The following is a 576,716-nucleotide window of genomic DNA, read 5'->3' as shown; positions in this document are numbered from 1 at the left end:
CTGATGTCTCTCTCATTTTTCTATTATTCATCCAATATAATCTGTGTTTCAATTTCCACTAATTTTATACATTTATATCTACTTAAACACTGTGGTTTACAAAGTTATTCATAACATAGTTGTTATGGAGGTTCAATGTTTCAACACCATTACCACCATCAGTGTGATCTTTCTCAAATGCCAGTGTCATGGAATTTGGAGGTATTGCTCAGCTGCATAGGAACTACAGGATCTATAGAATTGGGCCAACAGCTGAGTTTACATGGCTGCAGCAAAGGGATGTGTGTATGGCTTCTGGGGCTTCTGAAAGTAAAGGAGAGGTTGCTAGCCCCCACGCCAAGAAGACCCCAGAATCTTTAGCCTGGAAACAGTGTACCTGGAATTTTTGTCTGCTTGTTGTCTTCGAAGTGATTAGTTCTGTGGCACTGGAGCTGAACTGTAGCTGCTAGGGCTTTCAAGGTGGGAATTCAGTTTGCCTCTCTCCCCCTCATCCAAGGGCACCAGAGTTTTCAGTTTACTCAAGAATTTTAGCAGCGTAGCTTACATCTCTTTCAAGATTTTTTTAGTTACAAATGTGTAAAACTGAAGGAACCGGCAGAGAAACCCAGTCATGGGGGTCCCAGGGCTGAGATTTCCAAGCCTGCTCGGATCGGGACTGGACCTTCTCCACCCAGATCCCCCATCTTCCAGTAGGTAGAGTTACACCCACCAGCTGCTGCCGGCTCCAGGTGGTCCCATCAATGGCCAAGACCCAGAGACTATAAAACCCAGCTCCCGGAAGCGCACGGCCTCATTCATGGCTGCATGACATCTTATTATCTTGTTTTTACTTTGGAGAACCCGGCAGGCTACAAAAAGTATCCTGCCCGCATGGCAGAGTCTGGCAAACTTCCCGTGTCATACTCAATATGCCAAATACCAGTAACAATGATATGTCTCATTCTCCTAGCCCTGAAAGAGCATTGAATATGGCTCTTTTAAAATCTCAGGGCTAGGAAGAAGGAGACGTTACTGGTGCCTGCTGGAGGCAATTGACAAACAACAGGGTGATTGTGATCGTGTAAAACTGGGCAGATGTATGAGCTTACATGGCAGCCATGGTGCCCTTTTCCACTCATTTTAAAAGGTGGGGGACTTGAGGAACAGCACAGAGGTCAGGGCACTTGCCTTGTATGCGGTAGAGCAAGGATCGGTCCCTGGCACTGCATTGGGTACCCTGAGTCCCACCAGGAGTGATCTCTGAGGACAATGCCAGAGATAAACCCTTAATACTGCCAGGTGTGGTAAAAAAATAAAAAATAAAATAAAAAGGAGTGACTTTCATAATCATTCTCTTAGTCTACTTTGCAGTGTCTCAGAGTGGATTCATTGGTTCCCTCTGGAGTGACTAGCATTTACCTGATGAAAATACAAGGGATCCTACTTCCTCAAGAATGTTTGTTCAAGGGGATTTCTGTGACCGGAATTTTCTTAAAGCATGGTCCATTGTTACCCTGAGCAGAGCTGTCAGAAGCCAAGTCCTTGTTGGGGAAGAATATTGAATGGGATGAATGAGGTGGTGTAATTGGGCCCTGACTCAGCCTTGAAACCAGCAGCAGGGAAGGGAGGGCCTTTCATCCTCCTGCAGTCCCGCCTCCCACTTCACTGACACAGAGACCCCAGCAGTGCTGGCTCTGTCTCTGCAGTGGAGGGACGTCAACCCAGAGAAGAGCTTGCAGAGGAGATCTGAGGCCCTTTAAAGATCTTGTATCTAGCAGAGGAGGATTTTCTCTACCAGGGAGGATATGCCAGCACAGCAGGCCAGGAGAGAGGCATCAGAGAAGGGACTCTCCCCCATGAAGAGTGCATTTTGGGGAAGCAGCGAAGGGGGGGGGATTGGGGAGGTTGGAGGGGTGGAGCAGGCCTGAAAGTGGTGTGATTGGCTGTGTGCCTCCTGTTTAGCTCACCTCAGGGTCCCCTAAAGAAGAGCCCTCAAAGCTAAGGGGAAAGGGCACAGAGGGAAAGGAGCGGCACGGGTGATGGGCCTGAGTGGGTAACTTGCGCAAGCCTCTCAAATAATAAGGCCACCACCAAGTTCTGTGTAGGATTTTTCTTCATGGTTCCCATTACAGATCTTGGTCTCCGACTGCAGAGAGCTGAGAACGATCTTGTTGCAACCCCAGTGAGAACCCTGCTGGTGAGAGACTACCTTCACTCACAAAATCCTAACCGCCCCCCTTTTCAAACGTTCTCCCTGCATTTTGCCCTTTTCTCCATCTGCCCTGATTCCAGGGCCCTGCTTCTCTGTCTACTGGGAGATTTCCTGATGTCTCAGTCTGATGCATGGTCGTAAGGTGCAAATCTGGGCTTTGGTCTCGGGATTGCCCAAGCACATGATCCAAGAATATGCTTCTATACTACATCAGGCCACTCCTTGTGACTGTTCAAGTATCCCATCTTTCCCCATAGACAGTTGCAGCTGCCCACAGCCTCTGCCTGCAGACACTGGTAATGCAGGTGGAGATCAAGACTCCAGGCACCAAACCCCGGAGGCCAGCTGGCTTACACCAGGCTGCATACCTGCCCTGCCAGCACGTAGGGCCCTTCCAGACATCTCTCCCCAGGACCAGCCCTTCATTCATCCGATTCACAAAATAAGCTAACAACTGCTCTTGGGGTTCCTCATTTTTGACCTGTCATGAGGCCGGTGAAGGGGAGTTTGTGGTGCTTGGAGCCGCTTTCCTGCGTGTGCATCTTTTGGCACTTAGAGCAAAAGGTTGTCCATGCTCTTCATTTTTTTTCTTTTCAAAAAACTTTTCTTCTATCAATATTTGATGAGGGTAATTTCAAAGACTTGTTTAGTATGATCTGCACATAAGGAGCTCTTCCGAGTATTTATCACGCTCGGGGTATAATTACATTCAAATCCTGAGACACTGTTGCTAGGTTACTGTTGCTCCAGGTTCCCGTGGCTTCCAAGCTCGAGGTGCTCCGCCTCCCCTTGTGATATTAGGGGCAGGGGACCTGCAGGGTGGGGTTAGCAGTTCCCCATCAGGAAAATGAGACTCTGGGGTCTCTGAGACCATTGGGAGAGGGGGTAGCGTAGGCTGCGCTTCTCCTAGGGGCACTTGGCACACCTCCCCAGGTGGGACTGGAGGTGCCGTCACGTGGGTCCCTGTAAAGCGGAGGAAGGAGGCTGGAGGGGAGGGAAAGAGGGCAGTAGCTGCCGGAGACTCCCCAGGAGGAATCATCGCTGAGCCTTCACTTCCGCCCTGCCTTCTCACCGAGATCTCCTAGCACATCCTGCATCCTCCAAGGGCCCCGGGAGGCGGAAGGCAGTTGGTTCTGTCAGCAGAGGCTGTCCTTGTCAAGGACAAAGACAGCTTGAGAAGGGGCGCTGGGGGGCAGGGAAGCACCTGCCTTCTCTGTGGCATAGTACCAACCCCCACCAGCTCAGAGAGGGAAATCAGGATGCAAGAGTAGAAGGCCAGCCCCTCTCCCCGTGAGCCCCTTCTTCCCCTGCCTAGTATAGACATTTCGCTAACCTGGATGGGTGAGGGGGTGACTGAATTCTTGAGCCTAAGCTGTTTCCCCCAGGTCTCTGGGCAGTGGGGATGCTGACAGGAGGCTAGCTTACGTTCACCAAAAACCTCAAACATGCAAGTTCTTCTTTAAGTGCTATTTCCAATTAAGGCCAAATGTACAATCCTTGCTTCATTTTCTGTTTTGCGATAGTTAAAAGAGTTCCCTTGTTATATGTAAACCTTTAAAATATACCACATATTTATAACCATTTTGGCATTTACATTTCTTTTCAATCAACTGGGACCTTTGCACATAGGAAGTGGCCTCTGCCCTCCGCTGCCTCTGAAAGCTGGGTTTAATTTCTCCCTGTGTGCACCTGGCACCTCACAGTAGATTGCTAATCTGTGGCTGCTGCCTTTGTGGCTGCACATTGATTAATGGCTGGTCAGGGCTGAACCCACACATTTGTGCTTAATGCACTACTGAGTCAGCACCACTGGCCTTGGGGAAGAAAGAAAGAAAATAAAACCCAAGCAGATGGGTTAGGGATGGAGTTTAGCATTGGATTTGCATTTCCTGACTCGGCTGCCCAATCTATTTCCCATTGGCCTTTAGAAATCTGCTAGATTGAATTGTGTTTCCTATTGCAAATTTTAAATAAGGTGGATGATACAGTAGGCATTACTATCCACAATCCCTTGGGTATAGCTGCAAATACCGTTTTTAAACCTCAGAGCAATTTCCCTAGTCATCACGGTGCAATAATTGCTATTAGAAAGAATATATAGTCATGCACACAAACAGTGTTTGAAGCTTATCAGTGGGGAATATCGATTGTTGTCAATTTTTAATGCAAAAAATAATTAAAGACTTAGCATCTGTTCAAAATATTTATAAACAGATTTACTATTTGTGTTATCTTCAAAACCACAAGCAAGAGCTGAGGATAATTCTTGGAGACATTAGCTGAGTAAAACACATTTTATTTCAACATTAGAAGTTTGAAACTTTCATGAAATGAAAGGTCATAGAGAGTAGATTTTCTTTGTAGAGAGAGGTTAGTTAAATTGATGAAGGCTTACTTTGTTCACTGTGGCAAATTTGGAATTTCTAAATTCTAAACAATACTGGAGAGTAAAAATGTCAGAGCAACATTGGCTAATTGTGGGATTCTCTGTTTTAAATAATCACACATCTTATCCTTGCATTATGTCCGTTGTTACTGTGTCTGGCATATCGAATACTCTCGGTAGCTTGCCGGGCTCTCCGAGAGGGGTGGAGGAATCGAACTCGGGTCGGCCATGTTGGCTGCGTGCAAGGCAAACGCCCTACCCGCTGTGCTATCACTCTGGGGCTGGAGCGATAGCACAACGGGTAGGGCGTTCGCCTTACAAGCGGCCAACATGGCCGACCCGAGTTCGATTCCTCCGCCCCTCTCGGAGAGCCCGGCAAGCTACCGAGAGTATTCGATATGCCAGACACAGTAACAACAAAGTCTCCAATGGAGACGTTACTGGGCCCACTCGAGCAAATCGACGATCAACGGGAGGGCCTTTATGTCCGTTGGCTTGTCACTAGCAAACAGAACCATTTGTGGGTTGGCTGACCACAAGGTTTGGGTGTCTCAGACTCTGATTTGGAGGTCTTTTTCGTCTTCTGCAAGAAGGTAAAACATTACAGAAAAAGCCATAAAGTATCACGCAGGGAAGCAGAACCAGACCAAGCTTCTTATTAGAAGCAGAGCCAGGCCAGAGTACCATCAGTGAAGTTTGCGATGGAAGAGTATCCACAAAGACTAAACATGGACTGATGAGGGCTCCCAGAGAAAGATTATCAAGAAAAACCATCACTCCCCTTGGCAAGTGAGACAAGACAGAGAGTGGGAAAGACTGGGCTGGATGGTCTAGAGCTCCCTGGTGGGAGCTGAAAGCAGGTGAGCTTAGCTTTTGTCAGTAATGCTCCCCCCACACCCCTCAGAGCAGAGAGAGGGGAGGAAATGCCCTGAATTCTCCCCTCTTGATTTCTAAACTGGAGCAATAGCACAGTGGTAGGGCATTTGCCTTACGCACAGTCAACCTGGCCGAGCCGGGTTCAATTCCTCCACCCCTCTCAGAGAGCCTGGAAAGCTATCAAGATATCTCACACACACCGAAAGCTACCCATGATGTATTTGATATGCCAAACACAGTAACAAGTCTCAAAATGGAGACATTACTGGGCCCACTTGAGCAAATCGATGAATAACGGAGGACAGTGACACTTCCTCTGCAGACCCCAACCAGAAGCTCTGTACCCTGGGAAATGACTTGTCATGTCTGTCTCTGAGGACAGAGTGATAGAGGAGTGAAGTGACTAGAAAGAAATTAAAGGTGACCTGGCATTTGACTGATAAATTCAGTCATGTGTGGTGCCTCATCAGAAGAGGGAGACGAGATGGTGAGAGAGAACAGTGGTGTGGAATTTCCCATGTTTCTGTGTATCCAACTAAAGAAGATTTCTTGAAGACTCACCCCTCAAAAAAAACAGGCCTTAGAGAATAGAGGACCTCATGCTTAAGACTGCAGTGGGAGGTAGGAAAACAGAGGTTGCCTTTGTCTCTCTTGGCTGATGTAAGGGAAACAGTTTGGAAATGGTAGAAGATGGAGCCATGGTTGGAACTAGATCTGTGAGGGATGTGCTTGAAAGCCAGGTCAAGGCAAGGGTGGAGTTGTGGAGGAAGTGAGGAAGTGAGTTTTGAGATGGAAATCTGTACGGTGGGAGGTTAGGAAGGGGTAATCTCAGCACTGGAACAGAAGAGGACAGGAGGGAGCTTTCAGAGATAAAGACAGAGGAGGCTTGGATGGGAAAGCAAATGTTCATTTTAGCAAGAGAGATCTAGTTGGAGAGTTCTGAGGACCCCAGGTCACTGTGGGCAAGTGCTCGAACAGCCTCCTCTTTCACCTCCATTGTGCTAAACTCGGCATCTGTGTGGTGGGCAGGGAGCTCATAACTCAGAAATAGCTTGTAGATTTTATTGGGCCATAGGACAGTGAGCTATACAAAGCTTTATGAGTATTTATTTTAGAATGTCTCTGAAACCATTAACGCTTTCATTAGCCAGGCTCAAGGGCTAATGAGAGACTTGGCTTTCCTACAATGACCAATATTGTTTGTAAATTTTGAATAAAAGTTTTCTAAAAACAAGCTCATCCTTCCCAGGACAAGAAGATGCTCTCGGTGTTTCACAGACCCAGGTGGAATTAGAAACTCACTATCAACTAGTTATCCTTTTCAATTCCATGCTGGCTGGAAGCAGACAAATGAAGATTACTACAGCAGTCAGACCAAATATTTATTACTTCTATTTGAAACCTGGATCCTGCAGTCAAAGCTGATCTCCAAGTGACCTCAGGTCTTCGAGATTGTACTTTCATTTTGGATTCTATAATTTCGAGCAGGTAGGAGCTTAAGGATGGGGTGCCAACAAAGATATTTTTAGCTCTAGTTTCTTTGGAATAGGAGAATGTACATTATAGATGACTACACCTGATAAAACTAGGACACTGTGTTTAATGCACTTAAAATCTATGGCAAAGGCCATAGATTTTTTTAAGTGGTGCTGTAAGCTCAAGTTATTAAGAGAATTGCTGTGCTTGAGTGAAGTGATCTTTAGCATGAAGTGATCGTGTAGACAAGCCAGAACCTCCCTGCTTGTCTGTAGTTGGGTAAGATTAGGTCATGGGTGGCTTATTTTATTAGTGCTAAGGCATGTAACAGATCATGCACAATTAAAATAAATACACATTTTACGCACTGATACTCTGAAATAAGAAAATATTCTAATAACTATGAAAAGAGACACAAAAATGAATCACATGCTACCTGTGTGGGGCACAAGTAGTTCTGTTGCGGTTGCTTGCCTCTTCCTTAGGGACCTTGCTGCAGAATCTCCACTCCTGAGTTCATTGCCCATTTATCATTATTGGTGGATGCCAAGCCCTTCTCCTCTTTTGTTTATTTTCTTCTTTTATCTCCTGTATCCCTTCTCCTTGTAGACAACTGTATTTATGCATTCAATGTCTGTTTTGCTTACATATGTTTTTATAAAATGTTTACTGTTTTGCTGCATGTATTTTAATATATGTAAATGGTAATATGTTGTATAATCTCATCCCATTTCTTTCTCTTCTCCCTAAACACTGTGGTTTTAAGATTCATTCATGTTGCTCTGTTAAAGTCTAATCAGCTGCTTCTAATTGCTGCATAATGCTTTATTCAAATTTTATTTGTGTGGAAGAGTTAGCTATTTTGAGGGAAAAGGTCAATTTGAATGTCCAGAAAATAATTCTATGAATCCAATAATCTATGACTCTAACAGAGAGACTAAAATCACTGGAAGCAAAAGATATAAATTCAATTATCCAAAGAAGATGTGGCCCGAACAAAGTATTGGGGTGGGGAAGAGTATTAGATTATTTTGAGGTAGATTATGTCTTTTTACTTCATATAGGATATAAGTATTAAGGTAGAGAGTCAGAGGTAATATTAGGATTTGAGCCTAAGTGGGGTGGGTTCAAATACCAATGATTCAGGGATAGAATTCAATAGAAGGATAGGTCTGGTGGGGGAGAATAAGATTGGGTTAAAACCAGTCACTTATTTCTTTAATCAGCACTTATTGAGGACCTTTTATATACCTGACTCTGAACTAATTGCTATTAAAAAAACCATAAAGCAGGGCAGGGACACTTGGTAATGTTGATAATAGTACAGAGATCTATACTCCATTGAGTGGCAGACAGAGGATTAACAGAGGATCACAAGAAATGACATCATCTCAAGTGGTCACAGGACTTTGGGAGGATAAATAACCTCAGATAAGCTTGGAAACAAGGAGAGTTTTCTCTGAAAATGTCACATTTCTGCTAAAACTCAAAATATGAACAATCTGGGTAGCAAATGAGAGGAAAGACATTGCACCCAGAGGAACAGCGTGAACAAAGGAAGTGGAAACGAACTTGGCAAGGTGAGGTACTAGAACTTAGAAGAAAGTGGGAAGACACAGGGTTTACGACCTGAGCATGCCCTATGGGCATAATGCTAGGACCTCCATGTCACCTGCAGCATTTTGTTTTTTTTTGTTTTTTTTTTTTTTTTATAATTTATTTATTTATTGAATCACTGTGGGAAAAGTTACAGAGCTTTCGGGTTTAGGTCTCAGTCATGTAGATACCGAACACATTTCCCTTTACCGATACTCATTTTTAACCCCGAACCCCAATAGACCCCCACCTCCCACCCCTCCCAATTCTTGTGAGGTAGATGAGTTCTAGTTAATACTCTATCTACTTTGACTAGATAGATTATTTCGATAAAAGATGCACAATTATTGTTAAGAGTTTACGACCCACCCCCCCCCCCCCCCAATCAGACATGCTGAAACAGCGTTGTGAAATGATTTGCTTTCTACAACTTGGTTTAAGAATAAAATGATGTCGCGCGGCCGCTATTGCTATTGCGGCCGCGCGGTTTTGAATTTCTGCTATTTTACTTATTGACCCTGGAAGAATTTCTATTAAAAGTTAGCTAGTTAAGAGATTGGTTTCTGTGTCCTGGAGTCGTGGCCGTGCCGGAGAGCCGCTCGTGGGGGGCAGCTGGCGACCCCGGTGGGGCGTGGGGGACGGCCCACAAAGCCCCCCTTCCCATGAGGTCCCCGCTGCTCCCCCCCCCCGAGCCCGGCTCAAACCCGCTTTCCACAAGGCTCCCGTGCGGCCGCCATCTTTCTTTCCAGAGAGGAACGGGCGGGCAGGTCAACGCCCTTCCCCCTCCGGGCAGGCTTGGTGGCGCGGATCAACACAAGTCCATTTGCTTTTCTGCTCCAAGCGGCTGGTTCTCTGTGCTAAGTCCTTGTGCCTCCGGGGCCGTGGCCGTGCCGGAGAGCCGCTCGTGGGGGGCAGCTGGCGACCCCGGTGGGGCGTGGGGGACGGCCCACAAAGCCCCCCTTCCCATGAGGTCCCCGCTGCTCCCCCCCCCGAGCCCGGCTCAAACCCGCTTTCCACAAGGCTCCCGTGCGGCCGCCATCTTTCTTTCCAGAGAGGAACGGGCGGGCAGGTCAACGCCCTTCCCCCTCCGGGCAGGCTTGGTGGCGCGGATCAACACAAGTCCATTTGCTTTTCTGCTCCAAGCGGCTGGTTCTCTGTGCTAAGTCCTTGTGCCTCCGGGGCCGTGGCCGTGCCGGAGAGCCGCTCGTGGGGGGCAGCTGGCGACCCCGGTGGGGCGTGGGGGACGGCCCACAAAGCCCCCCTTCCCATGAGGTCCCCGCTGCTCCCCCCCCCGAGCCCGGCTCAAACCCGCTTTCCACAAGGCTCCCGTGCGGCCGCCATCTTTCTTTCCAGAGAGGAACCACCTGCAGCATTTTGAACCTCATCTTTGGAGGAATGGAAATATTACAGGGTCTTATCAAAGCTCCTATTAGCATGATCAGTAAAAATAAGGGGTGGGTGGAGAATTTAGAGATTTTTGAAGAGGCAACTTGCAGCATGGCAAGAGTTTTGGGGGGTATTTTGCAGTATTTAGGTAGAAGATGGGGTACATAAGAGAGCATAGAAGTCAGTAGCCATGTTGGAGGAATTGAAAAGTGGGAGTGTAGCTGAAGTGTGCAGAATGAGAACTAAGAGGATTCAGATACCCTCAAAGATTATTAATGGGCCTGGGACACTGTACCAAAGGGAGGACTTAGGAGAGTTCTTGTATACAAGTGGCTGTTAAATTCTCATTTAGGTTGCTGGGAAGAACTCATTGGAGAGTTAATGGAAGAATTCAGAAACACGCTGCTTTTCAGATGAAGGGTGGGGTGGATTAGATTGGGGGGTGACAGAGGAGATTGATTTGAGAGGTTCTGAGGTCAGGTTGACTGGACTTGATGATGGATTGAATGGCGGGGACAGGGAGATCCGTGTCAACAGGCGGGCTGAGTCGCCTGTCGGATATGCAAATGCGATGCCCAGGGATCACTTTGATATGACACACAGACATGTGGAGAGGGTTTAGAGACCGGTAAGATCGATGTAAGAATCACCTATCTGTGGGGAACGGAGAAGTCAAGAGGACAAGATGAGATTATCAAGAGAGATTTTTGTAGGGACAGAAATTTGGAGGGTAACTTTTTACTGGAGATCTAAAATTTTGTTATTTATGTTGAGACATTAAGATACCATAGCAAACAAAGAAAAAATGTAGCATAATCTCATATTCCCATTAACATGAAAATATAATTGGTCATATCTTTTATGTCAAAGAGAAGGAAGAAAATATTACAAGCTAAAACCCATGACTGTCCCATCTCTCTGACTCCCTAACCCAGGAAGATGCTTGTGAGCTGGGTGTAAGGATAAGTTTTCAAAATATAGAACCATCTTTTCTCTGTTTTCTTTACATCACCCAGGCAGGTGACAGACTCCTTGCTTTCTCGTGTGCCCCAAGATACAGGGCTCTGGATATATATAATATGAAATAAAATTGGAGACAGGAGAGACAAAGAGAATTTCCCAGAGTTTGATGAGAGTCCTTGTTGGGCAAGGCCCTGTAGTTCGTAGCCGAATAGGCATCTTTTCTCTGTCCCCAGAAGTATACCAAGACCAGATAATCTGAGATACCTACCTTGCCAAAGCTTCTCCTGTGTCAGGTTGGTAGAAGGAAGACCATATGGAACCTTGGCTTAGATGCAGGTGAGTTCTCAGTGGTAATCCAGAATGAATGAATATTTATACCAGATGAGCTTGCTATATTAGGATCCAGTACAGAACACCCCCATCCCTTGCCCCAGTGGGAGGATAAGAAGCCATGAATATGACTGAGGTTGAACTTCTCACCAGTAATATAAGAGCTCAATATTGAAATGGAGTCAATTAAGAGAAAGTCTGGGGCACAATGGGTGTGGGTTTGGGGCTGAGGGTGGGAGGTAGTATACAGAGGGAGAGGGGTTATACCAGAGGATGAGGCTGATGACCCCTGTAGAGATGGGAAGGAAGCCTTTGAGAGGACAAAGAGCATCATAAGAGGCTGTGAAGAGAACAGGAAGTAACACTTGTGTACACTCCATGCAAGAAGTTTGTTAGAGAAAAGAAAGAACCAGGAGGAAGATCGGAAATGTTTTCATTTTAGCTTAAAGCTAGGAGAGTTCAAATGTTTCTGTTCTGAAATGGAGGAAGAAGTGGGAGAGGCTGAATAAGAAAGAGGGAGTGGAGAACTGAGGAGAAAGGCACATGCGGGCAGGCAGGCAGACTCCACTAAAGTAGAGGAGCTTGCTCTGTAGAAGATAGGGAGCATATTTCTTGGGTCTACAGGAAATGGGGTTGCATAAAGGGATGCCTGAAATGTAGACAGAATACTGGGGTAGCGTGGATGGCCGTGATCTTCATGCCCAAGTATGCACATGACTATTCTCCAAGATCTTGGGAATCCCTTTAAAGTCAATTCAGAGAGGAACTTAGTAAGCAACAATTCTGTTCAAATATAATCACAATCATAATAAGTTACTACTCTGATTGCGTAGAAGGTACTGTTCTATGCTAACTTCAAAAAGTTTAGATAACCCATTTCATTTCATTTCATCATCCTGTTAATCGTCGATTGCCTCTAGCAGGCCCCAGTAACGTCTCTTTCATCCTAGCCCTGAGATTATATTCACGGCTCTTTAGGAGAATGAGACCCATCATTGTTACTGGTATTTGGCATATTTGGTAGGCCACGGGGAGTTTGCCAGACTCTGCCCTGTGGGCAGGCTACATTCGGATAGCCTGCAAGTTTGTCCAAAGTAGGACAAATGAGGTAATAAGATGTCGCGCGGCCACGAATAGGCTTGGAGGTCTCGGCCCCGGAACCCGCGTGGCTTTGTCCCTCTGCCAGTACCTTCATGTGTGCGGAGAGTGGTCTCAGCATGGTGGTGGCTGGTCCTGGAGGTCTTCGGCTGCTGTAGCCCTGGTCGGGGCGGGGAAGAAAGCTCAACCCGCTCCCCTCCAAGGGACTCCGGGAAGGAACACCCAGGCGCGGGGGCAGAGACTGCACTGCTCTCGTCCGGGATCTGGATTTTATAGTCTCTGAGTCTTGGCCGCTGATGGGATTACACGGCGCCAGGGGGCCAGGTGGTGGGTGTGACCCCCGCCTACTGGAATTTGGAGGATCTGGGTGGAAGATGCTCGACTCCAATTCGAGTAGGCTTGGAGGTCTCGGCCCCGGAACCCGCGTGGCTTTGTCCCTCTGCCAGTACCTTCATGTGTGCGGAGAGTGGTCTCAGCATGGTGGTGCTGACAACCATAACAGTCCTAAATATTTTACTAGTATTCTCCCCAACTTTATTGATGAGAAAAAAATGAAGCTTAGAGATGTTACATAAAATAACATTCAATAATCTGTACTTGTGGTCTTTTTGCCCAGGAAGTTGTTGAGTCAGGCTTTTGTGCAGTCTGCTGGACATCAAAGTCACTCTCAATTTGGCCATTTTGGAAAAATAGCAGCACAGATCTGCAGTGGAAATGAGTGAACTTGGTGAATTACGGGATATTCTTCAACAACTTCAGGTCAGGAGGATAGAATAGTGAGCAAACTAGTATAAGAATTCTACTGCGAGAGGAGATAGCTAAAATTACTGGAGCACATGGTTTGCATGTGGGAGCATTGGATTTGATCCCCAGTACCATATGGTCCCCTAAGTAATAGCAGGAGCAACGTCTGAGTACTGAGTACTGAGTTTGGAGTAGCACCTAAGCACTTCTGGGTGGGCCTGCCCCACCATAAAAAAGAAAACCATAAATTTTTAAAAGAGAAGATGTTCAGATGGAGGTAAGAGTGTGATAACTGTTGGCCTCTGGTCAGTTGTTCAGACAGAGGTCTGAAAGTCTAGAAGAATAAAGTGTGAAGGAATAAAAGAACTAGAGACCAAGGTCAAAGGGTGCATCTGTGTACAGATGGAACCTAATATCATGAGTTCATCACAGAATGATGTTTAGGGAAAGAGGACAATCGCCTAGGGGCAATTGAGGGAAGCTCTGGAAAAATTCTTGTATGAAGCAATCAATAAAAGGAATGGAGGCTTGCCAAGGAAATGGACAAAATACTGGTTTAAATGTAGAAGTGAGATTCTAGTCTATTATTAAGTAAAGGGAAGAGGGTGTCTATAAAGAAGTAATGAGTGTTTATGGGGCCAGTGAGAATGGACGAGTGCAGTAAGATGAGGACCAAACACACCTCCTGTATTTGGAATACCAAGATCTCTCTCTGATGACCAAGCTAGACGTGTTCTGATGAAGTAGTGGGGACTAAAGCCAGCTGGGAGTAGGTTGAGGACATAGAAGAGGGAGGAACTAAAGTAGGAAGCATAAAACAACCTTTTTTAGAGCTTGGCTTAAAGGATAGGAGAACAGAAGCAATAGCAAGAAGCATATGCAAGGTTGAGAGAAGGCAGCTTTTAAATGGAGAAGACTATGGATATTTAAATATCTCAGGAAAAAAACCTACTCAAGAGGGAACTGGAGAAAGAAAGGATCCTGGATAATATACATTCACTGACAGGGCAGGAGGAGATGAATCTTAAGCACTTAGGACTAGCTGCCCTTGTGTGGTGGGAGGGAGAAAAGGCTAGGAAACAGGAGGGAGGGAGTCAGTTTGCATGCTTGGGGGGAGAACAAGATAGCACCTTGTAAGAGACTTAATGTTTCTTGTGAAGTAGGAAAGTAGGAGGCTGAGGGGGGGTGTTATCTGTTGTTGCCTCTTTGTTTTCCTTTTTTTATTGGCTTTTTGGGTCAAACTCAGTAAAGCTCAGTGGTTACTTCTGGCTCTACACTCAAGAATTACTCCTGGTGGTGCTCAGGAGACTATATGGGATGCTGGAAATCAAACCCAGGTCAGCTGTATACGAGGCAAGTAAATGCCTTACTTTCTGTACTATCACTCTGGTCCCTGGAGCACAGTTTGTTTTTTTAATTTTTATTTTTATTGAATCACCATGAGATACACTTACAAACTTTCATGTTTGAGTTTCAGTCAGACAATGATCAAACACTCATCCCTTGAACAGTGTGTATTTCCCCTCCCCCCACACCCTAATCCTCCCCCTGCCTCTATGGCAGACAATTTCCCCCAGACTCTCTCTCTACTTTTGTGGAGCCCAGTTTTTAAGCCAAGAGCAAGGAAAGAAGTTAGGAAGTCCAAGACTTGAGAAGGCAGATTAGACTGGGAGTATATTGCAGAGTTGGTGAGAGAACAGGAGCATGCTTGCTGGGCAGTGTTGAAAGTTGGCAGAAAATTGTTATCACTAATCTATGGTGAAACCAATCTGTCTTCTTGTGTTTTTATGTGTTTTTTTTCCTCAATAAAACTCAGAAGCTTGTACTGGGCCTCAGGGCAAGAGAGGAATGGGGGGCCACTCAGAAACAATCTTTTGCCACATATCAGTGATGAGAAGGCAAAGAAGTAGGGAAGTTTAGAGTTTTAAAGAAAGTATTATGGACTGCTAGGTCATAAGATATAAATTTGATAGGGAGGGAAAATGAAGAAAGAAACTAGCTTATAGATTGACAGTGAAGGGAGTTCCAATGAATTCAACAATCATTTGAGGAGAAGTTTGCTAGCGAGACAGAAGTTAAGATATGCATAAAATGAGTCATGATTACAAGATTTTGGTGTTTGGGCTATAAGTGACATGTGGAAGAATGAAGGTCACTAGGAGAGAACATCAAGAGACATGGAGGTGGCACTGGAAATTCATCCATGTGGATCTTGATCATACATGTTTAGCAAGAAAGTGATCAATTAATGATGGTAGTAGGAAGGTAGAAACATGGAGGATGGGTAAGGGTGATCAGCCTTGAGTACCATTCTATGCCTATTGTAAAGAATTGAAGGTTTTATTGATGCCTGAAATGTCAGAACTTGAGATTCATTTTTTGACCAAAGAAGTCATCTGTTTTAAGTTGCAAAGTTTTCTGGGAAGAGTAATATACCAAGTCTTGGTAATCTACTTGACTTGGTATAAATAAATTTCTTGGGGATTCACAGAGAATACTTTTTGGCCAAGAGAATGAAAAAGGCATATGGAGTGAGAGGAAATGGCTAAGCCTAGAAAATGTCATCACAGTCAATCGTAGGAACTAGCACAGGGCAATTGGCTCAAAGTACCAGGAAAGCTGAGATCAGGTTGGTGGAGTTCCATTGGCTCACAGAGCCCTTGTGAACAAACAGAGGACACTGTGAGAATTGGTCCAAGGCTTTTCAACTTTGTGGTTAACTACACGAATGAGATAATATGGCTGGGGATCAGAATCCTGGACAACTCAGAGGGTTTCACTTCTTACCAATAAAAAACATTTCTAGGTTTCTTACTGCATAATCCTTGATTTTCTAAAGTAAGGGATATACAGACTTAAATAAGTCAATTTAGTCATAACCCCCCTCCAATTATGGGAAGCAGATCATATCATATTTTAATATTCATACATCTGCCCATCGAAACTAAGTATCACTTAATCACTTAATCACTTAACTTCCCGTTAGTCGTCGATTTGCTCAAGCGGGCGCCAGTAATGTCTCCATTTGTCCCTGACACGTGCTAGTGTAGCCCAATAGCATCTGTTCGCTCCGGGAACATGAAGAGCCTCAAACTGATCATTCATGATCTTGATGAAGAAGTCTGACCATCTGGTAGGTGGGCGGCCACGCGGTCTTTTGACATCCCTTGGAATCCAGTCGGTAACAGCTCTAGTCCAGCGGTCGTCTTTAAATCTCATTACGTGACCAGCCCGTCTGATTTTTGACACCTTGGCAAACGAGACAGCGTCCCTGATTCTTGATCGTCGATGGATGTCGGAACTCCAGATTCTTTCTCTCATTTGAGTGAAACGTGATATTCTAAGCATAGCTCTTTCAATTCCTCTTTGGGAGACCAGAATAGCGTTCTCATCCTGTTTACGTAGGGCCCAGGTCTCTGAGGCGTATGTTAATGCAGGAAGAACAGTGGAATCAAAGAAATGTGCCCGGAGCCATAGATTCTTCGTCCTCTTAGCTATTTCTTCCACGTTCTTGAAGGCGTTCCAAGCCGCTCTCTTCCTCCTGCGCAGCTCAGGTGCCAGGTCATTTGTCATGTTGACTTCTCGACCTAGGTACACATAGCTGTTGCATTCAGAGATGGTCGTTCCATTGAGAGCGAATGGGGCATCAGGAACGAGTCTGTTTCTCATAAACATTGTCTTCGTAAGATTCAGCTGTAGTCCTACCTTTCCACACTCACGGTCAAAGTCGGCCAGCATTTGTGCCGCTTGGCTGATGTTTGGTGTTATTAAAACAATGTCATCAGCAAAGCAGAGGTGGTGTAGTTGCCGACCATCTATCTTCACTCCCATTCCTTCCCATTCCAGTTGTCGTACCATATTTGATTTATGGTAACACCTACGAGGGCGATTAGAGGTCGCCCCAAAAGCCTCTATCCCTCTCGGAAAGACTAGCAAGCTACCGAGAGTATTCCGCCCGCACAGAAGAGCCTGGCAAGCTATCCGTTGTGTATTCGATATGCCAAAACCAGTAACTACAACTGGTCACATTCATCTGACCCTGAAGGCTTCACCGATATGGCAGCACTGAGAAGGATGAGAAAGGAGAGGCCGATAAAATCTAAAGGCCGAACTAGGCTGCCACAACAAAGGAAGACAAAAATGATCGTCTGTACTTTCAATGCACGTACACTAGTATCAGATGCATCCATCGAACACCTGATGGTACAAGCGCGAATGATCAAGTACGACATCATTGGTCTGACCGAGACAAGAAGGCATGAATCTCACCATGCCGTTTTCGACACTGGAGAAGAATTGTTCCTCGGAACATGTGATAAAACTAAGTATATGTTGGTTAATTTCTCTATACAGGACATCTGGTGAGGAATATACAATGATGTGAGTAAATACACTAAGTTATTTCCCTAAAACAGTAGCATCAGGTCAAGATTAGATAGGTTAGACAAGTAATTGAAATGTTACTTAGTAAATTCCATAGTATAGGATTATATAAAATATAAATATCGATCATATATAAGTATTATATTATAAATAAAATTGAATTAAAGTTAAAAATTATAAATAAACAAAAATTTAAAAATACAAATATAACTATATAAACCATAAATATATAAAATATAAAATAGCTAAGGAATGTAGAAGAAGTAACTTTGCATATAATTTGTGTTCCAAATCAGGATATGGAACAAACTAAATGAATGGTCACAAAATAGTTGATGTTTGATTAGTGGTAAATAAAGTATATCATGCCTTCTCAAATTTTCAATGACTAAAAGGTCTTAGTATCTGGATGGTATCTGGATTATTTTTCTGATATCGCTATGAAGGAGACATACTTTGCTGTGAGTTAGAACTTGTAACAGCAGTACTGTGTGAGTTACCGTACATCTATAAAAAATTGAAACAAAATTCTGACTGTGATTTCCCTCCTTACTTGGAGACTTGTCATGTGTCTTTGAGTCTGGCAGGGAAGGGATTCTAGAGCTCTCTGCATCCTCTCTTTTGGACATAGAACCTGAAATTTCAGCATGACCTGGAACCCTAAAGCTAAGCTCTCCTGCCACCACCACTTCCTCTTTTATTTATCTGAAACCATGGCTTTCAGCTTGAAGTCACTGTACAGGGATGTGTCGTATGTGTAATAACTGGAAGTGATTTGTGTGCCTCCTTACAACAATAGTTTTAAAGATTTTTCTGCAATAACACAACTCTCATTCATATTTGATTTTTTTCAGCAATACAAGAAGGGGTGTTTATAACTCTGGAAGAAAGTTTGACATGACCTGAAACCTGTCTTATTTTTTTCCCCAAAAATAAGGAACATCGTATTTGAGAAGGTATTTATTTGTCAAGGACTGCACTGTTTGGGATCAAGTGGGTATGGAGATGCCTCTTCTCCAGGTATAAATAGTTTATATCTCAATTGTAGTGCTTATGAACCAGTTGGTCTTGATTTTCCCTGTAAAAATAAGTGGCTTAAAGGTAAACTATATGCATTGAGGTTTTCTAAAAGAGGTGGATAAGTTTAATGCTTCAATGAGTTTAGAAAAAAGGGGGTAAGGCAGATTGGTGCTTTGAACCAAAATTGCATTGTCTGCTGCCTGACTTGAGCTTTCCTCTAGGAATCCTTCTAACACCTTTCAGCTCCTATCTATGAACCTCTGGACCATATTTCTTCTGACTTAACTTTTGCTTTGGGTTTCTGCTTTCTCATCATTCTCTAAGTTCCCTTAAGAGATAGTTTACTTTCCTCTTAGTTACCTTTCCTTTCCTTTATGCTTTCAGTTCCCTTTCAAAAAAAAAATAAAAACTCCTGAGGTTTACAGTGCTTCCTTCCAATCTGGTGGCAGTTACCTGACAATTGAGTCACTGACACAGGAAGTGTCTGCTCTCCAAACCCTGCCCACTGCCTCCACTCACCTGCCCTGCTTTTGCTGATGAGCCGACGCTCACACTCACTGCAGACTCAGACTCAGCGCACAAGTACTGGGTTGCACAGCCTTCTTCTGACAGCCCCTTTCTAAAAGAAGAAAAATTCTTTTGATCTTTCCAAAATTGAAAATATAGCTTAAATATGCCAGAGCATGTGCTTAGTGGAGCTACACAGTAGTTTTCATATATCCAAGTTACTAATTTTTGGAGACCTGCCAACATTTCCATTTCAGGCATGTAAGATTAGAATGAATGATTTGAAAATACGCCCAAGACTTCATTTTCCATGCAGGCTCTGGAGGTGGGAGGAGGCAGATGTGACTGTTCCTTGGCCCTTTGCATTCACCAGAGCTTTGCCAACTTGTGTCCACTCACTGCAGGGTGGACGGTGGTCAGGAAAAACTCAGAAGAGCCTGCATTTTTTCAGTGAAAGACTAGAGTGACAGAATAGAAGAGGGAGGAACAAAAAGTCAGGGACAAAGACGAGGTATTGTAGTCATATTTTATAATGTGACTCCAGGTAAGGCACTTTGGTGGCAGATTAAGGGCTTTGAGAAAGGAGTCAGGGAAGAGTGTCTTCTTGTTTCTTAGGGTGAAAGAAGGATATACCCATGGGGAGGATAATGTGTCCCTAGTTTGTTCTCACATATCCCTTCGATTCCCCATTTGTCAGTGCTTCCCTCTCATTACAGAAGACACACAGTCATCTTTACTCACCTCCTCTCACAGACTCTTGTGCACTCTTATGCCCACTCAAGCCCACTCACAGTCACATGCACGGGCACACTTACACACATCCCCATACACACCTTCTAAGAGTTGTGGCTGAGGCAGGCCATTGCTCAGCAGAATGGAGAGGGCCCTCCTCCAGGAATGGGATGGTGGACACCTCAGCCCCTGAAGCCACAGCTCCATGCTCCGCAATCCAGAATATGATGGACGTCCACCATGTGTGGTTTCAGTTTGCTTCTGATTTTGGAGCAAGCAGGAAGAGCATCTCTCTCTCAAAATGCATTTCCACCTCCCCTGCTCCACACAGGGCTTCTCGGAAACCAAAGAAGATGGCTGAAGTGATTAATGAGGAAACAAAGATGTTTCAGCCTTCCAGCTAATGATTTTGTAACCTGCTGAGCTGGTCTGGCACCTTCAGACCTATTATTCAGGGTGGATTTTTTTCTAGTCTTTTCCAGACTTTCAAATAATTTCTCTTGACATGATTCCCACCCTGCCTACTCTCACGTCCTGAGCAGGGCCTTGGAGCTGGAGGCGAAGCCCACACTCAGGGCTGTTTGGAGGTGGCCAGGCTGCCACTCAAATTGCAAATACCAGAAAGGTGAGCCCCTTGGGGAGCTGAGCTCAGCAGGAGAGATGACTGGCCTGCCTTGTGCTGACCTCTCCAAGGCTCAGTGGACACAGCCCCTCACCCCACCCCCATCACTGCAGGCAATGCACAATCACACCTACTCATTAGTCCATCCAGTTCTTATAGAGCTCTAAAATGAAGAGAGCTCAAATATTTCTAGTGCAGTTTTGATAGAAGACTAAGCAATGTGTCTTGTGGTCCTAGCTAATGAGGGGCAAAGGTGAGGCTGCACGTAAGTTTTCTTGTGGACAGATCAAGCCTTTCCAAGAAATTTCTAATTCTGAAATATATGGGGGTCTGAGGCTTGGCTGAAGGGGATCATAGTGTAGCATGAAGGATATGGCTCGCTAGATTGCGACCCCACATCTGTGGGGTCCCAGATGTATGCCACCCAGAGGATGCACAGGCATGGTGTGGAAGAGAAGCTGGGAGGGGAGGGGAGGACGTGCTGAGCCTGGCTTGCCATTCCATATGAGATATGGCTCACCTGCTCCTCACTGCCATCTCAGCTTCTACTCTTAATCATGAAGAAAATTAAACCTAGTTTGGGAAGCGTACACATGTATACATGAGCATACTAGCTCAGAAAGTAATGTTAGGGGGCACCCTTGTGAAGCATAAGAGGAGTGGAAATAATTAGCTTTTGTGGTGGTAACAATAATTCCTGGTTTGTTCGGTGCTTATTCTGTCAGTCATTTATTTCTTACTGACTCTTCTTGATAGGCAGCAGATTGGGTCATTCCATGTCCTGGGCTGACCCAAGCTGGACTCTACATTCAAACTAAAGGAGTGGCTACTCTCTGGGCAGCTGTTTTCATAGTGGAAGGTAGGAGCAAAACAGCTGAGCCAAATTCCCTAAGGACATCTACAATCTTATTCAGACATCATCTATGTCACATCTACATATCTCATCAGCCATAGCAAGCCTCTGGGCCAAACCTAAAATCAGTGAGGGTGGGAAATTACATACTCTGCCTACAGGAAACCATGGCCTGGGTGGAGAAGGAGTGAATAATTGTCAACACATAATACAGTTTAGCAGAGGGGTGTTATTACAGTGCCCATGGTTTCAGAAAGCAGGAGTTTTATTCAACTCCAGTGGCTGAATCAGGCTCTTCATTGTCTGGTTGGGTGATTGCCTTTTCCGTCTAAGTGACTTCAATCCTTTCTTGGCATCTCTGTGACTGTCTATGCAGTAATGCTTCCACTCGACTTTCCTCGCCTCCATCCTCAGTCCCAGTAGGGCTCATGTCTCCAAGGAAAAGATCTTGCCTTCAAGGACTGTGCAATATAAATGCAAACAAGAAGTAGCAGCCACAAATCTCAGCGGCCTTCTTGAGTGTTTGGCATGCTTATCAGTCAGTGTGGCACGGGCATGCACACTCGTGCTTCTCTTTACAAGGACACTTGCAAGGTGGAGCACATACCGGGTAGAAAGAAGACCAGAAGCCAGGATATACCTTAGAGAAAGTGAGAGTGCTTGAAGGAGGTCAGAAACTTGCAGAAATATTAGTGAAGCGAAGAAAAACTCAGTCGACCCAAGTTTTCCTCTACAGTGTTTTAGTTCAGGATCCTTCTGGATCTGGCGAAGGCCCTGGCTAACACTATAATGCATGTGCTGTGGAGGTAGAAACGCTGGCTCATACCCAGGGCATGAGAGATGATGGGTGAGAGGGCTGTGTTCTCCCACCCCTCCAATGGACTGTATCATCAGTGGGTTTATCATTACCGAACTATCTTATCACCATTCTGAGAACACATACTGATGTTTTCTATGTGCAGGGACATCTCTGAGGTCCCAGAGATGAGAGGTTCACAAGCAGACATGCAGAAAACCCCCACTCTCACCCCCACCCCTCCTCCACAGATGTATGCACATCCTGCACTGTGGTACAGACAAGAATTTCACATCTGCTGCAGCCTTGTCTTCCCTCCCATAATCATAATGACTAACAGGTCTGTCAAATTTGTATCCCTTTATTTCACTTATTCCCTGTAAGCAGCTTTTTCATTAACAAAGGAGCAACTGGGCAAAGAAGCAGCATGAGGTATAGACAGTGCTAGCATTCTAATCCTGTCTGACCCCCACATAGCTGTGTGATTCCATGTGCCATATGAGTGATGTAGCTACTCAGAGCTTCATTTTGGCAATGATAAAATTCTAGCAATATAACCTTTGCTGAGTCTTGTGAGGACAAGATTCTGTTATTCATATTGTCTTGAGTGGTCACTGGACAGTTTGGCTAGCATCTGCTCACTCTGTGTTCTAATTTTGTTCACCTTTCATGAACCTCATCAAAGCATCCTTTGCAAATAGGTGAACGCTAGTTACTGGAATGAACATCTTCATTCCAATGATTTAACACAAAAGAAAATATAAGTAAATTTCTATCTTACATTAGAGTTTAATGCAATGTGTTCTGATAGCAAGAGGCTTTCTTTCATGGAGACACAAAAATCCAGGTTATTTCCATTCTATAGCACCACCGTCCCCAAGCCCTCAGTGTTCACTGCTCAGGGAAGATGGATAAGGAGAAGGAAGAAGAAAATACTGATTCTTATCATCTTGGTCTGGAAGTGAAAGGCATCACTTTTATGACTATTTCACTAACAACAAAGGGAAATGGTCAGTGGTCATGCAAAACAACAAAGGAGCTTGAAATTACCATTTCCTTGTGACAGAGGGAGGAAAATTTCCAAGTAACCCTGCCATATCTGTCTCTCCATTTACCACTAAAAATATTCCCCTGTGTCCGTATCCCCATACAAGCTGTCTCCATGCAGTAAGCAGAAGGATATTCCAAGAGTGGAAATTATGTGATATTATTCTCTAGTACAAAGCTCTTCATATCTTGTCATTCACCTTGATAGAGTCTAGAATCCTCATTTGGCCAGCAGGGACATCAGGGCTTGGCCCCTGTCTCTCCCTCTGATCTCATCTATCACTCTCTCTCACTCATTCCACTCCAGTCGTACCGATCTTCTTTCTATTCCTGGAATGGCTAGACTTATTAATCATTCTGAGCCTTTGCGTTTGCTGTGCCCTTGGCCTATGACAAACTTCTCACCTCTCATTTCATTCAGTTCTCTGCTAAAATACTGCCTCCCTGAAGAGGTCTTTTTGACCACTCTGAGATGACCAAGGGTCAAAAATGCTTTATCCTCATCTCTTTAAAATTGCAACTGGAAATATTGAAACAGAAAGCTATAGAGCAAAATGTGACGAGAGGACTGAGAGATAACTCAAAGAGGTCGAGCACATGCCTCACACGTTTGAGGTCTCGAGTTCAATCCCTGGCATCACATGACCCTGCCAAGCTCCATTATGTGTTGCTCTGGTGGCCCCAGCGACCCACCAGGTGGGCCTCCAGAAACATTTGCCTCATTAACACTGAGCTTGGTCTATGGGTCATTGCTAAGCTGAGACTTTGGGCAGAAGTACTAGGTCTGAGTGGGGTTCTGTGCCCAAAAACATGTATTGAGAATGGGAAATAAACCTTTGGTTTAGGCAAAAGAGTAGGACCTTGAGAATGAGACCATTAAAGTGAATATCAAATATCTGTGTACATGTCAAACTTTTTCTATGAAAAGAAGTTCCCCAAGATTTGGGGGTGGTAAGTTGACCCTTGAGAGAATAGATACCACAGGGGTGCAGTTAACTAAGTACTGCCAGTGGTGGGAGCTGCTCTGGCCACAATAATGAACCCAGAGAACCCAGAGAGGAGGTTGCTAGTAGAAAGAGAGAGAGAGAGAGAGAGAGAGAGAGAGAGAGAGAGAGAGAGAGAGAGAGAGAGGAGGAGGAGGAGAGGAGAGAGAGAAGAGAGAAAAGCTGTAGAGGAGTTTGGGAAGCCCTGAGCTGTCCCCAACCCAGAGAGCAGAGGAGCGGAACTGCAACTAAGGATAGCAGACAGTGACAAGCCACTATTACCAGAAGGAGAACTGCTGTGAGGACGCCCTGAAGCTGAGCAAGCAGGATGAGAGAATGTGAGCAACTGCAGTGAAGAATGATATCCTTAGGGGGGGCTCGCTCGGGATGGAAGATGTGTGCTGAAAGTAGACTGTGGACCAAAATGATGGCCACTTACTACCTATATAGCAAACCATAACACCCCAAAGGAGAGAGAGAGTAAAAGGTGATGTGCCTGCCTCAGAGGTGGGGGGGGGCAGGATGGCGGGATTGGAAAGACAGATACTGGGTACATTGGTGGTGGAGAATGGGCAGTGGAGGGATGGGCACTCAATCATTGTATGACCGAAATGTAATCATGAAAGTTTATATATCTGTAACTGTATCTTATGATGATTCTTTAAAACAAACAAAAAGCAAAAAAACCCAATGATATCCTTTACCGTTTAGACCTCCACAGCTGCTCTCCCCCTTTGCCTCCCTCATCTCCAGAACACAAAGACTTAGGAAGGGAAAGGTGCTTCACAAGTGGTAAAAAGAGGGAAAAACCCACAAACTCATGGTCCACCCCTCCCCACTGTGGTCTGGGGGCCTGAAGTTCAATAGGCTTTAATAGATATTTGTGTTTTTTTTCCTTAAGAAAATTATATTCTGGATATCGGGATGCTTTTCAGTCTAAGACCTAACCTGTGGCAATTGCAAATATACAACAGTGAAACAGGAATAGCTGCTTATGACTCAGATTTTAAAGTTTGGTGTTAAACAGTTATGTTCTAGCACCTTTTAGGGATACAAATCTGCTCCAAGTGAAGTGATGCTTGCTGATGCTCACTGGAGCCTTGAGTATGACCCGTAAACTGAGAGGGACAGCAGGAAGTAGCAGAAGGACCATTCTGGGACTAAGGGTCTGTATTTCCTTAAAATTCATAGCTTGAAGTTCTGACTTCAAGTGTTCGGGGACTTGGTGAGGCCATTAGGGCATAATGGGCTTAGATGGGGCTGTGAGGGTAGATCCTATTAATGTACGTACGTTGAATGGTTTTATAGCAAGACTCTTACCCTGTCTTTCTCGGGCTCTGCCTCTATCTCTGTGCCTGTCCTGTCTCTGTCTCTTCTCTGTCTCTGTTTCTTTCTTCGAAAAAGACAGCTATCTAACACTGCAGAAAGAGCACTGTCATTCAACAGGCATCCACACTGTGCAAATCCCAAAGTTCTAAAATTGTGGTGCATGAGCTAATTTGTTGTTCATGGAACTTTGTGGTAGTAGCCTGGACACTAAGAAAGAACCTAAAACTTATATAGTAAAGCACACTTATAGATTTCCCATCAATATCCTTTATCAGGTTGAATAAGTTTTCATTTATTTGGAGTTTTGCACATCATAAATGGAATATTTTGTAAAAAATTAATAAAATCACAAATGAATCTCAAAACACAATGAGGAAAAGAAGACAAGCAAGAAAGGACCTATTATGTGGACTCACTTTTCTGTTGTTTAAGAATAGACAAAAAATGAGCTTAGAACTCTGCCTAACACCATGTACAAAAGTAAAATCAAAATGGATTAAAGACCTCAACATCAGACCAGAAACCATAAGGTACATTGAAGACAAAGTTGGCAAAATCCTCCATGACATTGAAGCTAATGGTATTTTCAAAGATGTCACGCCACTGGTTGAGCAAGTGAAAACAAAGATAGATAAATGGGACTATCTTAAACTAAGAAGCTTCTGCACCTCAAAAGAAACAGTGACCAAAATACAAAGACAGTCTACAGAATGGGAAAGGATATTCACCTAATAGACATCTGACAAAGGGTTGATATCAAGGATATACAAAGTACTGGTTAAACTCCACAAGAAGAAAACATCCAACCCCATCCAAAAATGGGGCAATGAAATGAACAGAAACTTTCTCAAAGAAGAAATCCGAATGGCAAAAAAGCACATGAGAAAATGCTCTACATCATTAATCATCAGGGAGATGCAGATCAAAACCACAATGAGATACCATCTCACACCTCAGATACTGGCCCACATTCAAAAGAACGAAAGCAACCAATGCTGGTGTGGATGTGGGGAGAAAGGGACACTCCTTCACTGTTGGTGGGAATGCCGACTGATTCAGCCCTTTTGGAAAACAGTATGGACGATTCTCCAAAAATTAGAAATTAAGCTCCCATTTGACCGAGCAATACCACTCCTGGGAATATATCCCAGAGAGGCAAAAATGTATAGTCGAAGTGACATCTGCACTTGTTTGTTCATTGCAGCACTCTTTACAATAGCCAGAAACTGGAAGAAACCTGAATGCCCAAGAACAGATGACTGGTTAAAGAAACTTTGGTACATCTACACAATGGAGTACTACATAGCTGTTAGAAAAGATGAAGTCATGAAATTTACATACATGTGGTACAACATGAAAAGTATCATGCTAAGCGAAATGAGTCAGAAAGAGAGGGATAGACATAGAAGATTGCATTCATCTGGGGGATATAAAGTAACAAAATATGAGATTAATACCCAAGAATAGCTGAGATCAGCACCAGGAGGATTACTCCATAGCTTAGAGGCCAGCCGGATGTTCTATGGGAAAGGACAGCTCAGATAGAGAAGGGAGCACCAAATAAAGGGTGTTTGGAGGATCCTCCCAGGAGGGGAGATGCATGTTGAAAGTAGACTACGGATTGAACATGTTTGCCACTCAATGCCTCTTTTGCAGACCACAACACCCAAAAGGAGAGAGAGAACAAAAGGGAATTCCCTGCCACAGAGGCAGGGGGGATGGGGGTATGGGGGTGGGAGAGATATTATCCATGGTGGTGGAAATGGGCACCGGTGGAGGGATGGGTGTTTGATCATTGTATAGTCGAGACCCAAGCACAAAAATTTGTGGATCTACAACTGTACCTCATGGTGTTTCACCAATAAAAAAAAAAGAATAGACAAAAAGAACCCGTTAGTTGAAATTAAATATTGTTTACCTCAGGGTGAGGGGACTGACTGGAAAAGTGCATGAAGAAACTTTTTTAAATAACAGAAATATCCTCTCTTTTGTTATAGGTGTAGACTGCACAAACATATCCATGTGCCAACTTTTGTTGATTTAGCTGTGATTTGTGTATATGTTCAGTATGATACTGTTAGTTTTGGTTCTCTTTGAAACTAATTCTGTGTGACTCATATAACTTCCCGTATCTGAAAACTCAGGCATTGTGTCCTTGTCTCCTTGCTTCTGACCAATTTTCTTTCTTCTCCTTCTGAAATCCAACAGCACACAGCAGGTATAGAGACCAAAGGGGAGCCACGCAGGCTAACTCTATTTGTGTCTTTCAACCCAGTTCTCCCCATGCCACACCTCCAGGTCTTCATTGTAGGACTGAAGGGTCTTGCTTCCAGTTCAACCAAAGATATTTCTCAACATTTGGTTCAAGGGGTAACTCAAATCATAAGCATCTGTTCTTCCTGGCTGCTGGAGATGCTGTATTAGAGCAAACCCCTGTCTCCTTAGGCACCCATCTCATCCCCTCTTTTGAAGTATCGTCTGATTATGTCTATAAAACAGTATTTCGGTGTAATTTTATAGTTAAAACTACCTTCCCATATATTTTAAACAAGTAAATGTTTAGCATAAGCATAAAGAAATACCCCAACTTTCCAGATGTGGATGGGTGGCTGTGAATGCCTCCCATGTGCCCAGTGCTGTGGACTTTTGACCATTAAGGTACCATATACCTGAGGTGGGGGGTGCCCCCGCCAATGCTGAATCTGACACCAGGTTTGTAGCTCTCTATAACACTGCATTTTATTAAAGTCATGGGTTGGTTAGGCTAAGAGTAAGCCTTTTTTAACTTAACTTTTCATTACCTTCTTTATTTACCCAATCTCTCAGTTTTATCTTTACTAATAAAATAACAATATAAGTATTAAAAATGAGGGCAAAGATGAAGAAAGAATAAGAAGGCAAATGTATAATCCAATCACCCTAACATTTTCATTTTCTCCAGATATCTTTAGCCGTCATCCATATGCCTCCTCTGTTGCTTTGATCCCATAATTGTCTTTTCTTGTCTTGAAATGACATCCTGGATGTCTTCCCATATTGTTGTGTGGTGTCCTCGGTGTTGCCATATCCAATGTCTGTGGATTGTTCTATGAGGAATCTCAAACTTTCTAGGTCCCAAACATCCCCCCACCATCTTCACCTCTTATTGCTGCCACACAACTAGCAGTTGGGCTTCAGGATGAGGGCTCCAGGATTGCCCGTGTGTTTAGAATGGAGTGCAATGTGTAAATTTTTTTCTTAAAACTTCATAGTTGATTTCGAATATTCTTATTTGAAGACTCAAATAAGGATGAATATATATGATGCTAAAGGAGGGATCTTTTTTTTAAATCAGGCTAACATATTTACTACTATAGTTCAATGTCCTCAATAAAATTGTTCAACTTTTTTTTATTAGTGAGACATCATGAGGTACAGTTGCAGACTTACAAATTTTTGCGCTTGGGTCTCAACCATACAATGATCAAATACCATAAGGAGGAATCTTTAAAGAGCTGCTCAGCAACAGGTGAATCTATGCAAATTTCTGCTTTTACCGTTTTATTAAAGTACATGAAGAAATGGAAGGTAAAGACTCTCTAATGCCTTCATTTACCCAGGCATTCAGTAGGAATGGCCATATCATTTAAGAGAAAATTTCACCAGGAATCAATTTTACTAAATCAAATTCATGGGTCACTGATTGTTAAGGCAGCCATGGGTCTGCTAATGATGCTATTTATAGTTTGGTTAATACATATGCATAATAAGAGAAAATTATTTACAGAGATGATGAATTTAATATTGGGAATGAAACAGATTTACAGCCTGGAAAATGTAATTTCTTTTTGATATCAATTAAAGGACTGTTTCCAAAATCAATATGAATTTTAAAGAATAGCAGGAGTCTGTGTGAATGATAAGTAACTTAGAAGCAATTTTAAAATCTTGCAGGGAACAATTCTCTTGAGCCCCATGAAAAGCTTTATGGGCCTTTGAGGACTTAGGTAAGATTCTGTAAAACTTGCGTTGATTCTGAAGGAAAGCAAGGCTTGCACACACCATTGAACTGCCACTTGTGTAGTGCCATAAAATCTGTGCTAGACATGGGGCTCCAGGAGTGGCGAATCAGAATTTCCTCCCTTAAAAATGCTTGGATGTGTCCATTAGGTGGAGACACTTTTCCTGGCTCCACAGAGATAGGAATGAATAAAAAAGGAGAACCACATACTTCCAGGTCTAGGAGGTCATGGTTCTCTAAACAGAATGTCTTCAAGTAAAAGAATGAGTAGAAGGTATTCTGATTTTGTTAAAAGTACTGTTTCCAGTGGGATTGGAGTCAAGATGTCTGCTATGATGCCAAAGCCTTGACCACATGGCAAAGAAAAACCCCATAAAGGTAAATGCCCAGTGCTGAGGGAATATCCAGGAAAAGTGATTTATTTTGCTGGTGCAGGTGGCAAAAGGCCCAAGCTAGATCATAGTGACACTGAAACTACTTTGAGGATGACTGGGTGTGGGTGTGAAGAAATGCAAAGGAGACGATTTTATAAGGACAAATCCTAGATCTAATGAAAAATGTTCATGATAAGTACAAAATATATATGTCTTGTAATCAAATATTTAGTTATAGAGTAAAGCCTGAACTACCCAGGAGTTTTACAGCTTAGCAAACCTCAATTTGCATTAGTTTTATTAAATTTTAAATGGAAACAATAATTATACCAATCCTATTCAATTTCAGGAGGATTAACTGAGAGAATTTAAGTATATTTCCTGGGGTATGGTTTGATTTATCTATACAAATATGGAAGCAAGGAAGATTAATTCTTTCAATGGGTCATCAACACAATCAATATGGCCTCACCAGCAGGACCAGAAAGTACGTGTTAGTGGTCTGGAAGTTTTAGCAAGACATTTTGATCTACATTTTGTTTCCCTCATGGGACTTGCAGAATAGGACTTGCATTGATCCAGAACAAATTTAGATAAATTTTATTGGTTCAGGAATTGATCTTATGTGTGTGCTGGCTTGCCTACCATTAGGATAATGCCAGGAAGAAATCAGTATCATCTAGTGATGGAAGAAGGTACACAAAGATCAATCCTAAAATAGCTGTAGTAGAAGCCACAAGGAAACCAGCAATGCTAGATATAACCTCCCTCCTCTGAGCTGATATTACAAAGGGTTAAGTGATTACATTCTGTGTGGGCACCCTGGGCAAGTCATCTTGCTTTGTTCTGCTTCAAGGACCTCATTAGTGAAATGGGAATAATTATAATAGATAATTCACAAGTTTGTTGTAAAGATTAAATGCAAGTACATAGAAAGCATCCAGAAGCTAATAAATGCTGAATATTTATCAGATGTTATTAATAATACACATATCAAGAGCATTAAGCCTAAGAGTATCTCCACAGGAATGGTGGGAAAGGAGGGGGTGGGAATTTTCATGTTTTTGTGTCCAATTTCCATCCCTGTTCTAATAACATCACTCATAGTTCAGTTATTTGCAGAAAGCATTTACTGAAAGTCACCTGTGGGCCTACAACATGCAAGATTCTGTAGGTGACCCTCAAGGAGGGGCAAGAAGCATCATATATTGTTTCTGTCACTAAAGAGTTCTCAATAAGGAACTCACTTCCAGGCAATGTATATTTTCCTGGAGTCAGGGGGCATCATAGCCAAGTCAGAGAGGTTTGACAGTATGGTCAGTTGGGTGAAGGAGTGATGAGGGCAACAGTATAGCTGGAAACATTGTTTCGCTCAAGGGACTGCTGTAGTTAACATTGTTGACTGGTAGTCTGCCATCAACCCATACTTGGTAAAACTGAAATATGCCCACATAGTATCATCAACTTGGAAGCTAAGCCTCTACCTCAGACCAAACCCAGTACAAAAGATTAATGCATGCACAAAATGAGGTCTTCAGGGCTAGTCTGCTCTGACTCTAGGGCCAATACTCATGTCAGTGGAAGGTCATCCCAATAATCTATGCACAGAGAATGTTTCAATTCTAGTCTAGGAGACTGTACTTCTCTGGAGACCAAGAAGACCCACTCACAGTCTGCTGTCTTTACCAGTTTCCTATATTGTGCAAAAACACAGTAGGGCAAAACTTCCTCCTTACAACTGCCCCTCCTACAAAAGCAACAAGCATAGTGGTGACTCTCTCCCATTCCCACAGGTTTTCCTGTAAGAGTTCTAGTTCCCATCAGATGTGCAATTGACGCCAGCACTGAGGTTCCTACACCAACACAGGAGAGCAGAACTGCTAAATATCCAACTTTGCCATTGTCATAGTTAAGCAGTTGCTTCTTTCATTAATTAGAAGGGCTACTGGAGGCCACTTTGGGTCTGCCTTTGACTCTTGCTGTGTTGTACAAATGGTGTACAAAGAGTTGACAATTCTTTCTCAACTTTTCTAGTCTGTTCTTTTATCTTCCCAACCTAAGGCTGCCCTTCTCACTTACTGGTCCCCTTTAACCTCTAGATCGCTGACAGTTCCCCAGTTACCGAGTCCCTTCCTAGCATCTGCCACTTTGATCTGTCTCCTAACCTCCCTCTAGGGAGGGAGGGAGCACAGATGCTGGTTACACTGAAGTTGACACGTCTAGAGAAGGAAGCAACTCCAAGGGAATATGGATGAACTTGAGAAAGTTTGGGGAAAGTTTCCTTGAGGACAAATTGGAAATTGATTTCCAATCCTTTTTTAAGTTGAAACAGGGAAGTGCTCCTTGTTGTCTTTAAATTTGTCTGGGTAATATTACCAAGGAGGTTGATTATATTGAAAAATTTGATTGATTCAGAAACACAATCACTTCAATTCAGAATACACAAAGTCACACTGGCTAAAACAGTCATTTCACAGTTTTGCGTTTAAACAGATTATATTATTCTTTGTTCTTGTATCTGTAGATAGTAATTGAGAAAAATCTGGATTTCCCAGCTGCTTAATTTGCTTCTTTTCAGACTTAAGGCACACAAATTTCGCTATTTCTTCTTTTTCTAATTAGTGCCAGGGAGTTTGAAGAAGTATGAGGTATAACTTTCTGGAAAATCCTTTGAATAACCACAAAAAGTTGATCGGAAACCATCTCTCAGATATACAGAGGACCCGGGAATCAGAAGAGTACAGGTCACAAATTTGTCTTTTTTTCCAATTCTTTAGTTTTCTCCTTATGTCTTATGTTACTTCCTTAACCCCAATACTGAACTCCTATAAGCAAAGCATTTTCAGCCATGCTTCTCATTTTGGCTCTCAATTTCTCCTTTATGTTAACCATGCTCCTTAATCCACTTAAAGTCTCCTTGAGTTCTTTGAAGCTCCGTTCTACCAAGATATTCAAAGAAGGGGCTGAAGAGATAGTACAGGTAAGACACTTGCCTCTCCTGTAGCTTTTATAATGGCAACCCTGGTTCAAATTGCTGGCACCACATGTCTAAGTACCATCAGGAGTCACTCCTGAGTAAAGAGCCAGGAATAACCTCTTAGCACAACTGAGTGTGACCCTCCAAACCCCATTTCTACCTCATGTCCTCCCAAAAGTTGCCATAGGTCCCCCCTGATAATTGTTCATCAACAGTTTAATCTGGTAGGAAATGGTCCCTGTTGAAGGAAACAACCCAATATTGGATCCAAAGGGGAAACCACTGTGGCCAAAGCATAAGATGACTTCCTGATTAAACAGATGACTGAGAGTGGTACTCCACACACCTCTAGTGATGGAGAACCAACTTTGGGAATCTAGATGGAACCAGACAGCATATCTAGGTGCTCCAGGGCAGAGCCTTCCCAGGATAGGGGAGCATCTTTGTTAAATATTTCAGCCTGAGGTCAGGCTACCTGTACTTGAATACTGATTATGCTCTCAATTTCTGGAGTGAAATTGGCAATATTTTTAGATGTTACTTTGCTTCATAGTAACCATTCAAAATGAGGCTCAGGAAAGAGAGCCCAGGAGACAGAAGTTATTGCTGGAAGGTTCCCTTTCAGAAGAGATCCAATCCTAACACTTTTCTTCCTTGTCACTCTTGTGAAACTCCTTCTAAGTTCTATTTAGAGATCTTTTTGACATGCCTCACAAAAACATGCTTCATTGTGTCTCTGTGTGTTAAAGGTTGCCATAATCTTGAAGCAAATCCCTCATTTCAGAGATGTGCTGGTATAGGAAAAGAAAGTTTATAGTAGAAGCTGGAACAGATCAAGCAAGACCAGGCACCCCTTCCTGCTACAGTCTTCACATATTAACCCACCATCACCATATTCTGTCCAACAATGTCATGATCAACCATTCAATTTTAGCCCTTCTAATGATAATCTAGTTCACTGTGGTTTTAATGTGCATGCTCCTGGTGACTATTGATGTGGAGTGTTCTGGTCATTTGAGATCTTTGGGACAGTGGTTTCACATTTGTTTTTATTGGCCTATATTATTGTTGGTTTATCTTACGGAGATTGATCAAATCTTTAAACAAAAACAACAATACTGTCTTCCCATTGTTCATCGATTTGCTCGAGCGGGCCCAGTAACGTCTCCATTGTGAGGCTTCTTGTTACTGTGTTTGGCATACTGAACACTCTCGGTAGCTTGCCAGGCTCTCTGAGAGGGGCGGAGGAATCGAACCTGGCTCGGCCAGGCTGGCTGCATGCAATGCAAACGCCTTACTGCTGCCAGTGGCTCAATGGATAATGCGTCTGACTATGGATCAAATCTTTATTCAAATTTTTTGTTTGACATGCATTGTGAGTGCATTTTCCCAATATGTGGTTTGCCTTTTTGTTTAGTTAATGATAGTTTTCAAGGAACAAAAGGTCTTAATTTTAATGAAGTTGGATTTTTCATTTGTTTGAGGATCATGGTTTTTGACTGTAAGAAACCTGTACATATACATAAATCACAAAGATACTCATCTGGGGTGTTTCATTTACTTAGAAATTTTGTACTTTTGAGTTGTAGATTTAGGTCTATGATTCACTCTGGTCCCTTATTTTGTGTGGTGTCAGGGAATTATTAATGCTTACTACTTTTTAGCACATAGCAATCTTGACATCATTTAAAAAAGAATTTCCTCTCTTTATTGAATTATCTTAGCATTTTTGTCAAAGCTCAGTTGATAAAATATGTGTGGCATATTTTTGTATTATTTGCTCTGTGCCTTGAATCCACATGTCCATCTTTTCACCACTTCCAAACTTTCTTGCTTGTTGAAATTATATACTGAAATAAGGTAATAATTAATTCCTCCAACATTTTAACTTTTCAATTGTTCTTCTGGGACCACAGAGATAGTACAAGGATTAAGGTGGTTGCCTTGCATGCAGCTGACCTTGTCTTAACCATGAGGTGCCCTGAGCAAAGTCGAGAACTAAAGACTCTCACTGGGGGGAAATCCCAAATAATAATGGTGGGTCTGGTGTCAAAATATTGAATGTAATCAAAGTAGAGAGAGAGAGTAATGCGGAAATCATCAGCCACATAGGTAGGGGGAGGGAGTGGGATGGGGAGGTATACTGGGATTTTTGGTGGTGGAAAGTGTGCACTGGTGAAGGAACAGGTGTTTCATCATTGTATGACTGAGACTTAAGCCCAAAAGCTTTGTAACTGTTTCACGGTGATTCAATAAATAAATTTATAAAATGAAAGAATGAAGACTCTTAAGCACAAAGCTGGGAGTAGTCCCTGAGAACTCCTCAGTGTGTCACAAAACTCCCCTCCCCCAAAATAATCTGCTTCTTTTAGGCAGTTTGAATGATTATTAGAATGTATATAATTATTGTGATTTATAACAATCTATGTAGAATTTCGTATATACTTAAACATGTTAAATTTTTACAAAATGCCTATGGGAAAATTTCATTGAAACCACAATAAATGGGGAGAATTGACATATAATAATAGTGAATCATCAAGTTACAGAATAAAATAATGTATTCTCCAATTTATTTAGGTTTCTCACAATTTCTCTTAGTTTTATCATACAGATCTTAAACCTCTGTTAGATTTATTCCTACACATCCCTGAGGCTTTGTCACTACTCAATAATGAACTTTTAGGAATATCACTTTGTGCTTGGTTTCTGTTGGTATGCAAAAAATAAAATTGATTTTTGTGTATTATCCTTATAACCTATGACCTTGATAAATATATTGATTAATTTATGTAACTACTTCATTTTGTTGAAAGATTATCAAATCTAGAGCCTCCAGAAAAATGTGAATAGATATGGCAAACATGAATTTTCTTGTTTGGCTTCTAAACCTAAAAGATAGAATATTTCATTTCTCATAATTGTTACAGTGTTTGGCATATCGAATACATCACAGGTAGCTTGCCAAGCTCTGCCGTGCGGGCGAGATACTCTCGGTAGCTTGCCGGGCTGTCTGAGAGGGGCGGAGGAATCGAACTCGGGTTGGCCATGTTGGCTGCGTGCAAGGCAAATGCCCTACCGCTGTGCTATCGCTCCAGCCCCCTCTCATAATTAACTGCTAATAATAATATTAGTAGCAATAATTAATTTCATACCACAATTAAGTGTATTAACTGTTTTATTTATGGAAAGAGGTTGCTTTGCTTTAAAATATAGGCAACCTGGTTGAAAAGATCTCTCTTGTAGTTTGATGAGGGATTGTTCTTTTTAATTATAGTGGTACATAATTTCGTAAATTTGCTTTGACAAAATTTTATTGTTTATTGAAATAAGCATATAGTGCCTCTTTATTTTATTAACATGGTCAAATTATACTGATTGATTTGCATGTATAACCCAACCTTGAATTGTCTGGGTGAGCCATACCTGATTTGTATACTACCCTTTTAATATTTTATTCAACTTGCTTTGATTTTGTTGAGGACTTTTGCATCTATATTCATGAGACATATTGGTCTTTAAATTTCTTTCTTTCTTTGAGAGCACAGGGTGGGAACATCTCATGGTGTTCCGGTGCTACTCCAGACTTGGTGCTCAGGGTCATTCCCAGCAGTGCTCAGAGGAACATATAGTGCAGAGGATTGAACTTGGGTTTCCTGTATGAAAAGCATGAATTCCAGCTCTCTGTGCTATCTCTCAAGCCTTGGTTTGTACTTTTTTTCTTGTTATATCTTTGTTAGGTTTAGGATATTAAAATTGTACTGAAGAGATGCCTTACACACCTCATGCCAGGATGAGTTCGTTCAGGGTACCTCAGAGAGCTCACCTGCCCCAACTGAGCCCCTGCAGCCGGAAGTCTCCAGAACCCAATTGCTGCCATGCTCACGGCCAATCTCCATAGGCTCAGGACAAGCCCATCATGTGTAAGAATGAATCTGTTGAATAACCTAGGTATGTGGGTTTTGTGGCTAAATTCTCCAGGCTTTCACAGAGTTGGGAATGGGAGACTGCTCCCCATCTCCCTATTCTTCTGAGAGTCTGGCACACCCATATACTGCCTCTGGCGCCATATAAGCTCATTAATGGCTATGGTCCAGAGACTCACAAATAAATCTTGGAAGAGAACAACAAGCTGCAGAGATGCCTCTGAACCCCAAAGTCACCACCAGTTAAAAATTAAACTCCAGTTCTATCACCTTATTTAAAATTTTAGAGTTTCTGAAGCGACAACTCATACTCCACACCACTGATCTACCAGGAGTAGCACACCACATTAGATGAGGTGTAAAATAGAAGGCAATCAATCTTATATATATATATATATATATATATATACATATACATATATATATATGCAAGTTTCAACCTGTAAAAAATAAATAAAATTATACTGACCTCGGAAAATCAGACACTGATTATTTATGAAAAAACAATTTGCAGTATTAGTATCTTATATTTTAAAAAATTTAATCTGTATGTTTGAAATTCTTCCTTTTTCAAAAAAATATACAGCCCTCCATAGAACCCCAATTGGTTTCTAACATCTTTTGTAGCAATTTTATATAAATTTAGTGATCACATATAGTTTCAAAGGGCAGAAATCCGGGAGTGAGTCTCAGTGAGTTCAGTGAAAGACATGATCAAGGCTGGTCTCCTTTTTGGGGGGAAAAACCCAAGTAGCCTCTGTTTTCTTGCTTCGTGCATTCTTAACTCTTGACATCTTCCGTTTTTATTCTATGCTGTTCAGTTGATACTTCCTCAGACATTCTCTCTTTCACACCAATCCTATTTTCTCCCTTATTCATATTTAAAATCCTTCACTGGACTCATCTGACTAATCTAAGACACAAGGTAAGCTGATTGAGAAAATTAATTACATCTGTTTTTTTTATTTCTTTTGCTAAAAATAATTTTAAAAATTCCAGAAATTAAGATGCACCTCTCTGGAAAATCATTATTCTGACTACCACATTGATTTGGTCTGGAATTTTTCATGTATTAATTCTTTTCTCATCAATTTCTTTAATAGATATAGCACTGCCATTTTTTTATGCTTCTTTTGTCAATGTTATTTTATTTATTTTAGGGTGAAGCAAAATCGTTTTTTCATTGAACTTTATTTAGAAAGATATGAGGGGGAGGAGAGAAGTGTGTATTCAAGGAAAACTTCTGAGTGAAAATAAGCTATAGGCTTCTCCAGAGTGAAAATAAGCAAGCAAAGAAGCATAAAGACAAGTGAGATACATGTTCAAAAGAAAACATGGGGTTGAACAGCAAGCTTCTTTTGTCAATTTTAGTGTTGTATTTTTCAAAGAAGCATCTTCTATTTCACCTAAATTGTTGGATTTGTTGGTCTAAATTTATTTATGGCATTCTCTTGCTATTCATTGAATGGATATAGAATCTGTGGTGATCTTTTCATTCCTTATTTGGTTGATAATGAGTCTTTCCCCTTTTTACCTGATTTACTTTGGTGTTAAAAGCTTTGTTAGCTTTTCAAATAGATAGTGTTTGCCTTGTTAGTTTTCTCTGCCAGTATTTTGGTTCATCTCTTAGTTTGTATTCTTAAGCTTTCCTCCCTTTCCTTTACTTTAGGTTTACTTTTTTCTTTTTCTTGATCTTTAAGTTCAAACACTAGATAAGTGATTTTATTATATTTTATTTTTTATTAAATCACTGTGAGATACAATTATGGAGTTTTTATGATATAGTTTCAATTATATAATGTTCAAACACCCATCCCTCCACCAGTGTATATTTCCCACCACAAATGTCCCCCCATCCTTCTTGCCACCATCCCAGCCTCAGCCCGCCTCTATGGCAGGGACTTTTCTTCTCTCTCTCTCTCTCTCTCTCTCACTCACTCTCTTTCTCTCTCTCTCTCTCACACACACACTCTCTTTCCCCCCACCCACCCCAACCCACATCTGGGCATTATGGTTTGCAATACAGGTACTCGGAGCCATCATGTTTGGTCCTTTGCCCACTTTCAGTACATATTTCCCATCCAGAATGATCTCTTCTAACCATCATTGTCATAATGTTCCCTTCTCTATCCCAACTTCCCTCTTTCACAGCCCTTGAGGCAGGATTCCAACTATGGATCATTCACCCTGACCCTTGTTTCTACTGTTCTTGGGTGTTAGTCTCATACTATGTATTTTTTTTATATCCCACAAATTAGTGCAGTAATTCTACACCTGTCCTTGACTTATTTCACTTAGCATGATACTCTCCATGCCCATACATTCAGAAGCAAATTTCATGACTTCATTTTTTTCCTAATAGCTGTATAGTATTCCATTGTATAGATGTATCATAGTTTCTTTAACCAGTTGTCTGTTCTTGGGCACTCAGGTTGTTTCCAGATTCTGGCTATTGTGAACAGTGCTGTAATGAACATATAAGTGAAGATGTCATTTATGCTATGTGTTTTTGCTCCCCAGAACTTTATAAGAAAAAAACCTCCAACCCCATCCAAAAAGGGGGAGAAGAAATGAACAGAAACTTACTCAAAGAATAAATATAAATGGCCAAAAGGCACATGAAAAAATGCTCTACATCACTAGTAATCAGGGAGATGCAAATCAAAACAACAATGATATATCATCTTGCACCATAGAGACTGGCACACATTAAAAAAAAAGAAAAAAGAACAACCAGTGCTGGCGTAGATGTGGGGAGAAAGGGACTCTCATTCATTGTTGGTGGAAATACTGACTGGTCCATCCTTTTTGGAAAAGAATATGGACATTCCTCAAAAAACTAGAAATTGAGCTTCCATATGACCCAACTATACCACTTCTATATAAGTGTTTTAAATCTTTCTTTCCCCATATATATTTTTTATGTATTTTGGTTATTTCTCAAAGCCCATTGAATTCACTGGATACTATGGACCCTCTGCCTTTCTTTCCTTTTTTTAATTTTTGTTTTCGTTGCACATCTAGTGGTGCTCAGGGCTGACTCCTGATTCAGCTCAGAGATCACTCCAGTGGGTTCTGGAGTGATATGAGATGCTGGGGATTGAACCCAGGTTGTCTGTGTGCAAGGAAAGTGCACTGCTTACTGTACTATCATTGGTTCCTCTGCTTTCTTAAAGACGCTTCTTAAAACCTAGGTCTGGAATGTCTGTATTCCCTTGAACTTAAAAAAAAAAGAAAGAAAAGAAAAGAAAAGAAAGAAAAGAAACACCAGTTATGTCTCACACATTTCAAAGACCTTAAATCAGTATTTATTTCATTGGTTCCACTATTTTGTTGTTGTTTTGGGAGTTTGGGGGTCAAATCAGGCAGTGCTCAGGACCTACTCATGGCTTGGTACCTGAGAGAGTATGTGGTATCAGAGGTTGAAACTGAGGTTCTGCATGCAAATCAAACACTCCAGTCCCTTGAACCATCTCTCTGGTATATAAATATAAATATAAATATAAATTACACATATACATTATAGTCACTGTCCTCCCATTGTTCATCGATTTGCTCGAGCAAACCCAGTAATGTCTCCATTGGAGACTTTGTTGTTACTGTGTTTGGTACATACATATATATTATATGAATAATTCTATATTTTTTCAATAATGCTTTAGTTGTGGACCATCTAAGTCCACGTTGATTAGATATTCTATCCGGAATAATTAATTACTCTCTTTATAACTAGGGAGACTTGTAAAATTCTATTTATTTATTTTGATTTTAGGGTCACACCCAACTATCCTTAAGGCTTATTCTTGGTTTCATACTTAGAGATTACTCCTAGAAATGCTTGAGGGATTATTGGTGGTACTGGGGATCAAACTGGGATTAGCTACACGGAAGACAAGCACCTTCCACACCCGGTGTACTATCTCTCTAACTCTTATTTTTACTTTTATGGAGACCCTCCCAAGAAACGGTCAAAAGACCAGGAGGTCCAGGGGCCCCTTCCTGTGATGGTGGTTCAATGTTAAGGCTCAATAATGTAAAACTACTAGGCCCCTATTGTTCCAGGGACACCAAGGCCATCCTTGTGGTATACAGGGATCTTCAAGGCCACAACTGGAAACATTTATGAGATTTTGTTGTACCAGGACTTCAACACCTGTCATATATGCAAGCTATGTGCCATAAACCCTGCACTATCTTCCCTGTCCAAGAATCACTTTTCATAATGTCTCTAGTTATATCTATCTCCGTTTCAATATTAACTTTTCTTTTGCTTGGTACCTATTCGAACTACTTCATTGTGCTAAATGGAGTGTACTTGAGCTTCCAGAGTATGAATACCCTGGGAGGAAATGATAAAAAGCAGAGTCCATAGAAAGTAGAACCTTCTTGGAAGATTAGGTGTAAAGTAGGGCTAAGCATATAGACCCAGAAGTTGACATCTGGGTTTTATTAAAGCCCCATAAGAAGATATGTGAGCAGCATTCTCTCTGAATCTATCCTGCCAAAATCCTGAGCTGGGTGATCTGCAACAGGGTGTGAACATGGCGGTGTCTTGTAGGTTGTCATGTGCAAGGATAACTCTTGGGATAGCTCTTTTTTTAACCTCTTCCTCTCCTGGTCCTCATTTCTCCTACAGATCTTGCCTTCATCTTGACTACCTTAATGAGTGTCTGGTCTGTGCATTTTAATGTTCAGCTACCATCATTTTGAAATCATTAATCATTTTCAGGGGAATAAGGAGTCTCACATTTTTATGTTGTATAGTCACATGAACTCAGTAGCTGTTCCTGGTTACTTGGAAAGTTCCTTCAAAAGATAGCTACTTGGCAATTAAAAGCCTCAGAGCAAGGTTCCCAGGGGCAAATTCTAGGGGATCTAGAACACAATAGGGTGCTCTTCAGGATGGTGTTCTTCCTTCCCTTCTTTCCTGATTCACTAAAACAGCCTCCAGCAGCATCTCTCCTCTTCCAAGTCTCCTAGAGAGGAGAATTTTTGGAAGACTAAATCAGAATTTCTGGGGTATTCCTCACAATACACCTGCCATGCTTACTCCCCCAGTTCTCATTCACATCCAGCAACCCAAAATTCAACCACATCCATATGGTGCATCCTCTAAAAATGAAAGCTCTTTTAATTAGCGATGGGACACCTCAAATAATTTCAGCAGATGCTTCTATTTCATGCAAACAGGCACATGTCTTTGCAATTGGGCAATATTGTGCTAATTATAACATAGCCTGCAGCTCAACTGGGTATGTCTCCTAGACAGTCTCTCTGAGGGAGAGTCTGTGGGTTGCAGATCTATTTTATTCACTTCCCTTTACCCCAGAATATGATAACTCCTTTCAATTTTCAATGTTCGTTAACTGTTTTTTGTTTTGTTTTTACTATGTTGATCTACAAATGCTTCATGCTGTCAGAAAGTAAGAATGGGAAGGACAGAATTACTTGGCATTGGAATGAGTGAGGACAGGAGGTGCTAGGATTTTCATTTTTTTTATAATTCCCTTAAAAAGAATAGATCTTTCATGACGCTGTGAAGTAGACTCTCTGATGCAGAAATGCCTTTCATGTTCCCCAATATCCAGTGATGCTGTAGCAGAGATGACATGGCATAGGTTGTCATGCTTTCAGCTCTCCTGGGTGGGGCGGAGAGGTGCAGACAGGGCTCATACCTAGAAGTGGGTACATGCTTTGCATATCTCTGGGCATACAGTGCCACATAAGTCTCACATTCTTCATGCTTGGAGAGATATGTTGCTTGGGTCTATGATAGGCTGGGTGTGAATGTTCCCCAAATCCTTTTAACTTGCTCTTCCTGTTTGGAATACATGGTAGAATCATACTTCTCTCCTTTGAAGTGCTGTGTAGCTATATGATATTCATTGGTCAACAAAATATGATGAGTGTGAACTATGTTCTTCCAGTGAAGACCTGAAGAGCAGACTTCCTTCCCACTTCTGTAATGGTCTTGAGTACATGTGTTGTTATGACACCTCTGTTGCCTCTAGTTCTTGAGTTATAACCTCAAAAGAATTCTCCTGAACTAAAGCACTTTTGTTGAGATTTTGAAATCAGCTGTTGATGCTGCATAACATATAGTTACTAGAGCTTACCCACGCTCACTCTCTGAGGGTTCCCCCAGTGCCAACCCGAGCTGAAGCAAAAGGGGCTTCTTGGAAGAACAGCCTTAGAGGTTGGCAAGAGCAAGACAAGCTAGAGAAAAACAACCCATCTCAGGAACTCTGCTCTCCTATTATGTAACAGAGCCAAGAGGTAACCTCTCTGGCTTTTTTGGGTAAGAAAATGCAGCTAGAGGGGCAAGAACCAGTACAGCGGATAAGACATATGCCCTGCATGGAGCAATCCTATTTCAATCCACTCCAAACGTGGAATGAGGAGTGATCCCTGACAGAAGCCTGAAGTAAGCTCTGAGTACAGCTAGATATAAACCCTCCACCTTCAAAAGAGTATCTAGGCCCTAGAACATGGAAGAACATATAACACACCTCATGTCAGGTAAATGGAGCTATGGTTGAGGTTACCTTAGAAAAGCTATAGTCTATAGACAGCTGATGTCTTACCCTCTGGTACCAAGGATAGACCTGTTATCTATGCTCTGGCCCAACACTCAGGTACAGCTGAGTTGAGGTATCACAAAGGCTAGTTAATGGATGCATGGGAAGTCCCCATCTGGCAGCAGATGCCTGTGGTAATAACAGAGCTTGTTTCCTTGCTTTTCAGATATGTGGTTCCAGAAATTTTTGGTGAAGCATCTACCAAGGCAGGAAACAGAATTGTTTTCCAGATCACCTTCTAATGACCCCCAGGACCACAAGAAAGTCAGATTCAGCCTTGTCACATCTGCCTCTCCTGTCCACTGTTGCTTTAGGAAATATCTTTCATGAAGTTCACTTATAGACAGTAAGATCTGAGTTCCAACAAGCAATGAACAAGAGTATTTCTTGATCTATAAGATAGAGAAAGAGCCTATAGATTAGAATTACTGATATTTCCTGAGTCACCCACTTTTGGGGAAGCCTTGCCAGCAGTGCTTGGGGGCCCAGGAATCTGGAGACCACTTCTGTCATACTCGAGCCCTCTGTGCAAGCCAGATATTTTGGTGTTCAGGTCCAACAATATGTCAATGTTAAGGTGTTGTTGTGCTGGTTAGGGACAATAAGGTCACACTCAGTGATGTTTGGAGGATCATACAGTGCCAGGGGTCAACCTTATGGTCTCTCTCATGCAAGGCATGTGCTCATGCCCTTTGTTAACTATCTACCCAGTCCTCCAGCCCACCTTTTAAAATTTAAAGCAGTATTTAAACAAATATGACTCAAAATAAGGAAGCAGGTGAGCAGCTGCTGATTTGAAACTGTTCTACATACTTTAAACTTTTACCACGAGATAGCAAAGGTTAGCACTGTAGCACTGTCCTCCCATTGTTCATCGATTTGCTTGAGTAACCAGCAACGTCTCGATTGTGAGACTTCTTGTTACTGTTTTTGGCATATCAAATACGCCATGGGGAGCTTGCCAGCTCTGTAATTCAGGTGAGATACTCTCAGTAGCTTGCCGGGATTTCCGAGAGGGACGGAAGAATCGAATCTGGGTGGGCCTCATGCAAGGCAAACACCCTACCTGCTGTGCTATTGCTCCAGCCAAGGTTATGCAGTTAAATTTAGAGAAAAGAAAGAAGACATGTAGTGGTAGCTTGCATGTTGAGTGGCTCAGAGTGTCTTTAAAATGGTCTCTCTGAGAAAATAATCTAGGCTGGCTACCCTGGGGCTCTGTGCTGTGCCCATGGAAATGGAAAGTCAGAGATTGTATCTTCCGCAATGTGGGTACCACCTACCAGCAACTGATCCATGTTTTCTCCACACAGTCTGGCATGCTGATAAACGATTCTAAATAGCCCAGAAACCTCCTCCTGTCCTCACAGGTAGGAGGCTGAATGAGATGACTTCTCCAGGGGTCTTCCACCTGAATGAATAGTGCGTAATTAGATGGTGTGTGTGTGGGGGGGGTGAGGAGTGAGGAGGTGGGGCAGAAAAACTATGGGAATTTAAATGTCTATTCATTTCCTGTCTGAGGTGGCACTCAAAGAAGAGAAGTTGGGGGGTGTAACTGAGTGATTACAGCTATCTGACATATCTTCAGCATAAACATACATAAATATTTACAGTTCAGACCATCACAACTGGGTCGTTATTTTGGGCTTGGTCTCCATCATTCAGAGCTTACTCACTGGTTGGGGACACATACAAATAGACATTGACAGTGTAGCCAGGGTTGTGTTAGAGATAAGCTGATACAGTAGCTGAGACAGTGCAGAAGGCAACAGGGCCTCCAACTCTTAGTGAATCTCCATCCGGAGCTTGAAAAAAACAAAATGATGAGGCTACAAGAGACCCATGTTCCTCCTTCCATCACTGCTCTCCCCTGGCAGGAGGGGAAGTCAGTGGAAACCAGGGGCAGTTTTGGAGGACAGATATGGCAGCAACAGGTATAGGTTCCCTCTAGAAGCAACTAGAAGAGGGGGGATATATTTAGCAGGCATCCATGGTCAGGCTGGGTATCTCTCTCTCCAGCTCTGGGGGGCGGATGGCTGCAGAGAAGCCCTAGGAAGTGTCTGTGCTAGATCAAATCTGTCCAGCACTTGGGCGGTGGCAAGTACTGCAGGGTTAAAGGGAAGCAGGCGCAGGGACGAAGTCATCTTTGTCCTGTCATTTCTTAATCATAAGCCTCCCTAGCTTCTCCTTAACAAAGGCATATTGAAGTTGCTTTGCAATATCACTAAGCAACAACTAAATTGGGGAAGTCTTTAGCTGTGCTCATATATCCCCCATCTGATCCGCGGCTTTCCTTCAGCAGAGACTCATGGCTCTCCGCACAGTTGCTGTCTGCAATTGTTGCTGCAACCAGGCCTTCAGCTCTGCCTCCCAGCTGGCTGTCAATGATCTGACTGTACTTAGCAACCAGGAAAAGCAACAAAAAGGACAGAGGTGGAGGGACCAGTCCAGAGGTAGGAAATTGGGTCCCCAATCTGACTGCTTGGCCTTGCCTCCCAGAACGTCTGATTTAGCAGGTCTGGGGTGGGGCCTGAGAGTGTGCATTTCTCACAAGTTCCGGGTGATGCTTATCACACAACTCAGGCCTGCCCAGGCTCTGAGCTCCGTTTTCCCCTCCAGTCTCCCAGAGCAGATCTAACCCAGCCAGCTGGTGAGCTCAGCCCTTCCAAGGAGAGCAGAGAAACTGGCCTTTTCACTTGGAGCTGATGGGATCCAGGTTCACTCTCTAGCCTGGGGGGCCAAGCTGTATTGTCCTGGAGTGTGGGCTCTTGAGAAGAGGGGGCGTGGCTGGGAACGGTGGGGAGAGTGGGCTGAAGTTGGGGGCAACCTGAGCCCGGAGGTGCTCTGACCTGGCCTGCAGACCTGCGGGGTCATGTTTCCCAGGCCTGCTCCTCTGTTCCCCAGCCAGCCTCCCTCTCCTGATATGTGGAAAAATCAATGCCAGCAAAGTATTAGAAAAGCCATCGAATTGCCCTTACCTGCCACCAGGTGACACCTGATATTGATTTAGCTTATGAAAGTGATTCACAGGTTTGCTGAAGCCTGGAAAAGATCAAATGTGACGAGCCTCATGATCCTATCCTCCGTCTCTGCTCTCAGCGAACACTAGAGGAGGTAATTGGGAAATCATAGACCGAAGAAGCTTTTTTAGTGTGCTTGCAAGGAGAACAAAATACCTGAGAATCTTTTCATTGGGAGAGAAGAGATTTTTAGTCTCATTCGTTTTTATTTAGGGCAATTTTCTCTTTAAGTGCAACATCTTGACCATTATAGAATAACAATTTTAACACAACCAGTAAATCAAAGAAAAAATTACCTAGGAGGAACGTTTTTACAGATATTCCAATGGTTATGTAGCAGGCAGCTAGCTTAAAGCCGGCAAGGGCTGGGCATCTTCCAGGGTGGGTCCAACTTCTTGAAAGAAACTCTTGTTTTTGTAGGGGATGTTCTGGGAATAAGAAAAATATTTATTAGTTTGTGACTTCAAGCAATTTCAAACTCTTTGAACCTTAGCACGGTGGGTAGGGCGTTTGCCTTGCAAGTGGCTAATATGGGTTTGATTCATCCGCCCCTCTCAGAGAGCCCGGCAAGCTACCAAGAGTATCTCGCCCACTCGGCAAGGCCTGGCAAGCTACCCGTAATGTCTTCGATATGCCAAAAACAGTAACAACAAGTATCACAATTTATTGTGAGACATTACTGGTGCCCACTCAAGCAAATCGATGAACAACGGTAGGACAGTGCTATAGTGCTACAATTATAAACTTAATTCCTAGGTGACTGTGAAGACTGGAGTGGTGAAAATTTGTCAGTGCTCATGACAATGTTGAGGTGCTCTAGCTGTGATTGCTATGACATTAGAAGCAACAACTGTCGAAATATTACCTGTAAAAGAAGGCCAGACTTTCCATTCATGGGCTGCTGTGCCACCAATCTTGCTTGCTCTTGCATCATCTGTTGTATGATCCTAGAGGATCCATAGAGGACCACCTACCACAGCTTCCATAGTAGTTAGTTGAAAGCCAACTGACACGGTTTTGATCAGTGGGATGCGGGCAGAAATGATGCTATAAGCTCATTCCCAGTTACACTTACAAACATTTTACAAAATCCTCCCAACCCTTCTTTCCTACCTATACTATACTGACCTTGAGAACACATGCAAGATGGAACAAGGCTACCAGATATGTGTTACTACTTATGCAAGTAATAAATAAAACTTTTCATGTCAAGACTGGGAGACTTGGGAGATTTTTGCTACTGCAGCATTGCTTATGCTACTTGAAAACCATAAATGAGCACTATGTGTAAATAGTAAATTAGACACAGGAATGAATGATAGTATCTTATTCAGTCTTTACAAAAACACTAAGTCTGTTGATCCACATCACTGTTGCTTACTGTCTTTATTCTATCCTGCAAGCTTGATTTGTGTTGATATATATCATATTTTTTCCCAGAGAACTATTAAAGTTGACAAATAATTTGTAAAATGGTTACGGTTTTGCCTAGAATTTCTTTTTATTTGTAGTAAAGAACAGAATGACTTTTATTTAACTAGTAAGTAAATTCATGTTCTAAATCATGCAAGATCACTAATGGAGTCTTTGTTGTTGGCTTAGGATTCTCCAATTATTGTCTTTTATTGTTAAATGGTCTCTTTTTCTCATTTTGTGCAATCAGTCTTTACTCCTATAGTTAATCTGATATATTAACCTAATAAAATGAATATTGCTCTGTTGGCTTTTGGTTTAAAATTTGATTAAGTGCTGCACTGGTCAGGTCTTCACTACCTACTTCCTCCTGCTTTTACATATTTCAACGTGTTTTTTGTTCTTGTATATTGTGCCTCATCATTCAAATGTATATAACTCAATATCTTCAATAGATATTTTCTTAGATTCATGTATATTTTTAAATAATAGAGCATGCTTTCCATAACTGTGATATTTTAATATTGATGTAGTCCATTGATACTTTTTACAGAACTATCATATATTAGCATTGACACAGTCCATCGATTTTATTCAGATTTCCTTATCTGACTTTTACTCATGTATGCTTCTGTATGTGTGAATTAATGTGATTTTATCATTTGTGTTGGTTTGGGAATCTATAATGAGGTACCACTGAGTTTCTTTTATAACTTATACCCCTTCCCCTGCAACTAGTAATCTAACGTCCTTTTCTAAGATTTTGTGATTTATATAAGTGGAATTGTGCAATGTGTAATTATATGATACATAATGATACAGTTTGGCATTTGACTTTAAACTGTTAGTAACATCCACATAATATAAAATTAGCCATGTTGCAGTGCACAATACAAAAGTATTTAGAACCTTGACAAAATGCAACCATCACCTCTCTCATAGTCAAAATATTTTCTGCATTCGAATGGAAGCTATACTGATTATGTAGTCGATCTCTTCTTACCTTCCCAGAGGCCCTGGTAACTACTCATATGCTCTACATCTATATGTCTCCATCTTTTCTGTTTAGTTTGTGTAGATGAATCATCAAGATGTATTTATCATGCTTCTTTCACTTAACTTAGGCTCTTGAGATCTGTAGACATGTGCCATGTATCAATGCTAAATGTTATTTGTTTTGTTTAATTTGATTATTTTAATTTGGGGGGTCACACCTTATGATGCTCCAGGCCTATGGGGCTTACTCTTTTTTTTATTAGTGAAACACCAAGAGGTATAGTTATAGACTTACAAATTTTTGTGCTTGGGTTTCAGTTATACAGTGATCAAGTGCCCATCCCTCCACCAGCGCCCATCCTCCATCACCACGGGTCCCAGCATCCCTCCCACCCCCCATCTCCCCCATCCCATCATGCCTCTGTGGCAGGGCATTCCCTTTTGTTCTCTCTCTCTCCTTTTGGGTTCTGTGGTTTGCAAGAGAGGCATTGAGTGGCAATCATGTTTGGTCTATAGTCTACTTTCAGCATGCTTCTCCGATCCTGGGAGGATCCTCCCAACACCCTTTATTTGGTGCACCCTTCTCTATCTGAGCTACCTTTTCCCCTAGCACGTGTGGCTGGCCTCAAAGTCATGGAGCAAAATTGCTGATACTAATCTTGGCCACTCCTGAGTGTTAGTCTCCCATTTTGTTACTTTATGTTCCCCAGGTGAATGCAATCTTTCTGTGTCTATCCCGCTCTTTCTGACTCATTTCGCTTAACATGATACTTTCCATGTAGTACCACCTGTATGTAAATTTCACAACTTCATCTTTTCTAGCAGCTACATAGTACTCCATTGTGTAGATGTACCAAAGTTTCTTTAACCAGTCATCTGTTCTTGGGCACTCGGGTTTTTTCCAGATTCTGGGTATTGTAAAGAGTGCTGCAATGAACAAACAAGTGCAGATGTCACTTCGACTATACATTTTTGCCTCTCTGGGATATATTCCCAGGAGTGGTATTGTTAGGTCATATGGGAGATCAAATTCTAATTTTTTGAGAATCGTCCATTCTGTATTCCAAAAGGGCTGAACCATTCGGCATTGCCACCAGCAGTGAAGGAGGGTCCCTTTCTCATCACATCTGTGCCAGCACTGGTTGCTTTTGTTCTTTTGGATATGGGCCAGTCTCTGTGGTGTGAAATGATATCTCATTGTTGTTTTGATCTGCATCTTTCTGATTATTAAAGATGTAGAGTATTTTCTCATGTGCCTTTTAGCAATTTGGATTTCTTCTTTGGGGAAGTTTCTGTTCATTTCATCACCCCATTTTTTGATAGGGTTGGATGTTTTCTTCTTGTGTAGTTCGACCAGTACTTCGTATATCCTTGATACCAACCCCTTGTCAGATGTGTATTCGGTGAATATCCTTTCCCATTATGTAGACTGTCTTTGTATTTTGGCCACTCTTTCTTTTGAGGTGCAGAAGCTTTTTAGTTTAAGATAGTCCCATTTATCTATCCCTGTTTTCCCTTGCTTGGCCAGTGGCGTGACATCTTTGAAGATACCATTAGCTTCAATATCATGGAGGGTTTTGCCAACTTTGCCTTCAATGAACCTTATAGATCCCGATCTGATGTTGAGGTCTTTAATCCATTTTGATCTTACTTTTGTACATGGCGTTGGGCAAAGATCTGAGCCCACTTTTTTTGCATGTAGCCGTCCAGTTTTCCCAGCACAATTTGTTAAAGAGGCTTTCCTTGCTCCACTTCACCTTTCTTGCCCCCTTATCGAAGATTAGATGATTATATGCTTGGGGGGAGATGTCAGTATATTCTACCCTGTTCCATTGGTCTACAGCTCTGCCTTTGTTCCAGTACCATGCTATTTTAATTATTACTGCTTTGTAGTGGAGTTTGAAGTTAGGGAGGTTGATTCCTCCCATTTTCTTTTTCCCAAGAATTGCTATAGCTATTCGTGGGGGCTTATTGTTCCATACAAATTTCAGTAGTGTTTGCTCCATTTCTTTGAAGAAAGTGATGGGTATCGTAATAGGGATCACATTGAATTTGTACAGTGCTTTGGGAAATATTGACATTTTGACGATGTTAATTCTCCCAATCCAGGAACAGGGGATAGTTTTCCATTTCCTCGTGTCTTCTTTTATTTCCTAAAGTAGCGTTTTGTAGTTTTCTTTGTACAGGTCCTTTACTTCCGTAGTTAAGCTGATTCCGAGGTACTTGATTTTCTGAGGCACAATTGTGAACGGGATTGTTTTCTTCATGTCACTTTCTTCTCTTTCACTATTCGCATATAGGAAAGCCATGGACTTTTGGGTATTGATTTTATAGCCTGCCACTTTACTATACAAGTCTATTGTTTCTAGGAGTTTCTTGGTAGAAGGTTTTAGGGTTCTCTAAGTATAGTATCATATCATCTGCGAATAGTGTGAGCTAAGGTTTCTTCCTTTCCTACCTGGATGCCCTTAATATCGTTTTCTTGCCTAATCGCTATTGCAAGTACTTGCAGTACTATATTGAACTGTAGTGGAGAGAGTGGGCATCCTTGTCTCGTCTCTGATCTTAGGTGGAAGGCTCTCAGTTTTTCCCCATTGAGGATGATGCTTTTTGTAGGCTAGTGGTAGATGGCTTCAACTATATTGAGGAAAGTCCCCTCTATCCCCATTTTGGCGAGGGTTTTCATCAAAAACAGGTGCTGGATCTTGTCAAATGCTTTCTCTGCCTCTATTGATATGAGCATATGATTTTTATTTTTTCTTTTGTTGATATGATGGATTATATTGATTGATTTCCGAATGTTAAGCCATCCTGGCATCCCCGGGATGAATCCCATCTGATCATGGTGTATGATCTTTATGATGAGTTGTTGAATTCTATTTGCTACTATTTTGTTGGGAATCTTCGCATCAGTGTTCATCAGGGATATCGGCCTATAGTTTTCTTTTCTTGTGGTGTCTTTGTTTCCTTTTGGTATTAGAGAGATATGGGCTTCATAGAAACTGTTTGGGAGAGTTTCTGTTTTTTCAATTTCCTGGAAAAGCTTGGGAAGAACTGGCAATAGGTCCTCTTTAAATGTTTGGAAAAATTCGCTAGTGAATCCATCTGAACCTGGGCTTTTGTTTTTGGGAAGACTTTTGATTACAGTTTCAATTTTCTTGATGTTAATAGGTCTATCAGGTACTCTATATCTTCTTGATTCAGCTTTGGGAGATTATAGGAATTCAGAAATTTATCCATTTCTTCTAGGTTCTCTTGTTTCGTGGCATACAGACTTTCAAAGTAATTTCTGATGATCTTTTGAATTTCTTTAATTTCTTTTGTGATATCCTCTTTCTTATTTCTAATTCGGTTTATTAGGGTTCTCTCTCTCTCTGTTTCTTTGTGAGTGTTGCTAGTGGTTTATCTATCTTACTTATTTTCTCAATTAATCAGCTCTTGGTTTCATTTATGTTTCGGATTCTTTCTTTGGTTTCCATGTAGTTGATTTCTGCTCTAGGTTTTATGATCTCTTTCCTTCTGCCTGATTTGGGCTCTTTATGTTGATTCTTTTCTAAGATCTTGAGCTGTGAAGTCAAGTTGTTTATGTTCATCCTTTCTTCTGTCCTGAGATATGCTTCCAGAGCTATAAATTTTCCCCTTAATATGGCTTTTGCTGCATCCCATAAGTTCTGGTAGCTTGTGTCTTCATTCTCATTTGTTTCCAAGTATCTTTTGATTTTGTCCTTGACTTTCTTCCTGATCCACTCGTTGTTTAGCATTGAGTTGTTTAATTTCCAGGTGTTTGATTTGGTTCTCCGTGTCTGTGTGTGATTCACTTCTATTCTCAGTGCATCACGGTCTGAAAAGATTGTTGATACTATTTCTATCTTCCTGATTCTATTGAGGTATGTTTTGTGGCCTAGTACATGGTCTACTTTGGAAAATGTTCTGTGCGCACTGGAGAAGAATGTGTATTCTTTCTTTTGGGGGTGTAAAGCCCTGTATAGGTCTATAAGCCCTTTCTCTTCTATTTCTTCTGTCAAAGCCAATGTTTCCTTGCTGAGTGTTGTTCTTGTTTATCTATCAAGAGGTGATAAGGCTATGTTGAAGTCTCCAACTACTATTGTGTTGCTAGCAATGTCCTCCTTAAAATCTGTTAGCAGTTGTTTTAAATATTTAGCTGTTCCCTCAATTGCTGCTTATTTTTGTGTCTTGCTGATTCTAGGTGGAATTTCTTTAAATTTTATTGGAATACCACTAATTAAGATTACAGGCTTGTTTAGAGCAATGAATTTTTCAAAATTTTGTTTGCCTTTAAAGATATTTATTTTTCCTTTGATTCTAAGTGATAATATAGCAGGGTATTCTCAGTTGGAATTGTTTCTTTCAGCACTAAATATATTGTGTCATTCCTTTTAGTTCTGTGGGGTTTCCATTGAGAAATCTAGAGACAATCTTAATCTAATTTTAGGGGTTTTCTTATGCATGAAACTTAAATATTAAATTTAGATATTCTCCTTATATCTCTAGTTTTTTGAATTTCTATTACAGTAGGTTTTGGAATGTGTGTCTGTCTTTATTGTTGAAAACTTTAAAGTTTTTCCATAGGATACTGAATTATTTTCCTAATTTAGAGAAATTCTCAGTAATTATTTCTTCAAATGAGATTTCTACCCCTTTCTCTCTCTTGTATCCTCCTTATATCTATATTCAAAGATATAAATATGATTTCTTTCACTGTAATCCCATAATATTTTTGTCATCTTCATATTTGCAATTATGTTTTTGCAAGTCTGTGTGCTTTCTATTACTCTATGTTCCAGATAACTGATTCTAATAGCTGCTTTGCTTTGTCTACTTTTGACCCCCTGCATTGTAAATTTTAGTTCAACCACTATTTTCTTTAGCTCTTTCATGTTTGAAATGTTCTCATATTTTATCTCCTTTTAATAGTTCTCATTTTATTCAACTGTTCACCTTATTTTAATAAACATTATTAAGAGAACATCAATGAACACCTTTCAGGTGAGTTACCTAGTTCTGTTCTTTAGAAACTCTGACCTCTGCAGTTTACTTGTGTTGCATCATTTGAATTATATTTATCCATTGACCTACAAAAACTATATATTTGGGGATGGAGTGATAGCACAGAAGACAGGGCATTTGCCTTGCACATGGCTGACCCGGGTTCGATTACCAGCATCCCATATGGTCCCCTAAGTACCGCCAGGAGTAATTCCTGAGTGCATGAGCCAGGAGAAACCCCTGTGCATTGCCAGGTGTGACCCAAAAATCCTCCCCCCAACAAAAACAACTATATATTTATTATCATGGTTGTAACTAAAATGATCTCATCTACGATGCTTTCAGTTTATATTGAAATTAATATAGGTTGCAAAATACAATCATAGATTGTTTCCAAGGATTCTGGGTGTCCATAGGTTGATATACTGACACCTTGGCATGAATTCTAATGCTGACACTCAAAGCTGGGATAGCAGGAAACAAAGAGATTATTATAAGAAACTAGCAAGATTTCAAGTATACCTAGGTACTGTGAGTTCCCAAACTGACGAAGATAAATATTACTACTGATTTCTCCAGGCTAGTTCTTCAGTCTTAATTTTCCCAGAAGCCTCAGGCAACACTGACTTGTCAGCTGTAGTTCATCTGTAGTCAGCAAGCAAGCTCTACAGCATGTATTTTCCCCAGGAGTATGGGCAGAAAAAGAGCAAGTTTGTAGGTGCAGTTTCGATCTGAAGACAGGTCAGTCAATAGTGATCACAGTTGCTTGAGTGGTATTCTCTCTCATCAATCCAGGTGCTTTCTAGAAACTATAGATGTCTTATGTAAGAGATTGCCTCCCTTGAAGACCCCTGTTACTAATGTATAGGGGACGGTGGTCCCAGGAGAGAGCTATGGTGAGGTGAAAAATATGACTCGAGCCTTTCCTCAGCAACTCCCTTGAACAGAGATTCTCTCTAAGACTCACAGCAATGGCCATAGGCCTGTTGTGACTGATACTTTGCCTAGCCCAGAAGTCAGTTGATAAAGAAACCCCCTTCTTATGAGGGGGACACAGGATGCAGGCAGACCTCCTTCAGTTTCAACAAGTTCAATCCTGAATCTTTCTTAAAGGTTTGAACTCCAATTGCCTACACCCAAGGTCACTCTCTGGGACATGAATTGCACCGTAGTTTGAAGCACTTTCTAATGGCCTCAGATACCTCTACCAGCATTAGGTGATGTTTCCCCCTCTGGCCCTGGCTTGTCCTTGGAATCGAGCAGCGTGGTATCTGCTCTTCTGCTCCTCAGATTCCCATTGTTCATTGAAGGATGCCTCTCTTCATTTTACACAAGGATCTGTAGGTGCTTTCCTTGAGAATGCAGTCTTCCAGGTATTCTAGTTCCCCAGAGGAGCATGAGACCTTCAGTCCCCAAGGGCTTCACTGAGTCAGGGGGCCCCACAGGTATTCCAGGAGAATTTATTTAAAATTTCCCTACTTCTCTGTCTCCCTTGTTCTTCATCATTTCTCCCTGTAAAGATGTTGTGCCACATATTTTTGCTCGTTTTGAAGGACTGTATTTTTTTTATCACTACAGCAGTTTTAAAACCATTTTACTATTTTATCTCTATTTTTTGTATTGTGGGGAAGAGGTAAACCTGGCATCTTTACTGTTCTGACATCTTGCTGAAACTCCTGCCCATTTCTTAATTGAGTAGTTTGTCATTTTGTTCTTAACTTCTTTATATATTCTGGATACTTGACACTTATCATATACATGATTTGAATATATATTCCCACATTCTGTGAGTTATCTTTTCATATTCTTGATGATATCTTTTGAAGCACAGAATGCTTCATTTTAATGAAGACCAATTTATCTATTTTCCTTTGGTTGCTTGTTCTTTTGGTGTCAAATATAATGATCCACTGCCAAACCCAAGGTTAAGAAGATTTTTCCCTAGAGAATGTCTGCACTCTTGAACTGGTGCCTTCTTCCACAGGCAAAGCCAGCAATGTGCTGTCTTTTCTCCTTTCTGATCTGTTTATTTTCTTCCACTTTCTCTCTCAAATAATCATCCTCTCTCCTCTTCATAAGGATTGTTGTGACCACATTGGGTCCCCATATTAATTCAGGATAAGAATCTCAAGATCTTTCATCTCATTACATGTTTTATGACTAATTCACAGGTTCTGGGAATCAGGACATGGTCATTACGGGAGGTCATTGTATGGTTGTCAAATAGCCCCAAACAGCTGGCATCAACATCTCCAGTTAGGGGTGAAATCTTCATTTTTATTAGATTCCTGTACCTTCTCTACTTTTTAAATACCACTGTCTTGACTACTGTGATTTTGTTTCAATCATCCATTCTGAAAGAAAATCACAGAAAGTGCATTTGATGTATACTGAACTCTGTGTCAGGCTGTTTTCACTTGGGGCGCCCCAGAGTGGAGCGGGTAAGAGCCCTCCCCGCCCCCAAGGAACCCAGTCCCAGCAGCCGACCTCCACTACCCAACCGCTGCCAGGCTCCAGGCTAATTTCTGACACATTATATGACACTTTCTACCCATTTTCCATAATTGCCACACCATATTTGATGGGGTTCAGACAGTAGACAACAAATCACAGAGAGAAATATATAAATACTCTCAGAGAACCCAGCAAGCTACCGAGAGTATCCTACCTGCACAGGCAGAGCCTGGCAAGCTCCCTGTGGCATATTCAATATGCCAAAACCAGTAATGACAACAGGTCTCATTTGGAAAAGATGAGTAAGAAGAGGCTGCTAAAATCTCAGGCTGGGAGGAATAGAGACGTTACTGCCACCCCCCTCGAGTAAATCAACAAACAACGGGATGACAGTGATACAGTGACAGTGATGTATAAATACATATACATATACATATATACCTTTGTCCTTTCCAGAAATTCCAATATACCTTATTTTTAAATTCTCATTCTATTGAAATACCGTCACTGTCACTGTCATTGTCCTCCTGTTGTTCATAGTTTTGCTCAAGTGGGCCCAGTAACATCTCATTTAAAATATTTTAAAATAATATTTTTTTAATTTTGGCTATGGTGCTCAGGGATTACCCTTGCTCTGTGCTCAGGGATTACTACTGTCTGTGAACCAAGGGTTCACTCCTGGCAATACCCAGAGGACCATATGTAATGCCAGGGATTATGCCATATGTAATGTCAAGGATTGAACATACAAGATTAGTGCCCTACCCACTGCACTATCTCTTTAGCCCTTGAAGATATGTCTCTTGTGTCAATATTTAAGATATGTTTTCAGGTAACAATTTTAAAAAAATATTTTCTTTGTTTGGAAATGTATTTATTTTCTCTTTAGAACTGAAAAGTCGTTTCAGACATTGAATTTACAGTTTATATATTCCATTTTTCAGTACTAGTAAAATATTGGACCACCTTCTTTCTGGCTTTCATGGCTTCAGATGAGAAATTCAGTCATTCAAATGGATTTTCCTCGATAGGCATTTATGTTCTTTCTCCCGGGCTATTTTGAACTGTTTTATCTTTACTTTTATAACATTTAATTTTTATGTGTCTTGATATGAATTTCTTTGGGATTCCCCTTAGTGTGGTTTGCTGTGGATCTATAAATTTGTCTTTCACTAAATTTGGCAAGCTTTCAACTTCTGTTTCCTCCATGACTCATTAGTTCCTCTCTTCTCAATGTCTAGGATGACATTTACCTCTAGAGGTTTAACATGTAGATCTTGGCTACTTTGGGGAACACATATTTGTTTTAGTTTTTTTTTAAAAAGCAATTTAGTCACCATTATTTATACTTTTACAATAGTGTCAATTACTGAGTTTCAAGCATACAACATTGCAACACCATGTTCTCCACCAGAGAGTGTTTTCCTCCACCATTGGCTCCGGGGTCCCCCTCTCACCAGTAGCCCTATCTTGACATTCCTACATCTCTCTGTCTTGATAAACTTCATTCTGCAAATCAGTTCTTAGTTTCTATGGCTTTAGGCCATTTTTTGTTCCATTCCTGTATTTCTTTATACCTCACATTTGAGAGAAATCTTTTGTATCTGTTCTTCTCCTCCTGGATACTTTACTCAGCATGATACCCTCCGATTCCATTCAGGTAGCAGCAGATTGCATGATTTTGTCTTGTCTTATGGCTGAGTAGTTTTTCACAGCGTATATAAACCAAAGTTTCTTTATCCAGTCACCTATTTTTGGATACATGGGTTCTTACCAAATTTTGGCTATTATGAATAGTGCTGTAATGAATATAGAATTACAGAGGTCTTTACTGAATGTGGTTTTGAGGTCCTTTGGGGTATATGTCCAGAAGTGAGGTTGTTGGATAATATTGAGGCTCAATGCTTGGTTTTTTTTTTAAAAGATTCCATATTGATTTTCAAAAAAGGTTGAATCAGCCAACATTCCCATCAGCAGGGTAGAAGAGTTCCTTTTTTCCCCCATATCCATGCCAACACCGGTTATTTTCATACTTAGTGATGATATGTGCCAGTCTCACCGGTGTGAGGTGTTATTTTATTCTTGATTTTTATAATTGATGATCAGCGATGCAGAAAAATTTTTTATATATTTTTGGGCCATGTATGTGTTTTCTTTTAAGAAGTTTCTGTTAATCTCTTCTCTCCAGTTTTTGATGAGGTTTATTTAAAAAAAAAAAGCTTTACCAGTGCACTATACATCTTGAAAATGAATGCTTCATCAGTTTTTAAAGCCTGAATGATGTTATTTTGATCCCTTTACTGAAATAGGATTCCCAGTGATCTACACTGGTGTTTGCTGCCTCTTAGGAAGGAAGGGTTTTCCTAGATAGGGCCCTAGGTATGTTTTAAATAGAGGGGGATTTAATGAGATACTGTCCAGTGACACCTTACTCTTCACTAAATCCACCCTAACACTAGTGTCTCTGGTTGAAGAAGAGAATCTTGAAGTCACAGGGACAGAGCAGTCACCTGGTCTGTTTGTGTCTCTCCTAATGGCTTTACTACCCATTCTATGTGTTTCTGTGGAAGGAAAATTTCAGACCTAAGGATAAAATAGTATCCGTCCTCGATTCCTAATCCTGGGATTCACAATTATTTCTTCTTGCCAGTGGTATTTAGTGCTGTCCAAATGATTCCCTTCCCAAACCCACCTCCACCCGTTAAAAAAAAAAAAAGATATGAGGCACCATGATTTACTGTTGCATTGTCCTCCCATTGTTCATCTATTTGCTCGAGCAGGCACCAGTAATGTTTCCATTGTGAGACTTGTTGTTACTGTTTTTGGTATATTGAATATGTCATGGGTAATTTGCCAGGCTTTGCTGTGAGGGTGGGATACTCTCGGTAGCTTCCCCGGCTCCCTGAGAGGGGCAGAGGAATTGAACCCGGGTCAGCCACATGCAAGGCAAATGCCCTACCTACTGTGCTATCGCTCCAGCCATGATTTACACTATTGTTAATGATGGGGGGGGGGTTGTTTATTTGTTTGGGACTTTTTTTGAGAATGTGTTTTGAGCCACAGCTGGCGATGCTCAGATGTTACTCCTGGCCGTGCTCAGGGGACCATCTGGATGTTGGGCATCAAATCCAGGTCTACTACATGCAAAATGAGTTCCTCACCTGCTGTACTATTGTTCAGGCCCCAGTGACAAGAGTTTTATACATGAAGAAATCTTATACCACACCCTCTACCAGAGTGCCCACTTCCCTCATCCATTGCCTCAGGATTCCGTGCCAACCATTTCTTCCCTTCCCTGTCTCCCCCATCCTTGGTAAATTTTGTTTTGTAAACCAGTTCGCAGATTCTGTTGTCTTTTATCCTTTGTTATTTGCATAATATGAGAGAGACCATTATCTGTCTGAGAGTGACTCCCTTTGAATCCAAGTGAAGAGTAAAATTACCAGGCTGCTTTCTACAGCAAAGTTGGCACTGGAAAATGCCAGGTCTGGGTTTCCTTGCTGTGTTGTTGAGTGATGTAGTCTGGCTCTCGTCATGAAGTTCAACTTAGTTTGCTTTCTTTTTATACCTGAGTTCCTTCTGAGTTCCTTCTTCTTTATCATCTCTTGCTACATTTCTAGAGTTTATGATTGCACTTAGCAGAAAAAACATGGAGGAAACAGATTTATACCATTTTATCTGGACCAGAATGACTGCATCATTTATTTTGAAAGGTTTTTTTTATTACTATTGGTTGAATTCTACAAGCAAAATTATTCAAAATGTGTTTTGGACTCTGTTTTTTTTTTTTTTGTTTTTTTTTTTTTTTTTTTTGCTTTTTGGGTCACCCGGCGATGCTCAGGGGTTGCTCCTGGCTCTGCACTCAGGATGACTCCTGGTGGTGCTTGGAGGGCCATGTGGGGTGCTGGGGATCGAACCCAGGTTGGCCAAGTGCAGGGCAAAACCCTATTTACTGTGCTATCGCTCCAGCCCCTGATTTCTTTCTTTAGTTTAAAAGAAAACTTTACTTTGGGGGGCTGGAAAGATAGTAAAGGAGGTAAGAAGTTTGTCCTTCACATAGCCAACTCAAAAACAAAACAAAATTTTACTTTTTTGGTTTCTGTTGCTTTTTAGCTGTTGAAGATACCCCTAGCTTCAGTCTCTGTTTTGGCTTTTATTTATGCTTACCTTAATTCTTTCTGCCTCTTTCTAGTTTATGCTATTGAATCTTTTAAAGTCCTAGTGATCCCTGGATAACTTTTCTCATTTATAAGTAAAAGACAAGGATGCTTGGTAGGGATGGCACATAGGGGCAGATTTTGGAGGATGACTGGTATTGATATTGGGCTGATAAGCAAGTTCACTTATCCCCCAGAGTCTAAATACAGTGGACGTAACACTTGACTACATTTTACCCTTAAGTGGAACCACTGTCATTTCTATAAGTTACTCTGAGTTGTCCAGTACCTCCTCTCTACTTTCCCCAATACACACACTGGGGGCCACTGGACTCAGCAGGTATGCATAGGATTTCTTTAAGACTCAGGAAGGTGGGCACTAGTGGAGGGACGGGTGCTCGATCGTTGTATGACTGAAATGTAAGCACGGAAGTTTGTAAATCTGTAACTGTACTTCACGGTGATTCATTAATAATAATAATAATAATAATAATAAAGACTCAGGAAGGTGCAAGCCTAGTTAGTGCAGAGAATAGAACCCTAAGAAATACTTCTGTGGGGTTACTTCCCTACGGTTATCAGTTGGTGGGGCAAAAATATCTTAACACTTTTACTGACTTAAATTTTATCTCAATCTGAAAGACAGTAAGCCTTACTAATTTTAATATATGGACTGTCATTCCCGAGGTAAGAATAAGAGTTCTTTAATCCACTTGTTTGCTTGTTTTATTGTTTTGTGATGAATTGCAGTTTATATCTTCTTGGTTAAAGAGATTTATGGAGAACCCATTCCATTAAAAATCTAATCCTTACAAAATGGTTAAGTGATTAAAAATTCTGGCACAGTAAATGTGAATCAAAGAGAGCTTCAAAATGCCAACACTAGTAAACAACTGATACTTCTTTCATTCACAATACTGTGTAATAAAAATAGTGCTGATGATTTTATGAGCCCTAATAAGAATTTAACCCCTAAAATTCAAAACTTTATAGAAGATGAATTATCATTAGTGATCATTAATGACTAGTCTCACCCAAATATAAATTATGTTGATATATTTTCTTTTTTTTTTTTTTTTTTTTTTTTTTTTATAATTTATTTATTTATTGAATCACTGTGGGAAAAGTTACAGAGCTTTCGGGTTTAGGTCTCAGTCATGTAGATACCGAACACATTTCCCTTTACCGATACTCATTTTTAACCCCGAACCCCAATAGACCCCCACCTCCCACCCCTCCCAATTCTTGTGAGGTAGATGAGTTCTAGTTAATACTCTATCTACATTGACTAGATAGATTATTTCGATAAAAGATGCACAATTATTGTTAAGAGTTTACGACCCACCCCCCCCCCCCCAATCAGACATGCTGAAACAGCGTTGTGAAATGATTTGCTTTCTACAACTTGGTTTAAGAATAAAATGATGTCGCGCGGCCGCGATAGCGGCCGCGCGGTTTTGAATTTCTGCTATTTTACTTATTGACCCTGGAAGAATTTCTATTAAAAGTTAGCTAGTTAAGAGATTGGTTTCTGTGTCCTGGAGTCGTGGCCGTGCCGGAGAGCCGCTCGTGGGGGGCAGCTGGCGACCCCGGTGGGGCGTGGGGGACGGCCCACAAAGCCCCCCTTCCCATGAGGTCCCCGCTGCTCCCCCCCCCCGAGCCCGGCTCAAACCCGCTTTCCACAAGGCTCCCGTGCGGCCGCCATCTTTCTTTCCAGAGAGGAACGGGCGGGCAGGTCAACGCCCTTCCCCCTCCGGGCAGGCTTGGTGGCGCGGATCAACACAAGTCCATTTGCTTTTCTGCTCCAAGCGGCTGGTTCTCTGTGCTAAGTCCTTGTGCCTCCGGGGCCGTGGCCGTGCCGGAGAGCCGCTCGTGGGGGGCAGCTGGCGACCCCGGTGGGGCGTGGGGGACGGCCCACAAAGCCCCCCTTCCCATGAGGTCCCCGCTGCTCCCCCCCCCCGAGCCCGGCTCAAACCCGCTTTCCACAAGGCTCCCGTGCGGCCGCCATCTTTCTTTCCAGAGAGGAACGGGCGGGCAGGTCAACGCCCTTCCCCCTCCGGGCAGGCTTGGTGGCGCGGATCAACACAAGTCCATTTGCTTTTCTGCTCCAAGCGGCTGGTTCTCTGTGCTAAGTCCTTGTGCCTCCGGGGCCGTGGCCGTGCCGGAGAGCCGCTCGTGGGGGGCAGCTGGCGACCCCGGTGGGGCGTGGGGGACGGCCCACAAAGCCCCCCTTCCCATGAGGTCCCCGCTGCTCCCCCCCCCCCCCGAGCCCGGCTCAAACCCGCTTTCCACAAGGCTCCCGTGCGGCCGCCATCTTTCTTTCCAGAGAGGAACGGGCGGGCTGGTCAACGCCCTTCCCCCTCCGGGCAGGCTTGGTGGCGCGGATCAACACAAGTCCATTTGCTTTTCTGCTCCAAGCGGCTGGTTCTCTGTGCTAAGTCCTTGTGCCTCCGGGGCCGTGGCCGTGCCGGAGAGCCGCTCGTGGGGGGCAGCTGGCGACCCCGGTGGGGCGTGGGGGACGGCCCACAAAGCCCCCCTTCCCATGAGGTCCCCGCTGCTCCCCCCCCCGAGCCCGGCTCAAACCCGCTTTCCACAAGGCTCCCGTGCGGCCGCCATCTTTCTTTCCAGAGAGGAACGGGCGGGCAGGTCAACGCCCTTCCCCCTCCGGGCAGGCTTGGTGGCGCGGATCAACACAAGTCCATTTGCTTTTCTGCTCCAAGCGGCTGGTTCTCTGTGCTAAGTCCTTGTGCCTCCGGGGCCGTGGCCGTGCCGGAGAGCCGCTCGTGGGGGGCAGCTGGCGACCCCGGTGGGGCGTGGGGGACGGCCCACAAAGCCCCCCTTCCCATGAGGTCCCCGCTGCTCCCCCCCCCCCCCGAGCCCGGCTCAAACCCGCTTTCCACAAGGCTCCCGTGCGGCCGCCATCTTTCTTTCCAGAGAGGAACGGGCGGGCTGGTCAACGCCCTTCCCCCTCCGGGCAGGCTTGGTGGCGCGGATCAACACAAGTCCATTTGCTTTTCTGCTCCAAGCGGCTGGTTCTCTGTGCTAAGTCCTTGTGCCTCCGGGGCCGTGGCCGTGCCGGAGAGCCGCTCGTGGGGGGCAGCTGGCGACCCCGGTGGGGCGTGGGGGACGGCCCACAAAGCCCCCCTTCCCATGAGGTCCCCGCTGCTCCCCCCCCCCGAGCCCGGCTCAAACCCGCTTTCCACAAGGCTCCCGTGCGGCCGCCATCTTTCTTTCCAGCGATATATTTTCTAATGGGAATAGTAGAGTATCTAATTTACAAGTAAATTTACATAAATTGTTGATATGTGCTTGATTTTTTAAAAATCTGAGTATGTGTCTCAGAACAATTTGGGAATCAATGCTATAAATAGTACTCTAGCTAAGAACCTGATTATCATTCCACAGTTGAACTCAAGCTAGAAAATCCTCTGGGACATCCCTAGAAGCACCACTTACTACAGCTCTAGTTTTCTCCTCATGGCTTTGAATTACAAGGACCCAGTCACATCTGTAGTCTGTTGTCCATAAAATTTCTTATCATTTCTCTTCCATCAGTGTCTCTCTTCTTTACACTTAGTAGTATTCCAGATGAATTTTCTTTTTCCAAATGTCACAGACATTTCTGTGGAATCCTGCAAAGGGAAGGGAGGGATGCGGAGGGACTATGCAAATGAGTCATTCGCCATCCCAAATCTAAAGCTTACAGATTGCTATTCAACTTGGAGAACAAGAAATTTCCTAGTGACTATTACCTCTATCAGCAACATTTTCTTTGTGTTTTGGGTTGGCATTTATTAAAGTAAAAGTCAAAGAAACAAAATTAGCCTGACTTGGGAGTTAGGGACCAGAGAAACTGTAGATTTTGCAATGCAGAACAGGATTTGGCATGTTGTCCCAGGGGAAGGGAAGATGTGAGGAAGGGCATGTTGTTATATCATTGAAGTGTGTTATTTAAGCCTAAAATAGGACGATCCATTGCTCTCCACTTGGAAACAACTATTCACCAGCAAGGGCTAACATCAGAATGAGAGCCAAGCTTCCCACAACTCATCCCCACCCCAACCACAAGACCCCCTTTCTAGCAGAAGTCCATGTGGGAGCCAGGGTTTGCTTTTAATGAGAGAAGCTATTGTTTCACAACAAGGCCCTCCTATTGCTTAACTTGGCCATGTGCACACTACCTCTTTATATATCATGTAGCACGTTCGCCATGAGAATGAATTTAAGTTAATTGGGTTTGAGATTTCTTTGGGGAGAATTTCATGAGGCCCTTTGAAATAACAGAAGTGTCACAAGCGGTCTGGGAAGCAGACAGTGAGCACAAAGAATGTGCTGGAGGAAGATACAGTTGTCAAGAAGGTATTTTTTTTTCCCCCTGCCATGACAGGTGGCTCTGACAGTTCTGGTTTGTCAGCAGGCAGACACATGAAGATGAGGGGATCAGAAATGAAAGATGCCAGTGAAAATAATTCTGCGTGTGACTGTGAAGTGGTCGTGACATTGCTGTATCATAACGACATGCCGAAGACAGGATCAAAATGAAATCTCTCAACCTGCAGAGGAAATTTCTTCCTAATAATACATCCTTTGCGCATCCCTTTCTGTATTTACTGGTGCTCTTTGCAGGTGAGTGGGAAGGGCCATAACTATGAACCGATTTGCCCATGTCCATGGATTTCTAAAGGTTTGAACCTTCTTGAGGTAGGATGTGGTTTTTAGGTTGGGATCCCCAAGAGAAAGGTCCCAGGTAATCTGGGTATGCCAAGCAACCAGACAAAGTGATTGGGGTGATCAGACCTCAGCACCAGGAATGACTTACCTTCCCCGTAAAGATGCATAGACACCTTGATAGGAAGTTCTACTTGTACTTATGTCTTATCCTATCTTCTGAGGGAATGAGAAAGGTAGTTTCTCTCGTAGAAAAAGAGTTCTTAAGGAAATGAACTCTCTCTCCTCAAACCTTTTGGGGAATAGCTGATGGCTATTATAATTGCTTTTCCTCAGAGCTATATTTGAGAAAACGGCTAGCAACAGAATTCTGACTCATATTACCTAAACCCAGGCATGCTACTTCTAACAACCAGTTATCATGGAACACTAAAGTTAAATGGAAAGCCAACTTCCTGCTGAGTTTGAGTTGAGCATATGTGGCCAAGAACACGAGAAGGTCTATTGGAGAGATCATCTCAGAATGGGTGGCGTTGGGCACAGGAAAGCCCCGAACTGCAGTGGGGGAAGGTGGGCTCCTGAATGGGTCTCAGATGCTGCTCCCTTACAGGATCTACCAGTATGACTCCTCTTCTCCAGGTTTTTCTGAACATTTGGGAAAACAACTCTATGTAAATCATCTACAGTGGGTAGAAATGTCTTTTTTTATGCCTTCCAATTTAAGACCTGTTCTCTTAGTTTACTGCTGTGGGGGTTGGAGAAAAGGTTTATATTCATCCTAGCCTATGTATTTTTGGAAAACCTGGTAAGTCTGCATGTTTTCTTTTTATTGGTAACTGTGGGCTACAAGTTTTAGCCTTAGATATTCATCAAACCGTCTTTTTATCTCCCTATTGATTAAAAAGTGGGATCTTGGGGCCGGAGCTATAGCATAGTGGGGAGGGCATTTTCCTTACACACAGCCAACATGGGTTCCATCCCCAGTATCCTATGTGGTTCCCTGAGTACTGCCATGAGTGATTCCTGAGTGCAAAGCCAGGAATAATCCCTGAGCATTGCCAGGTGTGACCCAAAAAGTGAAAAAAAAGTGGGATCTTTTATAAAATATGACAAAAATGTTGTATTTTAAAAAGGCATAGACCTTCAAGGACAAAAAGCTGGTGTAAAAAAAAACAGTAAAAACATTTTTGGAAGCTGAAGTGTAGGTGTACAAGTCAGATTTGACATAGCATAAAGAAAATGGAATCTGAAGGTTACTGTGTGGACAACTGAAAAGTAAACAATTATTTGAAAGCATAGAGTCTCTGCCTGGAACCATCAGGCCCAGGCACACCAAGGCCCACATAAAAGAAAAGGGGGAGTTACATGCAAGATATCCTACTGATTGATGAGGCTCCCAGCTCCCCTTCCAAGGCAGCTAACAGGACCCTGGCACCCAAATCCCACCTTCCAAGCTGGATATCAGAAGATTCTCTGAAGGACTCTCATTAGGATAAGAGTAAATGTGTGGATGCTTCATTTCAATGAATGTCAACCAGCACTTCCCAATGCCACAGTCATGATGAGGATGTAAGGCCACATCAATTATACATCAGACATATCAGACACCAGTAATCAAGGATCACCATATACCCAGCTGCAGTCCTCTAGCTGCTCAAAGAGACCTATGCAAGTCAGAGTGAAAGAAATTTGCAGTGAGTGCAATAATAAGAAACCTAAAAAAATCTTATAATTTAATCATCTGACAGCTAATAAATTCATTGCTTCTATGAAATGAAAGAAGACATGACTCTAAGCCGTAACATTAATGTAGCAGGTAAAATTTTTTAAATTAAAAGCATGATGACAAAACTGGAAAACTCAATAGAGGAAAAAATTAGAGTTAATTTTTTTTACAGTAAACAAAAACTATAGATGTAGCCAAAAGGGAAATAATAGAACATTTTAAGAACATCTCAGGAATTCAAAATCTATATGATAGAACTTTCCAAAAAAATAACAGAGAAAATAAAAGAAACATTCATCAATGAACAAATCAAGTAAGCTTACCTGATTTGAGGGTCATGTTTCTGCATTAAAAAGACTCACTGTACAACCACCAAGAAATAAGCATGTCATTCTGATCATCTCTTGGTTTTCCTCATTATCAAAATCACTCATCATTGTGGCATTATTATTTTCACCATCATTGCCATTGTCATCATCACTATTACCTCTAAAAGTAAACAAGTACAGATACAGCCGCAGAGAAGGGCCACATGGAGGGCTGGCCCCACAGCTCCTGGAGAAGGCACCAGCTTCCAAAAATAGCCGAGATCACCGGGAAGTCCCAGATGGGGTAGGTGCCGCATCCCGCCTCCCCCAGATGGAACCTCAGTGACCAGAAGCCTCCACAAGCATAGCTCGAGTATGCAGGAACTAGGACTTTTCCTCCAAACCGCACAGCCGCTTACGCGGCAGCGCGACATCTCTGTATATACAAAGTGATCAGTGGGAAGTAAATCACCCAACGTTTCTCCCTGAAAATCAGAGTTAAGTTTGTAGCACGGCCACAGCCCCAGAAGCACAAGGACTTAATGCAGAACCCAGCAGCTTGGAGCAGAAAAGTGAACGGACTATGCGTTAATCCAGGCCATCATGTCTGCCCAGAGGGGAAAGGGTGTTGCTCCCTTCCGCCCTCCTCCCTCTGGAAAGAAAGATGGCAGTCGCATGGGAGCCTTGTGGACAGCAGGTATGAGCCGGGGGTGCAGGGGCGACAAAAACCTCATGGGAAGGGGGGCGTTCCGGTCCGTCCTTCACGCCCTACCGAGGTCACCAGTTGCCCCCCACGAGCGGCTCTCCAGCACGGCCACAATTCCAGAGCACAGAAACCAATCTCTTAATTATCTGACTCTCAGTAGAAATACTTCCAGGGTTAATTAGCAAAATAGTGGAAATCCAAAACCAACATTTAATTCTTGAACCCAGCTGTAGAAAGCGAATCACTTCACAATGCTTTCTCAGCGTGTCTGATTTGGGGGGAGGGGGTAAACTCTAAATAATAGTGGTGAATCTTTTATTGAAACAATGAATCCAATCAAAGCAGATAGAGTGTCAACTAGAATTCATCTGCCTCGCAGGCATTGGGAGGGGTGGGGGTGGGGTTTTATTGGGGTTCTTTGTGGTAAAAAATAAGTAATGGTAAAGGGAAAGGTGTTTGATATTTGCATGACTGAGACCTAAACCTGAAAGCTTTGTAACTTTTCCCACAGTGATTCAATAAATAAAAAAATTATAAAAATTTTTTTAAAAAGTAAACAAGTACATTGATAGCATTGTATAGGTGTAGCAGGACTATAAACACTGAGAGAAGAGACATTCAAGAGCTGGGCCTCTTTTCGCCCTGCTTGCTTTCTGGAAACACTGAAACATATCTCAGAAAGATGTAACTCAGGTGGCCCAAACCCATGACACAAGTGTGAGTTTGAGGCTTCTGACATGACTTTGAGAGATGACTATGAATCCACAAAGCAATGAGCAAATGCTACAGGCAAAATATAATGGTAGGACAAAGATCCCATAGTGATTGGAGGTATAAGAATTTAGACCTAGTCAGAATTAAAAGTTCTTATTAAACTTTTTGATATGCAAATAAGACCCCAATGGTCATATCTTAACTATAAAGTTTACTCATTGTAATAAAGAAAATGGTACATATACATAGACACAAAAATGCTTAACAGATTCCCAGAAAATGGATGTTGCACTCTATGGAAACAATAAGGCTCTTCAGCCATGTGAGATGTATCCCAGGAAAGCAAGTTAACTTAACCCTTTGAAAATAATGATTTCTGCATTAGCAAAATAAAGGGAAGAATGGTTATTTCCATAGATAGAGAAAAATATGTGACAAAATTCAATAGCTATTTATAATAAAAATTCTTAGAAACTAGGAATAGAAGAAATCTTCCTCAATCAGATAAAGGGCATCTGCCAAAATAAACTCCTATTGTACTTGACTAATAAAGTACTCAACCCTTTCCACCTAGTGCTGGTCTCAAAACAAAGATTGTCTCTCTCATCACTTCTATTACATCCTATTACATTAGACATTCTTCTGTTACATTGGTGGTTCTAGCTACTAAAATAAGGTAAGATATAAAAATGTTTGCAAAGGTGGTCAACCAAGAACCCAAAACATCTTTATTCACAGATACTGTTTATGTATAAAGCTTTAAGGAATCCACATGCCCCTATCCCTTTAAAAAATCAAATTTATAAAATTAACAAAGTATAAAATAGAAGTCTATAACACAAATGAATGTATAATAATAGTGCACAAAATAGAAAAATAAAATCATAATATAGACCACACAATATAATTAAACTTCAAGACATGATAAATAGATTAGAGGTAAGTAATAACTACACATATAGCTGGTAAATAAGATTATATTTGCAGATAAATATAATTGCAGGGAAATAAGCGACATAAATACATTTGAACATTCCAGTGTTGAACAGAACAATATTTGTCCACTCTAGTCTTTTCCGGACTCCGTACCAGGCTGTTTTTACTTGGGCCACCCCAGAAGGGGGCAAGCAAGTGCCCTCCCTGCCCCAAGGGTCCCAGCTCCGGCAACCAACCTCCACTACCCAACCCCCGCCAAGCTCCAGGCTGCTTTCCTGATCATGTGGCCACTTAACAGCTATGCGACACATCATAAGACACTTCCTACCCATTTTTCAAGAATTACCACACCATATTTGATAGAGTTCAGACAGTAGGCAACAAATCATAGAAATATATCTGCCTCTCAGAGAGCCCGGCAAGATACCAAGAGTACCCCACCCACACGGGCAGAGCCTAGCAAGCTCCCCTTGGCATATTCGATATGCCAAAACCAGTAACTATAACAGGTGTCGTTCCCCTGACCCTGAACCACGAAACCACGGTCCTCCCATTGTTCATCGATTTTCTCGAGCGGGCCCAGTAATGCCTCCATCGTGAGACTTGTTATTGTGTTTGGCATATTGAAGACGTCACAGGTAGCTTGCCAGGCTCTGCCGTGCGGGCGAGATACTCTCAGTAGCTTGCTGGACTCTCCAAGAGGGGTGGAGGAATCGAACTTGGGTCGGGCATATTGGCTGAAAGAGCCTCCAATTGTTGGGAAAGATCAGTAAGGAGAGGCTGCTAAAATCTCAGGGCTTGGACAAACAAAGGCATTACTGGGGCCTGCTCAAGTAAATTGATGAACAATGGTATGACAGTGATACAGTGATATAGTCTTTGCCATCTTGTGGAGTATAAAACAACATAACATGAGGCTAACACATAAGGATAGTAGATACACGGGACAAGAAGATTGTTCCATAGCTGGAAGCCTGCCTCATGAGCAAAGGGGAGAAGGCAGCTGGAATAGAGATGGGATCACTAAGAAAATGATGGCTTGAGGAACCGGTCGGGATGGGAAATGTGTGCTGAAAATAGATAAAGGACCAAACATGATAACCTCTCAGTGTCTGTATTGCAAATTATAATACCCACAAGTAGAGAGAGAGTATGGGGAATATTATCTGCCATGGAGGCAGGGGGAGGGTGGGAAAGGGGGGGTATACCGGGTATATTGGTGGTGGGGAATGTGCACTGGTGGAGGGATGGGATGATCATTGTGTGGTTGTAACCCAAACACGAAAGCTTGTAACTATCTTATGGTGATTCAATAAAATTTAAATAAATAAATAAACAAACAAACAAATAAATGGCAAGTCTCCTCCCCAGTTCCCTGAGAAAAAAAAGTGAGGTCATTCTGGACTGTACTTTTTCCTCAAGCACCACATTCCACTAATCTGATGAGCACGTTCTGGTTAAGTTTTCCTTCATAAACAGCTTAATCTCTTTCTTTCCATTTGAGTTGCAATCACCCTAACCCAAGCCATTTTCAATGGGACCACTTTCTAATTTCTTTCACTAAGTCCAATGCATTTTCCACAGATTCTAGATCTACTGATTGCTTTTAACACCCTTCAAAGGCTTCAATTGCTGAGAAAGGAAGAAGGTAGAAAAAGGGGAGAAATCTCTCAGCTATCCCTCTCCCTTGTTCTCCCTCATTCTGTTTGTGCCTCTCATTGTCTGAACCCTGAACAGTGCCTGGGGAAATCACCACCTGCAGGGATCAGCCTCCTTTGTTCCCACCTCCAAGATGCAGAACATCTAGGGAACAGTACTTATTGTTGCTCATTGGCATAAGAAGTCCTTTTTGCATGGTACGTTTTCTCACATGTTCTGATGGCAGATCTGTTTTTTTTCCACATCATCATAATGATGAATGCACAAGGTCATGTTCATTCTTTGTCAGCTGCATGATGTTCTTGGTTTTGTCTATGCTGTTGGCCCTGAACCAAGTTTCCTGATAATCCTCAGAGGTCCACATAGTGACCTCTATAGTCATTCAGGACTAACTTCTTGCAGTTGCACATTCAGCAAAGCATTCTGGCCTCTTCTCCTGCAGACTCCTGCTGGCCCAAAGTGGTCTCATGCTTCCTGCATTGTAATTTCCTAATCTATAAAATAGAATAGATGTGGCTCACTGCCGGCAGTTTTTATCTTCGTTGTCTATGCACCAACATTCAGTTATGGTGAAGGAGAAATTGAGAAGTTCTACATGGAGATGGAGAAGTTCTATAAAGAAGACCACACCTTCTACAAGATCATTGTTGGTGATTTTAATGCCAAGATAGAACCAAGAAGATCAGCCGAAGAACTCCACATTGGGACCCATGGCCTAGAATGGAACAAACAGGATCACAGGCTGTCTGAGTTCATCATGTCAACCAAGACCATCCATGGTAACTCACAGTTCCAGAAGGCTGAATCTAAACGTTGGACATAAGAATCTCCCAGTGGACGGTTCTACAATGAAATTGACCACATCATATTCAATCGACAGTTTTGCCTAACTGATGTTGCTGTTAACCCAAAATTCCAAACAGGATCAAACCGCTGTCTCCTTCTTGCAAAATTCTACTTCACAGAGTGGGGAGAAAGGAATGCAAAGTTTAAGACGAGAACTCCCAGAAGACACCAACTGGGAGTTCTTTGGCTCTGTTGTGGCAACATGGGAAGATGCCGTCATTGACAACATTGACGAGGAATACGATTGACTGGTTCAGCACCTCCATGATTGTGCGAGGAATGCCAAAAGAGAGATAACCACAAAAAAAGCCTGTCTTCGAGAACTCTTGAGCTTATTCACCAACGTGGCTTGGCACATGCCTCAGGCAACTGCAAGCGAACGTCCAAGCTCGCAAAGCAGTACAGAGAAGCGATCAAGGAAGACCTCAAAAAGAGAAGAGCAGAAGTGCTGGTAGATGCGGCAGAAGCCAGGAAAAGCATTCATAATGCCCGCCTGTCCTTCACCAACTACAAGACCAAGATGACTGCCCTCCAACGTCCTGATGGATCTATCACATCTTCCAGAAGAGCAATGGAGATTATTCATGACTTCTACTCAGATTTCTTTGATAGCCACGTCCACCTGCTCACATACCAAATTCCGCAGAATGGATATGTCGTTCCCAACATTCTCCCTTTTGAAATCCGACGCACCATCTTGTTGGTAACAAAACGAAGAGCACCTGGCCCAGACAAGGTCAGACTTGAAAACCTGAAGAACCTACTGTCAGTACTCATCAATACACTGACTCGGTTCTTCACATGCTACCTGTCTGAATGCAAGGTTCCGTCCTAATGGAAAACCATCAGGACTGTACTACTGTACAAGAAGGGAGACATCCACGACATTGACAACTATAGCCCGATCTGCCTATTGTCTGTCATCTACAAGCTGTTCACTCAAGTCATCCTGAATAGAATTGGCAGAACCCTAGATGAAGGACAGCCATGCGAGCAAGTCGGGTTTCAAAAAGGAATCAGCACCATCGACCATATCCACATGATAACCAAGCTCATTGAGGTTTCTCGGGAGTTCAAGATGCCACTCTGTCTAACATTCATGGATTTAAAGAAGGCCTTTGATTCTGTTGAGATGGAAGCCGTCATCAAAGCCCTAGCCAATCAGGGCGTTCAAACTCAATACATCAGGATCCTCCGTGAGCTGTATTAAGGATTCACTACCAGGATCTCACCATTCTACAAAGAAGTGATCATCGATGTCAAGAGAGGGGTTTGGCAGGGTGATACTATTTCACCGAAACTCTTCAGTGCCACCCTCGAGAACATCATGCGACGACTAGAATGGGAAGGAATGGGAGTGAAGATAGATGGTTGGCAATTACACCACCTCCATTTTGCTGATGACATCATTCTAATAACACCAAACATCAGCCAAGAGGCACAAATGCTGACCGACTTCGACCGTGAGTGTGGAAATGTCAGATTACAGCTGAATCTCACAAAGACAATGTTCATGAAAAACAGTCTTGTTCCTGACATTCTATTCACTCTCAATGGAATGACCATCTCCGAATGCAACAGTTATGTGTACCTAGGTCAAGAAGTCAACAATGACAAATGACCTGGCACCTGAGTTGCTCAGGAGGAAGAGAGCGGCTTGGAACACCTTCAAGAGCGTCGAAGAAATAGCTAAGAGGACAAAGAACCTCCAGCTCTGAGCACATCTCTTTGATTCTACTGTTCTTCCTGCATTAACATACACCTCAGAGACCTACAAAAACAGGATGAGAATTCTATTCGGGTCTCTCAAAGAAGAATCAAAAGAGCTATGCTTGGAGTATCACGCTTCACTCAAATGAGCGAAAGAATCCGGAGTTCCGACCTCCGTCAATGTTCAAGAATCAGGGACGCTGTCTCATTTGCCAAGGCATCGAAAATCAGATGGGCTAGACACATAATGAGATTTAGAGATGACTGCTGGACTAGAGCCATTACTGACTAGATTCCATGGGACGTCAAAAGATCGTGTGGCCGCCCACCTACGAGATGGTCAGACTTCTTAATTAAGACCCTGAATGATTGGTTTGAGGCTCTTCATGTTCCTAGAACGAGCGGATGCCATTGGGTTACACTAGCACGCAACAGGGATGAATGGAGACGTTACTGGTGCCCACTCGAGCAAATCGATGAGTAACGGGATATCAAGTGATCAATCTATAAAATGAGTAATTCAGGATGGTCCAGGGAGGCACATGGAACCTTTTTCCAGGTTGAAGTAAGGGGCTAGCAAAGTGAAATTATGGCCTTGTCTGCCCCAGGGGCCTTCTTCACTTGCTTCTGCTCCCGGGAAAACACAGAAGTGACCCTGGACTGTGTCTGGAGCATGGAAAGGAATAAGAGATGCAGTTCTGCAACTGTGCAGACACAAGAGAGAGAGGCAACACTCAGAAAAAGTACTGTACACTCTGGTCATTGACTGATGGCCCCAGAGCAGGCCACACTCTCCTCCATGGAGGTGAAGGATATGGAGATGAAGAGGATGGTCACTTCTTCTTACTGCTGCAAGCCTCCTTGTTAATGGTTCGTAGTTCACATTCTGAAAGTCACAGTGGAGACCTGAAGTCTGAAAAGCCCAGATTTGCCAGAGACACAGAAGATGGGAAGGGATGGCGTCTGGGGGCTTTATACGGAGCCAATGAAGAGAGACTGGAGGAAACCCTTTGCATGTGCGTATGCTTCAAAATTCAGAACAATTAAGCTGTGGGTTAATTTGAGGGGCTGAGGACTAAGTAAACCACTGTGGGGGTCTGTTCAGAGCATGCCAGCGTGTGAAACTGACCTGCCTGCAGGAGTCTGGGGATGGCCCACGATCACCTTTCTGCCCAGATCAGAATGTCATGCTCCACTGTCCTCATTCCTGCCCTGGAAATGATGCTGAATAAGAATCAGATGGAGCCGCACTCTCGTACTTTTCTGTAATTTCACCCAGGAAGGCGGCTGGCCTAAGCGGGGTAATTACCCCTGGCCTTCCCATCTGTGCTGGAGACGAAGCCTGGCACTCCGCCACGGGTGCTCCGCTCTGTGCTCCAGGCAAAGGAGCTCCTGACAAGCAAACTGACACTTCCATTGCTCTCACGCCAGCGCGAGGCACAACTTTAATTAAACGGGGTTGCTTAAAACTGCGGTGGAAGAGCTGGGGCTCACACAACCTCTCCTTCTATGACATCACTCTGATTGAAGACACGCTTTCTCTTGTCCTGGGCACTAATCTTCCCTGGGCAGCCTCCCACTCCCTGCCCATTGTCTGACTTTAGACCACTGAGATTTTTTTTTTACTTTTATCTCTAAGTTCCTTCATAGAAATAAACTCTGGTGGGGATGGGACAGTGCTTTGCTTCTGTGGATTGTCCTTTTGGGAAGAGTGAATTCTTTTTGTGTTCTCTGCTTCTTGCCCACTGCCCCTGGGCGTGAATATTTAACAAGTGTAAGCCCCGTGAGTATCGTGTCATTTAAGAAGTCTCATTTGATCATAGCTTGAGCATGGGGATGTGCTATGGGGAAATTATGCCTGTATTCCAGTAACCACAGCTTGCAGATGTTCATGGGGCAGAGTTGTGGGAAAAGCTTCGTCCTTGGGGGCCTTGGGGACCTCAGTCTAAAGCTGCTTGCTCAGCATAATACTAGGAGCAGGAAGGGACTGGGAACTGGAAGGAGGGCATAATCAGGTTCCACAGAGTCCTGCCAAGCTCCAGTGGGCACCTTCTGGGCACCACTGCTAAAAACCCCCTCACCATTGCTCTCCACTATCAGGCCTTATTTATCTGCTTATCTTAATAGGGGAGCTCTCTTTGCACTGAGGTGGAGAGGATTTCCCGCCCCCACCCTCCATTTAAATAGAAATATTGTGATGCTGCTCTGACTTCTTGAAGTGGATCATTTGTAGGTTGCCATCTTTAAAGGAAGGAGAAAGGAAAACTGAATAAATAATCTCACTGTGCTTGATAGCTAGGTGTCAGAGATGGATCGGGGAAGATAAGGGCCTATTCCTGGTGACTTATTCTTGGTATGAAATTTATCAGGACGGGAGGGAAAGCCTTGGAGAGAATGTTTAATCAGAGGCAGCCATGACCGATGAATGGGCAGATGCATTGCACCCTCCTTCTGCAGTGTGATCCTGGGAACAGAGAAAGCAATACTTTTGTCCGGTCCTCTTAACGGTTGTTAATTTTTAAATGCATTAAAATTCTTTTTAAATAAGTAAAGAGTTCTGAAGGGTTTTTTTTTTCCCAATAACTCTGACTTGACTAAAAGTTGGACTGAGAACATCTTTTCTTTCTTTTTTTTTTTTCTGGAATTTTTTTCCCCAGGCTTTGAAGTACTCCTAGCTATATTCTCCCTTCAGAAAGAAAATGGTTGTTTTGAAAGTCGCCTTTTAAGCAGCAATGCTGTTTTTCTCTGCGGAGAGCTCTGCTGCTGCACTTCAGAAGCAGAGCTCGAAGCCTGCTCCACCCTGCTTCTCCCCTTTGAAGTAAGTGTGGGGGCAGCCTCATCTCACAATCACACTCCTTGGCATTTCCGCAGCACTTTGCAGTTTGCAAAGCCCTTTCACAATCCTTATCTTATTTGATCCTCATGACCACACCAGGGATGGGCAGGATAGAATCTCTGTTCCCATTTTACAGATGAGAAATTAGGGATTCACAGAAATTTTTGTCTCATGGAGCCCCCAAATTAGAGGCGCTCACAGCAGTACTAAACCTTTGTAGGTGGCATGAGGCTTTTTACCATGTGGCATCTCCTGGTATCCTGAGCACTGGACTGGGAGTCCAGAAGCTGGGTCGGGGGAGACTTGATATCTCTGTCCAGTATCTGAGGGCATGTGCTCAGTTCTCTGTCAACAGTTTTGAAGTATGAACTATGGAAGGACCCGGGATAAGATTCTCCTGCAACCAAGGAGCAAAATTAAATTCAAGATAAAGGCTAGCTGTGGCCCCAGCTGCCCCCATGCTCCAGGCTCTCAGCAACTACCGTCAGATCTTCTCCTCTCTCTAGACTCAGCCTTGGCCGGACCCTGGGAACAGAAATGCCAGCTGCTTTGTCTAAGAGCCCTGAAGTGCTGGTCCAGCATATCCACACGATATCATCTTTCAGGGACTCGACTTAAGCTCATTTTGAAACCATTCCAGGACATGATTAATTTCTGTCCACAGATTAATCCTTATAGCTAGGTCCGAATTCAAATGTCCACGGCAGACAGGAGATGATCTTTTCTACCTATACAGCCTACAACTGAAATATATAGAAACTGCTTTCAAAATAGATGTGTCATGCTCATGAGTCTTGATTTCTTTATTTAAATGACTGGTTTGTCCAACCCAGAAACAGCTGCTGAGACTTGGGCAGAAAAATGAGTATGTCCAGCGGTAGAATGGGTGATGCTTTGATGTCAGAGACGCCAGGATGGGGATGAGCCCAGATACTGTGATCATCTCCAGTCCGAAGAAACAAAAGGGGAGAGATAAACCAAGTAGGTCCTTGGTCCGTGAAATGTGAAAAACTGGATCCTTGACAAAGACAGCAAGGAAGGGACTGAGGAATGATCAGAGGGGTCACTACTGGAGAAGGAAGCAGCACAGAGAAAGGAATAGTTTCTCAGGAGTCCACTGGACTGTGGCATTTGAGGAAGAAGGGAGGGGGATATGTGAGTTCAGAGACTGCGAGCTTAGTCATAAAGGAATCTTGGACTTTATCCCAAAGCAAAGTGCAGCTTTAATAAGGGGTTTGAAGGAGAATAATGTCATGCTCAATTTGCATTTTAGAAAGATCATTCTAGTTTCAGTCCAAAGAATCTAGTAGAGACCCACCCCTTCCCACAGGCCTGCTCAGGACACAGGCAGCCTCAAAGCCACACGAGCAACATGCTGCTTCTCTATTTTCCGAATCTCCTCAGCTCCTTGTTCTGATTCAGCAAGGTCGTCAGAAAACAAAATATTTAGCTTGTGCAATTAGTGTTCCCCCACAGACTTGCTGTTTCAGAACTAAAATTTAATGATATTTTATTTATATGAGAACCAATCATCTGGAAAATTTCCCTGTTTTTTTTTCCTGAAATTAGAGTTAAGGACATTGTCCATCAAGTAATCAATACCTATTTTTTGAGGGCCTTCCTTCTAGAACTTTGTTTTGTTGAGCTTTGAGAAAAACATTCCACTAGGTTTTTTTGTTTGTTCTACAGACATTTCTTACATGCAATATGTGACCACCCCACCAGTACCATGCCACATGACTTTTTCTCTACGGTGTGATCAAACATGTAAAAATACTTAGATCCTCTTGAGTATTAAGTAAGTAGTTATTTGTTTTTGTACCGTAATTTAGACAGAACTTCTAACTCTGAAGGGGATAGATGGATATGGGCTTGAAATCAGGCATTGGATTTCAGTTCAAATCCTGGTTCTAGCTCTTTCCAGTTAAGATCACAGGTTAGGCATCTAATATCAATGAACCTCTGCTTTCTTATTCCTAAATGTTGCAAAGTCAGTCCATCAACTTACTTGGAGGAGTGAATAAAATAATACTCGGGAAGTGTTTATTATGCAGTGGGCTCTAAACATCTATTGATGGCTTCTTCCTTCTGCAAACACACCTGGGGGCTTTCCTTAACAAGAATGTCCTCACATTCTGATCTGTAATAAACTTGCCTCTCTTTTCTTTTTTTCTGTCAGGAAACTCAGAGGCAATTCAAATATTCAAGTATAGGCCAGTAGCTACTCTCATGCTCCTGGCTTTTTTCTTCTTTTTTCAAATTTCATTTTGCATCATTCTACTTGGTATATGCTTATGTTTTTACAACCACCTCCACTGCTGTGGCAGATTTAAATCCTTAGCAGGTCTTATAAGCAGTCTTATATGGTTACCTACCATGTTAGAAAGAGGTCTAGCTCCTATATTTGATCCTTTCATGGAGAAGTGACCTACGCCCTCGTTTCTGTCCATAACTATAAAATTTAGTCTTGGACATAAATGGACTGGTAAGTGAAAATGTGAATGCTTTCCTACAGAAATAATCACCCATTTGGGAACAGATCCTATGAATTTGTGGTAGTTCTCAGGAGCAAAGTTTTGAGTAGATGCCAAAAATATTTACTGGTCCAGCAAACGGGAGTATTTGACTAATGAAGTGGAAATGTTCTGAGATCATTCTGGTTTTGGGGAAAGCTTAAATGCGGTTCATACAACTTTATGATCTGGATTGTCAGCTATGCTCTGTTTGGTGCATTGACTTCATGCTTAGTTGACTCAAATTTTAGCAAAATACTATCACTAGAGTTGGTCTCTTACTCCATCTTAATTTTCTTCCTTTTCTTGCTCTAAAATTTTAAGAAAATTTTTTTCATGCATTTTATTTTATTTCTAATTTTCACGGGCTGAGAATGAGAAAGGAATAGCTTCTAAAAGAATTTAATGTTGTTTTTATCCTAGAATAATAGGTAGGTACTATATGATAAAATAAATAAATCACACGTGGCTGGGGCAACATCAGGGTTATCATTCACTTGGTTCATCTAACCTCTTCAAACCATTCTTCCACACTTTGTTCCATAATGTTGGGATGAAACATCTGCAAACACTAGTCATCAAGTTCCTCCAATGGAGGCACTAGAGGAAGATTGGCATAGGAAAGAAGGAATAGGGGTGGGAAGTTTTATTTGTCTTATCAATTTCCTTCATTATCCCTCTGGTATCAAGTTGTACCCCAGCTTCTTTACGCCCTTCCAGTATCATTCTGGCCTCATTGTTTCTGTTTCTTTACCCTCATTATTTCTAGATATCTAGACACATATTTAGAGTTATATTATATATTTCAGTGGACAGATTTAAGTCTATCCCACAGGGAAATAGCTAATACACAAAATTCTGCAAGATTTTTCCAATTTAAATAAGCAGAGACATAGAAAATAATCTGAGGATAAGATGTCAGTAACAATTAGGATTGTCGATAACAGTGAATCAAGCTAAATTTATCAATCCTGTTTTTGGATAGTTAACTGAAACCTAAGTTCAGTGATGCTAAGATACTCAAATTTCTTTAGTAAAACAAATGGGAAAGACTTAAAATGGTTATGATACTAAAAATGTTGATATATACATATTCATATGTATACATGTATGTATATATCTATACACATTTATAATGTAAAACCTTTACAATTACTCAGTACCATTAAATCCTTAGAAAGGAATCAGGATGTATTTCCTTAAGTAGGAAATTAAGATGATCCAGGGAAAGTGAGCCCCAGAAATCTCAACTTAACTTGTTGTGGCCATGTGTAAGCTGAGAGATGATGCCACAGAGATGGTTTGCTGGTTTCTCTGAGTCTTATAGGACTCTGAAGCCAAGGGATATCACTAGCTGCTAGAGACAAGTTAAGTGGAATTTCCATAATGTGTAGCAAGTATAGAATGGTGATCATCATTGAAATGGTTTTGGCCTTAGAAATCTTGGGCAATAGTTTGTTGACCACAATGTCCTTTTGGAAAAATAGATAGTCAGTCTCTTTAAATGTCACTTGATTTATGTCACAGGAAAAAACTATAGTCTGGAGGATAGAAACTTTGATAGAGATTTCAAAATGGAGTGTCTTGACCTCCCACTCAGTTCCAAAGGATAATCAGTTTATAGTCCCAAAGCCCCTTGATTGCAAAGAAGGCAAAATTGCTTTTGAGGCAGGCCCTACTTCATGTATGTCTCCATAAAGGGAGAGGAAGCCATCTGATGGGTAATAACCAATATATTTTAGGAATATTGAGGCACTGGATATAGATATAGATATTATATATTATATGTAGTATGTATAGAGGGCTGGAGCGATAGCACAGTGATAGGGTGTTTGCCTTGCACACAGCAAGCCCGGCTGAGCCGGGTTTGATTCCTCTGCCCCTCTCAGAGAGCTCAGCAAGCTACCGAGAGTATCTCGCCCATACGGCAAAGCCTGGCAAGCTACCAGTGATGTATTGGATATGCCAAACACAGTAAAAACAAGTCTCACGCTGGTGACGCTACTGGGCCCGCTCGAGGAAATCGATGAACAACGGGAGAACAGTGCTACTATATATAGAGATAGATGTAGATATGATATATAGTTTGCTGCAGGTTGAGCAATAGCACAGCGGTAGGGTGTTTGCCTTGCACACAGCCGGCCCGGCCGAGCCAGATTCAATTTCTCCACCCCTCTCGGAAAGCCTGGCAAGCTACCAAGAGTATCTCGCTCACAGGGCAAAGCCTGGCAAGCTACCCGTGATGTATTTGATATGCCAAACACAGTAACAAGTCTCACAATGGAGACATTACTGGGCCTGATCGAGCAAATTGATGAACAACGGGAGGACAGTGCTACAGACAGTGCTATGATATATAGATATATTAGATATATAGATAGTATAGAATCTATATCTATATATAGATACTATATATACTATCTATATATAGTATCTCTATCTCTATCTCTATCTCCATATATCTATATCTATCTATCTAAATCACTATAAGTAGATAGTGATTTAAGCTACTCCAGGTGGGCTCAGGGTCTATTCCTGGCTGTTTGCTCAGACTAACCCCAGTGATGCTCAGGTGACATGTATGGTCAAGAATCCAAGAAGCCATAATGATAAATGATGAGTGGGGATTGATGAAGACTTGGTAATAAATTTGGTCCAATGCTGTACCCTTGGACTTTGGGGGTTTCTAGAACTTCCTTTCTATTATTTCATCCTGATAGGCAATATTTAACTAGCAAAGACATACTCAGAGAACAGCAGAGTCCCAACAATGTCTCTCTGATCCAAGAAAGGGTGGGATGCAGGTCTCTGAAACTCTCGCTTTCTAGGATAGTAAATTAAATGCAAACCTCAGGAGAAACGGCAAATTTTAGTGTCACCATTAAAGACTTGAAAGAGACAAGGGTGGTAATTATGGTCACCTCCCACTGAGTGTGGTCCACTTTGTCTGTGCAAAAGGTAAATGGATCTTAGAGAATGACTGAAATTCTGTATATTTAATCACGTTTAAACTAAGACTAATTACAACTGCTGTTCTGGTTGTGGAATCTCTCAATAAACAAACTGACCCCCCCCCCTCGAACTCATCACATGAATATTTGTATTGTGAATTCTTTGAAAAACCTGTAAATTGATAAGATCCGTAAGAAGTGGTATCTTTCACCTGGCAGAGCCATAATGTACCTTTATTGTTTTCTTCAGACTGTGCCAAAACTTCTACTTTTTGCTATAACCTAATCCAGAGATATTAATCATCTTGACATTCCACAGGCTATTACATATATCATTGCTGGTCCTCAAACCAGAAAGTATAGAGCACCTTAAACATTTTAGTAAGATACATTAGTACTGGAGAAATGGAGATAGATCTCATATGATTTCAAGGGCCCACAACCCCTAAAACCTCAGGCAGAAGTGTAACCTTTCTTTGCTCTAGATAAGATGGTAAATTTCCTTCAACGTGAAAGTGCTGATAGCCTGTACCATCTACCTATATCTAAGAAGATGAAGCCACTTGGGAGGGGCAGTATGCCTTTGAATGTCTGACACACATATATCATTTTTATGTGTAATGGTCAAGTACATTTTTTCCAAGCAGGTAGGAAGTTTCGAGTGGGTCTCAGAGCAAGGAGACACTGCAAGGAAGTCCAGGCTTCAAGAAAAGTTTCTCTTTCATTTTGCCTCTCTGACTTAGCAGAACCTCTATCACAGTTTTCCTGAAGCTCTTTAAGTCTTCTGGCAGGACATGTGGAGCATCTTAGGATTAGGGAGAAAAAAGTTTTCTCTTTTACAAATAACCTTTCTTTTGGGAAATAATTTCTGGCTATTTGGCCCTGGTATTACCTGAACATCTGACCATGGAACTCCACGTGATCTGAACAACTCATCATAAATTCAGTAGTATTGGATCCTTAGAATAAAAAGGTTTTGCTTGCATATAGGCAATTCATTACCAAGTAAAAATGTATGTAAAATAATAATCAGGCCCAGTTGTTCCTGCAGGCACAAATAAGTCAAATTCACGGGTGACTCAGTTTGGTGTAATAACAGCCCAGCTGCACTGCTTTCACTCCCTTGAGCCATAACTATGGCATCATGGGAAGTTCCCCATTAACAACAGGTCCCCACTTCCCTACCAAATTAGGATTTATAGATAGTTCTGCATGATAACCTGGCACTCACAGGAAGAAGATTGCTACAATTTTACTGTCTAGATAATTTATATGTCTGTTTACAAAACATTCTGGCTCATATCACTGTAATACCCCTTCTTATTTGGAAGTAGGCAGTCCCGGATCATTCTGTTTTTCCTCTTCACCCTCCTTAACGGAGTAGATTCACTGGTGCAGTGGAAGATGGCTGCCACACTTCCAGACATCATTTATAGTCAATGCAGGGAGGAATGATAAAGGAAATGCTAGCTGGCTTTCCCATTAATCAACAAAACAACCTTCCAGGTAACTTCGCCTCAAGTCTCCTTGGCCATGATTGTAGTATGGCCACTTTTAGTTGTGTGAGCGGATGGGAAAGTACTTAACTCTTCATCATCCGTAGGAAAAGTGCCCAAAGAGCAGGAGACTGGAAATGGCTGCCAGGCTCATCAAGTGTACTGGCCCAATGAAAATCTAGTGGTAGCAGACATTAATGGTAGACTTGTTCTGATTCTTCATCAGACAAAAATTAATGCAGATCACTTTAAAAATCCGAGTGGGGAGAGAATGCAGGCTTTAAAAAAATTGGTAATTTTATAGCCTTTTCATTGTACTAATGTCTTTGGACAAGAGAGAACTAGGCTTGAGTTAATAATAAGCTTATACTGTTGGACCAGGTTTGATTGATCTGTAGTATCAATAGTTGACAACAGGATTACACAGGCCTTCAGTGCTTGTGTTATTTTCATTTGTATTTCCAATTAGGGAAAACAGAACTCACGGAGTATTTCAGATTAAAGTGCCTGGAACTATTTGTCACAATCAAAAACTGAAACTTGCTCTAAGAATACATTTAGTGGAATGGTGTATCTGAAAAACTGGAGAGCCAGGGATTACCCTTCTTTTGTTCATTAATGAGATTTGGGATCAAATCTGTCTAATTATCAGGTGTAGAGTATTTTGCAAGGATAGCACAGTGGGTAGGGCGTTTGCCTGCAAGCGGCCAACATGGCCGACCCGAGTTTGATTCCTCTGCCCCACTCGGAGAGGCCAGCAAGCTACCAAGAGTATCTCACCAGCACGGCAAAGCCTGGCAAGCTACCCATGACGTATTCGATATGCCAAACACAGTAACAAGTCTCACAATGTTACTGGGCCCGCTCGAGCAAATCGATGAGCAATGGGAGGACAGTGACAGTGACAGTGAAGATTCCAAATCCTAGCACTGTGTAGCACTGTTCTCCTGTTGTTCATTGATTTGCTCAAGCGAGCCCAGTAAAGTCTTCGTCATGAGACTTGTTGTTACTGTGTTTGGCATATCCAATACGTCATGGGTAGCATGCCAGGCTTTGCTGAGTGGGCGAGATATTCTGTAGCATGCCAGGCTCTCCGAGAGGGGCAGAGGAATTGAACCCAGTCCAGCTGGGCTGGCTGCACGCAAGGCAAAAGCCCTACTACTGTACTTTTGCTCCTAGGAGATTAAAAAGATTCTGGAATCATAATTCCTCTCAGAAACTGTCCTTTACTTCAGGTAGTTAGTTACATGCTATAACATCAATGTGGAAATTTATAGAGTTGAGTTGGCAATATAATAATATTGCCATCCAGTTAGGGCTGACATTTTGTATTGAAGTCATATAAGACCACTCTCTCAGAGGCCTGGTCATATGCCACCATTTACTTTATGCTTATTTGTTATTTTAGCTTGTAGTATCATGTCTATATAGAAAATATAATAAATATAATAAATATCTAATTTAAAGATTTTTTTGAAGTAAAACAAATTTTACATGGATGTTTTTGAAGGGAAGAAGGAAGAGTAAGTGGGAGAGAGTGGAGAGTAACGTGCTCAGGAGAGAACCCTGGCTTCTCCAAGAGCGGAGAGCCCCTACACACATCCCAGCATTAGGCATGAAAGTACACATCTCAAGAGGGGAGATACAGGTGGCACATGTGCTTGGGCACCACATGTGCTCAGCCACATGGGTGTAAGCAGCACATGGGCTTGGGCGGCATATGTACCTTAATTTAGGGAATTTTCTGGATACATATATGCAGTCTTCATCCAGATTCAGAACATGATTAGTACCCCCAGAAGTTACCTCCTTAATGCTTGCCTCTTCCTGATAATATAATGCCCTCCATTGCAAAAGGGAGTCTCTTGACCTTTATCTCCCACCCTCTCAATTTCACTGAAATTTATTTTATATGAAACATCTAGTGGCTTAAGGTATACACAATGGTTTTATCTGTGACATGATACTGTACAAAAGTCTTGCCAACATCCATCATCTCACCCAACATAGTTAGAATTCTTCTTTATGATAAGGATTTTTAAGATGTGCTCTCCTAGCAATTTTCATGTGTACAATAATGTATCAATAACAATATATCCAAGACTTTTAACTTATTTTAACTTTAGACTATGTTTATATATTTAACCTACCTCCCACCCTCCAACTATAGCAACTACCATTTTTTCCCTATTTCCGTGAGGGATTTTTTTTTTCAGGAATATTTGTTGAGACACTGTGATTAACAAAGTTGTTCATAATAGTGTTGTTTCAGTCATATAATGCTCCAACACCAATCCCACCACCAATGTCCACTTCTTTCCACTGATATCCCGAAGTTCCCTCCCATCCCCCAGCCATTCCTTGGCAGGCGGATAACAAATTCATTCCATATTATTTGGTCCAATAAACTTAAAGGAATGGCAAGCAGAATTATCAAAAAATAAATCAATAAAAGTCAATTTGTGATGATTAATTGCTACATGTTTTTAACCTTTCTCAATCTAGTAAAGGACAACCATATGCACTATTAGTGAGTGCCATACTAAATGCTGTATGATGGGGAGTTTCTCCTGTCCTTTAAGGAAATTTTTTTAATGATTCTTGGCAATACTGTTTTCAAGGCTATGAATTCCCGAGGCTCTTGCCTTTCCATGAAGCCCTGTATCAGTCCTTCAAATCTGAATGTTAGTCTAGCTGGATAGAGTATTCTTGATGAGGTGTTCATTTCATTGAGGTTTTTTTGTACTATATCATTCTATATATGGAGCAATAGAACAGCGGGCTGGAGCGATAGCACAGTGGTAGGGCGTTTGCCTTGCAAGTAGCCAACATGGCCGACCCGAGTTCGATTCCTCCGCCCCTCTCGGAGAGCCCGGCAAACTACCGAGAGTATCTCGCCCGCAGGGCAGAGCCTGGCAACCTCCCCGTGACGTATTCGATATGCCAGACACAGTAACAACAAAGTCTCCAATGGAGACGTTACTGGGCCAGCTCAAGCAAATCGATGATCAATGGGAGGGCCTTTAAATATCATTCTATATTCTTCTGGCACGTAGAGTCTCATTTGATAGATCTTCCATATATCTTATGGACTTTCATTTGTATATAAATTCCTTTTGTGATCTTTCTGCATGTAATAGTCTCTTTCTATTGTTGGATTTTGTCATTTGAGTATAATATGTTTTGGAGTTTTCCTAGTTGGGTCTATTTTTACTGGGACCCTTCAGGCCTCTTGAATTTGGTGCCTGTAATCCACTACTCTGGAAAATTCTTACTGATGATTAACTATTCTTTCTTCATAACATTTGCCTTCCTGTTTTTTAGGGACTCCGATGATTCTTATATTGTTCCTCTTGAATTCTTCTCATAGATCTCCGGTATGCTGTTCATTTCTTTTCACGCTATTTTCTACCTTCTACTGTTTCCTGGTGATTTCCTCCATTTCCTCTTAGAGCTCCTCTATCTTTTTCTCAGCTTCTGTTGTTCTGCTGTTCAGAGCTTCTTTTGACTATTTTTTAAATATCAGCTACCACATTTTTCATTTCTGACTGTAGTAGTTTTTTTCATTTCAACTCTCATACTTTCTTGTGCTTTGCTGAGTGCTATCATTTCTTTGAACTCATTGAATATCTTCATCATAGTGTCACTAAAAACACTGAGGATTTACTGGTGTTTATGTCTTTGGTAATAACACTTTTGCTCATTAAACTTGGTGGGATTCTACGTGTTTTTCCCATTGGCTTTCTAGTGTTCTTGTTGTGCTGGAGATAAATCTTTATAGTTAATCCCCCTGAAAGATGCTGAGGGATTAAGCTGGAGATTGCTCTCTGTCTTCCCTGCTCATCCTGGGATGTTGGAGCAGCAAGCAGGTCAGAAAGGAGCTGTGAATTGGGTGCTTAATATGGCACAAGACCTTGTTGCTGACCTTCTACTTATAGTTTCACCATTATAGGTAAGGCTTTCTCCAGCTGATATCACTGGTCCTATTCCAGAACAGGAGCCAGGTCCCCTCACTACTGAGTGGGTTCCAGAGACCTTCACATATGACCTGTTTTGTATTAAGGGCCCATCTCACAGCTTCTTTCTGACTTTCTGCTTGCTGCTTCACCATCCTGGGGGAGGTTTCCCTGCAGCTGATGGTAGAAGACTTATTCCAGCACAGGAGACTGAACCCCTCCCTACCAGTGGGTCCCAGGAGCCTCCACTCTTGATCTATGAGAATTTTTTAAATAATATTTTTAGTGGAGTTCATGCCCAATTCAATCATCCCAATCCAGTGGCTGAATAAATAGCAGTACTCCTACATTTAAAAGAATAATAATATTTTTATTTAAGTGACATCATACAACATTTGTGTTTCTCTGCCTGAATTTCTTTTTTATAATAAATTCAAGTTCCAGCCATGCTGTCAAAATGGTAGGATTTTATTTTGACTAAATAATATTCCGTGTGTTTATTTATCACGTTTTCATCAAGTATAATATATCTACGTGTACATATATAACCTCATACATTTATCTATTAATTTTTGATTTGTGAACTAAATTATTTAGGAAATGTGAGATAATGAAGGATGGGAGCAAAGCTGGAAGGGAAAACATCCTATGAAGTAAAGTAAAGTAAGAAAAGCATGAATCCACAGCTCACAAGCTGGTATGTGGGCAACTTCAAATAGGGTGTGCCCCTTGATTAACTTTTAAGAGCGTATGTGTGATTTGACTTATTTTTGAATTATATACAAAACAGAATTAGAGAGCATGGACTCATTTTTTCAATCACTATAACAATTATGTTTTATTCATGTTGACACACGTGTTTATAGAGCTTCCTTATTGATATGAAGTGTTCCATTGAATGAATGCACTGCACTTTAAAAATTCTTTGTTCAGGCTCCTCTGAATAGTTTCAAGTTTGATTCCATCAAGCACAGTGTTGCTATGATGAATTGTAAACATGATTCTTGCTTCTGTTCGTTTTTGTTTTGGAACCATAACCAGAGGTGCATTGTGCTTACTCGTGGTGCCAGGATCACTTCTGGAGGGCTTGAGAGATCACATGCCAGAGATCAAACTCGGGCCAGTCACATACAAGGTAAGTACCTTACCCATATGGTATTTTTTCCAACCCCAGTATCCTTGATTCTTTATAAGCTTATGGGTATGCTTCTATTGGAAGAGATTTCTGAGTCATGGAGTATAAGTCTCAAGAGACTTGGTATACACAGGTCTCTTTCAGAACCAACTGTTAGCTTGGGCTATAAACTGGACCTTTCTCATAGTGATTGGGTCTCTGGTTTTGGCAGTGGAAAAGAATCTTCTGATACAAAATACAGAATATGTTAAGTTAATGGCATCTTATGACAAACTCTTCTTAATATTCCATCAAGTCAACTTTCATAAATTTTTGTTATTTTCATATGTCTCTTAGAAATCTTTGAATCTGCCTCTTTGCTACTAGTATTTACTTCTTTAATCGATGGAAAAAATTGTTATCAGGAAGGAGAGTTTTCAGAGAATGGAGACCCAGACATGCCTGCTAGTTTTTCTCTGTCATTTGATATTGCTCCCCAATTTACTCAGATACCTGACTTTGACAAGCCTGGAATTTACTAAAAATGGAAAGATGCATTTCATAACTCTTCTCCCAACCTGCTATTCTCTGCCTCCAGAGACCATGTGAGCGCGCTGCTAGTAGAAAGTTAAAGCTTTGAAATGATTTGAAAATCTATAAAGTGGCATCAAGGGGATAAGAGGCGGTTCTTTAAAGTCAGCAGATCCAGTTAAACTGAAGTTTGTGCAGGTCATTGTACCAGCTCTTGGATACAGGCTGGACCTGAGCACCTGAGCACCCAAGACTCAGGCTGCTCCTCCTACCCATCCATTCCCTAAATCAAATCTTTGAATGACTTTCATACTTGGCACTAAATTGGGCTCTCAGAATAGAGAATCAAATAACAAAAGAAAATTGGGACTGTATTCTATCTAAAATAGGAGTTAGACTGGGGTACAGGAAAGAGGTCAGCTTTCCTGGGGGAAATGGACTAGGATGTGGTTAGGAGAGATCTAAAAGAGATTAAGTTTGAAAGGTAAGTATTAGCTGTCATGTGGGCCATATGGGAAAGATACAATGATATGAGGTGCAACAAGACCTGAGGCAGCAGGAACCACTGAGACATGGCTAGTGAAATGTCCTAGCATTAGTCTGTGCCACAAAGCAGAGGTCCAGCTGTAGATGGTGGCTCCTCACTCTCTCTCAGCTTTGTGTCTGGAAAGTAAAGACAGCCATTAATGGGGCTGGGTGAAGGTACCAAGCAGATACTGGTAAGGTGAAAATTGATTATGATGGGGTAGAACTGAGCTGTGGTATACACACCCTGGATCCTTCCAAGATAGTTCACCCTCACTCTTGTCAATACTCATTCAGACTAGGAAGTCTCACTGGTTTTTGTTCTCCAAAATGTAGTGCTCCCTGGAGCCCAGTCCTCCCGGAATGTGTAGACAGTGATGTGAGAGCTTCATGTCTAAGGAGGAAAGCTGATACCACCAGCGCATGTCCATGGGGTTGATTCCTCAGCTGCACTGAGAGGGCCTCTCCAATGATAGCTGCCCTCTTGCCAAGTGCGCAAGGCACTCCATTCAGGGGTGTTTTTATTCTGTCCACTGGTAATATAGAATACCTTTCTTCACTATGATATCCTGTGAAATAGATAAAGACCCCCTTACCCATCCCTGCTCCTGCATCTAGAGAGGTTTTCCTCATTTCTGTGGGTCCCTGTAATGCTTGAGAAGTCTGTGTGAGTGAAACTAGGGTATGTAGAGAGGATCAGAGGAATTCTCCCTGGGGCCACAGAGAGAACAAACCTACTCTAGACAAAGAGCCTGTTGCTTGCCATGCCACCCTAAACCTAATCTCTGGTGATAGGAGAAGGAGTGTGGGGGATGATGGGGCTGTGTGGCTGGAATTAGGTAACATCCCTACTCAGACACCATTTCATACCCTTCTGCTGGAACACTTTCTGACTCTTGCCAGGAGTGGATATTGGCGAAACTGGACCAAACTCATTTCCTGTCATGAGAGTGGTAACTGGGTAACTGTGGGACAAAGGAAGGTGAAGGGTTGGCATGTGCCACCTCAGGAGGTCCCTCAGTTACTGCTGCCACTGAGTCAAATACAGCAGCCTTGTCCCTGAGACCACAATTTCTGAGATCAGCTGTACATGAACCACCTCAGGATACTTCCAATTAATCACACACACGAATACCCCTCCTTCCTCACAGTTTTTCTCTCCCTGCTTAAGTCAGTCAGAATTGGTTTCTGTTGTTGCAGCAGAATTTTGGCTGATATGGAAATTGGTTCCAGAAATTAGATGTAGGCAGCCAGCCCTCAGGGTATGTGGAATTGGTCATAGGTGCAAATTGAATGCTTAAGTATATGGGGAAGGAAGAATTCTTCCTTACCTGTTGTGCTCACTGGGGGTGACCAGTAGCTAAAGGAGAGGGGAACACTGCAGATCATCAGACCTACCTCAGAGCAAATGATGAGACATGAGAGTTAAGAGTTCTTCTGAGAACTATTAGCCTAAGCAATTGTCTAGCCTAAGCTCAAACATCTAAGATCGTTCCTTCATGGAAATCTCTTGTTAGTCATGGCCACTAATTACTAACCCCTTTAAATTTGTCAGGGGTCGGTGCTCTGACTCTTGGATGACCTCACAAAGTAGGGACACAGTAGAATAGGCTCATGATGCAAATAAGCCCTGTGTACTGTGAACCTCATAAGTTTTGTGAAACTCTAGATCCTCTTGCCTATTGTAGTGGCTGGTTCTCTGCCTCAGCACATTGTTGTTCTCCAAATCCTTGTGGCCTGAAGGATGACATAACCCATTAAAGGACAGAAAGAAAAGTTATGCGGGGAATTAATTCCAAGTCCATCATATGGGGTAACTTGGGGGCATACATTTTGCAAGTGCTTAGCTAATGAGGGTGAAGCATATTTTCAAATGAGGCAGAATCTATTGTCATGGGTGAGCCCATCAGGCCCAGTACCTACTGTGTGCTTGCTTGGACAATCAGCAGGTTCTCACAAGTGGATGCTTTCATTAAAGACAATTTTGACTGAAGACTACCCCATGCTGGGTAAAACCAAAAAGCCCAGGCAGTTCTATGGTGATGTGGCAAGGTTAACTCAAGGCCACCCTACAGTTCTGTGCCTTTATGCCTCCCCACCCAAAATCTCTCTTCATTGCTTTGAAAAAGATGGTAAGAAAATATCAATATATTTTAAAAATACTTTACTGATAAACACCTTGTGGCTGATAATACTGTAAATAGGCACAGTCTAAATGGGCCCCTGGTATTCTTGAGGATGAAGAAGAGTCTTAGAGTGATATGGTTCATGGCACAGCTAGAGACAAGCAGTTTGGGTTTGATGATGGGCAGCTAAGTATGACGGTGAGGATCCATGAACAGTACCGCACATCTTGAGAACTAGCTGTGATTCATCAGTTTCCTGTCCAGAGAACCCCCATCTCCCCATCTGTGCAGCACAGGCTAGTGAAGCTGAGGCAGTAAGCAGCTCTGTAACATCAGAGGTTGAAAATAACAAAGATTTCAACCTCAAACTCACAGCATGCTCCTCCGAGCTGGGGGAAGGGCTCTGGGAGGGCCCTGGTAAGGCTATGAACATGACAATTATTCGGGGACTCAGGCTGAAGAAGTGCCACCATGTCAAATGATAGTAGTCACATCTAGAGGGAGATAACCATCTAGAGAGTCAGACTAGCTGCTAAACACGCAGCCTCCAAAGAGCAGGAGAGGTGATTTCTCGCTGAGTGGAAGTGGTCCACATCAGCCACAAAAATTCCTCCTGTCTAATCAATAGGAGATAGGAAATGCTGTCTGTTGCGTACGTAAAAGTGAACAATTAAAAATATACTGGAAGCAGGGTTCAGAGAGAGAGGTTTAGGGACCTGCATTGCACACAAATGAGCTGAATTCAATCCATATACGGTCCCCCAAGCCCACAGGAGTGAACCCTGAAATCAGAGCCAGGAGAAAGTACTGAGCACAGCTGGGTGTGGCCAAAAAAACCCCCCAAATTTTGGGGAAACAGAAGTGATTCTTGATAACTACATTCTGCTAAGTGTCACGTCATACCTAAAACTTCCTGGGGAAAGTTTTAATGTGGCAGTCATTTAAAGAGCAATGAGAATGATCTTTGTGTTCCTGGAGCGAGCAGATGCCATTGGACTACACTGGCACGTGTCAGGGATGAATGGAGACGTTACTGGCACCCGCTCGAGCAAATCAATGAGCAACGAGATGACAAGTGATATCCATCCATCCTACCAAGACAGAGTGTAACATCCCACAAGCAGAGGTAGCCAGAGTCACCACTAAGATCGGAAGTCGTTCTAACAGCCCAACAATGTGTGGCAGGAGAGATGTGCTATAGGACGAACTGGAGTATTTCCAGAGAAGGATCTACCAGACTGAGTAGGTGGATAGAATTTCAGAAAGAACAAAATTTGAAAATAGTGAACGTAGGAATGGATGTACCCTTAAATGGGTCCAGAGCCAAAGGATATCCAGACCTTAGGAATACAAACCAAGCAGAAAGCCCTGCATTATAACCCTCCAAATTTCAGAAGCAGGAATGCTTTTTGAAGATTAGACTTTGATGCCAGATGGGCAATGCCATTCTGTAAAAGGTGGGCACTACCATGCAATATGGAGTCCATATGCTGCTTCACTTTGATTCCAAAGCATGGGTCCAGGAAAGAAAAAGGTGGCACTGTCTACAGGGCCCCAGTCTTGATTCTTCTCCTTATGATTTCAAGCCCTGGATACACATGTATGCATGCGCATTTGCACACACACACACACACACACACACACACACACACACACACACACTTAAATTTAGGTCCTATAAAATTCACACTGAAATGAATCATTGTATTTTAACAATGGTGCAGGGACATTTCTCCATCACTGTGGTCACAGAAAGGTTCCACTCTTCACATTTCCTCACACCATCTCTTGGCATCGCTGTCAAGGTTTCACTGTCCAAAGGAATGTGACTCCTGTATAAGACATAATCTTTGTCCTGTGACTGGCAGGACCCTGGATAGGGATTCTCACCATGGATTTTTAAAAATTCTTTCTCTTCAGGCCTGATGGAAATGGCCAGAGCAATGGAAAGAGTGAGAGCACCAGCTTTTGTACTGGAGGCGAGAATGGAACGCGTCTTGTTCTCAGAGATGGCTGTGGGCAAAGTAGGCCTGCAACTCAGAACGGAACCCTGTTCCCTTTGAGAGGAGACCTGGTTACAGCCTGTATGACAAGGCCTGCTCTGCTCACCCCTGTCTGACTGTCTGCTGGGCCCTGGCTCTCCTCACTGGCCCGAGGTGTCTGTAATCCCTGGGGTCTCAAGGGGGCTGCCTCTCCTGAGCCGTGCCAGGAGCTGGAGCTGGTAGAGCCCACAGACCTGCCCAGAGTCTACTATAGTCAAATTAGCTTGCTCACAGCCCTGGTGCCACTGTGTGGTCTGTGGCGGGAGCAGCGATCACAGCACAAGTGTGAACCCCAGGGTGAACAGTGCACCTCCAGTCTACCTTCATTAAGTCCAGCTCAAATAGTGAGGGAATAACATTCTCATAGGGGCATCTGATGACATAGAACTGAGAGCAGAGCGAGAGACAGAGAGACAGAGACAGAGACAGAGACAGACAGAGACAGATAGATCAGATATTCAGATGTTCAGATGGCCATTTGAAGCCTGCTGTGGGTAGCTTTCCTTGCCTCCCCCTATGTGTGTGTGGGGGGGGGGGGGGGAGAATTGAGATGCTGTAGCCATGATTTCATGTTGACCTCTGGAAGGAGAAAAGCGGTCAAGAGCTGTGAGAGAACCTAAAGGGGAGAAAGAGGCAGAAACAGAACCAGAGGCAGAAAGCTAGAGAGAGATGTTCTTGGGTGATCAGAGTAGGACGAAACCTGGGCTAATGATTTGGTACTAAAACTTATTACCTACATTTCTTTCTTCCAGGTTCACTAATTTTCTCCCAAGTTCTTGGTAGCTATATAAAAATAAGGAAATTGTGTAATCTCTACCTGGTAGATTGATTTACATCTCAGCCTGAGTTGTATACTCTCAGCACTCTTGCATACTCTCTCCACTATACACACACACACACACACACACACACACACACACACACGCACGCACGCACGCACACACACACACATACCTCATATTTCTCTAAAGTAAATTATTTTACAAGGGCCAGGAGAGTATAGTGGGTAAAGAACTTGTCTTGCACACAGCCAACCCAGGTTCTATTCCCACTACCCCCAACGGTCCCCCAATCCCTGAGTTGAGAGCCAGGAGTAAGCCATGATCGATCACAGCTGGTTGTGAGCTGGCATTTTGTGGGAAAGGACACTTCTCTTCCTCTCAGCTGGTCGGGTTGGGATTAGCCCAGAGTCACGTGAGTAGAGGAGGACAGACAGGATCAGGACCAGGGCTTTAGATATCCAGTTTTTGCTCAGGACATGGGGGCTCATTAGGAACTGTTCAAGAGAGACCAGAGAGTTTTATGCATGTGGCTCAACACAATGGCCAGGAACAGAGTGTTTGCTCTTTGGTAGAGGCACGTGTCCCCAGATCCTGCTAAGGATAGTGACGGGACACAGCATGGTTCCCAGACTGTTGTCACACAATGCCTCCTCCTAGAAGCAGCTCAGCCCTGGGGAACAGAGTCCGCACAGTGAGCGTGAGCCCAGCACAACCCACAGAAGGTCATGACATTGTGGCAGGCACTGTCAGCCAGTACCCGAGGGGCTCGTGCTCACGGCGAGATGCAGAAATGGCTGGTCCAAGTCAATTGGAGATTGATTTACTTGACATGGCTGTGGTATATGACAATTGCATTTCCACAGATGGCTGATCTCCAGTTGATATCACCCCAGACAGGAGAGTGATGAGACCCTGGAGCGGGGCTGTTAAGTCCTGGAAGGCAGACACTGGTATTAGGGACCACAGCCAATGCTAACAAGTGCCCTATGCCTAACCATGTCTGAGATTCCTAACTCGGGATGTCATTTATTTATCTGATATCCCGTATTAAGAGTCCTGGCTTACAGAACCAAGGCATTCACGCTGTTTTAATTAGCTTCTCCTTTCACTTTATTTTACTTTGTATACCCCAAGTCTGTCCTCTTCAGTAACACAGTGTGTCTGGGACCCTGATATGTCTAGACATTGGCTTGTTTTCCATCTTAAGTCCTTTGAACCTCCACCTAAACACCCCATCTCATCCCTAGAATTAGCCACCTGTGCCCCTAAATGCTATGCACTCCTCCGGGCTCCCTTAATGCTTCAGATTTATAGCACAGGTCCGGTGCCCACATGAAATATTTTCCCAGAAGTTATCTTGAGAAGTTGTTTCATAACATGAATTTAACTGCCCCCCCCCGGGTTTAGGCTCCCAAGCCCCTCTTGCTGGTTCAGTGCTGCCTCCTGACCTCTTCCCATGGTCCTACTTTCTGGGAGACATTGGCAGGACCTACTCACACCACTGCTGCCTGCACTGACCCAGGCTCAACTGACCTTGTGCGTACCCTGTGTCTGTGATTTGTCCCCCAATTCCTCTGAAGAGAGGAGTCACCCAGATGCCAGCTGGGGGCAGGGGGTATTAACTCAGTGACAGAGGATTTGACTGCAGAGGCCAGCTAGGGAGGGGATACTACTTGCTTCCCTGGAAGTAACAACAAAGGCCCCACTACTCTCTGAGAGATACTTTCAGGATATAAAGGCTACTTTGATGTTATCTCTCTCCATCAGAGGGGCAAAGACCACACAGCAGGAAGAGCTGGAGCAATGAGCTCTGAAAAGTGGACTCAGCATCTTCAATGGTTGCTTAATGACATCTAGCAAGTATTTAAAAAGCACCTACTGTACTCCAAACAAACAGACCATTCATTCTCCATGGAGGGCTATCCTGCTGCAGTCTGACAGCCTCTTTGCTAGGCCAATAGCTTGCAGGGTTTCCATAAGGACTAAGGTGCCAAAGAGGAAGTTGGATCCCCTAAAGCAGCCAGGTGGAGGGGACACTGACATTTAGTGAGGCTCTTCCAGGAAGCTGAGAGTGTAAGGTGTTGCTCTTCCTCTCTAGGAATCTGGTAATGGTGGGGCTTAAGGGCTCCCTTTCATCCTCTATGTTCATTTTCTCAGATAATTTACCTAGACTCTGTGCTCCTTCTTTCCCTCAATTACAAAGTGAAAATCAAGTACTTCTATCAGAGCAATACAGCAATAATTGAGACAATGCATGAAAAATAGCACAGTGTCTGGAACAGTAAACTCTTAGGAAAATATTATCCATTCATTTATTTTCTTTCCAAGTATGGGTGGCTAGAATTTGCTCTTATTCATGATAGAAGTGAGGCAATATCCCTTTATTTCCTGCGTGATCTGTTCTCTGTTACTTAGAGTTTAGATCTGCCTAGAGCCCATGGACAGGTCTAGTTTCAGGGTTCTGGGTAACCCAGAGTTTGGTCCTTCTCTGGGTTGGAGGAAGTGGAGGCCAACCCCAGACAGAAGCCACAAACCAATGAGAGTATGAGGCCCTTCCCCTTTACACTTGCTCTCCCTTTAAGATACATTCTCAGTAATGCATTCAAACTATCTGTAGCACTGTCCTCCCATTGTTCATTGATTTGCTTGAGCTGGCACTAGTAATGTCTCCATTGTGACACTTGTTACTGTTTTTGGCATATTGAATACACCATGGGGAGCTTGCCAGGCTCTGCCGTGCGGGCAGGATACTCTTGGTAGCCTGCCGGGCTCTCTGAGAGGGATGGAGGAATCGAACCCGAGTTGGCCTCGTGCAAGGCAAATGCACTAACACCTGTGCTATCGCTCCAACCCGCATTCAAACTATGCTTCATAAACTTCCTGCTGGGGAAAGTTACAAGGGATATCTGTGCCTATGAGGGTGGGTGGGGAGACAGAATAAAGTATAGTTCCTCGTTTCTCTCTCCATTTAGAGGGAGTTTCACTTTGCAGCTACAGCTTTATTCGCTTTATGTGCAACTGACAAGGCCCAATTTCAGAGTTGGGCCTTCTAGAATCTATCCCACTCAATACTAATTAGAAGTGGATGCGAACTATCATTTTCACACCCTCTCTTATTTTATTCAAATTAAACATTTAATTGTCTAATAAGCATGTTGGTAGGATAATGAAATGGAGGGAGATCATAGCAAGGCCAGAGAAGACTGAAGGAAGGACTTGGAATCTAATATCAAGTGGGAGCATTCAGTGGCGCCTGGCAACCCTTCCACCCTATCCGTGTGCATTCACCTCTGACACTCAAACTCAAGTCACTTCTGAACAGCAGGCGGTCCAGAACAATGCACAAATTTAGATAAAAATTCTTTCAGATTGGTATTATCTGGTAATCTCTTCTTTTATCTTTCTATTTGCACTTTCCCTCTTTTCCTTGCACCATTAAACTAGATAGAAGCACTTTGTTATACCCCCTTGTTTTTCAAGCTTCATTCATTCAATCAATACATGTTGATTAGGTACCTATTCTGTTCCAAGAACATTGGTTTTGTCAAGGCAAGTAAATTTGAACTGAACGTGTTGTATATTTCAAGCGTATGCTGCACAGGTAAAAATATAATGTGTGCTGGGGCTGGACCGATAGCACAGCGGGTAGGGCATTTGCCTTGAATGCAGCCAACATGACCGACACAGGTTCGATTCCCAGCACCCCATATGGTCCCCCGAGCACCGCCAGGAGCAATTCCTGAGTGCATGAGCCAGGAGTAACCCCTGAGCATCGCCGGGTGTGACCCAAAAACCAAAATATATATATATATATATATATATATATATATATATATATATATAATGTGTGCTAACAAATACCTTGAGTTAATTTGTTTTGATGTTTGATCCTGAGTTTTGGCCTAGAAATGATCATCATTTCTCAGAAGATGTTGAAAGATAAATCACGATCACGATCACAACCATCCTGTTATTAGCCGATTGACTCAAGCAGGCCCCAGTAACGTCTCCTTCGTCCTAGCCCTGAGATTTTTTTAAAAAGTGCCATATTCAAGGCTCTTTCAGAGTTAGGAGAATGAGACCCTTCACTGTTACTGGTATTTGGCATATTGGGTATGCCACGGGGAGTTTGCCAGACTCTGCCATGTGGGCAGGTTACATTCGGTAGCTTGCCAGTTTGTCCAAAGTAGGAATGAGATTCACGGCCGCGCGCTTCCAGGAGCTGGGTTTTATAGTCTCTCAGTCTTGGCCGTTGATGGGATTACATGGCACCAGGTGGCCAATTGGTGGGTGTGACCCCCACCTACTGGAATTTGGAGGATCTGGGTGGAGGATCCTCAGCCCCAATTCGAGTAGGCTTGGAGATCTCAGCCCCGGGACCCGCATTGAAAGATAAATGGGTTTATTATTACGGGAGTACAGGAGGTGAGGACTTGCTAGATTCTATACAGTACGTTGCCTCACTGCAATTCTCTATCTTCTTGGTTTGGCCTTCCCTTCCATTTCAAGACTCAGCCATTCAGAAACCTGAAACCAATGAGGATTCAATGAAATCAGAGCTCTATGTGTTTTTTGAGGGAGATTCACCAACAAAAGATAGGTCCATGAAAAATGGGTAGGAATTTTCAGGAACATGGTGGTATACCCTCCTTCCTATTTTCCTTACCAGGTATGGAAGTGAGGATGTTGTCTTTATATTTTCTGGCACTGCCTTCTTATTCCAGCACCTTGGCTAGCACACAAAAGGACTTCAGCCTTGAATTCTAACTCTACAAAGCACCTCGCTGATCTTATACCCTGTTTGTCTTTTTTTTTGGTGGGGGGGTCTTAGTACCAGTTTATTACCAGGAAGTGTATCCCATAGAAGAAATTTATGTTATGGAGGGCCCAGGTTCTCTCAAACACGTGTTCCTTCTGCTAGTCTCTCCTCTCCGAGCTCCATCTTGCAGCCTTGTTCTCTCTCTCTCTCTCTCTCTCTCTCTCTCTCTCTCTCTCTCTCTCTCTCTCTCTCTCTCTCTCTCTCTCTCTCTCCCCTACCCTGTTTGTCTTGAGGCAAAATGGTCAACAAGAGAGGAAAAGACTCTGCCTGGTAGGCTTTCCTGCTGGATTGAGGAAGAAGACGCTTTTAGAAATGGAGAGGAAGTTGTGTCTCAGGACAAGAGTGACCCTGCTGTAGATGCCACTGGTATGATAGCTCTCTGTCCCCAGCCAGACCTCTGACTTTAGAAGGGTTTCATGAGCACTGCTGCATTCAAAGACTGAGCAGTCCCCGAAGCCCCTTGTTAGTCCCTCACATGCTGCCCTTCTTTCCCTTGCCCTTCAGAAGCTGACTGAGGAAACTCTGCTTCCAAGCAGCCTGTGACAGGAAATCTGGTGCTCTTCATTCCCCGCAGATGCACAGCTGTTCCCACTCAGGGGGTACAGAGCCAGGCCCGCCACTTAAGGAGAGGGGGGAACTTAGGTGCCACCGATTTATGCCAGCGGGAGGACGAGATGTCTACATCCCATTGAAGGACATGCCCAGATCCTTCCTGGCCACGTGGTGAGCAAAAATCTGTTACAGAAGTCTGCTGCCTTGGCAGTATATAGGCAGCAAGTTCATGGAGAGACCAAGAGCCAGGAAGCAAGTTAGTGAGCAGTGTGAGTGCAGAGAGACTGGAGAGGCTGGAATTGGAGGAGTTCAGGGCCAGAAGAATAACCCACTCGAGACGAGGTCTCATGGTGCCCACTCAGGGCACAGGAGGCCCAGAAGCACTGCAGGGGGCCACAGAGTGTGTCACAGGATTCTGAGTTCTGCTCTGGGGGCAGGCAGAGGGCTGTTTTCTCTTGCTTTGCTCTCTGGGAAGATTCTCTCATGCTGCCCCCAAGTGAGGACACTTCTCCACCCCCCCACAACTCCCCTCACATTCACCCCCCCTTTTTGGCTTTGCTGAAAGTGTTAGCATTGTGGCTATACAAACTAGCTGAGCTGGTGTTTGCTCACAGACCCCTAGAATGACCGAGAGAAGTGAGGCCTATAAAAAAGTTCTTCCTTACGCTGAAGGAAAATTTCCCTCTCTACAATTTCTCTCCATTAGGTTATATTCATGGGTTCTAGAAAAATCATGCTTCTCCTTTGTTTGACAGTCTTCCGGGTATTTTTAGGTATTTAAGAGTTACAGCATTCATTTTATCCCAGGAAATAGCTCCTAATTGACTTTCTAATCTCTCTCTCTCTCTCTCTCTCTCTCTCTCTCTCTCTCTCTCTCTCTCTCTCTCTCTCTCTCTCCAAAACCAGGGCCTCCTACTTGCAAGGCATATGCTCTACTGCTAAGTCACATCCCAAGCCCTCTCATTTCATCTAAATCCTTTCGTTCTCACTAGATGCTTAGAACTTGTTACTCAGAGTGTGGTCCATGGACCAGCAGCAACATACCCTCTGGGAACTCATCCAGAAACGCAGACTCTCAGGCCTCACTCTACACCTCCTGAAATACAATCTGCACTTCAACAGAAATCCTGTGTGAAGTTTGAGAAGTACTGATCTCATATTTGAGAAGTACTGATTTATGGCATCCTTATAGGAATACACACGTAACTTCCATGACAAACTATAGAAGAATTATTAAGCTATGACATATTTAGGCTATGAGACATTATGCATTATGCATGGAAGCTATGTCAAAACTACAGAGAAGTCTGAGGAACTGGCAAGGTTAACATTTAAAGAGACCACTAATACACCTCAGACTGTTCAAAATATATTAGTAATCATTTTTTGAACCAATTCAAACCTGACAACACTATTATTCTCATTTTTAAAATGGAGCAACGGGTGAGATTCTTACCAATGGTCCCACAAGTGGAGTCCATTGAGTGTCAGACCCTCTGTGCCTTAACCACTGCTGAAGTCAAATGATCAGAGCATAGTAACAGAATTGTACATGTGACCACAGCCATGAGTGTACAGGCAGTATTCTCACTTCTATGTAATCATGTTAGTATGAAAAAAAATAACAACAATAATACTCCAAACGGAGCACACTTTTATCTAGCCCCAACAGTATTTCTGTCACCTCATATTTTTTTCTCTGTAAGCAATGTTTACAATAAAAAATAGTACATAGTCATGTCAAAAAACATTCACACACTATACACATACATAGCACCACACTGGAGCACTGCACTGTCCTCCCGTTGTTCATTGATTTGCTCGAGCGGGCCCAGTAATGTCTTCATTGTGAGACTTGTTGTTACTGTGTTTGGCATATCGAATACGTCACGGGGAGCTTGCCAGGCTTTGCCGTGCAGGCGAAATACTCTCGGTAGCTTGCCGGGCTCTCTGAGAGAGGCGGAGGAATCGAACCCGGCTTGGCAGAGACGGCCACGTGCAAGGCAAACGCCCTACCGCTGTGCTATCGCTCTATGCACATACATAAAGGATCACTGTCACTGTCCTCCCGTTGTTCATCGATTTGCTCGAGCGAGCCCAGTAACATTGTGAGACTTGTTACTGTGTTTGGCATATCGAATACTCCACGGGTAGCTTGCCAGGCTTTGCCCTGTGGGCGAGATACTCTCAGTAGCTTGCCAGGCTCTCTGAAAGGAGTGGAGGAATCGAACTTGGGTCAGCCATGTTAGCTGTGTGCAAGGCAAACGCCCTACCCACTGTGCTATCACTCCAGCCCACATAAAGGATATAAATGAAAAGTAAAGAACTCCATCCCATTAGCCCATTTCCACTTTAAAATAAACCATTGTTCGCAGGTGCTTGTAGAGCTTTCAAAGCATGAATTCCACATTTAAAATAACAAACACATGCACATACATGTATAATGCCCGCACTGTCCCCTCTTAGCTTGGCTATATCTGCAAATCTGCCTTGTGTTTGGCTGCTGTTTTATTTATGATAAATTTGAGCACTCAAATCTTTCACACATGAAGTGCTATTAAGTTTTCATCTCTCCATCTTGTATGGAGTTTTTTTTCTCACCTAAATTAGGCTATTTTATGTCTTCTTACTGAGTTTTGTGTAGTGGTTGTATTCCAAGATTTCAGTTAATTAAATCTTTTTTTACTTTTGACTATAAAGCATAAAAACTTTCTCCTTCACATATTCATAAGAATACCCCAACTTTTCAGATCAAAGGAACATCAGCAAGGCAGAAGAAGGAGAAAAAGTAGTTCATAAACATCACTATAAACAATGAAACAAAATATACCATAAATTTATCTCCTTGTGTGTGGGGGGGAGGAGGGATAGATTTTTATTGTTATTATTATTTCACTTTTTACTTCTGTGAATTTTCCGAATTGTTAACAACAAGCAGAGGTTAATTCTATCATTAAAAAAAAGATGGACTAGGAGATAATATAGTGATTAGGGAGCCTGCCTAGCATGAAATTTACCTGGGTTTAATTCCCACCACCACATAGGCCCCTGAAGACCACCAGGTATGGTCCTACAGATCCCAAGTGTCACTGGGGCATCCTGATAATTTCCAAAACCATACGGCCTTAGTAGCATAGCATTTTTAGGAAAGGAGGGAAGGAGGAAGTGAGGGAGGGAGGAAGGGAGGGAGGGAACAAGGAAGGAAGGAAGGAAGGAAGGAAGGAAGGAAGGAAGGAAGGAAGGAAGAAAGGAAGGTGGGGGGAGAGAGGGAGGGAGGAAGGAAGAAGGGAGGAAGAAAGGAAAGAGGAAGGAAGGGAGGGATGAAGGAAGGAAGGAAGGAAGGAAGGAAGGAAGGAAGGAAGGAAGGAAGAAAGGGAGCTTCATAGATTAGAATTGTTTTCACCTCTCCACTGCCTTCCTGAAAGAGACTGTACCCATTACCTTCGCTGAAGAGTGGAGAGCCCATCAAGGAAGCAATACACACATGACTGACACATTTACATTGAATTCACCATGTAACCCATGTTGACCAAGTAACAGCCAATATATTGGCCAACATGATATGGAAGGGGCCTCTAACTTGTGTGTGAGATTTGGTGTGCTCATTTGTGTTTCTGAAGCCCAGAATCCACTGTGAGAAGAGTAGGCCCCAAAGAACTATTGGTAGAATTGAGAGTCTCAGAGCAGATGCTGACCTGGTCTGTGGCCTGAGGCTGAGACTATGCACTTCCATCACTGGGCTGAATTCTGGGGATGAGAAATAAAGGTAATAGTGAAAGATTAATTTCAACATGACTGCAGTGAATGCTGACTTGAAAGGAGAGTTGGCCTTTCAAAGCTGACTCAACACACACTGCAGGTAGCCTGTGTCCTTCTGTCATTACACTGTCCTCTCCTCCCTTGGTGTTTCCCTGACTCCTTGCTTGCCCATCCCTGCCCTTGTGTCATCTGCCTTGTATCCTCTCCTCTCCAAGTGGAAGCTATACTTTTTGCTTAGATCTAACATCTTTACTTCCAAAATCTCCTGTACTGTATGTAGGGTGGGGTTGGGAGGGGCTCTGGAATGTGTGAGGTGTATGAGTTGAATTGTGTTCCTTCAAAATTAATATGTGGAACCCTATCTTTAGATTGAAATGGTGCTTGAAAATGGGATCATTATAGATAAAGGTAAAGGTAAAGGCCCTCCCGTTGATCGTCGATTTGCTCGAGTGGGCCCAGTAACGTCTCCATTGGAGACTTTGTTGTTACTGTGTCTGGCATATCGAATACTCTCGGTAGCTTGCCGGGCTCTCCGAGAGGGGCAGAGGAATCGAACTCGGGTCGGCCATGTTGGCCGCTTGTAAGGCGAACACCCTACCCGCTGTGCTATCACTCCAGCCCTATTATAGATAAAATCAGTAAAGATTAGATGACCAGTAAAAAACAAGGGATCCCTTCACTCCATTTGATTTGTCTCCATATAAGTGAGTAAACTTACAAATTTATAAAAACTAGGAGATATAAATGCACTCCAGAGTGAAAGAATACAATAGAATAAATGGAATATTACAGTAAGGAGTCTTGCTGAAAAGCATATCACTCTGATGGCATGAGAGTTTGAGTCTTCATTCACATATCAAAGGGCACCTCAGTCACTCTAGTTTGAGTACACAAGCACAAGCACAAGCATCCTGTTGTTCATCGATTCCCTTGAGCAGGCACCAGTAATGTCTCCTTTATCCTAGCCCTGAGATTTTAAAAGAGCAATTTCAATGCTCTTTCAGGATTAGAAGAATGAGACCCATCATTGTTACTGGTATTTGGCATACTGAATACGACACGGAAGTTTGCCAGACTCTACCGTGCGGGCAAGATGCTTTTGGTAGCCTGCCAGTTTCTCCAAAGGGGAAAAAATAATAATAATAAGATGTTGCGCAGCCGCAAATGCGGCCGCGCACTTCCAGGAACTAGATTTTATAGTCTCTGCGTCTTGGCCATTGATTGGATCAAGCTGGCGCTGGCAGCAGCTGGTGGGTATGATGCCTACCTACTAGAAGATGGGGGTCTGGTTGGAGAAGGCCCAGTCCCAATCCAAGTAGGCTTGGAGACCTCAGCCCCGGGACCCGCATGCCTGGGTTCCTCTGCCAGTTCTTTCATGCATGAGGCCCGTCCGGATGTGTGGAGAGTGGTTTCAGCATGGCTGTGGCTGGCTCTCGAGGTCCTCAGCTGCTGGGGCTCTGCTCAGGGCGGGGAGGGGGGAGAGAAACTCAACCCTCCACCCTTCAAGGGGCCCCGGTGAGGACAGCCAGGCGCGGGGGCAGGAGAGTAATGATGAAAAATATGCATCGATATTCTTGTGCAGATTTTTGTGCTGGCAAATTCAGATTTCTAAATATTCAGAAGTGTAACTGCTGGATCATATAGGTTTGGTTTGTAAGAAATGCCCAATGTCTTTCTAAATGAGTGTACTCTTAAATTCCCCAAAATGAGAGTTCATGTTCCTCCACTTCCTTGTTAGAATTAGTTTCTTAGAAAACTTAATCATCCTAATAGGTTTGTAGTGGTATCTCATTGTTGTTTTAATTTGCACCTTCTTGAGTGAAACTAGTTAATTCTATCCTTAAACGTTTATTGTTGTTATTTTAGAGTTCCTTGCATATTTTGGACACTAGCCCAGTATCAGATACATTGTTGCAAAGACATATCTGATATCTCAGAGTACACAGTCCATAACTGATCTTTTCCTAATAGTACCTTTAGCACAGCAGAATTTTTTATTTTCTGTCAGATTAATAGTCAAATGTATTAATTTTTTTTCTTTCATGGAACATGATTTTTATGTTGAGCCTAAGAGCTCATTACAAAACCAAAGGTCACATATGACTTTTTTTGTTTTCTTGAGTTTTTTTGTGATGGGGGTCGAGAGGGGTGATGGTGGTGGGGCCACACCCAGAGTTTACTCCAGTATTTACTCTGAACTCCTTGCTCATGGTGTATTCCTTGCTCTGTACTCAGGGATTACTCCTAGAAGGGCTCAGGGGACCATATGGAGTGCTGGGGGTTGTGCCTGGGTCTTCCTTGAGCAAGGCAAGTGCCTCAACTGCTGTACTGTCTGTCCAGTCCCCTGTCATATATATTTTATTCTGTATTTTTGGGAAATTTTATATTTGTGTACTTTACATAAGTTCTCTGATCCATTTTTGAGGTAGATTTTTGTCAGAGATATAGATGACTATTTTCTGTTTCCTTCTTATTTGCTATTCTTCCATTTAGAAGTCTAATGCTTCCCGTCCCATTTGTTGCACACTATCCTGTCTCCACTGAATTACCGTTATGACTTTGTCAAAGATCATGCTGATCAATTTTTAAAAACTTCTGGTATTATCTATGTTGTATATATCAACAGCCTTCGCTTTTCAAGATAATTTTTAGAATTCTCTAATGTCTTAGCTTAGAATCTATGTCTTTGCATAGTATCTTATATCTTTAATTTTTTATCCAATAGTAACTTACATAAATATAAAGTGTGAAAAATAAAATCAAATACTTTTTGCCTGAAAGCTTCTGAGTTGTCTAAACACCATGCATTGAATATTCCATCTTTTCTACACTAAAATGAAATGTCACTCTTCTCATGTACAGCATTTTTGAATGGTTATTGGATCTGTTTGTCTATTTCCTCTTCTGTTCCACTGATGGATTTTCCAATCATATGTCAGTAGAGTACTAATTGCTATACATTTATAAAATATTTAAATATTTAAACATTGATTACTCCTCATTTTCATTTTTCAGAATTTTCTTAGAAGCGATTTTCTACCCAAAATATTTGGTTATTTTTTCCCATATAGAAAAATGATATGACATATAAACTTCAAAAACAATTTATTGCTTTCATTTGAAATTAAATTAAATTTAGAGGGACCAAAGGAGAGCTTATTGGTAGAATACCTGCTCCACATATCGCCATCCACACTCTTTGAATGATTCCCTGTCACTATCACTTGGAACCCCTGGTGCTACAAGCATCACGACCAAGCATGCACAGAACCTGGTCATCACAGCAGCCATAGTGGGAAAGGAAAAACATTTGTGTGTCTCTCTTATAATATATTTTAAAATTACTTTGATATCAATGTTATTAGTAACCATTTAATCACTAATTTAAAACAGACTTATAAGATTGAATTTAAGATAAGACTCAACTGCATGCTACCTATAGGAAATGTATTTTAAATAGAAAAATATAAATGGGCTAAAAATGAAAGGAAAATGACTATCAAAGCAAAGAATATAATACAGATAAACAAAGTTATTTCATGATAATAAATTATCAGTGCATCAAGGGACCATGATATAACTCCAGATGTTTATATTCCAAATAAGAGAATTTCAAACCATGTAAGAAAAATATGATAAACTTCAAAAAAAGACATATAAAATCTATCATTTACAGTTGGGAATTTCAGCCCTTCTATCTTAACATAGAGGAACAAGAACGTAGAAAACCAGTAAAAATATGGAAGACTTACACAATTCTATCAAACCAATATGGCCTATTTGATAGTTTCAGGACACTCACTCAAAAACAGTACGTATGGAATATTTACCAAAATAGATATTAGTTATTTAAAAGTATTTATTGAGATGAAAAAATCATTATTTGATTAAAGTGGGTGTTAAAATTTTAAGTAACAATATTTTGAAAATTCTAAATATTTATAAGTAAATAATACACTTTTAAACAACTCATGGACTAAAGAGAAAAGCTCAAAATGCTAAATTTCAAACCATGACTTGAAAGCATGATAAAGCCACCCAAGACTAAAATATAACCAAACAGCATCTGACAACTTTGAAGTGATCAGAATTGTACTGACTGCAACCTCATTGCATAAAGTGGAATGGAATAGGTACCATTCCTGCCCTTCTTGTCAGTGTAAGTTCTCCTCTTGCCCAGGAACTGAAATGTAGAACCCAAATGCTTCTGTATCTTCCTATGTAGTTCTGAAGTGCCCAAATAACAATTAAGCCTTCGCTCTAATACACGAGTGACAAGCTACTTTACTGGTGAATACAAAGATGTAAAGTCAGGAATAAGGTACGATGCTCACTCTCATCTCATATCTTCTATTCAGCATCTTACAAGAAGTTCTAGCCAAGGCACTAAGGACAAAACAAATTTTAGAGGAACATACTGAACTCCTCATAGTATCATTTTTCAAAATTTAAGATACACTGTTAAATAAACAAAATATATATAAAAACACTCAACAGAGATCATAAAGGTAAAAGGTAAAGGCCCTCCCGTTGATCGTGGATTTGCTCGAGGGGGCCCAGTAACGTCTCCATTGGAGACTTTGTTGTTACTGTGTCTGGCATATCGCATACTCTCGGTAGCCTGCCGGGCTCTCCGAGAGAGCTCCAGGGCTCCAGGGCTGGAGCGATAGCACAGCGGTAGAGCGTTCGCCTTACAAGCGGCCAACATGGCCGACCCGAGTTCGATTCCTCCGCCCCTCTCGGAGAGCCCTGCAAGCTACCGAGAGTATGCGATATGCCAGACACAGTAACAACAAAGTCTCCAATGGAGACGTTACTGGGCCCGCTCGAGCAAATCCACCATCAACGGGAGGGCCTTTACCTTTAACAGAGATCATAAACCTAAATATAAAATAAAGGACTATAAAACATCAAATAAAACATAAAGGAGAAAAATTTAACTTTGAATTAATTAGGCTAAAGTTTATTAGCTAAAATAGAAAGTATAAAACAATTTTTTAATGAAAACTTTAATTAAAACTTAAGATTTTTTAAATTAATGTTAAGGGAAATAAAGACAATAAAGGCAAAGTCTGAGGCCCTGGGTTTGATCTCCATCATCATTATCATCATCCAAAATAAAAAAAATGGAAAAGCAAGAAAGAAATTAAAAAAGATAAGCCATAATATAGAGATAAAATACCTGGAAAATGACATCTATCTGGAATATGTAAAGAATTCTCAAAACTCAACAATAAGAAAAAATAGAAAATGAGTTGAGTAGATGCTTCAGCAAAGAAGAGATAAAAACTGGACATAAAAAAGATGCTTGACATAATTGGTCATTAGAGAAATGCAAATTAAAAGCATAATGGGACATCACTGAAACCTATTTATTGTCTAAATAAAGTTACATATCAAACGTGAGCATGTGAAGTAAAATTTTTTCAAACATGAACTACTATGTGATACAAGAATCTACTCCAAACAAATTACTATGAATAAATGAATACATATACTCACATAAAGACCTACCTATATGTGCATAACTGCAGCATATTTATTCATAATCGTCAAAACTTGGAGACAATCCAAATGTCCTTCAGCTGGTGAATGGAGGAAGAAAGCATTGTACGTACATAGATTGAAATACTACTCAGCAATACAAGAAAATGAACTACTGATAATGACATGGTTAATCTGTGCTAAATGGAAGAAGCAAAATACAAAGTGGATATGTTTTTTATGATTCCATTCATAGAACACTGCAGAAAAGAAAAACTAGAGAGACAAAAGTCTGATCCCTGGTTGGCAGGAAATGGGGAAAGAATAAGGTAAAGGCCTAAAGAATGGGGGAAAATATCATTACAAAAGAACACCTGGAAACTTTGGGAGAATTGACTGTGATAATAGTTATCGAATGTATATGTTTGGCTTTCATAGGGTTGATCTCCTCAAAAAGGTAGTCATTGTCACTGTCACTGTCTTACCATTGTTCATCGATTTGCTCGAGCGGGCACAGTACCATTGTGAGATTTGTTGTTACTGTGTTTGGCATATCAAATACTTCACTGGTTGCTTGCCAGGCTTTACCGTGCGGGAGAGATACTCTCAGTAACTTCATTAAGAGACAATTCCGCATGGATTTCCTGCATTCTGCAAGTCGTATGGGTAAGACAATGATTGTCTTTTTTTGTTCTGAACATTCTTTTCAAGAATGTTTGCACAGTGAATAGCCTTGGTAGACAGTGTCACCTTCTGCAGCAAAGTGCAGACATACTTTCTGTGCAATTTAATAAAGAAATGTCTCCTTAGAACATAAAAGCAAACTCATTCTGGAAGAGACAAACTGGTCTCGTTGTAATGCAGCGCTGTCTAGGCGGTATCATTTGGTCCCCTTCATCATGTCATTATGTGGGAATTGGAGTTCAGGGAACTGGTTCAAAATTATGATACTGATTACTGTCCTTCATCTGTGACCGAGAATTCTTGTGTCTACTACCAATGTCCATGAAACTGTGGCTGAATTAGAATAAAGCAAATTCTCTGACCTTCCTTATTTTTGACATTTAACAAGCATTGTAACTAAAATCTAAGTTCTTTGTTTTCTACTTTGTTTTCTGTTCAGAAAAACAAAGGTGAGGAGGAATTTCAGGTAAAATATTAGAAATGAGTTCAAAAGGCTCTGCTTGAACTAGGCCTTGGCTGTTTTCACTCCCCTCTAGTGGGGAGTCTTCACCAATCTGATGGTCAACTTCAAGTTCACCCTATAGCAGTAACTAGTTTTTCTAGTTACTCTGAGATTTTCCCAGAGGCAGAAAGCTTTGTCTCTATTATATAACTACTACAAAAACATGTGTATCATACACTGTACATGAAAGGAGGGAAGTTTGTGACCACTGTGTGCAGAAACCAGGAGATCTATAGATCTCTGGCTGTTTTATTATGAGATGAAGGTGGTAGGATGCATAATGATTCTTAAGAAAGAAGGAACATCTGGATCATGTATTGGCTCAGTCCCACTGCAGTCTGTCATGACAACTAGAGAGCCATTAGGAAATGAGAGTAAAAAGCTCAGAGTATTTTGCAGCAGGCAGGCACTGGCTATGTAACGATGGTTTCTCTAAAAGAGACAGACTCCTCTGAAAGACCATAAATAGGGCATTTAATAGTATACAGGGTCTTACTGCCCTGGATTTGGTTTACAATAATGATGAAAGCGACCCAATGCTGAATGAGAAACTGGACCAAGGAAATCTAGATAAATGTTTGCTGTCAGCCCTGCCACCCTGGAAAATTCCCCTAATCCTTATGTGGAAATCGAATTTGAACTTAGGAGGTGTTATCTGAGTAATGGGAAATGATGCCCCAGATTAATGTAGACTCCTTAGAGAAGGTTACCGGTATAAAAGTCAACCCAAGCCAGCCAGAGGGCACAAAACCCCTGGCCTCTGCTGAAAATCAATGTGTCTATAGCTGCTGGGTGAAGGGGTTCCTAAGGATGAAATAGAGGGTGTCAGCCTTGACGGCTTCACCACTCACTAGCAAGTTGGGAGGGCTCAAAACAATGGAAGATCATTGGTTCAGCTGTGAGAAGCTGCTGCATGGCTGAAAATGGAAAGTCAAGGTGACTAGCTTACGGTTTGGAGTCACTATCCCTCCAATCCTTGTGATTGCTTATCCTCCTCTAACTTGATGTAACTTACTTTGAAGAGAAATACATTTAAGCATGGCAATGGAGGACCTCCTGTAGTAAAAAAAAGTATAGTGTATGACGCACATGGTTTATAATAGTTATATAATAGAGATAAAACTTTCTGCCCCTTGTATGTCTGTAAAAAAAATGTACTAAAATGAATGTGCATCTGTATAATGAACAGATACTAGGGAACTTTGGTGGTGGGGGGACTACTCCAACTAGTTCCTTTATGTTTCTGATGGATGCAGAGACCCAAGTCACAATCAAATACTTTGCCTAAGTTTAGCTAAAGTGGTTTGGGCAAAATTGGATAAGGAAGTTAAAATCATATTGTGGGCTGGATCCTTTGAACTAATTAGATGTATTATTGCAGCTTCCGGGTTGGAGCGATAGCATAGTGGTTAGGACGTTTGCCTTGCATGCAGCCAACATGGCCAACCCGAGTTCAATTCCTCTGCCCCTGTTGGAGAGCCCGGCAAGCTACCGAGAGTATCTTGTCCACAGGGCAAAGCCTGGCAAGCAACCTGTGGCATATCCCATATGCCAAACACAGTAACAAGTGTCACAGTGTTACTAGGCCCACTCGAGCAAATCAATGAACAATGGGAGGACAGTGACAGTGACTGTGGCTTTCATTGGTGAATTTATAACTTATGGAAATATTTTACATGCCTAGATTATGAATGCTCATAGGACACAGAGAAGAATCCTTTCACTAGAAGAGAAGAGCTAACTGAATACCTACATTTTTTTTCAAAGGGGCACATAAACCACTGGTGATTAACCACTAGACAATGGGTTGGTTTATAGCATGAGTGTCTCTCCTCCATGATGTACAAAGCCTTCCATAAATAAATACATGATGTCCTGTTGATCATTGATTGGTATATCAGAAGCTCGGGATCTCCCTGGATCTGACTGGGTATAAATAACTACTGCCCAAATGGGTGGCTGATAAACTCAGGAAAAATCCAAACAATATTCTTGGAGTAAAATTTATTGAAACAGCATGGGTCACTTTACTGTGCTCAAGTATCTGCTGTCTTATTGGAAGTTAATGTTTCATCCATATAGTCCTGGTGACTCTATAGCAATGATTGACAACTTGGGAAATCCCCAGCAAGTCTGAGACTCCAAAAGGGGTGGAGCTCACAGGATCATGGAAAGACTATATTTGAGTATTCAACAACATTGTCCCAATAGAATCTTGAGTTTACAAGTCAAAATGACAGCTATAATTTTTAAGAAACTTTATCTCCCACTCCATTATTTTAGAAAAATACTTTTAGTAGGAAACATTAAAGCATACAGATAGAACCCTTGTTTAGAAAATACTGAAAAAGTTATCACTAGTACACAAATAAGAAAACTGCACACTAATTACATTAACGCAGAAGAAAGAATTTAAAATAAAATTATAACACGCCAGATTCACAAGCAAACTGAAAGCAAACCCTGAAGTAATAAAGTTTATTTTATATTATTAAATATTTTCTAGAGATTCTAGACAATGCAATAACATAGGAAAAAATAAATGAAAACTGATGGCAACTTGTAATTAACATTTCTCCATTAATATAGACTGAATTATTAGAAACCTGAATAAATGTGAACATAAATAATACTACTGAAAGCATTTATGGCAATGTGAATTATCAACATGTTGGATAATTCAAAATATACATAAAAATTAGAAAATATAGTGGAAAGAATTCTTATGGCCATAGCAAAATATAAACTAAAGGAAAATTTTAGCAAGAAATTATAGCATATGTAAGAAAAGTGTGAAACTTTGCTGGGGGTAAAAGAGCATTTGATGAAATGGAGAGAATTGTCATATTTGTAAATGAAAAGATGTTTCTGGTAAAAAAAATCCCATTCTTTTACATTAATTTAATATTTAAACTACTTAGATTTTTACCAGTACAAATGCTGGGTTTTGTAACTTTACTAAATTATCTCATAATTCAACTAGAAAAATATACAGGTGAAAATAGTTATGAGAATTATGAAAGTGAATAAGGATAGATGACTCACGTTCTACAACATTAAAATGTGCAATGAGGCTGTGATAATTAAGATAGTGCTGTCCTGGAATAAGAGTTGGCAGGCTAATGAAGCATCGCAGTGTCCAGAAACAACACACATATATGCACACACATCGATGTATGAATCTAATTTTAAAGCAGAAAACAAAACAAGATTATTTTCCCCATGAGTCCTACCATAGGCAACCATTTTATTGTGATGAATTCATGTAATTTGGTTCTATGTATTCTTGTATTATAGGTAATATCATATGCACATCCTAGTTCTTTTATTGTTGCTTTGCCCACTCTTCCCTATGATCTTAAAGCTTATGTAAAAAATCTGCATTCTGAACACAAACACTGCATCATGTTTATCTGCACATGTTCACTTTGCTGTGCTGAGGGTACTTAGCTTGCTTCAGCTCTTATGGATAGGCAACTCAGGTAGAATATTGTGATTTCATTCATTTGGTCTAGAAGACATGACATTACTAAGAAAACTGCCTTCTCCTGCCTCTTTGCTACTATGATTGACATCTTTTCTTGCAGTGACCATTATCCTTCCTAGTGAGACCATTCCCTTTGGCAGTGTTGCATATATCTTATTTGGAGGCTGGGCCATAATTGGTTGATGTGGGTTTACTCTTCAGTCTGTGCCTATTAGCTGTCATAACTCCCTGAGTCTTCATCCTAGACTCTGTAACCATTGAAGACAGCATCTCCACATACACCTTTGCACAATCAAAGCCAAAGTAAGTCTTGGAAAACAAAGTGTGTTTTAGTATCAGTCTGATTAGGATTGGAATCCCAGCTCTGAAACCCATAGTATCTGGACAGTATTAACCAAACTATGCAGCTTTCTTTTTCTTTTTTTTAAAAAAAAACTTTATTATAAAAACATGATCTACCAAGTTGTTCATAATACAGTTGTTTCAGGGATTAAATGTTCCAAAAGCAATCCCAGCACCAGTGTGACCTTCCCTCCACCAGTGTCCCCAGTTTCCCATCCACCACTCCAGCCTACTCCCTTAGCAGGCACAAATTTGCTTCATATTGTTTCTTACAACATACAATTAGGATTATAAGAACTTAAATCATCAACAGTAAATTTGTGATAATTTTTATATCTCAAAATGGTCTTACTGAAGTCATTGTTTAAGGATTTACTGGTTGGTTGGTCTAATCGAGCCTTCTGTGATATTGTTTTCACTGATTGAGCTTGGTGGTCTTCTACACAACTTTCCCATCATATTTGTTGTGATCCTACTGGACTGATTGTACTATGAAATGTGGTTTTTTAAGCCTTATTTTTCACAACAATGAAAGGAGTAAAACATCTGGAGTAGGAGAGCAGAGTGAGATCAAAATGAGATGGGATATGGAAAGTCTACTAGTTCCTTGAAAACAAGTGGCTGTTTGTTTTTACTGTTGTGGCACAGTGCTCAAGGGACCATGGTGGTGCCAGAGATAGACCCCAGAAGCACACAGGGGCAAGTCAAGTGCTTTACCACTTACGTCCCATCTCTGGCCTCCCACCCCCACCAAACTTTTCTTTTTGACACACCTAGCCAGACTTTCAAGGGCTTTTACATGCAAGATTCTTCCTTTCTGTCCTACTCCCCAACCAACCCTTTCAAATAGCTGCTACAAGCCTACCTTCTCAGTGAATTTTCTCTTGATCATCTTAATTAAAATTGCAAACTACTCTTCTGATGAACTCCACATTCCTTCCCCCCACAACACTTTCACCTTCAAGAAGGTTCAATAGCTTATGTTTATATTTATTGTTACTTGTCTGTCTCCTCTTGCTAGATCCTATTGAAGACCCAGATCTTTCTGTGTTTTGTTTATTGATGGATCCTAAGCACTTGGAAATAGTGCTTGTTTCCAGGTGGCTTAGCATCCTACTAAGTAAACATTTGTTGAATGAGCAGTTATAATTAACATTGCTAAAATCAGAATAGACCTGAGAACTTACCAATGATGTTTTCACGATGCTAGAATGGCAAAGTCTGTCTTTGGAGAAGGCAGACACTAGGCTGAAGTCTGTGCAGTTGGGGTATCCCAACAGAGAGACCCTCATTCCTAGTCATCCTGAGAGACTGGCACTTGAATTCCAGACTGGATTACCTCTGCATGGAGGTGACTCTATGGTTGGGATTGCATCTACTTGTTAACTTCGGATATAGGGATAGTTATGCTTTGAGCACCCAGATATTCCTCTTTTTGATGGCTGAAATATTGAAAAAGAGCTTAACTTTTATCTAAATCCTGGAGACTTATTCGAATGGCAACTGAAAATGGAAGTGGTGTGCCCTCTGAAAAGGGCTGCACTGGTGTCCACGTGAGCAAAAGAGGGACACGCCCACATTTTTTAAGGCTTGGCTTAAAATTAATCCCCACATTTTCTTGGTGTCACTATGGGTGCTGATGAAACTCCACCATGATGGCTGCAAGATTTCCTTACTCACATCCTTACCAGTACCAAGAAGTCCCGAGGGTGAGGTTGGGGCTGAGTGAAAACACCCTGGAACGATCATAGAACAGACAGTAGCCTGGGGTCCCAATTTTCCTCTCAATACCTCCTTCTACACTTTATTTCACTCCATCACTGCCTCCTGTGTCAGTGGCCTTCATACTTTCCTTGTGAGCCTGTGTCTCTTGAAAGGCATATCACAGTGATATGCCTCTCTGTGATTCAGATGCTGACCCTGAGGCAGGCTGCTGCCTGAAAACCTGCATTCTAGCAGACTTGAGCTGGACCACGTCCTGGCTGCCTCAACTCTGCTCCTCATTCACACTCTGCTCTTCTTTCGCTGCTTCTGTCTCTTTTCTCTTGGTCTCATCTCTGTGTCCCAGTCTCGGCTTCCTCTGCTTAGAAATGGTCTCAGGAGCAGGCTGGAGAAGCAGCAGGCTCTGCAAGCTATAAATCCCCTCCCTTCAACTCATGCTCTTAGGACAACCTTTGTGTTCGGGCCTTCCTGCCAGTGCCGGCCTGGGAGGCAGGTGGGGACGAGCAGGGCCGGCCAGATGGCAGGCCTGGTGCTTCTGCGTCTCTCTCCCACAGAGAATGCCTGGGCTTCTTCAAAGACCACAGAAGTGAGGGGAGAGATGAGAGCAAGTGAATCCATTAAAAGGCGTAAAAGCTGACAGTTTCAAAAATAATGATCCGGGTTTCCTCTTATTTAAAACTACCCAGCTGGCCTGCTGCTTTCATTGCTGCCGCCACTGACACTCCTCGACGTTCGAATTAAAAATACATAAGTGCTCTCTGAAAAACGCTGCTAATCTGAAGGTCATTAGCGGCCAAAAACATATTTCTTATATATATATACATATATATATACATATATATTTATATATTAAAGGGTGGCCTGTACTAACGCTATTAATATTGACTCTCCTCCTAGTGGAAGCTGGGGCACCTCCTTCCCCTTCTGCCCTGTCCTATCCCCCTGCCCGGTGGCCTCCAGCACACGCAGGAGCTGTGACTCACAATGCCTGAGATGAAGGAAATTGTCCTTGGAATTGGTGATCTGGCCGTGACGTGGCAAGTCTGGAAGTTAAGGGTCAGTGGGTTTGGGGGCCTTGCTGGGTAATGAGAATATTTGGGGTGATTTTCCATGTGGGCTGCTGGCTGTGCCTGGCTCCCGAGTCCTGATCCTCGCAGTCAGACAGGCACACTGGGACCAGCAGAGGCACTTGGCTCATATCCCTGGCCCTGGGGATGGGCCTCTACTCCACCAGCCTTGCAGGATTGGCAGGTCTGACTTGGTCTGCTGTTGCCTTGATGCTTCGACCACCACCCTCTCCCCGGGTCTGTGTACCCCATGTGGCTCCCCTCTCGCTGGCCCCATCACACAGCCTGCCTCTCAGCTCCCTCTCCTCAGCTGTTGGTTTTATGAGGGAAATTACTAGAAGAGCTGCCTGTCAGCAGCTTCCTAGCAGATAGTACTTGAAAAAGGAAGATGGGGTGGGGAGGAAAGAGTGTGTGTGTGTGTGTGTGTGTGTGTGTGTGTGTGTGTGTGTGTGTTGGGGAGGCAGTGAGGCTGGGGGCCGTGGTTGCCATAGAAATAAGAAATGAAACTGACAAGTGAAAGGGGTTTTACAGAGCAAAGGAGAGGAGGCGAGGGAGAGGTGCGCAAGGGCGCTAAACACCAAGCAGCCACGATCAATACGCAGTGACAGGCGATATGTTTGGAAGAAGGGGGTGTGGAGAGCAGCCCCGCCTGGGGGTGCTGACCCGGCCAGAAAACAGGACCGAGAGGCACCCCATGAGGCTGGCAGAAATGCATCAGTGCACAGAGACCATCCAGAGGCCCCTCCATCCTCACCCTGAGAGGTGCAATTGCCAACCTCCCGAGGACCCCTGGTGATTTATTCTTGAAACTAGAAACGTGGCATAAGAAAACACAGGCATGCCCTCTGGCTTTACTTAGTTTTTTTCCCCCCTCTGAATTTTCCCTTCATATATATATGATATATACATCACGGTCCACGGTCCTCCCATTGTTCATCGATTTGCTCGAGTGGGCCCAGTAACGTCTCCGTTGTGAGACTTGTTGTTACTGTGTTTGGCATATCGAATATGTCACGGGTAGCTTGCCAGGCTCTGCCGTGCGGGTGAGATACTCTTGGTAGCTTGCCGGGATCTTCGAGAGGGGCAGAGGAATCGAACTCGTGTCGGCCATATTGGCTGCGTGTGAGGCAAATGCCCTACCACTGTGTTATCACTCCAGCCCATTGATATATACATATATATCAGATATATATACACACACAAATATATGGGCTGGAGCAATAGCATAGCGGGTAGCGCATTTGCTTGCACACAGCCAACATGGCTGACCCGAGTTCAATTCCTCCGCCCCTCTCAGCGAGCCCGGCAAGCTACCAAGAGTATCTCGTCCGCACAGCAAAGCCTGGCAAATTACCCATGGCGTATTCAATGTGCCAAACACAGTAACAACAATTCTCACAATGGAGACATTACTGGGCCCACTCGAGCAAATCGATGAACAATGGGAGGACAGTGACAGTGACATACACATATATATAAAATCTGCGTGAGGCTGCAGATTATGCCCACTCCTCATTGCAGGCTCCAGGGGCGACTTCATGGTATGGGAGTGTGATAATAGTCACACCTTGGGGTAAAACTGGGAGAGCAGGACAGGTATGAGGTTGAAAGGGGCATCACAGAGATGAGTCAGATGTTCTGGGAGTGGGGCAGGCTGCCTTGGGGTCCTCCCTGCCATGTCCATGAATATGGAGATGAAGGTCTGCTGTGACTGGGGGTGGGCTCTGGCTGAGTCTCTCATCCATCCTCTCTAAAGTGGTGGCTCCCTGGGTGCCACCCAGGAGCTGTAGGAGTGGCCACTGTTCCCTGCCACCTCTCTCAGGTTGGTCCTCTTGGCTCTCCCTCAGCATCCCTGCCTGTCTTGAGGCAAACTGCTCACATCAGCTGTTTCTTTCCCAATTAGAGGGTGAGTGCCATGGATGTGAAGGCTGTGCTGATGCTGGAATAGCTTAGGTAAGGACGTGTGAATTAATGAATGCCTGCATGCATGAATGAGTGTTTTCCCTCTCAGTCTCTCCTCAAGCCTTTCCACCTTAGGGACCTGCTTATTAGGCTACTCTTCCCTTGACTTCCTTTGGTCTCCAGAACAAGACCTTGTCTTTGGCCATCATTAGCCACAGGGCCAACATTCCTCATGGCCAGCTCTTCCCCTTCTGGACCCACGAGCCCAGGGTGCTGTCCTCTGAACGCTGATCCAACTTTTCTTTGTCACTCACAGATGAACTTGGAGGATGTGCTTTTTCCCCCCCACCTTTCTGTAACATGGAGGGTAACAAGGTTACAGGAAAATAAGATATTCCTGAAATGGCTTTCAAGAATGACAAGACCATTGGTAAGGATGACAGTGCTGATTAGACAGTCTCCAGATGGGCATTTACTTGGTGAGGCGTTTGCAAATGTTTTGTATTGCTGACTTCATCACTGCTTCCTTGACTCCAACCATGGCTCATCTAATGCACTGCATGCAGTCAGGTTGGCCTGAATCCAGAACTCTTAACCACTAATTAGACCAGACTTGGCACACTAAGCCTAGGACATACAGATTTTTACAAATAAAGTTTTATTGGAACATAACCACATTCATTTATTGAAAGATCATCCATGTCTGCTTTCACCCAGTAATGGCAAAGATGAGTATGTGTAACAGAAACCTTGTAATTACAAGTCTACAATGATCCTGTTCTGGCCCCTTGCAGAAAAGCTGTGTCATCCCGTGGAGCTTCTAGGAGAGTCGCTCAACTTTCTTGTTCTATGGCTCAACCCAGGACTCAGCACCTCAAAGAGTTAACTAACTCTCAGCACCATATGACAGTTTGCAAATAGACTAAAGGAATGATGTTCACTCAAATGAAATCAGCTGTACAGTTATGCCCCCTGGGCCAGACAAGTTAATGCTTGGCAAACTGCCCTCCCTGTGAAACATCCCAGCAGGAGCTGAGCCCCATGATGAGAGAAAACAATAAAAAAATGGTTAATTGTTAAATTGGATGTCAGAGAGAATGTTTTTCAAAGTTGCAGCAGGCACTTTGCATTTGGAAACCATCAGATTGTGAGGAAGGCAGGAGGTCACCAGTAGGCACAGGAGTCTTCCCCCACTGGGCTCTGTGGCTATAGGCCCAGTGCCATCTGCTCAGTTCCACAGGGAGACCCATCGCCAGGTGCCCTGCTCAGCTGCTGCCTTCTCTTTTGGTGAAAACACATAAAGCCACGTGAGCAGGAGAATATGATTCAAACGTGCTCCTCTGGAGTTGTGGTGAACCTGACCCAACAACAGGCCTGGAAAAAAGTCATTTCAAGAAAGATCATTGACATCCATGAATCAAGGAGCATTGTTAACATCTTTGGTTTAAGGCAACTGATGGCAGAGGCATGGGCTGAATTATCAGTTCATTGATTCTACACATGTGCTATTAATGACTGTGCCCATGCCTGCCAATTCAGCCACAAATAAGGCACAGCCCACAGCTTGACTGAGCGTGAAATCCTGGGATGTGGGGATTACAAAGGTTTCAGAGATCATTATGGTAGAGAGCCAGACCATGGTGATGCTCAAGGGCTTGTTGGGGCTTGGAGGAGTGAACTTGTGCACCTTTCCCTGCACAGATGACCCGGAGGAAGGACTCAGGAGGACTTCAGGGGAAGCTTAAGAGATGATCTAGAGGCAGCCAGATGAAAAGAAGTGGTGGAACTCCAGGACAAGAGGCAAGTGGAATCAGGAACAATGGGTGAAGATGGAAGATGTGGGGTACGTGTGTGCTAAAAAATGCAAAGAGAAGTGAGAAATATCCATAGGTTTCAAAACTTCCATTTTTAAAGTCCTTCTTCATGATATTTTTGCCATATCCACCTATTACCCAGCCACAGCCATGCTAAGACCACTCTCCACCAGTTCAGAGGAGCCTCACACATGAAGGAACTGACAGAGGAACCCAGGTGTGCAGTACACGGGGCTGAGATATCCAAGCCTGCTCAGATAGGGACTGGGTCTCCTCCACCCAGATCCCCCATCTTCCAGTAGTTAAAACAGTTACACACACCAACTGCCGTGTAATCCCGCCAATGGCCAAGATCCAGAGACTATAAAGTCAAGCTCCTGGAAGACCTTTCATTGTCTAGTTTTCACTCTCAGAGAACCTGGTAGGCTACCGAAAGTATCCTGCCCGCATATATGCCTGACTGGGAACACCTATAAAGGTAATTAGAGGCTTCTCCAAAAGCTTCCATCCCTCTCAGAGAGCCTGCAGGCTACTGAGAGTATCCCACCTGCACGGCAGAGCCTGGCAAGCTACCCGTGGCGTACTCGATATGCCAAAAACAGTAACAATGATGATCCTCATTCCCCTGACCCTGAAAGAGCCCCCAGTATGCCATCGGGCTACACTAGCATGTGACAGGGACAAATGGAAACACTACTGGCACCCGCTCAAGCAAATCGATGAACAATGGGATGACAGTGATACAGTGATACAGTGGTCCACCTATTAACTGTACTGTCATTTAGTTACTAGGTTTTCATAAAACCAAGATATTATTTTACCTTAGTATGTTCATTTAGAAGCTATAAGGCCTATAAAGATATATCTTAAGTGCTAGATACATTTTCTCAGAGAAACATTAAGATGAATGTATAACTACTATGATTTTTAAAGAATTTGGAAACATATGCCCTGAAATGCTTCTGGTCCCTGCATGAAATACTCTTGGAAGCCCAGAAGTTTGGCTCTTGAAGATGGATTTTATTTTGTCATAAGAAATTCTTCAAAGTGTAGCTGAATAGAGATTTTCATATGGACTGATATACCCAGAACTTGGGCTTTAATTCAAATAATAAATCAGGGCTATCACCAGAAAGGACCGGGAACTCCCAGGACCAAATGAGAATGAACTAGCAATGTGCCAACTCAATATACAGAAATTACTAGAATCCAGCCATGTTGACACGTGGTCTCAGAATCCTCCAGGACCAAGGCAAAACAGTCTTCAGATGTGTGCAAACATACAAGGTGAAGGGCATAAGTGATGGAGATGACAGATACATGCAGCTGTGAAGTTCACAAACCTTCAAGCCCACGGAGGTTCAGGAATAACCTTTATCAGGAAGCAAGAAGACTTTCACAACAAACCTCAGGCCATGCTTGCTTTCTATTTTTAGGTCATATTATTGAATCTCTTGAAGTGAAACAAACCCAGAGAGACCAGCCACCATTCCTGAATCTCCCAAAGCAGTTGGAATTGACTGCTCCATGACTCCTCATCTTTGCAAAAACTGCATGAAGCGATGACTCTCCCTATTTTACAAAGCCTAAGGGTGTGCGAAAAGTTATTATGCCATCTGACAGGACAGAGATAATCACAGAAATTCCCAAAGAATCCCTAGTTCAGTGTCTGTATGCTTGGAGATACAGACACAATTCTGGCAAATGCAGGTTCAAATTCTGTCTCTTCAGCATGACCTAGAATGAACTGGAGGGATGTCTCTGGCCCTTAATGACTAATTCATTTTTGAAATGTGTGAAAGAATATCAGTTGCATCAGTAATTGGCATGCCTGGGTCCTACTAGAGGGAACATAGTCCAAACTCAGCTATGAGTGTAGAGTCACAGGCAGGTGTTGATGGCAGCTAAGGCATGCACTTGGCCACAAAGGGTGGCATGTGTTTCCCTTCCCTGATCAGGACTTGGGCACTGTCCCATGGGGATGGGCACCCACAGATTCTGGGTCTGGGCTGTACCACACGCTTTCTTAGCTGACCTTCTTCATGTCCATGTATCCCCTTCAACAAGGACCAGCAAGGCCTCTTGAGTTCCCTCGTGGCTATGCTCTGCCAGCACAGCACCTGGGGACTAAGCAATGAGACAGTGCAGGTGCTGGAAAGTAGATCCAGTTCTGTTCAAATACATTGTTACTCGTTGCCTGCCTTCCACCTCCAAGAACGAGAATGGCTTGGTTCATGGCTGCATGACCCTTCAGTCCCATCCTTGCCTTCTCTAGGAAAATAGACTCAGAGAGCCCCCTACTCCGCTTTTCTCTCTTCAGGTATTCCTTTTCATTAGGCTTTAAATTTCTTGAATCTTTCCCATTTAAAAAAAATTCCACGACCAACCCAGTATCCTTGCATCCTTAATTTATTTTCCCTTACAAATAAAATATGTAATGGTGTCTTTTCTCAGTCTAGCTACTGCTTCTCAAGTGCAGTTGACTGTCATCAAGGTTCCCTATGGCCTCCTGGGACTGAACTCCATCCTTTCCGGATTGGCAGCAGTGGGTTCTGGGCCTGTTCTTCTCATAAAATATTTTTGTTTGGATTCAGATCAGCACGTTTTCCCTCATTCCTTGAACAAGTCTCATATTTCAAGATTCTGTGGACCACCACCCCCCCCATCGCTGACACAGAGCTGACTCTTGGAGTAGTTTTTGGACTTCTCCCCACTTCTCTCTCTCCTAATTCACATTATTATACTGATAATTCCTCCACTCTCCTGGCTTCTGTTACCCTCTAGAAAAAAGGGTTCTCAAATCCATATCATGATCCCAGATTTCCTTCCTTACTGAATCATAGACCTGCATATACAATAGTCTATGAACAACTGAGACCATTGTGTTCCCCAATCTCTCCCCTTTTTGTTTGCATCCCTCGGTGAATGATACCAAAATTCACTCAGCTATCCAAACTCCTCCACCATGTCCCCGACAGCCCACACTTCTCCTGCTTCTCTCCTTCATTGTTCTGGAACTCACTCTTTTATACCCCCCACCTGCCTGTCCCCATTCCATCATTCTTTTGGTCTTTACCATTCCCCCAGCTTCCAAACTAGTGTCCAGACGTTCATCTGGTCCCTCACCTTTTCCATTTTCTGGTCAGAATTACTTGATCAAAACTAGAATTTCCACCCACTTTATACCAATTGCATCCAGAACAGTACTGAGAGTCCTGATGCATAGAAGACACTTCCTGGTCCAACCTCTGCCCACTTCCCAGGTACCCACATACAGCATTTCCCTTTCCAGCATTGCTGAACAGCCTGTGATCCACAAATAGGACCTACGTTGGCCCGCACTCCTGACTTCAGTGCTAGTGCCACAACTAGCACAACATCTGCCATCACCCATCCTATGACAGGTCCTTTCCTCCTCTGGCTTCAGTTTAGAGAAGACCCCCACCCCCCACCCCTAAGCACTGACCCACCCAGAGATGCCTTCTTAGATCCCCTTAGCTAATGATGGTGTCTTTGTCTGGGATCCCTCACTCCATTTCATTTCCTGTCGAAGTGATTTACAAAACCGAGTTCCATCATAAAGATTGTAGCTGCATCTTGTCACTATCTGCATAGCTAGAAAGCTGTTTCTAGAGCTCCAGCCATTCCTAGTGTACATGCAAATATGACCTGAAAGAGCAGAAAAGAATGTCTTTGGGGAGGAATAAATCCTCGCCCTTGTAGGAGAACAGAAAAGCATGGGCTCTGCACCTCAGTAGGGAAGCTTGACTGATTTGTCCAAAAGTTTGTTTCATTTTCACTTTTTTTTAATCCCATTGAACGACAGGATGACTGCATAAGACTTGGTATGAGGACTGGTTTTAGAACAGTAAAGCGTTATTGGAAGAAAGTGCAGTGTAGAGGCATTGGTAACATACATATGTATATACATGATATTGCAGGTATATTACAGGTTTGTATACACACACACACACACACACACACACACACACACACATGCACGTGCGTGCAAAGTTTCACTGTTAGAGGACATGAGCCCAGCCAGGCTTTTCCCTCACAGAACAGCAGCCTGGCTCTGTTCTCAGTAGGACGGGTCAGTACTACCCTCCCCTCACCCCCTGCCCCAGATTTGCTTCTGTTTCAGGGATGGAGCCACTTTTATTTCTGCTTCTGGGAACTTTGCCGTGACTGACACTCAGCAGGACGCCGCCTTCTCCAGGTGCTTGGGGGAAGACTGTGACATTGTATGAAAGAGTCAGACAGGGTTGAAAAGGAGTGTGTTAAACTTCACAAACCTAAAATTAGAATAGCCTACAATTGATAGTAGTTAAGAGTAAGTGAGAAAGCTTCCCACTGAATACCTAGGGATTAATTTCTTTAAAAGCTTGCTGTGCGAGGTCATAGACTTCTGGAGGTGAGATCTGACACGTTCAACTTTCTCATCTCGAACTTATTCAAATCACCAAATATGGCCTGAGCGCTTCCTTGCCATGGGCTGCACAGAGGGCATAGGTGCAGTGAAGAATGGGATGGGGGATCTGTGTAAAGTTCTGGCTGAGAGTTTCAGCTGAGAGACAACAGGAACCCAACCATGGCCTATGGGAACAGGATGAGGACAGGGTTTGGTTAGGGTTGGGAAGCAGTGTTAGACTTGCCGTTCCTCTCAGGACTATGAGGGAAGTGCCCCTCCATCTCAGCCTTGGGGTTAGTCAATCCACACACCCATTACAAGGTCTGCATAACGCATGAGTCTCACCTGCCTCCTGCCAGGCTGGAACTCTGAGAGAGTTCCAGGATATGTCTTCAGACCTGTGTACCTGCTCTCCTTGGGAAACAACCAAGCTCAGAAGCCTCCTTTATGTGACCACAACCCCCACTTGTCTTTAGAATGGCTTCCAGTGCAAGGCCGTGCTCTTCCACCCTCTGGACTCCCAGCCACCAGCCTTTTTTCCACTGGACAAAAGGAGATCTCTGGGCTCCCTGGAAAATGACTCTTCTAAGGAGTACAGAGTCCACTCTGGTGGTTTGTTAGGTCAATTTTAGGTGTCCTTGGTTCTTCTGTGGAGGCACATGACACTGGGTTGAGGCTGTTGACTGCAGAGCATCTCATAAAGCCTGAGATTCTCTATTGCTTCACATTCCAGGGACTAATTCATGCCCTTTGGCCAGCTGGTGCCCGCATCATGATTATTTTTGACAAAAGTGTGAGGTTCCCCGGCTAGCCCACAGAAGCTATCTCAGAATCCAGTAGTTTTGAAGCTTCTTCGCTTGTAATGTTTGCTTTTTCATCTCACCCTTCTGCATCCTGGTTCACTCCACCTGCCTCTACCCCACACCACATCTTTAGTCATCAACTGGTTCCCATTCTTTTTACAGTGCATGGTCAAGGATAACTTGTAATCTTTGATTTTCAGTATGCTAAGAGATCTCAGTGAGAATCCCATGAGCTATCTCTGCACAAAACTTTATGCAAGAGATGGTGGAATTGGGGTATGTGATTTTAATAGTGTATCTGTCTAGTTGACATCTTTGAGGTTCAGCAGTCTCTAGATGATGCATAAGCACACACTCTGTGGTCATATTGCTCTTTATCCTTCATTCCTAGCTTCAGGTGTTAGAGGAGGGCAGGGAAAGGGCAGACAGAGGTGGACACAATACCCAATGCTTTCCCACCATGACCTTCAAGACCCTCATGATTCAGGAACAACTCCCTGCCCCATGGTCCCCACCCACCTGATGTGGAGGCCACGGGTGTGCTGGGAAGACCCATCTCTAAGCTTTACCCTGGACTTCCCTGCACAGCCACCTGTCCTCTGGCTTCAGCCAATTTGTATTTTTTCAGACAGAATCTTAGTTGGACTCAGTCCCAGGAAGACAATGAAGCAACATTTGTAGCTGAAATGCCAAGGAGGGGGTCCCGCTACCCCAAGTTTCATCTGAAGGTGTAAGTACAGTCCTTGGTGCCAAAGTACTGGTGGGCACGAACCCCTCTGTGCAACAGACTAGCCTCTGCTCCCTGCAAGCTAGAGAGTGAGAGGCCAGTCCCCCTTTCAGGGGAAGCTCCAAATGCTCAATTACTGTGATCTTTTGAGTCAAAGTCTTTGCTTCTATTATCACTAGTTCCAGGAAGGCAGGTCAGTAGAATGTAGCAGTTCTCAAATTCCTTAGGCAAGAGTCATGCCATCTGGTAACTTTTGAGAAACGCCTATTCCCAGATTCCACTTCAGCTCAACTGAACCAGAAAGCTGGTGATGGAGTCCTGGAGCGCTCTGTAGACTTACTCTAGCACGTACTGATGCATGCTTGTGTAAGAGCACTGCAGCTCCCTGGGAAGGTGTGGAGTGAAAATCCTGACCCTACCCTCGTGTGTTCTATAGAGGAAAGATCTTTGTCTCTGCTTCTTCATCTAAAAACCAAGAACACCAATGCATTTGCTTCCACTTCACAAGATCCCCATGAGGAAAAGCTAACAGATGTAAGGTTTTCTGCATCATGCACAGCACAGGAACACTGCTCTTCATCAGAGGCAACTGTTTTTCTGATTACACACACTGGGAAACTGAGGCTCAGAGAAGTTGACATGGTCCCATGGTGCTACAGAGGGCTTGTGAATAAAAGGGTGGCAGGAGTTTAGTTCTGCTCTTACCACTGAGAACCATGCCTCTTTCTTCTTCTCCCTCCATCCTCCCCATCTTCCTCCCTCTTACTACAGTCCTCTCTCCTTCATATCTCCCTTCCTCCATCCACACCACTATCCCTTTCCCTTCTTCATTGTCTTTCTCTTCCTCCCTTCCTGACCCTTTCTCTCTTTCTCTTCCTCTTCCTCCTGCTCCTGTCCACCTCTGCTTTGTGGGATATTATGGTACAACCAAATAAAGTGCAGGGCGTAGCCTTCACCTTGACTTTGCCTTGTTCATGAGCAAAAGAAAGGCTGGCATTAGTGTGGAGGTCTGGGGAGGATTCCAAATGTACAAGGAATTTGGTGAAAAATCAAAAATCATTTCTATGAAAATTGAGGGTATATTAACCAGATTGCCTAGACTTGTAAGACACTTCATGGATTGAAGTCATTGGAGTAATTAGCAAATTATGTGTAGAATTGGCTAACTATTAATATGGATGGAAATTTTCTTTTTCTCTGTGGCTGCACTGGGGCCCTATATGCTCATTTGTACTTTGATGAACTGAATTCTATCCACATTCTCCCATTGCCCAGGGGCTAAGCACTATGATGCAATCCCCCTGGTACAATCTTTAGCCTTGGCCAATGAGCATCTTTGAAAGGGGATCCTGCTTCAGAGTATCTTGGCTCCTGACTTCAGAAGGCAAGGCTGCCCCAAACTCAAAGTTCCCCAGAACTGGGGGTATCTAATCCCTCCTTAAGAAAATATGAAATAAAGCACAAGAGAATAGCAGGTCACTGCCTCCCATCCAACTCTGCATCCACAGGTCCATCTTTAGGGATTTTGACAAAACAGGCCTGAATGTGAGCTCAAATGCAGTGAGCAAAGTGAATTTGGGATTGATCCTATCTGAGTAGTGATTGTTTTTATTAGCCACACAGTCAAGGATTTAGAGCCTCAAAGTGATTGAATTCACCCTTTGCATCACGTCAGTGAGAGAGATTATGATGCCTTTTACTTAGAGGTCAGAGATACAGGAAGTGCTACTAGGGGGAAGAAGCCCAGCAGTTAATGTTCTTTCATAATTTGAGGACAAACACCAGGGGCCAGAAGACACACTCTGACACCATTCTACGTAAACCCAGACATGCTTCTGCTCATTTTAATTAGACAGATAAAATTAGCAAGGAGATTAAGGTAAAAGGAGAAATTAAAAATATTTCCATGTTAAGCGGAATTTACAAAAGTGAATTGAACAATGAGGTACACGAAGAACAAAAAAGAGAAACACAGACACATCTGAAGCATTCCTTGTGCCACACGGCCACAGTCGGTCCACAGATAAGATCAGAGGACTCTCCCTCGCCACCTCTTGAATCGCAGATTCCAAGCATGTGAAGAACATTTTCCAGAAACACCGTCCTTCTCCTTCTCTTCAGACGTTAACAAGAATAATTCACCCGTCAGTATCATTCTAGAGTGTCCCACACTGCATCCAATTCAAACCACTCACCTGTTTCCTGTCTTAATTTTCAAGCTCTTGAGAATTGTTGCCCCCTTTCACTTCAATTTTCTCCCTAACCTCTCTCCATGGGGCTAGCTGGCCAGCGGGCCACCCAGAAAGCCAAACCCACCCCACATTCCGGTTTCCTGGGAGCAAAGACTTCCCGATTCTTTCTTGTCTGCATCTGATACGAACAAGCACAATCATTTTAGAACACAGACATACATAGCGTGCTTTTGCACACGGAAACAGGTTTTTTTTTCTTTTTCTTTTTTTTCTCCAATTTGTGGTGTCTTTTTCCTTTTTGCAGAAAATGCAAACAAAAGAAAAACAAGGTTTTCAATTGAAGGTACATCTCTTCTTCAATATGAAGACATTAATTGAATTGGTTGGATCCCCCATGCAGTGGTCAGCAAAGTCCTTTGGCAACTGACAGAACAACATCTGGAGACTCAGGAGCTGGGTTTGTTTGAAGAAACTTCCCTACACAAGTCATGAGCAAAGGGACATGGATGTGGGAGAAGGGAGAGGACTCTCGGGGCGCGGTGGGGGGAAGTATGAAAGGAGAAAAGAAAAGAATGTCATTGGTGAGGAAGAAATGGAAAAGTGCTTCTGTTTCTTTCCTCGACCTCCTTCCCTTTCTTCCTGTGGGCAGACGGCCTCACCCCCCTGGCTTCCGGGTGTAAGCTACCTGCTCTCTGCCCCCACACGCACACTGTTTTCTTTTCACTTCTGTTGAATATCACCTTTTCATTTTCATTTTCATAATTCTATATTTGGTTTCCCGAGGCATCCTCCACATGCTTTGTTCACTGAGAGATTGAAGGGTGTCTCCCAGGAACAGGTCCATTTTGTTCTTCATGGATGATGATGCAATTTTCAGTGGAGAAGCCCGTCTCTCAAGAACATCCCGCAGTGGTCAAGCTCTGGATCCCCTCTTGAGCCAGGTCCTTTTCCTTCCTCTCCTCCTCTCAGAAGATGCGAGCTCTCATGCCATTGCCGTTGGTGATTGACTCATTTGGACCCTCATAGAATGAATGCTGTTCAGGATCTTCTTCTGATGGCCTGCCAAGGTGACCCCTATTCTCAGGAGATCTCTAAGAGGGGGAAAAATCACAAAGGAAAGCACTTTAGTGTTAGAACAGCTTTTCAAAGATCAATAAGCATCTTTGAAGACAATCTCCTGGTAAGAACCTGGGAGATAAATAAGAATTTAGAATCCGATGAGTCCACATATTTTTAGTTTTTTGTTTTGAAGGAGGGAAGGGACCACACCATGTGGTACTCTAGGCTTATCCCTGGCTCTGTGCTCAGGAATCACTTGGGGGAGGGGTGACATAATGGGCGTTGGGAATTGAACCCAGTTCAGCCATGTGCAAGGCAAGTGCCCTATCCACTGTACTATTGTTCTGCCCCCACCCCACATTTGTTTATCTGAGTCTTTTGCCAACCATTAACTAGCTATTTTCTTAGCTGCATGTGGTCTAAGTGATGGCCTTGTGTGTGACGCCCCTTCAGCTTAGACACCCCAGAGATGCTGTGCTTCCTTTACTCTGCTCAAGAGGTTCTGAATAGCCCCTTCATTGTGCCTGTGGCCCTAGGTACACTGCAACTTTCCCTACCATTTATTAGTACTCCAAGTGCACACTGTATGGGAACTTCAGTTATTCTGTGGAGCTTTCTGACTAAATTAGCGTTCACCCACCGAGATCGAGAAGATGTTGGTCTTGCCTGGTTTTCTGATATTTTTCCCCTGAGTTTCCATTTTCTGCCTCTGTTTGAATTTTAATGTCATGAATTTTTTAGAGAGATGATCTCAAAATAACTTTCAAATATCTGCCCAAGCAGGAATCCAAGGAATATGTTTAGGGTAGGGTTTGAGTAAAATTCATCTTTGAGGCATGAGGCTTAATATGAACCAGTTCATGGCTTATATTTGACTTTGAGGACACCCAGGCATTGTTCTTAAAAGAAGAGTAATCACACATAGCATTCTCCAAGTGTTTCTTATGTGCTCTTACACCACTATCTGGTTTATACCTATGGAAGCATTTCACATATATTGGCATATCACTCAAAATCAATGATGATAATTTAGCAGCAATCATATCTTCTGTGTATCCTATAGGCAGGCAGTAGGCCAAGTGCTTCTCATACACTATTTTATTTACCTTTTGCTACAAGCCAATGGAACATGCACTACCATTATCTGCCTATTTGCAGACAAGGTAAGCGGGGCTCAGAGAAGAAGCCAGTTTAAGATCACATAGAAAGAAAGTGGTGATGGAATTTGGGTTCAAATTCAGACTGTCTTTTGGCCCCCCTGCAGGGTCAAAGAACATTCTAACAGGTCTAAGATTATGACTATATGTCCAGCCCCTAGCCCCTGCCCTTGAAAGCACAGCAGCCTATGCACTATGTACCTGTGCCCCCCACCCCCTCAGGCCCCTGTGCTGACCCCCTTCCACAATGCTGCAGCTCTCCTCATCCCCTTTCTTTTAGCTGACAGTTGGTGCCCATGCGCTGTGGCAGCTTAGTCTGTCTAATTGCCCGTGTCTTTTTAGCAAATACTTCTGAGGGATGTACTTGATTTTGAAATTACAAATTGTCCCACAATTTCTTTAACTGGCTTTCCATTTCCCATGTTTCATCTCTCAACAAAAGAAGCGAATTGCTCCAATAGTGTGAAGATTTTTGACTTTGAACTAAACTCCTTAATTTCCAGTTTCAATTTCCTTTCCATCTTTCCCCTTCTTCTTCTTCTTCTTCTTCATGTGGCTCTTCCTAAACAGAGAAAATCATTTCATTCCATTCCTTCTGAAGGAATCAACTCTGAAGGCAGGTCGCAGGAGCAGCCCCATCTCCACAGACCCCTTTATTCCCTTTGAAATTCACATGCAACTCTCCAAGATGGAAATGCTGATTTCCCAGCCCCCAGAGCCCCCTTTTTTGTTGCTTAACAATAATTCATAATAGTAGGATTGTGTTTTAGAGGCATTCCCAGGAAAAGAACTCAGATTTACAAAAATAAATACTGCTATTTAATGGTTCCAAGGCATGAAGCATGCCTGAATAAAGGAGGTGATCCCTTCATTTCTGATAAGAACAAACCCTAAAGAGGTGGTGCTGGATTCCAGAAAGAAGGCTGCAAAGCAGGAAGCTGAGACACAAACCCAAGTGTCAAGAAGCCATACTTTTGGCATTTAGCTCCTGGGGATGCATGACCACCCCTCTCTCCCACACTCAGAAACTAATGGGACTTAGCAGGAAACTATAAACCCTAGAACTGTGCCTGACATGTAACAGGAGATGAAATCAGTATGTATGTGCTTCCAGCTGGAAGGACGGGTCTTCCACCTACCGCATGCATGTTACAAGCCACCACTCCCAATGCTGCTGGTTTATTTTGCACTTAAGTCAACTGGTAAGATACCCTCTGGGCAAGGGAAGATTTCCAAGTTCAACCCTCGATAACTTCATCCAGTATATCTCTAACTGGCCACACATGAGAATCACCTGTAATCTTTGAAACACCACAGGCCCAGTCTCAGGACACGCCAGAGCAATGAGTTGGAGTTTAGAATCAGACAGCAGGAGCTGTGAGCAATTTCCAGGGGTAGAAGGGTGGTCAAATGCTTGGCACTGACAGGCGGAATGTGGAACTGGTTGCCAGGAAATCCATCCCTGCTTTGCCACTCCTGAGTGCTAACTTCAGACCTTCCCCTCCCCTACTTTCTGATTCTGCTGAACAGAGAGGGTGGAATGAGATACAAACACCAGTTCATTACACTCTGCCCCTCAAAAATTCACCTCTGTGGTATTTCATAATTAGGAATAGCTTTCTTCTCTTTCTTCAGAATTTCTCATGGCCTTTCCCAGGATAATACAGGTACTGAATTTCTGAGAGAGTGACAAAGTGTTCAGTGTCTCCCAAATGTATTTGACCATGGGACCTTTCTTGCAGGGAGAAGCTATTAACATTCCCCCAAAGGGGTGCTCTTCAAACCTTGGTGGGGGAAGGGATGCATTGAGGGGCTCTTTAAGACTCCCTGGCTCTCAAATTATTTGAATAATTTAATTTTTGGTATCCCTCCATGTTCTCCTGGGAGCTGCAAACAGATAAATCATTTGGGGGAAAGGGAATGTGTGAATTCATAAGTGCTCTTGCGTCTGTACCCATGTAGAATCCCTACCCCATGCAGGCCACTGATAATTCAGGATGATGCTTCTTTCTGCCACGCTGTTGACAGTGCTGGCTAGCTGTGCTCTTTCCATCTGGAGGCTCCCTTTGATGGGTTTGGTTTAGAAACTTAAATGGAGAGGGACTCGGTGATTAGATTCAATGACATATGGCTGAGACTTTGAAGGATTCTCATTTGGGACCCAGAGGCTCCGCCTCCCCCTCCCGCCCCCACCGTGCTGAGGTTCTTCCCTGCCAGGCTGGGTTCTGCACATGAGCAGAGCTCTGGCCACAGCAGGATAAGAACCCAACTGCTCTGTCACGAGCTGGACATCCCTCCTGCTTCACTTACTCTGATGTCATCTGGGCGACCAGTTGGAGGGAGGTGAAGCCGGCGGTGAGGAAACTGTCCCTGTACTGGACCATTTTGATGGCACTGAGCCAGTCGTCCACGGTGGTGAAAGCTGTGAAGTCTGGGATGGAGCGATCTAGCAGAGGCTGGGAAGGCCTGCGAGACAGAGTGCAGCAGGTGAACCCACAACTGCAGTCCTGGGGTTCCAGGCTCGGGACAACGGCCTGATTCCACAGAGAACAGCAGCCCCGACCAACCATGACATTGGGTCAGAAGGCCCTGAGCAGACCCTTATTTCCTTAAAGAATCCTGGGTTGGAAGGACTGCTCAAGGCCATGTGGCCAGTCCCCTACCTCTGGTGCTGCCATATGTCCATCAGCCCATATGGGCAAATGGATAAGCCTGTAGTCTGAAAGGAAGAGAAGGCCTATGTCTCCTGTATAAACTGAAATCTGAGGATGTCACCATCTGAAGATACTTTTAATATACAGACAGTTTAGAACTGCCCCAAATCTAGTCACATTTTTCCTTCTGACTACATCTGCAGCTACTTGAAATGAATAAAAGAGGATAGCTCACTGTTGACTTTCTCTGGCACATTCTCCAAGCAGACAATCAGGTCCCTAGGCCAGAAATCAAGGTGCTGCTCTGACACCTCCCTCATCTTCCACACCCATGCCCATGCCTCCACCAAGTAACAGAAATTTCATCTCCTGGGTTCCTCAAACCAGCCACTCTTTCCCTCACCCTTGCCTGATTGCTGGCAACTTCTTCTCTTTAGGACAGCACTATTCTTATAGCCACCCACAGCTACTTCTCTCCACTCCCCTTGCACTCTGATAAAAGTGAAATACCCTCATCTGACCCTGTTTTATGTAAAAACTTCTGGTGAACGCACCTGGCTCTCAAAAACCCAGCCCAGAAACCATGGCAGGGCTGCAGGCTCTCTGGGTCTGGCCCCTGTCCAGGCCTCCAGTTCTAACTCCGCCTCAAACCTTGCAAACTGTCCTTCCCACCCTCAAGCCCTGTTCTTCCCACCTTTAGGCCTCTGCACACCTGTGCTCTGGGCCTAAAACCCATGTTCCTCTGCTCCTGTGACCCTGGTATGCAGCTCATACTTCCTTGCTCTTCAGCTCTCGGCAAAGCTGCTGGCACATAGTATCTCCTCTCCAGGCTCAGCATTTCCCTACCACTGAGGCCTCAGCCTCATTCCTGCACTTCTTTGGGTGACCATCTGATTGATCCCTTCTTCTTAGACATAGATCTAAGCCCGTATGAGGCAGAATCGTGTTTATCCTGTTCATTCTATAGTGCCAACAATTGGCACTGTGTTTGGCACAAATGTACCCAATACATTTTGGTTGAAATGGTGGATAAGTGGTGAGTCAACACAGCAAATCTGCAAGAGTAATGCATGCTGACAGTGGCTGACAGTTGTTCTATACACTTGCTCGTAACAAATTCAATTCCTTTTGTAAGTCTTTGTTCCATAGCAATTGGGCCTTTACTGGATAATGTGTCGCTTAAGGTGCCAAGTCTGCGTCTCCACCTGCCTAGCAGAATGGCACAGTTAACAGAAAGGGTGTCTTCTAGAAATAGGAATGGGGGGAGATTCTCATACCAATCAGCTCAGATGGGGCTCAGCTGCTACAGAGCCCATCCGAAGAGCCTAGCCCTTCAGAAGCCAATGGCAGGTAGAGACACAGAGAGATACCTTGAACTTTTGTCTATTCCCATGCAGGAGGTGGGGAATATCTTAGAAAGATGGATGGAAGAAAGAAAGGAAAACTTCAGAGTTTCCAGGTGTACACCCACTCATCAGTGATATCTTTGCTCAAAACAAGGATGCACGCACTCCCCTTGTAAGACATCCAAGTCCGGGAACCACCCTGCTCCACCAGACTCACACGGCGGTGATGGTTGCCACAGTCTTGAGACTTGCCGGATTCCGGATCATCTTGTCCAAGGTGTTGACAATCTCTGCAAAGCGAGGTCGGCTGTTTCGGTCCTTCTGCCAACAGTCCAGCATGAGCTGGTGGAGAGCAGCTGGGCAGTCCATGGGTGGGGGCAGCCTGTAGTCCTGCTCAATGGCATTAATGACCTGCATGATCCACACGAGAACAGACATGACTGAGGGCCAAGCCATCACCTATTATTCACACGAGCGCTGATGACGGATCCTCAGTGACTGGGGACCATTTTCAGTGCCTCCATCCACACCACTGAAAGGAACTTGATGTATACTTGGCTTCCCCCACCCCCATCACAGGCTCTCAAAAAGCAGAAATGACATCTCACTGTCCTTTTGTGTCCCCAGCACCAGTCACAGGGTTTGACCATCACTGCACCTCTATTCAAAATGAGCTTATTGGAGAATGGGCTGAGGAGGCCTTAGCTTCTCTCTGGAGAGGGCACCAGGTAAGTTCAGTTCAATCTCACTGGCAGCCAACGGCACCCAGAAAGAGGATACAATGGCACATGGAGAACCATGGGGAACCCCGTGAGCCCTCTGCTTTGAGGGGGACCCTCTAAAGACCATCACAACCTCTCCCTTTCACTACTCACAGAAAGAGCAGACTGAAAGACCCCAGTATTTGAAAAAAAAATCCTGCTCCATGTTAGAGAACTTTCTAGATTGGTCCTACATAATGTCTGCCTTCATCTTCATGAGGCATTCACAAGATTTGGGTAGAAGATAATTTGGTTAAAATAATTGGTTTCAGTATAATGATAATAGTCAAAATTGCAGGCTGATCTAAAATGATTATCTCCAATTGTGGTCATTTTTATAGGCTCTCGGAAATCATTTTGTAAAGAGTTGGGACCTTTAAGGACTTTTTTCTGTCTTTCAAATTGTGTTTTTCACACTTTGCTTCATAATCTCTAATTCACTCAAATCAGTGATGCCTGCTCTATGCTTTTTGTTAAAGCAAAAATAATTGTAAACGAGCCAGCACTAAACATATGAATTTACTTCCATATACTCCTAACACCCTTTAAGGCCTCGCACCCAATTTGAGCCTTAAGGCGTTTTCTGGCACCCAATTTAAGCCTAAAGGTGGTTTCTGGCACCCAGTAAAATCCTTAAGGTGGTTTCTGGCTCCCAATATCAGCCTTAAGGTGGTGGGGAAAATGACTTTTAAAAAAGAGACCTATTCACAGAATTAGGAAGAGAGCAGGCAGCATAACTGCAGGTGTAGTGTATCCTTTGTATTAAAACCAACATAATCCTGGAGCAATGCAGATACGCACACACAGAGGCCCCAGAAAGGCAGACCCATTGTGAGCAGTGAGCAGAAGTGGTCTTTTGGCAGATGACAATAGAAATGTCCCTAAGGCTTTGCTTTTTGCTTATCTGTATGTTTATTTTTTTAAAATGATATGTATTGATTTTATACCAAAATGGGCATTTCCAGCATTTTCAGCAACACAGGGAATAATTTAGAGTTTACAAAATTTCAGGTGATTTTTCCTCCACTCAAAAAAAAAATGTTCATTGCAGCTGATTATTTTTGTTTTTTATTATTATTATTATTATTATTATTATTATTTTCCACTTTGGAAATTGGTCAGAAAGTATTTTATATCAGTTTATATTTTTATAAATTCTATACTTATTTATAAATTCGATGCACATATACAGGACATGAGATGGGGCATGAGAAAATATGATAACCTGAAGTCATTAGAGATAATCGCGTGTATTACTCCTATTCAGTGTGGTGGAAAAACAAGTCAGCATACCAGGCAGACCTGATTTGATCACTCTCTGAAGAAGCAGGGACTGGAACATTCACTTTTCAATCATGTAGCATATCAGCTAACAAATTGTTCTCTGTCAATCAAATGACCTTGAAAGGGCATTGTTGCCCCATTTCTCCAGGGGAAACAGAGGCACTAGCAGTAGAAATGACTTGCTCAAGGGCTCACAGCTAGTCCTTGGAAGGGCTTGGGATAAATCTCAGGCTTTCTGGTTCCTGGTTTGGTGGAGGGGTGCCGCTGCAATCTCAGCCTGTCACAGTCTCTGTGACTTTTGGGCATTTTCATTGTCGGAAATGGGAGTGGTACAATCCCAGTAATCCCTGAGGCTGTGTGGCTCTCAGGTCCATCAGCCTGGCCCTCCATCTCCCCGCTTTCCAAGGGTCCTTCCAGGCAGTCAGACTAAGAGGCCAGGCACCGAGTCTCCATTCACCAACAGGACAAATGAGACTTCCCATCGGATGCCCACCAAGTTCTTCCTGGGTTCCCTGAAGACAAACTAGGTAAGGCCTCAGGAGGGGTTCAAGTGAAAAATAATATCCCACGAGACAAGAGACCCTCAAAGCCTTCCGGGACAGGGCAGCTCATGTTCCCTAAACTGTTAGGTCTCTGCTCAAATTGATGTAAGGGTCCCAGAGAGGCCCGAATGTCATGTTCCCCTCACAAGAAGAAACTCTCCTAAGTTTCTACATCAGGACACATGTGCCAGAGCATGAAGAGCCTGGAGAACCTCTCAGTACGCATGGGATCTTCTGCCGGGGAGTGTAGCACCAGTGCAGCCTCACGCCTCCCCCTGGTCTCACAGCATGCGTCTCCTTGGAGTGTTTCAAGGTAGTCAGAGGTGTGAACTCGCTGTTTGTCTGGGTGCTTTCTTTCCCAGAGGACAGAAAAGACTGGCTCTTCTCTCTCCCTGTGGTGAGCAGAGAGCACGTCTGTGGGCAAAGCTGGTACTGGCAAGGCCTAGTGAGGAAGGGGCCTGGGCCTCAGGTCAGTGGGACAAATCCAAGTTCCACATCTTACTGGCTCCAGAATCTTGAAAAGCATCCCAACTCCCTAAAGGTGGAGCTAGCAGCTGTGTGCTATGCTGACGGGAATGGTTTCTCTCCTGATCACTCGGAGGTTCAGGAAGACAATCTTTGACAGGAAAGCAAGCCCACAGCAGGCACCTAATCACACCAACATTCCTATTTTTCTCCTTTCAGGATAGAAAAGAGCCATGGGGATCCCTTTCAGGCCTTTTTTAAACAATACGGGACTTTATGTCACTTACTAGTTCCTCTAGATCATTTTGTTGCTATTACTTAAGTGGATACTCCAAGAGCATGAATGATTCTTGCACAGATAATGAAAGAAAAGCTTTTATCCTTCACCCCAAAGAAATAAAGCCCATGTCGGTCATTAATTGGTGCAGAGGTCACATTGATCTGGTCAGGCTTTCCCCGAAGGGCTAGGCCTTTGGAGATTTGTATTCTCCTTTCTAAGGAATTGGGTGTTTTCCAAATGTTCCGAGGACATATAATTTATAATCTAATTAAAATATCATTATTAAAAAAAATTCAGTCCTCTAATGGGACTTTGGATCACTATCCTTCCTGCCTCAATGGTAGGTATAAAAAACAGGGGAGGGGGGTAAAATACCTTCATTTGATTCAGGTTCAAGTGTGGCCTTAAGCACAGTGAAGACCTTTAAACTTGTAGAAAGACAAGGCCCAAGGTTTGGGGTACGGGGGAGCGGTGTGCAGAGGGGTTTCCTATTAAGAAAATGGAAAATTAGAGTGAGGTCAGAGCCCCTTTCCTTGCTCCAAAACAGGATGAGAGAAATGGATGTTGAAAAAATTGGGGGGGTTATAGGTCTCCAAATGGGGGGCCTCTAGAAAGTGGGCTTGTAGTGGTCCAAGGAAGACACTATCCCCTTGCTGGCTGCTCACCACCACTCAAAGAACCAAGGCAGCTCTCTGGGCCATCACAAAGGTCAATGCAAGCAAATGTCCTGGGGTCAAGGGGCAGGGATGGTCTGCGAATACCAAGCAGTGGCTATGATACTCACTTGCAGCTGGAAATGGTGGGGAAGCCTGTGGTCTGACCCCAGGGCATCAGAACCAGCCTCCAGGGAAGGAACTAGAACAACTAAAGCCTCTCCCCTTCTAGGGTGTCTCTGCAGGGCACCAGGCTGCCCTAAGCAACCTCCCTCTTCTGCAGTGCGATCCCACACATAGGAGAGGAAGTGGAGGAGCTCAGAGCAGTAGAGGAACCAGGGCAGAGGGGGTTAAGCTGAGCTCTGATGTTTCAATAAAACCGCAGCTCCTCGCCACAGATACTGCCACTCTCATTATCTCTGTCAATCAGACCCGAGCAGCACAACTTCCAAGTTCTCTCTCTGGCTGACAAACTCTCTGTACATGTTCAAAGACCTTCCTGGGCTCCAGAAGCCCAATTACCAGCACTCCGACTTGCCTCTGCAATTCTCTTTCTTAAAGCTTTTCAATTGTCATCTGTAAAATCCTTTACTGTCGCCACCTCAGTGGTTTCCGATGAGTGGGGCTGCGGGCCCAGCCGCGGCTGGCTCTCTCCCAGGCCAGTTCAGAAGGCCTAGAAAAGCCCCCGGTCCTCACCCCTTCTGCAGAGAGCAGCACCGGGCTTCACGGCATTATTTTAGAGAAGCGCAACACAATTAGAATAAACTACTTTGCAGATATTCTCAGTCCCTTTGAAGCCCAGGTCAGCATCACATATATGGGAAGTCCTCCCTCCCCCACTGAAGTGTCTCCACACTCCCATGTATTAGCCACGCTGGATTGTGACCCCCCAGCCCTCATCCCAGGTCCCAGCAGAACCAGCAGGCACAATGCTTCGTCACAGTTAGCATGCATAGAGCATTCGTGGAATGGATGATTTGGGAATTTGGGAAGTCTACCAGCAGATATTCTCTTTGTTTCAGCATAGGTGGGTGCATTCACTGAGACTATCTTGAATGTCAAATCTTGCCTGTCAGACAATTGCATAATTCATTCTAGTGTGCAGAATTGTTCTTAATCGGATTAAAGCCTCTGGGCGGACAGGATGGGCTCTGCTCTCAGTGGCTCACAATTCTATCCCATCTGGCTGCCGTCTGGACGGAACCAGGGTGCGGCTGGATTCATGCAAGCAGTCTGGGCATCAGTTCTGACACTTGCTGATTTGACACACTCCAGGTGCCCACCCACTCGAGGCATGGATAATCCTGGATAATAGAGGACCTAGACCAGGTCGGCATCAGGGACCTGGTTATGGATGCAGCCTTTTCACCGGCTCAGCGCTGAAGCCGCTGCACCCAAGGGAGCTGGGAGCCTTGGCCCAGCAGCCCTGCTGCCTGAGCCTCCAGATCACCCCCTTGCTTAATGATCTGGGTGACTGCCATGGCTCCTGACCTGGCTGGAGACAGGATGTGGCGAAGGATCATTTCCCAAGCGTGCCAGAGCTCACGCACACAGGGGCAGCGGTCAGTCCTGCCTAGACAGCGGTCAGTCCTGCCTTTTGTTGCTTACAAGCTGAGAAAATGAACCCCCTAGGGGTGGTCTGGATGAAGGAAGGAAGAATGGAGTTGTGTGGGCTTTAGAAGCTGGGTATTCAGAACACAAAAGGAGAAGTGGTCCCAGGGGACCGCAAGGGTGCGCAGCAGCAGGGAGGACTTTTCAGTGGAGCCTTAACAAAGCAATCCTCGCCTCCTGTTGGTAGGAAACAAAGAGCCCTCCCCCAGAATGCCCTCCTTAGTGACGCACAGATGACCCTCTGAACTCCCCTGTGTCTTGTCCCTGAGGGGCATGGATCAGCATGGAATGGGGCCCATTCCTGTCGCTTTGGGAAGCCTGCCCAGCTGCCCACTCACTGAAGGAGGACTTGAACTCGAGTTTTTGGGGAGCTCTATAATTCCCCCTCTAGGTTTTAGACCACTTGCCTAGGGCCTTGTGAACTGCTCCCTATGTGCTCAGGAGTCCTCAGGAGGACCATGTGCCACCAGGGATCACACCTGGGTCTCCCGCCTGCAAAACCCACAGCACACTGAGCATCTCCCAGCTCTGCAAATCCTCTCAGAAAGCCGAGGGAGAGACCCCAGGCCAGACCACAGCAGGCCTGGATGGGAGCTTCCCCCTCAGACAGCTCATGGTCATACACAGGAGGGCACAGACGGGCACCTGGAGCAGGCTAGAAAGCCCTGCCGAGTTCAGGGCTTGAGTTACGCACAGTCCACAGCCATCCAGAACCAGCCTGGGGACCTTGATGATCACTGAGACTGTCACAGCATGTCCCTGGACCCCTTGGACACTTCAAGGTGAGATAATGGGCTGAAAACATGCAGGAGGGCTAACCACGCCATTGTCAGCAGGGTTCCCTGCATAGGGCCTGTGGTAGCCCAGGGCCATGGACACTCACATCTTGGTTGGACATGTCCCAGTAGGGCCTCTCTCCGAATGACATCACTTCCCACATGACAATCCCATAGCTCCAGACGTCACTGGCAGAAGTGAACTTGCGGTAGGCGATGGCCTCTGGAGCTGTCCATCTCACCGGGATCTTTCCTCCCTGTAAGGAAGAGAAACGGGGTCAGCCCTGTTCAGCTTCTGGCTGGAGGCAGGTGGAAGTGACTTTAACAGGCCTGTGCCGTGTCCTGTGAATGAGGACAGCAGGGCCAGGAGAACCTGGGAGCTTGGGTGGGTCTCAGACCTCATGCAAGCACAGAGAACTCTGGGTGACAGCCTGTACTGAAGCTTCATTTGCTCCCCAGAGCCCAACATACTTATCCTGATGACAGTCTCAGAAAAGCAGGTAGGAGGAGAGTAACTGTCAAAATGCAGTAAAACCTGAAATTCTGTAGTGTGTGAGACACAAGTTAGGGTTTTCATTGTTCCACAGAATGCTCAGTCACAACACTGGGGTCAGAAGGCAGGAGTCCGGATGGGAAGAGGAGGAACAACCTACTCCCAGATCACCCAGAACAGCTTCTGCCCTTTGTCCTGGAGTGTCACCGCAGGAGCAAGACTTTGCTCACTGGGCAGTGTGCAAACAGCCAGGGCTGAGAGTCCGGCAGACACAGCAGCCTCTCTGTCCTTCCTGGCCAGCGACATGCAGAGGCCAGGAACAGCTTTCTAAAGTGCTTCTCTGAGGTTCGTCTCTCTCTCTCTCTCTCTCTCTCTCTCTCTCTCTCTCTCTCTCTCTCTCTCTCTCTCTCCTTGCTCTCACACTCCTCCCTGGAAGTTTCCAATGTGTTGCTCAGCTTCTCTGCCAGACTTTGGCCCACTGGAACCTAAGAAGGGTATGGCCCATTCATTTCCTTGTCTATGAATAAGAACACACTGAGCACTGTCTGAGGAGCAGGGTGCTCTTTAAGGAATGGCCAAACTAGCCCAGCCAGAATCCCTGCCTTTGAGGTGCAGACAGCTGTAGGGAGGGAGACAAGAAAGAGAATCTTAAAATCTATTAAACAAGATGGAAAGTAATAAGGGTGAGGCTCAGGGCATGACAAGAGTTCTGGGAAGTTGTGGAGCCCCCTGGAGACAGGTTGGCTGGGGAACGTGGCTGGGAAGTATGAGGTTTTCTGTAGAATCTCAGCCCTAAGAGACTTTGGTCAGGTTGGGGTACTGGTACTATGCGATCTGGGACAAGTTACTTAAGCTCTTTGTTCCTCGGTTTCTCATTGGGCAGCCAGAGGCCATGACTGGACCTTAGTAGTCAGGATCTTCACTCTGTGCCATTGTTTCTACGCCATGTCCTCAATGCCAGTCAGGCTAAGGACAGGGGCAATAGGCTGGGCTAAGAGGACCAGGTGTGGCCAAGGGGCATTGAAGAGATGTGAATAGGGAACAACCAATGCTCTGTGGGCCTGAGTGAACTGTAGGGAAGGAAGGGGGGGACACTCGCCCTCAAACCTCATCATTCTGTGGAACCAACGTGACCCACTTTTGATTCTTCGTGCCAAGTATGACAAGTTTACTTCCTGACATCTTTTGGGGTCTAGACTCTACCTCCAGGAGACCCAAACACAGAAGTCTCTCAACCCCCACCCATTTGCTTCCGCCATGACTGGGGGAGGCTATTGGAGGTGGGAGCGACCCGGCTCTGCTCAAGGATCACTGCAGACGTGGTTGGCCAGGGTCGCCACAGGCATTAGTGCTTATCTGCCTGCCTGCCTTCCTTCCTTCCTTCCTTCCTTCCTTCCTTCCTTCCTTCCTTCCTTCCTTATTTCCTTCCTTCCTGCCTTCCTGCCTTCCTCCCTCTTTCTCTTTCTCTCTTTCTCTCTTTCTCTTTCTTTCTTTCTTTCTTTCTTTCTTTCTTTCTTTCTTTCACTCTTTCTTTCTTTCTCTTTCTTTCATTCATTCTTTCTTTCTTTTTCTCTCTACCTCACTATCTTTCTCTCCTCTTTTTCATTCTATCTTTTCAGCAATGTTCAGGAGCTATTTCTGGCTTGATACTCAGGGATCGCCCCAGTGCTCAGGAGACCACATGGAGCAGGAAATCAAACCCAGGAGCTTACACATGCAAGGCGATTGCTCTACATGGAGCCACATCCCTGGCTGGGAGAGGCTATTTTTATACTGACCATTCTCACGATCTGTTCACAGTACCAGAAATACATATTGGACTTTAGCAGAAATACCTTCTAATCTGTGCGTGGTTAATCTGAGCAAGAGTGAGAGCAAACAGCATATCATAGAGTGCATTTTCCCTTGCCTGGGAAGAATAAAGGCGATCTGACTGGCCTTCGTAGGTAGCATCTGGCTTCCTGACCTCCTCTAAGACCACGGCCGCTCTGGTGAGGAGAGAAGTCCTCAGCCCAAATGCCAGGAAAGTGACAGATGCCTGGGGGAAAGCTGGGCTGGCTGCAGCAGGAGGCTACTATCACCCCCACCACCACCACCACCACCACCACCACCACCACACACACACACACACACACACACACACACACACACTCCCCAGTAGGACTTCACGCTTTTTACTGGATTCTCTGCACGGCTCCTGGGATGGGCAGAGAGGCTGCATCCATGAAACTGGGCTTGGCAGACCCTTGAGCACATAAAGAACAGAGTCTGAGATCTCCGAGAGTCCAGGGTGCATGTCCATATTAGTGGAGAGGTGTTGTCACCTGGCAAAGACCAGCGAACAGGCTCTCTTTTCTCTCAAAATATTTGGGTTAAATGAGGTAGAAGACTACATTTAATTGTGAGTAGGTCAGTGAGCATATGGGAGTGTCAGCGTGACTTTATACTAATCTAAGTGCACGCGTATGTCATGTGAGAATGTGAGTGTGTACATGTGAGAAAGTTGTGTGTGTACGTGACACACAATATATGGAGGTGTGAATTGTACATGTGAAAATAGGAGTGTTTGTATGTATGTGTCAGAGAGTGTGTGAGTAAACAAATCTGTATATACTAGTATGAATGTATGCATGTGTGTGTATGTGAGTGTCCATATGTGAGAGTGTGTATCAGCCTGCACATGAGACTGTGAATGTGTGTATGTGAGAGTAAAGTGTATATATGTAGGAGAGAATGTATGGGTCAGTGTCTGAGGATGTGAGTGAATGTATGAGTATGTGAGTGTACATGAGAAGGTGAATGTATGTGGGTGTGAGTAAGTGAGTGTAAGTGTATGTGGGAGCAGGAGATGGCATGGTTGTGCAGAGCTGAATGAAGGAGGTGTGGCTGATCTGCGCAGTTCTGACCGAGTTGGGAAGGGGAGATGAGCCCATTGTTCCTCTGAATCTCCAAGAGGAGGCTGTGGAGTCTGAAGGTGTCCTCTCCGCCCAGTGCGGAGTAACCTCCCGGGCTACCACAACAGCTGCTGGGCTGCCTCTTCTGCATGTGAAACAGTGCAGACCTGCCGGCCAGGTCCACAGCCTGGCACCTCGTCCCGTGGGGCTCAGTGAACACAGGGTTTGACCTGTCATCATCACCCCTCATCCCAGCAGGTGGCAGAGCTTTCTCAAAGACCTGTCACTGCCCTGGACAGGCAGGTGACAGCTTGTCACCACCAGTTATTGCTAGAGCAGAGGACAGTGACCTCCACATAGAGCAGAGGGAAGCCAAAGTCGGAAGTGGAGGCGAGGGGGGCGTTCAGTGGGTGACATTAAACTCTCACTCTGACTTTCCAACCTCAAACCCTCTGCGCTGTCTCCTGAGGCTCAGAGGTGGTAATTATGGGGATGAGTCTTTAACGAGTCTGCCGCAGAAGATCTGTCAGCTTCGGGGGTGACGAGCAGCCCCATGGAGGGGACCAGAAGAAAGAGGAGTGGGCTGGGGTGGCAGCAGATGGGGTTTCTGCTAGTTAGAAGGAGGACAGGAAAGGCTCCTGAGGGAAAGGAGGCAGAACCAGAGCAGGGCGCTGAGGTTGCTGGGTGTGGGGCTGCATCCTCCCGGGAACCAGTTTCCCCAAAGCTGCTCCAGGGGAAACGTGAGCAAGTGTGTATATGTGATAAAGTTGTGTGTGTGTATGTGCGCATATGTGAGAATATGCGTGTTTGTAAGTATGTATGTGTCAGAGAATGTGAGTGAGCAAGTCTGTATATACTAGTGTGAATGTGTGTATTTGAGTGTGCATATGTGACTGTGTGTGTCAGTCTGTATCTGAGACTGTGAGTGTGTATGAGAATGAAGTGTATATATGTAGGAGAGAATGTATATGCCAGTATATATAAAAATTCTGGTGTCTGAGCGGTGGAGTACAGGAGAAAGAGCCTGCTTAGCACCAGGTCTTGGAGCTTCTGTGTTATATATTCCATGTATAAAGCTTGCCCCTACTCAGGGGTGAGGGGTACTCTAAAGACTGTGTACATGTGCATGTGTGCATGTGCGTGACCTGGTGGACTACAATAAGATATCTGGCTAGCAGATTAACTCCAATATAGTGACCTTCAGAGCAGCTTCTGGTCACTGTCACTGTCCTCCCGTTGTTCATAGATTTGCTCAAGCGGGTCCAGTAAAGTCTCCATTGGAGACTTTGTTGTTACTGTGTTTGGCATATCGAATACATCTCAGGTAGCTTGCCGGGCTCTCTGAGAGGGGCGGAGGAATCAAACTCGGGTTGGCCATGTTGGTTGCGTGCAAGGCAAATGCCCTACCACTGTGCTATCGCTCCAGCTTCAGAGCAGCTTCTGGTAGCCCACATTTGCCAGCAGGTACAACTAATGGGTGGAAGGAATCGGCGTGAAAGCCTTTCTGCTTGCAGCACCCTCTCCAGCAGTAATGGAAGTGCCAGCCAGCTGACTCACTGACCTGCCACAGTCACATGGGACAGGCCCCGCTCCACTCTGCTCCTCCAGCATGCCCAAGTGCAGTTTCCATTGACTATGTCTTAGTCTAGTATTGATTTTCTTGCTAGTTACATAGTCTACAGATGCCTGCTGGGGTAATATTTCTGAATATATGGGTGCTGTCATGATACTTTTTCTCCTCCATTCTGGGAAAGGCATGGTCTCAGATTAGCAAGAATCCTAACACTCATGAATATTGAGTATGGTGTTAGTTTACCAAACCCTGGAGTCATGATATATGAAGAATTCCCTTGATGTTTAAGAGTAACAAGTTTATGACCATCGGGCATTGGTTGTGAGTTTTATGTTACCCACTTTCTAAAAGGCTGGTCATCTACAAAACATATTAGGGTTATTTGGAAGATCCAACATGGTATATATAAGCAAGCCACTCAGATTGACCATACTATTAAACAAAAATTTATTGAGTGTTTTGTGCTCAGTGTGCTCACCCAGGAGGCACTGTGTCCAAGTTCTAACTTCCTGTGCCAGGAACATAACCTTATTTGGAAATTTTGTCTTTGCAGATGTAACCAAATAAGATGAATTCATACTGGTTTGTGGGCAGCTGTAAATCCCTGTGGTGTCCTCAGGGAAGACCATGTGAGGACACTGAAGCACCCAGGGGAGATAACCATGTGAAGACAAGGCAGAGATGGAAATGAATATTATAAGCAGAGGAACTCTCAGGACTGACAGCAACCACCAGAAACAAAGAGAGCGACATGGGACATTGATTTTAGAGCCTAGGAGAAGCATGTCTGATTAACACTTTGAATTTGAACCTCTAGCCTACAGAACTGTGGAATAAATTTTGTTTGGGGGTCACACCTGAAGATGTTCGGGACTTCTCTTGACTCTCCACTTCAGGATCATTCCTGGTGGACTCAGGGTACCATATGGGGTACTGAGGATCAAACCCCTGTCAGCTACAGGTCAGGAAAGCGCCATACCACTGTACTATATCCCTGGTCCCGTGAGAGAATAAATTTCTATGAAAAGAGTCATCCAGTTTGCATAACTCAGTTGCAGCAGACATTAGAATAAAATGCATCAAATATATAGTTTTATCAGGCACAGGTTTTAAACTCTTGCTAAGTCCCCTTGGCAGATCCTCCAGGCTACTCCTGTGAAGGAACTCTGTCAGGAGTGAGGGGCAGATCTAACATTCAGACTGCAGCCCTATGGATCTGCCACCGGTTATTCTAACATTTCTTCAGAGGTGGTGTCACATGGAACTCATCATACCTCAAAGAATGGTGCTTGCCTCTGAGTGGGTGAGGATGCCATGGGGATAAATGAGTGTGTGGGTGAGGGTACCATGGGGGCCAAGAGTGGTGGCTGAGGAAATCATAAGGGGTTTCGTATTGTGGATGAGGGCATCGTGGGTGTTCTGAGTGAATATTTCAGGGGGGTTATCTGAATGTCTGGGTGTGAAAAGTTCATTGGGATCTATCTGAGTATGGTGTGTGAGGGTGTCAAGGATGCCTAATGGAGTGGTGTTGGATGGGGAGTTTGTGGGGGAGCTGAGTAGTTAGAATGAAGAGTTTGAGGGAGGTGCTATTGTGAGTATGATAGGTAAAGCTATCACAGGGAACTGAGTGTTGTGGGGTGAGATCATCACAGATGGCTAAGTGAATGTTTTGGGATGAAGACATCTCGGGAACTGAGTGTTATGGTGGAGCTCTCTAAGTATTGCAGGAAAGACATCACTAGGGGCTGAGTATTGTCAATGAGGACATTGTGGGGTGGTTGTGTATTGGAATGAGGATTTGGGGGGTAACACCAAGGCATGTGCAGTGATGTGGTGATGTAGACCAGTCAGATGGGAGTTCTGATGAAGTCGCCAAACTCCTGGGTATATGGCTGCTTCCTGGCTGGAGGTATGGCATGCCTGGGGGAAAGCTCCACCCAGCCCAGTACTAAGATCCATGTATCACCCAGGGCTATCTGCAAACTCTTCATTGCACAGTGCTATGGAGGACATGCAAAGTCTTTCCTCTCTTCATAAGCCAGCAGAGGCCAGTGGTTTTCAAGTATGGTGGCCCATTGGAAGCATGCAGAGGAACTTGGTTAACTACCAGTGTCTATTCTAAGGTATTCAGCCTCCAGGAATGGGCAGAGCTTTTTTCTTGTGGGAACTTTATTATACAGCTATCAGTCACAGACAGTGGCCTGGCATGGTGGTTCTCTAACTTGTCTGTGCCAGGGAATCTTCTAGAAAGTCTCTTTAAAAACACATCACCAGGTCCTAACCCAGATTTTTGAGTTTACTAGTCCTGAGACACAGTTTGAGAACATATATTCCTCCCCCGTTACCAGAGTGGATGCCATAGGGAAACTAGCCCTTGGAACTGCAGCATAAGTCAAGAAACACGACTCCACTCTCTGCCACTGTCAGACACTGGGCTCACAATAGGGCCTCTTGGGATGAGCCCTGATGGATGCGACCAACGGAAAGTCCCTATCACGTGTCCCCACAGAGGCCATGAGTATTTGCCAACACTGAGCACCAAACGGCTGGAGCGATAGCACAGCAGTAGGGCGTTCGCCTTACAAGTGGCCAACATGGCCGACCCGAGTTCGATTCCTCCGCCCCTCTCGGAGAGCCCGGCAAGCTACCGAGAGTATCTCGCCCGCACCGCAGAGCCTGGCAAGCTACCCGTGACGTATTTCGGTATGCCAAACACAGTAACAACAAGTCTCATGATGGAGACGTTACTGGGCCCGCTCAAGTAAATCGATGAACAATGGAAGGACCGTGACCGTGAGCACCAAAGATCTTGAACCAATGAAGGAAAACAGGCAGTCAGCTGACTTTCCCAAAGTCTCCATCAAGAATATTGGTAATCCCAGCAAGAACTGGAATCCTTTTGCCCAGCAATGAGGTGGCAGGCTGACCCCTTCCCTGGGGCCCTAGCCATCCTGACACCTGGCCGAGCTGCCTTGGGGAGAGCTATCCGAAGCCCTGGCTGACATTCATACACAGATGTGCCTTCACACTGGGGGCTGCCACGTGCCACCCCCTCCCACTCTCCCCCAGAAGCCTACAGTGACTCGAAGTACCAAATTTCAAAAGGCATTTGGAATGAAGTTCTCTCTGGAAAAACACTCCAACTACACTGACCCATTTTCTCTCCAACTTAGATTTTTTTTTTTTACAGATAAGACCCACATCAACCAAGAAAGAAAAGGAGTTTCCACCCAAAAGGTTATCTTTCTGAATGTTCCCAGCTCCTCACAGCCAGTGGAAGTGACTTCTGGCTCCTGAATTGCAACGGAGTCTGTATAATATAGAGGCTGCTCCTCCTTCCCCAGGACACCAGGCATTTGCATGAAAACTGTCTCTCCATCTTCCCAGAGAGATCATCTGGCCCCGCTGCTTATTTCTTTGCAGAAGCCACAATCTTGATGGTGACACTATAATTTATTACCGAGCTCAGGATGATGATGCAACACACAGAGAAGGGGGACTTGAGGTGGGGAGCTGGCTGCAGAGACAGGTGAGCGTTTAGAGAGGATGGGCTTATTTGTCATGCAAATGGTCCAGGAGCAGAGAAAGGGGGCTGGGAGAACCGACAACCCAAAAAGACACACCGATTTTGGCGGCAGACAAAAATGGTTTCTAAATAGAATGTTTTTCAAAGCTTTTCCTAGAGGATTAGCTGTTCCTCCAAAATGAGTGACACAATGTGTTTTGTACTGGTAATAAAATATGTGATTTGAATAACTACAAATGGAGAGATTTATAGTCAGTGGGGTCCTCGCTGCCTCTCCCCTGGGCGTTGTGAGCACCGAAACCCTTCTGCGAGATGCTGCGAAAGGTAATTGCTGCCCAAACATCATTTCCCAGCAGCTAGAGAAAGGCCTATTTGGACATAAATTAACTAAAAATATGCGGATGATAGTGTTTCATGTGTGAAGAACAGAAAGGCTACTTGGTGACGTGCCACAGCTGGAAACAAAATCTCCTTCTTCAACAAATCGACTTTATTTCTCTGTACTACACTGGCAGGGCAGACAGCTGTCTTTTACTACCCACACCCCAAATAACTCCTGATGGCTAAAATGTGGGCTCATCATCATTTTGTTGTTGTTGTTGTTGTTGTTGTTGTTTCATCCTACGCAGCGTTTCTCGAGTTTCTAATTAAACAGCAAGGGGAGAGACAAGGGCTGGATTCCCTGGCGGCTCTTACAAGCAGGCAACGGGCAGTTTCTCTGGGACGGTAGAGACGAAGGGAATACCATGTTTGCCCTGAGGAGGGCACTGTTCCAGGAATGCCCCAGCGGAACTCTGCTTAGTAACTGGCTCACTTGGCCCCTCCTGGTGCAATCCTAGTAGCCTGGAGCTGGGCATGGTGATTCAGTGAACCTAATGGGTTTAGTTTCCCAAAGGGTGGAGTGACAGCTTACAAAGGGCGCTGGTGCCCATCCGTGACCCAATGGGCAAGAATGTGTCTGTGGTTTTGAAACAAAACTCTGCCCTGTCCCTTCCAACCCTGCTAGGAACGGGGTGCAGGTATGAACCTTCAGGTCCTGTGGATGACAAGGGCTGCTGGAGAACCAGGACACGGCAGGATGGAGGATAGTGGGGGAGTCACTGAGCTCCCTTCCAGGATCACAGCCAGTGCCTTGGCCTGGAAATGAGACAGGAACTTTGCTCCTTCCGGGAGCCTCCTGCTCACTGCTTTTTTGAGAGACTCCGGGGCTCTCCTGCTGGTGCCCTTCTCTCCGAGGCTCTGGTCTTGTCCAGAGAGCCCCCACCTTTGCCCAGGAGCCTCAAGCCCACACCCAGGCATGCGTGCTGTCTACCTGTTCCTCTTCCTTAGCTGCAGGAGGGAGGGGAGGCGCTGCAGAAGGAGAATGGGGCTGCATCTCCGGCTTCTCCCCCTACGGGATAGACTGGCTCCAGCCAGCGCTTCCCAAACTTCTCTTGAGCTTTGCAGACAGCTCAGAGGTGACTCTGAGCCTCCTCACAGAGGTGACTCTGGCCTGTACATCTTTGCCCTGTCTCTTTGGAGCACACCCTTTCGATATGCGTACAGCAATAGCCTTCACTGACAGCATAATTTGGGGGTGGCCTTCCCAACGTCTGTAGGTCACGCCTCTAATCCTCCCCCCACCTTCCCCCAGCAGCTATTTTAGAAAGAATCAGCCCCATTACGTGACTGACACCCTGCCCGTTCCCTGCACTGCACTCTCCTCTTGGCACAGCCTCTCCCCCAAACAAAACCGGCAGCTCTAACCAAGTCACTTAACCACTCTGTCTCACCGTTCCCACCTGCCAGTGGGGATAATAATGCTTAATTATCACAGAGGGGTGTATGAGGAGCCGTCAGCTCCTGCTGGTGCTATTGTGAGGGTGCACAGAGGCTGCTTGGCACCCGGGGCCCAGGCTGGCCTGTTCTCAGCCTGTCTTGGTGGGCCCCTGCTGCTGATCGAAAGAGAGACCAGAGTCGGCCAGAGCCAACCCCTAGTGCAGACATGGAGGCACCCCTTCCTGGGCCCCTTCTCCCTCGAGGACATGAGCCAGGCCTCAAACCCCGTTTCACAGACACTGGCTGCTGTCGGGGAGAGGAGGATGCCTGGGCCTGCTCCCAGGAAAGGCGGAACTGCTTGTCCCTGTCCAAACCCCATGATGCCTCTGAGAGAGGGGGCAAAAAGATGAGGGAGAAACGCAGCGGAGAGTGCCCGAGGGTGAGCTGCAGCTTTTCCCTCTGCAGGAAAAGGAGTCCAGCCCCTCGGCCACAGCACCATAGCCCACCCCCCGGGAGTTTGGGGATCTGACATTTTTTAGATTTGGGGAATGTGCATGAGACAAGGCCTATTAATGTATACTGCGAAGTAAAGGGGGAACACTGGATTGCTCTCTGTCTACTAAGGCAGTGTGACTAGGCGCTGGGGGCGAGTCTGTGGGAACGGGAACCTCCCACTGTTGGAACTCTTGACTGCCAAGAGGAGTGGGGGCAGGAAGGTTTTCTTCCCAAATTTGAAATGATCATTTCTTAGCATCATTGTTGAGGAACCTCATGGACCAGCTCTGACAGCATGAGGGACAGCATGAGGGACACAGGCAGGGTAGTCAGATCTTTAGGTCTCAGCCCAGCAGGACCCCCAACAGACCCCCAACCCAGCTAGACTCTGCTTAATACAGGCACCAGAGTCTCGAAGAATGCAACAAAATCACCAATACCAAAGAAGGGATTGCAAAAATGTTTCATATTTTAAAAAATCTGGCAAAGAAATACAATACCTGATCCTATACTGGATACTGTACTAAAGAGAAAAAGTGCTACAAAGACATTTTTGGGTCCATTAAGAAAATTAGAACACAGAGAGTCGGAGGAAGTATTTTATCCGTGTGGCATAATTGAAGTCAATAGCTGGATTCTAGTTATAACTCTAGTGTACAGTACACTTGTATGAGAGAACCTCTTTCTTCTAACAAAATATAAAAACACATTAAGCATGTGGGAGTAAAAAGTCACATTACCCGTAACATAGCTTCCGAGAGTTTAGGGGAGAAAAAAAGATATGTGAGTGTGTGAGAGGGCGGGGGAAAGCAATGAATATAGACTTGGAGTAAAAATGACAATAGTGAAGTATCTGCACCAAGATAACAGTGTTTGTATTCTTCTTGGAATTTTGTTAGAGATTATTAATATGTATTTTGAACACTCTGTCCCAGAAATTTCTTCTTGAGAATTTTATTATGGAATTTATTACAGAAACAGCTACCCAAGTGCACAGACAGATCTATGAAAAGAAACTCATTGAAAAAATGTTTGAAATCATCCTTGATCGAGACTGGGGATATAACTCGGTGGTAGAACACTTGTCTTGCACATATAAGGTCCTGGTTTTGATCCCTGGTACAGGAAGGAAAGAAGGAAGGGAGGGAAGGAAGGAAGGAACAAAAGAAGGAAGGAAGGAAGGAAAGATGGCAGGAAGGAAGGAAGGAAGGAAGGAAGGAAGGAAGGAAGGAAGGAAGGAAGGAAGGCGAAATAATGACAAATCAAGAGTCACCTAGGTTCTCATCCCAAAAAGCCGTTCAGTCATGTCTCCTGTCCATTCCCAAAAGGATGCCTGATCCAGAGCCTGAGGAACTGACCAGGGCAGCAGAATGAGGCCTACAAAGGTATGAAAGTGGTGCTGAGAGGAGAAAGGGTCACGTTCCTGATATGTCATTCATTAAGCAAGTTCATCTCTAGGAGACCATAGAGCACACACACAAAGAATAAACACATACAAAGATGGGAAGGAAACACGCATCAGTGGCAATGAGTTGGAGACATCGGGGATCGGCTCTGCTTCACATTTAACTTGACGTACCCCTTCATTTTAAATTGATTATATCAAGAAAACAATCCTGTTCCCTAAATACAGGATTCTAGGACCTTCTTTGGGTCCCTTTATTTGGATGGGCAAGTCTTTCTCCCTGTCCGCTCTGGGATCAGTCCTCTCAGATGAGGGTAGAAGGAAAATACGATGGCCTGCAGTCTGGGGAGGAAAGTTGTTAATCACAGCCACCAAATGCCACAGAAAAAGGTCAAGTTCAGGAAGGAAAGAGCAGAAACGGAGGGTTCCCTGCTCCCACTTCAGAGGACTTCACTGCCTTTGGGACCGCCACACAGCTTCCTGGCTCACAGGCTTCATCCTAACCTACTTTTCTTCTACTTGGCCTCTCAGGTCTCCTGGGACATGTTTGTCACTCATTAATTAATTTCTTAATTCACTCCACAAGCAATTGCTGAGCAGCCTGTGAAAGCTCAGGAGAGCTTTGATGAAAGAGGCGGCCAGGCCAGTTGCTGGGAGAGGATACAGGGGCGGGGGGGGGGGGGGGGAGGCACATGGCGAGGGAGAAAGGGAGAGAGGGAGTGAAGGCTCTGAGGAGCAACTGAGTGGTCTGGAGGTAGGCGGGCACAGGCAGGAAAAACTGTTTCCAAGCACAGTAGGTGGACACTGCACTACGAATCCAACACCCTTGATTGATCTTCACCTCTTCTTCCTTTCTGTTGGCCTACAAAGGAGTTGCCAGAGGATACCCACTCAATGTGTGCAGGGAACCTTAATGGACAGGCGTACATGTTAGCCAAGACTTTGTCTACCTTGTCTTCTTTGTAAGGGGGTGGGTGGTGCATGGACTAGTGATTTGTGCCACAAATGACTATGCTCATGCCACACTCCTGGCTCCATGCTCAGAAATTACTCCTGGTGGTTCTTGTGAAGAACATACGCAGTACCAGAGATCTGGGTCTGCTATGTCCAACGCAAGTATTTTAACCCCTGGACCAGTTTGTGTCCTACCTTGTCTGTTTCTCCACTACTAATTAATTTCTCCACTTTCAAACTTAGTGGAGACACTATATCTTCCCATGGCTCAGAAAGCCAGGTCTTGGACTTGCACCCACACTCCAGATCCAAACTATCCCATTTAATGGATCTAGAAGGCTGCTCTTCAATCCCCCACCTGTCTTTCTTAGATCCACGAGAACACAGGACCAGATTGACCATCTCGATGTTCCAATAGCAGCAGGGTTGGGATCTTCAGAGGAGAAGAGATCCCTTATGTTTCTGTTCTTCTCACCCTGAATTTGACCTTTTCCCATTGTAGTTTTTCATGGGTCTTGTCACCAGTCTCATCTACTAAATTTGGGGCCTTCCTACGCTTGCCATGGGCCTCAAACCTATACTGGGAACTTCAGGGACTCTGTTTCTGAATTTTCTGGAACTGTAACAGTCATAGAAGCACCTCTTGCTGAAACAGACTCTCTTCAAAGGGATCAGATCCCCCCTCCCCCAGTAGTAAATAGAATTGCCCAATTTTCACAAGCATTGGTAATTTTCCAGAATTCCCCCAAATCCTATAATGCTCTATGATCTAGGAACCTATATTCAATTGTTTCTTAGGAATTGGAAAGCCTTACATGATCATCAACAGAAGTCAAGGGAAGTTCTGAAAAGTTCCCAATGTGGCCTCTGCTCATGTCAGCAGAAGCCTCCCTATCTATCCTGGTTTATTCTGGGGATTCTATATCCTACAGGTACTTTCCAAGTCCTCTAAGATTATATTTCTATCCCATCCCTAAAGTGTTCGACTGTACTGCCTGTGGCATAGGGTAGGTGGGGTTAGGATTGGGAGAGAACAACGTCAATACCCTAGCTCTCGGCTGCAAAGCAGCCTGGGACAGGGAGGCAGAAACTGAAAGGCCAGCCCCTTCGGAAGATAGTAGAGGAGTTGTCTGCTCCCCATTCATCATGTTCCTTCTCCCCCTCTCTCAAGCAATCACAGTTTGTTATCTTCAAAGGCACCAACAGAGTGGAGAGTGATGGAGCAAGACCAGGTCCGAAAGGCCACAGCTTAGCACCCGGATTGGCAGCCTGGGAAGAGATGAAAATCTTAGTGTTTTGGATAAAAGGTCATCCCAAGAGCTCCTAGGCAAAAATCAAAGGGAATGAGACTTTTCCAGAAGTTTGTTAGAGTGAGTTTCCCAGCAGGACAAAGAAAAATTTGATTTCATTATGGAACTATCAACCAAACAATGCCCGTGTGGATGACAAGTGGGAGAGTTAGAAAACATTCCTTTGAAGTCACTAATAGAGACTGATTCAGACAAGAATAATTAATAGGTGAATTGCCAAATTAATTGGTCAATCAATATATGCCAGCTTGGAGCATCTAAGTTTTGATACAGAGTAGAATATTTGCATGGTTATGGACATGCAAATATATTTACATGGACAAGTTTGTCCTTCCATAGACAGCTTGTCAGTTACAAGAGAATGCATAGGCAACATCTACTGGATGGAAGTGTATATTGGATAAGTTAGACACAATATTTGACAAGGTAACTAAAATTAATAATCCAAAGAGGGGCAAATAGGCATATACATCTTCAGAAAATATCCTAACAAGGACACAATACTTTGAGGGATTCTGACCAAGAAGTTAGAACCAAAATCTAATTTTGAGGACATCAGAAAACTTCAAAAATAATAATGTGGAAAAGAAAAGTGACTGCAGTCTCAAAAAAAAAAATCAAAGACATAAAAAACAAAGAAAGCTAAGTGGAGTTATTCTAGATTAAAGGAGACTAAAAGGATGTAACTACTAAATTCAGGATTTGGTTCTAGCTTACACATCCCGGAAGACATTCTCTTCTAATAAAGATTGATTTGGACAAAATTAAAACCTAATCCATGCAGATATTGACTTAAAAGACTGTACATATAGTTATAGATCAATATTATTTTAACAATTTAAAAAAATCTGATACATAATATAAATTTCTTCAGAAAACTTATTTTGAAATTTTAACTAGTTTCTTTAAAATTTTTTTACTTGATTGTACAACCAGGTATGGCACTAAAACTCTCCAACCAAACACTGGCATTTTTTTTCTATGTTGTTTGAATAGAGAAGCCAATAAGGAAAAATATAAGTCATTTCTGTCATCAATTCAAATGCATACAGCCAACTGCGATAGCACAGCGGTAGGGCGTTTGCCTTGCATGCAGCCAACATGACCAACCTGAGTTCAATTCCTCCTCCCCTCTCGGAGAGCACGGCAAGATACCGAGAGTATCTCGCCCGCATGGCAGAGCCTGGCAAGCTACTCGTGATGTATTCGATATGACAAACACAGTAACAACAAAATCTCCAATGGAGACGTTACTGGGCCCGCTTGAGCAAATTGATGAACAACGGGAGGACAGTGACAGTCAGTGACAGTGACAGCCAACAATGGGCTGGAGTGATAGCAGAGCGGGTAGGGCATTTGCATTGCACGTGGCCAACTCAGCTGACCTGGGTTTGATTCCTCCGCCCCTCTCGGAGAGCCCGGCAAGCTACTGAGAGTATCTCACCCACATGGCAAAGCCTGCCAAGCTACCCTTGACGTATTCGATATGCCAAACACAAAAACAAGTCTCACAATGGAGACGTTACTAGTGCCCACTTGAGCAAATCGATGAGCAACAGGAGGACTACAGTGTTACAGTCAACAAAATGCAATGTAGAGACTTTCCTCCAATTGAAGCTCCTAAAATAGTACAAATTTTCCTGGAAACTTCTTGACTAATATTGTACATAGTTTGTATAGTGCCTCCTAAGGCTGGAAAAGTACAGTTGAGGAATAAAAATTGACCACAGGAATTGTCCTATAACCACACTTGGTCCTCAATACTATACAAATCCTGTACTTAGTAGTGAAAAATTCTGTTTGCAAGGAGAATTTGCAAGGACTTTGGTATCTGAAGAAGATAAGAGAGGAGGCTGAGAGCTGAAGATGCATAAAGATATAGTGCAGTGGTAGAGCACTTGCCTTGCATATGTTAGCCCTGGGTTGAATCCCTAGCACCAAGGGGAGGGAGGGAGAGAGAGAGAGAGAGAGAGAGAGAGAGAGAGAGAGAGAGAGAGAGAGAGAGAGAGAGAGAGAGAGGGAGGATGGAGGCTGGGTCCTGATTCACTGACTCAATTCCTATAGATCTAGGACATGGAGGTAAGAATACTGGCTTTCTGGATAGAGAGGCATTCTGGAAACTCAAATACAAAGGTAAATTCAGGTTTTTCCCCCCTACCCCTTGTTTCATATATGTCTCATAACATAATTGCTTTTTCATTTTGATATTAAAAATTCTAAATATTTCCCTTACCTACTGAAGGCTCATTTATTTGTCTAAATGGAATGTATGCTTCCTGAAGGTGACTGAATGAACTCTAATTTCCCAATGCAGGCATTTCTGTTATAATGTCATATGCACATTTGGAAAAAAACTCATATTCTGCCAAATTGCACAATAAAATAACAGAGCCTACTGGAGTAAAAACTACATTTGGAGCACACCATTCAACATGTAACAAAAACACAATAATCCTAATAAAAATAACAGAGCAGGTAAATTACAACCTTCATTTGTGCCAGCAGATCCCTCACTCCACCCTTTCCAGATTAAACTCTAAATTTTGTGCTTCTGGAGATACAGGTCCTAGAAGGCATTCATATCTCATAGAACTCAGTTTTATCAAAATGAAAATTCTGTCTCATAGGGTAGCTTTCTCTACCAAAAATTAAAATTCAACATAGAGAAAAATGTTTTCATACTTTACTCTGAGCTTTACTAGACAGTGCAAAATAAAGGTATTCTAGAAGCCATAAAATCAACTATTATTTGCTTTCCTTTCATTTTTTTTTCTTGAAGGTCTTCAGACTATGCTAAAGATTTCCTTTTAATTTTAAGACAGTTTGACTCTGACTGATTTAGGACTTAAGTACCCTGGAGATGGGCAACTGAGAAAGCACAGGGGTGTAGGCACTTGCCTTTCAGAGGTTGACTTCTATTCTTCCCTAGCATCACACATGTTCTCCCATATATCACCAATAATGATACATAAGCATAGAGCCAGAAGTAAGCCCAGAGTACACCAGATGTGGCCCCCAAACCACCCTGAAGGCCAAAAACAAAACAAAACAAATCCTCCCAAGAATGTCTTGGGAAAAGAGAAGCATAGGTCACACATCATGTTGACATCACCCTGAGAGAAATAGATTTACATTGAGGAAACAGGCATTCCATTTCAATTCCTATTTTTATGTGCTATGGTGGGGGAAGAGCAAATGACCATTTACTGAGTTTACACAGGCACCAACGTCTTTGCTGGGCACTTAACATATTTACTATGACCCTATGTTTCACTGCTACATGGAGTTAAATTTTTGCCCTCATTTTCAGGTTAGATAACTGAGGGTCATAAAAAAAAATACCTTACTCAGCTTACAAAATGTGTGAGTAGCAGAGTCAGAGTTTAAATTTGGGACTTGTTACTGTCCACATTTGGTTAGGTGTTCTATTAGGATCCCCCACTTGCATTACTAACTTAAAGAAAATTGTTCCATTCATTGATGGTTATAGTAGCCAATTATAGTTTATATTTAGCATAATTATGTGTGAATTATATTTATGTTTAGCATTTGATATATTGTGGAAACAGATATCTCTCCCAACACAGGTGAAAGAGTCAGAATAATTGACCATGATATTCTGATTTACAATAATATATATATGTTATATGCATTTGGTCTTTGTCCTGATTGAGGCACAGAGCTCTTAAGATTCTGGGTAAGTGATATAAAGGGTAAAGGTGTCTTTTGTTAATGAAATGATTTGGGTCGTGGTTGCTTTGGAGAACAACCATGAGATTAGAGGGTTGGAATTTTTCAGCCCTATCTGCCTATCTCTCTGCCTATCTCTCTGTCTCCCTACAACTCTGGGCTATGTCGATTGCCAATCACCAGTTATGATGAAGCCTCCCTATAACCCAGGCAGATAAGGTTTGAAGAACTCTGGGCTGGTGAAATGTGGAGATTTGGGGAGTAGAGTACTAGGAGGGGATGTAGAAGTACCACATTCTTTCTCCATCCCTTCCCCTCTGTATATCTCCATCAGGATTTTCTGTGTTGTGCTCTTTTGTGATAAGCCAGTGTTCTAATAAGAAAAATGTTTCTCTGAATTCTGTGAGCTGTTCTAGTTAATTACCAGTAGGATAATGGGCATCAAAAACCAATACAAATAAACAACAAAATACTTAATGCTGAGATTTAAATGCCCATGCTTTATTTACTTACTAAAATAATTTTCTAATACTGAGAAGTGTTATAGAATGTTAATAATTATTTTAGGGTAACAGAACCATAGCATATGCAATAGGAAAAAAATTTGGGAGGAATATAAACTTTCTTCAAGTTCTACTAAGATATTAGCACTGGTTAACCTCTCGCCTTCCTTCACCTCTTCCCTAACACCCCCAGCTATTACTGGTCAAATCTTTATACTCCCAATTTCTTAGGGTACAACATACAACTACAATGGTACAACAAACCATCATATTGGGTGGTTTTAATTCATTTAAATGTCTTTTAAATCATTGTGATGTGTATGAAAAGCACATGAATCCACAATACTTGGCAATTTGGGGTGAAGTCTCCTAAGATTCCTTATTATCATCTATGACCCCTGGAGTAGACCTTCTTAAGAAATTCCCAGAAGTGATGGGGTCTAAAGTTAGAACCCCATGCTTGCTTCAGGATCAAAACTCTGAGCTGTATTCCCCAAATACTCATCTCTACTGACAGTCCATACACTGAATGTGCATGCACAAAGCAAGCACCCTGTCCCACCTGGCACTGAATACGATGATGTTAAGTGGCTGAGTTGGCCTTAGACACAACTTTGCATTTTAATAGAACTTCCACAATTAATGCATACAAGTTAGCCTGACTCATCAGCGAAATCCCTTCCTCTCCGCTCTCCCCAGTGCTTGGTGCCCTGGCCACCAGAGAAAAAAAAAAGGAAGACTGAACAGGTCATTTGGAAAAGATTGTCATTGCTGATTAAGAAAAAAAAATAAACCACCTCCAACAAAGGGAAGAGCAGGCCGTGAAGAGAGATGAGCAGCCCGTGCAAACAGAATCCAAGGCTTTGAACTTTTCCTGGCGCCATTTTCCTTTGTATCAATCCCCCAGATGGCTCATATTCTCTAAGTGAGCAATATTAGCGGAAGTCTACACGAGTCTTTCCACTAAGCAGCTTCTTTCCCTGTTTCTGATTCTCTTGCTTTCTCACAGGGAAAGGGTTTACTTGAATGCTTTTGTGGGAGGATTAAAATAAAATCTTCACCTCTCAAATCCTTCCAGCATATTCCCCCTGCAGCTAGAGTACCTGCAGAGTGAGCTTTAGCAGAGCTGCCTTTGATCATCAACCCTCCCAGTCTTTCCCTTTCTCGCTAGACTTGATCTCTTTCTCTCTGGCTTAGATTCTAACTCACTCTCTCTTTTGCCTCTGGATCTATAAACTCTACTGGAAGAGACTTGCTAGGCTGCCTTCAGATGTTTGAATTCGGCTTTCCCAACGGAGGTGTAATACGCTCAGCCTTGATACTGCTGGTTGGGGGCTACTGGGGTCTTTAGAAAATCGCTCTTGCTTCTGTGTGCTTTGCAGGGCTGGATTGAAGGGCCTGGATTTGCTTCCTTGGATAAACACCTCACCTTCTAGAGATTTGCTAGGCCCACAGGCTTCTTTTAGACTCTGCTCAGTGAAGGTTCATGGGCCAATCCCTAGGAGGTCCTGGCGATCCTTTTACCTCTGTCATGAGGTGAACACCTCCCCCTCTCCCAGTACAAATCTCTGATAAGGCATAGCTGGAGGGAGATTTGCAAAAATCTCTCCTAATCTCAAGGCTAGTCTGGGCCTTTAGATGTCTGAGTAGGTTAACTATCCTGCCTTAGCTGACCTTTTGAAGACAGTGTTTCACCGGTGACTGCCCTGTGAACTCAACAGACGAGGAGCTTAAGAGTTTTGTTTTGCTGTTTTATTTGTGCTTTTCCTGGGCATTTTCCTCCAGCTCCTGATTCATTCCAAATGTGCATCCGAGACTCTGGCTGTGTGTCCCACCACATCCTTTGGAGAATAAGGATCCATCCACCACACACCTCTCCAGGATGGGCAGCGTCTGAGTGAACTCGCTAAAACTACACCAACAAATGGGTAACAACCCAAATTATAACAGAGCCCTAGCAAGGCCAATCTACTTGGTTTTACTGGTCATCATTCCTCCCTTCTTCCTAACATTAGTCAAATCAGCCTGTTGAGTCTCGAGTTAGCATTCCAGATACTTTCTAGCTTCTCCCCAGTCACACTCTCCTCATACCCTTATAACTTCATCCTTCCTCCATTTTCCCACCCATTCATCAAACAAGCAGTTACTGGGGACCTTTTCAGTTTGACAGCCCAGTTAATTTCCAAATCCTCTGGGAACCAATCCCATCCCCCTCTCCTACTTTTGCTCCAAGGAGATCTCTTTACTCAAAGCTTATGGCTCTAAACTTTTATTTATTAAGCACCCCATCAAGAAAATAAGCCTATATCTTAGTGAATGATTTACAGATATGGCTGCCAGTCAACATATTAAGTAGAAATAAAGTTTAATTTCCTTCTCTGGCAGAGGTCCTTGCCTCTTGCCAGAAATCAATGATCCTGGATTGATTGCTTCACTGACTTTTTGACCGACTCTTGTTGAGTCCTCAGTCAAGTAGTAAAATCTGGCTTACCTTTCTCTGCTAGGAACCCTTCCAACTGGGAGTCTCAACCTTCAGTCTTCGATCTTTACAAGGTTCCTAGCTCTGACCCCAAATACTGAACCCAGTATCTCCTTCTGGCTATTCTCTTCCTCTACCCCACAGTAGACAGCTAGAGCAAAGTTACTGTGAGCATCCCCGCATCTCCGTGCTGACTCACCATTCCTTGCCATTTTTCCCAACATCCCCTTTGGTTCTTTCCACAGGAGATTCACTCCTTTCCCTCTCTGTGCTTTGACAAAAGCTTCTCCCACATCCACCTCTTGTCCATACTCAGTTTCACTGAGAAAGCAGGATCTGTGTCCAGTGAGGAGATGGGAGGGGTGTGTAAATGGTTTCCTATGAGGCGCTGGTCACGTTTTCCTAATTAACACCTTTTCAGCCTCGAGTTTCAGCCCAGATATTCCTTCCTTACATGCTTGCTCAGTGCTTCTCTATAGCCCCTAACAACTGTAATGACCTAGTTAATGACACAATTCACTGTTTAACATCTATCTTTGTGCTAGGAAAGAAATGCAAGGAGCTCGGAAACCATCAGTCCTGCTAACTGCTGTGCCTCACGCACACTAAGTGCTCAATAGATGTGTTGGCTGGGAGTTCAGCTCATTGAAGCACCACCCTGTTTAATGGCAGGAATGATGACAGGCACACGGGGGGTAGGGATGTGCCCCCCAGATCCAGGCACCAGGCTCAGAGCAGAGAGAAAGCTGACTAGGACTGACTCCTGTCCCCAGGGCATGAACTGGCTCCAGCTCTGAAATACTAACCCCATCCCACTCATACTAATAATATACCAGCCTTACTAAGAATAATTATGCTGAGTCTTTTTCAAAAGGGCATTCCAGCCCAGGCTTGATATCCCTAACTGAGCATCTGGTGACAAAGTGACCCAGGGAGAGATGGCAGAGGAAGGAGGTTGGGAGAGGGATTACTTGAGTGGCATTTGAATCATCCTCCCCTCGGCTTAATTAATGCTACAAAAGTATGTCCAGGGGACCAGGACTGGGTATGATTCTTGCTGCAATTAAAAGGTCCCCCTGCCACCTTATCCTTGCTTGTCTTCATTCCTTTCCACTTTCTAAGTCTACCCAAGAGACAGCCTGTTTCCCAAGCTTAGTGACTAAAAGAAGAGCCAGAAATCATCATTTGAAAACGGCCTCACAAGGGAATGCTCAGATCAGACAAGGAGACGTAGAATTTCAAAGTGCAAGTGACCAGGAACTGTGGGCAATATGGAGTTGGACCTGGGGGTGCTACACTGGGAACAAGCAAACCTTTCTGCTTCAGAAAGATGTAGGTCCTTGTCTGAGCTGAAATCTGTCAGGCAGGATCAACCTAATGTTAGAGCAACTTCTGAAAGTATGGCCCATGCACAGGGGGTTTCCTGAAGCCTCAAAGGAAGGATTACCTTTGAGACAGTTTAATGCTTTGTTTGCACCTTTGAAGTATTAAGTACATTATAAAGGCAAACCTCTACAACAGAGTAATGTAGCAGTCAAACTCACTTCCAAACAGAGATGAGGGAGGGACAGCAAGCCCCCTTTCACTCAGACTAGGACCTGGGTCTCTTACTCTGCTTCTCACTTACGCTTCTTGGCTACTGTGCTACGTACATGCTGGTCATGTGCCTACTGAGCCAGGAGGATGGCCGATGGGATTCATGGACCCCATGCCCACCGAATGCCAGTCATCCACAAGGATTGGCAGAGTATTGCTGGGCCTGGTGGAACAGAAGGCTTGGGAAGGGCATACCAGGACCAGAGACAAGAATCCAACTCAGCCTCACACCCCTCACTCCCATGTCAAGGAACAGTGGTGATTGGCCCCCCTCAGGATGCATCAGTAAAAAGAAGTGTCCTAGAGTTCACAGCTGACACTTCCCCTGTGCTGGATGGGCTCAGGATCTAGCCCAAGGGTGAGGAATGCTCTAAGATCCCAGCAGTTGACTTTCATCTTTTATTTTAATTATTAGGGGTTTTTTTGTTTTTTGGCTTTGAAGACTTTTGAGAGAAACTAATTACATTTCCCAGAGAGTAAAGAGCTTTCAGTCACAGGTAAGAAAGACCTCAACAAGTAACCTGAATGGCCTTTGTTTCATGAGCACTTATTTACCATAAAGGATGGGAGCTAACCTTGAGTTCAGCCCTGTCCAGTTCACTGATCATGATGACAATGACATGACAGCAGGTTCTGCTAATCTGACGGCTGCTAGGTCTAGACATGAGAGGGGTGTGTGGGGTTTTGTTTGTTTTTGGTGTGTGTTTGTTTTTTGGGTCACACTCTGTTATGATCAAAACTTCCTCTTGCCTCTGTTCTTAGGGATGACTCCTGGCTACTCTCCAGGAACCATATGTGGCACTGAAGATTCAAATCGGCTTTGACTCCTTTACCATTTCTCTGGTTCCAGGAAGTATGGTGTAGGTGAATCTCCATATTGAGTGGCATCCTTCATAGTTCTGTCCCTAAGTCCTCAAAACCAATTCTGACTGACTCTGCATTTCTTTTTCTGAAAGGGCTTATGGATGGGGTGGGGAGCAGGATCAGAGTAAGGGGTCCAAGATGTGGAGGTATATACTGGTTTGGGGGTCTGTCGGGAGATCCCACCAGTACTCCATGCCTCAACAGACAGACAGGAGTCTGGGTCAGAGTTATAGGGGCTACTGGTTGTGCATGCATGGCACCCACAAGTAGCCCTGGGCACGAGGAAGGAGGGAGCTTGAGGGCTGAAAGTACATTTCTTTTCTAGTAGAAGATGAGAGTCCATGACATTTGCTTTGGCTTTTGAAGTCTCAGGTAATTGACATTTCTTACAATCCTCATACGTGTGTAAAGCCAATCTTTGCTACTAAAGTATTTTTGATGCAGCGGTCTTCCAAGTGTGTTTAGGGACGTTTCTGGGTACTTATATAAAATGTACCTTCCTGGACCCCACCTCAGCCCCTAGAGACAGAATCCTGGGAAGGGGTTTGGAATCAGTATTTCAGCAAGTCTCCGGCTTGAGCATGTCCACTCATCAACATAGATGCACTCCCTATCCCCTGCTCCCTGGAAAGGTTTCTACTGCCCTTCTCCCGGCTGATGGTGCCTCAACTTTCCCTTATGAATGGAAGCTTTTGGCTTTGTTTGAGAGAGAGGGACAGGAAAGAATGGGAAAAGCAGCAGCCCCTTTTGGCTGGTTAGACTTGAACCCATCCACTTGCATACACCTGTGGCATGTGTGTGCTGAGAACCTGGCAACCATGGGTATTAGCCACCATGACCGTTACATGCATACGTGTGTGTGTGCATGTGTGTGTGTGTGTGTGTGTGTGTGTGTGTGTGTGTGTGCAGTGTCTGTGCAGGACAGGACCCTCACTCAGTTCCTCACAGAGCCTGTAGGGTCTTACAAGGCTGACGATCCTCCCCAGGTGCATTTGATGCATGAGGAGCTTCAAGGCTAATTTCTGGAGCATAGTTTGAATTCAAATCCTGCATTTCCCCCATCATGTCAAAGAACTATGCAACTCCAGGACACAGGGCTTCTAGAGAGGGCCTGTCACCCAATTCCAGTCCATGGTGATGAAGACAAATGGGAATGCAGCTGATCTCTGAAATGAAAGGAGAGACCTCCGGATTCCAGCATGGATTCAACCATCTCAGGAGTGGACACTGTCTTCCCGAAACTGTATGAAGATGAAGACCAACCACAGCTGAGACAAGAATTCATGGGGCAAATGAGGACAGGTGAGGCAGGGGTCCTGCCTTCAGCATGAGGGGACAGGGGCCACTTCCTGTAGGATAGGCAGAGCAGCTCCTACAGGAAGTGGAACAAGCAGGCTATCCTGAACTGGTGCAGGTGGTCAGGGTGGGGAACGAGGGCAGCAACATATGAGGGATCTCAGACAAGGGACAAGATGAGGAAAGGACAAGGATACAGCTGACAAACTGCTGAGAAGATGCTGGTGCTTTTCTCCTGCCATGAGGGACAGACCTTCTAGAAATGGTTCTGTTTGAGGTTCATCCAGGGGCAGAGTGCAGGGCAGAAATTATCTGCTGAAGAGAGATAATAGAAGAGAGAAAGCAAGGATGAGGAGGAAATCGGGGGCCCTGGCAGGAAGGGAATCTCAGAAGCAGCAGAGAACTGGTATGTGGGAGGAGTCAGGGCTGGAGGGGAGAGGAAGGAGAAGAAGGAGGAGCAAAGGGGACTGGTGGAGGAAGACCAGAGACGCCTTGAAGGTGGAATGCAGTTCTTGATGAAACGGGGGTCCTGCAGGATGCAGGTTGAGGCATGGATCCCAAGAAGGCCAGAGACTTCTTAGAGAGACAGCCTGGGGCTCAGAAGGGTGGGAGGTTGACAATACTTTAGCAGGGGAATATGATTGAATACTAAGAAAGGAATCTTTAGCTCACTAAGGGACTTATGGGGCCTTTTCCTCCTGATCAGAAGAGAAAACAAATCCTGCAGGTCTGACCAGGTAGAAAACGACCAAACCTAGAGAAGGCTTTTGGGACCCTGTGGGACTGTCTCCCCGTGTCAACTGGCAGAAGGTGGTGATAACTCCAGAGAGTATGCAGGTGAACCCCAAAGCAGAGTTGATCAAAGATGTTGTACTTTAACTGGGTGTGTGACGGTTCTTTTATTCTCTTGTCCCTGGAGACAAGAGCAATAAGAATGAGAATTTGGTTTGTCATCAAACACAATGAAAATTGGTCTTAAGTACAAGTGTAAGGTTATGGGCTAAATGTGTGTGTTCTCTCCAAATTTATATAATAAAGCTTCAACATCCATTGTGATGGTCTTTAGAGTGTGGGGGGTGGGCGTAGGGGGTCTAAAGGTGAGGTACTTTGTGTAATTAGACAACTTATAGAAAAGGGCTGGACTTTCTCTCTCTCTCCTCTCTCTATCTGTCTCTGCCTTTCTCTCTATTTCTCTACCACTGCCCCCCCCACACACAAATGAGCACACAGTAAGAAGGCATCCACCTGTAAGCAAGAAAGAAGTATCTCTCACCAGTGTCTAACATCCCAGCCTCCAGAACTGTGAGCTATCCATGTCTATTGGCTAACCCCTCCCCATCTAGCATATGGCACTTGTTAGACATGCCTGAACAAAGTAATACACAGGGCATTAATGCCCATTAGAATAATATATATATGTATATGCCTGTCAAAATAAAACTTATACAGTGTCAAGGGCCCAGTTCAGCATATTTTATCTGTACCTCTTAAAGGATGAATATGTTAGAAGCTCAGAACTCTTTCTGAGTTGAATAGGTTTATTCCAATCATAAGAAAGCACAAAGAAACAAATTCTATCTGTTCATTATTTCAGAAGCCTGGTGGGAAGGAAATGCTCCTGGGGCTAGAAATAGCAATTTAAAACAGGGAAGAAACACCTCAGGAAAAGCAGGATGGAAAATTAAGACAGAATGAGAGATGAGGGACTAGTAGGAAAAACCAGACAACTTTAATAGCTATTAATGAGGTCTTCACTTAAAGTAAAACAAGATGCATTGGAAGATGATGATGTTAAAAAGATCTTGGAAGAACTTCCTGAGATTCGGTAATGGAGGGGAGATGAGCATTCTCAAGGACGATTGCTTGGGACTGTTGAGTAAGGGACACAGCACAAATTTCCACTCTGAGTGCGGATGGGGTACAAATCTCTAACAAATGGGCCCTACAGAAAAATAGCAACACAGCACAAAAGAAGAATGAAGAAATAAAAGAGCAGGAAGGAAAGCTATCCCCAAAGGTTTCAGAAACTGAACAGTAGGAGCCAATCTTAACTGTTGGGGTTTTGTATCAGTGCAGTCTCCCAACCTTCGCTCCAGTGGAAAACCCACCTTGATGGCTGGAGAATCAAGGGAAGCAGGTCAGGCTAGTCAGGGGTACTGGGGGGCTGGGAGAGAATCCCTGGAAATAAGGGAGCCAAGGAAAGGATTTCTAAATTCTGGGCATAAACTCTTCCTGAGTCTCTGGCTGAGATCTGGCCCATGAAGATGTGAGGCAGGCTGATACTCACAGGAACTAAAATCTGAGCTTTGGTCCACTATAGGCAAGACAGAGGTCGCAGGTTGAACCTAACAAATCAACTCTGACAATGTCTACAGTAAGAGCTACAATGCTCTCTGGATCAGTATAGTTTCAACATCACAATATCCATAAAACACAATAGCAGACCACTAGACAAATAAGAAGCCAGTGAAACATCTATTTCCCTGGGGAGGGCAGCTTGGCACCAACTTAGATGACCCAGAGTATAAAGAAGCTAAGTTCAGTGAGGTAAAGAAGAATATGCTTATTGCTAAGCAAAATGAATCAGGAACAGAGGAACAGACATAGAAAGATTGCATTCATCTGGGGAACTTAAAGTAACAAAATAGAAGACTAACACCCAAGAATAGCCGAGATAAGTACCAGGAGGTCTGCTCCATGGCTTGGAGGTCAGCCACACATGCTAGAGGAAAAGGCAGCTCAGATAGAGAAGGGAGCACCAAATAAAGGGTATTGGGAGGATCGTCCCAGAATGGGAGATGCATGCTGAAAGTAGACTATAGACCAAACATGATTGCCACTCAATGCCTATTTTGCAAACCACAGCACCCAAAAAGAGAGACAGAACAAAAGGGAGGCAGGGTAGAATGGGGGGATGGGGAGTGCGAGGGATACTGGTATCAGTGGTGGTGGAGAATGGGCACTGGTGGAAGGATGGACACTCGATCATTGTATAACTGAAACCCAAACAACAACCAAAAAACAACACTGTCCTCCCATTGTTCATCGATTTGCTTGAGCGGACCCAGTAACATCTCCATTGTGAGACTTCTTGTTACTGTGTTTGGCATACTGAATACTCTCGGTAGCTTGCCAGGCTCTCCTAGAGGGGCAGAGGAATCGAACCTGGCTCAGCCGGACTGGCTTCACACAAGGCAAGCACCCTACCACTGTGCTATCACTCCAGTCTACCACTATACCTCATGGTATAAATAAAAAATAAAAAAAAATTTTAAAAAGAATATGCTTATGGCAGTTAAAAATAAAATACATTTCAGTATAAAAAATTAGCAAACTGTGGAGCTAAAAATACATGAGAAAAAGTCACTGGAAGGACTGTTTGCTTTTTAGCAGGATGGAGACAGCAAATTAATCAATGAACTTAAAGATAGATCTAAGGAAGTTAAAGAAGAAATTGAGGAAGAAAATGAACAAAGCCTAAGGGAATCTGTGGGACAATTTCAGGAGTTCTACAAAAGGTAATTGGAGTCCCAGAAGGAAAGAAAAATAAGACTAGAAATAATAATGTGAAAAACTGTGGTGAAACCTTTACAAATAATAGTAAAAAAATCTATACATTACAGATTTAAGAAAGTTGGAGTGTTCTGAATGGGACAAATTTGAGGGGGAAGGGAGTATACACAAACACATAATATTCAAGGAAAAATTAAATAGAAAATCTTGAAAGTGACAATAGTTAAAAAATTGCAGAGTACATACAATCACTAGTTATTCAAATAATTGTACTCATCAGGAACCATGGTAACTAGAAGACAATGACACATCTTTAATGTTCTGAAAGGCGGGGCATGGGGGAATACCTAAAACCGGGAATTGTATACCCAGCAAAAATATCTTTCAGGCATGAGTGCAAAAAAAAGCATTTCTCTGGTAAAGCAAAAATAAGAGAATTTATTGACAGAACCTCTGAACTACAAGTAATGATAAACAGAGTTTTTCAGACTAAAGGAATAATACCAGAAGAAAATTAGAATCTAGGATTAAAGGAAGAACAGGAGATTCAGTAACCATTTTAAATTAAAATAAGACATGTTCAGGCTAGAGTGATGGTACAGCAAGTAAGGCGCTTGCCTTGCATGTAGATGATCTGGGTTGGATCCCCAGAATCCTATATAGTCTGAAGTAATCCCATTACTCCACCACCAGAAATAATTCCTTAGTGCCAAGTCAGGAGGAACCTTTTAGTATCACCAGGTGGGTGACCCCAACATGTTTTTATAAAAGACATTTAAAAAATATTTTAAAAATAGAAGTGATTGTTGTTATTGGCAGTTAGGCACGGGCTTTTGGGAAATGTAATGTACTTTTGGGAAATAATTAGTAACACTGCAGCACTGTCCTTCGTTATTCATCAATTTGCTCAAGCAGGCACCAGTAATGTCTCCATTGTGAGACTTGTTGTTACTGTTTTTGGCATATAGAATACACGATGGGGAGCTTGCCAGGCTCTGCCATGCGGGTGGGATACTCTCAGTAGCTTGCTGGGCTCTCCGAGAGGGGCGGAGGAATCAAACCCATATTGGCTGCGTGCAAGGCAAATGCCCTACCCACTGTGTTATTGCTCCAGCCCCCTGTGCTATTGCTCCAGTTTATTAATAAAAAAAACTTAATAAGAGATTTCCAAGCCTTAATGCAGTCCAAAGGCATGAATGACACATGCTTTTGACACATACACATCCTAAACTCTTTGGAGAAGAGAAACTGAGGCACAATCCAGAGATAGAAATGCAAGGATCCACCCAGATAAAAGTAGACCCTTCAGAAAAGGAGAAACTACAAAAATAAATCTCTGAGATTATGAAAAGACCAGCAGCAACAATGCAAGGGATGAGGTTATGAGAAGACCACAAGTCTTTCCTGTGACAATGCCCAGAATAACTTTAATGTTTTTCAGATATCCAGAGGAAAATTTTGGGAAAAATTCTATCAAAGTTCCTCTGCAAAGCCACTTAGGGCTTGCTCTTCATTCCTGTTTTCCCTTGAACATATATCTTGCTTGCTTTCTTATTCCTATTCTGGAGGAGCCCATGTTCTCTTGAACAATTACTCTCCCTCTTTCCCACCTCTCACATCTTTCTAAGCAAGTTTCACTCACTAAATACTACCTTTCTTCATTCTTTCACCTCCTTCTGAAATTCTTTACTGTGGGAAAAAGGTGGCATGCCCAGAAGGCCTGTGCCAAGGTTAGGATTGACTTTCCTTTCCTTCAAGGAGTAATTCTTGCTCCAGCCGGAGCCCAGAGCTTCCTGAGAAATCAGATGGCAGGAATCATTTCCCATGCCATGCAGAACACGTAGAATCAGGCACAGCTTGACAACAGCCTGTGGGGCTGGCGGGTTGTGAGTTCCATGCCCTGCATGTGCTCATGGCAGAGTTTTACCAGTCCTGACTCAATTCAGGCATTTCCCTGAAAGCTTATAGTCAAGGTGGGTCAAGCAGAGGAGTGGAAACACTTTTATCATCCCTTGTTCCCAAGTTTGCTGAGCCACCCTGGCAACTGTTCCTACCTTATCTTGTAGGTTATAATGTTTCTATTATTGTCTTTGAGACACATATCAACCTATATTTGGAAATGAGAAGTCCTTCAAGCTAGCTACTGTGTTCTTTTCACATATCCCTCATTCTTTGGATACCTTCTTGTTTTCTAACACCAAAAGATGTGCAGAGCTCATTGCAGACTGTCCCTGCCTAGACCTAAAATTTCTCTCATGAGTCCTGACTGCTTTAGTACAGAAAAGCATCTAGAATCCACAATCTGAAAGTTGGGTGCAGTCTAGGCTATGCGGTGTCACTGCTCTTGAGGTAATATAAGTCTCAAGCTTGTGTTTCTCTATCTCTAAAACTATAAGGTCACATCAGTACTTTCAGTTTCCATTCATTCTATGTAATCTTTTGATATTATTCACTCTAACTTCTATGCTTTTTATATAGGTCCCTGTTTCCAGTAGCTTCCATTATCTCCAATATAGTCTTCAATTTCTTCATACATAGTTTAATTCCCATTCATGCTAATCATGCTAGGCTGCTAAGCGTCACAGTGGGCCTTTCCCTAAATATATATATATATATATATACATATATATACACACATATATATATTATATGTATGTATAAATGCCGATTGGACCTACTAACTGCCATTTTGGTAAAGAGATAAAAAGGAAAAAAAATAAGAAAATATTTCTTTTGCTTTGTTTGTTTGTTTCCCAAACTGCTATACTATCACTCTAGTCCTGGATTTTGTTTGTTTTTTAAGGAAGAGAGGTAAATAATATGAATAGAAAGGCAAGAGAAAAGCCAGCCTACCTTTCTAAAAGTACCAATCCATCACCTTTGGGCCATATGTATACAGCTGTACACACAGCCATGCACTCATATACAGTGTTTGAACGCCTTTCTGTTTCTCTAAGGTTGCAAATTCCTGATGCAATTGTTGCTTGTCTCCTTGGTCACTTTTTCTTTTTTTTCTCCTCAATCCCAAGTCCCAACTCCTCTCTTGTGCTTCTAATATTCCATTTTCCCTTTTATCACAGTGCTTTCAGATATCTGTTGATGTCTCTCAGTTCTCCAATCTGCTTGCTTTTTTGGGTGATTTTTCATCCAAATGTCAATGAGAGGACCATATCCTCCACTGAAAACCCTCCACAACTCCCCAAAATATAGAGATTTTCTTTTGATATTTTTTATTTTGCACATGTTCCCACAGAATAGAGTGACTTTTACTGCTGGTCATTATGTCTTTAGCTGTAGATGTGTCTGACCAATGATATTTTTCTTCATTAAAATTTCCATGCATAAGAGCAGCTACAATGTCTTTTTTTTTATCATGATTGTGTCTGAACTTTTTGGGTCAGCACAGGCACATGGTAGATTCACAACAAATTACTTTTACATCAATAACTGTTTTTAGAAACTTGTTTAATCTACAAACATCGGGTTTTTTTTTTAAGTTTTAGGGGAGGAGCTTCCCAAGCAGTGTGCAGGAACCATAGCTACTACTACAGTGACACCTGGACAACGGGGTAAAACGGTCCGATGTTTAGACCTAGTGATAAATTCAACTCAGGTCCAGCATTGCCAGGGGCTACTAGACAGTGCTCAGGGCATCATACAGAGATGGGGACTGAAATTTGGGCCTCAATCATGTAAGACACTTACTCCTGATTCCTGACCTATCTGTCTAGCCCTATTTTTTTTCTATTTAGAATAAAAGACAAACCTAGAGAAAAAATGATGATATAGTGAGATATTTGATATGTGACCACAGCAGAGCCTCTTGGCTTTCATTTAGCGACTTTAAAAGTGTTGTTACTTAGAAGAAACACAAATCATAACCAATGATCTAAATAATCTATTCAGGAAAATAACATGGGAAACCTTTGGCCTAAAAAACTTTCATGGAAGGCATATACAAATTGTATCATTAGCTCATTATGTGGGTGTTTTGGGATTATTAAAATGTCTAGCTTTCTCCCAAAGCTAGAAAAGAGTTTTACTCAGTGTCCAGATATGGAGGCCCAGGGTGCATCTCAGTGACAAAGCAGCCACCTCACATGTGGGAGGCCATGAGTTCAATCACAGCACGGCCCCACATCACCCAGTGTGATCACAGGCACTACTGTTGAGACTCCTGGGACATAAAGTCTGGTGCCCAGGAACCAGATGTATAATCTCTGAATATGGCAACAAAAATACAGTATATTCAGGTGTGACTGTAGATGTATATCTACAGGTGTGTTAGTTGGGCAAAGTGACTGAAATGAATTGGAAAGGAAATATGTTTGAGAATACTCAAAATGGTTTTCTTTTAATTTGTTTTTTGTTTGTTTGTTTGTTTGTTTGGGGGCCACACCTAGCAATGTTCAGACTCTGCGTTCAGGGATCACTTCTCAGGAGACCATCTGGGATTCCGGGGATGAAACCTGGGTGTCCTAACCACTGTACTATTGTTCAGGCCCCATGTTTTCTTTTTAAAACAGAAAAGAATGAAGGATAACTTACTTTACCTAAAAAATAAAACCTCTACTAAAAATACATATAACAATTGTAAACTTTTGATTAACTTAATAATCAGAATGATCTGGTTTGTAACAAAGATATATTAGTATATTGATGAAACAGTATTCAACATTAAAACATAGGGGTCAAAGTGGTAGTACAGCTCTGGAAAGAAAGATGGCGGCCGCACAGGAGCCTTGTGGACAGCAGGTTTGAACTGGGGGTCGGGGGCGGCAGGGACCTCATGGGAAGGTGGGCGTTCCGGTCCGTCCTTCACGCCCTACCAAGGTCACCAGTTGCCCCCCACGAGTGGCTCTCCAGCACGGCCACAGCCCCAGAAGCACAAGGACTTAACGCAGAAAACCAGCCGCTTGGAGCAGAAAAGCAAATGGACTATGTGTTAAACCGTGCCATCAGGCCTGCCCGGAGGGGAAAGGGTGTTGCCCCATTCTCCCTCTCCTCTCTGGAAAGAAAGATGGCGGCCACACGGGAGCCTTGTGGACAGCAGGTTTGAGCCGGGGGTCGGGGGCGGTAGGGACCTCATGGGAAGGGGGGGCGTTCTGGCCCGTCCTTCACGCCCTACCAAGGTCACCAGTTGCCCCCCACGAGTGGCTCTCCAGCACAGCCACAGCCCCAGAAGCACAAGGACTTAACACAGAAAACCAGCCGCTTGGAGCAGAAAAGCGAATGGACTATGTGTTAAAACATGCCATCAGGCCTGCCCGGAGGGGAAAGGGTGTTGCCCCATTCTCCCTCTCCTCTCTGGAAAGAAAGATGGCGGCCACACGGGAGCCTTGTGGACAGCAGGTTTGAGCCGGGGGTCAGGGGCGGTAGGGACCTCATGGGAAGGGGGGGCATTCCGGTCCGTCCTTCATGCCCTACCAAGGTCACCAGTTGCCCCCCACGAGCGGCTCTCCGGCACAGCCATGACTCCAGAGCACAGAAACCAATCTCTTAACTATCTAACTTTTAATAGAAATACTTCCAGGGCTAGGTAAGGTAAGGTAAGGTAAAGGCCCTCCCGTTGATCGTCGATTTGCTCGAGCGGGCCCAATAACATCTCCATTGGAGACTTTGTTGTTACTGTGTCTGGCATATCGAATACTCTCGGTAGCTTGCCGGGCTCTCCGAGAGGGGCGGAGGAATTGAACTCGGGTCGGCCATGTTGGCCGCTTGTAAGGCGAACGCCCTACCCGCTGTGCTATTGCTCCAGCCCAATAAGTAAAATTCCAGGGCTAATAAGCAAAATAGCAGAAATTCCAGGGCTAATAAGTAAAATAGCAGAAATCCAAATTATTTAACATCATTCAATTCTTAAACCCAGCTGTTGAAAGCAAATCATTTCACGCTTTTTCAGCATGTCTGATTTGGTGGGGGGGGGGGGTCGTAAACTCTAAATAATAATGGTGCAACTTTTATTAAAACAATGAATCTAGTCAAAGTAGATAGAGTGTTAACTAGAACTCATCTGCCTCACAGATATTGGGAGGGGTGGGAGGTGGGGTTCTATTGGGGTTCGCGGTTAAAAATAAGTATTGGTAAAGGGAAATGTGTTTGATATTTACATGACTGAGACCTAAACCTGAAAGCTCTGTAACTTTTCCCACAGTGATTCAATAAATAAATAAATTATAAAAAAAAAAACAAAGTGGTAGTACAATGGGTAAGGTGCTTGCCTAGCATGTGGCCAGACTGGGTTTGATACTCAGCACCACATATGGTCCATTGAGCCTCAACATGAAATGATCCCTGAGCACAGAACTAGGAGTAAGCCCTGATCATTGCCAGATGTGCCCCCCCAAAGATAAAAAGAATATCAAAAACACAATTTATAGCACTGCACTGTAGCACTGTCCTCCCATTGTTCATCAGTTTGCTTGAGCGGGCCCAGTAATGTCTCCATTTTGCAACTTGTTGTTACTGTGTTTGGCATATTGAATACATCACAGGTAGCTTGCCAGGCTTTGCCGTGCGGGCGAGATACTCTCGGTAGCTTGCTGGGCTTTCTGAGAGGGGCAGAATAATCGAACCCAACTCGGCCGGGCTGGCTGCATGCAAGGCAAATGCCCTATCACTGTGCTATCGCTCCAGCTCACAATTTATATAAGGAACATAAAACATAATAGCACTGAAATGGACTATGTGTTAAACCGCGCCAGCATGCCTGCCCGGAGGGGAAAGGGTGTTGCTCCATTCGCCCAATCCTCTCTGGAAAGAAAGATGGCGGCCGCACGGGAGCCTTGTGGACAGCAGGTTTGAGCCGGGGGTGGGAGCGGCAGGGACCTCATGGGAAGGGGGGCGTTGTGGGCCATCCTTCACGCCCGACCGAGGTCACCAGCTGCCCCCCACGAGCAGCTCTCCGGCACGGCCACGGCCCCGGAAGCACAAGGACTTAGTACAGAAAGCCACCTGCTTGGAGCAGAAAAGCAAATGGACTATGTGTTAAACCGCGCCAGCATGCCTGCCCAGAGGGGAAAGGGTGTTGCTCCATTCGCCCAATCCTCTCTGGAAAGAAAGATGGCGGCCGCATGGGAGTCTTGTGGACAGCAGGTTTGAGCCGGGGGTGGGAGTGGCAGGGACCTCATGGGAAGGGGGCGTTGTGGGCCGTCCTTCACGCCCGACCGAGGTCACCAGCTGCCCCCCACGAGCGGCTCTCCGGCACGGCCATGACTCCAGAGCACAGAAACCAATTTCTTAACTATCTAACTTTTAATAGAAATACTTCCAGGGTTAATAAGTAAAATAGCAGAAATTCAAAACCGCTATTGCGGCCGCGCAACTTCATTTTATTCTTAAACCCAGCTGTAGAAAGCAAATCATTTTACAACGCTGTTTTAGCATGTCTGATTGGGGGGGGGGTCGTAAACTCTAAACAATGATTGCGCATCTCCTATTGAAACAATGTATCTAGTCAAAGTAGATAGAGTATTAACTAGAACTCATCTGCCTCACAGGAATTGGGAGGGGTCGGAGGTGGGGTTCTATTGGGGTCTGTGGTTAAAAATAAGTATTGGTAAAGGGAAATGTGTTTGATATTTACATGACTGAGACCTAAACCCGAAAGCTCTGTAACTTTTCCCACAGTGATTCAATAAAGAAATAAATTATAAAAAAAAAATAATAGCACTGTAGCACTGTCCTCCTATTGTTCATGAATTTGCTCGAGCAGGCACCAGTAATGTCTCCATTGTGAGACTTGTTGTTACTAATTTTTGGCATATCGAATATTCCACGGGGAGCTTGCCAGGCTCTGCTGTGCAGGCGGGATACTCTCGGTAGCTTGCCAGGTTCTCCGAGAGGGGCGGAGGAATAGAACCCAGATCAGCCACGTGCAAGGAAAATGCCTTACCCACTTAATAAAGTAGATATCTTTAATAACTGGTGTTGGCACAGTTATCTATTCACCTGAACAAAAACAAGGTAAGCACACATATCCTAATACATATTCAAAAACAAATTATAAAATAACCCTGGTGTTTATCAACACCAGAATGACCAATAAGCAATGGAATGCTATAGTACACTGTGACTAATGATTACTGCACACACATACACACAAGTAAATTTCACCAATATAATCTAAGTGAAAGAAGACAAACACAAAATATACATTGAACAATCCCACTTATGAAACAGTCTTGAACCCATAGCTGATAAGATTGTCAGAACAGGAACTGCTTCTGACTGTGGCTTCAGGAAGGCCAGTGACTGGGCTGGACCAAAGGGCTGACAAAACTTTCTCTGGACAGTTATTTAGATTTCACAATTATGTACATTTTAACAATTCTGTAAAAGAACATTTAGGTCTTGTATATTTCAGGGGGTGGATAGGTTGTGCAGTGGGTAAGGTGCTTGCCTTGCATATGGCTGACCCAGGTTCAATGCTTATGGTCTCATGAACCTCACCAGAAGTGATCCCTGAGAAAAGAGCCAAGAGTAAACCCTGTGCAACCCCCACGATGTGGCCCCAAAACAAGAAAACAAAAAGACTTGTATATATTTTTACATAAATACTACCTACATTAAAAAGAGTATAAACTATTTGACTCTAAGGGCATTTATGCTAAAGTGTTCAAGAACAATATGTACCCAGGTCTGAGATTTTAGCCAGAACTGTATCAATGAAGTTGGATGGAGTAATGAGTACAGAGATGGATTATTATTTAATAAAGCAAACAGAAAAACATTAGTTCCGGAATCTAGAAGGTGAGTAGAGGATTGTCCTTTGTAAAATTCCATCAATTTCTCTGTACACTTGATTTTTTTCAAAATAAAATACTGGGAAAAATTAATTTCATGGATACTAAACATTTATCTATAGAAAAATTCCCCTCCCATAAAAAAGTACAGAAAATAATTTTAAAGCATTAAAGTCTTGGTGTGGACAGAACTTTTAAAACAAACCAGAAAGTCTAAGAGTAAAGGAAAAGATAGATTTTTAACTACGAATATTAATCATTTTTGCAAATCAAGGGATATCACAAACAGTTTCCCAACAACAGGTTGGGGCACTAATTATATCAGGTATGGCATACATGGGGTTAACATCCTTAATACAAGAAGACTTCCTACACACTTCTCAGAAACCAACAAACAACCCAAGAGAAAAATAGGCAGAGACATGTACAGATAATTAACAGGAGAGGAAACGAATCCCAGTGACTGTGAAAAGACATTAATATCTCTAGCAGTCAGTTGAAAATGCAAATTAAAACAAAATGAGGTATCATTTTTCATCTTTGGATTAGCAAATTTTTAAAGATTGATCACCTCCCGTGCTGGTGAGGCTATTGGAAGACAGGCTCCGCACACTCCTAGTGGAGTGTGAATGTTTACAAACTTTTGGAAAAGCAACCTGGCAGTAAGAGGGCCCAGGAGACACACAAGACAGAATAACAGGCATGCTATGATCTCATTTTTATCAAACACACATTTCCACCTACTTGAACAGAGAGAAAAATGCAAAAGGAGACACATCTGTCTGGGAAATGACTCCTTAGGACAGGGATTAGGAACTATAGCCTAGTTGGCAACTGGGTTTTATAATCCCAAAGCAAAGAGGGCTGTTTATATCTTTTTGAAGGGCTACCTTTTACATTATGATATGGTCACCTACAGAACAGCTTCTCTCTGATCCCTTACTCAGCAAAACCTAAATTATTGATTTTATGATCTTTAAGGTAAACTTGCCATGTCCTGCTTCAGTGGAATTGTATTTCTTTATTCTCTGACTTTTTCTTCGCTGTATTGGTTTGGCTATTATAGTAATTAAGGGTTGCTTTGGCAGTTTAAAGAATATAAGCATATCAGAAGGAAGATGGATCGCTTGAACACTATTGGGAATGAATTTGAGTCAAGCCAACCACGAGGCCTACTTCATGAGCCACAGTAGCTGGCAGAGTGCAGGAGCCTGATGTTCTCGGGACTGGTGGAGTTGGAAAGAAAGGAAATAATTTGTAAGAATTCAGAGTTCTGCAGGATTGGATATGGATCATGAGGCATACAGACACAGGAAACAACAAAGTGACAGTCATTATTTGAGCAATGCAACTCTTGAGATAAGGGGCAGGGAGGCTCAGAGAGTTCAACTATGACCCTTTTGAGTGGATTCTGGTGGAATTGCATGACCGAGGTGGCTATGGAGAGATGCTTGGACCTGCTTGGGGATAGAAGGGAAGTAGCATGGGAAATACAACTTTGGCTGTATTCATCCTACAGGTGGTAAAGAGAGCTCCCAGGAATGCCTGAGCTGCATCTGAGTCTGCTCCCTCCTAACAGGTGCCTCTGATGCTGTGCCCAGTGGTATAGATTTCTCCAGAGTGGCTATCCAAACTCTCCTCTCCCGGCTTCCTCCTCCGGCACCTGATCTTCCTTGAATATGTGTCTCGCTTCCTTGTCTCTATGTCTTTTTGTTTGCTAGCTCTTTCAAGCTCATATTTTCTTTTGCACACACATTCCTTCCCTTTGTTCCTCCCTCCTATTTGACTAATTAAGTTTTATTCAATAAACATGGTTGTGCTTCGCTAAAAAAATAACTCCGTGGGCAGACACACATGGCTTTGGAGCTGAAAGAGCACATTCCATGTAGCTTCTACCCAAAAGCTGCCTTGGAGGAGCAGCTCTGAGGATTTCTCCTGGATCAAATCCTTCCAGACTCTTCTCTCTGCTGAGAGAGGGTACAGGACACCAACCCTCCCCAGTTGGTGGGGTGCCTCCCCTCATCACCACCCACCGTTCTAAACTCTGTCTTTCATCTAAGACTACCACAAAGGACTCACCAAGGAGCTAGTGTAGGTGGGGTCTGAGGTGTCATCCTGGAGGTAGCGGGAAAGGCCAAAGTCAGACACCTTGCACACCAGGTTACTGTTGACCAGGATGTTCCTGGCAGCCAGGTCCCGGTGCACATAGTTCATCTCCGACAGGTACTTCATGCCCGCCGCGATGCCCCTGAGCATTCCCACCAGCTGGATCACCGTGAACTGTCCATCATTTTGCTGTCAAAAGACAAGAAGGGAGCTGGGATCAAGAGGGGTCTCAGTGGTTAAAAAGAGGCTAGGGTAATATGGCTTCACTGCCTGCTTCCCTTGGATAAGGTAAAAGGTAAAGGTAAAGGCCCTCCCGTTGATCGTCGATTTGCTCGAGCTGGCCCAGTAACGTCTCCATTGGAGGCTTTTGTTGTTACTGTGTCTGGCATATCGAATACTCTCGGTAGCTTGCCGGGCTCTCCGAGAGGGGCAGAGGAATCGAACCTGGGTCGGCCTTGTTGGCCGCTTGTAAGGCGAATGCCCTACCGCTGTGCTATCTCACCATCCCTTGGATGGTGCCCGCAAATCTGCTCAGGACACCCTCCCCCTTCCCAGCTCCATCCTCCTCCCTTTCCTTGAGTGCTCTGCTCTCTTCTCCTTGCCAACTCCTGTCAATTTCTTCTCCAAATTACATCTCAAAGCCATCCCCTCCTCTCCATCCCCACTGCCACCATTCCCAGCAAGTCATTGCCATCCATCACCAGTAACAACCGCCCACACCTGCCCTCCCTGCCTGGTCCCTCCTCTACCAGTGGTGAGAGTCATCTTCATAAGACATAAATCAGGCCATGTCACTCCCTGGCTTAAAGCTCTCTAACAGCCTGCTGCCTTCCTGAACAGCTCCAAACTCCCGAGCACGACTTGGAGGCCCATGAGATCAGTTCCTGCAGCATGTATATGGGTGTGTCCCTCCTGTTCAATTCCCAATGAGGGGCTAACTTGCAAACCTTTCCTAAGACAGCTCTTCCCACTCTGGCGTCTTAATCCATGCCATCGCTCTGCTTCTCTCCACAATCAAAACTTGTTTTCTTTTCAAGCCCATGCTGCCTTAGAGGGAAGATCTCTGCAATGACCTTGTTCCCCCTACACTAACGTTTGGAACTATGGTTCCACATCTGCACACAAGCAGAGAGTGCCCGTTCTTCCCAGGACTCAGGAAGGTCTAGGAGGCCAGCTTCAACTCAGTGGCCCCTCAGATGCCAGGTCAGCAACCACTATAAACCACACTCAACAACACAGTATCTCAGCAGCCATCTCTTCTCAGAGGACTTATTGAGGACACCATCTTCTGGGTGTGGCGGAGGAGATGGATTATTAGTGCTCCTAAGTATACAGTCCACAGTACATTGAATCCAACAAGTTGACATCTGTAATTGGTAGCCTAGCTGCAGTGGGAGGAACCTGATGAGAGGAACCTGATAATGCAGCCCCAGCATTTGGATCAATGGTCCACAAATATTGATTTCTTCCATCACTTGATTTTCAAATGCTACGTCAAACTTCACAGAATCTGTGGCATGTGTGTGTTCTGTTGTGGTGATGGTTTTGGTTTTGGTCTACACCTGGTGGTGCTCAGGACTTACTCCTAACTCTGTACCCAAGGATCACTCCTTGCATTGCTGTGCCAACATATATGCCAGGGATCAAACCCGAATCAGCTGCTTGCAAAGCAAGCATCTTACCTGCTGTACTATCTCTTCAGCCCATCATAGAATCTATTTTGATCCTTAAACCTGACTCTGTAAAATAGGTTACAGAGACTAAGTGTGTGATTTTCACACAGAAGTCAAAGTAAGTTTAAGCTCTAGTATCATGTAAAGAAAACTGGGCACAAACATCAAAGGAAAAAGAGCCACGAGTGATTAATGATGTCTACTCCAGCCATTGAAACAGAAAGAAGATATTAGCAGACCTCAGATCCGCAACTCTTCCTGTCTCTGCTCTTGCCCAATGTTTCCCACTGAAAAACACTGACTCTACAGTGGGCAACACATTCTTAGGCATTTTCATGGGAATCGCATATTTTAAGTGACAAAGTTATGCCCACTGAGTTTATAATCCTAGTAAAATTTAAAGACATAAAAATATATTAAAATTTTCTGGCATCTTCAACTATTTTAGGTTTAGTTCATTGGTACATATCCCCAAAAAAGAGCCTCTAAAGATGGGAATATCACCAAAGATAAATGAGACAGAAAAGAAGAAACTTAAGCAGATTTCTTAGTGAGTGAGGGCAGAGACCTGAGTCTGCTGAGCTCCTGCTAAAACATAGCACAGAGAAGAAACACAGGCCTCGGTAAAATGATTTAAACTTTTGTCCCCCCATAAAGTGCTTTCTGCTGAATTGCTTTCCTGCAAATTCACTGAAGCCACTTGCTGGCCCTTTTATTAGACAGGAAGGATTTAGGTATTTCAACTTGCATTGACAAATCCACTTCAGGAAATGAAACCCTTATTTGATTTGTTTGAAGAGAATGAATCATAGATTTTTTTTAACTGAAAGAGACCTTTCAAGATTATCCGGCTCAATGCCTTTAGTTTATAGATTGGGAAATTGAGTTAACAGATCTGTTCAAGGCCACTGGGTGACTCATAGCAGAGTCCAAAGTTGAATCTCAGTCTCAGGACCAATCTGGTATCTTTCTGACATCTGGGTTACTGTTCTTCATCTTTAGCCCATGAATGAGCTTCCCTGGTGGGAAATGTCCTGATTTGACATTGCTCAGTAGCTTCCAAGAGTTTTCCCGTTATGACCATCTGCGAATGAACCAGTGACAATGCAAGGCCAGGCTGTAGGCATGAAGGCCGTATGGAGCACGTCAGCTGTCTTGGCTCAGACAAAGGGACACTGATGAGGGCTTCGGGGGATGTTCCTGAGATTATGGAAAGAGCCACCAGATTGAGTTCTCCAAACCTGAGTGCCAAGAAGGAGATGCTTATGGACGGATTTGCATACAAACGACTTCATGGCACTGCCATTAATAAAATGAATAATCAAACCCTACTGAACACGTGGCTAAGGAATAAGAAGGTGAGCTCTCCAGAAATGGCAGGTTCTTGGTCCTGCAATCAGAGAGGAATAGTGAGGGTGGCAGGTGCTTGTGGGAGCCTAAAGCCCAGAACCACTCTCAGGTACTCACCCAGAGTGGGACCATGGCCACGTCCAAGCCATGGGACCCACGGGGGGGGGGGGGGGGAGAAAACTGTCACACAAAGGAGGACAAACCCTATTCCTTTCTTCTCCAAATGGTGATCCTAAAATTATACGACTTCCCAGAAGATGGACCCTGCAGAACTGAACTGATGACCTACTTTTCGATTTTATCAAGCAGCAGATGCATCAATTAATGTTGCTGCGCTCCAGGGTCTGGTGGTAAGGCTGGAATTAGATTTATAGATTACCTGCCTCCATGACTCGCACTGAGTCCGAGACGCTTCATTTCCCCTCTCCTCCCGGCACTGCCCGCTCCGGCCGCTCCCTGCTGCCATCCTTTCTCTGCCATTTCCTTTCCCCTCTCCTGCCACTAGCTTTGTTCCCACCACCTGGGCCTCATCGTGGTAAATAATCCTGGTGCCCCTCAGGCCTCCACAATCTGAGCTCCAGTGAAAACAGCTCTGTGTAGAAGGAGAGAGCTGGGTTCTATCTGAACACAGGCTTCCAAGAAGGACTTTCCCGATCTCCTGAATCCTGCAAGCTCCAGAGAGTGAGGATGATCACTTCCCCTGATCACGTGGTGACGTTCTGTGAAGGACAGCCAGGGGTCTTGTACAATATAAATAACTCCTCAAAGTCCCCTAGCGTCTGGTTCCTGAAAACACCCTTTTCCCCAGCATTGCACTCTGCTCACTTTTGACTGTCTTCATGAGATCCCTGATCACAGATGCTTTCACCCCACTTCCCAAATCATGGTCTGCACCCTGCTCTCATAGAGGAGATCTAGGAGCAAGGAAAAGAGGCCCTTACTCTCAGGATGACCACAACTCTCCTGAGGACTTTTGTTTCAGGGATTGCTCTTCATGGCTGTCGTCAGCAAGGATTGAGCTGGTGCTCATGGTTTCAGAGTTGGAGCCTCCTCCATGCTCTCCAGGAGGCTGTGCCTGGCCAGGTGATTGAGTACAGGAACTGTAAGGAACATCATTGTCTTCACCTCACACCAGGACAGCCACTCCTGCCCATGCACAGATGAGGCTGATAGTGTGCCCGCCCCTCAAAGGGAGCTTTGGCACCAAGTCCCCAGCTACCTTTCCACACTGCAGCCTAAGTGCTGCTCTCATCATCGAATCAACTGCCCAGCTGCTGGCAGATGACCAAACGGACATACCAACCTCAGCCACTGAGCACTGCTCTGTCAGCCGGCTCCTTTGTCCCCAATATACAATCAATCTCTCCTCCCTTGGAAAGCCTCGGGGGCATCCCAGGGACATTTTCCACTCCTTTTGGCTGCCTTTTAGGAATGTTTGCCTGGACACAAAAATAGCACAGGTGGCAGCTTCGGGCAGTGGTGGACCCAGGGTGCTCATGGTGGGGACTTCTGAGGGGACAATGCCCTCTCCAGTGGGAGACCCCATGCAACGATGAGGCCTGTCCCTTTCCTGCCTTTTGCTCTGGGTAGCTGATGGTTTGTAGGTGATTTCTGAGGCTCAGGGATAGACCAGCTTGGCCTTGGCCTTCTCCTCTTGGAGATGCTTTTTCTGGGGACCCAGTTTTCTGTGGGGAAGCACTGTCAGGCCACAGAAAAAGATGCCAGCAGCATGGAATGCCATCAGCTGGCAGGTGAGTGAGTGAGACTGCAGAAGATTCCAGGTCTCAGTCCTGGAGTAGTCCCCGCCAGCACCTCACACTTCAGAGAGGACCCCTGGGACCTGCCCAGACTAGGCATACTAGGTGGTGTGACTCAGTCTGGAAAGTCTTGGGGTGCTTGTCCCAATGCATTAGGGCGGTGTCCCTTTCATCTTGATCAGGCCAGCACCCAGGAAAGAGCAGGATGGGGCCATCCCCCAGGAACCTTTCCATGGCCAGCTGTCCAATGGGCCTTTGAGCTGCAAGCACAGCTGGGAGTGGGTGGCAAACAGAACCAGGTCCTGGTACTGAGCCAAAGTCCATGTTCAGAAGAACCCTGTCCTTTCTTTGCGGCTGTCCCCTGGACACCCCAGATGTTCACAATGGGGCCTTTGGCTCGAGGACCCTGATTCCCAGCCTGTGCTCAGTCCCCCGATTCCCACATGGTGTCAAGCACACCCCCTACTTGCAACAGCTCAGACAGAGACCCGAGGGGTGGGGGAAACCAGTCCCACTGTGGCACCCAGGGCTATGTTCTGGCAGCAACCTTTGACACACAGCCCACCTGGCCCCTGTAGATTCCCCCACCTCCACTGGAGGCTGCTGGGGTGTCACATCCCAAAATGATCCATGGACACATATGGGAACCTGTGGTCCTCGTCCCCTTTTCCTGCTCAGACAAGCACAGCCAAAGGGCAGGTGGCCCCGAGCAGGGGGAACAATGACTTGGACCTGCTGGGTGTGAACACCGGGCCCAGGCAACCCAGGAAGTCTCTTCGGTGTCTGTGATTCTCCTGAAGGCCACCTTCACCCCACTCCAAGGTGCTGTCACTCAACCAGCAGGCATGGAGCTTGGCTATGCCTAGGTCTATACCATCCTCCTCCTGAGCATCCTTCCATGAGCCATTCCTCTTAGTAAGAGACCCACCAGGCCTGCTCACTCCTCAGAAACCTCCCAGTCCTGGGGCACTGAGTGTAGCTCCTCTTCACACATTTCCCTCCCCTCTCCCCCAGTACTGGCATTTTCCATGTACCCCCGGAAAGAGAAGCCTTGGTTCTCACCCTGAGGAAAGAATCCAAAGCGCCATTCTCCATGAACTCCGTGATGATCATGACGGGCCGGCTCTTGGTGACCACACCCTCTAGGCGAATGATGTTGGGGTGGTCGAACTGGCCCATGATGCTTGCCTCACTCAGAAAGTCCCGGCGCTGCTTCTCCGAGTAGCCGGCCTTCAGTGTTTTGATGGCCACGTAGATCTCCCTCTTGCCTGGGAGTTTCAAACGCCCCTTGTACACCTCTCCAAACTCTCCTGCAACAAGAAAGCAATTATTACCTCTCTTCCCTGTCTGTGAAACCACCAGAGATGCAGCTTCCCCAGTAAGGGGTGAGCCAAGTGGAACTGTGGGCAAGGAGCAGAATCCGTTTTCTTGGACCATCCTAAGGGTGTCTTGACTCTGGTCAGTTCTTGGTTCTCAGAAACCATTCTGGTAAGTAACATGAAATTCTGGTATCTATATAGATTTTTCTTCCTCCTCATGTGGTTTTCCATTTGTGCCCTATAAACCCATTAAAACCAAACGGTCCGTTTCTCTCTGGCAGAATCCTAATTAATTTAGAGCACAACAAAGTCCAGGGACTCAGGGATATGGCAGACACTTTAGTCCTTTGAGTGAGATGTACAGTGTCTATGCTCCTACATTGCTTTGAAAGGGTTTGTGGCTCTAGGGACCTCCAGAAAGCAGACACTGAGGACTTATCAGGGTAAGAGTTTTAACTGTGCAAGTTAAAAGGGGGAGCAGGGATGACCGATGCTGGCCCCAGACCACAACTCTGTGCTGACTCGAAGAATGTGAAGCAGGACCAGAGTCAAGGGTGCCCTGACAGCAGTTCTATGTATAACCTCCTCTTTGGCCTAGGACAGTGAGAACCCCAGACTAAACACCCCTTCTGGGAGGCTCCTAGCACCTGCTATGCTGAGTCTCTATCCAGGCTGCTGGGAAGAGCCAGTGACTGCAGGGAAACTGAGGTAGATCCTGAAGTAGCCACCATCAAGACTGTCAGCTCATTGCCTGTCTGACAGATGAATAGTAAGTCTTTTTTTCCAAGCAAATATGCGCTGTAGCCCTCCATGATGTCACACATGATTGCAGCAAAATCACCAAGAGTAAAAATAATTCTGATAACATCATTTTAAACGTGGTTTAAAACTTTTTTTTCTCTTGAATTAAATGCAACGAGGTTCCAAGAGTTCCTTTATGAGTTATTTTGGTTTGGAAACTTCTAGTTCTTTCATGAAAAGCAATTTAGTATCTGCTCAGAAGTGCATCCTGAAATGTATGTGACCTTTGACTGATAGGTCTGATAGGAGAAACACAGCTTTCCACAGGACAACATTTTTTTTAAACTCAAAGTTTCTGGAAGAAAATGATGAATCTAACTCTGAGCAATCAGATAAACTACTAGCAGTATTAGAAAAGCATGTAAGCGGCTCCTATGTCATCTCATGGGCAGTTCTTGTCATTTTATACTATGAAACAAAGATTTTAGGAGGAAGCTATGGCTAAAGCTTCCTGTAGTGCTGGATATGGTAGAATCTCAGGCTGGCTCAGGCTGGCTCAGGCTGGCTCAGGCCCACCAGAAAGACCTCAGCCAGGGCCTACACTATACCTCATGTATAACACTGGGCTGACATTTAATCACATGCTGTTTGGGGAGTTGCTTGAGTTCTGACAGTTTTGTTCATGTTTATAGCTTGGGCACCACACTTTAGGGTCTCCTAGGTAGGCAAGCCAACAGCAAGCAGCTGTCGTGTTAGTTATTGTTTCTTTGACTTTTGCTCTGTCTACTCACGGAGGCTCTACCACTTCTCTTACCACAAGAAGATGAAGAGTCATATTTATACTCTTTTTCTTAAAAAATAATTTTAAAGGATATTCTGTGATTTATAATACTATTAATGGTAACTTCCTATGCACATAATTCCAACACCACACCCATCGCCAGTGTACCCACCTCCCTCCCCCCAAGACATATTTATATTCCTACAGACTATTCACAACAGCCGTTTCCTGTACTGCCTGACCCTAGACCCATCACCAGTGCAACAGATAGAGAAAAACATGTCCACCTGCCATGGCCGAGCGCTGAAGCCTGACGGAGGAGTGATACGTACTGACTTCAGGAGGTCACAACATACTGCTCAGTGAAGAGGAAAAGAACAAGTTACAGAATGTGATGTGTGTCTGTGCAAAGGAACAAGATGGAAAAAAAATCTGTATCCAATTTTCTTTTAACTTCAAATTACTTTTGAAAAAGTTTACACTAACAGGTAGCAATAGGAATGGAGAAGTAGGGATTAGTAAACCTCATTTCTTCTATGTTGTTTGAATTGTTACAATAATGGTTTTGTAGTCCAAATGAGTAAAATATAAAGGAAATTACTGAGCAACTGGGGTCTGTTGCATGAACATGCATGCATATTATAAGCAGATATATAGTGTGCATATATGTATATGTGTTTCTACATGCCCTTATGCATATATGTGTATCTATAGGCATGCCTGTAAGTGTATATCATCCATTACCTGATATCTTGATCTAAAAGTATTCAATAACCATGATAAAAAGGCCCTCCCGTTGATCGTCGATTTGCTCGAGCGGGCCCAGTAACGTCTCCATTGGAGACTTTGTTGTTACTGTGTCTGGCATATCAAATACTCTCGGTAGCTTGCCAGGCTCTCTGAGAGGGGCGGAGGAATAGAACTCGGGTCGGCCATGTTGGCCGCGTGTAAGGCGAACGCCCTACCCGCAATAACCATGATCTGACTAAACATAAATTGCATATTCAATAAGCATACAAATAGAATAACACAGGTTAGGAGTTCTACCTTTTTGTAATCATAATAGTGGGTCATATTTTCTTTTAGACAAAAGTTGGTCAATGAAACAAAAGGAGGAAATGGGACACTAATGTTTCCTGACTACCTACTCTGTGGCAGGCACAGCACAAGACTCCAGACAGTCTCTCTCTTACTGAATCCTCAACACCATCACGAGTTGGGCACTATTCTGGGCACAAAGAAAACATGTCTGTGCCTCAGAGCAGTGAGTCAGAGTTAGAGTAGTTTTTTTGTGCCCACCTCTTTTCCTACCACACTGCCCCTCAGTGGGAGCTTTCCATTAGCCACCCTATATGACAGGAGCAGAGCTTGAGGACTCTGGAACCCCCATCCTGGGGGACTATGGTGCCTGTGCGGGTCACATGCAGTCCCCTTCATAGCAACTCTGACCCGAGGGCACAGCCAGCCTGCTGGGACAGTCTCAGAGACAGGTGTTGGGACTCATCAAAATTCCTGTCTGGGAGCTGGAGGATCAGAATACTGATAAATTTCTACACATCAGTGTGCAGAGTCTGGAAAAACACTCCAGCAAGTCTGACATCCCAACCACACACACACAGAAATGCTGCCATTGAGGACATGTTCTATCCCTGGGGAACTTGACCAAGTGCTGAGAACGAGTCCCACTCCATAATGATTAGTTGGTCTTGGCATAGTTTGGCTTTACACATATTGTAAAGTTGCCTGCCATCCGCTACCTAATCTACAGGTCTTGGTGCAATGCAGAAACACAGAACCTCTTCTCCAAAAATTATTAAGAATGTTAAGATTGTGATGTCAGAGCACTTAACTATGCATGGACCCTCCTGAATATGGAGCCCGGTTTGAAGACCCAGTCATGAAGCCATGAGACCAGATCTGGCTGTCCATATGTTGTAATGTGCAGCCAATGCTGAGTTTCCATTATCCAAGCCTCTTTCAGTGAATTTTGGACTGCAAGAGCTCCTGGAATGCATGGAATTTATCTCAACACTTTTGATGCTCTATAAAGATGCTCTTCCTGCAGGGTCAAATGCCAAGTGTGGGCTTGGTAGAGGTCAGTGGTAAGAAAGAACCAAAAAAATAGAAGAAACAGATTGTGGCTGAGAAAAACTCTATCTCCTGTATTTTACAACATAATCATCATGATCATGTAATTGTCATGCCCCGGTTTTTCAGTAATCCTGACACAATTGAAAAAGTTTAAGTTTCACATAATAGTTCACTATTTTGCAAAAAAAATTAATGTAAATTCTGTGGCTTTTATATGTGAAATACGGTGCATAGAATAATGTGGATCACTGTGCTTTCTTCATTGACAAATGTTACTCTAATAAATCTTTGTGGCTGATTAGTACAGTGCTTCTAAGATTTTAGTTTTAAATTACATTCTCGATGGGGGTCTTATAGAGTTTTAAAAAATTATGAAATAAATACATGTTCCACTGAGGATTTTTAAGGCAGTAAAACTGCTATATACAATTTGAAGTGGCAGGTCCCTGGTAGATATTATACTTTGTTCCTAGCACTTACAGTGTTCTACACTCAGAGTGAACCCTAAGGTAAGCATAACTGGGGTGATAATGATGTGTCAATGCAGGGTCATCGGCTATGACAAATGTCCTAGTTGGTGGGGCATACTAATTATGAATAAGTGTGTGCGTGGGGGCAGGAGCTAAATGGGAAACCTTTTTACCTTGCACTCAGTTTTGTCATGAATCTAAAACTGATGGGGAAAAAATAGGTGTGTGTTTTTTTTTAAGTTCTCTCCTTGTGTGGGAAGAGACAAGCTTTGTATGCTTACCACATAGTAGTGTTACTAGTCTCAGAAATCTGCTCTGCAATTACTGGAAAGCAGTGGCTTAAAAGAATAGTGGTTCTGTAAAAAATAACTCTTGTTCCACACGAGCAGAGAAATGATTTTTTATACTCTCCAAGCCCAGAGGTTTCCCAAGCACCAACTACAAAGGAAGCCACTTAATCCACAGTCCTCACTGGGAGACTGTGCTTTGCCCAGTAATTTAGTGGCCCCAGTGCAGCTGGGGGCAACTCTGAGCCAGAGTGGAGCAAAGAGTGGTAGGTCCCAGACTGGCCTTGTCTCCATACAATGGATTCTCCGAGCTCCCAGCTCTCCTTTCAACACAACACAAAGCATCTCTAATAGGGAGTGAAGTCCACGAAGCACTCTATAACCCACAGACATCTGGGCGCACATGCCAAGTGTGGGTTAATGACCCTAAAGACATAAGCCAAGGGTAGAGAGTGGGACCTGGGGTTTGGGTGTGGAGAGAAGGGTGTTGCAGCAGAGAAGGGAGGGAAAGTAAGTTTTTGAGGCACTGAGGGGGACTTGGCAGAGGTGGAGTCAAGATTAGTTTTTGCCAGGAATTGGGAGAAGACCCTGTCAGGAGGCTGGGCATGGAGATACCATGGGTGATCCCAGGAAGCTGAAGTCTGGGGGCTCTGATCCTTTAGCATATCACTTCTCAATCTCCAACCAGGTGCCTCTGTGATGTTCCAAGGAAGCCACAGGTAAAAGTCATGAGGAATCATGACATGTGACAAGGGGCCAATTGATAGGATGGGGTAACACAGTAAGACACAAGTTCAGAAGGAGGGTCACAGTAGGAAAACAGTTGAGTAATGCCACTCTAGCATTCAGAACCTACAGGGAGGGACATTGATGAGTGTGTGACTGTTAGCAACAAACATTCTCTTAAGACCGAACATGAGGTTTGTGGTGCTTTGATGTACCTAAAGATGTCCTTTTGCATGAGCTCCAAATAACTGCCATAGAATTTTCAGATTTTTGATTTTTTAAAAAAATCCAAACTCTCAACAAATCCAGCATCTGCATTATATTCAAAATTGATGCTTCTAGGAAATAGCAGCGCTGTGGTTGTGGCTAATTTTTCTGTGTTCATCCTTGGCTGATAGTCCTTGTTGTGACTGAGTTTTAGGCTAGCTGCATCTGGATGGGCAGCATGCCTTTGCAGCTGACCTTGCTTGGGTCCTCTCCTGTAGCAGGTCTTCCCTGGGCTAGAATCCTGTACCAGCATCATGGTGGTTTAGTGGCCAGTACCTCTTGGCAATGGTTCTCAAAGTTTGTCTCCCGCCCGAGGACAGTAAGATTCCCTAGGAACTTATTAGCTGGGGCAAGGCAGATGCTCTAGCCCCAACTATCTGGATCCTGGGCTTAGCAGCTGGAGGGCTCTGGGGCTTAGACTTAGCCTTTAAGTTGTTCCAATGCCAGTTCAGATTTGAGAGGTGAGGTCCTCATGGCTGTTAGTTGAGTGTAATTTTTAGCTAATCCCTGCGATTTTCCTTCCAGTCAGTTATGAATTTATTCCTTACAAGCTTCCATTTCTTGCTGGTTTCTCTTTCCCGGCTTCCTTGACAAAATGAGAAAAAGATAAAAAAAGTGGTGTGGCATTGTTAAATGCCTCAACTATTGTATATAAAATCAGAAAGGAGGAATTTTCCATTTTTGAAAATGAAACATCCAACCTGCCATCAGGTATTTCTGGCTGTAGCTGTTGGCTATATGCAATGAGAATCGACACAATTGTACTCTTTTTTTTTAAAGAAACATTTTGAAGTCATAAACTGCCTTGGGGAGAAAACAAAGGAAAGTATAGCTTCTAGTTACTAATTCAATCTTCACCCAGAAGAGGAACTATTAAAGAATACGTTTAAACTAGGATTTAAGGTATGATTTCTAGCAAGTTTTATTACATTCACCTGTGCAAGGTAAGTAAACATGGCAGGTTCCACTATCTGCTGACCCTATGCCCAGGACAGACATTACAAATGGATCACAGCTCCAATTCTTCTCAGCAGAGTTCCCTAGGCATCCATTACCAAACTACTGGAGTTGTCAGATGAAATGGAACTTACTTAATAGCCATGGTGTTCACTATACCTAACCTAACGTAGATGAGCCTTTTGTGATTATCAAACCCATACCTAAATATTATTAGTTTTGTATGAAGTAAGTATTTAAAATGCTGAATATCGTGTTCCTCATTTTTGTCCTTCTAAAGATAGGTAAGTTATTACATGAAAAGCGGATGTAGAGAAGCCATGATATTTTAGGTAAAATGTGATCTCCCCTGAGAATGTGGGCTGGTTTTTACAGCACTATAATATGGGCAGACTGAATTCTAGGACTGTCTCTCTATTCCCAAAAAATAAATATAGGCATTCCAAACTACTAGATAGAGTTTACCATCTGAATACTTCTCTTTCTTTCAGAACAGTAACAAAAGTGACAGTCATATAGGGCATACATTCACCCAGATCAGACATGTTAAGTTTCAGTTATTATTATTATTTGGTTTGGGGTACATTTGGAGAGTATGACTCAATTATTGATCTACCATTAATTCAACCAGCAGTACAAACTTAAGAAAGTTGTTCTCTTCTATGTTGATTTCATCGCCTGTTTAAACACACACATAGACACACGTGCACTCAGACACAAACTAATTCATGAACTGTTATGAAGGCCATATGAGATAGTGCTTGTAAAGTACGTTTGTGGTGTCCAATATCTGCCAGTTATTTTAATTATAATTACTGAAGACCTCTATTTCACATTATCTTCTAAAACCCCTTCCTGGTGACTTCTGTTCAGTTTAGGAAAACACATCCTGTTTTTAAAAGACAGAAGTGGGAGGTCTTGCTGGTTCTACTCCCATTCTTCTACAGTAGTACCCCACTCTTCCCAACACTCCTCATCCAGCACTCTTGCTGAAATAAAGTTTCCTTCTCCCTCTCAATAAGGTATCTGTGAACATGCTGAATCCACAGCTGTGGTGCTCAGAAGAGAAGGTATTTATTATTAAAACACAATGTGCATATTTTCTTCCTGATGATAACTTCAGAGTGATGCCTCCATCTACATTCTTATGCACACGAGAGTCATACTCAGGATTGTCACACACGATGCACAGTGCACACTCTCTGAGTTACATTCATGCTTTCATTCCCAGTCATGCATGCTAATCCTAGGTTTTGCTCTAAGTGAATCTACTGATCATAGAGCTCAGAATTAACCAAGGCATTGGACTTGACCATGAGATGACTCTTGTCAGTCAAATGCTTGATTACATAGATCTGTTATTCTCCAAATAAATCAGCCGGTCTTTGTAAAGAGATTCCAATTATTCCCATCATCCACAAGGCAAAAAGAAAACTCCAATCTTCCCTCATTCTACTGGACCACTTTCAGAATATTGGGTGAATCTCCATTTCACTGCACCTCTGCTCACTGCTCAAACCGTTCCCAATCTTTGATTTTTGGTCCTGGTAAGATTACCTATATGGACATACTTTCTTTTAACCAGATACTGAATAACTAGCCAATTACTTGAGTTCCTCGTCTTAGTTGAGATACGGTTAGTGGTACCAAAAAAAATCCTTGCATTCCCTCACTTGCATGGAGCCTTGAGCCTTGGGGACAGAGGATGGGCAAGAAATGAATAATTACATAATGATTATTGAGTTCACATGAATTTGCTTCTCTTAAAAGGTGTTCCACCTTCCTCAGGGTCATTTATTTTTATTCATTTATTCATTATCCTCAAAACTATAGAGGAAACTTTGGCAGTTAATACAATTCTCCAATATTGTAGTTTCCCGACTTTCTACTATTGTCCCTTCTTTGACTGTACCTCTACTGCCCATGGGAGCCATGTTGCCTTCCCTACAGGGGCTTTAGCCTGATACCCCTCCTTTCTAAGGACAGCCTCCATGCTACCTCTTCCTGTCAACTCAGTACCTCCACTCACCATATTTGAACATAGTCCCACTTAGATGGGTTTACTAAATTAAATGCAGCCTTCTCCCGCCCACCTTGACCCCATTATCAGCCATCTCAACCCCTCTCTATATTTCCAAGAAAAAAATCCCTAAAGCTGGTTTCCATTCCTGCAAAGTATGACCCTTTCTCATCATCCCCTTACTGTCTAAACCAAACACATAATTTATCACTTTCATCTCCCTGCAACCTTCTTCCAGTCACCCACCTGCTCAGAAACAGGGAGTACGCCATGTCCTATGGATAAAACCCAGAGGGCAGACACTGGACCTCTATACTTAATGCTCCATTCATTCCACCTTCTTTTTATGCTTTGTTACTATCTTGCAAGCAAATTGTGGCCCCCTTCTCTCAATCTGCCAGGCAGCAAAGAAATAGGAGTGATACAGTCCGTGTGCTATTGAAACACCCCAACTGGCTTAAATTTGTTGAATAAATATTAATACTGTAATCCCTCAAGTAGTGAATATTACACCACAAAATTATTTTGTTCTCTTCCACTCAATGTCACACATGATCATTAAGCACAAAGTGAAGTCAGTGTCAGTGAGGCAGACTGCGTGAGAAATGAGTAGTAACGGAGGAGAAAAGGAGCTGGAGAAAGATTGATTCTGGTCAGAAGCATCTTCTGTGAAAATTGCATCAAGTTACAATAGTGAGTTCATAGCCACGGGGCTCAGTGTGGGATTTCTGAGTGCCAAGGTGTCTTTAGAACATGGTCAGCAGAGGTCTCCCATTGTAACTGCTGGGAACCTTATAAACCCACTAACTTCTTCAATCCCGCCTGAAAACCAAGTGAGCTGTGAAGAGGATGTGCCATCTTTGAGCAGAATGCACAAACCAGGCAGCCTGAGCAAAAAATTTCACAACAGTGGGGCATAAAGGAGAGTGCAGAACTATTGGTCCATTTTTTGCACAACCGCAAATCGGTAGGCTCACCCCAAAGTATGGGCATGCTCCTAAAGTGAAAAGGCACTTTCCTCCTTCTACCAGGGCAGGAAGTGGAGCTATGTGTACTTCTCTGGGAATCAATGCCACCCTGAAAGCCTGACTATGGCACCTGTCATAAATAACACCGTTAACATCACCAGCACCATTCCCCTGTGCCACCACAGCTATGTGAAGAAGCACTGAAAAGTCTGTCTCCCCACCATGTTTCCGTTTATGAGTGAAACCAGAGCCCCTCAGAGTAGTCCAATTTATCTGGTCTCCAGTCTTCCAAGGCACGAGCCTTAAATATGTCAGCATCTGAGGAGGAAGAGAAAATTACCTGCACAGAAGTGAAAGTCGTGGTTCGGCAACATATTTAATGAAAGTCAATGGGAAATATATATGGACTCGTGTGGATCAGATTATGATTCCTCGACTGGAACCCATGCTGTGTCCTGGCAGGTAGTGTGCGGCACCCACCCCAGTGGCGCCATGGGGCTGGAGCTCTTTAAGAGGGAGACCAGAGCATGAAAATGCGTGGCCTAATGGGGCAAGCTTTCAAATGTGACTTTCAATTTCACAGATGGCTTTTTGACCCCTCAGTGCATTAAGAGAGGCAGTGAAGGGAAGGCGGGGACTTTGCTCCGAAAGGTAATATATGAAGTGGCTTTGACTAAACATCTTTTATTCAGTTAAAATATTACTAGAAAGGGGCAACTCTGTGGCTCTCCAAATATTGAGACGAATAAGACAGAGGAGCGACATGCAGCTTCGGAAAGAGCAGACCTTGAACAATGGCTAACAAGAACTGAAGAAGACAAAACAAAGAACACCATAGAAGAAAAGCAAAGCAGGAAAGGGGAGGATACAGCACAAAAAAAATCTTTAAAGAAGATTGGAAGAAGCAGGTGACAGGAGGCAGAAAGAGCACATATAAAGTAACGATGGCTGGTGTTATTATTTATGTTATTGTGGCTGATCCATGCTGTAATTGATTCAACTATCAATCCATTAATAAAACATGAATATTGTAGATCAATCTTCACCTAAGCGTTCCTGAGAACACCTCAGGCAATTATATCTCTGTTGGGCTGAGTTGCAAGTCTGAATCAGGAAGATTGAAGAGCTCACAGGTTTATGGTCTTGGGAGAGTGAGATGCCATATGGTCTATCCACATCATAGCTTTCTGTATAGAAATATGGCCATAGGTGGGCTTTCTCCTGCAAACAGTGATCCCTCGTCAATACCCATGCTCTATCTCCAAATGCATGTATGTGGGAAAGAAAAACTCAGAGTAAAGGAAGAAATCTTTGTCCAAAGTCATAGGGATATTATGATCAGTGAATGAGATACCACAATGGCCTCTAAAGTTCTTTCTATCAGAGTTTTCTCATTTGAGCACCCTCAGTTTCTCTATCCGTACTCAGTGGTCTATCTCCAGAGTATTTATGAATCCTTTATAAGTAAATGTGACTCTCTGCAACATCAGATAGACTTGACCACAATGGTCAAGATCCATGAGTTGTTGATGGTCCCAATACAACTTCTGGGGAGAAAGATGGTAGAATATTTTTTCCCTGTGGGTTGGTTTTTCATACTAGCATGGGACAGGGAGATTTCTGGACACCAAGAGAACAGAAATAAAGGGAGATAGAGGAGAGCCATACCTGCTCCAATGACCTCTTCGATTTTCACAAAAGATACATCAATCTCCTTGGCAAATTCCCGGACAGCTTCATTGGGGTCTTCATAAGTGAAAGGGTCAATGTAGATCTTCATCCCGGGGGAGCCTTATTGAAGGAGATAAGCAGGTTAACATCCCAATGAGGACACACATGACGGCCATTAACACTGCTGATAATCCCAACAAGAAGTATTGGTAGCGGGTGGGGTACAGGGGTCTCCTATATATACCAGACTAACTCTCTGCCTTGCTGGGCCTCTCTATCCCCTTCCCTTGGGGCCATGCTAGCCTGCTTCTCTGTCCTCTACTTCTCCTCCACATTTCCTTCTCTTTCTGAGCTCTTGATGAAATGTGGAACAGATTACTTATAAGTGACAGATCGGGACCAGTTCCCACACCAGGCGCTCACAGAAGGCAAAGAAGCTGATTGATGCCAACCAAATGCATTAGCAGAAAAGTGGTGGTAAATGGTAGGGTAGATATCAATATTTATCAACTTGACAACTTTCCTGAGTGGAGGCCACCGTTAAGGTTATAATTGACGGCTGTGTCCAGGGCTAGAAGAAGGATGAAGGTGGATTTTTTAAGAAGAAAGAAGTTGCTATTAGAAAAACCTCAGGACGAAAGAGCCAAGACAATATACCAGAAGAGAAAAACTTAGAAAATGCGGGCAGAGAAAAGGGCAAAATCCACATAGGGAAAAATGAGGTTGATCGGAAGACAGATGGAAATTGAAGCCTCCACACCTTCAAACACAACAAAGTATGAAAAACAAATAAAATGGTGAACTGATGAGAAGAAATGCACAGAGGAATATTGAGTTTGTCACTGATACTTCCAGGGACAAGATAAAGAGATGTGCATGGGGGTGGAATAGAGAATTGTCATTGCAGCAAAAAATCCATTCAAGAAGCCAAGAAGGAACAAAAGGTAAATGGAGCCCATGAAAGAAATGGATTCATTCAAATGTCATTTTTCAACATGGTCTAAATGTAGAAATTGGCAAAATGTAGAAACTGTTTTCATGAAGGCAATGTGTGGGCAGGGAGGCATCCAAAGCCCAGTGACAGGGCCTCCCCTTGCCCTGCGGAGAAGAGCAAGGGTGTTCTACTGGTGCCCTTTAGGGAATGTCATGGCCAGCAGGGTGGTGGCAGGCACCAAATGCAGAGCTCCATGACATCCAGAGGCCAGACGTTAGGGCACCAAGCTCTGCCTTCCAGGGCCACATGCCACTTCTAATTCTCAGCCTTTTAACAACTACATTTTGACAATTTTCCTTCCTCAAATTTCTAGTGGCCATACATCCTACAACTTGGCACTGTCTTGGTCACCAATTCAGGCTAGAATTCACAGTGCTGAAGGGCAATCCAGAGCAGAGGAAAAATGACTGGGGAAGTATTTTTAAAGCCAACGAGCCAGATGCCTGCCCAGAATAACTTTTTTCTGAAGAAAAAAAAAGTGGAGTATTGTCAGTATAAAATAAATTATGAAATAATTCAGTAACATCAAATTGTTAGGAGACTTACTTTTAGAATGATAAACACTCTAGATGGTCTAAAATGTTCCCTGGCAACTTTGGACTCTGGCAACTGCAATTTGTGATGTTTCGAGAGTCAGACAGGGAAGGAAGAAGAGGAAGAGAAGACCCTGGGACTGTCCATGGAGAGTAAGTCAGAAGTCACTATGGGAATGACAGCGAGCTGGTTGAATATATCTAATGAAGGAAGATCAGTGTCTCTAAACCATCTGACTTTGGGTTGCTCAGAACCCTGGAGACAAGGTTTTGGAAGCTAGCAGTTTACTTTAGGGGTAATCTCAAGCCTTTCCCTCCCGCATATTCCCTACAGACAAATAAATGACAGTTTCAGAGTCTGGGAAGCTCAGGGAGCTGCCACAGGCAGAATCAAGCTTCACAGTTCACCCCAGGAAAGCAGGTAGCCTTGGAGTCAAACACAGGGGGTACCGTCTATTGAGCATTGGGGGCTGCCCGGTCTTCTGTGCAGGCGGGCAGAGGGACTCAATGGACAGAGAGTTTATGTGAAGAAACACAGATGCTACAGAAAAAAGTGTGGACAGGAGGATGGCAGATATGAGGTCACCAGAAAGTTTCCCAAATGCCAAAAGGGTGAGCAGGCCCGTGTCCACCATCTGTGACTTCCCTTTGGATTCTAGACAAGGCAAAGGCTGAGAAGCCAGATGCTGAGAGGGCATCAGTGAGGTCAGAATCCCAAAGCTTCTCACTGCCCACGCCATGTGGCAAGACTCCAAACCTCACTTGCAAGTAGATTCTCCTCTGCCCATGGCAGTGATTGCACCGCCCTCCCAGGCCCTCCCAGGGTGACTGCTGTCAGAGAGCATCCTGAAGGCGACACATCTAGCACAGTGCCTGAGGGACAGGAAGATGCTTCACTGCCAGCAAAGCGCTTTCAGAATGTTGGGGGTAGGAAAGAAGCAAAAGTGGGTGGGCAGGAGGGACTGGGCTGTAAGAGTTATACTGGGCTGTTAGGGTTATACTAGTTATTTTAAAAATAACTACCTTGTTATTTTAGATCAAGTGCTTTTAAACAATGTATGCTCCGTTGTCCTACAGGAATTGTTCCATGGAAACTAATTAAACAATCTAGAATATGTTTTAATGAATGGCCTGCAAGTAGAGACATATATAAGGATGAATGAGGAAGGATTCTGAGTTAATGAGCTTTACGGATATTGGCCCCAATCCATTTGGGGAAGAAGCTGTTCCCAGAAGGGGGTGGCTCATCTCTGCATGGAGCTGGGTTCCCTCTAGGTCGATCATGTACAGCCACAGTGCACTAAATGGGAGCAAGTTCACTCCGATCACAAGCCCAGTTTATTCACAAAGAGAGGTTTGCCGAACTTGCATGTCTGTGTGTGTTTGTGCAAGCACACATGGGCACACGATGCCAAGGTTGCCCTTCTGAGGTCAGGGTCTTTTTCACCGAAGCCCAGAAGGGGTGATGCAAAGTCAACTTAGAGCTTCCCATTTTTGTGCCAAAGTAAAAGTCTCCCCCCAAAATAGATGAATCCATTTTTCATCAAGGAAAAGACAATGATCAGATCTAAAAAATGAGCCATGCTCAGTGCTTCCCCTCTGTCAAGGCTTGCTAGGGTATATCCTTAGGTAGCCTCCTGGCTTGACCCCTCTTTGGGGACCCATACATTCTGATGGGGGTGATTCACCTGAGTACATGGTCCTGGACAGCTCACCCTGTGTGCACCTCATCATTTTGGAATGGTGTGTTTCCCCAGATGCTCCCGCTCATGGCTGGCCCTTCTCAACTCCTAGCAGACGATGAGAAAAAAAATGCCTTCAGTGAGGCAGAGCCGGTCATTTGTCTTTGGGCTCATTTTGTGTTTCTGCATAAATCCTGCATCAGCCTGTTCCTGCTCCCACTTGCCAGTGAGCAGTTTTTAATTATCAGGAAAATGGTATTTAGTGCAATGAATCACCAGACAGTGAACAAGGAATTCAAGTCAGCTGCGGAGTCAGGCAGAGCCAAACATTTGGAGACAGGGATCAAGAAATATTCTCAGATTGTGAGTGTTGGGGAAATATTTTTAGTGGCAGAAATGATAATATCGGATGTGATCTAGCTCTCTAATAAGACATTTTATAGTTCTCTGCACAATGATTCACATTATTATTATTGCTAATATTAACATATTTATACTATTTTACAGTTTCTCATTATTTTTAACATGGAGGTTATATACCTTTGGAGGAAATTTAATATAGATGGATCTAAACTTTTAATTGTGAGTGCCATGAGAGAAATACAATTCTCCAATTCTGCCATCTTCCAGTTTGCTAATTCCTATTAAAGATCTAATTATCAGAACTGTTATCCCTTTGACTGTCAAATCCATTGATATTACAACTGAGGTCACAGCTTGGAATGCTTGCAGCAATAAACGACCATAGTCCTGGGAGATTTGTCAAATCATAAATATGGGCAAAGGTTTTAAATATATTTGACTTGGCAAGATAAGACTTTTCCCACCTAGAGTCTTTTTGCATGGCTCAAAGCGATCTTTGGGAAAGAAAATATCCTCAGCCATAGTCAGAGACTCCACATCAGCATATCAGGTGTTTTTCCATATAAAGAGAAAATATTCTGGGGGTGCTGATCAAGGAATGGAGTGCCCTATAGACAGCCAGACCCACATATGCATGACAGGGACTACATCTAGAGCAAAGGTGGGCTGGAAAAAGGTCAGTTCTAAACAGTGGATGATGTTGGGGATTGGACCAATGTTCCAGCAAAGATGGAACTGTCCTCTTTAATCCTTCTGCATGTTCTGAGAGTACAGGACCAGTTCCGAGGACAGCACATGAGTCCAGGGAAGGCAGGACAACCCTGGAGGATCGCAAATTGGAGGATTCTTGCTGGTGGTGAGTCCTAGAAGCACCTTGCAGAGCTCTGAAGAGGCAGTGGCTCTGTGCTTCCCTGCTCCTGAGCTCCTGTGTCCAGTAGGATGGACAGAGCCATGGGCGGGGGAGGTGGACTGCCCTGTTCCCACCCTGGAGTAGGGTGGACTCTGGCATCACCTAGCTTTCACCAGATCTGTAAATGCACAAGGGAAGCTGTCTGTTCAGGGAGAGACAGAGAAAGTCCACTTCCAGGGGGTGTTCCATCCAGCCCTCTGCTTCACTGTAGTGATTATCCCCCATTTTAATTAGCCCCAACTGAACTCCCAACCAGATCCATGAAATTCAGGTAAAATGAAACTTGTGTGGTTCTTCGGGCAATGGGCACACAATGAGGACAGTTGCCAGAGTTAGGATCAGGAACCCACACCTGGAAACAAATGTAAGTGCTATAGGAGCCAGAGAAGGTCAAGGACTCTCAATGTCCATCTTCAAGGTCAGAATCCAAGAACAAGGGTGAGACCAGCTCAGAGAAAGACTCCCCATTGCTGGAGCGAAGAGGGCAAAACGCAGAGAGCAGTGTGAAGTGGCATAAACGTGCTAGCAGGTGAGGGCATCACCAAGACAAGCAAGGACTAATGTCCAGGACCCAGTTGACCTCTCCAGGAAAGAGTGACTGAGGCAGGGCATGAGGATGCCACTTTCTATCAGGCTGCAGTGTTCTTATACACTGCTCTAGGGAAGGAGGCTCTGAAACTAGTTTTGAGGTTTAATTAAGGTTTAAGATGACAGTTTTTAACTGGAAAGCCACCAAGAGAAAAGTGGAAGAGTAAGAGACTCTCCAGGAAGAATTGGTAGCACATAGAGAGCAATTAAAGTTGGGGAACAAAGGTGGGACAAGAGGAATCCAAATCAGTGATGGCTAGAATCAAGCTGTGCTATTAACCAGGTAAAGAGTTTTTCAGGTGGTGTTCGATTCTGAGTAGAGATAAAACATGGGAGAACTTAGGAAGTCAGGCTAGAAAACTGCTGGAAGGCATGGCTGGCAGTTGTAGACTGCCCAGTCAGGGCTTGAGGTAGAATCCAAGAGAGAAGCTTGAGGATGGTCAGTATGGCCAAATGGAGAGGCTGAGAACTTGTGGACAGTCTTCCCTTGCATCTTCTGCTTAGGGACATAAACAGGATTTCACTTTGTGTTCTGATAGCCACAGTTATTGCTCTGGAATAAGGAAAAGTTGTTTGGTATTAAAGGTATTTTAGAGTCTGACACTCCTCTGCTTCTTGGATATCAATGACCAGGACAGGCAGGTCATGCCAAGCAAGGTTCCTTGATTCTGGGTCACTGAAATCCTGCTGGGACCCCACGGCAACAACGAATGAGCTCAAAGCTAAGAGAGAGAATGTTGTTCCTAGAGGTTCTGGCTAAGAGCCAGCATAATAACTCAGGTGAAACTAGCTCATTAAATTTATTTGACATTTAATAAGCACCCATGAAAACTCAGCCACCTCCTGCCCCGGGAGACTTTTCTCTCCTCTCCTCTAAGTTTTCATTTACTCATGCTCAGTTTCTAAATGTCCTGATTCCTCAGGAAGGGGCTCCAAATTTCCATGGTCAGTCTCCCTCCTCCAAGGGAAACCCAACCTTCACCCTGATGCCCAGTGTGCTAGTGGACACGTGTGTGGGTGTCTGTTTCCTCTAAAGTTCTGAAACACACCGACCACTCAGTCAGAATTGAGTGCAGAGATGTGGAACTGGATGTTCTTGGGTCTAATCTATTCTTTCTCCATTCGGAGGCAGGACTCCTCTCTATCATATCCTTTATGTCGTTTACTGAGAACTTTTCAAATGCTAAGAACAGACCACCTCCCAGCCAATCAGATGCCTCTGTGCTGGACAGCGCCAATTGGAGACAGTGTTCTTAGACAGAATCAAAGCTTGCCTACTTGGATCTTTCATTCAGGGTCCATGATAACAGCATTTCTTTCCTTTGGCCATAATAATATTATGCTTGATGATGGACTGGGAGTCTTCCCCAGACAGAATATGTGGCATTTGTTAAATAGGCAAAGTGCTTAAGAGAGTACACTCTCAAAATGAAGGGCTACTAGTAATAAAATTCTTCATTAGTAACAAGGTGTGTGTGTGTGTGTTCATAAGCTTTGTATAACTCATTAAGAATGTAGCCAATGAAATACCTAAATTTCCCTTCATAACAAATGCATAGCAAGTCAGGTCTCGTCCTTTTTGTACTGCTTTATTTTTGTTTTAACTTAAACACTAGATTCTAGATTTATCTCTCTAACATTTTGTCTTGCAGATTTCAAATTAGCATTCAAAGCTGTTGAGTAGTTTTGAATTTTGATTCTGCGTTCTATGGTGTTAGTTATGCTCTCCAACTGTTACCTACAAACTTGATAAGCATCCCTAGGTTTGCATCAAACTCACGAATTTAAAAAACAATCAAACAAACAAGATATTGAATTGGACAAGGATTAGAATAGTGTAGTGACTTCCTTCTTGGCTGACAGAATCACTAACCCACTTTCCTTAGGATGAAGACAAGCTCTGTATCCATTTTATATTCTTCGCCTTAGGAGATCATCAAATGTTTTTGCCAAAATAAAAATTTACTGCATCTGCAATTCTTCTTGAATTCATTAAACATGTAACCCTAGTGGATGAGATGAAGTTCCCAAAATTTTTTATAATAATGCTGTGCTGCAAGGGCTTAATGCAGAACCCAGCAGCTTGGAGCAGAAAAGTGAACGGACTATGCATTGATCCAGGCCATCAAGTCTGCCGGAGGGGAAAGGGTGTTGCCCCATTCGCCCTCTCCTCTCTGGAAAGAAAGATGGCGGCCACATGGGAGCCTTGTGGACAGCAGGTATGAGCCGGGAGTGTGGGGGCGACTAAAACCTCATGGGAAGGGGGGCGTTCTGGTCCGTCCTTCACGCCCTACCGAGGTCACCAGTTGCCCCCCACGAGCGGCTCTCCAGCACAGCCACGGCCCCAGAAGCACAAGGACTTAATGCAGAACCCAGCAGCTTGGAGCAAAAAAGTGAACGGACTATGCATTGATCCAGGCCATCAAGTCTGCCGGAGGGGAAAGGGTGTTGCCCCATTCACCCTCTCCTCTCTGGAAAGAAAGATGGCGGCCACATGGGAGCCTTGTGGACAGCAGGTATGAGCCGCGAGTGTGGGGGCGACTAAAACCTCATGGGAAGGGGGGCATTTCCGTCTGCCCTTCACGCCCTACCGAGGCCACCAGTTGCCCCCACGAGCGGCTCTCCAGCACGGCCACAGCCCCAGAAGCACAATGACCTAATGCAGAACCCAGCAGCTTGGAGCAGAAAAGTGAAAGGACTATGCGTTAATCCAGGCAATCATTTCTGCCCAGAGGGGAAAGGGTGTTGCTCCCTTCCGCCCTCCTCCCTCTGGAAAGAAGGATGGCGGCCACATGGGAGCCTTGTGGACAGCAGGTATGAGCCGGGGGTGTGGGGGCAACTAAAACCTCATGGGAAGGGGGGCGTTCTGGTCCGTCCTTAACGCCCTACCGAGGTCACCAGTTGCCCCCCGCGAGCGGCTCTCCAGCACGGCCACGGCCCCAGAAGCACAAGGACTTAATGCAGAACCCAGCAGCTTGGAGCAGAAAAGTGAACGGACTATGCATTGATCCAGGCCATCAAGTCTGCCGGAGGGGAAAGGGTGTTGCCCCATTCGCCCTCTCCTCTCTGGAAAGAAAGATGGCGGCCACATGGGAGCCTTGTGGACAGCAGGTATGAGCCGCGAGTGTGGGGGCGACTAGAACCTCATGGGAAGGGGGGCGTTTCGCTCCGCCCTTCACGCCCTACCGAGGCCACAGGTTGCCCCCGGCGAGCGGCTCTCCAGCACGGCCACGACTCCAGAACACAGAAACCAATTTCTTAACTATCTGACTTTCAGTAGAAATACTTCCAGGGTCAATAGGTAAAAGAGCAGAAACCCAAAACCAACATTTAATTCTTGAACCCAGCCGTAGAAAGCAAATCACTTCACAATGCTTTTTCAGCATGTCTGATTTGGGGGGGGGGGGTAAACTCTAAATAATAGTGGTGAATCTTTTATTGAAACAATGAATCTAATCAAAGCAGATAGAGTGTTAACTAGAATTCATCTGCCTCACAGGGACGGGGAGGGGTGGGGTGTGGGGTTTTATTGGGGTTCTTCATGGTAAAAAATAAGTATTGGTAAAGGGAAATGTGTTTGATATTTGCATGACTGAGACATAAACCTGAAAGCTTTGTAACATTTCCCACAGTGATTTAATAAATAAATAAAAAAAAAAAATAATGCTGTGCTGGTTCCCAATGATGATTTGGATTTTGTTTCAAATGCCCATAACTCATTTGCTTCATCAAATCTTTCCAAGCTCATGCATGTATTCTCAGGCCCTGACATTTTCCTTAGGTTAAAAATTAGTGTTTGCCCAATTGAAACCTTTGGGCACATACCTTATTTTTGCTTGTCAAACCCAGTGGTTCTATCTGCAGTGGCTATAGTAGACATACTCCTGCTAGGGCTGCCTTCTGAGAGCCTCAATCCTTTCAAGGCATGTCTACTCCTCTCTGTCCACCCATACAACTCCCCCACCAACTTAGAAACAAGCTAACTGTCAACCAGTATCAACTGCATCATTACCAAAGCCCTAGAGTACCCAGCAACATTTCCTCAAAATGGCATCAACTGGAACTTTTCTAAAGATAGATTCCAGAGCTACTGTATCCTATCACAATCATCCTGTCCAGACAATTTTTCATCAGCTGGTACCTTCGGAGAACTGGCACAAAGAAATTTAAAGAACACACTATCTCCCTGCCTCGCCCTGGACACTGGACTCAGACACTCCCATCCAGACATTCTTAACAGCATCCACAGGCCCCAGGCTCTTCAGCCCAGCCCCCAGCCCCACATCCAGCACTTTTTCTTCTCAACTGCTTCCCGCAACCTTCCACCCAAATCCAAATGCCCCCTTTGGGGTTTGTTCTTATGCCTTTTCATAAGCCAGGACATCTGAGAGCACATCCCATTCTCCAGAAGGGATTCCATTTGTAAACACTTCTGCTGCCTCCCTAGACTTTTACTCTGGCTGAAAGGTGGGTGTGGGAGGCAGAGGTGACCAGTCTCTCTCTAGTGCCCTCTCCTGTTTGCAGGAAGATGGGTGAATACTCTGGAGTCGAGGCTACTGCAGACATTCACCCCTGGAGAAGCCTCTCAACACTCAGGGGACTGTGCAGAGCCTAAGTGCACACAATCCAATCAGGAATTGTCCACCTCTCTTAATCCTGCACAGCAATCTGGGGGTGGGGATCAAATGCTCTGGGATTTATCATCACCCCTTTTTCCCCTGGCCCTGACCAACAGCCACCATGAGACCCTGGAAAGAGCGTGGAGTCCAGGTGAATAGAGTGATCAGAGAATTTTGAGGTAACCCCCCGGTAACCATGAGTCATGTGGCTTGAGTGATCATTAAATCTTCCTAGGCTAATGCCAGCCCCCTAGAGAGGTGGGGTCAGAGGAGAGGAACTGACCACCAGATGCACCCCCCAGAGCATGGAGTGAAGGAAGCTGCTCTCTCCCAGCAGTCCTCCCTCCAGCAGATCCAGGATTCTTCTTCTGCTCTCTGCACAGGGCCTGCCCCGGCTTCCTCAGCTGTGATTTTCCAAGCAGCTACAGCCTTAGGGAGTGAGGGATGCCAGAGGAGAAAAGGCTCTAACACAATTATCTCATGAGCCTGTGTGTTTAGAGCACCGGCTGGGAGGAAGTCAGTGTCAGGGCCTGGATTGTGGGAACAGTTATTAGCACAGGGACAGGGCATTTCTAAAAGGCAAACAGTCACAGCGGAGACAGGGAGCTCAGCAGAAGGGGTGAGCACGGGCCCTGGACAACTTGTCATTCCCTGTCCTCAGCTGTCCTCCCTGCAGTGAGGTCACTCTCATTGCAGACTTCCTACTGGCTTTCTTGTGGACCAGGGAAGACACCACTGGTCCCCACACTCAGTGCCTAGGCACCCTCTGTACCCAGCTGAGGGGTGCTGACAAGTCTCAGGTTCCATGGTTTTAGAAAGGGGAATGTCTTCCTAACCCATTATTGCCTTTGGGTCTTCCAACCTCCAGTTGCTAGAGGTTGATGTGATGGAGCCTTGCAGGGCTCTTGGCTGAAGGTGAGAGAAAATCCTGAGGCAGAGACAGGGGTGGGGAGACAGAAAACCCCACAGGGAATTCTGGTGCACCCCAGTGATTGAAGAGGGGCGTGGGAGGGCGTCCCTTGAGAATCTTAGACACAACCAAAGTCTGGGTTTCTGAGCCTTGGAAGCCAAGGGCCTGTCTGCAAGGATTGCAACGACCGGAGATGCAGCCCTATCACTGCGGGGTTTGCTATAAGCCCTCAGCAGGTTCTCAATCTTAGTCCAAAAGCACAGGACAACTCCTGGTCTACAGAAGAGTTGAACCAGCCCTGGTCTGGCTGGAACACAAGCTCATCCCCGAAGAAGCTGCTGGGGTCTCCCACACATTATGCGCCTGCCTGGTGACTGGGGCAGAGGAAGGAGGGAGCTTCAGGTGGGGTTCCAGTGACTGCACCCCAGCTCTGTTCCCCATGTTCGCTGCTGAGCAGAGTGCAAGATGTGGGAATTTGAGGAGCTGAAGCTTACAGAAGAGTGACAGCAACACGCATGGGATAGGAACTGATTTGGGAGGGCATCTGTGGAATTCAAAAGGAGTCTGTGACACAGAACATGCCTGCTGCAAGCCCACCAGCTCTGGAGGCAGGAGGGGCCCAATTGACCCCTGCACTGCCGTGATCACACAGACAAAAGCATCAATCTAACATAGGGCCTTGTATAGGAGGAGAAACTTTGGTAGTAATATTATTACATCTAGTTATTTTTTTTTTAATTTTAAGAGAGTTGAATAATGAGTGAGCAAACTTTTAAAGGCACTTCTTAAAAGAAAACACTTGGGAGATATCCCAAGACTTTGGCCTCTTGGGCTCTGCTATCTTTTTAATTCTCTACATTCATGTTCTCTGGCTTATCTATGAATTTGGTTAACACATTCCCCAGTCGCTCAATTGGATAAGATAAGGCAGAAGATGTTAATAGAGAACCCTCCATCTTTCCCCACTGAGTCTGATTTCAGGATTCATTGACTTGCGAAACCCAATCTTTTCCCTGCACTCTGTGTCCTATATGGGCTTATCATTGCAGTAGATAATCTCCCCTGCAGGGTGTCCAAGGAGAGCCCACAAAGAGCAGACACCGGCAGGCAGCCCACCATTCCCTCGCGAGCTGCGGAGAGAGAGAGGGGTGACCTTCAGGGCCTTGGAAAGAGCAGGGGGCTGAACACTGGGCTGGTCGTGTCCCGAGAGCCTCCTGCAGTGGAGGGCTGTTCTCCTGCCTGGGGTCCAGCAGTGTGGCTGCGCTTCACTCACCTCGGCCCGTGCTGTAGTGCTGGAGCTTATCGCTGTAAACTGCCTCTTTGCTGTAGGCCCGTTTCCTGTGGATACAAGTAAGAGGAACATGCTCATCTGAGTTGCACATCCACCCCTCAGCTTTGGAGGCCTCTGCCCAGGCCTCTTGTCCTGAAGCCCCTTCACCCCAGGCTTTTCCTGGGATGAGGAGACAGACTTGCTGACCTGAGCACCCTGTGTGGGCATGTTTTCAAATCAAGCTCTTTCTGGGCTACGCAGGAAGGACCCGAGGGCCCACTGGAGCTTCGGGTCCTGCCCAGCATGGGATGGAACCTCTGAAGATGCCCACCAGCTCCCAGTGTTCACCGTGGTACTGCTGCCGGTGCAGACCTGGGTGACCCACCAAAGGTGGCAGCAACTTATTAAAAATTCACAAGGCCTTCAGAGTCAGCCTTTTTGCAGTGATCCTGAGTTCTTTTTCCTCCCAATCTCCCCTGGTGAGGGCCGTGGCTATATAACTGGTAGTCAGGCTGAGAGTGACACAGGGCTGGACTCCGTGGGTCAAATGCAATTTTTTAACTCCCATTCAATCTGTGAAGGGATGCGGGGGTGGGGGCAGGGGCTTGAAGTCCTGGTTCAAAGGAATCCTGAGGGTGCGTGAGGCTGTTTCTCCATCACCTTGCACAGCTTTGACCAAGGTCCTGAGTGAGGCACAGTGAAAATAAGGAACTCAAGGAATTCTAGGCTGCCTGTGGATGGAGGTGAGGAGATGGCTGAGTGTGCCTGTCAGCTGTAGCCTGGGCAAGGCTGCATGCAGACGGAGCTTCCCGGACCCAGGAGAGCAGGTGGGGGTGGGGGTGGAGGGCCTACCTGCTGCAGACGATGGAGATGGCCACCAAGGACACCACAAACACGACCCCGGCCGCAGCTGAGCCAGCAATCAGGGGTAACTGCTCCCTCAGCTCAGACTTGTAATCATCTGGGTAAGAAAGAGGCATTAATGTCTGTCCTGTCTATCCCGTGTGTCCGGCTGGCACTCAGCGCCCGGTGGCCCATGTGCTTTTATGTGCACATGGGCTCTGCTTCAGAACTGCAAGCCTGCCTGAAAAAGGGATCTTTTGGTCACAAATAAACACAGCCACCCAAAGCGGATGACAATACTCTCCGCAGAAACCAAAGAGCAGACAGGAATCTCAGAATTATAAACCGTTGACAGTCATTCATTCCCGGAGGTGACTCTAATATGCATCCCCTCATTTGGAAAGTATCTCAAAGGACTGTCAGCCTTGCTGGGGGGAAGATGAATGGGTCCAGGGTTGGGAGGTGAAAACCACCTTAAAGCATCTTTTAAAACACAAAAGGGTGGAAATGCAGCTAAGCTGGGAGGGTCTTGAGCAGACTTCCACCAGCACCAAGCAGAGCAGAGGGAGAAGAAATAGCCTTGATAGGCCCCAACTTTAGGATTATTGCTGCAGACGGACAGGACCACAGTTCCACAGCTCTGGGGATAGGGAGTTCGTGGCCAGCAGCACCCAGAGCCGGACAGTTTGCCTCATGGTGTCTGATCCCTTACGGCATTCCCGTGAGCATACTCAGTGATCTTGGACCCGGAATTCACTCTTACACAGCTGACTCCTTTGTTAAGATTTCTTCTTAACTGAATTTCTTTTAAATCCTTCTCTGTTTGGATTTCTTTTTAACTGAATCATGGCGCAGATTTCATGGTGTCCCAGATACTGATTCTCTAGACCCATCCAAACCACCTGGCACTGCTGGTCATCATTAACATGGTGGAAATCCTTTCACTTGGTAGTAAGAAACTATTATCTAATGATCAGGACCTAGATAGAGGAGTTCATGTTCTCTTTATGGGTCTGTATAATTTAGGTGGTCAGGTACAGCAAATTAAAACATGAGATAATTTAATGATATTTCAGATAAATAAGAATAATGCCTTAGAATATACATGCCCTGAATACTGCCACTCAGAAAGTGATGCTAATGCATTCTTTGTTAACCCAAATTTAACTAACCATCAATAGTTTACCAGGCAACCCTAGTGAAAAGGATTCCCTGGAATATTTGAGTCCAACTGTGAAATGTGACCATCAAAGGTGAATGTATTGGGGCCGGAATGATAGTACAGTGAGTAACAAGCTTGCCTCACACTCCCAGAACCCCATATGTTCCCCCAAGTCTGCCAGGAGTGATCCCTGAGAGCAATACCAGGAGCAAGCCCGGAGCACTGCTGGGTGTGGCAAAAAAAAGGGAATTTATTTGACCTGTCACTTGAATTATTCTCTAGGGGGAAGAATAATGTGTCCACTTCTATCAGCACTCAGAGTCATTCTTGCACTCCCCGGTGTTGGGATGTGTCCTTGGTCTCTGTGGGTGCAGGTGGGGACGTCTGGAGAGAGACCAGCACATCACACTTCTTTCGAGAAATCCACTTCAAGGATTTCAGGTACCCTCAGCTGGGCATCTTTTGTAAAATATGTTTCCAAAAATTAATTAGGGGGAAAATGCCCCAAACCACCAGGAGGAGTCCCTTATGACATTTTTATTCATTAAAAACTTCATGCAGCAATGTGACCTCCAGTCTTTAAAACAGATTCCCACAGAGTAGGAAGTGTCAAGAACAGCATCTGTCTTTGAAAGTTTCTCCACCAGAGAACCTGCTTGCCAAATATCGGGGAACTTACAGATCACCTGGGGTGCCTGGGAAGTGTGTAATGACTCGGCTTTACAGATAGTTTGAAACAGCTTAGCAGCTAGGACAAAGATTAACAGGGTGCAGCTAAGAGCACCAGAGCCCACAGTGACCTGTGTGTCCTGCTGAGGTCACTGCTAAAGCGTGCTTATAGCCTGGGCAGGATTGCAGAAGGACTCACCACCACTCTGCTGCTCTCAGGGACTCCCTTTGCCCTCACCTTGGGGTGATGTCTGCGGGTTGGAACAGAATCATTTCTGACTTGCGAGTCTCAGCCATTAAGATAAATACTCCTGGATCTGGCCACTTACCAGAACTCTCTTACATTCACCCCCCTTGGGTTTACAAAACTTAACTGCCAAATGTAAAAGGAATAGCCTTCTTGGGAGAAATCTGTTACTTCTAGATTTGTCTAGCATAATTGCCAGGAGAGCAGTGCTCAGAGCATTCTGAGTTTGGGGCTTTTAATCCTGTGTACTTCCTGATGTCAAAGAGCCCATAAATCTAGGTGGTGAGTGAAGTGCAAAGAGAGGGACCAAGTCTTTACGGGAAAGTAGGCAAACAACATTATTCATCCAGAAGCAAACCCACCCTCCTGCCCCAGCTCTGCCTCAAACACGAGGAAAAATTCACCTGAGACCTACACAGACGCCCACTCCAGTTCTACAAAGGTGCAAAGTCTCCCAGAAAAGGCTTGGGAACCCTTCTGGAAAGTGTTAGGAAACCCAAGTAGGAAGAACTGATCACACACAGTCCTCATCATGCTGGTGTCCACTGGGTGCGCTGGACTTCCTTACAATTCTCACCAGTAAATAGAGGACATGGTTTTAGATAAAATCATCTGATTTTCAAGTGCTCCTAATATATTTTAAATTGCTTTAAAAATAATAGGAATCAATATTATAATACCCCAAGCCCATCTAGTGCTCAGTGGGAGGGAGCTGGCCTCCTCTAAAATAGTCTTTAAGGAAGTACTGTTTGTTCCACAATTCCAATATTAAAGGAGATGGGAAAGGCTTTCAGCAGAGCCTGGGAAGATACTGAGATTCAGAAAACTATCAGGAAACAACTAATTATAGTAAAAAAAAATATATAGATGAGGAGGTAGATGATGGACATATAGGCCAGGGTGAGGAGGTAATGTACAGACACACTCACTCTCCCATGCCCTGTGCTTGGGCTCCAGGGAAACTGGATTCTCATACTTTATCAAAACAGTAATCTCAGGGGGCTGGGGGAGATTATTATATCACAAAACCAGTCAACCTGCCAGGTGGAATGTTTCTGAGTACAGTTTGGAAAACAGCAGCCAACTCCCATAAATTGCCTGAGCAGGACTTATATCGGAGCAGATGAGAATCTGCTTTGAATATCCTGAGATTTTGGGTGCACAGGTGAGCTGCACCCCAATCTTGTTCTCTACTATTCTTTTTCTGGAGACCTCAATTCATACAATTAGGCTCCGAAGAAGCCCTCAAGAACACCGGAGCACTGTGGGATTAGGGCTCCAAAGATCATGCTCATCGTACACCATGGCCTCATCACATGCACCCTCCACAGGCAAGTCCAGCCACAGTTAGAGAGACAAGCCCGACTGCAGGCATGCCTGCCCAGTGAGCTGCAGAACCTTGCTAGCATCCAGTCAGTATGGGCATTGTGGCATCCAACTTCTTCAGGCCTGTCCTCTCCCTACTTGCCTGCCTGGGCCCCACATACTGTGTGCCTTACCATCCGTCAGGGTCTGGAAGCACATCTTTCCACTGAACTTGCCATAGCCAGCCACGGTGCGGGCGCGCACCTGTACCACATACACCATGCCTGGTCGCAGGCCATCGATCCGCGCTGTGTTGGTCTGGCTTCTGGCCATGGAGGAGTTGAACTCATTGTGTTCCTGAAATAGAAAGGGAAGGACTCAGCAACCCACTCCAAGAGCTGTATCCCAGCCCACATCCTTGGGTACCAGGCCCATCAGAACTCAATTCTGCAGAGACACTTGAAGTTGTCCCAGCTGCAAACCATCCATTTCACTGATGGGGACAGACTGCCCTGGGCCAAGGGAAATGAGACTCTGGACCACAGGTGGCTATGCCTTGAGACAGGGTCTTGATCCCAGGAGGCCTTTTCTGCTTGCTCCTTCAGGATTCCTAAGTAGAATCTCAAAACATCCCCTTTGACTGGAGCAGTAGTGTAGTGGGTGAGTTGCTTGCCTTGCATACAGTCTACTCAGGTTTAATCTCCAGCACCCCATATGGTTCCCTGAGGAACCCCAAGAGTGATCCCTGAGCACAGAGCCAGAAGTAAACCTTGAGCACCACTGAGTGTAGCCCAAAAGGCAGCAGAGAGACAAAGAGAGAGAGATCTGACTTTAAAATTAGGGTCATCTAAAGACAAAACTCCTAACTCTTGACTAATAGGCCCCTTATAATAAAGTCCATTCCAATCTCTCGTGACATCCTAAATCATCATCTTGCTACCCTCCTCTAGGGCATTCCCAGTCCTTTAAGCATATGCCATCTACTTCCCACAATGCCAATTTCAGGCCACCTCGTCCTGAAATGCTTCTCACCTCTCCAGCCCACGAACTCTGTCATTATAGGACTGTCATTATACTTGATCTCTAACTTTCTCTCTGTGTGTATCAGGGAGACTGTGGGACATGTCCAAGTACACAGGAACAAGTCAGTCTGGGTCTGCAATCATCTGTACCCTGAATCTTAGAGCAAAATCAGTGGAAATAAAGAGTTGTGTCAATGCACAATCCCATGTGCAGACTTGGGGTATGGTGATAGTCTGAGCACAGGGACTTCTTAGATAGTGCAATAAATGATGGACAAGCTGATGATCAGAGGTCTGAAAGTTATCAGCATACAAGTCCCAAGAATGGCTGGGAAGTTGATCCAGAACCAAAGGGGATGACAAGAAGTAACAAATCTGCAATCGGGCAATAGCCTACTTGGCAAAGGCAAAGAGAGCTTGCAATGCACCCAGCCACTCCACTCAGTCAGCTTTATGCCACTCTACCCTAGGCTGGTGCTATACAAAGGCTGAAGGTACAAGGGCAGGCTCTCTCCTCCAAGACTGTGAAATCTTGTGGGGAAAACCAGAAAAAAAAGTAAATAGCTGATGACTGAGGAACTTGACTCAGGGCAACATAGGAGACTTTGAGGCAACTGCAGAGGGTCACTCAGCCCTGTGGATGAGGAGAGGGAAAAAGTTCCTCGAGAGGTGGCATGAGCTCTGCCATGAAAGAGGAAGGAAACTAATCTCCTGGATAAAAGAATAGAATTGCATCTCTCTGAGGAGAGAATCAAACATGCAAATGCAAGACCTAAAGAGGTGTTCTGGAGCTTATCTATAGCGGGGAGGGAGTGAGAGAGTGGGTCGCAGCTGTGTGGACCACAGGGATGAAACCAGTTTGAAGAGACACTGGAAGTTACAGAGAGGTCCCTGCACGTGCTGATGGCAGGAGCAGCCAGTGCCCTCCAATCCCTCACTTCCATCTGAGGAACAAGCTGGTGGTTTCCTATCACATCAGCCCAGTCAGGGCTAGAAGGATGCCAGCCAGGACTTTGGTCACTAGCATCTCAATACTCTGGAGACAGGAGCCTAGAGTGATGAAAACCACCTTCATGAACTGAAAATTTGGCAAAAATCCTAGGTCCTGCTGGGTCTGACAGAAGAAAGTTCTGCTGGGAACGATGTGCATTTGGGGTCACTTGGACAGTGGTGTTTTGGTACATTGGTGAACAAATGGTGAGGCCCAAATGCAAACCCATGGTCTCTTGATGGCTCAAATAGCCTTCATAAAATTTGACAGTGAAAAGGAGGGACAGTCCTAAAACCCCACAAACCCATCCAACCACCTCAGCAAGAGAGTCTGAGGGGAAAAGCAAGGGTGCCACATTTCTGGCCACTTGGATTGGATGTGAATTGGATGTGCCTGTGGGAGAGAAAGGCAGAAGCATCTAGGCCCTTCAGCCCCCAGTCCCAGCCTGCAGCATGAGCCTTGCCCTGGTAGTGTTCGATGCTTCCTGCCAAATGAAGGAAAAAACAGCACATGTCAGTCCAGCCGCGCCAAGCCATCAACGGAGCACAGGCAGTGCCAAGGCCTGAGAAAATGATCCTAAATTGTGAAGGGTAGAAATTCCCAAGGCCTATGCCAGCCCACTGGAGCTGAGACAGTTATGAAGAGCGAGTGCACTTCTAAACACTTCATCATTCAGACAGCCCAGAGCAGATGTAGATGCTCCTCCCATGGTTTGCCTACAAGCGCTGACACCAGGAGTGAAAAGTGCTACAAGACAGTAAACAAGGGGGGATGATGAATGGAAGCATATTAAGATGGGGAAGGAGACGATCATGGGGGAGGCTTGGGCATGTCGTCAGCGTGATGGCATCTGAGCTCTCTATTAATGAGCTGGGGGTGGGGGAGGAGAAGGCCTCATTGATTCTCGGCACCAAGAGAAAAGGGAAAGGGGCTCCCGGCACAAGCCAAGAGGAGACACAGGAGAGCTTTCAGGGGTTGGAAAACTAGTCTACAGTCAACTATTTACTTTTTTTTTTTTGAACAGAGAGTAGTACTGGAACTCAGCCATGTCCGTTTAGCCATATTGCCAAAACTTCAGTCTAGAGCCAGACATCTATTTTTTTTTTTTTTGGACAAAGTTGTATTGGAACCCATCTCCATCAACTTTGTCATATTCCTCTGGCTGCTTCCCAGCTCTCAAGGGGGCGCTCAGTAGCTGGGATACAGACTAGATAGCCATAATCCTAAACTACTTAATGTCTGATTCTCTGCAGCAAATATTAGCTCTAGGCTGGTTTAGTAGTGACACAGGATGGAGAAATGATGAATTTTGTTTCTTTTAATTGAATCCAGGATATCTACAAGACTGAGTTCTGCTGATGATTTCATTTAGGGAAGACCAGGAATATAGTAAGCGGGGGGGGGGGGGGGGCAGGGTGGTGGCAGGGCACTCTGGTCATAGGGATTTTGATTTCAAATTAAGATACCATCTCTTGTTTCAGGGTCTACTCATTTTGCATCCTCACCAATAACATAATTGCATCCAGTCCCATATGGAGTTCAGAAGTTTCCACCATTGAAATATAATAACAATGTCTCTAATTCTGGTTCTGTGTCTTCTGTGATCATGGGTAAGTCACTTAACATTTCTGTGATTTAGTTCCATCATTTATAAATTGGTTATACCTGACTTTCAACTGGCTTTCTTTGATTTCATTTAGGGATTAGAGTTAATAAATCTGTGACTGCCTGGCATGTCACAGGACTCAATACAGGATGCATTATGACCATTATGATTCTCATTGCAAAATACCCTCACAGGGTAATGCCCTTTTCTTTAGTCACATTAGAAATGGTCAAGGTGATGCCCTCCATTCTGGAGTTACCCATATCCAAGCTTATGGGGTGTGTAATTTCTCTTCCTTTCCTTTATGAGACTCTATCTCTCCTCTCTCTCTCCTCTGACTTACTAAATAAAACTATTTACTTTGCTGAAAAGGACAAAGACTGTTAAAGGCAGTGTAAAAGATGTGAGAGCCAAGCATATTATAAGTAAAAGGAAAGTTCCATAGTAATTTACTAAATGGTAATCAATGCTTTGGCAAGGAATATTCTGTGTTCCCAAGAAAAGTGTGCTGTCCTCTGGAGTCGGGGCAATCATATGCTTCACTGACATGAAGAAGCTGCCTCAGGCATTGAGCTGCTATGCATGTGTGTCTGTTAATAATTAGTATAAATTACCAAGAAATAGGGAAATGGTCTGAAATGGGAGAATAAGCTTCCATTATAGCATTGAAAGTTGAGGTTAATTATAGTTTTTCAAGGGAGGCAGTTGCATATAAAGAGAAAAACAGTGGAGGAACTTACATGTGCATTGGGGAACAAGAATCAAGGACGCAGATGGGATGGTTTCCCTCCCCAGTCTGTTACTTCACCCTTCACTCTGCTCCAGCAGTGACTGCTCTTAGCACTGTCGATGAGGGAGACAGGTGACAGCCATGTCCTCAGTCTTTAGTTTCTTGTGCGTCATTTCTTTCCCCATAGGAGAGATACAAATAGTACCTACTCTGTTGTTGTGGGGGGAGAAAGTAGCTAATATTTATGAAGCCTCTGGGTTTGGTTTGGGCAAACTATGGAGAGCTATTATTTTTCTGGAATGAGAGACGAGGTTCAAGAGCAAGTATATGTATGAGAAGAAGGGTTGGTTGGTCCCTTATTGGTTGTCGACACTAAAGTTGCCAACATGATACATCGAACTGTTAACTTTGGTGATGAAATGGGATATTGGCAACATTGCCTTCAATGAATTCAAACAGTGCAGCCCAGAAAACTGGAAAGTCAACATTTGCTTTATTAACTGATAAAACTTACCTAGCAAATCAGGGTGTCTAATTCAAAAAATAACTGCTTATGAATCCAGATGGTTTAAATTACCCCCAATTCACTGAATTATCTAAATCAACTCTCCACAAAAGCCAATATTCTCCAAATAGACTAGAAAAATGCTCCACCTCATCCTGCTTGCCAGTTCAGCTTTAATGATCAAAGGGCAAACCTCCTCGTGGACTGGTGATGATCCAGCTGGCCCTCCACTTTTAGGGGGTAAATTGCTACCATTTTACAAATGTGACCCTAACTTGCTAAGCCATTTGACCGTGGCTACATGGTTAATTAGTTATAGAAAGCACTAGAAGCTTGGCTCTTGATTCCCAAGGCAGTCATGTTTGGGAATTTAGCTATTCCACTTGGAGGGTTGCGGGCTCTAACCTTGATCCTCTTCTTATTTCCACTGGTTCACAAAATGGTCTAGCCCATGCCCAGGGCTTTCATACCATCTACTTACTGACAACTTCTAAGTTCCAAGTTCTCAGCCTGCCCTCTTTCTAAACTCCAGATATGCACATTCAGCTCCCTGCCCCACACCTTCACTTGCTGCCTCATAGGCATCTAAACACAGAACTAAACTACTGATTGTTCCCTCAACCCAAAAAAAGCTTGACCCATTAAGACACTCCTCTCAATCAATGGGAGTTTGCACATACTTCTAGTGGATCAGCCCAATCCTCCTACATCTGAAGTTCAACACAAGGGGACCACTGCTGACTTAATCTTTAATTTATGTACCTGGGAATCTGCCATATTTCACCAATCCTCTGCTTCTACTCCAATTCAGTCTGCCATCATCGCTGTCTTTTGATAATTGCAGCATTGCAAGCCTAAAGCCTAAGTAATACTTTCAAAAATATAAGTTATATTTTGTCTCTATTCTAGCCTAATCCTGCTATGGGCACTCATCATACTTAGTGAAGAAGCTCATTTTTTAAAGTGAAGCCTGCTCAGTTCCACTCTTCCTTCTTTCTTGTCTACAACGTCCCCATTGCTAGTAGAACTCCCACCATGTGGGAATGCTTCCTTTGACACCAGATCTAATCATGATATCATCCCAGGTCCTTTGCATAGGCTGTTGCCTCTCTGTCACCAGAAGTGTTTTCACCATAACTTCATCTCCTCTGGGTCTTTGCCTAGAACTTTTGCTCCCTAAGAGGTGAACCTATAGCTTTCTATTTAGCTCTTCAAGCTGCTCTTCCCTCTCCTGACCTCACTCACCTGACTTGGACTTTTCATTTTTCCCCTTGTACTACTCACATTTTAACAAGCTATCTGTTATTTGTTTATTATGTTATCTCCTTTTTTCCTAGAAAGTAAGCCTCTCCAGTGTAGGTTTTTTTGTTTTGGTCACTGATATTTCCTGAAACAATACCTGCCAAGTAATAGGCACCCCATAAAAATTTGCTTAACAAATCAATAAATATAACTTGGTGCCCTCAACTGACCACCAACCACAGATAAGCCAGTCTTGGGCACTGAGTCTTGCAAGCCCACAGGCAAGGCTAGCTCACCTTCTCATAGTACCGGATCTCATAGTCCAGGATGATGCCGTTGGGCTGCTCCGGCTGTGGCCATGACAGGGTGATGCTCCTCATGGTGGCACTGACCTGGTGCATGATGGGTACCGTGGAAGGAGCTGTGGAGAGAGGAAGAGGCAGAGAAGATGAAGAGAATCCCAGTTCGATGAGAAGTGTTGCCTCTTTGATGTGCAGGAAGCGAATTGCCATCACATTTGAATGGTGGCTTTCCTTTCTCACCAGCTGGTTTGCAGAAGGAATGGAGCACAGCTCACTAAGGGCATGATGTGGGAAAGAAGAATGCGTGAGACCAGAGCTAGGAAGGACTGTGTTTTCATGGGTGGAGAGAAGAAAGTCTTGACCCAAACATGGGTGGTTGGAAGGTGAGCAGGAGATAATTCAAGAGCAAGAACCAGGGCAAGTCTAGGCTTCAGAGAGAGGACAAGAGGAGCAACATAACAGCTTTAAGCAGGCACTGAAGCAATTCCAGTCTGGCAGTTTTATAGGCTGAGCCATCAGAGAAGAGAACCTGCAGACAAGGGATGACAGCAAGAAAGCAGAAAAGAACATTCTGGCAATCATCTCTTTGACTGCAGTAGGAATTCGCTGCACTTCAAAAGGAAGAGAGGAAGCGTGTCTGAGAGAGAAAGAACTCAGAGCCATACCACCAGAGCCCTTTGAGATTTCTGTCACCATTTTCCAAATGAGGACACTGCAATAAAGAGCTCACAGATACAAATGAAGAAACGATACATAAACCAGACATTTGGAAACAGATCATTCCAAAAGTCTGTGAAGGGCTTCCGAAATCTCTGTTTGGAAATAATGTTATTTATTTCCCAATTCACCATTTTTCACAGGGTGTGAGTAAAATGAAAACAGTCTGGAAATAATAAATGAGGGCTGTCTTTCTCGGGAAGAGCAGGGTAATGGATGAGGCTTGAGTCCGAGCTCGGCAACGAGCTATTCCTGGCCCTTCTGTGGGAGGAAGGTCATTTCCTCACACCAGACCCACTTTACAGGGTCCTCTGGGGACCAGGCCTGCCTGACATTCCCTCTCTTTCATTCAAGTGAGCAAGAAGAGAGAGAAACAACCCTCATTCAGGAGAACAGATGCCTCTCCAGGACCTGAAATTACAGAGTAGACCCCTGAGTGGGGGGGGGGGGGGGGGGGGGGGGGAGAAGGTGCCTTTCCTACTAGCTAGGGAAGCCCCAGTAGGCACTGGCCCTGGGTGGTGGTGAGTGGGTGCCAACAGTCTGGGGATCCTGAGAGAGTGTCCCGTGGGAGGAAAATTGCCATGAGGCTTTAGAGTCCAAGAGGCCCTGTGTCTGGGCTGTTTTCTTAGAGACCTTATAAAGGTTATTCAAACATCAGTGGGGCCTCGCCCAGGGGCCCTGGGCTCTGCTCTGCCACCTGTCACCTATTCATACAGAGCTTGCTACCTACAGGGCATCTCTCTTCGTGCCAACAACTGCATGGGGCAGGAAGGCACAGCGTATCTATTCCTGACTCTGGGTTTCGGCAATGTTGGCACCAGCTCCTCATGGGCCTTCCCGTTGCTTCCCTGAGAGAGAGCATTAGCCCTCTGCTCTTGCCGCAAGCTCTGCTCCTTCCTCCACCGTGGGGAGCCAGCCTGTCTGCCCGGGGGTCTTCCTCTCTGCCCTGTCTGCAAGCTTCCATCTCATCCCCTCACCTATTTCTGGCATGTCTAATCCCATCCTGGAAGACCTGAATGAGAACAGCCCTGAAGCGTCCTGTCACTTCCTGCCTTTAACATTCTCAACCAGGCCATGCTGTGTCCCCAGAGTCACCACTAGTGCCCCTGGGTAACACGGCTCTGCACTGGAGAGCTCTTGCCAAAAGTGTATCTCTATTTGTCTTCTTTCCCTGGCCTCATAACTGGAGTAGTATAAAATGCTCCCTCTTCCACAGGATAGCTTGTCAAATAGCTAAAGAAACTAGTTAAGTCTCCCCTGAGTTTCTCTTGCTTATAAAAAAGAAGGCCAGATATGAGGAACATTTCTCCCATGATATGCTGCCACATGCAATGGCGTCTTTCCAAATGGGGATCATGTTATCTAAGTCTCTCCTTAGACATCAGGCCCAAGGCTGAACCCAATCTTCTCACTGCTGTATGAGCAGCAAAAATGAGAGTTCAACTAATATCTACTGTTAGATCTGTGCACGGTACATCTATTAATGTAACCATTAGCCATTGGCTCAAAAACATGCTCCTGCTATTAGACTCAAAAGACACACTAAAAAAACACTCTGCCTGCTTTCCCCTGGTATGCTCCTCAGAGCTTTCATCTTATAGCTGCCTTTTGATTTTTTTTCTGTAAGGATGTGCATGTGACTCTTTGCCTTCATGGTAAGTTTAGATGATTATTCTAGAGATTCGAAATAATTTTTGATCCTGAGTTAAGCAGTCAATGCATCTTCTCTTTTTCCCATGGTGTTGATGAATGAATGAATGAAAAAGTATCGAGTGTCTGCCATGTGCCAGTTATTGTTCTTAGTCCTAGAGATTTAACAGTGAACAAGAGAAAATGTTCTGCCCTCATAGAGCTTCCCTGCTAATGGGAGGGTGTTGGGACTTGACATAATGTTAACAAGCCTAAGTAGCACAGGAGACAGAGAGACAGAGGAGAGGTGGCACAAAAGGTCATGGTGGAGAAGGTGGCAGGAGGAGACCGAGGCTCTGAACCGTGTGGTCAGCATGATTACCCCTAAGTGGATATGGAACTACAGAACTGAAGAAAGGGAAGGATAATCCACGTGGGGACTTGAGAGATGAGTTGTTGGAGAGGAACAAGCCGAAGTGTAGGTTCTGGGAGCAGCCTGGAATTTCAGGAGAACAAAGAGCAGTGGAACCAGGCAGAGACAGGAAACGAGGATCCAGGAATAGGGAGTGAGTGATCCCCTGTGATTCACTTTGATAGTATAACCCTCTGTTGTGCTGTGAGTGGCAGCTGGGACCAAGTCAAAGCTGAAAGGCAGACACCAAGCCCTACAGTACTCCAGCTACAAGATCATAGTTCTTTGGTCAAGAGAAGCAGTGCTGGAGCTGTGAGGGTGAGCAGAGAAGTTAGATTCTCCAGCTACAGCGAGTATGTCAGTGGATGTGAGGTGTGAAAGAAACAGAGGGTCACAATAATTGACTTGGCAATGGGAAGAGGGGGCTGCTATGTGCTGATCTCAGGGAAGTAGTTTGAGAGGTAAATGTGAAATTCTGAAATGTCTAAGAGTCCTGGAGTAGACATGAGGCAGCAGATCAATGGATAGGAGCCCAGACGGGAGATTAAAATCTGAAGTCATCAGTATTTCAAAGATACTAAAAACAGCATAACTGACAGAGACAAACAAGAGGATGAGAACAGGACTTACATTCTAAGATGTGGCAGATGAGAAGAGAAATTCCAGGGCCCTGAGAAAGATAGAGAGGACAAGCATGGATTGCCCTGCTATGACAGGTGAAATGACACTCTGGCCAGCATAGTGACTGAACTGCAGGCTGGTTGGGGAGGTGTCTACAGCATCACCACCTTTTCTAAGACCTGTTGTAGAGTTGTAAGCAGTGACGAGGCTCCAAAGAAAGAAAGGACATTTTCAGGAAAATCCCAATGGTACCCCAAGAAGGGTGGTGAATGGTAACCCGATAATCCTGCTTTCCTCCAATTCACACACCACACAACTAAAGCTGTCCTTCTAACTACCGGGGGAAATATGAGTGATTAAACTGGTTTGTGTCATTCAGGTTTTCGGGATCCTTTTGCCCAGAGTACTAAAGTTTAGTGGGTTAGATTTTAGAAAGGTGAATCTTCATTTTGATGAATTTGATTTTGTTGTTTTCCCCTCTAATCAAATGCAAGAAAGTCATTGTTCAAAACTCAACTGTTGTTCCATACCTGAGGCCCACAAGCTAATCACTGGGTATAAAAGACAAGCAAGGAAATTCACAGTCCTGTCCTGAAGGTATGAAGTCTAGTTGGGGCCAGATGGTAACAAAATAGCACAGGTCAGAGGATCCAGAGGCAAAGGGGACCCGAACTGCACAGAGCAGAAGGGCCCAATTAGACAGATGGTAAGACCAGCCCATGCCCTTTTTTTTGCAATTCATCAGCAGCACAACGAATGGTAGAAGCTGCCAGAAGGTGAAGGCCACCACTGGCTATGAATGGTCACAGGCCCCTGAGAACATGTTTATCCCAACATAGGCTGCTCACGGTGGCTTCCATTTTAACTGATATGGGATTTAGCACTGGGAAAAGGGAATTGGAACTGTTTCCTCTCCCTGAAACTCAGGGACAGCTTATGTTTGATGCTCTGCCAAAAGAGAGTACCTTCAGGGACCAATTTGAGGTTTCCCTTTTCCAAGTGCAAAGGCTTCCTTTTGATCTAGTGTTTTATAGGCTATCAACCTTCAGATAAAACAACAAATAAAAATGAGCTCAGGTAGCCATTCAAACCCCAACTTCAAGCAAAAGTAAGGCAAACTAAGGATAGAGGAATAGAACAATCAATAAGTCCTTGTACCCCCCCCCCCCGGAATTTGCTTGTTTAAATAGTCCAGATCTGTGGTCTTTTCTCCTCAATCTGCAGTGGAAAGGGTGTTCTTTATTTAAGGCTTCTGAGTCTCTTCCATGCAACTAAATACTCTCTAGAGAGAAAGAATGAAAACATAGACTTGTTCAAATTGTTAACATTTAGTAGCACTGCACTGTCCTACTGTTCTTCATCTATTTGCTCGAGTGGGCACCAGTAATGTCTCACAACAAATTGTTAGACTTGTTACTGTTTGTGGCATATTGAACATGTCACATAGCTTGCCAGGCTTTGCCGTGTGGGCAAGATACTCTCAGTAGCTTGCCAGGCTTTCCGAGAAGGGCAGAGGAATCGAACCCAGGTCGGCCGCGTGCAAGGCAAACACCCTACCCACTATGCTATCACTTTAGCCCACTGACATTTAGTAAAGAAACAAGTATGTACCTTTCTTTAGAAAAGTAGGGATAAAGACTTCATTTAGATACTAGATTACAAGAAGGTAGTAAAGGCTCGAGTAAGATATGGTCAGCCAAAGAGGACCAACAATACCAAGAAACTCAAACATCATCAAATGGCTCTCAGTGAAAAAAAGATGCTAATTCAACAGGAAGCTGAATAGGAGAACAGGAGGCAACAAAAAGCATCATGTTGGAACACAGGAAAATCAGCAAAGACCTAACTGACTGAGAATCAGCAGAATCTACAGCCAGTAAGAGGACCATTACCTACCTATGTCAGAACAGAGAGACCAACTTCCACAATCAAGGGGCTTGGGGATGGAGAAAAGACAAAGACAGACCTAGTGAGTGAGTTTTTTGTCTCTTTATCTGCCAAGGAAGACTTCAGGGAGCTTCTACTCCCAAATTGCTTTTGAAGCAAACAGATCCAAGCTAGTATATCATATCTAGCAGAGAAAGTGTACAGAATGTTCTTGCCTGAACTGACAAATGAGATGTGGATAAATTGAAGGAACAGAGAAGCCCAGCTGGATGCTATGAAAGAATCACAGGTGATTTGGGACGAATATCATCCCCAACTGCTCACAGGTCACTACCAAGAGCGTATAGGATTGTTACAGGTCATCCAGGAGCAGGTCATCCTCTATCAAGGCCACCAGAGGAAAGGGGTGCAGTCTTAGGAGACTTGGCTGGGAGCAGGAGAGAGTAGAAACCAGTTCCAGAATAAAAGAGCTCCAATATGGACCCTGAGTGCAAGGAGCAGAGGCTTATGGTGCAGTTCAGACTACCCTGGACACTTTTCTGGATATTTAGGACAAAGCCCGTCCCTGAAATTCAACCCCCTACTCAACTGTGTTCAAAGTGTTCTTCTTGGGCATTTTATTTTCCTTATCTTATCAGCACCTTTGCCCAACAAGAAAGCAGCTTAGATTCAACTATATGAGAATCAGTGGGCCTCCTTTCTGAGGACAGTTGCTAAATTCTGATGCCTTATCTTGGCTTATTAAATATTACTTCCTAATGTCTTCATTGATTTTTGTGCCATGATAATTCTTTCAACAGTCTTAACCATAATCCATTTTGGGATATAGTAAACAATAGAACAGTTTACTATATTGAAATACTTTAAGACATCAAAAGTGTTCCTAAGTAAATTTGAAGGAAAACCACAGTAAAATACCAATTCAACAGGAAGTCAATCTATTGGAATAAACTATTTGAAGATGTTAAAAATCTAAGAGTCTAGGATTTCAGATTTCAGTCAATGGTATTTAGGGGGAATAAAAAGAACTATCTCTGTGGGCAGAGATCATACAAGGCAACCTCTATGATCTGTGCCCCACCTCAACAACTCTGGATGTTGGGGTACAGTCACAGGTAAGTTCCCCATCCCTTAAGCTCTAGGTAACAGCACTTGTCAGTTTCTGTGAAGTCTCTCCAGTTAAAAAGAATTTTCTATCTTACCTTTCCAAATATAGATCACCTACACATGGAGAGAGGGGACATCTACCTTTCCCTCAACACAGTTAAAATTTTGTCCAGTATGGGGGAGTTTTCCCCAGCCCTTCTGTATATTCAGGGGAAAGTTTCACGAGGTACGGCTGCCCCAGCCTGAATGATATGCATCCAAGACAGTTGCTCTTTTTACCATTCTGGACATTTCTTTCTCTAAAACAAATATCTATCAGCTGATGAACATTTGGAGTATTTGCACATTTTGTCTATTGTGAGCACACTGCTAAGAACACTCACATACAGTTTCTATGTGGATCTATGTTTGCATTTCTCTCAGGGCTGTGGAATTGCAGGGTCACAGGGGAATGTAAGCCAACTGCTTCTGTTCCTTCTAGAACAGTATTCCCCAGTGAACTCATCCTTGGTCTAACCATCTACAAACTACACCATAGACTAGTGGCTTCCCACTGCCAGCCCATAATAAAAGGTAATGGAGCTTAACACAGAGGCTTTCAATCTTGAGATGAAGGACCAGGGCCAGTTTGCAGGGCTAAATGGTTAAAAACCATCACCAAACACCCCTTCGTTGCAAGGGCAACGAAGTCAAGTAAAAAAAACCAGGGGTCCAGAGCTGTACCCTACGGCATAGGACCAGGTCCTCTGGCACTGCAGAGAGAAGTGGGTGCTTGGACAGTGCTATCTGCCTCTCTGTGTGAGCTTGAACTAAGGTTTGCCCCCTGGGGATGGGGCCAGAGAGCCAGTACAGCAGGTAAGATATTTGCCTTACACATGATATGCAGAATCCCCAAGTGGCCCCCCAAGCATCCCAGGAGAGATTTCTGAGAGCAGAGCCAGGAGTAGGTTCTGGGTATGTTCCTTCCCAAAAATAAACCAAAAACCAAGAGACCTCCTAGGGTCTCACGTTCTTCAGCTATTAAAGAGAATTGTTCATCCTAATGCTCTAAGTTTTTCAGATGTTCTGAGAATGTCCCCCAGGCCATCCACTGCTCCTTCACACTAGCTCCTACTTGCCCACTAGTTCCAACCTGAGGACCTGATAACACCCCTAAGTCACATTCAGGGTCCCCACTGGTTGCACATGCAAATAATTTCTTGAGCCTAGTTCCCCAAGTAGCTATGGAAAGCACCACCAGTGACCAGAGCATTTATTTGATGAATTTCGTGAAGAGATGAATGAATGTACAGGCCAAGCTAGAGTGGACGTGATGGGTAATAAGGACTTGGGTTGAGGTGGGGAGAAGCAGTGGGGTTCCCTGCGGAGTTGGTGTGGTAGTTGCTCTAGAAGAAAGATGATTTCCCTGAGGCATCTCCTGATGACCTGAAATTTATCTGGGATACAACCTAGGAACTAAATGTTGGGGTGCCTTGTCCATGAGGGCAGGAGACTTTGTAACTGGGGGGATGAGCCATTTCTCACCCTTGCAATGGTGTAACTCAGCCAAAGAAGTCATGAACATTCCCTTGGCTTTAACCCTACTTCCTCGTGTTCCAGTTATCCAGATTTCCTCCCCCTGAATTCTGCCCGAGACTGCTCCACCTCAGGGCCTTTTCACGTCAAACTACATATTCTACAACTCGTTTTATCTTTCGAAGCTTGAGTACTCCTGCTCCTCTAATGTCCTCAAATCTTCAGTGTTTCCAACTGGAGAATGTTCCAATTCCTTCTGGAGTTAATGTGGTATCCAATTGTCCCACTTACCTGTAGAACTTCAGCTTTGGGATCTTGGCCTTGTAGGGCCTCTGGTCACTTCTCTCCCTAACCCACCAGAGTTCCCAGACACAAAATAAGCACTCAGAGTCCAGCTTTCATTGTCCTAGACCACATCCACCAATGTCCTTCCCCTCCTCCTGCTCAATCTCCCACTTCAATAACCCCCTGAGGCGGAGACTGATAGTACCCTGTGTCTTGGCTTTTGGGAACTCACCTTGGCCCCATATCAACTGAATAAACTTGTGGGGCACAGGAGCTGCTTTGATCCTCTTCCCACTGTTTTCACACTCAGCAGAGGTCCCCAGAGAGCCTGCCCTGCTTGCCTGCAATGAAGCTTTCTTCCCTTTTCTAAAATCATCAGAAATAAGAGGGGACAGAAAATAGAGGTGTTGAGCCTAATTTGCAGGGTGACATTCAACAGAGAAATGGGTGAGAGGTGATGAGGCAGGGCTGTGAACCCTCCTGCCTCTGAGGAAGAAGGTGGAGGAGGACAAGAAGACTGTCCCAGCAGAGCAGGGATAGTAGAGCTCCTACGGGGGCTGGGGCCTCCTGGCTCACCTGGACGCTACATGTGAAATGATACCCAAATGGTGCTTTTCTCTCCTCTCCTGAAATTATGGTCTCTCCTCAGTCCAAACTTTTCTTTGCAGCTTAACTCCCCAACTGAACAAGACAGAGACACTGGGAGTGACTCAAATGTGAGAGTCACAGTGGCCTGGAACTGGAAACAGAGTTTACAGAGAGGGATCCAAAGATGCTGGCAGCCTCAGAAGCCCCCACAAGTCTCAGATTGAGGGGCAAGAGGCCTAGGTCCTGAGGCTGAGCATGAGGAGCTGGGGTGGAGGCATGAAACAGAACCTAGCAGGGGAACCCCAAAATCCACAGTTTTTTGTTTGGGGGATATTATTATGGTCTCCCACACAACTGCACAAGGAACCCCAGGGGTCATTGCAGCAATACAGGCTAACCAGACTGGCGGGTCAAGACCTGGCCACAGTGGTGATGGCAGGGGATATGTGTGTTGGAGTTTGAAGTGGGGCCCCAAATCTGTATTTTATATCATTATTGTTTTGGCTTTGGGCCATAACTTGTGGTGCTCAAAGTTACTCCCAGCTCTGTGCTCAGAGATCACTGCTAAAGGGGCTTGAGGGAACGTTTGCAGTGACAGGGATTGAACCTGGGCCAGCCACATGCAAGGCAAGCACCCTTCCCACAGGCCTCCCAAATCTATATGTAAACATCAGCGAAGGACTCTAAGGACAAAGAGCAATTTGCATACAATATAATATGCAAGTAAATGTGAATGGGTTGAAAGATCTGTTTCCTCCAAGATTCTCTGCCAGGAGGTGACTTTGTTGAAAAGGTACTGCTGAGATAACAGGTCCTCCCTCTGTTGATGAAAACCCGTCTCACTGCACAATACGCTTGCATTTTACATTAGGAAGCCTGACTCATTAAATATTTTCGGTGCAGTAACGCTTCTGGTCAAAGTAGATTAAACAAATAAGCAATTAGCTTGGAGACTGGCTAGGAATACAAAAGCAGAATTAATTATTTTTCTAATTGTTTTTTCCTATTGTGGACACTGGCAGCTTTGCCTTGGCTCGAGTTCTGCCTTGAGATGACCTTGACACCCCCCTATGAATTTCCCTCTTTTCCCTACAGTTGGGGACAGAGATTTCCCAGTGGCTTGTTGGCTTGGTGGACCTGTAGGAGCTTGGCAGGGAGGCTCATCCCGGGCTTAGTGAAGTATAAGTGGGAAGAAAATGAGGGTTTCTGGTCGAGCAGCCCCCTGCCCCTTCTTCCCTGATGACCCACTAGGAGTTCCAAGCCCGGGGGCAGCGTGGGTGACAGCTCAGTTTAGGAGTTGCTCCCAGGATGTAGATTTATAGCAGTGCCCCTTGTTACTGATTTTAGCTCTAATGTGTGTGTGTGTATGTGTGTGGGGGGGTCTTTATTTAGGGTTATCCCCTAATTCTCTAAATGTGCTCCTGGCATGCCCTGCTGAGGTCACGAGCTGCCCCCCACGAGCGGCTCTCCGGTACAGCCATGGCTCCAGAGGCATAAGGACTTAATGCAGAGCCCGACAGCTTGTGGCAGAAAAGTGAATGGACTATGCCTTGATCCACGATACCATGCCTCCCCAGGAGGGAAGGGGTGTCGCTTCCTTCCGCCTTTTTCCCCCTGGGCAGCAAGATGGTGGCTGCCTCAGAGCTTATTGGAAAGCCAGGTATGAGCTGGAAGTGACGGGGCAACTGAAACCTCATGGGAAGGGGGGTGTTCCTGGCTCATCCATCACGACCTACTGAGGTCATGAGTTGCCCCCCACGAGCGGCTCTCCAGCACGGCCATGGCTCCAGAGCCACAGACACCAATCTCATAATTATCTGGCTTTTGGCAGAAATCCCTCCAGACTTAATAAGTAAAATATCAGAAATCCAAAATCGTGTGGCCACAATAGAGGCCGCAGACATCATATGGTTCTCATAACCAGCTGTAGAAAACAAATTATTTCACAATGCCTTTTCAGCAGTTCTGACTGTTGGGTGTAAACTCTAAACAATAATGGTGCCTCTTTTGTCGAAATAATGAATATAATCAAAGTAGACAGAGAGTTAAGTAGAATTCATCTGCCTCAAAGGCATAAGGAGGGGTGGGGGTGTATATTGGGGTTCTTGGTGGTGAAAAATAAGTACTGGTGAAGGGAATCGTGTTTGATCATTGCATTACCAAGACTTAAACCTGAAAGCTTTGTAATTTTTTCCACAGTGATTCAATAAATAAATATTTTTAAAAATTCCAATTTTTAATGTTACTCCTCACATAAGTGAGATTGGCAACATCAAGAATAATAAAAAAAAAAAAATGTGCTCCTGGATCAGCTTCACCCTGGAACTGGTCAGACATAAGAGCATCTTGGGCCAAGCTGTGGCTTGCATATTTGACACCCTGAATGTGATCCCTTGCACCACCAAAGAAAAAGAGGATCCTGAGCCTCACCCCAAGCTACTGAATCAAAGCTGGGGGTGGGGGGGATGAGGAGGCAGCGATTTGGGTTTCAGAGCTTCCATAAAGGTCTGGTTCTGATGTACACTCAAATTTGAGAAAGACAATACCCCCACCACCACCACCACCGTTTCCAGCCATCAGAGCGTCAATCTCTGAAAGCACCCCCAAGAATATTCCATTTTCTGGCGACTTTGATTACTGATGGACACGAATACCAAGGGTAACAGGGAAATTCTTTCCTGGGCCCACAACAGCTAGAGCAGGGGAGGAAACAGCCAGACCTGTCCACCCTACCCTCACCACTCTCATGAACCTGGAGTCCTTGCAGGGGACCTCAAATCAAGTTCACACCACTACTGACCTCTGAACCCACTCTCCACGCAGATGGTGTATGCAGGGGCTGGAGGCACCATGGCAGGGTCTACGACCAGTGAGCCACCAGACAAGGACCTTAGCTGATAGGACAGCAGAGTCTGCAATGAGGCCTGGGACAGCGGGGGCTGGCAGGAATACTATGGGAGGCATTCATCACTAGGGTTGTACCAGCAGGCACTCCAGCAGCTGTGAAGATGACCCACCAGCATGCAGGGGGTAAGTTGGGGTGCAGGACTCAACTCCACCACCCCCCAGACCTGTCAACCTCTGCAAGTAGCTTGAAGATGGTCATTCACTAGACACGCAGGGTCCAGAATGCCACAGCTCTCACCTCTACAATCATACAGGGGACTCACCTCAAATGGGGGACCCACCACGCAATCTCAGGTTGCTTCCCCTGCCACCCGATCCACAGGACATGAGTACTGTACCCAGGGACATGGTCAGGTTTGGAGCACTTTGTCTCTATGCCCTGAAGCACCCAGATGAGAGTCCCTCTTGATACCCCTCTATACCACCCAGTTCTAGGCTCCTGACACTCATCAGCTTCTTCCCTCCACTCAGACAACCCCGTCCTGGGCCTCCAAAAGGGAGGCCACTCAGCACTCGCTGCCTCCTCCCATGGCAAGCCCTTCTCCCCCTCTCCAGCAGGCACTAATTTACCCCTTTTCTCCTGGTACATGTTGAGGTCAGCCATACCCATCATCTCTTCCTCACCATTCCTCACCATCTCCACTGCTTGCAGTTGGTCTGGACTGTCCCCCTGAAGACCTTGGGGTCGCCAACGATGCCTGCTGAGCAGCATCCTGAATCATCAACAATACGCCTCTCTCCTGCTCCTCTATCCAGCCTGGCCCGCCAGCAGAGGACCTCCACGTCCTGTCTCAGTTCCTGGAACCCCTCAGTTCTCTCCCACCATCCCATTCATGTCAGCTTTGACCTCAGTTGAAGGGGCTCTATTTTCAAAGCCCCCAACTGAAGGTCTGTCTCCTGGAAATATACTCAGACCAGGCCCTGCAATTCTCGAGGCTGATCACCACTTCCTGCCCCATACATGAGCACCCTCCCTTATTATTTGGCACCTTCATTATCCAGATCAACAATGCTGTAATTGATGATACTCCCCATTCCCTCAGGCCTGAGCTGCCTTTATGCTTTCACAGGATACAACCAGTAACTCTCATTTGGACCCACAATCCACTCCTTCATTAACTTAAAGCCACAAAACATGAAAACATGGAGTGGAAGTGCACTGCAAGATAGCCAGGAGCCAGCCAGCTAGCCCTCCGCTCTTTCTGCAGCTCCTAAATTTGGTTGTTCCATCTGCCAAACTATGCAATGGCATGGTCACACATTTTCCAGCCTTTTCAAAAGTTCAGCCCCAGAATTCCATAGCTTTCTATCTTAACCACCAAGCTTATCTCCCAACTCACAGAGAAGATTGGAATATGATTATTCAATTGGCATAAATACCACCTCAAGATCCCCCCATCACAAATGTGCAAAGTTCCATATCCCCTTGATGCCTGTCCTGGACGTTCCCCAGATTCCTTCTGCATATCAGCAAACCATGACGCATGCTTCTCCTTTGGTTTCTTTGTTCTCTGCTTCACCTGCCTGTGATAATAGCTAAGACACTATTGGAGACCCGGAGAGATGGACTTGACAGTTCCTCTTTTCACCCACAGGGGGCACTTGCACTGGCTCCAGGGATCTGTTCCTCTGCTGAGCCCCATAAACCCCCCATCCCTGCTCCCATCATAACCCTCCCAGGCCTTTGTCCAGGGCCTTTTCCCTTCCAGGACATTACATGAGCCCACAGCCACAGGAAGCCTTGTGTCCATCCCATGTCCACTCTGCATTCTGGAGGCCACCACCTCACAGGACCCCACATGCAAACCCACTAGGATATGGGACCAGCTGGGACCTCTGTGGAAGACCAGCCAGGAGACTCCAGAGCGAGGCCGCCATGTAATATGCAGGGGTTGCCCGAGGAGAGAGACCTGCTCTTTCCTTGTGGGACCTCTCAGTCCGTCAGGAGAAACAGTACACACACGAGGAACCCAAAAATGCTCATGGGGTCCTGATAATCGACCCAGTCCCGGGAAGGGTCAAACACCCACACATATGCCAGGACTTGCAAGGGGTTATGAGCCTCAAAGGCCTGTGAATTGACCTTGGTTCTCCAGACCTCTCTGTAGAGACAGCATCTCTCGTGCCATAACATCACAGAACAGGAAAGAAATACACACTTTGAAATTCTAGGGCTCAACCCCATAGCCAGTGTGTTCCCCCGACTTGAAGTGTTGAAGGAAACAGACCAGGGCCTGGGGTGGGGAGCACTGGCATAGGGACTCCCTTACACGGAAAACTGTTTGCGGCCAGAGTTGCCTTTATTTACCCAGAACACTGAATGTGCCTTTTTCCCTCATCTTTCACATCCGCTCAGAGAAGATGTTAATTTTCTGAAATTAAACACTTAGCTTGATTACTGTTTTGTTAATTGCTGCATTCAAACACCCCTGGTGCTCCTGCCTGTTTAACGCCACGGCACTGTGAAAATGATAGGCAGGGAACTGCGCAGGTGGACAGACCGCCATGGCGGAGCGCCATCCCCTCTCCACCCCCGTGGAGCTGGTACAAGCAGCTGGGCCTGCCCGGGCAGGAGGGGGCAGCAGGGCAGAGCGAAGCAGTGCCCAGGGGGGCTAGATTTGGGGGAAGGCGGTACCTCCTGGAAGCCCTGACTCTCAGTCACATCCAGGAAGACAAAGGGGCTCTATTCCATTTCAGTACTGGCCCAGGAAGCTGGAACAGGATGAGAGTGCAGACTGCAGACCACAGGGAGGGTTTGAGCTCTACCATGTGCCTGGTATCAGGGTAAGATGGATGCAGGCATTCGTTCACACATGACTGAAGGGTTTCTGGATCCGTTCAATGAACAGAATGCAGCACTTCAGATACCCCACTGGGCATGCAGGACAAGTGTCTGTAAGATGGACACAGGGCACACACTCCCAGAGGTGACAGTTGCTCATGGAGCTGATTTGCAGGGAAAACATGGAGGGGACACCTCACTATCCCACCCTCCTCCTTGCCAGGGACACAGAGTGACACCGCTAGAGTGTCCTATTATAATGAGCTGCCACAGTCTCGCCTGGGCACTGAGCAGGGAAAGAAGTACACTGGAGTCTGACTCCAACAACCCCATTTTTATTTCACAAATCAGGCATTGGGGTGACCCATTTATGACAGAGCAAAATGAACAGATAGAACTCAGGGTCCTATGGGGCTCTGTCTTCATCCTCTTAGCAATATAAAGTGGGCTTGTCTCAGCTACCGGGGGCTGGGGAGGGAAGGCTCTCCCAAGTAGTGCTCAGGGCACCTGGAGGTCACTCCCAGTGATACTCAACCAACAGGACTAGAAGCTCAATGCTCAGCCCAGCAATGTGAAGCTGCCTGTTCCTAGCAGTGCCGGGGATCCCCAAGGCCACCCTCGAGGTGCTCAGGAGGCATATATGGTACCAGGGAGTGAATTGGGGGTTCATACATGCAGGGCCTGCACCACTATCCCTGAGCCATCTCCCCAGGTCTCAAGCTCAGATTCTTCCCACGATTGATGACATCATTGGCTCAGGACCAGGAGCAGGGAGGGTTTCTGCAGTGACCCAGCAGCTGAGACCAGCCCAGGAGAAGCCCCAATTGGCTTGTCAATGGACAGCCAAGATCGCATGAACACTGCTCGGGAGCGCAAGTGTCCTCAGCAAGTGTCCTCAGCAACACCAGATAACATTGCTGTAGGGCAACAGTGGGCTTGCAACAGAATCTTTGGGGACTGAGCTTTGGTGCCTCGGCAGGTTGTCACACCGAGAGCCCCAGGTATGGGCTTCCCCACTCAAGGGGAATTTTCTGGGCCACTGGCACCAAGTCAGGGCTGTGAACTGGAACCTGAGCTCCCCAGTGCCGGGACTCTGCTCTACACCTGTGTTCCTGGTGCATGGAGCATGTTTACACGCCGAAGACCTTGGTAAATATTTGTCAGGGAAGTCCAAGCTCTGCGAGGCTCTGAAATCAGAACCAATGAGCCAGTCCCAGGGAAGCCAGTCACAAAGTCTGTGCTGGAGAAATAAACACATTATCCCAGGGGAAGGGCTGGGAGCTAACCAGTCACCACCTCCGCCTCCTTGTGTTGGGCTCTGCTCGATGCTGAGTGCCCAGGTTAGCTGGGGGTTCCTCTGGGGTTCCCCTCACTGTCCTTCTTCCCAGGAGGAAATCAGGGCTCCCTTGAGTCTTCTCTCTAGTCACCTCAGATGAGGAAGGCACCTGCCGAGCTGGCTTGAGCTGGGGGAGTCAACTGGCCACCTGGGGCCTAGCAGGCTAGACTCTGGCCTAGGAGGCTGACCAAACACTAATGGTGTGGCTCGTGTATGAGGACCATATGGAAAAGCAAACTCTTAGCAAGTTTCTTTGTGCCTCGTGTGTGTTGGCCCTTCCTCCTGAAGCTCTTGTACCCTGAGGAGACATCTTCATAGTTAGCCAGGTAGTAAAGAACCCGAGGTTGCCAAGAGGCCAATAGGTCTTTATGAGTTGAGACTTGGTGCTACCTGCTTGACTCAGCAAGTAAAACACCACTTCCTACAAATGGCTGGCACCTTCTGGAGGCCAGACAGAAGCCCCTTCTGAATGTCAGAGAGCTCAAGGAACAATATAAACAGTCCTTTTAGAATTAACAGTGAGAGAAAAGCAATAAAATGAACTCCGAAATTGAATTAAGAACAGTGAAAATTTCATTTACTCAAGTTTGTACTTAACTTTTCTTTATTAACTTCAGGGAAAGTTTTCTTTAAAGTCGTTCCAGTCTTTTTAAAGTTCTGACTCAATCTTTTCTCTGCTCCGGAGCAAATTTTGCCTGCTAATTTCCAATGAGACCTCAGTCCTTAAAAATGAACTAATTTCAGCATATGGATCTTAGCTCTCTAAATTTTTACAGGCAGCACTGTAATATTGTTTTAATATTTAATTTTGAGATTTACATAATATCTTTCCTCCAAAGAGCTCAATATATTGCAATATCATAAAATTCCTTTTCATATTCAAAGATTATTCTTTATGCATGCAAATACTATATTTAACCAAGGAATAATGCAAATTAGGTGATGTATTCAGAGGAATTGGGGGGCTAGGTAATTCTTTTGTGGGAAAAGTAGTGCCTCTAAGTGACTTTAATTGTGTAGGAACTTCAAAAATGCCTTAAAATGGACAAATTATAGGGGTGCTTGACTATTAAGACAAGTAGTGTAGTATTTTTTAAACAAATGAAGTAATGGATTGTGTCGATGCTGTGAGTCTGGCGAATCTGTTAGCATTCCTCATGCAATTGGCCCAGCAGGCCACACATGAACTGAGTATAATATAAATGTCAAATAGAAATACTGCTGATGGCATCCTGAAAGTCAGGGCTAAAGGGTTGTTTTTCCAAATATAGACTGAAGAAAGACAGACAAGCTCCCCGGAGCAGTTCATGCCACTCGCAGGAGACATCAGGGTCTGTGGCAGGGGTATGCCCTGACCCCACCACTGCCTGCATCTTCACCTTAGTGGGACACAGGTTTTGTTCTGGTCTTTCTTGGGGCTACCCTCTCCTGGAATAATGGATATCGCAGTATCTGCCACTTATCTGATCCAAATGGCATTGGTCCCAGACAAAGAGGCCAGGTTGTTTGGAAGGAAACCTTCTGAAAGAACATACTCAGCATGCGATGTGTCGTTAGTAATGATTAGAGTCTCCCTGCCTCTTGCATGGATCCTAAGGTGAGTTTTCATTGGCCATCTTGTCACAACAGCATTAGGAAGAAATGTCTTTGCTTCCATTGCACAACAGGGAAGAAGAGACAATGGTCATCCAATAGACTTACAGGAACGAGTCACCTGAGGGATCCACAACAGGGCACACCCTGTGTAACTTCATCAGGGTGAGCTAAGAGGTCAGGAAAGAAATTGGGGTGTTCAGTCTTAGGCCTCAGAACTCAGAATGACCCTCAAATCCAGAGGCTGCAGAGCACAGCCAAGACACCAAATGTAGAACTGGATGTTTCTGCCTCTCCAATTGCTTTACAATACTCTAAATGGCTTTCAACAACTCAACTCTAGACATTCAGCTTATAAGACCTGGTGACACCTGGAGTGGTACCATGTGCTGCCCCCAATCCCTCCCCACCCCAGCCTGTGGTCCCCACCATTCCCTTCCCCATCCCGGGTACCTCCCGTCTGCCCAGCTTTGCTCCTCTCCATCACCTGCCGGACCTCATGAGCTGCTGGGTTTGTTCTCTCGGCCTTAAATAGCCCCAGATTCACTAACTTTACTTTATCTTGTTACTAGTTGATTTTAGAGCTGTGCTGGTCCGCTGGGTGTTATTTCGTTTTTCCCAAGCTTTCCTCTGAGGTCCCCGGCCCCAAGTCCAACATTCTGAATCTAGTTAGCAGAAAAGGGCAGTAAAGTTTGTCACTCACTTTAATGCTCAGTGACAGCCAGATGATCTGGCCATCAGTCTGAATCTGGGGCCAGGTGCCAGAGAGTGACTGCAAGAGTTAGTGGCAATAACAGCCTCTCTGCAGATCTCTTGGCCACTGGAAAAGAGAGAGTTCTGGTCTATTTTAAACTCCAGGCAGCTGTATTCAGTGCAAGCCTGAATCCCTGAGGACCTCACGTGAATCGGAGCCTGCATAATTCATGACCAACCTGGGCCAAAGATGATGGACATTTTTCTGACAGTTAAAGTGGCCCAGCTATATGGCAATGGCTTAGAGAGATCTTACGACTTACACAGCTCACCATAATGTGATTTTTGATCAGTTGGAGGATAGAATGGCTACAAACTTGAATTTGAAACCCCCAAACATCCTTTGCTGCTGTGAGGAGCTGAGTAAATTTCTAAAGCTGATGTGGTTTCTTCAACTATCTGACCTCCTCCTCGCCCCCCACTCCTCTTTGCAAAAATTTTGGTTGGGGTAATGCCCATTGGAGGAGCTCAAAAACAGTGATTCTCTGCTACTGCTGCTGGACTGGGAGGACCCTATGCCCAGGTGGTCCAAGATCCTGGGTGGTAGTGAATATATGCATGGCTGGGGGCCACTCAGGACATGCATTTTCTGAATCTCAGCACTGAAGATTCAAGATAATACCTCTAGTCCCGCTTGCCCCGAAGGAGAGAACTGTATCTACTGTGGGTCTCATGTACCAAAATACGATTCCAGACCTTCCCCCTCAGTCACCTTCCAGGGGAAAAGCATCAGGGTCTAGAGAAGATTTGGGATGACCCTCTCGGATGGTTAAGACCAACTCTAACCCTTTCACTGAATGCCAGAGTCAGCTACAATGAACCATCTGTCCCCACGGGGCTCCTGAGAGCAGCAGATGTGGTATTCATGTGGCTCCAGAAAGAAGAAGGTGATAGTCCTGTATTTGCTGTAGGATCTGTGTACAAACTCATATACAATCCACAGCTCCTGAACAAAGGTGGGCCAGCCCAGACCAGGGTTGTTGTGCACCCAGAATCTAGTTGGATATTTCAGAGCCACAAGTTCAAAATCATTTGGCAGCCAAATTGTCTAAATCTTCCTCTTCTGTGACCCTTACAGACCCTCACAGGGTCTCTCCTGTGATCACTGTCAGTCTCCAATTCAGCTGGGAACACATACACCAACCTCATCACAATCCAGAGCCTTCCACATCCAGTGTCAGAGAAGCAGTGGGAAGGTACCTGGGGAGGGGACACTGAGGTCACCTCTCCTTAGCAGGGTAGAATTGACTGCTTGTAATCACCTTGACTGTTTGCTGATTATGAAAGGAAGCCCAGAGGGACTGTCCACCAAGGGAGGCAGGAAACAGGAATACAGAACCCAGGAGGGACTTCCTGCTGGTCACTCTCTAATCCTATATACTCCTGACTCTCGAAAAAGGAAAAAACTGAGACCCTGGTCACAGGGGGACAACAAGGATGAAAGGAACCCATGCATTTCAAAATGCTTCATAAATCTAAAAGAAATACTGACATGAGGGGTTGCATGATAATAACTTCTCATCTGTCCTCACTCAGGACCCACTTAACCACTCCCAGAGAAGGAATAGACTCCACTGCATGCTCATTCACCATCTTGGTGAGCAAATCAGGATGGCTCTGAGCCAATTATTTACTATGGTTCAGAGCCATAGTAAGTAGCTACCTTTACCTATCATGGCTCAAAGATCAGCACCACAGTGAGCAGAGACCCCATACCCACCCAGGGCTGACATCATGCCTGAGGTCAGGAAAAAGAGATAGGCCAGGTAGAGGAAAAACCCAAGGGTGTCCTAGGAGGGGGTGAAATATCCCTCACCTTATTGATGAGACCTTGGTAGATCTGCCCAATCCCACAATGGGTCTGAGCCATTAGCATCTTCAAGACACCCATGGATTCCTGTAATCTGGGGAGCTTCTGTGCATGTTTAAAAGCTGTTCCTATAGAGGTAGAGGCTCTAATTTATCTTTCAAAGTTCTCATATAAAAAAATTATTAGAGGGTTGAAGATAACTTAATTCCCATATGGATTCACAAAAGCAGTGCTGTAACTTCATGCTCCCAGGAGCCCCACAGCCCTCAGAGTAGAAAACATGGGTTACCACGGTATCTGTTTCCCATTATTATAAAGAAATGGTGGCACTGTTCTCTCCAAACAAACTTTCTGACACCCAGACTTGCCAAAGAAAAATCAGATCGGCAGGTAGGAACGAGGCTGGAACCACAAAGACAGGGCAGAGGAAGGCTGATTGGGGCAGAAAAAGGGCATGAGCACTGTGTTCTTGGAGCAGCAAGTGGTGGAGGCTCAAAATGACTATCTCAGAGTCTAGGAGTCTGGGGTCCCTCACAGGAGCCTGAAGGCTCAGCCCCACCACAGACCTCCAAGGTGCATCTAGCAAGACAAGCAGATGGGCAGGTTCGGGAATAGCAAGGCAGGAATAGGGAGGGGCAGGAATGAAAGCAACCCCGTCTAAGTGGCAGGTTTGTTCGCACATGCTTAGAGAGAGAGAAAAGATATCCAAGCCCAGCCCAACATGCCAGCCTGGCAGGATGACTATTCCCAGAAGCTGGGACACTTAAATATTTCAGCCAGTTTTCTGCCTGCAACTCTCCAAGGGAAATACTGCTAACAAAGGCTGCCCATGTTACATTGATCAACATAATACAGAAAGTCTCATTCCCCTCTCCATGGCTCCAACAGACTGTCACAACCTTCGTCTCTGTGGCGCTGGGGCTGTGGTCACCAGCTGGAGGCTTCTCCACTTCTACTCTCATTTTCTCACCACGCACATGTGCACATAAACACGTGACCACACACTTACATACAAACATGCACACATGAACACACACACGCTCACAGCCACAACACAGCCATCTGGACAGCCACGCTCGCCGACGACACTTTTTTTTTCTGCTCAGTTCTGACAGCTTAAACCCAAGAATCATCTGCCACCAAAGATGCCTGCTATGAAAAGAGGCAGAATGTGCCTGAGGACGGGGAGGAGGAGTCGAGGAGGATGGAGAGAGACAGAGGAGGCCAGAGAGGAAGCCCCACGGAGGGAGACCAAAGGGAGATGCCAGGCTCCTCCATCTCGCTCACAAGCCATCTTTATAGGATGGGCTGATGGAGAAAATTCTTGAACTCTAAATATGATCATTGGCTCACTGCTCCCCTCCTCTCTGCAGGCACCATCCCCTCCTGGGCTGTGCTCTCTGCTGCTCTGTACCTCCCTCAGAGCAACCGCCTGTGTCCAGCTTACGATGCTGTGGCTGCACCATCTTGCGGCTTTGCACAGCAGGTCCGAGTCCCTCAAATTCTCCAGTTAATGAGTCTCCTGAGAGGAACAATGATGTCCTAGGGTCACTGTGGCTCTCACAGTTCCTCCTCCACAGCTAGATGCTAAGGAACTGTCTCTTCCTAACGAGTGAATAAATAAACCACTGAGTGAGTGCATGAATGGATGGGCTAAATGGACATAAAAAAAGAAAGGAGTTATTGTAAGAAGTGTGAAAAAGTAATAAAGAGAAAAGGTCAAAAGAGTAAGAGAAATAAGGGGAAGAGAGAGCAACGTGTTCTGATCTGTACATGCCACAGGAACGAGCTAGCTCCTAGGAGTGACTCTCTGCAGTCACTAGAACAGGGAAGGGACCACCAAGTAAAGGGTGCTGGAGGGACCTCTCGGGATGGGAGAGGCCTGCTGAAAGTAGACTATAGACCAAACATGATGGCCACTTAATACCTGTATTGCAAACCATAACACCTGAAAGGAGATAGAGTAAAGGAGAATGTGCCTGTCACAGAGGCAGGGGGAGGGTTGGGGGGATGGGGTGGAGAATGGGCATTGATGGAGGGATGGGTACTCGATCATTGTATGACTGAAATATAAGCATGAAAGTGTGTAAGTCTGTAACTGTATCTCACAGTGATTCATTGAAAATTTTAATAAATAAATAAGTGAAAAATAAAATAAAAATAAAGTCTGCCACAGAGACAGGGGGGATGGGGGGGATGGGGTGGGAGGGATATTATCCATGGTGGTGGAAAATGGGCACTGGTGGAGGGATGGGTATCTGATCATTGTATAATTGAAACCAAAGCACAAAAAATTGTAAATTTACAACTGTAAAAAAAAATAAAATAAAATAAAGGGAAAAAAATAAATAAATAAAAAATAAAGTCTATTTGGCTACAGGAGAGCCAGGGAGCATAAATTTCTAGCAGCAAGTATGATGCAACATTCTCAGGTGCCCGAAAATATCTGTGCCCCATTCTAGAATGAGTCTGAACAAGTAGTTAGGTGTATTAAAGGAAAAAAAAAAAAGAACAGGGCAGCATTCATCTGAGCAGGCTAGAGAGAAGACTGCACTCAAATTACACAGGTTTAATTGAAAACTAATCTATGAAGGCAAGACTGACTTTATCACATGACGTCTGAGAAGTTTCTTTCATTGGGCTTTCTATTAAAGCAGCTCTTGTGTTTCTAAGCTCACAGTGTTCCCACCCTGCCATCCATCTAGCTGTCCATCCACCCAACCATCCATCTGCCTATCCATCCATCTTTCCAAGGCAATATGTTGACCCCAGGTGAATCCACAGTACTGGTTTCTACCCCGGCCTGGACATACAGCTTTGCTTTTGTGCTGAACACAAGAAAATCCCTCAGACTCAAGATCACTGTCAGAGGTGAATCACCATTCACCATGTCTGCTTCTCGGTGACAAATATCCTATTGCCTGCCACCTGCACAAGTGGGAAGAAGCAGCGGCCAAAGCAGTAGGAGGGGTGTGCCCACTGCTTGGTGCCTGCCGAGGTGGCCAGAAGGCCAGCCATACAGATAGGGCAGCAAAGACGCCGCCAGACTTACCGGCTTGGTTCGTGGTGATGTTCACAGAGACATGTTGTGGCGGGAAGGGACTCTTGCTGGAGACCCCATTGACAGCCTGGATGTCGAAGGTGTAGGGGGTGTGGGCCCACAGGCTGCTGATGGACACGCGGCACTCAGTCAGGCCCAGCTGCCTGGGCACAAACTCCACATTGTCGTCACAGCGGGAGCAGCTCCTACGGTCTGCCCGGCACTTTTTACAGATGATATTGTAGGTCACGTCGTCCCGCCCCCCTGTCTCCCGAGGAGGGTGCCACTCCAGAATGATGGAAGTTTCGTTGACAATAGATATGACGTTGCGGGGACCTGAGGGCACACCTGTAGGAGATAAAGAAGGGCCTGGTAAGGCTGCGCAGAGGCTCCTGGGTCTACCTTTGGTCCAGCCCTACTCCTGTCCCATATCTGCATCTTCCCCCCACCCTCAACTCTCACCCCAAATTCCCATGTTCCAACCTTTCCTGAGAAGAAATGGAGGCAGCAGATCTAATCTTTCCCCAAATTCCCCTCCATAGTTTCCACTGGGGTTCTCCCTCAATCTTGTATGCCAAGGAGGAAGCGGATGCAGGCTCTTGACCTGGCTCCAGAATTTTGTTCTCAAGACCAAGCTGTGACCTCCAGTCAGCCTCGCCATAAAGTATATGGACTCCATTGGACACTTACTGGATTCCTCACCTCTTCCATTATTCCTTGTAGAACTCAAGGGTTGGGTGTTCCATCTAAAGTCCTAATATTTCCTGGCATCCTTAAAAAATATGTAATTTTCTGTTTGGGTAGTATTTATGTGATAGAGAGCTGTTTCTTTATAGGAAAGTCTGATAGGACACCTATGTAGGTAAATATTCACACTACATAGCTTTGATGCTCAAAGACAAGAAGCAAAGTTGGGTGCAGCCACTATTATTGACCCAATGTTATTAAAAGAGCATTGTACAGGCATGTTCCAGACACTATGTTAGCCTCATATGCATGTACTTACTATCTCTCCCAAGAACCCAACAAGGAATATGTAATTATTAGTTCTCTTGTACAAAAAAGGAAAAGTTGTGAATAGGAACTGGCTCTTGATGGTGCTAGCTGTAAGGACTGAACCATGATACATTTATACCAGCCTGATTCTAAAGCTCACCATCTTAGCTATGAGCACTATGTTGCTGGCTAGTGAATCCAACTCTATTTTCCTAAGGGAAAAGTTGTGTCCAAGCTGACTTTACACTGACGTGGTCATCCAAATGCTGGTGGTTAGATCTGTTTGTGGATAACAGGAGATTTGTACAGGCTCTTATACAAGCGCACTGGAACTGAAAGAGGGAAGCCTCTCCCCTCTAGGCAAGCTCTTGTTTGTGGTTTTGTTCATGTTCTGGCAAAGGTTGAGATGCCTGGTAGAAAGCCTAGTACCTAGCAGGAGGGCCAAATGTTGTCAGATTAACAGCCACAGTGCTGGGCATTTCGAGATTAACTTGGGAGAATCTCCTGCCACAGAACAGGAGAGGTCTCAGCTTAAGGTCCCAAAGCTAAGCTTTGCATATGTCCTCAGTGTCTAACTGATGGAAATGAACCCTACCCAAAAGTCCCCCTTCTAAACAGTGGGTCCCCAAAAGCAGCAGCCACCAAAGCACAGCATTCGGAGCTCATGCACGTGACTGTCACCAGCTGAACAGGAACATGTGTAAAGTGGCTCATGCAAGAGACAGGAATCAAATGCCAACGCACAAAATGAGGGAATAACAACGAGGTCGGAGGGCACCAGGGAAGGATTCTGTGTTGAATCAGTCAATAGCCAGCAGCCAGAGCAGAAAGCAAATATTAAGCTGGATTCTATTATTACATGAAAGAAGAATCAGTATGAGAGCATCTAATGCCCATTAGGCCTGAGAAAAACTCCACTCTCACGCAGGGTGATAGGGCAGGAGCCAGAAGCATTTTTACCTGAGTCTTTCGAAGACTGTTCCAGAAGTCCCCGCCCATCTGCCCTTGGAGAAACAGCCTAAACAGCCTCTGCTGGTCACACCAGCACCCACCTAGTCATAGGCGAGTGGGTGTTTCCGCCCTAGGTGGGCTGGGCTGGGCCGGGCGGTCTCCCCTGGCTCAGTTCTTCATTAATGTGCAGTCTGGTCAGTGCTGTCTGGCTTCTGCCTGTTTGCTCAGACTGATGAGACTCAGCCCACTTGCTCCCACTGGTCAACACCACTCCTGCATGTCTCATTTTCACAGCGACAGCCTGACCTCAGCCACAGGCCACTGTTTCTCATACTCAGAATGAATCTAACCACACGGGGCCCTTTCGCAGCTAAGGCCAGGGTAAAGCCTTCAGCCTCGCTATTTTTCTGCACTCTGGGCTCACTTAGAGGTTCATGTGCAGAACTGCCATGGGTCTGGAGGTGTCCTGGAGAGTGACCTCCCACCATGTCTCCCTCAGTGACCTCCTTCCTTTTGTCATTTAACTTGAGCTGCTCTCATGACTCCACCTTCTCCATATAAACTGAACGATTTTGTTGCCCACACCACTCACCACTCCTTGGTATTTGTGTGCATCGTACACGCTGCTTTGCTCTCTTGGGCCAAGCTTTGTAGAAGTGGAGTCACACATGTCCTGGCTGTGGTGCTCACCCTCTCTCCCTGCATGGATATCTTTTGCTTCTCTAACAGGCCTGCTTCTCTTTGTGCTACTTTATGGTTCCAGAGAACACAATCCAGTCCGAATGCTCTGGGTTTCTTGTGTTGTCACCAGCCAGCCCTTAGGAGTCACATCTTCTGTGACCTTGTCCCACACACTATGTCAGCTCTATCTCTCTGTCCTTTGACAATAATCTTCCTCTCAATGTCCTTGGTTCTATGGCTGACATAGAACCAATGAAGTCACCAACCTGGCCTTGTATCCCTCCCTTTCATTCTCTTCAGACAGAGTGTAAGTTCTAGAACATAAGAGATTAAAGCATTTATCTGTTCAAACTCCAGTTTTCCAAAAATTTCTCCTCCTTTTGAGTGCCCACGTAGTTATGAAGCTGTTCCTCTCTAGTCATCAGTGGGCAGTCAAGGGATTGTCTGCACACACTAAGCTCTCTCTACACTGGCCTCGACACAATACTCTCCCCTCTGCTGGAATTCTTTCCCTCTCTCTTCTTGACAAGTTTTTGCTCATCCTTCAAGACCTATCCCTATTCTACTAACAGCCCCCACCACGTCCACCCCCTCTCAGCATCCACAGCCCATTTCTAGTCTGCTTCCCAGATTCCATATTGGCATTGTGATGTTCTTTTCTGCCTGGATGTCGGCTTAGCATAGTGGAAATCATCCACTTATGCAAGCTGCCCTGGGGTAGATTTGACCTGGCACAAAGCAGTGGAGCAGTGACTTCCTATCTTGCAACTCTGAGAAGTAGAAGTTTTGGGGAGATGAAGAGCTGGTTTGTGAATACGATCCCATCCCTCTTAAGTGGTGTCTCTGGTAGCTGGTCCCTGTCTACCCATGTTCTTCCCACTACAAAAATTCTTCAGAGAAGTGCTCATGTTGATCTAGAAACAACCTTCTTAGGAAGATACCACTGCCCTTTCCCACCTATTGGTGCTTTGTAAGCATACATGGGTACCTATCAGGGGAGAGGCGGTTGAGTCAGGAGTTGCAGAATTCCGGATCCTTCCATCTGATGCACGAGCAAATACATTAGAGTGACCCTCTCTGAAGAGTGAAGTAGAAAGGCAGGAGAGTAGGAAGGAGCCGTGAGTGTTCCTCCTGCCCTCCTTACTGACCTGCAATCTTGGGGCCCAGCACAGAGTCTGGGCTCACAGGCTCTGTGTGAGGAGGCAGCCCACACGCAGCTCACACACAATGGGGATTCACTAGTTCATGTCTTTACCAAACACTCTCACTTGGGCCAGCACAGGGAAGACAAGCAAAGGCATGACAGACAGGTCGGATGAGTGCAGAGCTTCTCTTCTGGGAAGAGAAAAATGACAGGAAGGTGGCAATATGAACTGAGATTGCTTCAGAGAAGACCCTGTGGCCCAAGACCAGAGTGAGAGTATAGTGAGTAGGACACATGGCCGACCCACATTTGATTCCTTCAAGCCCTGCCATGAGTTATCCCTGAGTGCATAGCCAGGAGTAAGTCCTGAGTACCACCGAGGATGGCCCCCAAACAAAAAAACAAACAAAATAAACAGTAGCATAAACTGCAAAAACAGGGGCTAGAGTGATAGCACAGTGGGTAGGGCATTTGCCTTACACGCGGCCAACATGAGTTTGATTCCTAGCATCCCACATGGTCCCCCAAGTACTGGCAGGAGTAATTTCTGAGTGCAAAGCCAGGAATAACCCCTGTGCATCGCCAGGTGACCCAAAAAGCCAGAAACAAACAAACAAACAAAAACCCTGCAAAATCACCCAGGCTCAGATTATCTTCCAACAGGTCTCCTGTCAGAAACTTTCCCCATGGGGCTTGGTCCAGGCCAGATAAGTGGGGAACAGAATCTGAGCTGCTAAAACCATGCTGGTCTCAGGTATCTGTGCCATCATCCTGAGGACTACAGTGAGTTTGGTCTCAAAACTCCTTCCCAGAGGAAGGTACAAAGACTACTGCCCTATGCAGCACTGACAGTGTCTGAACTTGGCCAGGGCTCCTAAAAACATTCCTAAGGAGGAGCCCATCAAAACACCCAAACTTATTCCCTGGAACAAGAAGTTGAGAAGGTGGATAAAGGGAAAAGAAAACTCCACCATCCCCATTGACCAAAACCCCAGAAAAGCATGGCAGGGCCCAGAGCCAAGTTCTCCTTGTCTCCTTGTCTCCTGCTCTTGTTCTACTTAATTTCATGTTAACAGGCATTTTGGAGACTACAGACTACAGAGGAAAACATCCTGTTAAAGGAATTGGGAGACTCAGATCTTGGAAAGGGTAGAAGATTTGCTGAGCTGTGATTCCCGTTTGGGCAGGAAGGGCACAGTGCATTCTGAAGGATGTGAAGAGGACTCTGGGGGTCTCTGGGGCATGCTGGGGGGCTGGCTCAGCCTGTGTGTCTAGCACCAGAGACTTCAAGGGTCAAATAGAAAATATCCTGTGAAAGTCAAATGATGGTCCAAATGTTGTCATATGGAAATAGAATCTCCCACTTCTCCACAAGATGTGGGCCAGTCAGGGTGGGTGAGAGAGAGTGGGTGAGCACATTTGTATTCATTAAGCTGTAAATAAGAAAACTCCTTAGTAATTCAGTGGGAAATTTGGTGAAGACAGGTAAGGCTCCAAAGCCACTTTCTTTATCAGGAACCTTAATGAGGCCAACCTCCTTGATCCAGAATTTAAGTATGAGTCTCAAATTGTGCCATTTAGGTAGCTTCTGCTATGTCTTGATGCACCCAAGAGGTGTATACTGGAACCCCACCTTCCAGGGAGAGAGCTAAGAGACAGTCATTCCAGTGACGCAAAGCCCTCCTGGGAAGTCCCCATGATGGCACTGATTTTCAGAGACATGGGTCCTCACCACTGTGTGCACAACCTTATAAAGAATCTAACAGGAGCAAAACAGCTTTCCCCTGGACAAATTAACATGTATCTGAGAACACATGATTTTTTTTAGAATCTCTGAGTAGTTCATAATCCCCTAAAATCAATCAACTAGAGATAGTAAGTTTAAAATATCTCAGACAAATGAAAACCTTGAAAAGGTCAACTTCTCAGCCTTGATTTTCTCATCTCAAAAATTGGTTGTTTAAGGACTTTATGAGATGAGTGTGCAGTTTCACTGTGTGGCTACCAGACACTGTAACTCCATAAGTGCCAGCTACTGTCACTGTAAGTTTTGTTTCAACTGGTCTTCCTGGAATCCTGGCCCACTCATCTAATAAGACTGATCTAATTCAGCCACTCTGCTTAAGCAGAGACTCTATCCAGCTCTGTGAGGGACACTGGGGAAATTCTAATGACTGGAGATTATGGCCCATGATATGGGGGAACTAAGGTATTTGTTAGTGAGGTAAGACCCCACCCCACCCATGGAATAGTAGGAGTTGTGGAAACATGCAGATTTAGATAAAAGCAAGTGATGTGGACAGAAACAATTATAGAGTATAAGTAAAGGACAAGGCTGGAGCGATAGCACAGCGGGTAGGGCGTTCGCCTTACAAGCGGCCAACATGGCCGACCCAAGTTCGATTCCTCCGCCCCTTTCAGAGAGCCCGGCAAGCTACTGAGAGTATTCGATATGCCAAACACAGTAACAACAAAGTCTCCAATGGAGACGTTACTGGGCCCACTCGAGCAAATCGACGATCAACGGGAGGGCCTTTACCTTGCCTTTTACCTTTAAGTAAAGGACAATAGAGAACAGAGCAATCAGACAAAGATGGTGCCTGCGGGTTTCTGAACAGAGACTGGAGCTGTATTGGAGAGAAGCATCCCAGAGGTTGTCCGTCCCAGTATCCACTCTCTAGACCACTTACCCACTATAAGAACACTCAGGGAAGGCTAGAACTTAGTGTTGGACATGAGCCTGTCTTTAAGATGGACCCAGCTCATTTTTACATCCTGTTCTGACCTCTATGCACCCCTGAACATCTAATTCCTGGTCTCCCAGGATGAGACAGCTTTGATATGGTGTATAGTATAGCTTGTTCTGCCTTTTCCTGTCCCATATCATTTGCAAACTGTGTCCATGGCTCTACCTTCTTCTAGAAGATAGAAGCAAGAAAAAATTATGGAGCCAGGAAGGACACTGTTACCTGAGACTCGTAAATATTAAGAGTCAAGAGAATGCAAAGGAATAATGTTCTCATGGCTGAGGAGTCAAGATAGTTGTTTGGGAAATTATAGCACAATTCAGTTGGACTGAAGAATAAGAGGTGGTTACATTGGCACACATCAAAAAGAACAAGTACAACCAGTGCTGGCATAAATGCAGGGAGAAAGGGACTCTTATTCATTGTTGGTGGGAATACTGACTGGTCTAGCCTTTTTAGAAAAAAATATGGACATTTCTCAAAATTCTAGAAACTGAGCACTTCCTTATGACCCAGCAATAGCACTTCTAGGAATATATCCTGGGGGGCCAAAACACACAGCAGAAATGCCATTAGCACTTACTTCTATGTTCATTACAGCACTGTTCACAATAGCCAGAATCTGGAAACAACCCAAGTGCCCAAGAACAGACAACTGATTAAAGAAACTATGGTACATCTGCACAATGGAATGCTATACAGTTGTTAGGAAAAAGTTATGAAATTTGCTTATAAATGTGTGTAGATAGAGAGTATCATGCTGAGTGAAATGAGTCAGAAAGAGAGGGACAAACTTAGAATAATTGCACTCATTTGTGAGATCAAAAAGAAAAAAATAGTATGAGACTAATACCCAAGACAGTAGAAACAAGGTCCAGGAGGATTAGTCCATGGTTGGAAACCTGTCTCAAGTGCAGAGGAGAAGAGAGTTGGGATAGAGAAGGGATCACTATGACAATGATGGTTGGAAGTGATTGTTCTGGATGGGAGATGCAAGCTGAAAGTGGATAAAGGCCAAACTTAATAGACTCTCATTATTTGTACTGCATACCATAAAGCCCCAAAATATAAAAATAAAGAAGAAAAGTGCTTGCCATAGAGTCAGGCTAGGTGGTGGGGTAGTGGGAAGGATACTGGGGACATCAGTGGTGGAAAATATACACTGGTGGAGGGATGGGTATTGAAACATTGTTTGATTGAAACCCAATCATGAGCAACTTTCTAACTATATATCTCATGGTGATTCAATACAAAAAATGTGGTTACAGAGACCAGAAAATGACAGCCAGATAGGGAGTGTGGTCTGAAGACCAGGAAGCGTGGCCCAGGATTGGATATCAATAATAATTGTTCCTTCAGGATATCTCTTTACCCACTGTACACCATGATACGTAAGAGAACCATCATCTGAGTGAATTCTGAAGAAAAGGAAAAAGTGATTGATACCTTACAAAAATAGGAGCAGGAGATGAAGTTGACTTGGGAATGGGAACTGTGCAGGTGGAGAGAGATTATGCAGCAACATGTGCCTGGAACCAAATTAATCTTCTGGAGAGTAACATAAGTCTAAGGGGGGCAGTTTTCAGTGCCATGAGGTAGTAGCATTGCCAAATGAACACAAAGAGTCATGTTAAGGTGTGTTTTTTTATTTGGAAACTATCTCAAAACAAAATACTCTTATTCTCTATAGTTGCCATGTATAGCTCCAACACACCCATATTTGAGCCTTGAATCTCTCTTTCACCATTCTCACACTTGATATAGAATTCCCTGGCAGAGACTAGACAAGAACAACCATTGACCAATAGAAAGGCTTGTGTGTGTGTCTGGTTGATTCAGAACCTTGGAGAGGACCTTTCTCATCTGCCACCTCTCACCCTGGTAAGTGGCAGAATCTTCACAAAGGTTGGCAGTGGGGCAGCTTCTGAGGATCCTAAGAAGAGTGCCAATTACCACCACAAGCAACAGGGCTGGTGGAAGCAGGCACTGTCTGTTCTCATCATTCAAGAGGACCTTATTAGGGCCAGAGATACTATAGCAGGTATGTTGCTTGCCTTGCAATTGGCCAACCCAGGTTCAATCTCCAGCAGCACATATGGTCCCCAGAGCACTGCCAGGAGTGATGCCTGAGCACAGAGCCAGGTTGGGGAGAGCAGACCAAGGGTGCCTACAGATAGTTAGCAATGAATGCCAGAAATTTAGTTGATGCCAGTACCAGGAACGCTGTTGTAAAAACTTAGATGAAAAGAGGCATCTGAGGCGAGGCATTTGGTCATATTACTGAAAGGATGTTCTTAGGGTGTTTCCTAATATCCTAAGGAAAAGATTCCCTCATTTACGTAGGAGGGAGACACAGTGACTTCTCACACTGGTGAGTAGCAGAATCATGACCATAATACAAGTTTGATGGGGTCCGCCACAGCTTGCCCCGAATGCTCTTGCCCCCAGATGGGGCACCTAAGGGTGGAAAGAACAGGGTAGATACAGTTCAGCCTGGTGTTGGGCAGGGCCACCTTCTCCCCACAGCAGGGAGCTCTTGTCCCTGAGCCAGTTTGGTCTTTCCTCTGTAGAAATGATGAGGACGGTGGTTCCAGACCTCACTGAGCAAGTCTGCACGTGTTGCTCATTAGGGCCTCAGAGACACTAGGCCAACACTCAGGTAATCCTGCTGATCACAATAGCCAGTGATAAGGGGTAACCGGTCAAAACAAGGAGAGACCCTGCTGGGAAGGATTTGGGCAGCCTCAAAGAAGGGAGTGTGACACAACTCTCCAAACCAGTGTTCGTGGAAAGTCCTCACTCCTCCTGCTTCAGTGGAGCTAATTGTCAGGAAGAAAGAGGTGGGATGCTACTTTCGGGCAAAAGAAATAACCCCTCCATCATGACCTGGACTTCGAGATTTCTCCAGAGCTGCGGAAGCCTTGGAGGTTCTGGAAGCCCATGAAGCAGTACATCTAGGCAGAAATCTGCCTGCATCCAGTCCCCACCATGGCCTCATATGCGAGATGGGACAGAAGATTCCACCTTGTTTGTGACCCAAGGCCAGGCCGAAGAGAAGGGTACTTTGTCACCTCCCTCTTCAAATTCCTACATGTTGCAAGCCATAGAGAGTTGCTAGGTCAGATCCTCTTGCTGATAGGCCTTGAAGCTCTCCCCTAGTCGTGATGGGCCTCAAAGGCCTCCTAAGAGGTGGGTTGTGCTAGGCTCATAGAGAGAAAGCCATGAGAGTGCAAGCCTTGCCCAGCGAGACATGAGCAGCTCACTGACCCTTTCTAATTCCCCATATGCTTCCTGGGATCTTTCTGTGCGCTAAACCCTGATGAAAGGGGATGTGAGCTCACCCCAGGAATCTGTAGGGAAGTGGGTGCTGGCACAAGTCTTAAACCATTAACTGATGAGACTGGAGGGGTGTGTCTCTGGGCTGGAGAAGGCTGGGCACTGAGCCAAGGGAAACTGCTGGGGACGCAGATGGCAGACCGTGCCTGAGGCATTCATCAGGCCTTCGCCTGTTTTCGTGCTTATAGGTCTAATTCCCCAGGAGTCTGTGCTCATCTCTCACCTTCCTGAGGAGGAGTGACCAGGTGTATGCCTGAACAAGGAATAAAAGATATTGTGAACAATTTCCTTTCTGGCTGGTCCACACGGAGAAAAGGGCACCTGGGCACTCTGAAACCAGAAGAACATTCACCTACTTTGGGATTCTGAGACCTCAGAATTGCTCTATGACCTGTGTGTGTAGGGCTCCTGCTCCAGCTGGGCAGGTGGCACATGCCCAGGCTCTGCTCATGGCATCCTGACTTGGGCAGTCTTGAGGGAAGGATACCCCATGCAGGCATGCTGCCAATGAATCCACACAACAGGCCATAGCCAGCAAGGAGTTCACAGTCACCAGAGGCAAAGAACTTTGGGACATTCTTCAGTCTTTGGCACAACAGCATGACAGCCCCTACTTGGGAAGAGCCTCCCACGGGGCAAGCCTGTCTGACCAGACACTTCTAATAAGAGAATTGCAGACCCTAAACCATCCCCCCCCACATGTTTGATTGAGTGAGCCCTGATATGGTCTAGAATCGGGCATTTTCTTTCTGGCTGGTCCACATGTGGAGAAGAATCTAGAATAATATAACATTGATCTTGAGATGTGGATGGCAACCACTATGTCAAGGTCCAGCAGGGATAAGAATCATACACAGCATGGAAGATACCCAAGTGAAGTGTCTTTGTTCCACAAGAACTCCCCACCCATATGCACTGTGCATTCTTCAGTGCCAGCCCTGACTGGTCCTGTGACAGGCAGAGAACGGTGACTAGTGGCAGCCTGGATGAAGCCTCAAGGTTGTTTCATTAACCATTTACTTCCTGCAGTCCCCTGAGAGACATAGGTGCCCCTGGGGGGGGGGGGGGGGAAGTGGTCCTGAACCTATATTGTCCCTCAGAAATTATTGAGTCTCCTCCCTGAAAGGCAGGATTTGTTTCCCAGTTGTTGTAATTCGAGACTGTGTATCAGAATAGCATCAAGATAACAGCTGGAAAGAGACTGTGGGTTAAATATTCATGGATTATTCATTCCGTTTTCCTTGGGAATACACAGAAGAGTCTTCCAGACTGTCTCATGCAATTTTGAAAGAGACATGTGCTGTTCCTCTCCAGGTATGCAGAAAAGGCCCAAAACAGTGATTCAAGGTCATAGGAAGAAAAATGGAAATAAAACATATTGAGTGTAATTCCCAGACAAATGCAGGCCATCAAAATCAAATCCTGATCCAAACATTTCATTGATACCCACATTCTCCAAATGAGAAGAACCCTGGAGGTCATAGCACATCCCTGGTGACAAATGTGTCCACTTTCCCAACAAGCTTGGCCAACCTCTGATTTCCTTCATGATGGGAAAGTCATTATCCTCCCATAGATTCTACCCCCAACCCCTTTAAAATGCCTAGGATTAACTGCCCCACAAATGCCTTTGGCAAACGGATACAGCAACATGACTGAAGGGGGCAGAAGAAGCCAGACCCCAGGATGGGGGCATTGCCTATCTCCCCCAGCTATCCCTCTCATGCCGTGAGATCCCCCTCTAAACACATGCCCAGCTATTACAAGGTTAGAAATTGGGAAGAAGGGAGAGGAGACATCTGACAATGAGTAATAGAGACAGGGTTTGACACTTGTCCATCAGTACTGAAAGTAGTATCTTAAATACTATTAAGTTACCAGAATCAGAACAGCTCAGAGCTGGGGGCAGAATGGACAAAAAAAAATCAATGGGAAGGAATATAGAAAAGCATATGCTTGAATTAAGTATACAGTGAGAGAAGTATCTCACTAAATATGGGCAATTCAGGTAGAGCTAATGGGATATTGTATCTGGTATCATACATAAGAATGCCAACAGCACCTTCTATATGAAAGTCATGTTAAAATTCAGACAGAGGTTAAATTCTATATAAAAGAAAATATGGGTGCTTTTAATGTAGTAATATGGAAAAGATGTTCATAAACCTTCCCTCCGAAAATAGGTTACAGAGCCCCCAAACCAGAAAGACAGAAAGAGTCAGGTTTGAATTTAAATAATTTAAAGATAACAATGGGACAGAAAAGGTGCTCACAGTGAAAAATAATGAGTAGATGGCTAAGGGTAGGATGTCACATATAATTAATGGGCATGGTGAAATCAATTTTTTAAAAAATAGAAAAATGTGAGCATTATAAACAGACAATTCCCAGAAGACAAAATAAATTGGTCAATAAACATCTGAAAAATACACACTCATTTACAATCAGGAAAAATACAAATCTAGTTGACTAGGAGGTCATCAGTCAACAGGTAAAAACAGGAAGTCTTGATAATGCCCTGTTGAATGGAGAAGCAGCTGCAAGCTCCTGGGAGCAAGGGTTATTGGTTGAGTCCATTGAGAAAATGTTTTGATAATACAAACTGGGTTTCCTGAGTGTATGTGCCCAGAAACCCAGAAGTTCTATTGCCAGGTGAATTTCTTCCACAAATACAAATATTTGTGCCCCTGAGGTCTGTCTGAGCATATTCTTGAAGAACTGATTATATTAGTGAAGCACTGTCTTCACTAATGGGACAGGTGGGGGAACTGGCTGGTGACTCTGTCCCATCCACTCCTCGCCAACTTGGGTCCAAGAAGACTTGCCTATATATCACGTGAACTCTAGCCTTTACTATCTTGGATGGGCGGGGAATTGGGGAGCACCAGCATGAGTTGGTGCCAGTCCACCACAGAGACTATTGCCCTTCCCCAGAGTGCAACCTGACCACAGAATCCAGACCCAGCATCAGTAGAGACAAGCTCACTGATGTGTGCAGTGGGGCTGCCCGCTGAGGCCCCCTGAACCTTGGTTCTCTCATCTGTTCTTTTGCGGGAAGTATCCGGAGCCCCCATTATCTTCTTCAAGATGGAGAGACTTCATGTCAGGGTTTTAGCCCAGACATGTAGTTAGACCCTAACCAGGCTTAGTGATGTGGTGGGACCCACTATTGACCCACCCAGCCAAAGTAATAGAGCTGAAGGGAATTCAGGAAGCCTGTCTCTTGGGAAAAGTAACAACTAGAAGGGTACAAGAGGTTGGTATGAGCAAACATAATGGAGGTCTTGAAAGTGGAGAACCCCCTGGCTAAGGTCTAGGAGAGAGCTCCAGCCCACATTTCACTGTGACTAAATTGATTAAGAATCTATGCAGAGTGTCCCAGAGGAAAAAGGAGTGTAAATGAGAACCAGGGGCATCTCCCAGAGACCTGTGAGGCAAGAGGGAATGAGCAAGATGGTCCACAGGGATGACAGTTCATAGATCACTCTGTGATTGGGGAGGGAGCCTTGGGGGATGACAATTTGGAGCCCACTGTGAATAACTTTCCAGGAGCTTTGTTCTGAGGGCCCTTCCTTGCCCACCTCTATTCTGTTATTGTGGATTATAGCATTTAGAAGTAACTCATGACTTACTTCTTCAGCCTTACTCGGACCCCAAAGAAAGACAACTGGCCAGAAAAAGGACATGACATACATCAACTCTCATGTGCAATAAGGAAATATTGTGCAATGATGAAATAATATACAACAACACAATGCGCAGTTTTGGGAAAAGAGGTTCTGAGAGATTAAGGAGCACTCACAAGGACACACTGTAAGAGTGGGGTACAGCCAAGTGTCACTTTCTGATCTACCTGATTCCAATAGCAGGGTTCTGGCCACATGAAAGGCCATGCAGGAGGGGGTGGAAATCAGAACAGCATGTCCAAGAGTTCCCTAGCACAGTACACAGAGTGCCTATGTCCACAGACCTGTACCAGGGCAAGCTATTCAGAGGTATATAGTAAGGCACCCACTTTCCTTAACAAAGCAAGATGTTGGCAGAGGAGAGAAGATAGAAAGTCACTTGATTCTGACTACCTTCTGCGAGAGGAGATTGGAGAAAGGGAGACTGAAGACGATGGGCTATAGCTGCCTCCAGCTTCCAGCCCCTACCAGAGGCCAGGGAGTGAAGCCCCTCATCTGGCATCAGAACCCTGGTCTGGGACCAACCATGGAGCAGCAGTCTTGACACAAAGGAACCCAAAGGCACCAGGCAGACAGCTTTGTTCTTTACCTCAAAATAGACATGCAAGTAGACTCAGTGAGTACATTCTGCCCCAGTCCCCTCCTGATTCTGAAACCTCCCAGTTAAACCAGGGCTCTGTGAGCCTCGGGGAATGAGAAGAACCAGCATGTGTCTAAGTAGATGTCTAAGTAGGAGCCGGGCCAAATGACATGGTTTCTTTCTCAAAAAGTTTGTGAGCCTGCAGAGAAAAAGAGTATGGAGAGCACTCCTAGATTTCAACAATGGAAACTGGAAAAAAGAACTCGGCTCTGTGAGTACCAAAGGAGAAAATGTGAGCTGAACAGCAGTCGTCAGGCCTTGAGCTTAGCTGATTGGAAAATAACATTAAAGTGGGGCGGCCCCAGCTCCAGAAACAAACAGTAAGAAGATAAAAATCATCCATTTCCTATTTGGCATCCTCGTCACTAAACTCTACTCTCCGTGGCATTATTGCGTGTAGCATCCCTGCTAACACGGCCCTGCAGATAGCAATACTGACCCATTTTTATGGATGAGAAAGCTGAGACTCAGTTAACCCTTCACTTGCTTCCTGTTGCACAACCGGCAAGTGGCAGGAAAATCTAAAGCCAGGCACAGATACCAGAGCCTTTCCAGCTAACAATCATGCTGCAACTTATTTCAAAGACTGCTGGGATCGCTATTCTAAATGACTTAGCTTTGTAAGAGTGCTGGGCCTAAATATACAAGGCTCATTTATTGAGGTTTTTTGTTTGTTTGTTTGTTTGTTTGTTTGGGGGGTCACACCCAGAAGTGTTCAGGGCTTACTCCTGCTACTCTGCTCAAGGATTACTCCTGGTGATCCAAAGCAGATTATCTGTGGTGCCAGGAATCCAACCTAGGTTGACTGCATGCAAGGCAAAATGCCCTACTCACTGTACTCTTTCTCCAGCCTCATGGGACCCATTTCTTAGTTGTAAATGCAGGGAAAAAGGAGGGAATGAGTGGCAGAAAGGAGTACCAGGACTTAGACCTGCTGTTATCACCCTGTGGTCCTGGCCAGAGCAGCCTCCTTAGACCCTAGCATTCAACTGACCAGCCCAATTGGTTGAGTATAACCACCTGAACATCACTCCCCCACCCCCACAAAAGAAAGGAAAATAAAAATGGATAGGCAACAAAAACAATGGGGAATTGGAAGTTCAGTGCCACCAAGGCAGGTAGGAGCTCCCAGGGCCGGCTGCAGCCTATGAGAGCAGTCAACAGTCCTGAGGACCCAGGCTCAGCAGATGCATCACATGTCCACTGAACCCTGCTCTGGGAGCAGAGCCTTGTGTCTGAGAGTTTTATTGATAATGGGAAAGATTCTGGAAAGGTCAACCAGAACAGCAGAGATATGAATGTCCTGTGCTTTGGGGAATGGCAAACGCAGCCGATGCTTAACCTAGTTGGTGATTAAAGGATGAGGCAGTTGTGCCACAAGGACCACGAGCCTGCAGAACATGGTCCTTTGTGCTGCGCCCAGCCAGCATGAACAGGACACACACACACAGACACACACACAAACACACACACACACAGATCATGCAGTGGGTACCTAGCAGTGGACCGGAGCACACTGCAAAATCTCAGATCCTCAGTGGAAAACCAGAGTGGAAGGCTCAGGGCTGATGGAGAAACCGGGCTGATGTGGAGGAGGGTGGGTATAATCCCCTGAGGACTGCACCACCTGGGCACTGTCTGAGGGGCACAGTCCACTAAGCACTTCCCAGGAGGCAGAGCCTCAGCAGAGGGGATGCAGGTATGCAGGATTTTAGTTTGAAGGGCACCCGTGCTCCTCCTGAGTGCTAGCCACTCCTGAGGGCCAGACCTCTGTGGAAAGAAACCAGCAGAGGTTCTCGAAGTGTGAAGGCGCATTCATGCTCATAGTGGCTGAGCCTTGCTGTGACAGCAGTGATGGTTATGAACATCTGGCCACTTCGGTCACCCCCCCTGAGTCCACACACAGATGGATATACCATGAGACAGACTCAGGGAAGCAGCTTAACCTCTGACACAGCTGATCTCTATCCCTTATCTCTAGCTCGCCACAAGGGAGACACAAGGCAACCTCCTCTCCCAATCATAAATAACAGATATATTTCATGGACAACACACATCCGCCATCATCCTAGAGCCCAGCATCATGGGCCCTCCACGACAGATGTCCTGTGAGTCTTTCAAGCCCTGCCGGATGCTGGGAGTAGCACTGTGAATGAAGCATTTTCATCTGCTAAAGCCAAAGAGCAGGGGCCCAGCAGAGACTGACTTTGGGAAAGGGTTTAAGATCATCCACAAAGTATGGACAAGAGGGGAAGTGGTTGCAAATGGACCCCTGTCCACTTATGCCTGCCCCTCGGGGTGTGCCTGTCACCACAGAGTCCCCTGTCCTCCCAGCCAAAGTGGGCTCCTTGAGTGGTGGTCCTGAAGCTTCTTCCTGGCCTACTTACTGCTGGGGGCCAGGGGACAGGCAGCTGGAAGGAAGGTGTGACCACACCATTTCTATCACTTTCTTACCCAACTCTGCCCCAAAGCGATGAAGCATGCTCCCCACCTGTCACCTGTCACCATCGCTCCCTCAGCCCCTTCCCTGGGTCCCCTCCAGTCAGGGGGTGCTCTCTGACCCTGCTCCTTCTCCCCTATCACGGCAGCATCTGTGATTAGATGCAGAACATGGTCCTGTATCTAATGCAGAACATTCCCGCCACCTGAGAAGGATATAAAATGGAAATGGAGCAGGGGTACTGCTCTGGGAAGCAGCCAGACCCCCTCCAAACACTCAGACTCAGAAGCACACTCCCATCCCCCTTGTGCCCACTCCACCCCTGCCAGGGTCGCCCCCTCCTGCACAGGATATGCCCGGACTCCCGCGGGCGGGAATGCACCGGGTGGCCCCTCTCTATGGGAGTGTAGATCAGAGGACACAAAAAGCCAACCAAATTCTCAAGCAAGCTGCTCCTCACGCCTTGGTGTATTTCAGAGTCTTCCAGAGGGCTTCTAAAATGCAGCCCTGTCAGCAGAGTTTCTCATGCAGCAGGGCAGGAAAGAGAATCTGCATTTCTCACAGTTCTCAGGGGAGCCAGAGGCTGCCTCTTGGAGTCTGCACGAGAAACCAGCGCTGGAAGGAAACTGCAGCCCCTGCTGCAGGAGCCATGCCGTGGAAGGAGGAGCGTGGGTTGCCACCTGTCCAGACCTCTTTCTGTGTCCCAAACGCTGGCCTGCATGTGGTCATAAGAGGAAGGGCAGCCTCTGAGGATGAAACACGAGCTAAAAGGGAGAAATGTGTGTGCAGAGGTGGGGAGGAAGACTGGATTCTTCCTCTGAAGGAAGCAGATGCAGGAGGGAGAGGACCAGCAAATCCCCATCACTGCCTCCAACACGGGCCTTGCCACCCTTGGAGCCCCCGGTTCCAACTCTCGGAGCATGTACAAAGTCATATGTGAGCTTTGGTGAGTGTAAGGTCATGTGTGGGTGAGACTGTACATAAGAGGTCACATGTGTGTATAAGGTCTCAGTGTCTGTGAGGTCATATGTGTGTGAAGTTAAGTGTTGGAAGAGATTGTGTGTGTGTGTGTGTGTGTGTGTGTACAAGGTTACGTGTGTGAGATCCATGTGTTTGTGTGGTCTCAGTGTGTGGTTTCTGATGTGTGTATATGTGTGTGTCTGTGTATGTAGTCTCAGTATGTGGTCTCTGGTGTGTGTGTATGTAGTATCAGTGTGTGGTTTCTATTGTGTGTGTGTGGTTTCAGTATATATGTGTGTGTGTGTGGTTTCTGGTGTGTGTGCGCACAATTATGGTTCCAGTGTGTGGTCTCTAGTGTGTGTGTGTGTGTGTGTGTGTGTTTGTCGTCTCAGTGTGTGGTTTATGGTGTGTGTGTGTGTGTGTGTGTGTAGTTCCAGTGTGTGGCCTCTGGTGTGTGTGTGTGTGATCTCAACATGTAGTTTCTGGTGTGTGTGTGTGTGTGTGTGTGTGTGTGTGTGTGTGGTCTCTGGTCTGTGTGTGTATATGTATGTGGTTTCAGTGTGTGGTCTCTGTGTATATGTGCGTATTTGGTTCTAGTGTGTGGTCTTCTCTGGTGTGTGTGTATGTGTGGTTCCAGTGTGTGGCCTCTGGTATGTGTGTGTATGTGGATCCAGTGTGTGGCTTCTGGTGTGTGTGTGTGTGTGTGTGTGTGTGTGTGGTTCCAGTGCTTGGTCTCTGGTGTATGTGTGATCTCAGTATGTGGTTTCTGGTGTGTGTGTGTGTGTGTGTGTGTGTGTGGTTCCAGTGCTTGGTCTCTGGTGTGTGTGTGGTCTCAGTGTGTGGTTTCTGGGGTGTGTGTGTGTGTGTGTGTGTGTGTGTGTGTGTATGTGGTCTCTGGTCTGTGCGTGTGTGTTTGGTTCCAGTGTGTGGTCTCTGGTGTGTGTGTGGTCTGTGTGTGGACCTAGTCACCAATACCTCCTCCCTCTCCATCATGCCCAATTCTGCTGAGGAGAAGCTCCTGCTCAGACAGATTGTCACGCATGTGGAGGGTATAAAGGGATGTCACACCCTCGGGTCAGCCCCACAGTTGCTGCCTTGTCACTCAGTTTTCTGCTTCTCTGGGTGAATCAGGAGGGCACCCAGGATTCCGGGTGAACTTCAGACAACCTCTCATGGGGTTGCTTCGTGGAAGTCTAGGGTGCACCTGCCTCTGGAGCCCCTTCTACTCCATTTCCAGACACAGGACCACAGAGAAACCCCCACGTTAGAGGAAGTCAAGAAACCAGACACGTAGGAGCTTGTCTCTGGATCTTTCTGTCCAAGTATCTCCCATGTGGGTGACTGAGAAAGGGCTTCTGTGGTCAAAAATGTAACAAGGTAATTATTTTTACACCAATCCTTCTGCATAATTTTCCACAGACAGCAATTTTATAAGGCATAATTTTCTATTTTCACCTGCTTCATAAATTCCTCCTTTCCATCTCATCCCTCTGTAATAGCGATTATTTAAAACTGAAGAAGAGCAGCTGGGGGCTGGGTTTCATGCCACGGTGCGTCTTCTCATGCGTTCCTGGCTGCTCATCCTGCTGAGCCTTCCCCCCTGCACTGACCACCTGGTTCCCGAGCAAAGACCCTGCTTGAGGCTCAGCTAGCTGAAAACTCTGAGCTTACAGTGCTGGTGCCTTCTCATCTGTGCCTTCAGCATCTTCAGGCCAAAGTGATGGCGTGCCGGAACCACAGAATAGATTCCGCTGTGGTGCTTGCTCAGGAAACACAACAAACCTGGGCTCCCCTCCCTGCTTCGTGCCCCCACTTTTATTCTTAGATATTTGAATCCAATTTCTGGAAGTTTTCATAACTGCTGCCGTCTTCACACTTTCCAGAGATGTAACCAAAGCAAGTTCTAGTGTTGATTGTGAGTTTACTATGATCCAGGCGCTGTGCCAACAACTCTCTACTACTACCGTGCATAATCCTCATTATCTCCCAGAGAGGCTTACATGATTATGAGGTCAGAAGAAGAATACATGACAGAAGGGAAGAAAGGGAGGAACTAGTCCAAGGTCACAGAGAAGTGAACAGAATCAAAGAATCAAGACTCCAACTTTTATCTAAGAAGACTAAAATAATAATTAAAAAAAGACACATCCATCTCCCAAACCCTGCACATAACTGATGATCTGATGGTATCCAGCCAAGATTTCAAGATTTGGATATTTGGGGGCTACAGAAGCCCTTAGCCCAAAGAGGCAGCAGGGGGAATAAGACGATGTCCTCAGCTGAAGCCCAGGAAGGGGGAGATTCAGAGCCAACCCCTGTGACACAGGTGGCTGCTCACTCTCCTGCCCCCTGTGTCCTTACCAAATCTTTACTAAATGTGGCCTTGTGGCACCTGTCTTCATTCAGACAGCCGCATCTTCAGGGCACTGTGGGGGCATCTACGACCTGCCTCTCCATACTCCAAACTCCTGCCTCAGCCCATACATCCCTTAGGAAACCTCTCTTTCTTTAGGGTAGCCCTGAAAACTGCAGCATTCACCCCACACTGTTAACACCAGTCTTCCCTCATTCCTCTCTCTTCACTCTTTCCAGAGCCTCCAAGAAGGTCTGGAAGGATGAGACCTTCTCTTGACATAAAAAAGTACTGGACCAAGGCTGGACAAGGGGTCAGTCCAGCAGGCGATGCAGCAGATGAGAGGTGGCAGAGGAGGGGAGAGGTAGGCCGGTAGCAGCTGTGACACCTCTCAGATATTGAGCCCCTGCAGCACCTGGGTGGGCTTCCCTTAGCATTCTTGTGACACTGCCTTGGGCATATCCTGATCTCTGCAGCATCCCTGAGGCTGGATACACAGAGCTGCCAGAACCTCTCCGAGGCCCAGGAGACCCCAGTCTCTACCAGGAGATTGAAAAGAAAACAAAGACATGTCTGCACAAAATGACAAACCTTGTCATGCTCTTTAAATGCTTGCATCACTTTAGAACTACTGAACTCCTGTATCATGATAAGAATGCAATAAATGTCTCCAGAAATTAATGCAATTCAGTCAAAATATTAACTTTAGTACAGTGACAGTTATTCTGACCTTGTAAAAGCACATTTTAAAATCATAGGCTTTAGAAAGCTTTTCCATATTGTCATAGAATGAGTGTTGCTATCGATACAATCTCACATGAAGGCAAAGGCAACAGGCCAAACCCAAGGCACCTCCTGACTTGGAGGCCTGGGCCCTTGGACACTTTTCACACTGTGTCTCCTTCCCTAGCACCCAAAGGAGTTGGTTTCTCCAGGTGCCACCATCCTGTGCATTTTAGAGAGGAGAACTCCCATTGCCCCCAGCACCCTCCCATTGTCCCCTGGTCATAGCCGGTTCTTGATTGGGTGGACCAAGAACTCATTTGCCATGGGTGTGCCCTCCCCACAGCAATCACCTTTTCCTGGGCTGTTCTGCTCCATCCTCAAACCAGGGGGGGCCTCCAGGGCCCTGGAATAGGATGGTTTTAGGACTCACCAGCGCCATCCATCCAGTATCCCTCATTCTGAAAAATTATTTACTCTGGTGATGTGCAATGCCTTTTTAAGAGAACAGATGGCACCTCCAATTAGACTGCTTTAAAAGGAAACCCTAATGAGATTATAAAAGCCAACAAATTGACTTTTTCATACAGTACTTCTCTGCACACAATAAATCAAATATATAATGAGGCTCAATGAAATAATAGGTCTATTTACATTGGTTTGAGCTAGCACCAGGTCCATTATGAAGTGCTCATCCTTGTAAGCAAGTTGGGGAGCTGGACCAGACACCCTAGGGTGCTCTCCAGTCTGGCCCTTCGAAGAATCAGCTGCCACTCACTCAGGATTGGTCCAGCCCTGACTTTATGATAAGCATCCAAGGGCACATGGGTTTCAGAAGACAAGTGGAGCATCATTCACCACACTCTGGGTAAAGTGGGCAGATGGTGATACAACCTCAGTGGGGGAGACGACAAAGGCACAGCTGACTCCAGAGCAACCAGGACCAGAGATAGGAGCAAAGACTGTGAGATATAATTTTGGTGAAGGGACTCACACTCTGAGTTAGGCAGAGTGAGTGGAGAGTCTCCACTGTGCAGACAAAGTCCTTCCTCAGGTCATGTATATTCCCAAACTCAATCCTATTGGTTCTAACACCGAAGGGAGATGGTTGAAAAACAAAGGGACAAAGTCTAGTGACTTGGTTGGGAGAGGTTATGCCTTCTAAGGGCAAGGGCAGCACAGGCCATCATTCTGATCTCTACCTTCCTCTTAGATAACCATATCCAGGGAGTGGGTGGGCTGGTACAGTGTATCTTCTGACTGGGAATCTGTAAGGACCAGGATTATATTTTCACAAGATCATCGCAAAGAGATCCCAACCAGGGAGGTGGGAGGGGGTAGGCGGCAGATAGAGGGAGAGGATTTCATGAGAGAAATGGTTAGAGCTCACATATCAGCTCAGGCAACTGGATAAACTGGTCCTGGGTTCAGAACCAAGACAGCAACTATTCAGCATCCTTCAGGGACTTCAGAGGAGTAGATTAAATGATTAAGCAATGCTTTGAGGGCTCATGGAAGAAGCCCCAAGGGGAACTCAGAACTCAGTAGAGAAGATTCCAAAGCAGAAAGAAACAGACTCAGTTAGCAGAAATGGAATCATTTCTGTTTATATCAACCTAACCAGAGAGGCAGGCAGGTCTGGGGAAAATCAGTTTACAAGAGGATGAGCTTTTCCTCAGCTCAAATCTATAAGCATTGATCGACCTCAAGACCTGGATCTAGAAGACACTTTCACTCCTGTTCTTTACTCAGCAAAGGTTATATACACAACAAGGCCAGAACTAAGGAATTCTTCTACTCAGAATCCAGTCATTTTTCTCCCTGTCCATCAAACTGCAGTGCACGAAGGGCAAGATGCATGTCCTGCCCTCTCCAGCAGAGAATGGAAGAGTAGTACAGCTGATGAAAGGCCAACCCCCATATCTCTGCCTGGAAAGCACAGTGGCAGGACTCTGGTATTGCCATTTGGCAGGGCCATGAATACAACACTATACTGTGAGGAAAAAGAGCACAATGTGATGAAGGACATGGTGTCCGCATATCCATCCAGTAACTGAGGTCAGGGTATGTAGAATATCTGGGTAACTAATAAACTTCTGAGAGTTCTGAGATACAAAAATTCCCATGAAAATGAAGGCTATTTTCAGATATCAGGACCAAGAAAGGCTTCCTGGAAGAAGTGAATTAGAGGAAGATCCTAGTGTTTCGACTTTGGATTTTGTTTTCGTGCCACACCAAGTGTGCACAGGGCTTATTTCTGGCTCTGTGCTTAGGAAACACTTCTGCAGGGCTCTGGGGACCCAAAGGGGTGCCATGGATAGTTGGTCACAAGGCATGTAAGGCAAACACTGTACTATCATTCCACCCCACCCCAGTGTTTTGATTTTGCATTCATAGAATCCTCCAGGTTGGCATTTTTACCATCTGGTGATCAGAACTTGTCTTGTTTCAGCAGGAGGAAGCCTCTCCCACCTACAGGACAGGGGAGCGGGAGAGAACAGCATCAGACCCCTGCAATTGACTGAGCGCAGAGAGGGACCCTGCTAGCTGGTCAGGGAGCTGTCCATTTCAGCACCAGGAGGACATTTTAGTCCCCCTAGCCACCGGGTCACCACTTGTAGCTACCAATTCTCAGCCCAGAGCTCTGAATAAACACTTACTAGTGCACGCCACCTCCGGCGGGTCAAACTCTGCTCGGTAGTAGCCGGTCCTGCAGGTGCAGATAGGGGAGGCCTCTGAAGGGGATCTGCTGTTGGAGGGGCAGTGAGAGCAGCCCTCTGCTTCCTGGTTGGCCTTGAACATCCCTGCAGGGCAGGCTGGAACACAAAGAGACCAAAGAGGAATTAACAGGTGAGCAGCAGGTAAGGCTCTTCCCTGAAATCTAGGAAACAAAAGATTTGAATCTCCTTCTTCCCCACCCCAACAAAAGACATTGAAATACCCTCTTGCATAAAATGAACATTGAAGATTAAGAAACTACCTTTAAACACTTCCAATTCTTCAAAAATCCTTCGAGAATTAGACCTTCCTGGTACCAACAGCCTCTCTCTCTTGAACAATATGAATAATGATTCTTCCCTTTCAGGTGTGTCAAGAGATTTAATTGAGAAAATGAATCTAATGTGTAGCTTAGTGTCTGGGACATAAGTGCTTTGTAAATGATTATTCCCCTCCTCTCCCACCTGGTTAACAGCCTGGGCCTTACCCAGAGTCACTCACCCCAGATGGAAAGGGGTCCTGGCTGACAAAGGATCACACCACAGTTCTTAAAGGCAACACACTAAGAGCTACTAGGAACTCTGTTAACAAGCCTTGGTTGTGAATTATGGTAGGAAACTAAATTTATGAGTGATTCTTTAAAAAAGGAAATTAAAGTGATTTCAAGGTTACTGCCTTGACATCATTCTCCTTTAATTGCAATGTGAAATTCTGCAGAGGCAGAGGCAAGGAGAGTGTGCAAACCCAGGACAACTTTGCAGGCAGTGCACTGGGTAATGGGTCAGCCACTGGGGTCACCCATCATAGACAGAACACTGGGAGAGATGTGGTGTCTCCTATTGCCCACTGGAAGAATCCTCAGAGAGAAGATGCTTTTGTTTTGTTCCTTGTGTGGTCAGCCATTGAAGAGGTGGGTCCTGAGAAGCCTGGTTCTAGGCTGCCACCATACCACATACAAGCAGACACTAAGGCCATACACCTGATTCTTTCCTTGCTGGTACCTCAGAAAACTGTTGCTGCCGGTCTACTTCTGTGAGAACCCTCCTGATCATCTTGGGCTACTCCTGCCTCAATTTACTGCCTATATGAAACCTGCTCAACTCCTCCACCAGCTGAAAGCACAGGCTCAGCTAGCTTGGATTTCTCACCTTCCTTACTAACTCATTTAGCAGAACCCGAGGCAGGGAATTATAAAGGAAAAAATTTGCCTCTATAAAGTCACGCATTTATGATTCAATGTGACCCTGACTGAAACAGGAAGTACCATTGTAATGGCTTCTACTTACACAAGGCTTATCTCCCCAAGTATATTGTTCCCTCCTGGAAAGTGAAAAATATTCTTTAATAATAGCAGTAGCAACCATCTGTTAACATTTTTGCTAAGTGCTTTGTATGCTTTACTCTATGGGGTAGCTATTATTATCTCTATTTTACTAATGAGGAAATTGGGACATGGAGAGGTTAAAAAGAAGTTGCCCATGCTCATACAGTGGGGGAAACGAGAGTGATAATGTGAAATTCTCTGAAAAATATTCACTTTTGCTACCAAGGAAAAAGGAAGAATTGTTTCCTACACTACTAAGTTTTCACACTGTTTTTCTCCCCGAAGTGAGGATCAGGTGTTCTGTTATCCTGGAATTATCTCAGGGCAGGAGTTCATCATGAATGGGAGAGACTTTCTGAGTTCTGGAAAGACATAACCCAAGAATATTCCATGGAATACAAGTTCTTTAGTTCATTAACACCTCTGATTTACAAAAGGGGCTCTTTTAAAAACATAGAATTAAAGAAATCACCTTACTTTTTGATATAGAATTTCAAGGACTTTCCAGAAACAAGACAGTGAAAGCTCTGCTTTCCCACAAAAAAGAAAAAAATCCCTATTTTAAAGCTTATGCCCCACGGCAGGGACCTCATGGGAAGGAGGGCATTCCGGTCCATCCTTCACGCCCTACCGAGGTCACCAGTTGCCCCCCATGAGCGACTCTCCGGCACGGCCACAGCCCCAGAAGCACAAGGACTTAATGCAGAAAACCAGCCACTGGGAGCAGAAAAGCGAATGGACTATGTGTTAAACCGCGCCATCATGCCTGCCCGGACGGGAAAGGGTGTTGCCCCATTCGCCCTCTCCTCTCTGGAAAGAAAGATGGCGGCCACACGGGAGCCTTGTGGACAGCAGGTTTGAGCCGGGGGTCGGGGGCGGTAGGGACCTCATGGGAAGGGGGGCGTTCCGGTCTGTCCTTCACGCCCTACCGAGGTCACCAGTTGCCCCCCACGAGCGGCTCTCCGGCATGGCCACGACTCCAGAGCACAGAAACCAATCTCTTAACTATCTAACTTTTAATAGAAATACTTCCAGGGTTAATAAGTAAAATAGCAGAAATCCAAAACCACGTGGCCGCTATCGCGGCCGCGCAACATCATTTAATTCTTAAACCCAGCTGTAGAAAGCAAATCATTTCACAAAGCTTTTTCAGCATGTCTGATTTTGGGGGGGGTCATAAACTCTAAATAATAATGGTGTATCTTTTATCGAAACAATGAATCTAGTCAAAGTAGATAGAGTGTTAACTAGAACTCATCTGCCTCACAGGAATTGGGAGGGGTGGGAGGTGGGGTTCTATTGGGGTTCGCGGTAAAAAAAAATAAGTATTGGTAAAGGGAAATGTGTTTGATATTTACATGACTGAAACATAAACCTGAAAGCTCTGTAACTTTTCCCACAGTGATTCAATAAATAAATAAATTATAAAAAATAAATAAAATAAAATAAAAAAAAGCTTATGCCCCAGACTAAAGTTTCATGGAATATATCATGGTTAACCTTATTTAGATGATGGGGGCAAAATGGCCCCCAGCATTTCTCAATTGGAGGTCATATTGCTTCCTGTGAGACCCACAGTATCCTGAAAAGGTCATAGGGGGAAATAATATAAATGGGAACTATGGTACAAGACCAGGGAAAAAAACTGGCAGGAAAGAGAGACCACAGGAAGGAAACAGGCTGAACGAGGGGTTGTGGTAAGAAAAGGATTGAGAGCTATGGATCTATACCATCCACTCAGGCTCTTACAGATGTCTGTTGGAACAATGTGAAAGGGGTCACTTGCTAAGCCACCTCAGCAAGGTCAAAGGATAACCCTTTATTGGGGTGGAAGGACACTTGCCTCAAAAGTGAAAGTGGCTGACCCACATTGGATCCCTGGAACTATTCATGGTCCCCAGAATCCTGCCAGGAGTAATCCCTATGCTCAGAGCCAAAGGTAAGTCCTGAAGCCCTGAGCACTATTGGGTGTGGCTCATCCAGCAAGATAAATAATAATGGCCCTCTGTAGAAAGAAAAGAAAAAATATAAACCTTTACTAAAGGCCCCATAAATATGGGAAAGCCCGAAATGGAGCCTGTCCAAGTCCATTCAGGAAATCTCTCCTCTATTCCATCCTTCCTCCCTTTTCTCTTTCCTTCTCTTCTCCTTGCTTCCTGTTAGTAGCGCTTGGCCCCTTCTCTTGGAAACCATATGTATTTATGGACATCCCCCCACCCTGCTCCCCTTTATTTCTGCATCTGAAAAGCACAGAAGACCCCCCAACACAGTGCACTCTCTGTGGGCCCCAAACATAGTGGGCTGTTTTCTGGAAAGCAGGGAAATACATTAACATTATTAATGAATACTCCTGCATTCATCTGGACACTGACACACTGAATGGAGCCTTCTATGATATTTCATGTGTCATCTGAGAAGAACAAAGCGCTTTCACTTTCCAGAGCTGAAAACATCCACAGCTACAAATTAGCAGTAAATCCCCCTCAGGGTCACTAGTCACAGCAGCACTCAAGAGCACTGGGCTCTGGGATTCCCAGAGGAGAAGGCAGAGGGAGCTGGGCATAAGTCTCCTGGTTCAGACAGTAGAAAGAGACAGTGGAAATGGAAAAAGAGGAACCAGGACCCTGAGTACCTCAGGGAGAGAGTCTCCAAGGGAGTTTGGGAGAGATCCTGGGAGGACCATGGGCTACACCTTCTGTAAAACAGTGAGAACAGGGCAATGGCCAGACGGTCTTGGGCCCATGGCTGTCTCTGATGCTTCTTAGTGTGGTGCTCACTGGCAGGTGCTCTCATACCCCAGAGCCTCAACTCACTCAAAGGTTCTATGAAAGAAAGACGGACTCTTCTACTAGCAACTCCTCCAGGTCATTAGCATTGAACACATGCAAAGCATCAAAAGGGACCTAGTATCAATAGGTACTCGTTCTAACTCCTCCACTTTTCACAAGATCCTTTTTGGAAAACAAGTTTTCTTTATGGAAGTTTTTTAGAAGTTAGGGTTAGAATATAAGTTTGGGCCCCAGAGTAAGAAAATAAATCCTGGAACCAAATGGAAGAAAGTGTTTCCGCACAGATTATTTCTGTTTTTGTATAATGGGTGAATCATTGTGTCTATAAGATATATCTTAGCCTTAATTACAAAATGAATGAATATCCTTAGTATTCAGATTTCATAAATTAATATTTTAATGAAATCTGTGTCTAGGCATTCCCTAATTTATAAAGAAGCAGCACTCCTAACTTCATTTATTAAACTTTTAGATTGCAACTTGTAAGCACATTTGTGCCATATTTCCTCATAGAATCGCTGCTTTAAATAATGGTTTAAGTGCCAGGCTAGTCCACAAAGTCCTTTAATGTGTCTTGTATCAGACACCCCTAATAAGAAACAGAAGTTAATAATGTTGTTATTTTACTCAACATTTAACTTCAAAAGGGAAATAAGATGATTCTGCTGTCCCTGGAGAAAAGGCAGCTTTAATCGGAGGTGATGGATGCTCCTTCCGGAGTCGTCACCAAGAGTTCTGAGCTGAGGGGAGCCAAAGCGAATGGCATCAGCCCAGGCACTTAGTAAAAGCATCTGGAAGGAACCCAACGGAGCAGCCGGAACATCACACCTTTCCAGGCCCGACAGTTCCCGAGAAAGAAAAGCCACACTGCAGCGGCCTCTCCAAACATAGCTGCACTCACTGCCAAGCAGATTTTGAGGTGGATACCCCATTCGTTGCTTGAACATCATTCCAGCTCTAAAGGAGTTTTCCTTCACTGATACAGTGCAGTTAACCAGTACAGACCTACAGGCGTTCACTGAGGACCTGGGGTGTGCCGATGCCCCAACACCATCCCGCCCTGCTCCAGCCCAGTGCCACCAAGCAGGATGCAGGTTAGGGCAGATCATGGGCAGCAGGAGGCGGGTCCCAAACACCAGCAGTCACCATGGGATCTGGGTTGTGCCAGTGTACTCAGGGTCTGTCACAGGATATGGCTAAGGGGAGGAGATTCAGCCCGAGAAGCAAAGACAAAGCGAGCAGGGAACGGGAGCGGCAGGCGGAGAAATAGGTCAGCGCAGACATCTGGAGCTCAGCTGGGAGGATTCCTTCACTGTTCCCTGAGGGGGGTGGGAAAGGAGAGCCGCTTGCACCCTGTTGTAAATTCACACAAAATCCCCATCCCTGGAGCCCCTAGAACTCAAGTTGTATGTTTGTGACACCAGCGGCCCCCTCGAATGCTTTGTTTCTGCAAGGCAAGAGGCAATTGCTTTCTTGTGTTGTCAGTTATCCTTGTTGAGACAGGTGATAAACGGAGCTTTGGGGGGTGACCATCCCAACACTTTCTTCCCCAACTGACTTTTGCAGACAGCAAGAGACAAAAGTAAGGGAGTACCAGCCCTTCACCCATATGGTTCTGCTCCAGACTCACAGAGTTTCTCTGACCCTTCAAGGACAAGGTGTCCCATGCACTGACCTCTAGCTGATATTTAGAACGTCACCTTGCAACATCCACCCAACTTCTCAGAGATTCAAGAAAGTAACAAATTACCTGGTGCTTGCAAGGCTCACGAGAACACCCCTCCCCTCCACCCGGCGCGCATACTTCCAGTGACATTAAATCCATCACCTACAGTACTATTACTTTATAAAGAAGCAGATTAAGTGTCTCATAAACAGCACAGTGATTGAGATCACGGGAAGCGGCTCTCGTCCCCGTCTGCAGCATCGGGTTATGAAGCATTTCCAAGCAGCCAGGAAGAGGAAATTAATAGAAGCAAGAGGGAATAACCACTTTTATGCAATTTCCTCAGGAGATAGTGGACCATCTAATCTTTATTGGAGCCCTTTAACCTGTCACTCAGCACTCACCAGCGCCTCTTTTGCGCTCACCATTTTCCTTGATATCGAAAAAAGATAAAATGAAACCTCACCTCAAAACATTATTTTATAATTTTCATTTATGGAGGGCATGCCTTGCCCCTCCTTCCCCCCTCAGCCAAAGGCCCGAAAACCAACATTTTCTATGCAGCAGAAACGTGGAAGAGCTTAAATACTCCCTATGCATGGTCCAGAGGGTCACAACTACTTGGCAGGAAGGGAATCTCTTCTTGCATTTTAAATGGGATTCTTTCCTCTACGCGATGCCTCTGTCCTTGCTCTTTCTTTTTAATAATCTGATTACTTCTCCTGATCTAATTTTTCCCCCAAATGAGTTTGCAAAGGCTCATGCCAATGAATATTCATCCCTTGCTTAGGAGCTGAGCCGGTGTCTTTTCCTGCAGGTGCAGTCTGGCAGCTGGCTCTGGGGTCCGCCTGGCTTGAGGGGCACCAGTGAGAGGAGCGAGGCATGTGGCCCTAGCGGGGAAGGGAGAGCCTTGTAGCCCTTGCCCCAGACACACCCTTCCGCTCCATACTTGGCTCCTGCTGGCTCCTGACAGCTGCTAAGAACTGTGAAGGGCGGAGTTCTAGGGGAAGGGGGTGCTAGAGGCTTTGGGGGACACAAATGCCCCCTTGGATACTTCCCATGGTTCTTGGGATATGGGATGGGATACAGAGTCTTCCTGAGGTTCAGAGTCTTCATCATCTGCCCTTTGGGGACCAACACAATACATTTTGACTCTGGAATTCCAAGAAGGATGCTCTCCCAAAGCAGATGGTACCAGGGTCTCTGGGACTGGGTCTCCACTGTCCATCCTCACCTGTGCTCTTTCAATTTCCTTGGAATAAGCCCCCCCCGCCCTAAGATACCTGGGACCTCCCATAGGGACTCAGACGCTGTGAAACTCTCACTTCCACCGATGATCAGAACAGCAGGCTGTGACCACTAAGCACTTAGGTGAGGCGACCAAACGCACGTGCTACCGTCCACATGGCTCCGGTTCGAGTCTGACCATCTTTGAGGACTGGTGCCACAGTCTGTGCTCAGCACTGCTGGCAACCAGCCAAAAGGAACGCAGTCAGTCATCAGTTCCCAGGGTTGGCTGCCCCCACTCGAACCAAGGACAGAAGATCAAAAAAAAAAAATACAAGTCCCTGTGAAAATAATATTAACAGCAAGAATGGCCCAATTTTTACATTGGAAGCTACATGGTAACAGACTCTCCCACACAAAGTATAGCTTCCTAGAGCTTTGCTGACCTTCGGAGGCCTCCAAGAACTCCAGAGCTTGTGGACTCTCCTATTGCAAGCATTCAGTCTAAAGGAAGAGCAAGATTCATGTTCACAAATGTTTGCCCTGTGTCATTTACAACCTGAAGGAAAGATAAGAGGAGCAGATATAGGATGATCTTAGGAGTCAAGCAGGAGCCCTGGGGTCACACATGCTCACCTGGCTTGTACCACAAAACAAAAAAAATACACTAACCTTTCCCTCCTGAAAACTCCTGATAATCGCCCCCCCCCCAAAGTTAAATAACAAGACATTCACTAAATAAACTGGGAAATAGCCAATAGCCATACATAATGGAATATTACATGCCAATTAAAATTCCCCTGTGGGAAAATATTTTTCAAGTAAAGCCACATTATGCCAAATGTACACTTAGACACATAGATACACATGAACACACATACAAAGCTATACACTCCTTGCCAATGGTGCTTTCTGTGAATTGAGTGACTCATGATCAAACAAGATCTAAAAATACTCAATACTTCGAGAAAGAGCAGATTACATTCTTATAGCGTACATTAGTCTATTGCTTAATTAATGTATTTTATTATTCATTAATGCTGTTAATCTCTTATTGTGCCTCATTTATAAATTAAACTTTGCATTTGAATGTCTAGGGATAAGCAGTTTGCCTATGGCTGTTACGACATGCCCTGAGGGTCCTAGAAAGACTCCCCTAGGCGAAGGAGAGATACTGATGCAGGCAGATGGGTACACACATATCATATATGAACCTGACATGTGTGAAACAAACAGTGGAACAGGAACATGCTGCTAGTTCACTTCTGCTCTGTTATTCCCCAACGTTCTGCACTACAAAGACAGGATCCTGGTAATAAAGAAAACCACCAAGTGTTTCATTTTGAGAAGGATATAAAAACAGATAAGGTGAAAGCCCATCCCAAGGAGGTGAGCTGACCGGGTCAGTCCTAGGAGGCTCTTCAGGGAGAGAGGCTGTACAGCAGAGGCTGGGATGCCCTGCCCCAGAGAGAAGCCTGGAAGATGCAGGTGAGCTGGGAGGGCTGCCTGGAGGTGTCACTTACACTGACCCTGAATGATGGGTAAAAGACAATTTAGAAACAGGAGGAGGAAAGTAAGGGGGAAAAGCGCTCTGAGGCCCAGAGAGTAGGACCCAGGCCCACCTGCGAACCCTGAGTGAGGTAGGTGTAGAGGTTGCCAGGAGCACACACATTTATGGGGGCCAGGCAGGATGGGGCTGACCTGCTTGCATGAAGCCAAAAGGGGCTCCAGTCTGCCTCCTTGGGCCTGGAGCCAGCTGTAATGGCCTGTGCAGAAGGGATGCTTAGCTATGTCATACACTCGTATCACTCTGGGTGACACTTGCTGAAATTGATGAATGCTGCAGGCAGCGTGACTCCGACGAGGCTGTGACTTCCTGTGCTGTTAAGCTGCTCAGGCAGCAGTGAGCCAGGAAGCATCAATCAGCATGGAAGTTGTTACAGAGGCGGGTCAGGAGGGGCGGGGGTGCTCTGCCGTGGTGGAACAGGAAAATCACTGGTCAGAACTGCGGAGAACAAACGAAGAGTTCAAGAGGGAGGACCGTGTCCTTATGGCTGGTGGCTGCAGACCCCAAGGACAGCTGGAAACAGCACAGCCTGGCTCAGCCTCGGGCAGAGGGCTAGGGGGGGCTGAAACTGCCTGGGAATTAGGGCCTTCCAGAAGGGGGCTCTCAGTTACCCTCCCACAACCTGTCCCACAGTCACTGTACATGGTGGCTAGGGTATAGGGGGGTTGGCGAGTCATCTAGACCAGCATCTCACACTCCATACATACAGAAATGCAGACTCTCAGACCCACACTTCTCATCACAGAAACTCTCAGACAGACACAGTGTCATCTTCCACTCATCCCCGGCGTTAGGTTCCCTCCAGGAGATCCCACAATGGCTTCAGATGAGAATCATGGCCGTACACCAGGAAGGTGTGACTGAATCCCACAAACTCCCAAAGCTCAGCGCCAAGCTCTGTAACAAAGAGTGCTGGGGCCACTCTCCTTTCCTTGGAGAGGAAAGTTCCTGGGTGTCCTATGGGCTGTAGCAGCACCTCTATACAGAGCAGCAGGGAGTTTCCTGCAAGACGCCAGGGGTTGATGGCGTCACTCAACTCTTCACATTCATATCAAATTAACCACTTTGTGGGGGGAGCTAGGCAAGGCACTAGGATACACCATGGATCAAACAAAGACCCTGGCCAGGAAGAGTCTAGACAGGCAGTTCCAAGGGAGAGTGGAGGTGGACAGACAAGAGTGAGGTCTCAGCCAGTGGACTCCAGTGTCATCCCAGTTACAACATCACAAGTGACTAAGTGGAGGTGTCCAGGGGAGGTGCTTTAGGGGGGCACTCTGCATGTGTCAAGGGCCCCTAGACAGAGCATACTCCAGGGAGTCACAGTGAGAACCACAGTGTCCAGCTGATTCAAGGAAGAGGCCAACTGGACCTGGGGAGGGACTCCACTCAGCTCGCCATGCCCTTGATCTTCACCCTGAGTCCCAGGAAGCCGTTGATGGAGGGACACCGGGAGGAAACAAAATCAGATGTTTGGTTCTGCTAGGAAGACAAGGAAGTGGAGGGGTGGGGGAATCAGTGAAAAGAACCCCTCATTGTGTGCTAGACACCTGAAAGGGGCATGGGAAAACACGGGGACTCAAGAGTGCTTTAATATATTTAAAAATTTTGGAGAGCTAGCTCACTTAGTGCTCAGGACTTATTCCTGGTCCTGCACTTAGGACCTGCACTCCTGGCAGCTTAAGAACCATATGGGAGGGCTGGAGTGATACCACAGCGGGTAGGGCGTTTGCCTTGCACACAGCTAACCAGGGTTCGATTTCCAGAATCCCATATGGGATCCCATAGCTCCCCTTGGGGCATGTCCCCCAGCTCCCGCAGCACCACCAGGAGTAATTCCTGAGTACAGAGCCGGGGTAATTCCCGTGCATCGCCAGAACTGACCCAAAAAGCAAAAAAAAAAAAAAAAAAAGAACCATACAGTTGCTGGAGATCATATCTGGGTCGGCTAAGTGGCTAAGTGCAAGGCAAATACTCTGCCCACTGAACTATCACTCTGGTCTCACAAGAGTTCTTTAGAAGAGAGGGTCTGAGGTTAAACAGTGCTCACTCACCCAGGTGGGCACGGAGGCCCTGCTGGGTGCCAGGTACTGGGGGTGAGACACTGCCCCTCGGTCAGACACTGACAGAGTCTCATTTCTTTTGCCTCAGGAATGCCACTTCTGTTCATGCAGATAGTAGTTGCCCTCCAGCACCGTTCCTCTTCAACCCTGCACCCCTGCAGTGCCTTTCCTGTACTGATAGGAAATTGGGGCACTGTACCCTGTAGCACTGTTCTCCCATTGTTCATCAATTTGCTAGAGTGGGCCCAGTAACATCTCCATTGTGAGACTTATTGTTACTGTGTTTGGCATATCAAATACGTCACAGGTAGCTTGCCAGGCTTTGCTGTGCGGGTGAGATACTCTCACTAGTTTGCCAGGCTCTCTGAGAGGGGTGGAGGAATCAAACCTGGGTTGGCCAGGTTGGTCGCACGCAAGGCAAATGCCCTACCACTGTGCTATCGCTCCAAACACACCAGGAACACCAGCAACACCAGGAAATAGCAGGAAATGAGGTTGTGGTGCTCACTCAGAAACCAGGATCTATTTAGCTCCCCTTGGGCCATGTCATATTTGTTCCCCAAGTCGCCCCCCACCACCACCAGTATGAAAACAGATCTAGGGGAACCTCTGTACAGGAAAGTGGATTCACCAGTCTTTAGACTCAGGAAGCCTCTGAGAGACCTGAAGAGCTGCGGGACCTTGGAAAGGGAATGCAGGGGATCGGGAGCTTCAGACTGGACATTGGAACGGGATGGGGGCAGGATATAGGGCAGCATGATGTCTCCTTTATGGGACACAGAGGGTGAGCATCCAGGAGTGAGGCTAGAGATGCAGGGGATTGGAAGTGTGAGGCGCAGGAAGGACCGTTTCTCCTGCCCAGAGGCAGCAAATGGCAAAACAGGGTGGAATTGTTAGTGCTAGATGTGAGAATAAGGTCCCAGAGAAAAACCAAGGACAGGTCCTGATAAGAGAAATGGGCATCATGGAGCCAGATGAGGGGTGGAGGAGGCCTGTGTGTTCTTCCAGCAGCCGAGACATGTTCCTTTACTCTACACCACTGGGGGTACTTCTCAGGGGGGACTTGGGCTCACAGAAGAGTTGGGTCAGTCTGGCCACTCCAAAGGCTTCTGTCCTCACTGTAAGTCCTGCGGGCAGGGAATCCGCACTGGTCCCCTTCGCAGGCTCCGCCCCACCTGCAGCACAGTAATCACCAAGATTCTATGAACACGTCAATCTGGCCCGCTGGGCAGCAGGCGAGGTGCATATGCTGGTGGTCAGATGCTTCCCACATTTGCTAAGAACGCATTTCCCCTGCGAGCACAGTCTTCATTTTATGCATTTCTCCCACACAGACCTTGATGGCATCCCTTAAAAATAGTTCATAACTTGGGCCAGGGAGATAGTACAGCATGTAGGGCACTTCCCTTGCATGTGGCTGACCCAGGTTCAACCCCCCCACATCCCATAAGGTCCCCCAAGCACCACCAGGAATAATTCCTGAATGCAGACCCAGGAGTAATCCTTAAGCATCACTGGGTGTGACCCCCCCCGCAACAAAACAAACCAAAAAACCTTAATGGTCAAGTTCCCAAGATCCTTGCAGGTACCTCTTCACTATTTTATCAAGGCTGGACAAAGGTGGAGGTCCTGGGGTTCTATAAATGAGCACAGGGCCCAAGCACCCCAGACCTTCGTCTCATAAGTCATACATCTGAAAAAGACACCATTTTCTCTGCTTTCTACAGAGCTGGCAGGAAGAGAAAAACCAACAACCAGGAAGAAAAAAAAATAAAATAAAAAACCAGTTGTGCTTGGAGGCACCACACAAATCTCACTTCCTTCTAACACCTGCCACGGCAAACAAGGTTTATTTGCTTAGAGATGGGGCTTCTTGTGTCTCTTTCCAAGCTTCTGCACCCCAGAGCTGTGTGAGGGGGTCACTCATCACTGGGAGTCAGAGTAGGAAAGACCTTCGAATACCCTGTACTGGGGAGGGCAAACCCCCAGCCCTGCCAGCCACAGCTGACGTCACCCACAACCGCAGCAGTCTGCTCCAGAGTGATCTCCAAAGCTTAAACCTCACACCCAATGGCACTTGCTACCCATGGACCAATGCTGTCACTTCCCAGAATGGGGAAACTGAGTCTCTGTCATGAACCACACAATCAGTGGGGAACCAGAATAAGTTTGGGGGCACTTCCCTTTCCAAGTTGCCCTATCAGCAGCACAAACCCACAGTGGCTCTGAAGACTCACTCTGTCCCTGCCCTGTCCTCCTCAACTCTTCCTTCTCCTCCTCTGAGGTCAGCGTCCTCCCCAGCTGGGAGGCCAGGGCACCTAATTATTCTCCCTGTGTGCATCCGGGGAGAAGCTGCATTATGTTTAAGTAAGTATAGCTGAGAGGTGCCGCATCGCAAGAGAAGGTCAAGTACTGCATATGTATAATATAAGATTAAGATTTTCCCCTTCTGTGGTGTACTTGATAAAATCATTTTGCAGTGACCTTTGCAGAAACCCAGGAGCAGAATGGGCACAGTGGAATTTCCAGCTTCTCCCCAGGTCACAGAGTCAGAAATACAGAAATTCATAATGATATTCTATTCTAGTGGGATAAGGGAGCGAAAACAAAGGATTTTTAGTTTGGGGATAATAGCAGAGCAACAGCTTGAAGGCTGAAATCCTCAAGCTGTCTTTCCAGAGCTATCTTAACACCGAGGGGACAGGAATCCTTCCCTCTGCCCAAACTGTGTGGCCCGGACTTCTCAACAGAATGTAGGGGTGTACATCCATCCAAGGTCATGAGGGACTGAAGGTCAAATCTTGCCAGAAAGGCCTCAGCACCTAAACTGCTGCCACAGTGAATGGGGCACTTCACAAGTCCCCAAGTCAACTTCAAAAAAAAAGTTCAATAATTGTGAGTCAATATGGAAGTAATATGGTGACCCTCATACCCCGCAAGACTCTGTGAATTGGGAGCACACTGGACAAGGCCGAACATTTGCATGATATTTATACAAAGGCTGAACACAGGCGAGATTTGGCAGGATTCATTCTGTCTGCTGTGACGTATGGCTCCGGTCTTCATGAAAGCTTGAGCTAGCCTGCTGACTGAGAAACAGGCCTCATGCATGTAGGAATCCGGAGGACTCCTGTCTTTTGAGAAACTCAGCAGGGCCAAATGGAGGGGCCAGGTCAGTGGCCCAGCAGGGAGGGCAGTAAAGAGCTGCATATCATGTTCGCGCCAGAGACCAGGTAGTCAAAGGTTCCCCGCGGTCATTGCCAGAGCACTCCCTATTTGCAGTTCCTGGATGAACATTACAACATCAACTGCATTCAGGTTTGTCAGTTAAACATGATTCAGGGAGAAATCTGGCAGCCAGGATCGGAGGTGTTAAGATACACTTAGCACTTAGATCTCAGTGTGCACTTAAGGGAAGCCAAGAGATGTTCAACTGAAGGCATCACATCAGGAAGGGCAAGGGAAGAAGCAACAGATGGGCACCCAAGGGAGAGTCAAAGGAAGGGATTTTGGGGTGGAGGAGGAGAAGCCCTGCTAAGCAGTTTTCAATGGGACCTCTACAGAGGAGCATTAACACAGCAGGTAATGAGCTTACCTTGTAGGTGGCCCACCCAATTCAATACCCTGCACTGCGTATGTCCCCAGAGTCCAGCAGGAGTGATCCCTGAACACAGGGCCAGGAATAAGCCTGGAGACCTCCCTATGTGACTGAGCCTCCTGCCCCCAAGCAAAAAGGCAATGCAAGTACCAGGTTGAGGATGCAGGAACGTAGCCAGACCAAGGCCACGGTGTTGGTTCCTTTTCAGGAGGAAAGAGGTCTTTTCTTCCATTTCACCCTCACTTCCCAGGTCTGTGAGCTTATGTCTCCAAAGGACTCTAATTAGAGCAGGCAGCAGAATGTCCCATGGGTACAGGACTGGGAGGAGACCTGTGAGTTGCCAAACTGACACCCACCCACTAAAATCAGTCATAAAGATATAAACACCCATTTACAAATGATAATAGCTATGACATATGCCAGACACAGTAACAACAAAGTCTCCCAATGGAGACGTTACTGGGCCTGCTCGAGCAAAAAGACGATCAACGGGAGGGCCTTATTAATAGCTATGATCAGTAAGTAGTTAAGTAAGCATTTTCATGGGTCTTTCATTAGTATTAGTATTAGTATTAGTATTAGTATTAGTATTAGTATTGGTTTGGGGGCCATACCAGGCAATGCTACTCCTGCAGTGTTTAGGAGACCATATGGGATGCCAGGGATGGCACCCAGTTAAACTACATGAAAGGCAAGCACCTTACCTACTGTGCAATCACTCCTGCCCCTGGAGAGCTTTAAAACCAAGAAACTTTTCTTGGAACCTAGAAGTGTTGTGTAATTATATGAATTTTGCACACATGACTTCATGGGGAAAGGAGTATCAGCTTCAGAGCTAGAGTCCAGTACTAACTACATAGCAAGTGAGTTCTAGAATTTTTGCGTCTATTTCTTCATGTAGAAAAATTAAGTAACATGAGTCCCTATCATTCAATTGCTTTCATGATTGATACCATTTAGTATAAATGGTGCAGTATTAGGCAAAAATGAGTACTCAAATGAAAGCAGTCACTAATGCTGTTCTATTACATATAATGTGTTCACTAAAGACAGTGTGACCTCACCTTGCTAATATCTAATTCTTTTTTTAGTCAACAACTGTCCCAGCACATGGAACATCCCCATAAGGATTTAATAATATGTGGGCATTAGCTTGAATTGCTAATATCCAGAGATATAAGCAGAACTACATATGATTACTGAGCAGTGACTTTTAAGAGACAAAACTAGCTCTTGAGGAAACTGAGGAAGCTCAGTGGAGTTGGACACCCTGCTATTTACTCAGGATCAATATTTTTACCCTCTCCCCACAACTCACCATAAACATACAAAGACATCCTAACTGTTGGCACCTAACTGTACAACAACACACAAAAAACAACAACAGACTTCAAATGTCATAATGGTAAAGCAATGCAGAACCCCACCAAGTTTAGTGTTTGAAGATGGTTGGCTGTAAGACTAAATCAGTAATAATAAGCAGTATAACCTCTCTGAGAGGGAATTAAAGAAGAATTGTTGAGGGGCATAAGAAAGTCAAAGAAAGAATGGAATGGATTGCCAATAAAATACAAGAGGATATGCAAGCAGAAATGAGGAAACTATAAACAGAAATGACAGGTCTGAAAATCTTTCATTTCAGCCTGTGAAATGAAAAACTCACTGGAAGGCCTCAGCAGCAGAGTAACAGCTACTGAGGACAGAATCAATGAGCTCCAAGATGAGGTGCAGAAATCTCCAGACAACAGCAGAAGATGGAAAAAACCTTCAAAATAAACTAACAGACAACAAGAGAACTTTTAGGATGAATTGAAGAGAAACAACTTAAAAATCACTGGGGTCCCAAAGCAGGAAGAAGCAACCGTCAAAAAGACATCACTGCTGAGAAGTTTCCAGAGCTAAAGAGTGGATGCACCCAGATCCACTTAACACCTCTATTGCAAACCACAACACCCCAAAAGAGAGAGACCAAAAGGAAATGTCCTGCTACAAAGGTGGGGTAGTATGGAGGGGACGGGGTGGGGGTGGTGGGAAGGATCTTACAACCATTGGTGGTGAAAAATGGGCACTGGTGGAGGGATGGGTACTTGATCATTGTATGACTGAAACACAAGCACAAAAGTTTGTAAGCCTGTAACTGTACCTCAAGATGATTCACTAATAAAAATTTAAAAAAATACTATAATATACATCCTAATCAGAATGATGAAAACAAGAGACAGAGATAAATACTGAAAGCATCAAGATCAAAGAAGGAAATTTTACACAAAGTAGCATCCTTAAGATTTATAGCAGACTTATCAGATGAAAACCTCTGGACCCAAAGACAGTGGGTAGGATATAGTGAAATGAAATGAACACTGACCAAAAATACTTTACCCAGCCAGACTTTCATTCCGATTTGAAGGAACAATACACAACTTCGTGGATTAACAACTCTAGAACTTCATAGACTCAAAATCATTGCTACAAAAACAACTAAACAGGCTACTCTAAGACAAGCCCCACAAATATGTCAAACTCCTGCATAAAGATGGCACAAAAACTCCATAACAATAATCTCTCTCAATGTCAATGGGGTAAATGCACAAATTAAGAGACACAGCATGCAACCGCCACCATGCTCAAGGCCATTTCTCACACGCTCGGGCCGAGCCTCATGCATGAGTGAAGTCCCATGGGACCCAGGTAATAATGAACTTTGTGACCTTGGACTCTGAGCTCAATGGGATCCAGAAGCAGAGATCCTCTGCCCATTTCCCCCAGTCTCTGGTGACTCAGGGGTCACTCCCATAAGCCACCTGCAAGAGCCAGATAATCTCATCATTGGCCTCCATCCAGATCACACGGCTGCTTCTCCCGGAAGGGAGCATAACATGAAGCTCCCATAGCCATACCACCAGACTCTGTGCCAGGCTGTTCCACTCAGGGCACCCCAGAGGAGGGCGGGTGAGAGCCCTCCCTGCCCCAAAGGACCCAGCTCCAGCAGCCAACCTCCACAACCCAACCACCACCACACTCAAGACTGCTGCCCACACACTCAGGCTGAGCCTCACATATGAGTGAACATATTCCTGGACTGTGTGGCCATGAAACTCCCTACCCATTCGCCATAATTACCACACCATATTTGATGAGGCTCAGACAGTAGGTAACAAATCATAGAGGGAAATATATATATATGCGTATAATATATATTTTCAGATATACATACCAAAGCTCACATCACCCAAACTTTAACAACATGTTAGTGATATCCTATAGAATGTCTTAATGGCTCCTGCCAAAATAGAACAATCATCACACTGCTTTCTGTATGAACACTTTTTTGTAAGCATGTTCAGCAGTTCTTCATAACAGACAATACAAAATATATTCTTTCAGTTGTGTTTTGGGACAGGGCTTGGGGCTTGGGATGGAAACATCCTGAATTTGGTGATGGGAAGGTATACTGGTGGTGGGATTGGTATTTGAATATTAAATGTAATCAAATATTGTGAACTAACTTATAAAATAAAAAAAAAGTTAAAAAGAGACACAGAGTGGAAGGACAGACCACATGCTGGGACACAAAACATACTTCTACAAAGTCAAGAGCATAGAACTATCTTTTCAGACCAAGTCAGGAGCATAGAACTATCTTTTCAGACCATGATGCACTGAAAATAGAAGTTAATCACAAACAGAAATGGAGAAACAACCCAAACACCTATAAATTAAATAGCTTGTTACTGAATAACCAGTAGGTCAGAGAGGAAGTCAAAGAGTAAATTAAAAGATTCATGAAAACAAATAAGAATGTGGACACTACCTACCAGAACTGTGAGATACAGCAAAAGCAGTGTTAAGAGGAAAGTTCATTGCTATGCAAGCATTCATCAGGAAGGAAGAAAGGGCCCACATAAATAACTTGATTGAGCAACTTAGAAACTGGAAAATGATCCACAAAATGATTCCAAATCAGGAAGGAGGAAGGAAATATTAAAATCTAGAACAGAAACTAATGAACTGGAATCCATAAAACAATCTGAAAGAGTGTAACAGACTTAAATATCCTGAAACAGGATCTCAGATATATGATCAGTTAATCTACAATAAAAGAGCTAAATGAGTCTCTTCAACAAGTGGTATTGGGAAAACTGGTCAGTTTACATAAAAAATAAATAAATAAATAAATAAATAAACTCAGGCTTCTTTATAATGCCACCCACAAAAAAATCAAAATGTATTAAGGACCTTGATATCAGACCTGAATCTATAAGGTACATAAAGAAAAACATAGATAAAACTCTCCATAACATTGAAGACATGTCATGAATGACATGACATTCATCTTCAAGGATGAAACAAGCAGTGTGAGCAAAGATAAACAAATGGAACTACATTCGACTAAGTTTCTGCATTTCAAAGTAAATGATGTACAAAATACAAAGATGGCACAAGGAATGAGAAAAAGTGCTTGCCCAACACTCACATGAAAAGGGATTATTATCCAAGATATATAAAACATTGGCAGAACTTTACAAGAAAAAAAACATATAACCCCATCAAAATATGGGGAGAAGAGATGAACAGAAACTTCATAAAAGAAAAAATACCAACATCCAAAAGATACATTGAAAAGTGCTCTACATTATTAATTATCAGGAAGATGAAAATAAAATAACAATGAGATATCATCTCAAACCCCAGAGACTGGCACACATCAAAAATAACACCCAGTGCAGGCGTGAATGCAAAGAGAAAGGGACTCTCATTCACTTGCTGGTAGGAATGCTATTTTCCAGCCTTTCTGGAAAATAATATGAACATTTCTCAAAAAATTGAGCTTCCATACAACTCAACAACACTGAACCTGGGAATAATGCAAAAAAAAAAGCCATCTGCACTCTTGTGTTCATCTCAGCACTATTTACAATATCCAGAATCTGGAGAGATAACCCAACTGCCAGAGAAGAGAGGAGTAGATCTTTAGCTACAAAACTATGGTACGTCTACACAATAAAACACTATGCAACAGGAAATATTAAGTCATGAAATTTGTTTACACATGGATGGACATGGAGAGTATCATGTTGAGTGAAATCAGTCAGAGGAAAGGGACATATAATGATTGCACTCATTTGTGGGATATATATAATATAACATATTATATTATGTAATAGATATTGTTCATAGGCTATGATATATATATATATATATTGTCTGTAAATAATATCCAAGGAGGGTAGAAGGAGAACTGTTCCATTGTAATATCCAAAGAGACTAGGAGAACTGTTCCATTGTAGGAAGCTCACCACAAAGGGAAAGAGAAAGTGCACTTAGGACAGAAGAAGGAACCACCATGACAGTGATAGTTGGAAATGATTGCTCTGGACAAAAACTGAGTGCTGAGAGGAGGAAAAGTGATATGCATTACACCTTTTCAGTTACAGTATTGCAAACCACAGTGCCTTAAAGGAAAATTAGAGAGAGAGGGAAAGAGAGAAAGAGAGAGGAGAAAGAGGGAGAAAGAGAGAGAAAAGAAAAGTATCTGCCAAAGAGGCAGGCTATGGGGGCTGGGCTCGTGGGGTGGGCACGCGGGAAACTGGGAGCACTGGGAGCAGCAAATGTGAACTGGTTAAGGGATGGGTGTTGGAACATTGACTAAAACTCAATCATGAACAACTTTGTAACTGTATGTTTCATAGTGATTCAATTAAAAACAAATTTTAACTAGCTCTTTTCTTACCCTTTCTTCATTTCTGTTGGCTAGAAAATAGATATAATGGTTGGACTCTGAGAAGCAATTGTGCTAAAGACATCAGCAAAATAGGGAAGAATATGCTTCTAACAAGTATATTCTAACAAATCCCCACATTCTGCCTTATTCTCCTGGACTTATCTATTTATTTATTGGCTATGTGGCCACACCCAGTGTTGCTTGGGGCTTACTCCTGGCTCCATACTCAGAAAATCACTTCTGCTCAGCAGATCATACAAGGTGCTAGGGACAGAACCAGGGTCATCCATGCAAGGCAAGTTCCTTAATCAGCATACTATCTCTCAGGGTTTATAAATCCTCCTGGATTTATTTAAAGAGGGGAGGAAAGAACTGCATTTTAAAAGCCAAATGACCTGACATACATTTGTTTATTTCTCATAGGTGACTATCGGAGACAACATATCTTTTATTTTACATGAGAGGGGTCCTTCTCAGTAGTGCTTCGAAACCAGGGATACTTGACTTAGCTATACAGGTCTAACCATTGTGTGCTGAGTACCGGTGATACAGAACTTCAAGACTAGCCTTAAAGTGCTGGGACCACAAGAACAAGAACATCTGGCAGAAGGCGGAATTGGGAGGTGGTGTGTGTATGTGGAGCTAGAGATTAAATCCAAAGCCTTCTGCAGGCAAAGCATGTGCTCCGGCCCTTTGAGCTGTCCTCCAGTCCTTTCTGTGAAACCATGCAAGAAGAGCATCTTCCCATTTCACTGGCCATAACATGAGGCTGGGAGGATTAACTTGCCTGACCGGCTACCATGCAGCTGGACTGTGGCAGAGGTAGAATTCCAAACCAGATATGTCTGTCTTCAGTGTTGATGTCCTTTCAATCATGCCCTCCACCTGTTCTCACACATGGGCAGGTAGTTCTGCCTCTACAGGCATGTATACTGAGGCATGGGGACACACATGTTCTCATGTTCCTGTGTTCAGATGAGGCTTGGGAAAGGGATGAGGCACATTTTCTCCCCATTGCTAAAGGCAATCTTGCTCTACTTTCCCTGCTTCTAAAGGGAGGCCTCTGCGTGCCCTGACCCCCAGTGGCTTGAATTCCTGACCAGATGTGGAAAGCCAGTGTGTGAATGTAGACGCAGCGTGTTCCCAGAGGCCACTCAGAAAGGCAAATTCCTCTCCCCAGGGAACTGCAGTGGGCAATGAGAAATAAAGAGCATAAACGGTGGTGCCAGATGCATTTCCAGAAGGCTCCAGGGCAGCTCCCCAGCGCTTGGATGAGGGTAGGCTGGGATGGGGGGTCACTGACACTGACCACCTCTAGGGGGCACCAGCTTCTGAGAATAGAAGATGATGGCTATTTACATCCTATATGGTATCTAGAATTAATAGAATTTACCGAGGCCTCTGTCCAGGTATGCGAAAGGTATCAATGCCCACTTCCCATCTTCATGATGAAGCGCTGGGGATAGAAGTAACCAGTCTGCTGCCTGTCACCTTTAGGGGACACAGAACAGTGAATGCCAAGAAAACTGCACACACTGAAGTCTGGGTTTCATCATCATCAGGCTAATAATCATTATAATCCTATGAAACTTCATTACTGAATTCCCCCTCTACCGTTTCTACACGGAGCGCTCATTTGTTAATAACCAAGATAAAGGTCCATAAAACAATATTGCTCCCATGTAACACGTCTTCCTCCTCACTCTCAATAAGAATCCAGAATTTCATCAGTGGAATGTAAGCGCTTCACCAAGATGTGTCAATTATTTCGAGATGACAGGTATTCGATTCCCAAATTCATCAGTGGGGCTGAAAATGTATTGGTTCATCAAGCAAAGCACATTTCTGGAAGCGCTCTCACCATTTGGGAATCAAACAATAATTGCAGTACCAACACCCTGACTTTCTAATGGAATTTTTCCAGGAGCTAAAGGGCTTTGACACATTCCCCCACAACCTGCTCTCAGAATCATCTTCTTTGTAGGTTTCTAAAATCATACAGGCACCAGCTGTATTTTTCCTGCTTTGCAGAGGTCAGGTTCTCTGTATTTTCCTGCTTTGCAGAGCTCAGGTTCTCCACCAAAATGCTGAGTGAGTAACACAAACAAAGCACCTTGTGACAAAGAAAGGGTTTGTGGCAGTTTTCACCATGGGGATCTGGTCATTCACCCCCCACCCATGGAAATGTCACAGTTCCCTGTCACACAGCACCCATTCTCAAGGAATGCAAAGTTAAGTAGAAGGACTAAATGTCAATGGGAATTAAACAGCGTGAGCAATGAGAACAGAGATGCACATCGAGGACTGGGAAGAAACAAAGAACCCCCACTTGATGGTGGGAGAGGGATGGCCCTTTGGAAGACCAGGTCATTGAGGTGGGCTCTGAGGCATGAACAGGAATTCACCAGTCAGGATGAAGGAAAGCACCGCGGGCAAGGGAAAAGGCATGGGGGAAGCGAGGTGGGTAGATAGAATCAGGAATGTTAGCAGCTTGCTGATGTCCTCTGTATGCCCATGGTTGGTGTACCTAATGAAGCAGAATTCTGACTTCATGGGGAGATATAAAGGGTATTTTCATAGGCTAGGACTTGAGAATAGGCTTTACGTAACCAAGTACCTGTTTCTGACTCCCCAACCCTGAGTGCCTGCCAGTTCCCCTCTCTCTCAGATAATATTCTTGCCGGCCAACTCCTTCCTTCCTCTCCGGGTAACCAAAGTGCCTCTTGGGCCTGGCGGATTCTCAGTGGTGGGTATGATAAGGCAGCCTTAAGGCTGGTAGGATGGGGCAACCTTAGGCCTGTTTGGTTCCCAGTGGTGGACTATGCACAGAACAGCCTTGGGCATGGCTTCCCAACTTCTAACCCTGACAGAGGTGCCCTCCTGATACCCAAACCCATCCATCTGCATTATGAGAACTGAGCAGGTTCCCACAGAGGCCCTTCAGGTGAAAGGAGCTCACAGGTGTGACGGACTGAAAAACTGTGGCCCTCGCCCCGCATCAATCCTTTGGGAAGCCCCCGGTGGTGCGCTTGAAAGAAACACTCAGGAGGAGGTAAGAGAAAGTCAAGATGTGTTTTCTCATAATAGGGTTAATGCTTCTTACAAAAGGAGAATCTTAAGACTGAAATCTCTCTCTCCCTCTCCCTCCTTCCCTCTCTCTCTTCTCTCTTCTCTCTTCTCTCTTCTCTCTTCTCTCTCTTCTCTCTCTCTCTCTCTCTCTCTCTCTCTCTCTCTCTCTCTCTCTCTCTCTCTCTCTCTCTCTCTCTCCCCTGCACTAAAGCAGGTGGTGTAAGCACAGACCCAAAGTTGGCTGGCCGCCTGAACACCAGGACAACCTTCCCCCAGATACTATCCTGCGGGCACCATGCTGGGGACCCCCACCTGTACGCAGCAATTCCCTGGGGCTGTATTAGCCCAGGTCTGCGGCAACAGTCGAGCCAGGCAGCGTGGCTTCCTTCTCCGCATAGCCCTGGCCTTTCCTCCTGGTGCTGATTTCTTTCTCCCACGGCGGCTTCGCTGCTCCAAATCAGTCCTTCCTAGGCCAGGCCCACTATGGATTTATGATTTAATTTGTGTGTTTGGCACTAAGCAATGATTTCTGGGCTGGTCACTTAAGAAATGATTAAAGACCATCATTTCCAGCCCATAGCTCTCCCGGGGGAGAGGAAAGAGGTTAGAGGCCTGAGGAGAGGTGGGGGGGTCCCCTGGGACAGATGTGCAGTGTGGGGCTTGCCTCTCCCCTGGTGGGACAGACGCAAGGAGAAGGTGGGCGTTTTTCCTTCTGCAGCCTTGAGACTGGGGGTGCTGCAGCCCGGGGTGACCCAAAAGAACCTAGAGGGGCTCAGGACTAGGGCAGCTAACTGCCTGCACCCCAACCCTGAGAAGCTGCCTTTCTGCACACAAGCAGCAAGCACAGGAGACGGGCCCGGCTCCCTTCCCCTTTACAGTCTCCCAGCAATAAACCTCAGCCAGAAGGCAGCTGATTCCAACGGGAAGGAAGAAACCGCTCATAAAGCCTCCGGCCTCCGTGGCAGAAACCGCCAGCTAAAGCCCTAAATCACCCCGATGTCTCTTCCGAGCTAACAGCCAAATGTCACATTGCCAATTTATGAGGTGTGGCTAGAAAGTTCTGAGACCAAGTCAGGAGCTTGGCCAGACACTCGGCTCCCTTGGGGGGATTCCTCCAATGGGGCCCAGTGTGTGCACATCAGCTGCTGGGCCAGCAGGGACCCAGCTGGGTGCTGGCCAGGGCCAAAGTTGCACAGTCAACAGGAAACACTAACATCACCCACGAACAGCCAACCCCACCTCCCCGGGCAGCAGCTGCACCCTTACCACCACCTCTGAACCCTAGGACCCCAGAACCACCTCTTAACCCTAGGATTCCATAACCACCTCCCAACCCTGGGACTCCAGAACCACCTCCCAACCCTAGGACTCCAGAACCATCTCCAAACCCTTGCTCCCCAGAGATCCTGGTGGTCCAGCATGGCCTCCCTGAGGGGCAGCAGTGAAACAGGGCACGCGAGGAAGCAGAGCTCTCTGCGGCCGACTGGGCTCAGAACAGAACCGAGTGCTTCTGGAACTGAAGTCCACGACAGACCCAAGAGTTGCTGGTCTTTCTTTTTCTTTCTTTTTTTTTTTCCCAAATTTTATTTTATTAAAGCACTGTGTGTTGCAAGGTTATTCCTAATTGGGTTTTAGATTTGCATGTGAATTGGAGCACTGCAGGCTGCTGACTTCAGCTCCCAAAGGTTCCCAAACTTACTGGACCTACATCCCCCTTTTCAAAAAAAAAAATCACTGTTCTTCTACGCCCTGCATATCAACCTTCTTTAAGTCAACTAAGAAAGTGTTTCCCTACACCCCACTTAGCGCACTATCAGTCACTTGGGGAAACTGTGTTCCAGAAGCGCCACCAAAACAAACGCAATTTAAATTTGCAGAATCTCTTTGAATTCTGATTCACCAAACTCACTGCCAGTGCCTGTTCTACCGGGCCGTCTCTGCAGGTGGGACAGGGACAGAGTGGGCTTCGGGAAGGAACAGCTGAGCGAGCCGCCATAAGCAGGTGTGAACAGAGTTCTGGCCACACTTATCCCAGAAGGAAGTGGATAGTTAGGCTCGACTCATTGATCCCCAGTCCCCAAACCCACAGAACCCTCACCCAAAGGCCATCCATCCATCCCATGCCACTCACCAGCTGCATTTAGTAGACCTGGGGTCAGAAGCCCAAGCTCTGACCTGCAGAACCAAGCATGAGACCAACCAAGACTCATCGTCCTTAGCAGGAAGCAGCCAGGGCCCACTGGGACCCCAGAAACCCAAGTGGCGGGCAGCCAGCAGTGTAGGACAGGTGAGGACTGCTCACGGAGCACAGCCTCCTCTAGAGACTTTTCCCTTAGCCCGCCTGCCGTCTCCATCAATAACCATACCCACCACAATGAAGATAAATATTTTGCAATAAACTGTTGCCTTTTCATATGGGAAGAAAAACCTATTCAAATTAAAAACACTTTGGGGTTTCTCTCTCCCCACCTCTACCTCCGGTACTTTGATTTAAATTTCTTTTTTTTTTTTTTGTCTATCTCTGAGTGAGAAATCAAAAACAAAAGAGCAAAAAATCTACATACAAACCTCCATTCCTGAGGAGGGAGTAGGGGAATGTGACCAGGGAGGATTCTGGGTGCTCTGCTTCTGTGCAATCACAGGGGGTTCCTGAGACATAGGGGCCCAGGACAAGGGATCAAGGACACCTTGGGACACTTGAGACACTGTCCTTTCTGGGCGTCGAGGAGGAGGGGTGGAGCAGGAGGGGCACACCATGAATTCATGGGCCTTATTGTCACCATGACCATGTGCAGGCTGTACTGCACTTGGACCCAAAGTGACACTTCCTGCCTAAGGCACTTCAAGGCCGAGGCAGAGCCCTGGGAGCAGATGGACTCACCCTGTGCACTACCCACTCTCCCTGTCCTGTCCCCTCCTGTACCTGCTGGCATCAGAATCTGCCCTTCTGGCTTTCTTTTCCTATGGCTTTCCAACTTCCAGGGATGGGCAAATGACCCACAATGTCCCAAGGCACCTTCCCTCAGTCACTCCCAGTGTGACAACACCCTGTCATCTCGACACACCAAGCTGGTGTCCTACCCCCAGCTTCTGTCCTTGCCTTGGTTTGGGCACTTGTCAAGTTACCAGTATCCTGCTTCACCCTATGACCTCTCCCCTGCCCACTTCCTGCCAGCGACATCTTCCCGGAACCAAAGAAAGCTCCTCTGAGGGCCTGTTCCTCTGCCCTGTAGACTGTCCCTCAGCCTTTGCGGTCAAGGCCCTCCCGCTCAGGACAGCTCATGGTTCTAGGCTCAGCAGCCTTGCAGACAGCCGTACCCACACTGGAAATGACTCTGTTTACCTCCCTGCTGAACCCCGTGGATCTTTGCTGCCAGTACCCAAGCAGCCTGCTGTCCTTGTGCAAAATGAGCAAGTCAGCAAGTACTGACAAGGCAATGGTTCACGTGCATCTTCGTTGTTCCCTTTTCCCACCCTGACACCGTGGGACCTTCCAGGATGCTGCTGACACAGTGCCGCACTCAGGATGCCTTTCTCACCTGCCCTGAACCTAGAACACATCCCATTCCTGCTTCTCACCATATCCCCCCCTTTCCATAACAGTGTCCTGTTTCCTAGTTGGCATGAATGCCTCCTTCTGGAAGCCCCAAGCCCTGTCCTCGAACTTGTGTGCTGCAACCCCACCCCCTTAGTGCTGTCTGGCGTTGTCTTCAGTTGTCAGAGTCAGGGAGCCCAGCCCAGCCCTGGCTACACCTCTGAGAAATCATAAGAGTTCCAACCTACCTTGTAATAACTGATACAATGATGCTGCAAAATACTAACAGTATCTGCCTGGGTGGTTGGAAATTACACATGTAAATTGATATCCCTGCAAGCTGACTGACATCATAAGCAGTGGCAACAGCGTCCATGCATCCTCATTTTCTCTTCCTCCTTGTTCTCTCTCTGGCTGTGACTAAGCTGCTGGTCTGCATTTGCCTCGCACCAGAGCCTGGTCATAGCAGGCCGAGCTTCTGGGCACCATTCAGCTGGAGTCCTGGTAAGTGTCCTGATCATCATATTCATTGGATTATTTTTTAACTCTCGTGTCTGTCTGTGATGGTTCCCTTGTCCTCCCCTGGTCTGAGGCTCTCTAGGAGTGGCACAGGATTTCTTGTCACTGGGTCCCGCCTATCCTGCCAATCACCATGGTGGGTAGCCTTGCAGCCCGGGCCTCCTGCTGGGACCCCTCAGTACCTGCTGCCATCCCATCTGCCTCACAGGGAGGAACCCAGACCACCCCCTCTCTCTTCCATCTTTCCAAGCCATGCAACTCTGAGCTGGGTCTCATCACTCAGTCTGCTGCCACTGCCTGCATGATAAGACGCTACATTCCTACCTCTGCCCTTTGCCTTACGGAAAACCAAGCTTTGTTCCTTTGCTGCTCCCACAGGCCTGAGAACTACAGATCCCAGAATTCTTGCCTGTGGGGTTCTGGACTGGAGCTTACCCACAAACGCCACCTCCTCCCCATAAGGGATGGACAGACAGGAGTGAAGAGACTCCTGGGCAGGTGTAGATGTCCTCTGACTACAGACACCCTGCCCCCCAAGAGTGAGTTGGCAGCCTAAGAGTGTTCAGTCATCTAGCCCGCCCCTTATCAGAAGGCATAGAAGCCCTCTGATTTCTATGCCAGATCTGACTCTACTTGAAATAGGCCAGAGTATTGATATAGTGCCTTCTCCCACTTTCTCTACAATAAGTGAAGACCATATTCCCAAAGAGCCCTCTTTCATGCCACAGATTCTAAGGACTAGGGTATGGGGGCGCGGGGGTGATGGATAACTGAATGTAGCAGGAACATGGATTTATCAAGGACTTTCTATGTGCTTTTTTGTTGGTGGAGGAGAAGAGTTGGGGGAAGCAGGAATTCTTCTTCCTTCCTGTTTCTCCTTCCCTTCCTCCTCCATCTGAATCCACTTGAGGGACATAGGATGGAATGGAAGGTGCTGTCAGCAGGGAAGGAGGGACAGAGAAGTGGTAGCCCACAGAGTGCACTCAGGGCAGGCGTGAGCCAGGTGCTGCGCTAGGCACTTTGAAGGAACTCTATATTTCCTTCTCAGACAACACAGTCATCATGGGGCAGACTTGTGGGTGAGCCTGGTATGAGGGGCCGAGTCTCACAAACCCAGTGGGACACAGGTGCTCTCCTGTACTTACGAGGGAGCAGAGCCAAGCTTGGGAGGCCCCTTTGCTCATTCCATGTCCTGTGGCTGTTCAGAGCTTATGACCATGACCTCCAGCCTTTGTAATCCTGAGGGTGCCAGGCTGCTCCATGGCCACACCCCCCCAGAGTCCTCACCCCTACTGTCCCTTTCTCAGGACCATGCTCCCTTCAGACTGCCCAGATGTGGCCTTCTTCCTCTGACACCTCTGACTTTGCCCCAAGTTTCCCCAGGAATGATGTCATTCAGGCTTTCTCTGCCTTCTTGCAAAGGAAGCTGAGCTTCCTCAGAAGCAAAGACAAATTCATGTAGGAAGAGTTTGAGGTAGAATGAGTTTACTCATCTCCCTCTTTCTACTTCCCTCTTTGGGCCCTGCTTCCCTCTGCCATCTGGCTCCCCCTCCTCCACGAAGCATCTCAGAGGCCAGGATTTCGTGCAGCTCCTGACCAGGGCTCTAGTAGCACCCCGCACTTTACCCATCTTCCCTTCCCCAGATGCACAACTCATTGGGACAGTAGTGAACCCATGGCGATTTGGTGGCCTCAGTGACAATACCAAGGCAATGGGCCTCTTCTCTCCACCAGCACCCCCAATACATAAGGTGGGTATTTCTATGATACTGTCCATCTCTCTCCTTCTATCCAGGGCACACCTCAGGGTCCCTTTGGTACCTTGGCCCTTCTGGCATATGTAGGAGAGTTTTGGGTGACCATGTCTACCCAGGTGCTTTATGTCATCCCCATACCAGGGAGAAGGGAAAGACCTGAAGAGGGGTGAGGGGTCACAGGATGTGAATGATGACAGCCACAGTGAGGAGTGAGCAGAGTGTCCAATGCTCTGTCTCTGAGAGAGGGGACATGGGGACCCTCAATTTGGTACACACAACTGCACACCACAAATTGCAACTGTGTTATTTTGTAATTTTCATCATGAGCCCTTTGGAATAACAAAGAAGCTCAAGAGAAAACAAAGGAGATTAGTGCTGAGAGTGCCCTATACTGCTTGGCTCAGGCCACCCCAGCCCACATCTCTGTATCCCCTGTACAGAAGCATCTGGTATGGAATGATGGACACAGGCTGAGGGCACCCTTGATGGGTTGGAATCCAGGCTTTACAGCACTCTTGCTGTGCATGAGTCGGAATTTGAGGTCACAGCAGCAGGAAGATGTCTCTACACTGGCCCCAGTGAGATGAGCATGAGTTTCTTTAGATGGAGGTTTGACTCCTAGCTGGATGGAGGCATGATAAGAAGACTGGAATAAAAATTCAGAGAGGGAGGCCTATACCCAGAAGATTAAACCAACGAGAGGGTCACTTTCCCAGGAGGTTTCTACTTCACAAATTCAGAAAAGTTCATCCCCAAATCAACCCTTACCTACTCCTTAGCATCCTTCTTTTTTTTTTGCAGGGTTATGGGCCCACGTTGGACTTCCACTGACCACTCCAGCAACTCCTGTATGTACTAGGAAAATGTTGTGCATTCTTGGGGTCTTTATGTTTCCCCACATCCCAAAACCTGCTCCTTTAGCCAGTTGCAATCAGTTCTGCATACATACATTCTAGAACATTCCCCAACTACTAAACACCCAGCCTGCTTATGGTTCAGCCATGTGTGCCAGCCCAATGAGGGACCGTGGCATGCAGGGCATGCCCAAGTTTCAGGACTGTGGAGTGGATAAGAGGGAACTAGGAGAGGAGTGAGGTATTGTGGCCCCAAGGGTGCAGAGCGGGAGAAGCCCTGGGCTGTGTGAGGAAGGTGGGGGGAGGGGGCAAAGTGCAGGGAATGTTGCAGTGAGCCGGAACCAACAGGTTGAAGATTAGAGCTGCCCAGGAGCAGTGGAAGGTGCTCTGGACTCAGGCGGCTGCATCTCATCATGCCCTGGCAGCTGACTGTTTCCAGGAGGCCCTCTGCCCACCCCCCCAGGTACTTCTTCGACAGTGAAATTGCCAAAATTTACCTCTTTCCCTTTTTTATTTTTTCTTAAACAGCTTTATGGAGGTATAATGAACAGATCATAAAATTCATTGCTAGTGTACAGCTCAATGATTTCCAGCATCCTTATAGAGCTGTGTATCCATCATCACATGCCGATTTTAGAACATGTCCATCATCCTCAAAGTTCTCTCATGACCATTTGCGGTCAATAATTTCTCACCAGCTCCAACCTCAGGCCACATGATCTACTTTCTGCTTCTATTGATTTGCCCTTTCTGGATAGTCCATGAGCTTGCTCTATATTTTCTTCACATGTGATTTTTTTTTTCATTTAGCATGATGTTTTTGAGGTTTTTCCATACTGTAGCATTTATCAGGGTTCTAACACTTTATCTTGATAACTAATGCCTCATTGTATGGATATACCACATTTTCTTTAATCATTCACCAGTAAGACTTTTGAATTATTTCCACTTTTTGACTATTATGAATAATGTTCCTATGTTAGTTGTCTGAAAATCATTGCACAGGTATTTTTTTTTTCAATTTTCTTTGGTAGAGACCTAGGAACAGAATTGCTGGATCATGTGGTAAATTTGTTCAACTTAAAAAATTACCAAATCTTCCAAAATGATTGTGCAACTTTACATTCTCATCAATCATAATATAAAGGGTTCCATTCTTTACATTTAAAATGTAAAATTATAGTCATCCCCTTGGGCATGAAGTAGTATATCATTGTGTATTTGATTTGCATTTCCCACTGACTAATGATGTTGGGCATCTTTTCATATGCATATTATTCATTTGTATACTTTTCTTTACTAAAATGTCTATTTAGCTCTTTTCCTCATTTTTACATTGAGTTGTGTGGCTTTTTATTATTGAGTTTTAAGATATTAATGTTAAAATATTTTCTCCAAGTCTGTGCCACATCTTCCAATTTTCTTTTTTGTTGTAGCTGTTGTTGTTGGGTTTCATTTGGTGGTGCCTAGGACTCACTCATGGCTCTCTACTGAGGGATCACTCCTGGCTGGCTTGGGGGACCATATGGTTTGCAAGGAAACGCCCTTCTGCTGTACTGCCTCTCAAGCCCATATCTTCTAATTTTAATAAAGATACATTTTGAGGACTAGAAGTTTTAATTCTTATGAAATTCAACTTATCACTCTTCCCCCTCATGAATTATTCTGTTGAGTCATAGCTAATAATTCTTTGTTTTAAAGTCACACATTTTTTTTATCCTGAAAGTCGTTGCTTTTACATTAGGTATATTATCCATTTTGAGTTAATAGTTGTATATGGTGTGAGGCAAGGTCTGTCTCTACACACACACACACACACACACACATTTTGCACATGGATATACACTTGCTCTGTGGCTATCATTCACTTCTAATGGACACCAGAATTCCACTTCTTGAGCAACTCTAACTGTGCACTCAACCCCAGACATCTCAAATGGGAGAAAGGCCTGGCCCCACCTAGATGGGTCTCAGGAGAAAGGCCGGGGGCTCATCAACATGGGAGAGATGGAGAACACCTCTTTTCCCCCTAAGAGCAACCAGCTCACTGTTTATACTCGGCAGATGGCAACAATGCCGAAGAACAGTGAACCAGCCCCTGTCTTTGGCTAATAACATGCCCCGTCGGTTCCTCGCTATTGGCAGCTAATGTCAGGAAGCAGAGAAGGAGACATTCCATCATCTCTGGATACCTCATCAGATCCATGTGACCATCAGATAAACTGATTTTCTCTCTAGGGGCTTGAGTCACCTGCTGACAAAGATGGGGAAATGGGGGCCTTGTGATTGGAGGGCGGGAAGGCAGACAACAACTCAGCAGCAGGCCTGCTCATCAGAAAGCTCATGGAATGCCTGCTATCGATTCCACGCAATCGAAGCCTGCAGCAGACAAAAGGAAATGCCAGCGGACTCTGCGGCACTCAGATGTCTGAATTCCCAGACAGGCGGCACTGCCAGGGTGGCTGCCAAGGCTGCATCTGACTCCAGGGTGGGCTTGGAGGCAGAGGAGAGGAAACGCCTGGTATGGTAGCAGCTCTGGCAGAAAGCAGAGGGCAATCACGGGGTACCCATGAACCCCAGATTCACATGAAGCCACACCTTGAAACCAGCTTCCAGCATGGCATTTCCTTCTTCAGAGTATACTGAATACTTCCACATCTGTACTAGTAGTGTGGAGGACCCACCTCCCTCTCTCTTTCTCTCTCTCTCTCTCTCTCTCTCTCTCTCTCTCACACACACACACACACAGAGAGAGAGAGAGAGAGAGAAAATATACTCCAGCCAGACTCCCTGAGAAGTTGGTTGAATCCTGTTTATGGGCTCTGCCTCCTAGTCTGTGGGCCCCACTCCTTCTTCACCTCACCCCCACACTATACTGCTGCTCTGACATGACCTTTACATGCAGGTCACAGGCAATAGGATGAAGAAACGTTCCCCAAGTGGCAAGATGAGAAACGGACTGACAGACTGGTAATAACCTGGTGCCAAGTCTTCTTGTTCAAACGGAAAAACTGAGACCTTGGGTAGGTCATTGACTCAGAGCAAGGAAGCCGGACCAGACCTAGGTCCCTACCACTATCTTCCAAGTAGAAATACATCCCTGGGTTTTCAGAGTAAAATAGTCAGTATCTAATAGTAAATGTTTTGCTCAGAATCAAGATGGATAAGAATTTTTAAAAGCAGAGTCATGGTATTTATTCAGTTAGATTCAAGAGCTTAAGTAAATAGTCATGACATAGCACTAAGTCCAGAAGAAAATATTCAATGTTTTTATAGTTGTGTGTGTTGCCTCTTGGACTTGCTTCTGCTTCTGTGCTCAGGGATCATTTCTGGAAGCGCTCAGGAGACCTTATGTGATACCTTGGAATGAACTGTGTTCAGTGACATGCAAGGCAAGCACCTTACATGCTGCACTATCTCTGTGGCCCCATGCAATGGTTCTGTAGGCAAAACATGGAACTACAAGGACTGGAAAGAAAACCCTGAGATTCCAGAGAAAGTTCTAAACTGCATATTCAGCAAATATAGAAAAATTGAAATGCATCCAACATATTTAATTATAACTATAACTATTCACTCAAAATTATTCTTGAAACAAGAATCCTTTCTGGAAAGTTTTGAGGATGTTGGGAACCACTGGCTATTCTGAAAACAATAAATCAAGCATATATCTGCCTTATACAAACTACAGATTAGGGGAGCCAAATAACTAATGAAGTGATCTGTTCCTTAAAAAAGAATTCCACCCGACATATCCAGGGAGAATGATAGAATTTAAATATTAACATTTAATGGGTTCTAATAAAATGCAGGACCTGAGCCAAGCTAATCAACATCACGAGGAGATGGGCAAATCAGAAGTGCTTCCTGATGGGAGAACCCTAGGCTGGAGAGTTTTTCCAGAGAAGTCAGAATGATCCTCATCAAGCCTCTTCCTTCCAATTTTCAGGAAAGGCAGGAGACAGAGGAACATATCACAGAACACCACTGGCTGTGATGAGAAAAGAATTATCACTACAATTGCAATATTACAATGCATAAATGTGTGATATTAACACACTGTACACCTTAACTTTGAAATATATAACAGAGGCTGGGGAGATAAGACAGTGGGTAAGGTGCTAGCCTTGAAGGTAACTGGCCAGAGTTCAGCACCCCAAATAGTCCCCCAAGTCCCACTAGGAGTTATCACTGAGCACAGAGCCAAGAGTAAGCCCTGAGTACCAACAGGTATAACAACCCTCCCCCCAAAAATACAAAATAAACAACAACAAAGAAAGAACACTATTAAGAGGCAATTGCCAAATCTAGATTCCAGGAACCTCCCAGGATAACGGCTTTGGTCTTTTAAACAAATATATTTCAAAATTAACAAAGTGCTAGTTGGAGGGAAAACTGTAGGTTTAAAGACATAACAAGGAACTGGAGAGAGAGGATAGGGGATAGGGCTCATGCCTTAATGCATTCAACCTGGCCTCATGTTCAGGCGCTGCATGGTCCCCTGAGAATTGTCAAATGCAGCCCTGGAGACCCTCAAAAACCACTGGGTGTGGCTTTGGAGAGGCGCTGGGGTGGTCTAGGCAAAACACCATATCCTTAGGTCCTAGCATTCAATCAGAGGGTCTGGTCGGCTGAAAGTCATTGGAAGGGACCCTACATCCTCTAAGCACTGCCCAGGAGTGCTCACCCCCCAAAAAACCATGATGTTTGCTATATAGGTCCTGATTTGGAGCCTTCCTCCAGTAAACAAACTAAAGAACAAAGCTTTTCAGGGGCTTTTGAAAATACAATGGTTATCTAATGATATTAAGTAAAATGAAAAATTTGTTTAGATGTGAGGATATTATAGTCATTTTACTTTCAGAGAATTACACTAAATTATTGACAGATGAAATGATAGGATATCTTTGACATGTCTCAACATAGGGAATAGATGAGAACAAATTGGACTTGGGTTGATAATTGTTAAACCTACATCTTGAGAAGTGAGTTCACTATTCTTTATACTCCTATATGTGTGTGACATTTTCCAATATTTACAATTATATACTAAAAATACATCTGGAGGGCTAGATATTTAACTCAAGTATGAGGCCTTGTGCTTTCAGGGTCAGGGGAATGAGACTCATTGTATTTACTGGTTTGGGCATATCGAATACACCATGGATAGCTTGCCAGGCTCTGCCATGCGGACGGGAGACTCTTGGTAGCTAACCAACATCCAATTATGATGAAGGAGAAATTGAGAAGTTCTACATGGAGATGGAGAACTTCTACAAAGAAGACCACACCTTCTACAAGATCATTGTCGGTGATTTTAATGCCAAAATAGGACCAAGAAGATCAGCTGAAGAACTCCACATCGGGACCCATGGCCTAAAATGGAATGAACAGGGTGAGAGACTGTCCGAGTTCATCATGTTGACCAAGACCATCCATGGTAACTCACAATTCCAGAAGACCGAATCTAAATGTTGGACATGGGAGTCTCCTGGTGCACGGTTTCACAACGAAATTGACCACATCATATTCAATCAACGGTTTTGCCTAACTGATGTCACAGTTGTCCCAAAATTCCAAATGGGATCGGACCACTGTCTCCGTGCAAAATTCTACTTCACAGAGCAGGGAGAAAGGGCTGCAAAGTTTAAGAAGAGAACTCCCAGAATGACCACCAACTGGGAGCTCTTACGCACTATTATGGCAAGATGGGAAGATGCTGTCATTGACAACATTGACGAGGAATATGATCGACTGGTTCAGCACCTCCATGATTGTGCGAGGAAAGCCAAGAGAGAGATGGCCACAAAAAGACTTCTGTCTTCGAAAACTCTCGAGCCCATTTGCCAACATGGCTTGGCGCAAGCCCCAGGTGACCACAAGCAAACGTCTGAGCTTGCAAAGCAGTGCAGAGATGCGATAAAGACCTCAAAGAGAGAAGAGCAGCAGTGCTGGTAGATGCGGCAGAAGCAGAGAAAAGCATTCACAATACCTGCTTGTCCTTTGCTAACTACAAGACCAAGAAAACTGCCTTCTGATGTCCTGACGGATCTATCACATCTTCCAGAAGGGTAATGGAGAAGATTATCCATGACTTCTACTCGGATCTTTTCGATAGCCAAGTCCACCTGCCCACATAACAAATTCTGCAGGATGGATATGTCGTTCCCAACATTCTCCGTTCCAAAATCCAACATGCCATTTTGTCGGTAAAGAATCGAACAGCACCTGGCCCAGGAAAGTTCAGACTCAAACATCTGAAGAACCTGCCCTCAGTACTCATCAATACACTGGCTCGGCTCTTCACACACTACATGTCTGAATGCAAGGTTCCGTCCCAATGGAAAACCAGCAGGACTGTACTACTGTACAAGAAGGGAGACATCCACAACATTGGCAACTATCGCCTGATCTGTCTACAAGCTGTTCACTCAAGTCATCCTGAATAGGACTGGCAGAACACTAGATGAAGGACAACCATGCAAGCAAGACAGTTTCCAAAAAGGATTCAGCACAATCGACCATATCCACATGGTAACCAAGCTCATTGAGGTTTCTCGGGAGTTCAAGATGCCACTCTGTCTAACATTCATTGATTTAAAGAAGGCCTTTGATTCTGTTGAGACCGAAGTGGTCATCGAGGTCCTAGCCAAACGGCATTGAAAGTCAATACATCAGGATCCTCCGTGAGCTGTATTGCAGATTCACTACCCGGATCTCACCATAATACAGGGAGGTGATCATTGACGTCAAGAGAGGGGTTTGGCAGGGTGATAACATTTCACCAAAACTCTTCAGTGCCACCCTCGAGAACGTCATGCAATGACTGGAATGGGAAGGAATGGGAGTGAAGATAGACAGTCCGCAACTACACCACCTCGGCTTTGCTGATGACATCGTTCTAATAACACTAAACTTCAGCCAAGCAGCACAAATGCTGGCCGACTTCGACCGTGAGTGTGGAAAGGTCGGACTACAGCTGAATCACACAAAGACAATGTTTATGAGAAACAGTCTCATTCCTGACGTTCCATTTACTCTCAACAAGACGAACATCTCCGAATGCAACAGTTATGTGTACCTAGGTTGAGAAGTCAACATGACGAATGACCTGGCACCTGAGTTGCGCAGGAGGAAGAGAGCGGCTTGGAATGCCTTCAAGAGCGTCGAAGAAATAGCTAAGTGGGTGAAGAACCTCCGGCTCTGGGCACATCTCTTTGATTCCACTGTTCTTCCTGCATTAATATATGCCTCAGAAACTTGGGCCCTACGAAAACAGGATGAAAACCTTATTCGGGTCTCCAGAAGAGGAATCGTAAGAGCCATGCTTGGAGTATCACGCTTCACTCAAGTGAGAGAAAGAATCTGGAGTTCCGACCTCCATCAGTGGTCAAGAATCAGGGACGCTGTCTCGTTTGCCAAGGCATCGAAAATCAGATGGGCTGGACATGTAATGAGATTTGGAGATGACCGCTGGACTAGAGCCATTACCGACGGATTCCACAGGACGTCAAAAGATGCATGGCCGCCCACCTATGAGATGGTCAGACTTCTTCATCAAGACCCTGAACGATCAGTTTGAGGCTGTTCATGTTCCTAGAATGAGCAGACGCCATTGGGCTACACTAGCATGTGACAGGGATGAATGGAAACATGACTAGCACCCACTCGAGCAGGTCGATGAGTAACGGGATATCAAGTGATCAAGTGATGAGGCCTTGTGTTAAATCCCTAACACCATATGTTGCCCCACCCCTCCAGCACCGCCAGGACTGAATACTGTCAGAAGTGTAATACCAATATATTTGGTATACTGGTGTCCTTTACTCAATATACTTATTAGGCTGCTCCTAGGTGATGGGTATAGAGGATATACTTCAAGCCTGACATGGAATCAGATCACTTCCCTTGGCTCACTCCCTCTCTTCTAGTGAGGAGAGAGGGGAGGTTGTGAGACCAAATGTCTTAGACAGCTCATGTGTCAGTAATTGCCTGGAAGACAGAAGCTAGAGAGGCGAAGAGAGGGTTGAGGCATGGAAAGAAAGGCTAGAGCCAGCCCTTCAACAGATCTGGGGCCATAACTTTCAAGGAAGAGAGTGGTAAGTGCCTTAAGAGGCAGGAGGAATAAGAAGCGCCATTCAGAGAGGCAGGAAAGAGAATGTGGAGAAGGGGAGAAGTGAAGAGATTGGAGCTGGAGAGACAATACAAGGAATCAGATACTTGCACATGGCTGACTCTGGTTTGATCCCGTCGTGGTGTATGTTACTGTGAGCACTGTTAAGTGACCTCTGAGCACAGAAACAGGAGTATAACTTGAGCACTACCAGGCATGACCCATATACCTTCACCGACAGAAGATAAAAAGGGGGATGGGTTGGCTAGGGATGTGGCTCTATGGGGGCTTGCTTTTCCAATGCAAGGTCCTGAGTGTGATCTGAAGAACCTCTGGATACAGTTCTTTGCCTGGTAACAGCCAAATTCAAATCAAATAAGGGGAATGAAGTTACCCACCTGGAGAACATGCGGAGAGATGGAGGAGGGGAGAGGGGGAGTTTGGGAAAAATCCGACAGGAATCAAGAATGAGTTCACATTCTTCATTCTACAACTGGATTCTGGTGGGGTCATTTATTAAGATGGCCGAAAGCAGGGGACAATTGACAAGAAAAAAGAAAATCAAGAATTTCCTGGGGCGGGGGCGGGGGGGCATCAATGAGTGAGACTGTCTATCAGCCATCCAGGAGGAGACACCAAGTCAGCAGGTGAATCTACGACTCCAGCACAGGTCTTGCTGGAGATATAAATTGTAGTCATTAGCATATAGATGGTATTTAGAGCTATGAGCTTTTTCACTCATTACCAAAAAGAAAAAAAAAAGCACCAAGGGCACAGCCCCTCCTTTTCTGAAGCCATCTCTTGGAACCTAAAATGAAATGGTGCTGGAACCGAAGGTGTTCAACCACAATAAGTTTCACCCCTAAAGCCCTGCATGTAAGAGCCTGCATGTCTGGTACAGAATATTATCTCTTAGCTCTGCAGTGCCCCCTTATGACTCAGAAGAAGCCATATAAATGCTTCCCCCAACTGAGCCTACTGTCTTTACCTCCTGTTCTTTAAACAGTAACGTTGTTCTCGCAAAGGCTTCCTGTTCCTCAAATCAGCTGGAAAGCATCTTTCCTTCCTCCGAGCTCCTACTGATCTGTCTCTGCCTTTCTCTGTGATCTGGCTACCATCAGCCTTGAGCTGGACAAGGTGAGCACGGTCACCCTCAGATAGACCTTGCTGTCCCAAGGAGCAGAGGCCACCAGCTCCACCTTTGCTGCTCAACACAAAGGGGTGACTGTTTAGAACCCGTGTCTCCTTAGAGATCCAAGTGGTGAAGCATGCTACTTCACAAGGAAGGCTGGTGAACTTTGTGCTAAGGCAGAGTCAGATGAGATCAGCAAAGGAAGCTGGTGGGAGCAGGTCTCACTCTTGAGACAATGCAATGAAGGAAGCATTCCTGGTTGTGTGTGTGTGTGTGTGTGTGTGTGTGTGTATTGTGTGTTAGAGGGGACAGAGGTGGGGGGAGGGAGAAATGAGGTCAGTTAGACCACCCTGTGACCCAAAGGGCTACACAGCTGTACAATGAGTGTCAGACAAGGAAAATGTGGTCATGTGTGACATTCCTGATGATCAGCAGAATCAGACACACAGTTAACATGTTTTTTCCATCTATATTGGTGCTCCCCAGTGTGACCATTACTATCTTTCAACCTCAAGGGGGTGTTCTGGAATAATCCAGGAGGACAGTAATATCTTCAGTTTCAATAGGTTAAGGGGGGGTACATTCTGTGTGTTAGCTTAAAGAAAGGAGTTCTGTAGGGGGAGGAGGGCTATGAGTGACATGTTTTCTGGAAATGAGTGAGAGGACAAATCTGTTCGGGAGCCTCTGTTCTGCATGTGTCAGGTAGAGAATTCCCTCCCCCAAGCTCCATGTTCATCTCCAACCTTCCAGCCACCATTTCACTCTTGAGAAATAAGACACAAAGCCAACATTTACCTAAACCTGCAAAACTAGAAAGTTAAATCGAATGCAAAAATATATAAAATTGTTATTGAGGGCCTATGCAGTATTACAGGGATTGGAGCACTTGCTTTGCATGTGACCCATTCCGATTCCATCTCTGGCACACATATGTTCCCCCTGAGCACTGATAGGAGTGATCCCTGAACACATAGCCAGGAGCAAGCCCTGAGCACTAGATGCGACCCCAAACCCACACCTTCATCATTTTATTGAATAGTCAACTGCTAGTGTGTACATTTTTCTTCTTTATTGCCTATCTGTATCCATCCCCACCCAAATGCCTGAAATCAAGAGAGCCTGGGCTTCAGGGAGAGGATTGCCTCTCATGTAGACACCTTCCAGTTCTTCGTACCTTCCTGGGCCTATGACTGCTTGCCAAATCCTAGGGCTCAACTTCCTTTGGGCTTGATAAGCTCTACTGCCAGCAGTGCTGGGGGCTGAGCCCGGAGGCCTCCGACACACTCAAAGATGAAAGCCCCACTTCTCTCAAGCAGGTCGCAAGGGGTTCTAGGGTTCTGTGGCACAGTGGCTTATCACTTACCCAGCAGAAGCATGCAGGCAGCCCTGAATGTTCAGACCAACTTGGGGTGAAAATCAGAAAAGTCTTTGGGCTGACCAGAGTCCCTTTCCAGCCTGATGGACATGTCCAGGCAGAGCAGAGCCCAGTGCTTCCTCTGGGCAGCATCAGTCCATGCACCGGGCTGAATAAAGGGGAGTCTGATCCACAAAGACTCACATTCACACAGAACCCAGTTCTAGTTACGAGCCTTTCATTCGCCTGTTCTGAAACTGGCCCCACTCCCTTTTTACAATAGTGCTTTCAAGTTAAAATGATCTGAGGAATGCCGCACTGCACCTCCCTCCCACAGAGTCAAGCTGTACATTCCAAAAAAAGGCTCCGGAAAGCCCTGTAGTAAAGAAGATCTATTTGGGTTTGATTTAGCATTTCTCAGTCATTCGGCCACACATGCCTATGAAAGGCATTTAGAGAGCATTGCTCAGCATCTCTAGCAAAGAGTTATTCTGGCGTTTGACACCCCCATGTCAGTGGCCTCCAGCCATTGTCAGCATCTGCAGCACAGTATCACCCAAGTCATACATCAGAACAACTGCCGAAGACTCGGAGAGGTTCAGTGAGCGGCTTATGATCATATCCTTGGTTTCAGTCTAGCTAGATGGAGACCTAGAGCAATGAAAACCAAGTCTTACTCAGGCTCTGAGCAGACATGTCAAGGCCTTCACACCAGCCTGGGCCCACAAAGTCTGATAATTATCCATCTACCCTGACCAGACCGTCCCCTGCCCTAAGGTTTGCTCATAAGCACCTCCATGCCACCAGCAGCCTATTCCAATGATCCAACACACTTCCCACTGCAAGACTTGGCCCTGGACATTCTGCTGCAAACTAACTGACCTGGGGCTCCAGTCAGACTAAGAACTGGGGCTCCAGGTTATTCTGCACTAACTCATCAGAGTCAACAGAGAAGTTGCAGGCAGCCCTGATGGAGCTCCTGCATAGAACTCGCAAAACTGTGACCCACACAAGACTTGGCTTGGCTCAACTTTGTAATAAATTGCACAATTGGCCCAAGTGTGATGAATTGATTGTCTTAACTTAAAATGGATGAAAGACCTAAATGTCAGCACTAAAACCATAAACTTCTTAGAAGAAAACCCAGGTATAAATCTTTATGATCTTAGATTTAGGTAGTGGTTAGATAGCCATGATGCTGAAAGCACAAACAACATGAAGAAAGAGTAGTAAATAGAATTTGATCACAATTCAAAGTATTAATAAAGCAAAATGATCACCCACTGAATGGGAGAAACTGTTTGTAAGTCATAGATCTGAAAGGAATTCATTGACATTATTTCTTTATATAAAGAACTCTTATAAGCCAACAAGGAAAACACATAGAATCCAATTTTAAAATAGCCTAAGGAGTGGCTAGAAATGCAAATGTCCCAATAATACCAATAAGCACACAACAAATGATTCTTAATCATGTGAGTCACTGCGGAATTGCAGATTAAAACCTTGGCAAGATACCACGGCTGAAATAAACATGACAAACAACAGGTGCTGGGAGGATGTGAAGAAATTGGAACTGGAACTGGTGGGACTATGAAAAGGGGCAGTCCCTTCCAAAAACAGTTTCTCATTTCTTTAAAAAGTTTAGCAAAGTTAGCATATGTCTTAGAAATTCAAATGGCAAATCTGAGAGAACTAAAATGACACATCTGTGCCCAAAAAATGTGTACACAAATATTCATCATTACTCATCACAGCTAATCGTAGAACCAACCTAATGTCCACCATCTCAGTAGCACAGGAGCAGAGAGTTAACCAATGCAGTTTAACAATGGGATGTAGCCAGACATATGAAAGAATGGAACACTAGAATGCTACAAGAAAAATCTTGAAAACATTCTGCTGAGCAAAATGCCAGTTACAAGAAGACCACGTTGTGCATGAGTGTGCTCCTAGGAAATGTCCAGAACAGGCAAACCCACCAGAATAGCAAGTAGATGCATGGTTGCAGGGCAGGAGGAAGGAAGTAAAGGAGCATGGCATGATTAATCACAAGTAGGGATGGACTCCTGCTTTCTGAATAGGATCGAGGTGGTGATGGTTGCTCCCTTTTGTGCATGTACTAAGATCCAGTTTCAAGAGTGAGTGGTTCATAACTCATAGTGTTGAACTATGCCCCAGGGAAAGAGAAAGAAGCCCAGCTCAGCCTCTCTTCCTGCCTTCTTGCTCTGCCCTCACAGGCACTGTTGGATCAAGACCTGTGCCCAGATTGATTCTCAGGGCATGATTCATGGAATGCAGAAACAAACCGAGACCCAAACAGGCCAGGAGACCCTGCCATTAGCAGTGGCTATGCTGGAACTAGAATCATGCCCCCATACCTCAAGGTGTGCATAGGATCCCTCCAGTTTCCCGAGGAACTGAAGACCTTGCAAGGATACTGGAAGTTGCAGACTCGGTAACTTGATGTCTATATCATCACTGCCCACATCCACTGCCATTGTAAAGCCAACGCTCACCATATCTGATGGAGGGAGAGTCATGAACCTATATCCAACACTTGTGCAACTGGTGTGGGCTCACTCCAGTGAGGGCAACTTTGGAGACAGCCCTGTAAGGGGGAAGTTGTAGGGATGACTGCAGAATGACCCAGGTCACAAGATCCCAGGTAGTGGGAGACTTCTCGGATGCTCAGATGACAACTGACTTCTAAACATCTGCTCAGTGTCTGTGCAGGAGTCTGACTGTTCACTCAGAGAGCACAGCTGCAAAAATTCCCCCACCTCAGAAGCAAAGACTGCAGAGGCATTGAACATGGGTTCCTCAGATTGATCTCCAAGAGGGCTCAGGGCCACATCTCCTGCCTTACCACAGGACTGTGTGGACACACAACACAGGCCAGATGCAACAAGCATCTGCTGAGCTGACACTGGCTAACATCGTCATGAACCTGGGTCTACCTCAGGGCCAGTTGTAGCTCCTTAACATTGTTCCCCAGTGGAATTCTGTCATAAGCATCACTGGCAGCTCTGAAGGGAAACGCTTCCTGCCAGCACATAAGCTAGGCGAAGGTTCACAGAAACCCCAATTTGGGGCTGAAGCAGCACATGGGTGCAGGACCAGGTGTGAGGGGCTCTGTATGGAAGTGTCCACACTGGCACTCTGGCCACACACCCCAGCAGAAGGAACAGTGTTGTAGGAGAGGCTGGGCCTGGCGAAAGGTCCTATGGCAGAGTGGGGCTGAACCTGGGGCAGCTGAGCCTCCCCCGTGGCACAGCACTGTGGACTCCAGGTACACATGTGCAGGGAATAGTTCAGATGGGATAAACCCACCCCTGCCCCCCTCAGGAATCTCATATGGGCAGAACCCAAGAGACGCTGTTCAGACTATGCCCGATGGCAGCAGGACAGTGATGCTGATGAGCTGGCGAGGATGCCCCTACTGACAGCGGGGTGCAGATCACCTCTGGCAACAGGAGCAGGGGCTGGGACTGAGGGTGGTCATTCCCCTTCCGGATGTGCAACAGTGGGACCCCTTCACTCACCTTCCATCACATTCATCAAGTGAGAGTAAGAGCTGAGGAATGCGGCGGCAGTGAGGCAGATGAGGCCAAGCCCACTGCAGAGCATGTCCAGCAAGCTGTGGCTGTTCCCAGCCTCTGACTTGGCTGGCTCACTCCTGGGCCCTCACTCCTCAGCTCACTCCTCTGCCCCGCGACTCACTGACCCAGGGGTTGGTGTGATGTCTCCCCTGACCTCCCCGGTGGACTCTTTTCACCCTAGAGAACCCATACCAGCTGCAGAGGGCTGCCTTCTGGACAAAATCTCAATGCTTCGCTATCTGATTGCTCTCTACAGCTGATCAAATGTGATTTTCCAGTTGAGAGAGAAAAATAAACTCACTAAAGGGAGGGAGTGAAAATGAACTAACCTAATAGAGTAAGCTCAGGCATGGTGGTATGTGGGTGGGGGCCCGGTCCTGCAGCCCACACTGGCTTGCACCTTGGTACAAGTAACAAAGGTCGTGTGGAGCCACAGACATATACATACGCATATGCGCCGTGTGTGTGTGTGAGTTCACGGGTAGATGCGAACGCAGCACACAGCGCTCAGTGCCTAGGAATCTGAAACCATGGTGACCACAGTCAGAGAAACTGCATGAAAGAACGGCCAGAGCCCTGGGTGGGGAGACAGAGGGGACCCTGCGCAGTCTGCCCACCCGTGGGGATAAGGCAACAAGTGACTCAGAGGGAATGACAGAGCAGAGAAGGGTCTCCCATGGGCCCATTTGCACAGGGCCCATGGATCAGACGGAGTCTGGGGTCTCGATGATGTATTCCAGAACCTCCTCAAAGGAGAGGAGAGGTCACAGGGGGAGGAGAAAGCACCAGGGGACCAGCACGGGTGCTGTCCGTGGTGCTGAGCACGGAATGAGCCTGGCTCACAAGAGCTCTGCAGCTGGAGCCTGTGGCTGCCCCTACCATCTGCACCCAGTCTCCTGGACCTGTGGCCCCTCAGTCTCTCCCCGCCTTCTATCAGCCTTCCTCAGTCAGGGCCTCCTGCTGGGAAGTCCCTTGCTCAGCTGCACGAGGCGACAGGAGCCCACAACTGTCCTCTGGAAGCCCCTGTGGTGGCACCGGCTCCTTCCTAAGTAAATGAGGAACCTGCTCCTGGGGTCAGAAATGGATTTGGTGGGAGGGAGCATGAGGTCTTGTATAGAGGAACTGCTTTATCTTGGGGTCACTGAGCAGACGCAGAGGCAATCCCCAGTCCTGCCACTCAGGATGTCCTAAGGATGTCCTCCTCACAGCTTATCGGTGAGTGCACTGAGAGGGGCTGGCAGAGGCTGGCCATGCTGAGGTTCAGGGATATTTTTAGGGACCTTGGCCCAGCGTGGAAGCCTCTGGGCTCACATGTCTATTGGCTTCCCCATTCCCTGAGCTCCCTGTTTGCAAGCAGCCCCGCTTCCAGGGAGCCTCCTGCCTCTCCTGCCTCCCTGCCTGTCCCTATGCGAGACACCAAGAAGCCCCAGCAGCTCTGTGTAGCAAATGCATTTGGAAGCATGAAACCTGCTGGAAATCTAATGAGAGCAGAGTAGACTAGAAAGAAGGAATTTAACTCCCTTCCCTCAGCTCTGAATTGGATGTGCCCTTCTCGTGCCTGCAAGAGGACTCTGGGTGCGGCCAGCACACCTCAGCCAGCTTGCGTAGCAGCTCTGACCCTTCTGGAGAAATGCATGGCTGCAGGAGTATGGCTGGGGTCATCCCATTAGCTCGGTCAGAAACAGGCAGCTAGAGGATCCAAGAGGCCTGAGAGCAGGGTACTTGCTGGGTGGGGGGCAGGGCATAGTTGCCCAATCCTAAGGAGGTGGTGTCTGTAGGCCGCCCAGGCCTGGAAGCACAGGCAGCCTGGAGGTCGGGGAAGACAGGTCTGCTGGGAGCTGTGGTCCTAGGGCACAGAGCGGGTCACCGACCTGTGGGGACCTGCTGTGAACAGGTGGTGCTGCTCAGCCAAATGCAGACTTTCTGGTGCCATGATCCCCTGGCACTGGTAATCTGGCATACAAAGTCAATACCATGGCTCCTGGGAGTGTGCACAGCGGGCAGACTTAGGGTGATAAAATGGAGGAGGGGAGACAGGGAGGGTGTGTGAGTGAGTGAGAGAGAAAAACAGACAGACAGACAGATAGACAGACAGACAGACAGACTTCTGACTAAAAGATACCTTGAGAGGTGCTGTGTATGTTTCCTTGTTCTCTCAGCCTCTGGACCATAAGGTCCATAAGCAGGGAGAGGAGTCAAGGACCATCCTGGTCTGTGCTGCAGAGGACTGGCAGCTGAAATGATATAAGAAATACTACCAAGTGCCAACTGGCGCCAGGCCTTCATCTGCAAGAGCCCATCCATCCCAAAAGTCTCTCTAGGCACTAACTGAATGGCTGTCATGCGCTCAAACCTGAAACCCAATCCCCTTGACCCTTGTTCTCCAAAGTGGAAAACCTAGGGGTCACAGTAAATCTGACTTCATAGGCTGCTTCAGAAGCCAGCAGGCAGTGTGTGACCAGCAGGACTGCAGGAAGGAAGTGAGCCAGTGCTGTGACGGAAACTTTCCTCATATGGACCCCAAAAGGCAGATGGAAAGGTAGGGACAATATGTTCTTTGAAGTGTGATGCATCATCATCCTATGAAAAGCAGATACAAACCAAATGTCCAACATTACAGAAATGGCCTTGTATGTCATATTACACCCCAATGGACAGCCATTGAGAGGCAGGTCCATGATTTTTATATCGAAATGCTTATACTAGATTGATACAAAGTGACAGTTAACTCAATAAAGAGACTACCAGTTAAACATATCAAAACATTAACAGAATTGTGGATACTATTTAGCCTAGTTCCTTATTATCTTTAAATTTTCAAATCTTTGACAGTAGACATCTGTTAATTATATATTTAAATCATAATTTTCTTAAACAGAAATGAAAATGAGAATCGGAGTATTGGGGAAAGTGATGTTGAAGACAAACGAAGGTCTTTGAAAGACGAACCTCTCTAATCAGAAAACATCCGGAAACTAAAGAATGAAACCAATGTGGAGAAAAAGGAAATTAAATCTATAATGAATTTGAGTTTATATGGAATAGATATGCAGTTTCTGTGGAAACGGCACTGCATCTGGTAGCACTGTAGCATTGTCCTCCCATTGTTCATCGATTTTCTCAAGCAGGCACCAGTAACGTCTCCATTGTGAGACTTGTTGCTACCGTTTTGGGCATATCAAATATGTCACGGGTAGCTTGCCAGGCATCTGGTAAAGAATGATAAATATGTATACAACTGTAAATTGTTTACAAAATCATAACCTTATAATAAATCTGTGAACCATCCAATGAGCTAACATCCCATCAGCTAGAGCCTAGGAAGGTCTTAGGTTTTCCATGGATGACAAGAGACTCTGTCACATGGGGGAGGGTCAGCTGCCATCTCTTTCTTTGTAAGTGATGCCATCTGATCACTTGTTGAGGAATGCAGATACCCCACCTTCTGTCTACCATATTCACCCCTCCTAGCTTCTGCAGCTGACTTTCCATGTCTCTGATGAAGTTAAACCTCAACTTTTGCTTCATGCTAACTCTGCTACACTTCCCAGTCAAGTCTCACTCTTCTGAAATAGATTCAAAAGTTAAAGGCTCCGAAAGGAAAAGGAATGATTACAATAGGAATAAATGTGAGAGTATGTGAGGGCAGGGCACTGGGGGCCCAGCAGCAAAAGAGACGGGAGTGGTCTGTTCAAGGCACGGGCTCAAAGACATTGTGGGGAAGGTCAGACCCAGAGTAGGTGTCTCATAGACTTTGAATTAACGGTGAGACAATTTAACCATTTTATCCACCATTTTATTCAGGATTATCCAGAGAAATAGAACCAAATAAATGTGTGTATCTACACACACACACACACACACACACACACACACACATACACACACATACATGCTCACATGCAGGGAGAGGATGGGAAAAGAGAAAGAGAGGAAGGGAGGGAGAGAGAATAAGAGTAGATAGGATTTTCAAGGTATTGGATCGTGCAGTTGTGGAGTATATAGCAACAACAGCAACTCCAAATTTTTCAGGAAGACTCAGCAAACTGCAGACCCAAGGAAGAGTTAAAACTGAGGACAAAGGCAGGCTGCCGGCAGTATTCCCTCGTCCTCCCCATCCTCAGGCAATGTTAGCCTGTTGCCTCATGGAGGTGTATGATTAGTCGGATGAAACTCACTTTTATTATGGAGAGTAATAGGCTTTACTCAGTCTATTGATTAAAAGATTCATCTCATCTTCACAGAAACATATAAAATAATGCTGAAGCAAATATCAGGGTTCTGTGGCCTAACTGAGTTGACATCATAAATGAACCATCACATCAGACTTCTACCTATATAGCTGAGGGAAAGGGGAGACTTGTGGAGACACCTTGGCTGGCTCCTGAAAGTGCAGTGAAACTCAAGCTCAACCACGTGTCTCAGTACCTTCTTCATACAGTCTTCACCTCTAAATAAAAAGCAAATACGTTTTTCTTTTTCTTTCTCTCACCAGTCTTTTCTTTTAATTTAGAAGCCTTGTCTCCAGCACTTGTTCAAACTCAGAAACCACTTTGAAGACACTTTCTAGTATTCTGATCAATTTTCAAACATTTCCAGAAGAATTCCCTCAACACACAGCAGAGATATGCACTGTCGCCTCGAGCCTACTGACTGGGCCCTGATCAGTCTTTCTTGTACACACCCCATTGTGTGTCTGCTGTGGCCTGTGGTGAATAGCAACTGACTCTCCCGCAAGGAAGTGAACATTGCTATGAAATGCTCTAATAAGACCAAGTCCTGCCTGTACAAAACAAATTAACTTTCTCCTGGCAAAGATGTACTAAGCTTCAGTTGATCCATATCAAACAGTGACAATCTGAGCTACAGAAACAGCCTTTTCATATAGTTCAAAGGGAAATGAGCTCATCTTTTCCTGATCTGCCCTCACCTTCATCTGTGGAGAGAGTCTCCTCTCCCTCAGTGGACAGGAATGAAAGATGCTGTTATTAAAAACAATCTAAAGCCATTTGAGAAGTGACAGCATCTCTTAGAGCAATGAGGTAATGCATCCAGCCTGCCTTCTCTGTCGTTTAACTTCCTGACAGGAGGCAAGGAACGTGAACAAATTGATTGTCCTGTACAAAGTCAAGTAAATAAATAGCAATGCTTAATGCAATCATTTTCCATATTGCCTCATCAAAACCTGCACAGTCAAAGCCATTTGTGAATTACGTAGGTCCCCACCATTGTCATCTTTTTCAGCATGTTCCCCTCAAAGATGCCTCCAGGTGGGGAGAAATAGGAGAGCAGAAGCTCATCAATCTTGAAGCTATGATCAGAAGCGATTTAGAAAGATGACAAGTTGCTTGAGCCATTCCTAAATTTCCTAGGGGAAGTCTCCCAGGGACTAAGTCATTAACAGAAACCTAAGTAGTAGACTGGGCCAGGAGGGTGGGTTATTAATAGAGAATAATAATTGTCTTGATTTTTATTTTCCTAAAATAAACTTTGAGAAAAAAATGAAGGTGGTTAGGACCCAGGTCCAACCTATATTAAAATGAGTTTCCCAATAAAGCTCATTGGATTGCTTCTTTTCCTGTTGACCAATCCAAAAACCAAGAAAACAGATGCCCAGAAAATCAGGATTACCTTAGGTATGGCTCAGGGTGGGGTGTTTGAGGTAACCCACCACCAGCAACTAGGGATGGAACATAACTTTGAGCAAAAACTCACAAACCAACTAAGGAGACCAAAGAAACAAAAGGCAGAAATCATGTCCAAATAATCCAAAGCAAGTCACCTTTACCTCTTGGAAAAGATGGGCTTTGGGATAAGAGGACCCTCTCCATTGGCTATTGTGTTCAACATGATGACAAAATCACAAGGTTTTTTAAAACAAAGATAAGTTCATTTAATTTAAAGGACTGTCCATTATTCATATCATGTCCTTGCAACTTGGGGGAGGGAAGGCTGATGGTGTCTTCTCCTTTATGAAATTAACCATAGTTCTAGGTAGTCATTATATTTTCAATAGTCTCTCAGGGAAGTCATATCTAACTCAGATACCAGGCTACAGAGACAAGAAGCAGAGTTTAAACCCATAACACCCGCTCTATCAAGCATCCACAGCAGGAATGCACATGTAACATTTACAGTTGCACTCCCTCAAATTCATTCCTAGTCAGTATCATTTTGAATGCAAGTAAAAGAAAACCCACACAGTGTGAGTTTAAACTCCAAAGGAAATGCATTCACTATTGAGGTTCAAAGGTGAAGGGCACAGGCTTTACTTCCAGGGGAGATATCCCTTGGTATGATTGTTCTAGAGTACCTTTGGGGGTTCCCAGCACAGCATTGTGGATTCAGACACTGTCAGGTCCTGCCCTACTTCAGTTTTTAAACTCGAAAAAACACTCAGAGAAGAGAGTGAAAAGTTCAGAAGGTAGTCTATGAGCCCCGAATTTCTCAGAGGCAAGATACATACATGGCTTAGTCATATTTCCCCCACAATAACCTGCAAAAAAGTTGCTATTCAGGTTTCTATTTGGGACAATTTGATCAATCATTGCATAAGCACACACTCACTAATCTCTGATATGGTATCATAGAGATTACAAGAACAAGGCCCCCGGTACATGATACTTCAGTGATCAGTGATCAAGAAAGTGGGGTCTGTTTCTCCTTAAATGTGGTATCCATGACTTTTTGATGAACAAAAAGTTCATGGAAACTTTTATGAAGCTCTTATGATGGGATCTAGCCTATACCAGTTTCCTTGAGAAACAACTGTGGCTTTTATTTTATTTTTTTCAGTCATACTGTCTGATTTTATTTTATTTTATATTTTTAATGAATCACCGTGAGGTACAGACTTACAAACTTTCGTGCTTACATTTCAGTCATACAATGATCGAGTTCCAATCCCTCAACCAGTGCCCATTCTCCACCACCAATGTTCCCAGTATCTCTCCCATCACTCCCGATTCATCCCCCCAGCCCCCTGCCTTTGTGGCAGGCGCAGTCTCCTTTTACTTCTCCTTTAAGGTGTTGTGGTCTGCAATGCAAGAATTAAGTGGCCATCATGCTCAGTCTATAATCTACTCTGAGCACAAATCTCCCAGCTGTGGCTTTTAATTCCTGTTTTTTTGGAATATCCCCTCATGGAATCCATCTGCCATTCTATGAGGAAGCCCAGGGCACCTCTGGGGAAGGAAAGGTGATTTCTGAACCTCAGGTCCCTCTGAGAGCTTTGTGCCATGAACTGCCAGCAGCGAAAGTGAGGATGAGTTTGCAATGACCCCAGCGCATAGACCATGAGCAACAGTGCCAAGCAGAGCCCAGAAAACTCCCAGCACTGTAAGAAATCATAATGAAACAATTGTTTCTAGTCAATAGGTTTATTTCCCAATAGATCAGAAAAGTCCATTGTGTAGCGTGAAGACTTAACCTGACTGATGTGTGGAGATGCTAGATAAAATAGTCAGACATTCCTGAGATGGACCCTGCTAATGGCTGCAGAAATATGAGTAAGGTCCAGAGATCACAGGGCAGGGTTAGGAAGCAGAACAGAACAGGCAGCTCTATTTCCATTCCCAAAGAGTGAGCAGCTCCGATGAACAGACATTCTTTTTTTTTTTAATTTTTATTAGTGACAAACCAAGAGGTACAGTTGTAGACTTACAAATTTTTGTGCTTGGGTTTCAATTATACAATTATTAAGTACCCATCCCTCCACCAGTGCCCATATTCCACCACCACGAATCCCAGTATCCCTTCCACTCCCCAACCCCCTCATCCCACCCTGCCTCTGTGGCAGGGCATTCCCTTTTGTACTCTCTCTCCTTTTGGGTGCTGTGGTTTGCAAAAGAGGCATTGAGTGGCAATCATGTTCGGTCTAGAGTCTACTTTCAGCATGCTTCTCCAATCCTGGGAGGATCCTCCCAATACCCTTAATTTGGTGCTCCCTTCTCTATCTGAGCTGCCTTTCCCCCTAGCATGTGTGACTGGCCTCCAAACCATGGAGTAAACCTCCTGGTACTTATCTCGGCTATTCTTGGGTGTTAGTCTCCTATTTTGTTACTTTATGTTCCCCAGTTTAGTTTATAGTTTGCTGCAGGTTGACTTTAGGTTGACCTCGCGATCACTCACTACTTTCGGGCTGGAGCGATAGCACAGCGGTAGGGCGTTTGCCTTGCACGCAGCCAACATGGCCGACCCAAGTTCGATTCCTCTGCCCCTCTCAGAGAGCCCGGCAAGCTACTGAGAGTATCTCGCCCGCACGCCAGAACCTGGCAAACTCCCTGTGATGTATTCGATATGCCAAACTCAGTAACAACAAAGTCTCCAATGGAGATGTGACTGGGCCCGCTCAAGCAAATCGATGATCAACGGGAGGGGCTTTACTTACTTACTTACTTATGTTCCCCAGATGAATGCAATCTTTCTATATCTATCCCTCTCTTTCTGATCCATTTCGCTTAGCATGATGCTTTCCACGTAGTACCACTTGTATGTAAATTTCATGACTTCATCTTTTCTTACAGCTACATAGTACTCCATTGTGTAGACATACCAAAGTTTCTTTAACCAGTCGTCTGTTCTCGGGCACTCAGGTTTTTTCCAGATTCTGGCTATTGAACAGACATTGTTCAGGGACAGAAGACAGTTCATTTCCAGTCTACAAGGGCACATCCACCAGAAGTACGATTTCTGATCTTACAAAGACCCACACTTTGCTGAAATCTGTGTCTGGCCACCAAGCCCAGAGACAGAAAGCAGGAGTAAGCATATCTGGATATGTAAATTCTCCCAGCATCTCCAAGACAGAGGCTCATGTGAGGAAGCATGAAGTTGAAAGAAACAAAAACCCCAGAGGTCCCACAATCAATTCTTGGAGCAGAAGCTGTGGACTCAGGAAGCCAGCGCCCACAGCTAACGGCCATCTAACTCAGAGGCCCCCATGGGTAAACAGAAGCAGATGTGGAGATGAGTATTCATGCTTTCTCTTATAACCCACCCTGCTCCAAGCCTACAGTCAGGAGTAGAAATTTTTCTAGAACCCAAAGGAGTTGATGGATAGACTGAAGGAGACCCTGTCAACCTCCCCTGATACTTCACTCTGCAGCTATACCAGCCTCCCTAGCACCCTGTTCTCACTTCCATGGATGCTCCTTAGAAAAAAAACCTTCAGTTTCTGTTCCTTCTGCAGCCATCACCCTACTTCCAGTTTCCCACCAGGCCACGTAGTTAGCTATCTGCCACCTTTGTTGCCCATGAACTCCCAGATGTGCCATTTAGATCTCTGTCAAGAAATTCTGTGCGTGATAGGATGTTTACCGTCATCTCCTCTACCCACTATCTGCTCGGACAGCAACCAAAAGCTGAATGCTCTCAGGGAGAGGCAGGAGAGCTGCCCCTGTTTGAAGGCCGCCGTGAGCAACATAAAAATGTATGTTGCTGCAATTTTCTTTTCTTTTCTTTTTTGTTGCTGCAATTTTCAGCAGCATGCATGGTACTAGAGGATAACATGCTGAGTGAAGTTAGTAAAAAAGATAGGGACAGGTACAGAATGATTTATCTCATATGTGAGATTTGAAGATATATAGTAGCACTGTAGCACTGTCCTACCATTGTTCATTGATTTGCTCAAGCGGGCCCTGTAATGTCTCCATCCTGAGACTTGTTGTTACTGTGCTTGGCATATCGAATACGTCATGGGTAGCTTGCCAGTTTTTGCCGTGCAGGCGAGATACTCTCGGTAGCTTGCTGGGCTCTCCGAGAGGGGTGGAGGAGTTGAACCACATGGACCACATGCAAGGCAAATGCCCTACCTGCTCTGCTATTATTGCTCCAGCCCAAAGATATATAGTAAGATAGCAACAAAGGACCAAAGGCAACATAATGGGAGATCTGATCCACACAACTGAGTTGTGGGGGAGAGATTGAGAAAAAAATGTTAGGTACATCAGAGATGCAAGTGGGTATACTGGTGAAGGGTGTGTTATTGGAATTATGAGCATAAAAACCATTATTAATAGTATTGCAAACCACATAACCTCAATAAGATAGTAAGTAAGTAATGTATGTCACTTATTCTGAAAGAAATGCAAACTTAAACAACAATGAGATATCATCTCACACCAGTGAGACTGGCATACATCACAGAAAACAAACAAACAAAAAATCCGAGTGTTGTCAGGAATATGAGGTGAAAATAATCCTCATCCACTGCTGGTGGGAATGTCATCTGCTTCAACCTTTTTGGAAAACAATATGACTTTTCTCAAAAAAACTAAGAATGATCTGTTATGTGAGCCAGCCATTCCATTTGTTGGCACTTATTCCAACAGCCCACAGACTACTCAGAAGAGACATTTGCACTCTTATGTTCATTGCAGTTACTATTCACAGTAATTATAATCTAGAAACAATCCAAACGTCAAAGAACAAAAGACTGTATAAAGAAACTATGGCACATATACACAATGGGTTACTGCTTGGCTACCAAAAAAAGATGAAATCACGAATCTGGAGAGTATCATGTTAAGTGAAGTTAGAAAGAAAGAGAAGAACAAACATAGAATGACCTCATATGTAAGGTATAAAGAAACGTAGTAAACAAACAACAAATACCCAAAGACAGCAGAAACTGAGACTGGTCTTTTATAAGAAGCATATCATTGTAGGAGAGCACTGGGGGGGACCCAAAGGGGAGGTGGAACAAGGGTGGGGAGAAGATGACACTCAGGTACAACAGGTACAGGGTGTGGTAATGGAATGTTCTATGCCCAAAACCCTGCCATTATCAATATTGTAAATCTCAACACCTAAAGTAAAATTTTTTTAATGTATGCCAAGCAAGGGAACCAGTAAGGAGAGGAGTAAATGAGTGAATCAGTGTAAGGATGAATGAAGGTATCCACTGATTGCCCTGGAAAGGAAGCCCCTTGCCCTGACAGGTGAGGAAGCAGTTAATGGGTTAGCCAGTGCTACTGGATCCCCAGTGGACTTTTGCTGGCTTTGCAGCTTGAGACGCTTCCAATTAACAAGAAGACTTGCAGATGCCAATGGACCTTTAATAGGGTCACAGGAATGGGGCCTCTGATAAGCCAGGCTGGAGACTGTGACATGGGGATGTTTAGGTCTCTGCCTGCCAAGACGCTGATTCATTCTCGTTGTTAAGTTGTGATTTGGAATGACAGTTTCTCACCTTCTGTTTCCCCAGCTGCCATCCGCAAAGGTTACTTGCTCTAATTTGCCCAGCATTTCTCTGCTTGCAGCCTCTCTCTAAGCTGTTCCTTCTCTCCCCTCTCTCCCTCCATGAGGGCCTTTATCGGAGTTCGATGAAATGCTGTGTGCCATTCCTTGATAAAGCTAGACCAGTGATGTCAAAGTTTAGACCTGTGGTGCTCAAGGACACATCCTCTCCTCAAGGAGGGAGAAGGAAATAAGAGTTTTCCCTGAGAGCTGACTGCCTGGGAGCTTCTCTGCTATCTCACCAACTCAGACACACTCTCCTCCCAGGCTGGGGTGACAGCATATGAGCAAGGCCCGTGACTGTGGGGAAGGAAATAGTTCCGTAAGATGTGAAATAGTCAGTGGGTTTGAGAGATGGTGCAGTAGGTAAGGCACTTGCCTTGCGTCTAGTTAATCTGGGTTTTGGCCCTGACACACCGTATAGTTCTCCAAGCCCATCAGGTATAATACCTGAGTATTGTAGGTATTTTATAGTATGATAGAACCAAGAGTAAGCTCAGACAACTGCCAGGTGTGGTGACCTCAAAACAAAAGCAGGAGCAGCAGCAGGAGCAGAAGCAGGAGCAGCAGCAGCAGCAGCAGCAGCAGCAGCAGAAGAAGAAGAAGAAGAAGAAGAAGAAGAAGGAGAAGGAGAAGGAGAAGGAGAAGGAGAAGGAGAAGGAGAAGGAGAAGGAGAAGGAGAAGGAGAAGGAGAAGGAGAAGGAGAAGGAGAAGGAGAAGGAGAAGGAGAAGGAGAAGGAGAAGGAGAAGGAGAAGGAGAAGGAGAAGGAGAAGAAGAAGAAGAAGAAGAAGAAGAAGAAGAAGAAGAAGAAGAAGAAGAGGAGGAGGAGGAGGAGGAGGAGGAGGAGGAGGAGGGCAGGGAGGAGGGGGAGGAGGAGGAGGAGGGGGAGGAGGAGTGCAGGGAGGAGGGGGAGGAGGAGTGCAGGGAGGAGGGGGAGGAGAAGGAGGAGGGGGAGGAGTGCGGGGAGGAGGGGAGGAGGAGGGGGAGGAGGAGGAGGAAGAGGAGGAGCAGGAGGAAGAGGAGGAGGAGGGGAGGAGCAGGAGGGGGAGAAAGGGAGGAGGAGAAGGGGGAGGAGGTGGAGAAGGAGGGGAAGGAGGACAAGGGGGAGGAGGAAGAGGAAGAGGAGGAGGAGGAGGAGGAAAAGGAAGAGAAATAGGTTTAAAATAATAAAGTGGGGAACTGGAGTGATAGCACAGCCAGTAGAGCATTTGCCTTGCATGCCACCCAACCCAGGTTCGATTCCCAGCATCACATATGGTCCCCCGAGCATGGCCCGGAGTAATTCCTGAGTGAATGAACCAGGAGTAACCCCTGTGCATCGCTGGGTGTGACCCAAAAAGCAAAAAAAAATTTTTTTTTAAATAATAAAGTGGGGCCGGAGTGATAGCACAGCATGTAGGGTGTTTTGCCTTGCACACAGCCGACCCAGGTTCAATCCCCAGCATTCCATATTGTCCACCAAGTACCACCAGGAGTGATTCCTGACTGAAGAGCCAGGAGTAACCCCTAAGCATTGCCAGGTGTGACTCAAAAAGAAAAATAAATAAATTAATTAATTAATTAATTTAAAAATAAGATTTTAAAAAAGAAAGTCCTGCTTCTTAAATGCCTAGGCATGACTGCCAATGGAGTCCTTCTATGGAGTCTTAACTCACAGATCTATCAGCCCTTGAGAGGGGTGACTCTTCTCTCTATTTTGTAGGTGAATACAAGAGCTTCAAATGTTCACAAACTTAAGAGACCAAAAAAATCCCATAGAAGACTTGCTTAGACACACAGACTTCTGGATCCCAACCCAGAGTTTTTGATTCCATATATCTGAACTGAGATCAGAGGATTTATGTTTTCCAACTGGAGGATTAATGCCTAGAATAAAAATCATGCAATTTATTCAACTTATACAAATACCAAGAGACAGATATAGTGAGAATAGGATCTCAATGGTAGAACCTGAGGTCATAAGCCAACAAATCCCATTTTCAGAGATGGAAAGACCATATAAGATTCATGATCCCATTGTCCCATTAAATATATATTTACCACACAGCAGCATCAATCCTGCCACATGCCAGTTGGTAGGGATACAAACAAAAACAAGAAACTGTCCTCAATTAGCCCATATGCCAACGAAGGAGAAGGGCACACTCACAAAAGATTATAAATCAACTGCAGACATTGAACACAAAGAAAGCATTTGTTAGAACAGCAGTTCTCAAATATTTTGGTTTCAGAGTCCCTCCATGTTCTTAAAAAATATTGAGAACCAAAAGGATAAACTCATTGCATATTAACACAAATAAAATGTTTATATAAATATAACTGCATTTTTAAGACAAATTGAGCGACTGGCATGGCTTTATGATTTTACAAATCACTCTGTATCAGTAGAAGACAGCTGGATTCTTCGCTTCTGAATTCAATTTGATGTAATGGGTTATTTTCATTGAAGTATATGAAGAAAATCCATCTCAGATAGATTTGTATCTAGAAAAGGGAAAGACATTGTAGTAGGGATTTCTTCCCCTAACAGTTGTGGATACTCTTCTATATTATGCCAATACTCATTAGTTTTAATTGTAATGCGAAATCATATACCTAATCAATGAAAGATGTGCATTTACATTACATTAAAATACACTAATCTGATATGAATTTTCCATGAAATGTTTAACTTGATTGATTTAGTTACTTTATGTATTGGTGATATATACCAATCGCTGAATTGTGCTGACATTTCAAATGTTTACATATTACCTCACTAGCATAAAACAACATATTCACTAATATCACCTATTATTTAGTGAGTAGCTGTCAAATTTCCCAAACCTCTCCTTTTCACCTAAAAACACACCTGTTCTCATTAGCCACCCATATTTTCAGTTGTTTTCATTGAAATGACAGACTCTCTCCTTTTATTTTCAACAAATTACCAGCCAAATACCCAAGCTTTAAAACTCAGGGTTTGTGTCTATTGTTCTTTCAAGTAAAAATGATGTTTTCATTAAAAGAAATAGTGGTTAGTTCAGCTTGCAACTCAAATAATCAATCACATGAATGTTTTCATGTTTTTCCTTGAGACAACCTTGATACTTCAGTATGCAGAAGAGCTATTTTATTAGAACTCACTACCTCATCACACCAAATATTAAAATGACATGTACTTGAGGATCAAGAATTCCAAAAATTATTAATATTTAGTGATTTGTCAAGGACATTTTTAAGTGAAACTGGCATTATTTTTCTGTTTTTTTTTAATTTGGTTCGTTGTTTTTGTTTTTGAGTAGGTATTCCTGAAGGACAACCTTCTGTATGTTCTGGTGCTGCTATTTTCATCCTTGCCCAAGCAAGAAATAAGAACACTGACTTCACAGTTAGCTAAGATACAAGTCTTAGCCACCAACCATGCACATATCAACAGAGTAAGATATACAAGTGTAAGTTCCATTAATAAAGTATTCCTGACCTTAAAGAACCCTTGAAAGCACTCCCCAGAAGCCCGAGGGGCTCATTCTGGAAACTTCCATTCCACAATTAGATCCCTTGACATTTCTCTGACATCTACAGACAAGTATCTATCTTTCCATAATCAACTTTGCTTCTTAGTCAACTGCTTAGAAACACAAGGAAAGAGACCAGGGGGGTGAAGGACAATTAAGATAGAGAACAGAACAGTATGACAATAATAGTTGGAAGTGACCATTCTGGACAGAAACTGAGTGTTTAAAGTAGTAAAGAGATATACCTGTATACCTGATAACCGTTCAGTATCTGTATTGCAAACCATAAGTCCCAAAGACCCAAAGAAGAGAGAAAGGAGGGAGGGAGAGAAAGAGGGAGAAAGAAAGGGAGAGGGAGAGAGAGACTCTGGAGGGGGAATAATTTAGATTTCTACCCTTCTCTTATTGAAATAAGGATGATGCTACAGAGAGAATACAAGGGATATGGCATTGCCTTGACATGCAAAAGGCTCTTCTTTGATCCCTGATACTGCATATGGTTACCATAGCACTGCCAGAGGTGACTCCTGAACACAGAGTAGGTATAGCCATGCCTGGTGTGGTCCAAAAACAAAAGTAAAAGAATTAAGGATGAAACCCTTTCCATGAAATAGATATGGGTAAGGGTGTGTCTCCTATCTTCCCTGCAGTAAGAAGGGAACCTGGGGATATTGGTGGTGGGAAATGGACACAGGTGTTGCAACATTACTGTGTTCAGCATATCGAATACATCATGGGTAGCTTGCCAGGCTTTGCCGTGAGGGCGAGACACTCTCAGTAGCTTGCCAGGCTCTCCGAGAGGGGCAGAGGAATCGAACTCGGGTCGTCCATGTTGGCTGCGTGCAAGACAGACACCCTACCTGCTGTGCTATCGCTCCAGCCCATTGCAATATTATATGACTGAAATTCAATCATGAACAACTTTGTAACTATATCTCACTGTGATTCAATTAAAACGGAAAGAAAGAAAAAGAAAATAGACCATAAAAGGTGAAAATGTAGGGTGAAAACATTCAGGAAAGATATAGTCTAAACTACAATGCACAAGCTAAGAAGTTGAGCTAAGTAATCAGCTTAATTTAGCAAAGGGCACCATTTTGAAAACCAAATGCATTAGGTCTTGCAGTCTTAATCTGTTTCCTAATAATGATTAGTACCATTTATTAAACACTGATTAAGGGACACACATGTGACTCTGCCTATGATATCTTCTTTGATTTTCCCAACAACCGTTTGAAACGGGTATAATAGCCTCTATTTATAGGCCAGGAAACTAAGGAAGCCAACTTGAGAGGTGAAGGCATATGCCCCAAATTAAAGAGCATTCACGAAAAAGCAAGAGCGTGAATACAAACTGCTGTTCACAGCTTCTCCGTGCTACAGCCCTCAAGCTGAGCTTCATTTCCTAGGGCAGGTGCCTGGGTCTTAGTGCTGGCCTGGAGACCAGGCTTGGTTCCCCGGGCAGCAGCAGGCACCTCTTGCCCATCTCCAGGAGAGCAGGGCTCTGCCACACTTACACTCCACTCGATGTGGTTTTCCTTCCTATCTCCCACTCCCTTTGTTTCTTACATCCACAATAGCAGGACCAAATGTGCCACAAACCACCAAGCCCCTCTTCTACTCCCTTGGGAAGGAGGAGATAATCAGCAGCACCCAGGACCAGTCTACCACTTCAAGCTAGAGGCAGCTCTATTCCTCGGGATGCTAGAGGATTTTGCAGAAGAGGAGCATCTTGGCAGTGGAGAGAGAGCAGGCCCTGTGCAGAAAAGGCAGGGAATGGGAGTCCAAGGGGCTTCTCAGACAGACCTGGGGACAGGTGCCCACCCACACAGACAAGTTAGGGTGCTGTTGTGAAGGGGCTGAGGGAGGGCGAGAGGGGGTGCTGGCACAGGGAGAGTCTCCACTCCAGGCCCCTGGCATGCCCTGTGGAGTGGTTCTCAGCCTAAGCCAGAAACTTTTTCTAAGCTCTACTAAACCTGGAGTCTGGATCACTTATAGTGAAAAGAGGAGAGAGAAAATTACCCAATCAGATATTAGGGCTCAGATATTCCATCCTCTCTCTGTTAGGAGAGCAGGATGGGAACAAGCCAGCAAACTCCAGAGCTGTCTTCTCACACTGGAGCCCGACGGTCTGGTGCAGTGTTGGGGGAGCTGGTTTTGAGCTTGGAGAGGAGACACTAGGGGCTGAGTCCTGAGGCCACACGGTCAGCAGAAGAACACAGCTGCTAGACGACAGAGCAGACAGGAGGCACGCCTGGCCCACTTGGCACTACCTGAGGCAGGCGAGTGCCTCGAGTCCACAAGCAGATCCTTGAAAATGGTCTTGCAGACCCCCAAGTTCAGAAAAACTCAGCTGAGTAGGTGAAATCAGCCCAGCCCTGGTGCTTTTATGGTCCTCCTAAGTCTACATTGCCAATTAGGAAATACAACACAGGGGCCCCAGCTGAGTCTGAATTTCAGACAGAACACAAACATATTTTAGTGTAAGTCTGTGCCAAATATTGCTGAAGATATAAATATACCGGAAATGTATGCTTTCTGAGGCATATATGTGGGACAAACTTGGATTTTTTGCTTACCTGAAACCTGAATCAAATGCTCTCTCTGCATTAGACCTGGCCACCCTGTCCTCAAGGACTCAGATCCTGGACTTCAGGTCTCCCTGTTGTGCCCATGACCCCCGGAAGATTCGAGCTTCCTTTCCTTTCGGGGGAAGGGGAACCCTCTTTAGAGGAGCAGTCCCCTCTTGTTTGGGAATGGGAGGAGAGGGTAAAATTATGGGGTTCTTTCTATAATCGATCTTGGAATGCTTGTCTTTGAGGACCCCACCAGAGGCACGAGCTCTGCAGAGCCCAGCACCACACCCACACTTGAGCTGGCTGCATCACGCTCCTCAAAGTCCCCCTGGTTCTTGGCAATACTAATCACAGAGCTGGGGGTGCCCAGCACAGCAGAGCCAAGAAGGGTCCAGTGACACCCCACCCCCACTGTTGCCCCCACTAGATTCTTTCAGGAGTGGAGGCAGCCCAGCCCTGCGGGGAAGGAGCCTCAGGCAGTGGATACCTCCCTGAGCAGCAGGAAACATTTTCTGTCACAAAAGAAAATCGCCTCTGAGGGGATTCATTAAGCAAAGTCCTGGTTGAGCCTTTCCTCCCCGGGCCTGGGCCTTCTGCTGCTGGACCCTCACTAATCCCCATAAAAATCCAATGTGGTGAGAAGGGGAAGGAATTAGAGACGTAAAATGTTATCAGGAGGATTCAGGCGGATTGCTTCTCCTGCCTGTCCTATCTCCTTCTTCTTGTCACACTATTAGGAAGAACGCCTTGCGTGCAGAGGGGACTGCATGGTTTCGAAAGGGCTCTTGGGCAGAGCAGTACCCTGCCGGGGCTGAGACCGAGTTCTCTGAGTCCCTGCAGGCAGCTCAGGCCTTCAGGGCCCCCCTGACCACACGAATTCCTTCTCCTTTCCTTTGTGTCATGTCCATGCTTGTGGGTACAGGGTGTGTTTGTGAGTGTGTGTGTGTGTGTGTGTGTGTGTGTGTGTGTGTGTGTGTGGACACACCTCATCGACCAACCCAGGTCATTCTGGACATGATCCTTCAAGTCAGCAAATGCCCCCCTGGATCCTGCATTCAGTGGTTTTGGGGGACCTTTTCCTTACCAACACATGCCCTTCACCGTCCCCGAAGGAAGGCAGGCCAGGCAGCGCTGGGGATACCACACTGAGTGTTGGGGGGAATTACCAAGACACCGCAGCCTGAGAGAACCCAGGGTCACCGAAGCAACCATCCAGAGAACCGGGCTTTCTGGCACTCCTGTCTTAATAGTCGGGATTTATGGCACCCCCGTAGCCATACCCCGTGCCTTTTACCCCACTGGGTACTTCCCAGTTCTGCCAAGGAGAGCAGAGTGATCTGTGTCAGGGTGTGGGAAGGCAGTTAGAGGTTGGCATGTGCCTGGGGTTACGCTGTCAGGAAGTGGCAGAGCTGGGATGCAGATCCAGAAAGCCTGAATCCAGACTCCCAGGATCCTGAGGCATGGGGATCTGGATGAAGGTCTGTGGCATGGCTGCACTGCGTGGACCCTGGGCCAAGCTCTCTCAGGAAGCCTTGCTGCGGACTAGACTGGGCTGGAAGGTTCTAGATGCCTGACTCCCTCTCCTACTACCGGGTCACAGCCACCTGAGTTTGGCTGGTGCCTGCACTCACTCTTAAGTGTCAGTTCTTCTTGGTCTATACTGGCAAAGGACAAGACTATGTTCCAGAGCAGTTCAGGGCACCAGCACAGGAGGAAGTGGCACCTGCTCTGAAAGCAGGTGGTTAAGTGTTTCATGCCCTGTGGGGCCAAAGGATGCCCAGGCCAGCCTAGACACAGAGGCAGGGGGCAGAGCAGACCAAGCTCTCCACTGGATGCCTGTAGTCAGCCTCCACGACTGTCAGTCACCCATGAAGGGAATACCTGAGCCACAGATGCCAGCCCTCTGGGTCCACCAATGACCACTTTTCCCCTCCTGCCTTACAAGAAGGAAGTCCTAGCAGGACTCTGTGATGGGGCCAGATGACCTTGGGTCTCTTCATTTAGGGTTGCTGGAGAGTGTGAACAATGATCGTGACAAATAAAGGGTAGGATTGAATAAAAGTCACAGCAGAAAGTGACGCTAAGGTTAGCTCCTCAACTCCGCTAAGTCAACTCCATAGATCGTCCAAGCAGTGGAAGTGCAGGCGTCATGGGCTGATGGACACACAAAGTCGCTCCGCTTGACTTGCTCGAGGAAACTGTGGCCCAGAGAAAACCCAGACACAGCGCGAACTTCACTGTTCATTGACTGCATTTTTACCCACAACTTCCCCTTCCCCAGACCCCAGACAGGAATCAGTGTGGTGTGGTGGGGATAGAGTCCAGAGGAAAGACAACAATTTGATGTTGTCCCTGGTCGTGGCACAGTAAATTGCACCATTTTTATATTGGGAACCGTCCAATAAATCCCACCACTCTTTATGTTGGGAATAAGCAACAATGACCTTTCAAACCAAGTTCATGCAAAACCACTGATTTTCTCCCTGACAATCCTAACGAGTGCTTTTCCACAAAGAACAGTTATCCTCCAGGGACATCACCCCAAGGGCTTGAACCTTCTCCAGCTTTCAAAGCCAAGACGATGGAGAATTCTATCACATCCTCTTTGGAGGCCAGAGGCTCGGCCCCCTCCCACTCCTGCCTCATGGAGAGTTGAAACGAAGAGCAGACTTTTCATTTTCAGCGTGCATCTGGGGCGCGGAGATTGAGTCTCCAGATTCGCTGCACTGAACACCCTATTTGGCTCCCAAGCCTGAGCAGTTACTCTAACTCCCCAGCATGAGGATTCTCTCATTACAGGGCCCCGGGTGAGGGTGGCCGCCTCCCCACCAGACACTCCCCATCTTAGGATGTCTGCAGACAGAACAAGCCGACAGTATTTTCCATCCCAGAACTCTCTTCTGCCTCCCTAACAGGAGCTGTTCTCTGTGTGGTGGTTAAAACCGGGTGAGGCCTGCTATCCACCACCCTAAACTGTAGCCCCGGACCCTCGCCCTGCTCCCTAGAACCATGAGCCAACCTCCTGCTTGCCCCCATGGGGCCACCACACTAGAGTTTCCTGACATGGCTACCAGGACCTGCCATTCTAGAAGTTTCTGAAATAGGCCAAGAATTCCAGTGAGTAGAGATTAGTGGCCCCCATCCACATTCAGCTTTTCAGGGGAGGATTAAAGGACATGTCCCAGTTGCTCTATCACAGGGCCTTAATTAGGGGAACCCTTGCATCTATAAGGGGCATTAAAGTAGAAGGTGGCACAGCTGAGATGGACTGGTGCTGGCCAATGGCCACTCTCAGGACACAGTAACTATGCATGGCAGCAAACTAGCACTGTGGGGAGCTGCACGGAATGGTTAGGGAGAGAGAGAGAGAGAGAGAACTGACAGGGGACACTAACCCCCATCCTGATGTGCTGGACTAGGAGAGGGTGATTATGCCGCTTCCATGACGGGCCAGGCCAAAGCAGCCCACCCACTCCCTTTAAGACCTACAGCCATGGACTGTTAATCTCTGGTCAATGAAGGACCACATGTACCACAGAGGTGCCCAAGGGTCAGGCCAGTAAGTCTCAGTAGGAGCCATATGGTTCCTACTGGGGCTTCAGGATATTTTAAGGAGGCCACAGGAAAAAAAAATCATAAATGGGGGCTATGACACAGGAAGGAAGATTCAGGTACGGGAAATAAAGTTCTAAAGAGCAGAAAAACAGGTGAGAACTGTTAGACCAGACCACAGAGCCTGGCTGCATAGTAGACCATGGAGTCTAGGCTTGTCAGATTACATCCTCGGCCTTGGCACAAGGGAAAAGTGACCTACTACTCAGAATAAGCAAAGCCCCCTCGCCCATGGTTAGCAAGCCCGCCCTCCACAAGCCAACATCTTCCTGCCACTGGTGCATCTGCCTACCCAACTGTGAGCTCCTCGGGGGTCAGGAGCGGTTTTTTCTTCTGTGTCCTCAACTCCTGTCACAGAGCCACAGGAGGACACTCAGCTTGCAGAGTCAGTGACTGGAGAGAGAGAGAGGAAATGGGAAGGAGGATGGACGGATGGAGAGAGAATGACTGTGAGCTCCAGCTGGGATCTCCATGCACACAGGCCCTCCGTGCCTCACACTTGATCAGCTATTTTGACACTGTCCCAGAAACTAACTTCCTCTTCTCAGGGACACAGCAGAGCACTGGCTCACTCAGATGGGCCTCCCCATGGGCACATCGCTCCAGTGGCAAAGATGCCAAGAACAGTCTCTGAGGAGTGCCACCCGCAAGGGCACCTGTAGAGACAGGACACACCCAGTCAGTAGAGTCCCTGGCATCCAGCTGGCTGGCAGTGCCCTGCCACGGAGCCACACTGTGAGGACTGCAGCTGAGAGCAGCATCCCTGAGTGGGCGACCGGGTCCAAGCACAGAACAGCAGGACTTCAACCTCCTCCTCAATTACCTCCACGTTGTGCTTCATGAACAAAAGATCCCCCTAATTGAAGGTAATTAACGTTCCCTAATTCTATTTACCATTGCATGCAATTATAGTACAGACTGACTTAGAAAAAGAAACTTTTCTCCCATGCAGGTCCAGCATACTTCTGTGGGACTGAGCAGAAAGCACCTCTCTGCCCAGAGGAGCAGAAGCAGATACATCCTCCTGGCTCAAACCCACCCCTGCCAGGTGACAGCAGCTTTCCTGACAGGCCCCAAGAGTCACAGAAATGATGGACAGCGGAAGCAAGAGCGCTTGTTTGAGGTGACAGACCCTGGGGCTCAGGCCATGTGACTGCACCCTGATGGGGTCAGGAGAATGTGCACAGGTGACTTGCAGGGAGCAAGCTCAGGCAGCCCCAGATGCGGCTGTGAGCAGAGCAGAAATGGGGTGTGCCTGCAGGCACTGGTCCAATGGGAAGAGTTTTTCCGTGTTCTCCCTTTCAGCCTTGGCTCTCCCAGGATCTCACATCACTCTGCAGTGCCTCTCAGCCTGCCTGCCAGCTGTCCTCCGTTCCAGCCATAAGTCTTCCTCAGGGACCATCACTCAGGATTCACCTCCAGTAGAGATTAAAAAGGCTCCAACTGAGACCAGGGAGATAACACAGGGATTAGGGAGTACATAAGGCCCTCGAACCCCAGGGTGTCTCCGGAGAGCCCCAAGCACTGCACTGCTGGGGTAACCCAGGCAATCCCCAGAATTACCACATGCTCAGGCCCTTACGTTAAAATGCTGACCCCGTTGGTGAAGAATCAACTACTGGGCACAGCTTGGGATTCCTCCCCAGACCAAAAGAATAAGGTTCCTAGTGACAAGCTGCTGCACTTAGAGCTTGGAGCCCCCAATTTCCCGCATACCGACTAGCCCTCCACAAGGATCTTGAAATTCAACGCCCCTGTCAGGAGCCAGGGGAGCTTGCACGGGGCCATCCTGGGCAGAGCCCATAGCAGGCTCTTGTGCAGTGACCTGTGGCTGGGACTGGTGACCCAAGAGCGAGCACCGCACTCAAGTGACCCTTCACCATAGTCCACCACCCGCTTTTCCTGCATGGGGCCGTAGGTGTCCTGCCCTCCCCCCGCAGAGAGCACCTGCTTTTCACAGCCTTCTGGATCCCACTTCTTCTGGAGTGGTCCCTCCCTAGCAAATTCTGGATTCCCACATGGCCCCCTGCAGTTACTTCCCCTTCCTGGAGCCTGCCTGCCCCTGACTCGACTAGCTGGAGGCGGGGTTTTCTCACCAGTGGACCATGAAGGTCTGAAAGAGCAGCTGATTTATCAGATACATAACCATACTGTGGAAATTGTGTCAATATATCTTTGCATAGTGGTTTCTGAACGATGCCCCCTATTTCTCTGCTAAATCATATACATTTAAAATCCCCAAATGCCTAAATATATATTTATCCAGTAAATCAGTCCAGCTTTGAAGTGGCTCATTTCTTTTCTGCAGAAAAACAGGATACAGTTGCTAACCTTGTTTTTCTTTCTCTAAGTAAAAAAAAAGAGAGAGAGAGAGGGAGAGAGATGCCGAGAAATGAAATTCTGAATAATGAATGTTTAAATATTGACGAGGGTTTGACACTAATGGTGTGAGGAAGCTCACCACACACGTTTCTCTGCAGCGGCTGCTACACAGGGAGGCATTTTGCTCCAACCACGAGACCCTCCCGGCAACTAAATTCTCAGAATCTCTAACATATTACTGAGCCCGCAGAGGCCAAGGCGGGGCATGGTGGACTTGGATGGAACCTTTTGGATGCAACAGGAAATAGCTGGTGATTTATTAGTCTTCATTTCTGAATCTCCTTTCTCAATCTATTTGCAAACAATTTATTCAGAGCTGGCAGTCCAGGCAGTGTCCCATTTTTTTAAGGCTATCAGCCATATTCCCGGAAGGACAGCCAAGCCCCGGGAGATGGAGCACTTGCGTGAGGGGAATCCCAGTGCTGGGTGAGCAGGGTCAGCAGAATCCCCTTCACAGGAGCTCTTAACTCAGTCACCTGCCCCTAGAGGCTGGATAAATGCCCCCAGTTCATCCTGCATATATCCTGCATCCCATAACCAGGTGGATAGCTGCCTGCCTTGTTTCCTGCTGGGGTCCTTGAATCTGGGGCACCATCCAAGGGGCACTATCCTCCCCCATGGGCACATAGGCCCTTGTGTTGCACATGAATCTAGGCTGGAGATTTCCAGGTCAACCCCCCTGCTGTAAACCAAACTCAAGTTCTTCTCCCCAGGGGGTCTTACACTCTGGGAAAGGAAGTCCCCAAGCAATGCCCACCCCTCTACAAAGCTGCATGGAAGCCCACCAGCTCTTCTCCTTTCCCGTGGTGGGGGAGCTTCAGGTCCTTCCTTGAACTCAATGTGCGTGTAGGTCATCAGACGCATGGACTTTTGTCCCCAGCATCATCCCTGACATTCAAACCTCTGGAGGCCAAGGAGGCTGCTGGAATCTCAGTAAAATATCGATAGATAGATTAAAAAAAATGTGAGCTCTCCATGGGCAAAGAACACTAGCGAGAAAACTCAGCCCACAATGGTCCGGCTACAGTTTGGGAATTTGGGAGGGAGGAGAGGACACACCACAGTGAAGGTGCTCCGAGCTGCTATCACCAGAATGCTCAGAGAAAGGGGCACTGTGTGTGTGTGTGTGGAGGGGAGGGGGGAGGTACACAGGCAGGCAGACTTCTGTACCGAATAAACCCAGCAGAGTATGTCAGGTGGACCGGAGAATCTTTTCTTGAGACTTGGAAGAAATCAGAAAAGAGAAGCCTGAAGAGGGACTCCAGTGAATTGGGCCTCTTGCCAACTGACACCCAACATGGTTCCCAGCAAGCCCAGACACTCACTTGGGCTCAAGCATGAACAGATGGTCTGGGCACTCAGGAAGTGAGGTGAAGCCCGCAGCCCCGGAGACCAAAACCTGCAAGAAGCAGCGGCAGCAAAGCAGAAAATTAAGAAAATGTCTAAAATTAAAAATAAATCCCTCCGAGAGATGGGAAGATGTTACACTTGTGAACAAAGAATAGGAAACTATGAGAAGAAATAGGTCTTAGAAGATTAAAATAAAAGCGAAACGAAATCAATGTATCAAAGCTGGAAAAATCACCTGCATGGAACCAAAAAAAATTAGCACTGAAAAATTATTCAAAGTTTATTTATAAAAAATAAAGGATGCAGCCAGAATGCCATCCATCTGATTAATGAGTTTAAGAAAGTAATAGAAATTATATGAAGGAAAAAATGAATTGTTTTAGGACAAAAAATATCAGGTACCAAACTGAAATACCCAAGAAGCACCCAGTTAATTCATATTTAAAAAATAAACACATGAAAGAAACATGATTTTAGAATCTTAGGATAATAAAGAAAAATCTTCAAAGATTTCCAATTAATGGGGATGGAGAGACAGCACAGCAGGTAAGGCGCTCTCCATGCATATAGGTGACCTGGGTTTGTTCCCTGGCACCTCGTATAGTTTTCTGAGCCCCCCAAGGAGTGATCCCTGAGCCCAGAGCCAGGTGTAAACGCTGTGCATGAGCACTGCTGGTGTGGCCAAAAATTAAAATGCAAATAAAAAGGTTTCCAATTAAGAAAGCCAGACCAAATAAAACACAAAATAAATAAAACAGAATGTCATTGGGATTCCAACAGCAGCATTGGGAAAATGACAGGGCTATTACTGGGAAGATTTTCTTATTGAATTATAGAAAACACATTGACACTAGATAAAAAAAATTAAGTAACGAGAAAATTATTAGCTTTATAAAATGAATATGAAAAATATCATAATTATATAAGTAATTCTACATGGCTCTGCATTAAAAGCAGTTATCAGATATAATAATGCAAACATGATATGGATTAACCAAAAATTCAAATACATATGTAGATATTTAGTATTATTTACTATGCTATATATGATACACATCATATTAAATATATCATCTACACATAATATAAGTGATATATATTTTCTATTATATATCTAATAATGCATAATATATTATTATACTATATATACTTATAATATATTAGATGTATGCTACATGCTTAAATATAGCATTTTAAATGTGCAACTTAAAAATAGAAGCAAATTTTTTAAAAAAATCAAAGTATGGGGGTGGAGCGATAGTACAGCGGGTAGGGCATTTGCCTTGCATGCAGCCAACCCAGGTTCGATTCCCAGCATCCCATATGATCCTCTGAACTCCACCAGGAGCAATTCTCCAGTGCATAAGCCAGGAGTAACCCCTGTGCATTGCTGGGTGTGACCCAAAGAGCAAAAAAAAAATCAAAGTACCTGGAAATATGATAGAGTGAGGGTGGGCATATTAGCTATTTTTACGTTTGGATAGGAATGAAAAAATTTTAAATGTTGCTTTGGGAAAAGTTAAAAGAAAACAAAAAATTGCCTTTCCCTGGGACAGGGAAGAAGGGAGTGTAAGTCTTCCTGGGGTGCAAAGAGGGAAGCCCAGGGAAATAGAAGCCCCGCATTCCACTGGGCTAGCACTGACCTGAGCCTTCAGTGTCAAGACCTCCCTCCTCATTTTCAAAATATCAGGCAGATGAAAGATTGCAGAGAGGGAATCTTAGCAGAAGAGCTAGAACTTTCTTAGGATGAAAAGAGAAGAGGCCAAAGTTGTGTTTTCACAAGGTGGGCCCGGAGGGGCTGTCTTCATGGTACCTCAGAGCATGTGTGAGTGGAATACTGGGAAGGTGGGTGTGCTTCCCCCAGGGTGCTGCAACCAGCTGGTCTTCACACTCCGCATCCCTGGGGCCTGAACATTTCTTTCTCTGGCGTCTTTCTCCCTTCCTGGTTTCAGTCTCCACCGGGTGTAGGTGTCAAGCCAGTGGCTCAGCTCAGCAGTCATGTCATTGGTGCAAATGACCAGGGCACAGTGGGCTCAGTGCACGGCACCCAGAGAGCAGCCTGGTGACCATTCAGCTTTCCATGGAGTCCACTTTTTAGTGAGTCCCAGGATAAATGCCTCCCTTGGACATCCCAACTACAGCCTGAACCGGTGACAGATTCACCAGAAAGTCCAATACATGTATTAAAAACCATTCCCCTAAGAAACACAAATCATTCTTTTTTTAAAGGAGCTCAAGTATAAAACTGCACACTGAGAAAATTCACAGCGAAGAAGGATGATGGGAAACAGGGCTAGTACCTGACACAGCTTCTTCCAGACGCCCACAAAAGACCAGAAACACCGAGGCAAGGAAAACTCCAAAGCCCAGTTTGCTGGAGCGCCACATTCTTATGGGATTTCTGCCAATTAGAAAATCATGGGGGCAGAATTGAAAAACACAAACTAGGGCATATATCAGTTTTTTTTTTTTAAATCCAACTAAAAAGCCAGACAGACATCAGAGAAGAAAAATGTTTTGCTCCAGCACCTGAGTTCCAAACCAAGTTCCTGCCCAGTTCTGCCACCTGCAGGAGAAGCAGTGTCTCCCTGAGGAACCTTCAGTGAGGACCTTCTGGAAACATTCGGGGTATCACAGCCTGAGGGGAAAGGTTGAGCCTGGTGTCTCATGAGAAGAGGCTGTCCTACTACATAGGACATAGGTTGCATAGGTTGGTCTCCTACAGAATGACTGAGCAGACCCAAAAGTCAACAGTTTCAGGACAAGTCTCTCCTGTAAAGGGAGATTTTATTGATTTACTGTGAGGGGTGCCTCCCAGTCACAGGGGGCTCAGGGAGCTCAGGGATCACTCTCAGTGACACTTTATCTACTGTGCCTCTGATTCTATGCGAGGACCTAAGGCTGTTCAACCCTTCAGTGTCAGGGACCACCAGTCACCCTAGAGGTGCTCGGGAGACCACATGAGGTATGATCCCACAGGGATCATACCTGCATCAGGTCATATGCAAGGCAGGTACCCTAATTGTACTATAAATATTGTAATAGTTATTTTTAGGTAATGAAAATGCTTATTTTCCATCATATTGAATGCCTTTTCTCTAAAGCACTTTCACATAAACACACACACACACACACACACACACACACACACACACACATAGACTTAATGCATTGGGTTTGAAGTTCCTCACATTTTTATCTAAAAGGACTTTTAAAAAGTCTACCAGTAATCAGGCAGGAAAGGAAGCTAACCAAAACAACAACAAGAAAAGGAGACAGTTCATGAAGAAGGAGGGTCAGACCACCTGGGCAACCACACAAAGGCAGGGAAGGAAGGCTTCAGACAACAATGCCCATTGAGTTCTGCAGAAATTGGTTGTGCCTAGAGATGTTATATTCAGCTAATGCATTGTCTAAATGTAGAGCAACAAAAGACATTTCCAGAACCCCCAGGAACTGGAAAATTATAACATGTATCATTTAGAAAAGAAAGTATTGCTTGAAAACACACTCTACCTAACTGGGTGATGAATCAAAAGGAAGAACTGAAGGGTGCAAGAGAGCTGGAGGTGAGTGATAAGAGCCATTGAAATGGACAGTTCTTTCCGAAGATGGTAAATAATAAGAATGAGAGGAGACAAATAATGCAAGTCTGGGGAAAGGAAACACACAGGCAAGGTTTTATTCTGCCTCCAAAAATCTTGTGGAGAGCACTCTGCTTGCACACTGAGAAATCCACCAAATTGAACAGTTTTCCTAGAAAATGTAAATGATCAACTCGGGGTACAGGAATGTATAAAAATCTTAAGACACCAATTATGAGAGTAGAATTTTAAAAATCACCAAATTTACAGTTGAGGAAGATTTAAGATTATTTTTATAGGGCATTCTTTCTAAGAGCTCACACCACACTATAGTAAATCGTGTTAACTGTCCCAGGCATTAAAAAAAGTATAAATCTTGATCTAGCTCATTTTATGAAGTTAGTAAGACCTTCTACAAACGCTGCCTATACAACTGAAAAACAAAGGAAACTATTGTATATGAATACAGATGTGCTCTTCTGCATAAAAGCACTGTGAAACAAATACATTTACCTTGACCAAGACAAGTTTCATCTAAAAGGTGAAAACATAGTTTTCTGTATTTATATTCATATTACTCAAGATTTCATGTCAATTGAACAAGGAAAATGTGCTTATCTCAAAACCAACTGGAGATATTTTTCTCAAATCTTTTTAGTAAATATACATCATTTTTCTTCCTAGTTTTCTGCTTTAAATCTACACTATTCTCAATAATGAAATAACTGAAGTCAGTTCTATTAAAATTGGAAATAAAATCAAGTTGCTCCCTCTCAACTAATGCTTTACAACTTTTCTGGTAGATCAGGCCAAGGCAATAAGAAATGAAACAGAAATTAGAGATGTAACTATTAGAAAGGAAGAAAGAAATAACTATTGCTTTGGACAGTATGATTAGAGGCATGGAAATTGCAAAGGAAACAACTGGAAAATATCTTATAATTGGAAAAGTGGTCTATAATCCATTACAAAGGGAGGGGAAAAAAGAAACTTCTTTAATACCAGAAATAACTAGTTCTAAAATCCACTCACAACAGCAATAAAAAATATCACAAGCAATCAGAGGAATCAGAATAGCTCTAAATTGTGATACCAAAATGAAGAAATATTTAAATGTTAATAAAATATAGAAAATAGATTTGATAAAATGGGGAGATATACTCCTGAATAAAAGACTAAATTTCATCAAGTACCAAATTAAAATATAAATTTAAAACAGGACCAATAGAGTTATCGGTTTTTGATGGGGGGAGATATTGTTAAAGAGAAGAGAAACTTGACCAAAAATATATCTTCTGGTAAACAAATGGGGGAAGGAATGAAGAAATCTATAAAGAACAGAGAGAGCTATACACCAGTTGATACCTTCCTTAGTTTACAGCTATTAGATTTGCAAAAGCACAGCAATAGTATAATCATTGATTAAGAATCTTGAAATAAACCCAAATATATTTAAAATTTTAATAAATTACACAGGCTGGAGCCATAGCACAGCGGGTAGGACGTTTGCCTTGCACGTGGCCAACACTGCCGACCCGAGTTCGATTTCTCCGCCCCCTCAGAGAGCCCGGCAAGCTACAGAGAATATCTCGCCCGCACAGCAAAGCCTGGCAAGCTCCCCGTGACGTATTCAATATGCCAAACACAGTAACAACAAGTCTCACAATGGAGACGTTACTAGGCCCCCTCGAGCAAATCGATGAACAACAGGAGAACAGTGACAGTGAATAAATTTACACAGAAAACAGTACAAATACATGAGGCAGAAATGTACCAAGACAACTGGTTATTGAGGGGAGGGGAGGAATAAACTAGATTCTCACACCAGAACTTTTACTAAAATCCAGGTCAGGCTGGTAAAAGAATTATATGAAAATGAAAATCTCTTAAAAAAGCACTGCATCATATATTACTTTAAGATCAACCTATTCTAATGTCAGTGAAGCAGTTTTAAAAGCTAGCAGAAAATACAGTAGTAAATTTAACTGAAGGACAGACTAAGAATAAAAATCCCTGGAAGAGAGGAGGCAGCATCACAAAAGAAAAGTGGAAACTGTTCAGAAGATACAAATGTAAGACTCCTGCTATTAAAACTCCTAAGCAATACTCAGTGGCAAATGGAGACCATGAAACAGGACTGCAGCCTGGGACCAGGCTGTGTAATCTACTGTGTAATTCCAGTTCAGTGGGATACCTGGGAGATATAACACTCAGAGAATGGAAGTAAAGGAGTGGGTGCCAGGGGGCAAAGGGGATAAGGTGTTGAGGCGAAATGGGAATGACTGCGGATGGTGTAGGGTCTCTCTGTGGGATAATGAAAAGGTTGCAAAATTGTCTGTGGCAGAGGCTGCACAGCCCACAATATTCTAAAGCCACAGAACTGCACAGCTCACAATGGAGAGGATTGTGTGGCACAATGAATTACATTTCAATGAGATTGTTATGAAAGCTGAATGGCAAGTAACCAACGGGGAGAAATATTTGTAAAATGTTTTGGAAAAGAGGGCTAGCCTTAATCTGAAGGAACACATGAAAATAATACATAAAATGCTGACACGCATGGGCACAATCAATAAACAGACAGCGAATGATCAGTCGGCTGAAATTTGAGAATGAGGTGCTCAGTGGAACAGAAAGTACTGGAACAAGTACATGGACTGTGCATAACCATCACGTGAGGTCCTTGTTGTCCCCCACATGAAGGCTTGAGAAAAGTCATCCAGGCCCCAGAATGAATCCCAAACCCCCATTATACAGTAGCAAGCCTGTCATTGACAATGAGTCACAAAGTGCCCAAAGATTTATGCAGGAGGATGCCAGGAGCATCTTTATTTGTGGATATTTAAAATATTTAAAATAGCCACAAATGAGCACAAATACGAGTGCTCAAACTGGAGGAACAGTTACATAAATTATAAATCTGCCACAAGACTGAATATTATGCAGTCATTAAAAATGATGTTTTCAAATAAATTTAATGACAGGGAAAATTATTATGATGTACGATTCAATGGATGAGGGATATAAAATTGCTTACAATAGGATCAACACACATACAATACTAAAATAAAATACATCACAAAGCTGGCAGAAATTATCTCTAGAGGGAAGAATTCTGGGGTGATCTCCATGTTTTCTTTATATTTCCCAGATCTACCAGGATTTCAATAAGAGGCATATTTTATTTCTATAATTTGGAAAGGAGAAAGATGGTATTTTCTGGAATATTCATCTGCAGGTCCGTGTTTGGACAGAGGTGAACAAGAGTAATGCCAGCCTTTAAAGCTGGCATGGTTTTACAAACCCTTGCCCTTGCCTTCATCCAAAATCATAGAGTCAAGGCAGCTTCAAAAGCCAATTATCCCTCCTGGAAACAGTCCAGGGTCTGTGCAGTGCTACATGCTTCATCCTGGGAGCCTTAAGCATGAAAGAATGGTTTTCTCCTTGGGGTCCTCATCCCACTCATGCATCACCTCCCAAGGACCCATCTCCAAACACTATCACCTGGGGTTTACATCCAACATGCAGAGAGGGAGGGACCCCAATCAGTGGCACACCAGCACTGAGTAAGGACACTTCCCAGAAGCCTCAGCTCCAGAAATGCGAAGGAACTTTGATCAGAAGCTGGCACGAGAGTGAATAGCCCCTGAGTGGGTCCTAGACAGGCAGGTCCCAGGAAAGGCGAGAGCACAGCACAGTGGGTGGCTGCACTACACCATGCCAGGTTTTAAGGGGTGCTCTGAGGGGAAGTGGTTGCCGGGAGCTGGGGTGATCAGGAAGAGCCCACAAGGAAATTAGGCAGGTCCTTGAGGATGGGGACTGTAGGGGCAGGAACTGAGGAAGGCAGTGTCTGAGCTGGTTGCCAAGGAGAGGGAGGCTGAGTGAGAGGGAAGGAGCTCAGGTAGAAGGCCTGAGGACAAGAGACACAAAAGAGTCGCTGTGTCCTCCCTCATCTCCAAGAGGTTCGCCCTGCTCAGTACCACCATCTTAGTAACTGAAGGCCATTCTGTACTGGCCCCGCAGTCCTGAGACCAAGTACCCATGCCTCCCTGGGTCTAAGATGGACAAGATGGCGGTGACTGCTGGGAGTCTCAGCACCAACCACTCAGGACTGGCCTTCCCCAAAACCTCCTGAGGTAAGTGTCTCCTGCTCACCTGCACTCAGTGTAACTCTCCTCTCCTCACCAGACACCTGCCATGCCCACCTCCCAATGTACACCTGAGCCAAGCCTGACAGAGACAGCAGAGCATGTCTAAACAGGTCTAAAAGCGGGAGCTTCCTGTACCCTTCATTCAATCAATCATTCATTCATTCAAAACACCTGCTGAGTAGCCACAACGTCCAGGCCCCAAGGCAGTCACGGACAAGCACGGGGGTATGTTGAGTCTTTCACGGACAGTGAAAGACTCAACATACCCCAATGTCTCCAAGCCCTAGTTGATGAGACACATAAATGTATAAAGAGCTGGGCTCACAGGGATCTGCTGGGGGCACTGACAGGGACATCAGTCCTCAGGGATGTGAGAACAGAGCTGTCAGCAAGAGCTGTTCCCCGCATGCTATACAGGAGCCCGGGCGCCTGAGCGCTGAGCCCCAGCACACGCCTGGCTTCCCCTGCTGACCCTGAGTTCCAGATCCTTCACAACCCTCTTGCTGCCTGAGAAATAAATAATGATTCTCTCTCTGTCTCTCTCTCTCTGTCTCTCTCTCTCTGTCTCTCTCTCTCTCTCTCTCTCTCTCTCTCTCTCTCACACACACACACACACACACACACACACACACACACAATTTGTAATCTTTTGTTCTCTGTTTCCTACACATTTAATTACCTCAGGATAAATCTGATTTCACCTCTTGGAAAATCCCTCTTTTGTTTTCTTTTCATTTTCCCTTCCCTCACGTTATATGTGACAGAGCTGGGAAAGACAACCAAGACAGATGAGGAGCACAGGGCTGGGAGAAGCAGAGGTGCTAGGGAGGCCTGAGGGCAGGCACCCGGGGACACAGGCCGCTCCGACCTGAGGCCAAAGAAGGAGATGTGCCCTGTACTTCTATTAAATTCAATAACAAATATTGACTCATTAAAATAACTTATTTTCATTCTAGGAGGCTAAGGCCTAAATGTGAATGGTCTTTCCCAGTCTGCCTAAAGAGAAACTCGGCCTTCATCCTCCTCCTCACACTACAAGCTCATCCTGCAGCCTGGCAAGGACAGGGAGGGAGGGGACAGCCTCACTCAGGGCCAGTGCCAGAGCCAGGGTGGGGGGAGGACAGTCTGGAGCCGCCCACGGCAAGAGCTCCTCCTGGCTGGGGTCCTGGGAAAGGAGCAGAGGACATCTCCAGGGGAGACATAAACGAAAGAGACGCAGGCGGCGCTTTCTGAGGCAGAGTCTTTATTCTGCTGGTGAGACAAGAGGAAAGGGAGTTTCGGTCTCCCTGGCCAGCAGAAGGAGGCTGAGCCCTGGGAGACTGGACGCGCCATCAGTCTTGGGGCCTGGCCAGCTCTGCACCAGCCTGGGAAGGGCAGGGTCACACCGCCTCGGACCCTCGCTCACACCAGGAGGCCCTGGACGCACTTCCAGGCCTTCTCAGGCCCCAGGGGGATGGAGGACAAGGTCGTAGGTCTGGACTCTCCCAGAACTACCCTAGGGATATCTGCAGAGTCCCAGAGGGCCACTCAGCAGGACTGTGGGTGCAGGTGAAGGAACAGCGAACCTACCGCCAAGCACCCGGGTGCCTCTCACACTCCGCACTGGGACAGCTGCTGTTAGGAACAATGAGCTCATTGGAGGATGCTCTCTGCCTGCATAGGGGCAAGCCAATGGGCATGGGTCACGGCAAACGGCTGGGCAGCTCAAGGACCCCGCTGCTGGGCACTGTGCTGCCTGCTGACTTTAGGGATGAGGAGGCAGGCTCTGAGCACCGCTAGAACAACACTGAAGGTGCCTGGGCAGGGGGGTCGCGGCCCAGCTGCAGGTCACAGTGAGTGGGAGCACCAAGGAGGATGAGGAATGGGCGGGTGTCCCCACACCTCCCTGGGATCCCAGCACCCTCTCTCCCCTGAAGACAGGGGTCCATCTGTGCCTGACTGCAGCCTGCAAGGCTCCCGCTCCTGGGGCCTGTTAAAGAAGAAGAAAAGGGAATAAAACTGGGAAGCAAAATCTAGGAGAAATATGAATAACAACCCATAACCAGGGGGGAGACTTTTGCTTCCACACAACTGGGAGTCACTGCTGTGGAGTGCCAGGGCCTCGCTGGACCCACAGCCCCGAAGGCTGCTGCTGCCTCAGTGGCCTGCACATGCTCTCCCGATGCTGAGCAAAGGATTGCATGTGACCAATGCCACCAGGCCAGTGGCTGCCCTGCCCACACGCATGTGGACAGGGAGATCCATGTCTCTCAGGAAGGTGGATAGTCTAAGAGCAGCGCACCGGGAGGAAGAGAGACAGGGGGATAAGGAGTGCAGGAAAGAATCCAGCCAAGATTCTTTTTTTTTTTTTGCTTTTGGGGTCACACGGGCGATGCACAGGGTTTACTCCTGGCTTATGTACTCAGGAATTACTCCTGACGGTGCTGGATGGACCATATGGGATCCTGGGAATTGAACCCAGGTAGGTCACGTGAAAGGCAAACACCCTGTGCTATCACTCCAGCCCCAGACAAGATTCTTGAAGTAAGCAAAACCTGCCAACTTTCTACCCACATGTGGTCCTGGTACCACAGGAATACCTAGACAGAGGTGTGGATGCTTTGCACAGACTCAATGAATTCACATTTGAACCAAATGTCAAAGGGACTCGGACACACTTTCAGGTTAGAGACTCATCACCATGAAATAAGGAATCCACAGGGAAGGGCAGTAGGGGTGGTGAGAAAGTACGTCGGCCCACGCAGGATGCAAATGCTCCCAGTTTGTCAGTGTGCAAAGAGTAGCGAGAGTGGAAACGCCCAGGAGTCCAGGCTGGCATTAGAGAGAAATGCAGTCACCTCAGGAGCCTGACGGAGCCCAAGTATCCAGAGATGGAGGGAGGAGGAGGAATATTCACAGCCACTGTGAAAGTTCGGAACGGCAAATAATTCTCCATTTCCCCCAATAAATAACTCTACAGAAAGTGATCTCTGAAATTGAAATAAATGTAATGAAGAAAGAGTGCTGAACTTTAGCAATTTTTCCAGTCTCATTTTAATTTTTTTGCCTATTAGATTCAAATCATACTAAACATATTGCTTTTAATTCTAAAATGTGTACCGTAAGGTTCTATTTTTGTAAAAGGGCTTCAATTTACCTAATTAGCTATCCTTCTATCAGAGGACTATGCAATGATTTTACTACATGTTAATTGTTTCTTCCCCATATAGAATTGTAACTTTTTTCTTTTCCTTTTTAAAATGCTTTAGGAGTGGGGACTTTTGTATATTACTTGATTTAAAAAAAAATAATGGACTTGTATCATTTTCATACACACAAACAAATTTCTTTAACACATAATCAGAATAGTCTTTGTTTTAAATAACATGTTTGAAGGATAGGTGAACTTGTACTTAAATTTAATCTTTTTGTGTGTTTGAAGCAAGATAGTGTTCATTGAATGAAACCTACTTAGAAAGATGTGAGGAGAGAGAAAGACTGTAAGTACATGTTCAAGAGAGAACAAGAGTAGAAAAAGCAGAGAGACATAGAGACAAGCAAGCGAAATATGTGTTTAAAAGAGAGTATGGGGAGCTGGAGCAATAGCGCAGCAGGTAGGGCGTTTGCCTTGCATCAGCAGACCCGAGTTCGATTCCCAGCATCTCATATGGTCCCCCGAGCACCACCAGGAGCAATTCCTGAGTGCATGAGCCAGGAGCATGAGCCAGGAGTAACCCCTGTGCATAGCCGGGTATGACCCAAAAAGAAAAATAAATAAATAAATAAATAGGTAAAGGTAAAAGGTAAAGGCCCTCCCGTTGTTTGTCGATTTGCTCGAGCGGGCCCAGTAACGTCTCCATTGGAGACTTTGTTGTTACTGTGTTTGGCATATCGAATACGTCATGGGGAGCTTGCCAGGCTCTGCCGTGCGGGCGAGATACTCTCGGTAGCTTGCCGGGCTCTCCGAGAGGGGCGGAGGAATCGAACTCGGGTCGGCCATGTTGGCTGCGTGCAAGGCAAACGCCCTACCGCTGTGCTCCAGCCTAATAAATAAATAAATAAATAAAATAAAAATAAAAGAGAGCATGGGGCAATTTAATAAATCTTGGAGAGAAAAACTGAGCTAGAGTGAGGTTCAGAGATATGTCATTGAGAGAGAAGCTGGCTATGGGGGAAGACTGAAGAGTCTCAGGTGGGAACCCCTACTACTGCCGCCGCTCTCCCAGGCCGGTGTAGGCAGCTTTGGCGTGGCCAGTCCTCCTCTGTGGACACCCCAGTGGAGCTCAGAGAGCCCCGGCCTTGCCTCTCTGCTCTTGGTATCCTCTACTACAGGAAGTCCCTGATTGTCTCCTCAGCTCTTCATCAGGCACCCCTTGTTTTAAGAGATAAGTGAGTCAAGCCCAGACCACCAGTTCTTAAAGTTTGACGATTATCAGAACCACAGGAAAAACTCATCCAGATATCACAGCATGAGCCCTGCCCTTGTCCAGACTTCTGGGGGCCTCGTACATGCACCTAAGCAACCGCCTAGAGAGTCCTGTGCACCCCCCGTGGGGAGCAGGTCAGGTGATTTCTACCTTCTCTGGATATAAACTGTGGCCCGAGCTGAGACCCACTGTCTTCTCCTTGGTCCCACTCCAATAAAGGATTCCAATTTCTGCTGCTGCCTACTGCCTGGGCAGCCCGGGGCTCTGTGACATGGCAACAGAAAATAACACAGAGACAAGCCCAGACCCAGGGGTCCCACATCTATCCGTGGAGGTAACCCACAGTGAAAGCACTTACTACCTTGCTGATGCCCAGGTACATGGAGGTTCTGTATCCCATCACAAGACATCCCATACGTTGACTTAAGCAAAGAAGCACCACACAAGATCATATTTTAGATCAGTATCCTTTTTTCACTGGTGACGTATTTGAGTAGGGGGTATCCCAAATGGTGAAGCTCACTTGGCCCAGATCTCCTTCACTGGGTCCTCCGTCATTGCCACTGGACTCAAAAATGCCACCTTCTGAAATGGCAATCACTTCATCCCCCGCTCATGTGGCTGAAAGGCAATCCAACAAGACTCTTCCCTGCCAGAGAAACTGCTCATACCCCACATTTCCCAATGGGGGCCCCGTACATGCACCTAAGCTGGCGCCAAGAGGGTCCTGAGTGCCCCCTGTGGGGAGCTGGTCAGGACACTTCAACCTTCTCAATGCTGAACATATTCCACTCTTGGAAATCCATTCAATAGAGTGATGGCATTGAGCTTCGGGGGGCTAGATAGTAAGATTGGTGTGGGCACACGCTGTGAGCCAGATGCTTGGGTTTTAAATGTGGTAGTGGGTCTCAGAGCTAACTATTTAGCCTTCCTTTGTGCCTCAGTGTCATCATACGTAAAATAGGACACTGCTTCCCCTGCTCCATAGGATACAGGAGCAACAGGAGCAGTCAATATTCTCAGCAACATGCACGTGTGTTAATAGTGAAGGCACACAATGGTTTGCTATTATTAGCCTCAAATGGTACCTGAATATCTGAATGCAACTAGTCATCTTTCATCTCTCAGCTCCAAGGCATTGCTCTTAATGTCCCCCATGGCAACACACACTTTCTGCTGTCCCCCATTGTCCCAGTCACACTGATTTTAGCAGAACATTTAAGCACTGCATGATGTGGCTATGGACAGGATGGGTGGCTGAGACCTCAGCTATCCCATTAGTAATAATTCTGTTAAATAACTGTATCCTGTCAGCCTTGAGAAATTGGATGTCACCACCTGACGCTGCCCTTGGTCCTGACCTAATCAAGATTTTAATCCATAAAGTGGAGAAAAATATTTAACGGATTGTATATCAAACCAGGAAGTGACAGGAAGCTGGAAGGAACGACTAGAGTGTGGGTGAGTGAGTTAGGATTCAGATTGATCACGGGGCTCTGGCATTCTGGCTAGAGTCCAGGAGAAGGTGATCTCACAGCAGGACACGTGGATGTGATAAATGGCAGAGCCGAGGCTCTGAGGTATGAAAGATCATGGGGGGCTGCCAGGTAAGCCCATGCATCTTGTACTGATTCAGGGATGGGATGCAGCCCCAGAATGGGCCAGTTCACTGTCCTCAGAATTAAGGGGATCCCATTCAGAGACCTCTGAGATCAGAAGATAATAAACACACAGTGACTAGAGACAGTGCAGATATTTCATCCAAAAATCCACCCACCATCACAGAATTTAGGCTTGACTTTTGCCAGTAATTGTCTCAAGAGCTACAAGGCTGGCTTCCTTGGAAAGTGAATGACGACAAATATCCTCAAGAGCTGGGAACCCAGAAGCTGCTTTAGATGGAGCCTGGCCTTTCGCAATCAGGGAGGAAGACGAGTCCCATCACTAGCTGTGGGAAAACAGAGACACCTGGACTCCTGCCATATTAGGAGCTGTACCCCTGAAGTCCTCCCTTAAGGCCTAGGACTCATATAATAAAGTGAAAGTAGAGGGAGTCTGGGAGTGGTAAACTGAGTCAGAAGACCTTCCTTTATACCCCAGCTAGCCAGCCCACCCTTCGACTCCAGGCTTTTCCCACACTATTGGTTGGAGTCTTTAGCACTCACCATCCTATGACATGAGTTTTCAAGAGAAATGTAAGTGAGATCAACAAGGGCACAGGGCATCACCTGCCAGGGTGGACAAGATCAAAATATTTAGTATCAGACTGTGCTTGGTGTCTGGCTAATCTCATATAGCTCAAAGATCAGCATATTTGCGGGTCAGGGGTGAAGCAAAGCATTTTTTTTAATTGAAGTTAACTTGTTTACAAAGATATAAGAAGAGAGAAAGAGGGGAGAAATGTGTCCAAGAGAGAACATAGGCTTCTCCAGAGTGGAAATAAGCAAGCAAAGAAATACAGAGACGAGCAAAAGGTGTTCAAGGGAGAGGATGGGATTGAGGATGGGCAAACGAGTTCAGCGTTATTTTTTAGCATAATATTGAAAGATTTGTCACCAGACATCAAAACCTAAAAGGCACACCCTCTCTCCCTCTCTCACTACCTAGTGTGCCCATGGGTCACTAGCAAGCGCGCTGATGTACAAGCACAGACACCCAAGAGTTTCTTTGCTTTAGGCTGCAGCAGCTTTCAATTGTCACCATGTATCGTGGGACAAGTCAGACAGCATGATGCTGATTATATAAACCATTGTCAAGCATATTCCATGTCATTAAATGCATCCATATTATTACATAACCATCACTGCTGTCTATATCCAAAATCTTTTCATCATCCCCAATACAAAACTCTGTACCCATTAAACTCTCTTCCTTCCCACCGCTACTGGTTGTCTCCCTATTCTGTTCGTTCTGTGAGTTATCCTACCTAAGGACCTCTCTAAGAAGAATCATAGATTTATGCCCACTGGGTCTAGCTTCTTTTCCTTAGCATAATGCTTTTCAGTTCATCCATGTTATAGCATGTATCAATATTTCATTCCTTTTACGGCTGGAAAGTACTTCATTGTATGCACATACCACACTTTGTTTATCCATTCAGCCCCAGATGGATACTTGGGTGATTTCTGCCTTTTGGCTATTGTGAATAATGTTACTATGAATATTTTTGTACAAATATCTTCTCAAATCCCTGCTTTCAATTCTTTTGTGCAATATTCTTTTTAATGGTACAAAGATTGTAAATAACCAAAATAACTATTAATAGGGGATTAGTTAAATAAGTTCTTGTACATCCATTTATTAGACTAGCATGCGCTGCTTTAGAATGAGACAGGTTTATGAGTCTTGGCGTGGAATCATCTAAAAGATATATTATTGTTTCTCTAAAAAGGAGAAGGGGGCACATCAGCAGAGATGCCCTTGGAAAGAACTGAGTGCCTGCCTGAGGCTGAGACTGTCTCTGGAAGGTTCCACAAGAAGCAGAAAGTGCTGCACTCAGGGAAGTCATTCGGCCATGGTTCAGCAGTGAGTGGCAATTTATTCTTTACTATTTGCCCTTTGCACTGTTGGAAATATTTTAATGAACTGAATTTTTACATTATCAAAATTAATCAATCCTTTGAAAAATTGGCATGTGGTCTCTTAAGATCCTGTGTTTGCGGCTGTAAAAATAAAAAGATGAAATCCTGTGGTTCATTGCAACTTGGAGGGAAAAAGAAGGTGTCATGCTGGGCATAGTGAGTCAGAGGGAGAAGGTCAAAATGTGGAGTAGAAAGAAACAAAGCAATGGAATAAAACAATGGCCAAGGAACACAGACCTTGAGAGTTTGTCTACAGAAGTGGGGAGAGAAAGGACACTGAGACGTGGTGGAAGGGTGCTGAATCTCTGGTGGTGGATGCAGAGCTGTGACATTGCATTCCTCAAACATTAATATAAACATCCCTGGAAACCATGATGTCTGAATTAAATACAAACACTAAGTTTTGTCACTGGCCCAGCAGTAGAAAAGCCACAGAATAACCCAGGAGATGGGTGCAAAGGACCCTGTGGCCTTTGTCACTTTAAGTCTGGAAAACCTCCCCCACCACCTCTATCTTCAAAGTACAAGTCACAAGGCTAGAGTGATAGCACAGTGGGTAGGGCGTTTGCCTTGCACGTGGCTGACCTGAGTTCAATCCCCAGCATCCCATATGGTCCCCTGAGCACTACAAGGAGTAATTCCTGAGTGCATGAGCCAGGAGTAACCCCTATGCATCGCTGGGTGTGACACAAATAGCAAAAAAAAAAAAAAAAGTACATACAAGTCAAAATCAAGTACAACCCATGTGCCGTGTAGCCTTCCGCCCTTCCCCGCCCCCCCCCCCAGAAAATTCATTTGGAGAGCTGTGAGAGGAAGGGCATGTGCTCCCCCCCGCTGCATTCTCAAGCTTCACCCTTTCCAGAAGGGGGGCCATGCAGCAAAGCCAGCAATGCAGACCCCCTCCCCAGAGACTCTGGCTCCACCAGAGGACACCTCCTCATGCCCCTCCGGGTCAGTTGTCTGCCCCGAGCCTGCTGAACAGACCTCACAGGATGAGAAGCAAATCACATTTGAAAATGAGATGAGGAGGGGAGTCAGAACAATGGTCTCCGGGAAGAAGGTGGAAGGAGGAGAAATTGGTGCTCTGTATTCTAAGGCTGCCTGGCTTCTAGCTGGGTTAGAGATTAGTGCTGATAATAGCTTCACCATAGGACCACAAAAAAATCAATGGAGCTGGGACCGAGGCAGGATCCATTTATCTTCTTGGGGTGAAATAGAAGGTGTGATTTTAAAAAGACAAATTATGCCGAATGTGTGTAATTGATGTGCATACACAGAAGCACGCGAGGAAGGCCAACCGCACACAATCGCACCGCATCAGGCATTATTCTCATCAAGGGATCCTTGTAACAACGCCAACCCCAGGGCACGGTCCAAGGACTCTGGGAAACAGAGACAGAAATTGAGTTCTAGAATATACCACGTTATTTTTGCATGGTTAATTATTTGTTCGAAAGGGCAATGAAGAAAACTGAAAGGAAAATGTCCATTTATGGGTCTTGGTTTATAATGAGAATAGTTGGTAGTGATGGGTTCAGAGCTTGCTCGATCTATCCCCCTCCTCTCATTTAAACAGAACAGCTATCCTACAAATGAAGCCCCAACTTAGCTGAGTTTCCTTCACTGAGCTACAGAAACCCTCTCATGGGCAGGAGTCGAAGACTTCTTTCAAAATATAGTCTATCTATTAATTGATTAGTTCATTAATATGATGCAATTCAACCAAAGAAAGTTGAAAACTGGCACTAATCTTTGCACTAGCAGCTCTCCTGACCAGCTGGCAGGGCTCAGCCAGTCCATCTGAAGGGTTCAGGCTAGTTCTCAGAGGGGTCAGTTTCTGGACAGGGGTGTACAGTCTGTAGAGGGTAGGGGGGATCTCATCTGGGACTGGGGATCACTGGAAAATGACTATCTCCTCAGAGGCCTGCTATGTGTCTGCAGCAGATATAAGTGAGTGCCCTGAAAACCGGGTGACCCACAAGAACGAGAGAAAAGGAGGGTTCCGTCAGGGATAGCCTGCTCCTGATCTAATCAGGGCTTTCTTCTAGAAAGACAGAGGGGCCAAAGGATAAAGGGTCATTCTGAAGAAATACTCTTTCAAGGTACTCCTGTGCTGCCCCCTATATACATACAAGTACATACAGACACATACATATACTTAGTGATACGTTTACACACAACACACATATATACCTGTATACACATATACCACCACCACACATACCATGCACAGATAAGATCACACACGTACATATTGTCTCAGGCATCTCTGACTCAGGAAGTCAAGATATGACAACACAGAATAGAACAGCAGAACAGAACACACATAACATGCTCCTGGCTGGGCCTGAGGTCTGTATGATAGCCTCCAACTCCCTTACTTCTCTTTACTTGGTCTGCTGCCATCCTCCTCCTTGGGTTCTCCTACTTTTACTCAGAGCAGAAATAACCTTGACCCCTTCTTCAACCCCCATGCCTGCATCTCCTGCCAGCACCCTGCTGGCCCCAGCACCAGGGTTCTCTGGAGTCTGGGCTCTCAGTTGCCTTTGGACCACCCGTTCTCTCATCCCTGGTTTCATCCTTCCACATCAGCTGCTGCTTCAGAGACTGTTTCTTGGTCTCGCAAATTGCTCTTTCTCCTCACATCCTCATACTCTCCCTCCCTTAGGATATAAAGTGGATCAAATCTGCCCATTCCAACCACAGCAGCAACTGTAACCAAAACAAAAAAACCTTCTGGCATGCTGATTTCCCCTCAAGCCCTCTTTTTCACTTTTCCCCCCTTTATTCTTTTAAAATCTGTACTTTCCCACCCTTCTCCATCACTTTCCATTGGAGAAGGGATGATCTCCAGGGCACTTCTGAAACCAAAGGGCAATAGGGACTGACCGGGTCTCCAGTCTTGCCCACCCATCACACTTCTCAGTTGCCACTACCAGCCTGGGACCCTGGGCCCTGGGCTCTGCCCCAGTCTCCCTTGTGGCCACAACTGCCTCCTGCCCTCAAATTCCAGCAATTCTCTGTCTCTCTGTCTATCTCTCTGTCTCTGCCTCTCTCTGTCTCTTTCTCTCTTTCTTTCTCTCTCTCTGTCTCTCTGTCTCTCTCCCTCCCCCCCACCATAGCAATCATATATCAGATTAATTTTTAATGTACTAATTAAATCCTGCATAAGACACTATTAGGCATTGGTCATGATGTGGTGGCTTACAATTCTGTCCAAACACTGACAGGAGAATGGCAAGGGGACACGACTGAGAAATAGATGATTTAACAGGCAGTAGCAAGGCTTTCTGGCTCAAAATGGGGATAGCAGCCCCAAGGCACTCACAATGTTTCTGTAAAATTATTACAATATCAGAGGAATGTTGAAATCTTGCAACAGCCTTTCTTCAAGGAAAGAGAACTGATTACGCAGTGTCAAAAGGGGGAGGGTGGGGGAAGAGTCCTTGCAGCAGAGATGGTGGAGAAAAACTCACCCAGGCTGGCTAATCTGCCTAAACTGCCTGAATCAGAGACGCCTGAGACAAAAACTCATTATCTCCATCCCTGCCTCCAAAAGACAGTTGGCCACTATCAATGTGGATCTGGGCTATGCTGTGAGTATGGACACACACACACACACACACACACACACACACACAACACACACACACCACCACCACCACCACCACCATCAACAACAACAACAAAAACAACAACAACACACACACATTCTTCTTCACCGAAAAGAGCATGGAAAAACCTCAGCCTGGGAAGACCAGTAATCCCCCAAAATGGAGGGGCAATGCTGCCTGAAGCTAAATGTAGTTTTCTACCATGACATGATTGTGCCTAACAGCATCTTATACAGATTTTAATAGTAAAAAAAAATAGATTAAAAAAAATTAACTGAGATGTGATTGCCAGAGAAGGGAGAGAAGACACACAGACACACACACACACACACACACACACACACACACACACACACACAGATTATTTGGATTTTGCCATTCAAACTTTCCATACACCACACAGACCAGAAGAACTCTAGAATGAGGTGCTTATTATAGAGCAAAGGTGCATACTGCCTGGGTATAGTGAGGCATATCAAAGGAAAATTTTTTAGAATGAGAACTGCACAAATCTAGAGAAACTAAAGCAATTCTCATAGTGTTGAAATGAGAAGGAACTAAACCCCTTCACCCTTCCTTCCCTGTGGGCAGAAAGAGAGTCCCGGGCCACTCCCCCATCCTTACCGGGTGTCACCTGAGTCCATCCAACTTCAAAATAAAAGGGGAAACACCACATTTAACCAGAAGGGAGACATCATTCTGTAGTGAGGGTGAGAACATACCCCTAAAAAAGAGATACCGCAGATAACAGAAAAAAAATCCAGAAATAGTTCACTTGTGGGGACGCTGCCAGAAAGCATGGCATTAAAGTTAGAGGACCAAAACAATAACAAGACAGGAAAACCAGCGGGATGAGAGGAAAATGAGAGCGATTCAAAGTGGTCAGAGAGCAGGGAAGCGCACCATGCAACCCTTTGCAGACAGGACAGAATCACTGAAGTTTTGTTCAGAATGTCAAGTCAGTGACATTAGAAAACAAATGAGAAATAAATTAAAGCTGTAAGGCAGAAGGCGAAAAATTTGGAAAACAGAGTGAAGAATATGCAGATAATGAGGATTTCTAAAATAGAAATCACAACAAATCAAGTAAAGAGAAAGGAAAGATAAAACATAATAAAATGTCACTGAGCTGAAGACAAAGGCCTGCCATAGACAGATGGGCTCGCCAGCACAGTCAGCCGAAAAAGACCAGAGACACAGCCTAGAAGAGGCAAGAGGGAGAGAGCAGGCACCGGGGAGCACAAGAGGAGGCTTCAGGGGTCTCCAAAATGCAAGTCAAACTTAGGTCAGAGGACATGGACAATGGGCAAAAGGAACTTTCTAGTCAGGGTGGGATGGTGTGGTATATGTGTGTGTGTGTGTGTGTGTGTGTGTGTGTGTGTGTGTGTGTGTGTGTGTTATAATTCATAGAATGAGACTGAAAAGCTGGTTCACTACTGAAAAAAAGAAGTAGAGTCTCTATTTAATAGCAAATGCGAAAAATTTTTCATTTTTTTCTTTTTGGGCCACACCCAATGATGCTCAGGGTTTACCCTTGGCTATATGGTCAGGGATCACTCCTGGTGGTGCTTGAGGGACTCTATGTGGTAGCAGGTATTGTACCCAGGTTGGCTATATTCAAAACAAGTGCCCTACCCACTCTCTGTAGTATCTCTCTGGCCCACAAATCCAAAAAAATATAATTCATGAGGAACTATGTATTTCAATGAAAATTTGAGCCATGAAAGTAATGTATTAAAACACAGATAAATAATTATATGACTTTGTAGTGAGGAAGATCTTTTAAAGGAGGAACCAAAGGAAAGAGTACAAAAAAAGACTGGGCTCCATAAATATTTCAAAGTTTACATCAAAAAAGTTCAAATAAAATTGGAAAATGAGGAAACATTATCTCTAAACAAATGTTCATATTTTCAAGTCAATAGAAAATTGGAAATGAATAAAAACAGACCATTCGCAGTAGAAGACATATAGTAACTATTAAGTTTAAGTTTAAAAGAACTTGGAATATAATACAAAGTAATTAGTCCAATTAAAACAACCAAAAATTAGGATTTTTAAGGCACCAGATAAATAACCAAAAGGATCAGACAACCATTTGAAACAGTTGGTGACACACTGTTTGTCACTCTGGGCATTGGGGCTTGAAAGGAACATCACCAAGCATCTCTGAATGGCAGATGGGAGGTTTTATCAAAAGCCTTAAAAGTGAGGAAAATTTAATCCAAATAGTCTATTTAATTTCTTTTGAAACTATAATCCATTAAGTGATAGAAAATATGAGAATGAAACTTCCTAAACCATCAGAGGAAAATAAAATGCTTTAGATGTCTCCATTTAGTAAAGAATTCACTGAATTTAATATTAAGCAAGTGTTAATGTGGTAACACAGGCACCGTTTGACATGAAGAGGGAAGCAATGTAGCATAAAAAAATAAGTCACAAACACCTGAGAATAGTAGAGATGAGTACCAGAAAGTTTGCTCCATGGCTTGGAAGCTGGCCTCACATGCTGGGGGGAAAGGCAATTCAGATAGAGAAGGGAACACCAAGTAAAGGGTGTATGGAGAGCCCGCTCGGGATAGGAGGTGTGTGCCAAAACAGACTATAGACCAAACGTGATAGTCCTTCAATACTTGCATTGCAGACCACAACACCCTAAAGGAGAGAGTAAAAAGGAATGCGCCTGCCACAGAGGTGGGGGTGGGGGTGGGGGTGAGAGGGATGGAGGGAATGGGAGGGATACTGGGAAATTGGTTGGTGGAGAAGGGGCACTGGTGGAGGGATGGGTATTCAATCATTGTATGACTGAAACGTAAGCACAAAAGTTTGTAAGTCTGTAACTGTACCTCATGATAATTCATTAAAAATAAATTTTTAAAAAAAAATTTAAAAAAATAAGTCAGGCGCATATGCTGCCTGAGCCCATGTGCTGCTTGGGCCCACGTGGCCGAGCACATGTGGGCTGAGCACATGTGTCACCCGCGTCTCCCCTCTTGAGATGTGTACTTTCATGCTTTCATGTCTAATGCTAGGATGTGTGTAGGGGTTCTTTCTCTCTCTGTCCTTCGAGAAGCCTGTATTCTCTCTTGAGTACATTACTCTCTCTCTCTCTTTCTCTCTCTCTCTCTCCCTCCACACCTTAAAAATCCTCCAAATAAAATCTATTTGTTTCAAAAAAATAAATAAATAAGTCACATAAGTAACCAACATCAACTGAGGGGCAGCAACCGAGCTGTGCTAAGGGGCTAAGGGGGTCTGAGGTCCAGTCCCAGTGATATCCAACCAACCAGCCTGTGCAGTTTAATGTTTGGGTATGGCAACTCGATGATGCTCAGGCCTGAGAGTGCCGGGCCAGCAGGGTCAGCATAGCAGTTCTCAGAAGCCTCTACAGCTACATCCAGTAGTGTTAGAGTGGTCACGTAGTGCCAGCAATCAAACACACAAGTTATGTGGCCTTCACCTCTACGCGCTCTTCCTAACTCCACGGCACTGTTTTTGATAAATGATCTAACATACACATGAAACACACCCAAACTGGCAGTAGCTACATTTATATAGCTAGCATACAAGAAATTTCCTCCCTTTTCATTTATTTGTATTTCTTTTAAAACCGTGAGTATAAATTATGTATGACTTTAAAAAAATACTTGCTTTAAAATACAATTAAAATGCCCAAGAGGGTAGTTGTTGGATCATATGATAAAACATGCTTAGTTTTGCAAGAAACTGTGATACTCTTTTCCAATGTGACTGTACGAATTCACATTCCCACAGGTAATATATAATGCAGCATTTCTGTATCCTTGCCAGCATTTGGTGATGCCACTATTTTTAACTACTCATTCTGAGAGGTGAGTATTGAAACCCCATTGTGCTTTTAACTGGCATGTCCCTGATGGCTAATGATGTTTCATATCTTTGCATGCACTGGTTAAGCAACATGGAGAAAAATGAAGACTTATGTTCACACACCTGAATGCTTATAGTGCTTTATTTGCAGCTTCCAAAAGATGGAAACAGGAGGATGTTACAGTGGGTAGGGTGCTTGCCTTGCTCAAGGATTCCTGGTACCCTGGGTGGTCCCTTGAGGCTTCTAGGAATGATACCTGAGCACAGAGCCCTGGGTACTGCCAGGGATGGCCCCAAAACAAACAAAAGAAATGGAAACAACCTCAATGTCTCCACTGGAGAACAGTTAAACAAACCAGCTCATGCAGACGATGGAATACAACTCAGTAATACCAAAAAACTATCAATACACACAAGTTAGATGGATCTTTAAGGAATTACGCTGAATGAACAAAGTCAGCCTTTAAAGGTTACATGCTGTTTGACTTCATTTGAATAACATGCTTGGGAAAGGAATGTTATGAAGATGGAGAACGGATTGGTTTCCAGGATAGAGGGAAGAGTATGGCAGTTGGGAATGCTATAAACTACATCACCAGAAACGTTCTGTGGAGGAACAGAATCTAATGGTGGTGGTGGTCCTGTGACTCCCATGTACAATGAAATCTGAGTCGTACACTCGCCTGGGAGTGCATATAAAACTGGTGAGACCAGAACAGAGATGTACCAATGCTGATATCCTCTTGATGTGCCACAGTTACACAAGAGGTTTCCGGAGGGTGGGGGGTGGGTAGTGGATTAAGGGCACATGGGTCTGTGTTATTTCTTACAGTGGCATGGCCTCTATAATTATCTCAAAAGTTTATTAAATGGGGCAAACGCATAATTCACACCAGGCCAAACATAGTCTCAACCTAAATGCCCATCCACAGAAAACTGTAGTCTATATATTTAATACAATGCTATTTTGCCATTCCAAAAGGTGAAATCATGCCTCTTGGAACAAAACAGAGGAAACTTAAAGTGATTAAGCTAAGTGAAATAAGTACATAAAAGATGATTATTGAATCATCTGTGTGGAATATCTGTAACTAAGTGAATAAACTGGCAAACACGCACACACACACACACACAATATTAAGACCTAGCCTTCATGAAAACTATGATGGCTACTGGAATGGAAGAGGTGGCAATGGAAGAGATGAGAAAAGAGATTTTTCTGGGGGGTGGGAATGGTGATAATCACACATCTATTGATGCAAAGCTAAACCCCTGAAATTAAAGAATACTCCATACCAATGATAAGTCAATGAATGAATAAATGTTCAAAAAATAAAAACTTTTTAAAAATTATAACTGGGATACAAAAAATAATGGGCTGGAGCGATAGTACAGACCGCAAGAGCAAATTGATGAACAACGGGAGGACAGTGACAGTGACAGTGACAAAAAATAACCATGAGGAACCAGACAATTAGGGTGCTAGTCTTGCGCGTGGCTGATGCTGGTTTACTTCCCAGGACCACCATATATCTATATCTATCCATCTATCTATCTATCTTTATCTATATATGTAGGCAAAGCTGGGTGTGGCCCAAAACACACCCCCAAATATATATACTGTAGCACTGTAGAACTGTTGCACTATTCTCCCATTGTTCATCGATTTGCTCGAGCAGGCACCAGTAACATCTCCATTGTGAGACCTGTTGTTACTGTTTTTGGCATATCAAATACATCACGAAGAGCTTGCCAGGTTTTGCCATGCGGGTGGGATACTCTCGGTAGCTTGTCGGGCTCTCCAAGAGGGGTGGAGGAATCAAACCTGGGTCGGCCACATGCAAGGCAAATGCCCTACCCGCTGTGCTATCTATTTTATATATATGTGTGTGTGTATATATATATATGTGTGTGTGTGTGTGCATATACACCTATAGATATACAAAAATATATGTATGCAAGCATATATACATGTAACAAGGTCCATGCTTAGTCACAGTTATGCAAAAAGAAATGGGAACACTGGGGATGCAGTGGACACTGCACCCCAAGTGATTCAGGGTGACCGTGCTGGGGGAGTCTGGGGGAGCAGGAGAGGCAGTAGCAGCCCCGTACCAGAGCAAGGGAAGCAGGAAGCAGCCTGTAACCTGAAGGAAGGCCTCAGGTGACTAGGAGGGGACTGGCAAGCTAGGAGGGTCGGGAGTTAGGATGCCCTGAGCTTTTCCCTCTCCACCGCCGTGCTCTTTTACTTAGCACTGATTCATTTCTTCACTCACTCATCAGTGCAAGAAATCGCCTCCCTCTGCCAGACACGTTACCATGCCTCAGATACTAAATGATGTAGACCTTCCTTGCCTACTTCACCCTAGTCATGATCGTGGTGGTGAGACAGAAAAGCAAGAAAGGAAAATGCAAATACACTTCTGTGCTATAACTGCTAAGACAGAGTCTCCCTAGAATACCTCTGTAAGGGACACCTAACCCTGGGGGAGACTGTGTGGAAGAGATGGCTTTTGGACTCAAACCTGGAACATCAGCAAAAGAAACTCAAATGAGCAGAAAGTAGGGAAGGATGGGGTTTAGAAAGATCACTGTTTTGTCCAGAGGTGCCGAGGTTAGCATGTGTGTCTCAGATTTTAAGAGGATGGATACCTTACAGCTAGAAATCTCATCAAACCCAGGATTCCATTTCCTCCCTGATGCCAGGCTAAGGAATCAACACCAGCTCTTGGGACATTACAGTCTTTCCACAATCGAGAGTCTCATCATCAGAGTTGGCTCTAAGCAGGATATTTTGAGAGCTGTGAGGAAATGAACTGCAGAGGGGCAGGGATCTCTGTCCCTCCCCCGTCCTGTGTTTTTGTTTTTTTTTTTAACTTCAGATGCAGGAATCTCTCAGCTCCCCCTACCCTGCACTATGCCCCTGAGCTGAGCGCTGAGCTCTGATGCTTTATGGACTGCTGAGTGCCTGGGCCAAGCGCTCTCCCTTCCCCGATCAATTGCTCCCTGTCACAAGCTGATCTTGTTCCAGTTCTTTACTTTCTGGATCATAAAGTTGTCCTCCGTGTGACTTAGGAGGCTCTCTGGTGCTGGGCATTTATAACCCAGAGCTACCTGTGCAGCCAGCAGCCCCCATTAGTGTGCTGCGTGGCGATTTAGCTGTCCCCTCCGAGGCCGGGATTAGATCTATCTGCTTCCCCAGGTCTCTCTGGCCTGGCATCGGGATGAGTCTGGCCGGCGTCCCAGACTATGCCTTGGCAGAGAGGCCAGCGGGCAGCCTGGGCTGCTGGGGCTTTGAAGCAAAGCCACCGAGCAAGAAGGGCAGCAAAGCGGGCTGGCAGTGGGGCAGTGGCTGGCCACACTAGGCACGCAGAGCTCTGGATCCCACAAGCTCTGTCCAGGAACAAGAGTGATGGGGGAGACACTCCCGGAAAAAGGATTCTGAGAAAGAGGCCATGAGCTGTTGAATTGGGGCCAGGAAGCGCCCCACTCAGAATCCCGAACTCTGATGAGATACAAGGGGCAGAAATTCCCAGCCAAGGTGTGAAGACACACACATGAGGGGTGACATTCAGGGGTGGGTCACATTAGCAGGGCCAGTGCGGTTTGGGTCAGGAGGGACAGGACTGGCGGGGAAGGGATAAGGTCAGTGAAGCTCTCCGTCCACTCCAAAGACCATGGCACTTTTATATGCAGATAATTAGGGTTGGGAAGCAGGGCCTGGTCACCGAAGAGAGACTTAGTAGCTGTGGCCCATTTGTCTCATGCTGACCACTTGTCTTAGGAAATAAGAACCTGGTTTTCCCAGGCTGACCGAAAGCCTGAGCATCAGGCTTCAGAACCAGCGGGATGTCTGGGGCACGCACAGTTGGTGCAGAGAGCTGGAGGGGGGCTGCCCCACTCGAAGACAGCATTGAATCCCACCACTTCCAGCTACCGCACCTCATTTTATGTCCCAACATCAAGCTCATTTGTGGTGTGACCTTTGCAGAAAATAAAAAAGGAAAGCTAGTTCTTCTTTGCTGAGTGACCTGGGATTAAAGTTCCTAAGCTGCAGTTAGGAGTGGAGACTGAGAGAGGCCACTGTGGGGGAGAAGGACACGAGCAGCCCCAGAGAGAACAATGAGTGTCTGGAGAGTATTGAGGGAGCAACCTCCCCCCCACACACACACACACAAGGTGTAGGAGTCACGAGGCATCAATCAGGGGACTGGCCTGGTCGGAGGGCCAGAGAGGATCTCTCTCCAAGGATGGATATTTTAACTGAGATCTAAAATAGAGTGAGGAGGAGATCCATTTGGGGCGGGATCTAGTCTGGCAGGGCCATTCTGTGGAAGAGACATGAGCCCAGGACAGAGCAGGTGGTCAACGGCCAGGAGGAGAGGGCTGTGCCCTGCACTGGGCTGCAGGGGAGCAGACTAAGGATGTCTGTTGGGAGCACCTGTGGTCGCTCATCTGGAGGGTTGGAAGGAGCAACCTGGATCAATATGCTTTAGCCTCTCCTCTGAAACAAGAAAACAATTCAAACGCCAATAATCCTGGTCACTGTCCCAAATTGCAGGAAGACTAATCCTGGTGGGAAATATCTGGCAAGTCCAAGGGCACAGGTAGAGTGGTTCCATCCAAGAGGAGACTCAGAGGCAAGTCCCCGTACAGGTGTGCAAAGGTGGATGCAGGAATGGCCCAGAACTCTCTTCCTGTGCTGCCCATGCAAGACAAGTGAGTGCCTCAGGCAAAGCAGGCAGCGTGTGGGGAGAGTCACAGAAAAGGAGGTTGCCCGTAAGAGCAACCATCTGTAAAGAAAGGGCAAAGTAAATATGCAAGTCAGAAGTGCAAAAAAAATCAGAAAGAGTTCTAGAAACATGGCATGAAAACAACAACAGAGCCCAGTGTGGAGGGAAACGGAGTCCAAGAGACAGAAGGAAAGTAAGTATTCACAAGGACTCCTTTTAGTTGCAAATCTTAACCAGATGATCCAAAAATATAGTAAAGCTACAATGGAAGGTTGTAGAAACTGATCTGCAGAACAGGAATGAGTCAGATCCAGAAACAAGTTATAGCTCAAAATAAGAACACTATTTTTAAAAAGCAGAGATGGCTACAGAATTGGACAAGTTTAAGATGAAACTACTGACATAGAGTACAGTCATTGAATATAACTGAACAGTAAAGGAGGACGGACGGAAGGAAGGAAGGAAGGAAGGAAGGAAGGAAGGAAGGAAGGAAGGAAGGTAGAGAGGGAGGGAGGGAGGAAGGGAGGGAGGAGGGAGGGAGGGAGGGAGGGAGGGAGGGAGGGAGGGAGAAAGAAAGAGAAAAGAAAAGAGAGAAAGAAAGAAAGAAAGAAAGAAAGAAAGAAAGAAAGAAAGAAAGAAAGAAAAGAGAGTTAGAAGAAAGGACCCGAAGATCTCTAAATTAAAGGCTCTGGCCAAAAGGGGGAAAAAAAATACCATTCCAAGAGCTTATAGAAGAAACTGTTCTTAGAAGAGACAAATCTGAGACTTGAAGGAGCAGCCTGGGGGAGGTGCTGAAGTTAAAGATAAAGCAGGTTCCTGCCAGTGAGCAGAGCCAAGCCAACTGCAGATTTCTCAGAGCAGCGTCTGTAGGCAGATGTGCTCGTGGGCGAAGGACCCAGGTAAGTAGAATCGGAGCAAAATTACTTGATAATGAAATTCAATCAACCGAGAGATAAATCAAAATAATGAATTCAATATGGAGAGATGATTATGAAGCAACTGGGAGTCATTACGGTCTTTTAAATATAGAAATAAAAGTAAAACACTCTGAAATTTCATAAACCCTAACACAAGAGAAAAATAGGTTTGAAGATTAACAAAAATCAGAAGATGGGAAAGAATAGAAGAAACAGATTTCTTTTTTCATAGCAAAGAGTTATTTAAAAATGCTAATACAAAATTTAAAATAATAATTCAACTCATTTTTACAAGATTTTCTTAGTCTATAAACGAATTAGGAAATCTATGCAGCAAAGAAACAGTGATGAGATATAGCAATTTCCTTCTTTCATATTATGTGTTTCTTCAGTTGTATTTAAACAAAATTATACTAATGTTTTCAGAATTACCATGCTCACATTTTTTAAAACTTGGTTCTGATCTTCCATTTATCTTCTAGCTATAGTGGAAGATTCTAGATTTCTGTTTAGAGTAGTACAGACATAAACGTAACAACTAAAGTCTACATCCATGGAGTCATTTCTTACTTTCCTCATTATATTATCTTCTTCGCTCTACTGAAATATTAAAAGAAATGTGGAACTTTAATAAAAACAAAAATCACTGTTCCAAAAATAAAAAATGTCACACAAAAATGATTGTCAATAACATCTTGCATAAGATCCCATCATAGATATGATTCCACATCAGTGATCCCATTGACCAGTCTGTGGAGGATCGCATTTTTAGAATCCCTTCTCCACACTTTTGAAAAGACATCTGTAATTTTCCCTTTGCTGCAGTCAATGTACTCACTGAATCGGGGTTTTTTGCCCTCTTTTGTCTCCCAATCATATATTCAGAGCCTTCTGATTTATGTTAGCTGCTCCTCAGACCCTGCCTCGTAGCTTCCCGTGAAGTGTCAGAGACACACAGGAGTGGGGAAGCCTGAAATGCTTCCAAGAATCTTTGCTTGAGTTTGCTCAGAAGAGCTGTGCAGATGTCTAATTCCTCATTCAGCTGGCTTACAAACAGGGCACCAGGGGTAGCCATGGGACCAGAACACCAGGCCCAGGGCAGGCAGGAACGCAGTCCCACTGCCAGGGCAGAGGCGAACACGGGAAGGTACTCCAGGACTTCCAACACAGCTTCTGCCTTCTACTCCCTTCCCTCCTACCTCCCACCCACTAGTTCCTCTGTTTCTAAATTATCCTCAACAGCAGTGATTCAAAACCTGCGTATCTTCATATAGAAATTCTCAATGTATACAGAAATAAATCCAAGGATACCAGAATTTCATAAAAAGAGAATCTGTGTTTGGAGAGGGATTATATACACACAAATCCCTATAAGCAACAGGAATCAAAAATACATGGACACAGGTACCTGAATACTTGCTCTATGGGTCTATTCTCTTGGCTAACATCTACTAGCAACCTGGAAAGGGGTTGGGGGTGGGGAGTGTCAAGCGTGTTCCTGTATTGATCGCCCTGTTTTTTGGTCTAATGATGCATTCATTTATTGTGGTTGCTCCTATTAGGGCTGTTAGCACTTCAAGGCACAATTTATAGAACCTCACAGTGATTCATCCTGCTCATGTTTACTCATTTGATTAGGTTAACTGCTTCTTTCTGGAAAAACAAAAAATAGGCTGTTCTAGGACTATGGTTATGCACATTGAAGTTGAAGACAAAGGGATGCAAATGTTCTATTCATTTATTTATCAGACCCATTAGCATCTCTTTGGGCCCAGCTCTGAGCTCAGGACTTGGTCCTTTCTCTGGGTAACAGTCAGGCCTTTCCCAACACAGTCCCTCTGAGGGCTACTCCGACTGGTTTCCACTGAAAAGCAAGGAGTGTCCCTGCCATTCTCAGAGTAAAGCACGTTCCTTAATGGGTACCAGCTCAGATTCTAAAATCGTTTGCACTTTACAATTTTTGGTCAACCTTGGGCAAGCTAGTGACTACTCGGGATTTAAGGTCCTCCTTTGCAAAGGGAGCAGGACAAACCCCAACAGGGGCAGGTGGCACCTGTCTCATATAGCCTTCTCTTTGTGTCATTGTGATAATTAAATTTGCTAATGTATGCAATATAGGGCAGTGCCTATACATACTAGATGCTTAAAAACTGTTAGCAACCATCATTAATATTACAAAGCTGGGGTCAAAATAATGCATCCTAAAAAGCTCATATGTGAATGAAGAGTGAACGCCTGCTGTTTCACAGCTACGGGTCCCTCTGGCCACTATCTTGAGTTGTATAAGGTAAGAGAGATTGTCCTTCATCTTCACGTCAAACTAGGCTCGTGACCCCTCCGCTTGGGTCTCCACAAGAGAGGAGCACAAGAGGAATAAATGTAATTTAGTAACACTCAGAAGATTAAATTCTAAAACGTTTACTTCTAAGGTGATCTTTTCCCATCATTTCTGGTTTGTTTGTTTTTTTTTTTTTTGGCAGGACCAGGAGTGGTCGGGTAGGAGCATATATTTAGGTTCCTCTAGGACGCTGATGAGACAAAGAAATGTCCCTTTTGCCCTTTTGGGGGTATATTAAACTGACTTTCCTTGAAGAAAGATTCATCAATGATGTGCCTCCCTTATATCAGATTGTGGGTGTGTGTGTGTGTATGTGTGTGTGTGTGTGTGTGTGAATATATTTTCACATCCCTAAGTGGAAAATGCATATTACTAATTTTTGAAGATGGATTTTGGTGGCCAAGCACATGAGCAGTGGGAACTCCAGGTCTCAGGCCTTCATATTCCAGAGGGAAGCAAGATCCTGGCCTCCACTGGACATTTGACTGTGACTTTGCTGCCTGTAAACCTTAACCAGCCCCTCAGGCGAATGGTAAGAATCAGCTGTCTGTGGACCTGGAGGCGCCTGGCCCAGCTGCCAGCCTGGCACACACCCCCACATATCACTGCATGTGCTCATTTGTGAGGAGTGGCAATTAAGAAAACCTTGTTTAAGCTGCACTGCATTTGACAGGGATGAGTTAAAAGGAAGCATGTAAGAGACAAAGCACCCGCCTGGGCTGAACTCAAGCTAAATTCACTGAGCCCTCTGCCACCACTTTTCCCAAATGAGAAAGACTGGTTTCATGGGCTAACCATGAGGGATTCTCCCAGAACCAGAGTCAATTCACGTGACTGTGGGAGGAAACTGAGTTAGCATTTGAATGATCACACTCTGACCTGATGTGTCAAGCCTGAACTTAACATCTAAAGCAACGGGAAAATGCAGTCTTTGTTAGTGTATCTCACTAGTGAGTATTTTGCGTGAGATCTGTGTTTAATGGCCTTAAAGGATCTGGGAAAAACTGTAGGGTATAAAATCCTGTGAACTTTGTATGACTTTGGTGAGTCATATTGGAGAGCACCAAAGCACCAAGAATGGATTGCTGCTGGGGTTGAGTTTCCTGTCCAGTGGGAATTGTGTGTGACTCCTAGCCAAAGTCTTCTTAGCTAAGCCCAAGCCCCCCATGAATAAGTTTATGATTCAGGTTGGAACCACACTGATCTCAGAATTAGGTAGCTCTAAGACAAAGCCAATATGGAATAATGGTCTGAACCCATCTTCAGTGGGGGTAGGTGTTCTTGGAAGGAAGAAGCCTCAGTAAAAATCTTACACAAGAGAAGCTTGATGACTGATGTTTGGTGAGAGTTTGCTGTCTTCCTAATAATGTGCTGAGTCTCTTCATCTGCTTCAATCTTCCTGCAGCCCTATTATTTATAACCGGTTCTTTTATTATTCCACTTTATAGATTAAAAATACTGAGGCACAAATAGCAAGGGGTGCAGGCTGCACAGAAGAGTCCTCAATCTGTTTTCAAGAACTCCTGAAGAATAAGACATAAAGGTCCAGCTCAACTCATGTCCAACAGAGAGGCGTCTTTAGCATTCTGGAAGACTCCAGTATGTCTCCATCTAACAGCCAAGGACAACAAGGGGTTAGCTATGTCTTATTGGGTGGTCTACTGCAAGAGAACCTGAGAAGACGCCCATGGAATTGGACCAGAATATCAAGTTCGACTATGCACTTAGAGTCCAATTGGAAATGTGGTGTCATCATGATGGGTCTAGTGGTCTGAGAACCACAAACTCCATGCCCTGCCCACCAGCCTCCAAGCCCTTCTAGGATGTCGGGGGTGGCCTCCCTACTATCAGATGAGAGGGACAGGGCTGTTCTCCCTTTGCTATGTCATATCTCAGCATCAGGCTCAACTCTTCCTAGGTTGGAGCTTCCTTTTAAGCTTCCCTAGGACACTGAGAGGTTTGGTGGTCAAAGGATTCCTACCCACTCACCCCCCCCACCCCCGCACACCTCCATCAGGACACACGAGACTGTGTCTACACAGGAAGAACAAAGAATCAATGCGTCCTTGGGTTGAAGCCCCAAAAAATCTATGAAGTGAGGGGTGGGGGACACTTCCCTCTGTGTACCCTGGAGGTAGTAACCTGCCTACAGGGAGGTCTCCCAAGAACACGAAGTATATTCTGATGTTGGGGTTGGTTTTGTTTGGAAGCAATCCCTTGGACTGCGCAGAAGTTCTGGCTCTGAGCTCAAGGGGGACCCCTGAAAGTGCTCAGGAGACTCTACATGGTGCCAGGGATCAAACCAGATCAAGACCACGACAGTCACATATACAGTCAGTGCCTCACCTCCTGTAATAGCTCCTCTCCAACCCTGCACATTCTGTTTTGTTTCCGCTCACCCATTCATGACCTGCCTTCATTCTTTGGACCCCCCATTCCTCCCTTCCTGGAGAACCCCTTCCCTCAGGCCTGAGCTGTGCTGGGGGCTCTCTGTACAGGGTTCCTCTCAGGAGGAAAAGAAGGCTGTCTGGCTGCCGGGACACGTGTGTGTGTGTGTGTGTGTGTGTGTGTGTGTGTGTGTGTGTGTTGGTGGAGAGGGGTTATATCAGGTAGCTCTCAGGTCTTTATTTTCATCTTACTGGGAGTGGCGCACTGACCCAACCCCAGTGTAACTGTGGTATCCAAGCCTTGATATCCCTCAGTGACTTTGACCATAAGACACTACAGGGAAGAGTTCCAGTGATCCCCTTCCCACCCCCAACCCCCTGCCCAGTCATCCATCCACTGGCAGGCACATCATTTCTTCTTCCTGAGGCAAGCCCTCAAGAGCCTTTGCATCCACAAACCCTTTATGACTCTCTGGGAAACCATGTTGGGTGGTAAGTGTGTCACCCCGCTTTGTAGAAAAAGTGCCAGGGTCAGGGCACTTATCTTGCATGGGAGGCTTTTATTAAAACATTGAAGCAAATGATTGGAGAACCCCAAGCTCCTTGACCTCTGCCCACATCTCCACCATCAGCTCTGTCCATTTCCTTTCTTGCTCTACAAGCTTCCCCACCTCCCACGGCCTGTCTTCTGAGGAGATGCCATGGCCAGAGGTGGCACCATACCTGGGGCCAGGTGGTGCGGGAGGCCGAGGCGGGAGCCCCACTGAGCCATGAGGGAACTGAAGCGGTGACTGCTTTACACCCGCAATTAGTCACTCATGCCGTACTGTACTCACTACTAGTTGCACCTGCAAGCAGCTAATTGCTACAGAGCAAATGCAATTAGGCGCTTACACATGATCCGAGGACCAAAGTCACCAGCACATGCATGGTCATGCATGCATAGGCACCACGAAAGAAATATGCGCATGTTATCCACAAGGGTGTGCACACACAAGGGGTGCACATGTGTGTCCCAGACAGAGGTACACATGAATACAGGGCTCACAGACACCCTAATGAAGACATGAACACAGTGCAGAGCAGGCTTGCGTCTGCAGACTGAGAAGCCCTGGGTGGGGCGGGGCGGGGGCGTGGGAGGCTTTTATTAAAACATTGAGAAGCTGCATTAGAAGAATCTAGGTTAACTCAGGCCTTCTATCGATATACACGACACAGTCTCAGGCTCTGGCGGCAGATAAGAACAGCAAAGGATTGCAGATTGTTCTTTTGATAAAGACTGTGCAATCGTGGAAAACAAATTGGAGCCGGCACACGGGGCCAGGCTGCTGAAAAGGCCGACGCTTTCAGGCCCCGCCGGCTGGTGTTGATCCCTGATGTAAACCATTATTTAACTGCAGAGGACAGAGGCTAGCTATAATTGTTATATTCACAGGTTGGGTGTTTTTTTTCCCCTCCCTTAATCTCAAAATACTGCTTTGGAAAGTAACACACAAAATCATAGTGACCTTTAAAAATTCTGTTTAATGCCTTCTTTGTAGCCCTTTCTTCCTTCCTCCAGTTTCCCTGAGCTGTGATAGTGAGTTGTCAGATTTTTCAAAAATATTTCCTTTTCAGCAGCCGAGTGAGGAGGAATACATCTGCGTATTTAATTGTAGTCACTTTAGATGTGGTAGACTGGAGAACCTCTTCGGCAGTAATGAGCCTCTGTGAGGCAGGAACCGGTGACCCAGGGGTAACGCTGAGTGCAGGTTAGGACACCAGCGAGCATGGCTGAGCTCAGAGCACCTCTCTCCCGTGGTCTAAGTTAAATGAATACATGCATGGCCCTCCTCCCCCCCATGTCTCCTTTCCCCTTCCCCATTTCTCGTTGGCCTCTCCCCTCTCCTCTTCTCATTCATTGATCAAAAAGGAATCAAATGATTCCTGGAATGAAACCAAATGATTCCAGATATTACTGGAAATGTCCCCTGCCTTCTAAGCACTCAAGGTACAATGGCAGAGAATCATCTTTGTTGTTGTTTCTAGGTCTCTGGTTCAGAGGGAAAACAGCACATGCATTAAAGGAAAGGGTAATAGTCTCATTGCAGAACAAGAACTTCAGCTCAAAGAGCCCAAATATAAGCCGCAAAGCTGCCACTTAGAGTGGGTGACCTTGCACATGTGACTAACTTAAGTCCATGAGGACATATTCAGTCACTTGTAAGTATGCATTACCTAGCCAACCATTCCAAAGTATAGCCAGGGCCACACTAAACTCAGTGAAGTGTCCGGCTTTTTGTAAGGGACCTCTAATAACTAAATGATAGTTATTATTATGTTTAGCCATCAATTTATATTGACCAGGAAGGATTTATTAGCACTGACTGTCTTCTTGGAGCACTTACCTCCATCCCTAAACAATTGGGTACATTTTCTAATAACTCGAGGAATTTGGCCACTGCTCCAGAAAACCTTTTCATCATTGTATGTTCAGCACCTAGAACCATCCTAGCAAGGACAGGTACTCACTAAACACAAGATAGGTAGGTAGGTAGGTGGATGACTGCACGCAGGCATGTAAGGAAATGGAAAAGAAAACACATTCTAAAAATAGCAGGCATGAAGAGATGGTGGTTTGTCTGGGTTCAATCCTGGGTACTCTATACGGTCCCTCAGGTACTCTATATTATTCCTGGATTACTTGCCAGGAGTAATCCCTGAGCACAGAGCCAGGAGAAAGCTCTGAACACCACTGGCTGTGGCCCCAAACCAAAACAAAACAAAACAAAAAAGCAATCAAAAGAGAGCAGATAGTGCTACTGGGAGAGCCATGGGGGTAGACAGCAGATGTGATTCCCATCCCTTCTAGTTTGCTATGCTTCAGGGATGTGAGGCATTACAGTTCCTGCTACTTTTGGAGATGGGGTGAAGCCCTGCACCTAATTCTGGCCAATGAGTTTCAGTTAAGAGTGTTACATGTCATGCCCAAGCCAGGACATTTAATGCAAGACAGCAGAGCAGGGCTAGGGATGTGACTCAGTGGTCAAGCATTTTCATGTGTGGTCTTGGGTTGGAAACCTGGCAGCATACGGTCCTTAAGGCACCACCAGGAGTGAACACAGAACCAGGAGGAACTGCCCAGTGTCACTAGGTATGGCCAAAGCCTTCCCCCCCTCCAAAAAAAAAAAAACAGAAGGAAAAAAGACTCAGCAGAGCTCCTTGTTCCCTGCCAAACAACTGCCAGTAACTCGGGCCAGTTCCCTGCAGATCCCTAACAGTTAGGCCGTATGAGGGGAAGAAACCTGTGCTAACTCTGGTCACTAACATTTGAGGAGCTCTGGCCACGTGACCATCACCTCTGCTGTTGGTTCAGGAACAACGAGAACCTCTGGTGTGATGAGAGAGCGGCTGAGCACTGGCTGTGGGGCACAAGTCGGACAGGCCAACCAGACCAATTCTGACCTGCAGGGCGGAAACAGCTGCTCAACACATGCTCAGGAGTCCCAAACATGGCACCTGGCTTGGCCCACCTGCCAAACCCAGCCCAGAGGGAATGGAAGCCATTCAGCTTTTGGCTAAAGAGTTTTGGGTTCCCAGGCTGCTGTACCTGGGACCCCTCTTTTCTCGGGGGGGGGGGGGTAGTCTCACACTCCCAGAGATCAGGCCCAATGATATCTTGATGCTCCAACGTGGTACCTGCTGGGGTGTAGGAACAACAGGAAGAGACCCCCCAAGTCATACCATGCCCACAAACCCTCAACCCTGCGTGGTACCTGGCAATCTGCCTTACCCGTGTTCAGGGCTTACCCCCCAGCTTGAGAAGGCAGGAAGAGCACTGTCAGAGGGAATAGCATGGATGATATGGAAAAAGCAACCGTGATGGAAACAACGGAATTTTGGGGTCCACTTCCAACTATCTCTCGGGGTTTCCCTTTCATCTAGAAGATGCTGAACCTAGTCACAGGCCGTGCTTAGAAATATGGCCAAAGACTTTGGGCATCCCTCTCTTTGGGGGTGAGGGAGCCTACTGCCTCCTCCCCATGAAGGAGAAGAGCTTGCGACTTCTTTAACCAGAGTGCTATGAGGGAAGTCACACATCAGATGTGTGACTCCTGAGACTAAGTCACAGAAGTCAGGGAGCTGCTGCTTTCTTCACAGGAAAGGTTGTGCTGGAACCTTGAGCCACCCTATATAACGATTGGCTGTGTGGAGGCCTCATGCTCTGAGGAAAGCCAGTCACAAGGAAAGGGCACCTCAGGGGGACTGGGCCAGTTTTGCAGCTTCCCTGGGACTCCTGCCTGCAGGAGGGACGTGGTCTCCAGATGGTTCCAGCAACATTTTCTAGCAACACCCCACCTGATGAGACGAATATGACCCCTTGCTGTGACCTGTTCTCCTGCACCTGTTTTGTTTTGTTTTTAAATTACTTAATTTTCTGTTGAATCGCAGTGAATTACAAAGTTACAAAGGTATTTGTGATTGAGTTCCAGGCATACAGTGTTTCAACACTAATCCCTTCACCAGAGTCCACTACCCTCCACTAATGTTCTAGTTTCTAGACTGTTCCCCAGCTTGCCTTTATGATTTGTCCAAGGGTTTCCTTCCCTAACTTATCCCCCTCCCCCATCCCTGCTCCAGTGTTGAACTTCCTACTGAAGACCAGTTTCTCTGCTCTCTTGTCGCCTTTCAGCTTTGGATATTCCCTTCTGAAGTTTCTTGATATCCTACATCTGAGAGAGATTACCCTGAGTCTGCTCTTCTCCGTCTGGCTGATTTCACCCAATATAAAACTCTCCAGTCCCAGATACATAGCAGCAAATTGCATGACTTCATCTTTTCTTACGACTCAGTAATACTCCATTGTGTATATGTACCACAGTTTCTTTTTCCAGTCAAGACAATATGGACATTCCTCAATAAAAAGTAGAAATTGAGCTTCCATATGACCCAGCAATTCCACTCCTACAAGTATACCATAATGGTACAAAAGCACATGCAGAAAAGACATCTGCAATCCTATGGTCATTGCAGCTCTGAGAGCCAAAATACGGAAGCAACCCAAATACCCAAGAACAGATGCTCGTCCCTGACCCAGAGATGCTGTGAGTGAAACAGCCAGGGTTAGAATGGAAGAAATGAGTTTCTGAGGGAATAGGCACTCATCTGCTACACAGTGCCGGGCAACCGAAATATAGCTCTACAGAGAAGGACCCAGTCGTGCCCCATGGGCACAACTCCTGCACCCAGAAAGCACATAAAACTGAAAAGGCATCTGGTATAGGGAGACGGGATCTGGGTTCAAACAGCTTCTATTACCATGAATACTAAGTGGTGTTGGGCTGGTCATTCAACCCCTCCTGCTTCCTGTTTTTGTTGGGCTTTTAATTTCCCTTCTAGAAAATGAGAATAATCACTAGCACAATTATAAGCTCCCAGAATTCATTGTTGCTAATAGTAGTGTGAAAGAGGGTTTCTTGGGCCAGAGAGACAGTACAGAGGTTACTTGTGTGTGTGTGTGTGTGTGTGTGTGTGTGTGTGTTTTGTTTTCTTACTTCTTTATATATCTTTTTGGGTCACACCGGGCGATGCTCAGGGTTTACTCCTGGATCTGCACTCAGGAATTACTCCTGGCAGTGCTCAGGGGACCATATGGAATGCTGGGGATTTAATCCTAGTTGGCTGAGTGCAAGGCAAATGTCCTACCCACTATCGCTCTAGCCCCAGTACAGAGGTTAACGTGTTGTCTTGCATCTGGCCAACCCCAGTTTAGTCCTTGGCATTGCATATGGTCTCCTGAGTCCTGAAAGGATTGATCCCTGAGCACAGAGCCAAGAGTAAGCCCTGAGTACTACTGGGTGTGTTCCAACTTCCCTGCCCCAACTCTTTCTTGATGCAAGGAACACAATCTGAAGCTATTTATGGAGAATGGGGTGAGTTTTACACAAATACAAACACACCCTGGGTCGCCTCTTCCTGGAGACAATAGATTTCTTTGGAACAAAAGTCGAAAGTTGCAGAGAAAACTGAAACACATCAAATCTGGCTGAATTTTATCTGCTTTTCTTTCTTTCTTTAAACATGTTCCTTTACTGAAATTTTCAAATTACACAATAGCGCCCAATGATCTAATCACTAGATTTCTTCTTTCTAAAATCCCAGGTTAAAAATAACTTAAATACACTTCTTCTGTCAGTCACATCACAAGGTAGCAGAGCTGCACCATTCTAAATATAAATTGAGACTATTTCTTTCCTTAAAAAAAGAAAAAAAATCCTCCAATATCTTGATTCTGTTTCCATGGGGGCTTTGACAGGTCATATATCATGGAACCAAAAGCCCTGCACGCTTGCCAGGCTTCAAGATACCAGGAGTGAGGCTTCGGCGGGACATACTGGGGAGAAACCCATGACGCTGCCTCCTTGGAAGAAGTTGGTCACGACGTCCACCCCACTGCACCTTTGGGTGGGGCTCGACACTGCTCTCACTCATTCTCGCATGTGTAACACGAACAAGTGAGAGCAGTGTCAAGCCCCACCCAAAGTCCCTGGAACACAGGGGCGACTGGTGTGCCCACAGGGACTCAGCCTTGGGAGATGACCAGGAGAGAGGACACTGGTCTGTGCAGTGTGGCGGTCCCGCTGGTTTCCGTGTCCACAAGATATGTGGAGCACAGAAGCCTCCGAGAGGGAGTCAGAGACACATGGGGAGTAGGAGGCACTTATGAGCTGGGAGCTTAACCAACTCAAGACAGGAAGTCCAGAGGGGAAAGTGTAAGAACCTAAAAAAAAAAACAAGACCAGACTCAGTGTGGGCCTAAAGCAGAAGTGAGGTTACCAGAGAGAGGATTGTACCCAGATTTCACGTTGGGAGTCTCCAGGGTGGGGGTGGGTCAGACTTTCGCTTGTGCTCACGAGTCTTGCAGAAGCAGACAGGACCAGCTTTACTCCAGGAAAACTCTATGGAAGATCATCGAGGGGCCAGGACAGGGCCCTGGGCGAGTGGGGAGCAACCAACTAAGGTGGGAAGGGGCAGAAGCAATGGGCACAGGTAAGGTTCTAGAGTCATGCAGTAACAGATCCAAGGGACCCAAGTAGGTGTCTCTATGACTTGGGAAGATGGTGGATTTGTGAGGAGAAAAGGGCAAGGCAGGGCCTCAATTGTTCTACAAGCAGTGCCTCCATCCTCCTCTGAGACCATCCATTTCCCCTCAGGTTGATAAGGGATTGTGGCATAGACACACGGTCTCCCAGGACATGTCTGAGAATCCTCCAGAGTGTCCTGGATGCTCTGGAATGAGAGACAGAGGAGGAGGGGTCTACAGATGAGCATCGTCCATTCCTTCCCCACAGACAGAGTCGCCCCTCTATGACCACACAGATGCTGTCTCCAACCCTGACACAGGCACTGCTGCTTCCCCAGCTTCCTGTGTCAACTGTGGCTTCCAGTTCCCTTGATCGTGCCGGGGGACCAGGTGAAGGAGAGAAGGTAGAGGGAGACTCACAGGGATGCTTCTCCAGAGTTTCACTTAAGTAGCAGTGAAAGCCCTCCGGCCCTCTGACTACACAGGCAGGCAGGATCCAGGCTGGGTTCTGAGAGAATGACTCACCAGCAAGCCCCCCACTGTTTCCCCCCAGAGCCCCTCAGGTCTGCAAGGACAGACCCTGACCTTTCACCACAAGCTCTGCCACCTTGAGCACAGTTCTACAGAAAGGTTGCTGAGGAAAGTTTTATGGCTTTTCTGAGAAATGCCTGGTCAGGAAGAGAGTGACAGGACCCCCCAAGGGAGATGGGAGACTTCTGGGGAAAATGACCCATAAGATTACAGACTCAAAATGAGAAGAGGCTGACCAGGTGAACCTAGACACAAAATTGTTCTGTAGCAAGGTCTAGGAAATGTTTGGAAGTCAGGGGGGCTGGGCGGAGGAAAGCAAAGTCTCCCAGCCCTCTCCAGCCCATCTCTGGCAGTTGAGTCACCTGCAGTTTCCCCCGTGACCTGGCCACTGGCCGAAGTTGGCCACTAGGCTACTCTAGCACCCTATGCTCCTTGCCCATGTCTACTCAGGACCTGACCCTGTGGGGTCATGCAAGTCTGCTGCCTCCTGCACTCCAGCTGCAAACTTGGGCCTTGAGATCGTCAGGGTGGGAGGTCAGGATTCTGGCTGCTTAAGCCAAGGGAAGTGGCCACTCCCAGGGAGAGCCCGCCCATGTCCCGGGGCCCCTCGAGCATCTCATAAGGACCAGCACAAGACTAACCTCCCTCCTCTTCCCTCGAGGCTGGCTCCTCTCATCTACAGATAGTTCCACCTCAGTCCCCGAAGGACACACTGCCTGTGCATGTGGACACACATCTCTCCCGCTGCCCACAGGCCGCCCTCACCCCACCCGTCCCCAGCCCCCTCACACCCCTCACACCTTTCTAGGATCCACCATTCCAGACAGTTTCAACCCCACTGCTCTCTGCTGCGCCATCCCTCTGCCTCGTTCAACCCCAGGCAGGCTGCAGGAACGGAGTACTGCTTCCTGAGGCAGCGGCAGGACAAGTACAGGATCACAGCACAGGTGTTAGTTAGTCCACATGGATGCACATGGGGATGAGAGTGAAGGTTGATCAAAGAACCAGCCTAGGATACAGAAGCATCGCCTGGTCTTGCAGGGAACACCGCAGCTCTGCTCCCCTGCTCTAGAACCCCGCAGCTCTGCTCCCCTGCTCTGGAACCCCACAGCTCTGCTCCCCAGCCCCGGAACCCCGCAGCTCTGCTCCCCTGCTCCAAAACCCCGCAGCTCTGCTCCCCTGCTCTAGAACCCCACAGCTCTGCTCCCCTGCCCCAGAACCCCGCAGCTCTGCTCCCCTGCTCTGGAACCCCGCAGCTCTGCTCCCCTGCTCTAGAACCCCACAGCTCTGCTCCCCTGCCCCAGAACCCCGCAGCTCTGCTCCCCTGCTCTGGAACCCCGCAGCTCTGCTCCCCTGCTCTAGAACCCCACAGCTCTGCTCCCCTGCCCCAGAACCCCGCAGCTCTGCTCCCCTGCTCTGGAACCCCACAGCTCTGCTCCCCAGCCCCGGAACCCCGCAGCTCTGCTCCCGTGCTCCAAAACCCCGCAGCTCTGCTCCCGTGCTCCAAAACCCCGCAGCTCTGCTCCCCTGCTCCAAAACCCTGCAACTCTGCTCCCATGCTCTGGAACCCCACAGTTCTGCTCCCCTGTTCTGGAATCCTGCGGCTCTCCTACCCTCCCCGCTCTGTCCCATCCCGGTTCCTCCTTCCCCTGGACTCCTCCCTGCTCTTTCTTCAGTCCCTCCTCCCATGCCCCACAGGCCCTGTTTCATGCCTCCTCCCTCTCCCTCCTCCCTGCCCTTACCTGTGTGCCCTGCAGTTACTGCTCACTCTCTCTCTCTCTACAGTCTTTCCTGATCCTCACTGGGCAAGGTCCGTGCCCAAGACCCTTGGCCACTCCCCTGGAGCCCATGAAAGAGAGGAAGCTCTAAGCCTCAGCTCATTAGATGTGGCATCACAGGTCCCCAAACGCTCTCAGAATCTCAGGAAGAGTTTCCAACATCCACTCCCAACTCTGGCGAACAAAGTCAACAGCCTTTGAAACTGTTCTCTCCCTATGTTTAAAAATAAGATCATGGAAAGTCCCACGGAAAAAAATCAATACTGGCTTTTTAAAACTCCAAATCAATATGACAAGCAAAAGTTCTCATTAAGCGAGAGGTGGGTGAGGTCAGAGAAACAAAGAGAATCAAGAAGGAAGAGAAGGGAGTGGGGAGAGCCTTGGAGGATCTGGGGGCCGGAGCCCAGGAGGAGCAGAGGGCAGGAAGGAGGGAAGAGCAGGCTGGGGTCAGGAAGCAGAAAGCCCCTGACCCCCCAAGAGGAGAACGTGGAGATGGGATGGGACCCCTGGGGGCTTACAGTGTGCAGGCATGTGGGGGTGGGGGGGAGGAGAATAGAGAGAACAAACGGGCAATGTGCAGGAGATGGGGGAAGGCAGAAGTCAGAGATAACCTCCAGTTGGCAATGGCTGTGAGCACCCCCTTCCAGCTCAGAACAATATGAGGGCGGGGGCAGCAGATTTGCAGATGCTTAGTGGAAAGGGGCCAATTGTGCCAAATCATTTTGGATGCCTTTGACCCAGGCCCTGATGCCACAGCCCTGCCCTCCGGCTCATACAGTTTAGAAGCATCTTCTCTGGGATTCCTAGAGGACCCCAATGTTGACCTACTTCTGTCACCTTGAGCGTCTTCACTCTGCTCAGATGACTCATTGTCAGAGAGCAGAATCCAGACAAGGAGGGCTGCTTAGACATGCTCCCCAAATCAGGAAGGGGGCGTCTCTGACGGGCATTTGGGCACTGGGTCTGCAAAGCTTGATCCAGTCTTTTCACCATCAGCTCCTGGCCCTGCTCCAGCACAACTAGAGCCAATGCCCTTTTGCTTGTCAGAACAGGCAGGAGACCAGGAGAGTGGGCCACACAAGGTCCATGGGCCCTTGAGACCACCAGGAGGCCACAGGCATAGCACTTGCCAGAATGGAACGATCTTCACACCTGTTCACCCTGGCATCCTGTTTTGTCTCTGAACTATGAAGCCTTTCCATGAGGCCACCCACAGGGATAGGCAGAGAGCAAGAAGAGGGGCCGGGCTGGGCACCCCAAAAAAGCAGACAGAGCCAAGGACCACTCTGGGGAAAGCAGGTAGGCAACAGCCCCTCTTTCTTTGCTCAGAGAGTCTCTCCCAGACTCCGGGCTCGGGGACTGGAGCCCGGGATTGGAATGAGAAGCTCTTTCCCACTTAATTCTGCTTGTGGCCAAGGGGCTGCACGGAGCCTGCGAGGATCTTCCTGCACCAGACCTTCCCGACTCACTCTTAGGGGGGTTATGTCCTGCAAAAGCCCTGGAGAGTCGAAAATATCCAGTTTAAATAATGCAAGGAGTACACTGACATCAAGCTCAGTTCCTGGACATGGCAGAGCCGAGCAGCTCTTCTCACATCCTCATCTATGTGCTCACGCTCATCGGCCCACAGTTGGGTAAAATGCTCTCTTGTGAGACAGTGTGACTTATTGATCACTGTCCTGAAAGGCACTATGGAGTGTCAGGGACTTCTAGCCTGAGAAGAGAACAAACTTCAAAATTTGGGGCCAGGATATAGCCAGAAACCAGGTCACCTGCCTTTTATGTGTAAGGGCCCGGGTTCGATACCCAGCACAGTCAAACAAAACAAACCCAAACAAAAAAGCTTTAAAATGTGAAGTACAATTTCTGATGAACATGTATTGCTTTCACACCACAATAAAACTGGAAGATATAAATTGGGGGCCTTTGATATCGCAATTTTTGTGTTAAATGCATTCGTTGAATACAAACACTTCAGTCATGCCATAATTATTGTTACCATAATTTTGTAAACGTGATTTTTGTTTTGACATTTACCTCTTGAAATATACAATGAATAAGCAAACAAAATACATATAGACATATATTAAAGAACTAGACAAAGATTCAGTTTCAGCTACTGATAGTCATTCTTCCAGAAAGACCCCAGCACTTAAGGCCCGTGAGGGAGGGAGGGGTGCAGAGGAGAGGCAGCCCCCCACCCCAAGAGTCACGGCAGGCAGGTTCGGTTGCACACTGGGGCTTAGAGGCTGGAGGCGATCCTCACAGTGTGAGTTTCTGCTTGCGATCTGTAATTAAGACCTCCCTTTAAGCTGGTAACACGTTTTTTTTGTTGTTAAAAAAAAAGAAGGAAAGCAATTCCACCAGCTTTGTTTGGGTTTCTTTTCCTTGAATTATTACAAGTGCTAATGGGCGTCTTCATTAGCACACAATTTAAGAAATATTACGGGTTGGGTTCCCTCTCCGGCTCCAAGACTCAAAATCAGCAGCGCTTCAGCAGAGAAACGGAAACAAACTGAGCAAATGGGGAGAATGAACAAACAGACTTGCTCGTCCAGCGGTGGTAGCGAGACCAACCTTGGGTGGGACGTGGCTTTGCTTGTCTGGGAACCAGCAAGCAGTACATGACCAGCTTCCAAACAGGCCAGAAGCCTGAGCTGCCCAGAGATCATCAAAGAGTCGGGGCCTGCCAGCTGCCCGCTGGACTTGGGGGCGTCAGTCTAGAGAGGGTGGGATCTGGGGGGCCGCTTTCTGGAAGGGCCAGGTCCTCCCGCCAACAACACTTCCCCCTAGCCTCCCCAGCCAAGTCCTGCAAACAGAGGGACAGCCCTCTGTCCTGTTCCTGTCAGCCCCGCCCCCCACTATTCACTCGGGGAACAGTGAGCCTACTGTGCCCAGCCAGCCTCTTCCTCAGCCAGGCAACCAGAAGGTGGTCTCAAACCTTCCTCAAAGAAATTCCTGGCCGGCCCTGAGAGACACAGGTCCACCTGCTGCTGGAGAGGCCACGGGGCAGAGTGAGAGCATGTAGGAGGAGAGGAAGCTGGGGCCGGGAGGGGGGGGGACCCTCAAAGAACCAGGAAGCCACGAAGCATCCGGTCTCCCACTTAGTTGATCTGTCTTCCTTTCTTCTCCTCTCTCTCTCTCTTTTTCTCCCTTTCTCTTTCTCTCTCTCCCCTCCCCCAATTTGTTTCGAAGCATTCTTTCTCCCAGTTTAGTTCATCTGTCTTCCTTTCTTCTTCCTCTGTCTCTGTCTCTCTGTCTCTGTCTATCTGTCTCTGTCTCTCTGTCTTGCTCTTTCTCGCTCTCTCCCCCCCCTTTGTTGCAAAGCATTCTTTCTCCCAGTTTAGTTCATCTGTCTTCCTTTCTTCTTTCTCTCTGTCTCTATCTCTGTCTCTATCTCTGTCTCTGTCTCTGTCTCTCTCTGTCTCTCTCTGTCTCTCTCTGTTTCTCTCTCTCTCTCCCCCTCCCTCCCTATTTGTTTCGAAGCATTTTTTCTCCCAGTTTAGTTCATCTGTCTTCCTTTCTTCTTCTTTCTCTCTGTTTCTACCTCTGTGTCTCTGTCTCTGTCTCTGTCTCTGTCTCTGTCTCTCTCTCTCTCTCTCTCTCTGCACTATTTCTTTCTCAAATTCCCTGGGCGTCACACTCGCTAAATTAAGCCTCAGGGCTGGAACCAAAGCACTATTAGTCAGCTGAAAGGCTCCATTCTGGCCCACTCCTCCTCCTAAACAGCTCTGCCCGCATGCCCCCCACCCCCTCGGCCCGACCAGCCTCCTCATCTCCAAGTCACTTCTAAGTCCCAGCATTGAGGGCTGATTAGAATTTAAGATAATTTTCCCAGGGCATTAGAGCACTTTCTTTCTTTCAAGGGGCATAAAGGTGGAAAAACGGATAAAGCTTAAGTTTCAGGGGAAGAAATACTTTTAAGACTGAGAAGGAAAATAGTTTAATTGCTTAAGTTCTTATTAGTCTCAGACAATATGGTGGGCGGTGGGTGAGGGAAGAGCTGACTGAGTCTTAACACGGACAAACCTGTTTTGCCTGATGAACATGAGAGCCAGGAGGCCCCGTGGCTTCCTTCTGACACTGCTGCCTCCTAGGAGTTTCTGCACCGCCTGTTCGAACCCCCGACAGCTCTCGGGGATGCAGTCTGACCAGACACTTTGGACCCCTCAGGTAACAAACAGACCCCTTCCCCTGCACACTCTCCTGTCTTGCTCTCAGTGACATTGCAGTGAGGCGAGATGGAGAGTCCACAAAATCATTTAGCAAAGTGTCCACAGCATTGTTGATGGCATGAGCTATGAAGGCAAACAAAGCAGGAAGGGTATGTTGTGCTTGTGAGTGTGAGTGGGGTGTCAGGGCAGGTGATATCCAGAAAGACCACCAAGAGCTTTCTGGCATTATTATGAAAAATCGTAACTAAATGAACGTCAGACCCCAAACTTAAGGCGGATTCTAGACCTGATATAAAACATAAAATTGTAAAATATTTTGAGGAGAAAATATTTGTGACTTGGACTGAGGCAAAGTATTAATGGACAGGGCATTAAAAAGACAATTTAGGGGCCAGAGATAGTACAGTGGGTAGGATATTTGCCTTGTCCATAGACAACCCAGGCTTGATCCCCAGCATATGGGGATTTGTATATGGTCCCTCAGGAGTGATCCCCAAGAACAAAGCTGGGAGTAAGCCTTGAGCACGGCCAGAAATGGGTCCCTTCTCGCTCCAATGAAAAAGATCTCTAACTTGGTTGCTAGGGCAGGGGTGAGGTGATGAAGATTAGGTAAATTGAGAAAGGAAGGAGGACACATTCTCCAGACAATGATGTATTATTCAGTGTTCAAAACACATGGGCTATCAAGTTATGAAGACATACTCTGCCAGTGTGATGCTACAGAAAAGGCCAAATCGTGGAAAAGATGGTGATTTCAAGGAATGGGAGGGATGGGGTTGGGATGAAAAGAGAGCACCAAGTGGGATTTTGGAGCAGTGGGAGTCCTTGCTGTGGTCGCTATGCATTTACCCAAACCCACAGAAAGAACAGCACCAAGAGTAAACGCTAACAGAAGCCGTGGACTCTGAAGGTATGTCCACGTGCCCATATCGCCGGTTGCAAACGTACGTTCCATTCTGATGGGGGTTATGCATGCACAGGCTCTCTGCACCTTCCTTTCAGTTTTGCTATGAACCTAAAACTTCTCTAGTAAAGCAAGTCCTTAATTGAAAATTTTTAAAAGAAATTGTATTTCATCAAAATTAGAAGCATTTGCTCTAAAAAAAAGGTGGGGGCATTATTAAGAGAAGAAAACTGACAGGCTACAGACGGGAAGAAAATATTTGCAAATCACATATTCAACAAAAAAGACTCGTATCCAAGATATAGAAAAGAAATTTCAAAATTCAATGGGAAGAAAATGGTTCAATTAAAATGTGGACCAACATCTTGACTAGACACTTCACCAAAGAGAGAAACAGATGGCAAATAAGCACATAAAAGATACTCAGTATCATTATTCATTAAAGAAATGAAAATAAAACCTCTATGATATACCTGGGCATACCAATTAGAATGGAGAAAATTAAAACCCTGACAATACCAAGAGTTGCCCACAGACAGAGCAGTCACTGGTAGTAATAGAGAACAGTAGAGTCTATTCTGAACATCAGCCAGCAGAGAAGCAAACAATTTCCCTATGACCCTGCAATCCTTCTTCTGGGCTCTGGCCCAAGGGAAGTAAAGACAAGTGTCTCCGCAACAACCTGTACATGACCACTTACAACGACTCCATTTAGCTGGCCCATTATCGGAAAGTTCCAAATGTTCTTAGATATGTGGACAGATAAACAAAACTGTGGTACATCCATATAATAGAGTCTGAAGTATGAAAAGTTAAAAGGACAGACACAAACAACTTACTGAATCTTACCAAAATTATGTCGAGTGAAAGAAACTGAGTCTGAGAGGCTGTTGTGCTCTATCACCATTTAAAGACAAGGCAAAGAGGACGGAGAGCAGAGTCATGGGTTACCAGGACCAGGGAAGGAAGAGGAGCAGAGGACAGTCAGGGAGCGTGAGGTACATCGTCTGTGTTCTGTTGTTTATGGTGGTGAACACGAATCCAAACATGTGTTAAAATCCAGAAAACTGTCAGGCAACAGAAAACATGTGCCTGACATGTATCATAATTCCACAAAATTTAAAAAGAAGAGGTTCAGGGAGATAACACATGTGACCCAGCACATGATGGCACGCATGAGGCTCTGAGTTTGATCCCAACACTGGGTGTTTCTCCCGCGCAACCCAACCAACCCCCCCCCACCACCACCACCACCACACACAGAGCACTGCCTGTGGAAACCCTGGTGAGCTCCCAAACAACACTGTTTGGGAGCACCACACTACAACCAAGTACCAACAGCAGTAGCCCCAGTACCCCCAGCCCACTGGGTGTCACCTCTTTGAAAAGATGGAGGGGCCACAGAGACAGCATGGTGGGTAGGGTGCCCGCCTTTCACTCTGCCAACCTGGATTTGATTCCCAGAGTGGCATCTGATCCCTCAAATCCTGCCAGGAGTGATCCCTGAGCATAAAGACAGAAGTGAGCACCACCAGATATGCCCTCAAAAGATAACAGAAAGATGGAGAAAAATGAAAGCGGCGTTTAGATGCGTAATGGAAAAGCGACAAACTGAGGACCACATGGGCAGCTTCCACAATCTGAGAGGAACCCACCCGTGACAAGCTCCTGCTCATCCAGGCTTCTCTGACTTTTGGCCCTGTGGTCACTTCTGGTCTCAAGAACACCAGCACCCGATTCAGTTGGGAATCATCCTCCGGTGCAATGATGCTTGCTGAGCTCCCCAGAGCAGACAGACTGCAGCCTTCAGGGCAGGCCTGAGCCTGGGCTTCTCCAGTCAGTTGCCCGTCAACACGGAGCTTCCTGCTTCCAGCCCTCTGCACCCAGCGCCTTCCCCTGCCCTCTCGCAGTGTTGCCGCTCCTGGGACATGGCTTGAGGTAGGTGCCCCTCAAGTTCTAGCAGGCCAGGGCTGTTTCAAAGCAGCCCTCTGTGTGCCGGGGAAGGTCTAGTAAGGACAGACCCCCGGGAAGTTTACCTTGCGAGGAGACACCCACATCCCAGAACTGTGACTTTTGTATGAGATTGTCCAGGGCTCATTCTCTTTCCTCTAGTGTAGTCACCACCTGTCACATAAGAGAAATCACCAAGGAGAAGCCCTCACCCAGGCCCCACTGCCATCCCCTTCCCCCTCCCTGACCAGTTGGCACCATGTCTGCTAGGCCCGTTGCTCTTAGCTGACACTCACCAGAAATCAGGACATTGCTCATTCTGTTCAAGTGCCACTGGGCACTGAAGGCTGCCATTTTTCTGTGACCATCCTATCAGCCCATGCAGCTCAGGCCTGGGGGAGCGTCCCGACTGCCATCCCATACAAGGCTCTCCAAGTTCCCTCCTCCTGGGAATCCCAGGTCTACAGGGTGACAGAAGCTTAGGGCTTTTCACTCTGAATCTGGCAGAACTGCCAGGGAAGGCTCCTCTATCCTGGTGGCTGAAGGGCCTGGAACCTTCTATGAATGGGTGTGAAAAGCTGAGGGTGACATCAGGTTCTGTCCTGACACAGGCTGCTGGAGGCAGGACATAGCACCCCTTTCCCCCCAAAAGCTGGACAGCCAGCATTTCAGGTCCAGGGCTTGGAGTCACTCCTGGGAACCAGCAGTGGGCAGGGAGACATATCTCACCCAGGCCCAAGACAAGAACAGAGCAGGGAGAGGGGGCAGAAAATCTCAAATTATCAGAGGATATTTCCCAAGCTGGGCAGGGGGGGTGATGCAGTGAGGGCACCCCCTGAGTCAGCTCCCCTGGGAATCGAAGGCGGTGAGTGGTCCCCCACCTCCACAGTGAAAGGATACACTTAAATATCTCCAAAAAGGAGCCTATTGTTTGCCAGGCTATTGAGAGAGTGAAAGATAAAGGGAGCTCGGGTAGGTGGACCAGCGTGAGAGTTTACAAGCTGCCTGTCATTTCTTGTTTCCTCTGCTTTCATGATGGGAGGTTAAGACAAAGCTCCTCTTAGCCATTCGGAAGAAGCAGCTCCATGGGGTGCTTTGTCAAAATACCCCTTCTGAGCCCTCCAGGCCTTGCCTTGTCTGTCTCTCCCTGTTCTTGAAAGCAAGGAGCTGGCCTCGCTACTGTCCCTCTTCCAAGCTCACTCCCATTCTCCAGCTCTAATTAGCGACAGCGTTTTTATTTCTGTATGCACAAGCAAAGACTGAGGAGGAGCGCATGAAAGGGAGCACGCAGAGGTCTGTGAAAGAGAGAGCAGATGGCTTTGCCGTCGCCCCTCTGTGGACCTGGTCCCGTGTTGGCAAACAGCACACAATGTCTGTCTCCAGAGGCCTTTGTGGCTTGGGAGGAAGGGCAGGCACACAGCTCCGGGCAGAATAGAAGCCTGAGAGACTGAGGCTCTGGGGACTGGACCCAGACCATCAGACTGGTTGGGTGCCAGGGACCGCTCCCTCTGCCTCTCGCTCCAGGAGGAGGCAGTGGGTACCCAGCTGTCCAGTGGCCTCATGGACTGGTGCTCTCTACTCTCTGGTAGCAAGAAAATCTATCACTCTCAAGACTGGAACTGTGGAAAGTTCCAGAAGGAAGAGCTGCTGGCTGTGGCACCCTTCCTTTATATTTATACACAATAGGAAGGGCATAAACACTGCTTGAAAAGGAGTATGGAGGGTCTGGAGAAATAGCACAGTGGATAGGGCGTTTGCCTTGCATATGGCCAACCTGGGTTCGGTTCCCAGCATCCTATATGGTCTCCCAAACACCGCCAGGAGTAGTTCTGAGTGCAGAGCCAGGAATAACCTCTGAGCATTGCTGGATGTGACCCAAAAAGGAAAAAAAAAGAAAGAAAAAAGAAAAGCAGTGTGGAGACTCTCCTTAGGCCCTCAGAGTCTAAACACTTTCCCAAGTAAGGGAGTTTTAGGTCTAGGAAATTCTAAAGTAGTTGGGTAGCTACTTTTTCCCCCCCTGAGCTGAACCTCAACAGGGAAGGGTTTTGGTACTTCAGATTCAGCAACGAACAGTTTTGATGACTGGTTCTTAACTAGTAACTGGAAAGATTTAACATATGTCAGGGGATAGAAAGAAAGCTTTAAAGAACTCTCATAAGCCACAAATAATCAGGAATGGGCCTGAAGAAGCTCACAGAAGCGGAATGTACTCCAGAAAACTAAGAAACTGAGCCTGGAGAAGCCAGGTACTCTACAAAGATACACATTGGGAAACATCTATTGTTCTTTTTAATGACTCGTCAACGCGAATAATTATATAGTCACAATTTTGTTGATAAACATCACTGTTGTAATATTTGTGATTGTTTGCCACGATAAACCCTGATTCCCTGTGATTTTGCTTTCTAAAAGAATTCATTTTTGTGGCAATTTCCACGTAAGTAGATGTTTAGAGGGGAAACTAAAAACATGAATGGAAATAAGCCACCCATTCATTAAGATTCTACCAACAAATTGTGTTTCTCTTTTCCCAAAACAAGTCCAGAGAGAAGACAGAAAAGAGAGTAGGCTAAATGGAGAAAAAGAAAACAAAACAAGGACCCGCATTTGGGCCAAGATGCAAAGAGGGCAAGACAAACAGAGCTGGTGAGAAAAAGAAGCACTCCAGCCACCACTCCCCTCACCCCATACAGCACGACAAGGGCAGGCTCCCACCAGACCCAGACACCAAACAGGAGCCTGAGACCGTCTAATTTCCAGAACAAGCAAACTTTTGCCAAGTTCATGATTTGGCAGAGTTCTTGCATATCCCATACCATTTCAGCAAGAAGCTCGATCCATCTTGTGCAAAGAGCAGATTGTCATTTTCCTCTTGAAATACACACGTTGCACTGACCTTATGTCCTCTGTCAAACTGAGACTTTATCACCAACTTTTACTAAAAGCGTTTTACTAAACGGGCTTCCAGAGCATTCTGCTGATTTTGATTCGTGTATGTGTGTGTGTGTGTGTGTGTGTGTGTGTGTGTGTGTGTGTGTGTGAGAGAGAGAGAGAGAGAGAGAGAGAGAGAGAGAGAGAGTCTATTGGACAACAGACACAGAAAGCCTCTGCCATCAGGGTTGTTTCCTCCATCTGGTCCTGCCATCCTTCTTCACCTCGAAAAGTGCCAGCCTCATCAGCGGACTCTCTTGGTTCCTGCCTGCTTTTGTCCCAGCTTCCGCAACTCAGCACTGCTAGGCTATTTCCTGAAGCAAAGCCCTTTTCCCTCCAAGCCCATATCCTGCTTCCACGATTTTCGGTTCTTAATCTATTTTGTTTTGTTCCCTTTAATAACCAGCACAGAGCAGGCCCTGTGGGCGTAAGGGAGCCTCAGGCACGGCCCTGGCTCTGAGGTTGCAGCACAGGCAGGAGAGCAGCTGGGGGTGGCCAGGCTTGTGCTGGGATACTCCTTCATTAATTCCCACCTGCTGCTGACCTAAGCCACTCAGGAATCTCCTGGTCCATCCTGGGCCTCTGGGAAGTCACCTCCAGCTTCGAAGGCTTCTTTAGGTACCACAGTGAAGCTTCTATCTCAGCCCCGAAAGGTCTGAGTGTCCAGTACCCGTCACCAACCATGCTGGCTCCTGAACCAGTCCGGACTTCTCTAGCTGGGGTGAGAGTAGAGAGGGTGGGGATCCCTGGAGCCTCACAGTCCTGTGTTATATGTTCCTGAGAGAGCTCCTGGCTTCTTGATGCCTCTGCATTTTCAATTGAAAAGTGAAGATTCAGGGGCTGGAATGATAGCACAGCGGGTAGGGCATTTGCCTTGCACGCAGCCGACCCGGGTTCAATTCCTGGCATCCCATATGGTCCCTCAAGCACCACCAGGAGTAATTCCTGAGTGCATGAGCCAGGAGAATCCCCTGTGCATTGCTGGGTGTGACCCAAAAAGCAAAAAAAAGAAAAAAGAAAAAAGAAAAGACATGAAGATTCTCATAGGTACTGCAGATCTAAGAGAGGCCAAGCATGTGGTACACAGCAAGCGCTGCCTGAATAAATGACAGCAAGTTCAGCAGGAAGATGAAGGACGTGACTGTATCCCCACACGGTACCCTTCCCCGAGGCCTGACGCAGCAGTGTAGGGCTGCTTGGAAAAGGCGAGCGAGGCCCTTGGCTGGCTGAGCAGGTTGGCGGGGCCCAGTCAGCAGTTTTGCACACCCATCCGTCATCTGCATATTATCTTTATTGCTTTTCACCAGACCCACATGCCAGGTTTTTAATTTATATTTTAATTTATTAGTTTTCTTTAAAGTTGACTCACTTTTTAATCTGAATATATTTACTTTGTCAAAAATGGGAAGGAAAGGGAAGGGAGGGTGGGGGAGAAGGGCAGAAGAATGGCTCAGATGAAGGAAACTGAGGGAAAGGCCGGAGGTGGAGCAGGGAGAAGATGAAAAGATGGAAAGAGAAGAGGACGAAGCATCTGCTATGGGCCTGCCGGGAACCTGCGCTTCCTTCCTCCCAGCTGTGGCCTGGGAGACACCTGGTCCCAGGACTGGTCAAATCTGATCCAGGCCTGGTGAGGGTGGGCGGGTGCAGAGGATATGAAGATAGGACTGCAGAGCTGAGTGAGGGCTGGTGACTGAGGAAGGGGTCCCAAGAAGTATCTCCAGGGGAGGTCCTGCACCCCATTAAAAGCAGGGAGGTGGGGTGAAGGGACTGGGCCACATGAGAGCTGAGAGATGGGTGGCCTGGTACAGCACTGTGGGAACACAGAGCAGAGACCAGAGCAGGAGAATGATGAGAAAAAGGGGGTCTTTCCTGAGAGTGGGCCAGCAGAAGGACGTGACCATCAGCACCTGTTCCTGCCCGGGGTCATCTGTGGACTTTTCTCCAGCCAATCTGGGAAAGTCAGAGGTTCCCCAGATGTCCTGACACTTGGAGGTGGGCAAAGAAGCCAGACAGTGTGGGCTGCGGGGAGGGAGGCAGCAGAGACCACGTCATGAAGGGAGAACATGTCATGAGGATTCAAAACTCCTCAAGGTCCCTCCTCTAGGCATGGACAAATACCTGACTCACCAAAGCAGTGGTGAAAGGGGGTATGGCCCCCAAGCAGGTCACCCCGAGGACTCTGCCCTTCCTAGCTAGACAAAAGCAACTGAGAGCACAGGGGGAATGCCAATCCTCACCTATCTGAACTGCAAAGATAAAAGATGGAGAGTTTGTTCTCTTGGCAAAGGTATGGAGAGTCTCAGACACTATTTGGTAGGAACAAAAAAATAATATGGTAGCAAAGGCCTCTTTGGGAGGTCTATTGGAGAAATCTATCAACATTAAAAATTTATACACTCTGATTCAGCAATTTCACTTCTAAGAATTTGCTGCTTTCTTAGCTTTTAGAAAAATGCTTGGCACATAGAATGTCCCCAATAAATATTCATTGAATAAATTAATTAATGGTTCATCTCACAGACATAGTCACACATAGGTACAAAGATAAATGCGCAAGGATATTTGTTGAAACTATGTTGAGAAATAACTAAATACAGGAAGGAATCGAAATGTGCATAAATGAAGGACCAATTAAATAATGGTATACCACCCGCGAACTTCTACACAATTCCTGAAGGAACAGGGCAGATTTGCATGTAAGGACCGAAACTCCTGTTTGGCTTTGCTGTGAAGAGAGAAGATGGGGGTGAGGGTCTGGGTGCTCACTGCGGTGGGCTGCCCCTCTGCCAGTGGGCCTGAGGGTGCAAAGACAGAACCCTCTGTTGGGTGTCAAAAACTGGAACTGTAAGGGAGAAGTCTGTTTTGCAATTATGACCTGCTCCAGACATTTCAAATATAGGAACCAGACAGGTAAGTTGGGGTCGAGGAGATTATTCTCATCAGAGGTCCACTGCGCAGGCAACTTGAGCCATGATAGCCTGCTTCCTTCAAACTTTGGACTTCAGGGCACCAGGCCCTCCCGTTGATCATCGATTTGCTCGAGCGGGCCCAGTAACGTCTCCATTGGAGACTTTGTTGTTACTGTGTCTGGCATATCCAATACTCTCGGTAGCTTGCCGGGCTCTCCGAGAGGGGCGGAGGAATCGAACTCGGGTTGGCCATGTTGGCTGCGTGCAAGGCAAACGCCCTACCCGCTGTGCTATCGCTCCCAAAAATCTGACAGCCTATCTCTGGGGTCTGAAGGCTGGCTGGGGACCTTGCCTGCAGGCAAAGATGGTGTGGGCAGCTCTGCTGAACTCTCCTGGGATCACAGAGCTCTCAGCTGAGAGAGGGCCCTGTGCCAGGGGGTTCTCTGGGACACAGAGTCACCTGATACCACACTCCAGTACCACCAGTTCTTTCGAACTGCTGGGAAGTACTGGGAAGTCACCTGCCCCTTGGGAACTACAGAGGAGCCGGCATGGAGAGGCTTGGAATAAGTCCCCAAAGCACAGAGACCTTCAGTCCACCTGAGTCCCAGAGTGGGATCAACTTGAGGAATGAGCTGGAAGGCCAGAGCAGCCTGTGAAGAATGAACAGAGTAATTCCTCCCTGCTGCCAACACCGTGCTTGGACCCAGAAGCCAGAGGGCAGTGTCCTAGTCAGCGTCCCCTCCCTGACACCCCTTGGGAGTGTGCCTTGGCCTGTCCAGCCCTGAGTTTCTGTCCTGTGACCCCAGGAGCCTTCCTGCAGCCCCCCACAGTGCCTTATTCCCCTCAGCTACCCTTCCGGGTCTGCTGTGGACAAGGTGGCCTCCTCCAGGCCCCCCAGGCCTTGCATACACACATACACACACCATACACACACACCACATACACACATCACTTCCACACATCACATACCACATAACTCCCATATATGCAGCACATAGACATATATACCACACAGTCACACACATGCACATGTACACTGTACACATGAACCATGTACCGATGCTGGACACATACCACATGCACACGTCACATACTTAGCACACATGCACATATAGCACATTTACTCACAAGGATAAGTTCAGCACACCCGCAGCTGCACAGGCATCAAGGGGGCAGAGGGAAGCAAAAGTAGGGTGCCTGTTTTGTGGGGCCATTTCTAGGGCCCAGAGCAGTCCGAGACACACTCCTCTGGCCTAAACGCATCTCCCAGGATTTGCCCGACTGGGAGAGCCATGCCTGGACAGGCCAGACTCCACACTTTCTTTAGCTCTAGAAGGCAAACTCAGCCGCCAAGCTGGATATTTGTCTAGACACGTGTATAGCAAGGAACTGTCCCCGACCAGAAAGAGAAATGGGGGGATGGAGTGATAGCACAGCAGGTAGGGCATTTGTCTTACATGTGGCCCAGCCGGGTTCGATTCCCAGCATCCCACATGGTCCACCGAGCATTGCCAGGAGTAATTCCTGATCAGTCAAAGTCAGGAGTAACCCCTGTGCATCACTGGGTGTGACCCAAAAAGAAAAAAGAAAGAAAGAAAGAAAGAAAGAAAGAAAGAAAGAAAGAAAGAAAGAAAGGAAAAGAAAAGAAAAGAAAAGAAAAGAAAAGAAAAGAAAAGAAAAGAAAAGAAAAGAAAAGAAAAGAGAAATGGAGTGGCTGCTCATGAGCACAGCCTGTCTCCACTAGGACTCAGCTAGGGTGTTCCTCCAGGCTCCCCCTGCACCTAGCCCACCCACTGAAGGCCGGGACCTCAGCTTCCCAGGAACATCCCACCCACAGGGCTGGACACGCTCAGAGCAGCTCAGCATGTAGCACTCTGGAGAGATGGTGCTGGCCACTGAGTGCTCACAGAGAGCCCATGCAGAGGCCGGGCTGCACAGGAAGGAAGAGGGCTCCTGGGAGCACCCAGCCCCAAGGGAAACAGACAACACCACAAAGAAAGTGCTCCCGGGAGAAGGCTGCCCGCTGAGCTTCCATGGGTGGTCACTGACAAGGTTCAGAGCCGAGGCCCAACCCTGCCCCAGCACCCGCGACATCTCCAGCACTGGTGTAGGAACTGGGCGAGGGCTCTTTGGAACGAGTGGAATTGGGGTGTGTCGGCTCCCATCTCCCAAAGGCTCCAGGAGAACAGTGCCATGCAACACAGCGGGAGGTGCCCGGGCGATCCTTCTGTCTGCCTACCACCACCTCTGCTGCCACCGGGGCCCAGGTCCAGGCACTGTGCCTAGAATGCCACCATAGATGCGGCCAGGGGTATCCCACCAGCTCCACTTGCTGTTGCTACACCCTATACATCCTGCCAATTACCCCAGAGGGCACCAGGCAGGGCCATCATGGGGAGCAGAGAAGGCCGGGGAGGTTTCTAAATGAGGTGGCCTGTTGGGAAATCCTATTACAGCCCCGAGTGACAGGGCCACCGTGTTAATGACCTTGGCTTCTCAGACCCTGAGCAAAGCTGGTCTCCCTGAGGACTTGCAAAGAGGCTGTCTGGGCTGCAACCAGTCGCTGGCCAATGAGTGGCGGGCCAGAGGGTAGGAAGAACTCGTGGGTGTCTCTGACAAGGCTGCAAGCTTGGCAGCCACACACAGACACACACAGAGAGAAACACACACATATAGATACGCACAAACACAGATACAAATAGACACACACATACTAACACATAGACACAGAAACATACAGACATACACACACATACACAGACACACAGACATACACACAGACACATACAGAGACACACACAAACAACATAGACATACATACACATGCACGTGCACACATCACACACACACACACACACACACACACACACACACACACGTGCGTGCGCGCGGCCCTTGTTCCAAGTACCCAGAATGAGGGGGCTGGGGCAGCCTTGAGCTGAGAGGGAGCAGCAGTCCTCAGAGAGAGGGAAGCAGCACCCAGAAATTTCCTTCTCCAAGAAGAGCTCAATTAGACACATTTTTCTCCACCTTCCAATCCTGCAGATCTTTTCGTCTCCACTCCCCTAGGCTTATAAATTGGCTCATCTCAGCTACTCAAGTTGACGAAGGCACCGAAACTGTTGAAAGATTCAAAGTGTCCCTTGGGCCTCCAGACATGAAGACATGGAGGTGAAAATTTACCCAGGAAAAAATCTGCATGGAGGGAAGGGGCAGCAAGAGAGGGACCCCTGGGAGGCAGCAGGGAAGGGGTGGCCTGACGCTGGGCAGGGGGCAGAGGGCTGCCAGGCTGTGCCCATGGGCTTTCTGGCCCTAAACCACCCTATCACCCACCATGCTAGGATCACGGAAGCAACAGAACGAGTTAGATGGAGGCCAGAAACACCCTGCACTCCTGGAGCTACGGAGCTCAGCCTGTTACTGAATAGAAGCACCTGGGAAAGCCATGAGGACCCCCAGAGATCCCAGCCCTGGGACAGAGACCCAGTTCTAGGATAGAGACCCCCTACCCCCAGGACATAGATCCCAGCCCCAAGACAAAGACCCTAACCCCAGGACAGACATCCAGCCCCAGGACAGAGACCCAGCCCAAGGACAGGGACTCAGCCCCAGAACAGAGACCCCAGCCCCAAAAGAGAGACCCCAGTCCCAGGACAGGGACCCAGCTCCATCCCTCTGTCTATACTCTTTGTGAGTAGCAGTACCACCACCAAAGGGTGGGGCACAGACCCAGGGGCACGTCCTCAAGGTCAGCCTGAAGATCCTCAGGGCAGGATCAAAAGGTATGGCAGTGTGCAGTATGGGTGGCACCATCCTTTCCCAAGTCCCGACTGTGGACAAAGAAACATGTTCCTGAGGCGGATCCTTCTAGAAGCTCCAGGAATTGAGCCCGGAGGTAAAGCCAGACCCTTGGGGAGCAGACAGGGCTGCTCCAGCCAGCACCAGCTGCCAGAGGTTGAACCAACACCCGGGGTTCCTCCTTGGGCACCCACCTGTACACTATCTCCCTCAGCACCTAACAGTCAAGTGGCCTGCCATTGTCAGGGTGCCCCTCGCGACTGCCAGCAGCTGTCCACACCCCCCTCCCTGCAATCCCACTTGAGCCTCTGCCATATTTTAGGCTCTACAGCCCTGAAAATCTTGTCAAACGCCAAATCCTGGCCAGGCCAGCCCATGGACAGTTGACATTGAAAACTGACTTAATTCTCCAGCAGAGCAAGGAAGGAGTAGAGGGTGGGTCATGACCACGGACAAGGAAGTAGCTCAGGAGCACAGCATGCATGAGACCCTGGGTTTAATCCCTGACACCGCAATCATCACGATAATGCTAAGCCACTCTATCCTGAGTCCACTGAACCCTGACACTGGGCACATGAGGTCTTGTCCTCATCATGAACAATTCTGTGGAAAAGGGTGCTTACAGGCTCATCCCGGGCAGGGTCTCAGGTTATGAGAGCTGAAAGGGTGAGTCAGGCCTTAGAGCGTGAGCCACGCAGTGTCCACCCTGAGCTGCTGCTTTTCCAGGGCTTCCGCTCCACCCCCTCCACACCACAGGAAGCATGTGGAGCCAGGACTGCCCTGCTGGCGGGGCAGCCTCAAGGCTTCCAGAACTTTCTGCACAGCGGAGACACTGGCCTGTGACAGGGCGCAGCACAACAAAGCCAGAGCCAGGACAACCAGGTTCCTCCCTTTGGGAAATCCCATTCCACCAGAAAACGGTAAGAGGAATTTCTTCCCTTCACCCTGGAAGGCCATAAATGGGAAAGCCCAGCTTCGACTCTGCAGGAAAGATCATGTATCCTGGGTCCCCAGAGAGTGAACAGCATTAGAGCACATGCTGAGCACCCTTCCTGGGTCCAATCTCAGGACTGTGCTGCCCCATGCATTGCTGGGTGGAGCCTTAGAGACCTCTGAGCATTACTGCGGGGGGAGGAGGGGCTCAGTGCTCCCCAGCACTGCAGGGCCTCAGCAACATTGCATCCTTGATCCCTGGGGTCAAGCATTAAATTGCTGACTCTGCTGGCCAAGTATCACTGGGATATCCCTGGCCTCCTAAGAAATGTCCCCCGAAAAAGATAATGCCCCCTACTGATGCTGTGTGTGTCTCTGGCCTCATCCTCAGGCTATGTGGGGAGGGAGCAGCTGCCCGCCTCCCCTCCCCAACAGCGGCAGGAGGACATGCCACCCGCATCTTCTCACCTGCACTACACTCCAGCCAGCCTCCAGGGACTGGGCGAACTAGGTAAGTCCTGTAAAACAGCTGTGAACAAGCTTTCTTGCTCCACTTCACCAACCGGAACAAGTACCCCCCCAAACACTGTTTCCACAAAGGGCTCAGCGTCATCCTGAGAGGAAGCTCTCTCTCTGTCCCAAACCTACAGTCTCGCAGGTTCTACTGCTGTCCAAGCTGGAGGCTGAGCCCCCTCCCTTATCTCCCAGAGAAAGGAACCCTCACCCCCAAGGCCTGCATCGTAGGAGGCTGCCCCAACTTGCCACTTCCACTCGCAGAGTTTGCAACTGACACTGGGTTGGCTGTGCCTGGGCACCCCAATCCCCCCATCTCCCCACAAGTCTGCAACGACCAGTGGGTGAGTGCGAGCCAGGTTCAATGTGGCTGGTGGTTGAGAATGGCCCCTTGATGTCCCAGGGGAGCCGGGGCTGGGCAGGGCAAAGGGGAAGAAGCACCTGACTTTCCATACGTGTCCCCCATCCCTGGACACCACAGCAGGTAAGCGGCAAGCCACATGGACAGCAAAGCTCCCCAAAAGAGAAAAGTTCCAATTAGCCCCGCAGAAATGAGAGTCTGTTCCCAGAGTCCCAATTAAATCGGAACCAATCAATGCTCAGTCTGGTTCCTGCCGCTCTGCTCAGCAAATAATGAGAAAGATGAGCTGGCCCAAGCTAGCAAGTACGGCGGCCACTCTTTGAAGCCTGGAGACGTGGCCTGCATGGTCACTCGTGTCCCTGGTAGGCGGCACCTGTGCCTTTAAGAACCCAGCTTGTTGCCCCGGTTCCCACTCAGAGCTGACTTGCGCCAAAGTGGGCGCCTCCAGCCCCACCCTCAACCAGTGGGACAAAGAGGAGCGCTGTGGGATCAGGCCGGGCTGGTTTTAAATCTGTCTGCCTTGATTCATCACTAGACCTGGCACTCTCGCCCCTCTGTTTCCACACCATCCATCACCGGCACCATAACCAAGAAATCCAATAAAGGCACAAAGGCACAGCTCTCCGCTCTCAGCAGGCCTCAGAAAGCCTGTGTGAGGGCCCCAGCCCAAGCAATTAGCTGAGTGCAAAGGATCGCAGAGCTCATGGCATTAGCAATCCTGGGCATGGTGCTGAGGCCGAAGGTGTCTGGGTTGCAGAGTGAGGGAGAGATGACACACAAAGGATGGCTGGCGTTCAGGCCCATCAGGAAGGCTGACAGGAGAGCCAACTTCCAATCTGGCCCCCTGAGATGGGCGGGAAAGCTCAGTGATGGTCAATGACCATTGCTGCAGTCCATGTGCAAAGCCCTACTCTGGACAGAATCGGAAACTTTGAAGGCCTCAAGCAAGTCAGAATACAGGAAAGGATCCTTCTCTCCCCCCCCCCCCCCCCCGCCCCCGACTCCATACTCAGCTGCTCAGTTTACATGTCCTGAGCAGGATATGAGCAGTGAGCCCTCTACACCCTTCTCTGCATTTCCGGAGAAGACTGAGCCTTGAGTCAGCTCAGCACATTTACTGCCATGGACTGGTCACATGCTTTCCAGAGGGGATGAGAGTTAACAGGAACACACAGCACCCTGATATCCCAAACTGCAAACTTGGCATCGTTCTGCCTCATTCGGATGCAACGATAATACAAAATATGCTACAATCCCACATCCCCCTTCCAAAAGCTTCATCTCCTCCCAGGCCACGCTAGAATGAGGGTGGCACTGAGAGCCTGGCACTGAGCCGCTGGAGGAAGACAGCCAAGTCAGAGGACTTTGAGTTAATGAGCTACATGAGTCTAGCACCAAGTGGAGTGCTGTGGGAGCTGGACCGAAATGAACTAAAATATTTCCTAAATTCAGTCACTTCTCAATTACCCTTGAGAGAATTTTCCATGACAACCCAAAATTTCCCATGCCTCGGGATGTGAAACTGGACACAGGATGCAAGGGGTAGGGATGTGTGTTTGCATGCATGCATGTGTGTCAGGAGGGTGGGTAGGTGTATCAGAGAGAGAGAAAGAAGGTCTGTGTCTGTCCCCAAATTGAATATGACAAGGTTTATTGAGACTATTATATACCATTTGGAATTCTGGGACCCTCCCCCATGTCTTCCTTTCTTTTTCTTTTTTTTTCTTTTAGCTTTTTGGGTCACACCCAGCATTACACAGGGTGGCTCCTGCACTCAGGAATTACTCCTGGCAGTGCTCAGGGGACCATATGGGATGCTGGGGATCAAACCCGGGTCGACCCCATGCAAAGTGAACACCTTACTCGCTGTGCTATCACTCCAGCCACCCCCCCCCACCATGTCTTCTTTTTATCAAGAATTTAAACATTCTGGCTGGAAGACAGTAGGAAGATCATCAGACCTAGCCCTGGGATAGAGCTTCCCCAGGGCTTTCTACTAAGTCATATGTTCTTCTGTTTCTGAGATGCTCCTATATGATTAATAGCTGCAGGTGAGAAAACCTTGAAAATTCATCTGTGCCCCACTGGGCAGGAAACAGAGCCCTCAAGAAAACATGGGACTTACCCTTGCAGGCCACGCTGTTCTCTGGCTCATAGCCAGGTTTGCAGGTGCAACGTCCGATGGGGACCATCCACTCCCCATCCCCGTTGCAGTAGAGTTTGATGGGCACATCCACTTCCTCTGCATTGGGGATGCACGTGCCCCCAGCAATGACTAGAGAGGTGCTCTCCGACCCTGTCATGGTCTCTGGGAATACAGCAAAATTTTGAACAATGCTGGGACACTTTTTGAAGAAGACACGGACAGAGAGGAGAGACATACAGGCTCCATAATCCTGGAAAGCGAGATAAAACCCATTCCGAGTGAGGGGCCCGAAGCTCCTGACTTCTGTATTGACCTTCATCAATCTTCCCCCAAAGTCCACTTGGGAGAAGCTCTCATCTGCAGCAATGGTGTCCACTTTGAGGTAGGGCGCCTCAGACCAGAAGGCTGACTTCTTGGTGGCGATGACTGAGTCCGTCTCGTAGTAGTACAAGTTGAAGGTCTCCTTGCAGGAGCCGGGGACGTTGGGGAGGCTGCTGCAGTCCCTCACGGTGAAGCGCATCTCTGTGTAGATGCGGTGGGCCCCTCGTCGGTTGATGAAGGTGGTGAGCAGCCAGTTGTTCTGGTTGGGTTCGAAGACATTGCACACCTGGTATGTGCGGATGGTGTTCAGGTTCTCATCGTAGCCACTGACTTCTTCCCACTTTACCACACAGGCCATGGAGACACACATGCAAAAACACAAAACAGAGAGTGAGTAGACAGAGAGAGGCAGAGTGATGCAGAATCCTGGCTCTTGGGAACACTGCAGCGGGCCTTAAGGGCTCACAAATCCAGCAGCTGGACTTGAGAAATGAACATATCGAGCCAATGTAGCCTTTAAAGAGCTTTTATGAGTAGACAACAGAACATGTCTCTGCTGCCCATTTTAAAATATAACAAACTGGGGCAGGAGACAGTACAGGAGGTACGGCATTTCCCTTGCATGTGGGTGGATGACCCTGGTTCAAATCCCTGGCATCGCATAAGATTCCCTGAGTGCCACCAAGGATCACTTCTGAGCACAGAGCCAAAAATAGTCCCTGAGCATGGCCAGATGTGGATCAAACTTCACTTAATGTTAATATGAGAAATAAAGTACTTAAAAATGATAACATGATCCAGAGAAATAGTACAGAATGTAGGGATCTCACCTTGCACATGGTTAACTGACCTGGATTTGATTCCCAGAACCACATATGGTCCCCTTATTTTTGCCAGGAGTGATCCCTGAGCACAGATCCATAAGTCCTGAGCACTTCTAGGTATGCTACCTGTCCCCCTTACACAAAACAAGCCTTCATTCTAGAAAGCATTCTTTCTTCTAATTCATTCCATATTTCTCAAATAGGAATAAAGGTTTGTTACCTCCAAAAGACTACAGCAACAAGAACTTTCTTCTAAATGCCACAGGCTCTATTTTCAATGGGGTATATATGACAAGTTCCATTCCTAAAGTCCTCATTTTGGAACCAAATTTCTTGATTGTGGTGAAATTTTTCTTTATTTCTGAATAGCATAGAAATAAAAAGCTTTGCGGCCAGAAAGATAGCTATTGATAGCTATTGGTATATTGAATGCATGTTTTATATTCAAGAGCTTAAGTGCATGTTCCATATGCAAGAGTACCAGATTCAATCTCCAGAACCAAATATGGTTCCCCAAGCATCACCAAGAGTGACCCCTGAGAACTGATCCAGAAGATTCCCCTAAGCATCACCAGGTATGGCCCCAAAATAAAAATTTAAAACTTTTTAGAGTCTCTCAACAAATTTAGACTTCCACAAACTTTGTTTGATACAAAAGTTTCTTTCAAAGAGGTTTCCAAAATAGATGATACTACCCCTAGAGACCATTCAAAAGGTCCCAGGTATGTGTTGGGAGTGTGAGGTAGAGTTTCAAGTGCAATGGTGGTGGTGGTGGAAGCAATTTTTTATGGGAAAGTTTATTGCAAAATTTAGGTGGGCAAAATAGTACAGCAGTACTTCAGTGAAAATGAGTTACATCAAGTCAGACTGCCTCTGGACAGTTTCCAAAGCTAAAGTTTTAAAGGTTAAGCCAAATCAGAGAAAGACATGAAATTCCAGCACTCTGAGGAATATATTTAGAGTCCATATTTAAATCTCTCACCAATAACAATCAAAGATGGAAGTGAAAATATTTACAGTGCCTACATGTGATAGTACAGCAGGCAGGGCGTTTGTCTTGAACGTGGCTGACCCTGGTTTGATTCCTCTGTCCCTCTAGGAGAGCCCGGCAAGCTACCGAGAGTATCCCGTCCGCATGGCAGAGCCTGGCAAACTCCCCGTGGTGTATTCAATATGCTAAAGACAGTAACAAGTCTCACAATGGAGATGTTAGTGGTGCCCACTAGAGCAAATCAATGAACACAGTGCTACAGTGCTACATGTGATATATTTTTTTAAAAAAATCTTTAAATATTGACTTACTCTAAATTTTATTTTTGGCACCATGATTTATGATACTGATAACGGGTTCATATAAAACATTCTAACACCATACCCTCACCATGCCCCAATGGTCCCTTGTCCCTTACTAGGGGGGATCCCCATTTCCTCTACAGTGGTATGCTTCCTTTTAAGGACAGTTCTCAGTTTCTGTTGTCTTTGCATACTTTTTATCTTTTGACTGTGTTACTTTGTATACCACTGTGAGAGAGATCCTTCTGTTTATTGACTAAAGTTACTGTGATTTACAGCTGTGAGTGATGGTTTCACGTGTACATAATTCCAGCATCACACCCATCACTTTAAAAAGTGATGTTCCCAGGGAGGTGCTGAGTGACAATTTTTTTTTCTGAAAAGGGGGTAGTAGATGCTACATAGTATAGTGGCAAGAACAGACTGTTAACCAAGATCTCTTGGGAAAAAATTGAGTATTATGGCTTGCAAATTTCAAACAAATATGTAATGAAAGACAAAGTTGGAGGATATTACTTTAGATAGTGAGGAAAGCTTCTTAATCCAAGAGAGACAATTTCAGTAGCAAACCCTGAGCACAGCCGGGTGGAGCCCAACCAGCCCCCCACTCCACTACCAAAATAAGGGAAAGTCAATCATGAACCAAGTGGGAAGTGAGAGCTCTCACTTTTAGCAGCTCTATTTATTGGGAAAAGAGGGGAACAATGCATTTATTAAGTGAAATCTATCTTCCCAACAACATTCAGAGCAAGGTATTATTATCCCCAAACTACTGAAGAAAAGGCAGCAAGCTATTTAACCAAAACCACACTGTCGAACGGAGGGAGAAGTAGAAAGGAATACTTTTGATGGACAAAGAAATTTGCTAAGTAACTTATCTCAGTAACAGGCAGGAAATAGGGGAGTGGGGAAGAAATCATGTAGTCATGACCTCCTGAATGAACAGCTCTGACTAGGGGCCAAAGGCGAAGAGCTGTGCTTTCCCTTCTTCCTTGTGCTGTATCCACCAGGGCGCTCTCAGTTAGGAAATGGTCTCCCTCCCGGGATGCTCTTGGGTCCCTCATCTCAAGACCTGGGATTTTCCTTGTAGATTCAGGTGTGCTTGCTAATGTGGAAATTCAGCATCTCCAGTGAAAAGAGAAATGGATTAAAATCCTTGATTTAAGCTGTCTTGATAAAAGTACCTTGCTAGTACCTAAAATCGTACTCGTTACTTATTATTCTCCATTCAAGAAGTGTCAAGTGAGTCCTATGCATGGGAATCATGCTACACTGCTTCCTGCCCACAAGCCAACCCGGAGGGAGGGACAAGCCAATCTTTCAAACTTGTGTCACCATGGCACTTAGAAAAATGAAAAACATGGCATGCTGTCCCAAACACCAGGGTCCACAGTGATCTCCTGGTCACTCCTGCCACTTAGGTCCCCATCACCGAGGCAACTGGTCTGAGGGTCCCCAGGCTTCCCTCTCCACCAGCACCTCACAGCACACGCAGGGGTCAGCTCCCTCGCCGGCTCTTTCCACCATTCTCGCCCACACGGTCATACTGCTTCTTTGCTTAATTTCTTATTGATTCTCCTGGTGTTGAGAACCACTTCTTATTCCTTCTTAAAGGTTGTGTTATGTTCTATTTAAATGTGCTTGCAAGTGATGTTCTGCTTGCCTGGTTTCTTGGAACCAGAAAGCAAATATATTAGGGAGAAGTCGCTGATGGTTGTTTTAGTTCCGATTTTCAGCCCAGCTCCCTCTCTGTGGCTGTTTTAAAATAGCATTTTCCCAGCTGACCCTGTGTGACTTTTGAGGGAGGCATAAGCTTCTTCGGTTGTTCTGCAATTATTTTAACACAGCAGGTCTCACAATCCTTTTCATCAGCCGGACTGTCTAAGGTCTCGGCACAAAGGTGGGGTTCCTTTGTCAAGGCACAGGTGAAACCTGGGGTCTCATCACAGGCAGGAGTTCCAGCTAGAGTCCTTGAACCCACCCTTGATTAAGGCAGCTTTTCTCTGTGGGGGAAGGACTAGACGCTCCCCATTTAGGGTTCACCTTAGCACTGTTACCAACTATAAAGAATCAGCCTATTCTTTAAATAGGATGAGGATATCTCCTCTTGTGGAGCTGGGATATTGAGAACATTTATCTTAGAAAATGACACTGATTGGTATTATAAAACCCAACAGAGGTAATTGTCTCCAACATTAACCTCTCTGGGCCTCAGTTTTCTCATCTGTAAAATGAGGAATCATACTGGGTGACCTCGAGTCATAAAATTCTACGGATCTAATTGATTCCCTGACAGCTCCTAAGGGAACGATCAAAGCAAATTAGGGGGAATACAGCTGTATATTCAAAGTGAAAGAGTAGAGAGAAGCAGAAAGAAAAGAAAATCGCTCCCTGTTGTTTGGGGAAAGGCCATCATGGAGTTTCACATTCATTTTTTTCCCTCTTTCATTCTTCTCCTGCCAGCAGGCACCAAGGGGTAGGGAAAGCAAGCCTTCAGAATGGGTTAGAGGTATAAATGCTTTCCGAGCAAGTGGCAATTAGACTGAGGGGCCGAGAGAAATAGAAGATTTTGCTAAATCAAGATGAGGGTGGAATGGCATTCCCAGCAGGGAGGGACAAACACTGTTATTTGTTTCTGATATGAGGAATCAGTCTCATTATTTTATATGTATACCTCGCTCATTCATCAGGGAAAAAAATATTTACCAAATGCCAACTTTATGCCAGGCATCCCATTAGCCACTGGGGATATAGCAATATGAAGCTTATAATCTAGTGAGAGAAACAGAAATTAGACAAATGGTTATTAAAATAACTAAATAATTACAATTGTGGTAACTGCTGAAGAAGAAAATTACAGGGCGCCAAACGAGGGGGTGTACCTGATATAGAGGCATGTCAGGGAAGACCCAGGGAGGGGACGGATGGATAGAAGTTACCCAGAAGAAGTGTGAGTCTGAGGGAGCCATAGAGGGCTAGAAGGGGTAGAACTTCGGGCTGCAGGTACAAAGGCCCTATGGGGAGAAAGGGAAATTGAGGAATGAAGCTTGGGAGACAGGAGAATCTTAACCAGGAGTGGGAGGGATAAGACTGAGGACATGCTAGTGCCAATAAATAAACCTGAACTAAACCTGCTATGGATGAGCTGTTGGGAGGAAAATACAGGTGATCAGGGCTGGTCTCAAAGAGATGTCTCTGATGGGCCAGGCAGCAGGTTTGCATGGTTCTGATCTGTGGTGATGGACTGGTCCAGACAAGAGATGATAATGTGTTGGGCCAAAGCAATGGAGGCCAGAATGATGTTTGCAGGTAGAACCTATAGGTTCTTTCTGAGCCAAGTTCTGGTAGACATAGTTTGACGTGGCCAAGGGTTAAACACTCTTTGGCATCATCTGCCCAGACCAAAAAAAAAAGGTGAACCACCCTGCGTTCAAGGAACAGTTTCTGGGATCCTCACAAAGGGAGAATCATACCAAGCTTGGACCATTATCCCAGAGATGGCCAATTTCCCCTGAGGAAATTTACCCCAGGCCTATGCCAACCCAAGGCAGCTACACGCCCTCATTGCCAGCCCAACACAAACTGGTCAAGCTCTAGATACTCAGCCCCCACTTCCGGGTATTTGTCACATTACCTCCTGCATTCCTTTCTGTAATTATCTCCTCCCATTAAAGTAGAAACACCATGATTTGCTTATCAGATTGGCAAACTATGACAAAGATAAAATATTGTGTCCTGGTAAGAATCTGGAGAACAGAACACCATCCAAATCTATGCTTGTCAAGGTAACTGAAGAGGGCGTTGAAAGTCATACCAGAATCAGAAAGAGAGTGGGTGCAATGTCCAAGTCTTATCCCCATAACTCCCTATGCCCCAATGTGTGGTCCTGTTGGACCCCAAGCATTACACCATCAAGATGAAGATCACCAGCAGTAAAGCCCCCAGTATAGCTTGATGTGGGGCCCTGTTTTTACAAAAAGTCAGATTAGTAGTTTTTTTTTTAACATTTAAAATGTTGGCTACAAGTCAAATCAGCAGGAAAAGGTGAAAAATTTAAAAAATTAAAAACAATTTTTAAAATTGTTGTGATAACAGGGCAGCCACCTGAAAACAAATAAAATGCTGCCTCTCGTACTTTATAGCAGGACAAATTTTCCTTGAATCAAAGACTTAGAGTCAGAAATGAAAATACAAAAGAAACCATAGGGTCAATTTGCATATACTAATCATGACATGAAACGCAAACCTATAAATGAATAGATTGATAAGCTCACCTCTAAGCATTTTTTTGTTTTGTTTTGTTTTCTTTATATTGGCACAACAGAAACATCTATGTGTAAACATTTTTAAAAGATGAAAATTAGGGGCTGGTGCAATAGCACAGCGGGTAGGGCGTTTGCCTTGCACGTGTCCGACCCAGGTTCGATTCCCAGCATCCCATATGGTCCCCCAAGCACCGCCAGGAGTAATTCCTGAGTGCAGAGCCAGGAATAACCCCTGAGCGTTGCTGGGTGTGATCCAAAAAGAAAAAAAAAAGGTAAAAATTAAAACTGCAACTTGCCACAAAAAAACTGTTAATTTTCCTAATACATAAAGAAAATCTACACACTGGTAATTTAAAAAAAAGGAAAATAGTCAAGGAACATCAACAAATTATTCACTATGAAAAAAATTAATAGGCCAGGGAGATATCTAAGAGGGCTGGAGGGCATGCAAGAGATCAGGGTTGGATCGCAAATATTTCAAGTATTTCATGGACCCCCAAGCACCAGAACCACCAGAAACAACCCCTAAGCAAAAAGCTGGGGACAGTTCCCCAAGCCCTGCCAGGTGTATTCTCCACCCCTTCCCCCCCACAAAAAAAAAAATAGAGACCCAGGGAGCACATGCCTTTTGAGGTTCCATCTCTGACATGGCATCCCCTCCGCCCAGCTTCACCCCTCCCCTGCACTGCCAGGTAGAACCCCCAGAGAAAATAAACAGGCTCTTAAACATATAGAAAGATACTGAACTTCTTTCATTATAACCCAACTGTCAATCAGCCATGTTGTGATTTGGTGGATTTGGTGATTTTGGAAGTGACTTTCAGGACAAAAATCTGATAACACATTTGTCTTTTTGTCTTTTGCGTTGGAAACAGTGACAGAAAAGCACTCTGATTGGTAACCTCTACAAAATCATATCAAAATCACACCTGCAGCCCTCCCCCCCCCCCCACCACTCAGTCCAGCAATACCACTTCCAGGATCAAGTATCAGGTGTGCTTTTATTTCTGGAATTGCACATGACCATTATTACCAGCTGAGGCCAGCTCCAATGAGTGCTTCATACACACCCGGGCACCTGGGCATGGATGAAGCTTCCACAGATCATGGGGCAATGAGGAGGATGCCTCGGTGCTATGCTGAGTGCGACTGCTGGGTACTTGGCACCGCCAGGGTGAAAAGAGTCATTAATTGAGATTGGGATCAAACAGTAGGGCCTCGGAGTCCAAAATAAACTAATTAAAGAAAATGAGGTCCAAGAATTTCCTGTACACATTTACTTGTGGCGTAAGGCTCCGAGGTACTCTAGGCAAGCCTGTAGTTATTTCCCTCTTGAAGTTTTTTGGCTGTTCTCTAATACGGCCCTAAGCCCCGTGTAATAGCCCTTGGGCTAGTGAACACAGAAACCAAGATGGCATGTCCCTTAGTGAAATCTCTTTGGAAATAAAAAGCAATGTCATAGTGGAACATGAAACAGCACAGATGAAGTTCTAAAACCTCATGCTTTTTACAATTCCATAAGCATGATATTTTCAGCAAATCCATAGACAGAAAAATATTTTCCTAGGGCATAGAAGAAAATGGGAGTGACTGACTGCAAAAAAGCATGATGAGTCTTTCTGGGGAGTGATGGAAATGGGATGATGGCATGAATACCCAGGCATGCATGATATTAACATTCCATTGTATATTCAAACAAATTTCATGACGCATAGGTAATATCTCATATAACCTTTTCCATAAAATTTTTAAATAGAAAAACTGTTTCAATTAAAATATCTTTATTATCTGATTCAGTCTGCGCCTCAACATGCCAACCATGCTTGGTTTGGTGTCTTTTGCCCAGCACCGGTTCATGATTCTGCTTGTTCTATTCCCTGAGTCAAGAATGTCCTTCTGGCCTCTCTATCTAATGTCCCAAGGGATCAGCGTCTGCTCAGTCAGTTGGTTTGTAGATTAACAAGTGATGGCTAAATTGTGGCTTCCTGAGAGGGATGAGGAGGCCAAGGAAGTGTGGCTACAATGATGCCAACAATCAGTTCTGGGAAGGGGTCTGTGTAAAAAGATAGAATCAGAGACTTGGGATTAGGGCTTCATTCAAAATACACTTGATTGAGGATTCCTCCAGGGCTTGGAAGCTGGCCTCACATGCTGGGGGAAAAGGCAGCTGAGATTGAGAAGGGACCAGCAAGTAAAGATGCTTGGAGGGCTCATTCAGGATGGGAGATGTGTGCTGAAAGTAGGCTATAGATCGAACATTATTGCCACTTAATACCTGTATTGCAAAAGGAGAGAGAGTAAAAGGGAATGCGCCTGCCACAGAGGTGTGGGGGGATGGGATGGGGGTGGTGGGAGGGATACTGGGAACATTGGTGGTGGAGAATGGGCACTGGTAAAGGGATGGATACTCCATCATTGTATGACTGAAACGTAATCACAAAAGCTTTTAAGTCTGTAATTGTAACTCACAGTGATTCATTAAAAATTTTTTTTAAATTGTCTTGATTTTCTAGCCTTGAGTCAGGAAGGTATCATGGTACAAACCCACCTCAGTGCCCACACACCACATTGTTATCAGAATGCACCATTTATTCCGAATCAGAGTTCTTCCCTTCTGCTCTTCCTCTTCTATTCCCATGGCCGTGTGCCAAGGCTGTCATGGCCTCATGCCTGGATTAGCACCCTGGTGGCTTCCAGAATAGGAATCAGTGACAACAGATCAGGCAGGAGAGAGCAAGGGCCAAGTCAGGACCAAGTCTCTGGCACCTGGACTAAGTCAGTGCCCCCTTCTGTCCCTTGATATTGTCGCTGATATTCCAATCATCCCCGAGATCTCTCATCCCATCATAATTCCTCTAAGACACACATGCAGAACGGCTTCTGGCTGGAAGCCACTAGGATTGTGCTGTCCAAGAGCTTCTGTTGACAAAGGAGCACATTGAGACATTCAGTAGTTGCAGCTGGGGTGGCCCTGCAGACTTCTCTTCCAGGCGTCATCTTTTGTTGGGACTCAGTCTAAGTTCCTCCAAGATGCTTTTCCATCCTACACTCAGCTCGTACTTTTCTAAAAGCTTAAAAGCATGATTGAGCTTATTCCACACAATTTGACATTTGATAAGCCAGTGTTAAGAATTCTTCATTCATTGCATCATGTGTGTGAGTTTGGTTTTTCCCTACCGGGCTGTGAGCTCCTTGAGGACAGGGAATTATGTTTTGACTAATTTACTGGTTCATTTCAACATATGCAATAATTCCATGCATTTAGCCTTGCAAATTACACAACTGCATTTTCACTCAGTAATGTCTGTGATCAGTGAAATCCACAGGCTTCTCGGCTCTGCCCTCACATCCTTCTTGAATTTTTTTTTTCGTTTATGATCTCAGCCACATACGTGGGGCAATATTACTGTCCTTCCTCACCCCCCGCCCCCAGGCTTGTTCATCTAGCTACTAATAGGACAGACCCGTCACTCACCACCTTAATTCTTTCTTTCTTTCTTTCTTTCTTTCTTTCTTTCTTTCTTTCTTTCTTTCTTTCTTTCTTTTTGTTAGCCACCTTAATTTCTATGGTCCAGCTGAGCTCTCCCTCTGCACAAATGGCCCCGCACTGGAGCCACACTTTGAGAAAATGCTCCAAACCCTGCTATCCCCATCTCCCTCTCTTCTGCCTCTCATCCTGCACCTCCTAGCCCCAGTCCTCCCCGTTCCCCACTGGTTTCTCATACCCTTAATACCCCTGTCCCTGTAAAGTACAAATCCATCTCCTGTTGGTGGATTTGCCCAAACTGGGTGGGACCTTTCATTATGCCAGTGCCAAATCTTTCTGGGTACTGAATGCTGGGGTAATGGGCAAGGCCTGTCTGTTCCTTGACTTCTCTGCCTCCCTGAATCCTGATCCTTCACTTGGGGACTTATTGCAGGTGCCTCAAGTCCCCAGGAGAGGAAGACTAAGAAGTTTTTCCCAACCAGCAGAATAATTAACAGTGTCCAAAAAGGCATTATTATTGATGCCAAAGGGCCACTTGTCCTTGAGATAAGCATATTAAAGAAAACAATGACATCCTTTATAAAGTACTTGCTCAGGCTTTCAGATCATGAATTTGATGTATGAGAGAGACATCTCTGGGTTCTTCCAAGATCTAGGCTGGTGAGATGCACCTTTGCTGAGAGTCAGCAGAGTGGCTGCAAGTGCCCACTGACCTGTGACAATGCGATGGACAATCTGCAGTCTGGGCTGTGTGTGTGTGTGTCCCTTCAAAACTGCTTCCATGAACTCCATCTATTGTTCTATCTACATTACCAGAACAAACTAAATATTCTTATACATTCTTTAATTTCCAAGAGTAGATTCCAATATCAGAAACCAGCAAAGAATTTCTTGTTTGGATTCAATTTTGGTTTTGGTTTTTGGGCCACATCCTCTGGTACTCAGGCTGACTCCTGGTTCTGTGTTCAGGGATCACATCTGGTGGGTTTGAGATCAGGTGGGCATCAAACCTGGGGCAGCTGCATGCAAGGCAAGCACCCTACCTGCTGTACCACCTCTCTGGCCCTGGCAAAGGAATTTAAAAGCCAGTTCCCAGCATGGAGTTCTAAAAAGACTGTGGTGGCTGGTGCTGGTGCATCCTGGACTGCTGCATGGTCCCTGGCAAACCCTCATCAACCCCAGTGCCCAGTGGCCACCACATTGGTGCATCCAAACAGCTGAGATAGACAACGCATGTCTCAGACCTTCTGCTGGACACTTTTAGATAAGGACAGAAACCATTGAAATAGGCCTTTTGGTTTCTCTCAGACTCACAAGATCCCTGCTATTCTGAGTTATTTCCACCCTCACTCAGCTCAGTTTTTTGAAATGAAGAAAATTAATTTTGAAATGAATGAAATTAAGCACCTATTACATATCCAAGCAGTGTTGGTGACAGAGTAGTAAACGTGAAACCAAGTCCCTGCCTTGCCGCTGTGGGTTTTATATTCCAATCCAGAGAACCAGAGGCTGGACAAGCAAATAAGGGCATCACAAAAATGGGATATTGATAGATTCTGGAGGGAGTGACAGCGGGCAATGGGATTGTCGGGGAAGATGCTCTTTTTATTTTCTTTATTTTTTTTTTTACAGACTTAAAAACTTTTGTGATTACATTTCAGCCATACAATGTTCGAGTACTCATCCCTCCACCAGTTCCCATTCTCTACCACCAATGTTCTCAGTGTCCCTCCCACCACCCCCACCCCTTCCCACCCTGCCTCTGTGACAGGCACATAGGGAAGGTATTCTTCAGAGCAGAGGTGAGTGGGCACCTGAGGTCACTAGAGGAGCTGTCCAGGCTCAGGAAATAAGAAGACGCTCTGCGGGATAAGTGTCGCTAGCACTAGCCAGACATCTGGAAGACCTGGCTGCCAATGCACAAGAGTCTGCTTCTGCAGGTTTGCCATGAGACCTGGTCTGCTCCTTGATGTCTCCAGGGCCAGGTGGACCCCACTCTGTCAACCTCAGCTTACAACCAAAGACATTTTCCTGAGCTTCCGCTTCATGGGCCAAAGGCTATTTACCAGGCAATGCATCCTGAGGATGGAAGGATCTTACAAGGAACTCATCTAGGTGTGCCTGCCCATGACTTCCCCTCACTAGGCGCCAATTACCTGCATCATTAACATCATCAGGGGCATCATCCTGGTTAGGTCAACCTCAGGATACGCCCGCTGACTCATCAGTTTGAAACTTGCCGGTTCTCGCTGAGATAGATTTGGTCAGCAGACCTCAGGGTCCTCCTCTCCAGCCACCCCGCCCCTGTCCTACCCAAGTGTCCAGGACTTCCTCTGGGTTGCCTTGCATCTGGCTCCCCTGTCTCCACTGGACAATTCCCGCACCCCTGTGAGCCATTAGCTCAGACCACCAGGAGACATAATGGGACACAGCTCACCCACACTGGTGCCTCAGAGAGGCCTATCTTGGGGCACAAACAGTTGTTTGTGGGACCCTGTTGTAGGATCCTGCCACTATATCCCCTGGCACTGCCCAGTCAGGAGATACTCCCTGATCCCCCACTCAGAGATGGCTGCCTGAAAACATAAGAGGCCGAAGAATCTGCAGAGCAGCGGCCCACACCAGTCGAGGAAGGGCCCCACTGCCGACCAGCTGGTCCTCCTGGGTAAAGCTGTAGGCTAAGCCCTGAGGAGAGCAGATATTAGACAAGCTAGAGGGCTAATTAAAATGTAAAATGTGGTCTGTGGGGCATAAATTCCTACAAGCCCAGCGGGACCTACCATTTAATACACCAACCAACCAAGACAGAAACACACACAACGGCTCCCAGGGGCTGAGCACGAGCTCACCTCCCAATATGCTCTATGAACCTCCTGGGCTGGGGAGCAGGAAGGGACCCCCAGGCCTCTGCAAGGCCCCAAGGGTCTGGGTACTGACCTAGAGGGGGCATTGCTTAATTGAACCGGCCACCCACTCTCAGGGGCAAAGGACACGGGGATGGGGCTGAGGGACACAGAATGGGGAAGAACTAAAATATGGAAAACACACTGATTGCTGCCCAGTGAGCCCTCAAGGATTCCTCTAGGAAATATGGATGCAGAAATCCAGGAGAAATGGTTCCAAGCAGAAGAGCTCACCTTGCTGGGAAGGAAGGCAAGTTTGGAAAAACAGAAGAAAAGGGTTGGGATGAAGAAGCTCTGTTGTCACCTGCCTGGCCCTGAGCACTCATGGGCTCCGTATCTGAGACCTCCAGCCTGCTCCTTCTCTGCCACTGAGACTTCTCACCCTGCCTCACCCTAGGGGGACTGGGCCCCGACTGATACACAGGTACTTAGACTTGAAAGAGGCAGCCTCAGTTCCCCCCCCCCCCCCCGGCCCGCTGCTGTGAGCACTCCCATTTTAACTACCCCCATTCTACATTTTTTAACACTCCTGCGAAATTCTGGGCTCTTTTTGATAAATGGGAAGTTAAACAATTCCCCGGGACCAAGGATTCTCTCCCCAGACTGTAGCAGGCTCATGGAGACTAAGAGAGGAGGGATTATAGCTAAAGCCAAATGGGTAATCCACAATGGCCACAAGCTAGCCCAATCACCCTGGATAACCCTTGCATTTTCTGTAAAAATTCTTGTCACTTGATATGTAGCACAAAGACCGAGTTTTCCTATTAAACACACACACACACACACACACACACACACACACACACACACACACATACAGTGTCTCTTTTCTTCTCCCTTCTACTTTCCAATAAACTTTTCTCTTTCCAGCTCTGAGTCTGAGCATGTTTATGATTCAGCATCTTCACTCAGTCTTGGAAATATTGAAGAACCCGGGAAGGTGAGCCAACACAGAGACCCAGCCTCTCATGGCTCCTGCTTCAGACTTGGGTCAGCTGCTATGGAGACCAGCCCCCCACAGTTTCATGCTCTGCTTCTCCAAGGGGCCAGTGCTTTGTCTCCAGACCCTCCCCACTGTGGCCCTCCCTGCCATCTCTGCCTTGGTCTGCCTGGTTAGTGGTGTTCGTGTGCCACACCTTCAGAGGGGGCATGCTTGTACATGGGTCATGCAGGTACCTGTGTGCATCTCTACATATGCATTTGGGGGCGTGGACCATGGTTCAGGCAGGGTCTGTACACCCCCCCCCCCCAAACAATGCCTGAGAAGCCCTGGCATGCTCTTTCCTTCACCCCTGCCCAGGACGATGTCCCCGCCAACAGGCCAGTTCCCACCATGAGAAATGGAAGAGCCTCATTTGCAGAGGGCCGGGCTGGCCGGGCCCAGAGCCCAGACGCCGCCTGTCTCTGTTAGCTGGCGCCTCTCACGGCCTCACTGCATGGCACGGCATGCCAGGAGAAACACTGCAGGCTTGTGCCTCAGGAGGGGGCTCGTCGCTAGAGCTCCCGGGCCACTGCCCCGTCCACCAGCCGCGCCCTCGGTACCAGGCAGGGCCTGGAGTGGGGTCCTCATCCTCTCTGACAGCTGCCTCGGCTGTTGACACTGCAACACTGACAAATTCATCCTCCTGACAAGATCCCTTTAAATAATTCACCGGGAGCTGGGGATTAAAACACTGTTTCTCTCTGTCTCTGTGGAGATTTAAAACACCCCCAGCTGGGGTATTTAAAGGGAGTATAATGGGCCCAGGGGACTCTTGGGTCTCCCCTCCCCCCTCTTGCTCTTTCCCATTTCCCAAACTCAACCCCCACCCCACCAGCCAGCCCTCCATCAAGGAGGCCCAGAAAACAAGAAAGAGAAAAGGAGGGAACCAGTGCTTGGCTGGTCACTATGGCAACGGCGCCAGTTATTCAGCTGTCATTATCCCAGCGCCTCACACATGTGATTATCTTAAGCTGTCGATTGAATGTGCTGCTCACTGCTGCCCAACACGGCCTTGTTCGACAAGGCAGGGGCGGGAGCCGAGGGCCCCAGGCCCCAGCTGCTGGTGTCGCTCTGCCCGTCGGGGCTTCGGGAGGAGGAACCCAGAGATCCTGGGAGAAGCTTCCAGCATTTTCCATCTTTTCATTGGGAGGGATTTCTGCTCGAGACGCACCACTGGGGCCCCCCACCCGCCCCATGCATGTGCAGTTGGGCCCGCGGGGCCTTTCTGGACACACGGACCAGCCGAGGGGGAGCAGGAGGCAGGCCTGCCTGGGCCGGGCTTGGCTTCCGTCCCATTCTTGGGGGGAAGGAAAATTCCCAGCCACACGACGCAGGAGAAGCAGCTTCGGCCTGGCGAGAGACCTCACTCCCGCTGCCCCTCTGTCCTTTAAGCGGGCGGCAGTGGGGCTGCTGGGCAGGGCATGTGCCCAGGGACAGCAGCTGCCAGAACATGGTCCTGGGAAGTGGGTCTCAGCCCTTCTTTGGCCTCCTTGTCTTGGGCTTCCTGCATCCATGACCCAGAAATCGCGTCACAGCCAGCACCCCTGGGGCTGCTGACCCCTGAGACTTGGACCTGGCCAACTCTGGTGACCACTAGCTCTGCTGTCCTCTGATATGCACCACCGGAATGGCCAGTCACCACATATGTGACCCTGGTTGTGGCGGCACGTTTATGCCCGAATCAGCAGCCTGCTCTGAGCACTCAGTGGGACGAAGAGGTTGGAAGGTGGCCCCTGGTCTTTCTGTCACTGGTGACACTTGGGGACACCCTGACCAAGCCCATCAGTGTGGGGAAGAATCAGAGACCAAGTGTGTGTGACAGGAAGCTGCGCTTGACTGGAAATCCCTACAGGGTGTTACAGGGGAGCACCTCAACGGAAGGAGGGAAGAAGGACTCTCAGGGGTCTTCCCCTCCAGAACATGTGACCCCCAGCTACCCCCCATCCTCTATCTCCTCTTGGAGCTCACTTTCACCCCAGCGACCTCACCTGCTCCTGCTCCTCCGGCCCGACCCGCTCCCCAGAGAGCTGCACATGAGCTTCCCTGGGCCCTGGCCTTTCTCTGCCCTGTCCTTCTGCCTTGCAGCGAAAAGCACCACGTCTCCTCATCCTGCTCTCTGGGTTCTCGCTGTGCAACTCTGGGGTTCTTCTAGCATTCCGTCGGAGCAGAGGTGCAAGGGGTGCTTGGTGGGCAGACAGGACTGAGGTGACTCAGAGGCCTGAGCTGTCCCGTGACTTTGTTCTGAGCTCTGGCATCTGCTCTGTGAAATGGAAGGAACCCTCCCACTCGGGAGAGCTCAGTGAGGTGAGGCCAGTCCTGCTTGGGAGTTAATTACCAGTGACAGCAGCATGGTGGTTATCACTCTTACATATAATGACACCAGCTGAATAACAGAGGGAGCCTCCCTCTCCTGCTCTCCACACAGGAGCCAACACCCAACAAATGCCAGCTGCTGACCTTGCGTCCGAAGGACCCCTCCATCGCTTCCCATGCACCTGTGCAAATGAAGTCCTTCAAGTCAGAGTCCCCGCAACCCCAATCAGGGGACTGGGGTGCTTTAGACTGACTGTGCTCAGACTGACTGTGCTTTAGAATCTCCAGAGGAATCTGACGCAACTGAATCCTCTGTGCTGTGTAGACCACCTCTTATGGTCCTGTGTTCTAGTGAACTCTGAGAAGAATTCAGAGGACGATGATGGAAAGAGAGCAGGACATCAGATTCCAAACCCAGGCTTTGCTCAGATATAACAACTAGAAGTACCTGGAGTTTAGGCCATGTTCTTCAGAGACGTCTGGTCATGAGGGGAACGGAGGTCACAGTGCCCCTTCAGGGAAGGTCCCCAGAGCTCAGCACCAAATCCACGTTGGGTCCCCTCTTTCATCACACACCCACACTTTTTAGCCCCTTTCCTTCTGCCCCTCCTAGGCCTCAGCCCTGCTTCTCCTTTCTTCTGAGATGTTACCTCCCCCATAACAGATGACTTTCCTTCACCAATTCAACCTGAGTGGGGAGCTGAGCCCGGCTGAGCCCCAAGGCCCAATCCTGGGGTTATGGCCTGAGCCCTTTCTTCCCCTCAGGTGGGGAGACTCAGGGGTCAGGTGGCCTGTCTTCAGGCCACTCCTCTGAGAGAAACTTCCCAGGAGAGGAAAGACTGTGGGTCTGGGCAGGTGAGGGCCAAGGCCGCCTCCAGAGAGGGAGGCAGGTGGGTGCCTCTGTGAACCGGAAATGTTCCTGCTCTGCTGAGGCGCCTGGGAGCCACTTCCCCCGGAAGAGACGCAAAGCTGCTGACAGAGAGGTTCTGCGGGTGTCACAGAAGCAGGTCTCTCATGTCCTCCACCCGTCCTCCACCCCCTCACATAGCCCTATCCGATGAAGGAAGGAATTAATATTTACTCAATGACACCGGCCATCCCTAATAGTCGGCTCACCTCCTGCGAAAGGCTCACACAACCACAAGAAAAAGATCTGTGGTGGAAGGCCCTCAGGGAGGTAGCAGGAAGAAGGGGTCGGCCCTCCTGCTGGCCCTTCCCCAGGCTGCCACCTCCCAGGGGCGGGGCCTGGTCCTGGCCCTGAGGGGGGCGGGGCGGGGGGGAGGGCTCAGCCTGCCAGGACCAACTCCTCCCGCTCTGTCTATCACCGTCTCTGTCAGGCGAGTGATTCTAAGCTTCCATTCCTAAAAGACGCATATTATATAAAAAAATGTTTTAAGTGCCTCCGGGTGTTTTGTTCCTCATTGCTTCATAAAAGTGACATTAATAGCCAGGGAAGAGCACTGCTGAGTGCAATTACAGAGGAGGTTTCAGGTATGAAAGCTGTTTTGAGCCTGCTAATGTTTCCTAATTACAGGCCTTTTGGTAGCAGAAGAAAAAGATAAAGAGTGGGTGGGAGGTGTGGGGGGGCGGGGTTGCGGGGTGGGGTGGGGGTGGCCTGACTTCTCTGGGGGGGGGGGGTTACCTGAAGCCCTCCAGGGAGGGGCGCAAAGGCCAATGGGGCAGTGAAGTCAGAGGCCGCATCTCCCTGTGCGCAGGTAGATGTTTCTATTCCCGGGGAAGAGGGCGCCTTTGTCCTTGTCCTGTGAGAAAACGTACCTCACCTGGAGCCTGGGTTCTAGGAGCTGTCATTCAGCCCAGGCTCCCTTCTGGAGACCTGCAGAGTGATGGCAACTGACTGCAGCCCGGGCACTTTGCAACCACGGCAACAAAAGAGCCCAAGCAGTTGCTGGGTGAGGGGCAGAAGGCTCAGTGTGGAGAGGCCCAAACTGGGAACTGGGGCATCAACCTGCAGAGAGGGGACCATGCAATACTCGGGACCCCCGCTGCCCCCCACACTCCCTGAGCCCGCCGTAGAGCACACAGGGACTAGCAGGACCCCTCAACATCCACTCCTCAGCCCTGGCCAGAGGTTCTGAAATGTCATGGTCAGGGAACATTCCAGAAGAATCTAGGAGAAGGAACTGGGTTTCCAGGGGCGCAGTGAGGGTCCCCAGGACCCCACCTCTCCCCATCCCTACCACCATCGGTTTCTTTATAACAATTAGCTAACATGTGACTTTTCTCCCTCTGCTCACCAAGAGGTCTCTCTGATCGAGGCTAAACGAAAAGGCCTTAAATTAAAGCTGCAATTAAATTCCAGAACAGCCTTTTCCATGTGGGCATAAATACTTTCCATTTCTAATGTGCAATATTATGACTCGCTTTCCAGAGGCATCAAGGAAGCCACTTGTGGGCCAAGTGTGGGTGGGAGTCTTCGTCACGCCTGCCTCTGGCAGGTCTCGGGATAGCTGAGACACCCCAGGAGCTTCTCTCAGGGGTGCTGGGCACCGTGGAATTCATAATGCCTCTTCCAGACAAAGCCAGCCCCGGCCGCCGCTTCCGGGCCCGCACGCACACACCTTCTCACCCTCAGCCCCCATTCAGGCCCTCCTGAGGGCAGAGCACAGATGAGGCTTCGCTCCCTCTCTGCGATGGCGCCTCCCATCTCCTCCCTTCTGCTGCAAGAAGATATGGACGCCCTCTCCTAGCTCCCGGGAGATCCACTTGGTCCCTCCCCCACTCCTCCCATACCTTCCTGCTACCTCACAGAGGCCCAGGCCTTCTCAGCATCACCCTCTCAGCCTCACCCCTGTCTTGCCTCAGGACCCAGGTAGATCCCGGAGAGCAGAGCCCAGCCTCCCCTGTGTGGCCAGGCCATATTCTCACACAGGCCCCACTCGGCTGACACACTGAGCTTCTTCAGGGATGCAGGTGGCCACGAGGCTCCAGAACCCTGCCTCGAACCTTCCACACATGCCCAGAACCCGTCAATGCTCCACATGATGGTGAATTCAACCTCTACGCCCTCCTCAAGATCTTCCAACCTTCCTGGCCAGCCCAGCTCTAAGTCCACCTCAAAGACAAGATGGGTGGGGAGCTGAAAGGATTTCCAGTTTCTACCACCAAACCCACACGGCAGAGCCTGGCAAGCTCCCCGTGGCATATTCGGTATGCCAAAAAAAGTAACAATAATAGGTCTCATTCCCCTGACCCTGAAAGAGCCTCCAATACGGCAGCATTGGAAAAGATGAGTAAAGAGAGGCTGCCAAAATCTCAGGGCTGGGACGAATGGAGACGTTGCTGGCGTCTGCTCGAGAAAATCAATGAACAATGGGATGACACTGATACAGTGATACCACCAAACCCAAATGTGCCAGCAGTACCTCTATGTCTGCTGTGGCACCCAAGGTCCCTCTAGGGGCGAATGAGCCCCCAGTCCCCACAAGCACTGCTCCTCCATGTCTATGTGAGTGTCCAATAAGCCTGTGCCAACCCCAGGGGGACAGGAACGTGGCAGCATTGGGCCTCTCCATCCCCCTCCTCCCTGACACATTATACTGCCTGCCTTCCGGGTTTCCACCCCAACCCCGACCCCATCGTTCCTCAGCCAGCAATTCTCCCTCTGAGGCTGTGCAGGTGACTGGCCCCAAGCCTTCCCTGTCCCCGCAGCCACACATCCGAAAGGGGCGCTGCCTTTGGACAATCTTGCCCGCGTGGAAGAGACTGCGGTGCCCTCTCTGGGGAGTTCACCAAGACTAATAGCCACTAGGTGGCTCAGGGCTGCATGCCACCTCTTCCCAGCCCAGCCAGCTGCTCTTCCTCCGTCTGCCCCCTACAAGGGCACTTACTTACTAGCCCAGCTCAGATGGTGTCAGCAAATACGGTAATTACGGTAACATACTGGGTGTCAGGTTCTGGAGGAGAATGATGATGCCTGGCAGTGGCCATCTTGGATCCGTCCAGTGCCAACAGCTTGATATGTACCCTGGGCACCTGTGCACAGGGGCTGAGCCATGCTAAGCAGACCTGAGGCACAATCCCCAGCAGGGACGAGCAGATGGGGACACAGCGATGCTATCCCTGAGCATGACTGAGCTGCCCACGTCTGGGATTGGTCCCTGGCCTGTCCCATGTACTGGGGAGGGGACACGGAGCTGCTTCCAGCACAGCTCCACGAGCTGATTGCACACCTGTGAGCATCAAGGGAGATGGGGTGTCTCAGGGGCACCTCAGGGGGAACACCGTCTTGAGAGTCGCTTGAGTGTTCACAGAAGCAGCTGCGACTGTTTAAGATGAGGCCAGAGGGGCGACGGCAGAGGGCTGAGGGTGAAACTGTTTTCTTTTCCCCAATTTTTATTAAAGAAATGTTCCAAACATGGCGTGGCTTGTAGGTGCACAGCACTACTGTTCAGCCTCTATATCTGCTGTGCTATCTGACCAATCCCGATGGTCCAAGGAAATGGCTGAAATGAGCTGGTTTGATAACCAGCCCCATGCGACCCTACAAGCACCACTGGGAAAGACCCCCAAGCACTGTAGGGTGTGGCCACCCACCCACGAAGGCAGATAAACTAAAAAACTTCATTTCTACCCCCCACTGTACAGTGAATCCTTTCACCCACTGTACTCAGCTCCTCCCCTCACCCCTGCCCTCCACCTTTTGGGTGGCATCACTCTTGCCTCTCCTTCTAGACCAGGCTAACAGCCAGCTTGACCCTCCAGCTGCCCGCTGTAAACAGGCAGGTTCTGAAGCCACTCAGGACCATGGAGCCCCTCACCCCCCAACCCGTGGGGGAAGAGCAGCAGGCAAGAGAGGCCTGGCCAGCTGGGGTCTTTCAGGGGGTCCCTAAACTTGGGCGGGCTCGGGACGCTGCCCAAAAGGAAAGGAGATGGGAAGTTTCGAGAAGACAGGTGGTGTGGGCAGCATTCAAGGGAACCATTTACCATCAATCACTGCTCCAGCCCTGTGAAAACATACAAGCCGTCAAACAATAACCTAATTTGTAAGGCTGGCAAGTTCTTAGTCCCCAGGCAAGCTGGGGAGCTGCCGCCTCATCAGCTTTACATGAAGTGCCCAGTAGGCGTGGGAAGGGGCCTCCTTCCCCACAGCCCGGTCCAGCAGCATTTGGACTCTGTCCAAGGGCGTGACTGCAGCCCTGGGAAGGCCGAGCGCTCCTCCTCCACCTGGCTTCCTGCCCCAGGCAGCTGTGGGCTGGGCCGGATGCAGGAGTGAGGTAGCGGCTACACCAGTGCCCCCAGCACAAGGGGCACACGAGGACAGTCAGGTGCTGGCCAGCACTGGGCGGTGGGCTGGAGGTCACCAAAAGTGAGAAAGCAAGGGGACAGAGCAATAGCACAGCGGGTAGGGTGTTTGCCTTGCACTCGGCCAACCCGGGTTTGATCCCCAGCATCCCATATGGTCCCCCGAAGCACCACCAAGAGTGATTCCTGAGTGCAGAGCCAGGAGTAACCCCTGAGCATTGCCGGGTGTGACCCAAAAAGCCAAAAAAAAAAAAGAAAAAGTGAGAAAAGCAAAAGGATGGTTAGACCAGCCCAGCCACATTACAGCCCCTGGCCGGCCGGAGGTGGAAGGGGGGTGGCCCACCCATGCCTCTGACCTCACCCTTCAGGGTCAAGTCCCCAGGTAGCTCAAGACACTTGAATTTCCCACCATGGGGATGTGCCCCCACTCAGACACAAGGAGCACATGCCCCGCAGTGGCCTGCTCAGCCCACGTAGGGAGTGACCATGCTGTCCCCTCCCCAGGGTCAGCTTCATGACAAACTCGAACCTTCCCCACCCCCACCCCAGTCTCACTCCTCTCACCCCCTTCACCATCTCTGCCTTTGAAGCTGCCACACCTCTGACCGCGTGGGGGTCTCTTTCCAGGCTCTGATCCCCCTGCTCATGGGGGTCCTGGTCTCCTGCAAGACTCTCCGGCCCCCTAGCAGGGACGATCCCATCTCATTCCTGAGCCTGGCGGTCCCCCGCCCCCACACCCCAGGCCAGGAACACCTCAAGACGCTTCCAGGTGAACAGAGCCCCGCCCTCCGCTGAATCCCGGCTGGATCCCTGCACCCCTCAACCCTCCCGATTCCAATCTGCTCCAGAGCCACTGCCCCCTCCCCAGCCAGCCACGGCCAGTCCTACAGGCTGGGTCAGAGAGCCCAGGGCCGCTCTCCCCCTCCTGCTCTGCAGCTGGCCTGACACTCACCCCTGAAGCGGGATTGGCCGTCCAGCCCAGCTCTGCCGTTGCTGTCCTGGTGTCCATCAAAGTCTCTGTCAACAGAAAGAGGAAAACCTTTCAGTCGAGGGGCTTGCCGGGGCGGAGTGCAGCCCTCCGTGCACGCGGCCACCTGACCTGGAACGTCAGTGACCACAGAAGATACCCCCCACACTCCTTTCCCAGACCTGCGGGGGAAACTGAGGCTGAGAGCCGGGCAGGGCAGCCAAGAAGCTGCTGCTCTGGGCGGAGCTGGACACAGGCGCGGGTTCCAGAAGCTCAGCCTCCTGCTCTCTCCCAGAAGCTCCCAGCGCCTTGCCAGATGACGCCAGCCCCCACCCGCACCAGGGTGCCCCCAAACTTCATCCTCATCCCACCCCCCTACATAGTGGCTGCTCCAAGGTGCTGCTGGACCCCGGGGTCAGGTTTAAGTACCTCCCTCCCTCTTCCTCCCTTCTGGGCTGTTTTCCACCTGCTCTGCTTGTCCGTCCATCTGTCCTCCACCCCAGCAGTCTGACTCCCCTCAGGCATCTAAGACCAACCGCCACAGGTGGTTTGTCATCTTCTCCCAAGACTTGGGAGTCCTGCAGATGGCCTTGGCCCTGGACGCCCCCGTCCCCTGTCCTGGGGTCGCTCATCTGACACTGGCAGCAGCCTCACTAGCCACCCCACCCCTCCCCACGTGCTCCAATTGGCAGCTGGCCTCTTCTGGCCAGGAGGAGAACTCGGGTGTTGCCACTGGCCTGGACACCCACAATAGGTCACATGGGCACTCCGAGGTCACAGAGCTGTTTGTAAGGAGTTTTCTGGCTGACCCCCAGAACCTCTCCTTCTCCCACCTGCTCTCCTTGCCCCCTCTCGCTGACCCCCTTTCGATGGGAACTGCACCCACAGGCTGATCCTCAGCCCCCCAAGCCTCTTTTCGCCTTTGTCCCCCTGGCTCTACTGGAGGAGAAATGCCGTACAATAAAGGCGCACAATTTGATAAGTTTCAACACATATTTACACCCAGAAACTGTCACCACAGTTTAGGCAACAAATGTACTGTCCATCAGTGCCCCAAGTTTCCGCATCCCTCTCCTCCCCGCTGGCCGCCCCCACGGTCACTGTCCCCATGTAGGGGCAGCTCTGTTCTCTGTCACCATGGAGCAGCAGGCACCAGTGGAATCATCTAGAAATGGACTCTGCGTATTCACTATTTTAACCTGCTTTATCACTCTAAGTGTTTTCAGACCCATCCCCTGGTGTAGAGGTGTGGGGGTGTCCAGCTTCTGTATAGCGAGGGGTACTCTGTCCTGCGACCCCCCTTCTCTCTCAAGCCTGGCACCTCTGCAGCCAGCAGTTAGGTCATGGCTCTCGTGGGCCACTTTGTCACAGGCGCCTTTTAGCCCACGAGTTTTCTCATTTCCCTTCGCATACTGACAAGGGATATGTCAACCTCTTTCACAGCTTACTTGCCATCAACATACCTTTTATTTTGTAAGTGTATTTTCAAATATTTTCCCACTTTTAAATGTGTTTATCTGCTTTCTTGTTGGGGGGGTGGTGAGGAGATGCCTTTGACCCCACTATACCCCAAAGAGGTGAAACTTGATGCCTCCCCACAGCCCTGTTAGTCCCAGCAGGGAGATGGAGGGCCAGACGGCCAGGTCTAAAGAGGGGGACATGTGAAAACGCCTGAGTGAGCTGCAGGACACCGGGCAGGAGTCAAATGGCATCGGTGTTACCCTGGAGGGCAACAGCCAACAAGTTCCCTCCCCACGGGACCAGTCCGCTTGCTCATCCCAGAGGATCCAATGAGGATCCAATGGTAACGATGGCACAAGCACGGGGTCCAGCACACAGACCCCTGAGTCTACTTTCTCCTCCAGATCTTCTGACAGCTGGGGGTGACCCCGCTCCCCTTGGTCTCCACTTCACAGCACTAATAACAATCCTAATGACACACTGCATTTACATAATGCGCCTCTCAGAAGACACCCGGGAGGTTCTGCAGAAATTCTTCTCCAGCATTAAAGTGCCTCTGCCAGGTGGGTTGAATGAGGAGACCCTGAACCCAGTGGGCATGGTTGGGACCCCAGAATCAGGAGAGGAAGGGCTTGTGGAAAGCATCATCTGAGCAGGGTACAGAGGGCCAGAATGAATGTTATGAGGCCTGAGATGGTGTTAATGGGGTTAACAGAACAAAGCCAGCTCAGGAAGGCTGAGTGAAGGCTGAGTTTAGTTCCAGCGCTTCCGCCCTGCACACCGCCCAGGAACCCAGGGCTTCCAGAGGCTCTGCTGAAGCTTCAGGCACTGGGAAACATGAGGCCCAAGAAGCCCTGGACCAGGACTCCCCAAGAGTCAGGCGGAAGGAGCCGTGATCAGGCAGGGGAGTTGGTGGCAGCAACAGAAATGAAGCCGGAACCAAAACTAAACTCAACCTTCTCTCAACCTTCCTGGGCTGGCTCTGTTCTGATAACCCCATTAACACCATCCCAGGCCTCGTAACGTTCACTGTGACCCTCTGCATCCTGCTCAGAGAATGCTTTCCACAAGCCCTGCTGGAGAGCTGGTTCGGCAAGACCCTCCAGCCCCCACTCCTCTGCACCCCGCCTGCCAAGGAGATGGAGCTGGGAGCAACCTGTCTTCGGGCTGATGAAGGGCAGCCGCTCCCGGTGTGGGGAGCTCCTGATTACGGCAGGACGCTGGGGGGGGGGGGGGGGGGCGCTGGATGAAAGTGATTTGAGGAGGTTTACATCTCCCCAGGGAGGAAGAGAGCACTCATTTGCATTTATAAAGCATATTGAGAGTCCTGGCAGAAAGTTATGGTGGAAGCACAATTAAATATTTACTATCACTTCTGCTCTCAAACAGTGACATGGGACCAAACCAGCTGGAGGGACATGTGTTGCTGTCATATACCGAGGTGCCTACAGGCAGGACAGCAGAATGCACCCCCACTGCCTCGCCTTGGCCCAAGGGAGCACAGTCACTGCCCAGGGAAGCACACAACTGCCCAGGGGAGCACAGTCTCTGTCCAGGGGAGCACACCCACTGTCCAGGGGAACACAGCCACTATCCAAGGGAGAACGAGCACCTACCCACTGTCCAGGGGAGAACCCACCCACTGTCCAGGGGAGCACCCACCCACTGTCCAAAGGAGCACCCACCCACTGTCCAGGGGAGCACATCCACTGTCCAAAGGAGCACCTACCCACTGTCCAGGGGAGCATACACTCACTGACCAGGGGAGCACACCCACTGCCCAGGAGAGCACACTCACTTCCCAGGGGAACACACCCACTGTCCAGCGGAGCACATCCACTGTCCAGAGGCGCACATACTCCCTGTCCAAGGAAACACACTACTTTCTAGGGGAGCACACCCACTATCCAGGGGAGCACCCTCACTACCACCCCTTGGTTCAGGGGAGCACAATCTTTATCCAGGGGAGCACACTCATTGTCCAGGGAAGCATACGCTATGTCCAGGAGAAGCACACAGTCACTGACCAGAGGAACACACCCACTGACCACGAGAGCCCACCCACTGTCCAGGGGAACACACATACCATCCAGGGGAGCACAGCCACTGCCCAGGGGTGCACACACTATGGAGGGGAGCACATACTCTCTGCCCAGGGAAGCACACCCCCTGTCCAGGGGCGCACACCCCTGTCCTTGGGGGCATACCACTATCCAGGGGAGCACACAGCGCCCATGGGAGGAGGTTGGATAAGGCGTGGCCAGTGGAGACAGGTGAACAGGTGTGGCAGTAGAACAGGTGTGGCCCTCATTTCCCCCCCCACAAACACTCTCCCGCTGCATCCCCTTCTCTCTTCACTTCCCAGCCTCTGTGGGAGGCAAGAGCCAGTTGCCCACAGCACAGGGGCAGGACAGCAGGGTTTCTGAGATGAAACTGACACGGAATGGTTATTATCATTGTGTATGACCCTGCCTCAGTGTCCCATGATGCATCCATGGGACCCATGTAGGACACTTGCGACACGTATGTGACAGTATCATTCATCAGATGCCTAGGACAGCTGATTCCGGGCATTGCCTTGGTGGCAAGGAGTGCAGAGCACAGAGTCAGTGGGTGGCCCAGAGGACACAAGGTCTAATCCAGGGAGGGACAAGCAGCAAAGTCGCACTCAGCTCCTCTTCTGAGCAGTGAGAGGAAGACAAAGCCAACGGTAGACGAGGTCCCACACGTGGAACATAGGGACCTGGTGCAGAGAGACTGTTGGGAGGGTCAGCCTGAACGAGGCAAAGAGAGAGGCCCAGATCTTGGGACAAGGCCGGCTACAGCAGGACAGGACAATGGACACGTTCCCCATCTCTGTGTGTCAGAGATGCCAGAGTGGCCCCCAGGGGGGCACAGAGAATTGGGAGGAGCAGATACCAGTTGGGGGATAAAAGGGAATCTCCCCTGAAGCGGGAGAGTAGGGGAGGCCTCTGGGGGAGGGAACCAGGGGGCTCTAGCAGGAGTCAGGGAACTGGCAAAGGGCCTGAAGGTCTGCCTGAGAAACCTCACCTTCCAGGAACCGTGGCCCTGGAAACTTCCTACGGAAACGCTCAGGAGGCTTTGCCTGGGGGTCAGAGACAGCAGAGAAGCCGCCACTCCTGGTTCTGTCCCGACTGGCACCTGGGCTGCAGGGACATTGAGGATGAGCGAGACACCTGTCAGGGTGACAACAAGTTCAACAAGCCCCTTTCTTGCAGATGCGCCGTTCTTTTTGGAGAGACATCGTAGGGACATACAGCCAAGAAATGCGACACAGTGGGACAAGATTGAGGACTCACGTGGAGGGGGCAGCTGCATCAGGGCATGATGACGCTGCTCCACAGCCCCGCACGGTCAGAAGCACGAGTGTCCCAGCTGCCCTCTAACGTCACACTAATCCCGAGGTCTAAGAGTTGCAGTTTCCTGTGCCAAGCTCCTCTATGCAAATGCCCTGCCCCTCAGGCTGAGGCATGGTGGCAGACCCGGCTGTGGGAGCAGCACATCCGAGCTGGCCTGAGCAGGCCCCGCAGACAGGGTGGGCTCTATGTGGGCACCAGACACCGAGCAGAGAGAGACAGACTTCCCAGCCCACGGGGAGCTGGCAGGCAAGCCGAGGAACAGACATTAATCAAATAACCATGCAGATAAATGCAATTACAGCCCCCATGAATGGCAGCCCGGGGAATCCCAGGGACGGTGGGGAGCACAGAGTGAGATGACAGGTGTATAGAGCTGGCATGCAGCTGCCACCTCCTCTCCCCACTCCCCCACCCTCAGCATTGTTTCCCATACACATGCATGTACATGCCACACACACACACATACACACACACACACACACACCTCTGTTTTGGGGGGAGTTGCTTTTTTGGGTCACACCAGTGATGCATGGGGGTTACTCCTGGTTCTGCACTCAGGAATTACTCCTGGTGGTGCTCGGGGGACCATATGGGATGCTGGGAGTCGAACCCAGGTCGGCCACGTGCAAGGCAAACACCCTACCCGCTGTACTATCACTCCAGCCCCAAACACACCCATCTTTTGAAGCCTGGATCCTAAGTGGCAGAAACAGGATATGTGTTCAACAGTCTCCCCACTCCCCCTGCGTGCATGTACTCTCAGCCTGAAGAGTACTGTGGGGGGTCTTGGAATTCCGCCTCCAGTACCCACCCGCATGGTGCCCATCCTCTGGCCTTGCCCCTGCCCAGACCTCAGGCTCCTGACTTGCTGCTTTTCCGGCCGTCCTGGCCTATTCTCCTTCCCCATGCCCTGTTCCCTGGGCAAGCCAGCCCCACTGACACCGAGCTCTTCAATGATGCCCACACCATCTGCTGCTCCCAGAACCCCCAGCCCAGGCAAGGACCACACCCCAGAGTTCTCAACAGGCCTGGCCCCCTGCTGCTCAGGCAGACTGACCGCCCCTGATCCCCTCCAAACCGGCTTCACAGCATCCCTTTGTGGGAGGGGGAATCCCTTCGGGCTCTGGCGGAGTGTGAAGCAATGAGGGCCTAGCACCCAGGGCCCAGAGAGAAGGGCCACCAATGGGTAGAGAACAGAAGCCTGGAGAGGGCGGATGGTGGGGCTGTACTAGCAAATCTCTCTTCAGAGAGGGGGCTGGAACCCCCACAGCAATACCTTTCCCCGTGCTTCTCACGTCCCTCCTTCCCCACAAACTTCCGGCCTTTGGGAATCTTCTGGTTCACACCACCTTCCCGAAGATGCCCTAGTTCCCTGAAATGAGCCCTTCTTCCTTCTCCACCTGTGCTCCCGGAGCGCCTCTGGCCTGGATGTCCTCCTCATCCTGGGTCCGAGACTCATGCGAATCCAGCCTGGCCTGTCCCTCTCAGCCACCAGGGCTACTGCAAGACTGGCTGGCCCAGGCTGGTTTGAATCGTTTCTCCAGAGTTGAGTGAAGACTTCAGAGGGCAGCGCTGGGACCGTCCTGGGGGGTTTCTGGCCCCTTAGGTGGAACGGTCCCATCTATCCTAGGGGCCTCATCCAGCCCACTACCAAGGAATGAGGGCCGCCACGCCCCCTGCAGACTCCTGGCCTATTCACAGCAGGCAGCCACTCTGCATCCATGAGCATGAGCGGATCCCTCACTGGACTAACTAAACGCCTTTGCCCAGGGCCATGTGCCAGCCAAGCAGGAGCCGCTGTGAGCAGGTGAGTTGGGAGGGGGGCCAGGCGGGAGGTGAGGAGCCCCCTCCCCCCACCGGCACACAGGCAGACTGCGTCCAACAGGCATTTGAAGTCAAAAGACCAACCGAGATTTGCTCTTTGAAAGGTCCCCGCGGGGCTCCGCTCCCCATCACTTCCTCCCTGCCTGACACTCCCGGAATCCTACAAGGATCACACACTGGAAGAAGACCCTGCTGAGTTTGGTTGGAGCCAGAATCACACCTCAAGGAGCTGGGAGGGGCTCGAACCCGTTCCCCTGGACCCGGGAAGAAGATGCAGTGGTGTCAGTGCTGACCCAGTTCTGGGTGAGCAGACCAAGGAGGGTTTGAGCAGCCTGTTCCTCCCAGCTCAGCTCAGACGTGACACCTGGTCCACAGTGGTCCTGGTCTCCAAGAAGCAGGGGGGAAGCAGAGGCACAGTGGGCGCCGGGGCAGTCTGAGCCCAGTGCCCGGGGAAAGCCTGGCTCCAGCAGGTCCTTGTCTGAAACAGCTGTGCTGTTTCCTGCCAGCACTTCTCCCGGAAGGACACCAGCCCCAGCACCCGGTGCTGCAGTTACTGGGATTTGCAGGCAGAGCCAAACCGACCTGCCCTCAGAGGCCCTCTGGGAACCTGGACTCACCCATCATCACTAAGTCTTGGTCGGGGGGTCTCTAGCCAGCTCCTGCCCCGGGCCCCAATTCCTCCTGACCCGGATCTCTCCCCATGCCAGCACAGGGCGCAACTCCCTGTCCAACTTGGTAGCAAAGGAGAGATAAGGAGCAAGGAAAGAAGAGGGGTGTTTGTGAGGAACAGGGACCCAATTTTTTTTACCCTTTCCCCCTTTTTATTGAATCACAGAGAGATACACAGTTACAAAGTTGTTCATGATGGGTTTCAATCATACAATGTTCCAACAGCTGATCTTCACAGTGTACATTTCCCACCACCAGTGGATCCAGTTTCCCTCCCCACACCCTGCTTGCCATACCTAATTTAAAATATATATTTGAACCACACCTGACAGGGGTTCAGGGCTTACTCCTGGCTCTGCACTTAGGGGTCACTTCTGGTAGTGCTCAAAGGACCATATTGGGTGCTGGAGATTGAAACCGGGTCAGTCCTGTGCAAGGTACCTACTGTACTATCTCTCCAGGCTCCAGGGACCCTATTTAGATCAGCACCCAGTTCTAATGATGCTGGCCTACCCAGGAGCCGAGAGTGGTCAGTGAGGGGGCTGCAGGCACCCAGGGGCACCCATCACCCTGGAGGAGAGGGGCTGAGAGCCACATGCCCATGCAAAATGAGTCAGCATAGCCCTCACGAAGGCGGGAGGGATGGGCGGCCTCACTCAATATTCAGCTGCGCACTCACCGTTCCCTTCTGGGGCCCTGTGCCCTGATCTTGAATGGATCGGTGGCACCGTAACTCTCACACGTGACTGCACCAGCCCATCCCTGAGAAATCCCACAGGCACGGCAGTCCCATCTCCTGCAGGGTGCTGAGCATTGGGCTCGTGGCAGGGGGTAGGCAAGGGCCAGCACTCAGGGAGAGGAGGAGAGCTAGTCACGCAGGGCCTCCTGCACTCTGGACCACACTGGGGGGCTAAGTTCCCAGGGGCTCCTGATCTACCGTCACCCACCAGGCACACTCACACCTGCCTGAAAATGTGTGAGCTGCCACCTGGCCCCCAGCCCTGTGTCCTTACCCCAGCTTTGCTGGTCCTCACCCTCCTCAAGGGCCCCCCCAATCACCGACTCCAGATCTACCCCATCCTCAAGATACTCTAGCTGTCCACCCCAGCAAATCACCCCCAGGAAGCCCGCCAGAGGTTGTTCTCCCGCAGCCCTAGAGAGAAAACCACACCCTGAAGCCACGAGGTGGAGACGCAGCCACACCCTGAGGTCCTGTGGGGTTGTGCCAGGCTCTGCCATGCTGCCACTGTCCCTCAGAGCATAGACAAGCCATCAAGGCAACATCTGCGAGTCACAGTGACCAACACTGGACCTGGGGTGAGGGCACTGGTAGCACCCCGGTGTCCCACTGCTTCCTCCCAAAACCAGCTCAGAGCATCACTGCTAGGAGCAGGTGAAGGGAGTCCTTCTGTCTGCTTGCATACCTCCAGACTTAGGGCACTCACTACCCTCCAGGCCAGCCATTCACCTCTCCTATGGTCTGCTTCCTAGGGGCACCCCAAAGATGGCCACTGAGCCCATTGCTGCCCTTTCTCCAACACAACCCTCCTGAGCCCATGAACAGGACCCCCTAGACACCTTTCCCCAAGTCCACCTGATGGGGCCATCGACCCGCCCTCCAGCGCCCCACTGGTCTGGCGGTCTCTGAGGGAAGGCACGTCCAGGGAGGCTCATGGACTCTTGGGCCGCTCAGGGGAGACCACATCTGACTCCAACCCTAGTCATCCTTGGGAATCCAGGGTGCCTGCTGGGAGCTCTCAGAAGGACTCCCCAGGAGAAAGGCACCCAGAGCCACCCAGAACCTGAGGGGTCCTGAGATCCAGCCTCTCATCTTCTCCCTCTGTCGCCTCTCCCACTCCATTCTCTCCTTCTCTCCCTGCTGCTCAGGGCCGCATCTCTGGGTGAAAAGTGTTTCAGCTCCGTCGGGGAGCATTTGCCTTGCCCAGCCCACTGGGGGAGGGTGGGGAGGGGACTGAGGGCTGGGTCCTGGAGAATTTCCCAGTGCAGTGATAGGAACAAATTCCCTCTCCTGCAAGCTGGATGTGGGCACCACAGACCCAAACACCCCAAATCACAAGCTGCAGAGCCCCGAGGAATGACAGAGTTGTATGTCATTCATTTGGGGGCATCTGACACCTCCACACACAGCAACACCCTTTGAGACAAGGGGGTCTATGAAAAGGGTAGTGGGGAGGCACACAGCTCCCAGTCAGAGGGGTTCCCATCAGGGAAAGTGCAGGGGGAACACAGGCAGTTGTGAATGTCAGGAAGAAACCAGTCCCCCCACGAGCGGAGCGAACCATCTCCCACACTCCGCTCTTCCGCTCTTTCACGGAGGAAGCTGATATGAAGTACACACACTCCTACCTCTGCAGCAGGATGCCTGCTGGGGGCCCGGGAGGGGAGGCAGGTGAGCGTGGCTCCCCGGAGAGGAGTGATGCTGTGAGGTTGGTTATTGCTCAGGCCCATGCACAGCTGGGTGACGCTGTCTCACTGGGGGCCTGACCCAGATGCTGACTGCTTTTTCATTAACGAAGATAGCCAAGTACACCCCTTTGCCACAGGCGGCTATTTTTTTTACCTCCTCTCCACTGTGGTGCTCCGAGCTGACTTCCTGGGAGGCAGTGGGACACTGTTCCCTATCTAGAAGAGATCCTCTATTGTGCACAATCGGGTGTGATAAGTGGCAAATAACAAAGCCACTGTCCCCTCTAGAAGGCCCTCCTAGAATGTGCCTTGGTGCAGTGCGTCTCAGCCACATTCCGGCCTATTGCCGGGGAGCCCTGCCCTCCAGCAGGCATGGCACAGGTCACAGCTGGGGAGGGCCTGAGACATGGAGCGGTGGTCTCGGTTCCATTCAGCAGCCGGGCCCACCTGCCCTCCCTTCAGTCCCAGCAGAAAAACACACACCTGCCTCCTTTCCAGGGCTCCTTCCCAGCCAAGCCACGATGCAGCTAAGAAAGCTCCAGGCTTGAAGCCCAGTGATCTGGGATCCAATCCAGATGGGCAGGCAGACACCAGCAGGATGGCCACGAGCCACCCACACAACTTCTCTGAGCCCCAGACTTTCAGGGTATAATCTGTTTCTTGGGAAATCGGGGGGTCAGTGAAATGCTCATTCTATAGCCCATCTTACTGAACCTGCCCTACAATCATCACCAATGTTCATCAGTGCTCCCTGTTATTATTTCTTTTTTCGTTGTTTTGCTTTTTGGGGTTTGTTTTGGGGCCACAATCCAGCAGTGCAGTGGAGCTATTCCTGGGGGTGCTTTGGAGACCATATGCAGTGCTAGGGACTGAAGTAGAGTTAGTCGCATGCAAGGCAAGCACATTAACCCCTGCGCTAGCTCTTCACCATACCCCATTCTAATTTACAAAGAGCTGAATTTTAAAAAATGAAAGTGCAGGCACTTTAGGAAAGGGGTTAGATTGTCTAGATTCATTTTTCAGGACACGCACATCCCGTTGCTCCAGCCCGTTTGCTAAAGAGCTGACTTGGCTCCAGCCCGTTGCCTCTCTCCTCTGTCAAGGGAACTGAGAGTGTTTATGGAGAGCTACTTCTGGGCTCTGCTCTGTCCCATCGACCCATCTGTCTGTTCATTTTGCCAACTTCACTCTGTCTTGATTACTGTAGTTTTAGTTTAAATCTTGGAATTGGGTAGTATTAATACTTTAGCTTGAGTCTATCTACCCTTTAATATTGTGTAGGCTATCTACTCTGGGGTATATATATATATATATATATATATATATACATATATATATATATATTTTGCTTCTTTGCTGTTGTTTTGGGTTTTTTGGTTTGGGTGGGGGGCTATTTTTCTTTGCCTCTCCATAAATAATAGGCTTATCAAGCTTGTTCTAAAGTTAGGATTTGATCAAGATTGCATTGACTCTATGGTCAAATTAGGAAGAATTGACATTCTGGAAGAGTGAGTATTTCCATCCATGAACATGGGATACCTCCCCATTGAATTCTACCCATGACAGTCTAATGGTTTCCCCCTGCAAGTGAGCTAATATTTTGTAAGATTTATACTTGCTTTACATCTACCTAGCATTTAGCATTTATAATATGTTCTCACCTCCTCCATCACCTCTTCAAGTAGAACATTCAGAGGCCTTGGTCCTACACTTGAGATCCTGTTACACAGATCAGAGAAAAGAACAGAGTCAATGGGTCTCCGATTGCTTCCCCATCTCCGGGATGATCTAGCCTGGCTGGAGGAAGTATAGCCTGACCACACAGGGAAGTCAGCAAACTTTCAGTCAAGGCTCAGACAGCAAATACTCAGACTTTGTGGTAGTGCTGTCTCTGTGGCAGGTCCCTGATTCTGCCATCATCCTTGTGGAGGGAAATCACAGAGGCAGCAGCGAGTGAGCCCCTGGTCCCCATCCACCCTGCTGTGGCCCACCAGGCAGGGCCCAGGCCTGTACTCACACCACTGGCTCAGTTACGTTTAAGTTTCCTCTCATACTTTTGGATCAAGGAAATAATTCCTTTAGTGTACCATAATGAAATACCCCCCAGCCAGCAGCATATCTGCAAAGTGATGCCTCTATACCCTCCAGAGGAGCAGGAAAACTCCAGCTCGGGCCCTGACGCTCTCTAGTGAACAAAACCCCAAATTAAATAAGGTTCCAGCCATGTCCATCTATGCCAAAGGCCCCCATGGAAGAGAACTGGCCTAACTGGGGCCCCAGCTTCTGTCCTCCTAGCTCACTACTTTCCTCCAGCTGCAGGAGGGAATCTGGGTTTTTTCCAGAAGGTTCTAAATGGAAGCAAGAGCCACTCAGGGTGCACAAGCTGCACTCATCACTAATGACACAGTCAGAGAGGGGTGAAGAGGGTCAGCTGGTAGATGCAGCCTGGCCTGCAGGCAGCAGCAGGAGCTAGAGAAGCCAACAAAAGGACAAGGCCCTCAGAGGGGGCCATCAGCAAGAGCCACCCTCTCGGCAAGCCAAGCCCTGCTGCCTGGAGTCATGCATGGCAGAGTGGTGAGGCTCTGCCCTCCTCCACAGTCCAAAGGCAGCTGGGGACAGCACTGAGCCAGTGACCAGTGATCATCCAGTGACCACCAAGGACTAGGTAGCCAAGGGTTGGTCCACGCTGCTCCAGGTTTCAGGAGGAAAGTGGAGCCTATGAGAGGGTGGAACAGCTCTAACCAATATGGTAGCCAGTCCCAAATTCCTCCACCCTGACAAAATTGGTGGGTCCACACAACAGCAATGCCAGAGAGCTGAAGCCCAGGGAAGGGTCCTCTTCACAAGGCTGACATGACCACCAATGGCGGAGTGTAGGCCTAGTGGCTGGGGTTCCTGGGAGAGCACGCTGGAGCTCAAACCACCCCCAGTGAGGGCCCCCCCAAGGGTAAACTGCATCCCCCCAAGATATGTTCAAATCCCAGGACCTGGGAATGTGACCTTGCTTGGAAAGAGGGTCTCTGCTGGTGGGATGAAGTTTCTTAAGATAAGATCCTGCTGGACCAAGAGGGAGTCCAGAATGCACTGGGTGGAGTTCTTCTGTGGGAGAAGAAAGGGACACAGGGCAAGGCCACCCCTGAGGACCAGGCAACACCTAGGCATCTAGGAGTCACAGCTGGGATATTGCTGAAAGAAGCAACCACAGAGCTAGGAGAACTGATGAGACTCTGCCCTGGAGGGATTTGGTAGTCAAGGGACTCGGTATTCCAAGGACCCCTGGCTGGTGATACAGGAGAATGGATCTGCTGCTGGGGGTGCCCATCTGCCACCTCTCCACAGCAGCCCAGGAACACATGCCCTACCCCCACTGCCCCAATGCCAGGGACACAGTCCTCAGTCCCAGAGTCCCGGGCCCACTCACTGCAAACCCCATCCCCTGAGGCCCTGCGCTGGCTGGGAGGGGCCCCTGGGCCGGCAGATGGGAGGAGCCACAGTCCCTGTGGAGAAGGTTGGGTCCCTTTGGGAGGTGCTGAGTTGAGGGCCAGGGAAGTATAGTGAGGAAATGTGAAGTGTAACAAGGAGCAGATGTTGAGGGTTAACTGAAAATCATGTTCAGGTTCTGGGAAAGTTACCCTAACAAATGCCCCTCAGCCCCTGAATTGCCAAAGGAACCCTTGGAGCTAACTGATACCGGCGACCAGAGCCTGTGAGGAGAAAGGACTGGGGAGCCCAGGTAGTCAGGGAAGACTTCCTGCAACAGGGGGTTATATGCCCGATGGATTATGCAAAGGATTTAAAGGAAAGGAGAAAGAGGAGGGTGGAAGACTTAGTTCAGTATTTCCCAAAGTGGGCAATAGCAGGGGTGCTGGAAAGACCCAGGGGTGTAGTAGGAATCTCCACCCAACTGGGGTAAGGGCACTTTCTGTTTGATTAAAGAAGGTAGATTTCCAAATGGTCACTGAGTTACTGTCTTTTTTTTTCTTGAAAAGAGTCATTAGGCCAAATAATGACCTTAATGCGGCCGCCACTGGCAGAGAGCGAAGTATCCCCAGCAGCAAACTGCAGAACTGTGAGCTGCCAGGCCAGAACCTAAGGAGCAGGGCAGTCAAATTCCTTCTGGAAGCTTCTTAGTGCAGTTCCTTCCTCATAGCCAGCACCTTCCCAGTGAGGGCCAGGGCAGGAGCTGGGACTAAGATAACTCTCAGTCACCACCCAGAGTAAGGGCTCTGGCCTTCAGAGGGTCAGAGCCTAGTCACCAAGTGTGACCAGGATCTGACCCTGGGGCAGGCTGGGGTCGGCTGCAGGATGAGCTCCATTCTACTCTTTCTTCTTCAGAGGCTGAGCATGCAGCCAGACATGAGCCAGGACTGGTTGAAGGCTATGATGAGGGGGTGCACCAGAGCCCCCTCCTACTGAATCCCAGACCCCTGTCTCTGCAGAGAAGGAAACTCCTACCCGAGGTGGTTTTTTTTTTTTTGTGGAGGCTACACCTGATGATGCTCAGGGGTTGCTCCTGGTTCTACACTCTGGAATTACTCCTATTGGTGCTCAGGGGACCATATGGAATGCCGAGGATCGAACCTTGGTGGGCCATGTGCAAGGCAAGTGCCCTACCTGCTAAAAACACCTACTTGAGCAAGGAGACAGGAAATAGCCCAGCCTGCTGGCCAGCACACCCTCTCCAATGCACTCATATGAGTGCTGCTCTTGGTAGCAGACCAGGGGCCCTGGGTGAGAAGCAGCTCATGCTTGGGGGGTCACTTCCTTCTCAGCCAGCTCTCCACTGCTCCTCATCCCCGGGCAGCTTCTACTCCAAAGACCCTCTATCCAGAGTCAGGAGTGAACCCTGTTCCTGAAGGGTACCCCAGGCTCAGCTCTGTGGCACACACACACACACACACACACACACACACACACACACACACTCACACACGCTGCCTCTGCTTGTTCCCTTTGCTTTACATCTAATACCTGAGCCAGCAGGTGACTCCCCACTCCATCCACTCCCCAGCACTACACTGGAAGTGAACATCAGTGTGTGGCAGCTTGTGCCAACTCACACGGACAAAGAACGCAGCTTCCCAAGAGGCCCCAGGCCCTGGCAGCACTGCGGAGTCCCAAGAGGAAGTGGAGGCAAAGCTAATCCACAGCGCTTCTCAAGCTTGTCCCAAAGAGACCCTCCCCGACACACGGCCTGAGACACCAGCACAGCCACCCTGGGCCCCTTCTCATCCCTGAGCTTCTTTCTGTCTCTTCTCCTTTGGCGGTTCAATTTTGAGGACTTGGGGTGGCAACTCTGCCTGAATGTCCTGTGTTTGGAGGGTGGAATAGGGCCAGTGACCACAGACTCTACCTCTGCTCTAGCCTGGCTACTTCACTGTGAAGTAATGGGGTCAGTGGATTGGTGCCAGCAGGTGGCATCTTTCCAAGCATTGCCTTTTTTGCCCCCAACAGCCCTGGTTGAAGCGGGAAGAGCCAGGCATGGACAGCCAACAGGCTCTGGTCAAAGACGAATCCTATTCTGGCCCATGATGCATGGGCAATCTTGGGAGCTCGAAAGCGATGATGAAAAACCCGACCAGCCCTCCCCACTCTGTTCAACCATTCCTGCTCTAAGATTGCATCAGAGTCTCCTCAGCTGTCTCACCAGTGGGTTGTGCTGCAGAATCCGCTCCTCACTGCCATGTGGGGTCACAGACAACAAGGGAGCTCCCCCACATCTCTGCCAGGGCCCCTCCCAAGGAGAGAGAGGCTTCTCCCTCCCAGACGCGGCTCCCCACAAAGAATCACACCACCCCCTCCTTCCAGGAACCATCCCCCCTCCTCCCCCCAACTCCCCCTCTCTCCCTGCCCCCTTTTTTTCCATGTCCCTCCACTTCCGGCAGGTGCTGCCTCCCACAGATGAGAGGGACCTGATCCCTTAAACAGCAGAGATTGTTTGGAACAGAGAATTAACAGCAAATTAAACTGGTTTCATTGTACTCATTCATGCACAAAATGAGTGTGGGAGTTAAGTGGAGTAAAACCAAACAGGCGACGCGTGGTGATGATCAGAGAGTAAGATGCAGCCACGGGAGAGCGGGAGGCACCCAGCAGGCACAAGTCAGCCTGTGGCCTGGCCAGCTGTGGCCAGTCCCACGCCAGAGTCACACCTCCCCCGTCCCCAGCCCCACAAGGGACGGTCTCTCTCCTGTCCCATAGCCTCTGCCAGCTGCAAACTGCTGCAGCAGTCAGCGAGGGAACCCCACCATGCTCCTAGGTTTCACCTCAATGCAGAGGCCTGGATGTCACAGTGGAACTGCTTGGGGACTTTCCCACAAGACCTTCAGCCACTCCTCTGGGTTCCTCAGGACCAGGAGCTGCAGACACAGAATAACCAGCCTCAGGCAGAAAAGAGCAGGAAGATGAGCCCACCAGTCTCTGCTTCATCTGAGCCTGGAGTCCCCTCTCTGCTGGGTGTCCTGAAGGATGGGACAGGGGTACCTCTGAGACCCTCGAACCGCCATCCTAAGGTCACCTGCCAGAAAGGCAGTGACAGGACCAAGCACATGTCCCCACAGGGCAGGACACGTTGTTAACTGGCCAGTGCTCATCCTGGAACAAGCCTAGTGTTTACTCAGTGTTCATGTGGCATTGACCCAGCATTCACCTTCCATACCCCCAGTGGTCACCCACATTCACCAGGTGTTCAGCATCATTTACCTAACATTCCCCCCAATTCACCTCCTATTTGACAACTCACCCAACATCCACGCAGCATTATTCATCCAGTGAGCACCCAGCATTCACCCTGCATTCACCCAGTGCTCAACCAATGTTCACCCAATATTCACATAGTACTCATTCAGTGTTCACCCAACATTCACCCAGCCTTCACCCAGTGTTCAATCAACATCCATCTAACATTCATGCAGCATTCACCTGAAATTCACCTCATATTTACCCGGTGCTCACCCAGCATTCATGCAGCATTCAACTGACATTCACCTAGCATTCATTCAGCATTCCCCCAGAGCTCACTCAGCATTCACCCAGTGCTCACCCAACATTCACCCAGTGTTCACTCAACTTCACCCTGTGTTCACCCAGCATTCACTGAGTGTTCACTCAGCATTCACCCAGTTTTCACCAATATTCACTCAGCGTTCACTTAGCATCATTCAGCATTCACCCAACATTCACCCAGTGTTCACGCAATATCACCAAGTGATCACTCAGCATTCATCCAACATTCCTGTAGCATCCATCTACCATTCACCCAGTGTTCACCCGAAACTCACCCAGCATTCTCTCAGCATCCATGAGCTTTAACCCAGCATTCCCCCGGTCTCAGGGCAAGCTGATGATTCTCTGCCGAGCAGACCACTGCGGAGGCCAGTAGGTGGATGGGACACTCCAACCCTTCCCGCCCCTCCCTTCTCCGCATCCTTCCTGCTTTTCTAGTACCAGTAGGCCCCTCCCCAACAGCAGACCCAGTGAGCTGCAGGTTCCTGTAGAATCTAAGAAGCCCAGTGGACCCCAGTGGCTGCTCTGAGCTGTCACTATAAACCACCTCTCGTGAGGCCCTCAACTGCCCCCAGAGCAAGTCAGATTTCCAAGTACAGCGGCTGTCCTGTATCCATTTCTCTTTAAGACATAAAGATGAACCAGGAACTCCACATTAATCAGGCTGAATAGTCAAATAAACCCCTTTACCTGGGCCAAGGTGAGGCGCTGACATCAGGTGTCAGCCTCTGAGGTTCCCAAGGGAAGTATTGGGCAATGGTCTATAGAAGCATGACCAGGAGCACAGTCAACCAATGCCTGGAGAAGAGCATTTTCAGGCTCCATTATGGAATTTAGATCAAACACTTTCTTGAGGGGTTGTAGCTCAGCGGGAGAGTACCAGCCTTGTAGGTATGAGGGTAGGGGGTTGATCCTCAGCACCATAAAAAGAAAAAAAATTGAACCCAGGAGCCCTGGGTTCAATTCCTGACATGGCAGAGTCCCCCAAGTACGGCTGGAAGTGCCCCCGCCCCACCCCACACGTGAATATAGACCAAATTAAGCCTCACACAATTGGAATGTGGCTTTAAAATATTCCTGCAAAGAACATGCAAGTTGAACCGTGCAGTACTGCAGGCCGGCATGGAGCCCCAGCACGTGTGACAGCTGAGGCTCGCCCTGCCCTGCCCCTGCTAATAGCTCTTCATCAACCACACGAAGAGCTCAAATCCAGGATCATCTAATCAGATCTGACAAGAAATTGGCCAGAAACATCAAATAATCAAGGAGATTATTTGAAATATGGATATACATCCACCACCGTTAATGATGAGCCTCTCGCTGAGTGTATGTTGCGCCTTGCTGTACCAGCTAATGAGATTAAGAAGGCATTTTAATCATAGTGAGATATTTTAAAATATTGTTTCATCTTTATCTGACTCTTTAATAACTCTTATTTTATTGCATAGATTTGAATGCACAGAATATGCAGTAACACACACATAGTCACTAAAGACATAAATATGCAAGTACTGGGGTACCCTCTTAGTCTTGGATCCAACAGATTAGAAGACAACCCCCCCTTTCAGTGGGTGGCACCCCCTACTTGCCAGAAATCAAAGTCAAACACTGGGATCCTTTGGACTCCTGGCTCCTTTCTCATCCCTGTGGGTTGGACTACCTCTTCTCTGGATTTATGCCCTGAATTTCTCCTGTAAACCCCACCATGACCACTGCCATCACCCCAACCAGGCCATGGAGATCTCTCCTCTGTGTAGCAGTGTCAGATGTCTGTTTGTGATCTTACCCCTTCTTTGCACCTCCCAAATCTACATTCTATCTTTCAGATGACTCAAGTCTTAGAAATCTGGTCACATCACTTTCTGACCCCGAAGTTTTAAAGCTTCTGATACATCTCAAGAAAAAATTCCCATCTCCCTTCCACCAACCTCCACACTATGTTCAACATAATCATCTTCATCATCCATCATCATTAACATCAGCAATCACAGGTATTGACTCCTCTATTTGTCTCACTTGGGGAGCAGCCTCTGTGGTGTTCAGGAGTTGCTCCAGGCGGTGCTCAGAGAACCATGCAGTGCTAGGATCAAACTGAGTCTCCCTCGTGCAAAGCCTGCACTTGACCCGTGACCTAGCTCCCCGGTCCCTTGTTCCCTCTCTCTTTGCCAGCACTGGCACAGAACTATCTTCCACAGTCCCTCTAAGAGGTGATTGCAAGCATGATGTCCACTCTACAGATGAGGTTTAAAGAGGATGAGATCACTGCATTCCTCCAGCTCTGTTCTTCCCTTCCTCCCTGCTCTAGCCTTCAGTCGCCATGGTGGGTACTTGCTTTGCAGACACCGTCTGGTCCTCAAAGCTATTTTTAGTGCTGACCTGACCCCTCTTATGGCCAAGACTGAGCCTCGGGCCCTCTTCCCTCACCACCATTTGCAAACTTACCAGGTAGCCATAACCTCCTTGGCCTTACTGTTCTCCCCGCCCTGGCAAACCCGGCCCCTCCAAGTTCCAAGTTGAGGGTGTGTGTGTGTGTGTGTGTGTGTGTGTGTGTGTGTGTGTGTGTTTGGGTGGTTGACAAATATCCTTGGAAAGACATTCATTCTGCCTATTGGGTTGCCTGAGTCGGAGGTTAGCACTGGAAGTGCAGGAAGCAGCAATGAAGAATAGCACCATCAGACATTGAGGTAGGAAAAAATTGGGTGTTGGAAGTGGGTCCACAAACTGGATATCAATACACAAACAAGAAAGTGAGCCACCAGGCCAGCCTCAGTTCACCTCTGTGTGGAATATTCAACATTCATTTCCTACATCCCTTTGCACTGAGCTCCAAGACCACTGTCATATCAGCCAGACCCACATCTCCACCACAGGGAGAAATGGTTCATTTCCTGGGCACCAGCAAGTCAGTGAATGCTGGCGGGGAGATGTGTCAAAGGTGGAGATGGTTACTGTGGTGTCAACTGTGGCGGAAGGGTAGTGACCCACAGCCCTGTGGAAGGAGGCAGGGAAAGTGGAGACATAAGCCTTGCATTCATTTCCTGTAAACTCCACCATTAAGACCTGGGGAGATAGCATAAGGGTACCATGCAGGACCCTGGCTCCTTCCTGGCACCACAAGGTCCCCAGGCACTGCTGGTTGTAGCTCTGGAGGCCCCATAAGCAATACTCAGTGCTCCTGGTGCTCCCCAGCCCCACAGAGCCCGAATTGAACCACATCAATCTACTGTCAATCCAGTTGGCCATGAATCTCCAGGAGTGGTCCCCAGGTCCCTTGAGCACCGCTTTGGAGGACTAGAAAAGTCTACCTATCATGAGTCCTGTAAGCTTCATCTCCAGAAGCAGGCAGGGCTGCCTCATGAGTGAAAGGCAGCTTCTAGGAAGATGCATGGGATGCAGGTTTCTCTCCTGGAAGGTTCTGGAGACTTCCTAAACTCCAGCAAGGAGATGCCCTAAAAGAACAAGCTGGTGTACTGTTCCAAGAAACAATGAGATTCCCAGAAATAAATACCAGTAAGGGGAATAATATCACGGACTAAACTACTTGGCTCCTTCAGGAAACTTGGCCAATCAGAGGTCACCAAAGGAGGGACAAGAAAGGTCACCCTTCACAGCTGGGGGAGCCTGAAAAGCAGGAAGACCCCAGGCAAAAGAGTGGGCAGGCGGAGGGGAAAGGGTGTTGCTCCCTTCCACCTTTTTCCCTCTGGAAAGAAAGATGGCAGCCGCTTCGGAGCTTTATGGAAAGCCAGGTATGAGCCGGTCATAATGGGGTGACTGAAACCTTATGGGAAGGGGTCGTTCCTGGCTCGTCCTTCACGCCCTACCAAGGTCAGGAGTTGCCCCCAGCGAGCAACTCTCGGCACGGCCATGGCTCCAGAAGCACAGAAACCAATTTCATAATTATCTGACTCTCAGCAAAAATACTTCCAGGCTTAGTAAGTAAAATACCAGAAATCCAAAATCATGACAAAATCAAAAAATGACATCATTTGATTCTTGTGACCAGCTGTAGAAAACAAATTATTTCACAATGCCTTTTCAGCATGTCTGATTTGGGGGTGTAAACTCTAAATAATAATGGTGCATCTTTTGTCGAAACAATGAATCTAATCAAAGTAGATAGAGTGTTAACTAGAATTCATCTGCCTCACAGGCTTTGGGAGGGTTGGGGGGGGGGGTTATTGGGGTTCTTCGTGGTGAAAAATAAGTATTGGTGAAGGGAAATGTGTTTGATGATTGCATGACCGAGACTTAATCCTGAAAGCTTTGTAACTTTTTCCACAGTGATTCAATAAAAAAAAAAAGAGTGGGGCAGGTGTGTTTCCAGAGCCCTTGCTCCGAACACCAGCCCCTCACTCTTCCCAAGTCTGACGTCATTTGTCAGAACCCAGGGAAGAACCAAGCCAAATCCCCAAAACCAGACAGCAGAGGGGAGGTACAGCTATAGGAGGTGGGGACAGCCGGGTGGCAGGTGGGAGGCTGCCAGGCTGAAGAGCTTCACCTTGACCTCCCATGTCTTACAGGTCAAGCAAGGTTTCGGGGGAGGAATAGAGAGCGGGGTCCAGAGGCAGCTGGGCAAGGCTGGCCCAGTGGAAGCACAGGCCTCAACATTACTCTCCACAAGCATCCTGGCCAGACTCTGAGCCCCTGACCCAGTGCCCAGAGGAGACCCCGGACCAGGAAAGCCCAGGATGAAATCACCAACTAGCCCAAGGAAACCTGTGTCAGTCATGGGAATCCAGCCCTGTGCAGGGCCAGAAACATTCCTGGAAAGAAGTATTTGAAAGCCAAGATTCGAGGCAGGTATTTAAGATTCTGGCCAAAAAGGAAGCACCAGAAAGAGGCAAATCCACCAGGGGTCAGGCCCATCTGCACAGTGAAGGTTCTGTGTGCTGCGTGTGTGCATTTGTGTGAGAGTGCATGTATGAGTATGTGCATGCACACATTTTGTGTATGTGCATGTGTGTATGTACATGTGTGCATGAGCACATGTATGAGTGTGTATGTGCATTACTGGGTGCATGTGTCCACATGTGTATATGTGCATGCACGAGAATGTGTGCATACATGCGCGTGTGCACTGTGTGCATGCAGACGTGTGTATATGTGTATGTGCATGCACGTGCATGTGTGTGAGTCTGTGTACGCACACATTGTGAGTGAGAAAGAGTGAGTGTGTGTGTATGTGTGAGTGTGTACGTGCAGGGGGCAGCTTACGGGGGACAGAGCAGACAGGGTCTAGAGGTCAAATAAAGATGTTCCTTGTTTGAAGTGCCTGTTGGTTTGCTTGTTTACCCTTGATCTCAGAGCCCGGGGATCTCCAAGTGTCTAAGACAGGAGAGCCTATTTATTCCTTATCTCGGACCCCCAAGTTCAGGCTCCCACACTTTATGAAACAACAAAGGGTTTTTTGGCCCACTCTGGTGGATTCTCCAAGTAATTAAGCCTGTCACCAAAGTAATCAGTAGTCCTCTGAGACCATCAGCCCTAGGACTACAGGGCAGGGAGGGGGACCACCAGGAGCTAAACTGGCTCTCAGGGACCAACAGAGGTTTCTCCATCGCTGGAAACTGCAGGCCAGATGCAAGTGTGTGAGCCCTTGTGGGAATCCTGTCTGCAAGGGGCTTACCCCAGGCTAGGCGAAGGGTACGGACGGAGCTCAGTGAAGCAAGCCACACCTGATCATGATGCTGGAACGGGTCCAGCAAATCTAGGAGACAATCTGACCGCAAGCAAGTGGCACAGAAGAGGCGGAGAGGGCGAGGGCAGGCCAGAGCCATGGGGGCCAGAGGGAGATTTGAGAACAAAAGGGACAAGGGACGTGGGATGGCTGGGGAGAGCTGGAGAACAGAGTCCCACAGAACAGAGACCCACAGAGATGCCGCCGCCTGGCTTGCCTGGCTCAAGAAATACAAATGGAGCCTAATTTGTCCATCAGGGGGAAAAGAAACAGAAAAGCCTCCTACCAAGAGAGATGCCATTGGCAGGCGACCTGGAACTTACAAACCTTAACTTAAAAAACCACCGCCTTTGTGCTCCCGGGTCACCTAGGGAGTGAGTGGCAGCAGTGAGCAAATGCAACCTGGTCTCCTTTCTCATGCTAATAGGATGGGGAGGGGGGCTCTTCTGAAAAACCAGTTAACCTGTTCCTGGAACCCCTGATGCCCAGTGGGGGGCCCAACCCAGAAGTCCTCCAGAAGCCACAGCTCTTGTGGGGTCTGGGAAAGGGTGGGCTTTAGGGGCGGGTCCAGCAGAGAGGGCGATCAGCCCAGCTTCTCCCAGAGCAAGGCAGCCACCAGTGAAGAGCTGCTGCAGCCGAGGGACTCTGGGGCATGAGCTGGCTGGGGCATGAGCCACAGATGGACTTTCAGAAGGAAGTTCAGCTACCGCTTGAAGGCCTCGGGGGAAATGCACGCCTGGATCTAAAAATATCCCCCTCAGAACCCAATAACACAGGAAGTGGGGGAGCACATGAGGTTAGAATCCCTGGCGCCATTTTTGGTGTCTTATCATCATCATCATCATCATCATCATCATCATCATCATCATCATCTCCAGGAGTGGGTGGAGCAGGCAAAGGATGGGGAGAGTCAGCTTGATGGGAGGGCCTCTCCCAGGCTCCCCATGTTCCCTGCAAAGGAGACCTCCAAGGTGGGCTCTGAGCCAGGACAGTTGCCGGGGCTGAGTCCTGAGGCAGCTGGCCCATACAGGCAGAAAAATCTCTAGAAGCCAGGGGTGTACTCCCTTGGGAACCCACAAAATCCCAAGGGCTGGTTCTTCATATAAACGTAGAAGCTGTAATAACACTCTCATCTTACCACGGGGCTTCACCCCTCACTCCCCAACACTCAAACAGGCTTTTCAAATCAATCATGTTTCTGAGTCTCATTTTAAAAAATCCGAAATAAAACATCGAAGAGATAGTACAGAGGTTAAGGTGCTTGCCTTGCACATAGCCGACCGCAGTTAGAATCCCTGGCACCATTTATGGTCCCTGATCACTGCCAGGAGGGATCCCTGAACACTGCGTGGCCCCCAAACAAAGCATACACAAAAAGTCCTAAGTAAATTTTTAGCAGAAAATCCAGCAACAGGTTGAAAGATCAAGGAGTGAGTGTGTGTGTGTGTGGGGGGGGAGGGAGGAGAAGGGAGGAAGGTCAATATTAGAGAATTCATTACAAAACCAACTGATCCTAAGAATCGTCATCTAAGTATCTCAGAGGACACTGAAAAAGCAAGAAAAGAGATTTATCAGTGGAAGGTTTGGGGCCAAACCGTGGTGCCCAGGGAATCATGTGTGGTACTGGGTATCAAATTGGCATCTCAGGATGCAAGGTAAGTGCCTTTACCCCTGTTATATCTCTCCACCCACAGATATTATTCTTCGTTTTTTTAAACCCTGAGGAGGGTTTATATTTTTATCTTTCACTTAGAATGAAATCTACCAGGATGGCATCCATGTTTCTCAACACAAAATGCCAAATGGAAAACCAGCAGAATCTTTTCCATAACAATTAAGGGCTGGGGCAATAATATGGGGGTTGGGTGATTGTCTTTCACGAGACTGACAGGTCAGTCTCAGTAACCCATATGGTCCCCAAGCCACCAGGAGTGACTGCTGCATGCACAGCCAGGAGTAAACACCAAGCACCATCAGATGTCTCCCCCAAACAAATATAAAAATAAAAAAATAAACCAGGCAAAATACCCACCTTTATCACTATTATTTAGCAGCATGATGGAGCCCAAGGCAAAACCATTAGTTTTAGACTATTAGAAGTAGAAATTGGCAAGAAGACACCAACGAGATCATCATGAGTTCATAACGTGACCGCCTAACTAATAAACCCATTAAGATCAACTGCCAAAAGGCTTGAAAGGCGAAGAGGCAGCTGGAAAAGTAAGTGACAGGAAGGGATGGCTTTTCTCATTACAAACAACAACCAGTAGGAAAACAATGGCAGCGGAGAACTCTGTGTATAAAACCTGGAGAAAGACTTAATAGAATTCAAAGATCACTGTTGTTGGGAAAAATCAAGATGGTAATTGCTTCTAAATGGATCCATGCATTTCACGCCCAAACAGTGATTCCTCTGGTCTTTTCAGAAATAGTCCAGCTTCTTCCAGGGCTGAAGCAGAGAAACAAAAAGGCATACTCCCTTCCCGAAGCAGCTTGACTCTCTCAAGGGCTGAGCAAGCACGTCCTGCAAACGAGCACCTCCATTCCCAGGGACGGACGCAGAGAGCAGGGCGCAGGCACACTCAGAAACGCAGAGGCTGCAGAGAAGCATTGGCTGTCAGGGCAGGGAAATGCGCCCAGCAACAGGAAAGCGGGTGAACGACAATATTTTCATCCCCCTCAGGTCAACAGTAATGGACCAGAGCGACGTGTTTCAACATGGATGAATCTCTCCAACCCAAGGTTCGCTGAGTGGGGGGCAAAAGGGCAAGATTGAAAGAACACAGTGAGTCTGATGCCACGTATATAACATTTAGAAGCATCTAGATTTCTGTCTTCGTCAGGACATCATACATAAGTATAAAAAGTGAACAGAATGTCTGGGAATAAAAACAAACAAACAAAAACGCAAATGACCGAATTCCAGTTCACCCTGATGGGGAAGGAGGGACAGGGACAAAGAAATGATGTCAGTGTACTCTGGTTTCCAAGGGGAAACTGAGATATTTCGGAAGCTGGACGGGGGCGGGGGGGGGGGGTGGAGGGCGGGAGGGGCATTGTAGATCAATGTCTATAACACCATACATCTCTCTCACTGGTTTTCTCTCTCCCTTTTTCTTTCTCCCCTTTCTCCCCTCCTCTTTCTCTCATTTTGGGAGAGGCCCACCTGAAAGTGCTCAGGGGCTACTCCCAGAGGCTTGGTGATCAATGATGCAGGGTTGGTGCGGTGTCAGGAATCAAACCCAAGCCTCCTACCTGCCAAGCATCTGCTTCATTCTTTGAGTCATCTCAAAGAACTTTTGAGCCCCTCACCCCAAACCCCCCTCTTGTTAATTGTTGCATTCTTCTTTGTACTTTTTATGGGTCTGAGGTATTTTTAAAACGTTTTCGTAGGAGATAAATAAGCAAGAACAGTCAGAAAAACTTTCCAAAAAAGAACAGAACAGTAAGTGGCCGCCAAGCTCGCAGCTCTCAAACGTCCTCTCAGGCCACAGCCGTTATCGGCCTGGAGTCAGTGGAGCTAAGCTGAAGAATACAGTTTAGAAATAGCCCCACCTTTCTCTTCCCGGAGAGAACAACCTACTTGTTCTGACACAATAGTTTTATATTAGTGTTTTTCGCACCTTCTCGCCCAAGGATCACTCAGGATAGGAAGATGAAGCCAGTTTCTGGGTGCCTGGGACTATAGCAAAGAGCTGCCCCAGAAAAGGGGCAAAACTACCCCCTTTGAATGCTCAGTCTTGGCAGTTGAAACAGATGCAGAATTCGCTATCTGCTCAAAAAGACAATCCTGGTCCCCTTCACTCTCCTGAGGTCTGGCCCTCACTGTGCCTCAGCCCCGTCTTCGCTCCTGACCCCTGTCAGTCGACAGTTTGAGGAATCTAGACTCGCTCTTCAAGCCCGTGTTCTCCCCTGAACGTCTATCTCGCTTGCCAATCTCTGTGCTTCTTTGCTGCCCATTTTTTCTCTTGGACACATTTCCCCTCTTTCTCTCCTTTCACATTTTTCTACATAAATTTCAAGAAAAACTATCTTGCTTACAAAATAATAATATTAAACCAGTTAGAGGAATCTTATCAGCATTCGATGCATATCCCTTGTCCTCCTGTGTAGCACCCCGTGGCAGCCATCCCCAAACCCAAACTCTCCTCAGGGCCTGGCAGGGTCCTCAGACTTTCCTCTCAGTTCCTGAGCCCTGTGATTCTCACCAGTTGGCCCCCTTTGTGCTCCGGGCATCCACTCACCCCTGGAGCTCCATCCGCCTTTCCCTTCTAGAACATTCTCTGAAGCTCTAGGGGAGCAGAGATTTCATCTCCCTTGTTCATTGCAGCACCTCCATGCCTGCAGAGGATTCCGGCCTCAGCACCTCCCCACATGCCCTCCATGTGCACAAGCCCATTACATGAAGGTAAGGTTCATACTCCCGGGAGAGAGGCCTTACTTGCAGAACAGAGAAATTCTTTTTCTCTAGAAGAGATTTGGGATTCGGCCACAGCAGATCACATAGCACAAAACCCCTGGGGTCCTGCGATGTCTTGATAATTCACCCTCCTTCATACGGGGAGCTCCCAGAGCAGACCTCAAAGACTGGTGGACAGCTGGGGTTGCCCAAGTTTCCTGAGCAATTAACTGTGGACCCATCATGGGAAGCCCCCAGCTGCCCCTGCATGGCCACAGAGCATCCCTCTCCACCCTCAGATCTGTCCTCAGAGAAGGAGCCAGGCCCAGCAGAGAGGCTTTTTCACACTCCCAGCACCACACACCTCTGGCTGGAGGGGTCCATGTCCATCCCAGGCCCGGCCTCCCTAACTTGGAAATGTTCAGAGTCCCCAAGGCCAAGCAGAGGGGTGCGGACCACCAGCACAAACCCAGGAGAGTTCTTCAGGGTGCAAATAGGAACTGCTCTGCCTTTCTTCCTTTCTTCCTTTTTAAGCAGGTTATTATTATTATTATTATCATTATTATAATCATAATTATTATTATTATTCTTTGTTTTGGTTTGGGAACCATACCCAGCAGTGATCAGGGCTTGATTCTGGCTCTGCACTCAGGGATCTCTTCTGGTGGGCTCAGGGGACCAAATGGGGTGCCAGGGACCGAACTCAGACTGACTGCATGCAAGGTAAACACCCTACCAGCTGTCCTACCATTCTGGCCCCATCTCCCCTTTTCAATGGCCTTTGGATCGCTCTTGGATGCCTCCTCTAATACTGATCTTGCCCTCTCTCTTTTAAAGCTCCAAGAGGCTCTAAATACTCCAGGATCTCATTTATCTTCAACCTTTTATGAACTTACAAAAGGGATTACCCTGCCGAGTTAAAACAACACACACTCCAGTTTCCTATCTCAGCCTTCCCCAGATAGCAGCTCTGCATTATTCAGATTTATAAAGAGCTGTTTTGGTGGCCTCCAAGCTAACATCAAAAAGAGGAAATGAAATTGATTCTTCCTCATCTTTCTAATCAAACATTCTCCTCCCTCTGGCTGCCTGCCCCGCTATGTCCCAAACCCAGGACTGTGGGTGGCATGTGCCCAGTAAATGCAATGCCCGGTGTCCCTACCAAGGGACAGTGCCACCACTTCCTGGAGAAGCGGTGCCTCTTTCTTTACCCTCTTGAAGTCTGGCTGTCCACATGCTCTGCTTTGACCAATAACTAGTTGACAGTCATCACATGACCGTCAGCTGACTGTGGGCATTCTAGAGGCCTGCTGACAGTCAAGCATGTCTTCTTGGACCCTGAGCCCCCAGGGCCCTGATTCTTTTGCTCCAGCCCAGCCAACACTTACACGTGAGCTACACGTGAGCTACATGCAGCTCCTCTGTCCAGGCCAGGCGCTGCGTAGATGCACCCGGTGAGACGAGAAGAGCGTCCAACCCATCAGCCTACAGGAACAGGGGAAGGAGCCACCATCAGTGGTTGCGCCTTTATGTTTTGGGCCATTCACATGCAACTGTGAAGAACCACCAGCCACAGGCTGCTTTGCCTGACTGCAAGTCTCTAATTTTATTTCTGTTTCCATCTAGTGAGCTCTGGAACTTGGAAAGAAGCCTCCCCTTGATCTCATTCACTTTGCACAGGCCTCAGTTATGCTGCCTCTGAGACTCCCCATCACTAACTGTGTGACCTTTACACTCACCCCCTGCCTTTATTTTCCTCACTTATAAAGTGGGGATAATCGCATTGCCATGCTAGGGTCATGGGAGCAGAACACAGGACAGATAGCTCTTGCACACAATGAGAATACAAGAATACTGGCTACTGTTATGACCATAAAATATTTATTCAAGAAGTAACCTTTCTAGAAGGTTCCAAGTGGTGCATCCATTATTTTTTTATGGAACATTTTTCACATAACATTTTATGGAACATGTTTTTAAGTGTCATGGGTCCTTCTTTTATTTTCTTTAAAAAAGTGCACCATGGGGGCTGGAGCAATATAGCTCAGAGGGGTAGGGCATTTGCCTTGCACACGGCCAACCCGGGTTCGATTCCCAGCATCCCATATGGTCCCCTGAGTACCGCCAGGAGTAATTCCTGAGTGAAGAGCCAGGAGTAACCCCTGTGCATTGCCGGGTGTGACCCAAAAAGAAAAAAAAGGTGTACCATGTGGGGCTAAAAGAAAATAGGGTCTGAGTTTAAACTCAAAAAAATTTTACTTTTTTATTTTCATTAAAAATTTTCACTTTTTCTAAAAAAAATTTCACTTTTTGAACAGACATGAACAGTGGGGGCTAGGGAGGTGGGGTGATTGCCTATGAAAAACCTGGGTTCTCATATATGTGAGAAATGTGCTTTACCACAGCCTGGGTTTGATTCACTTCTCTGCCAGACAAACTGTGTACCCTGGGTGAAGAGCTAAACTCTTCTGTGTCCCAATTTTCTCAAATGTGAAATATACTTAACTTTCAGGACTGTTGGGAGAAGGAAACAAAACACTTCCGGTCAAACGGAGACAGGAGGGCCAGGGGAAGTTCAATAAATACTCTCAATGAATTATAATCTCCAGGGTTTGGGAAACCCGCTGCTATCTTTCGGTTCTTGCTACTCTCACACTTCTGAAATTAGATTCCTTGAACCCTCTTCCTTCTCCTGAACCCAAAGGGCAGAGCCAACCTCTCCACACTTCATATCTTATTTTCTGCAGATAACTTCTCCAGAAACATCACCTTCCCCCCAGGAAAGTTAGGTTTTGCTTCATTAACTCTTTCTCCAACAAGTTACGTCCTATGGCATCACTCTGGAGTAGGGGTGGGGGTGGCTGCTATCTTTGCCCAGCCTGTCTCCCTTCTCAGCCCCCAAGCCACCCCATTCCACTGGTCTTCTCCCCCAGACTCACACGCAGCCATCCCACAGGTTCAGCTGAGTGCAGCCGCATCTCTGGCTTGTCAGCCTGAGGCTGCTCCCACAGGATGAGAGAAATCAGAGGGACGGACCCATCCTTTCTGCGGGGTCTAGATCTAAGGTTGGAACCCCTGGCTGGCTCACTCGCTCTCCTTCACAGGAAGTCCAATGCCCTGCCAGGCGTGCCTGCACGCTTGACTTTGTGATTCCTGAGGTTTTTCTTATTGGTAATTCATGGCCCCTTCTTCCTCACGATACAACTATGTTACACCAAGTTCCCAGAGGCCACAAAAAGAATAGATTGGGGAGTTCAGGGTTTCAGAACTGGACCTGAGCCTGTCAGGTCCAGTTCCTGGGTGTCACTGGGCTTGCCTCAGACCCACAGAGACAAACAGTGGAGAGAACACACTTATTTTCCTGAGAGGAAGCATATGAAACAGTCACCCGTGATCATGACTGGAGAAGGATGGGGATGCATCTTCAGCAAAGAAAACAGATTGAGACCTTTTCCTTCCACGCTCCTGTCTGCTGCTTGCCTTTCCTATTCTGACACATAGCCAGTTTCCGTGTTCGAGTGCCAACACTTTGCTGATGCTGATGCTCTATTCATTATTCACCCACCTTTTCTACTTCTGGGCTTCATTTAGGATCATTTCTCTCATTCTGTCTTTGAGTTCACAAGTATGGCTGCAATCCTTCTCTTCCTTCAATCCCAACCCATGGATGTCTCATCTCTGATCTTCGACTCTTCATGTTCAGTTCATTATACTTCTCTCTGTCTCCTTACAATACATTCCTCCACCAACCTGAGAAGCAAAGAGAATTCTCTGCACCACTAGAACCTGTAAACTTTTATTTTAATGATTCAGGATGGTCAAAACAAAGGCAGTCCTGAAGACCTGTGGGAAATATTTCAAATAGGCACTCATGGTGCTCCCTCCACGGGCTGGTATTGATACCAGCACCCCTGTATGCATGGAAGCGTTCAGTAGATGCTTCCTGACAGAGGAGCTGCAGTTCCTCTGACCAGGTCTCAGTGGGGGCACCACTCCATGTCTGTTCCCTGCAGATATCAGGTGTGGAGCCTGCAGAGCCCAATGCACATAACAGAGGAAGCCGAGAGGTTTCCTCTCCCATCCTCCAGTGAACAGTAGCTCTTACAATGCAAAAGATTCAAATAAGCCCAAAGAAATCTAGTCTAGGTCACTGAAGTCTTTGGGAAGAAAATGGCATTATTACTTTGCATCCTGGTGCTCACTGATGCTGGTTTTTGATATTTTGTTTAACTGACAGAACCAAGTTCGATGCCCTCTAAGTCTTTGAACCCCAACCAATTAGAGACCACAATATTCTCCAGCAAGAACAAACCACCTTCTGATCAAACAAACTTTTCTCGAGTCCCCAGGAAGAGCATCTGAGCAGCTTTGGCTTCAAGCATTTATTTTCAAAGAGATACCAGGAAGCTTATGCTCATTTATTTATAATAAGCAATGCATACAGAAGGCTTCTCAGAGGCTTCATAAGGTAACAGAATTGTGACTACTAATGGGTTTTGAGTTCTTCCAGCTGCCACGATCCAACACGGAGCATTCCATTCTGGATTCCTTCACACCAGATCTGCTCTTTGACAAACTGCATGGGGTAAAGGGAAGGGACTCGACCTCTGACCCAGAAGAGTCAGCACAGCGGGGAGTTGGACTTACACTGGAGCAACCACATCAGGAGGGCACTGGCCCAGAACTCCAGCCATGGCCACAGAGGCAGGAACAAGGGACAATGCACCAGCTCTAGAATGCAGGGACCTGGGTTCCATCTGCTGTCACCATCTGCTCTATGGCCTTTAAATTCATGAGGCAACATGTCTTCCCTTCTTATAGCATGAGAGTTTGTGAATGGTTGAATTGCCCTGACAAGATGTATGAGTGCTCATGGGCCACCAGAAGGATGTTCTCCTCTGACTACTACCCCACACCCACCCTCTGAGTAAGGGCAAACCTTCCCTCTCACTCAGGAGTAGGGTGCTGCGAAGAGATACCAGGGAGAGCAGGGGTCACTCAGGAAGGTGCACACTCAGAACAGCCCCATGGCCAGCCCCAATTCCTCTTTCCAAGTGAAGCAATGTGCTCTATTTCTTGGTGGCTAACTGAGGATTCATAGCTGGCACTTAAGGGCCAATAGAAGAAGCCACTCCTCCTCCTGGGCATCCCAGAGATGCCACGAAACCTCTCTGGCCTTACCATCTCATAAGAAAACTCAAGAACTAAGAAACAGGATCTTTCCAATTCCATCTTTGAACCCCCCTCCACAGCAGCTGCCTGATGGGGATGAAGTTCTCACTGCAACCCAGGATGAAATTCCCTTTGAAATCAGCAGGGCCCTCATCAGAGACTTGGGGGACCCTGCCTTGGGAATCCCCCCTCTTCCCAGGGTGCCTCTGCCTGCCTTGGAATCTCACCTCCAGCCTGCTCCCAGAACCCAAGGTTCTTTTGTGGGGTTGGCGAGTCCCACAAGGCGTGGGATCCCCCGGGTGCTGTTGGTTCCATTCAAGGGCCAAAAGATGTGAGACTGCCCAGAACCTTTGGGGCCAGGAGTACCCGGCCAGCCCTGATGCTGGCAGACAGTACAGACCTATAGGACTGTAGATTCAGGGGTGCGTGGTGGACCAGGAGGTTCCAGGAATTAAACCAGAACCTAGTATGCGCCCTAGTCACTATACTATCTCCCATTCTTCCCCTCCAAAAGCCTTCTTAGGACATCTTCTAGTGCCTGTCCCCTGAAGGGCTTGTTTCTCCTCCTTGGAAGTGAAATACTGACAAGTCTGGATGAACAAATCAGATGAGCCCGCGCATTCCCCTCTAATCCAAACTGCAGAAGGGAGGACATTCTTCGAGGACATCCTTCCCCAGGCCCCAGCCATGGACAATGATGTGAGGATGATGATGTTGGAGTGCGCCCACGTGTCTGCTCACACACACGCTATCCATGCCAAATCTTCACGCTGGTTCTGTGCTATAGCCATCTGGACTCTGGTGCTTTGTGATTGGGAATTTTTTTTATAGCTTTAATTATTTCCTCTGTTCTCTGTTCCCTTTTTATATACAATGAATCACTCTGTTCCTGAGAGAGGAAAAATGAAAAGATTTTTGAAAGTTATGACTGTAATTTCAATAGAAGGAGATTGGGCTTTGAGGAATACGAGCATTGGATGTATTTTTCAAGCCCATTTCTCATTCCTCACTGGTTAATGAAGATGTTATTTCTCTCCTGCATTTCAATTGTTAATTTCTTGACAAGCATTTCTTTAGTTATGGCTGGTTATATGCCTCTCGGTTCATCCCCTTTTGTATACTATGAAATATTCAGTTCTTGATAGGATGAGATTGGATTCACCCTTGGCTAGGATAAATAGTGTTAGTATTTTGGAACGTAATTTATGCTTCTATGATTCCTCTAGTGTTTCCATTTTCTTTTCTAATTATCCATCTCCCCCCAATCTTTTTTTTCCTCCCCCTGAAATCAGTACTGAATTAGCTCGCCTCTGATTACAGTCTTGGATGCTTCCCAAGGAATATTGTTGGACAGCTCCCCATTATCATTCCATTCCTTGGATTCTTTGTTTGGTTTTTGCAATAAAGCTTTATTAACCCTCCATGAACCCCGGTTGTCACTGGCTCCATCATCTTGGATCGGAAGCTCTGCCGAGCCGTGGCCGCAGTCACACCCACACGCTCTTCTGCCGCCTGCCAAGTCAAACTCTTTTTAAAAAGTCAGAATTCCAGGGATTAAAAATAAGATGCATGGTGGTGTGGAGGGCTGGCTGGTCTCAGAGGCTCCTCCTCCCCCTCACTGAGTCATCGAGTTCCCATTCGTGTGGCGGTCGTGGACACAGGGGTGCTGGTGCTCAGGAGTGGCTGCCTGCAAGTCTCGTTGGGTTAGGAAGTGGGGACACCCCCTGGGGACATGAGAGGGGGACTCTGACACAGGTGGTGGGGCTGGAGTTGGAACACCGTCTGCCTGAAACTCTGCGAGGAACAACTTTGTAAATCACAGTGCCTCAAGTGATGAGTCAAGCAAGTGGCTCCCCCACGGAGCTAGCAGTCTGCTTCTGCTCATGAGTTTCTCATATGGCCCCATCCCTCCTGGCAGCTGGGGCCCCAGAGGAAGGTGCCCTCGATGGATGGATTCTTCTCAGCCAAAGTCCCTTCGGCTCAAGTCAGCGGGGGGCTGCATCGGACCTCTTGGTGACTCTCCTCTGTCCCTCTCGGCCAGCACCTGCATGCCCCATCCACTCCTTAATGCACATTACATGCCACCAACTATGTACACACCACACCTCTGATGCATGCCTCCCAGTGAACCACATGTCATCTGCCCCTTCCCACAGGCCTTTGCAACCATGCCCCTCTCTGCCCCACGAAAGGCTAACCTACACTGCAGGGGCTCTTGGCCACCACTAAACCAAAGCTGCCCACAGACAACACAGGCTCCATCAGAACCCCCAGCAGGGCAGGATGCTTAACCTGCCAGCACAGCCCAGGTGAGTGTGGGAATGGGCCCAGGGAGGAACGCTCTTCTCCTGAACGCATCCTGAGTCCCAGACCCTCGGCCCCCCAATTCTCAGAACACCCTTTGCTCTCACAGATAAAGCATCACCATCCCCCAGCCCTGAAGAAGGATGCAGTTGCCCAGCCTCATGCTACCCACCCTCCCTGTGAGTAGCCTGGGATCGTCAGCTGCCGAGAGCATCCAACGGAGAGCCTCAACCCCACACACACGAGCACAGCTCCATGCTCAAGGGGTCAGGAAACGTCTCAGCAGAGCAGCTGTGGGGAGGTCTCATCTGTGGCCTCTGACCCTGGGGACGGAGCCTGAATGCACCTGAAAGCATTGGAGTGCCTCTTGTCTAGGTAGAGGGTGGCTGCCCCTCTGGGAAGGAGCTCATAGTGGGGAGCAGACAGGATACCAGCACGCAGGCCTCCCTGGGAGCCTTTCAGAGCAGTGAGGGGGCTGAGCACAGGAGAAAGAGCAAAAGCAGCCTTCCCCTCAGAGGGAGGGGCATGCCCAGCAGGTGTGTGAACTGCCCGGAGCGGACTTTAACCCTGACATGCACTTGCACAAAAGCTGCAAATCGAATGTCTTCTACATCTCTCAGCCTGACTACACCTCACAGTTCGAGTCCCCTGGCTAGAGCAGGAGGCCCCCATCTCCCATGGCAGTACATGGGGGCAGGAGCAGCAGCACAGAGACCCGTCAGAGCACAAGGGCAAGCAGTCGGAGAGGTGAGGAACAACAGCACAGCTTCATCAAACCCAGGACACAGGACTCTACCAACCATCCTCAGACCACAATACTCTAAAAACGGACATGGGTCACAGTCAGAAATGCGGGGAAACGCAAACACTTGGAGTTGAAACAAAAAGAGGTAAGTCCAAAAAGGATTTTGAACCAAAATGAAACCTATTATGGAAAGAAGGAAGGAAGTAAAGAAGGGAGGGAGGGAGGGAGGGAGGGAGGGAGGGAGGGAGACAACAGAACTGAGAGTAGATCTACATAGCTGAGCTTGCCTGGGGATGAATATGGGAGGGCAGGGTCCTTGGGACACTGGTGGATGAAGCAGGCGCTTAGGAGTAAGTGTAGAATTAGGAAGATGCATGCATGAAAGTATCTTTAACAGTAGTAAATCACATGGGGGAATGTTTTGGGGTTTATTTTTTGGTTTTTGTCCACAGCCAGCAGTGTTCAGGGCTTACTCTGGGCAGGTTTTGGGGGACCTTATGTAGTGCCGGAGATTGAACTCAAGTCTGCCACATGCCAGGTAAGCACCATACCTGCCATATTCTCTCTCTCCGGCCTCCAAATACAATTTTTTTAAATAAATAAATAAATATTTTAAATATTTTAAATAAAATAAAAATAAATAGGTGAAGGAGGGGCCTCAATCAGGAGGTCCGTGCCTCCCTGTTTGTGTAGGGAACAGGAAGACTGGGGCACAGGACTCTTCCCCCAGGCCTTTTCTATTTGTTCTTGAAATCGGAGGTACCCTTTGGGGATGTAATTTTTTCCACCTCATGTTGCATCCCTTCTCCAAACTCCATCATCTCATCTCGGATGTTCCTTCAAGGCGAGACTATCCCAGGCGTTGGAGCCTGAGACTAAGAGTTGACAGAAATCACTCTACCAAACTCTGGGGCTCTCCTCTCTCCATAGAACTCCATCCAGAGAGACTCCTTTCCTCAGAGGCTCAGGAAGGAGGACTGATTTTCTAGAAACTCCACCTTTGCACTTCTTTATAGAGTCTCTGCCTTGTTAGAGCTGCAGCCTGGGAACTGGAGACAGATGCTATTTTGCAGGTGGGGCGGTAGCCCAGTGATTCCAATTTCTTATTGCATCTCAAAACCTGACCTGCACAAAGGGCCTCAGGTAAAACCCTCTGGAGTCTCATCCTCACTGTCCATCTGTAAATGCAAAGATGGTTGGGAGAGTCCAGTTTTCCAGCAGGGGAGGGTCCGGCTCACAGATGACACACTCTGGAGTGACCCCAGACTCCGCCTGGATCCTCCTGAGTATCTTGAAGAGAAATGTGAGTCCCTTTCACCCCTTCCCAGCCTTCTAATCACCTTATGGTGGAATCTTGGTTTGGGTGCAGGACTTCATCAAAAACCTTTTCAACACTTGATACTCAAAACCATGCATTTGATTTTAGCTTGAATTTATGATCCTTTCCCCCTTTTGATTCATGAGTTGCCATCTCTTTATTACCTATGTCCAGTTTTCTATGTACCAGGATGATTGGGGGGATTTTTTTTACAAATGAATGCACTTAAATATTATTTTACTGACTCGACAGATAGTAAACCCAGATGGCAAAACTTCATCAAGGTGGTCGGCATGTGAACGACAGAAGTTTGGAAAACGCTGGGCCGCGTGGCACTGGAGGTCCCTTCTGACCTCACCATCTGGACGACTCCCCCTAAAATAACGCTTGTCAGCAAGAGCCAGTTCTCTGCCCCCACCTGCTCCTGGAAGCGCAGAGGCCTCCATCCGGACCCATGCCCCCGCCTGGCTTCTGCACTGGCAGATCTTTGCCCTTGCCCAGGGAGATGCCAGCCCACCAGAGCCACTCGCCGCAGCCACACGGTGTTCTCCACCCAGGGGCTGCCCAGCCTCCCTCTGCAATGTCATAAATTTTACACAAGCTGCCAACTATCCCTGCCTAATGCCTGGATGCCTCTCCATTAAGAGATGAGCAAATTTAAGTTTGGGAAAAAGAAGATGAATTATTCAAAGTAGCTCATTTCACCTGAGCCATTTTCTCACGGAAATTGCTTAAAGAGCAGCCTGAAACTTGTTCTTAATTCATGATATACAAATATCCCGTAAAAAGGCGGATGAAGCTGGGGCAAGGAGAGACTCTGGGAACTCCCAGTCTTGGCACCAGGCCAGCTGGTGTGTGTGTGTGTGTTTGTGGGGTGGTGGGGGTGGGGGAGGGCTCCGTCCTGGCTGGAATGACAGACCTCCCCTCAGCTCCCTGTTCTGAGAAAATACCTGCCTGTGTTTGCTCCACATGGTGGCACTAAGGGTCAGCACGGGGGACCCCCACTGTTGCAGGGAAGGAAGGTGGTGGCATGAGCCGGTTACAACAGCCCTACCCGCCCCTCTATGCCTGCGACAGCTCTGAGTGGGGGAAACTGCTCAGAAACTACACAGCTTGGATTCATTGCTACTAGTGACAGTTTTCGGAGGAACAGCATCGATGTCCAGTGAAAGGGACTCTGATACGGGTGCATTTGGGAAGTTGGTGAGAGACTGTGAATATGGCGCCTGAGGACCAGGACAGGAAAAATGGGGGCGGGGAAAGGCAGGGCTCCTGTGCTAAATCCAACACCCTTCCAGATGCCACAAGGTCTAGAGGTGTGTCCCCTGGTGCCCACCCAACGTCACCATGCAGGACCTCCATGCCCCAGGTCTGCATCTGTCTCATCTCATCTCCATGTGGCTGCACCCCACCTGAGCCTTCATGGGGTGGCCTCCCAAGTTCTAAACCCCCCTGGGGTGCCGTCCCGGGGAGAACACTCAGAGCTCACTGGGACACACGCCAGCGTCTGGGAGCTCAGAGCAAAGTGGGAGGAATGGGAACGGGAGTGAGAACTTGCTTCCCTGATGAGCAGCCCGGTAGCCAGAAGGTGAGCTGGGCTGGCAAGAGCAGCCAGAACGGTGCTAAACCCTTCCCTGACTACCAGCACAGCACCCGGGGTGAAAACATCCCAACTCACCTGAGGAAACATTTCCTCTCCCTCTCAGTCTGCGGGGTTCAGCCAGGTTGACACCCCCTAACCTGCCCCAGGGAGTCCATTGCTCCAGTCGACATGATCGCTCCATCCCAGGCCCCAGACCAGCCGCCGCACCTGCTCTGTGGCTGGCCCCATGGGGGAGCCTGAATTTGTAGGGACCACCACTTTGGGCGTCTGCCTGAGAGTGCGAGGCTCCCTCAGAGACAGCAGTGCTGTGGCAGGGAGACCAGGTCCTGGGGCTGCCTGAGGACACATTTCAGAAACCGCTCCTTCGGGGACCAGTCAGTTCCTCCTTTGAGCTCGTCTGAGGTGGGTCAGCAGCCAGGGCCAGAGGGGTGGACTGGCTGCATGAAGGAGGAGGAGGAAAGGCAGGTGTGCAGAGGTGATACAGCACAGTTCAGCCCATGAGACTGACAGAATTCAGGGACTGATGGGATGGAGAAGCTGAAGGACTTGGGGCTTCTTACTCTAACCCCGCGGCCTGAGAAACTCTGGGCACCTGGCGAGGACAGGACTAGCCCCACCACATCTTGATTTTGTAGCACTGTAGCACTGTCCAAACATTGTTCATCTATTTGCTCAAGCGGGCACCAGTAACGTCTCCATTTGTGAGACTTGTTGTTACTGTTTTTGGCATATCGAGTATGCCACGGGGAGCTGGCCAGGCTCTGCCATGTGGGTGGGGTACTCTACTCTCAGTAGCTTGCCAGAAGGGACGTCTCTGAGAGGGATAGAGGAATCGAACCCGGGTCAACCATGTGCAAGGCAAATACCCTACCTGAACATGAATAATTATCTGAGAATCGGAGAGTTTGCTAATAAATGCCCTTTTGTGGCTCCTCAGAAGGGGAGGGTGGTGCAGAGGAGGTGAGGCCGGGTGCTGGGAGACCGTGGTGGGAATGGGGCTGGGGGTGGGGTGGCAGCAGCTCCATGGCAGCAAAAGAGATCATGACAAAGACTCCACAGATGGCTTGTGGCCACTTTTTCTGATCTGTTCCATTTTGGAGGTTTTTCCGGTTTTTTTTCCCAGGCCTGGGAGAAAAGCACTTGAGACGTGGAATCAAAGCAGGTCAACAACGATCATGGCTAAGGCGATGACAGGCGTCTCCAGGCCCTCAGGAGCGTTAGCTCATCACCAGGCTGGGAGAGGTGGCAATTACGCTCCTCCCAGAGACCCGGGCGCCGGGTGATCCCGGGACTTCCTGCCGCCTCCAGAACAGGGCTCTGTGCCACGCTGCCCAGCCTCCCTGGGGACCCCCGAGACCCATCAGTCTCTCACTCCCTGCCGTTCCATCTGCGGGCCTGGTCCGTGCCATCCTGCCCACACGTGCCCCCCTGCTGCCGGCAGTGCCTCCATCTGCCCACATGCTCCCTCCCGGCTGGCCTTCTGTGCTCCTCTGCCCGCCAGCACGAGGCCTGGAGCGACACCCGGCTGGCAGGTCAGCTGTTCCCGGCTGATCCGGACAGAAGCGGATCGGGGAGGGCGCTGGGCCTCAGCAGCCAGCAAAGCCACTGGTCTGAGCTGAGACGCCCCACGGGTCTGAGCCTGGCAACACCACAAACTCTCCCAAGTGCCAGGAAGCAGGAAAGTGCTGCCTTGGGGGCGAGTTCCGGAGGATGCTGGCGGCTGAGCTAGGGAACACCCTCCACAGATACCCAAGCCTGGCCTGCTGGCCCTCCGAGGCCGACCAGGATGAGGAAGGGGGCGTGGACTGTTGACAGGACAGGAAGCTGAGCCGGAGGTGAGGGGGTGCAACAGTGACCGAGGAGAGGGCTTGGCAGTGCCTGCACCCCAGAGCCCTGTAACAGGCCAGTGGGTAACTCCTAGAATGATCATGGCCCACACACTGCAGCTGCTCCCTCTGAAAACCCCAGAGCAAGAAGGAAGAGGACTGAGTCTCAGTTTTGGGGTGAGCGTTCACTTCTGGGGACAAGAAGTTGGACCGGGAGTCTGTCCAGGTCATGCAGGACGGCAGCTGCCCACAGGAGCCAGCGGGGTTATGATAGCAGCACTGCTGACAAATGTTAGAGGGAGCAGGGAGAGGAGGAGTATGTATAATGTGTTAAAAATAGATCCCCCAGGGGCCAGTGATGGTACAGTCTGGGGCACTTGCCTTACATTCAGCTAACCTGGGTTTGAGCCCCAGCATCCTATATGGTCCCTCAGGTACCACCTGGAATAATTCACGAATGCAGACCCAGGATTAACCCCAGAGCATCGGAGCACTGCCAGGTATAGCCCCCCCAAACAAACAAACAAAACCAAATCCCTGGGCCAAAGAGGGAGCTCAGTGAACTGGAGTACATGCTTTGCAAACAGAAGTCTGTGTTCAGTCCTTGTTACCACATAGAGTCACCCAAGTACCTTAAGGAGTGGCCTAGAATAGCAAGCCTGGATAGATTCTAAGCACAGCGGGGTATGCCCCACCACCCAGTGAATTCGTGAAAGCATATTTAAATGTTTCGAATAAAAATATATCATAGACAACTGAATAGTGAAATAATCACATACGACCCCAAACTTCCCAATCGCATGCAAGGGCATCAGAAGTAAGTGTCCTTGCCTCTGCGAGGCTGGCTGGCTCGGTGCAAACGGGCTCTCTTCCGGCAGCCTCAGCCCAGCCCGCGCCCCCACAACCCACCTGCCCTGCCCGGAAGCAGTGCACTGAAGCAGCTGACCCTTCTGCACCCTCACACTCTCCTCCCTTGCGCCCACATCTCTCAGACCAAGCTTCTCCTCCTTCCTAAATTTCTGGGGAGTCTGAGGTTGAGGGTGCATCCTGTTCTTGACTATTTCTGGTCTCCGCTGAGCCCCTCCACGGCACTTAAGTCCACCTCCCAGGGCCCCTGGACAGTTCCGCTTTCTCCAGGGCAGCAGGCAGGGTTGGGGCATCATCGGCGAAGTTAGGGACAGAAGGAGCCTCTGGCTGCATCCCAGAGAGCTCTGAGCAGACCCTGCAGACAGACAGCAGCAAGGAGCAGACCCCCCCAAGCACGCCTCATTCCCATCCAAAGCAGTCACTCTGTTGATGCTGAGATGCAGTGAGGGAAGGCAGCGGGTACCGGTTGGCTGTTAGATCACTGGTCAACTCCCTGCAAATCTCCAAACTCCCCTTTGGCTCATATGTTGCACAGGCACCCAGAAAAGTTTTCTCTCGCTTTCAATTAAACTTGGGAGAAACTGAGTTTTAATTCTATTTAAAATTACAAATCCATGCTCACATACTGAGAACAGCAAGTGCTCAGATAGAAGGGCATGGGAGAGAGAGTGCCCCCCCCCATCCCAAGCTGCCTGTAAGCTAGAGTTGCCCCCTCCCCCTTATTTCTCTCTCTCTCTCTCTCTCTCTCTCTCTCATTTGCTCACCCATCTTCTCAATCTCAGTCACATCACGGGTAGCTAAATTGGCATAATTCTAATTTAATGGCTCATGTTTAAGAGTCTGTGCGGAGAGAGAAAATTCCAGGTGATATATCAACCAACTAGAAACATCCCTCTGTGCATTCTGGCTGAAAAAGAAGCCGAGTCATGTCCTGGAGCTTGTGTTGAGTCTGGCCAGTCCCCTCCACAGCATCTTGAGTTGACGGCACAGTTACTCATGTGGGCAAGTCAGGAACAGCGTGTCCCTCCTCCGAGGGCCCCTCTCTAGGGGGGCATGCCCCTGGGGACCACCTCCCCCAGCGAGAGCATGACAGAGGGGCTCCGGACACAGGCAGCTGTCATTCTCTTTTCTGGAAAGACACGGAAGGCGCTTAAGCGGAGAGTGAAGTGATCCCTCATGTAATTGAGCAGATTAGATGCCAAGAAAGCCCTGTTCTGTCCACGATATTGCCAGTCGGATTGTTATACAAGTGGCAGGCCCCGGTCTAGTTTTGCTTTATTTATTGGAAATCTCTGGTGTGTAATGTGATAGGTTGGCCATAAAAACGTCTAATCGCTACATGTGAAATAGCTGGGTCTTTCAGCTTTGCATGAAAATGGCAAATTCTGCTTAATGTTCCCGGACTCTTAGAGTCTGATTAATCGTAGTGGATCCAAATTATAAGGAATAGAAAAGGCCAGGAGGGTGAGACAAAGGCATGGTTAGCAAAGGTGCCCCCTCAAGTGGAAAGTATTGGGGCAGGATGTCCATGGGCCCTGGGGCTGAGACCACCGGTCCCCACCCCCTACCCCCCTCTGAAGGCAGCCCTCCTCTCTTCTTGGGTGTCAGGGGGGAGTCCAGGGCCAAGAGAATCCCCCAGCCCCCAGGAAAAGCAAAAGGTGGGACAGGACCGAATATGAAGGATTTTCATCAGTTGAGTTGACAGTGGTGACTAGAACGGTATGGGCAGCCCCTGCAAACTGTCTCCTAGCCCTCCTATCAAAACTGCCCACAGGGCCATCTGAGTGAAAGGAACTTCCCTTATCTGATATGGCTATAGGCTGCATGCAGAGCTGGGTGCAATTCACTGTATTAAACACACACACGCACGCACACACGCACGCACACACACTACAGCAGGATGTGCTGGCCTTCTCGGGGACACCCCAAGTGTTCCTGCGGGGATAGCCAGGACCTCTGGACAGTCACTCCCCTGACACCCACAGAACTTGCTCCTCAGACTCTCAGGAAGAGAGTTCAGGACTCATGAATGCTGACACGGTGTTTAAAATCTGGATGCAAGCCAAGACCTCTCTGGGAGCCCTGAGCTACAAAGGGCCGGACACTCAATAAAAAGGCAAGAGTCACAGGATCATAAATCACAATAATGATGACAGGGCCAGGGGTGCTCCAGTGATTCCACAGACATCTGATTCCTCGGCCCCCATGCCAGGGACCCTGCCCCTGGCCTCCAGAATCCACCGAACTGTCTCATTGTTTGTTCAGATGGTGAGACACCCCTGCCCCCAGACGTAGAGCTGGGCAGGCAGTTCTCTCAGTCAGAGCCCATGGGGTTGGTGGGCACATCCCTGCCCTGCCCAGAGATGGCTGCTTTCAAGGGTCCTCACTGGCTTCTGCTTAGTGTCAGGCGCCCTGCCCTCTCTCCCGCGCACTTCCTTCTCTACTCCGTTACTGGACTGAGCCTTTCTTAGTCCAGGTGTGGGGCTTTGACACCACCGAGACAGAAGCTGCAGCTCTTCAGGTCAAACAGGGTCAGTAGCTTCGTGAGCCTCAGTTTCCCAGCAGAAACCAAGGAGGCGTGGGTCACAAGGAGCGGACACTTCAGAGCTCTTCCTCAGTGCGAGCACTCAGAAAGTGCCACTCAGCCCTCAGCGCAGGCTCAGGGTGGCTGTCCTGGTCGCAGGACCAGGCTGTCTCAGACAGCATTGAATGATGCCATCTCTGCCCAGATTCAATCTGTGCCTGCCTGGACCCTGGGCTAAGGCGCCTGAGCCCCCCCCCCCCCCCGAGGGAAACCTTTTCAGAACACCTGACACCGACCCAAGGGGCACATATCGTTTGTGAGCAAGGCTCCGTGACCTGGCCACTGGGGCTCTGCTTCATCACAGACCCCTGCACTGGGCCAGGGCCTCTTGACTGCTCAGCCTGGACACTCACAAACTGGACACGGGCCCAGGAAAGGACACAAGCTTTCCAATGGGTCTCCATACTGCAGACTCTCAAGGCCAACGCACACCCGTGTTTCTTCCATGATGCTACTCAGACCCCGCTCACTCTCTGACCATCCAGGGTCACCAGGAAGGCCATCAGTGTCCTGTGCATGGGGCTTCTGATTTGCTGGTTTTCCTACCTTTTCTACATGCTCTGTCAAAGAAGCAATGCAATGCTCACAGCCCTGGGGCCGATTGAAGGCTACCCTGCCTGGGTGCCCCTCAAGTTGAATTGATTATAGAGGATTTTCAATCGCCAGTCCACAGACTGTGTTGGCTACAGACAGAAAGCAGCTGAAAACCATCAGAGTGGATTGGTGGCCCGGCCTCAGCAGTGCTGTCCCCAGACCTGTTTGCCAGCTGCGCTTGTTATTATAAATAACTGCTTACTAAAATATAAGCATATCAACAGGCTTCATGAAATATTCCCATAGGGATGGGAAGACAAGCTGTGGCTGAGCTGGAGAGACAACAAGCTGTAACACAGGCTTTGAGGTTCGATCCCTGGCGCTGCAGGGTCCCTAAGGCACCATGATTAGTGACCCCCCTCTCTCCCCCGCCCACAGAGCACAAGAAAACCCTCTGTTTCTCTGACCCAGCGCTGGATCGGAGCACTCTCCACTCAGTTTGCCCCGGGAAAGACAAAGCACAAAGATTAGAAACCAGAACTGAAAAAATCAAGCAGACTTGGGGGCTGGAGCAATAGCACAGCGGGTAGGGCATTTGCCTTGCACGCGGCCAACCCGGGTTCAATTCCCAGCATCCCATATGGTCCCCTGAGCACCGCCAGGAGTAACACCTGTGCATCGCTGAGTGTGACCCAAAAAGAAAAAAAATCAAGTGGAATTTACACTCCGGCCACATCAGGGCCACCAAGTTCTTCCTCCAGAGGTGGACACTGCCAGCTAGGAGGGCCCTTATATACTCAGCTTCAGTGGTTCTAGGCTGGGCAGGGCTCCCTCTGCTGAGAGCCCATCCTGGCTATTCTTGGCCTGGCGTTGGCAGACAAAGGTGCCTGCAACTATTCCCCAACTGACTTTTCCCTGGAGTCACCAACTCCATTGACTGGGGACGCCCTGCAGGGTACAACCAAAGAGCACTGCCTGGCCTCTGGCCCACTGGAAGGCCAACATATTCCCCGTGGGCTGCCGAAGTCTGCATCAGCCCAACTGCCTCTTCTCGAAGCCCCTTGCTCACCTACTTTCCAGAGGACTTCTCCATCAGCAAAGCCAACCTGTTAAACACCTTGGAATGCTGCCAAAGAACCCTGTGAAGCCAGGACCACTGAGAGGAAACTGAGGCACAGAGACTGCAAGCAACTTGCTGAAGATTGCAGATTTGTACCTTTTCCATCAGTAAGCCCAGGAAGCACCTGATATCTGGTCCTGCACCACCTGGGTTACCTTCCCAGCAGGAAATCAGATCCCATTCCTTCCCACAAACATCTCTCATTGAGGAGCCACTGGAACATGACATCCAGCTGTTCCCTGTCCATTGTTTCCACTGCTTGGCAAACAACTTGCAGCCCTGTGTGTCTTATTCTGGGTTCTATTCCCCAGCCTGAAACAAAGTAGGAGCTCAATAAGCACGCAATGATCAGGTTCACACCCCAGTTTCATATACCTCATGTCCCCCCAATTAACTGTCCCTTTCAAAATCAGCTTTTGTGGGCTCTCCTTGATGTGCTCCTTCAAAAATTAGAAATTGAGCTTCCATATGACCCCACAATACCACTTCTGGGAATATATCCTGGGGATGCAAAAAAGTACAGTAGAAATGACATCTGTACCTATATGTTCATTCCAGCACTGTTCACAATAGCCAAAATCTGGAAACAACCCAAGTGCCCTAGAACAGATGACTGGTTAAAGAAACTTTGGTACATCTACACAACGGAATACTATGCAGCTGTCAGGAGAGATGAAGTCATCAACGTTGCTTAAAAATGGATAGACATGGAGAGTATCATGCTAAAGTGAAATGAGTCAGAAAGACAAGGACAGATATAGAAGGACCACTCATTTGTGGAGTATAGAACAAGGACAGATATAGAAGGACCACTCATTTGTGGAGTATAGAACATAACATGAGGCTGACTCCTAAGGATAGGAGAGACACAGGGCAGGAAGATTGCTCCATAGCTGGAAACTTGCCTCATGAGCAAAGGGGAGAAGACAGCTGGAATAGAGAAGGGATCACTAAGAAAATGATGACTTGAGGAGCCGGTCAGGATGGGAGACGTGTGCTCAAAGTAAATAAAGGACCAAACATGATAACCTCTCAGTGTCTGCATTGCAAACCATAACGCCCAAAAGTAGAGAGAGAGTATGGGGAGTATTGTCTGCTATGCAGGCAGGGGCAGGGTGGGAAATGGGGGTATACTGGGGATATTGGTGGTGGGAAATGTGCACTGGTGGAGGGATGGGTGTTTGATCATTGTGTGATTATAACCCAAACATGAAAGCTTGTAACCTCTCACGGTGATGCAATAAAATTTGAAAGAAAGAAAGAAAGAAAGAAAGAAAGAAAGAAAGAAAGAAAGAATTGGGATGACTCCTGGCCCCATAGCACCGACATCCCTCCGGCCCCGCCCCCATCATTTTCCTCTGTGGTCCTCGCATCCTTCCTGGTACATCACAGCCCAGCGCTCAGGAGCCAGTTTATTTTCTCCAAAATCCTCTGCCCATAGTGAAGGCAAATTAGCACCCAGTGGGCAGTGGTGCCTTTGCATATGGCCTTAGGGCCCAAGCAGCTGAGTTTTATGCAAGGGTGATTAATGAAAAGTGGTGAGCGTCTTCACTCAGTTACACTTAAGTTAAAATAGAACTCTTTGTTAAAGACAGCCCCGCCAGAGATGGTAAGTGCATTAATCATATCCACATTTAAAAATCTGATACATAATTTAAGAACTAGAGGCAAAGAAAGATAAGCACTTAAGTACAATTTGGTATCTTTTCATTAAACCTTAACTCATCAATCAAGAGCTCCTCGACCCCTACTCTCCCCCTCTGACTGAGGCGGATCCCTCCTTCAGCAATCCCCAAACTTTGTATTAAGGAGAAGTCTTTGGGGCCAGAGAGACAGTTCAGGGGGTATGGTGCTTCCCTTGCACGCAGCCAACTCTAGTTTAATCTCCAGTCCCCTGGAGATATGGTTCCTTAAGCACCACAGGGAGAGATCCATGAGCCCAAAGTCATGAGCAAGCCACACCGGGTATGACCCCCAAACCAAAGGACAAAAACCTTTTTTTTCTTTTTTTTCTTTTTGGGTCACACTCAGCAATGCTCAGGAGTTACTCCTGGCTCTGCACTCAGGAATCACTCCTGGCGATGCTTAGGGGACCACATGAGATGCTGGGAATCAAACCTGGGTCCACTGTGTGCAAGGCAAACGCCCTACCTGCTGTGCTATCACTCCAGCCCCAGACAAAAACTTTTTAAACAAAGGAGAGGATTTCATCTCTTATTTTCAGGGTATAACCACCACAGGATCCAGTAGTTTCAACAACCGTCCAGTTCTCAGACTCTGGCCCCACTACAGGACTATTAGTTCCAGAGCCTAAGGAACTCCAACATCCAGTGGCCACAGTTTTTCCCTCAAAAGACCTGAGGACCACATGCTGTCCAGTCCACCCCATCCCTTCCGCTCACAGAGGACTTGCAAGAAAGGGAGCATCATTCCCTCCAAGCATTCTGTGGACCTAGTCAGCTACACCTCCCTTATAAACATTACATCCATTCCTTCAGTGAGCAAATTCCTGAAGTTGAAACCAAACTCTTACACTCAAACTCAAGCTGGAGATTTACTACCAGAGCTGGCAGGGGAGCCAAGGAGATGGGGCGTGGGGCTCTTCCCCTCCACCTCCCACTGATATTTGAATGTGCCGTCCCCTAAGACTCCTCCCTGTCATCCTTCCCACGGGCTGGAAGGTTCCCACGGAAACTTGCCTGTATTAGTTCCCACGGCTTCGTTCTCGCATCTTCTTCTGTCCTGGCATCACGGGCAGGCACTCACCTGCCACCCCCTGCCTACTCCACCCAGTGTGGGCCCCCAGCTTCTCACCAAACCCCTGCAGTTCACTCCACATGCACTTCCTAAGGAACTTCCCGGAGCCTCCCTGGATGGCGCCCTTCTCTTCACTGACCATTCTCCAGTGATCTTCTGCCAATCAAGCAGTGGGCTACAAGGTAAAACAAACCCTCACCTGCCAGGATGAGTGTATGAATGAATGACTTGGAAAGGTGTCACGGTGTCACTCCAGGGTGATCTCAGCAGGAGAGTATGTGTCTCTGTTCAACTGGAACTGCGCTGCAGATTCTCATGAGCCTAATAAAGGAATGTGTCCCACAAAGGAGTTCTGGCCACACCTAAAGAATATCAAGAAATTTCCTTTTTCCTCAGCATTGCCCACCCCCAACCCTTCACTCTACCCACTCCTCCACCCCGTCCAACACACACACAGAGTTCTGTTTTCAGTGAGTACCCAGCTATTCTGAAATGTTGTTCCACAGCACTCAGTAGCCTTCATGGCTCAGATTCGTGCCCAGAGATGCTAGACTATGCCCCTCTGGCATTCCCTGGGTACAGGACATGGTCAGGGGGCCTGTGTATCGTCTCCCCCTGATAGTTCTGCTCCCAAAGAAAGGAACCTAGGAATGTTGAGAGTCAAAACTGTTTCCCTCTGCCCTGAAAATATGGCTCTGTCCTCTGGGTGCTGATGACACCCAGCTTCCAAGTCTACAGAGTGCCAGCATGGAACCCCATGTGCTCAGGAGGTGCCTGGTGGATGTGGCCGGGGAGAGTCCAGCAGGGCATTTGGCCTGCTGCCAGGAATCCTCTATGGCAATAGACACCTGAAAACTACAGCATGGTCTTCCGGGTGCATCAAGTCCCACGTGTACCCTCCACCCTCCCATAGCGGGGCCAGTACCTAAGATATGCGCCCTGATGCTGGGACTCCCAGGATCTATGCAGCAGGCAATGAGTCATGGACTTGAGAGACGGGATTCCTGGCTGTGGGCAGCCCTCAGAGTCCTGACATCACTGGGACCAGGCCTGAAGCTGGCCCAGAAGCCCCGCTTGCTCCAGTTACTACAACAGGCAATGCTTTCCCCACCAGGAACAGCTGCCTTCCAACTTAACAACACTGACCGTTACACATGTAGCTTGTGCTCCTACTGCCACACACACACCATATCTAGGAAGAGGAGCAGTTCAAGGAGGAAGACAGACATCTGACAGTTGCCACGCCACGCTTGTGCCCACTGTTCCAGGCTGGGTTTGCCTGGGATTTGGGCATGGGGTGGGCAGTCTCTGTCTACTCGTTTGGTTCTGCCTTCACTAGGAGGGGCCCCCAGCTCTTCCAGGACCCACCTCTGAGGAGAATACTTCTTCCAATCAGGTCCCACTAAGAAATCTCTCTCCCATCTCCAGCTTGCTTCCCTTCTGACCTTATCCTTCCTTCATGCATATGTTATGTTGCACCGTGTGAAAATGCCAACATTCCACCATTTTGACCTTTAAATATGGTGATTTTATATGATTCAATCCAATATAAGCAGTACGAATAGTGAGGCTAATTACCCCCTCTTTGTTTAAAAGGTAACATATTAAATACTCTGTTTTGCATCTTGCTTGTTTGGCTTAATATATCTTGGCAATCTTTCCAACTTGGGTCATTGAAAGCTTCCCTGTTGTTGTTGTTTTTTTTTCAACAGCTGCAGAGAATTCTTCCATTGTGTGGATGTTCCATTAGTTATTCAACCAGTCCCATAATGATGGACATTTGGGCTGGTTCCAATCTCTTGCTATTATAAACAATAGAACAAAGAATTATCTTGAACATCATTTTTGCACAAGTTTATCTGTTAGGTAAGTTCCTAGAAATGGAATATCAAGGTCAATGGGTGTATGGATTTGTAAATGTGATAGATATTGCCAAAAGGCACTCATTAGGAGCGTGCTCATTTACACTCCCACTAGTGATGCACGCAGCTTCCCAGATCAGTGATTCTTAACATTTTCCTTTAGATCAGTGTTTTCCAAAGTGCAGGTTGTGACTCATTACTGGGTCATGAAATCAATTTTGTGGGTTGCAATCAGCATCTTTTAATGAAATGGCATGAGATAACTTATAATAGAATCAAAAATTAAAATAGAAATTACCACATTGATTCGCATGTAGGAAAGCTAAGTATTATTTGGGGAAGTTTGTTTCAGAGATACAGATATAAACATAGATAAACAGACACCCAGAGAATGCATTCTTTCTCTGTCTCCTTCTCTCTCTCTCTCTCTCTCTCTCTCTCTCTCTCTCTCTCTCTTTCTCTCTCTCTCTCTCACACACACACACACACATGCACACAAATTATATAGTATATGGATGTGCAGGATAAGATAAAGTGTTTTATTAATACAGGTATCAGTCATAAGATTTTTGAAGGCCAATCTCAGATCTTGACCCCTTCAAGGAATCAGAAGAAAACTGAAGGAATTATTCCCCCAAAAATGACCAATACAACCAACATCCATCTCAGTCTCCACCTCAGTGGGTTTCACAGAGACTCCTGGGTATGAGCAAGAGTTACTCAGGCTGATTGGTCACATCCCATCCCATGTGATGTCTGACCTTCTAGAAGAATGAACGAAGCGCACCTCCTCTTGGCCTGTTGCCTCCCTCTGCCTTTGCCTGCTCCTCCTTTTTCTACAGTGGTGAGAACCAGCCCCTGCTGCTGAGGCTCTGATGAAAGGCAAGAGCAGGAAAGGCATTGGGGGAGAGACTAATGGCACACAGAGCAGAGAGGGAGTCGGTGGGAAAAAGAGAGGGAGAAAGAAGGACCTTCAGTTGGGGGCTGAGAGTAGGCTTGGAAAAGCCAGGGTGAAAAGGAATGCAGGGGACTTATGGATGCATGTGTGCATATATATGCCTTGTGCCACTGTCTGTTTGCATCTGTGTGTGCAGGTGTATATGTGTGTTCTTGTGTGTGCATTGCACATCTGTGCATTGTGTGCCTGCAAATGCACAGACAGTAAGAAAGTGTGTAGCAACTGCAGGAGGAAAGAGCCTGTCCCTTTATCAGTAACATTTCCTGGAGAGGGGCTGGAGAGTAGAGGTGAGGCTTTTGCCTTGCATGCAGCCCACCCAGGTTTGATTCTGGCAAACCTAAGGTCCCCTAAGAACCTCCAGGGGTCACTCCTGAGCACAAGGATGGGATCAGCTCCAGAATACCACTAAGTGTGGCCCATCCTCCCACTCCCTCTGATATCCTTCCCAAACTACTAGGGACGAGGAACCACATGTCGGAGGAGTCCTATCCTGACATGCACATCGCTGGGCACAATTCAGAACTCACAGAACAGGTGATTCAAAGAAATCAGGTGAAAGAATTCACATAAGCACAAGTGACAGCCAGGAAGAAGCCAGCGGAGGTGGGTCCAGGAGCAGATGGAGCCCTATCTCGTTGGTCCCGGGGGAAGAGAAGGCAGGGGTGCCCCTTTCCCATCTAGAGACCACTCCCCACTACTCTGCTAGAGTGGAAGCCAAGTGGACTGGCACCAAGTGATCCTCAGACTTCCCTGTGCCACTCTCTGGACACAAGTTGGTGCTGCCTCTGGGCTCAGCACACTGTTCCCTTCACCCAGAGGACACAGGTTGGGAAATGCCAGGTGAGGCAGAAGGCATGTGTTGGCATGGGATGCCACATGTTCTACTTCCTAGGTAAAAAGTCAAGTTCAAAACATTGAGTTTCATTTACACAGCTTGTTCCAGACACTCTAGAATAACAGCTCCTGAGGTAAGCACCCTGGGATGACCCAGAACCCTGGGGCGGGAAATCTCAGGGGACAGGCCTGGCGACACAGAACACGGGCGAATTTATACAAACAAGAGTTCAGTTCCTCTGGCTTGTTTCTGATTGCAAAAACTTCACCAGACCGCTAAATAAAGATCCCCAACCCTTCCCCACAAACAATACAATAATTGTTCGATACAAACAATAGTTTGCACTCATTGAATCATTTATTTTCCAACCCGCCTACTCCAGATCAAGGCCCTGGGCAGCAGGGATTTAATGGGCTGCTTGGAGCACAGGGTAGGAACCCCCCCTCGGAACGCCCCCTTTTCTGCCACGGCACGTCGCACTCAGCCTGCTCAGAGCTGAGACACACCAGTGGTACTCACATGTACCACCTGGGGCTGAAACCAGAGTTCTCAGAGAAAACCCACAGCGCCGGGGAAGCCTGTGCGCGCCTGCATGACCGTGAGCCCAGCCCAAAGCCATTTCTTTTTCCTGGATCAACATTTTCACGAAGGAGCATTGCAGGAGACGCCATTACTGGAAGACCCGCTGTCAAGTCAAAGACTGTTAAGTCTTTAAAACCCCAACACAAATATCGATTCTCCTCTTACCTAATTTCTTCCTCCTTTTATTCCTGGCGGAGCTTGCTGCCACTTCAGAGCGCTGGGTTTTAAAGACACGAGGTGATCGATTTTCTCCCAACACTGTCCTACTTTGGAGGGCCCCCACATCAGTGGGTGGCATCCGGGTTGCGGCCTGAAGGCCCGGCCCGGTGGGAGGGAGGGGTGCGTGCTGTGCGGGCTCTTTCTGGAATGGTCACTGCACTCCCAGCCAAGGAAAACACTTCCTTAGAGGAGGGAAACGGGAAACTTGCAGAATTGGAGTTGATGTGCAAAGGTAAAAATATACGTGGATGATGAAAATCCAGGTGAAGGTCAGTCACGATGCTTCCCAGACACATAAGCACAATGTGTTTGCAGGAAAGATGTGACTTGCCACCACGAAAGATCTCTTGCCTTCCACCAAGGAGATCTCTGTTTATATGTGACCTTCAGGCTATAAATCGTTGGCAGACACTCCAAAGGATCAGAGGGGAGATGGGTCTAACTGGAACTCGAGGAGCCCGTGGCCAGGGACAGTTTTGGGAAAATCAATATCCCCAGAGCCCCCAGCAATGTGTCCCTTAGCTGGACACAGGCCTGGCTGTGGGGAGAGCCTGTGAACCCACAGATGCACCAGGAGTCCAAGTGGTACCAGGCATGGAAGGGAGACCCACCCCAGCAGCTGTCCAGGGTTCTCTGCAGTCTAGCCACACACAGGTGGCCTCAGCATGAGAGATACCAGTTCCTTCTCAAAAGAAAGTAACACAGCACTCACAAATGTGACTGTGAGTGTAGGTAAGTGTAGCAGGTATGAAGTATGGGCCTTCCCACTCTGGGCCCCTATGGATGGTCCCTGCCAGCTCCCTCTGCTTCTAGAACATGCTCTGCACCTGTCTCCAGAAGAGACAAGGGGTCACCACCTGTGCCGTGGGGTTGAAGGACTCAGCAAGAGGGACATGCTGCGCCCAGAGCACCAAACCTGCCTTCACCATCTTATGCTCCAAACTGCAGTTTCCGGGCAGCGCATCCATCCAGCCTGGACACTGGACCCTGAGACCAGCTGCAAAGGGGGACATAGAAATTAGTGTTGTTTCCACAGAGAACATGTTTTCATGGCAGCTCAACTCAATTAAATTTGACTCTAATAATGGATTTTTGTTGTTGCTGTGTTCTGAACTGACAAGCTTCAAACAAAAGAACATCTAAGAACTTGTGGAGGAAAGAAAATCCAAAAACAGGCCAGTAACCCCAAGAAAGGGGGTTGGCAAATACAGAAATAAATCTGTCCACGGGCATATTGCCCATGGACCACAGCTCCTCCTCCTCCCGCTGACCACTCACCTCCAAACAGGCACCAACTAGCCCGAGTCCAGAGTGTCTCCCATCCCTCAGCCAGTGCCCATCAGGCGCCCGCAGCAAAAGGTGTTTGGATCTGCACAGCACCCCTCCTGCAACAAGATGCCTATGCCAGAATTTTGCACTTTCAACACTATTTATAAGTGGTCCAAGATCACCAAACTCATTCGAGTTTACCAGGCCTGGCATGGAAGGGAGACCCACCCCAGCAGCTGTCCAGGGCTCTCAGCAGCCTAGCCACACACAGGTGGTCTCCGTTGCCCAGAGGCTGCAGTTTTCAAGAAGGAAAAGGAAGCTATACAAGTTAAAGCCACAATATTCCCGGTTTCGCCAAACAGGGGGATGGGCACAGGGCCAGCTACTTGACAGGCTATGACAAAACCTTCCCCAAAACGCACATCGGAGAGTTCTGCAAAGCAAGGGAAATGTGAACAGTAAATCTGTGAGCGTCCTGACACAGACTGGAGTGACCCCCACAGCATGCGCGATGATCTTTGTAACATAAATCATCATTTCAGAATTGGAGAGAGGAAGTGAATAAACACCCACTAACTGCACCGACGGCTACTCTGTGCTCGGGAAGTTCCGGGGAGCAATGCAGCAGTGGGCCGGAGTGGCCAGGGGAAAGCTCAGAGGGAAAATTCCAGCCACCGGGCTGGCGGGAGAAGGCCAGAGACTGCAGAGGGCTACGTAGGGCGGGTCCTACAATTCTGTGACTGACTCTGCTCATGAGGGAACTCCATCAGCCCTCCTGCCCCGCCCCCCACCCCAATCCTTCCAGGCTGTTGTCCTGGCAGTCTTTCCAAGCAGAAACGCCTTCCTGGGGGCCCTTTCTGGAAGTAAGTTTTGGGTTCCCAGAGCTCTAGGCTCCGGGATGTGCGCTGGGGCTGCCCTGTGGGATGCTGAGGGAAACGGCTTTGAAATCATGCCTGGGCACAGGGAGTGCAAACACACTCTCACTCACGCCCAGCGGTGCCTGCCACCACTGAAGGCCACACCCAGCAGCTTTGTGCCCCAATGACTGGACATCAGGTACGTCCCCCCTGCTTAATTACTCAGTGATCAGGGATGATTTCAAGTATGTACCACTCCAAGTGCGCCTACCAACATGCTCCAAGCCCCTGATCCTGACCATATGAGGGAGCAAATGAGAAAGGGGTGATAACAGCACAAGTTCCTAAGGCCCCAAGCATGTCACTTCATTCCACAATGACACCGCGCTCTGAAAATGATGATGGTGATGACCACAGGGTCACAGGGCTTGCCACCAAGAGCCGAGAGAGGAGTCAACTTAAAGCAACTGTGGAACCAGATCTGTGTGAGCATGGGGGGGTAGGGCACATGCTAGGACCCTGGACGACTCCAAAGTAATGTCAGTGTCCAGGAAGTCATCCCAGATGGGAAGGACCCTCAGTGTGGGAACAGAGAGGCTGGCCTGGGTTGATCACATTCACAAGAGAACTCTATAAGTAGGGGCTAAGTGGGTGGGGGGTCAGCCAGCCCCAGTGATATCACTCACACTCCCTTTCCACAGTGACCAGCTGCCCATGGCTCAGGGCTAGACAAAGCGGCTGACATCTGTACAGACAGTGGGCTCCAGGGGGCTCTGCCTTCACCCACATTCTGGGGGGACACAAGCATCCCTCCTGAGCGGGGACTTAAGGCAGGCACTACCGATCTCTGTTTCATTCCCCAGGATGAACCACACCCTTCTCCAGTCCCTGCTGTCCCCAAGACCATGGGATCACGTGAGGCCCAGCACTAGACTGGCCCAGCAAGTAGTCTGACCCCAGCCTGAACCCTCAGCAGACCTGTGGCCACAGTGGCCTGGAGTAGGAAGGGGACACCTCCGACCACAAGGAGCAGGAGGCAGGCTGGGTGGGCATGAGATGGCGAGGAGGGGGGCAGGAGGCAGGAGCGTGCAGGTCAAGAGGAGGCCAGAACCCCTCCACGGGAGGACAGGGAGAGGCAACGAGGGGAAGTCTCCACCACGCATCCCCCAGAGCCTCCGACCACACAACTGCACTCAAGGGCCCCCTGGCTCACTCCAGCCCTTTGTCCCAGACTTCCTGGGAGTCCTCAGGACCCCCTGCTCTGGCTGCGGGGCCTGCCTCACTTGGGGCTCCAGGGTTCCCACCAAGCTGTACATTAAATCTCCACCTAGTTCATTCACAGCCTGCTTGATTTCAGAAGACATAAGTTCCTTACAAGGGTTGTGTCCAATCCCATAAGATACATAAGCCACCTAGTGAAAACATTTATCTATTGCTGAATTTGTTACCAAACACAGTAAAACGTGGTGAAATTGCCCAAATGCTATGCATGTGTGCTACATCTGCTTGTGGGCATGTGTGTGCCATGCAAATGACATGTCTGTATGTGCGCATTGTGTGTACTGTGCCTGTGTCTGCATGCATGTACATGTATATCTGTATATAGGCACATGTGGACCATGTATGTGTCTGTGTGTGCCATGCACATGTCTGCATGTGTGCAGTGCATGTGCATTAGGGAGGTGTGTCATGTTTTTTATGCTGTGTGTCATATGTGCATGCATGTATCATATGTCTATCATGCAGATATGTGCCTGTGTGCACACGTGCCATGTTGGTGTGTCACACTTGTATGTCACACTTGTATGTGAGCATGTGTCATGTAGACGTGTGCTTGTGAGTCTTACACTCATGTGTCTGCACACACACATGTGCACTGCTGGCTGCCTGCATTCTAGAGCAGAATCAAGCAAACAGAAAACAGCATTTCAGAACATCCCAGCAGGTGGGGAGATGAGAATTGACTCCGTTCTCTTCTTTATATGTTGCTATGTTGTTTAACTTTTTAACAGTGTCATATTCTGTATGTAACAGAAGCAATAAAAAGAACTGGGGAAAAGGGGTGAGAAGGGAAACACTGAACCAAAAGTAGCACTGTCCTCCCGTTGTTCATCGATTTGCTCAAGCGGGCACCAGTAATGGTCTCACAACAAATTGTGAGACTCATTGTTACTGTTTTTGGCATATCGAATACTTCATGGGGAGCTTGCCAGGCTTCGCCGTAAAGACATAAATTAGAGCCTGTGGTGAGCCGTGAGAACTTGCTTTTGCTAGTGAAGCCCTGGCCTTTGGAGCAGGTTTTAGGGGGAGAGGGTTAGGGGGTGGCAGCAAAACTGATCCCGAAGGGTCCAGAGGACACCCACACTCTCATCATGCAGAAAGGAACTCGAGGCACTTCCCTTCACCCGGGCCACACAGAGGACACCCACAGGGGGCACGGCCAGCAGCACCAGCAGCACCTCAGTGTCATCACCACCAGAGCCACGCAAGGCTGCTCTTCCAGAGTCTCCTGACTGGAAGTGGGAGCCAGGGATCAGGTTCAAGGGCTGTGACTCAACCAGGGAACCCCTTCTCCAGTCGGCGCCTCCTGGCTCAGTTCTGTCCCCTCCAGCATCTACCCAAGCAGGCAGCAGTCACCCACTCCTGCAGCAGCTGTTTCAGGGGACCCTCCCACACACTGCTTTGACATACGCCTGTCACCCCCTCGGGGCCGTGGCAAGACACACCCATCACTGAGAGTCTCATTCTGCTCACAACCAAGAGGGGCAACTAGGGTAAAATACACAACGTTTTAAGGATTTTATATATAATATCTCAGCAATTTTAATTGGTTATGTGTTTAAATATTTTGGACATGCTGGAATCAATAAAACACATCATTAAGATTGATTTTCTCTTCTGCTTTCAATGGTTTCAGCTTACTAAAATCTGAATGCCAAGCGGCCAGCGTCATATTTGTCTCAGCTGGGGTGCAGGGGCTGAGACCAGCAGCAGGTCCGTGGGGCACAGGTGGCTGGAAGGGGGTGCCTGGGTGCACACCAGCTGGGGTCCCACGCAGGGCCTGTGATGGTCTGAGAGGACAGTGTTCTTCACAGAGACAGGACAGCTGACTCCTGCCCAGAAGCTGTCACCCAAGTACCCGGCAGGGCCAGCCAAATCCGCTCTTTCCTCCACCCCAGGAGAAGCCAGGAACATTCCTGCATGTTCTGGAGTCCTCCTCCAACCACCTGCCCACGGCCGGCTTCCCACCTGACTTCAGACCCCAGACCTCTCCTTCAAGCCCAGGCTCCCCCCAATCGCCTTGGGGTGCACTTGAGTCCCTTCAGCACCTTAAAGGCAGCACATTTGAGTCCTGTCCTTCCTGTCCAACAGTGGGGTGCCATCCATCCACGAAGGGGTGTGGCTCAGAGCCTGGACACTGCCTCTCCCTGCTGCCCACAGCACAGGCTGAGCTGACCCCAAACACATTCCTAGGTCCACCGGGAGGGGCTGCCAAGCCTAACACAGGTACTGGAGACACCTCACGGGTACGACTGCCCCCTCTGGCTTTCCTGGGTTCACCCACAAATGTGGACACCGGAGCCGAGCACACAGCAGAGCCATCACTCTGCCCTGCGCCCCCACCCCTGCCGGCACCTCCGCGGGGGTCACAGTGCCAAGCTCGCTCTTCCCTCATTCATTTGTGGTTTCATCTTGCTCCTCTCCTGTCCTGCACCACCTCCTTCTCCTCTCCCACCCGCCCTCCCCTCTCCCCTCTCCTCCCCTCCCTCTCCTCCCCCACCCTCCCTTCTCTCACTCTCCTCCCCTCCCCCTCCCCTGCTCCCCCTCTACCCCCACTCCTCACACTCCCCAGCCAGCTCTGCCTCTTCCTCAGATGTGACAGCACAGGGAGCCAGAGTGACAGCAACCTCACGTGCCCCCAGCTTTACAGATGGGAACAGAAGGCTGGGAGTGTAAAAGTGACACACCCACTGTCTCAGCACCCCAGCTCCACTGCTTTGTGGAGGGCCCCTCCCCAGGGCCAGCTCCGAGCCTCGGGCCTTACCCCCCATCACCCCCAGCCCCCACCCCAGAGTCACAGTCCCGACAATACACATCAGGGGTTTGGACACTCGGATCTGTCTGTCCTTCCTCACACTCCCACACAACGAACCCGCACCCAGAGTCTCGGAAGAGGGGGTTCACCCTGCGCACAGCCCGGGCCTCTGCCTTGCTGGGATGAAGCGAGCTCATTGGGGTGCAGTGAGGTGCAGCTGGATGCATCCACAAGCATCCTTCTTAAAATCCCACCACCGCTCGGCACAGACCAAAATGCCAGGAGAAGGGCCGGAAGATCTGACACGGGGTGCTGGTGGGGCGGGCACGCCTGACCCTCTGCCCTTCGCGCCAGCAGCCCCATATGGTCTTGGCACAAGAGGGACGCAGAAATCGAATCACATCTTCGGAAGCCATCCAGACTGAACAGAGCCATCTGTGAGCTCCGTGCGCCAAGGGGAGCGGCAGCGGGCGCCGTGGCTGCAGATCTGGGGTCGGGGTGGCTGCCAGAGGGGGTGGGACAGCCAACACGAGGCCCACGGAGGCAGACAGTGGTGAGAGACGGGGCAGGGGGGTGCGAGCAGATGGCAGCACACTGCCCTACGGTGACCGTTTAGAGGACAGGAGCCCCTGTGGCTTAAGCCCACAGCCCCGCCCTGGCCCGCAGGAGGTGGGACTCGGGTGGGGACACGCAGCCCTGCCACTCTGGTGAGATGCTAGCCTCCAAGTCAGGACTCGGCAAAGGAGGCGGCATCCACTTCCGGCTGGCCTTGGACCCACAAGGGACACGCGCGCACACACGCAGAGTCATGAAGAGGCAAACAAGGTCGCAGCGGCAGTGGAGGGGGGCTCGGAAGGTTGAGACTTGGCACCATTTGGGCGTTTTTCACCAAGGGAATCCATGAAAAGTGTGACAAAGGTGCTTTCCCATTTATGCTCTCTTTTCTAAGGCAGCCTGTGGACAAAGCCCCCACCCCAGAAAAGGATTCCTTGGAGGACGGGGAAGGCGGGGGGCATTGTCTATGGGCGCATTAAGGACACAGAGCCTAGTTCCCCGGCTCACACTCACATTCACACTCACACACACATACACACTCACACACACAAACACATGCACACACGTGCACAGATACGCAAGCACACAGAGATGCACACACACATGCATGCTCACACATACACTCACATACACATACACAAGCACCCACAAAGACGCACACACACATGCTCTCTCTTTCTCTTTCATACACACACACACACACACACACTATGCTAAACTGGCAGGAGCCAGGCAGAATGCAGACATAGAGGTCCACGGGGCACATGGCAGCTGGACAGGAGGGGGCCGGAAGGAGGGAAGCGGATGCGGGGGATAGAGGATCTAGGAAAGGGGCGAGCTGGGGGAAGGCTGAGAGTTGAACAAGCAGAAGAAACTTCGTGGAGACCCTGGAAGGAGTTTCTCGACACCTTGACCAAAAGGAGTTGCTGAAAGGGGTCATCTTGGGTGCTGATCTAGTGCCGCTCTGCCCTGCCCACGTTCCCCTGCACTTGGATTCCTCCAGCAGCCCCACAGCCTCACCACTTCACGGTCCCACCAACCCCCTAGCCCCTCGGTCCTGCAGTCTGACAGCCTCTCAGCCCGAAGCCCACATCCACAGCACCTCACCCTACAGCCTGGAAACGCCTCATCCTTCGTCTCACAGCCTCACAAACAGCACCAGCTCGAAAGCCCCTTGACCCTCAGCCCTTCAGCCCCTCAGCCCCTCAGCCCCCCAGCCCTCAGCCCCTCAGCCCTCAGCCCCCCAGCCCTCAGCCCCTCAGCCCTCAGCCCCACAACCCTCAGCCCCTCAGCCTCTTAGCCCCCAGCCCTTCTCTTGACGGCCAGCCAGACCCAACTAGCACCGCCCAAGGCCTCAACCTATGAGAGAGAGGTAAGACCAAGACTCCGCCTTCCATTGTGACACAGTTTCCCTTCCAGCTGCTACTGCAGCTGTCCCAAGGAAAGGGGTCAAAGGCCCTCCTGACTCAGCCCCAACCAGCCTGAAGAACAGGTAGAGCTGACTGGCCCCAGGGGAGACCATCCACACCTCCCTCATGCCCAGCACAGCTCAGGGTTCTCTGTGGGAACGGGGCCACTGTCCCACTGGACAGGGGTTGACCCCAGCTGCCATGGACACATTCCCACAACCCTGGGCAGCGCTGGGACCTTCTCCTATCTGTGCCAGGGACAGGAGCCTCTTCCTGCCCCAGCTCCATGTCCCGCCCAGGCTGAGAGCTGGCTGGGGCCGGGGGCTGGGAGGCAGAGGGCAGGCAAGACCCTGGCAGGTACCTGGGCTCCGGAGAGCCCCCCCCCTGCTTTGATGCAGAGCAGGATGACAAGGGCAGGAAGTGGTGGGAAGGCGCTTTAATGCTGCTGTTTTAAGTGACAGCCATTGTTCCTGAGCAATTTTATGATCAAGGAGAAGAAAGAGGCCTTTTAAGAAACAGCCAAGCAGCACGTTTCAGAAGCCCCAGAGGATTCGGGCAGGTGGAAGAATGGAGCAGCTCAGAGACGACAGTACCTGCGGCATCCAGGACCTGGCCCGCCCAGGGTCCCTGAACAGCCCGCAGGAAACAGGGAGTACGGGGCCCTGCTCCTGGGTCCCCTGGACTGGGTACGCACCCCTGACACCTGAGGCAGGGGACACTCGTCCCACAGGAGGGGACCCCAGGGAACCGAGCACCAGGAGACACGCCCACCCCAGCAAAGGCAGTAACGCCAGGGGAAGCAGGCCAGGGAGAGGTCCCCAGCACCGTCTGTCCTCTGGCACCGTCCTGCTGGCAGGAATTCCCTCGGAGCCCTAACCCCAGCCACCTCAGAGACACCCTGCATCCTCAGGGCAGCAGCAACAGCCCCTTCAGGGCCACGCAGCCACCTCCGGAGTGAAGTTCCTGCTCCGTGTACACCCCTCACCTCATGCTGCTGCTCTGCTCCTGGCCATCTAGATCCAAGGTGAGGGCAGGGGCAGCTGCCTACTCGGACCCCCTCCAGACTCTCCACCCGGTGAGGTCCCGACCCCTACACAGCCCTGCTGGCCTTGCTCGGGTCTACATCACAGCTTCTCCAGGTGTGGCCAGGAGTGCAGCAGCAACAGCTGCAGGGAAAGGGACCGCGTTCTGAATGCTAGTCTTGAGATTCGGCCTGAAAGCTACTCGGTCAGAAACCTGTGCCCGTGGACGGTCATCCATGCCGACAAGCCTTCCAGGTGGTTCTGAGGCCACAGCTGTAGGTATGCTGCGTAGGGGCCACCGCTGCCGGGCACATACACATGGGTGCCCTGGCACACACTTTGAGAACCACAGCTCGAATTCCCCCCTCCCCCACCTCTCGCCCCCACCTCCATCTTTCCCCAGTCCGCTGAGATCTGCATCTGTTTCAAGCAGGTGGGATGCGCACAGGCTATTAACAGGCCCGTCACTCAGGCGCCCTCCTCCTTAGGCGGTGGCGTTCACCCCAGTGGTGGCAGCTTCTCTCAGTGGGATGTCCACAGGATTTAGGGGCTCCATGGCATGGCCAAGTTCCTGATAAGGGACCCTAAATCCTAATCCCACCCCCAGCATTGCCACCAGAAATAAGCATGCTGGCCTGTGACGGCTTCCCAGAAGTTTCAGGCAACTTCAGCGTAACAGCCCAAAACGGGCAGAAAAAGTTATTTCTATTTTAAATTGTCAATATTAATCTAACGCCTGCGATGAATGGAGTGGTGATGATAAATGGGGTGTTTAATAAAGATGAAAGCCGCAGCAGCTGAGGAGAAACCCTCCTTTGACTTAAAGTTATCGTCTTGATTAAAATTTCCATTTTATTATCCTAATCAGCAATCTTTGTTCAATGCGCTACAATTTCTATTTTCTCCACTTAGAGAGATAATTAACAACACTATAAACATATTAAAAGTAAAATGTTTATTAGAATGGCGCTGTTATCCATATTTAACTTATTTTTTAACAATGCTTCAGAGCACCTGCCTCCAGGAAGACCTCCGGGGCTTTGCCCCACAGAAGAAGATGACCAACTCATGTCCAGGCCAGGACTTCTTGTGCTCTCTGCTTTGCCACTGTAAATCAGTTTCATTCCACTTCATTCCCTCTGATATCTCCATGCAGCACAGAGGAAATTCCTTATTCTCCACTGTGAATGGGTACCTGGGGTCGAGTGGGGACACAGGAAGAAACTGAGGCAGAGGAAATACATAAAGGCACCCTAATCAATCACCTTTACATTGCTCTGGAAGGTGGAAGGCTGGCTGAATTAAAGGGACATTCTGTGGCCAAGATTAGTACCAGGAATTTTACTCCATGGCTTGGGGGCCAACCACACATGCTAGGGGAAAAGGGAGCTCAAATAGAGAAGGGAGCACCAAATAAAGGGTGTTGGGAGGATCCTCCCAGGATGGGAGAAGCATGCTGAAAGCAGACTATAGACCAAACATGATTGCCACTCAATGCCTCTTTTGCAAACCACAACACCCAATAAGAGAGAGAGAACAAAAGGGAATACCCTGCCACAGAGGCAGGGTGGGAGGGGGAAATGGGGGGTGGGAGGGATACTGGGATCCGTGGTGGTGGGAAATGGGCACTGGTGGAGGGATGGGTATTTGATCATTGTATAATTGAAACCCAAGCACAAAAATTTGTAAGTCTACAACTGTACCTCATGATGTCTCACTAATAAAAAATTTTTTAAAAAAGGACATTCTGAACCAAGAGCCAAGTGGACAGAGCCACAGTAGCACATCGGAGATGGTCAGCGCAGGTCCGGGGCTATGTGTCTCCACAAGTCAGGTCCACCATGGGAGGACTGTTGAAGCCAGCAGCCCTTCTCCTGGAGAGGACTCTGCCTCCCTCTCAGGGCCCCTCCTCCCCACAAAAGGAAACACCCGATGGCCCCGGTTACTTCCCCTGGCTTCCTCCTCAGCCAGCAGCTCCCACGCTGTCCCCTCCACAGCCAAGACCTGCTGCAGCAGCGACCAAGAGGACTAAGGCAGCTGCCACTCCCAGGATCAAAGCACATTGACACCCTGCACCCGGGTGACCGCTCTCCCCATCTGCTGAAATCCTTGTCTCTGCCCAGGGTACAAGTGAGTCTAGGCGAGCTTAGGAAGCCAGGAAAGTCACTGGGTGTCACAGTTGCAGCTCTCCCCCATGTCAGAGCACTCATGCAGCACACAGGGAGCTCCTGCACAGCTTCCCACTGCAGCCTCAAATATATGTGCGTGCACGCATATATATTGCACAGGTATGTGTATGTATGCATGTGTGTGCATGTATACATGTGTATATCCATGAATGTGTATGTATGTATCCATGCATATGTTCATGAATGTGTGTATGCATGTATATATGCATAGGTATTTGTGTGCATTTATGTACATGTTTGCATGTGTATATCCATGAATGTGTGTATATGATGTGTATATTTGTGACTGCGTGTGCACATGTGTGAGCACACATGTATATGTGCATGGGTATGTATACATGTATACATTGTGCTTATCCATGAATGTATGTGCATGCATGTATGAATGCACAAGTATGTGTGTGTGCCTGCATACATGTTTATATACATGACTCTGTGTGCATGTATCATGTGCATATCCATGAATGTGTGCCGCTCATGTGTGTGTGTGTCGTGTGTGTGTGTGTGTGTGTGTGTGTGCGCGCTCCCACCAGGATCACTGCAGGCTCTCCTGGAGCCTGGCATGGGGAAGGCCACCCACTAATCAGCACCACCAGGCCCACACCCCTGACCTCGCAGCAAGAAGCACACGCACATGGCGGCCACACTGGGGAAGAGGAGGAAGCGGAGTACAAGGGCCCGGGGCATGGCCATTCATCTCCCTCCACCCAAGGAAATGAAATCATTCTGTCTGCAGCCACTCGGTCCAGAAGCACACATTTCCTGCCAGGATAATAAATGGATGCTTTTGTGTTCGCCTGGACTTCAAGACCTGGCCTCAGCCATCCCTCACGCAGGTGACATGGCTGAGGAAATACCTAGAGGTTTCAGCTCAATTTCCCTAGTGCCGTGGGGAGTGGCCCCCACACTGTGCCCCCACACTATCCACCTCTCTCCCACTGAAGAGGCCAGTGAGGCCCAGCCACCACGCTCTCCACAATAAGGACCGCAGCCCACCTCAGGCAGAAGCAAATTCTGAAGTAACTGCATGGGGAAGAGAGGATAAAGGCCACTTAGCACCAAGCAGCCACCACACAGGACTACTTGGGAAACAATAACGAGCCGGAAACGTGGCTATAAAGGTCCCAGGTCTGCAGGTGAGCGCCTAGCTGGCTTCCTGGATGCTGTGCGGCGAGGGCCCAGGGGGCTCAGAAGGCAGCACGATGGGCAACCTGTGTGGTGCTAGCTACATTAACATTCCTCCTTGGCCCCGGAGCCCTGCCCTGGCACAACGAGCCATGCCAGCCATGAGCCGCTTCACAATGGGCTTCTGCTCAGCCAGAACACCAGGCGCTTCCACAGCGGGTCTATTTGCAAAGAGAAATTAGCTAAACAGATGGCAGAGGCGCAGTGCCTGGAGTAGAGACCTAGGGAAGCCTGCCCATTGCTCCCCGGCCTCCTGCCCCTGGACGCTGCATGCAAAGGCCCCCTTGAGCCTTGAAGGGGAGAGGAAAGGAAACACTTCCCCAGATGCAGCCCACTCAGAAGACCCTCTGCACAGTCTCATCTCCGACATGGGTGCCAAAGCTCCCCCTCCTAAGTACTTGTGTATGTGCTCGGGAGAGGGGACAGTCCCAGGTGTCCAACAGAAGCAAGGCTGTCTACTTGGTGGGAAAGAGTGAGAGTTTGCTGGGTACCATCAATGAACGAGTTCATGTGAGTGTCCCAGGGTGAAACCAATGGAGAAAATGATCCCTGTCACAACAGAATATAGCAGAACCTTCTAGAAGTTCAGTGGGAGCACAGGTTTACTGTCTGAAGACCCCAAGTTGTTCCCCCAGAGGAGGCCAGATCTCTAAACCTCAAGTAACATAGAATGTGACTTCCTCACCTGCTCACACTAGCTCCCTGCCCCTCACCAGTGAGCCTGGAAGCCACAGTAAACGGCCAACGACATCGGTATCCACCCCAAATGTTACTTCTTTCATTTCTGCACCTGTAGCTCTTCACACTCACCATAAATTAATCCAGGGGACTACAATGTCTCTCTCCTCCTCTATGTTTGTCGGCAGAACACTTCCTGTATCACTTTATCTCTGTATCTACGGAAGGAAGGAAGGAAGGAAGGAAGGAAGGAAGGAAGGAAGGAAGGTTGGTTACATGGTTGGATGATTGGATTGGTGGAGAGACAGGTCAGTAGGCCAGTGGATGGATGGATGGACCAATGGACAGGTGGGTAGGTGGCTGGCTGGCTGGATAGCTAGATGGTCAATGCACAGATGGACAGACGGAAAGTGGATTGATGTATGGGTGGGTGAATGGATGGATAAGCCATAATATTTGATTCACACAACTATTCCAAGAAGGAAATTTCATTTTTGACTAAAGTTAAGGAATAGATTAAAGACAAAACTTTCCTCTAGAGACCAAGTGTCTACAGGAGTCCACTCCCAACATTGGATGGATCTTACCTCTTCCCTTCATTCTTCAGTTCAGAAGTGCATATCATATTTACTGCATACCTGTCACGTGCCAAGCATGATGCCACCCATTGGGGATGTAAGTGGCTACAGATACAGTTCTTGGTAAGCAGAGAAATACATGCAAGCTTTCCAATGACACCACAGTCTGACGAAAAGCTAATTACACATACAGACACACACATAGACACACAAACTAACTCTCTGTCTCTCTCTCTCTCTGTCTCTCTCACACACACTCTCTCTCACACACACACATAACCTGGTGAACACTGGCTAGAGTATAGAATGGGGGGAAAAGTTGGCAAATCCTTGTCTTTAAAACCCAACTATAAACTGAGAGGAATGTCAGGGAAAAAACACATCACAGCACCCTGAAAATTTACCAAAGACAACCCAAGCAGGGTCTATGTTTGAAAGGCTGGTCCTGAGGTAAGAAGAGCGTAACACTGTGGCATTCTTGCTGAGACTGTTCCCTCCTATCCACGGATCCCCTACTTTGTTGGACATGAATATCCTGCCAGGGAAGTTCATGACATGATTCAGGGGAGATGGTAAAACCCAGACGCCCACCTCTCCCCGCCCCCCCCCCCACCTGAGAAGGGTCAGGATCTCAACAAACTACCATGGCCACATTTGGAACAGGCCTATTCCTGGCTCATACACTCAAGACCAGAAAGAACCCAGGTGTCCACACCCTCTTGGCTGGCCATCAGGTGGTACTTACACACAGAAGACTCCCGGGGGAGATCAGGTCCTGGCAGGTTCTAAATGGCCTGACCTTGAAGGTGCTTCTGTCCTCATCCACGGAGATATGGGTAAGGAGCAGAGAAATAATGCCTCAAAGGAGCCGAGCACAGCCTGCCTGAACAGAGAGGGTCTTGGAAGCAAGATGGGGGCCTCAGAGCCAGCCTCCCAGCCCCTAGTACCCACTGCCAATCCCTACCCACTACATCATAACCAGCAAAGCCCAGCCCTGGGCAGGCAGCAGCAGGGGCTTCTGGAAGAAAAGGGAGCATGGTCAGGGGACCAGTGTGTCCCCTTCAACCTGCATCTGGATGGCAAGTCGGTCACTGATTTCTTAAAAGACCTTTTATGGGTTTCATTAGGTGCTGCCTCCAACCACTTCATTAAATCTCTCCTTCTCATGCAGTGGGCACCCACTCACTCATTGCGAAGGCAGAAATGCTTTTGCCAAGGCCCATGCATGATGTACATGAGAAACAGCTTTGTAAGGATGAGGCCCACGAGCTGTTCATTGAAACGTTTGTAAAACTGCTGAGAGCCCAGTGGACATTCCTGGGCTTTTAAAGCAATGACATTAAGAAAAAAAAAAAACCCTGAAAGACCTGCACCATAAGGTTTATCCCCATGAGCACCGGAAGTCAAGGTGATGCCCACGCAGCTAGACAGGGCTCTGCTCACAAGGTACCCACTGTGCAGAAGCTGGTGCAAACTCAGCACTCCTGCAGAGGATCTAGGACACCAATGGGGTTACCACGGGTACAGTCTGCTGCAGGCATTGGGGACCACCAGTCAGGGGACCCAGTCCCCATGACACACTCAGTGCCCGAGACAGATACACACAGCAATGACCATCCAAAGAGGATTGAGTCCAGCCCTCATTGAGGACCCAAGGGAAGGAAAATTTCTTCCTAAGAGACAGAGGAGTGATGTGTCCGTAAAGAAATCCACCTCCCCCTGCAGGCTGCCAGGGCAGGGGACAACAAGGTGCCAGGTCCCCCAAACTGAGCTGATGCTACCTGCCTGTCATTTGATCATTCCACAAAGGGTACGGCAGGGCCCATGCAGAATGGGCCGGAAGCTTTTTGTCTTGGTTTTGGGGCCACACCTGATGGTGCTGGGGGGTTATACCTGGCGCGCATACTCAGGTGACCTTATAGGGTACCAGGAATCGAACCTGGATCAGTCATGTGCAAAGCAAATGCCCTTCTCTCTGTACTATCACTCAGACCCCAAGGCTTTTGCACACCCACACAAACAGGCCTCAGCCTCTTTGGGACTGTCTAACTTTGGGGCCCTAGAAATTGCTTGAAGGAGTTACTCCCTATCCCATCAAATGTGGCCCAGTGTTAGCCAGCCCAGGTCACACTCTCTACCTGCAGGGTGCCCAGGACAGGGTGTCCTGTCGTGGACAACCCAGGACAGTGAGACCTGGGTTTAAGACACTGGGTCAGGCCTTCAGACTCAGTCCTGTGTCCTTCATCATAGGCTTCCTGGTGCCTAGGGACGGGGGCACTTTTACACCATGTGAGGCCCCTTAGACTTGTCTCTCCTGGGGGGAGAAGCCAGCGAGCTTTCACCTTTTCAGGCCCAGTACTGAACTAGAACACCAAGTGAAAGTCGGGTCAGCTGTCACTCATGGGCAGCTACCAACAGGGATAAGCCTGAGACCAGGCTTGTGGAGTCTGCCTCCCTTGAGGGAGACTGTGCCACACAGGAAGTGCTTGTCTGAATGTGGAGCCTTCCCAGCTGCCCATGAACCACTCTGCTCCAGGAAACGGGAAGGATGTTTTGGCTTGTCCATTGTATGTTGGGAAGCAAATGACATATATAATGTGCTCACTATGGTACCTGGCAAGAGTATTATTTCTCACCTAAATGAATGGGGAAAAAGAAATCACTGGAAAACGTCCCAGACTTCTTTCAATGATTTCATTCTTGCTTTTTTTCTATTACAACAAAGGGGTAGATCATTCAACCTTATTTTCTAATATCAAAGGATATGCAGGAGAATCGGCTTCTGTCCTGAAGACTTCTCGCATACTCTTGGTACGCGTCACCGGGGGAGGGGGGTGGCGGTGGCTGCTCTGGGAGCTTCAAGCTGGAGCCCTGAAGCTCCTCAGACCCACCTACCTGAATTTTTTCATAGAAGAATTCTCAAAGACCAAGAAAGCAACTATAGGCAACAGCTTAAAGAATTCCAAGAAGTGGTGGATTATTTTCAGAGGAGAATGCCAAGCAATTCCTCCCCCTAGACTTTCACTGATAACTTTCACAAGAAGACAAGAGTTTTAGATTTGGACAAACTAGATAACAGAGACAAGAACGAATGGAGACCAACAAACTGGTAATGATGTAGCCAAAACTGATAGGAAACTCCGTGGGAAGGCATCCAGGTATTCCTGAAGCCAACATCAGAGCAGGAAGATACAGGTTGCGGAAAGAGAAGGCCAGGAGCAGGAAGGCTGACTCAGGCTCACCTCTGAGCTCTGCTTCTAACTCCATGAGACTAGGCAGAGCAGCAAACTGTTCTGGGCCTCAGTTTCCTCTCTGCACAGAAAGTGAGGGGTTCAGTGGTCTCTCATGGCTCTGATGAACCATCTGGCTTTCAGGGATCCAGACCCCTCTGAGGTGATGGTAGCACCTCTGAGGTGATGGTAGTGGCCAGAGCAGCACAGACTTGAGGGAGAAATTATGACATGGGCAGGGGGGTTATAAGGTGGTGCTGGCAGCAGGACGGAGCAAGGCCTGGTTTTGGACTCAGGAATTATCCTGAGGTAAAGCCATTGGCCAGCAACCATGCTCTGTGCTCCAGGTACCTTCCCTCCACCCCCGACCTGGTTTGGGTCTGGGTTCACCTATGTTCAGGGGGCTGAGAGTGCATGTTCTGAGATGAGCTCACCTCTGGGGAGCTTCCTGCAGAGAGACGCCCAGAACAGAGGCTATTTCCATTCACAGGTGTTCCACTGTCTTTGGGTGGCACCTGTGAAAAATCCCCCCACTGGCCGCAAGTACCCTTCCAATGCCTTGTCCTACAGAGTGTTTTTGTACACCTCCAGAGATAGGAGCACACAGGCCTAAGGGAAGGCCAGTGAGGAGCCCCTCTTGACCTGCACCCTGTGACCCCCACTGAAAGTCACACCTGAGACAGACCAATGCCACCTACAACCACATGAACAAAAGGGGGTGGAGTATCAGGAATCTTTTGACAGGCAGGCGTTGGGGTGTAAACCAGGTTTCAAACCCCCAGCTTTAAACACATAAAGTTACTTTTTTTATATAACAACAGCAACAAAAGATAATTGAAAATGTTTTTCTTTTAGTTTGGGGGCCACACCCGGAGATGCTCGGGGGTCACTCCTGGTGGAGCTCAAGGAACCATATGGAATGCCAGGGATCGAACCCAGGTCAGCCATGTGCAAGGAAAATGCCCTATCCACTGGACTATCACCGCAGACCCTGAAGATTTTCTTAAAGCTCACAGACAGGACCCGAGGGTCTCCTGCTGTCAGCCAAACGCTGGTGCTGTCCACAGAGGGGCTGGAGTCTCTCCTGTCTGTGGGATTCCCGGCACCCACCACATGGTTAGTAGCTACCACCTTCTTCAATGGCTACTCTGCAAGTCAGAGCCAAAGGGCTCAGGACCTTAGAAAGAGCCATTTGCTGATGAGTCACTTCCACTGACCAAGTCTGTTCCCTTTGCCATGAGAACATGAGAAGCCGAACAGCTCCTAACAGTGGCCTCTCCCAGGTCCGGGAGAGCAACTTCTTCTTTAGACAGATTCACTTGACAAGAACCTCTTGGGAACCAGAAACCTCAGGATCTCCCACTTCTCTTCCTGTCAATGAATTAGAAGAAAGGAGAAGGTGGCTTGATAATGAAAAACATTAAGCTTCTTAGCCGAACAACACTCAGGCTGATTCCTATTGACTGTGGCTTCTCCAGGCCACATTTCACATTTACAACCAAAAGATGAACAAGACAGAGTCATGTTTTTAGAAAAGTGGGTTATTTTGAATGTAAATATTCCCAGATATAGAACTAGGCAGTTTTAACCAAAGTAAATAGTTTGCATGTCTTATTTCTGTTCTACTTTATTTGTCCAATAAAATATGGTTTCTAGAAATTCACCAAATACATATCATATCTCTCAGTTTGAAAAGGTTTGTCTTTTAATTTAGAAGTACGTGCTCCAATCTGTGTTAACTAAACTAAGGCTGACTTATTTTTTTAAGAACCTATTTCATATTTATAACCAAAATACTAACTATGCGTATACATGTTTTTGTTAAACATGTGGGTTTTTTTAATGAAAATATTCATAACATATAAATATGCAGTTTTTAACCAAACTAAAATGAAATTTCTAAATGATTACTCTACTTTCAGATGCAAAATTAAAAATAGACAAATGAAGTAATTCTTCAAATGCACCTTTAAAAAATGCATCTGATTTATGAAAAACAAGGAGCTCAAATCCATTATTAAAATTTACTTTTTAATTAAAAAACTGAGCATAATAGGTGTTGAAATCAGGCTTTGTATTGACTATTGCTGTCAAATCAGCTGGAGAACAAATGAGAGCTGAGCCCATGACTGCTGGGGAGGGGTGCCCAGTGGGGCTGGCGTCGCCAGAAGGGACAGGGACATAGGTGATTGTGTCAGGCTTTGCTCACGGCCACTTCTCCCTCAGAAGGACCTTCCCGTGCCCCACCCCATCGCCTGTTCTCCACAGCCACTGCATCAACCTCTACCTGCAGATGGGAAGGGGGCCCTAGCCAACAGCTGCAGATTCCCCACAGGAGACTCTGGCTGTGCCTGGCAGGGTCACCCCCCCCCCATGCCCTGGACACTGTGTTTAGCCCAAAGCAGCTCCCACATGTGGGATTTCCATCCTGATAACCAGTGGAGCTCACAGGGCAGTGGACAGGACTCTGCATTCCCCGTGGAGAGGAGATGTATGATGAGGGGGCTGAGAAAGGGTGGAGCCCACGGGGCTGGAGTGATAGCACAGTGATAGCACAGTGCCTTGCATGCAGCCAACCCGGGTTTGATTCCCAGCATCCCATATGGTCCCCCGAGTACCACCAGGAGTCATTCCTGAATGCAAAGTCAGGAGTAACTCCTGTGCATCGCCAGGTATGACCCAAAAAGCAAAGAAAGAGAAAGAAAGAAAGAAAGAAAGAAAGAAAGAAAGAAAGAGTGGAGCCCAAAGGGCCACAGAGCCTCTTACCCCATTACCAAATATCTGCTCCCCACAGGAGGGGCTGCCACGGGAAGAACACGGGCAATGGAGCCAGTTACACTGGGCTACCTCTCGGCTCCTGCCATCCCACTGACCTGGGTGGTATCACCTCCTTTCCAGGCCTCTGGGACCTTCCCTTTAAAGACCACAAGTCAAGAACCAAGTCATAGCTTCAGTCACAGACCATCTGCCTCCTGCAGGGCCAGGGAAGCCTAGCATGGGAAGGGATAGGGGCTCCACCCGATTCCTGCAGAGACCCCTCCAGGCGCCAACACTGCATCAGCAACTCTCGAGGAAGGAGGGCCTGGCGTGGCACACCTGCCCACTCTGCATCAAGCACCTGAATTACAGACAGGCCCCGTGCAGAAGCCACACGGAGAGCTGCCGAATGGGACACCGATGTCCAGCCATCCGTGTACGAGTGCCTCTAAATTACCCCCCTGTTCCCTTGACTGGGGAAGTAGCATTTGTTTTTATTTTCCAGGACAGACAGTCAATCACACCGATGTGACAGAAATAAAGATAGATACCACCCATTGAACTTTAAATCAAAATGCTAATCCCAAGCTGACTTCTCTGTCAAGGTCTGACACTGAAGTAATTCAGCAGGCTTTGATGATGCCCCAAATTAATGCTCTGGGGGAGATTATGTCCATTAATCATGGGTTTGGACCGTGCGGCGGCTCAGTCTCTCCACCAGGTGACACCCCCAAATCCGTCCTATTGGTCGGGAGCCTGTCCATGGGGGTGCCCAGGCACAGACGAAAGGACAAGCTCACTTGGAAACATCTGCAAGACCAGCAGGTGCTCACACAGACAGACGTGGCCATGGGGCGGGGCGGTGGAAGACACAGCAGGAAAGCGATGCACGGCCAGTGCGGGGTACCGCCGTCCTGGTGTTTCTTAGAACTAAACCAGAGACAGGCTGACCAACCAAGTGGCACACAGATCCAGAGTGCCAGCACTCACTGCCCCAAAGGCTATACAGAGGTCACAGGTTGGTTTGCATGGGGAGGAAAAAAAAGAAGAGCTGCCTCATGGTCTGTCTGGGCAATGGTGAATCCAGGCTGGTGAGAATAGGGTCAGAGAGTGAGCCCAGTGGGCTGCGCACGTACATGGCATGCTGCAAGCCTCAGTTCCAGCCCCAGCATGGAGGGTTCATGGAGTCTTGTAAGGAGGAGCAAACACCGAGCTCAGAGCCCAGAGTCACCCCTGAGTACAATCTGGAAACAGCAATGACGAGTAGATTCCAGGATTCCAGATTAGAGCTCTAAATGTCTATTTTCTGTTCACAGGATGAAACCTCCTAAACGTGGGAGCCTGAGAGACAGTATAGTGGGTGAGATGCTTGCCCTGCATCTGGCTGCCCTGGGTTCAATCCCCAGCACCTCATAGGGCCTCTGGAGATCCAATAGCAGTTATCCCTCACCATAATGCCCCAAAGCAGAGAGAGAGTATGAAGGAAATTGTCTGCCATAGAGGCAGGGGGAGGGTTGGGAAGGGGGGTGGATACTGGGGATACTGGTGGTGGAAAGTGTGCACTGGTGGAGGGATGGGTGTTGGATCACTGCATGGCCGAAACTCAAACATGAAAGCTTTGTAACTGTATCTCACGGTGATTCAATTAAAAAAAAATATCTTGGGTGGGGCTGGAGCAATAGCACAGCGGGTAGGGCGTCTGCCTTGCATGCAGCCAACATGGCCGACCCGAGTTCGATTCCTCCGCCCCTCTCGGAGAGCCCGGCAAGCTACCGAGAGTATTCGATATGCCAGACACAGTAACAACAAAGTCTCCAATGGAGACGTTACTGGGCCCGCTCAAGCAAATCGATGATCAACGGGAGGGCCTTTACTTTACTTTACTTACTTGGGTGGGGGGTAAAAGGAGTGATCCTTGCACATAAAACAAAATAATAATAAGCTTTCTAACTCTTGCCAGGTTCGGAAGCTCTCAGCACCTACTTCCCTTCATGAGGCTCTATCTCAAGCCCACGTGAAGCCAACCATCCCTGTCTCCCTGGGGCCTGCATCTCTGGGCACCTCCTCAGCCTGACCCAGAATGACTCAGCACCCCCGAGGGTCTTAGCCAGCCCTCACCATCACCCACCCCACTGTCATGTGACTTCCTTGTATGCCCACGTGACCCTGGTCTTCAGTAACTTTCCGTACTTCTCACCAGGTTCCGGGGGCCCCAGAATGCCCCTGTCACTCCGCATCCTCCCACCCACTCATCTTATCCTTCCATACTCCAGTCCAGCCATACAGGGACTAAAGCCCAGCGGCCCCTGCACTGGCCGCTGTTCACTCTGGAGGATACGCCGTGCTCCCCCGCTCTTCCCCCATCAAACCTCATTTCCAGACTCCACGCCAGGCAGCGACCCGGGTTTGACCCCCTCAGGCTCTGGGCTCTGACCCTCGCCATCCCCCACTGTTGCTGCAGACTCATTTGCTCCTCTTTGTCCATTTCTCTCACAAGACTGAGCTTCGTTTTGCCTAAAACCGGGGCTTTCTATGTTTGGTAGTTTCTACAGCAGTGTCTGGAACATATTAGGTGCTCAATGAAAGTTTACCGTCCTGAACCAATCATACCATAAAACTGGAGTACAGTTTCCATGAGGGAAAGAAAAAAAAACAAACAAACCCAGCGCTCTCCATCCTGCCTGGCCGGGTAGGAATCCAGCTCGCCCCCTCAGTCCCAGTCTCAAGGGGAGGGGGTCCATACAGCACATTCTCTCCTGTGCTCCCCTGCCCAGCAAACTGGCAGAGGCCCCAGGGTCATTGTGGGGCAACAGGCAAATCAGAACCTGGAAAACTGGTTGGGTGAGCTCTGTGGACTTATTCAAGGGAATTATTCAAGAGAGTCTCAAAGGAGCCCACGATGAGGGGTGCTGGCTCAGAGGCAGGGCATAATCCCTGAGGGGCATACTTGGGATCCGAATTAGGTCGTATGTTGCAGAAACCCAACTCCGGCTTGCAAACATTCAAACAATTGCTCCATGGAGAAGAGAAATGTATCTGGAAGTAACTCAAAAGCCAGGCAGAGCAACGGGCAGGGACTGTCACTGCCACAAATTCAAGATCAACAACTTCCTAGAAGTGAGACTCTATCAGGAGAGTCATGAAGCCCTGTCCCGCTGACACGCCAGCCTGGATGGCTGGATCCTACACCCGGAGAAAGGTTCCACAGGGACACGTCAGCTCACAGTCACACCTCTTCCTGTTGTCACCTTTGCTTTGAAATCAGAGGTTCTAGAGTCAAACGTTAGAATCCAATACATCAAGTTGATCATCCTTAAATGTTTCCAATCACCTGCAGATTTGCAAAACATGAGATGCTTTTCTCATGGTAGAATTGAAGTTTTCTTTCCCATTAAAAAGTTAAGGTGCTTAGCGCATGGACTGAAGGAATAGTATCAGGTGCAGTCCAGCATAGAGGGGGCAGGAGGGATCATGGGGGCGGTAGCAGGGGAGGTTCTCAGAAGGCTGAACATGAAGACAGGGAGCCCCACGTCTTCTGGGAAAGTTCTTGGGTGCTGTGAGATGCTGTGAAGACTCAGTACTTCCCTGGGAGATGTGGAGCCAAAATCTCAGTGTGACCAGGACTACCCAATCCATTTCCAGAACGAAAGTCATTTCATTCAGTGACCCTGAAAATCTGCCTTATTTAAGCAGAAAGTTCCTCCCACCCCACACCGCACCTGAGAATACTATGGTCCCCTGCTCCGAATCCACACTGACAGGTCTCATTCCCTTTGGTGCTCTGAAGACCATGTGGTACCAGGTATTGAACTTGGGCTCCTGCCTCCGTCTCTGGTCTGAAACGCTAGTTTGGAAGTTCCACTTACACCTGGCCTGCCCCCATTCCTTCCTGCACGCCAAGCATGCACTCAGCTCCCTGAGCTTGCTCACTGGCCTCCTTCTAGTCAGACTGGACTCCTGACCATTACCCGTACAGACCCACAGACAACTCTCTTCTGCTTCCTTCCGCTGCTGCTGTTGTGCCCCCGTGCTGGCCTCTGCTCCTTCCCTGGAGGCCTCGGGCCACACTTCCACATGCCCCATCTTCCTCCCCAGCCTGCCTCGCTGGTCAGACCAGCAAACCAGCTGCCCAGTTACATCCGACTTGCCGATAAAGAAACCAAGTGTTTCGCCTGAGTATGTCCCAAATATGGCATGCAATATGTCCATCTGCATCCCACAATATTTTAGCCAGACTCGTGTTTAAAAGTGGTTGCGTGTTTCTCTGGCATGCAAATGTAACTGAGCCGTCTGTCCTTCCACCAGCGGCCCCTGTTTGGCCATGTCTGACCAAGGCTGCTCCTGCTCTCCTCTGAGGGACCAGGCCCGGTTCCGAGAGCATGTGGGGCTGTGTCTCCACGGCTAGCAGAGGAGTCCTCCTCCCCCAGGGTGGTGGATGGAAACAGATGCGCCTCTTGGGGACCGAGAATGTACGAAGATCACGCATGCACACGGGTGCTCCTCTCTGAGGATGGGGACGTTAGACAAGGAGGGCCTCAAGCAAACCAGGGCTGCTAGCTGCCCAGGGAAGTGGGCATGTGTGTGTGAACTCAGAGAAGGCTGGGAAGGGTCATCTGTGCCCAGTCTGAACCTTGGTGTGGGAAGGGCGTCCCCACAGACACTGGGCGTCCCCAGTTTCCTGGGGGTGGACTCTGGGACCTGGGGGAAGCCCCTCCTCCTCCTCCAGCCCTGCCATGCTGCTTCAAGTACAGTTTTCCAGGTTCCTCTTAGGTGCCTCACCACCCCTGAGCCATGCTGGAATGTGTGTGTTTGAAGGGAGAGAGGAAGGGAGGGAGGAAGGGGAAGGAAAGAACAGGGAGGAAGAGAAGGAGAAAAGTGAAGAAAGGAGGGAGGGAAGGAAGGAGGGAGGGAGGGAGGGAGGGAGGGAGGGAGGGAGGGAGGGAGGAAGGAAGGAAGGAAGGAAGGAAGGAAGGGAGGGAGGGAGGGAGGGAGGGGAGGAGGAGGAGGAGGAAGGAAAAGGGACGGAGGGAGGGAGGGAGGGAGGGAGGGAGGGAGGGAGGGAGGAAGGAAGGAAGGAAGGAAGGGGAGGAGGAGGAGGAGGAAGGAAAAGGGAGGGAGGGAGGGAGGGAGGGAGGATGGAAGGAAGGAAGGAAGGAAGGAAGGAAGGAAGGGAGGGAGGGGAGGAGGAGGAGGAGGAGGAAGGAAAAGGGAGGGAGGGAGGGAGGGAGGGAGGGAGGGAGGGAGGGAGGGAGGAAGGAAGGGGAGGAGGAGGAGGAGGAAGGAAAAGGGAGGGAGGGAGGGAGGGAGGGAGGGAGGGAGGGAGGGAGGGAGGAAGGAAGGAAGGAAGGAAGGGGAGGAGGAGGAGGAGGAAGGAAAAGGGACGGAGGGAGGGAGGGAGGGAGGGAGGGAGGGAGGGAGGGAGGAAGGAAGGAAGGAAGGAAGGGGAGGAGGAGGAGGAGGAAGGAAAAGGGAGGGAGGGAGGGAGGGAGGGAGGATGGAAGGAAGGAAGGAAGGAAGGAAGGAAGGAAGGGAGGGAGGGGAGGAGGAGGAGGAGGAGGAAGGAAAAGGGAGGGAGGGAGGGAGGGAGGGAGGGAGGGAGGAAGGGAGGGGAAGGAAAGAACAGGGAGGAAGAGAAGGAGAAAAGTGAAGAAAGGAGGGAGGGAAGGAAGGAGGGAGGGAGGGAGGGAGGGAGGGAGGGAGGGAGGGAGGGAGGGAGGAAGGAAGGAAGGAAGGGGAGGAGGAGGAGGAGGAAGGAAAAGGGAGGGAGGGAGGGAGGGAGGGAGGAAGGAAGGAAGGAAGGAAGGAAGGAAGGAAGGAAGGAAGGGGAGGAGGAGGAGGAGGAAGGAAAAGGGAGGGAGGGAGGGAGGGAGGGAGGAAGGAAGGAAGGAAGGAAGGAAGGAAGGAAGGAAGGAAGGGAGGGAGGGAGGGGAGGAGGAGGAGGAGGAGGAAGGAAAAGGGAGGGAGGGAGGGAGGGAGGGAGGGAGGGAGGGAGGGAGGGAGGAAGGGAGGGGAAGGAAAGAACAGGGAGGAAGAGAAGGAGAAAAGTGAAGAAAGGAGGGAGGGAAGGAAGGAGGGAGGGAGGGAGGGGGAGGGAGGGAGGGAGGGAGGAGGAAGGAAGGAAGGAAGGAGGGAGGAGGAGGAGGAGGAAGGAAAAGGGAGGGAGGGAGGGAGGGAGGGAAGGAGGGGAAGGAAAGAACAGGGAGGAAGAGAAGGAGAAAAGTGGAAGAAAGGAGGGAGGGAAGGAAGGAGGGAGGGAGGGAGGGAGGGAGGGAGGGGAGGGAGGAAGGAAGGAAGGAAGGAAGGAAGGAAGGAAGGAAGGAAGGAAGGGGAGGAGGAGGAGGAGGAAGGAAAAGGGAGGAGAGGGAGGGAGGGAGGGAGGAAGGAAGGAAGGAAGGAAGGAAGGAAGGAAGGGGAGGAGGAGGAGGAGGAAGGAAAAGGGAGGGAGGGAGGGAGGGAGGGAGGAAGGAAGGAAGGAAGGAAGGAAGGAAGGAAGGGAGGGAGGGAGGGGAGGAGGAGGAGGAGGAGGAAGGAAAAGGGGAGGGAGGGAGGGAGGGAGGGAGGGAGGGAGGGAGGGAGGGAGGGAGGGAGGGAGGGAGGAAGGGAAAGGAAGGAAGGAAGGGGAGGAGGAGGAGGAGGAAGGAAAAGGGAGGGAGGGAGGGGAGGGAGGGAGGAAGGAAGGAAGGAAGGAAGGAAGGAAGGAAGGAGAGGAGGGAGGGAGGGAGGGGAGGAGGAGGAGGAGGAGGAAGGAAAAGGGAGGGAGGGAGGGAGGGAGGGAGGGAGGGAGGGAGGGAGGGAGGAAGGGAGGGGAAGGAAAGAACAGGGAGGAAGAGAAGGAGAAAAGTGAAGAAAGGAGGGAGGGAAGGAAGGAGGGAGGGAGGGAGGGGGAGGGGAGGGAGGGAGGGAGGGAGGGAGGAGGAAGGAAGGAAGGAAGGAAGGGGAGGAGGAGGAGGAGGAAGGAAAAGGGAGGGAGGGAGGGAGGGAGGGAGGAAGGGAGGGGAAGGAAAGAACAGGGAGGAAGAGAAGGAGAAAAGTGAAGAAAGGAGGGAGGGAAGGAAGGAGGGAGGGAGGGAGGGAGGGAGGAGGGAGGAAGGAAGGAAGGAAGGAAGGAGGAAGGAAGGAAGGAAGGAAGGAAGGAGAGGAGAGGAGAAGAGGAGGAAGGAAAAGGGAGGGGAGGGAGGGAGGGAGGGAGGATGGAAGGAAGGAAGGAAGGAAGGAAAGGAAGGGAAGGAAGGGAGAGGAGGGAGGGAGGGAGGAGGAGGAGGAGGAGGAAGGAAAGGAGGAGGGAGGAGGGAGGGAGAGGGACAGGGAGGGACGGGAGGGAGGGAGGGAGGGAGGAAGGGAGAGGGAAGGAAAAGAACAGGGAGGAAGAGAAGGAAGAAAAGTGAAAGAAAGGAGGGAGGGAAGGAAGGAGGGAGGGCCAGGGAGGGAGGGAAGGGAGGGGAGGAGGAAGGACAGGCCAGAGAGGGAAGGAAGAGAGGCAGGAAGGCAGGGAAGCAGCCTCCCCGGTCCACCCCCCCCCCCATAGGGAGCTGAGTGCAGCTTGGGGTTACCCAAGGGCAAAGGGGACAGACAGGACGAATGATGTTGGGTTCCTGTCCTTCGGGAAGCCAATGAGAATCTTCCCGCTGAAGAGAGCAAAGCTACTGGCAATAAGAGAGCAACAAGACACAGCTTTTCTGTCCTGTTCACAAGATGGTAGTGAGGAAACCTCCACACAGATGACAGCAGCAGGAACAACCCTTGCCCAGCCCTCCACCGCCTCCCCCAACGGAAAAAATCTCATCTAAACTCCCTCACACAGACACAAAACTACCAGAGTCACAGAGCCAACAGGAAGGGGGTCACGACTTAGAGCCTGCTCTCCTGCACGCACCTTTCTGAGAACTGACGTAAGGAGGCCCTACGGTCCAAGAAACGGTTTCTGATGAGAGACCAGAGCCTGGAAAGCAGGGGCTCACACCCAAGGCATCGGCGGGCTGCGGACCCAGGGGGCTGAGGACGAAGCCGGCAGGAGGGAGAGTGGCTGGAAGCGCAGGCGGGCGGAGGAGGGCTGGGAGCACTTGAGGAATTTCCCAGGGCAACCTGTAGTCCTGGCATCCCCTATCTTGGGGGGTCCTCTCCCTACTTCATGTGTATGTGCACGTGTGCATATGTGTGCATGTGAATGTGTGCATGTGTGCGTGCACATGCCTGCATGGCCCCAATCTCCCCTTCAGAAAACGCTTACTGGCTCTGGTGGCCGGGCTGGTCGGGTAAGGCCCCACCTCCAGGCAACGCGCTGCACAGCCCAGCCCTGTCAGGGACAGTCGCATTCTGAGGTCCTGCTGTCAGGACTTCAACAAAACCTTTGCAGGGGCACAATACACTCACAGCTCGGCTATGCGGAACTCTCTGTACAGAGTGTTCTGGGGGTCTGGCATTCCTTCCAGCTGGAAAGAGCTGGAGCCAGGCCACTTGTGGGATGCTGGGCACCGAGCGTTATCAGGGGCCTAGGCCTGACAGTGTAAAACACCCCCAGGAAGGCAGCTGTTGGGGCGCCCAGAGAAGGCAGCTCCCCAGTCTCTGAGATCCCAGGACAGGGAGACTCCCTTCTCTCTGCCTCCCCGGGGGGCCCGTCCAGCGCCAGAGGGCAGGCTCACTCCAGGTTCCCCAGATTCAAATGGATGCTTTTCCCTTCCCAGTGAGCGTGTGGCGGCGTGCTCGCCCGGCTCAGCAAGAGACACGCGCGGCGGTTAATTAGAAGAATGTTGCTAAACAAAGACAGCTAAATAATTGTGTGTTTCATAGAATTTTATTCCTTAACTAGTATCTCTCAAAAATAGAATGCTCTGTACGAGAGTTATCCTCTTCAGACTGCAGTTCAGCAACCACGCATCACAGCACAAGAAGGACCCCCAGAGATGTCAGAGGCACCCCCACAGGGCATGAGTCTGAGGGAGGAGGTCCAACACCCCTTAGAGGTGAGACTGAGAGAGGAGGCTCAGTGCTCCACACAGGTGAGTCTGAGGGAGGAGGACCAGCACTTTACATAATTGAGGCTGAGGGAAAAGGTCCAGTACCCCACACGGGGGTGTCTGAGGGAGGAGGTCAAGCATCCTACATTAAGTGAGGCTGAGAGAGGAGGTTCAGTTTCCACACAGGTGAGTCTGAGGAAGGAGAAGCAGCACCCTATATAAGTGAGGATGAAGGAAAAGCTTCAGTACCCCATACAGGTGAGTCTGAGGGAGGACCAGCACCCCAACAAGGAAAGGCCAGGAGAGAAGGACAGTGCCTACACACAATTCAGTCTGAGGGAGACTGTCCAGCACCCCACACAGCATGAGTCTGAGGGAGGAGGCACCCACCCCCAGTCTCCCTCCCTCCTGAGTCTTCCATTAGATGGGCCCCTACTGTCAGGTCGACATGTCTCTCTCTCTCTCTCTCTCTCTCTCTCTCTCTCTCTCTCTCTGGCCATCTGCATGTGGCGGCATCTTTCTAACCAGATCTGTTCCTGAGGAAAGTCCCCAAGCAAGCAACGTGGTCAGACAGCCTGGCTGGGTGTCCAGGACTGTCCACCGGTCTCCTGAAAGACCTCGGAGCCCTTCCCTGGCCTCCGGTCTCCAGCTGGTGAGGGGCCCACATGCCCGAGCCTCACTCACAGACTGTCAACAGCCTTGGAGTCTGGCTTTACACACCCCACACGGGACCCACACTGCTCACTCTCCTCCCAGGATGTCTGATTAATGTCTGATTAATGTCTGGAAAAGGAACAACTTGACCCATCTCCAGAGAGAGTGGCCCGACTGGGAACTGGACCTTTAGAAGTTTCTACATGACCAGGAACGAAGCAAGAAGACAACTGGCCAGTCCACGGCCACCAGCCACCAGACCTCCCCGGCACTAGCTTCAGCACCCTCAAGGGTCACCAGCACCCATGACCCTTCCTGCACCCACACTCCCCTTCCCCTGACCACCAAGGAGCTTTCAAGCCCTTCAAATTCCACTGAGATGCAAATTTTGCACACTTATTCCAACCTGAACATCGTCTCTTTTCTCAAAAGCTATCTCAGTGCATGTGGATGTCTTTCCTCTGGGGAAACCAAGGATAGGGGAAATCTGATCATAGAGGAGGAGGCGAGGATGGAAATGAGGAAGGGAAGAAGAAAGCAGAAGCAGAATGTTAGTGGGACAGAGACCAGGGCAGAGGCAGGAAATGTTGTGTCCCAGAAGGCAGCATCCATGGTGGAGGCACCCCCTAGTTGCAGAGGAAAGCAGGATCCCAGCCAATCAGAAAATTCCAGTCCCCCCCCCCCACACACACCCCATACACATACACACACACGGAGACAGGTTCAGAAGAAGCATGTGATCGAGGCTGGGCTCAGCTGGGAGGATCCCTAGCACATGCACTATCTGAACTGCAGTTCTGGTGTCAGCATAGACCCAAGAACCGGGATGGAAGAGCATGAAGCAAACCCAAAGGAGAAGGACAAAGAGATAAAATCTGAGTCCTGGATCCAGCCACGCCTGAAGCCAGCCTCACGCTTTTCCTGCAGTGACATAGGTCTGTATGCATGTGTCTGTGGGCACAAGATCTAGAGATCTTGCTGACTGTTACTCAAAACTAAAAACTGGACGTGATGAAGCTGGCAGCTCAGGTTCAAGTTCAAGAGAAGAGAAAGTAGTTGAGGGAGGTGTTACATGAACTTGGCTTGGAGTACAACTCCATGGCAGGGCTGAGCGTTCTGTATGACACGGAGTTTCCACAGTCCTGCTTACCCATCTAAGAATTTCTGAGTTGGCGTGGGTTACTGGTACAGGATGCTGGCACACTGTTGGAGCCTGGGGCCTTGGCCCCTAATACCTCTTAGGAGCACACTGGGCGAGCCCTGGCTCAACAGAGTCCCTCTTCAGGGGAACCCTGGACATGGGAAGGAGGGACGAGGAGCCCTGCTCAGAAGCCTGCAGCCTGAGGTGCTCAGTGGAGCAGAGGCTGTACCCAGGCCAGCTTGGCGGTGGGGGAGGGCACTGATACTTCTCACACTGAGCATGGGGCTCAAAAAGGAGGCGTGGCTAAAGAAGTCCCCCTGCTCTGCCGTGGCCTTTCTTCCAGGAAGGAGATGAATGAGCTCCCCTTCTTCCAGGGATGGGTCAAGATTAACCAGGACGCCACAAACTCGCTGGTGCTCCCTACGGGAAGGCCGCGAGAGAGCTATAAGGTGGTGATTAATTTTATCTCTCGAAATGTCTCGGTATCATTTGCCAAAATGATGATTTATTATTTAGACAACCTTCCTATTTCCAAGGGGCTTGAAAGTCATTTATAAGTGGGGAATGAAATAAAACTGATTAGTGCCCTGAAAATTGGGAATGGGGAGGACAGCAGAGGAGCCAGATCTTACTCGCCCAGACCAGAGGAGGCCGATGGAGGACACAGCAAGAATCAACAACGAGCCAGGGGCACGCCCAGATAGATCCTCCCCTCCACCATGAGGGGCAAAGCAAGGGGGGCGGGGAGCTCACAGCACCCAGGAGAATGAGGCTGGCCACGGAGATGGTCACAGGAAGCCCCTTCTCCCCACGCACGAGGCCTCGGCTCTCTGGGAAACAGAAATACGGAAAATAATGAGGTCAGGAGAGTGGCAGAAAGGGACCTGCATGGAGCAGGCAGAAGCGGGTTGCAGCCGAGGAAGGGGAGGGCACCCAAGGGCCCCGTGCGGGTGTTCGTGAAGGAGGAAGAAGCTGGTGCATGCAGCACGCCAGGAGCACAACAGGGTGGGCAGCCAGCATCGGCCGACAAGGAAGAAGGGGCCAAAATAATGAGCCTGCTTCCTGTCCTTCTGGAACGTTCTCCCAGGCCTCTGGGTCATGGTGTTTCTACACTCAGGAAGGTGGGGGGAACTCTGATGGGCAAGTGGGGGCCCAGACAAGTCCACATGTGGAAGTTCAGGGCTGAGCTCTCTCTCCAGCGCCCCCCCCCGGCATTCTGCACCCCGGCTAGGATAAAACTGCACAGGACAAGCCATCCAATCCCAAACCAACCCAACAGAACACAAAGTCCTGTACCACCAGCTTCAAAACCGGCCTGTCAGAGCGTGACGGTTGGCGTCTCAGCTGCCCAGCTGCAGCCCGGTGCTGGATTTCTGGAGCTGACAGGCTCTCCTCTGTGCCACCATCCGTCACGGCAGGTGGGCACCGCCTGGCCCTTCTGCTTCTGCAGCTCCGGGGCCTGGATTCTGCAATCTTACCAGTGCCATCCTCAGGGCCCTGGGCCTGCTGGGGCTGGTGCCTCCTGATTGATGCCCACAGACTCTCTGTTCCCGGAGTGCACAGCCCCCGTCTCCTGGGCTCCCGGCTCTGTAGACTGGCTGGGCACTTCCTATTCAGAGGCTGCCTGGGGCTCTCTGCTCCGAAGCCTGCTGCCCAGGCCACTCCCAGAGGGCACAGCTGGCACTGCCTCACCTGCCAGTACAGCCGGCACTCACCTGGGCCTTCCACCAGGGCCCTCACGTGACTCTCTCCATGTGACTTCAGAACCTCGCACCTGGGTTCCCAGCACAATCCTTCTACAGGCCAGAGTTCCCAGAGACTCCAGACACTGGAGCCACTGATCTGCACAGTCCAGATTGGGGTGGGGGGTGGGCACAGACTCAGCACTGGCACAGCCCCCCCTGACAAGAAGCGTGTAGACTCGAGACCCATACAGTCACTCTGAGGAGCTCTGGGTGCGGCCTGAGATGATGCCTGTGGAGGGAGGGGCAGGGCTCAGCCCGGGACCCCTGCCCCACCATGCTCCACATATACTCCCCACCTCCCACACTCGTTCCGGAAGACCCTGGCCTCCTGCTACTCAGCCTCAGCTGTCTCCTTGCCATGCTACACAAACCGGATTCAGAGCCTCACCTGGCTGGCCCCCAGCTACCTCTCAGTCAACCGCCGGGATCACCAGAGCAAAAGAAAAGGGGGGGGGGAGGACAGAAAACAGGGAAACCTTAACTTTCCTTATTTTGTTGTTCTATTTTTTGCTTTAGTGCCACCCCTGACGGTGTTCAGGCTCTGCACTCGGGGTTCATCACTCCTGGCGAGGCTCGGGGGATCAGAAATGGAGTCAGGGTCTGCTGCGAGTGAGGTGGACACCCTAGCCCAGTGTACTCGCTCTCCGGCCCTGGGGAAAACGGTGAAGACAACAGCTCTTCCAACTCGTGAGTCTGCAAGCTGAGCGCTCAGCAGTTCATCAGCGTGTGTATCTGTTCCAAATGTGAGCAGCAGCGCTGAGAGACTCGGGCAGCTGGGGGAGGGTAGGTGCGGGCCAGCATCCTTGTGAAGGGGCCTCCCTCCTCTCCCTGACTCCCCTCTTCCCTGCATGCCCTCTCAGCTGGGTCAGCCCACATCTGTCTGACATCATAGCCTGTTGCCCAGGAAACTGATGCTATCACCGCTTCCCAATTCCAGGCAATAAAGCATCTTTGTATTTACAATTTCCTGAACTGACAGTGCTGTGGACCTGCACAGTGTTCCACAAAAACGCCCCCATTTCCTGAGCCTCCTGTTCCCAATCACAGGCTCCTCACAGGAATGCTAGAAAGACCCCTGTGGGGCCCTGAAGAAGCTCTCGGGTTCCCTTGGCCAAGGCGAGCCTCAGTTTCCCTCTCCACACTGGAGTGAGAATGGTACTGCACCATGCAGAGCCCAAGGCCAAGTGGGAATTCGGGCCCAGGGAGGACCAGAAAGGACCCATCAGTGCTGCTGTCCCCTGACGTCCTCTCCTCGGTCCTCTTTTCCCAGTTCTCTCCGACCTCCCCCTCAGGTCTCTGGGCTCACCACGAACACTGATCAGAGGGTCCAGGGGAGCAGGAGAAAATTACCCTCACCCCCTTCCTTCCCCTCCCCCCTTTCCTTTTCTCATGCCATAATCCAAGGTCTGGCCCTCTTTGACCACACAACCCTCTTACCACCCCAGGCTCCCAGTTTTTAGGTTGGGCGTCCCCAGGGAAGACCCCAGTGCTGGATGCTGGGATAGGCGCCCACGAGGACAGAACAGGGGATGCCTCCCAGCCATGAGCCAAGGAGCATCCCTGGACTCTGGGCACCAATTCCCCAGGCCAGAGGATCCCCCGCCCTCCTCCGCCCTCTCTCCACTCTCCTCCCTGTGCAAACTCTATCCCCTCCATCTATTTATTCATCCAACCAGGCCTCCAGATGTCACTCCCTTCTGCAAGCCTGATCTATAGCTGCTTTCTGGAAACTTCTCTCTGAATACAGTCTGATAGGTGAGTCATTTACACCGGTTGACACTGTTTGAGAAACTGGCTTTTACGCAAAAGCATTGTTGGGGGCAGTGGAAGGGTGGGGGAGAAACCAGCGAAGCCTTCCACCCCAAGTCTGGGGGATGAGGAAAAGCCCCCACCTGCCCATCAAAGACACTGAGAAATAGGACAGAGGCTCTTGCCTTGCACACATCTGACCTAGGTTTGATCCCCAGTATGATAGAAGGTCCCCCTGAGCACCACCAGGAGTGATTCCTGAGATCCCTGAGCCCTGTGACATGGGTAAGCCCTGAACACTGCTGAGCATACCCTAAAACCAAGGCAAACAAATAAAACCAGAAGCATCCCTCCTGGACCTGAGATCTGGCATCTTGCAAAATGAGGCAGAAGGGAGAAGGAAGAGGCTTCAGCACAGCAGCTCAGAGCTATCTGCTTCCTGAGGGAAAGGATCTGCTCCCATAGGGCAGGTTTGCTGACCGTGGGCAGTGCAAGGATGGGAGAGGGGGGAGGAAGAGGGGAGAGGACAGTTCTGTGTACAGGAGGCTGCGCATGTCCCGAGAAGAACCACATGGAACAGACTCACAAGGATGCCCTCAGCCTCTCAGCAGATGTGCCAAGACCACCCCACAGATCTGACAACAAACCACTGGGATTTCCTCAAGGCTACAGGGGGAATTTCAGGCCAGGTCCGTCTGACCTTCCGCAGGCCTACACGCCCTTAGGAGGAGCCCAGCAATCCTCCTCTCTGCTCCCAAAGCAACATGGACCAGCCCAGGAGGCCGAGGAGAAAATCAATGCCAGAGAAGGTGCCCAGCCCCCGCTCCCACCCGGGCACTTACTTCATCTTGTTGAGACTCAATTCCCAGCCTCCCCCGCAAATGTGGCCTGAGAAATGTCTAAGGTGGAATATTAACGATCTCGGGATTTGCAAGTGAGCCCTGGGTGTTGATTGCACCCAGACTTCTCTGTCCTTTTTAGAAATATTCATAACAAATTGGGGGGGTAAAACAAAATATCCCCAGGTCAAAACTGATATACGACCTCATCAAAAAGAGTCCATGGCATCCAAATAGCTGAATAAAAATAGCTCCATCAAACAGCTGCACCAACCCTCTCAACGTGCTGTAAGAATATAAATTCATTCGGCCATTTCTGGAGGGTAACTTGCAACATGTCTCAAATTCTGGCGCAAGACAAACTTGTCAAATACTTTTCTTTTTTAAAGACTAGCAATCACTCTGGAAAGTTGCATGCACAGAACAGGAAATCTCTGTACACTTTTCATGTTGATTCACTGAATTTTAACATGCAGCCTCATGTGCTTTGTCATTCTCTCTCTCCACATGTATTTCACAGACAAATCGAATAACACCGATGACACACACATTCTGTATGACGGTGCATTTATTACAGACACACACAAACACATCTGCCTGTGGGTTTGTTAACCACTCCAAGAGAACGCACCAGGAGAGCAACGATACAGTCTGATCTGCCCATAGCACTGGGAGCAACACGGGGGGGGACTCACCTTTAGAACACTTCTCCAGGACAGGACCTGGGCAAGGCTCCTTTGCTACCCTTCCTTGTCATATCTTCTCTTTAATCTGGGGTTAGCGGGGCCACACACAGTGTTTTGTGCTGGGTGGGGCCTAGACAGATGTGGTCTTGGTGGCTGTGAGGTCAGGCCTGAGAGTCTGCATTTCTCACAGGCTCCCGGCTGAACACAGGCACCATCTCTACTGTGGAGAGGCCCGGGGGACAGCCGGCAAAGAGGCTCCAGGTAACAGCAGGAAGCCTCGGGTTGCCTCCATGAATTCTGGTTCTCGGGACTCAGCAATGAGGCAAAGTAGAGCCTTCTGGGAAGCTCCTGGCCACTCCACAGCTCGGGGGATTGAACCAAAGTGGCCCCCACAGATTCAGGCTTCTCTGCAGGCTTTCCCCTATCACTTCAGAGCTGGGAAGGGGATCTGATGCCCTGCCTCATTTCCTAGTCTGAACCCCCTTCTGAAGGTATCTCCTCCTTCAAGAAGTCCTCCTGGTTACCAGTCCGCTTCATCTTCTGTTCTCTGACTTCCTACACACAAACCCTGCGGTTGCACCACTGAGAAACCCCTTCACTGAAATGTTGCACCGGATTTTTTCCTTTCCCATCAACTCTGCTTCTGCTATTTGTCTATGCTCTGTGCTCTTTATCCTTCATCTACGTGATAAAGGCCCACTATACTCCTGTTTCCCCTAAAGCAATTGTTCTCTGTTCTGATCTAAACCCTCTTTACGTGACTCCCAGAATGGTCTCCTGTACTTTCTATGCTCTTGGTGTTTATATGAATCTTCAATTTAAGCCAGGGTATGGTGGCACTACATTAGTCTCTTCTTCAGTGACTCAAATAGTATGATAGGCATCAGAAATCCAACCACCCATCCACCCATCCATCTATCCACCCAGCCATTCACCCATTAGTTCATCCAGCCATCTACTCATTTATCAATCTATCCAGCCATTCACCCATATATCCACCCATTCATTCATCCCTCCCTCCATCCATCCATCCATCCATCCATCCATCTACTAAACCATTCAAACATATATTAATTTACCATACATCATCTACCCCCTGTTCATTCATTCATTCGCCCATTCATCCATCTACCCTTACATGTACCCACTCACCCTCTATTATACACTCATCCTCCGTCAATCCATTTACCCATCTATCCATCCATCCAGCTATCTACCCAGCCATCCATGCATTCATCCATACATTCACTCATTCATCTACCCATCAACCCATCTAGCTGTTTCAAACATCTACCAATCCCCCATCTATTCACTTACATATCTATCCATCCACCACCTAACCACCCATTCACCTATCCATTTATCCATCCACATTCACCTACCCATTTACCTTTCTCTCCATCAACCTACGTAACCACCCATCCACCTGCCCATCTATGAGCCCATATATCCATATATCCACCCACCTATCCATCCATTCATCTATCCATCTGCCCATCCATGCACCCATATATCCATATATCCACCCATATATCCATACGCCCACTCATCTTTCCACCTATTCATCCATCTATCCACCAACCCATCTATCAAATTCATTACCCATCCATCCCCCACCTACCCATCCATCTGCTCAGTCATCCACCCACCATCTGATCCATCCATCCATCCATCCATCCATCCATCCGTCCATTCACTCATTCATTCTTTACCAAGCGTTTACTTCCTTGCAAGAACCTGGACTATATTCCTGAGGACTTGTGGATAGGTTGAGCACCTGTCCTTCCCAGAGCCAGGGACGATGAAGTGAACTAGCACTGCCTACATATTTGCTGCTGAGCTCACGAGGTGCTTGTGAGAAGTGACGGGGGCCCAGCTGAGCACACTGAAGCTTGATGACACCATGGCAGGCCTCCGCATCCTTGTCAGGTGCCACCTCCCATGATTACAGTGATCACTGATCATCATCATGCAAATAGCAGTGAACGGGGCTGACGCACCCACATTATGCCTGGGGTTGAACAGCTCTTGGAAGAGCGAGCCTGTCACCTCAGGCTCAGAGATGAACCAAAGTCATTCCCCACAGCTTGATGCAGCACAAGGGGGCTGGCTGGGAACCGTTCAGGAGCTCAAACTGCCGGGAGCAAGATGATAAGCAGCCAGGTGGCGTGAAGGGATCCTGAAAGTGCACTGATCTCCATAGAAAAGAAAACCCCAAACCAGAGAAAGGGCACCCAGAAAATCCGGATTTTCTCGGGGACATCTACCCCTTTCTGCTTTCGTCTACTCCCCACAGAGTATAGGCCCTCCTATTGCACTCGGGAGTATGTGGGTGGAAGGTGGGCAGGAGGACAGCCTGCGGAAATAAGCACAGGGCTGTGCGTTGCCTGAACCCTGCTTCCTGCAGGGCTCACCCACCCCCAGGGCAAGGGTATGTGCTCCAAGGACCTGGTTCCCGTTTAGACACATGTTTCCTCCCTGGTAACCAAGAACCTCTCTGTCATGAGCATGAGGCAGCCCTACGCCACCTCCAGGAAGGACAAGCCAAGGTCTGGTCTTCAGAGCACGACCAAGTGACCCCCGCCTCATGGGCAGTAGTGAGGTGGCCCCTCTGTTAACCACCCATGCTGCAAATGAGCAGACATTTGCAGACATTTCGCTGGCAACCCCAAAGTGAGGCAAGATCAGCGCACCCGTCTCATCAAAGAACATCTCCGCATGGCACATGAAAAGCCCAGCGTGACTCATTAGAGAATGCAGATGGAAACCAGGAGAAGCCATGATACACCCAGCCAAGTGGCTACCGGGAGAAGGACTGGTGAGGAGGTGGGTGGCGGGGCTCCCTGCTCTGGGGAACGCACAGCACCCCAGCTGCGGAAAACAAATTGCTCTTCTCATGAAGCTGAACTTACACTTTCCAAATGACCCAGCAACGCCACCCACGGGGATGGCCCCAAGAGGAATAAAAACCTCCCTGCACTTTACGTCCACACAAAAAACATGTTCACCAGTGCTCACTTTATTATTTCATAACTTTTTCCATAAAAGCCCAGTCTGGGACATTGGTAGTGGGAAACGTACATTGGTGAAGGGACGGGTGTTGGAACATTATATGACTGAAACCCAACTGTGAACAACTTTGCAACTGTGTATCTCATCTTGATTCATTAAAATAAATAAATAAAATAGTACATCCTAAAACAATTAAAAGTTAAAGAAATCAATTGTTTCATATGTCCAGTCTAGAAACTAGAAGAAAATGTCCATCAAGGGTTGCATGGACGAGTGTTTGTGACACCCTGAGGGCCATCGACCACTACTCAGCACTAGACAGGAGTGACCCAGCGCTGTGGGCATCCTGCTGGGGAATGACCCGGACAAGCACAGAGACCCATGTCCACCAGCCTGGTTGGTAAACTTGCAGCAAAGTCCAGAAATTAGACTTGTGACAACCAGAGGAGAGGGATGACAAGGAAGGGACTTGAGAACAATGAAAATGTTCTCCGAAGGCTGCGCCAACTGTCCTGGAACTGTGTGCTTCCATGAGGCACGTTGTACTGTGTGTGGATTACATTTCCAGAGCCTTTCCTGCTCAAGAAACAGTCCCAGACTCGACAAACACTTCAAATCTAGGGAACTGAGAGCTGACCTTCAGTCAAGTATCACGGGGCAAAACCATCCTGCTTACAAGACTGGAATAATTTCATGGCGACCGGTCATCACACTGCCCCACCTCTGCTTCCCTTGTGCTCAGAGGCCCCATGGCCAAAATGCACACAGGGGGCCTCCAGCACCTGCTGGGGTGGACATCCTCCCCCACTGGGCAGTGCCACACTGGGTTAAAGGCATAGGGAACTAGAGCAGATGCCAAGCCAAGCTCTAACTCAGCCGAAGGACCACCGAACCAAGAGCAGTCACAGCACAAGGCTATAAAGGAATTCTTGGAGGCCATCGAATCTGATACCCTCCGATGGCCCGTGGCCTTCCAAAGGGGCTCGGCGCTAAAGAGACATGCAGTATGTTGGCAGCACCAACAATGCTCAGGGTTTGGGGAGGTGGAAAGGGGGCGACTTACAAACTCACAGGGGACCACAGTGAGAATTAGTGCAAGAAGCTGATTCCTCAAGAGCCAGCCCCACCACAAAGGGCGCCGTCCCACCAGTGGGTTTGCCTATGCAGGGGGTCCCCTTCCTGGCCACTGTGACTGGGATGACAAGTGGAAGTCGGAGGGAGAAAGGGCCTCACAAGACCATAAGTGGCTTCCTAACAGGACACCCTATTTGGGACACGAGAGACAGGCTAGTGGTGGGGTGCTTACCTGGTACGGCCCGCCGGGGTTCAGTCTGTGATGCCTTATTATGGCCCTCCAAGCATTGCCAGGAGTCAGCCCTGAGCACCGCTCAGAACGAAACAAACAACACTCCTATCTGCTACTATATGGAGGGGAAATCACCCACTCTCGGTCCAATAAAAGTCTCTAAGGCAAGTCAGCCAAGCCCACCAGGAGCCCTGGGGCAGCCCCTGTCACAGCCAGGCTCTCCAGACACTGCCACTAGACCCGCGCGGAGGTCTCAGAGGGAGTCACACCCTCACTCCCTCCCTGACAGCTCGCTCTTGGGGGCCCAGGGCCGGGAGCAGGGAGCAGCAGCCCTGCAGGAAGAAAAGAAGACAACTTCCAGACGGGAAGCCCAGCCGCCCGCTTCGTCAAGCTCCGCTGCGCCGAGCCTCCCCGGGAGCAGCTCGCTTTGTGCACTTATCCATTATGACAAAACTCTAATTGTTCTTTCAGTCTTTTCCAGATATTTAATAACAACGTGAAGCGGGAGTCGCGAAGGTCAGCCCTAGCGTAGAAGGAGCTTTGTTCTTATTGTCCTTGTCTGAATAGCGGCTTCCGCGTGCTGAGCCCTGGTGGCCGAGGCCGGTACTGCGCCTGCTCGTCCGTCAATCCTACGGGCACCTACATACATCCTCTGCAGAAATACACACACGCGTACACACACTCACACCTGTGTGCACGCTCGCACACGCTAGGCACCCCGCTCCCCGTGGCTGTGAGCCCAAGGGTGGAAGAGTATTAGCGGCCAGGGCAAAAACCAGGGGGCAGACTTGGCGGGGTGGCGGGGGGGGGGGGGGGGGGGGGGGGGGGGGGGGGGAAACCCCATGCCTGGGTAGGTAAGAGTGAAAGGTTGTCTGGCTAGAAAATTTATATCCACCCGAACAGAAACTCCCCTCATTTCTTCTGAGCACTCCAGAGGTGGCAAGTGGGAGTCCCGAGCCCAGGGGCGCCCCTCCTTGCCCAGATCCACGCACCTGCCCCCCACCCCGCCCCACCTTGGCAATGGGTATCCTATCTTCTTTCTGAGCTTCAACTGCAAGAGCTATACAATGGGTCTAATTCCCCGCCAGGAGCTGCTCAGAGCTGAGATCTTAGAGCTTCCCTCTGCGCCCGGGTTCAGAGGACAGTTTCCAGGAAGCCTTGGGTTTGGGGGGAGGGGAGTCAGGGAGGGGGTGTCGGGGATGGACCTGCTCCAGGGCTGGGGCGGCCGCATTGTCATTCAGAGCGAGGAACTCAGCCCCGGCTTGTCGAGCAGGGCTCGGTTTGGTAACTGAGCAGGCACGGAAGGGAAGGCGCCATCCCGGCCCGGCAGGCTGTGTCAGGGAGCAGCTTTGTACCTCATCCGGAGGCTACGATAGTTGCTAAGGAACCATTGAGATGCAAATGAATTGGCAAATACTTAGCAGCAAGATATCAGAAAAGGGTGGGGAGGGATGCTCTGAACAAGTTAGTCAGGTGAGTGAAAGGAAAATTACTTTCCTCTGATTGGAAACGGAAAACCACAGGTTCTCATGCAGAGCCGCTGCCTCGTGCGGCTGGCCCAGCCGAGAGAGAGAAAATGGGCACCGTGGCGGCGTCCGCGGGGCCTGGAGGAGAGAGAAGTTGAAGCAGGAAACTTGCTTGCGCAGACACACGGCACGTGTTCCCAGGGCTCTGAGCAGCAGGAGGTCTCCCAGGTCACACAGCAGTCTCCAGGCGACACCAATGCAGCCCCAAGGCTGACAGCTAGCTCGCCGGTGTGAAACAGAAGCTCCGGGTGCGACTGAGACAGGATGGAAGCAGGAGGACTCTGGGCCACTCTGGCTCCGTGCCAGGTACTCCGGGCCCACGCTGTCTTTGGAAACGAGGAGGTGTGTGGTGCCCGTGTTAGAACCCAGAGACTTCCAGCTCCCCACGCCTGGTTTCCAGCTGGCCTCCTCTCAGAGTCTAAATGAGACACCCTAGTATTCAAATCTCCAGCCAGGCCTGAGACATAGGACAGTGGGTAAAGCAGATGCCTTGGATGCGACCAACCCTGGTTCCAGTCCTGGCACTGCAAAGAGACAGAAGTTAAGTCCTGAGCAGCCTGGAGTCCAGAGAAAACCTTGACTACTGCTAGGAGGGAATGATGGAAGGAAGAAAAAAAGGAAGGGAGGAAGAGAGGAAGGAAGGAGGGAAGGAAGGAAGGGAGGGAGGGGGGAAGGATAGAAGGAGGGAAAGAAGGAAAGAAGGAAGGGAGTGAGGGAGGGAGGGAGGGAGGAAGGGAGGGAAGGAGGGAGGGAGGGAGGAAGGAAGGAGGGAAGGAAGAAAAGAAGGAAGGAAGGAAGGAAGGAAGGAAGGAAGGGAGGGAGGGAGGGAGGGAGGAGGGAAGGAAGAAAAGGAGGGAAGGAAGGAAAGAAGAAAGGGAGGGAGGAAGGGAGGGAGGAAGGTGGGAGGGAGGGAGGGAGGGAGGGAGGGAGGCAGGCCTCTTTGTAAAGTCAAAGTAGAGTAACTGTGGCGCGCTGCTCCGGCCTCTCTCTCTGCCCGACCACGCACATAGCTCTCCATCCATCTCCCCATCTCATGGCAGAGTCCACGGATGACGAAGCCCACGTGTGACACTGCAGGACACTCCATTACCTCTCTAGTCCTCAGCCTTCTCGGCCTCATCCCTCACCAGGCCTCAGGAGTGCGGCTCCCGGAAACAGGCAGCCCTGCCCTGGTTGAGCTCATCCAGCAGGAAGTGCCAGCCGGGAGCAGAGGAGACAGTTCAGGATAACTGTGGCCGCCTCTGGCCTGGCCAGGGTTCAGGAGCACCGTAGGACTCAGTCCTGGCGGGTGCCTCCTAGTCTGGGCCCTTCATTCCCAGGGAAATCGCGAAGACACACTCAGCCCTGTCCCTGCCTTGCCACTTGCTCACCCCTGGAGAGCCTCGCGCCTTCAACGGGGCCTCAGTGGGCAAAGGCATGAGAGCATGGGGGGGGGGCGGGCAGGAACACGCAGGGGACCCCAGTTGAACAGCTGGCAGCACGGGGGCCCCTGGACTTCACCAGACACAGTCCCAGTGGCCTCCAGGCACAGACAGGCTGGGCCTGAAGTGGGGGGACACTCACCCCACAGAGTCCAAGGGGCACTGGCTGCATCCTGGGGCTCTGCCGTTAACACTTTGGTCCAGCTAGCTGAGTATTGCTGGAGGCGGCCCCAGGGCCCCCTGAGTACTACGTGGGAGCCCCCTACCCACCAAAACAATGAGGTTCCTTGATGGGGAGTCCTGGGCGCATACTCCTGAGGCAGACAGTAGGAAACATCATCAGCCTTGGTTCACACTGACCGCCCCTCCTTTGGGGGTGGCTTCTCCCCCACCTCTCAGCCCTCCAGGCACCACACACCTCGTTCTTCCCTCGGGACTCAGGGGCCCCTTTCTGCGTGTCACAGGATCCCCGTGCATCCTTAGGGCAGAGCTGTGCCCTCCTGACCTCCTCGGCTGGGTTTCCAGCTCTGTGTTTTCCTGTGGAGGCCCAGGAAGCAGGTCCTGTGTGGGTACTCAGAGGTCAAGTGCTCCTAAGCAAAGCCGCCCCGTCTCTTCACTAATGTCCATTTGCCACTTGCAGTCAGGGACCCTGGAGTCTGGGAGCAGTGCAGAATTCACAGGATACCCCACAAAGAGGGCAGCAGCACAGCACCCGCTCAGGGCAGCCTAACCTGTCATGGGCCTGCTGGACTGGAAAGATTTCATGTACACGCGGACACTCCCCACCCCCAGACCAGGCAAACCGCCGTGGCAAGACCACGTCAAGCGACTTCCCTCCCACCGCTCTTGCCCTTAACCCCAACTGCCTGTGCCGAGCTATCGCCCCATGCAGTTAGCGGCCTATCGCCTCCCTACCTGCCGAGCACTTGGCTGAGAGTCTCATCTTCACAGTGCTTGTCTCCCAAGGTTGTTCCCTGTGGCTCAGACCTCCCCCATTTGGGGCGCAGTGCTCGGCACCCAGCAGGAGGCTGAGCAGGGCGCAGTGGGGAAACCTCGCTTCCACGTCCTCTCCCACTCGAGCCCAGCCTGTCTGTCTCGAGGATGGATGCTGGCTGGGAACAGGGAGCAGAACGTCTGCACATGGCCCCCCAGGTCCCAGAGCTCCCTCCAGCAAGGTCCTGGGCCACACACTGGGCATCCAAGCCGACAGCACGGGGCCGAAGCCACAGTGTCTGCCATGATCTCATCCCTGACGGGGAGCAAGACCACGGCCATATTGGTGTTGCATCCAACTAGTGTTCAAGGGTAGAAGACCGAGACTCCGTATTCTTCTCAGAATTCTTCTCAGAAAATCTTCTCCGATTGCACAATAATAGCTACAGGCGTTGAAACTACACACAGGACATGGCTGCAGGTTTTCAAGAGTTCTGTTGATCCCCTTGTTCTTTTCATCCATTAATCCAGCTGGCCCTTAAGTGCCATCTACTGGGATCCTGTGCCAAGTAAGATAGGGGGATGTTGGGGAGAGGGGATCTGCAGGGTTCTCTGAACTGTGGAAGGCCCCAGGGAAGTGAACACACAGCTACACACCAGAGTGGACTGTGCACCCGCCATGAAGGGGACTGTGGGGTTCCTTGAAAAGCCACGTGGAGCATGACGTTGGAGAAGGCTTCTAGGTGGTGGCACAGAGCACTTTGCAGTGAGCTCTGAGGAATGAGGGATTTAAGAAAAGTTTGGCTATGTGGCCAAAAGGAAAGAGAGAGGAGAGGAGAGGAGAGGAGAGGAGAGGAGAGGAGAGGAGAGGAGAGGAGAGGAGAGGAGAGGAGAGGAGAGGGAATATGTTTGCTATAGAGACGGAGGGAAGAGGAGGCAGGAGGGAAATTGGGGACACTGGTAGTGGGAAATGTACACTATTAAAGGGTGGGGTGTTGCAACATTATATACTGAAACCCTATCATGAAAACTTTGTAACTGTGTCTCCCGGTGGTGCAATATTATATAGGACATCTCTATATTCTGCACGGTAGCAATGTCCTAAAAAAGAAAAATACAGATGGGCTACATGGTACAGGGGCAGAACCAACAAGTGCAGGAGGATAGTCCAGGGGACAGGACAGGCAGCCCAGGATGTCACCCGCGTCACCCAGAGACACATCTGTGTCCCTGCAGAACCAGGAGGACGGAGCGAGGAGGACCAGACTGGGAAGGTTCTTGCGTGGCCTGAAGCCTCCGAGGGCACCGAGAGGCTGCTTGTGGCAGCCAGGGTGCCCTGCAAGGGCTGACACCCAAAGAGGGGTCTAAGCAGCACCCTCCTCCCCAGTCCCAGGGACCCTCCCCAAGCCCAGCAGGTTTTCTACTGACACCAAGTTCTTCCTCGCCCTGAAGCTCCCAGCACTGGATGTTCTATGCCCCCGGGGTGCAAGGCCACAAGGAGTGCCGAGAGCACCCCCAAATGGGCACCTCCCAGCCCCACCCCCAGCCCAGCACATCTCCCAGCTCCAGCCCCAGCGTCGTCACTGAGAAAGCGGAGGGCAAAGGTCTTTAACCTTGATGTGCTGGGAAAAAATAGCAAGAAGAGAACAAGAGAACAATTAGCCCCCGCACAGCTGCCTGGCCCAGATAAGGCGTTTTCCCTGGCCCCTTCTGTTGCCAGGGTCGCCTGCAGTTGCTTGGGGTTCTCCATTCAACCTCCTACAGCCACACCCACCAGGCATGGCCCTATACGGTGAGCTAGGGGACCTGGGGGCTCTCTTCTCCACTCAATCCTGCGGGGAGCAGCACCCTCGGGCAGGACAGCTCCCTACACAGACGCCACAACGGGGGGTCCTGTAATGTCACTCCCCCAGACACAGTGCCTTTGAGAGCCATGCACAAGGAGAAACTTCAAGGAGCTCAGCCATGGTGCTCGCCAAAAGCAAGAGTCATGCAGACACGCAGACACAGGAAGCGGGTGAAGCAGCTGCAGGAACAAGAGCCCCCAGGAAGAGGCACGGGGAAGCGCTCTTCCAACTTGGGGTGCAGGGGAGAGCCTGGGGCCGGCACCTGGCGTGGAGACCACAGTGGAGAACCATGGTTCTGCCGGATCCCTTTGCTCACACCTGGCAGAACAGTCCAGAATTCACTGCAAGCTGCTAATATGCGCCCCCTAACTGAATTCGCAGATTAGCAGGGAGCTGTCCAACTTCACGCGGTGAAAAGTTGGGGTGAATCTCTGCTCCTGCAGTAACCCAATCTCAAACAGAGCCCTCGGTGCCCGGCTAGGTTGGAAGGGTGGACGGACATGTGGACACTTGGGTCCCAGGACCGATGCAGCTAGAGGCCGCAGCACCTGGGAAAGGCCCAGTGGGCGCCTGAGCTGCAGGAGCCTGGACAGTCTCCTCCCGTCCTGGAAACTGCTCTTGGGCTCTGCTCCCCGACTCGGGTCAGAGCTCAGGAGCCAGGCTGGGCCCTTGTCAGCTTCCCAGAGCATCCCTGGCCCCGGAAGCCAGTGCTCCAGTGTGAGGCCCCGGCTCCCATCCTGGCCACCTCCTTCTGCCCGTTTCTCTGCTCATTATCACCTCCTCTGGGGGACAGAGAAGCAGAGCCAAGAGGTTAAATTCAACTTGGTCACTTCGTCAGCGGCTGCTAGGAAGCAGGTGGGGTCTCAGGTGCAACGTGCAGGCAGCAATGAGCACTGGTAATTCTCGAAATTTCCGTCCCTTTCCAGGCAGCCTGGGTCAACTCTGACACAGGAGGAACAGCTGTCACCGATGGTATAGCCCGCGGTGTGCTAGGGTTTCACCCCACCAGGAGGAGCATGAACAGGGACTGAGTGGGGACAGGGACATGCCCACCCCCTCCTGTTCCTGTACCTGGCAGCCTCACCATGGCGGGGTCCCTGGAGAGCAGTAAGGGTCGCTGAGGGACACCAGTCTCTCCCCAGGTGTGCCAAATGCCAGAATCTCTGTTCTGAGCTGCAGGAGCCCAGGCTAAATGCCAGAACAGAGATGCTGCCTCTACTTCCCCAGCTGCGATGGCCTGCCCCCTGCCCCCCTGATGCCCCCATGAGGACCGCTCCCCCATTGAACTATCAGGAAACTGAGGCCAGGGAGGGAGAGCCCAGCCACACTTCGTGCTTCTGTGCCTGTGGGGCGATGGGGAGAAGTCTTGGCCAGAACCCACTTGGGACAGACACCCACTTGCTAGACCCCCACAGGGTCCCCAAGCATAAACAGCGATGCCCCCTCAGGCCCCGCCACTGCCATTGGTCCAGTGGCATCTGGAAGGAGCCAAGGAATGGCCTTGGCAACATTGTGCTTTTAAATATGAAATGTCTCCCAGGGCGTTACTTTATTGTTGGAGTCATTTTCTCGAAAAGGCAGGCGTCCAGCGCTCTGTCCCCACCACCTTCGGAGACGCAGAAACGGAAAGAGCTAGTTGGGCTCTGAAATCGCCAGAGCAGAGGCGGGGGAGGAGATGGACAGCAGCGCCTCCAAGGGGGTGGGGGCGGGGAAGGGCTCCCCGTGCCCCCTCCACTACCCCCAGTGGCATTCGGGTACCCAGTGCAGACACTCACCTACCTGGCTTCTTCCCTGAGAGCAGGCAGGATTGGGGGGAAGGGGGTCGGGGGGATAAAGGCTGCTAGTCTGTGCCCGCTGGGTGCTGGGGGAGGGGCCCCGGCTGGAACTCGAGTGCCCCTAGGAAGCGTTCTTCATGCAAGACCCACAAAGTCCGGGTGGCAGATGTCAGGGGACCTCAGTGAGTGACTCAACTGGTCAGGATCTGTCTCCCGGTTTGTGGATTGGAAAGAAAGAGAGAGGCCTGAGCAGGCCTGGCTGCATTTCTGCAAGTCCCTCCCTCGGGAAACCAGGCAGACCCCAGCCAGGATGCACTTCAGCCCCTCCCAAGCCTTCCCCCAGGCAGGGGTGCAGGAAGCACCCACACACCCAGGCTAGAAGGCCAACTTTCGGGAGCCAGCCCCATGCGCTGAAGCAGAGTGAAAGGCCAGGAGTCTTGGAGGCCAGCCGCACACGCTAGGGGAAAAGGCAGCTCAGATAGAGAAGGGAGAACCAAATAAAGGGTGCTGGGAGGATCCTCCCAGGATGGGAGATGCGTGTTGAGAGTAGACTATAGACCGAACATGATTGCCACTCAGTGCCTCTTTTGCAAACCACAACACCCAAAAGGAGAGAGAGAACAAAAGGGAATGTCCCGCCACAGAGGCAGAGTGGGATGGGGGGTCGGGGGCTGGGAGGGATACTGGGATCAGTGGTGGTGGAGAATGGGCACTGGTGGAGGGATAGGTACTCGATCATTGTATAATTGAAACCCAAGCACAAAAATCTGTACGTCTACAACTGTACCTCATGGTGTTTCACTAATAAAATTTTTTTAAAAAGAAAGAAAGGCCAGGAGTCTCCAGCCAGAGGTCCAGGTGCCTCATCTCCTTCCCCTTCCAAAATGATGCCCAGGCTGGACAAGGTTCCAGAAAAGGTGGATCTGGTACGTCTGAGAACGCTCAGGAACCAGCTCCACAGGGCTGTTTAGATGGACCCCCAGGGCGGTATTCTGGCTCTCACCACATCCTTATTGCGTGAGGCTCTCAGGTGGATATGAGTGATGCTGGTTCCTCGTCTGTGACCCCACACTGTGGGGGACACAGCTGTGAGGTGTGAACGTCAGGGAGCCACAGAATCCAACCATCTACCTCCTCTCCCCCACCATGACTGGTCTTGCTTCTCCTTCCCCAGCCCCAGGAGAGCAGGACCTCCGGGGACACGGGCAGCAGCTCCACACACTGACCCGGGCAGACACACACAGACTCCACACACAGACCAGGGCCCGGGCCCCGGCCCTGCCACACTCCTCTGACACTCTCCTTCTTTGGACAAATTTGCTTTTTCAAAGATAACTTCTCCCAGGCTAGAGTTTGGATAACTGCTATGTCGTGCCTCTCCGTTGGGGTTCTCCCGACCCTGCCCCAGCTTTACACAGACACACAGCGTAGCTTGGAGGTCAGGACCCATCTTTGCGAGGGGCTCTGAGTGTACTTAGGTCATGAGGGCAGGAGCGGCGAGGCTGGACCATCCCGCACTGCGGTCAGCTCAGCGGCTGCCAACCCAGAAGGTTCGGGCAGGCTTGGGAGTAAGCCTGCACCATTGATCTACATCACAGACCTCTCTCCAGCACTTGCCCAGAGCTGCACCATCCCCACTGCATTCATTGATTGGGGTACGGCCAGGGGGGGGATGCAGGGGATCCACAAACGTGGTGTTGGAACCACCTTTCCACAATGAGGCACAGAAAATAAAATCAGTGGATGGACAGAATGGTCTCAAATCCACTTTCTCTACCATTCCTTTTAATCATCAGCGCCTGCTACTGCTTATAAGCTTGTGAAGACCCAAGGAGGGAACCAGACTCCAAGCTCATACCTGTGCTTACGGCAAACACTTGGGAACAGCAAACAGATGCAGTTCATCACGCCTGACCTATGGCTGTGACTGGATGGAATGGGGGTGGGTCACCCGGGGCCGTGGCAGACAGAACTGTATGTGATGAAATTCTCTGAAGCCCCACGGGGCATCTGCCACACGGCACTGCAACTCAGGAGCTTGTCCACACACGGGCTGTTCCTCCCAGTAGACTCACCATCCCAGCCCTGGGACCCCTCCCAGTCAACCAAACCCACAGCTCTGGCTCAGGGAACCCCTGAGTCTCATCTGCAGGCCACACCAGAGGGCACAGCACATGGTCCTTCTGGGGGAGGCTCTGGGTCCTCAGTGTTTCCCCAGAGGGCTGAGAGGATCACTTGGGAGTTTCGGGGCTCTGACAGGGGGACCTCTTCTCCCTGTCCCACTGCTCGTTCCTGCATCTGCTGCAGAAGCACTAAGACAGGCCAGTCCCAAAGGGTGAAGCTGGGATGACAGGACTTGAACAGGATTTCCCACCTAGGATATCAGCAGCAAGTTTACCCACTCCGTGGGGCTGTGCTCTGAAACAGGGAGACGGCCCTGGGTCCCCTAGGGTGGACATCCCTTACCTGCGCAGATCCCCAGTGAGTGGACTCAGAAAGCCCAAATCCTTTCCGGGCAATGCCCTATGTCCCCTCAAAGCAGATGGGGCAGGGAAGTGGGCCCTGGTAATGTCCCCCCCCCCCAGGTGATTTGCTAGTCCACCAGACGCTGCGTGCGCTGATCCTGGCCTGGTGGGGCCACTGGGGTGGGGAGGGACCTGCCTGGTCCAGAAGCAGCTGCCCCAGCAAGCTCAGGCCCCACCAACATGACACCGCACCAGGACAGAGACCCTCAAGGAAAGAAGAGAGAGTGAGTGGTGGGACGAGCCACAGCCCAGCCGGGGAGGGCTCCGCTGTCTGAGAGGCAGCTCATTGATCGGCTTTTCTGATAATTATTCCTCACTCATCACCAGCGGAATGACGCTGGCCCCAGCCCAGCCAGGAGGCGGGAGGCACACACTGTGGAGAGCCGGTGACGGTGCTGCGTTCATTCGAGGAGAGGAAGGCGTGAATGGCGTGTACGATCCCTGTACGCCGAGCACGGACAAGGGGGCTGCTTTAATATTCTGCTGAATGTGGTGTTTCTTTTAACCCTTGCTGGGAGGACGAGCAGCCACGAGGCAGGTTTTCTTCGTTCCTACCCGGCCACTGGCAAAGTTTCTGGGGTTGCTCAGGGAGGGGGACCACAAGGTCCATCAGCTCAGGTAACCGGCGGACAGGACCCACAGGCCAGAAAGGCCCCTGCCCAGCAGAACAGAGCTGGGACTGGCAGGCCTGGGAGGCAGTGGTCGTCCACCCAGCCACCAGCGTTCCCAGGGAATTACTCTCCCAACCTTTTCCGGCTGCACGAGCCCCACCCCCCACCCCTTCACAAGCAGAGACCGATGCCAACAGCAGCTTCGCTTGAGAATGGCTGCCTCTTCCCCAGGGCCAGGGGTCCTGAGCCAGTGTCTGAGGGCAATTTCCTCCAGGCCACAGAAAGCTTCCAAAGCACACAGCTTTGTGCTTGTGGCTACCCAGCCTCAGAGCTGCAACCAAGAGTGGGGGGTGGCTGCAACGTCCAACATCAAGGACCCTGTCACGATGCTCCCCGGATATCGCCCTGGAGGGGTGGGGAAGAAACATCCCCTGGCAGATCCATTGCAACCGCTCACTCCACTTGCCCCCCAGTAAGTCAGCCCCAAGCCCCTCCGCCCCTGACTGCTGCGTGCACTCGCTCGGGTCCCAGCACGTGCCAACAAGCAACCCCTGGGCACAAAGGCAGCAGCCTAAAGGGCAGGAGGAGGCGGGGCACGGACAAAATGCCACCTTGGGGACAGCGGGCTGGAGCCTTCCCAGCGTTGGTCACCGCACCGGCGCCCAGCTCGGCCCAGCCCAAAGTCTGAACCCCTTAGCCCCACCCCAGGGCCTTCCAAGGCCTCCCCTGGCACCGAAAAGGACCGCGCTGGCTTCAGGGACCTGGGGGCCTAAGCACCGTGTTTGGGGGAGTTTCCACTCCGCAGCCACTAACAACAGATTGACGAGGAAAGGGTGCCCAGCGCGCGGGAGCTCCCGGCTTGGCTCGGGATGCGGCGCCCGGAACTGAGTCCCTGGGGCTCAGGGGCTGCCCGCGGAGTTTCACCCCCGCGCGGTACTACCACGCAAGCGAAGGCGCGAGCCCAGCCGAGCCCAACAGAACCGGGCCGGGCCGGCGCCGGGGCCGGGCGAAGCAGCGAACCACCTTCCACCCTGGGGAGTCACTTTCCCCCTGGGTGGCTACTCCAAATTGCGCTCCCGGCCAAGCTGCCTTCCCACGAGGGGGTGGGGGACTGCGAGGGATGGGGGCGGGGAGCGGGCGGGGATTTCCCACGGGGATTCGCGGGCGCCCCTGTGCGCCCCGTGGTGCCAGGCGCCGTGCCCGGCCGCCGAGCGCGCTTTCAGCCCACCACCGGCTGCACCGACGCGGAAGTAGCGGGACGAGGCCGCTGCCCAGCGCTCGGGGGCTGGAGGAGTAACCTGCGCAGCGTCGGAAGCACGGACCCTGGCCAGTGTCCCCCCGCATCCACCCCCTGGTCCCCCGCGGCGACAAAGGTGTCCACCTTGCCCCGGCCGGGCCAGCAGGCTCGGGACCCACGCTGTCTCCGGGGAGGGGGCTAGGGCCGGGCCGGCCCATCAACTCGGCCCCCCTCCTCCTCCCGCGGCCACCTGCCGGGGCTGGGGCAGAGCCCGGTGCGCGCGGTGCCCGGCGAGCGGCGAGCGGCGGAGTGGGCGCGCGGGGCCGGAGCGGCGGCGCGGCCGACGGGGGTGCGGGGACCCCGCGCCCGGGGAGACGCTCCGCAATGCAGCCGGCTCCGGGGCGCCCTGGCAGCCCGGGCGGCGGGAGCCGGGGCGGCCGCGGGCCGGGGGCGCGCTCGTTACCTTCCATCGCGGCCACGGCGGACGCCAGGAGCAGCAGCAGCAGCAGCAGCAGGCCAGCCGGGGCCATGTCCGGCCCGCGGCCCCCAGGCCGAGCCCGCGGACAGGCGGCGGCGGCGCGGGGCGGGCGCCGGGGGCTTCTCCGTGTCCTTTCGCGCGCGGGCTGGGACCGGACTCCCCGGAGCGCGGCGCGGGCGTGGGCGGGAGTGCGCGCGCGAGGGGCGGTGCGGGCGCGCGTGGGTGTGGGTGTGCATGTGTGTGTGTGTGTTTATGGGAGCGGTGGGTGTGTGCGTGCGTGCGTGAGTGAGCGAGCGAGAGGGGGCGAGGGCGTGCGAGCCGGGGAGAGCGCGCGGGTGCGTGTGCGTCCCAGTGTCACATTGCCAGCTCCAGCTGAGCCTACGGGAGGGCAGAGCCGGCCAGACTGACGGGGGAGGGCGCGGGATCCCCCACCAGCAGCTTTCTCCCCACCCCTAACACCTCCTGTCCAATCAAGGAATCAAACCTGCAAAATTCCCCCGTCCAATCAGGCGCGAGCACCTCCTCACGCTGGCATTGTTAGTTTAAGAAAAACTTTTGCTTGCAAGGCTGTGCGGGAGGGCTGGGAAGGCGCTAGGAGGGGTCGGGGCTCCCCCTCGTGGTGCTCTCGCAGAAACGCAGCGTCTGGCTTCCGGGGCTCAGCCGAGAGGGGTGCTGGGGCCCAAACCCTTCGGGGCCTGGGCGCTGCGTAAGCTTTCAGTCATCAGAATGTTATCTTTCATCTTCTCAGCGGAAGATTTAACCGGGTTCCCCTGCGTCGTGCAGCCCCAGGGCACACCCTGCCCTTCCTATCCAGAGCATTTTACCTTCTCTCAATTGTTGGTTTATGGGGGTCTCCCCTGATTAGAATCAGGATTGAATGAAGAGTCAAGTTTCAGAGAAGCTTCGGCTCCTGTCTGCGCAGGCGCTGGAAATCCTTCCTGGCCAGCTCCCTGATGACCTCACCCCGATATGCTGCTGGCCCTGGTCACTCTTCCCTCCCCAGAGAATCCTGCCGGCACCTCCCCCCTAGATGCCCTGAACCCAGAGGCGCGGACAGAGAGTTCAGGGGGCTCACAGCCTGCTCTAAAGAGATGTGGGTGCACTGGGGCTTCCGGGGTGCCCAGAGAAAGACCTGATGAGGCCAGAGACGGCTCCCCTCCAGCATCTTTTCCTTCCCTTCCTGTCTCAGGCAGAGTGTTCTAGATCAAGGTCCTCCTTAAGTTTCTAAATGTTCTGCTGTCCTCAGCCATCAAGATCTATCCATCCTCATACCCCAATGGCAGTGGCTGCCCACCTCTAAACACACACAAGCACGCACCCACGCACATGTACAAACCCTTTCCCAGAATTCCTATACCAGGTATTTAGTGCTTGTTGTGGGACTGCTCCCCATCTGCCTCGGCCTCCAGTCCCTCCTCCCTCCCCCCGCTCCCCCTTTTGGATATGCTGGCTCCACTTTCCCACCTCCACCCCACCCTGCCTCAGCTGCTGAAGGCAGCTCTCATCCCCTCCGCTCTCTCATCACCCCCTTTAATGCCAGGCAACAATTCGCCAAGTGTGTCCCTCTCTGGTCATTCTGGTCATCAGTCCCTAAACCCGCCAAAGCTTCTGGCAGCAGTGAGCAGCAGTCCTCAGGGTGCCCCTGCTGCAGTTTCCAGGACCCCGGTTCTCTTCGAAACTGTCTTAGTGCTCCTCTCCCTCCCCTCTTCCTTTCTAAAGAGCTTCCCCACAGCCCTATCCTTGGAAACTCTGCTCCAAGGCAGTCCTTCGGCAGCTCCTCTGCCTCTTCAGCATGCAGTTCTCCATGGATGGAGGGACGAATGGATGGATAAGTAGATGGGTGAGTGAGTGAGTGAGTGGATGGATGGGTAGTTAGGTGTGGATGGGTGAGTACATAGGTCCGTGTATGGGCAGATGACTGCATCAATGGATAGATGGGTAAGTGGTTGGGTGAGAAAATGAATCAATGGGTGGATGGATAGATGGATGGGTAAGTGGATGGGTGAACAGCTGGATGGATGAATGATGGATGCATAAATGGATGAGTGATTTTTTAATAGATAGCTGGATGGATGGATGGATGGACACACAGACGGGTGGGTGGATGGATGGATGGATGGATGGATGGATGGATGGATGAACTGGATGGATAGGTGGGTGGGTAGATCAGTGGGTAGGGGTGAATGGATGTGTGGTTGTTTAATTGGATAGATGGATATGTTGATCTATGCATCTCAAAATCCCCATCCTTCAACTACAGCCTCATAAGAGCAGCATCTGCCTCATCATCCTCCAAATGCTTTTCTCCCAGGTCCTTGGGCCTGCCCCCCTTCCAGCCAACGCTGACTCCCTCTGGTCACCTGGAGCATCTCTGGCCACACATTGCCTATTCTTCCCCTCCCGAATCCTCTGCATTCTACTGCTAAAGAAACCTTTCAAGCCAGTCTCAATATTATCTCCTCCTAGGACAGACACCTCAATGCTCCTCATCATCTGAGGGAGAGCGAACATTCCAGCATGGCTTCCAGGCTGCTCTCCAGGCTCAGGAACGTTTCCAGCCCAGGCCCTAGCAGGCTCACTCTGGGTCTGAGCTGCACAGCCAGCTTGATCCCTCCTGGTTACTGCAACCACACCCAGGCTCCCTTTTCCATGCACCCAGCTAGATATGCACTGGCTACCCACGTCCTCGGGCACTTGATGAGTGCCTCTGTGAGCTGGGCAGGACTCCAAGTCCTGTTCCAGGAGACTTCAGGGCAGTGAAGAGATGAACGATGCAATACTATGTACATATCTGGTTGTGAGAAGGATGAAAAAATCACAAGACTAAGTAACATCTGAAGGGGTGTGGGGTAGGTAGCTAGATACAAGGGGCGTAAACTCTGGTTAAGCCTTTCTGTACAAGATCACTGCACAGAGCACTTCAGCATCACTGTAATGAGATGAATTTTATTTCCTGCCTCTGCTTCTTCCCAAGCCCACCACTCCAGAAAACCCTGGTGTCCGTCAGCTGCTCCCCCTCCCCTCCCCATGGTCCTACATCTTTGGGTACTGAGGGCTCCTCCAGGCCTAGGTAAAAACAAAACTGTCTTCACTGGCAAGGGCACTTTTGTGTGGGAGACCCCAGGGAGAACTCTTGTAGAATCTTATCACCTGTGCCAGGTTCAGTCTACAAGAACCACAGGGGCACTGTCTTCTGATCCCCAAGGGCCAAAGGGTTTTCAGTCAGCAGGACCGAGTGGCTGGCACATGTGCTTTGGACCATCCTACTGTATGCACACACACTCATGCTGCTGCCCAATGACCGATCTTGGTCTGAGGCTATAAATTGGGCTCTGGAGTCTTTACTGGGCATAGTCAGTTGGGAAGAGAAACAGCCTTGGAAGCTCACCTTTGTTCCAGGCTTAGCTTTTTGCTGGCCCTGAATCAGGCCTTGATTGATGGAAGGTTGCCACTGAGGCAAGGAAAGGAGGAGGGAGAAAGGAGGAATAAGGGAGACTGGAGGGGAGGTCTACCCTGGGATTGTGTTGGGGGGGGTTACTACTTGGGAGCACGTGAAAGCAGTCGATGCATGAGAAGACTTGTGTTCTTTTAGGGCTTTTGTTTAATTTAGGGCTTCTGTTAATTTCCTGATTACCCAGGGACTTCTCTGAGCAAGTTAAATATTAATTTAGCTGTGCAGCAGGTCGAATTGCCTCTTGCAGTGGGTTCTGATGTGCAAATAGCCCCAAAAGCACCACTGGCTGACAATTCCAAGCCTGGGTACCTATTTCCCCCAAAGCAGCTCTTAGCTGTGATTTTTTTTCCTCTGTGATGTCAAATGCTTGCTTGTTTTCTTGATTAATCACTCAGCTATTTGATATCACTAAATCACTCCTTCAGAGTGACAGATGTTGGCCTCCAAGCCAGCAGCTGAGGGCTCTCAGGCACCCAAGGGTGACTTAACCCTTTTGCTGGGGTTGAGAGGGCCCCTGCTGGGAAGTTTTAGGGCAGCCAACCAGTTTTCCCTGATCCCTAAACAATTTTGTGCTTCAAATGTTGAAAAGCATTTCTAGTGGAAGCAATTGCGTAATGTCCCTTGATAATTGTACACATTATAAAGCTGCCCATTTAGACGGTCTCACTCCTCTCTTCCCCATGTCTCTTTTATTGAAATTTAAGCCTGTTTCTTCTGCCAGTCAGGAGCAGTGGAGAACATGGCTGCATCACCCATGTTGATCATATGGGCTGATCATATGGGTATCTTAAATCACGATCACAATCACGATCATCCTGTTGTTCATCAACTGCCTCGAGCAGACACCAGTAACATTTCCTTTGCCCTACATACTGAGATTTTAAAAAGTGCCATATTCAAGGCTCTTTCAGGGTTAGGAGAATGAGACCCATCATTGTTACTGGTATTTGGCATATTGGGTATGCCACAGGAAGTTTGCCAGACTCTGCCGTGTGGACAGGTTACATTCGGTAGCCTGCCAGGTTGTCCAAAGTAAGAATGAGATAATAAGATGTCACGAGGCCGCAAATGTGTCCGCACGCTTCTGGGAGCTGGGTTTTGTAGTCTCTGGGTCTTGGCCGTTGATGGGATTACACAGTGCCAGGGGGTCAGTTGGTCGGTGTGACCCCTGCCTACTGGAAGATGGAGGATCTGGGTGGAGGATGCTCAGCCCTGATCCGAGCAGGCTTGTAGACCTCAGCCCCGGGATCCACATGCCTTTGTTCCTCTGCCAGTACCTTTATGCATGTGGAGAGTGGTCTCAGCATGTTTGTGGCTGCTTCTGGAGGTCTTCGGCTGCTGAGGCTCTGCTCAGGGCGGGGAGGGAAACTCAACCCGCCCTCCTCCAAGGGGCCCCAGTGAGGACAGCCAGGCACGGGGGCAGGAGATTCTGCGCTGTTCTTTTCCAGGAGCTGGGTTTTATAGTCTCTGGGTCTTGGCTGTTGATGGGATTACACGGCGCTGGGGGGAGGGGGGCAGTTGGTGGGTGTAACCCCTGCCTACTGGAAGATGGAGGATCTGGGTGGAGGATGCTCAGCCCCGATCTGAGCAGGCATGGCAGGGGCAGGAGATTCTTAAATAAGGGAAGCTTAAATAAGGAGAAAAAAATAGTTACTCCCTAATTTCAATCTTTCATTTAAAAATATTACTTAATTACATATTTTTGTTTGTTTGGGGGCCATATTCAGTGGTTCTTGAGACTTACTTCTGGCTCTGTTCTCAGGCATCATTCCTGGTAGTGGTTGGAGTGGGGGGGTATATGGGGTTCCAAGGGTTGAAACCGGGTTGGCCATATTCAAGGCAAGTGTCCTACATACTGTTCTATAGCTCTATCCCTTAATTACATAACTTTATTGCTTCATTACATACCCTCTGCCCCAGACTACCTGTAATTAAATTCTGCAAGCTGCAAGACACACTTTCATCCATTGTTTCTGGAGAGGCAAGTGAGCCTTTTAGAAGTCATTTGAAACACCTGAAGGCTAGCTAGCGATACCACAGCGGGTAGGGCGTCTGCCTTGCATGCAGCCAACATGGCCGACCCGAGTTCGATTCCTCCGCCCCTCTCGGAGAGCCCGGCAAGCTACCGAGAGTATTCGATATGCCAGACACAGTAACAACAAAGTCTCCAATGGAGACGTTACTGGGCCCGCTCGAGCAAATCGATGATCAACAGGAGGGCGAAAGAAAAAGAAAGAAGGCTAGCTAATGTGCACAAAGCTCCCACCCCTACCCCCACCCCCCACTCACACCCACTTCCTTGGTTCTTTCTTTCCAGTGGAGCAGCACTTTGGGGCCAGTTGCCTCCAAGATTCTAGGGACCTGATGATGTCAGTGACCCAGTCCCTCCTTTGAGGATCTCGTGGGTGCCCAGGAAGACAGGCTCTGAATTACATTCTGGACCTTTCTGTACAAAGTGGTCTTGTGATTTCCAACAACCTCTCTTTGTTTCTCCGGAAAGCACCCCAGCAAATACAGAAGAAAATGACGATTCACACTCCCAAGGTGAATAAGCAGTGACAGACAACCTAATTGCCAGGATGTAGAAGGAACTGACAATACTTAGAAGGCACATGAAGCTGCATGGAGAGACCCATCAGACTTAGGGATGACATGTGCCAAGTGCTCTTCTCTAAAGGGAACTTGCTGTACAGACAGAGAAAGGAAGACACATTGTAATTCCCTCCCTGTTCATACCTGACTCAGACACCCAGGTCTCGGCTCACTAGAGCAGAGAATAAATGTCTCCTACCACTATTGTGGCTTCAAACCTCACAGAGAGCCTTTCTCAGGCTGTTCTTCTCCCTCCCTTCTGGGTTTTCCCAAGTTGAAGCTGAAATATGTGAGACAATGCCTTATGAGCTGGGGGAGAAGGCAGCTGGGATACAGGAGGTATCACTAAGTCAATGGTGGTTGGAGTAATCGCTCAAGATGGGACATGTGTGCTGAAAGTAGATAAAGGACCAACCATGATGGCCTCTCAGTATCTGTATTGCAAACTATAATACCCATAATTAGAGAGAGAATAAGAGGAAAATTGTCTTCCATGGAGGCAGGGGGAGGGTTGGGATGGAGGGGAGAAATACTGGGGACATTGGTGGTGGAGGGACGGGTGTTCGATCATTATATGACTGAAACTCAAACATTAGAGCTCTGTAACTGTAGCTCATGGTGATTCCATAAAAATAATAAATAAATAAAGGCAACTGAGCGGACAGAGGAGATCATGAAGACACAGTGGAAGGATGGAGGTGAGGAAGGATCTGGAGCTAACATTGTATGACTGTTGGTATAGAATAGTGTGTTGAGGGGAGTTTTGACTGTGATACATTAGGTCAAAGAACCAGAGAATCAGGCAAGTCTTTGGAGAAAGACTGTTCCTGAGCAGAGCAGAAATGCACAGATGAGACCTGTGGGCCACTGGCAACTAAACATCACCTGGTCTTTAGGGCCATAGGTATGGAAAGGTGATTCACCCAACAATCAAGTGAGAGCTGGGGGGTTCCAGGATCATTGCTTCTTCCCACCAATAAAAAAACAACAAATGTCACTCCTTGCTCGAGGAACTGACCACAGAAGCCCAGAAAAAGCAGGCATAGCCAACATAGCAACCAAAGGAGAGAAGCAGATAGAAGAAAGAGAAGGAGTCCTCCAAGTACACGATGCAGGTGAATTAAATGCCATGCCGGTGCAGTAGGAAAGAGCAGACGAGTTACTGTTCAGGACTGAATGAATGATATGGAACAGAACTGGAGAATCTTTCCAAGGCTGCCTACAAAAAAAAGACAGAAAAGGAAAAAATGAAAGATGAATACAAAACCTTAGGAGGTGAAATATGGAAAACCAACACATGTAAGATTGTATCAGTGCTTGCAAGGGATCCCAATCTTCAGGAAGCATTCCTGGAAGCGCTGAGATTTCCTGAAAGAGATACCAGTGGAAATGCCATGAATAAAATGGCAAAAGTAAAACAGAAAGCTTTTCTTAGCAGGATAAAGAGCCGATAGACACATCTAGGTAAGGTTTCTGAACCATATGGATGTTTTAAAGAAATCTTATACCTATCCAAAGACACATATGAGCAAACACATGAAAATAGATTCCCAGCTCTACCATACTAATTATAAAGCTGCCTTGATTCAAACCATATGGAACTGATGTGGAAAGTCAGGACCAAATGTGTACATGAAAAAAATTCATGTGCGGAAAGCATTACAAAATACTGGGGAGAGGATGAACCTTTAATACATATTGAGGAGACTTTTCGAAAAGATAAATTTAGATTCTTTTCTCACATCAAATGTAATAGGATCAATTCTAACCTGTGGTTTAAAAACAAATAATAAAAGCAGAACTTTAAAATTGTTTTGAAGATACTATAAGAAGATATTGTACAAAAGTCATGGGAAAAATGTACAGGAAAAATATAATATAAAATGAAAAACTTTAGTGCAAAAAGACACCATAAACTTAATTGCGTCACATACTGGGAGAAAACATTGACAATCCATTTAATTTCCAAAAGCATATAGAATATACAAATAATGTTTACAAATAAAACAGAGATGACCATTAAAAAGTATTGCTCTGGCCCTACATACACTAACAGAGAAACTCTTGAGTGTTTAGAAAACACTATGCAAAGAAGATATACAATATCACAGTGTGTTTCATATATTTAAACTAGACACAAGAGGACAAAGAATGCATGAGTCCAATTATATCAACTATCTAGATTAGACAGATTCACATACAGAAAACAGATTAGACTCTGCCAGGGTAAGGGAAGGGGTGTAAGAATTATTGCTTAATGAGTAGAGCTTCTGTTTTGGGTGATAAAGGGGGTTTGTAATAGTGGTGATGACTGAACAGCGTTGAATATATTTAATGCCACTTAGTGTACAGTTGGTGGGATGTGTCCATGTTTTATATACTTGACCACAATTTTAAAAAAAAAAGATACCATTACATGTCAAAGAGGATGAAAAATTCAAATAGGCACGTCAGGTAAAGAAAATCTCAACGAGCTTTCGATATCTGAAAAGACCATGAATATCATTTTCAAGTTAAAACAAGACTAAGATCATACTTCTCACCCTCTAGGAGGGAAAAGCAGAAGAACCAGAACCAGAAGTAGTAGAGCAGCGGCCGTTCGAATCCATACGTTGGTTAGAACTCATGAGAAGAGAAGGTATGGTTCCCCCATGGCTTGGTGTCAGAGTCCTGACACCAAAGTGGCAGAATGAAAAGCAGCTTTGATTTCATCGGAGAGAACTCAGTCACATAACTGCATTCAACTGCAAAGCAGTCTGGGAAAGACAGCGATCTGGACACTCGTGTGAGGATGGAGAACAGATTGGGGTGATGGCTACCGTCTCCACTACTACCGAGGACGCAGCAATACCTAGTGACACTCCTGCATGTGTTCATCAGGAGACACACACAAGGAAGTTCTTCGACACCATTTAGAATAGAAAAAACCATGATGTCATCCAAATGGACATCACTGCAGAATAGAAAGAAAACATAGTAGATTCATAGGTAGGAGCCAAAATGCATGATTTGCTGCTTCACAATTGGGGAGTTGCTCCAAAGAGAAGAGACCCTCAGCTAAGTCATAGGTGATTGTTTTAAATTGTGTATAAGCACATTTTTATCCTAAAATGAACGTAATATGATTTTTTATTCAAATGTAGGCAAAAAAGTTTGTTAATATTAAATGCAGGCAAGGAAATGGTCATATGGACAATTAAATAGTAAATTTCTCTTTTACCCTGTAGGATATTTTGACACCATCTGTAAAACCTTAAACTGGACAGTTGGATGAACTGCAGTGTCTTTGCTCAGCACCAGCCTAGACAAATAACCACAGAGGCACATGATATGCAGAGATGTTTGGGGCTCCACTTTCTAAAAGAGCCCCAAATTACAAATAGCCTAGATGCCATTAATTAAGGAAATGTGAAACTAAATTATGGTCCAGTCATACTACTGAATACTATATCAGAATAAAAAGAGTGATGAGGAGCTAGTTGCATGTAACATGAGTAGGTCTTAAAGACCCAGTGTTGTGTGAAAAGGCAAGCTGCAGAATAAATCAGGGAAAGCTCGTGCTTCCCATAGGCAGTGTGTGGGTGTATTGTTTGTGTTTGCTCTGAATTGTCCCCAGAAAGAAATTGCTCTTTATAAAAAGCCTATATGAGGAACTATTGTTCTAAAATGTCAAGATTCAAAATGTTTTAAAACTAAAGAGACTGTCACTTAAATAAGACTAAATGAAGAGATTATGCCACTAAAACATTTGTTTTAAAATACTGAGTGCAAAAAAAAAAAAAATCAAGTCCCATCTCTGCAAAGTCCAGTCATTGGAAGGACTGAATGAGAATCTAAGTTTCACCAGAAGCGAAGCGTAGAAATTATCCCACTAACCATTTCCATGTATTTTCATTAAGCAAACTCTCTGTGCTTTTACATTTTTAAGTGGGTCCGTTGGGCAAGTTCTGTAATTGCTCAAAGCCTTGGTTTACCCATCTGAAAAATGAGGTAAGTAGATATCCTGTTCAAAAGTCAATTAACAGGCACTTGAGAGTGCCAAATCTGATCATTCTCTTTATGAAGCACTATGTGTGGTTGATCAAGGAGAAGGAATGAAGGCAATTTATCTTGCTCTTCACAAAGAGTCTAAGGTATGAAATGCTAATCATTATAACAAAAATACAGTCCAGATCAAAATACTGTTAGATGATCACACAACTAATTGGAGAGTGAGAACCAAAGGGGACCTATTAATGGCGAAATCCACAAGTGCTTTTCAAGGAGGTCAGTGTGAAACGTGAGCCTTTTTTAACACCTACACCAAGGACTCCATAAGGCAATAGAAAGCATGCTGGTTAGATTTGTGTTTGTCACTGCTTGCCTTTTGAAATCTTCCCTTTGAAAGATTAAAAACAAGAATGGAAAGTTTTTCTAATGTTTAACAGATAAGCCACAGAAAACTGCCTCTGCTCTCATCTGGTCTGATTGAGGCCATCCTGGTTCCCCAAAAGGCTTCCTGTTCCAGGTCATGGTTCGTCCTTCCACCCTCTTCCTGTCGGTATTATGGATACCTCAAGCAACAGGATCCCTATTTCTCCCTGCTCTTGGTGGCCAGCATCAGACACCCCTTCACTTCCACGCTCTTCAACCATAAATGTCCCCCTTGGAGGAGAACCTTCCAGGCTGCTTGGCACCATTTCCCACCGTTCTTCACCCTCCTCTCCAACTTCATCATGGAATTCAGTCCTTGGCCCCATCCAACTGCCCGACACTATTAGGACCGCCAGGTTCTCATGGCTTCGCCTGACTCCGAGTCCAGCCTAAGTCAGGTTGTTTCAATAAAGTCAGTTTACAGCTGGTCCCTAGGATTGAGCTCATTATGGAACCCAATGACTGTATATGAGTATTGAGCACTGGATAAGTGACTAGTCCAAACTGGAATTTTTTAAGTATATATATAACATACATTTTATTACATAAATATACATGATATCTGAAATACACTAAAAATTTATACCAGATTTTAAGATTTTAGTGCAAAAAAGCAAAGGATGTCTCTGATAGTTTTATATCAACTATATGGACGTAATCATTTCTTTTTTAATTCAATGTTATTTAAATGAATTTCACCTGTTTCTTTTACCTTTTTAACACAATTATTGAAAACCTCTAGCTGACATTACATTTCTACCCCAGCCAGCTGGCAGGGATTAGGGGGACAGGATCCGAAGCTCTGGGGGGCATGGGAGGACCAAGCAGACATCGGCTGTGGTGCCAGGCATTTCAGAGGGACTGGACTTCCCATGGGAGAAGGGATGGGGGAGTCACAGACGTGTGGAGGCGGCTTGCTGAGGTGGCAATTGGCCACGTGGGTGCTCCCTGGCATATTTACATTTCGCCCATGATGCACCCACAGCATGGACCTGCTTCGGAAAAGTAGAGGGGTTTGGACACATAGAGAGTTGGGTGTCATAGCTAACTGAAAGTAAGGATTAGAAGAAGGAGGAAGAGAGTGTGCATTCCAGGAGACAGAGCCATACCTACTGCTTCAGAAAGCACCAGAGTGCAGAAGGGTCCCTATGGCAGAGATCTCTCTTCCACCCAAAATAACCTCCAGCAACAAATAGGAACTTCAAGGTGTCACTTCAAGGGTCGAGTTCCTGTCTCCTGAAGACATAGAAAAATCTCTATAGTTCTAGAAACAGATTAAAGATACATTAGGACAGCAGCTGTCTTGGGGGGGTTCTCACAGGTTACCCCTTTACCCTGTGCACATTTCTTGTGATGAGTGTTCCCCAGCTCTTTCTGGGAGCACTTAGCAAGATATGACTGCCCACCTGCAGCCTTCAGGGAATCCTCAGGAAATGTCTGAGTGAAACAGGACTCAGAAGACAGGGACCAATCTGTGGTACAATCTGCAGCCCAGACATCCAGGGGGATGAAGCCAATCCTAGGCTCCAGGTGCCATAGCAGTGGGCATGGTAGACTAGATTTGTGGGTGGGAAGGAAGAGGATAAAGGAGAAGCTGGCTGTGGTGGGTGTTTCAAACATCCTCTGAGGCATTCCAGAAGCCAGGGGGACCCCTTACTTAGCACTGCCCTCTTGGAGAGCAAGGAAGCTGGAGTGCTCTTGCAACGGTTCTCAACAGACCCAGTCAGACTGCTGGGCTGCAGAACCCCCACGTCACAGCACCTCCAAGTCAGCCATGAGAACCAGCAGGGAAGCCCCCAAGATCTAGAGACAGCCCCCGGGCCCGAACGTGGAAGCTGGAAGTCAGGACATTGTGACCAGCATGCCAGAGCTGAATGGCAATGGGTAGGGCAGACGCACTTCTGATTCTAGCCCCCAACTCCTGCTTCTGCTCCACAACATCTATATTGGACATAAGCTAGACCCACCTGAACTATCTCCTGTCCATTAACATCTATGTGGGAGCCAGTTTCCAAGGAGGTTTCGGCAATGGAGGAGAAACCTACTTTGCAGCACTAATACTGCACAGTCCTGGTGTTCAAAGTCCTTTAAGACTGACCCAGGAGCCCTGGCGGGCAGCCTTGACATGAACCAGAGACCATCGAGGGGGGTAATGGAACAAATGGGCCTTTCCTTCAACAGGACACCCTACCCTTCGAAGGTGGCTGCAGACCTAGTAAAACCATTTTTCTCTTGAAGGCAGGAGCACTGCGGCTGGCCATTGCCTGGCTGTAAGCCTAGGATTGAGCTGGCAGGCTGCACTGCAGAGTTAATAGTCGATGGTGCATGTTCTTTCTGCTTAGCTCCAGGGAAGAGCTGGAATATGGAGAGCAACAACGCCCCAAGGGCCTGTCCAGCCAAGGGACCAGGGGTCACGGTGCCTCTGAACTTCCTTCTGACACTCAGGGGCTGGTGCCCTGCCCCTGAAGCCAGTGCTGTGGGGTGCTGCGCCAGCCCATGATTTATTCAGTGGGTCCTCGCCAAACACCTGGTGCAGGGTGTGTGGAAACAATGGGAGCTAGAGAGAAAGCCCCAGTGCTTGGGGGGGGGGGGGTGTTAGATTATGAAGCAGACAGGCCCTCCCCCGCTGAATACAAGATAACGTTTGACAATGCCAGTTATGAGACATTTCAGCCAGAAGCTTCGTGAGAGAGGGAGGTTCTGCTGAGCTGAGGTACAGACCCTCCCCCGGTCATCAGGGCAGAGCCCTGTGAGAACAGAGCATTTGCCCAGGGGAAGTAAACTCTGTATCCATAAAAAGGAGGGGCACGCAGGTAGCACCTAGTCAGTGAGAAGCAAAGCATGAGGAGCATGGGACTGGGGTTCAGGCTCCTGAAGCTGTTTCCTCCACGTCAGGGCTGCAGTCACTGCAACCTGGTGGGGGTGGGTGGTCACAAAGGGAGCCCCCCCGGACCAGAGATTATAAGGCAGGATGTACAGAGCCTCAATACTCAAATCTGTTTGGCCTCCACAGCTGCCTTTTTTTTGTTATCCAAGGGGGTGCCTTGGGGGTTCCAAAGGTGCCTCCCCACCATGCCATGTAGAAAAAGCTCTGCTGGGCCCTGGCAGGAAGGAGTTCACAGATTGCCACCTGGAAACTGAGGCTCTCCTTCTTGAGCTCTTGGTCCCATAGCTGCGTGGGGATGGCATCCAACAGTAGCAGCCCTGGCAGCTGGGGGGCAGGGGCGGAAGTGGCACCGTTGCTCTGTCCCTGGCCAGCCTGTACCCTGTACATTGCTGTCTTTGTACTGGGCATAAGTGGAGGATGGGGCTGCCAAGCATGCTCGGGGGGAGGGGGGTGACTCGCGACCCAGATAAGAACCAGAGCTGTCGCCCATGCCTTGGAATCCAGAGACCCTAGAGGAGAGACTCTGTCCCACAGTGCCCATCTCCACTGGGAAGAATCCAAACTCTTCGAGTTAGACAGAGCTGCACCACCGGGAAAGAGCTTGAGCCCTGCTCCCAGGTGTCCAAGCTCTCTGCTCCCTCCAGAAAATGCCTGAGGAGGTGCCAGCCACCTTGGAATATCACTAAGGACCACATGGGCCCCCACCACGACGCTGCAAAAGCTGGGACCCCTGTGCGCCCTGGTTGGGACACACCTGGGGAGCATGTGGGAAAGAACCCTATGTCTAAAGCCAAGCACGGCCCTGAGCCTTTGGGGGGCATTTCCAACCCAGAGGGGGGTTGACCCTGAAAAAAAAAGGAGAAGAAAATGGAGAGGAAGGGTGAAGAAAGAGGAGAAGGAAAAGTGGAGGGAAGAAGAGAAGACAGAGTTGCAAGAAGCTGGGGAGAACCCTGGCCTGGCTCTCTGTCAAGTGCTCTCCCCCGCAAGCGGCTGGCACCCAGACAAGGTGCCCACGAGCCAAGTGTCTCCCTCTAGCCATTACAGCCTCCCATCATGGCTGGCGAACTGAAATCAATCTTCCTAATGCAGCCTCGAACAGAGGGGGCAGCCAGCCAAGTCTGGCAAGGGGACCCAGCCGTGCTTCAGCTGCACCAGGCGTCTGGCATGAGCGGGTCAGGTTTCTCCCATCTACTGTCTCTCCTGGCGTGGAAGGAGCCGGGAGCCCACAGAGCATCTGGGGGAGGAGGCAGTGGGCAACCAAGACCCCATCTCACATGAACACCTCCACAGCTCCTGCCCAGAGAGCCCTACCACATGTAGACAGCCCAACCAGCAGACTTGATCCACTTTGGTTTGGGGGCTCCATTCTGGCTCTGAGCTCAGGAATCGCTCCTGACAGTGCTCAAGGGACCAGGTGGGGTGCTGTGGGTCAAGCCTGGGTCAGCTGCAAGTAAGTCAATTGCCTCCCCGCTGTGCTCACTCCAGAAACCTGATCCACTTCCCAGCAGGAAGATGAGCTCATCAGCACATGAATCAAGAATCCTTTGGCCTTACAACTTCCTGCAAAAGTCAGGGATACAGAAATGTTTGAAGAAATTCCTGGATTCCTTAAAGGAAAAGAAAGTGTCCTGGGTTTGCCTCTTGAGGCTGGAGCTGGGCTTGGATGGGCCTCATGGCCTCCATTCCCCGCCACCACCCGCCTGCAGGGAGGACAGAGGCTCTCTTGCTGTCTCTAGAATGTGGTAGCCGCAGTATTGGTATGAAGGCAGGAGGCTGGTTGCTGCCTGGAGTGTCTCACCCCCTCGTGGTCGGTCTCAGCCCAGGAATAGAAGGCAGGATGTCGACTCTCCCCTTCTCAGCATCTCTCCCAAGGTTCCCCTCTGGCCCATGGGGCTGGATAACCAGGGAAGGTTGCTAAGGGAGAGAGAGTGTGGTCTGGAAATCTTATCTTTGTTTTTCAAATCAGCATCAACACAAGCTGTAATTCTGAAAGACTTTGAAGCTAATTAGTCCATGTATTAGTGATTAAGACAAAATAGACATGAGAGAAGAACTCAGGAGGGGTCCTGATGATACTATTATTTAACTATTCGCCTCTTGACAAGCAGAAGGAAGCCAAGAGGGAGAATGGTATGGACACCGTGGAGATCAAATTCCGTCTCTCTCATGAACCAAGCCTCTGGGAGTCAGGGAAGGGGGGAAGGGGAGGGAGAAGAACATTCACTGGGGTCTGATGACAAACTAGCTTAATGCCATGTAATCACACAGGGAAGAGAGCTAAATTCTGAAATCAGAGATTAGATAAGAAGTACCACTAAATCCTAGAATAGAATCAGGTCCATGGGAAGAAAGGGAAGATTAGAAAGAATTGTAACTGTTCCAGAGTATTTGTAATTCTATAATTTGTGCTTTAAATAAGACAGCCTGCTTGGTGCGATCGTTTTTGCTCAAGTCATTTTGCACGGAACAAAGTCCTCAAGAGCAGAGTTTAGGGAAAGGTGAGTGAGGACACAGTGGGTCCCAAGCTCAGGTGAACTACTCCATTGGAACTTCCCTGGGATCCATGGAAGTGAAGACTTGAAAGCCTCCCCCGCCCGCCACTGTACACCCTGATTTATGGGACCACAAGGAATGAGCAGCTCAAGTTGTCACCAGTATGTCAGTGGACAGCCAGATCCGAGACTGATCTGGTCTCTGCCTGCCACTTGCTGGAGAAGGCTGACTCCTATGTAGCCTGAAAAGACAAGGACCACACCACACCATACTCCAGACAGAACCACTTTGTGGCAGTTTGCCTTAATGCAGAAATATTCTCCTGTGGGAAAGGAAGGTGGAGTGTGGGTGTGGCAGGGAGGCGGGCGTCACACACCTTCCCAGTGTCTCAGAAGTGAGTCCACATTGCCTAAAGGAACAGAAGTAACCACAGACCCCTCACCCTGCTCTCCATCCTCCCCAACTCTGGATAAACAAGTCTCAGTGTGGACAGGGACAAGGGCCACCTACAAAACCTAAACCTTCCTCCCCCATGGCTCCCTGGGACCTGTGAGACAGGATTTGGCTACTCCTTTGGGGAAGCAATCTCTAATAACATGTATTTTTTTTCAGGGTATATTATCAAACATCATCATAGCCAGGGAATATTTATTATATATATTCAGTTATATACTGGACACCCGGGTGACAATTTTTAGTTGACAATTGTTTTAGAATTGTCTTAAATTGTCTCCATCAGAGGTCAGGGGAGGGCTATGAAAATTGCACATGTCCAGGTCCCACCTCAGGAATTGTTCTTGGATTTCTTTTATGTGAGGCCTAGGCAGCTGGAACTTGGGGGTCTTCCTCAGGGATCCCTGCGGGCAGCCCCTGATGGGATTCACTCCCCACCTGTGTTTCCCCGGGGGTATTCAGCCCAGAATCCCCGCAGGGCTTGGTCAAACAGGCCTTCACCCCAAGTTGTGCCCCAGCAGCGCTAGGTGAAGCCCAGGTACTTAGATTTCCCAGTGTCCTGGCTCTGTGGACATAGTGCTGGGATAGAACAGCACTCTGAACTATGAGGTGTTTGTCTCTCCCAACACCTACAGTTGAGAAAAAGGAGGCTCCGTAGTTAGTTTCTCAGCAGCGGCAGCTGCCCCACAGATGCTCCCAGATCTGCTCTGTAGAGTCACAAGCCCAAGCCCAGGGCCCGGTTGGGGTGACCTTGGGGTGGGGAGCGGCACTGCTTACTGGAGGCTCCAGGAAGATGCGGCCTCAGCGTGGTCAGCAAATAACCGGAATCCAGATCTTTGGGTATAGCCTGGTTATAACTAAGGTCTGATTTGTCTTCTTGCTTGGGGGCTACTCTGGGCTCCGTGCCCAGAGGTCACTCTCGGAGGTGTTTGGGGGACCAGGTATTGTGACAGATGGAACCTGAGCCTCCTTCATGAAAAATATGTGCCAGCCCACTGAGCTCCTCCCAGCCCGTAAAGTCCCATTTCTCTGCTGGTTGGAGCTCCCTGGAACTCCTACAAACCAGCCTCTGGCCCTTGGACAAATGTGACTCCACTAGCTGAGTCAGCCGCAACCCTCCAGCCTTGAGCTTGGAAGCTCTCTGCTACCCTCTTCTGAAGAGCACCTGCAATCACACTGACAACCTAGGGGAACGGCCCCCCGAAAAGTCGGTTGATTCGCAATCTGGCCACAACAGCAAAGTCACTTCATGGCCCAGGTCTAACCGGGGACAGGGATTTTGCAGCCCTTCCCCGTTTCGGGTGAGCATGCACTTGGAGAAGCTAACCCCTTCCCAGTACCTGCACATCAAGAAGCCCAGAGCTTCCTGGGTCACACGGGGTGAGAATGAATGCCGCCACCAGAGTTCTCAGCACCATCTGGCCCAGTGCGAGGACAGGAAGACAAGATGCCTCCCATCACTGTTTGAGCTAGATATGTGATCGGCTTTGCAAAATGAATGTCTGTATGCCAAGTCTGAGGCTCAGACCGATGAGGCTCTGGTTCCTGGGCAGGCCAGTGTGACTAGCTCAGGATAACCTCCGTGATGGGATAGCATGTAACGGCATCCTCCAGGCTCTCAGCCTTTCTGGCAGCTCTGCGTCTGATACATCGTCCAAAATGCAAATCTGATCTCCTTGTGGCCCTGCTAGATTCTGATGCTTTCATGTAAAAGATGAAAAGATTTCAAGTTCCTTGAGCATTTGAAGGTCCTCTGGCCCCTGCGAGGAGACGTGTCAGCAAGTGTCAGCCGCTCCAGCTGGTCTCCTGGCCTCACTCAGTTTTTCGGGCTCTCTGTATCCCTGCGACCTTCCACCTCTTGGGGGCTTGGCCCGGGCTGCTTCTGCCTAGACTCTTCCTCCAGCTTTGGCTCGTGTTTAATCAGAGCACTCAACTCAGGCTCCTACTCTTCAGAAAAGCTCTTTTCTCTCCACAGTTTAGCCAGGCTAAGTGCCCCTGAATGTCAGTTAGCCGGTTTTTTCCTGCCCCTCTTGTTCCCTTGAGGAAGAGCTCAGCATAGCACCTGAAGCACAGACACCCCAAACATTTACTTCAAAGCAATAGCAACCACACCACTGGCAAGAGGTTATCTTTATCAGACTCAGACTTGCATCTTGAAGTTGCATCATTGATCTGGATATCTTAGAAAGGCCCAGAAACAGTCCCACTTCTAGAACTTGCTTCCTTACCCACAGACCCCATTGCAAAGTGAAAAACTAGGTCCCTTATTCAGTGGTTATTAAGTACTTCAAGACAGCTGTGCCTTTAACCTGTGAGATTTTAGAGTTCCATGTCATGGAGAGGACCACAGGGCTGAGATCTTGATCTGGAGAAAAAGATGGATCCAGGAAGGCCTCTGACCTTTTACTGCCCCAACTCTTGGGCCTGATTGAACCATCTCTGAGGATGAAACCATCTCCAGTGATTTCAAGGGGGAATGCAGTTTATCCATTGAGAATAAGATACCCGGGCATGTGAAATCTGGACTGTAGCACTGTACCCCCATTGTTCATTGAGTTGCTCAAGTGGGCATCAGTAACATCTCCATTGTGAGACTTGTTACTGTGTTTGGCATATCGAATATGTAACAGTTAGCTTGCCAGGCAAGACAAAATGATCGTCTGTAATTTCAATGCACGTACGCTAGCATCAGATGCATCCATCGAGGACCTGATGGTACAAGCGCGAAAGATCAAGTACGACATCATTGGTCTGGCCGAGACAAGAAGGCACCAATCTCATCATGCTGTTTTCGACACTGGAGAAGAATTGTTCCTCAGAACATGTGATAAAAAAGGTGTCGGAGGCATTGGTGCCCTTGTCAACACAAACTTGGCCATGGGCATTGATTCATTCGAATGCCTAACAACCCGAATCGAACGTTTACATTTGAATAGATGTGACTCACTGCTGGCAGTTTCTATCTTTGTTGTCTACGCACCAACATCTAATTATGATAAAGGAGAAATTGAGAAGTTCTGCATGGAGCTGGAGAAGTTCTATAAAGAAGACCACACCTTTTACAAGATCATTGTGGGTGATTTTAATGCCAAGATAGGACCGAGAAGATCAGCTGAAGAACTTCACATCGGGACCCATGGCCTAGAATGGAACGAACAGGGTGAGAGACTGTCTGAGTTCATCATGTCGACCAAGACCATCCATGGTAACTCACAGTTCCAGAAGGCCAAATCTAAACGTTGGACATGGGAGTCTCAAAGTGGACGATTTCACAACGAAATAGACCACATCATATTCAATCGAAGGTTTTGCCTGACCGATGTCGCTGTTGTCCCAAAATTCCAAACGGGATCGGACCACCGCCCCCTTTGTGCAAAATTCTACTTCACAGAGAGGGGAGAAAGGGCTGCAAAGTTTAAAAAGAGAACTCCCAGAACGACCACCAACTGGGAGCTCTTTGGCACTATTGCAGCAACATGGGAAGATGCCATTGTTGACAACATTGACGAGAAATACAATCGACTGGTTCAGCACCTCCATGATTGTGTGAGGAACGCCAAGAGAGAGATAGCCACAAAAAAAAAAAAAAGCCTGTCTTCGAAAACTCTTGAGCTTATTCGCCAACGTGGTTTGGTGCATGCCTCAGGCAATCGCAAGCGAACGTCCGAGCTTGAAAAGCAGTGCAGAGATGCGATCAAGGAAGACCTCAAAGAGAGAAGAGCAGAAGTGCTAGTAGATGCGGCGGAAGCCGGGAAAAGTATTCGTAATGCCCACCTGTCCTTAGCCAACTACAAGACCAAGATGACTGCCCTCCGACGTCCTGATGGATCCATCACATCCTCCAGAACGGCAATGGAGAAGATTATCCATGACTTCTACTCAAATCTCTTCGATAGCCATGTCCACTTGCTGACATACCAAATTCCACAGGATGGATATGTTGTTCCCAATGTTCTCCCTTCCAAAATCCGACACTCCATTTCATCGGTAAAGAAGCGAACAGCACCCGGCCCAGACAAGGTCAGACCTGAACACCTGAAGAACCTGCCATCAGTACTCATCAATACACTGACTCAGCTCTTCACACGCTATCTGTCTGAATGCAAGGTTCCATCCCAGTGGAAAACCAGCAGGACTGTACTACTGTTCAAGAAGGGAGACATCCATGACATTGGCAACTATCGCCCAATCTGCCTATTGTCTGTCATCTACAAGTTGTTCACTCGAGTCACCCTAAATAGGATTGGCAAAACACTAGATGAAGGACAACCATGCGAGCAAGCCGGGTTCTGCAAAGGATTCAGCACCATCGACCATATCCACACGATAACCAAGCTCATTGAGGTTTCTTGGGAGTTCAAGATGCCTCTCTGTCTAACGTTCATTGATTTAAAGAAGGCCTTTGATTCTGTTGTGACGGAAGCGGTCATTGAAGCCCTAGCCAATCAGGGCATTCAAGCTCAATACATCAAGATCCTCCGTGAGCTGTATTGCGGATTCACTACCAGGATATCACCATTCTACAAAGAAGTGATCATTGATGTCAAGAGAGGGGTTCGGCAGGGTGATACCATTTCACCAAAACTCTTCAGTGCCACCCTCGAGAACATCATGCAACGACTGGAATGGGAAGGAATGGGAGTGAAGATAGATGGTCGGCAACTACACCACCTCTGCTTTGCTGATGACATTGTTCTAATAACACCAAACATCAGCCAAGTGGCACAAATGCTGGCCGACTTTGACCGTGAGTGTGGAAAGGTCGGACTACAGCTAAATCTTACGAAGACAATGTTTATGAGAAACAGCCTCGTTCCTGATGCCCCATTCGCTCTCAATGGAACGACCATCTCTGAATGCAACAGCTATGTGTACCTAGGTCGAGAAGTCAACATGACAAATGACCTGGCACCCGAGCTGCTCAGGAGGAAGAGAGCGGTTTGGAATGCCTTCAAGGGCGTTGAAGAAATAGCTAAGAGGGCGAAGAACCTCCGGCTCTGGGCACATCTCTTTGATTCCACTGTTCTTCCTGCATTAACATATGCCTCAGAGACCTGGGCCCTACGCAAACAGGGTGAGAACGCTATTCGGGTCTCCCAAAGAGGAATTGAAAGAGCTATGCTTGGAATATCACGTTTCACTCAAATGAGAGAAAGAATCTGGAGTTCCGACATCCATCGACGATCAAGAATCAGGGACACTGTCTCGTTTGCCAAGGTGTCAAAAATCAGATGGGCTGGTCACGTAATGAGATTTAAAGACGACCGTTGGACTAGAGCTGTTACCGACTGGATTCCACGGGTTGTCAAAAGACCGTGTGGCCGCCCACCTACCAGATGGTCAGACTTCTTCATCAAGATCATGAACGATCGGTTTGAGGTTCTTCATGTTCCTAGAGCGAACAGACAACATTGGACTACACTAGCATGCAACAGGGACAAATGGAGATGTTACTGGCGCCCGCTCAAGCAAATCGACGATTAACGGGAAGTCAAGTGATCAAGTGATCAAGTAGCTTGCCAGGATTTGCTGTGCAGGTGAGATACTCTTGGCAGTTTGCCAGGCTCTGTGAGAGGGGCGGAAGAATCGAACTGGGGTCGTCCCGGGTCAGCTGCATGCAAGGCAAGCGCCCTACCCGGTGTATAAAACACCCTTGCCAGGAGAGGACCTGGGCATCCAGTGGCCATTTCACCATAGTGGTTGAACAGGCCACTCCCACCAGTGGCCCCAGAACCCACACCTTCCTTGGAGCTTGGCGCAGCTTGGCGGAGTTGCATGGCACTATGCCCAGAGCTAGGGATTCCCCCTACTCCCCAGAGAATAGTGAACCTCTCAAACCAGTCTCACAACTGCTATTCCAAGGGAGCAGAGCTCCCTGGATGCCACAGAAAAGAGCGGGGAGGCCCTCCCCTGCTCACTGGGGCTTCAGGCCTGGGGAAGGAGGAAGTCATGAGGGTCAGGTTCCAGCTCTGAGGCCCTGCAGTATCTCACGCTCACTCTACCTCCCCTCCCCTCCCCTAACACCTTCTGCTTCCCTGCACTTCTGTCCCCAGGGGGGCTGCACCCTCAAGCTGCAAGGCTCTCAAGGCTCTCGGTCTTTCTACACTCTGCTCCTCTCTGGGCTCTCTCAGGCCCCGGCCTCTCTGCTTCCCACCTGGCCAGGGAGCAGGCACAAAGCTCAGCAGGCAGCAGGCGGGGACTGGGCCCTGCTCCCTGGGAAAGGCCAGGTGGTGCAATAGCACTGGACACCATGGCCGGGCTCTTGAGCTTCCAAGGAAGGTCAACAGGAAGCAGGCTGCAGGAAAGGGTGGAGCAAGGCTGATCCAACCACAGAGATGCTGCTGCAGCCCATCGGCAGCTCAGACCTGCTGTGCTCATCAAGCATTGGGATGGAAAGTGTGGAGCAGATAGGTCTCCACCCTCTCCCGCGCCCCAGAAAAAAAGAAAAGAAAATGAAGGAGCAGGGCCTGACTCCCAGACACCCCTCAAGCCAGAGCACTGTCTCTTCCCACACGCCTGGTGCGGGGGTCTATGGGTTTGTGTAGTTGAAACCTCCCCCCGTGCCCTCCCATCTGAGCACTGTGGGCTGAGACCCTGCTTCAGTGACAAAAGCAGAAACCAGGAGAAAGACCTGGAGTCTTTCCCACGTGGGCCAAAGGGATGGTGTACAGGACCCCTCTCCTCTGCGTACCCAGCAGCTCTGCGTCCACGGGAAAGGAAGCACCACGGCCGCCCTAGGCCCACACCGCTAACACAGCAACTCGCAGCTCTCATCCCCGCAAGTCTTGTTAGAGCACAAATAGCTGCATTCACCCCACTGTTTTTTCTTTTGGGGGGGTTGTTATTTGGGCCACACCCTAGGATGCTCACTCCAAACTCAGTGCTCACAGGCAACTTCCGGGCATTCTGAGAGACCACACTGACCTTCTCCACACAAAGTATGTCACCAGTCCATGGAACTCTCTCCCTAGTCCCCACCTTTGCCCTGTCTTTCTTCTTGACTGTTAGGTCCAGGTTGTACCTGAGGTTTTGTGTACGAGACCTCCCTCCTTCCCCCCCACCCCGCCAACAAAATTTCCATTGAGCTGATTGTCGACAGGCTACGTGGGAGTCACGTCCCGGTCTCATGCATTATCAGAGCTCACCCTCCAATCACTCTCTCCTGCCACATTTTTCTCTGCTTTCTCTTTGATAGCTGCTTGCTCCTTTCCACCCTAAGTGACCACCAGAGCCCCTCTCCCCAAGGAACTATCCAGAGAACTTCCCAGCCTCCTAGAGTTGGGCGGTACTTTAACCACCTTCTCTCTACACCACAGCCCTGCGAGCCAGGTGCCCCGGCTTCCGAGAAACCCAGGTGCTAGAAGCAGAAGCCCAGCTGCCTGTTTCCTGGTCGTTTGGATTAATTTCCTGTTGTTGCTGCATAGTCCAGTGTGGACAGCCGTGGAAGGGGACGGCCCCCTTGCAGAAAAAGTCTATGACTAAATACAAGAAGCTTTGAGTGAGGGGTGGGGCCTCTTCATACAGAAACTCCCAGACAGAAGGAAGGACCCAGGTTTCTAGGCAGAGCCAGGGAGGAAAGCCACTAGGGAGAGCCTTTTCACTGGCCATTGCTGCTGCAACAAACGACCACAAGCCCAGCTTGACTGGCACACACTGATGCTCTCACAGTCCTGGAGAGCTAAGGCTGACAAAGCAGGTGTCAGTGGGAGCCATTCCTTCTGGACGTTCTAAGAGAATCCTTATCCCTCCCTGCTCTAGTGCTCCAACTGTCCCTCGGCTTCAGCCACTCCACTCTGGACCTTGCCCAACTCGCCCAGTTTTCCCATCCTCTCTGGTCTCTCCCTCTTCTGTTACTTGGAAGAAGTCTTGTTATTGGTTTAGAGCCTGCTGGTTACTCCAATACCCCACCTCGAGATTCTTTTTTTTTTAATTTAAATTTAAAAAAATTTTTAATGAATCACCATGAAATACAGTTACAGACTTACAAACGTTCATGATTGTGTTTCAGTCATACAATGATCAAGTACCCATTCCTCTACCTGTTCCCATTCTCCACCACCAATGTTTCCACTATCCCTCCCGCCACCCTCCACCCACCCCCCACGCCCACCTCTGTGGCAGGCACATTCCCTTTTACTCTCTCTCTCTCTCTCCTTTGGGGTGTTTTGGTTTGCAATACAGGTAGAAAGTGACTATCATGTTTGGTCTAGAGTCTACTTTCAGCACACATCTTTCATCCTCAGCAAGCCCTCCATGCATCACTCACTTAGTGGTCCCTTCTCTATCCCAGCTGCCTTAAGATTACATCTGCAAGAGCTTTTTGCCAAATAAGGCCACCTTTGCAGGTACAGGGAATGGTACTCCAGAGGAAAGAGGAGAGTCCCCTCCATCAGAAATTCAGGAACCATTAGATGTGCAATTCAGGGAGCATGTTCCTTAATGACTAGATCTCTATCCTGTGAGGGATAGAATCTCACAGGATGGTCGCTGGAGGGCTGGAAGTCTCTGAGGTGTCCAATGATAAAGCTGCTCCAGAGTTTCTGGGTGGTGGAAGATTTCTGGGGAATGGAACAACAGTCACCCGGGAGGAGTCACCAGTGACTGAAGCAGGCTAGTCAGGTTGGCAAGAGACCCCACCTCCCCACAAATTTTCCCAGCCACCAAACCCTGTGCCTGTTTAACAAAGTATTGAACTCAAATCAATATTGAGGCGAAACAAGTATACCATGAATGACCTATTGATGATCTCCCACCATGTCCTGAGAGTCCAGAATTTTGAATTCCAAGCCAAAGCTTACAATCTGTTGGTGCACGACTCTAGACTTCAGTTTTCAGTTTGCTTAACTATGAAGTGGAAACGAGCACTCCAAGCAGTCTGGCAAACACAGCTGGTTTCCTGCTCGCCTGCCCCTCTCCTGGTCCTCCTGGATAAAGTCATGCTTCCACCCTGGGTAAGAACAGTCTTCCACCCTGGGTAAGAACAGTGCTCCCTGGGTGGCCCATTCTGGCCTTGGAGGATATGGAGCAGGTCGCCTGGCCCTGAGCTCTGAGCACCCCTGGGTGAGCTGCGGTTTCCATCCTTCGACTGCAGCAGGAAAGGCCCAGCTTGCGTGTTCCTGCTACAGAAACAGAGTGGCCTGTTTTGAGGTTCAGAAACTGGGAGCCAGACTGATGCTCAGGTGCATTGGGTCCCTATTGGCCTGTCACCATGCAAGTTCTGTGCTATAGGCACCCTTGGGACAGATAGACCCTCTCCTTTCTGGGGCTGGCAGGAGCCAGTGTGGGATAGGCCCTCAGAAGGGCAGTTTTTCCCAGTTTGGGGGCCTTCTTCCCTGGCAGGAGATGGCTGGTTTCTAGAAGTCTCTGTGCACGCGCACACACACACATACATACACACAAACACACATGCATGAATACACACACACACATACACACACACGAACACACACATACATGAACATATGCAGGCCCCTGAAGGAAACAAGTGTGTCACAGGCCTCTCTCCTGCACGCAGCTGGACACCCCCACAGACTCTTCCTCACCACAGAAGGTCACCCCGACATTTGGCTGAGAACTCGGCCATAGAGTAGCACTAGGGGTCAATGTTCTCCACAAGAGACACAGTCCCCTCCCACTGAGCTCAGAAAGGCTGGAAGAAGGAGCTGGGAATCCTGGGACAGTTCTGGGCTAGCAGCAACAGGAAGGTCTTGAATGCTAAGCCCAGACCTTCTCCCCAGGCTGGGAACTGCCTAGAGGAGCATCTCTGTCCTTCGTGCCTCTGTTCCCCCAGCAGGCCCTGAAGCTCCTCCTCTGCCTGAAGCAGGACTCTGTGGCCTTCCTGGGCAGCCTTTCTCCAAACTAGGGCTACTCTCTGCTGCCACCCTCAGACAAAGCAGCACACAGCCCTGGGTGGTCTTCTCAGAGTCTGGTCGCATATGAGACCCCAGCCTAGCCCAGGACCTTCTGGGCCTTTCACACTCAGAGAGCCAGGCATCATTCCTACTGCAGTGAGGAAAGTCCAGTGTCAAGTGAAAAAGACATCATGAAACCAACTTTACCACGGGCTAATTGGTATACACAAAGGGGAAGTATCTATAGCATATCTCTCCTAGCAAGAACATCACCCAACAACTAAATGAAGACCAAGTTCAGGTGTTAAACACTACCCTGTATTCCTTCTTTCATTCCTCTTTCCAACCCACTTACTCTGGTCCAAGGCCCCAGGTGACTAGCTTCAGGTGCAAGGCGGGGCCCCTCCTGGACAGTCCAGGTGCCTTTCCACCCATCACAGACTCATGACAGTCCCACTGGCTCCCACTGGGAAAGCGTGTAGCCCCCAACAGATCCCCCGCCCCCCCACACACACACTTCTGGGAGTGGGGAAGAGAGCGGAGTCTCCAGAGAAAACCTAGTCATCCAAGAGAGAACAGGCCAACCCCACACAGTGACAATGCAGTAACAGTGATGTCTGAACCCCAGTTACTGTTCTCAGGTCCCCCAGGCTTGCGGGACAGTACTACCCAATGGGACAGGCTGAAGGAGCCAGGAGGGGTATGAGGGGGGATGAGCCCTAATCCTGGGGCTGCTGAGGAAGAGGCCGAGGAACCGTGGAGCAGTGGGCAGTGGCCTTTGGGCCCAGTGTTCTGTCATGCTGCTTCTCATCCATCGGGGTTGACCACTGACCTGCTCGGCCCTCATGGACTCTCCACTAGAGGGCAGGTCTGGGCCCAGGTGAGTGTACCACCCTGCAGAGCTTCCAGAGGTGACTAAGCTGAGCCCAGGGCCTCCTGCTCTGTACCTGCTGGGCCCATCCACCCATGAGGCCCCAGGAACCACGTGGCTCGGTGCCCTTCCTCAAAGGTCAGAACCAGCCGGCCTCACTTGGCTGCCTGAGAGCCCCACGTGCCCTGGCTGAGTGCCCGGGGTGGAGAAGGAGCACAGACAGCCCCAGGGGAGATGCGACTGTCCTCCTCTGCACTCTGTCCTCCTCTGCTCTGCCTCTCCTAGGCCTGGGGCATGGAGGAGGCGTTGGAGGGGCTGAATCGCCCAAAGCCCAGCAAGAACGCCAGCTTCTGGGGAGTTTCCAGATAAGCCAAATGCACAACTGAGATTGGGCCAGCCAGAGTCAGCCTCGGAGCCCCAGGGGACAAGGTCTCAGGACTTCCTGAGACTGAGACCTCCCCTGTGGCCACCACGGGGCCCAGGCAATGCTCATGTGTGTGCACCTGGCCGATGGCCGGTGCTGGGGCTCAAAGAGCCCCCCTCTTCACCCCTCTTCCGTCAGACTGAAAAGAGCATTTTGCATTGTCTGTGAGGCCCGGGGCCAGGCCTCGAGCAGCAGGTGTTTTGAGAGTACCACAAAGTGCTCGCTCGAGTCTCACTCCTTTCTGCTCCTGTTCAGGGGCTGAGATAGAGCTGGGGAGAGAGGGATGGGGTTAGGGGGGCCCAGAACACGGCAGCAGGCCAGCTCTGTGTCCTCTTCCATAAACGTGCATGTGCCAGAGCCAGCCAGCATCCAAGGAGTCACGAGGAAAGCAAGGGAGCTGGTCCCTCTGCTGACCATGTACGGAGGCCCATGGGACAGCACTGATGGTCCAGCTGGATCCAAGTGATGTGTCACAGCCTGTTCATGAGGCTCCTGGGAATAAGGGTCTCCCCGGTGTCAGGGGATGCTCAGCCAGTAGGGAGCTTGCCCAGAAGACCCTGGGGTTAATGACCAGTCCCCCAGAGAAAGGCCCCAAATGCAGCAGACAATGAGGAGTGAGCCAGGATAAATATAGACAATGAGAAACTGTAAATAGCTCCATGATGTTGCAAAGGGAGCAAGCAGGGATGGGGTTGGACACAGAGGTCGGCTTAGAGGACCACAGGGGCAGTGGCCACTGACCCCATGTTGGCCAGCAGGTGGACAGCCAGATAGAGAGGACAGATCCTGAGAGCGGGACCCCGGGGCACCCTCGCCCACCTGCATGCGTGGCTGAGGACAGAGGGCAGGCGTGGAAACGCAGCCTGTGACCTTTGCTCCCACTTCGTGGCTGGACTCCCCGACGGCCCCGTCCTCTCGGCAGCTGTACCTCTGCCAGGCCCACATCGTGCCCGGGCAGCAGCTCTGAATCTGGCGGGCAGGGCGGGCAGCCAGGGGCAGCGCAGGTCACTGCAGGGGGAGGTGGAGGAGGAACGTGGGGCTCCCGGTCAGCTGTGTGGTGCAGACGCCCTTCCCTGCAGGCCTACAGCCGCAGGTGGGGGTGAGGCCATGGGTGTGTCCCGAGACACACTGCCAAGTGATTCCCAGTTCTGAGGGGCTGTCCTGACCCTCCCTGTTCTGACCCAGACCACTTTGCAGGAGCCACCCTGAAAATTCTCCCCCCTTCTCTCCCAGGGGAATAATGCTGGTGAGGCGACATACCTACGTATCTGCTAGCACACTAGGACTTGGCTTCCCGTTCACGGCAGACCTTAGGAGAGCGGAGCAGGGCCACACCTGGGGGAAAGTCAGTGAGACCCAGGCCACCAATCTTTCTTCTTCCGGCCTCCTCTGGACGGAGAAATGCCTGTCCCACAGCACTCACTGATTACTTGTCTGGGGTTCTGAGCTGATCACAGAGGCGGGCCTGTCCAGAGCCATCCCCCGGGAATTCATCCTACCTCTCTGTGACCAAGGGCCTCTGGAGATGGACTGAATGACCCCGAAGTACCTCCCTGGTTCTCTCTGGTCTCTTCTTAGCCCTCTCATCACTGGATATTTGAGGCAGGGGATAGGGGTAATGCTGCCCTGGAGGTGTCAGGGTCAGGAACAGAGAGGGGAGCCCTGAAAAGTGCCCACAGGGGCAGGGATTATTACTAGCAGAGACAGCGGCCAGAGGCCATCCCTGCAGCCACAGGCAGCCTCAACCACTGCCTGACCCCCGTCCTGGATAAAAGCAATGTGGTGTAAAGGAGCCCTGGAGAGTGAGGTCAGAAACATTGGCACTGATGCTAACAGAACTCTCTAGAGACCAAATCCCATTAGCATCCTGGCCAACATTGCAGAACTTTCCTTGGGTGAAGCTGGGGAGATGATCAGGTGTCATTCAGATCCCTGGCTTTGAAGGGCCGCCTCCCTCCATGCCCAGTTTGCTACAGCTGTGCAGAGCTGTGTATGTGTGTGTTGGCGGGGGGAGGGTCCGTGCAGCGGGGGCTTCACCAACCAACGACAGGAGGGCTTGCTACCCTGGGCACCCTGATCCATTCGCTTCTCAGGGCATCCTCCCCTTCACCAGAGCAGCCCAGGGCTGGAAGCTCGCTCTGTCTGTCTGTCTGTCCTTGCTCCTTCTGTCTGCCTATCCTCCTGGGCTCTGGGTTACAGCCATGATGGGTTCCATCCTCTCTTTTTCCTTGTCTGAGCACCTTTTTGTGTACTGGAAGGGGCAGGAGCAGGCAGGCGATCAGGGAAGGGGTAGAGGTTATCCACCTATCTGCAGCCCCCCCATAGGACAGTCTGAGAGAGGACCAGATACCCTGGGTCAGCACATGATCTTCCCCAGACCCCCGACGCCCTGCTCTTCTCTTCCATCCTCCTTCCCGCTGCCTCCCTCTGTCTCCGAAGTCTTTGCAAGGGGTTATTTTTGTTTTTATTGACTTTGCCTCTGTGGTCATCTGCTGGAGACATCTCTGCAGTCAATATCCTGAAGAGTTGTGTCAACGTTTTCTTCAATAGATTTTATGGATTCTAGTCTAATCTTAATCCACTTTGAGTTTCCTGTTGTGAATGGTATGAGATGAGATTCTGATTCATTTACTTACATGTGGCTATTCCGTTTTCTCAACACCATTTGCTGAAGGATTTTATTCTCTCCACATCATATACTTAGCTCCTGTGTCTTAGATTATAACTGCCCATAAATCTGGGGGATTAACTCAGGACTCACAATTCTTTTCCACTGGTCTGCAGATCTATTTTTATTCCAGTATCATGCAGTTTTGACTATTATAGATTTGTAGTTAAGTTCAAAGTTGGGAAATGTAATGCATCCCATCCTTTTCCCCCTTAGAACTGCTTTAGCTATTTGGGGAGTCTTACGATTACATATAAATTTTAGTTGTATTTATTCCAAGTATTTAAATTACTTGAAGAAATTGGAATTTTAGTGGGTATTGCATTGAATTTGTATAATACTTCAGGAACAAAGGTCATTTTGACAATTTTGATTCTTCCAATCCATGAACAGGGAATGTCTTTTCATTTCCTGGTGCCTCTTTTATTTCTCTTAGCAGTGACTTATAATATTCACTGCACAAGGCTCTTACTGGACCCGCTTGAGCAAATCGATGAATAACGGGAGGACCGCACAAGGCTCTCACCTTCCTTGTTGATTCCTAGGTACTTGAGATTTTGGAGCACTATTTTAAAAGGAGTTATCTTTTTAATTTCTTTTTCTTCTAATTCATTGTTTGCATACAGGAGTGCCACAGATTTTTGTGCATTCATTTTGTAACCTTCTATTTATTGTTTCTAAGAGCGTTTTGGTGGAGTTGTTAGGGTCTTCGTGTATATTATCATGTTGTCTAAAAATAGGGATAGTTTAGCTTTTTTTTGCAATTTGGACCTCTTGGATAACTTTTTTTTCTTGTAGTAGTGCTGTGGTGAAACCTTCCAAAATGATGTTGAATAAGAGTGGTGACAGTGGGCATCCTTGTCAGTGTCTAGTCCCAAAGAAAGCCTTCAGTACTTCACCATTGAGTATGATCTTGCCGATAGCCATTACTGATCTCAGATATGTTCCCTCTATCCCTATTTGGGGGGAAGGGAGGTTAAATGATGAATGGATGTGGATCACGTCCAAAGCTTTCAGTTAATGTGACCATAGGATTTTTGTCCTTCCTTCTGTAGATATGGTGTATTTTATTAATTGATTTGTACATATTGTACCATCCTTGCCTCCTTGATATAAACCCCATTTGATCATGGTGTATAATTCTTTTGATATACTTCTGAATTATGTTTGCTAGATTTGTTGAACATCAATCTTTGTATTGATGTTCCTCAGGGATATTGATCTATAATTTTTTAGTAGTGTCTTTGTTTTGAGTATTAATGTAATATTGGCTTCATAGAAGCTATTAGGGAGAGTTCTTGTTTCCTTAATATTTTGGAAGCACTAAAAGAATGTAGGATCTAAGTCTTCTTTGAAGCTTTGGTAGAACTTACTAGTGAATCCATCTGGACCTTGGCTTTTGTTCTTGAGGAGATTTTTAACTACTGCTTTGATTTCTTTATTCGAGATTGGTCTACTCAGGTTTTATATTTCTTTTTGGTGCAATCTCAGGAATTAATATGATTCCAGGAAATTACCCATTTCTTTAAGGTTCTCAAGCTTGGTGACATAAAGTTATTCATAGTAATCTCTCACAATTTTTTGTATTTCTTAGGTATCATAACTTCCCTTTCTTCTCTGATACTATTTATTTTGTTTTTTTCCTTGGCGAACTATTAAGGGTTTGTCAATCTTGTTTATTCTTTCAAAGAACCAACTCCTGGTTTCATTGACCCTTTGCATCCTTTTCATTTTTAATATCATTGATTTCCACTTAATTTTTATCATCTGCCTTCTACTTGCTTTAGGATTAATTTGTTGCTCTTTTTCTAGTTTCTCTAGCTGAGACGTAAGATTGTTTATTTGAACCTTTTCTTTCTTCCTGTTGTAAATTTAAATAGCTATAAAAGGGAGAGTGTTTTTCAAGTGGCTGCTCCTGTGGTGCCCAGCCCCATGGTCAGGTCTGACCATTCGTGTTCAGTGACCAAGTCCCACCTGTAGTAATTACTGGTGTGAATGCAGTGTGTGTGTGTGTGTGTGTGTGTGTGTGTGTGTGCTCTAATCCTTGAGTTTTTTCCCAGTCCCAAAGAGAGCATTTAAGAGAAGATTACCTCTATGCAGAGACCCCAGTGGTTCCCTGGGGCTGGTGAGGAGAAATGGACCCACATTTGCCTCAATCCCCTGTAGAGAGACTTAACTCAGAAAGGTGGGCTCTCTACTGAGCTGGGGTGCTCAGACTCTGACTCTAATATGCTCACACTCTTTCAGGGGCCCCAGTAGCACCTAATCCAGGGAATGAGAACACAATCATCACTGGTTTTTAGACTAAGGGAGCCTGGAACCTGGAGCTCCCATCTGGACCCTTGCCAACAGCTCCAAAGCCCGTCTCATGCACATACCACCCTGCTTGCCCTCTGTCCGCACTCACATACATACCTGAAGAATGACACTTCAGCAGCGGGACAGACCAGGAAATCCCACAGGAGGATGGGGACCAGGATTGCCTCCTGGGCTCAAAGAATGACAGATAGCTGGCCGCCCACCACTGGCTTCCCTTGCTCATTATCAGATAATTTGATCTATGTCAGTGGCATGAGTTTCTCAAAGGCACTACCCAGCCCTCCCAGTTCATTGGTTCACCCCCAACCACAACTTCCATGCTCCCGGTTAGTCAGTAGTGGCCTCTATCTCTCCTAAGAGCTCTACATTTGTCCAAAAAAGAGATGTCCCCCATCACTTCTTTTATTCCATCTCTGATGATTCCCTCCTCATTCAGCTCCGACCCTTCTAGAACTGGCTTCTAGTTCAGGCTGCTAACTTTGGCTGTTCAGCAAACTCCTCTAAGACTTCTTTCATCTCCAAAAAGGGTCTGGTCCAAGGGACACCTCAGAAGCAGACTTTGTTGGAAGCCATTCAGAGGAATAGAGGAAGTAAATTGTAAACTCCATCCCTGTGTAGATTGCATCCTTTTAGAAGGTATGCAAATATGGGGGCAAATGTGTACCTCATTTGCAGCAGAACTAGACTTGCCTGATCACGGTACAACTACAGAGTAGAATGCTATGCAGGGTTTAAAATATGAGGACACTCTTTAATGCTTGCTCTTATAAGAAGCAGGCTTTATTTTAGTGAGAAAGCAAGCTAGGAAATGGTGTATATAATGTGCTACTTTTTATGTAAGAAAGAAAGAATGTAAAAATATTTTTATGTGCTTATTTTACATAAGCAATACACAGAACTTAATAAAGGCAGTTGAATCTAGTGTTCTGATGGGGGATGGTAGTGGGAAACAGAGATGGAAATGAGGCAGTTCACTGAGCCGCACTTTGGAACCACATGAATATATAACACTCGGATAAAAATGAACAAGTCGAATATCTTTCACAGTCAAAACCAAAATATAACTCTGATGTTGTGACTTAATTGAGATGATTTTGTAGTATGTATATTGTGTGTATTGTGTATATATATGTGTCCTAAGACACGTAGCACATGATTTAATGCAGCAGAATATAGCACCCTTCCTTTTGTATGGTTATTTATTTTAAGTATAAGGTTATTTTTTTCCACTAGAGAAAGTTTGGCAATTTAGAGCTGGAGAGATGGTGTCTTGCATGTTGTTAACTCGGTTTGAATCTCAGGACTGCATTGAGTCCCCTAAGCGCTGCCAAGAATGTCTCTGAGCATAGGGCCAGGTGTAAGCCCTGAGCACTGCCAGGTGTGGCCCAAAGACAAAGCAAGACAAAGTTGGCAATTTAGGAAAAGTTCTAAGGATGAAACAATCACGGTGGAAACTAGTCTTTGAGTGATCACACATACAGCACATTTGATGCTGCACATCTGAAACTTAAGTGACATTATTAATCAATATTGCCTTAATGAAAATTTATTTTTTAAAACCCACTCATCAAGGGCCAGAGAGATAGTTCTAAGGTTTAGGCACTTGCCTTATAAGCAGTTGACTCCGGTTCAATTTCTCGCACTCTCTATGGTCCCTGAGCACAGTTGGTGTGGCCCATAAAAAAAAAAATAAATAAATAACATAAAATAAAATTTAACTAATCTTTCAAAAACTCTCTTATATGGGGCTGAAGAGATAGTAAGGGGTGCTTGCCTTTCCTGAGGTCAGCCCAGGTTTGATCCCTGAAGCCCCATACCCCAAGTCACCAGCAGTGATCCCTGAGTGGAGAACCAGGAGTAAGCCCTGAGTACCACCAGGTGTGGTTTAAAATCAACAACAATACAATGAGTTATTATCCCTGAAGTAAGAAATTTATCCATTTATATTCAATAACACTGCACTCTCCTCCCATTTTTCATCGATTTGATCGAGCGGGCACCAGTAACATCTCACAACAAATTGTGTTTTTGGCATAACAAATACGTCACAGGTAGCTTGCCAGGCTTTGCCATGCGGGAGAGATACTCTCAGTAGCTTGCCGGACTCTCCGAGAGGGGCAGAGGAATCGAACTTGGGTCAGCTACGTTGGCTGCGTGCAACGCAAATGCCCTACCTGCTGTGCTATTGCCCCAACCCTTATATTCAATAATATATATATATATATTATTGCCTGCATTTACCTGAAAACAATGGTTTCCCTTGCCACTTCTGTTTTTTAATATCTGCAGAGCAATTATGATGTAAGTGCCTCTGTCAGTTGGTTACTTGTCCGTGGCCCCGTCAACTCCTTGAGGAACTGGGCAGTGTCTCCCTCATCTTTGTCTCTTCTGTGTGTGTGGCATGTAAAAGAATCCTGATACGTGTTTGTGGAATACATGAACAAACTGTCCAAAACTTAACTAAATAGTTCCAGTTGCTTCTACTACTCTAAATAACGCTTGCACTGTCAGCGTCACCATAAATCACCAGTCACTGTACACGTCTTTACTTATTTCCTTAGGCGAAATTCCTAGAAGTGGAATTACTGGCTCAATCCTTTGGAAAAAGTTTAAGGTTGTTGAAATCACATTGCTAATTTGCCTTCCAAAAAGTTGTCCTAGTATGCACTCTGGCCAGCTGCTTCTCGAGCCCACACAGACTCGTGCGAAGGAGGGGCCTAGCGCCTGAAATCTTTGCTCCCTGCAAGGGAAGAGAAAAGAAAACCTACTTCTCCCACTTACCCCCTTTCCTCGTTTCAGTGCCGTTGAACAGTGTTTCCCATTGTTTGAGCCCTGACGGAGCCAGCTGTCTGCTCATGCACTTTCTCTACTTGGGCCTTCATATTTTTCTTTTGTATCTTCTCTTTTGAAAAAATTGAAACTGCTGCTTTCTTGCTTCAGAGTTTGCTTAATATTTCTGATGGAAAAAAATTTTTTATAGATTTAGGGAGAATTCAAAGTGTGGGAATTTTCCAATCAGCCCGAGTAGAGAGGATAGTACAAAGAAAACCCCGTTTTTTCTTTACCCGGCGCCAACACGTCTCAGCACTTTGATAACCAGGTTCTATCTGTTTACCCCTTTCTTCCCCCAAACACACATAAAGACATAAACAATTCTGAACTATTTTGGGTAAATCATACACATCATAGCCTTTCATCCATAAATATCCAAGGAATTTTTAAGCTGCCATATGAGTATTTCTATTTAAGGACCCAATTTGACTCCACAGTACGTTTATTTATAACACTTCAGAATCTTGCCCTCTATCATTTCTTCACATTGACTTGACTCTTTATATAATCTCTGGCCTTTCTCCTTCCACATTTACCCCTGGGGGTTGGTGAAGTCTGCAGCCATGCATATAGCGAGGTGAGTGGCCGGGGCCTTGTCAAAGTCACTCAGATCAGCGGGAGAGGAGAATCATCAATTTGCATCTGCCCAGCACATAAACAACTCATCTCCCGGCCTCTGTTTTGCTAACAGATCACCCACCTGAATCAAACTCATAATTCAGTAATGTGAACACTGTTCAATCTGAATTCATCTTCATTAAACAACAGCTCGTGCTAGAGGAGGGAGAAATGGGCTTATCCCCTCCCCCACCCCCGCCTCCCCCTTTCCCTATTAGGCCAAGACTTCTCCACCAGGTGAGAAGCCATGAATTCTATCACCCTCTCCTTTGCAAACTGGGCTTTGGGGCTTAAGCAAAATCCGAAGACAGCAGCAATCTCTATATTGGAACGAGTGCATCCATCTCTCATTTCTCCAGAGAACAGAACGGGAGACTGCGAAGATTCCTCTGAGGGCCTTAGGAGTGCAGAGTGGGGGTGCGTGAGAGAGGGATCAGGGCGAAGACTTGCCTGCAAGATAGCAAAAGCCGTTTTTTAAAAATAAGTGCTGGCAAAGCCCTCCATGCAACCAGCCTGGAAGAAGAGAAGGCTGTCACCCTGTGCCCGGCCGTGGGGCCCTGTGCTAATCCTGGTGAGAGCAAGAGGAGCCTTGGGAATCTGAGCTGCCCCTGACTTCAGCATCTGGCCCTGGAGGCCAGGCTGCCCTGGAGGCCCAGCACCAGTGCCGCTAGCATCCTGGACCTGGCCAGAGAAGTCCATTTGCCCTTATGTCCTAGCACTTGCGTTGAGGTTAAAAATCTGTCCCGTGCCACCCTTTTAGGGTGTCTGGCTGCCTGGGTGCTGCAAGGGAAAAAAAATGAGTGGCAATCTGGCATCCCAGCAGCGGACCTGGTGCTGTGCCTGGTGAGAGTGTGTGCATGCATGTATGTGCGTGTGCGTGTGTGGGTGCATGTGTGTGCGTGTGTGTGTGTGTGTGTGTGTGTGTGTGTGTGTGAGTGTGACTTCAGGAACTAGAAGCTTGACCCAGCACCTGGTTTAAAATGAAGCCCACTGTCCAGTGGTAAACAAGGAGGATCCTGGGGATTAAAATGTCACGCCGACCTGAAACCAGGCTTTTGCTAACCTGAATGATGGCCTGGCAGTGCCCAGAGGGTTTTGAAAGGCCTGCAGCCGGCACGAGGTGTGTGAAACCAGAGCTTTGCCGGTCCATGGAAAAAGCTATGGGAGGACAGGAGACAGGTTCTCTCGCCATGAAACGTGTTCAAAGAAGAATCTTTTGAATTAAAATAGATGCACTCCAGAAATAATCTTGTTTTGAAACATCAGAAATCTTAGGAAGGGGAAAAGGCTATCAATGCACTTACCCTTTGAATCTGCTCTGGTCTCAGCTATTTATAATGTCTTTTCCTCAGTGGTGCTTAAAATAATCAGCAGACATTATCATTAACTCTTGCGACGCCCTGGGCTCCTGCAGACTCTTGACCTTCAGGGCCCAGAGGACGGAGCCCAGACCTGGAGGCTGCAGGCAGCTGCTCGGTTCCTCCTGCCCTGTCCCTTTCCGACCTGGCCTCGAGCACGCCCTGGATCTGCTGCCCTCTCAGCTGTCCCGCTGCACAGTCCTCACCTCCAGTATCACTGGCACCTCTAGCAAGTGACTATGTAACAGCAAAGCTCCAGTGCTTAACCGCTTGCTCAAAAGTCGAGGAGAGCAGGGCAAGGCCAGGCCCGGGGGAGGGGGGAAGCCCCCTGGCTGGATGCACTCTACCTTACGCTGGGGAGGCTGTATTCCCGTGCAAACGCCTCTGATCGTCTGGGGGCCTTCGGAGCTCAGCCTTAGCTGGGAACCCAGCACCCTGCCCCTGCAAGAGGGAACAGGATTATAGGGTAACCCCAAGAATCCTTGGGAGGGTCATCACCTCCCTCTGGAAGCTACTGCTGACCTGACCCTCTGTCGGCTGGATAAAGCAAGGGTCCTAGGGGCCAAACCTGATGTAATGGGACAGGTTTTAAGGAAAAATGACCAAAATACAAGCACAAATGAACAATAAGTGTGCCTTTAAATATATGTTCAAAAATAAATAAATATATGTCCATATGCCAATATATGATATGCTATATATGAATATGATATATATGTGACATTAGTGAATATATTCTATATAAATATTTTAAATTATATCTTTATTTTATATTAAAAAGCAATATTATATATTTAAAATATATATGACTGCATATTTTAGGAGCTAGAAGCTTGACCCAGCACCTGTTTCAAAATGAAGCCCACTGTCCAGTGGTAAACAAGGAGGATGTGTTGTTATATTATTGACACATATTAACATAAACATTTTCTACTATGTGTAATATACATCATAAGTTATATGATTATTAGTGTATCTATACACGATTAATATATCACCTCTAATATTTGCAATAGCATATATTACTGTGTATTTTGTTTTAAAATAGGCCATATAGTATTTATTAAATAATCATATTGTGTGAATTATGATTATGTAATATCATATAAATATTACATTATGCAAATATTTTATTTTTCCATTCTAAATCTTAGAATGAGAAAATAAAAGCCAATTACAAGTTTGATGATGATAAATACAACGATAACAATTTCAAAGTGATGTCAACTTTAATACCCACTACAGAATAAGAATAAGCATAATTTATAAAATAGTACTTTGCTTCATGACATGTCTCTGCAGTGCTTCTTTTCCTTTGGTTTTCAGATGCAGCTCTTTGATTAATTCTCCAAATGAAAATGATTTTGTAATATTTTCTTCAGAGAGAATAGACAGAAATTCACTTTTCTTCTTGGTCAGCTACTTGGAATTCAGCTGGTTATAATTCAGTTGACATTATTGATCACTTACAAAAATTTCATTCAGCTTCACCCTTTATGGTTCACACATTTTTGGATTGTCAGATTTAGGAAAGTTTTCACCAGGTTTTGTTCATCTGTGAGTTGCAGTAATTGTACATGAGGTTTGAGATATGGCCATGAACCTGCTCCTGTAGTATGGAAAGTCTGGCCAATTCTATTTAACAGATTCTCTAAGCAAAGGTAGGGAAAGATAATAGAATAATAGTAATATAAGCAGAACAATCATTGTGCTTTGCCCTTTTAAGTCTATTTTGCATAAGTGAACTTCCTGTTTCCCAGGCATTGAGGAGAATTGAATGTATTGTTTATTATTTATATGCCTAATCATCCGAAGAGTGTCCTCTCAGTCTCTGTGTATTTCGAGCTTGTTGTTCCTGCATTCCCGCATACTTCAGGAACTGGGGGCCCCAGTGCCTGCATATTACGTGCCAAGAGAGTTCACAGACTGAGCAGTAGAAGCATTCCTAAACAGTAGGCCAGAAGTGACATCATGGAGAGTGAAGCAACCATGGAATATATCCCACTAAACCCAAATGAAATGCAGCCCAACTCAACCCCCCTTTCCAGATGCTAGAAAAGTCCTTGGCTCCCAGTGCTGTGCCACCTGGGCTGAAGAGAAGCAGATGAGATAATGGAGCGAGGTTGCAGTTCAAACCCTCACCTTTGCAAGTTTACAAAAGCAGAAATGTGTGAGCACATCACAGGAGGGCCTGCCTGAGGTCTTGAAAGAGGCCTGAAAATTGAGGGGCTTGAAGTTGATACTTCCCTCACCTCTGGATCAATAGATTAAAACTCCCCTGATTTCTTGGCTGGAAAAGAAAGAGGTTCAATCGCCTGTGAGGGTGTGAGGCTTTTGTATCATATCCTAAGGCTTTAGGATCCAAGCTGTTGCCCTGTTTGAGCACTCTTTACTCAGAACCACTAGTCACGCTGCTGATCTCAATGACCATAGTGATTTCCTGCCCCAAATATTTTGGAATTTTGTCAACTGGTTCTTTTTTTTTGCTTTTGGGGTCACACCTGGCCATGCACATGGGGTTACTCCTAGCTATTCACTCTGGAATTACTCCTGGTGGTGCTCAGGGGACCATATAGGATGATGGGAATTGAACCTGGGTCAGCCACGTGCAAGGCAAATGCCCTACCTGCTGTGCTAGCGCTCCAGCCCCTGTCAAATGATTCTTGATTTGGAAGTGCTTCTAACATCTATCCTCTATCCATTGCCCATTAGATATGCCTGACCTCCAGGAAAATGGCAGAGGAGGGCTTGCTGTCGAGATGCTCTAAGCCACAGGTTGAGAAAGATGCGAGTTACTGAAGGTTGGTAAGATGTTCAACTCCTAACTCATCCTGTGTCCAAAGCTCTTTCTACTAACTCAGAGCCTAGTCTCAGTTTCATTGTGGCCCCACCAACCCTTGTCTCATCTGGGAAAGCTCCATGTGTACAACGGGTCAACCCCAAATCCTTTGGCTTAAAAACAAAATCACTTATTCTCAGGGATCTCTGTATTGGTCAGAGTGTTCCAAAACTTAGAATTGTGGGCCTAGCTTTGTTCCACGTATTTCTCATCCTCCTTGGCCTGGAGGACTAGCTTAGGCAAGTTCTCCAGCCATAAACTTGAACAGGAACATGGAAGACCTTTTCACATTAGGCTTGGAATGGACACAAAAGCTTTCATTCATAAGGCATTGGTCAAAGGAAATCCTATGGTCAAATCAAAGTCAAGGGTAGAAAGTGTACTCTACCCATGAAGGCCAGACAGGGCTAGAGAGATAGGATGAAAAGTTGGGAAGCAGAGATTCAGTGTAGCACACTTCAGGGATAGCCCAGCCGAGAGATAGGCAACGTCAGTCCGAGGGCTCTGTCAGAAACCAGAGGTTTGGCGAGTACCACAGACAGCATCATGTTAGCAGGACACCTGGCAGGTGTGATGCGGACTTTTGGGTGGACTTACTGCTGGGCCACTGTGCCCAAAGAACTCTGACTCCCAGATCGATGTCCATCTGGAAGAGGTTTGCAGTGGGATGCCATCAGCCACTTCCCAGTGCCACTGTTTTCATCCACATCTTGGATGGAGACTTTGGCATCATGTTTATCAGATTTTCAGCAAAACACAGCTGGGTCACATGCCGAAGATCTCTTGTTGACAATAACAAAATTTACATTGGTAGCAAGAGAATAGATTTATAGGCTCAAAGTAATAAAGACAGATAAATAAAAGGGAACTAACGCTTACTGAACTACTTGCCAGAAACACATTTTATTTTTCCTTTTAGCACTTTAAAGCAAAATTGCTTCTTATTTCCAGGCTAAAAAAAAGACTTCTGACCTAGGAAAAAAAAAGGAGAATGGACATTATCAAAATCAAATCAAAGAAATAAAATCAAAATGAGACTGGAAATTAATAAGGTAGAGGGTAGAAATACAATAGATAATATCAATAAAGCTAAAGCTGGTTTTTCAAAAGCAAAACAAAACTGGCAACCCTTTTGATAGCTGACCAAAAAAATAGAGAAAAGTCAAACCATTAAACTCAAGAATAAAGGAGAAGACATTACTACTGACCTCATAAAAATAAAAAGGTTTATAAAATGACACTATAAATAACTACATGTCAACAAATTAGTTAATGTAAGAGCAACAGAGAAGTTCCTAGAAAGACACATTTTATTGTGATTGACAACAGAAGAAACAGGAAATCTGAATAGGTCTGTGACAAACTCAGGGATCAAATCAGTAACTATAGAACTGCCTTGAAAGATAAGCATTCTAGGCCAGAGAAACTCACTAATGAATTCTACCAAACAATCAAAGGGATTAGTACCAATCCTTCACAAACCCCAGGAAAATTAGAAAGGGAGAAAATACTTTACAACTTAATGAAGCTAGTATTTCCCTAGTATCAAAAATATCACAAAATAAATAAAACAATATTTATAGATGCAAAACCATCAGCAAAATTATTAGTAAGCCAAAATCAGTTGCAACAAAGAAACAAATCATAAACCAGTAGGATTTATCCAAAGAATAACCTTCAAATATCAACTAATATAATAAACCACATTAATGCACTAAAAAACACATGCCCTAAGAAAATTTAAATAAATAGTAAAAATATTGACAAAAATCAATACCCTTGAATTTATAGGAATTCCATTAATCTGTGTGTAATCCCATCAGCGGCCTAGACTCAGAGACTATAAAAACCAGCTCCTGGAACCGCGTGGCCACATTTGCGGCCGCACAACATCTTATTATGACATCTTATTATCTCATTCCTACTTTGGACAAACTGGCAGGCTACCAAATGTAGGCTGCCCACACGGCAGAGTCTGGCACACTCCCCGTGGCATACCCAATATGCCAAATACCAGTAACAATGATGGGTCTCATTCTCCTAAAGAGCCTTGAATATAATCTCAGGGCTAGGATAAAAGAGACGTTACTGGGGCCTGCTCGAGGCAATCGACGAATAACAGAATGATTTGTGATTTGTGATTGTGAATCTATTAAAGGATATCTGTGAAAAACCCCAACTAGAACCATACCAAATGGTAAAAGACTAAACAGCTTTCCACAAAGATAAGGCTGCTTGATCTCATCACTTCTATTTAACATGTACTAGAGGATCTAGGCAGGGTAACCAAAAGAGAGAACAAGGGGCCAAGTGATAATACAGCAGATAGGGCATTGGTCTTGCACATGGTTGACCCGGGTTCCATCCCTGACATCCCATCTCTCTCTCTCTCTCTCTCTCTCTCTCTCTCACACACACACACACACACACACACACACACACTTCAAGCTGATCAGAAGTAATTCCTGAGTACTAAGCCAGGAGCATTTTGCACTGTCCTGCCGTTGTTCATCAATTTGCTCAAGCGGGCCCAGTAACGTCTCCATTTTGAGACTTGTTGTTACTGGTGTTTGGCATATTGAATACATCACGGATAGCTTGCCAGGCTTTGCCGTGCGAGGGAGCGATAGCACAGTGGTAGGGTGTTTGCCTTGCGCGCAACCAGTCCAGCCGAGGTAGGTTCGATTCCTCCGCCCCTCTCGGAGAGCCTGGCAAGCTACCTAGAGTATCTCACCTACACAGCAAAGCCTGGCAAGCTACCCGTGACATATTCGATATGCCAAACACAGTAACAACAAGTCTCACAATGGAGATGTTACTGGGCCTCCTCGAGCAAATCAATGAACAATGGGAGGACAGTGACAGTGACAGTGATAATTTTAAATTAGAATTAAGAAAATAATTCCCAGGACCAGGGAGTTACAATAGCAGGCAGGGCACTGACCTGGGTTCAGCCCCAATACAGACCCCTGCTACTTCATATTGTTCCCTGCTTAGAGTGAGCCTGGAGCACAGAGTCGGGAGTAAGCCCTGAGCACTGCCAGGTATGGCCAAACACTCTCCCCCCAAAAATTCTGTAATCATTTCAAAAGGAATGGACCCATCCCTCTTGATACTATTACAAACTGAATAATAAAAGATTGGAATAAATTTGACAAAGTAAATGCAAGTTTTGCTGAGAAAATTTGAGAAATATCTCAGTAGATGAAAACACACATTGTGTATTATTTGAAAATTTTGGTATTGTTAGGATGACAATCCTCTGCAAAGTAAACTATAGATTCAGTGCTGTAGCACTGTAGCACTGTAGCACTGTCCTCTCATTGTTCATCTATTTTGCTCCAGCGGGCCCAGTAATGTCTCCATTGTGAGACGTGTTACTGTGTTTGGCATATCGAATATGTCATGGGTAGCTTGCCAAACTTTGTCGCGCGGGCGGGATACTCTCGGTAGCTTGCTGGGCTCTCAGAGAGGGGCAGAGGAATCGAACCCGGTCAGCCATGTCGGCTGCGTGCAAGGCAAATGCCCTACCTGCTGTGCTATCGCTCCAGCCCAGATTCAGTGCTATATCCATCAAAATCCCAAGTGCAGTTTTTTCAGCTATTAAAAAGCTGATCCTAAAATTCATGTCAAAATGTCAAAAATTTAAGTGATCTAGGATATTCAAAATCCTCTTGAAAAAATATCATTTGGAGGGAGAAGAAATGAACAGAAGTTTCCTCAAAAAAGAAATACAAATGGCCAAAAGGGACAGGAAAAAATGCTCCACATCACTAGCCATCAGGGAGATGCAAATCAAAACAACAATGGGATACCATCTCACACCACAGAGACTGGCACACATTCAAAAGAACAAAAGCAACCAGTGCTGGTGTGGATGTGGGGAAAAAGGAACACTCTTTCACTGTTGGTGGGAATGCTCACTAGTACAGCCTTTCTAGAAAACAATATGGACAGTCCTTCAAAAACTAGAAATTGAGCTCTCCATATGAACCCGCAATACCGCTTCTAGGAATATATCCTGAGGATGCAAAAAAGCACAGTAGAAATGACATCTGTACCTATATGTTCATTACAGCACTGTTCACAATAGCCAAAATCTGGAAATAACCCAAGTGCCCTAGAACAGATGACTGGTTAAAGAAACTTTGGTACATCTACACAATGGTATACTATGCAGCTGTCAGGAGAGATGAAGTCATGAACTTTGCTTATAAATGGATAGACATGGAGAGTAACACGCTAAGTGAAATGATTCAGAAAGAGAGGGACAGACATAGAAGGACTGCGCTCATTTGTGGAGTATAAAACAACATAACATGAGGCTGACACCTAAGGATAGTTGATACACGGGACAGATAGATTGCTCCATAGCTGGAAGCCAGCCTCATGAGCAAAGGGGAGCAGGCAGCTGGAATAGAGAAAAAATAATAAGAAAATGATGGCTGGTGGAATTGGCCAGGATGGGAGATGTGTGCAGAAAGTAGATAAAGAACCAAACATGATAACCACTCAGTGTCTGTATTGCAAACCATAATGCCCAAAAGTGGAGAGAGAATCATGTCTGCCATGGAGGCAGGGGGAGGGTGGGAAAGGGGGGGGGGTGTATACCAAGAATATTGGTGGTGGGGAATGTGCACTGGTGGAGGGATGGGTGTTTGATCATTGTGTGATTGTAACACAAACATGAAAGCTTGTAACTATCTCATGGTGATTCACTAAAAATTTTTAAAAATCAGTTGGAAGATTCATACTTTCTAATTTCAAAACTATACTATCAGTGATTAAAACTCTGTGGTACTGGAGGAAGAACAAGTAAATATATCACTGAAATAAAATTGAGAATCCAAGAATAACTATTTAAATTTATAATCATTTGACCTTTGGTAATGGTGCCAAGTCCATCAAGTAATGGGGAAAAAATTAAACAGTGTTAGCAAATGGTGGCCAACAAATTGAATATCCACATGCACAAGAATAGAGTTGCTGGGGACTGGAGATAGCACAGAGGGTAGGGCATCTGTCTTGCTTGTGGTCAACCCGGGTTCGATTCCCAGCATTTCATATGGTCCCCTGAGCACTGCCATGAGTAATTCCTGAGTGCAGAGCCAGCAGTAACCCCTGAGCATCACCGAGTGTGACCCAAAAAGCAAAAAATAAAATAAAATAAAATAAAAATAGATTTATATGCCTGCCTCCACACCACAGACATGTAACTCAAAATAGATCATAGACTTGGTACATGAGCTAATGTGGTTGACTGCTATTGTAATGAAGTACTAAAACTCTACAACCTGATGAACACTGAAAACTCTATGCTAAGAGAAGTAAGTCAGACACAGCAGACCACATTGATTCTCTTTATGGGAAATGTCCACCATGAGGCAAACACACAGGAAAATGATAAGTAACTGCTTCAGGCTGGGGGGACACTATAGGAAAGGAAAAAAAATTGACTGCTAATAGACATAGGATTTTTATTAAGGGAGCAAAATTTATCCAAAGTGAGATTGTAGCACCAGACAGATATTACAACAGGGAAGGCACTTGCCTTGCACTCAGCCAATCCTCAGCACCATATATGGTCTCCTGGACTCCTCTGGAAGTGATCACTGTGCACAGATCCAGGAGTAAGCCCCGAGCACAGCCAGGTGTAACCAAAATAAATAAAGTCAGATTTTGGTACTAGTTAAATATGGGGAGAAAAAAGCACTATCATACAAAAATGTGTAGCTTATATATATATGATGTAATTCAATTAATTAAAAAAAATAACTGCACTGGACAAAAGAGTGCAGTTACCCTCTGTCCTTAGGGTATGTTACAGCTCATTTAGAGGCTTGATAAAAATGCAGATTTTGACTCTGAGATTTGAGATGAGTTTAAGATCTGACATATCAAGGATATACAGAGCACTGGTTGAACTCTACAAGAAGAAAACATCCAACCCCATCAAAAAATGGGGTGATGAAATGAACAGAAACTTTCCCAAAGAAGAAATCTGAATGGCTAAAAGGCACATGAGAAAATGCTCTTACATCACTAATCATCAGGGAGATGCAGATCAAAACAACAATGAGATATCATCTCACACCATAGAGACAGAGACTGGCCCACATCCAAAAGAACAAAAGCAACCAGTGTTGGTGTGGATGTGATGAGAAAGGGACCCTCCTTCACTGCTGGTGGGAACGCCAACTGGTTCAGCCCTTTTGGAAAACAGTATGGACGATTCTCCAAAAATTAGAAATTGAGCTCCCATTTGACCCAGCAATACCACTCCTGGGAATATATCCCAGAGAGGCAAAATAGTACAGTCTAAATGACATCTATACTTCTATGTTCATTGCAGCACTCTTTACAATAGCCAGAAACTGGAAGAAACCTGAATGCCCAAGAACAGATGACTGGTTAAAGAAACTTTGGTACATCCACACAATGGAGTACTATGCAGCTGTTAGAAAAGATGAAGTCATGAAATTTACATACAAGTGATACTACATGGAAAGTATCATGCTAAGTGAAATGAGTCAGAAAGAGAGGGACATAGAAAGATTGCATTCATTTGGGGTATATAAAGTAACAAAATAGGAGACTAACACCCAAGAATAGCCGAAATAAGTACCAGGAGGTTCACTCCATGGCTTGGAGGCCAGCCGCACATTCTAGGGGAAAAGGCAGCTCAGATAGAGAAGGGAGCACCAAATAAAGGGTGTTGGGAGGATCCTCCCAGGATGGGAGATGCATACTGAGAGTAGACTATAGACCTAACATGATTGCCACTCAATGCCTTTTTTGCAAACCACAGCACCCAAAAGGAGATAGAAAACAAAAGGGAATGCCCTGCCACAGGGGTGGGTTGGGATGGGGGGATGGGAGGGTGGGAAGGATACTGGGAGCATTGGAGGTGGAGAATGGACACAGGTGAAGGGATGGGTACTAGATCATTGTATAACAGAAACCCAAGCACAAAAATTTGTACGTCTACAACTGTGCCTCATAGTGTTTCACTAATAAAAATTTAAATAAAAATATAATAATAAATTTTTAAAAAAGAGTTGCAAGTACCATGTCCAGAAGAGCAATGCCTTAGGGGCTTATGGGAAGTGGTTGGGAGTTGGTGGGAAGATGATCACGAGAAAGTTGTGAGAAGGCTGGAGTGGACCTGGCTGCCATAAACCAGTGAGAAAAAGCTGCCAGAGGCTTCATGTGTCTGTCAAGAGCTCAGCCCAATCCCTGAAATTCTGGGTCAGTGTTAAGAGGCATGAATAGAAGTAGAGGTTCTGATCCCGGCAGGAAAGTGACAGTGTGCTCCTGTCTCATCTGACGGGAGCAGCTCCAGAGCCCTGGGTTCACATGTGGGTAAAGCACAGGAAGGGGCCACAGTGAGAGCAGAGGAACAGAGAATGATCAGTGAGGCTCAGAGTCCAGAGGGAAAATGCAGGCACACTGAAATGCCTTTCTGTTATTAAGGGCTTCCCCAACTCAGGAAGAAGGAAACAGATTTGCAAGAAAGACATAAGGGAAAGGGCGTGTAGGCTGTGAGTGCTCAGGACTCGGCAGGGCCTGAGGGCCAGCAGGCCTCGGAGAACTGGAGGTGACTGAGTACCACAGCCGGTGTGACCCCGGGAATTCAGCAAGCTACTTAGAGCCTAAGTGGGTGCCTCTGGCAAAACCAGCAGCGACTCATTTTAATCTTCCAACTCTGCAATGAGTGGGCTGTTTTCTTTGTTGTTGTTGTTTTGTTGTTTTGTTTTGTTTTGCAGCCACAAATGGCAATGCTCAGAGGTTACTCCTGGCTTGGCACTCAGGAATCACTCCAGGAAGTACTCAGGGGACCAAATGAGATACCGGGAATTGAACCTGGGTTGGCCACATGTAAGGCAAGTGTACTACCCACTGTCCTATCTCTCTGGCCCCCAACTGGGCTGCCTTCTAGTGCATTATCCTTTGCCCCCCACCCCGTATGAGCCTCAACCCTCTTCCCAGTGTCTGTGGACAGGCACAGGGAGAACCCACAGTTCGAATTGCCCTTCAGGAGCTCCGTGGACAGCACATTTGAAACACAATATTCACCTGACCAACTGAGCTAAAGGCGTTTGCCTTGCACGCAGCCAGCCTGGCCGAGCCAGGTTCGATTCCTCTGCCCCTCTCGGAGAGAGGCTCCCCTCTTGGAGAGCCTGGCAAGCTACTGAGAGTATTCAATATGCCAAACACAGTAACAAGAAGTCTCACAATGGAGACGTTACTGGGCCCACTCGAGCAAATCGATGAACAATGGGAGGACAGTGACAGTGACAGATTCACCTGACCAGCACCCAGATTTGACATCTGCACCCTTCTCTTACACCTGGGAACTGCTGAGAAGATCCAGGTGACTGGCCTCACTTTCCCTCTGTGACTACCAACCAGTAAAGCAATCTGGCCACCAGATAAGGGGGTAAGTTTCCAAAGGGAGGAGCAGAAATTAGGAGGAGGGGGCCTATGGCACACTACTTGGAGGACAGTAGCAGGGAAGGGATTTCCGTTTAAGGAAAGAGGGCAGGCACCGAATCCAGGTGTGCTCACTCTCTGCCCAGGATGGGACGTGGATCAGGGGCTCATTGGAAATCCTAGTTCTGCCTCAATGGTGCAGCCTGAGCCTTCAGATGTCCTGCTAGAGATGGACACTCCCAGTGCTATGGCATCACTGCAGGATTTCTAGGAGATACGCAGGAGAAAGGGCTGCACCTTTAAGACTATGGTGTCTGAGAAAGCCAGTTTCCTGTGAAAAAATACTGCTGAAAACCCCAGACAATAGGGACATCTGACCCTAACCTGAAGACACCATTTCCTGCAAATATACAACCAGAGAGACCGCAGGGAATTCCTGGGGATGTACTCCTTCCGGGCTCTGCAAGAGAACTGACATAGTAATTAATGGGATCTTATAAAGCAAATGCAAATTGATTGGTCAGTAAATGCGAGTATTGCCACCCAGCCTGAAGCCGATTTAAAGGAACATAAATTGAGTCAATAATAAACGTGGAAGGAGACAAGAGTCGGGGAAGCATCCAGTGCAGCATTATTGGAGTGGATGTGATTTATTATAGGGGATTAATAGTGATAATAAAAAAGTGCCATGGCAAAGCCTTTGAAAGAACCTACAATGTAAAACTCAGATCTATAAGTAAGATCTGCTTTTAGGAGCTTAATTGAAAATATTAAATAGGGGACAGCAATTTAATTAAATATAAAGATGATGATAAATTGCCAGGATTGTTCGAGCTCTCCAGTAAAGGGCTGTGGTCTGAGCAGAGTACTGGCAACCTTGCCCCATTGATAAAGGGTGTTCAAAGGACCCCAACGTGATCCTCCCTGTGGAGACAGTGAGAACCTGAGAAGTGGGCTCATCTCTTGCCCTCTCCCGTCTGCACCCCACTCCTGACATCACCCCTCTTCCCTGAACGTGCCTTACGTTATTGCACCTCGGCCCCAGAGTCAGCCGTGTTCTCTCAGAAACCAGAAGGAAATCCCTGCGCTGAGAGGTGTCATCTCCAGGTACTGATTGGCACGATGTGGAACTGTGCCACACCTTCCTCCTGAGAGCTCCCATGGAGGGCCTGGAACCCTTCCCTGCTCCGTGGATTCCCACTAATGCCATTGCCATTTTGCATTCTGCCATCTGTCACTATCACTGTCCTCCCATTGCTCATCGATTTGCTCAAGCGGGCCCAGTAACATTGTGAGACTTGTTACTGTGTTTCGCACATTGAATATGTCACAGGCAGCTTGCCAGGCTTTGCCATGCGGGTGAGATACTCTCAGTAGCTTGCTGGGCTCTCTGAGAGAGAGGCAGAGGAATCGAACTCCGGTCGGCCTTGTCAGCCGCGTGCAAGGAAACACCCTACCTGCTGTGCTATAAGAACTTAATTTCTGAGCCAGAGGGAGTATAGGGGTTAAGGTTCTTACCTTGCAGTGGCCGACCCTGGCTTGATCCTAACACTGGGTATGGTCCCTAGAGCACCCCCAGGAGTAATCCCTGAGCACAGAGACAAGAGTAAACCCTGAGCATCACTGTGTGTGGCCAATCTCCTCTCCCCCACCCACCCTAAAAAAGAATATAATTTCTAATCGAATAAAAATTCTTTTCTAACACAGTGGTCCCCAGGCAAGATTGGCCTCAGCTAAGAACTTCTGAGAAGTATAAATTCAAAAAGCCCAACCAGGGACCAGAGAGATAGTACAATGGGTAAGGTACTTGCCTTGCATGCGGCTAACTCAGGTCCTATCTCCAGGATCCAATATGGTCCTGCCAAGAATGATCCCTGAGCGCAGAGCCAGGAGTAACCCCTGAGCATTACCAGGTATAGTCCTCCCCTGAATCTCCTTTCCCACCCCCACCCCCCACAAAAAGGCCCAGCAAGAATTACTGAATGAGAAATTCTGGTGAGACTCAACAAAGAGCTTTAGCCAGTTCTCCAGAGCAGCTCAATGTACACCCAGGTTTGAAAACCCCAGGTCTGGGTTTTTTCTTCATAATCTTCAGCCCCACGACAGGCACTGGCTTTGGGAGAATGTGTTTTCCCTGTCACTGGCATCCTGGGCTGAGACCCAGCATCCAGACGCCCCAAGTGCTAGACAAGATCACCTCACACTCCACTCTTGGCCCTTGTCTAGCTCTATGTGGCCCAAAGAGCCAGCTTCCCAGCCAAGCCTGCACCACGAGGGGATTCTGTCCCTCGACTCCTGCTTTAGGAATGTTCCCAGGGACTAAAGCTCTCATTCACTCACTCCCAAAGATGCCCAGCTGCTCAGAAAGCCTCTAGAAACAGATGGATGGATCCATACCATCAAGAAAATCTCGCTCCTCCCCTAAGAGTAGCTTCTAGAGACCTGGTGTGCTGGAACACCGTGGGGCCACCGGATCCAGGCTCCTTCCAACCTCAGCCCTTCTCAGCGTTCATGTGTCTCCTCCGAGAAGCTCAGCTGAAGTTCACAGGATGAGCGCTCAAGCTCCTGTCCCATGACCAGACAAGGAGGGGAGGCTTCTCTCAGACTTCTTCTGTCTCTCACAAACCAACCCCAAATCCACTGCTGGCCAGGAAAATGAGATGGAGGAGATGAGCCTGGGACATTCCAGAACCACCAGGTCTCAGTCAAGGAGGAAGAAGGGGTGGTTCTTCCAAATTCTTTCACCATGCCAGGGGTGCACTATCCTGACCTTTGTGGTGTGTTTGTGTGTGTGTGTGTGTGTGTGTGTGTGTGTG

The 576,716-nt window shown here is 47.3% G+C and overlaps 1 protein-coding gene across 2 annotated transcripts; it reads right to left on the bottom strand.

The window, feature by feature from the left end:
* Positions 1 to 128,265: 128,265 nt before the first annotated feature.
* Positions 128,266 to 525,776, bottom strand: EPHB1 (EPH receptor B1). Of its 2 annotated transcripts, XM_056121703.1 has the most exons (16): positions 525,381 to 525,568; positions 421,049 to 421,113; positions 398,426 to 399,107; positions 266,287 to 266,442; positions 242,982 to 243,317; positions 219,982 to 220,106; positions 213,784 to 213,946; positions 210,216 to 210,324; positions 209,367 to 209,431; positions 197,492 to 197,614; positions 186,259 to 186,506; positions 180,390 to 180,605; positions 141,325 to 141,474; positions 135,063 to 135,256; positions 133,156 to 133,311; positions 128,266 to 129,720 (listed from the first exon to the last, which is right to left on the bottom strand). In XM_056121703.1, the coding sequence occupies exons 1-16, from the start codon at positions 525,445 to 525,447 to the stop codon at positions 129,612 to 129,614; spliced, it is 2,964 nt and encodes a 987-aa protein (XP_055977678.1). In that variant the 5' UTR covers positions 525,448 to 525,568; the 3' UTR covers positions 128,266 to 129,611. The 2 variants fall into 2 exon arrangements, with proteins under 2 accessions (XP_055977678.1, XP_055977679.1); XM_056121704.1 differs by lacking the exon at positions 398,426 to 399,107 and having other exon boundaries at positions 525,381 to 525,776.
* Positions 525,777 to 576,716: the final 50,940 nt, after the last annotated feature.

Source organism: Sorex fumeus, unplaced genomic scaffold (genome assembly GCF_029834395.1).
Source record: "Sorex fumeus unplaced genomic scaffold, SorFum_2.1 ptg000044l, whole genome shotgun sequence".
NCBI classification, from domain to species: domain Eukaryota; kingdom Metazoa; phylum Chordata; class Mammalia; order Eulipotyphla; family Soricidae; genus Sorex; species Sorex fumeus.
Note: the sequence above shows the minus strand (reverse complement) of the source record. Positions and strands in the feature narration are given on the sequence as shown.

Bases quoted from the DNA above. Each gene is read 5' to 3' on its own strand.
- EPHB1 (XM_056121703.1), bottom strand. From the start codon at position 525,447: ATGGCCCCGGCTGGCCTGCTGCTGCTGCTGCTGCTGCTCCTGGCGTCC. The intron at 197,615-209,366 runs GTGAGTGAAGCG...TCCTTCAATAAG, and splicing joins GCACTACAGCACGGGCCGAG to GCTCCCCCGGGATGAAGATC. The intron at 180,606-186,258 runs GTGAGAACCAAG...GTCTTTTGACAG, and splicing joins CTTTGGATTCTTTCCTCAGG to CAAAATGATGGACAGTTCAC.